This window comes from Gallinula chloropus (genome assembly GCF_964237585.1).
Source record: "Gallinula chloropus genome assembly, chromosome: 2".
In the NCBI taxonomy this organism is placed as follows: Eukaryota; Metazoa; Chordata; class Aves; order Gruiformes; family Rallidae; genus Gallinula; species Gallinula chloropus.
The window spans coordinates 69813717-70390432 of record NC_140086.1 but is presented as its reverse complement, the minus strand read 5'-3'; the positions used below and the strand labels follow the sequence as shown (position 1 = coordinate 70390432).

At 40.8% G+C, this 576716-nt stretch overlaps 2 protein-coding genes across 3 annotated transcripts; both read right to left on the bottom strand.

Annotated features, from left to right (window-relative positions):
* Positions 1 to 95808: 95808 nt before the first annotated feature.
* On the bottom strand, positions 95809 to 189970 carry PTPN3 (protein tyrosine phosphatase non-receptor type 3; the record flags this gene model as incomplete). 2 transcript variants are annotated; one of them, XM_084260927.1, is made up of 26 exons in its annotated part: positions 189818 to 189970; positions 179299 to 179406; positions 179096 to 179153; positions 177917 to 177995; positions 176523 to 176567; positions 175548 to 175600; positions 164472 to 164592; positions 160119 to 160206; positions 155185 to 155273; positions 149305 to 149368; positions 143892 to 144064; positions 138836 to 138970; positions 137166 to 137342; positions 125061 to 125084; positions 122667 to 122859; positions 121669 to 121746; positions 120627 to 120683; positions 117149 to 117305; positions 115293 to 115459; positions 112442 to 112532; positions 112117 to 112178; positions 111142 to 111288; positions 108316 to 108444; positions 100573 to 100718; positions 99752 to 99887; positions 95809 to 95886 (listed from the first exon to the last, which is right to left on the bottom strand). In XM_084260927.1, the coding sequence occupies exons 1-26, from the start codon at positions 189962 to 189964 to the stop codon at positions 95809 to 95811; spliced, it is 2802 nt and encodes a 933-aa protein (XP_084117053.1). In that variant the 5' UTR covers positions 189965 to 189970. The 2 variants fall into 2 exon arrangements, with proteins under 2 accessions (XP_084117053.1, XP_084117054.1); XM_084260928.1 differs by having other exon boundaries at positions 179096 to 179138.
* A 97208-nt stretch (positions 189971 to 287178) lies between these two features.
* On the bottom strand, positions 287179 to 519857 carry MOCOS (molybdenum cofactor sulfurase; the record flags this gene model as incomplete). The annotated part of the gene is made up of 16 exons (XM_084280179.1): positions 287179 to 287271; positions 294184 to 294373; positions 302301 to 302405; positions 304683 to 304809; positions 309776 to 309881; positions 310496 to 310620; positions 314634 to 314715; positions 320584 to 320746; positions 328480 to 328911; positions 333220 to 333336; positions 347868 to 348067; positions 395991 to 396067; positions 431663 to 432304; positions 491785 to 491851; positions 494399 to 494488; positions 519728 to 519857. The coding sequence occupies 15 exons, from the start codon at positions 519855 to 519857 to the stop codon at positions 294227 to 294229; spliced, it is 2610 nt and encodes an 869-aa protein (XP_084136305.1). The 3' UTR covers positions 287179 to 287271; positions 294184 to 294226.
* Positions 519858 to 576716: the final 56859 nt, after the last annotated feature.

The following is a 576716-nucleotide window of genomic DNA, read 5'->3' as shown; positions in this document are numbered from 1 at the left end:
ACATAAATAGGAGGAAAAGCTATGGTTTTGTGAAGGTATCTGGAAGTCATCTTTTTTTGTGAATCCTACATTTCACTGGCAAACGCCACCTCAAGACCATCTTCACATTGATGTAGATCTCACTGTTGCTTGCATGTTAGAAAGCGTCCCATGCAGTGTTTGGAAGATGCTAAAAAGCCAGTGTAAATCAGAGCTCACAGAACAGTAGGGCCACTCATGACAGCGTGATGGGATTCTCTGATCATCCTTTTCCCACATCCATGCCACGGCAGCTGGACTTGTCAGGACACTAAATACTTCTTTTGAGAGATTCTCTGAAGTTTAGAGCTGTTCTATGTTAGTAGAAGTTTTTTCTTTTTTGAGGGGCAGCATTTCAGTATTTTCCAGGTTTGGTTGCTTATCTCCTTTCAGGGGCAGCTCAGAGTTGGAAAAAAACAATTTCTCCAGAGGGGAAATACAGCACAAGGAATTTCTCAGCCACCCTTTGTGCACAGCATCTAAGCAGGATCAGAAAAAGCAATTGGAAAAAAACACTGTTTGCTCTTTTGTGGTCTACCCAAATATATCTATGAAAAAAGGCCGCCAAAATAGATGGCATTCTCAAGCAGCATGGATGAAGTAATACTGGTATGGAGTTATTTTGTAAGTCTTTCCCAAGAAAATCTGTCAGTTAGGCGGAACAGAAACTTTCTGTGGAAAGATTCATTTAACTCAGTATATTGATCCAGAAGGCTTACTAAGCCCAGAATAGATTCCCTGGGGGGCGAAAGAAACTGAGATACATACCAACCGGTACTCAAGGATTAAAGCATCCTCTTGAGAAGACCCAAACTGAAATTCTTACCTCTGTCTTTAGACTGGCAAATATTTGGCTCAATATATAAAATAGGAGAGTTCCTTTTGGGAGAGAAAGATGTTTCATCATACATCTGTTTGTCCAAGAAGCTGCTTGAACCATGGGGAGCACAGACAGAGGTATTCATGTTACCATCACATTCAGCTGATCTCTGTCCATAGCGTAATTTCCTGGTTATTGTTTGTACTCAGGTGGAGGTGCTCGTACTATCTTACCTATGATCTCTTTTCTAAGCAAACCAGTTTTCTTTTCAGTCTGTTCAGAGTGGAAAGTTTCAAATTCCCAACTTCTTAAACAGAGCAAAAGCTCCTTGGTTCCCTGGCCTGAGCCAAATTGTGTCTATGTAAATGGCTAAAGCCACAAGAATATCACATTCTGCTGGTGTACTGCTGCACAAAGCTGGACCTATCAAAGCTGCATAGCTTAACAATCTTTTCCACAAATGTGCTTGAAATGGGATTTCTATCTTTTTCATTATATTTTATTTTTGCTGCTCCTTGTTATTCAGAGCAATTTTATGTACTGCTTTCCATTTATCCTCTGGCAAGGATGAAAGTCACTGATTACGAGAATGAGGACTCTGTGATCCTTTCTCACAGCTGATGCTCCCAGTTCCACATGTGGCTGTGGAACATGTGTCCAGAGAGAGATCCTGCAGCAAGCACACACTCACAGGGATGCCCAGATATTGGCAGCACATGTGAGAGGGTGCATCTGAAAGCAAGATGGATGAAACCATTACTGGGAAAACACTGCAGTATTTGTTGGGGAAAACGCCTTCCAAGAGCTAATGAGCCCTTGGCTGGAGTGGCAACGATGCATTTGGTTGCTATGTTCTTACTTGTCTTGGCTAAGTCCTCTAAATCTATTAACTAAACCTTTGTTTCCAATGTTAGCATTACCAGTCTTAAGTATGGAATGAGGCAAAATGAGTTGCTGACACGTTCAGACACTGATCTATAATCAAGAAATGTGCCTCTCCCTGAGCCTGACTGGTAGTTACTATGCATTTCAGAGGTAAGTAGCACCTGTGATGAGCACTGAATCCAACCAGCAGGAGCAAAGAGTGATTATTCGGTCAACAAATGTGTTGAGGTGGTTCCAGCAAAACCAGATAAATGAGTTCAGTTGTCCTATATGAGGCCTCAAGACCTATATAGGTCTTGAGGTCCTCTCTACGATAAGCTCCTAAAGCCCTGAATTACTACAGTGATCCACGTGATCTGTTGAGTTTGAAAATTAATACTTGACAGTATTCACTTGTTGTTAGTTATGACACAGACAGATCTTCAATCGCATTTTGACAATGGGAACTGAAGACAAAGGATTGCTTAGATCCACTTGATAAGCCCATCAGGTACTTGTGTTAGCTTTTCTAGAATAGGGAAAAAAGCCTTGCCATACTGGAGTGGAAGTCACCACCATCCTTTTTAGAGATCTGGCATGATGGATGATGCTAAAGCGTCTCACTGTAGACCGACTGTGAACATAAACCTTAACTGTGTTGTAGCAAAAATCACAGTTCTTTACCTGACCAGTTACCAAGCAGCAGTTTTCCATTCAGTATGAACATGGAGGGAAACTCTGAGGAGATACATGTCATACCTGCTTGTACATGCACGCATGCATCACTGGGAAAATGGATTTCTGCTTTCTAAACATGGTATTATTTAAAACAAGCGTGTAGAATTATAGCATAGCTACCGAGTGGCTTTGTGAGCAGTGTATCAGAAAAGCAGAAGGATGTCACAGTTCTCAGTTCGATTCTCATTTGTTGGAGTAGACTTTGAGTGACTTTTGTCAAATTCCCTTGTCTACCTGTTCCTCATATTCTCTGCCTCCAAAAAATCAGGATAAAGGAATCTTTTATAGGATGTTTGAGGGAAAGATCTGCTGTCAGTCTGTACATTAATTTATTAGGAAATACCATTTTTTTCCAAAATGAGCATTCAAACTATAAATTTATGTCAGGAAACATGTAAAGTTGTTTCAGAAATATTCAAGAGCTTTATAGCACTGGAGTTCTTATGAGGATGGGGCTGCGAGGACTTCAGTGGTTGTCAGGACCCAGGATCTGTGCAGCGCAGGACATTACTAATTAAGTACCTTCATTTCTTCATGACTATGATTCTTGTTTTCTTTTGATGCTCAAGATGATGCTTGTGCTGGCAGCTGTCAGAGTAGCATGTGCTCAGGGACAAAGGTGTCTGTCCCAGGGAACTCAGAGATCAATTAACCTGGGCAGTAGCCTTCATCAGCGAGTACAATTTGACATCTCCAGTGAGAGCCCACCCGTGGTCTAAAGCTGAGCAGTTTAGCAAGATGTCATGAAGGAGAAGATTTGGTGGGGTTTTTTTATAGTGTTGCTGTGTAACCCCCTGTGTCACTGGCCCTGGGACACTGTGCACCTTACATCATGCAGAAGAGGGTCAGAGTGATGGCGCAAATCTGATGGGTGGAGAAGATTAGCATGGGCACAGACGGGTGGGGACAGGTCAAAGGGAAGTCAGTTAAGGAATGGCACAGAGAAGGTGGAAAGAGGACAGGAAAGCTATGCAAGGAAAGAGTTCAGGTTGTTGTTCCCTTAATTAGGACGGGAGCTCGCTGCCACAAGAACTCGGTGAGTCATTCACAAGATAATTGAGCTGTTGTAGGTGGCAGATGTTGGAAGAGATACAAAACCTGCTTCAGACCACAAGCCAATCTGTGATTACTGAGGGCTTGCACCTAACATGGGTGTCAATCGCTCCTGGTTTTCACCGTTCTAACATATCAAAACTAAGCTGCCTCGTCTGCAACAAGACCCTAAACCAGAAAGATAGCTGGACTGAACCAGCCAGATCACTCACAGAGGATGTAGCAATGGAGTTTTAGGCAGCGAGGATAAAATTTGGGTGAGTAACAGCATCAGCTTTTGTCATTACTTGCAGTGAAACCCAGGTGACTCATCTAGCCTCAAAAATTTATTTCTATGGTACTTTCGGTGTCATTTTTGACTGTAAAAGGTTCAAGTGAATCATTTATGAAGATATTCTAGCAGCTCAGCCAAGGGATATTCTTCCAAGCATGGTTTCTTGATGAGACAAAAATGGAAAATGAAAAACCGCATTCTGATCAAACTAGAGCTTTACCCAAAATTTCACCTGAGTCCAGGAGAATTTAGTTCAAAGTTCTCCTCCAGTTTGGAGCCAGTGATTCAAACTTAATGTCTCTGCCTGTCAGAAAGGACAACATATAATTACCTACCTCACCAGGGCATTGCAAAAATTAGTTACTATTTGCATAAAGTGGTTGAATAATTTAGAAGTCTCCATCCCTGCTTTTGTGAAAGAGAGTCTTTCTAAAACAAAATAAAGTATTAGTAATTTTGGAGTGGTAGTAGGGGAGAAGGCAGTCTCCAGAGCATGGCTTGAGTAGTTCAGCTGTGCGAAAAAGAAACAGGCTGGAGGACTAGTTGGGACATGTCATGCAGAAGGACCGGACAGCCTGCTTCTCTAGCAGGCCTCCTCTCCTGGGATCTGGGGCTACCAGATGTTTGTTGTTCAGACGAAAGGTGCCTTCCATCCAGTGAAGGCAAGCTACACAATACTTGAGAAGACAGAACCAGTAATTAAAGAAAATGGCAAGAAAGACTTTTGCTGTTTGGGGTTTTTTTTCTTTTTCTTTTCAGTTGGGCCGCCCTGCATTTTTATCACAGCTCATTTTTTGTATAACGATACATAATGGCACCTATTTGCCCTCCCAGGTTTCAAGGGATGCCTGTGCTCCAACCACAGTGAGAAGATGCACGTCCGCCGCTCATCTCCCAGGATTTTGTGCTGCTTTTGCCTCACATGGCAGAACTGCAGTGACAGGGTTGCAGTAATTTGGCTTTGGTATTTAGATTGCACTTATCAAAACAGTTCATTTGCATTCACAGTCTCACCCTTGATTAGACCTGACATTTTAAGTCCATTATGTTTGAAAACATCTTGTCTGTCTTTTTCAAGATAGGAGAAGCAGAGTGTGCTGGGTTCCCAAAAACTGTGAAGCAGTGATCTCTTCTGTCTGCGTGCTTCTTCAGTCCACCATTAGTTCTCACTTCCATCAGCTGTAACGAGTGCAGCACATCGGCACTGAGCAGAGCTATGCAGCAGAGACCTGCTCCAAATATTTTTAAGTGCTATACTGCAGTGTCAGCCACTGTGACTAGGACCCCGTGCACTGTGTGCCACAAACATGCCAAGGACACTGTTACTGCATTCAGTTCTTTGGAGTAGGGACTTTCATGTTGGGGGGGAACCTGTCTGTACAGTGTCAAGAAAGATTTACTGAATTCTTTCCCCTTGAATTGTCTGATTTGAATGGAAAGACTGAGAATTCCAATCATAAGGCATTTCTGCTTTGAAGTGGGTTATTTAAAACTCTGGTATCCACGTTTCCTCTGTCTTCAAAATAGATGGCCCTTCATCCACAAAGGGTTTCACCACGTGTTTTGTCCAGGCGAGATGTATCACACAAGGGTGTAGATGCAGCGCCTTGGGTAGGTTTGTAAGAAGAAATGAAATGATGGCCAAGCCTGTAGCAATCTCAGTGTAGAAAGCTTTTTAGTTATATTTTATTGCTTGAGTGTTCATCAGCCACCTGAACACCCTTACATACCTACATAAAGAGTGGAGGAAGGAAGGAAGGAAGGAGATCAGATGGGATTAGCCTAAAGACAGGGTGTTGAGGAGTCTCTCTGAGGTCTGGGAACACCAGCTTGATCTCCTAGGCTTGTGCTGTGCACTCAAGTGTGGCCCTTTGTGATTCTACCCACAAAACCACTTAGATCTGTAAAAGAGGAAAAAACATAGTAAATACAGACATTTCATTTTCACTTCCCAGGGAAGACTCACAGATATGGTTGGGGTTGATCATAACACACATTTATTTGTATCAAAACATCCTTCTGGCTAGGAGTTTCCTAACTGAGATAGGCATATGTCATCATGTGCACAGTGAAGCATCCCCATACGAGCACGGGGTTTTCCTCATGCACGCAGTCCATGTGCTTGAACAGTTGTATTTGTGCTTTGCACCTCAGTCCAGGATTTCTGGAAGAAATGAGAAGATGAATAAAACAGGGAAGCAAAAGGGGACATATGGAGCAGAAAAAATGAGCTGTGTGCTAACCCTGCCAACCACCGGGGAATGTTCTTTCCTATTTGCATAAGTATTAGTTTCACTGTTTTAACTCATTGCTTCTCTATTTAGCTTTGTTTGGGGTCGGGATTAATTAGCATAAAATGTTACAGAATATGAATTGCAGCAGACTTGTGATGTATTCCACAGCTGGGGTGACCAAGACACAAACAAAACAATTTCTCACGGATATTTTTGGGAAAAGATTCAGAAAGGATTTTAACCTACATAGTTTTCATGTGTAACAGGAACTAAAGGGAAAAGGATTACAGTAGAAGAGAAAGATGGTCTTCTCTGAGACCCACCCAATCTTTGAACAGTTTGTTTGAGTTATTTATATAATGAAATACAACAGTTCCAACAGAGAGGGCAATGTACTATGAATTTTACACTTCTGCATATATACCCCCTGTGGTAAAATTTGTAGCAATGACAAAGAAGCTACTAAAAACCCCCAACTTTTTGTCTGAATTTTCTTTCTTCTTTTTTTTCTTTTCCCTACATTCACAGTATCATTTAGAACTAAAATCCCTGTGAACCTCATTAAGAAATACCAGCAAACAGTTTTGCTTCAGTTTCTCTCCTACATCAGCCCAAAGGAATAAATTAGAAGCAGCTACTTTCTGTATGTGAATGTCTGTGGGTATCTGCAGTCACATGAGAGCCCTGGGTCTGCAGGTCTATAACCAATGGACAACGCGGTTGCAAAAAGATCTGTAAAAGCCCCTTTCAAAAGGCAACAGCAGCCAAATATGCTCTCAGTACAAGTATTTGAAACTAGATTTCAGAACTAGGAGGTGTTTAATTTTTAAACTCTGTTGGTTAGACAGAGGTCTGTGTGGTTGCTGGAGAAGGACATGGAAGCCCCAAATGTCCGACTCGATAAAAGATCCATCTATAATCTTCCCTTTTTTGATAGAAGATGCTCCGGTTTTGGTTTGTTCGGGGTTTTTTGGTTTGGTTTGGTTTTTTTTTCAAAGTAGTTTCCTCCCTCTTCTTTCCATCTGCAAGTGAAAAGTATACTCATTTAAAGCCATGAGATCTACATTTCTTCATTAAGTGTATTAAAAAAACACACATCAAAATTATATTGTGCATAATGCAGTTCCCATCACATTATGAAGTACCAGCAACAAGAAATATGGTCATCAACACTGTCTTACATTCATTAAGCAAATGCTGCTTGAGACAGTGCTTCGATTTCCTTCATTTTTCTATTACATGATCCATCGGACTTTATTTTCTTGTGATTATGGAAAGAACCGAACATTACACCTCTAAGCTCTAGCTGCTTGCTCCATCATTTTCTTTTAATAGGTTTCAACAGCAAAGAGAAAATTAAACCAGGGAAATCTTGTAACAGAAAATGAAGAATACCTGATTATGTGCATACAGCAAGAGCTGAGGGAGTGCAGCTCATTTTAAGCTGTGCCTATCGGGCACTTCAACCATTTCAGTTCCCAGGCACGCAGCTTACCACTTACTCCTATTCTGTGGACACGTTTCACACAGAAGTCTGACTACTCACAAGGTAACATGCACACCAATCCAAAAGGGAGGAGGGACTGGCTTTGCATTTTATCTGATGAGTGGAAGGGGGCATAGGCTTCAGTACCTAAATCCCAACTATAGCCAAAACAACACCACTGACACCCTGGGTGTCACTGCCTCGGAGGTGCCTGGATCTACCCTGTCTGGCATGAAAAACTGCTCATGAACTGGGCATCGCCCTGTGCCACAGGGTGCTCCTCTCTCAGCTGGTCTAAGTGATTGTGTGCTTCATTTCTGTTGAAATCTAATGAAATCTGGGACCTGAGGGTGCTTCTGCTCATGGGAAGGGATGAGCCTGCTCTAGTCTTTGTTGTCTGAGCCTGCTGGACTGGTGGGACAGGGTGCAGCACAAAACCCAGCTGCTGACATTGAGAGCAGTGGTGGCAGCTGTTGCACTGTCCCTTTCCATGCCTCACACGTGCCCTTTCCAAGGTGTAAGGGTCATGGTGTTTGCTTAGGACTAGGACAACTGCCCTGGGGGATTCAGTTTCCAACAAAAACATCTTAATTAGTTGGCTTCATCTCACAGTGGAAGCTGTGCTGCTTCGCTGGAAAAGAGTTTAACCAAAACGGGGAGGATGCAAATACCTGTGGTGTCAGTGGGGCATTCAGCTGAGAAGGTGCCTTTGACTCATGAGGACTCTCAGGACTGCTACTGTATTTTATGCAGTAACTGCAAAAAAAAAAAACCCAAACAAAAAAAGCCAAACTAAACCCTAACAGTGAGCAACTCCTGCTCTGCTCTGTTTTGGATTTTTTTTAAAGTAAGGCATGGATATGAGCTGCCTTCCCCCATGATAATGTTCTAAGCAGCAGATGGAGCTTCTGCCCTATAGCCCTTGGTAAGTGCCTACAGCGTTGGCTGGCTCGGCTGATGCAGCAGGATGCAAAATTGGCTGATTGTAGGTGACTTGCTGCTCCCCGGTCAGGCTAGAATAGATGCTATTAACTCAACAGTATAGGAAGGATAAGCACGCAAGTCTCTCCTCCAAGGCAGAGAAGTTCTTCTAAATTAGATGCTGCAAAGGTCACATTTAGGCTTTTGTGCTGCTACTACTAACATCTGGGGCCATTCTGGCAGCACAAAACTGTCTTAAACATGGTTTTAAGTGAAATTTAAGTTCCCTGTGAGTAGCTGCTGCAGCAGCAGCTCTCTAAATGAGAGCCAGGAGAAGACATATATGCAAAATCTCTGCAGGTAATGAAAGGTTTCTTTGTTTCCACCACAGCAGCTGGAGATGAACTACCACTGTTCAGTCGCTTCCAGGGCAAAGGCAGCCTAGTTAATCTGAGCTGCCCTCAGTCCACATCCCAGATGGAGGTATTGCACTGTAAGAAATCAAGATGTTCTGTGGAGGAGAAAATAATTCAGCTACAGATTGACCTGTCTCCATAACAGCAACTGCATGCTGATTTTTACCTCTAGAATTGTCTGTGTTTTAAGGTCTACCCAGAATCATTCATTACATGAGCATTGTTTGGGCTTGTAGCTGTTAGGAACAGGGTCCTACCCACTTCACACAGAGGGAGTACTAGGCTGATTGTGGTTGGCAAACGTCCCACATAAGAAGGACACGATGTCAAAGTGACAGAGCTGAAGCTACATAATCCACGCAGAAAAACGTGCCAAAACCAAACTCTGAACAGCTCTTCTCTTTAGAAGGCAGAAGAGCAGAGCTTGTGCTGAAGCAGCTTCCTACCATACATCTCAGAGTGGCAGTCTCACTTTGAAGCCTCTATGCAGAGGCTGCACTTCAGTGCTGCTGACTAAGAGACAGAAGCAACAGCTCACTCTCAGCTGCCTCACACTGAGGACATTTTTGACCACCCCACAGGTGTAAGGCAGATACTGGTCTGAAACCCCACAGGGACCTTGCACGTGAACAAGGGTGTGATCAGGATGACCTAGCCGCTCAAATGCCACACTACAGCCTGACCCTGGAGAAGCATGATGTGCTGAGATCAAGGGGGGACAGTGCATGTTTTGTGAGATTTCCCGCCCTGCCCTTGGGTGCTGTGAGAGCTCCCTCCATCAGGAACATGTCTCCAGGGGGTGTTCAAGGACCATCTATGCCGTTTCCTTACAGAACTGTCACACTTTGCAGCCTGGAAGAGCTTGCTCATTACTTTATTTTCCCCAGTAGGGAATTATTCATGCACATTACTGTGGCCATGTAAGGAAAGGAAACGTTCATCTCAGAGCACACACCCACCCTTTCCTCTGCCACCAGTGTGTAGGAAAGCATGACCTGCCGTTTCTTTTAATCACACGTGACCACAAGCTGCTTCCCAACCGCTGCCTTTAAAATCAGCTTGTGGATGTGAAGAAATATCAAGTGAGTAGCCCAAGCAGATTTGTTGGGAGGGCTGTGGCTGCTGGAGAAGAAACCAGACTTCAGTGCAGTCCCCCCTCTTCCACCTCCCTCCTCTGTTGCAGCTGTAGCTGCATCCTGCCTCCTGCTCTGTTGCTATGCCAGCCTCAGTCAAAGGTTATCTATATGGTAATACACAGCTCGTTACGGATCGTAGCACCACTTTTATAACATAACGCAGAATATATGAGAAAAAAAATCCTGAGGATGAACATATGTTGCTGAAGGACTGCAGGTACCTTCCTGAAGCAGCACAACACTTGTTGCTTGGCCAGATGATTTGTGCCATGTCTGCTTGCTTTCCCTAGGCATGGGTTTGCTGGCCAGAGTGCTGGCTACATCAGCACAGCCACTCAGGCCACAAGGAGAACATGTGTGTGTGTGTGTGTGTGTGTGTCCCTGCCCTGGGGTTTTTTGTTTCCAACAGTACTTCAGGATCTTCTTCTCATACCCTGTCCCCCATGCTGGTACAACAGTCCTTCCTACTCATCTCCAGGGGTCTTTCTTGGGCCAACATCTGTGCTGTGAACACATGAGAACTGGAGATCGCAGTGGCTGTGATTTAAGGGCTCACTGACACCTACGCTGGTGTCTCTACTAGTCGTTGATATCCCAGTTGCAGAGGCAGAGCCTCTGTCCCAAAGGCCCAGCACCTCAAAGCCCCAAATGGATGTAAACCACTGCTCATTCCAGCTTGCTCAGATTCTGAGCAACAAACTGCAGTGGGTGAGGAACTCGTTCTGGTGCCCTAGCTGGCATGTAGTAACTCTTGGCAGATGTCTGGGCATGATACCACCTTAAGCTTCCCTCCAGCGTGAATCCTAGCCCCATGACAGCAGCAGATGCACAGTGAAATCATGGAAGTTGCTTAGTTAAAAATGACAAAAAGTTACATGTGCAGTATAAAGATCAGGTGCATCCCATGCCTGATTTTAGACCTCAGGCTTTCAGTGTGATCCCCCAAAGATGCACTGGCTCAGGCCATACAGATGACAGGATGTTCTCTCATCTGAAATCTGCAAGATCAGCAAATTCTTAGAAATTACTGCTGTATGTATTCTATGCACATTTCTATGTGCCCCATCATGCTTTCTGTTTTGCTTTGGCCTGTCCCTTTGCATTCCTTTATCCAGAATCTTTCCCCACAGATTCTTGCACATGCTGATGTCCAGTACTGCATAATAGACTTTGATCTGCAAAAAAAAAATCTCATTTATTCATAACAAAAATCACATACTATTCTATGCTTGATATGTGTGCCTGCAGCCCAGAAAGCCAACTGTATCCTGGGCTGCATCAAAAGAAGTGTGACTGGCAGGCTGAGGGAGGTGATTCTGCCCCTCTCTTCTGCTTGTGTGAGACCCCACCTGGAGTACTCTGTCCAGCTCTGGGGTCCCCAGTACAAAAAAGCCATGGAGCTGTTGGCATGAGTCCAGATGAGGTTATGAAGATGATCAGAGGGCTGGAGCATCTTTCCTGTGAAGACAAGCTGACATAGTTGGGGTTGTTCAGCCTGGAGAAGAGAGGGCTCCGGTGGGACCTCATAGCAGCCTTCCAGTACCTGAAGGGGCCTGCAGAAAAGCTGGGAAGGGGCTTCTTACAAGGGCAGGGACTGATAGGACAAGGGGTAATGGGTTTACACTGAAGGAGGGCAGATTTAGATTAGATATTAGGAAGAAATTCTTCCCTGTGAGGGTGGTGAGGTCCTGGCACAGCCTACCAAGAGAAGATGTGCCTGCCCCCTCCCTGTTCAAGGCTGGGTTGGATGGGGCTTTGGGCAACATAGTCTTGCGGAGGGTGTCCCTGCCCATGGCCAGGGTGGTGAAACTAGATGGTCTTTGGGGTCCCTTCGAACCCAAACCAGCCTGTGATTCTGTGAGATATTGTAAATCCTAAGTAGTAGAGAATAATTAACTTCTTTCCCGAATATTTTACTTCTTTTTCTCTCTGTCAAACAAAGAAATTTGAGAATACTTTGGCAATCCTGCTATAACACCACATGTCACTTCAGAGACCTTCAGAGGCCACTGAGTTACAAATAGCTGTCAATTTGTGAGACTCAAGCAAGACTTCTGTAGCAGTTTGGCATGTAACATTACCTCAATCAGCACTAATTTCACCTATAAACAGGTGCTGCTTCCCATTCTTGAGGGATTTCTTTGGTGAGAGGAAGAATATTAAAAATAGATACTCTTACTTTTTCAATTATCTCAGAAATCAAGTTAAAAATACAGTTTAAAATTTAACTCTTTACTGACAATGGATTTTGCATCAAACTGACTCCTCTGTTCTGTGTAGATTCTCTTTTTAAGCACTGGAGTATGGTATCATTTTCTGATATAACCAAGATTTTGGAATTAAAATCCTTCACTGCGTAACTTTCCAAATCCTCCTCTCTGTTTCCTTGCATTTCCCACACTACAGGCTGCCTTTCCCAGCAGGTTGGGATCTTCAGCAATCTGATGATAAGTATTTAGTGGCACAAAATCTCAGTACCACAAAATTCAGATATAACCTTGATGGTGTGAAGATGTGTCAAGCTCCTAAAAAAAAAAAGTTAAACTTTACAGCAAACAAAGCATAATTAGCTTGGAAATTCATATTAAAATAAGAGAAACAAACTTCTGCCCTACCTTCCCAAGAGTGCTGTATTAGTTAAAAGCTGCCATTACCTAGGGAGAGAAAGTTGTGTTTAATCTCCCTGCACAAAGACTATAAAGCCACCTCTGTGTGAGATGCTCTCTCTCAAACACTTTTGCACGGGACACAGGTCAACCTTTTCCCACCAATTCCCTCTTGAGCGGCGCTCCTGTAGTTTCCAGGGAAGGTGTGGAGCTGACCCTGGCCTTTGGAAAGTGACCTTGCTAAGTGCAACACAGTGAGGTGAGATCGGGAGGAAACCTGCCTTCTGGACATCTCCTCAGCAGGAGAAATACTGTGAAGAGGGAAAAGCCAGACACCAGTCATTACAGCTTAGCATTATTCAAAGGGTGAAGTAAAGCTGGAGAGTTAGCCAAGGAGTGAAGTCATGCTGAACAGCACAAGGTCACCTTCTAAACCAAAGCCTTATATGACACCATTGCTAATATGTTCCATCCAGGTGGCTGTTTCTCCACCTCACCATCCTACCAGAGGTGTTTTTTCTTGAGTCCTGTGCAGGTTAGGCATTAAAAAGCCTTTATCACACAATGAGCAGGACTAAGGTGGTCCATGAGCACAAACATGGCAGAGGTTTTCGGAGCAAGGGTTCCAGAATTTAATCTCACTTTTGGAAATGGCTGAGCCGTGTCAGCCCTGTCCCCCTTTTCTCCAAACAAGTAAACACAAACATGTTAGTCTGAGGCACCCTTGCAGCATGGAAACATCTCATCCTGGTATTTGCTGTCAGACAAGGCTAAAATAGTTTTTTGCATCAACACAAACAAGAACCTAACCAGCAGGACACGCCTTCAACCACAAGTGCTAGATAAAAAGTCTATCAAGCAAGAATATCTTAGGGGAACATCAAGTTGTGTTGTGTTGTGTTGGAGCAGTGTAACCCCAGTGTTACAGGTATGTTGGATGAAGGTGTCCCCATAACTCAGGAAGTACCACCAGGCCCTGCTGTTCATCTCCATTAATCATTTATCATTTTGGCTGGTGGCTGAGCAGAAAGGATCTCACGGAATTAACTCATCACTTCTGCTACTCTCTGCAGTACCAGGAGGAATCCAGACTCACTAACAGATTCAGGCCAGTGCCACTTTCTACCTCAGATCCATCTGAGGCAGATCGCCACCAAAGACCAAAATCAGCAGGAATCCAAGATGTTATTCCCTCTTACAATTACTTAAACTATTAAACTAATAATAGTCATCACTAATAATTTGGAGTTCTTTGTGATGTCTTACCAACAGAGCCAGCAAGAAAGCTTTTGAAAAAAGACCTTTTCTCTAGTTGTCTCGCTCAGCGTTCACCAGCTGTTGGAGTCAAAGAAATCTGGATCTCTGTAGCTTCAGGCCACGCAGCTCAGCTCAGCAGTCAGTTTTCCAAGCCCCAATTATAAGGATTACTAGGTACTCATTGCTATTATCTGTCACTAGACATTAATTTTGGGGCAGAGCCTGTACATTAGAGGTTTTCTGAGGATGGTAATGATGTAATGGTAGGGGAGGAGAACCTTTTGATGCCACTGCAACCGAAGAGAGAGAAATGAAGCCAAAATGTTGTAAACCAATAATAAATCCAAACCCAAACCAATACAATCAAGTGGAACAAAAATCACTTTAAGTGGCTTTGTATCTGCATTCCCCATTAATGTCTCACTTATGTAATTATTGTTTATTATACCATTTATTATATTGTATTGATCCTTTTGCAAGGGAAAAATGGAATTGAAAAAAAAGAAAAAAAAAAAAAAAAAAAGAATGTTCTTGTAAACAAGGATCAGCCAGAAGATTTCAGAAACATTTCACTATCCTGAAGGCTGGAGCTCAACTATTTACCCATGATGGCTCAGGTACTAAAACTCACTCTGCTCATTCAAATCACTTATGAGAAAGAATTGGTTTACAGAAAATTCCTTTCCTTTGCCTTGGAGCTGTTTCCTGCCTTGTATAGGCATTTGTAGATATGAGAAGTGGGCAAGATCTCTGGAAGCACTGGGCTCCTAAAGAAACTAGTGATGCATATGGGAGGGTTTTCGGAAGTATCTAAATAGCTTGTTGTCTATTTCTGTGGGTTTCAGCTTTCTGTGATACAGCTGCAGACCTCACCAGGTATGTGTCTGAATCCCAAATATCTTGGAAATGTGCTGCAACCACCTCTCCCAGTTTGTGACACCAAATGTTTTATAATTCATCTGCATTTTGTAAACCCTTAGCATACATTCAAAGTAAATTTATTTCCCCTAAATCAGGCTCCAGGGATGAGATAAGTGGATTTCTGAGAAACTGTAAGAGATCCTGGACAGATCTATCACAAACAGACCATGCAGGCTGCCTTTTCACAAAGGCAAATGAGCCTGAAATCAAAACCAGTTTGTGGTTTCAGGCTCAGGGCATCTCCTAAGATACAGAGACTTTGTGTCCAACGTGTATGTGGTGCTTGCCACCAATCCTACGAAGCCTCTATATACTTTACAGTTTTTAACATAGGTAAACTGGGCCCAGATCAAACATTTATGCTATTCCAGCAAGTTGTAATGTAAGTCAGCCTGTCAATCATGCCCCCACACTGATTTATTATACCTTTTGATTGCCAGATACAAGCAAATTGAAAACAGAGGCTCCTAAAATGGTTTCATTGCTCTTCTTGTAAGTAATCAATTACTCCTAAATTGCTTAATAAAGATATGATTTTATGATGTCTCTTTTACAGTCTCCCTCTTTGCTCTGTCCAGATGCTCAAAATAGACAGCTCCCCCATAAATCTCCCTCCTCCTTGCAAGCAGCACAAAATGATCTTCAGCCAACAGCTAAGATTGCTTCAGCACAGAGCAGTCTCGAGGCAGCTTTGATCGTCAGTCCTAGCAATCCCTCTCTGCATGGGAATTGCTGAATTTCAGAGGGGGCTGTGACGAGCTTCGTTATTGTCACCAGGCTCAGCAGCCCCTGACAGTAGCAGGGACTGCAGTGCTGTGGTGGCAATGAAATATCCCTGCTTTGGTTAGGCATGGGCAAAACATACTTGATGGAAGGTAATTGGTGAGATAGTGGTAAACCAGCATGTTATCAGTAACGGACAGATCAAAACCTGAATTGCATGTTGTGATCTCCCCCACAAACAAGGTTATAGCTCAAATGAATCAATTCTGCTAAGTACCTGGGAACAGCCTCGTATTGATAGGGAGGGTGTCATTTCTATGTCAGTTTAAGCTGATCTAAGACTATATTGCTGCTGAAAATCATGTCTTATTCCCTCCTCTGACTTGTGTTTTCCAGTCCCTGTGCCTGCCTTGCAGTGATGCAAGTAAGAGGGCAGGAAAACACAGGGATGGAGGAGGTATAGGGGCAGCCCTTCTCATGGGGGTTTGCTTGGTGCAGAGCAAAAGCCAGAATGCCTGCTGAGGGGGCAGCCTGGAAGGACAGACATCCTCTGCTGTTTTCAGGCCAAAGAAGTTCAAACACACAGAGGAGAATCTTATGGCAAGCTTGCAAATTGGTAACAGCACAAATTAGGGGATGCACTGCAGGAGTAGCACAAATCTCCTTTGAGCTGTGAGCACTCCTGTGTTGTCTAGGGGATGCTGGATGGGGAGAAGTTGCCTTGGCAAAGCAGCAGAGAAGCAACAGCAGCAGGTAGGCACTGAACTTGACTGCTGTCAATAAATGAGAACTGGTTAAGCTTGATGTCTGAAAATCAACCATCCTCTTGGGTTTTTTCCTGTGAAAGTTTCACCATGGGAAAAGAACAACAGTTAAGGTCCAAGCAACAATTAGGAAGTGCAATGCTAAATTATTCAATGCCAAGTAAATTAAGCTATCTGCTTCCCAAGTGCTGACACAGAAACGTGTCCAATTTCAGCCGTCCCTCTACTGCACAACTTCAGACCAGAGCCATGTCTTTCCACTTCCTCGGTGCTCTGCTTTCTGACTTCTTCATGTTGTGCCTCTGCCTAGCATCCAAACCCCCAGGGTGAACAGTGGCAGTTTTGGCCTGGCAAAGGGTCACTCAGAGGAATCACAGGAACTATGAGCTGCTGCCTCCCAAGGGACTGAGTTAACACGTGAGAACCCATGAGAACCACCTGCAGAACCTTTTCCTTCACCTGGAGCATATCTGGGAAAGGCAATTTAGGACTTGAATTACCTTTCTCTTGGCTCAGAACAAATACCTGTGCAAGGAAGTTTCGTGGGATGATGTAACTCAGTGGGGTGAAGGCTGCCTGGGCTACGTGGGACTGCCTGTGTCCAACACTGGCTTGGGAACAAGTAAGTCCCATAGCGAGAACTTAAAGGCCTCAGTTTCAAAGGCCTCAGGCACTATGTTTTAACTTTTCATGGCAGCACATCCAAGCCTTAGCAGAACATGGCCTTTTCAGCCCTCTCCTTATGAAAAGATTGGGTGTTAAAGACACCACCACTGTCATTTAGACTTTCTCCTTGATAAAAACAAAACAAAACAAAACAAAACAAAACAAAACATTGACAGGACATGCCCATATTCTAGAAAGACTTCACAAACACTGAGACAGCAGCTCAGATGCTCATTGTACACCAACACATGGAGCTGTTGCAGGAGTTGTTAACTTTACTGTTACGTGGCCTGTTTTGCTGTTGCTTGGACTTGAAGACCTCTTTAAACTTGCATGTAATATACCTTCCACAAGAAACAAGGACAGACAGTAAAGCAGCTGCAGTTGCATAGGAAAAGTTGAAAGCCACAACAGCAATGCGGAATCTCTAATGTTGTTTCTCAGTCCTGGGTGTTCATTATCTTGTTATGCACAACAACATTTTTCCTATTCCTGCCTGTTGCTGCAACCACTGCATCGTTGATCATTCACTTACTGCACAGTCTTTAGGAAAGTATGTTTATGAGGTAATCTGTCTTTCTTCATGTGCAGTGGTTTGACCCTGGCTGGAGAAGAGATGTCCACCAAAGTCACTCTATCACTCCACTTTTCAGCTGGACAGGGAAGAAAAAAATATATTGAGGGGCTTAGGAGTCAAGAAAAGGACAGGGAGAGATCATTCCATAATTAGCATCATTGTCAAAACAGACTCAGCACAGAAGGAAAAGGAAAGAAAAGGAAAGAAACTCTCTAATTTATTACAATGCACTGCACACACAGTGAGACCAGAGTTGGGAAACAAGAAGTGTGACCAGATCTTAAAGCACCTCCCCCCACCCCTCCCTTCTTAGCAGGCTTCATTTTAGTCATGATTTCACTCCCTTCTTCCCCCATTGTGGCACGGGCAGGGGCGGGGAACGGGGGTCTCAGTCAGTTTCTCACGAGTTGTTTTCCTTCTTAGTTGGGGGGGCATTCCTCACACCCTTCCCCTGCTGCACTGTGGGGTCCTACCCATGGGAGACCATCCTTCATGAACTTCTCCAATGTGAGGGCTTCAGCTCTTCACCAGCTACCCCAGAATGAGTCACTTCTATGGGGTGTGGTCATAAATCATAGAGTATTTCTTAGTCCCTCAGGCCCAGATTGCTCCAGCCTGGTCCCCCACGGTGTCACAAGCCTTTCCCCCAGCAAACCTGCTCTGGCGTGGGTCTTTCTTATCTGTGTGTCTCTATCTCCCTCCAAGGGCTGCAAGTACTAGCAGAGGCTTGCTCCACCACGGGTCATAGCATGTTGTCTATGTCTCCACCTGCTCCAGCCTGGGGCCTCTCCACGGGCTGCAGGTGGGGTCTCAGCCTTTTTCCATGGGCTGCAGGGACACACGCGCTCCACCATGAGTTTCTCCAGGGGCTGCAGGGGAATAATTCTCTGTGGCACCTGAGGCGCCTCCTCCTCCTTCCCTGGCCTTAGTGTCTGCACAGTTGCTTACATCTTCTCACTCCCTTCTCTGGTGGCTAAAAGCAGCTGCTTGCATTTTTTTTTTCCTAAATGTGATTCCCAGAGGCGCTGTGACCGTCACTGATGGGCTCGGCCTTGGTCAGCAACAACTCCAGCCTTGAGCCGGCTGGTGTTTGCTGTGTGGGGCCTGCAGAGAGCTTCTGGCTGCTTCTTGCAGAAGCCACCCCTGCAGACCCCTCCTCCACCAGAACCCAGCCACGCAAAACCACAACACTTCATATGCACAATAACAAATAAATTAATAACCACATTAAAGAAGGACATATATTATTTTAAGTTATTTTCTTTGTTGTTAGTGTAAATCATGAATCCCACTCCACCCAAATTGTACTACAGAGCCCAATTCTTTCTTGCAACTCAGAACTTTCAAGTATTCTTTTTTTTTTTTTAATTTATGGCAACTTACCTTCTCACCTACTAGTACATCCCCAGCTATTCTACTGAATGGAGACACTAAATAGGAATAAAGCATGCATTGTGGATTTTGGAAATCACATTGCTTCAAAATTTAAGTAAAGGGTTTACAAAGTTGCACGTGGCGGGACAGTGGGATCGTACTACCTATTTCCTCATGCAATTATTCCTCATCAACCTCCAGACTTCCATATCAGCGGCTGGAAGTGCTTTGGCTATTAATTCCTGGCAAGTATTGTGAATGATGACTACAGAAATCCTGTGACATTCAGAACTTTGACATGATGAAAATTAATTGTCATTTTAGGAACATGGAAGCAAGCAAATGTGAATGTTAATGTAATTAAAAACTTGCCAGTTGTGGAATGTTGGGCATAAGGCTTGAACTTATGACTAATGTCACTCTTTCACATCTGTGATGCATGTGAGTATAGAGAGATGTGTAGCCTTATAAAATATTTAACATTTGCAAAAACATATCATGCTCCCTCTGTGTAGTTTGGTGTTATTCCAGATGAAGCTGCCAAACCCACTTCTTTCTTGTATTCAGGATATTTTACCTGCCTTTGCTTCTACATGGTGCACAGCGGTTAGTCCCAATGCCTAGTTCCATCTTCTCCACTGTTTGATTTTGATTCTGGAATTCAGAAAGGAATTTCCTCTTCCTGATTTTCTTTGCCCATGGCCAGCATTGCAGCAAAAGAAGACATTTCACACATATTAACCTACTTTCAAGTATAACAATTATACTTCTGGTAAAAAACTTCGTTAACGTAAAACCATAATAAATAATCTTATACAATTGGACTAGAGAAATCCAAATAACAACAAAACCCTTTCCATTTGTCCAACAGTATCCCTGATTTGACACAAGAACACAGTACATGACTGTGTTGCAGGAAGTGAGGTATTCAAACACTGAAATACATGGAAACGCACAATGTCTGGGACCAAATTTATTTTTAATAAAGGGTTTCAGAGTCAGTTGTTGCATTATGGTTGTACTCAATGATCTCAAAGGTCTTTTCCAACCTGATGATTCTGTGATACCCAACATACTGAACCTAGCCTTTGGACTGGCATTTCACTGGGACAACCTGCCATGTTAACTGCTTTTCATTTAAATTCAAGCATAAATTAATTGATTGGCAGCTGAAGACACACAACATTCAATTCCCAACTAGGAAAGACCTATTTCAAAAGCAAACAATATGCTGTTGTCTTTCAAGGTCAAAGGCCATGCTGTCTCTGGGGTAAATGTGCAGCTGTACCAAATATTCCTTTCCTTTCCTCCAACCCAACCACCTAAGACTATGGAGAGCAGGGTTGGTTAAAGCCCAAAGTGGCAATGCTACATCTAAGTGTTCAGGAGTACCTCAGATTTTCAGTAGGCCATGAATTTAGGTCAGATTTCTCTGATGTACTTGCCTTATAGGCAGTGCCTCTCTAGTACTCCCAATTACACTTTCTCCCCTTGAGTCTCAGTAGAGAAGGAAGAGTGAACAAATCTTGCCCTTTGAGACTGAAATTGGGATGCGACTTCCCTCAGCCATGAAGGGAGGTGTGTGAACCATAGGCTCAGCCTCATTTTTCTCTTTCCTTCTTTACACCGGGGAGGATGACAGTCAGCAGGGAAATGATTGCTGTCAGGTAGTCCAGGACACCTGTAGGGTGCTCACACCTTGAACAGTCTTGAGAAGAAGCCTCTTCTTCTCAAGAGGCTTCAGCACTTGCTCTGCCTCTCAAACCCCTTGGTCCACTTCTGTAAGGGAACAGAGTGCAAACATCACTTCTCCAGAGAGGAGGCAGAGGGAAGAGGCAGTAAGAGACTGCTCTTTGAAGCCACCCTTGAGGACAGGAGAGAGAGGACCAAGAACAGCCTAACCAGCCTTGCCGTCTGTTCAACTCACTCAACAGGCACTGACATATTGCAGTGGGATGTGTTAAAATGAAAACACTCTTCATCTGCTTTTCTAATGTGGTTATGTTGTGGGATCCCTTATTCCGCCTCCGTTCTTCCTTCCCAGGAAAATGCATGGAAGGTCTTCACCAACACCAAGGCCCTGTGAGGCAGTTTAGCCCTTGCTTAATGGATTTACCTCACCTTTAACGAGCTTCAGCATATCTTCACAGGTTTTTTCTTCAGTTCATTAAATTGATAATGAAGATAAAGCTCAAGTACAAGGACTGCATCGTCTCTAAAATGGAACACCCATTAAAACCTAAACTAACCACTTCAGGTAGGATTTCTAGTTACAAAGTTATTAATTTAAGCATTTTGACATGCTACTGAGGTCCATTTTTTCATATGCATAATAAATATAAATCTATTAATCTTCAATGTTCGCATCTCCAAAAAGAAATGAACAGGAGCATTTTCATTTTCAATCAGCATTTCTGGTGGATGAACACAGTTAAGTGCTGTCATATAAAATATCTGTGATAGCTTAAGGGTGCAGAGTGAAACTACAAGAATAAATAAAAAAGCCGGTGGATGAATCATAACAACTTACACCTAAACCACAGAATTCTTCTTTAAAGGAATAAATCATGGTTAATCTAAGCATGTGCATGAATTTGTATCTATGTGCTCGTGTGTGCCCAACCTGCATTTCTAATACCTTCGAAAGCATCTACTTCTCTTTGAAACAGTGGGCACTGAACAGTTGTGTGATACTATTCCAACCAGCCAAAAAAAAAAAAAAGTAATACAAAAATAATGGTAAAATATTAATAGAAATTAATTTATAAACATATAAATGCTGGTCCATCTCCTGTTCCACAAGCTGTTCCACAAGTCCCATTTTATTATTTTCCATATGTGTGTTCTGGGCAAGTTCCAAGCTCTCCATCCATCCTAGGAACCCTTGGCCAAAGAAATTTCTGATTTAAGCAAAGATGGGTTAAGGGCTGGACTTGGCAGAAGAAGTCAAGAAATCCACTGTGAACAACTGTGGGGCTTCCTGGCCTGCCTAAGCCACAGGGGTGGGAGGAGAACCTGAAACCAGTGGGGCATGAAGATCAGGAACCACTGAGTGGAGGGGAGAAGAAAGGTTTTGGCAAGAAAGAGGGATACAGGGAGAAATGATCGGAAGGGATGAAAGCCCAGGACAGAAACAATGATGTCAAGATGAGACATTGCTGCTGGACAGGAGCATCAGGTCATAGACAGGAGCTAAAGACAAATAGCCCTGCATGGAAGACAAAAGCACAACAAAATATGGAGATCAGATGAAGATGGGATGGGATTCACCATGCAAGCATGTGGATCAAAGGCAAATGAAAACAACCTGAAAAGATTTCTGTAGATAGGTTCCACAAAAAAAAAGATGTGTTACAAGGTGGTGGTGGTGGTGAAGCAAAAAAAGAGACAAATCATATCTCAATGCAAATTTATTTTGCTATCACAGCATATATTTAGAAAGGGTGGGATTCATTTGCCATTTCTGTTGAGCACTTGGATTAATGAATTTCTTTTTTCTTTCTTTTTTCAAAGTATTTTGGTGCACAGTATTTATTCTCTGCACGCTCCCACAAGCACATATACCTACAGCACAAAGGATAAAAGTACTAGCTGAAAAAGTGTTAATGAATTCCTCAGGGCTTTGAGAAGTGGTGAGTAACAACCACCAAAACAAATACCATCCGCCTGAAGAATATTTTTAAACCAACTTGTTCACTGAAAAGTTTTCCTAGTCATATTTATTATAAAATACACAATGAAGTGGTTTGTCTGGATTTTGGAGGGGAATGGCCTGGAAACTAAATCATAGAGAAAACTGTAATAAAAAAGATGAACTATTAGAAAAATATACAAATAGACCATATTAAAAGTTGCTTATGTCATTTTAGTATAGTCAGGAAGATGTTTACTACATATTTCTTCTTTCCCAACACTAGATCTACATTTCAATTCTCCTTTCTGTCAAATCTATTTCACTCACAGTCTTTGTAGCTTAAACACTTTCTCAGTGGCAGCAGCTGTATTTCTTTGTTGTCTCATGATCTGTTCCCTTTCAGGTGTAGGTTTTACCTGTGATCATATAAAGACAAATGTGCTTGAAGATTGTTTCACAAGATCTATGGGAGCTTTAGGCTTCCATTAAAGGTTTGTTTATTCTCCTGAATAGATGTTCTATTTAAACAGTATGAGAATATAATTAACTTATACAAAAATCAGTAAGAAGTCCACTAACAATGTTTTGCTTATTAAGGATGGATTTTTAATAGGCTTTTCAAAATAGCTGTTTGCCTCCTTCTTAACAGTATGAAGGTGCTTAGATTTACAAGACTGTCTTTTATTGAATTATATAGAGAGTAATATCTCTATAGAAAAACAAGGTGCTGATTCTCAAGTTGAACAACAAATCAGAAGTTCTTTTTCAAGTTGAAGTAGTGCAGGATATGTAAGCAAATAAATTTTATACTATATGGCATCACAGCAAAGGTAGGCAACATTTTCCTTAAATACAGAACCTGCTAGTTGTGTTGGAATATACCCACATGTCTCATATGCACAGCAGCTACAACTGCCACAGTTTAATATTTAATGATCCTATGGTCAAAATGTTTTTATGTCCTGTAAATGGCATTAATTATAATTCATTACTTTTTTATATACTTTTTTTTAACTTACTAATGCATGACAATGTCCACCAACCTACTATATATATTTGTTTAGGTAAAGCTTTGATGGCCAATAGAGATGAGCAGTGTGGTACAGGAGAGATATTGATACTGAAAGAAGAACCAAAACTCTGCCAAACTCTCCTCAAGTAGACAAGAAACTTTAACACTCTCATCCACTGTCAGAACAAATCATCTACTTGTGATGGGATATCATGGGAAACAATCTAAAACCAAACAAACATCTTGTTTTCCTAGGTTTTGCTGCTGGTTACTCCTTTGCAAACTTACTTTCCATCAAGTCCTTCTGTGTGGTAGAGTTTTCCTTAGAGTGAGTCTGTAGGAAGTGTTCCCCACTCCAGTGGAGATCATGGCCAGGAAAAGGAGGGTCCTGCCAGCCCATAGCAAGATTAAGAGTTCCCTAGTAGTACTCTCCTTAATATACTTCCAAGAGTTAAAATTGTCCTAAAAGTGTTGCATTGTTTGAAAGGAAAATACAAGATCTACTCACCTTCTGCCAAATTCTGTCACTTGTGGAGCTCTGCAGCTCTGACTTGCCAAACCTTGCCAAACTGACTTGTTCAACCTCATAGTAATATCCCGAGACAAAACCTCCACAGAAAACAGAATGGCTTTTGGATACACATAAAGGCTACACTCCTCCACAAATGTCATTAAAATGTGCTCCTCTCTTCTGAGCAAATCCTCAACAGCAAACTTTGGGGCTCAAGTGTGGAAATGGCCAGCCTCTTTTCAATAGTCTGTGGAGACAGGACAAGGGGCAATGGCTGCAAGTTGGAGCACAGGAAGTTCCGCACCAACATGCAGAGGAACTTTTTCACAGTGAGGATGACAGAGCCCTGGGACAGGCTGCCCAGGGGGGTTGTGGAGTCTCCTTCTCTGGAGATATTCAAGATCTGTCTGGACGCCTATCTGTGCAGTATGAGCTAGGGAGCTGCTTTGGCAGGGGAGTTGGACCTGATGATCTCTTGAGGTCCCTTCCAACCCCTAGGATTCTGTGATTTTGTGAAATGGTCTAATAATAAGCTCTCCTCTCCACCACTGCTTCTTTCCCAAGGAAGAAGTTATCTGTCTCACAGGTACCTTTGGTTTTGTTCTCTAGCTGGCAAGTGAATGAGATGTCCAGTGTGAGCAAGATGTGATGTTTGGACTGGCCTGGGCTGTTTGCAAATGAAGCAGAAGAACTGTCTCACCTTGGCCCTTCGTTCACAAGATATGGCAAGATCACATCAGAAACCAAACCAAAACCAATGATGAAGGTTATTTGGCATTTCCAGAAAGTGAAGGAGAAAACCCCAGTTCCCAGTACCATACACGCTGTAGCTGAGCATACACACAGACATGAGGCATCAGACAGAGAAGGGGATTATGCGGCACTCAGGCCCCTGTGATGCAAGATGCAGCTTGAACTGCAACTTTCAGGTACCTGAATCAAATGCTTCTGGAGGACTCACGTCCATCTTTCTCTAGATAAAATTTGATGGAGATACTGTGTGCCCCTCGAAGGATGGCAGATAGGAGGGAAATATGGATGTACTTTTGTAATTTTCACAATGATCTGACAATTATTAATAGGGAGTCTTTAGATCGCACTTTAAATCTACAAATTTTAGTATCAACTGTATTTAATTAATGATAAGTCCTTAAATACTCTGGGCTTGAACTAAAGCAGCTTTGAATGACTGATGCATGCAGACAGAAGAATCGTTAACCTTAATGAATCATGTTTGGGACAGCGGATGGAATGCGTATTAGAAGTGTACTTGGGCAGTGTGAGGCAAGCTGGCAAGATAAAAACTTAGTCATTTGACACAAGCTGTTTTGTAGTCATCCAGCTTTTGACTGTTTTCTGCGTAGATCAGTCGCCATGAGGTGAGATAAGATTGCAGTGTGAAACAGTAAGAAGATACACAGTGCTTGCTCGTGATGCCACAGGCACCGGTATTCCTTGCACAGTACCAGTACTGCCAGGGTAGTTACTTACTGATCCCTGCTGGTTTTAGCAGCTGCAGAATCAATCCTACAAGTAACCATCAAATCACAGTCACTTTCAGGCTTCTGCAAAGGTCGTAGTGCAGTATTAGTAATTAATGAGTATAATTGTAATATCAGTGATGTCAGCATAGCAGAGCCTTAATGAAAGACCTGAATGAAGACCATACCCTTGTCAAGCAAATCAGTGATGATTTTGTGGTATGAAATTACTTGGGGTGAAACAGTTACTGCCCCAGTCAAACCAAGAGTGATTCTCTCCTGGGGATCAGCATCCATTAGCTACAGGCACCGCATCCTCACAAGAAGCCCTGCCACACACTGGCTCTGTGCCCTGCATCGGTCTGCATGCATTTAAATTTTCCTTTAATATATATTGCTATTAAACTATCCGTTTCTGCTTCAGTCTTTAGAAGTAACACCATGGTTCCATATCCAGATAAACATTCTTTTTTTCATTACATTTTATCATCCTTAACCCCTTGAATCAAGGGAAATGGCAGGCACGGCTCCTTCTGGGCAGAAGCTGAAGCAGAGGAACAAGTCATATGAGCACAGACTTCCCACACTTGCACCCTTGGGGTGCCTGAAGGGCTCCTCCTCCCAGCCTTGCCGCTTAAGCTCTCTTATCTCCTCTGGGGCAAAAGCTGGGTTTGACTGACATGTGTTGCAAACTCCAGAATTCTTGCAGAATTCTTCTCTCCAGAAGGTTGCAAAAAGCACTTTCCTGGGGGCACAGCTGTTGCTTAACTGTAAGAAAAGCCACGGCCTACACCAGGAGGGAAAGGTGTGGTTAGAATTGTGCTGAATACAGAGTTTAGGCATTCCTGTGTACCAAACCTCTATGTAATTCCTAGTAACACCATAAAGTGCCTCAATACTATTCTTATTTCTTATCACGCTGCGTTAAAACAATGTTGTTCTTTCAGTCATGCAAGGTGTTGAGACCTTGGTGCTTCATGGCCCCACCAATTAGCTTCCCCCTGCAGAAGTAACGGAGGAGAGCGCACAGGGTTCTTGCTGTGAGTATAGGTAGCCTGGTAACTATGGTAGCAAGCTTTTGCAAGAGCGAGCCCTGGTTGGGAAATCACGGTGCACAGGTTACACAGAGCAAAATAAACACAGATTTGTTTACTAGTAACCTGCTGTGATAAACAGAAATGAAATGGATTAGGTGTTCCTTTGGGAAACGTGTCTCTTCTTATTATTAATTACACTAACGGTAGCTTATTAATGCTGTGTCAGCTTTTGTTTACAGTTTTTGCAGAAAAAAAAAGAAAGAGGGGATCAATACAGCAGATCATGAATGCAGACACGGTGATTTGTCTGCTCGGTACACATTTCAGTGGGTATTTAAATAAACAAATAGAGTTACCCCCACCATTCTGAGGCAAAGCAGAGGAACTGATAGAAAGCTGTCAAGCCCTCACATTTTGCTGCTTGGGGAATGCATAATACACACAACATTTTCTTTACAGAATCAGAAAGTCACGTTACACAGCTCGCCTTCACTCACATTTTCCCCAGTGAGGTTTAGGTTTAAGTTTGGGATGGGGATGAAGGGTTCTAGATCTGTGAGCAGCCACACTTCCTGTTCTTTTGTCTCACATGTAAAAAAACATTAAAAATAATCCGAATCCATCCCCCATGAGACATTTGTGTTTCGGAGCTCTGAGGGAAAATGCACCTAACCCCATTCTGCAGAGCAGCCCAAGAGGCCCGTGCCCAGGTGATGCTGTAACGCACGTGCTCCCACCTAAGTGAGTGAGAGATGCAGAGGCGGCTGCTGGCGTTTAGAAATCATGCAGCAGAGAATTGTTTTGTGTGAGAGAATGAAATGCCGAAGAAAGGGGTGAAGAAATAGTTTGTGTTTGAAATAATAGGAAACTAATGCTTTACCAGACCTCTGTTCTAGTAAGTGTGTGAAAAAGTGGTCTTTGCTCAGTTTTGTGCATAGCTGTGAGAGCAGCTCCATCAGGGGAGCCTTAAGACAGCAGTGGGAAAAGTCACTGTGCAAGAGTGTTACACCATTATAAAACTCCCTTTTTTTTTTTTCCTATTTAATCTCTTAATTCTTCCCAAAGTCCCTCATCCTTCATTTTCTCCCTCCAGAGTTTATTGTCATCTCTTCCTTATTCTGCCTCAGTCCAGATGAGAGTAGCAGGGATCTCAGTGGCAGGTACTTCACTCACTAAATCAGGATCTTCAAACAGAAAATGCAATCTGTAATTTTATAGCAGTCTGTCCTGCCTGCGACATTAATCATGCGTCCTTTGTGGGGGTTAGAACTTGGTGCTTGATCATATACCAACTCTAAAAATAAAAGTATCAGTAATAAAAACACCCTGGTCACCCAGGAGGTGCTGCTGAGGTACATTGTTGGAGGTGCAGGGAGAAGCTGCTGAGACCAAATTTCATCACCCTGAGGTGTCTCTGGCACGTTTTCCCTGATGGTCCCAGTGTCACAGTGAGTCAGCTCCTGCTCATTGTCTGCCAGAAATACGTCAGCTGCCTGGGGTTAATCAGAGAGAAACCAAGGGAGAAGGCTTCCCCTCCCCAAATGGTGTCATTAAATAGGCTGTGGCCCTGGATACAGAGCAGTGCTGCAAGGGAAGTGTGGCCAGGCCCTCAGGAGGCTCTAGGAGCCCTGGGTGACCTACTTAGAAGGTAGGTCTACAGCTTCACGTAGCCTGTTTGTTCCTCATTGTCACTCTTGTGCCACCTCTCTCCCACCTGCATCTCAGAGTGCCCCAGCAGCCGACCACACACCAGCTGTTGGAGACACAACCCAAAAGTAGCATCCTGTGTCCAGGAACAGGCCAAGGTCCCAGGAGCTTTGTGGCTTTGTGTTATGCCATCTGGCATGCCAGGGTGCAGGTACAAGCCCACCACTCCAACAACTGACAGCCTGGCACCCCTGGTACTGAGGAGGATCCGGCTGATGCTTCAAGAGACCAGACTAGGGAGATACACCCCCAAATCTCTGGAAATCTGATGGGCCTTAGCTTTCTACAGAAACTGCTTTTTCCTGAGAATGCTCATATTATTCTGGCCAATAATACAGTTCCCCTTTTTGAAAGGCCATGAAATAGAAGAGGGTGTCTGTTTGCACACATACATTAATCATGCAAAAGACATGCTGGGACCCTGCGATTTGATCTTATATAAATGTTTGTAATGTTCCCTAGGTAGAAATAGGCAAACTTTTCTGCTTTGGCAATTAAACGCATGTTTGGCTACATTCCTGCACATTGATAACATCTTGATAACATACTGTTCATTACAATAAGCAGCTGGGTTAAAGAAATAAAATTAAATAGGAAATCATTTCTCTACAGCTCACTCTTTCTGCTATTACTTGGCACGGGCAGCAAGGAAGCTTTCAAAAGTCCCGTGTATGTTGTTGGCGTTACACTTTTGAGAGCCTTGTTTAGTGCTTTGTTATTTTAAAAGTATACAGATGTAAAATTACAGTATAGTGACAATGAATATTTAGCATTTCTGCAGTTGCTTTAATTTACAGAAGTGCAACTGCTTAATTTCTATTTTGCTCATATCTGACTGGAAGATCTGGCACAGATTAAAAAAAAACATGACCTGGCCATACCTCAAGCAGCTGCATCCAGTTGTTCCAGGTCTGGACTAACATTTATTACATGTAGAATATATAACATGGATTGCCAAGGAACATTTTCTTGCTTTAAATTTGCATAATATCCACAGCTTATGGATTAAGGAAAACTTAAAGTGATAGTTAGAGGGCACACTGTAAAAAGTGAAAAAAAATCTTAATCTTGCTAAAACCTCAGAGAAAACCCAAATATTTCGAAGTAGGAAGCTTGAGAAGTCAGACCCCTTCAATGATAACACAACATCATCAGTGACAACTGCACCCTGAGTAGACTCATTAAGGAGAATGCCCATAGAAGAATACTCACAACCTTCCTTTTCCACACAGAACAATCTGGTCATCAGGCAATAATCAGCCCGACAGTAATCACTCCAGCTACCTGAGGGGACTTTTCAATGGGCTGAATGAAAGAAGCAGCCTTTTGATCCTCAGCATTTAGCCTGGCTGTTGTCAGGGTGACTGGAAAAGGACCACGCATAGAGCGGGATAAACCAGAAAAAAATTGATAAAACTTTTTTTCATGGGAAAAAAAAATCAATTCTGCAGAAACCAAGTACTGTTTTGAAGTCATAACAATCATGCCAAAAATTACTGCAACTACTTGAAATAAAGAAGTGTTTGGTTTTATCTGGCCATGAAAGAATACAAAATTTAGGGGTAAGCTGAAGTCTGACATGACAAAATGTTTACAAAATGGTTTTCTTTATTCCAGTTAGCTTTAAATGAGGGAGAAAAGGAAATGTCTGGAATGAAGTAAAAGGAAAAAAATAATAGATAATGACATTTTTGGCGGATTTATCAGCTGGGCCACCCTTCAGATCTCATAGCTTCTAGTCTGCAGGGATTTTGCTCTATGACCAGTATAGGCAGGTCCCGTGGAGCAAGTTTCACAGGTATCTAGCTGCAGATCAGGTGCTACCACAGTGCAGCCCCACTGCTGGGTGTCCTACCAGATTGCTAACCTAGTGCAAGATGACTCACATGAAAAGCTGTAATGACCCTACACACCTTCCTAGAAAGGCATTTCCTTGACCTCAGGTACTAAATTAGAGGAAAGACATTGTGTTTAAGGCCGAGCTGTCTAGCAGGTGGATTTGAGTGATTCATGTGTATGAGTAGGACTTTGTTTTCAGAGAATCACAGAACACTAGGAGTTGGAAGGGACCTCAAAAGATCATCTAGTCCAACCCCCTGTTGCCAGGGCAGGATTGCCTAGATTAAATCTCAAAAGAATGTGTCCAGAAGGGGTTTGAATATCTCCAGAGAATGAGACTCCACAGCCTCTCTGGGCAGCCTGTGCCAGGGCTCTGTCACCATCACAGTGAAAAAGTTCCTCCTTACATTCACATAGAACTTCCTATGCCCCAGCTTGTATCCACTGCCTCTTGTCCTATTGCTGGCCATCACTGAGAAGAGCCTGGCTCCATCCTCCTGATTCTCACCCTTTACATATTTATGAACACTAACAAGGTCACCCCTCAGTCTCCTCTTCTCCAAGCTAAAGAGGCCCAGCTCCTTCAGCCTTTCCTCTTAAGGGAGGTGTTCCACTCCCTTTTTTATTCCTGAGCAGTGGTGAAGGGGAAAAAAAAAGGGCCTTGTATTTTCCAATTCATATTTTAAAAACCTGAGACATGATGTAATATATCACCTAGAATTAGGTGATAAATAAAAGAGTAGAAGTAATCTGTATTCTAAACTAAAATGCATCTTGTACATTAACAAAATAAGCTTTCAAAATGAAATGCCAAACCTTAGCTGTGCCGACACTGAAATCACTGAAGAAATTTAAAATTATTCCCCTTTCTTTACTTACGGAGAAGAACCAGCTTGCTGACTGTCTCTATCACATCTCCTGTGTTTTTCAAAGAACTATGATCCTACTCCCTACCCAGGATGGACCAGTCTGTGGAGCGTCTTCTTCTGAAATACAGCTTTTAATTTCTCATAAAAAATGATTTCATAGAATCACAGACTGGTTTGGGTTGGAAGGGACCTCAAGGATCATCTAGTTCCACCACCCTGCCATGGGCAGGGACACCCTCCACTAGACCAGGTTGTTCCAAGCCCCATCCAACCTGGTGAACACTGCCAGGGAGGGGGAAGCCACAGCTCCTCTGGGAAATCTCTTCCAGTCCCTCACCACCCTCCTAGAGAAAAATTTCTTCCTAATATCTAATCTACATTTACCTTTCTTCAGTTTAAGGCCATTACCCCTTGTCCTATGGCTCCATGCCCTTGTAAACAGTTTGTGGGAATCCAGCAAAGCAAGCCATGCAAGAGGGTGAATTGTGTCCTCTTCCCCAGTCTGTCTCATGGCCAAGGTTGCTGAATGAAGTCCTCAAGAGCTATTTTCTCTTCCTATCTCTGCTGAAGAACACAAGCCAAGCTTGTCTGCAATGGCCATGAACTGGGGAGTCCCTGCAGCCAGGGTGCTGAGCTGGAGCCCCAGTGTCCAGCTTGTGCAGATGCAGCAGATGAGGGTAGAAGGCAGTCTTGCCCCTGCTGAGATGGAGCCTTACCCAGAGAGACATAGGTTCAGCTTCCATCTCTCTGCCACACTTCTCTTGATAGGAATGAGGATGGTCCTTCTCTGACCCAAAGGAGTGCAGCAAAAATAGTGATTTTTGAGTGCTGAGAACTGTAGTCATAGATGCCACATAAAGGCCCCAAAATCAAAGAATAACTCATTTTTCAGAACTGAGCTTGTAAACTCTGAAAGTTTAAAGAATTGAGCATTTGGTAAATAGCCCATTAAACAATAAAAGAACTGCAAAAACTGAGTATTTGCTCATAAGCTGTGTACCCTCCGCTTTATGTACCAGCCAAAGCATAGTGGGAATAAATCATGCAGTCATGCAACAAAAGGTTTTGTCATCCACACTAGGGGGGACAGAACTGCCCTTCTCTTTCTACCGCTGTGGCTCTTTACTTGGCAAGTCTCACAGCCCTTTAGCACTACCAGCCACTCATGGTTGCCTTATATATTGCCACTTCCTGACTCAGCACAGGACATGCGTACGATGCAGCTGACTGAAGGAATAAATATTGCAAGAAGGCATTTTTCACCCAAGTGTAGAAGAAATGGAAAGAGGCACAGAGAAGCCATGTAAATTCTATTATTACTATTACATGTGATAATAGTCTTGCCAAGCAGCTGTCGATACCGTCTGCAGATGACATGAGCAAGCTGGGGGCCAAAGCCATGTCCAGTTCCTAGTGAGCTGAATGATGGATGAGGAGGGAGGGGAAGAGAGTCAAGGTTCCTTAAAGCACATGGTCTGGTTTCATTTTTTGGCTAAAACACCTCGCTGAAAATGTGTTACGGGATGACAGCAAGAGGGAAATTACCATCTGCCAGTATCCAGTACAGCCAACAGTGTTTTCCTATCCAAGCACCAAAACTGCTTCTGCGCCATATATACTCGAGCAGCTGGCAGCCGTAGCAGAGCAACAAGCTGCTTCAGTGCTTTGACACGCGGTTAAACGAAAGCAAAAGGAAAAGAAACAGTCAGAAGATATTGGCAGGTGGTTAGAAAGTGGCAAGTTGTTGAGCACCAATTCGGGTCGAGACCCCAGATCTTCCATAGCTCTGGGAGGAGTCGATCTGCAGTTTGATTTGCTCCTTGCAGGAATGCAAAATTCATCTTCCTTCCCCCATTCAAGGTGCCCAGCTAACAGGCACCGGAATCAACTGCAACCCCATGGATTAGAATGTCCCTGTGTATTTGTGTGCTTATGCTCCCCAGTGAGTGGTACCAGGAGCTGCAACGATTTGCTGTTACCCCTGAAGAAGACCTCCTCAGTTGCAGGGCAGAAGAAGGGCAGTTTGCTTCTCACAGGCAACTGACATTGGTTACTGTGAATGATCAAAGGGGTCACAGATGCCCTTGCTGTGCCACCTTGATGGTGCTGATGCTCTCCATCACATATGGTTGTGCAAGAGATGCAGGATGAAGTCAGGTGGAGATGCTGGAGAAGCAGCCCTTATTAAGCACATGGTGAATGTTGTAGTTTTGCATCTGGGTTCTGGTGGAGGAGTAGGGCTGCAGGGGTGGCTTCTGCAAGGAGCAGCCAGAAGCTCTCTGCAGGCCCCACACAGCAAACACCAGCCAGCTAAAGGCCGGAGTCATTGCTGACCAAGGCCGAGCTCATCAGCAATGGTCACAGCGCCTCTGGGAATCACATTTAGGAGAAAGAACCACAAGCTGCCACTTTTTGCCACCAGAGAAGGGAGTGAGAAGATGTAAGAAACCGTGCAGGCACCAAGGCCAGGGAAGAAGGCGGAGGAGGTGCTCCAGGTGCCCAAGAGAAAGATGCCCCTGGAGCCCATGGAGAAACCCATGCTGGAGCGGGTGTCCCCCCGCAGCCCATGGAAAAGGTCGAGACCCCACCTGCAGCCCGTGGAGAGGCCCCAGGCTGGAGCAGGTGGAGGCATAGACAACATGCTATGACCCATGGTGGAGCAAGCCTCTGCCAGCACTTGCAACCCATGGAGAGAGACAGAAACACAGAGATGAAAGAGAGATCCACGCTGGAGCAGGTTTGTTGGGGGATGGGGGGGCTTGTGACCCCATGGGGGACCAGGCTGGAGCAGTCTGGGCCTGAGGGACTGAGAGACTGAGACTGACTGCACCCCATAGAAGTGACCCATGCTGGGGCAGCTGGTGAAGAGCTGAAGCCCCGTGGGAAAGGACTTACGTTGGAGAAGTTCATGAAGGACTGTCTCCTGTGGGTGGGACCCTACGGTGCAGCAGGGGAAGGGTATGAGGAATGCCCCTCACCTCCAGCAAGAAGGAAAACAACTCACGAGGAACTGACTGAAACCTCCATTCCCACAATCCCTGCCCCTCCCCTTGCCACAGTAGGGGCAGAAGGGAGCGAAATCATGACTAAAATGAAGTCTCCTAAGAAGGGAGGGGTGGGAGGAGTTGCTTTAAGATCTGGTCACACTTCTCATTGCCTGACTCTGGTCTCACTGTGTGTGCAGTGTCATAAATTGGAGAGTTTTCTTTCCTTTATTCTGTGCTGAGTCTGTTTTGCCTGTGACACTGATTGCAGAATGATCTCTCCCTGTCCTTATCTCTCCTCCTGAGCCTCTCAATATATATTTCTCCCCTGTGCAGCTGAAAAGGGGAGTGATAGAAAGACTTTGGTGGGCATCTGGTCTCCAGCCAGGGTCAAACCATCACAGTGAGGAAAAGCCATATAGTTCTTACTGTCATAGATGATGGACCACCAGATGTCACCTAGTATGTCAGTTGCATTTCAAAAGCTTCTATAATTTTGGGGCAATCCTTGTAAGACAAGCCTGCCTGGCCCTGCTCTTTGTGATGAAAGTTTTAAGCAGTAGGTCTCGTTTTGTTTAGATCTTTTTTTTTCCATGGGTGTCCTTGTGACATTTTTTCCAATGCTGGTTTTTTTCATACTGACTATCTCTGAATTTTCTCGTTTGCTTCTGCTGCTGACATCTCATCTCAGCAGATCAGGAATGTGTGTGTGTGTCTGTGTACTGATATAAGCAGAATGACTTCAAGCACAAGGTGAAATTCTAAAGCTCCTTCTTTCTCCATTGGTTTGCTCTCTCATATTTTTTATTTTCCTTTTATCCTTCTGTCAGTTCCCTAGTGACTCCCTGTGAACTTGTTTGAAATAATATAAGCAAGTTTGGCTTGGGAAAAAGACAAACTGCAAAAGGTATAACCCAAAAAAACCCACAACCAACCCACCACTTCTTTTTCTTACATGTGGGAGACTAAAATATAGCCAGTTTTCATCTTCTTCAAAGGAAGATGCCACTTGTTGCTTCTTTTATGCTTTTTCAGGTGTCAAAATTGTCTGAGGACTGCCTATCTCTGATCAAGGTAAAGGATAATGTGCATTTTGGTTTCCCATATCTTTTAATTTGCTCTATCCCATTTTCAGCATCCTGCTGCAATGTGGCTTTTTCTGATGGATGATGAGAGACACTCATAAGCCCAGTTTCACTTTTCAGCCTAAATCACTTCCTAGACATGAATAGAAACTGCAGCTATACCTGGGATTTCAAACACTATTGTGCAGAAATCTCCTATTGACACACAAACTAAAGAGAAAATCTCTGTGTCTAGAAAAAAAAAATGGTTTGCAGCTTACTTGAGGAGATGGAAAGAAATAATAGGAGCTTTGAAACTACTCAGTTCTCCATCATTTGTAAAGCTCACCTGGGTCTGTGTTTCAAACAGATTGGTATATCTCCTCCTATTCCATACCTGAAAACACTCCCATAGCTGAGGCTATTGAAGAAGGGATAGTTCCCTAATGGAGCATACTGTGGAGGGGGATTCAATTACTTAAACATAGGCTCCTAATGCCTTTTTTAATGAAGCTTCTTGGATAGGGAAAGGGCATGGACAGGATCAGCAGGACATGACCCAAACCTCACAGGAGACACCCCACCTACACTTCTGGGGGAACAGCTGAGGACCAGGTATTTTGTAGCACCTAAAACAATGCAGGATGATTGTGCGGGTAGAATGGGGCTGAGCCTTGTAGCCTGCACTATATACAGATGCTTTGAATTCCTTCCCTTCCCTTCCCTTCCCTTCCCTTCCCTTCCCTTCCCTTCCCTTCCCTTCCCTTCCCTTCCCTTCCCTTCCCTTCCCTTCCCTTCCCTTCCCTTCCCTTCCCTTCCCTTCCCTTCCCTTCCCTTCCCTTCCCTTCCCTTCCCTTCCCTTCCCTTCCCTTCCCTTCCCTTCCCTTCCCTTCCCTTCCCTTCCCTTCCCTTCCCTTCCCTTCCCTTCCCTTCCCTTCCCATGCAGTAGGCAGTGCTTTCCATGTTATGCTAAATCATGTTTATCTCCAGTAATTTTATTTCAGAAGCCCTTCATCTTGGGCTAGGATTAATCCCACTTTGATTTACACATTCTGAAATATAAGCACCTAACTCTATGTTACTTACCCTGATCCCTATAGTCCATATAGTTTATCAGTGCTCCATGAACAGAGACAGGCACTGTCAACTGCGTCAGATGAGACGGATGAATCACTGTCTGAAAGTACCTGCCATTCTTCACCAAGTGCAGGGGAAACCCAGGGAATTTGCCTAGGCTAGACCCACACTTCAAGGGGTTTAAAATTAAATTAGAAGTATCCCTCATTTCGGTTCAGACAGAGATTACAAATAAAACCTTCTCTGCTCCAGAGAAGCAGTCTTGATGCTTATACCAGTTGCAACAGAATTGCCACACTTCAAAGGCAATGTGAGCCCTCCACTTGTACTTTGGGAAGACCACAGTTCTTTAATCCACTGCCTTGCTGACTTCATTATAACCACTAATAGCAAACTTAGATACATGAGTATAAAACCATCCAGACCATTGGTTAAGGGAGGTGCATTCCCATCTCCACAAACACAAATAACGTGATGATGTCCCTGCAGGTGTTGATTAGACCTTGAATGAGGAAGAGAAAATTGGGTCCTGGATTCCTGGAATGATATGAAGAGCTTAATTTAAAAACTCATCTATGAAGTAGACACCTACCTTCTATTTCTTGAGATGGAAATTACCTTTAGTGATCACCATTTACGCCTTTTTATTTAAAGTGGTCATTCTGGCATGCTTCTTGTGGTTTTAAGGTTTTCCAGACTATTAGAAAGTGACATAAAATACATGAAGTGTTGAGTGGCTTTTAAAGCTTCAGGTTTCTCTTTATTTACTAGCACTGAGAGTGAAGTTGTCAGCAGCTCCTGAACAGCACAGGAACCCATGGGCTGTTTTGAGCTGAGAGACAGGGCTCAGGTTCACAGTTAAGCTGTGGTGATTTAGTAAGTACTGCTGCTGCTTGTCGTAGGCTGGGGAGGCACGTCCAGACAGGCACAGTGACTCGGGTGACACACAGGTGCCATCTGAATGCCTGTCTGAAGTCCCAGCCGCCCTGGATCGTGAGGAGCTGTGCAAATTGGCTGGTCCCCTCATCAGCTCCAAAAGTGGGGCCTGGCATTCCAGCATGGTGAGGTAACAAATTGTACCCTTGGCTGTTTAGGCATTTTAATTGAAAGGGAATTTGTGTTTTATGCTTGTGAATACATCTGGCACATGAGGAACTCTTCCATAATGAAGCTATGAATCTGCCACAGCGCTGCAATACTTGTAGGAACCTCAGAGAGTCTTTTAGCCCATCTTTAAGCTCTGAGGAAAGATCACACAGCCCTGCTGATGGATGTATCTCTGCTCAATGATTCTCAGAGAAACTCAGTAAATAAAAATGTCCCTAGTAATCGTCACAAATATGCATTGCTAAAATAGGAATAAGAATCAAGATGACATGATTTTTCATAATACATTAATTTTGGAAAGGAAGAATAAAAGCCTTTTGCCAAATATGTTCCATCTCTTGCAATGACAGAATCACATCTACACAGTGTATTATAAGAACTACTCATGGCAGGTGATTTTGGCCCATCACCTTCATCAAGGTCTTGGGTCACCTCAGTATGTACATTTTCATTTACTCCTCTCCCATCTTTTTTTCTCCAGTGAGCCCACTGAGAGATCCAGATGCTTACATTTGGGGTAGGTGGCAGGATGAAAGGCAGCCTGTGCAACTACCAGACATTCACCTGTCTCTGATTTTACCTTTGCAAAAAGCCAGCACACAAGTTATGGTACAGTTCTGTAGACTCCAGCTCCATAGCAGAGACTCTTGGCTACAGGGCATGGAGGTCTACTGCTAAACAAAGTATTCCCAAACAGGAGTGGGAAAGACTTGGTGCTGGCTGAGACATCATCCACTTCAGTGAAGGTTCAGTATCTTCACAGATGTAGATAGAGAAGAAAATGTTTACTGGTCAGTCAGAGGTGGAAGTACTTCACAGACTGTTCATAAGAGAAGGTATTTTTATAGTGCCTGCTAAGTGAATTTGATAGGATAGAATGTTGAACATGGCTCAATGCATACCTACCTAGCCTAATCTACTTTGTAATTTACATATCACCAATTTTTTGTCATAAAGCATATATGCAAGGATACAAAGGAAGAGAGGAAAATCACCTGGGTGCTCACATGCTGACAGATGTGCCTCACCCCTTTTTGGGTTTAGTAGACAGAAACTCAGTAGATAAACTCTCTGTCTAATAACAAGCTTAATTGTCCTTTGAGGTAAATATTGGTCCAAGCTTTGCCCTACTCCCTATCTGCTTCCTGGATGAGTACATCTCAATAGTGCCCTCAACATGTCAAAAATTTGGCCGATGCATTCATTTCCTTCTGATGAAAGCCTTCCTAAAAATGCGTCATAAAAATAAATGCTCGTGGTCAGTAACTTCTTCTGGTGAGCAATCTCCACTCAAAGAGCAACTATACACTCAGCTACAACTTTTCACAATCAACTCGTTGGCCATAGAAGCTGATTCCCAGTTTTCTCTGCAGCAGAAAGTCTGCAACATATATCAAAGCAAATAAATGGGAGGAGATGCAAAGCAGCTAACAGCTTATGCATGAAAACCTATTTCTAAATTTCCAGCCACACATTCTTTCCAAAAAGGTCTTCTCAGGAAAATGGGTCTGTCATTTACCTAATGTAATTATCTCAGAGCGTGTCTTGATTTGCTATATTGATAAATGCTGCATTGGCAAGTGCATCTGAAAAATTAGCACACAGAAACATGGCACCTTACAGGAAGCTATTACTAATAATGAAAACCTTTCAAAAAAAAAAAAAAAATAGCTGTAACATGTGCAAACCCTTTGTCCTGTGGAATGAGTGGAGCCCTGAATACCATACATAAAAACTGGATCGGTCTGCCTGAAAATAATGTGTTGAATTCTAAAAATATTTCTGGTGATGCCAATTAATTTTTATAGTAATACTAAGCAGATAAGAAGCTGAATCGAAATTATTCTCCCTCCCATACAACTTTCTATCAAGTACATATAGTAAGTATAATAAGTGATTAGACTGTAATAAGTATTTAGGCACAAAATATGTCTGTGTGTCAATAAGCCTCAACTGATGAGCAGCACATCTCTACACTACCAGTAACCAGGAACATGGGCCTGAAGCCACCTGGTAGCAAGCACTTGCTTTTGTGCCAGCCACACAGAGAACCTCTTCCCTAGCTCATATGTGTAACATAACACTTTCTCTTCACCCTGTTATGTCCCACGTGTCAGTTTTGGCACTAAGTCCCACCCTTGTCACACACAGACCAGATTAGTCCTCCTCTCCATAGAGGAAACCCAGGTCCCCCAAGCTCAGAGGCAGTGGTGCTGAAAAACTGGCAGAAGAATAAAACATGAAATGCAGTGTAGGGAGGATATAGATGTATCCTGGTTTATATATAGGATATAGATATATGCTGATTTCAGATATAGGACTGGAATGACAAAGGACACAGTGAATTCACTTCTTAGATATCCACGTGTGTTAACCTTGGCAGAAGCCAGACGCCCACCCAGCTACATTTTCACTCCTTCACCTCAACTGGGGCCAGGGGAAGAAAACAGGATAAAAAAGCTAGTGGGGTGAGATAAAGACAAGGAGATCACGTATCAGCTACCATCACGGGCAAAGCAGACTCGACTTGGTGATAATTCACTAATATTTATTGCCAGTTTAAATAGGTTTGGATAGTGAGAAACAAATAAAAAAAAATAAAAACTGTTTCTCTCTATTCCCACCTCTCCTTTTTTTTCCAGGCTCAACTTCACTCCTCCACCCCTGACCCCGCTATGTCACACTGCAAGCAGCGTAAGAAGTTGGGCTGTCAGCAATGTGACTGCCTGTGGCTGATGGGCGCAGCCATATCCTGTGGTGCATCCCTTGCAGAACCTTCCCACCCCAGTGGCCACACCTTGCCACCTGCACCCACAACTCACTGAAATGTGTTTTACTTAATGTTTTCAACAGCTGAAGCTCAGTTTATCAAAGTGGCAAGAGGTAGGATATTGCATTGCATCGCTGTAATACAATAGCAATCTCTAGGGCACACTGTAGGGAGAATATCATATTATTCTTCCATCTTCATTGTCATTAATAGCCATAATGCAAAACAGCCATTCAGCAGCCTTACACCTCTATTTACACAACTCAGTTTAAAAAGAGTTTAGGTTCTCGTCATCTGCTTTTTGATTAACCTTACTGTGTCTTTGCAATGAGACCGTCATTACCATTACGGTTCCCTGGCACAGAACCCAAAGTGCCATTTGCAAAGGTAGCTGTGTCTCAGTCAGGCAGGGCACAGCCAGAAAACAACAGAAAATAACACTACAAAGTGCTGAATTTGAGTTTATTTTGCGCAACATGTGCAGAATTCCCTTGAGTCGTGCTAGATGGGGTCCTTCTAACTCCCTTCTGATTTAGTGCCTCGGCCTCCTAGAGCAAAACCAAATATCTATTACCTCTTAAATGAAGCAGACGAGAATTTCTTGGCTTTAGGGATCTTGAAAAATATACTCTAGCTTTCCCAGTGGAGTATGTGCAATGGTTTATTTTTTCTTAAATGAGCACTCATGTACTGATTTATATTTACAGCATCTGGCTATGTAAATTTTTAACGTAAACCTGTATCGAGTAGGAAGCCAACACCTATCATTATAAATAGGTTTGCATGGATGCAAAGCTTTCCCTCTGAAGATCTGAAGCATATCTCATTTGCAGTCCCTACAGCTTATCCCTAGGGACCTCCCCTCTCTATAACCCTGAAGGAGGTCAGAGGCTTGGCTGGGCTGGATTAGCACTGAGACACAAGGGCAAATGTAGTCAGGACTATGCCTGAGTGATTTTGATTTACAAAACTACGTTGGAAATATCCATCTGCTTCCAGAGGAGTGAACAGCAATCGTTCAACAGCAGCTTGTCACTGCTCTTAATGTTCCCCTTTCTGAGTAAGGGGTAAATACTTTATACTGATATTGCAAGGTGAGTGTTTACAGTGGGGAAATATATTTTGTTTCTTTATAACTTGTACATCTCTACCCTTGGGTGAGCTCCTGGGGCAACATTACGTAGTCTTAATGAAATATGTTGTTGATTGTTTTTCCCCCTTCAGCTACATCATTCTCTCCAGCTCATGCTCACAAGCACACTTATTTTCCTTCTTGTGTGTAGACTTTAGAAGTCAGATTCAACGTCCTTCATTTCCTCTGTCCTTCTACAATAGCTGTGTTTTCTGGTTCCTCTGGACACTTGCAAGTTCCCTCATTTGATTAGGGGTAGGTTGTATCCACCTTTATCTGGGCTCCCACTAACAGGAAAAGCATTTTAAAAGGAAAGTCTTCTTTCCTACTGGAAGATGCAATCCAACATCCATTGAAAGAAAGAGATGCCCCAGATGTTTGGCACAGGGTGCTCTGGCTTTGGGTTGCAATCAAGCAGTGCAACGTGGGAGAGACGATCTCGCTTCCAGAGATGACAACTCCTGAATCAGGCTAAGTCCATTCTTTGCAGGCAATGCAGAGGAAACGTCACCTCCAGGTCTGACTGCAGGTGCTCACCCTCTGACTGGTGAGGGAGGCTGAGGGGAGACCTTATTACCACCTACAACTACCTGAAAGGAGGTTGTAGAGAGATGGGCGATGGTCTCTTCAGCCAAGTAACAGGAGATGTTACAAGGGGAAGCGGCACAGAGCTGTGCCAGGGAAGGTTCAGAGTAAATGTTAGGAAAAAAATTTTCACTGAAAGAGTTGTCAGGGCCTGGCACAGGCTGCCCAGGGAGGGGGTTGAGTCACCATCCATGGTTGTGTTTTAAAAAAGGGTAGATTAGGTACTTAGGGATATGGTTTAGCATCAGACAGGAACAGCTGGACTTGATGATCTTTTAGGTCTTCTCTGATCTCCTGCCCATGGGATTTGTCCACTGTCTACCATTTGTGCTGGGCTACCTCTCCTGTCCTTGCGCATGCTCTCCAGTGAAGATGGCTATAATGCAAAATGCAGTTCCCCTTCTACTGAAATTTTACTAATTTGATGTCCTTCCCTGTTTTATTGCTGGTGCTAATTATGAGCCATTTGTTGTGGCACTGATATTAGAGTTATCTTTTCCTGAAAGAACGAACTGCTTATTTGAGGCTTTTAAATTGTTCTGGCCAGGCTAAACCACCAAACTTGTTATAAAGCTTTTATGTAGATTATTACCAACAACATTAGCATATTAATTATTCCTCTGTGCATTCCTAAAATGTTAATCCACCACATACTGCTAATTAAAGAGGGCACAGCTATTAAACTAGGCAGTGAATACAGTCCCATATCCAACAGAGTTTTTTTACCTGACAAATAAATCAGCTTTCATTACTTCTTTGATCAAGAGCTACAAGGACTACCTGCCTTGACTCACCCACACACAGTGGCTTGCCATGCATAACTTGTCATCCACAGGATTATTTCTATTTTGTCCTAGTAAATATGGACTCCTGGAGATCACTATATATTCTAATTCCACTTTTTCCAATAATGGTTTGATCTGGAATCTGGAGGCCAGGGAAAGCCTTCCAATTACCTTGTTTGGGCCCTGGATTAGGCCATTAACAATTGCAGGCAGGCTGATCTTGGATATGACCTCTGTGTGATGTTGCATCCCAATACAGTTGTCATCACCTCAAAAATCAGTTTTAGCTGTAGGGTGTGTTAGTGCTTAAAACTCCAATTTCATTTACAAATGTTGTGAGAAGAACCACCACTGCCATAGCCAGGCTGCAGTGAGCTGGTATTGCTGAACGTCTCTTGTACTTCCCTGTTAGTGGATGTGCCTCAGTATCTGGTGGGACCAGGGAGATATGCTGGTGGCCTACAGGTGCTTCAGAAGAGAGAAACATTTCCAGCCTGTAAGCTGTATGGGGTGTTTCTAGATCTGCACTGGTCAGATGGCTACTATCTACCAGAAGGGAGGAACAACCTCCGGTCTGAGACTTGGATTCAAGGTTCAGGGATTCTTGGTTCTTTTGTTTACAACAAAAAGGTGCAGAGAATCCACACCTGCTTCTCACCTGATTCCCTTATTTGGCTAAAGATTATGGCAGATTAAGGTGAATGCACCTCCTTAAGATTCTCTGGTTTATCACTCTCCATATCCAGCTAATTTATCGAACTAGTAAACTTTGTGAAGAAAAACCCAAACTGCAGTAACTCCTTTCTATAACATGTTTTGCAGGAGAAGGAAAGTCCAACTGACAGCTCTGTGAGGGGGCAGCTAGCCCACATCAGAACTGAATGAGCCCTTTGGCTTCCTGATCCTGATCAGATACAACTTTTCTGCCTTTACTTTACTCAATATAATACAAAGTTGCATTTAGACTTGCTGGCAAAAGGGCTCTGGGATTCTCCGGTGAGGAGTGCTGTAAAATGTGCAAGGCACTGGTTGGACTGGGAATTCTGTAAATCATGGGGAATTAACTAAAGAAGATAAAGCTATTAAAGACTCTGTAATTCAGTTGTGTTAGGGGAAATGCAGAGATAAGTATTAGTGGGCTTTTTTTAGAAGATAGGAGCATGAAGAAATCAAGCAAGTACCACTAATGCATCTTTTTTTCCCTTAAATAAGAAAACTAATGTGTCTAGAAAAAGAAGAATCCCTTTTTTCTTAGAAATAAGATGGCAACAATTGCTGGGAAAAAATCCACATGCAAGTTATACTCATGATTGCAGGTAGGACTTGAAAGTATGGTTTGATAATTCTGTTTTTTTCATGAAGATACAATGATCTTTGCAAATTACATGCCAATTGTACATATTCTGTGGAAAGATTCCAAGATTAAGTATCATAAACATTTTGCTTTGTTTGGGGTATAGCTTTGCTTTATCATAGCTGGAAGAATATATTTACCATTGGTCAAACTCATCTGTTTTGATGAAAGCAATGGAAAATCAGACATGCACACCTAGCTCCCATAAAATTTCAGTAGGTTGGCATTCACAGCTCTACGCAAAGAACAGAGGAGGACATGTGAGCAGAATTATATCTAAGCTAATTTATCAAATAGCAATAATTTTTAAAAATCACCACAGCAACAGTGTAGGTCCCAACAGCATTATAAGCTCCTTCCCAGCAGATAAACCATGTAAAACAAATCAATCAAGCAGAACCCCCCTAGCTTCATTACTGCTGCACCTGCTAAAGCAAATGCAGCCCTACTTTAAAAAGCACATCTACTACAGTACTTGTTCACTTTAAATCAGTGAGCATTTCCAGGTCTTCTTTTGACTGCACTCAGTACTGTACTGACACCATAGAGTTATACCATTCCTACATAAGCCTTACAGTTTGAAATGATGTAGAGAATCCGTATTAACACCTTACGGGCAAGATAACCACAGCTCTTTGTTTAAGCCATTTATCTGAGTACCACGTTCCACTTTGTATGATAGGATTCAGCCCCTAAGCTGTCTGAGTGCCTCTGGTTATCAATTCTACAAGACATTACAGAAAATAAAAGAAAAAAAAAAAAAGAATAGAAAAAAGGAGTATCTCTCTTCTCACATATTCAATTGGTTTTAAGATCATAGCCAAAGGACGTATTTTCAGTCAAAGCTGTGTGCGATCCTACTGAAAGTCATAAACCTCCCCAGCTTTAATGGTTCTGCCAAAGTACCCTTATTTAGCTGCTATGGAAGCATAACATAAAGGCACTTATTGGGAAGCAAAGTTTATCTCTGGCTCTGTTCAGCTGAAGCAAGCCCTTGGCTCAGCACTGCTAAATTGCTCTCTCTGCATGTCAGCCAGCCCCTCTCTGCCTGCTGACATTGCTGTGCTTCTTGGCGCTGCTGCAGTTTTGCTGCTCCTCCTCCTCTCCTTACAGCATGCGGAAGGCAGGAACCAGGAGACTGCAACAGAGGAGACCCGCAGCTGTAAATGCCTCTAATCCGGGTTGTAAAAGACACAGAGCAACCAAAATCCAGTTTAAGCATGACACAGAATATGGGTCCTGGAGCACTTTGGAGCCTCTTTTCTTCTCTGCACACGAAGTCTCAACAGGCAACCAGTTTCCAGCAGTGTTACGGGGAGTTTAGCTTGTAATCTTCTGACTGAGAACAACAGAGAAGCTGAATTAATGGTGGTTACAGGTTGAAACACACTAGCATTTGTCATAGCCTGACAGTACCTTTATTCCCCCCAGTTTCCCTCTGGAGGTACCATACAAGGCTACCAACACCAAAATTTCTGGCTGCGCACATCCTGGCTTGGCCGTAACCCCATAGCAAGCACAGTGTATAAAAGGAACCAAGTGTACCTCTGGAGTGCATGGGGCTGTCCTGCTCCTTGTTTGTTCATACCTGATGCAATTTGCTTCAGCATGGGGAGAAAGTATCTAGCAGAATTTGCCACCTTGCCCTCTGAGATCTGAATGCAGGATCTAAAGGCAAGACATTTCCGCAAGTCAGGGTAAGAGCGCTTCTTCCTGCAACCCTCAGTCCCAGAATGGGACTTGAAAAGTAGTCCAGCCCTTGGAGCACATCGGTTAGGAAGATGGCTGGAGGAAGAATAGCCTCAGCATTTGCAGAATGCATTTTTTTTTACTACTAAAGAGAATAAATTAGAGTTTGGTTCTAGAAGGGGTGGGAGAATCTGATGACGAAAAGACAAAACTGACACAAAATGAGGGAAGGATACAGGTAATGTATTCATAACACAAGCCTTAAATCTCTCTCCTGGGACAAACTGAAGATGAAGCTACCTAAAGAAAAAGAAAGAAGTGGATTTGCGCTGTAAGAATTGGAAGATCGAAGCATACAGTGGGAATTCAGCCACTTCCAGCACTCCGGGTGAAGCTGTGGTGTGCCGTTTCCACTGGTGGCTGCCAGTTTCAAGTTTCTTGTGGAAAGAAAGATGGAAAGAGGGGAAATACAAGAGGAGGAATTCCTCTCCAGGAAGAATTGTGGGGTTTTTTCCCCCCTCTACAGTCCTCAGCTTGCAAATGAGCTTCTTCAGCGACATGTGCCCGTTCCAGGCCTTGATTTTGCTCCAGGCTGGGAGTAACTTGGCAGAAGATCAAGCAATCAAGCACATTTTCATTAAAGTCAGGGATGAGCTGCCTTGCCATCACTTTTAACTTTGTCCCCTGACACAGAAGAGCTCCCCACGTGCCTCGGTGGCATGAAGACTTGCTGCTTGGCTCTGGGGAGAATACATACAATTAGAGGCCATGTTCAATAAACAGGATGGAGTGGACGCGGCCTAGGTAGATTAGTAACACTGACAATATAGGACTCGCGGTGAGCAGCAGTTTTATCAACTTTGAAGCAAACAGCAAAAGCTGTCGTTAATGGAAAGGTCATCACATTTTCTGCATAGTGACTGATGTGACAAGTCAAACAGTTTAGCATTTTGAGAATGGTGCTCAGAAGACAATGTCTGGCATCCAGCGGTCACCTTGTCACTGCCTGAGGGCTTTCCGCACCCCTCCTTCCCAAGACAAGGCCACAGGGAAGGTCTGGCGAACATGGTTGAGGAGCAGGGTAACAAACTGCTGGTGAGACACATCCAAGATGAGCTTGACAGCCAAGCACAACTCACTGTGAGCAGAGGCTATGTTGCTGTAGTACTCCTTAAGCACATGAGCAAGAGGTCACCTCGATGCAGTGCTGCCAAATTAAAGTGTCACCAAACAGGCTAAAAGCCTTTTCATGCCCTTATACCTACAAGACAGTATTGAGACGTATGGTAGATCAGTTCACTGCAGATTTCAACCCCAGCTTGGGCTGTAAGCATGGAGGTTGCTGTGCATGGATAGCTGTGTGGTTTAACCTGGCTGGCAGCTAAAACCACCACACAGCCACATGCTCAGTCCCCTCCCACCCATGGAGTGGAGAGAATCAGAAAAAAAAGGAACATTTCTGTGTTGAAATAGACAGTTTAATAGGGTAGAAAATAACAATTATAACAACAATAACAATGATAATAATTAAAAAATTCTAGAAAGAATATACAAAAAAAGTGATGCACAAGCTCAACTGCTCTCCATCCACTGACCAATGCTCAGCTTGTTCCTGAGCTGTGGTTGCACCCCCAGCCGGCTTCCTTCAAGTTATATACTGAGCATGAAGTTATATGGTATGGAATATCCCTTAGGCAGTTTGGGTCAGCTGTCTCAACTGTGTCCCCTCACAGCCTCTTGTGAACTGGCAGAGTGGTGTGAAATGCTGAAAAGTCCCTCATTTGGTGTAAACAGCCAAAAGCATCAATGTGTTATCAGAATTATTCTCATCCAAACCACAGCACTATACTAGCTGCCAGAAAGAAACTTAACTCTATCCCAGGCAAGATCAGAACAGGGATGCAGAGATTCTCTGCAAGTCTGTACCTTGCAACATCTCTCACACTTGTATAAAATGGACCCTTTCTGATCGGGCAGCATTTTACCCATCATTTGCATGAATACTGAAGACTACAACAGAGATCAAGTCAAAGAAGAATCACTTTCTCATATGTGATTCAATTTCCCTCAGGTCTTTCTCTTTCTCATCGAATAGCCTTTAGAATTCTCATTTCTGTTCCACTTTAAGGAATCAAAATAAATACTTCATGGCTCATGACACTCTGTGGCTCATTTTCCAGCTATTAGCTGGAATGAAATTAGAGGGGGTTTTTTTGTTTTGGTGGGGGTTTGTTGTGGGTTTTTTTTTTAATTGTTGAAAACTGACACTTCTAAATAATAGATAGAACAAAACATAAGTCTTACAGTAATTTTGCTATAATAGCCTCTGCAGTGTACTGCAAACACCTCCCAGCTGTAGCTCATCCCTCTTGTTTGCCTGCACAGTTACTCTGACCAGTGCCAGGATCATCCTCTTTTCAGCATGGAGGGTACTGAAACACCCTGAGTTGTCACTCTTCAGGTTTACTGATGAATAAGAGCATTGGAAAATACATTATGGGGATCAATGAATGCATCTATTTCATGTAGCCCATTTCTTCTCTCCCAGTCAGTCCCATATAGGCTATGTTATCTCTGGAAAGTATATTGCCAGTGAGGGCTAGTGTGCAATGCATCTGATGTCCTGATAGTGTGTAGTCTCATTAGGCAAATCCCAAGGATAACTCAGAAGCTAATGAGAATGGTTACAGATGCATTAACAAGGTCACTGATAAGAATATAGTCACAAATCACCTAATTAGGAGAGGAAAAAAAAAATCCAGGCAAGCTCTTATATATTTCTGTCTTACAAGTGACCCTCTGCAGCCAGCTGCCAGCAATTGCTTCTCTTTCCCCTGCCTTTTGGATGGTTGCCAAAAAACTTCTCTCAGCCTTGGGGCCTGGAAAGAGAGGAAGGAAGAGGAACTCTTGAATCCTTGTATTTTGATCCAGTATGGACAATTCCTTTGGGATTCTGGGCTCATCTCTTCAGGCCTGCTTCTTCTCTACCCTGGATAGTCGCTTATATCCATCTATTCCCTTCTGAGTCAGTCTCATTCTGCACTTATGCTGTGTTAAAGGACATTGACAGGGGTGCCACACTTGGTATACAGGCTGTAAACGCACAGAAATTTGGAAATTCTGGTTTCTCCTGGTTCTGTTTACTTGGTTAGAACCAGGAGAAAAAAAAATACATGCTGATATTCCCTGTGGGATGAAATAAAAAATACACTTCTTTCTGATTATGTAAATGGGATGGAACCTGAAAGTTACATGATTTTGTCATTCTATAGGAAAAATTATAATAATCATGTCATTCACAATCCATACCAATTTAATCAACACCATATGCTTCCACCAGGTTAAAAAAACAAAACAAAACAAAACAAAAAACCTTCAACTGCAAAAAACAAATTGTTTCAATTCAACCAAGAGTTTCCAGTTTAGATGAACCAGCACCTTTTGAGGAAACAATGTGCCTTCAGAAAAGTTTTGAAGAGCTACAAAGAGATGCCAAATAATGAAACACCCTGCACCTATCTGCAGCTGTACTCCAAGCACCACCTTAGTATTAAATGGGCAACAGCTTTATTCTACTCTCAATCATCAGAATTTACCTGTTAATATGTAAACTACTACAACTTTGTTCTATTATGGGGTTTATAATACAAATAATTTACAAACTAGTAAAGATGTAGTGTATACGTAGGTAAAATAATATATATACATACTTGCATGTAAAATACTATACATACTGAGCACACATACAAATGTATGGCTCTTACATCAGTTATACTGAGTGTGTTTATATAAAGGGAGTATTTGTAGCATGGGACAATGCCTTTAAAGCAGAGGTATTATACAACCAGAATGTGGCCTTAAAATAGAAATTTACCCTCCCCTCCATAAATATTCACTAAATACTGTTCAGTCTTGCCCAATACAGCAAATTTCCCCACCATTTCCCATCCAGTGAGGCAACTTCATTTTCTCTTGGCACTTTCAAGGTTACTCTCTGCCTGAACAAATGATACCCATGCTATCTTTTCCCAACTTCGACAGAAATCATCTTGTCCTTCATGATCAGTGTGCAAATGTGTGTGCACTAATAAATAACAACACAGCTCATTCAGACAGCGTCCTTCACAGAAGCACTTTCCAATCCAGTAGAATTAATAGCAGCTTCAAACAAAACCCTTTCCAGCTGGGATATAAAAGCTAAAACCCCCACTGTCTACCTGAACGCAAAAAGAAATCAATGTAGGGAATAAACATGGAAGATTTACTCATACATTTCTGAAAAATACAACCAGAGATCCTTTATAGCCTGATAGCTAACCACACGGGCAGCTGTGTTGAAACACAAACTTTTTTGGTTGCCCTAGTGTCGGGTACCCCCTACCCAGGTGGCCACAGAGCATTGCATGCACACCAGAAGTTCCCCAGAGGAACAGAGGTTATTATCTGGTAGCCAGTGGAACAGATACCACCCTGCCCTGGAGAAAAGTTAAATCTTGTCCTCAGGCAGCTCTTACACCCTGCCTGGGAGGCAGGGGTGGAGGGGGGCAGGGAAATGGGGGCAGAAAGTGCAGGGATGATGCCCACAGGAGATGCATAATGAACTGATTGAGGAGGTCTTCGATGGTACGCAGGAGGGGATCCACAAGATTTTCAACTCCTGCTGTGAAGTGACTGGTTGCCTGGTTTGGTATGGGTACCCCAGAGGCTTTGGCAGACGATAGCCTTGAGGGTCTGTAAACATAGTCAGCAGCCACCTTATGTGTGATCCTGTTGCTGGTTGCAAGAGAGTTTTAAAGCAATAGGAAAAGGAAGTTAAAAGGTAGCAAGAACCAATTCAGTGTTGGTGCTTCAGAGACAAAGTCCCAGTTGTAACTGAAATAAATTGGTAGTCTAAGAAGAAAACTAGGTATTTTTTTCCACTTTCAGAGATCTCCACGCCTGTTAGATGTGCCGTGCATTTTAACCACTGAGTACACTATTTAGCTGGAAAAACTGTAGAAGAAAAGATTACCTTTAGAAAAATCACATTGTCAAGTGCCACAGTTAGTGCTGCTCAGAACTGCAGTGGCTTGGAGGCACAGCAGCCAAAAGTCTCCACTGCAGAGAACAGCTGGATGATAAATGGAGGAATCAAGGTACCCAGCCCAAGACCCCGAAAACAGCCCATCAAAAGATACTAGAGAGAGGGAAGCATGATGGAACATCAGCTTGAGAAAGCATAAAAACATAAATAACAAACCATGAGACACACTGGAGTGTGTTTGGGTGCTAGATTTGAATGTCCATCTCTCCTCTTTACCCCTACTAACAACAAACAATAACGCAAGATTTTTAAAGCTGTAAAAACCACACTCCCTACCTGTGGCCCAGCTTCTCCAGTCACTTCCCCAGCCCCAGCAGCAGCTGCTGGCTGAGGGCACCCAACCTTAGTGGGTAGGGAGGGGAGGACAAGGTGAAGGAGGAGGCAGCTCCCGGGGACCTGCCATTTGCAGGGAATATGCCAGCAGCAGCTTGCTTGGCAGACTCTAAGACACCAGGCATATGCATAAATAACTCTGCATATGATTATTTCTTGTTCATATGAAAAGATGAAACAAAGTAGGGAACTCATCGGTGCAGAGTAAGACAAAGAGCGAGCGATCACACCTGACAGCCACAGGTTTGTGGAGCCTTCATGAACTGTTGCTCGGAGGTGCTTGCGGAGGCTTGCACCCACGTCCCTTCAGCGCTGCCGTGCAGCTCCCAGCTGAGTTGAATTCAGGACTCCCCGGTTATACTCTGTAGTTTTTCAGAAAACGGAGGCATATTTAGAGGGTGAGGTTCTTACTGATTTTGTTAGTAACAGAAAGGCCAAACGCTGTCTCTTGGGGGTTTGGAATAAACATCATCTGAAGTTGGAAAATTCAGACTGTGATCTAAGTGACCCTGCCTCTTGTTATCAAAGTCAGTGTATAAGCATTTGTGCCTTGGTGGTTTCTGTAGGGGCTGCATAAAGCTTTTTGCCTGATTTTGGAATACAGGTGTGTAAGCCAAACAAAAAGTCTTCATGGTGCCTTTTTTTTTATTTTTTTATTTTTTTAGCATAGCTGTTTTAAACACCTGTAAGACTGGAATAAATAAGATCTGTCTCTTGCAGCTGGCTTGCAACAGAAATTCTACATTCTGATTTAATATGTTTGTCCAATTTGCATGGTTCTAGCTATTCAAGTAGACAATGAAGAGTAATAACCAAAAAAAAAAAAGCAAACAGAGCATCAATCCTTCCAACTGTCTGCTTTCTCTCTACCTAAAACAGCATGGGAAAGGTGAGACCACTTACTTATTTCAACTCATACCTTACTGTTTGAAGGAAAAGGTATGATTTGCTCACGGCTCTAAAGGGATAAATATTGTACACTGATAAGCCCCTTGCCAGCAGAAACAAATTCAGACTGCACATCAGCCTTAGGCCTGCAAAACACTGGTTAAGAAAAGGATGTCATGTTCCTCGTGTGTGAAGAACGCGCTATTCTTCAAACTGAATCACATTTATTTTCACAGATGGGTCAATATTTTATCTTGATTTGCCATATTTAGCGTTCCCAGAATGAAAATAGGTAAAATAGAAAATCTTCTAATTGTCACAGATTCTGTGCGGAGCTACAATGGCTGCATGTCACTGTGATAAGCAGCTTATCCAGTACAAGAGCGCTGCGCTCACAAATTAATGTAAATTACGTGAAAGCACCAAGGAGTGGAGCACAGGGCTATTATTCGCTGAAAGGAGTGACTCACGGCCTTGCCGCTGGAGTAGAGCACAGAACCGTGCTCTCCAAAACCCCTGCTTCGGTTTCATCTCACAAACTACCATAATTCCATTTTCTAATGAAATTAGCTTCAGCCTTCAATTCATTGGTCTCGATGCATTAAAAATTTATAAAATACAATTTAAATTAATATTTTATTCCTTTTTTCTTCCCCGCGGCCTTTCCTTTCTGGAGGTAGCCGCACTTGGGCGACACCATGCAGCAGTGAGTCTCCTGCAGGCCCCATCCCATCCTGGCTGCAAGAGCACTGTGCTGCATGAAGGCACCACAGGCTACGGGAAGGGCCCCGCATCCATTGCATAGCTCTGTGGCAGGACATGCACAGCTTCTTCCCAATGTCGTCTTGCCCAGGGAGTACAGTTGGTCATGGGCTCCCTGAGATGGGATATACACAGCAATCCACCAGCCCTAGCCCACAAGGGCTTTTGGGCCAGCCCTGTTCACCCCAATGCATGACAAAAGTGAGTTGGGGGAGGGGGGAAAGGGGACAATTTTTTGCCTGGAGGGGCTCAGCTTGGATCTCACCATAGCAACACAGGGCTTTGCCCACTTCTTCCAGCAGAACCTTTATATTGGAAGAGCTCTTCCAAGCACCAGCCCCCCAGAGATGTCCAGGCATGCCGTTCAGGGAGCTGCATGAACCAAGGCTGCTTGCATCTATTGCATTTCTGAACCTACCTGGCAATCTTCCTACTTTTTTCAGTTTTGATTTGTTCCCCCCCCCACCCCAAATTACAAAACCAGTTGGAAAATGCTCTGATCACAGTAAAGTAATGCTTTACAGACATTTCATATTTCATGTTCCAGTTGTCACTTATTAAAATAAAAATGTCTTGGAGTTTCACAAAAGGGGCACACATAGCTCAGAAGCTGCGGGCAGTTCTCTTCCCTCTTCTGTTTCAGAAATCTGCTAGCAGTTGGGAAGTTGTTGCCTTTTCTTTCAAATTGAAGGCAGAATTTAACTGTGAAGGAGACAGTGTACCTTAAGCATGTTTTGTCATGATCTCGTAAGAAAAAATGAGTTCTACATTAGCATGGTCCAGCAAAAACGTAAAGTCTCTCCATACTTGTATCTTCTACCCTCAATCAGAAGCAGCTTCACGCTGCTCTCAGTCTTAAATCTTTCTACCTCTTTCTTAGGATTTAGCTCCAAACTCCCTACAGCCTCTTCACAGAGTGGCTATAGATCAACCCAAGGCTTTATCTCATTTTTCTGCCTTCCAGACTAGGCCTTGCCTCTGTTCCTGCACTGAAACATGTCGATTCTGGGTCAAGGAGTGGTTTTTTTGATTAAGTCCTGTCAACCACACAGTGCTTTTTTGCCTCCTCAGCTCTCCCATATGGCCCACCTTTTTAATTTCTGTGTTATCATATTTAATTTTAACTTTATATGATTCAGCCATGAGAAAGCATTTTACAGCACAGTCTCTAAGACAGACATTTCACAAAATACAAAGCTGAAGTGCATGTCTTAGGAAACACAAAAAAAATGCTCAAAGATGGTATGGTCTCTATTTAAGTTATTTGCCATTTTTAAAATGCTTTTTCCTCTGCGGCAAAAAACTTCACCCACTCTTGTATTCCAGCCCACGGCCACTGTGAATAGTTTGGAGCACCCACACACACATTCAACTTCCACAGGTCTAATCACAGAGTCCTTTTCACAGAGTGATTTCCACATCAACATAGATGAGGAAAAAAAGTGAAGAAAAATTAAAAATCACTGTCGATTCGAAGTCCTGAAAATTTCCAGGTGGTTCTGCAGAAGTCAGGTCAGCCTCAACCATGAGATGAGCACTGCCACAGAGTGGTGATGTTGTACCTGCCTCTCGCGTCAGCTGCCGGGGCTTTCCAGCCTTTGATCCTTGTGCACAAATTCCCTGTGATACTGCTGTGTACAACTGGCACTGACAAATCAGGATTGTTATTTTGGTTTTATACCCTAAACTGTTTTATCTTTTACCAACGAATAATACCAGACAAATCTGCTCAGAAAGTAATGGCAATCACTCTCTTTTAAACAGTGGGAGGAGAAACGAAAGATAAGATCTTTTTTTCTCCTATCTGTCTTTTTAATGACCATGAAAAAAAGCCTCTGAAATTACTTGAATGAATCTTGGCACTTCTTTCTTGGCTGAGATCATCGTTTCATTGTTAATTATTCGGTATCTAAATTCTCTTTGGTTGCAGCTTCCGTGAACTTTTATTACTTTAGCAATATTCCTGTTTATCAAAAGTCTCAGTTTCTGTTTACCAGGGCAGTAATGCACACACTCAGGACAATGTCTCAGCTTGACTTTGGACTATTTAACTTCAGGGTTTCTTTTATGCAACAGCGGGTCAGGTTACGTGTTTGTTCTAGCTGTATTATAGCTGCTGAGCAGCATTAGAACAGGAACAAATGGACTTTTGGTTCTCTTAAGGGTACAGTTAACTTGAAATTAAAATCCGAAGGAGGAGTTTGGGAAGCGTCTGTCTGTTCTCTTTCTCCATTGTGGTGTCAGCTGGGCTTTGCTGTGCGACACAACGTGCTTTGCTCCTCTTCTACAGGGAGACACAAATCCAAAATTTTGTGCAAAATGTAATGAAATACTTAATCTGAAAATCTTAAAGTGTGCTTTTTTCCCTTTAATGTCTTTCAGTTAATTGTAATTTGCAGTAATATCTTTTTCTTAAATTCTAACCAACAGACCTGTGATCTTAAGCTGTGTGTCTCTCAAACTTTTCATGCAGAAAGTTATACCTTTATATAAGTGCTAATGCATCGATGTCAAAACACACTTCACACAGCTAACAATACAAACACCCTCTGCCCCAGAATCATTTCACTTTTGAATCCACGTTCAGTGAACAAAAAATAAAAATGAAAAGTTCAGTCATTCTCCCCTTGCCTTATTCAGAAGTGGTTTTCCCTTGGCATTGGTATTTACTCTGGCATTTCCATGGGAAAAAATAATTGTCAGCATGAAGTCAGTGATGTTGAGTGGCTGGGACATGATCCTGGTCTTGAGTGTTGCTCTGGAAGGGCTCTCACTGACTCTACGTGGATTCCTGGGTGATTTGGCCAAAGGTCTGTGTGACCACAGGCAGCCCTTGACCTTCAGGCAGCCTTCCTGCAGCTGCTGTCCTGCAGCTTTTTTCCATGTACAAAGAGCACCAAGAGAGTCAGAGGCTGGTGTCCCCTCACCAGGCAAGAACGAGGCAACTCATTTGTCCTTGACTTCAGAAGAAGCTGAGGGTACTCCAAGCACGGTAGGTTCAGGCGTTTAATCAACTTTCCTCTACTTCACAAGAGAAAATGTTTATCAACAGCTGACAATGGCCCTACCCCTCGCTCGCTCCTGCAGGCATTTGTCTAAGAGCTCCCTGGTTCCTCCTTAGACTCCAGCAGAGATTGTTTTGACAACATAGTTATTCCTGATGATTCCTCCACATGGAAACATTTCACAGCAAAGTTACTCATGCTCAGGGTAAGATTTCTGAGCACAACCAAAACGACCAATGGGTTCTACTTGAACCACTAAGTAGCTATTCACTGAATGACACTAAATGTGTTAAAATCTGACATTGTACCAGTGCAGAATAGAGACTTGAACCTGGGTATTTTCCCTTTAGATGAGTTTGCTAACCACTAGGTAGTTGGCTTCTCCAGACTTAGAAATAGTCTCACTTTTTGGAGCTAATTTTGCAGGTTTCTGGACAGGTAGAACTGGAAATGTATTGAAATGACTATAACTTTTTTTCCTTGTGATGAGGTAGCCTTCATCCATGCAATCTCTACAGCAGAAAACTGTGTCTCAGGTGGTCCCTGTAAGGAATTGCATTGCTAATATGGCTGTAATGAAGATCGTATACTAGCTTGGGAGTGCTGGTCATCTGAGCAGTGTCCAGTAGCCCAGACAGACTCGCACTGAGATGCCACCATGTGCTGCCAGCTCACCATGTGACTCCTATCTTGCTCTCTGAACAAGCTTTTTTTGCATTTTCCTGTATGTGAAAATAATGGCTTGCTTTAAAGCAGTATGTTAGACACCACTCTATAATCCTAATCATCTTCAGAGTGCGAATGGACACCAACAGCTTAGTGCTCCACACGGAAAAGTAAACAGACTCCAAGAGTCTGGAGAGAGACAGCTAAAAATAGTTAAAATTGGAATAAAGTAGCCATAAATGAACATGATGGAAATTAATGGTTTCTAGCTATCAAAAGACATAGGTCCGGAGTGTTCAGACTGAAGAAAAAGGAAGCAAAACAAACAAGGAAAAAACCCTACACAGACAATATTAGGCTGCTGGACTTCATAAAGTTAATGGACTCGAGCCTTTCCTACACATGGTTGGACCTTTTGTTTGGTATGTTGATATGTTTGGGCCTGTCAGCTTTACTGTCCTCAGAAACAAGCCAACCCCTCACTATTTCTCAGAATTATTTGCTTTTCTTTTAATTCCTTTTCTTCTTTTTGCTATAGGCAATTAAAATGGGCAAATGAGTGTTACAGGCATCAGGTAGTGTTAAAAGTCAAGGTAACATAGAGAATGTAGGGTTTTTTAAAAAGCTGTCAAGGAACATCATTCTTAGGAAAGGGAGGAGGAGTATTTAAAAATAAAACTGAAGCATTTCTCTGTGCCAAAGCTACACTGAAAAAAGCTGGGTTTGCCACTTTCTTCTCCCCTCAAATACAAGTGTTGGGGGCCCAGCTGAAAATCGAATGGTGGCATCATGAGAAGACCTGCTTAGACCGTTTCGGCACGGAGTAAAGTGTTCCCACTGGTAGAAGGCATTTCCCTCAGGAATGGCCCTACAGAAGTTGCCAAGGCAGGTGCACGTGAGCAGTTTCGGGGTTTGCAAGGCTCTCCTCACCGAGGAGTACCTAAGGAAATCCCTACGTGCCCTGCCTGCACAGCGAGGCAGGCAGGCGCAAACACCCCCTTGTCATTGGTACTATTCATGACCCTGGGGAGACAGAAAAGGATAGGCAGCAGGGAGCAGCAGGCTATCTATAAATTGTCCTGTGTGTAAGTCCCCTGTGTTTGGTGTTTAAACATCACCAAGCTATGTGGTGGGAACATAGCTGGGTGGGAGTCTGTTTTCAGTGCTGCAGAGTATCTGAGTGTGTGATGGCTTGCTGAGTTGCTCTGCCAGTTCCTACAAACAAGCACTATTTTCCCACTTCTTCAAGTTCCACGGTCTTTTTTTATCTTTTTTTTCCTTTCACTCGTGGACACACAGAGGTACATATGTGAATATGAGGTGAGAAAAACACAGCTCCGGACTTTTGGGTCTCTTCCCTTATTCTGCAAAAGGAAAAACTAAGTCAGCTGAGAAGGGGAACTGATCAACCTTTGAGCCTGGCTAATTCATTCAGCTCATCAAAAGGCAAGGAGATGCACACACAGCCCCATTCATCCTGGCATCCCTGCTGTACATCAGTAAGGGATGCATTCACCCTTTCAGGGGCTATCAGTACATCCTTTCATTTTGGACAGTGCCTCATTCACCTGCTCCAGTAATATCAATCTAGGAGGCCATCAGCCCTGCATACTTGGTAATTTCCAATTAAAACAGCAACATCTGCATTGTACAGGAAGGAAAAATGCTGAAAGACTAAGGAGGCCAGTATCTAAGTTTAGCTATCAGAGGTGAATGTAACCTAATTTAAATGTGATGAAATTAGACCGTTTGCCCTAATTTTCATGCATTTAGCATCACTTTAAGACTACTGATCTGGATGAACACTTGAGAGCAGCTGGCAGGCAGCATGGTCACTGTGCTGCACTACATACAAAGTTTGTTTACAAATGGAAAGCTAGGTTTATAAAAATGAGATGAGGGTAAACTGTCTCTCCAGCTTTTTCATGTGGGAAAGGGAAAATACTAGCATCCTGCCTTCTAACTCACATTGATTCCTTCTTTTGCCTCTGCTAGCCTGCTCTCACTGTATATGAAATAAACTTGATGCTGTTTGTCATTTCAGGGGAGAAGCTTGCTCTTTGAGAGGTGTTGGTGGGAAAATGGGGATGCGGGGGATTATCTGCATTTTCCCTTTTAATTAAATGAAGCTAAAAAGAGGAAAGCATCTCCGTTTTTCGGGCAGTAAGTAGTGAAGACGTTTCTAGTTCCACCTATTGGTAGAAGAGTAAAAACGGTTTCACTTACTTTCTAAAGAAAGGAATTCTAAGAATTTATAGTGCCACCTATGAGTGGATACAGAGAATTGCCAATATTCCTACTCTTGTTTCACACATGGACAAAAACATGCTACAGAAGTGAACGCTGCTCATCTTGCCTTCTATATGGCCACCTAAGATGCTTGTGAATGCAGCATTATAGCTATTTAAGACTTTCACTTAAATAAATCCACCCAGAGTTAGGAAAACTTTAAAACCAGTCCCCATAGGACAAGGCATCAGAAAAAAACCTGCTAAAATTCAATCTGCCATCAAGATTCCAGATTTTTAAAGGAAAGCACAGAGAAGGAACCCAGACTCAGGTCTCTCAACTTCCTCAGTTGTGGTGATCTAGGGTTAAAATCTGCATTTTGCCCCAAGTACACCAAAGAGGAATACTTTAACTGCTATAGTTCAGTTTTTCGAAACACATCCTAACAAAATCATCTGAAAAAGGCAGGAGCTGCTGCAAAATCCAGCCATCATCCTCCACTCACCCCTAAAAGCTCAATCTGTGTGGAATTCCCCCCTGGATCTTTCTGGGGAGCAATTTAAAACCACAGAATGACAATTATCTTTTTGTGATACACTATAGGTTGAATTTAAAATGCTTCTGAAAACATATCATTAGAGACTGTCAGAAGAAGGGATGTGGGAAATCACTTACTTTAACATTTCCTTTTTGAAGGTTCCCAAATGTGCCAGTTTGAAAGCGCACAACTTATCCCTTAGAGAGGTTTTTTATTGCTCCTCACCCCTACCTCAGCCTGCTTCCCATTTTTTCTCTCCAAAGAGGACAGCAGCAAAGGACAAGTGACAATCCAGGAAATAGACTGATTATATTGGATGTCATTAGAGAAAAATATTAAGGACTACAAAATTTCTTGAAAAACAGATTTTCCCCCAGGGAAAAATTTAGGAGTTCACATTAAGGCAATATTCACTTTCAGAACCTTCTCAATATAAATTTGCAACAGAATGCTGTATGCATTGTCATAAAAAGTGAATCACAAGGAAAATATTTCCTGGTAAATTCTTTTCTACTATTGTTTAATAAAAAACAACACCAAAAGTGCAAGCAGCTGTTTGGGGCAAAGCACTAAAACCAGACCACAGCACTAAGAGGTGTGAATGTGTGAGCTGCATGGAGCAGGGGTGCTGCATGGAGCAGGGTTCCTCTGGAGCCTCCACCTCCAGGCGCTGAGGGACAGGTAGGTGAGAGGATGATGTTCATCCATAGCCTTTGCACAGCTCAGGGCTGCCTGGTCAGCAGCCTGTGGGTGGAATTGCCCCCCCTCTTCCTCCCTAGTATGATGTGTATTGACTGAAAGCAGACCAAGCAAATTGGGAACGTGTCTCTGGGTATCTAGCAGGGCAGGATGCAGAACCGGATCAGATCCCCAGGCTGACTGCAGTGCGGTGCCAGCATGTGTGCTGCTCTGGCTATTAAAGATCTGTTTGGGAACAAAAGTGACCCCGCAGTACACAGATGCCGTTGCCCCCCAGCAGCAGAGCCCCTCATTAAGCAGAGTATGTCAGATTAGCTCAGCTTTACAGTTCTCTTTCAGTTCTCTGCAGGGATATTTTTGCAGCAGTCCAAGCAATGTGTGTGTTTGTATTATGAGCTTTCACGTCATAAGTGGAGGGAGTACGACCACCTGGGCCAAGTGGTGACCTGGGTTCTCATGTGTGGGTAGTCAGCATCTCATTACACCACGGGGAGATGAACACAGGAGTAAAGACTGTGACATCTGCTCTGGCTGCAAAATTATTTTTAGTTTTAGGACAATGTTTGAAGAAAAACCTTGTGGTTTATGGCACAGTTACCGTGTTAGAACAGTAAAGAAAACGTATGATTTGTGTTGCGCTGCTTTTGGTTCCTCTAGTGAGCACAGATTGAAGCAGGAGGTTTTCATTAGCTGGGGACTTGCATTCTTTTGACATCAGGCTCATGATAAAAATACAGTTAAACATGGGTTGCCAAAGGAATGCTTAAAGCAAAAATGACACCCAGAAACTGAGAATCCTAGCAAGCAACATGCATAATAGTGAAATTCCCATCATTGGGCAGCATGGATTGGAAATGTAAGGGGTAAAGAAGGTGATGTTACATCCACTGCATTTTCACCTGAATCTTTCCCTCTGAATGTTTTCTGTTAGTTTTAAGATAATATCTGATTTATGGGAGACTTGAATGAACTAAGGAACGTTTTCCAGAATCAAGTGTAAAGGAAAGATAAAATTATATCAGCAGCATTTTCTAGGTGAGACATTTTAGCTCAGAGAATATGGGTGTATAAAAAAGGTAACAAGATATGTATTTGTTTTCCAATAGCCAAATATCAGCAAATGATGAAGAGCATGGTACCATAGAGTCCAGGTCTGAGACCCTTGTTTCAAAGCAGGTGTAACACAGTGAGTAAGAAGCTATATCTCACAGGGGTTAGTACTATGGCATGGTGTTGTGAAAAACACCCTAAGCAGTGTTGTCCTGTTCCAATCTTTCCCTTGTCCCCATGATCTTTCGCATTTCTGTGATGTATGTCCAGACCATGTACTTCTAGGTGGTGGTCTAAGACCAATGGACACGACTTTTATTCCATCTAGTGGAAGACCATTTGGAAAAGTATGCAGGTATCTCCATATTTGGGTCTTCTGCACATGCCTCGAGGCAAAAATCTCTTCTAACAAATCCATGTGTGTCAGTAATAAAAATGCAACTGCAGATAAATACTTTCCACACACTTAGACACTTTTGCATGCCTCATCTTTTTCTAAGCCACATATTACCAGACAGCAAAAATTTCAATTTCTCTACCCATGACTTATCTATATTTGCTTATGTCAAGAATCTGTGTAGATACACAGTGAGAAGCAACGGCACAACTGCTTGAAAGTTTATCACAGGATGTGTTACCACAATTTCAGCACATTTCCAAGCCATAATGCTAAGTAGGTATTGACTGAAGTCCTCTATCTGACCTGGTTGCCTGAGGAATGACCTTTCTGTCTGTAAAATACCACCATGGAAAGGAGAAGGTGTGGTCCCTCCACTGGGAAAGAATAGGAGAAGTTTCAATTTCCTAATGTGCATTACTAGACATCTCCCTGCTCCCCTGAGTTGCATAAGTCTTTGCTGGTTTTGTTGGAGAGTTTTGGTTTGGGATTTTGGTTGTTTCATTTTGGTGTTGGCTTTTGGCTTCAGGAGAAGCAGAAAGGATGCACTTCAGTATTAGGGGAAATTTGACTATATGGTAATTTCATGGTTATAATTTACATACTGCCATTTGTCCCTGTGTTTAAATTGGATGCATCAAACCAATGAGTAATTAGTTGATTACATGAAACAACACCATCACAACCGTGCATTGATAAAAGCCAGGAGATATCTTTAGGAAATACACTCCCAGGCAGTGACTACCATGCCCATTTCTGTGTGGGAACCGAGCTCAGAAGGTTCCTTTTGGTTTTGCCCTTGAAAATAATGAGTCAAGAGAAGGAAATTTCTATTAACTAAAAAGCAGAATGACAAGTTTCTAGAAAATTTTTCTAAGAGTTATGAAAATATATCCTTATTTTTCTCTCTGTTATTGCTAGACACTGGCTGCATTGATGTGAACATATAAAATTGACCAGAAATTCAAATCTCCACTAAAATAACTCAGGAATTCAGAGCAAATCAAGAGAATGCCCTTTGCAAAAATCAATGAGGGAGTTGGGGAAGGATTAGAAAGAGTTACACCGGTTTGTCTTGGCTTTGTCAACAAAACATTTTGGTTTAGTCCTTTCACATTTTCACCTACATAATAGCATTTTTTAAACAAAAAATTCTGAAAATGGGTCCACAGCATAGTATAATAACACCAAAACTTAACGGAGCAGGTTTCATACAAAAAGCCTTCTTTGGACTCAAAATATGGGGTTTTTTCCCCCCCTTAATTTTAAACTTAGAAAAATAAAGGAGATGAAACAGCAACAGAATTATTTTCCTTTCTTTTTTTTTTCATTTCAATTATCAATCCCCACACCAAATTCCTTGCTCAGCTCCACTTAAGTACCTTTCAATTTTTTTTTAGAAAAAGGGGGAAATAAGATGAGAAACTGAAAATTCATAGAAAATTAGGCTGCCTATTTGACTAATGCAAACATTCACATTTAAGATCCTGGAATTGATCAGCATATCAATTTGCTCCTGACACTGAGGTTAGTATCTGAAACAATGGTACCTCCCCCACCTGCGATTCAAACGCAGCGTGTGTCATACCTCTGCGCATGTTGTTCTCCTGCTGGGGCTGAAAAGGATGAGCAACAGTAGTGGTATGAGTCAGTGCCTTCCCTGGAGAGCCTTCAACTGTGGCATTATAAAGGTAGTAGTTTAGTTAATTCAGCCTCATGAGTGTTTGCTTTCAGCCACAAATGGTGGAGTCATTCCTTTCATTTTTTTAGGAAACCCACCTTTTGCACCATCAATGCAGTGGGGTTTTTGGGGAGAGTTTGACCAATCTGGTACTCACCAGGACCTCCTGCTTTCGTATCAGGGCCGGTTTGGCTCCCACTCTTCGCACATCTGAGAGCAATCCAACTGCCATCTGTTATTAACATGGGATGGAGGTGGGTTTACATTTATAACCTGGCAAATCAATCACTGGTGCCTGGGCAAAGAACATGCCACCTCTGCTGTTGATGGTATTTCCATGGCACAACACAGTTTCTGTGGCTGAGATACAGCAGTGGGGTTCAGCTTGCTGCTCTGGCAGCACCAGTTGAATTGTCTTCATGGCTCATGCCATGCAGATCTTTGAAAGTGAAGGTCCACACACACATTTACGAACTGGCTCATCTGACAGAAATGGGCCCCTGGTACAAATCTGAATGATCTTGTTATACTGACCAGTATTAAAGGAGTTAATACTAGCTTGTACTGGTTGCAACACTGGCCTTCAGCTTATAATTGATGACACATAGCAGCTGCTTCAGAGGAACAATAGGTATGCCCCCCCCCCTTCTTTAAAAAGAAACTCCGTTCTTTAAAATGCTCAAAAGACAGAGATGACTCCAAAGAAGTCAATGCACATCATGTTTTAGGATCTCAGATATTCAGGTGGTAGGTGATAATTTTATTTTAGCTTCAGCTGTCAGCATTAGTTAATTGTAATGCTAAATAATGTTGTTTCACTTGCCTTCCTTGGGTATAGCACTGGTCTGTGCTCTCAAGTAATTCTCAAGGTATACTTCACATTAAAACAGCTTTTTCTGTACATTTAAAGGCACCTAAGAGTGTGCTCCTCTTCTAAACAGATTTGATTTATTCCCATGGTTCCTGAAGCTGAAAGAGGAGAACCAGCAGCAAATAGCTACATCTAGCTCAACTTGTTGAATAATATTCAAAATCAGTTAGTTGTTTTCCCCCTATGAACCTCAAAATTTTATAGAAAAGTTTACAGAAACTAGGCATTTGTATTGCTAGCAAAGCATATAAGAAGTTGGAGTTGGCTCTATTTGCTATGAATGTCATCTCCAAGGGCTATGGGAGCTGATTTTAAGAGCTGCTGGACACTCCAGCATCAGTAACTAATACTGGGATGACTTTTTGGAGTCGCCATGCTCAAATGTTTCCTTTCCACAACCCACTTACGGTGACAAAACAGCCAGCAAATCCTTTCATTTCAACAACTTCTGGCTTCAGTACTGCTATCTCAGCAGGATGTGAAGACAAGATAAAAAGGCCAGCAGTGACTTTGCCTGTAGATGGGTCAAAGAAATTTTTCATGAAAACAACTTTCATTTTATCCCTAAGATGAAGTTCAATGACTGTAACAGTCAGGTCCCAAGCTATTACACGTGTAAGCAAACAGCTCAGAGGTTAATATACAGCTGAGAAAATCTGTGGGGGTTATTTTTTTCCTTTTTTTTTTCTCTTTCCCTTATTTTATACATAGTTCTCAGCTGAAAAAGGATTCAGGAGCATGTCTCTACAGACACATGGCAAAAGCCAGACTTCTGCTCCAAATGTTTTTACTGTGGGTTCTTCCCTCTAATTTAATCCTCAGGGGTAAGAAGCTAAAGAAGAGTAAAGATTTAGATTTTGTAAGACCTACCACCACTTTTTCTGTACCCATCCAGAAAAAAAAAGGGAACAGCAACCAGCTAAAGTAATGCAGAGTAACACAGGACTGACCCAGCTTTTCCCAAAGCAGTACAAAGCAGTTCAAACAAGAGCCTGACATGAAAGCCATGTTTCAACAGAGATAAGTTTCAGAAAACAAGCTTGAGATTAGATAAGTGAATGACCAGCTCTTGATAGGTAAAGGTGAAAAACCCAGAGACGCAGGGGCTGAGCACTTGCTGAAGCCACGGCGCTGCTGTGCACACTCAGCACCGAGCCCGGCAGAGGAGACCCCGCCGGCACCGGCTGGATTAGCCACCTGTGAGCAGCCCCTTGAACAGCCCAAGGAAGGGGGATCTTTCATGGGTGGAGTAACGGTGGTGCAGAGGGGTGAGCAAGGGCTGCCTCCTGCCACCCTCTGGCAGGCAGCTTGTGGCGATGCCGCGAGCCCCACACTCCATGCAGAAGGCAGTCTTGGAGGGTTTTGTGGGGCATCTGTGTCCAGATTGGCTTTGCAAGTACCCTGTGTCCAGGACTTTGCATCCACAGCATGGAAAGGGTGGATCATCCGCCATTTTCTGTCTCTTTTTTCCCCCTCTGAGGACAGCTAACTGCGTGAGAAGGGAACGGAGGCAATTTCTACCAGGCCAACCATGAGCAACTATGTGTATTTGGAAAGGGATTTCAGACAGACGCCAAAGTGAAGAAAACCTTGCCTGCTGTGCTGTCAAACATGCGGGAGCTACCTCTGAACAGCCCATCTGTCAAAGTGGCCGCCTGCGTCAAGCTCTTCACTCCTCCATTTCACAACAGAACCAGAGCAAGGAGGGCGATTAGTCCAGGACAACGTGTGCATGCACCGAGCACGCACGTACGTTTTGCTTCAGTCAAGTAAGGATATTTGCTTTATACCGAGCTACTCTGGAACGATAACTTGTTCAGGGCCAACCTAGCTGCACCACAGGCTATCTGGGGACACAGAGGTAAAGCTGAAGCTCTCTTCTATGGTCTGAATAACTATAAAAGTGTTTTCCTGAATCACCAGAGTGAAAGTCTTCAGCTGAAGCGTTTCTCATCAACAGAAACTTCTTTTCATCACCAAAGAGGAACATTTTTGTGTATGTAGCCAAACACAGACAACAGAGTTGGGGAAGTCTGACCTGAATACACAGACAAGTTGTCAGTGTTCACATTAGTAAGTACATGAGAAAATTGTTCTCTATTGATTTCTACATGTAGATAGGAAACGTGGTTCTGTCAGTGAACTCATTACCAAAGAAAATATCCTCTGTCTCAAACAAAATGATAGGTTTTTATATGACTATATCACAGATATCTCTGTTACCTTTTTCATGTATGTTTGAGTATTCAAACCTAGATCTTCATTTGAGAACTGTAACAATTTGCAGTTACTAATTAATCGATGTTCATAAATTACTATGGCTTGTGTCCCTTAAGAGCAACAGAAAAAAGGAGGTAGCAGCTATTATTGCTCAGGCATCTTTCTCTATGTGCTGAGCAGTTCCATTTACCAGAGAGCATTCACACCTTTTCCTTTCAAAGGTAGACTCCAGTTGAGCACACACAGAGCAAATTTTCAGTGTAAGCTCAGAGAGGGTATCTGAGTCACACCCTAAACTCTATGGCCTTGAATATTTTAACAAGAGAGGTTTCTATGTGTGTAAAACAACAACAAACTGTTCATCCAGGAATTGCTGGCATCAAACAAGAGCATAGTTCCTACTAATCTAGCACTTCCACCTGGAAGAAACGCTAAAAGAAGCAGTAAGAGAAATCTGAAGACCACCAGCCGTGCAGCAAAAACAAATGGGCCTGTGTGGACACCCTGCAGTAGTGAGAGAAACTTGTTTGAAGGCTCATTAGGTCAGGGAGAGATGGAATTGTGCAGTCACAGCAGGATGTTGGGCACATGTACAGCCGTGGGACTGGTCGCAGCCAATGACACATACCACCAACATAAAGCTGATGGTAGTGACAGAACCCATACCTAATGCATACAGTAAGGCCCAAGGGAACATTTGATTCTTGCAAAAACCCCCCCGTATATCTTTTGGTCCATAAGGGAGGCATTCTCTCATACCCATAAATCTTCATAACACAAGAAAACCTACCACCTGTCTAAGACTGGGATTACAAAATGTTCCTTATGGGGTCAGGACAATCCATAGCTTTTTAATCACCTCTTTGGTATTTGCAATATAGGCACAGTCCTAGGCCACTGGCTTCAGGGCTAGAAAAATAACAGAAATAATTCTTTAAAATGTTTTGAACTCTTTAAGTGTTTTGTGCAACAGGAAAACCAGGCCCCAGTAGTAAGGGAGTCCCAGCAGCCTGTCCACCAACTCAAGAGACGGCTCCACTCAAGAAACATTTGTGTCTTTTGGAAGGTGCTGAGGTCTCATGGGTTTGGAGGATAACAGAGCTAGGAAGGACACAGAATCATTAGAATGATTAAGGTTGGAAAAGACCTCTAAGATCATCTAGTCCAACCATCATATGTCTTCATAGTTTGTCATTACCTCTTAAACACTGGCTTAAAAGTTGAAGTTGCATTGTTCTCAATTAACTATTACATGAATGTTAAAAAAAAAAAGCAAAAGAAAAAAGCTGGAACACACCAAGGTCCACAAACTCTTCTCCATTAGCTGAAATCGAGTTTCATTTCCAAGATTTGCTGATAATATTGAGCTATGCTGGGTGTACTCCGGGGGGAATTGAAGAAAGGTGGAAAACCAGACAACACATTGTCAGATTAAATATACGCAATTTGAACTGTTTCCAAATGCTGCCAGGTACTGAATTGAGTACATCAATTCAGAAGAGACACCGATGCATTTTAATAGACAATTTAATGACAAGCTCTGGACAATCTGTCAGTACCCATAACCAAACAAAAAATCTAAAAGAAAACAAAATGTTACAGAATAAGACAGAAAAGCATTCTGCTAATATTTAGCTCATTATGGAAACTACGTTTACTTTCTTGTGAGAAATACAGCTGAAGCAGAAATCGAAGTTATCACTGGAGAACTGTCTGAGTCCCACAAGATTTTGTGATGATTTAGACCATCTTTTTAAAAGGTCCACCCTATTAGCTACTACATGTGGCTTTAAGTGCTGGCCTTATAAAAGAATGACCTTGTTTGTGAGGGGTAGCTGTCAGCACACAACTCAAGATGTTTAAAGAAATCAAATTTTATGCACAGCTGCAGCATGCTTTATACCCTCACCCAGCAAAGCACTTAAGTGCAGTCTTCTCTACCTTCTGAGAAACGTAAAGGACCAATGCTGCCTCAAAAATATGTGCTTGCTAAGCACTGCCAGACTCAAGAGGGTTCAGAGGGTCCAGGATCCTGAGAGAAGAGATGTGGGAAAGGTACCTATAGAGAGGACTTGACTTTGCCATATCTCACCCACAAAGGAAATGGGCACAGAGGAGGTTCAGCCACCTGCCTGGTAAGTTTATTGTCCTTAGGTCAAGAGAGGATAAAGACTTACAGGGAGGAATTGTCCTCTTTAGGATGGGTCCCATTTAGCAGCTGCATGAGTGACCTGGAAAAGATGAATAGTATGCTCATGACATTTACAGACGCTGATTAATTAGAAAATGAGGCAGAGCTAACATGCTGGTGAAAGACAGTAAGAGAATTAAGTAATGGTGTGGAGAGGCCTACACATACAGTCAGTGCACGTGTGTGTGTGTGTGTGTGTGTGTGTGTGTGTTTGTGCACATCTGCTTCCAAACACAGCGAAGGAAATGAATTTCTGAATGACTGCTTGGACTCATTCTGCTGAATGGCTGCATGAAAACACTTTTCCATCAAACACAATCATCTAACACCTTTTACTGCTGCAGGCAGTGCTGTTGATCTCATTGTTTATCTCCATAAAGGTGACTTCAGACCAGATTCCTGATTTTCCTCCTATCTCCCGCTTTAGCCTTAGCATATCTGTGTTATGGAAGCAGCATGTGAAAGCATTTCAGGTCAATTTCAACTAGAATAGGGTAAAAAGTACAAATGAGCATTAAAAACTATGAATTTGTACCTGGTCCTGGGTCTGACCTTGTGGCGAGAGGAGGGAGCGAAAGGGTGCGATTTTTCCACCTGAACAGCACTTCCAGCCACCGCTGGGGAGCTGGCTCACTCTGCCAAACAAACACACCCAAGGCTTTCAAGGCCTTTCCCTCTGACTGGCTTCCAGATGGGGCTGCCCGGCTGGATGTGAGAGCAAGGGAACAGCAGCTGAGGCACAAGCACCTTCCCACCTGCTTGAGGCCAGCAGGAAAGCTCTTTTCTTTGCAATTACTCTGACCTGTGGGGAAAAAGAGAGTTTTTCTTCTTTCACTTCTGAACACTGGGAGTCAGAGATGCTCACAGTCAGCACGGGGTCAAACCACTGAATTACTGCTCGCTTTTGGTTGTTTCCTCCCTTTGGTAAAACAGCTCTGCTCCTTTTCACATACTGCTTGAAAAAAAAATCCTTCCCTGACTTACTGGCTAGCATCCAGGGCTCAGCCCACCCTCACCATGCTCAGTCATGGCACAGAGGTGCCTGCTGTGGTGAGCTGTGCTGCTCGATGGGGCTTCACCACCCGGGGCCAGGAGTGTCCCAGGCAGGTGTGAGAGAAGACTGGCAAGGGTGGCACATGCTCTCCTAATGCAACTGAGATGCAGCAGTATTCATGGGCTTTGGGCAGCTCTGTAGGAGACCAAGAGATGCCTTGAGAAGATAAGACCTGAGAGACCGGACCCCCCTTTCCTCCCCCAAACCACTGCCTGCAAGTCTTACCCTCACAGCTATTAAGTGGACACCTACCTCTAGCTTCCATGCATCCTCTCTGATCTCAGGCAGTCCTGGGCTTGATTAGGTGTCAGGCATGTCTGCATTTGCACAAGGCTGAGGTCAAGTGAGAGGGTCACCTGCAGAGAGCAAGGAGAAGTATCAGGAACATCAATCTATGCCATGTCCTCACTGGCCCCACGTTTTACCTTGATATACTGAACCTGGGAAGACATGATAAGCTGAAAGTCTCTCAAAGATTTGACTGGGGGCAGAATTTTAGCTCCTGAATATTAAAAGTAACTATGCTTAGGGTTGGAATTTTTTTCTTTTTCCAGATAGATCAACTTGTAGAGAAATTGAAATATAAAATTTTGCCCTTGCTAGGGAAACCTGCAACTCTCTCTCACACACACATAAGTTCACAATTGGTTAGACAAGTTGGTTCAAAGGATTTGTTTTCTTTAAATCTATCTATTTATAAACCCAGCCATGTATTCTAGATGTCAGCACTCCACTGTGACAAGCCATCCCCCAGTTTACATGGGGCAAATGAATCAGCCTCCCTAGGACTCTACCAGACACTCTCTATAGTACTATGTGTGCTTCTGACCTCCTGCTTCTCCCCATTCCTCATCTGTGGGCTCCTCCTGCAGTGCCCTCTCTGCAATGCATGCATAATAGGAGCTGTAGGAGGAGAAGGCATAACTCTGCAATTAGCCGGGTGGCCAAGCTGATGGGGTACCAAGGGCAGCAGGTCAGATGGACTGTGAAGAAAATGATATTGGTTTTACTGCACTCCTGCAAGCCCAGGGTCCTGCAGCACACCAGGTGGCCTATAGCACATCATATCCCACATCACAACTCTACTGTGTTACAAATGCAAAGAAGAGCCTGCAGTTCCCCTAGCACCATTGCCACAGAAAAACATCTCGGGCTAATGAAGGTCATTCAGACTTTTACTAGATGGCATGTGCAGCTTTGCAAGAAGAGCTGCCAATTTGTGTATAAGTAGCAGAACTAGTGTGACATTGTTAGCTGATTTTCAAGGTATCACAGCTCCAGGGAACGGAAAGCCACACCAGTGTGGCTTTCGTAGCTCCTTGGCTGTCAAATAGCTTCAAGCCTCTTTCAGAAGCCAACAGAAAAGCACAAAACACTGCCCAGTAGCAAAGAGATGTCTGATAGCACCCATGTCTCTCTAATGGTCTCACAGCATGGCAGACTAAAGCCCCAACCTTTGCTCTGGTAACAGGAGTATTGCAGGAAAGCCCTTGTGCGTACTATATCCAAGGCCCGGCCTTCTAGGTGCCAGTGAGAGAACATATGGAAGGCGGACAGATGGACAGACACTCTGGGAAACATCACCTTAGCCAACAGGACTCACAGCTCTCCCCGCCGCATGCCCCCTCCCCCTCCCCCCCCCCCCCCCCCCCCCCCCATTCCTCCCCTGTCTGCCTGGGGTGTCCCTGCCAGCCTGCATGCCCCCAAGACCCAGACAGGCACCTGCTTGTGGGACTGTTGGCTTTGCAGGATTCAGGTGTCGCTGCCTGCTGACCTTGCTTCTTTACCTGGGGAAGGTCAGCAGGCACACCTGCAGCAGAGCAGGGGGTGTCCCTCACAACATCCACCAGCATTCACAGCAGAGCACCTTATTGCAAGGCTCTGTTCATTGCCCCACTGGTGTGCTGGTGTGGGACTAATGGTACAGCTGCCTGCTGGAAGGGAAAGGAAGGTATTGAGTTTGAATGAATAAATTTAAACCAAAGTATTCGAGCCCAAGTCCAGTATCTCATTTACAATACAATGCCAAGATGTCTCACAGGGATTTGTGCCCCACTTTCCTCTGCCCACAGCCCATGATGCAGTGCAGTCTCTGCGCTCCCAGTACAGCCAGAACCTGCCCATAGGAGCTGCATCATCGCAGTGCATCCCAGGAGCAATATCTCCTACTACCAGTGAAAAAAGCAGAGGTGTTATCTGAGAATGAAACCCCCAAAAGGGAAATATTTCATGGTTAGTTTGTAACGCAAAGGTCTTAGCTTTGGAAGTTGCAGGTCTTAACTACTGCTGGAGCTCCATGTGGTCCTGGGAGATGCACAGCACCCCAGAAATGTGGTGATTCCCTACCTCTCATAGTTGGACCTGCCTTCAGAAGGGCTGCTTATGATCCATGCTCCATATTTACATTGCTGTTCATCAGGCGATGTGGAACTAAATATCAATCCAGCACTTGCAAGTCTACCTAATTAAAACTGGATGAATCGGAGGAAAATTAATCAGCTTAAGTTGTTCTGATACAAAACATCTGAAGTTGATCTGGGATCATGCATCTGGATTATTACGCTGGCATTTAGAATATTATGAATACTGTATGCTGGGTGTTCCAGCAAAAACCCTCAATGGGAGAACTTGAAACTGATGTTGGTTTTTAGCTGTGCAGCATCTGAGGTTAGAAGGTCCCTCCCTCTTCACCACACCTCAGACTTGTAGCTCTGACATCCCAGAGCCTGGATGCAGCAATTCACACAAACAAGAGACAGAAAACAAAAGCATATATCATGTTTAGTATGGCACATGCCAGACAACAGCTGGCCAGATAAATAATTTTCCAGGAGAGTGTAAGAAAAGGTTATTCTTTGGGAGAACTTGAGACTTGTTCATACCCTTCATGATCCAGAGTATTGCTGCAGCTTCCAGAGCAGCAGGCCATGGAGTCAGGGTCCAGGTGATTTGCCTGACACCAGTGTTTTTAGGACTAAAACTCAGATTAAAAAAAGAAAGAATCTATTCTTTCTAAAGACTTACTAATGGAAATTTTGTTCTAAGTAATGAAAAATGACCGATCAAACATAAAATTCCTCTGCAAATATTAGCACAACCAGGCAAAATCAGAGCACAGAATGAACCAGGTGAATTTTTGAGATTTTTCCTATTTGTGCAGCAAGCGACTCTGAAGATTGTTTAATTTCAATTTACCTGTAGTTAAAAGCATGTTCAAACAAAGCCCAGGACACCATACCTTTCAATTTGCAAATCTATGCAAGTTATATGCAAATATGAAACGCACAGGCCTGTGCTCTTGTCTGACCTGAGAGTCACAGAGAAAGCGAATGCAACAGCTGGCACAAGGAGAGTTGAAGGAATTTTCCTCAATCCAGTCCTACATTAATGATGTAATATGCTATCAGCAGCTAAATGACAAGCTTTGGCACGTCAGGGCTTCTCTCTGTTATGTTAGAAAGCCCATAAGACCCTTCAGAGAGTGGGGGGGGGGGGGGGGGGTCTTCCGGCATGGCCCCACCATGTCTCAGTGCAAACACTGCGAGCTCCTTGCTCACCGTAGACGAAGGCAGCTTGCACATGAAGCACACATGTGCTTCATCAGATGAGTGCTGAAATCAAATTTGCTCCTTGGAAAAGACATGTATGTGCCCAAGGTCCCAGGAAGCAGGGGGCTGCCAAAACACATTGCCTAGGCTGGCCTGGCCTAGCTCTTTCCTAGTAGGAAAATAGATACTACAGCTCCATTAGGCCAATTTGCCAACTTCTCCAAAAGTTAAAACCTCATGGCCCATCCCTGTCTCAGGCATTGAACAGGCTTGTAACTGAGCCCCCACAAATGCATGTAGAGCAAGCAGGGAAGAAGGTTTTACTTGCAGGTATCACTGCAGTTGGTGAGGAGAGCATCTCTGGCTACACAGCCCATGAGGCTGGTTCTGCAAGAAACCAGTGAATCTGCTCAATGTTTCAGGTCTGATGTCTCGAGGTTTTTGTGGGCTTCCACCAGTGCTGTTGTGCTTACTGTGTGATGAGTCAGGAGATGAGGTGTGGCCAGCTGTAAGGAAACTGACAGGAGAAATAAAGGGCTCTCCTTCAAGCTTATCTAAACACCAGGCTTTTTATGTGAAGGTGCAGCCTGCAGTATGCTACGTAGCCCTTAAAGGCATGTAGATATCTGGCAACAAAAAGCAATAAAAAGTTAAGTCTTGCCAGATAGCCTCAAAACCCCACCAAACAACTCAAAATGTTTTAAAGCAACTGGATTTAGTCATAATTTTGCCTTGGAAAAACACAGTAACTCTCCCTTGAAGAGAAAGTATTATTTTAGGCTTTGGAAAAGATGGGATCTGATGCAGGCTCTTTCACAAAACCCATGACTGGTTTCCTTCCTCTAGAAAGAGCGTTGATCCAAGCAGACCAGGTGCCCCAGTTGTGCTAAGTGCTGTAAAAAGACCTATGAGCCCAGTTTCAGATGGGGATCCCAGAATGCCTGGGAACATAGGTACATGTCTTTCTCCCTCCCTCTTCTGCTGCAGAAATGAGGTGGGTGATCAGGCTGGGATTTGCCATAGGCCATGCTGTGCCTTGCCACTGCTGGTATCACTAGGTGGCCCTCTTTGATCATCTATTTTTTCTGAGCAAGATTTTAATCTTCAAAAATATATTGTGGTGTTAGGGATTGGGGCTTTTTTTTTTTTTTAATAAAGCAGTCTTGTTTTGAGAGAGATTGTGGCATGAAGGTGGGAGCTTGCTGAGGTTTATTCCCTGTATTTAGACAGAAAACCTGCAAAACCACAAATCTGGGTTCATAAAGATGATGTTTCTTTGAGAAGGTCTTTCTTTGTACGCTGCTTCAGATGATGTTTGGTCTAAAGCTAGTGAACACATATAAATAAAAGAAGATGGGCTCCAAGCAGCAGATACTCCAGTTTGCTTTAATAGAAAGCCTATCAAGAAAGTTGTTACAATTTAGCCCAGTGCCAGGAGGAAAGGAAGAAGTTGTTTTCTTCAAGTGGAAAGGCTGGAACATTTACAAGGACCTCAACATTTACCTGGGCCTGCAGAAGGATACAGCAGCTTTGCCATTCTGTCATGTGTTACCTTTCTTCTTCCAAGAGGTTATTTGTGCTTCTGTGGAAGAAAGACCATTGCAGCATTCAGATTTTCATTGCAATCCTTTCCAACTCCAGAAAATCAAGAGTGTTTATATAATGAAGCTCATAGCCACTTGCACATAGCCATCCCAGCACACAGGCAGCTTGGGAGTGACAGAGTTTATGACTAAAAAAACCCCCACACAATCAGCACTGCGGAGCTGGACCAAGGCTCTGCGTTTCGTTCTGCGTGCAGCTGCTGTGGCTGTCCAGCATTGTGAATTTACAGGCACAGAGCAGCAGCACGTTGTGCTCAACTGCTTTTGGGTCTGCAGGGAGAAGGAAGACCTACAAAATTCAGACAAGAGGAAATCAGTAGTGCCTGGAATCAAGGGACCAGAGGAGGTGCTGAGTGGAAGAGCATGATGCAAGTGCTCAAGAGTTACTGATGAGTTATTTCCTGCTACAAGAGTGGTTGGTGCTGCATCAATTAAGGAAAACCCAGAGACAGGTTAGGTTCTTCAGCAACAAGCTGACCTTCTCACAGTCTAAACACTTGATAACTGCTGTAATTAAAGATTTTGCATGCTCCAGAAGGCCAGCTGCCCCAGTACAAGTCAAGAAGATGAGAAAAACAAATAAGCAAAGAAAAGCCCACACCTCCCTGCCGTAGTCACAGAAATCATAAACAAGCCTTGCTTGGTTCCCAGCAATGTGCTAACAGAGAGGGAACAGAGAGTGTATTTTCAATATGGCACAATACAGAGAGAAAAAGTATGCAGCCTGTCTCTGAAAAGCCCCAACAAGCAGAGGTTTGCCATGGCACCAGTTCTTTTGCAAGGGACAACTGAGCAAGTGCTGTGTTTCCTCCATTGGAGCCTGAGCCAGTGAATTCACTGGTGACATCTGCTAATGCTACTGGAGAGGAACCCATCTTGGGGACTGCAGAAATGCTGATATTTGCTGTTTGGATGGCATAATAGCATCAGTCCCAGTATGAAGAAGCAGCTCAACATCCCAAAAGCAGGTATCTTCTGTTCTGAATATCTTGACTAACAAAAACATAAAGGGGCTGTCCAAGATCCATGACCAAAATCTCCAGTTTTTAAAGTCATTTGACTTCCACAGTGCTGGGATTAATCCTGGCACTTGCTGAGCCGCTGTTACAAGGGCTCAGGGAGGGTGCTACTTTCAAGCTGACAAGTATAGGAGAGTCTGGACAGCAGTTTTGGATCTACAAATAGGCAAGGGCTACAAACAAGCATGTGAACTGTTGCATGTTAGATTAGGCAGGCTCCCAGATCCCTTCCTTTCCTGAGGACACAGCTGCTAGCCAAGCAAGAGCTTTGAGATGAGCCCATGACCACCTTTCTTATTACAGTTGGCATTTGCAGGGATTTCCAGGGCTTATTTTCTTGTTCCAGCCTTTCACTTGAATAAGTTATGCCATCACAGTAAGTGACAGAGTCTGCAGCAGAGCTGTAAAACCCACTGTCTGAGAATCAACTTTGCTCACCCACTGCTCCAAGGAAGGTCCTGCATTTACAAGTGACAAGGCAATTTGGCACAAGAGGGATATGCCATTTAGCAGTTCTCATGATAGCAGGGGATCAAGCAGTGCATCCAGCTCTTATCCTAGTGACAGAGTTGCCTCCTAAGCACTACAGAAGGAACAGCAGTCACTCAAGTCAGCTGATACAGAATCATAGAATAGTTTGGGTTGGAAGGGACCTTTAAAGGTCTTCTAGTCCAACGAACCCTGCATTAAGCAGGGACATCGTCAGCTAGATCAGGTCACTCAGAGCTCTGTCAAACCTGACCTCGAATATTTCCAGGAAAGGGTCATCTGCCACATCTCAGGGTGATCTGTTCCAGTGTTTCACCACCCTCATAGTAAAAAGTATTTTCCTTATATCTGATCTAAATCTTCTTTCTTTTAGTTTAAAAATACTACCTATTGCAACAGGCCCTGCTAAAAGGTTTGTCCCCATCTTTCTTATGAGCCCCTTTTAAGTACTGAAGGACTGCCGTAAGGTCTCCCTGGAGCCTTCACTTCTGTGAGGAGCTATACGCTGAGCTGTAGGAAAACATGTCAGCTTTCAGCCACTCTTATTGAGCTGAGTGTATGTCCCCTGCTAAGTACCAAAATGATACACACAACAGAAAGAGAGATTAAAGAATCCTTAATGACAGAAACCGCCCTCCCGGCCCCCACATCCCCCCTTCCGAGGGGATGTGTTCTCTGCCTGCATCCCTTTCTCCAGCAGTGGCACCTCTCATTCCAGGAATAAATTACCTATACATTTCTAAGCACTGAAGAACAGGCAAGAGCTTTTTACACGTATCCCATCTCTCCCAGTTCCGTCCAACAGTTGTTTCCAATTGCAGCCAGTTTCCATCAGCATCTCTCACCCTTCTTGCCTGCGGGAACGGATTTGGATTCTGACTTTGTGTTTTCACCTTAGTTGTTCCCCAGTCCCTGGAGGAGGAAAGGGGAAGGAAGAGAAAGTGAATGTAAGTGAATGTCAAGAACCTGCCTTAGATAAAATATTCAAATCTTACAGTGAATAATACACTGGAATGGAAAACATTTAGCCAGCTCAGTGCGCTGGAGCCGAGGACTGCACCACCCTGGCTGGCAGCACCTTACAGAGGACCGAAGGAGGCATAAAATTTTGCATCATTTCTGTTATGAAGCAAATTTCTTTTCACCAGGCTGACAGCAGACACCAGATCTGCACCCAAGGTAAAAAAAAATCCTTGATGCTTCTACTCCATGAGCATCAGTGTGGGCTCACGTGCAGAAAAAGGACAGGCAAGCTTCTTCAGAGGCTTCAGGGCTGGCTCATCTGGACCCCAGGCTGCTGGGCACTGCTCTCAGCTGGGAAATACTCCCAAAATGACTAATAGAGATTTACTTTGCAGCCAGCTTGTCGCCCGCATTCTGTGTTCCCGTATGTCCCCCCTCCTTCTCCTGAGCTTCCTGGTGGCCATAGCAACATCCCTCATATCACCCCAAGCTCCAGCCCGTCCCTTCTCACGCAGCCGCTGGAGCAGCACACCCGGGCACCTCGCATGTACAGCCATGTTCATCTCTGCCCACTTCACAGCTGGCTGGTGCAACTGGCCCAGCACATCCCATCCCACACTCCCCTGCCCCCCCACTGCCCGCCCCGTCCCCCCCTCCTCCCCCGTCCCCTTCCCCGTCCCCGTCCCCGCCCCCTCTTTGCCAGCACTGATTGCTGCTGATTAGCTTCCCAGGAGAGCAACTCAGCCAGGGACCAGCCTCAAAGCCCGGGGGCCCTGCTTGCTGGCAGCACTGCCTAGGCACCCCTTCCATAGAGACCTTTATTGAGAGGACGGCCCTGTCCTCGCGGAGCTCATCTCTGCTTGTTGTGACCTGGAGGGTCAGGTCTCTCCTTTCTTCATTCTTCTCTAGCCAAAGGGTTTGGCTGGACTACACCCCAGAAAACCCCCTTTGTAAGAGCTGCTGAATCAACCTGGGCACCATCTGTGTTTGGGAAATGGGCATCCTGCTCTGTCAGACGGGCAATCTTTTGTCTAAGCACGTACTGTAACCCGGGCACTTGGAGCATCCTTTGGTACGAGTGCCACGGTGGGGTGGGAACCACCCATCTCCCCGCTCTTACAGGTTACAGTTGTTTACTGTAGCTTTATTCTAGTTTCAGGCACAAACAGCACAGAAGTTGAAAAATAAGGAGCCCTGAGGGGTTTTGTGAACATCTAGAAACCACTCCTCAGAAACTTGGGGTGTGTGGGGTGTGTGTAACTGGGAGAGGGAAAGAAAGAGGGAAGGACAGGGAACAGAGAGGCCACTCCTTCATCTCGCATGGGCTCCAGGGCACCTCTTAGCACTTGCACAAACCCAGGAGCACGGACCCCTGCTTGCACACTCTATTGGCAGATAAATCAGATATAACAATGTCCCTGCCTGGCTAAAACTGCTGCTCCAGATGGACTCTACTCATCGCATTTCTCTTTCAAATGGCTGTTCACAGAAGTGTTCCAACAGGCTCCGCTTCCACCGCACTTCACAGAATCACAGAAGCGTAGTGGTGGGAAGGGACCTCAAGAGATCATCGAGTCCAACCCCCCAGGGGGTTGTTTAAAAAAACCAGACTGCCTCTGAGGCACCCAGAAGCATATATACAGCTTGAAGGGAAGATTTTAGTTTAGATTTTTAAGCCCTGTGGTGCTTTCAGATCTAACTCATTTATGCAAGGAGATAAAAATGTTACTTACTGCAGGCCAGCGTATTTCCAGACAGACCTAATCATCGTTAGCCTTTCTGATTACTGAGTAAACACCTTGCTTAAGTATTGATCATAAATCTATGATAGTGCTTGGATTTATTTTTGCTTTGCACATTAGTGTCAGCTGCTGTGAGATGCAAATATAATAGATTCGCTTTCCCATTGCTTGTCATGACACGGTACATGTGCTACTGCAGTATCCCAGGCTCAGATATTGCATTCCTCCCCTGGGCTCTAGCAAACAAGAATTTCAAGAGGACAGAAAATGAATTTCTAGCCCAAGGGAAAACATTTGATGAAAAAAGTCACATTGTTAATAGTTTTCATGGAAAATGAGATGAAAGCGGGGCTGGAAAAGAAATAATACTGGAGTGGTTCTGGCTCTAAGTGCCACCAAGGGCCTGATAAGAGCTGCAGTTTGTCATTTTTGGGCCCAGTCTCTTCTGCACACTGGGGCTCACAGTCAGGCTCATGCAAGACATGCCTCACTGAGTGTAGGGTAGGAGGAAGACTGCTGCTCCCCGTGGGCGATGTCAAGCAAGGGAGGCTGTCTGGGAAAAGCTAAAATATAATTCAGGAAGCATTATGACAATTGGATTGACTAAAAATCATTGGTTTTATTGGATATATTCTTTTCCTTAATGAGAAGTTCTGTACTCCTGTGAATAGCAGGCTCTTTCCACGAGAACCATGAAAGCCCGATTTGTCCTGCAGAAATGTCAATGGAAATCATTTAGGTCAGCTTTCATAGTACCACCCATGCTTTGGAAACGACACACAACGTAATCTTCCTGTTTTATCCATAAGGAATTAATGGCAGACAGGTCTGGTGGGTTTCAGGGTTGGACAGCAAGTCATTTTCAGTGCACAGATCTCCTGCTCTGCTCATCACTTCATCACCAGAAGAGGGAAAAGATGTACTGGTGTGTTAAAAGTCACCATATATGCTGCCACAAAAAGAAAACTGAAAAAAGAAAAACAAAAGAAACAAGAGAAAAAAATAAAGAAAAAAAGAAAAACAAAAAAAAAAAAGAAAGATGGACCCTGACTGCAGAAATCCAGCTTTGTCATTCTTGGATTGATTAGGAACAACCTTCTTCAGAAACCTTTTGGTTTTTTAACCTTAGCTGCTGCAAACCAGAAGAGGTTAAATAATTAAAAGTCTGAAGTGCTTGCTTCCCTTCCTGTGCCTGCTAGGTGGCCCTCCGAACAGGCATGGCTACAAGCTAAATGTTCTGTTACGATCAGGACTGATTGTAGCAGCACCCATGAGCTTCTCCGCATCTGCATTGCTCAGTGAAGTGCTGTGCTTTGCCCTCAGCAAGCAGCGGCAGAGGTGCTCCAAGGAGCTGGAGACCATCCCCAGGAGTCACCCTTGGAGCTCATGCTGTACCAGCCTTAGGACTCGAGGTAGCTGGAAGTCTTAAGTGGTGGGAAAGACACATTGAGGCACCTGCTATGTGCTTCCTCAAAGGGCCGGATGAATGAGCCAAGTCTGAGCCATTTTCTTTTACCTTTTTTTTTGGTTGGTTGGGTTTTTTTGTTTGTTTAATCTAGGGAGAGCTTGAGGGTATTTAAGGAGGATGTCCCGTCCCTCTTCTTTTCCAAAACCACCTGCTTACCCCTGGCACAAACGTGTTTTCCCTGCTTTATATCAGATTCCCTGCGTGCTTCAGCTTGTGTGTGCACCGGGAGTGGAAAGCAAGACAACAACTGTCCTAGAACAAACTGGACCATAAAACCAAACTTCCTTCAAATGAGAAGGTTTTTAGCAAAAATAATTTAAAAAAAAATATTTAAAAAATAAGAACACTCTGTGGGCCCCAAATCTGGACACAGTACTCCAGATGGGGTCTCATGGGAGCAGAGTAGAGAGAGACAATGACCTCCCTGTCCCTGCTGGCCACCCCTCTTCTGATGGAGGCCAGGATACCATTGGCCTTGCGAGCTGCAAGAGCACACTGCTGGGTCACGTTAAGTTTCTTGTCCACCAGAATGCCCAGGCCCTTCTCAGCAGGGCTACTCTCAAGGAGCTCTTCTCCCAGTCTGTAAACATGTCTAGGATATATACAACTAACTAGATTTGGTGTATCAATGGATCATTTTGGCTTGGGGTGTTTTTTTTAATATTGTGTTTTTATTCTGACAGGACAGAAGAACAAACTTAGAAGTCTCTACTTAGCAATGAAAATTGCTAAGCATGGGGCACACGCAAGGTCTGCCACTGGTCATCTAAAAGACCATTAGGTAGATGGTTTCAATTTATTATTATTTTTTTTAAAAGGTATTTTTTTAAGCCATTAGTTAGAGACTTTGGTAGCCTTTTCTTTTCCCAACAGGAAGCTGTGAACCAGGCAAGAAGCTCAAGAACTTCTTGGGATAAAGCAGCAATGATTTTCTGGAAAGTTAAAGGCCAGAGGGAGTTTCAGGGGATGGGTGGCTCTCTGAAGAAACGTGTATTAAAAGCATGCACACATGCTATGCCAGTGCGGAGGAAGCATAGCAGGAGAGCAACTTGGCTCTGTCAGGAGCTACGCAACAGCCTGAAACTTGAGAAGAAGAAAAATAGGCAATAGGGTAAGTTATTCAGGAGAAGCATGGTAGAAGAGCATGAATTGATAAGGGTAAAACCAAAGGCCAAAGACACAGAACAGACCCGGAGAACAGCAATATTAACAGGAAAGTATGTAAATTAATGTATTAGCAAGACAATAATGATCACTTCGCAGTGGGAAGGGAGCAGCTGGCACTGAGGATCAGAGCAATTAATGCCTTTTTGCTTTAGCATTCACTGAAAAGGATCCAGATAGGACGCGGATGGGCGGAGGAATAACGCTCAGGGAAGGGGTGGAAGAGCCAAGATGATACCAGAAAAGGAGCAAGCCAAAGAGTAACCTGGTAAAGTAGAAAACACCTCAGTTTATCTAACCATTTAGACCTGAGGAAACGCACCCAGAGCGCTCATCAGCCTGCAGAGGAATGGATCAGAACCACTAGAAGTCATCTAATTATACGTGAACACCCAGTAAGCAACCAGGATACCACCAGCGCCATACCAGCTCACGAAAGACAATCCTGTCAAATCAATCTGGTTTTTAACCCGTTGCCATACTAGGATGTAAGATATAAGAAACCTGGAGTTTATTTTGCTTTTCCTGCTGTTATGGTTGTGAGGTGGTTGGGTTTTTTGTTCCACATTTTGTTCCTTTCCATTCCCTTTCAGGGTTTGGAAAAGACGAACAATGGGTTGCTGTGTGAAACAGACCAACCTTGAGCGTCTTCAGGTATACAGGAGTTTAATAACAAGGCATGAAATGAGATCTCTTTAATGTTTCTCTTTGTTTATTTATTTTACACACCCTGCTTTGTACCTTTCCATACCCAGACGGCATGAGCTGGCTCCCCACTGCGACACTAGCCCTACAAATTATTTCTTTACACCCCAGGGTATGTGTGAGATTTCCACGGTGCCCTGGGGTTCACAAATGCCAGATGAATGTAAATACACATTTCTGTGCGCACACGAAAGCGTGCTGCCACGGCATCCAGGGCTGTTTTAAAAATAATTATCTGCATTAGTCATGGGGTTGAGCAAGGAATGCTTTTATAAAGGCAGAGTTGTCAGCCTCCATCCACACGCGGCGGAGCGTGGGGAGGTGCAGGCAGAGATCTAATCTATTAAACCAGTTGATAAATACCTTACGCCACTCAGCCTGAAAAATTAAACTGTGAGCTATACAACACATGTGAATTATCTTCTAATTTTATTAGGGGGGAGCTCACAGTAGGTTGTTACTGAGGAAGCAGTAAAGCTTGGGTTGCAGCGCCTGAAAAGTCAGGCTCTTTGCTGCACAACCAAACAAGGGAGTTCAGTGCCTGCTGTTGGTACCGCAGGTCTTAGAGGGACATCTGCAATTTGCTTCATTAAAACAAAAATAAAAATAAAGTTTGTGAGCTGTTGTACATGAATACCCTGCCTCCTCCTCCAAGTTCTGCCAGATCTTCCCTCATGTAGATTAAAATCTCTGTAGCTAGAAAACCCCATATCCACCACAAAAGAAAATTAGGGGGAAAAAAAGAAGTCTTTTTATCAGTATATTCATTACGACATGCAATTGGGGTGACTTGTCATCCCTCAATGGCTCCTTTGCACCTTCTTTCAATTGTTCCCTCATGGAGAGGGGGCTCTCCAGGTGGCCACTGTGCCTGGAGCTGGCCAGCACCCTCTGAGCATTGCAGCTCCCTTAGGAAGGGCACACAGGCCTGGGGAAGTTCAGAGAGACTTTTGGGATCCACAGGAGGAGAAATCTGATGGGTGTCTGGGGGAAAGGGACCAGGCTGCAGGTTGTGGGACCAGGCTGGGCAAGCAAGGCAGACTGGCAGGTGACCTGAGTGAGGGTCTTGGTTGTAACAAGCAACAGGAGCATAGCTAAGGAAGATAAAAATGCCTGGAAGCTGTGGACTGAGGTCTATAAATCTGGCTACTTGTGAGTTAAGAACTTACTTGAAAATAATCAGCTTCTCCCCATCACGTTACCCTGGCCCAATGCACCAAGTTCCCCTCCCCTAAATAATCCAAACGACTGACAACCACCAGCCACTGAAAAAAACCCAAAGTGACCCAAGCTTTCTAATTGTTCCACCCCCAATAAATAGAAGAAAACTAACAAACCTTTTCCAAAAAATCTCTAAATTATTCCCTTTTCCTTTAGCAACCACCTACCACACATGCACGTAACCGGTGGCTGCATTGCAGACGCCATCTGTTCCAGCACAACAGCAACTCACCCACTTCTGCCCACTCGGCATGACCAGAATTTAACACTGCATGCTGCGTGCGCAGGGGAGGCACATGTGTTGTGATGGAGGAGAGCAAACTGGGGTAAAGGCAGGCACAGCCACTGCTGGAGGGGGAGCAGTGTGCATATCTGAGATGAAGCCTTCTCTTCCAGAGACCACCAAGTTGCCCACCGTGAAGGAAAATTCATCTCGGGAGAACAGAAATGTTTCACTGCCTCGTAAGCTGCTGAGTCCTGATGCAGCCACCCAACCCCACCGCTACCTTACCATTAGCTATAGCCAGCAGTACAACTGGCTTTAATGCCAAACCTCTCCAGTGCAGAACTCTGCGGAGTATTTTCCCACAAGTGGGGAATCCCAAGGAACACATGTAAATCATTCTGGGAGCCAGCATCAGCCCTGGCCTGGGCAGAAGACCACACCTTAACCTGCAGGATCATCTCCCTGATCTGGCAGTTTTGCTCTGTGGCTACGAGCACCCCACAGCCTCTGCACTCATCTTTGCCCATCTTATCAATAACTGCATCTCACACTACAGTAACCAAACCTTGCTTGGCAACAAGGTCCAAGATGTTCTCAGTACACTATGCATGTGGGGGATTTCACAAAAAATATAGTCTTTTTTGCAAAACCTCAGCTATTGCTTCCTTCCCCCTCTGCAGCCCTACCAAGGGAGTACAAGAAAAGCCAGATCCTTGCATTAGAAAGGTAGATATTTTTTTTAATTTTATCTTTTTTGTATGAACTTTTTAATCCATTGAGATCCTGTTTTCATGAAGCAATAGGATCACAGTGGGAAGAAACTGGCTGCCCAGGGCTTCAGTTCTCTTTCCAGAAAGGACTCTGCACTACGTGGACTTCCTCTCCAGGCATGCTGCCAATGCTTTATTTCCAGTTTCTGTGGCTTTCTCCTTTCTTCCTTATTACACCCAGATAATCCATGCTTTGTGCAATACCGGTCCCTTTGCACTTGGATGCTTTAGAAACTCTCTCAGTTTGCATGGCCCAATTTCTGCTCTTCGAATGGCTGCAAAAGTAATTTGTGGCACCATTTCTATTAGTGAGCAGTGATTTAAAAAAGGAATACATTTCCTTGTTCCCATACTTAGCCTGACTAGAAAGAGGATGTCACACACTTGCTTCTTTATATATCATTGCTTGGTTGACTCTGCATGTATAAACTCTTTTGTCTCTCCAAACCAGCAGGAAAGCCTCGCAGAAGTGGGGCTGCACTTAATAGTTGTTTGTACAACATCGAGCTCCCTAATTGTATCAGGTTATAAACTTTAATAATTGGCTTGAGTAAGGAAACAAGACGTGATGTGTAAGCTATGCTGTTTAAATGTATGCTGAATGCAGTAGCGCCTCCATGAAGTATTTTGTTTATCCTAATCTCTGCCATTGAAACTCCCTCAAACATCAAGAAACCACATTTCTAATCACTAGCCTTCAAAAAAAATCCTCAATCTACAGAACCTTTTGATGACAAAAAAGGAGTTTACGCAGGTGGCAATAAAGCAAGCAACATTCAGTGTGAATTGAACAAGGAAATCTGTGCATGCATTCCAGGACTCTGCAAAGGCAAACATTACACATGTAAATAGTAAAACCAGGTTATGTACAGATTTTTTTTCAGTAGTGCAAATTGAGTTTTTTGTGCTCAAGTCTTCACAGATTATTGTGGCACAGTAGGAAAAACCCCACTCCTTATTTATACGGTATTATTACCAGTATTACCTTCTTCATTTTAGACTCTCCTCCCCCTTTTAATTCTGTTTATGGCTGAGAATGTCAAACTGAGTTTATGCCCTCTCTGCCCTTTTTGGATCCACTTTTGTTATTCACTTTTATGTGCATACCTCTCTCAGCACACAGCCCCTTCCTGCCCACCTGGCGGAGGCAGCGTTTGAAGGCAATGCCATATAAAGGAATCACTGTGACTCCTCCCGTAATCTCAGTTGCTAAGACATGGTTTCTTAGTTACACAGCTCAGCAGATTTAAACTATTCCCTCCCCCCCATTCGCTTTTTGTAACCAGGCCACCACTGCCGTTAACAGAGGGCAAACAAGAAAACAACACGACCTGCATCAGGCCACGAATGCACAGACGGCTTTATAGGAGGGTAGAAGCCTTCCCCACTCAGAATGGGGCTCAGGCTGGCTGTAGCACCCCCCTGCCACAGGCACTGCTGCTGAAACACCTGTCTTCCTCTGTAGCAATCTAAGGTGTATGAGGAGAAAGAAGAGGAGGAAGAAGCTTCTTTCACACTGTCATCCCCCTGCTTCTGCAGGTCCTGCAGATCACACCTTGGTCCTGTCAGCCTTCTGAGTAGCATGGAGATTCTGTTCAGTCCTCCCTTCTCTTGAGCTGGGAGCCCTGCTGCTCCTCAGTGCCTGTTTTATTCTTCATAAGCAGGCCCATTACCCGCTGTGTAAGGAAGAGCTCCCAGGGAGAGGTGGCACATTCCCAGCTGTGTGCTGGAGACAGCTCTTGCCCGCGCTCTGACATCGCACTTGCCGCAGCAGGCAGAGCCACGGAAGCAGCAGAGGTGCAATATCACAGTAAATTTGCTGTGAGCAATTCTCACAGAGGACAAAAGTGACATTCATTTTCCATTCAAAATGCAAGTGTCCTTAGAAATAAGATTTCTGAGGGACACTTAAGCAAAGGGAGTAGATTTTCTTGAAGAAAAAAAAAAAAAGCCCAGCAACAGAGGTGAAAATAAAACAGCCACGACACTCCTGAGCAAAGAAATGACACTTGCAGCCAGTTTAATACAGCAACAAGAGTCTTCAAAGGCAAATGGCACTTCAGTCTTTGGCATGTAACCAGAAATCTGCATCCTTTTAGGCTAAGTATTCTAAGCAAGCTGGCCCCCTTCAGAAATCAACAAGCTAGTGCTAACTTGGAATCCGTACACATCACAGAATCACAAGGTTGGAAAAGACCTTTAAGACCATCAAGTCCAACCATTCTCATCCTATGCTAAACCACTGCACTTTTTTTAAACACATCCAGGGTGGTGACTCAACCCCCTCCCTGGGCAGCCTGTTCCAGGCCCCAACAACTCTTTCAGAAAAAAATCTTTTCCTAACATCTAATCTGAACCTGCCCTGGTGCATCTTCATGCCACTTCCCCTTGTCCTATCTCCTGTCACCTGGCTGAAGAGACCATCGCCCACCTCTCTACAACCTCCCTTCAGGTAGTTGTAGGTGGTGATAAGCCTACAACTCAGCCTCCTCTTCTCCAGGCGAAACATCCCCAGCTCCTTCAGCAACCCCTCATATGATTTGCTTTCCAGCCCCTTTACCAGCCTCACCAATGCTGAGTACAGGGGCACAATCACCTCCCTAGACCTGTTGGCCACACTATCTTTGATACAACCCAGGATGACATTGGCTTTCCTGGCCACCTGGCTCTGAAAACACTGTTAACACCAGGCACATTCTCCCCATGAGCCACCAGCTGTGCAAGTCTTGATGATACAACCATTGGAGTCTACTTCTGCCTTATCTCCTCCAAAAAGCGCTCCTGTACCTCATCCCACTAACAAGACACTGGTTCATCTCTCTAAGCTGTTTCATGTGAATTTCCAGTGCATGCTTCATCTTGGTAGCTTTCTGTGCACCTATAAGATGTTCCAACCTGCATGCATATTCCATGTCCGAGCCACCCAGCTGGTTGGCTTTGATCTTGTACTTTCTTTCACCAAGATTTCATTGAATTCATAGCTTCATCATGAAGGATTATTGGCATCATGCTTAAAAAGACTAATCAGTAGGCATAGCCATGTCTTGTAAACAGCAAAGAGTGCTTGCAAACAGCCATCCCGGTTCTCAACTGAATTCCAAACACATTTTAAGGTCAAGGCTCTATCCATCTGGTAGCGTTGGATTCAATCTTGAATGTGTTTTCTATTTTGAAACCTATAAACTCGCATTTCTACATACACATGTAAACAGAAATAATTCAAGAGCAGCACCATCGGGCTCTGGTTTGTTGTGAAAACACGACAACCACCCTGGAGCAACAGAGTGTGTAGAAGCTACAACTACTTGGACACCTCTGAGAAAATCCCCAAAAGAGAAAATCTGTGCTTAAATACTTGTTTATGTGGCCTTGGATCCCATGAGTACAAAGGTTTATTGGTCTAATTAATGAAGACAATCCTCTTTTATAAAAATTGTTTCAAGTTAAATACTCTTAAGAATGTGTGGCTTGCTCAGTTGCTTTATTCCTCCAGCAAGGTATTTACAAGAGAATTACACGCTGTATCTATACGGAGCAGACACCTTTGCTACGCCTTTGCTTGCTTAGATAAATTTCAAGCTGCAGCCACGTGTGATTTTTTCTAAAAAGGATTTGAAAGGTAACCTTTTTCTGCAACTCTTCTTGAATAAATCCACAGTAAAACCATATAGCCAAAACCGCTTTATTTCACCACGAGCCATATAACCAGTCAGAATAAAATGGCGGCTGTAATATTTCTGTTCAAAACCAGTTCCAAACCCCAAGAAAACTGTACTGAAAGCATTAACCAATACTTTATTCCTATAAAAATAAAAAAGAAAACCGATACATTCATTTCAGGAAGTTTCTACATTTTTAAACAATAAATTAAACTTTGTAATATCAACATCAATTTACATGTCAAATGATTTAAAAGAAAAGTACAGCTTAGAATACAAAATAAACTCTTTCCTTACCTTCCAAATACATCAGACACATTATTCTTTTAATGCACTGGCACCTAAGATCTCAGAAGAAGAAATTATAGAGTGCTACAGATACAAGTATTAAAACCATAAAATAAGATAGAGTCACCGAATGGATATTATCTTCCAAGCTTTTTCTACATCTCCGATAAAACCACTAAGTGAATGTATATGAAAATACCAGCTTAGTGACTGGAACAGCGGAATCTTTTGCAAAGCTTGCAAAAAAAATAATCACTTTGGCTTTCCCAACTGTTATGTAATTTATTCCAGTACTATTAAGCACATTTCTCTACCAGTTGCAATGAAGGTCAGTTTTTACAGATCATCAGTTGTTATCATGAATGCCTGGCAGATTTTTAAAGCTTTGATAGGGCTGTCCCCATTATTTATCTTGTATTTCTCTATTAAGTTACACAATGAAGTGTGAAAACCAAAATAAATTACGTTTAGAACTCACTGCACAGGTCCCTGGAATATCAGGGTTGATACTCCTGATTTATTTTGCAAAATCTGGATTGGAAATACATTTACCTTTGAGTGCATATACTAATTCTCTACCTGATTTCTACAAGCAGTAATTTCATTTCTGTTCGAAAACCTAGGAAATAACACTTATACCGGGTTTTCATTCATGTATGTGAAGCTGTGAATTAGAAGGGCACTGACGAATAACAACTCGGCTGCTACCATGCTAACCTGCTGCTTAACCAAAGCAAACCCATAAAAATTAACATTATTGGTCTGAGCTTATTTTTCCTCTGGAATGAACATGGGGCTTCACTGGTCTTGCAAATGTATATGGAATCGTAGAGTCGTTATGATTGGAAAAGACCTTCAAGATCATTGAGTCCAACCATGTATCCAGCTCTACTAGGTCCAACACCAGACCATGTCACCAAGCACATCATCAGCTCTTGTTTTAAACACCTCCAGGGATGGTGATTCAACCACCTCCCTGGGCAGCCTGTTCCAGTATCTGACAACCCTTTCAGTAAAGAATTTTTCCTCATATCCAACCTAAACTTCCTCTGATGCAATTTCAGGCTGTTTCCCCTTGTCCTGTCACTAGCTACAAGGGAGAAGAGACTGATCCCCACCTCACTACAACTACCTTTGGGGTAGTTGTAGAGCATGATGAAGTTACCCCTCACTCTCCTTTTCTCCAGACTAAACAATCCCAGCTCCCTCATCCACTCCTCATAAGATTTGTCTTCCAAGCCCTTCTCCAGCTTTGTAGCCCTTCTCTGGACACACTCAAGCATCTTGATGTCATTCTTGCAGTGAGGGGCCCAAAACTGAATGCAGTACTCCAGGTGCAGCCTCACCAGCACTGAGTACAGGGGAAGGATCACCACCCTGCTCCTGCTAGCCGCACTGTTCCAGATGCGGGCCAGGATGCCACTGGCCTTCCCTGGCCCCCTGGGCACACTGCTGGCCATGTTCAGCTGGCTGTTGATCAGCACACCTAGGTCTCTCTCCTCCAGACAGCTCTCGAACCACTTGATGTTACTTTAAACCAGACTGCCAAGTTAAATAGTACAAGTACAACCCCACGAAGGCCAATAGAGATTGCTGACTTATTGAGCAGGCTTTCTGTTCACTCCTCTAAGGAAGGAAGCCCTTTCTCCTGCCACTCTGCATCAAGGACTTCTGAACATGGATTTGCAACCAACCCTTTGAAAGAAGATTGAGCAGTTAAGCAGGCAGTTGGGTCAATGTTGATTTTTTTTCTGTGCTTAAGCCATCACACTGCTCACTAGTTGAGAACTAGCTGGGTTTATAGCTACATAAAATGCAGCTATATCAAAGAAGATACTTCTAGCAGCTTGGGTATTTTACAGAGAAACAATTTCCTTTTTCCTCTTGTAAAGGGTGTAAGAGTGCTTTATGTAGATTTTGGTAAACAGTCCTTCCTTCTTCACTTGAAATTTCAGATTTTAGTTTGTTGTTTGGTTTGTTTTAAAGCATCTGTTCTTGCTTAGCACAAGACTTCCTGATGCTTGGGAGAGCAAGGTCCAAAGACTTATTTACAAAAGGGTTATCCTGCAAAAAGCTGACAGAAATATGAAGCTAGACTGGTTTTAATTGGCAACTGATGTTAAGTAATGGATTTAATAGATCTAGCAAAGCCTCTTAGCATGTGTGGCAACCTCATCACTTAACCCAGCCATAGCCAGGTTCCATTTGTGTCTCAGAAAAAGCACAAGTGGAAACAGCCAAAATAACTTGTAGAAGATGAGTTAAGTTTTGTTTCATGTTACTTAAAACACAAAGCAGTAAATGAAGAAAAAGTTCAACTTAAAATTATTTTCCAGGTCAGCCTGACCAAAATCAAATCCCATCAACAGTAGGGCTGTTCAGTAACAAAATTACTCCAAGAGAAATGATACATTTAAAATATAAGAAAAGCATTCTGTAAAGGGGAAAAAATAAAAATCTTGCATTTCCTACCCCTACCTTACCTGTTACAATAATCTGTGAGGATTATTTTTTTGTTTTCATTTCTTTTAAATAAAAACCCACGGTCTTATCTGCTCAGAATAAAACCTTTCCTAAATGCTTCTTCAAAATATCTGAATGAATTTTACCACTGTTAGCAGCACTGTTTAAATTCCTCAGAGCGGAGCTCAGCTCAGGCTGGTCTGAACACCAGGTTGCACCTTCAGCAGGTGTAAGATCATATCTTAGGCAACAGCAACATTACTTGGCCTGTCTATGACAAAGCCAGTTTTACAGTTGTGGAAAGCCTCAGAGAGTTTTAGTAGGGTAAAACGATGACAACTTGAGAAATGACATCAGGAAAAACAAGAAAACCGAAGTTGAGCAACTAACCGTAAACTGAAGAGTTTCATTAATGTCTATTGGAATAAATATTTTCAGTAAGAATTTCCTTTAAGATTTAAAATCTGCAGCCAAGCTCAAAACAACACACAACCTACGACCCTTATGCAAGTCTCTTATCCAAGTAAACTGCAACAAATTTAGGGGAGTCAAAGGCACATTCTGCTCCCCTTTCCCAAAGCCACCTCCTCTTAAGATGAATTTGTCTTTTTGAAAAAAAGAGACCACAGTTACTAGTCTCTTAACAACAGCCAAAACTAAACAGTGTCAACAGGCCACACAATTTGCTTTTTCCACCATATTCTTGGTCCTCAACAACTGCTTTTTCTATCAGTGGGCAAATCAGACCCCTACTCTCACAGGGTTAGCCTGAGCTGGTCAAGTGCACCGGCACCAGGTGCTACTCCTTCCTGTTCATTCAGAGAAACTTACTTTGTTTTGTTTTTAAAGACAATACATTTCAGTGATTGTGGATACTGGTGTTTGAATCTTGCACGGCTACTGAACAACTGGAACATTTAATATGTTAGAGTACACTAAAACTAAATCATATTGCATTAGATTGCTATATTTAAACTGCTAATATAATACTATTGTTAAAACAGACAGTCATCTGAGATGGCTTAACACTATCAGTGTCAGAACTGAAATGCAAGAGAATCCATTAAATCAAAACATTATGTTTTATATAATGAATTAATCATTCACTTGGCTTTCAACTGCCTTCGAACAAAGAATTTCATGACACAGCTTTACTGTCTATATAGTCTCAATTAATGAATGCTTTTAACCAAGTAGACTAATTACAGGTTACCAGTTGAAATACAAACATTCCCCGTAGCATGTTCTTTCTAGAAAGGCTTTATGTGAACGAGTAAAATAAACTTGCACTTAAATGCGAGACTTTAGGATATAACAATAAATCCATTATCAGTGAAGTAACCATATTTAAAATTAAATTGATTAAGAACCATGTGTGCCTATTTTCCACATTTGCAGTGAACCATTTATGCATTTAGTCTGACACATAAGAACACTATCTACAGGGAAGAACTTTTGTTGTAAAATAGTATCATGTTATGCTTGTAATAAAGCAAATGCATAGTTCAGTACGTATTTCAGAACTACAGTTCTTTTAAAACATATATATATTTAACCAAGTATTGCATAGTACAAAAAAGGAGGGAAAAAGGAGAAACAACTGTTAAAAAAGGAGTGTATATGAGAGCTGTTGCTGAATTCTTAGGTACATTTTGGTTGCGTCTAATTTAGTACCAACACTTAAAAGACAGGTTTGTTGAAAGCAAAACCTTGAATTACAATTTTTTTTTTCTTATAAACATCTCCTCTACTCTATGGTTGGTTGTATTTTAATGATTCATATTTCATACATCCTCTTCCACAAAAGGCATTCATGGTTTTCGGCACCAGTTTTCTAATTTGCAACACATGGTAAAACCTGTCCCTCCCCCCTCTGTCTCAGAAGCGTTCCCCTGTGATATTTCTGAAGACAATGTGAACAGGTGTTTTAGTCACTCCTCTAACAAATATAAAGCCACTTACTTAAAATTTGTTTAATTCTGAAGAATAAAGGCTAGTCTATTTCACAGTGATCAAAACCTCAAAGGCGCATTACTCCCTCTTCATCCACAGCCACGAGGGACATTGTGAATACTTATTGTCTTGATTACACCAGCACAGGCAAAACTGAGGTTGAACTGTTTGTGAAGATTACAAAGAATCTTGACTTCATGGTATCTTCTGCTATTTGTCAATTGCTTGACAGTTAAAAATTTTGTTAGGAGTTTTAACTCCTACAAAACCCAAAAATAAAATCAATCAACTCTGTGTCTTTTTAATTCCCTAATTCTTGTGGAAACAAAATCCAGCATTAAGATGTTTTCAGAATTATGCTTTCATTGCAAGAGCAAATCTAAGGCATACTTCATTCAGTGCAAAGTCATCACACACTACAGAGAGAAGACAAAACTCCCTTCATTCTCCCCTGTGGACCCTACAGGTACATGTGCAAAACCCAGCAAGACTGAAATAAAGATGGACACAATGTACAAGATACTTGTGTAGTTAATATTTGCTCTGTGTTTGTTTGGGTTTAAATAATCAAATATTACCATGATTACTATTTTTATAGATTCGAGTAGTGTCCCAGTGGCAAGCAATTTTGAACAAGTTATTAAAATCCAAGTAAGAGTTCATGAGTAGTACTACCCAAACCTTCTAACTTTACCAGAACAAGAGCAGCATTTGTTGTCACAATATAACCACCATCATTTAAACACACACACACTAATGTAAGTCAAGCCTATGCCATGTATCTTGACACTGGAGTTACATAAGGAATAAATTTACAGCGCTTTGGTAAATACATATTCAACACGAAGGAACATAAATAAAGATATGTAGCAATAACCTCAAGCACAAATAAACCATAAGTTTAATCAAGTCCTTTCGTGAAAGAAACAGATGTCACAGAGAGATGCTCTAAATATTTTCATACTATTTATTTTCTTGCTTTTTTGCCTCCTGTTCCACTTCTCGACAAACCATTTATTGCCAGTCATGCCAATGGCAAGGGATGACTTTGAGACCTGGGCAGACCCAACCTTAAAAAATAAAACAAAATGTTTTTACAGAAGGGCACACACATAGCAGGAGGGAGGCTTTTGTTAACGCCCAGCAGGCACAGATTCTTCAGCGCCTGCTACTATTTATGTGGGAAAGAGATAGTGGTTTTTCTCACTGCTCAATATTCTCTCTAACATCAGCAGGCAGCCTGTGCTTCTACAACACCTCTCCACACACAACCATGAAAAAAGCTTCCTTAACAACTTGTGCATGTCCAGTATCGTTTTACATTTGGAGTCACAGACAGAGTGAGTGACCTGAGGCAGTTTAGCAAGTTCAGAGTGAACCACAGTTACAGTCTCTTGCCTTCCAATCTGTGCCCAAGCAAGAGAATAACGATCCAGAATACTACAAAAGCTTCACTGAAAGTGAAATCTGGAATGCAGTGTATAAAATAGAGCACAAACCTATTCACCCTTCAACCTAACAAAGCCAAGCAGCTTTCCATGTTGCCAATTACCCTGCATGTTCCAATCCAAATTCTTCTGATCAGTAGTCATCAGGTATCTTCTTTACCTACAACCAAAGAACTTCACTCTACCAAGCCTGTAGAAGACAAGAACCAGCAATTTATCACATCCTACATTCACTTTTCAGCTATCCTCTGGGGGAAAAACACATAACCTTCTGGTAACAGGAGATGCATATCGTACAGCTGTGGCAGTTTCTATAATGAAACTCCAGATATAAATGATAATATCCATAATACAAACCATAATTCTAAAATATATCTGAATATATGGATGTATGTGTATATAACTCTAAAAAGAAAATTATGTAACTTTCTCTTTTATACACATATAAACATCTGGCTAATATGCCCCATATTTTTTTTTCTTTAGTTAGGACTAAACTTTTAAATAACAGAGCCTTAGAGAGTCCCTTAAAATATTTTGGTTAAACACTATTCAAAAATGAAGAGCTGTCTCAGGGCAATCAAAAATCACACACAAAATAAATTAGCATCATACAAATGTGGTTATATTGTTCAGAAAGTCCAATTCTCCCATTTGAAATGAAATGGAGACCAGTGTACCTTAGGGTGAATTACTCATCAATGTACAAATCCATTCTCTCTTCCCAAGTAAATCTTCGTGTGAATTTAGCTGCATTTCCATAAAGCCAGAAACACAGTAAATCCCCACAACTCTTGCAAAAGGGAGTTGTGTTTCACTGGATAAGAGCAGTTTTTGCTGAAGGGCAGCAAGTCAACATTTCATTGCCACCTGAACACTAGCAACACCTGTGCCCTTGTAAGCTTCACACCTTGAATTAGCAGCAACATATTTGATGGGTTCAGTAGTAATTTTTCTTCCAGTATCAGATAAGACTACTTTGCATATACAGTAAGTCAAAAATCTAGTACTTGTGTGCAACATTAATCCATACTTACATCTGAGAACTCATAAATATACATGGAAACAAAAGTGACAGAGAATTAAACCTCACTTTCAGTTAAAATGTTTTCGGTCCACATATAGAAACAGCAGTAAAACAAAGTATAAAGGAGATGGATGGCAGAGACAGAAGGAAAGGAGTACAATAACTCAAACTGTAAGAAGTAGGTCACCGTTAAAAGGGCAAGTTGCAATTAAAATTGATCAGCAGAAGATGTAGACTGTACCACCTGCATAAATGCAGCATTGTTTTCTGCATCACATACAATAGCTGTGATTTCTAGGAAGCGTCTCGTAACAGCTGGGATACTAACAGATTTGTGGTGACTGAATACTTAATTACTCCAGGTCTTAACGTTCAGTAGTTATGCATTAGCCTTCAAAGTTCTTCGTCAGCCTTTTAGGGGTCAAGGTTACATTTCCACGAATATTTAGTGCCCTAATGAGAAAGGTAGAAATATTCACACCTTCAGTGAACTTTCATACACTACAGAGTCAGTAAATAACCTTCTCTTAAACGGAATCAACATTACCGGCTTTCTTTTTGCAGTTTGAAAAGAAACATGAAGACCTTTGTAACTTGCAAAGTGGAGGGAGTTTTAAGGCAGTAAAAGATGTATTAAGGTTTCCATGATTATTTACGGTGTTTAGGTGAATAAAGCATATTACACACAGTCGCTCTCATATATATCTACATGACTTCGTTATACTGTACATGATTTAGCAATCTTCTTGAGAAATTTAAAGTGCCACAGTTCAAATGTGCTCATCTGTCTTTTCATGGGCTTCTAGTCCATTCTAGTTGCTTCCAGAAACAAGCCCTCGTTTAACTGAAAGAGCAGTCTTTTCAGGAGGAAAACAAAGAATTCATCCTTCGCTGCTGTGCTAACTGGAATCCAGTGGTCGAACCAATCCTTCTTTGTAAACACGAAGAATAGCTTCACAAACAAATTTGTATTGGCTCTGTATAAGGAAGAAACAAACAGCACACATTTATGGATGATTAGCTAAACTCCTGATTATACACAAGCATTTACCAGGGCTAACAGTCCTACGGCTTCTTTTTTTCCCAGACAATGACAAGAGAGGAGACACAAAGATGGAAGGAGAAAATCCAACCCTGTGGCTGTGTTCACAGTAAACAAAGGTAACATTTACTCTTCTTTGAAGGACCAGCACTAAAAATCTCACATCAAGGAAAACACAGTCCCAAATTTGAAAGAACATATGCTTAAGTCTCAGGGAATAAGATTTATTTGTAGGAAAACCTACATGATTCTTTTAACTTTAGGTTCAACTAGATATTTATGTTCTTTGTACTTTTTTTGATACTGTTACCTGATTACTACAAGTATGCTAAACCTTGTGAATCCCGCAGTTACATATTACTGTACACATTTAAGTTACATGATCAAAACCGCATTTTAAAGTTACCATGTAGGTCCAAATTCCTTGCTAAAAACTACTTTATTTTAAAACCAGCTACTCTGTTGCAGAAGACAGAGTCACTTTATCCTCAATTTGCAGTCAGACCACACATCTCCTTTTGTAACAGAATGGGATCAAAACCTTTGCAATGAATATTTTTGAAGAGTAGCAGCCACATTAATTCTTCTGTCACCCAACGTTTTGAGCCCATTTGGTTCTCGTGGAGTTTTCACAAATTAGACTAATGTTTCTCTTCTGAATTGTACTCTTATTTCCTTGATCTTTTGATGTACTTATTTGTTAAAAGCAAATAGCCTGGGAGCCTCTTTCCAGAATGCGATACAAGGAGACGCTAGCAACAGGGCTAGTGCAGAGCTAGCAATCCACGTCGCCCGCATAAAATTCTGTAACTAACACAGTCCTGAGAATACAGGATGATAGAAATTTGAAAGAACTTAAAGATCAAAGCACATCTCTCTTCTCCTCCAAAAGTACTTTTTGTCAAAACCCCAAAATGAACACCTTTCTTCAAAGCTCCATGTCATACCCTCAGAGAAGTGCAGCTTCACATTTTCTAAATCCCTTTTTACAACCTTTGAAATGTTCTCCCAGCTGCCCCTGTATGTCAGCTCTCATCAACTCACCAAGAGCATCTGGGAACATTCCCCGGATCCCTCCCCAAGGACAGGGCTAAAAGACAACTCTTGGACTGTGAAGGACCATAGGCTGCATTTTAATACCTGCAGTTACGACTATTATTCTTTTCCATAACCTGCAATACATTTTCTCTTAAGCACAGAAAATCTTAAAGAAAACTGGGAGGTGGAAATTAATTTTTATCCATCTCGATTTTCCTGCCTTTTCTTTCAACCCTTCAGTCAATTACTCCCACCTTCAATATCACTGTTCTTTTGTCTTTATTTCTTAATTACCTTGACTTTTCTCTTCATTGTTACTGTCATTTGCATATTTTTACTGCCTGAACAAGTCAAGTGTGATATTTAACTCTCTCTTCAATACTTCTGTTAACTCCTTTGTGTGATCAAGTTACTGAACAAATAAGAAGGAACACTTCTGCTGCTTCCTCTGACTCAGACTCAGCTTGTTTTCTTTGCTCCTATCTGTAGCATATATTCTTACTGCTCACCCAGCTGATAGCTAGTTCTGTTACCTGTGTCCTAAAGCACTGCTTTCTGCATTGTTTCTATGTCTAATTTCTCTTTTATGGAACATTAATGGTTAGGTTGGTTTTTTTTAAAATTGAAAGGACATACAGTTACACAATTTTTGTTGTAGCTTGTTGCTTTAGTTGAAGCTTTTGTTGTGCTGTTCCTGATGACCACATCATAGGTCTTTGAGAGACTACAGCTTTCACATGATCAACAGCAGACACTAACCTGACCAGTTAATAGCTCTGATGAGTCCATTCTTACTTACTTGAGGATGCCCTGTCTGATACTAACTCACAGCATGCATCTGGCTGTGTACCGCCTTAGAACTGGAACGCACACGCAATCCCCACCAGGCAGCAGAGAATGCTTCAGGCAAAGCTATTACAACTCAACAATCCCTAATGGTTTCTCCCAGAAACCAAAACTGGGCATCGAATCTGAGCAGTGGGGCTATCTGGAACGCTTGGGAATGCATCAGAGCACCCAGGATAGATCAAAACGTCACCATGCAGCTCTCAGTATTCTGTTTTCTCACAGCTGAGTGCTCGCCTCTGTGTCTCATTTCCAGCACAGCACGCCGTTTCAGTTCATTGGCTTTTCACAACAGTATCTGCATACTTCAGAAAAACAAGTAAATTTGGTTTTACTGTACTGCTGCTACAGATCATTCCTCTCCCAATCATGCTGATAGGGAGCTGGGAACACAGTGAGCGAGGTAAAGAATCCTGTTTTAGATACACTGACAATCAGACCTCAAGTATGGGAGAAATGAGTATTTTTATGCTATTCCACTTGTTCTTCAGTTACATCATACTGTAGAGTGCAAGGACAATCCCTGCTGATTTCTGTTGTAACAGAAGGGACTCAGCTGATGTTTACTTCAGGTCCTCATGCCTGAGTCTCAGAAAGACCACCGCCTCTGGAACGTTTAAGCCTGAACTTCCTCAGTTCATTTTAAAAACTTGAGAGGCATTGACAGTTCAAACTTCAGAATCCGACTCATCTTCCTTGAATTTCAGGCTAGCATTTCTCATCTCATGACATCCTTTCTCATAAGCTCAGCCTCCATGTCGACAAGGAAGAGGCAGGGGACTATTCAGACAACTCCCTCCACAACCATTCAGTGCTGAAGTAGTTCCAGAGAGGGCACTCACATGGCAATGAACAAGAGTCCCAGCAGCATGCACCGACGATCTCTGCTCGCAGAGCACTCTTGCGTGACACAAGCAATCATAGTTCCTGACATATCCTTTGATAACACAAGGCCTCCCCCTTCCCCTGCATCTAGTCAGTCATAATGCTAGCTCCTGCAGCAATTAACCTGTTCTAATGAATAGAATTTGTCTTCTCAAATTACCTTCTTCCTTCCCTAAATCAAGTGGAAACCAAGGCATATTCTTCTGAAGACAAGGGACAGAAACGCCACATTTAACTGTTGCCTTTGTGGGTCCTAAACCCCTTTACTTCCATTTGTCATAGGATCTCTGAGATAACCCATACAATATTTGGTCATCCAATCCCTGAGCCTCCCATCCTTCATCTTTGGTCTATAACACGAATATGTTCATTTCCAAAGCTGATACAAGATTGCCCTATTGATCTTTGAGCTTCCATCTTAAAAATCACATTCTGCTTTCACATTTCAGTTGTTGATACTACCCAAATTTTCCTGTATTTCATTCCTGCCTTTGTTGTTCTAAACTGGAGTAGTGGCACAACTTAAAAAAAAACCTCAAACATATATTGTTCCTATCAAATTTCTTCTGTCAAAAAGCTACTTTCTCTCTTCCAATCATACAACAAAACCTTTAATTTTATCTTCAGTTAAATACCTTCCTGTAAGGCTCTGAACTAGAACGAAAAAGCAGAAAATTATCCTAGCTTCTTGCAGAGACTTTAGACAAAGGGCCATGAACAGATGATTTGTGCAGGTCTGACTTTGTGAATTCTAACTACTTGCAATGCATAGAAATCAATTATCTCTTAACTGAAGGTAAGAAAGATTTACAGGCAAAGTAAGAAATATTTACAAGTCAAATACACACCACACAAGCAGAGCAGCCTTTGCCACCATGCTACGTTATGCTAAGTGAGCAAGAAATACAATGGCAACAGAAGACTCATACAGCTATATCACTTGAAAATCATTTAGATCCATTTTAAAGCCAGACAAGTGGAGTAAATGTAAACAGGACAACAGGACATGAGGCTTCCTCTCCATCACTTACTGATGTCTGCACCATCATAGCTCGCTGGTCTCGCATTTTCCGTACAATATCCAGCGGATAAACAGGTTGGTTTCTTTCAATTAAGCACATGGCTGTTTCCATAGTGACCAATACACCGGTGCGACCGATCCCAGCGCTGTGAAATGTAACAGAAAAATAGTCTAGAAAATTAGGTTTTTGTAATGCACCAGATTCCTATCGGTGGCTTTATGCTCAGATGCTAAATAGCCTTAGAAATTACAGGAAGATCTTAATAGAATTAGAAGAGAGTGTGAAGCTTATCTTTAAAGCAACTGCAGTAATATTTCCTGCCAACAATTTAAAAGAAAATAATTTTTATATAAATAAAACTAGAACATCACTTAAAGCAAATGGATTTTTAACAATTATAACTGGTTACAAATCTAAGCGTGCTGGTTTGGTATTTTTGATTAAAAAAGGTAAGAGCTAATTGACCACTTTTTGACCGGCACTTGAACAGCAGAAAAACTCCCAACTTTAAGCACTATTAAAAAATGTGGTTAAAATAGTGGTAGAGGATAAAAATGGAGAACAACTTATAACACAGATTATCAGCTCTGTGATAATTACGTGACTAAGCCATTGCACCAAAAGGCTGCAGGAAAAAGGGAGAGAAAAGAAACCCATCCTTTAGATATAACATCAGAGCTTCTGTTTTCAACAGTGAACGCTGGTATCGCACAGTTTAACATCTTCATCTAATTCAAGGAATGTCCTGTCTTGCAGACAATTTTTTCTAAGCAAATTCTTATTTCTAAGGCTGAAGCAATTCTATAACCAGAATTTTAAAACACCAGTACCTGCAGTGAACAAGGACCGGCTCATTCTCTACTCTCTTTGGCCTCATACAGGTCACAAACTCCAGGAAGTCCATGGAATCATCAGGAACACCATGGTCAGGCCAAGCAACATACTGGAGATGGGTGACGGTGTGTTGTTGTTCTGTCTGAAATGCAGGAAGGTTTTCAAAAAGTGTTCAGTGTTGATTCCTGCATTGATGTTTACTAGAAACGTCTTACTTTTCAGAGTAAGAATATTCTGCAGATGCTGTAAGATGCATATGACGTAGAAAAAGTTTTGCATTTTAGAATTCAGAATAAAGCATGAATGTGCAATTCTTAGAAAGCAGCAAAAGGAATAACATTTTCTAAATAAATGAGATATTAAATTTAACTTCTGTGATCTATATAGATTTAAATTTTTAAAAATTAATCAACTATTGACCTATTATAACTTGACATTAATGAGTCTCCTTAGGTAAAACCCTACAAGATTTATGCAAAGTAGTACTGCCTAATACTTTAGGACAGGCTGGAAGAAACAGCAGAAAACAGCAGAACTATTGAGAACAATACCAAAACAACAGGGTCTCAGGGCTAAATATGGTATGTCTGTGTGCACTTACAGATTCAATTATAATATTAAGTTGCCTGTAACATTTGCAAAATCTGGTTTCTGTTAGGAAACAATACATATTGCTCATACATACTTGTTTCATTGTACATAGATGAACGACTTCTGTATGACCCACAGAAGAATACTTTTTGTATGGAAGCTACTGTATGAAGAGCTCTCTTTTCATTCAATTATATAAAAAATAAACCCCAGTTTTACAGAGGTTCTTTCAGCTTAGCTTTTTGTTAACATTGATTATGAGATCACTCAATCAACTTTGCATTCAGATTATCAACTGCTATGCTGCAGATGTAACCAATGATTAGGGTGGGAAGGAAAAAAAATCCTAGAACCAGTCCTAAGCTCTCCTGCATCATGCAATGAGGATCTCACTGACACATTTTCATGTTCCTTTATTCCTTCCACACATTTGGCAACAGTAGAACTGTTAGCTGTGTTTTGTCAATGTCCATTACTAGACTTAACATCTGACACCCTACTGGAATAAAACTCTCCTTTATTGCTGTCTTAGTCTATAAAAGCTGGCCTCTCCCTAGTGCACCACACAAGAACCCTGTTGTGATGTTTAAGAGGGTTTTTTTTCCTTTTCTCTTCAGTGCAGAGCTACAGAAACACATGACCTATTTTAACTGCATTCAACTGATTTTTTTCCTCTTCCACTTAAGGAAGTTGTTCCACTCCCAGCTAGTAAGATAGAGAAGACAGAATAGCTACTGCTTATGTACCAAGCAGAATCACAGGAAATAAGTTTATTCCAGTCAAAGTAATTGCAGAAATTTACAGTTGGGTCCAGGGACATGAGGATAAACACCACAGCTCACACTTTGCTTCTTAAAGGCAGAGCCTGAGCAATCACTATTAAAAGTTCTAGTTTAAGGCCTGAGTGGATAATGCAATCTACTGATGAAGCTCCCTATGATGCAAATTGCATTGGGATCTATATAATCCAGGTGACTACGTAGTTGATCTTGATAAAATGATTAGATGTTCTATTTTTCTGAAATGCCAGAGATTGAAAAAAATACAAAAACACGGCAAGAATGTGTCATTAAAATGTCCTCTTTTGGAAATCAGCATGTGCTTAATCAGAACTTCTTCAAAAGGGAAATGAGATAACACAGCAATTACATGCAACAGTTTGAGCTGATTCTCTTAAAGCAGAGACATTTGGATTAGAGCATTCAGGTGAAACAAAGACTTCATTCATTCTAAAATTATCCAAGAGTGAGTATCCAGTCACTTTCCATGTGCATCAAGAACTTCAAGCCACACGTCATGGATAAGTGCCAGTGCAACACCTGAGAACCACCGACAGTGATCTGTAGCATCAAAAGCTATTTTACAAGCTCAGAAAAGAGAATTAACTTAATTTTTACTTATCACTAATTCAGGCTGAAATATAATGAGCTGCATTAAGTACAAGTAAATTACATAAGACTTATTCAGGGTAAGAATATACAGTAAAAGCATGCACTCAGTCCTCAGAGCTGCTTCTTTTGGTGTAATCATCATCATCATTTTCTGTAATGTGCCCTATTCATCCTTAGAGACCAACATAGCTGTTTGTTAATTATTCCAGGTATAACTTGCATTAACTTATATTAAAAGGCCATCATGGTTACTAAAATCTACCACTCATACATTAAAAAAAAAGTGCTAGAATTATTGTTACTGGTCCCATCATTAGCTGCACTGTATATGCCCTATTAAAAATACTTATTTTTAAACATGTTATTTCTGCCAGACCATGCTGCTTTGTGCAAATCTGGTAATGGAAAATAAGAGGTAGCTGCTTATTATCCTCAGGTCCAAACCACTACTCTCTGCCAGTCAACTTGAATCCTTTCCAGAAATTTATTTTTTCAGCACTGAGGTTTTCAATGACTGTCATTACTGTAGCATCCTGATAACTGATAAATGTAGATTTTATCCTTATAAAATCTGGGTTTATTAGTCCTGGTTAAGGACTAAATTTAGACTAATAAGTCTAAATTTACAGAAGGTGAGACAGCAAGAGTTGCTCATGGTCTGGTTGGTGTTTTTCCTAACTTGACATTACACACCTCGTTGTTCCAAAAATATTTGCCGCTTTTTGTACTCACATCACATTTACACAAATTAGCTTAAAGATGGTGGATTAAAAAAAAAGTTCCAAACAATTACAGATTACAGTGACACTTCTGGATTACGTTGATTTTGCTAGCTTATCAGCCATTTGGCCAACATTTAGCTGCTTCATGGCACTGACCCACATTTACTCGGCAAACAGCTACAGAGATCTAAGACATCATATCTGTCCCAAGGTATTTATTACTGTTCTCCTGATAATGGTTATTATTGCTGCAGCATAGGTGCCAGACAAAATAAAGATGTACCTACCCTTCCAGTGTAAACTCAAGGCATCTCACTGCAAAAGCAACTTCATTGGGGGTTAAGCTAACAGCCTAGATTTCACTCAAAACCAAAAAGATACTTGGTCCTTCCTGATAAGTCTGCCACTGGGTTTGCAAGTCCTGACAAAATATAGGGCTGTCAGAAGTAATGCTTCAAATGGCTGCCGTAACACTTGTGAAACAATCTCACTGTCAAGATGTCCAGCCACAAAAATATCCATTCTTCATCTTTCTGCAGCTTGCAGCCTCGCCTATAATTACATCAAATGGCAGACTTCCTCGTTCCATTCTCCTACAATGACTCTCCCTGATTAATAAATGAATCAGGTGTTCTCCAGAAAAACACCACACATATCTTCGAATGATAATACTCATATAGGAAGAAGGAAATTTAGGCCTGAAAGGTCAACCTTAATTTAAATTTTTCTTAAAATCCAAGCAATTGATTTTGCATTTTACCTTTTCATTTAATGTGCCTTTTTTTTTGTCTAGGTTATAATATAATATTCAATTTAAAAAAAAGGAAATTTTGGCATGTAGAACTATATCAACCCTGAAGCAGTCATCCTATCTTCTAATCACTCCTTGCTAGTGAGCTTCTCAAATATACCTTTAAAGCTGAGACTCCGTGATCAGGATTAAAGCCTAGTTTCTGAAGAGTAGATGCTTTGGCAGTGGCATTTGGCATTTCTTTGGGCCTTTGGTTCCCACCTCATTATACTTCTGTACACCCTTGCTTAACACTTTTAATCTACTCTTGTTCTTCACCTCTTTACTATTCAAAACCAACTTGTTTTCTTCTATCATGAGTATCTGACAGAACAGAACTTGTTCATAGACCAGACAGTTTTCAGAGAAGCCTTTAAAATACCTCTGCAGTACAAGCAGCTTGTTCAAGACATTTATCACATGGTCAAATTTATATAAATTTCTCTAGAAAGAGAAAATACAAGGTCTTGTTTAATGTGCAGAAGCAAAAGTTTCAGTGAACCAGTCTAAGAATATTTAGCATGAGTATACTCAACACTTCCCCCCAACAAATTGCTTTGTGACATGTACCTGGCAAGACTGACAAACTCTGTGCAAAGCCTCAGCCCAGACAATTAAGATGTGTAAAAATTAGAGACTCTATTTTCAGCTGTTCACAGAAGAAAATGCTGGCTGTAAACTCATTTACATTACTACCTTTGTTTCATCTAATATAAATTTAAGACAGTCACTAGAAGGCCTACATGCTGATCATTCATAAACAGAAAGATATCAGTAATTCTTCATCTTGCAGTTTCACCTCTTGCCTTTGGCAAACAGCAATATCCTTCCTTAGCAAATGAATTTATGTTTAATATTCAATGTGCTTGAATTGCTGTATCAATTTAGTTTCTTTTTCTTCTAACCATCCCTTCCATCATTGTGATGTCCATGAAAAGTAATAGCTTTTAAATTAAAAAGAAGCTTATCTCTACAAATCCCTTTATTTGCATTGTCACTGTCTGCACAGTCCTGCTAAACAGCTCACATTATGACACAAGGAATTGCCTTAATTACCTTGACCCTAGCTGTTTATAAGGGATAAAGTGCTCTCTCTCCTGCCACTCCCTCCTCATTCATTACAGCATTTTTTTTCCTTTCTGTTTGAATTATTTTCTTCAGTTAATAAAACAGATCAGGTGGGAGAATGACAGGACACTTTGGAAACAGCTAACAAGACGTGGAAACAACTAACATAAGATGTGGCAGAATAAAACTTATAAAGTTCCAACTCTTCAGAGTTATGTGAGTAATGTGCAGGTAAAATAGAAAAATATTACAAAAGGCTCAAAACATTGGAGAGATTTAAAGTGCAATGATATGTTGCAAGGCAATTATCTTAAAGGAAGCTGAATGAAAGCTTGCTTCAGGCTTCCCATTGTATTTTTTTCAACGATTAAAAAGAAATATTGATCACGTTTTACAAAGTAGTGCAGTGTGATGAATTTTGCACTCAGACTACACCGTTTCTTTCCTTCTGTCAGTTTGTTCTGGTCTGTTCATAAGCTTAAAAAAAAACCAACCCAAAACAACCTCCCCAACAACACACCTCCCTCAACTTGGTGCTTTATTTGCTTTTCTTTCATTTTGCAACAGGATAGCTTTCAAACTTGGCCTTGAAAAGAAAAGGCAGGAAATTAATCCTTATTTCATTTCACAAGGCTTAGAAAGGTTACAAATACTTCACATTTGCAGTCATTCGCTGATCTTCAATTACAGGCAAAGCAGCACCAAGTTAAACTGCGTCAGAAAAAGCCTGAAAAGTTTCCTGCTTCTCGGCTTCGGAAGATATATGAGCAAAGGCCAAGGGCATATCTTCATAAACTTCTCTTTTGAGCTATTTTCCCCTAAAGGCAGATTTGGAATCTGTACAGCTTAGTTCACAGGAACCTATTTCACAAATACGCCTTTCCAACAGAAATCAAGTCTCTTGTGAGCTTTGAAGCTTTATCCATCTTACTATTAAAAGCTGCTTGTCTTCATAAAGCCCAGTGCAATGATGCTCACATTAGTTCAGGGAATAATAAAACCTTGGTTTGAATTCAGAATACTTTTTACATGTTCTTCAAAGAATAGAACACCACTGTCTGTGAGAGGTAGTACATATAAAGCTTTGCAACGTCTACTCAAACACAGGATGCCTCCGAAAAGAATACCTTTGGTCAGCTTTAAGAAAGCAGCTCAAATGACATGTAAAACCAGGCAATAATTCAGTGTTTTCAGACACTTCTTTGGCTAGGTACTAACAAGCTAAAAAGGTGTTTATTTCTGTCTGAAACGCCAAAGGTACACAAAGCCATCAATCACTAGGGTCATATTTTTTACTGTGTGGGATAGCTTAATGTTGGGTGTTCTTTTGAGTGTAGTCTTTAGTTAAAAAAAAGACCCAACTGAACCAAAAACTCAGAAAAATTGTCTCCTCACCACAGCACCTCCATCCAGGACTAACTTTAGCATGCTTTTGTCTAACCTAGAGAAAAATCAATGCAAGCATATGCCTTTGCACTAGGAATGACCTTCTCAGCTGGCAGCTATCACAAAACAATTTACATGGTTGAGGATCTTTAAAAACTTATTCATTAACATGTCTACGAAGGCATACTGGATTCTCACACCAACTTTATATCAAGAAGGATTAACCAGTACTAAAAAAAACCAACAACCCCTGAACAACTGACTGCCCCATTCACATTGGATTTTGACTTATCACATGATAGTAAACAGACACTTGAAGTGAAAACACATGCTGAACACAGTCAGTGGTGAATTTACTCAAAATTATGTATGGGTTTGAAAAATACTAACCAGAGAAAGTAGTAGTATTTCAAAAGTGTAAATTAGCATTTACATGAAGCATTAGCTAACCAAAGATAATTGGAAATCAACTCATTTGAGTGACAGGGACTGAAAGTTTGCCTACATAAACTCTGCAGTACTGCATAACGAGGTTAATTTCTTCTGTGCTGACATTCAAATCTATCACTTACAGACTAATTGGCTGAAAAACAGAATGAAAAATCATGCAGCTCCCTGGCTGGCTGGTTTCTCATAGTGAGAATCTGAAACAAAATGCTGTAAACCATCTTAACTGAGAGACCTTTAAGTACTGGCATCTCACATGTTGATGACTACAAAGGAAATCTTAATCACATTAAAACACATTTGGATGTACAGTCAAGTGATAGATTCAGTTATAAATATTTGAGACTAAAGAATTGGTTATCTTGATGTAAGAACATCAATGAAATGTTACATTTTAAAACAGGTGCTTCCTTTATCTTCCTACTATCAGTTGTAACAGCAAAATCTACTTAACTATACAAAAGTTTGACTAGTATTGGAACTGTAATTTATCAGAGTTATTTGTTACACACGTATCTTTCAATAGCACAAACCCCTCATCTTTTAGAAAATGCTTGTAACTGTAGAATTTTGGAAAAGGAATGAAGAGGGGAATATATAAGAAACGTAGGACAACTTACAAACAAAAGCCAAACTTCTATATTCTGATTATGGGAAGTCTAGATGTGATCTGAACATGGATTTTTACAAGACAAGCTGCTATGCAGGAAGTATTCCATGTATTTAACTTTCTCTTTGATTTATAGCCCTTTCATTAGCATTAAGTACTAACAGCTATGGAACATAAGTGCCTTACATAAATTGAGCACATTTCATTTGGGATAGATATAAGAATATTTTGCATTTTTAAAATGTGACTAAAGACAATTAAAAGGAACTGGTGCAATTCTGCATCTTTCAAAACAACATTATTACACTTCATTTCTTTGTCAGCTATTCAGCTGCATGCACCATTAACCAAGTGACCCATAGTTCATCCTTGAAAGAGCAGTCACTTAGAAAAAACTAGCTGAAAATCAAAATACTTGAGGAGTCAGTGACCGCAAAGCTGTTCACAGAAAAGCAGTAAACTTCTCTAAGAAGCCTGTTACAGTACCTGTACAGCATTAAGGTATTAAAGTACTACAGAGCTTCAAAAGGTATGTTTTTAAGAGCCTCTAATGAAATATTCATACTATGTTGATTCATTATGTATTTTTTTAATAAACAATGTGTGTGTGTGTATATTCAGAGATATATGTTTATATTCACAGACATCTATCTATGTGCTCAGACAGCATCTTCCTGTGTATACATGTATTCATTCAGCTTCCTTGGGGCTAATTAAGGATAACGGGCATTTACCTCAATATTGGTAATCACCATTTCTCTAACAACATAAGCAATCGTACAGTCTTCAGAGTGGCACCTGACACGAAAGCTGCCATATTCCATTACATCTGGTGGATCTGGCCAATACTGATGGCATTTGGTCTGAAAAACATAAAATAAATTAGATACACATCAAGACTGTATACAAACACTTCTTTTTCCCCAGCCTACCCTCACAATGGTATGGGTTAGGGAACTCAAGGAATGGTATAAAAGTTCATCTGTTTTGTTGGTTAGCTGTTTACATCTAGACTGTAAAGTAACGTGGCAAAATATGCTAAGCTTTCTCTAAGCTTCTGTTTCAGTAATTTATAATTAAAAAAAAATCATCAAGAAGCTTTCTGTCTGGTACATATCTGCAATAGATAAAATGACTCCCAAGGCATAATATAGGAGGAGAAATAGATTTTTTCTATCTTAAGTACATGGGATGAATTTATAACTAATATCAGCCACCTGTATAGCAAGTTATGGAGAAGATAGAGCCCAGCTTTTCTTGAAAGTGAACAACAAAAGAAAAGAGGTGACTGAAAAAAAGATGCAAAAAGGGAAATTATGATTAGCTGTTGCCAAAAAATTTCAATGACAACAGTCAAGCACAGAAACAAGATGCCAAATACGGTTGTGGAATCTTCAACCATGAAAATAATCAAAACTTAACTGACATGACACTGTGAAACCTACATGAATTTCAAAGCTACTCCTATTTGTGCACAGATGAATGGACTGGGTATCTCCACAGGTCCCTTCAAACCTGAATTATTCTTAGATCTTGAAGCAAGATCTTGCAGGAACAGAAAAAAATAATTAGTGTGAACCAGCCTGTTCCCACCCTTATCATGACACCACAGTCTCATGGCTGAGGAAAAAAGCAAGGTGAGCTCCGTTTCTGGAGGGCCAGAGAGTGGGAAAAGGAATACCCAGCTGCACTGTTCCCCCTTAACATGCACTTTCCAGATGTTTGGCATGTGTAGTACTTCTTTGGCTACTTACATAAGAATGGTTTCCTTTCTCACCTCCCTGAAAGTAACTGGTGAGGGCAACAAAGCAGCTCTAGCTATTTTCTAAAGATTGCTTCCCTAACTCTTACATTAGTTTTCAGGCCACTAAGAGCTATGTTTTGTTTCAGTTTTTGACAGGAATTCACTGAATGGGGAAAAAGTCTTCATTTTCGCATTAAATCTTATTTTGTATTTTAAGGCAAAATTTTATTTAAAACAAAGAATAATTCTTGTAAATATCAGTAGCAAAAATACACTATAGAAAGTTCTTTTGGTCACAACAATCCACAGTAACTTGTTCCTATGATTACAGTTGCTCTTCACGCTTTCTAGTAAAAACTGAGCTCAGAAACTGGAAGAACTGACAAACAACTCCAGTTCACATGCATGTCATTAGTCAGAAAGAGATGCATGTTTCTTTTCTGTGTCTGATGTATGACTGAAGACAGAAATCTCTTAAGAGACTAATTGTTTCTAAATGCTGAAGTTCTAAAGAAAGGCCCAGAAACAAACATACTGATTCAGGAAAGTAATTTGCCCTCTGCCTCAGACAGGTTTCAAGCAAGGCCATAATGGTTTAACCTTCAAGCCCACCAACATGTCACCAGAAAAGCGTGTGAATTCACCTGATGCACTGTAGATACGGTTTGAGGTACAATGAAATGCAAGTGTGAGCTGAAGTAGAATTCAATATTAAAATTGCATCTATGCAACACTATCTTTTTGAAAAGAAAACAGATTAGTCAATTCTGCATACAAACATAAGGAACCACTTTCTCTCCTGACTTCTACTGATGATATTAAGAGGCTGATCTTCCAATCCCTTCTGCTTTACTGCCAAAATTATAAAGTCTTCCTTTTTCTGATTCACTTCCTAAAGGCAGATAGATAGGCACATCTAGTCAGTGGACATGTAACTTCTGTAGAAACAATCCCAATGCCAGTATCTATTCCGCATTTTAAAAGGTAAGCTTAGAGAAGCACTGATAGCAAAGTTTGCCACCTCATTTCCCAACTAACCAAAGGCTGAAAGTGTACTGTGGGATAGACTGAACCTGAAGTATTCCAGTGAAAGTCTAGTTCAGAAAGGCTACAGTGAAGGTATATAAAAGTAATCTTCTCCTCCATCTCTTAAAGAAACTATTCTCTTCAGTTTCTAAAACTTCAAACCAAATCTGTTTATGTATGTTAACCATCTATATACTTAATCTTTAAAACTACAAAGAATACATTAAAGTACAGCAGAACACACCATATATTGCCTTGAATTATTCTGAAATTCGTAGTGTTAGAATTTATCTAATCAGAATTAGAAGAGTTATCAGAACAATTCTAGGAAAGAAACTAGGACAAATGAATGTAAGCAGGTTAAATTCTGACTAACAGCATGTTAAAACTACTAAGTATTACAAATGCAGGCTCTTATTTGAAGCCAGACTGCAGGTTTTGCTCAACCTGCTCAACACTTCAAGACATATGCTGAACTGTTCGGAGAGCAACTGCCACAGAGCCCAGTTCTCAGGGAGAGAAATGACAGCACATAATATGTGTCTGATCAGCAAAATGGAGTCAATGCAGGGATTTTGTTTATCAGGCAGTTGGTTTGTTTTCAAAGATGAATAACAAAGAAAGTTGCAGAGTATCTGTTCCTCTAAGCAATTCAGAAAGTCTGGCCTTCAGAAAAATAATTCAACAGAATAAGCTGATGTATTTCAGGGTTATTTAATCATAGGAATGGAAAAAAAAAGTTCAAAGGCACGGTACATTTCTTCAGGATACAAAGAACCTGAACACTTACTCGTCCTCGTTCTGTGAGAGTTGTTAACATGATTATCAGTGTCAACTTGTGATCCCAGACTACTTGCCAGAAGTGTGAACATGTGTGTGGAAGAGGCCCCTGAGTAGCAATGTACCTGTTCACAATGCCCACAGAAGGAATTTCCATCTAAAAAGAGAAAGAAAAACTCTATGTAAAGTTTGCTCACACTACTCAAGTCCTATTTTTCATTCAAACAGAAAGCTTTGAGGGAAAATTAAAGTGGTAAACTGAGCTATAAGACAATCAAGATCACAATTTATTACGTGAAAAATCTTTAAACATTTGATTTAAAACAAATGAATATATATACTATAGTCCATCATGCTGAACCTAAGAAGAGATGACGAACAGTGAAAATGTATTTGAAAACTTGAAACCACAAAGCTTTCCAGACTTTCTTTAATATTAATAAGGCATAATGTCAAAGGTACACTAGTAAAAGATGTTTATTAGCTGATACTAGAGACAATAAATTATTAGTTGATTCTAAGATTTAGGTATTTAATATATGTTTCTGACACAAACATATATATTTTCCTCTCTTTTCCTGGTCTCCCAGCCAATAGACATGATTAGGGCACTCAGGGAGGGCTTTAGTTTATCTTCTAGACCCTTCATAGCATAGCTGGTAGGCCATAAGTGGTTCTAGAGTAAAAAGGCTTAGTTTTACACTCTAAGAGATAACCTTAACACTCACAGTATGTGGAAAGGTAAAACCATTTTTTTCTAGTTAAAGACCCAGCACATATTGCAGTTGCGATACCACATTCTTGAACTACTCTTATCAGGATGGCCACTACTTTCACAAGAGAGAGACATTATGAGTCTTTACATCTTTTACATTTACATATCCCCAAAATACAAACCGAAAACCCCTTATTCCTTGAAGAGGTCAAATTCAGACTGCTCTTGAAATACATCAAGTGCTTAGATGCAGGTCTCTTTCTGACTTACATTCACGTAATTTGCATTAATGTAATCTTCCTCTCCTCGCAGTACTATCCTTGTGGCATCATCTGCACGCAAAAAAAATAAAAATAGAGGGAATCAAATTAGCAAAGAAGGGGCATGCTTCCTATTAAGCAAGAGAACAGGAATTGCAGACATACATGAGGCAGAATTCTAACTAAAATAGATTGCCTTTTAGAAAAGAAAACGAACAATTATGACTTTGATTATATAATGACATCTTTAATCAAGAAGTTCAATATACCAGTTTTATAAGTCATCATTTAGAAGGTAAAGCAAAATAGGCAGAAAGTCAGTACTTAATACTCACAAGGTAGAACATCTTTGTATCTATTCTTGTCCATATTCTGAGGCACCTTTGCACATGTAACAGCCAATCCTGGTTTCTTCCTATAAAGTTGCTGCAAGACAGTACGAAAAACAGTAGAATTTTGAGTGATGTGATTACAGCATACGCACACTAAATAGTTTCACATGAAAATACATAGATTGGAAAAAAAAGTTTTAAGTTATGTTCTTTCATTATTCCATCTGCAAAATTCACCTGAGAGATTTTTTTTTTTTTGTATTTTTAACATTACAAGAATTTCTGTTATTAGTAGCCCATCATCAACTCAAGAAGAATTTCTAGGGAAAAAACAAGGGGAAAAAAAATAAGGAAGTGTGTCATTGATAGAAACTGTTTCCCTTCAAGGTGGCCTTTTTCTTATACAACTGTAGACCAAAAGGAAAGCAGAGGTGAAAGTGGGAGAAACGAGCAATAAAAGACATCAGAGTTAAAAACTGATAGTTTCTGGAGTCAACTTTAACACAAAAAAAATTCAAACAATTCTATTCTCTCAACTAAAACCCCTACATCCAATCCTGTAAGTACCTGAAAAAAAACCCAAAACTTTGATGTGTCACAATCTCTTATACATGTGACTCCCTTTCTTTTGGGCCAAACCCTATCTTGTGAATTTTATCAGGAGTAAATGTTGGCACAGAAGTGTATGACCAAACCCAGATTGTATAAGACAACAAAAGGTACACAGGGGGCAAACAACCACAAAATTAAAAATAAAAAAATGCAATTATACAACTACAGTTTTTTCCATATTAAATATACATGAAATCAATTTACAACTGAGTTAGTAACCTGGCTGTGCCAGAGTTTAAATACTTCATTGAACACTGCAAAAAGAGCTCATTATATCTTACATGTTTAATGAAGGTTTAGAATATGGTTCCATACATAAAATCGAATGAAACAAATAGCAGGCTAAAAACCCCTACTCCCTTAGTTTAGTTGACAGAAAAGGCATAACATACAAGAAGTTTGTTTTTCTGTGAGATTTACTGAATCCTAAGACTTGGTATCAGAGTTTAACATGTTTTTCAACTTGAAGAGCGTGAACAAGCCATGTGAGAAGAGAATTTGATAATATATGTAACCAAACAGCTTCTATCAGTTATAACTCAAATTATATTTTACTAGAGCCAAGTTGTGATTTCTGCTTTTTTTAGGAGACAAGAGAGAATAATTTAGTGTTAAGTAATAATTCTGGAGCTTCATTACTGTTGCCTGGCAAAAAGTCATTTGCCATTAACAGACTTCTTAAATTCTGCTAAAGTGGAGGAATATATTCTGGAAAAACTTGATTATTCATAGTCTGCTGGCTATTTATTTACTATTTTACCCACATGAATTGAGAGTTGAGAGCCACCAATGCTGATGACGTGATGACGGAATTATCTGTGCTTTTCAAGGTCACCAAGCACTATTTTAATAGATCTGCAAAATGTTTTGTGCTTTTAGAAATGCTCTCAGGAAAAGTCATAAAAGACCAAATATCCTAAAATGATTACAGAAACTTTGTGCACAAATTCAGTCAACAACTTTGACAATTAGCAAAGCATTGAAAGGCCAGCCCATATCTTTTGAGTTACTGTTTCAATAGCCAACAGACTCATTGCTATTGCTGCATTGCAACCAGTGCTGTGGATTTTTGGAAAGCAGCCACAAACTGTAGTCCACAGTTCCTTGTAAAAAGGGGAATCTTAACTCTCAGAAATGTTGGAAACAAAGTGGTTTTGCAATAAGCAATATCACAGTCTTAACATTAAAACTTACAGCATTTGAAAAAAAATAGTGAAGGAAAAATATCAAAATTAGAAAAAAATGGTATTGGTGTTCTACGAGTTTCACTGTCAGAAGGAGTTACTCCGGAAGTCAACAATGTGAAATTTATCTATCATAATAACCAGGGTTTCTTCAAAGTTACTATAAATGTTTGGATCACTATCAGCAAAACAATCACAAACACACTTATGATGTACTCCTTTGCCATTAGAGAAGCAGCTGAATTGCCTTTTGGACTTCTGTATGCTAACACTGAGGGAACTAATTAAATTAAAGTATGAAATTAAAGTATTAAATTAATGAAATTTAAACTATTAAATTAAATAAACTATGAAACATTTTATTAGTCAGTTTTATATGACATTTCTTGCTAACCTGTTGAAGAACATGACAAAAATTATTCATTAATCTGTATAGTGGTTCTTCCAAGTCTCATTGTATATACAGTGTAATTTCACCTACGAAGTCATTTGCCCAAGGAGTAACCTTCAGTGTTTTATACTGTCAGGGAGAAACATCACAGAACTGGACATTACAAATATCCTGAAAATGGAAATTAATCTTCCTGTGCTTTCATATCACTCTCTAAGAGAAGATCAGGAATGGTCAAGTGGTCCTGTTATTCCGTGAAAGAAGGAAAACCATGAGAACTTGAAAACTTAAGGTATAAAAGATATTCTAGAAATGTCACTGAGCAGCATGGAAGCAGAAACAACGTACAAGACTGACCTCAGTCAAAACTCAACTGTTGTACTTAATAAAAAAATAAGAAAAAGGGAAAAAACCCTTTGTGAACTTGAGCTAGAAACATGTTAACTAAATCACATATTTCTCTGCAGATGGCATTTCATGTAAGAATAGTAACTCTTCCCTATCTTAAGTAGTGAAGGGCGAAATGATGGGCAAGTCCCATTCTTGCTCTCTTGAGATAGGACTGAATAGGAACAATAAGATTTCCAATTAACTAAGCCCTTACATTACTTGCTGGTCATCATGATTGGTCTGTATTAATGGGATTTGAGAATTGAGTATTACCTACCTCAAACTGAATAAGGACTGTCCCACTTTCCAGCCCCTTCCTTAGCTGTTCCATAGACTCCTCCAGTGTATCACCACCATATTGAGAACAGATAGGAAGAATTGTTTCCGGAAGATTGTGGCAATCAGCTTCATCTTCTGATTTAGGGTCCACAAACTGTTTAACTACTGAAATACGTAATGAAAATTAAACTCAATTAAAATCTCTTACATAGAGCATTAGTGTGTTTGCAACACATACTACAATCTACCAGGTTTCAAGATCAACAAAGTTTTCAAAGACAAGGCCTCAGGAAAGCAAGTAACAGCAGCATACACAAACTAAGAATAAAAAGTCCTTATGACCTTGAGGAAAATGAAACTCCTTAAGATGCCTAATTATGAAGGCAAAGAACCTGACTTCCAAGCATGAAGAGGTTTTCTGCTGCAGCCTTGTTTAACAGAAGGAACTGTTGGACAGGCTAAAGGCTCATAACATCCACCACGGTTAAAAAAAAAAAACAGACTAAAAAGTTTAGAGCATAATTAATGGAATATCTTTTTAAATAGTTTATATGAGTTTGGACCCCAAACAGCAAAATGAACATAAATGCACTAGCATCGAATGCCCTTGGTGTTGGAGGAACAATTGAATTATCTTTTGCCATTTCTTACACTAACAATGAAGGAGATACTTTAATAACCTACAAAAAAGTTTTATTAGACAGTTCTCTATTACATTCCTTGCTAAACATGTTGAAGAACATGACAAACATCTACAGCAGTTCTGTCTCTATGAAATGTATTGTTTCACCAAATGGGTCCAGCTATGGTTTTTCTCTGCAATGATCAGCATGGCTCATACCCACCAAACTAAAGAAAATGGGGAGTTGTTCATACTTGTGCCTATACAAATGACTGGCATGGGGCTTATGGGTTATCTTTAGCTACCAGTTGAGGCTTTGCTTATCTGCAAGTAGGAAAGCAGACTAGAAAAGTTAAGAGAAGACTAAATACTGCATAGACCCAGTGGAAAAGCCTACAATAAGAACAACAGTGCTGTGGTCAGGAAAACAAGACTAAGAACCCACATATCTTCTTAGAAACATAAGAAATTTTAAATAAATGCTACAGAGGTGCACAATGTTCAGGCAGTTTTATTTCTTCCTGTTTCCCAGTGATGTACAATCCCTTAGGACTTTTAAGTCATCATGTAATCGGAAACTCTGTGCAAAGCTCTTCCATAATCGTGTGCGTTAAGGTCTTACTGTAAGTCTTATAGAAAGCAAATAATAAACTAGAAGTTTCACATCAGCTGAAAGCTCCTGAGATCTGTGTGTGTTTAAACATTAAGTAAGCAAAACCACGCTTCCCCGTATTTTAAATGTAAAGGCTTAAAACTTTGCACATTTCAGAGATTGTCTTCTGTTTGCTGGCAGCAATTTAGCAAGTAGCCAGCACAGTTCCAGCTCAGTATTGTCACAAATGTCTATTGTAAGAAAAGCAGGAACGAAGAAGGGAACATGCTGATTTGACTTTCACTGTATCACTGAGCCATGGGTATTTGCAAACCCACCATTAGGGATTTATGAAATTATGCTATATTTAGAAAAAGAACTTTTGCAAGGAACCATTTCTTATGCATTTTTAAACTTAAAAATAAGAAGAAATGCTAACTTGATATGGCCTTTGTTGCAATAGTAAAAGCCTGTAGTGAAAACTAGTTCTATTCTTAATTTAAAATGCAGGGAGCCTTTTCTGGCACAGACATCCCCAGTGCACTGAGAATACATTTACATAAGTAGTAGAGGGTATATCACCAAGCGTAAGAGCAACAGTCTTAAACAACATTAAATGTGAATAAAATTAGCCATTTACCTTTCCTCCTGACCAAAAGTGCAAGCTCTCTCGTGTGAGATTCTCTGCTGGCTTTTATGAACATGACCACCTGGTCATGTGTGTGCTCTGAGATATCTCGGCCATTAATTAACACTATCTGATCACCTTCATTCAGTTTTGGAATGCACTTATCAGCCTGTTTCAAGACCAAAGAAACACATTAATGTCATTGCATCCAGTCATGTGAGCAGGAACACATCAGGATATTAAGTTCATCATGTAAGCAAAGTCTTCATAGCGCTCCTTACAAGGTTTTGTCTTCTGTATCAGAAGTTCTAACAAAGGATTCAGGTCTAAAGCTGTCTGTCTTGCTTCCAAGCCCCTCAATGAAGATGAGAAACAGTTCAAACAGCATACTGATAGCTATATAAGTATTAACATTTAACAAATAGCCATCACTAGATTGCTCCTAACAATCTAAACTTCAGACTCCAAGACTCAAGAATCACTGGTTATGGACACATACAATTGAATTTCTGGAAGAAGTGTTTTGGACACATAAGATGTCACACTTTTGCTCTTATGCGGTGAATAATGAGAAGTCCAAACATTATTTTGATAACCATAATTTAAGTTAATATGACATTCCCCAGACATGCATTTTTTAAATTTAAAGAAATCCATAAACATTTAATATTTTTGTTCTTTATCCGTGTCTTGTTAGGTGGATATCTACAAATGGAGAACATTCTTCTTCATACACTGAAAGTTTTAACTTTAATGGGTAAGTACTCAACCTATGAAGCTCAAGTACCCTGCATTTGTGACAGATTCCTTTGCTACTTGTGCTGCAGAGAACACAGAAATAAGATTTTCCTCATCCCATTCCAAATGAAAACTTAGGCAATTGTTGTTATCCTTGTCTTGGATACAGGAATTTAGATTAGCTGCTGAACTTCAGGGTTTGTTCGGGTTTTTTCTACCACACTTCTTTGCATGCATAACTTAAGTCCAGCACAAAGCAGTTCAAACTGTGGCCAGAATATGATGAAGATGCTATGATTAACCTAGCACCTAAGTCCAGCACTAAACCATGTCCCTAAGCACCACATCTACAAGTCCTTTTAAATACCTCCAGGGATGGTTTGTCAACCACTTCCCTGGGCAGCCTGTTCCAGTGCTTGACAACCCTTTTGGTGAAGCAACTTCTCCTAATATCCAATTTAAACCTCCTGGCACAACTTGAGGCCATCTGGTTTCATGCTATCACTTCTTACTTGGGAGAAGAGACCAACACCCACCTCATTACAACCTCCTTTCAGGCAGCTGTAAAGAATGCTAAAGACTCCCCTCAGTCTCATTTTCTCCATACTAAGCAACCCCACTTCCCTCAGCTGCTCCTCATAAGAATTGCACTCCAGATCTCCTTAATGCCAGCACGGGTTTCCTGAACTTTATCAATCCATTCTTAGTAGCAATATCATAAAAACATCACCAATGCCCCAAATGTGAACAACATGTACTAATTACCCCTGATCCTGGTTACACCTTGTACTGATGGCTCCTAACATAGGTTTATCAATGATGTATTGTATTAGGAAGTAAAAAATAGGAAGACATAGGAAGGAGACATAAGAATGACAGAACCAACAAGAAGAAAAATGCAGAGTAAAACCAAAAAAGAGGCAAGAATAGGGAGAAGAAAATAAATTGGTATCCATTTATGTAAGAGAATAAACTAAGAGGAAAAAACTTAGAACATACGTGAGTGCCACAAAACAGATGCAGAAGAGAAAGAAAGAAATACTATGTGAGATGATAAAAATCGAGCAGAAAAGCGGCTTAAAGAAAAAGAAGAAAAACAAACCTTCCCCCAACATTTCCCAAAGAAATAAGGAAAGAAAATAATGAAGGACAGGGTAGACTGAGAATGATTAATACAAAAGACAAACGTGAAGAGAAGGAGAATGGGAACGAAGAACAGCCATCTTCTTCAACAGAGATTTAACTAGATATCCCACAGCCCCCCCCAAGCACCCTTACCATATTTTGTACAATTTGCAAAGGAAAGACTGAAGAATGCCACTATGAATGACCGATTTAATCACTCTGAAATATTACTGAGATATTAATTATTCTCTCTGAAATATAATTATTTGAAAAGACAAATGATATAAAGACCTTATCAGATCAATGTCAGAGTATCAAGAAGTCAACAAGAACATGGAGAGAATGGTTTCTGATCTACATTTGTCTGTAATTTAGTTCTTTTGGGTGGTTGCTGGCTGTTGTTCTTTATTACAGAAGAAGATTAATACCTTTGCTCAGAGAAACTTTGTTAATCATGTGATGTGCTAATGTCTCAGCTCTCTTACGTGAATCATCTGACTATATAAAATATATCTTGAAGGAGAATTAATTCCTTCTATGTAAGCATAATTTGTAGATTTTTCAGATACTGAGCTTTTCCAGACAATTAATTATGTCAAAGGTTTCCTGTCCTATTGACACACCCAATGTTTCATTTTATGCTAATCACCTTGTTATTACTCCAAGAAGCATGCACGCTATTTTTCAATGAAAAGCTCCATTAAATAAAACCGTAATGACTTCTTTAGCACCTTCAGACATTAATACCAGTTGTTAAAAAAAATCTGTATAGGACTACTTTTAAAAAAACACAAAAGAAAACAAACACACCCCCCCATGCCCCAAACTGATGTGATAAATGGTTGTTCTTCAGATTTAATGCTCTCCCACAACAATTTTGGCTACTCTGTCCTACATCTTCCTAGCATACTATTTTGATGCTGTATTAGAATGGGATTTTTAAAAGAACTTTAGGGCTTGAAAGGGAAAACACTACGCTCTTTTGGTGAGTAGAGTTGCTTGCCCTTGGACAGACACACACACACAAAATAAAATCTTTTTCTAGCAAAGTGGGAAAAATCCACCTACAAAACCTGAGAAATAATCTTATCAAATAATATTACCAAGCAGGACAAGAATTTACAGGGTAATGAGTGAATCTAGAATAAATTAAAATAATAACAAATACAATTAAGGGTCTACCTTCCCTAGGGATGAAGAACCTGACTTTTAACTAACTAGCAGCCCATAGTTCCTCTGCTGGAATTCCCTACTCACAGTTTTCCTAATCTCACAGACCCCTGCTACAGCTCTCTTAAACTAGTTTTTTTAGTAGGGGCCCAGTCTACTGACTTTAATGACTACTGTTCTATCTCTTCAGTCAACGCTCTTCACCCTCCAGTATACATTTTCCATTTCAAGATACACTTTTTGTGATGACAGCAAACATGCTTTCTACTGGTGCCTTGTCTGGCTAATACCTCCCAATCTTTTCTTCTGTGGTTTAAGAAACCACTGGTCAAATCAATTTCCAAAGACAACAGCTCAGCTGCCATATCATATGGTTATAGGTGTCCAAATTCCCATGTGTACAGATGTCTGAGACAGTAATAAAGGAAAGGATTAAAAGTCTTAAGAATTTACTTACAGGTGATCCTGGAGTTATTCTTGATACCACCAATGGCATTTTTTGATCTACACCACCCTAGAGGATGTCAAGTAAATAACAACCATAAATACATCTTTAAGCATAAGCAGCAAAACAAGTAATCACTTATTTAATTTTTATATAAACTTTATGCTCTGTCACTACAGGCAAGGTTGGCAAGATTGAGTTTTCTTTAGTAAATGGGTGTCTGGAGGGGTGTGTGCATGTGGAGGGTACAGTGTCCTTAAATCTACCAATTTCCAGCAAACTAGGTCCAATATCTTTGCTTGGCTGTATATTTTAACAGGCAATAAATAGATCAATGCAGTATTTATTCTAAGCCTGTCCTTCAAGCAAGCCTAATTCAACATCTGAACAGTTGTTCTTGGATGTTGTGATGAACCTGCAAAGGAACAGGCAGAATCAAAGTTCCAGACCATAGTACTGCCTTATTCTCTTGACATGAGGGTCTATCACTGCTCCACTCATAAAAGTTCAAGGTGAAAAGATCAAAATCAATTGTGATACTACAGCTACTTTACACTAATATATCTGCTGAAATGGAATTACGGTGACGGTATATTTCATCTTTGCAATAGTCGATTATCAAAAGTAACTTCCATTTACTTAATAAATTAATTTTTACCATTACAGTATGATTTTAGTGGGCATATTTAACTGGATAGTGCAAGCTATTTAACCTTTTTTATAATACAGAGAGTCCAATTTTCCAAAAAGTTGATGCCTTAAAGCTTCCAAGTTTATTTTTAAGTAGCGAAAGACGCAGCCAGATTTGGAAATGTGCCATGTTCATGATACATGCAGCTAAACCCCACAGAATTAGTAGAGGCTTATTTCAGTAAGTGTGGCTTTAGCATTTAAGGATTAGGCTGCCATGCCTAAAAACCCTGGTTCCCTAAGAAATTCCAGTAGAATACACTGCTTTACCCAGAGCGCTGCCTTACAGATCAAAAATAATCAGAAAGTTAAAGCACAGTATTTTTTAAAGTGTTTAAAAATAACTGAAAGACTGCTATTTTACCTTTAGATTAAATCCAAACTTGCCATCTTCATCTGGTGTGATATGCACCAAAAGGAGATCTCCCTCAATTAGGTCATTCTGCAATACACAGAAACAAAACAAGCCAAAAGTTTTCTAATTTTTAGAAGAAAATAGCAGCAAATTAGAAAATAGTGCATCCAAACTTAGATGTACTGAACAATAATACTCTACGTAAAACCACCTTTGAAATAGGAAGAAGCTAAGGTTACAAAATATGATTATAACCTTATAAATGATAAAAATAGCAACATATGTAACAGCAAATACATTCTTTCGTTGATCTAGCCTGAAGTACTACTCAGCTTTCTCAATTGATGGTGTCTTTTCATCATGTCTTTACAGAAGGCAAGTCAAAAAGAAAAATTCTTCACTAAGAATTACAAAACGACTAGTTCCCCCCTATTATTTTCTCTTGCAAACGGGCTCATTGGTATCTTCTGCAAGAGACCCACAAGCCAGAAGGATTAAACTTGGCAGCAGCTACTGGACAGGCAGGTTAGGAAGATGTTCAGCACCCCACTGTAACAGTTTGAAGAGGGATGGAGAAAGAGGATCCACTACCGTATGTGAATAGGGAGCAGCTGCCCTCCAGTCAGCACAGAACTCAAAGGATGTATAGCTATCCTGAAGAAGAGATGCCTGGGATAAAGCAGAGTTGTGCCTGCTATCAAAATATGCAGCAACTTGAGTGATCCTTCCTCTTGGAGGAAATAAGATTTAATCACTTAAGTATTCCTATTCCACTAGTAACTTCCTCTGCAAAAGCTTCTGGAAGCCTGGGCACTATGGAAATCAACACATTTGGCACACCATGTACACAACCATGGATAAATTCAAGCAGTAAGACAAGTTTTATACTTATTACTGCACAAAACTTGCTTACCCAGAAATAACACAATTTTTGTGCATTCTTAATCCACAGTTCAAAGCTCCATTCAGTACTAGTTCTGACTTTAAGAGCCTGCAATTGAGCTTACCTTATCACAGTAGTACTGACTGGAATCGTCCGTCGAGTTACTTTTTGTAATGTTATCATATGTTTCTAAGAACTGTTTATCCACCCCTTCCAAAGGGTAAGAGCCAGAAATGTTACCAACTCCGTTGGGAGAATGAGCCAAGGCTTTAGGTGAGATATGGGTCAGAGAACTTGGGCTGTTTCCTAATACATTCCTGCATTTAGAAAGCATAAGTAAATATTACAAAGGCATTGTTATCCAGATTTTTTAAATTAAATATTAGAACATACAAATGTACTGCCCAGTTAAAAGAGCAAGCAAACTTTATACTTCGATTCAACACTACTTCTTGAGGTTCAGGGTAACAGGATTGGGGTATGATTTAAGCCTATCGTCTGATCAGTGGACATCCAGAAGAATGGACAAAAAAACCCCCTAGAGTAGCAAAACCATTTTTAAGCAAATTACTTGGATGTTAGCAGTGAAAGGCACTGTTGCAGTGGCACAGGAAGTCACAGTAACATGGAGCTGAACCCCAGGGGACAGGCACTTCAGTTGCCAATCCTACCCATGGAAATCTTTCGGAGGGATTCTACTCTCATTCTTGTAAAGATCTTTTTTGTTTGGGTTGGTTTTGTTTCTTTGCGGTTTGCTGTGGATTAGGGGTTTTTTTCCATTCCTCCCTCTTATTAGTGCCATCTCAGCCTTACCCCTCTGAGGGAAGGTGGCTTGCAGAGAAGCCATGGTAAATCGTCAGAGAAATAGGAAGTGAAGTGACAATGAAATGTTTAATTACAGTTAATATATCCTGTCATTGAGGCAGTTATAACCATGTAGAAGGACCAAGAATTAAACTGGCATGCAGACCTGGCCCAATGATTCAAGCACCTTAAAATTCAAGGATAAAAAAAGTTGGTAGTTTAACGCCTCGAAATCTTTGAACTGGCCAAGTTGCCTAGTGGTGCTCCAGGATCTTTCGGACTTTGATTTAGCTACACGCCATCTTATGAAGAGGATGAAATGCAAACCTCTAATACAGCTAAAGCCCTTCTCTAATTGGACTAAACAAAGTAACTGTTCCATCTGTATAAACACACTAGATAACATTTTGTGAAAAATCTTTGTCCTGGGGAAAGCTCAGGTACAGCTCAGAGTTAACATTTTTCTCTTGTTAGCACACAGCTCTGCATATGGCAAAACCTGAGTCCTGGCTACTTCTGTCACTCCAGTGCAGACAGACCTTTTCTTAGGTGACAGATAAGCACGCTCAGAGGTAGTACATTTCGCAGGAACATTCTGCTCTGCTACTGACAGCCCAGAGCTGAAATGAAGCATATTTGCTTCTTGGAAGTAGACATGGTGTTAGTTGTTTATTGCAGTTTATCCCAAAAAGCAACATTAAATTCTCATGGGGTTGAAGTAGCAGAAGTACATGCAAGTAGACCCTGGCATTGAAGTTTGTAGATGTAAAGATTGGTCTCTGCTCTGGTCCCAGTCTAACTGCATACACAGGCTTTTCTGAACCATTTCCAGCAGCCACCACTAGCTGTCGATGAAGATGTAACACCACACAACTGAGGAATGCAGCCTAAGCTTTTAATACAGTACAGGACTTGCACTGCAGCAAACTTTCATAACACAAACACTCCTTTCTCAGCTTGTGGCAAGCTGGCCCCAACAAACATAAACGTTCTGAAAGGTGCCATCAAGCAAACCTATTCTTGCCATAATGTTTCTGATGCTCAGTTATACCACATGTACTTGGCAGTGGGAGCGAAGCATTTTGTGCAACACTTGCAGAATTTTCAGTTATTACAGAAAATATTTTCTTGGTGTTTGGGAGATATTATCCGCTTGGCACTCTCAATAATTTCAATATACTCTGAAGTAGTGAGCTATAATGACACTAAAAGGAATTATACAGTCAAAATTGTGCTTTTAGCTGATAGCTTCCAGGACACTTAATGATTCCTGTGGGATCAGTGTTAACCAAGGAGGAACTGTACATTTTTAAATGTATCCTAATAAGTTTTTCAGAACATGATAAATAAAGAAATAAATAAATCACTAATTGAGATTACAGATAATAGTGATTTTTCAGTGTAGAGAAAAATTAAAAATACCAGAAAAATATGACAAATTATTTCACTTAATGGTTTCTGGTACTATATAAGAGTTGCCAGTTGATTTTTGCATCATTAAGCTTTTAGGGATATACTATAACATCAGACTTTTCACATCCTAATCCAAAATGGTTTTTTTTCCACACATTTTTACAGTTTTCATTGGTTTATACATTTATTTGTGCCTTTTAACCATACAAGACCGCTACTTTGAAAAATCACTTCAAGTTATGCATTTTTTATATGTGTGTAAGCTAAAGATTCTATAGTATAAAATTTAAAGAAAACTCACTTTGGTGATTCTTGTTCAGATGACCTGTTAAAAAAAACAAACAAAAAACCCAACAGTAAGTGAATGTAAGTTAAATCTGCAGAAAAACAAGAACTGAATTCTAATTTTAAAAAAAAGTCTGCATAAAAGCTGTGCTTTTATGTTTAAAAGTTGTGCTCGCAGTAAATTTCAGAATATTTAATCCTATGCTGAAAGTCTAAATCAGACAATTACGGAATTTATGCCAGGGCAGCTCTAACTGTTCACTTCCACCTTGGCACAAACCCAACTAAAGACAACACACATCTGCTACTGCAACTTAAACTACATAGGAGTTTGCAGAGGCACATTAATTAGCAAGACATGCTACATCATTTTAAAAAGTTTTAGATGTGGATCACTGACTACAGACATCACTGACTGTATTTTGTGAAAAGTCAGACTTGGCAAAACCTTTATAGGTAAGAAGAAATGAGCACAGGTGGCTTCTGAAGCATGAAGTTTCTTAAAATGATTCTTGTAATATGAGAGCAAAACAGATGTTGACAAAGAACTTAAAGCATAAGTGAAGCAGAAGCAGTTACAGTAGAGGGCAATCTAGGACGGAAAAGTAGTAAAAATTTGCAGTATACAGCATTTTCCAAGGCATTCAGTTAGCTTCATCAGGGATCACCTGAAACAGTGAGTTAAACTATATTACATCAATTAAAATAATAGGTAGGTAACCAAGATAAATTTGAACGTATAAAAACATGTTTGCAGAGCAAAGTTTAAGGCACATGGGATAGATACATTTACAAATTTAATAAAGTAGTAACTAAGAACTTGAGTGATATCAATCATTGCTGGAAAAACACAAACCAGTTTGGTTTGGATGTAGAGTTGTCAAGTTGTCAAGTTACAGGAGGCAATTCACAGTATACAGTTAAACTTTCACTTATTGCCCCCTAAAACCTCCTCAATACTAAGAATAATGTATTATGTTTCATCAAAACTGAAGTAAAAATAGCAGGAGTATCAGTCCATTTATTTTCTTATACATATTCTACAATATGAACAGATTCTTCCTGTAGAAGCAGAGATGGCGAAGCCTGATCCCATAAGAATTTGTGAAAGTTTTGGCTGGGTGTATTTTTCTTTCTTTTTTTTTTTAAGCACTAAACTTCTTCCTTCTTTACTGCTATCATGTCTCTCCTGATCCCACCAGTGTTCACTCCCACTGTCCCACAAGTACCTCCTGTTCTCTTTGCTTTCAATCCCCATAGTATTTTTGCCCCAAAAGTGCCAGCTGTGCACAGCAGGTCCTTTGGGAACATGCATTTCCTTGCTGCCTGACCAGCTCACATCCACTGAACTTGCACTGTAATCAGTACAAGAAGATCAGCTTTTTCTGGGGTTTGTGGATTTTTTTCCCCCTACATAGTCACTCATTTTCACTAATCTCATTAAAAACTTTGCATCTTGGAAAACTCCACTCCTACATTAGATCTCCTACAATCGTCCAGACATTCTCAAGTGGGGACACAGGCAGTCAGGCAGCGCAGCAATGACATAAGCTTTATTTCCTTAGGAAGTCATGCTAAAAATAAAGAAACGTTGCATTTATTTTTGTTGTAGTTAATTGATTTCCTTGTGAGGCAGAGAACAATGAAATTACATCTCTTCTGGTTTTCCAAAGTAGAGCTACAACTCTGTTATCCAATTCTGTACAGAATTAACTATTTCATAAGCCTTCACCAAAATTTCACACACATAAGACATGTGATGCAAATGTCCCCATTTTAATACATTACCTCCCCTCTTTCCTCCCAACAGAGTGAAGTAATTTGAGACAGTAATAGAAAACAACTTGGGCTTCCATTCATGTGCTCTACATAAACATAAGTAAAATTTTCATCTCAGTAATACAGAGATTTTGGGATTTTAAAATGGAATATAAATTCTTAGTAATATTTGCTGAAGGTTTATTCGTTGAATTATTATACTTTTATTGAAGTATATTAGCTCTGAAATAGTTACTGAATAATTCTGTAACCTTTTAAAGCAGAAAAAGGTAATGAAAAATTTGACCTAGAAAGTGAACAAATTCAATACTTGAAAAAACTGACCAGGGACAATACAGTTGTGTTGTCCTAAAATTCCTTTAGTAGCTTACCATGCTAGAGCTGCAAAATTCTGCTTTGCAACTCAATTAAATATTATTTCTAGCATTTAATTACCCAATAATATGATAAAGTACCTTAAATATGAATAACTAGATTCTTTTTTTCTGGCTATACAGTATTCCACTTTCTACTAACCTATATTTCTCATTTTGTAACATGCAACACTGGCTATATTTTAAGTCAACAAAAGGAGAACACTCACCAGACCAGCCATTCAACTTTTTCATCGAGAAAAAGTGCCCTTCCTTGCAAGGACATTAAGCTTTCCATTGGTGCAGCTAACGAGCAAACACTTCAAAATTGCAGGTAATTTTTCTTCCTTACTCCACAATATATCTAAAATTATGCCATTTCAATCTTTCACTTGCTACGGACTGCTCAGTTGGTGATGATCTTTATGATAAAACTCTTTGCTCTGAAAAGTCTAACCCTCCTCTTCTGTCAGGAGGACAGAAAGGAAAGGTCTTAAAGGAAGACCCCTCCTCCCTATTTTGGTGTGCCCTACCAGGGGATTCTGCTATTCTGAGAACTGAGGATGATAAACTACAGCGGAGTAAAACCCCAAGAGAAAAGCAACAACTGAAACAATAGCACTGTAGCAAAGCTCTCCCTTTACAAACAACTGAAGGAAACATCTGCAGGTTTTGCCCTTGTGGGGTTCTTGAAGTTCTTAAAGCTCCTTTTATTATATATAACACCTGCAGGGCTGGGGAGACCGAGTGTGCCAGCACTTCCATTATCACCTCTTTTCTCAGAGCTCACCAGTATGACTGGGGTAATTCATAAACCAAAGAAGTGGAAGGTATTTACTGCAACACCTTTTTGCTGCCTTTTATAAAAATGCATGTACAGAACAGTCAGCCTTTCTATGAACAGAACTGTATGAGAAGGCCATGATATATTCTTTGTGTTACATACTTAAGAGTACCACTACAGAAAAATTTGAGGCCTTCACAGTACACAAACGTTTCTCAGTGATTTTCTATAAATTCCAAACATCCACATTTGTAAGCTGCTGCCATCACCAGTATGAGAACACTTTCAGTTACTTTACATTGCTTCTATTGACCACATTTCCAGTTTATTGACTTTCTATGAAAGTTGCATGTATTCTGATACTCTGCAAATGTACATTATCAGAGATTTGCAATTCAACTTTGAGACTTTCTTTTTGGATGCAAAATGATTGTTTCTGAACTGCTAAGGAAAGTGTGGTACATTTTAATAAGGATATATATTTGAAAAGAAAGACTTACATGTAAGCAGTGTATAGGTATGTACTATTTTAATGTATATTTGCATGGAAGAGCACAGTAAAACCTATAAAAGTCTACTAGTGGTATTAAAACCTTGATTTGAAACAGAAACATTCTGAGATCTATTGCCTAGTATTAGAAGGATGCCTTCCTTGAGGAAGACTTAAGTAAAACAAGGACAACAGACTCTTGTAAAATGCAGATTTTGTACAAGGAATTGAACACGTCTGTGTATGATTAAAAACTAAGGCTAAATAACTCGGTTTAATTTTTTTTTAATTATTTGCAATTTTCTACAAAGTAGTGAGTAGGGCTTGTGTGGATACATCTGAAGGGTACTTTCATCAATTGTAGTGCTTTACAAATTTTGTTTACAAAAGGAATTATATTTTAGATAAAATAATAATGTGTTCCCATAGTATGTTCACCAAATCTCACCATGCAGCTACAGTTTATTGTCTATCAAAATGGCAAGCTGAAAGAATCGAACAAATGCAGCACACGTTCAGGAAATCTATTTTCAGTGCAATACCTTCAACAGATGATACATCACTCTTACACCAGGACTATATATGCACTTCCAGAAATTCATGGCATAGTGCAAGTGAATTTCCTTTTTATATACTAGTTCATAATTTCATTTCCTTCCTCTCCAACTCTGGGACTGTACACATTATGCCATTTACATCACCAGCAAAGGATAGTTTTAGAAGATAAGTTGAAGAGACTTACAGCTTCAGAAGCACGTTTAACTTGAAAGAAAAGCTTAGGCAGGAATACATTGCATTAAAAGAAGTAGAATTGTAGACTCAAAGTAATTTAGTTTGGAGGGGATCTTGAGAGATCACTTAAACCATTCTCTTGTTCAAAGAACAGTCAAGTTCAAAGTTAGATGAGGATGTTCAGGTCCTTCTCATGTTATGTTTTGAGGTTCTCCAAGGATGGAGACACCTTCATCTTTCTGTAATGGTGTACAAGCGCTTAACGAACCTCAGTGTGATTCCCCTTCCCCCTTCCATCTTTTGAGCATTTCCTTTGCTGTAACTTGCTTGATGTGGTTTTGCTGTGCACCTCCAAGAAGAGTTGGTCTATGGTCTTGATAACCCTCTTTTGGCAGTGCAAGGCAATAATGTGACCAATCCCTCGTCAATGTCCCCCAGCCTTATGGTTCTCTTCATACATCATACACTCACATCTATGAGCCAAATTTCTCCCATCAATTAATATATGACTTCAAATATAAATTTATAATGCCTCACCTCTCAGTAAGGTTTTTTTCTTACTGACTGATATTATATCTAATCACTTAGAAATGTGTTTCACAATATTTTTTTGATTAAGGGCCTGAAGCATCTCCCCTATGAGGAAAGGCTGAATGAACTTTGGCTGTTCGGCCTTGAGAAAAGAAGACTGAGAGGGGACCTGATTAATGTTTATTAATATCTTTAGTGTGGGAGACAGGGGAAAATGGCCAGCCCCTGTTCAGTGTTCTGTGGAGACAGGACAAGGGGCAATGGCTTCAAGATGAAGCACAGGAAGTTCCGCACCAACACGCGGAAGAACTTTTTCCACAGTGAGTCTCCTTCTCTGGAGATATTTAAGACCCATCTGGATGCCTACTTGCATGACCTGTCCTAGGGAACCTGCTTTGGCAGGGGGCTTGGATGTGATGATTTCTGTAGGTCCCTTCCAACCCCTACAATTCTGTGATTCTTTCTGAAATACAGGTTAAACAGGGACCTGCACAGCGTATTTTTTATGTTAGGACACAGCCTTCTCTAAAAAATAACCAAAACACTTATTGCTAGGCAGTCTGCTGTTCCAAACCAAACCATCTCTGGTTTATTTAATTAGAGATTGAACGAGAAACTGAGTATAGTTCAAGTAGCAGGATCCTCCACACAGCTTTATCAGGTTACTTTTCCAGGCAAAAAAACCCAGTATTTTTTTCTCTAAAATAGCACCTTATATCCATAGTTAAATTTATATATTCTAACTAACAAGTACCCTTCCCTCAGAAATGTGCGTTCAAAAATATGAAAAAGGCATTATTTTTAAAAACCACAAACCATTAAACCTGAATTTACAACATCAAAAACTAAGCTCTGCTTCTCATATAATGGAGAAATTGGTCCCACACAGGTAATGTGAATAAGATTATCCTGAACAGCAAAACCTGGTTTGTTACAGGAACCCTTCTCATCTAACACCTTCCTGTTTGAAAGAAACACAAGCTTACTTTAATGAGACAACATTGAGTTAGGGGGCAAGTGTGGGTGTTGGCAAGAACGCATGGTCTTACCACAAAGCTGGATTAAAACCTTAAATCCAGGAATGGGGAAAGAGTTGAGGATACTCTTCCCATTTCAGAGTCACAGGTGGAAAACCATCTACCTTCCCAGAGCTGGGTTCTGGGAGGTTAAGAGCATTAACCAGAGTGGTTTTCAGTTTTCGTTCATTCATTCCCTTTCATTTCTCATTTCACAGCGAAGTGTGGATGTGTCACACTTCAGGCATCAGAAGATGCCTGAGCAAAAGGAAAGGAACATAAAGTGAAAATTAAATTTCAAACCTCGACAAATGCTAGTTGGTTACATGTCTTTGAATTCATTGCAAACCTTGGACCTTGATATTTAAAATTCACTAAGTATTTAAAATTCACATTTTTGAAGCATTTAAATTCACAGATTCTTAATTTACAATGAATCTTTGCACATAAAGATACAAGGAAACTCATTTTAGTCATTTTCGTTTTCCCTTACTTGATGGTAATGGGTAAGCTAGTTTCTTTCAAGTATTTTTTCTGTTCTTGTCAAAGCTTAGCAGTTAAGAATCCTACACAAACTCCAAGGTATGATAAGCATTGTTTTTTTAGTTTTTGTTTTTTAAGGTATCAGTACTGAGAACCATAACATACACTGGGGCCTATCTGTACAATATGAGCTAGGGACCCTGCTTTGGTAGGGGGTTTGGACGCAATGATCTCTCGAGGCCCCTTTCAACCCCTATGATTCTGTGACTCTGTGATGCACAGCACAGTCTTTCAAGAGAAAAAAACTAACATCTGATACAAGATCAAGCATGGCATGTCAGAGTACATGATCCTAAGGTGTAATCAGCCTATTACCCCAGTTAAAGCCAACTTAGATTTGCCGATTACTGCTTAAATCAAAAACACTTTGGAATTTCCCAACCTGGTCTTGAATCAGTGTCAATCACTTCAATATGACTCCTTCATTTTGACTTCAGCCTTTTGCTCTCAAATGACACAGCAGCATACAAATTGCATTAGTGTCACAGAACAGAATGTCAGTAATGATGATTTGTTCCTTTACACCAGTGAGGCTTTCATCATGCAAAATTTGGAAACTGGAGAGGAACCTTTATCACAAAGACTGCAATGGTAGTAATCTTTAAGTACCAAACAAGGCTAAAAATAATAATAAAAATAAAAAATAAAAAGTGAAACTGCAATTGAAAAGAATTCCTTGCACCAGGACTGTGGTTTAAAGCTGTGTCATGATTTAACCCCAGTGGGCAACTGAGCACCAGAGAGCAACTTGCTCCCTGGTAGAATAGGAGAGAGAATCAGAAGAATAAATGTGAGAAAACTCATGAGTTGATATAAAAACAGTTAAATAAAACCAAAATAGAATGATGAATCTGTAATGAAAAGGAAAATAACAAAAAATAAATGAAAGAAGTCACAAGGAAAACAGCTGATGCAAATTAAAAACAATTGCTCACCACCAGCCAAACAATGCCCAGACTATCTCTGAGCAGTGGTCTCTTGGTCATATGGTACAGAATATCTCTTTGGGCAGTTTGGGTCAGCTGTCCTCTATGTGCCCTCACAGCTTCTTGTGCATCCTCACTGTCAGGGCAGTCTGAGAGACTGAAAAGTCCTCGACTGCTTGGCAACAACCAAAACTGTATTAGCAACATTATTCTCATCCTAAATCCAGAACACAGCACTATACCAGCTGCTAGGAAGAAAATTAATTCTACCCCAGCCAAAACCACTATAACAACCTGTTATACTGAAAAGGAAATTTTTTTCCAAAGGCAAACTCTTCCATGAGCCCTATCCAGGCTACCTATCAGGACAGAAGATAGTTGGGATGGGCTGATGCCAGGTAACCTGTAGGTATGACATAACTTTCAAATAAATCTCCATGTTAAAGTAGCTTTTCATCAGAGATAACAACTTTAGAAATAATAAAGCCTTATACTGTAATTTATTTTCTATCTTAAAGGAAAATCATAAGCCTTTGGATTCATAAGTCTTTGCTAGTGCATACTTCAATGTTTTGGGGTTTCTGAAGATGTAATATGTAATCTCACAGAGCAGAGAGAAATTGTCTATCTTGCTTAAAATGAGATCGTAGTAACTCAGTGGCAGCAGTGCTTCGATGAAGAAAATGCAAGTATTTTGAGAAAAAACACCTTCAAGGAAGCTGAAGTCAAGACTAGGGAAATCCAATTTTAGCTAAAAACCAATTATCAAGCAAGTGTGCTTACTAATTACTATGTTATATCTCACTGTTATTCTTGAAATAATTTAAAAAATAATAACTAGTATGTGCATATGCATGTAGGCATGGGATAGGTATAGTGACAGAGTGAGTACAATATATAGAACACAGCCTAGATTACCTGTTCTGAACTGCTGAGGCACAGTGATAAGTGTAGTGTAACACAAAAACAACCTATGAGACCCTGGAAAGCTCAGTTCGGCCTCCATGTCTGTGTTAATGTTAATTTTTCAGTGGCAGTAGCAGTTGGATGAGATGGACAGCAGCAGAGCAACAGAGGAGAAAGAACTGACAGGGGAAGCTTTCAACTAGGTCTGTGAGCCCTTGGCTAGACAAAAAGTCCTCTTGAAGTTCTCTTGGGCACTTCAGGAGAGGGTTTATATGCAGCTGTGATTTGAGATGGCTGGCTTGGACTGAAAACCTGTGTAAATAAATCTCCATTTAATATATGTTAATGTGCTCCAATCTTTTCTGCAGACACAGGTCCAAGAGAAATATTGCTTCTTTTCACTATATCTGAGCTGCAAATTGTACTTAGATAATTAATTTGAGCATGAGAAGTAGTCTAGCTACACCAACACACAACTCACAATCTTGCCCTGGTTTTCTGTAGTTTACCTGTGCACAGTTTGCTCTGTTTTCTAATTTTCTTGGGTTTTTTTTACTTTTTCCAGTCACAGCCTATAGGATACACCTCATAACTTTCATTTGGCAGGTAAAATGTTCACACAAAGAACATTTTTAAAGCAATCATGGTATTCTTCAGAGAAACAACATAGTAAACGTCAAAATTTTCTCGGCCATCATCTCCAAGCATGCTTATTTAAAAGCATTTAACAGTCAACATAGTTCTAGGTGTTGACATGTTGATACAGTACAGCGTATTTAAAGGAGGGGAAGAAATGTTAACAACCGACGTGTTTTATGTCTTCTAAACCAAGAGCCGCTCCACATAATTTGTTTTCTAAACTGTGTACTGTTTTATAGAAAGAAAAGGGAACTTGATTGATTCCCTTAAGTCAGTAAACACAGCAAGGAAGAGAATTGATTATTAAGAAAATAATTAGGCTGGGTATTGTCAGGAAGTGAACAACAGTCTGTAGGGCAACAGGTGCAGGTGTATGTGCTCTGCCAGTAGTGGTGGTTTCTATAGTTCTCAGACCCACCAAGGTACCAAGCACGCCTTGGTAGGACTAGGTACACACTAAGTCTTTTAAAACAAATTTTACCTGTGTATTTGTCTCAAAATGCACTATTTCACAATGGACAGGAAGTTGGAAGGTGGGGCTATCTTAGATCACTTGCCATTTTGATAAAAAGGACTTAAGGCATTATCCAGGGACTGAAGTGATGTAGGCAAAAAACTATCTCCCCATCCCTGAAATGCTGATGGCAGCCTGATGGAGAAGAACCATATCCTATACTAACTGCAACTTGCAGAATCTTGAGCTTCATATACAGTAAATGAAATTGATGTAAATGTATTCAGTTTACAAAAATCAAGCATGTGCATGATTATAATTAAGATTTGGGGTCCAGACATAATTCAGTGATTAAAAATCAGCATCTTGCAATTGTTTACTAGTAGTTCTCAAAAAATTTTCAAGGATTTTTTTCATATCAAAGTTATTAATTATAATTAGCATTAGCTGACAGCTTTTTTGATAGTCTCAGAGGGCAAGCTAAAAAAAAGAGCTCTCTGAAGACAACATATCTTAGCAGGACTAAGAGAGGGTTCTTTTGGCTCTTTTCTAAGGCAAAAGAAAATCAGATTTACAATTTCAATATTTTTCCATAACATATTTCAGTTACGTTAATTCAAATCTGCTAAAGCCCAGCATGGCAACAATGGCTAAGTTGGCTTTATCAATGTACTGCAAGGTAATTAATAGTTAATATCTAAATATTCCCGAAATGTGTCAAGAGTCCATGACAAAAGTTTTGTCCGTACATAATAATGAAGATAGAAAAGTTAAACTTTTAAAAAAACAAAACTAGAGTAAGATTCTCCCTTTCAATAAAGAGTTACATATATACTTGATTTTACTTTACATCTTTCAACAAGGGGAGTGTGGCACGTAATGAATACTGCAAGAATATTAAAAGAGACAAATTAGAATGTGGACTAACAAACTGTTGAAAACTCTGGTGTAGAGAAGAAACTTTTTTTTGTTATGGTTACTGTATATTTTACCTCAGCTGTTAAAAAGGAAAGCATTAGTGGATATTTCACTTCATGAAAGTAAGTCAATACAACAAAGGGTCATTCATTCCATGTCTTACATTGTCCTTCCAAAACACACAGATCACATGTAAATTCATCAGATTATGTAACCATTTTTTTTCTGATTATCTGCAGGGTATCAAATATAAATATACCCAAGAAATCAAGAATGTGTTGGGGATAAGAGGTGAAGAAAATTTGGTTTATATGAGATAATAACAGTAATCTTCTGCACAGTGAATGATATTAACTCAGATACAACATAGTCATTTAGTGCTCAGAAAATAAATGAATATGCTATTTTCAAATTTAAAGCATCCTATTTTGACTGCCTGAGAAGCAGCATAAAAGCAGGCTTTCCCACTCCATTCTCAGTAGGCACAGGAAAGGTGAAACAGGAAGGAAAGGAAAAAAAACTACAGGGGAAGAAAAGAAAGAGGAAAATAAAAGAAAAAACCCAACAATGCACTAACTGGCAGGACACGATCTGCCAGTCACGGAACACAGCATGGAAACTTAGTTTTCTGCCTACAGCTCCCACCCTCATTATATTCTCTTAAGGTCTGCCTCTCATTTGTCCTTAGAAAATACTTCTAAAAGCATATAATCTGTTAAAACACAGAGAAGACATGGCTTCCTATCTATGACTCTCTACAACATCTAGGACTCTCTACAACATCTAGAGACACCACTTTTATGTATTATCATGGCTATTACTGATGCTACTAGTACTAAGGTTCATCTCACTTCCAGGCAGAAAGATAGAAAAACAATTTAAAACACCACAGTGACAAACTCCAAATACGCACAGAACATATTATTTTTCCTCTTCTCTCATAGAAACCTCTCTGCTGTCGTGTAGTAACAATACATAAATAATAATAAATTAAAATTTGAAGAAAACAGTTTAAATCCAGAGTTTAACGCTACATTTAGGAGCCACACACTATCACAGGAGTGGGCAAGTCCTTTCAGCTTCCATTAATACATTGCTTCTCAAAACATGTTTTGCCTTGAAGCTATTAGGGATCACTAGAAACCATTTTCCTTTTGTAACATTGCAAAAGAACCTGCATTTTAATATGTACTATACTCCCTAGCTGGAAGTCTTAAAGTAGCTGCTTTCTTACCGACACTGAACAATCTTTGCACATTATTTCTGAAGTTCGTGTTGTTTTAATCTGAAGTTACTCATTAAGAAATACCTCTATGAGAAGCGTGAAGCCACACATAAAATACATGACCAAATAATAATCAAGGCACAAAAATAGGTGCTGCAAGCCCTGGAAGCAAACCTAGCAGAGGTTGGACTGCTGTATGAGAGAATAAAATTGGTCCTGAAGGAATATAGCAAAAAAGCCTCAAGGCAAAAAGCAGAGACTGTCTTTCGAGTAGCAATCTGCAATTCCTCTGAGGAAGAAAAAGATGGATGACTGCTACCATTAGAATGCTTTTGAGTTTACTCAAAAGCAGTAATTTTTTCAACTGACAATGCTGAGCCGATGGTGTGTAAACACAAGTGAACTCTTTTAAGAGTTCAGCTTTCCCCCTCAAAAAAGGAAGAATTTATAGCAGGTAGGAAAGGGTTGCAGAAGCTATCAGGAAACAGGATGTTACAGAGATGAACAGGCACACCTGAATAGCTTCTCTAATTTTACTGGTAACTCAACTACTGAAAATCGTTAGTGGATGAAGGGCTGGTTTGCTTTTAGCTTGTCATTTTGTATCCTTACATTTGCAGTTCAGCAACTTGTCAAAATAAAGCTTATGCACACATAAACCCATTTGAACTAATTTGAATAGGATAAAAGATTATAACCATTTTATACTAAAAGCTGTGGGATTTTGGGTTTTTTTTTGTTGTTTGGTTGGGGGTTTTTTGTTTTGTTTTCTGTTTTTAAAAAAAATAACAAAATATGCAATGAATTGCTTGCAGAAGTCCTTACCTCCTCTGTGGGCTACGGTTCTGAGAGAACTCCGAATCACTGTCCTTTGATGTTGGAGAGCCCTTATATGTATAAAAAACATCCTCTGTTTCAGTAATATAACTAATCTCGTTCGTAAGGTTATCTACAGATGAGTGTCGCGGTTTACGGATTTCATGACGTAGTCTTGGACTTCGCCTTAAAGAACACAAACATAAATTGGAAGATCAGAATAATTCATAAAACTTTATCAAAGTCAAATTTCTATCCTAATGTAATCTAGGTCACCAAATCTTAAAGTGAGACCTATAGGCTTGTCATGAAATAATCAATTTTTAAACACTGTGTGGTATACTAAGCAATCATATGCTGCTGGATTCAGTACATTGAACAGATTTTTCTCCCCCTTCTAAAAAGCTACTTGTATTGTTAAAATTTAATCATAGGATAATTTAGGTTTGAAGGGACATACACTACAGGAGGAAGTGGTACAACCTCCTGCTCAAAGCAGGTCAACTAAGGTCAGACCACGCTGTTTAAGTCTGATCTCAAAAAACTAAGGATGGAAACTGCACAGCTTGTCTAAGAAACCAGTGGTCAACTCTCTTTCTGATGAAGCAGTTTTTCATTCTGTCCAGATAGAGCTTCTCTTGTTTCAACATAGACATTATGCCTCATCCTCTCACTGTGAAACACTGAAGAACCTGGCCTCATCCTCCAGTTAGCCTCCTCTCAAGTACTATCAAGCTGTAGTAGGCACCTGGGACACCCTTTCTCTCCAGGCTGAACAAGTGCAGCAAGCCTATGAGCAGAGGCTGAGAAGTACTCCAGCCTCCTGACTACCTTGGTGGCTGGTAGCCTTTTTGAGTTTGTTGCAGTTGGACAGCACCTTTTGTGTATTAATAGATATAGAGGCAGCTGCAACCTTCTAGATAAGGTCTAGCAAATACTGTGCAAAAGGGGGATAATCACTTCCCTTGATCTACCATCTGTGCTTCTGTTAATACCACCTAGTTGCTGTTGGACTTCTTTGCTGTGAAGGGACACCAGGCAGCTCATGAACAGCCTGCTGCCTACAAAGGTTACCAGGTCCTTTTCCTGAGAGTCACTTTGCAGACAATACTGTTGCACTGGGTTGTCCCTTCCCAGGATTTTACATTTATCTCCAATGAATTTCACACAGCTCCTATTGGTTCATTTCTCTAGACTATCAAAGTTCCTTTGGATAACAGCCCTGCCCACAAGCTTACTGACACCTCTTTTGTTGTCAACCCTGCAAACTTGATGAGCAAGCTCTCCACTGCTTCTTCCAGGACATAAAGATGTTAAGCAGCACAGATCCTGAGATAGATCCCTGAAGTCCTCCACTTACTGGCTTCCAGATAGGGTATATAACCCATTACCAGCTCTGCTTTGAGTCCAGTCATCCAACCATTTATTTTTAAAACCATCTTGTTGTCCACCTTTCCAGAACATAACGTCATAAATTTGTGTATAATATTTTGGCAGAAAGCATCAAAAGCCTTGCTAAAGTTGGTGTGACACCCACTCTTCTCCTGTCATCATATATATTATCAGAATAACAGTGTTTAAATATATACAGACACACTACATAATCATTCTGCTGGAGCACATACAATTGGAAAAGGTAGGAGGCTGCAAGGTATGGAAAAGGGTGAAATTGGATTTACCAATTAGGGGTAATAGGAGGTGATCGAGAAGGAAGGCTTTTGGTCTCCAGGTGCTCAACAGATAAAGACCGTCTCATAGAGGGGTTCCAAACCATCCCACCTATAACTTTTCTGCAGTACTGGCTGCTTACAGACCTGAAAAGAAATAAAAATAACTGTAGCAAATTATTTTGCATAGAAAACTTAAATGAAATAAAGTATACTTATGAAAGCCAGTTTTATAATGAATGCATTTTAAAGAGTTCCCCTGTGCTTACCCTCCCTTGCTTATGCGTCTGCATTCTCACAGAGCCATTAGCTGTCCTTCACCTGTGGCAATAAAACTGTTTGTCAACCCCTGTTACAATCTTAATCACAAGCCTGAGTAAAAATAACTTTTGCTAAGAGTTATTTTTAACCCAATTGTGCTTTAGAAGATGGAGGGGAAAACAGGAAATTCGGTATGTCCTATTGGCACTGACCCAAGTGCCTGACAACACGTCATTCAAATACAGGCAAAAGATTCTAGATGTTCCCTCTTCAAACTCACAAAGCGGTAACAATTCACTAGCAGCTTCATTGAGCACAGGATGGCTTTAACCATCTACCTGCTGCCTCAGCAAGTAAGAGCTACACCAGACCACACTCTTTTTGAAGAACAAAGCCACATTTGGCCAATGTGCTTCTTATAGGAAATTAGAGCCATTAGAGAAAGAGCTGCCAGGTGAAGGGGATGTCCAAGCCTGGGATGCTTCTTGTGAGAAGAACATGACAAGAAGGGTTGCATCAGAATCACAGAATCTCAGCTAGGAAAACAATAAAAATAGCTTCCTAGTGTAATTATTGAGCATAAATAAAAGTTTAGAGCAGATTGAAATTGAAATAAACTAACTTTTATGCATCTTTTTATACAGCAGTCCACAAGACAAGCAGGGAGATAAGCTGCTCATCCTCAAATTTGAAAGCCTAGGATTTATCTTCATGGAAAAGCAGCATTTTATGAGTTACAGAGAAGCCACCACTGACTCACTAAGTCCTGAGCTGTACATAATCGGTGGCTGGGAGTGAGGGCTTTACTACAAGGCTGAAATGTCTCAGTTTTACATAACATTAAAAAGTAAATTGTGCTGTGGGTATTATTCATGCCAATATTAAACTTTAAGTATGCTTTGCATTGTACTGCTTTTTGTTTATACAAATAAAAAAGAAAAAGCGATCCAGATCTGTGTGTTCTGAAGTGTTTGCAATATCTTTTTCACGACTTTAAAGCAAATTCCTGCATCTTCTACATGTGTACTCTTAAAGCTTCTCCCAGATTGAAAAAAAAAAAAAAGAGGGGAAACTTAATATGAAGTTAAGGAGGAAAAACTTAATATGTAAAAATCAGTTACCCATCTATGTTTTTAGCTTAGCAAACACACAGTCCATGAACACAGGAGAAGCTTTTACTTGCATTATCCATTTTATTTATGTAAGGCTATTCTAGTCTTCTACAAAACCAAAATGTTCTTTCAAAGAAGCCTTACATGGATGGAGTGGAGAGGGAGGAAAAAGAGGATGTATTACAAAAAAATGCATCTTAAAAAATTCCACATATTTTGTATTAATCAGCTTTCCTTTTTTATCAGTGCCTGTTTGTGCATTTTTCCAATGCAGAGGACTTTCAAGGTGCAAGTCATGTGATGGAAGTCAAGAGTCCTAACCCAACCATGGCCACAGAATCACTTTAACAATACTTTCTCTAAGTGTTTCTGTTAAGGAACATAACAAACAGTCCAAGTAGCTACTGTTCAGATGTCAAATATAAGGGTATTTCCCAGCAACTGTTTTAAGAGGCTGCTAATGCCTTTCTGGAATGGGCTGCAATATCTTGAGGTAATAGCTCCTTGCTCCCATCTAGTACCTAGATTATCCTTTCTGAAAAAGTAGGTATATTTTTTAGCCAGGTATGAGAATGCATGCAGGGGAGGTTATTCAGCATTCAGCCCAGAATCTGGAAGATATGATTCAGCCTGTCCTTAGAATAAGCCTTACATGTGATGTATACAACCCAGAAGACTATTTTAAATGGAATTCCACAAGTACCTTAAGCTAAGAGAATCTAGAAGGGCACAGAGGTGTGTGAATAAGAAACTGTACTGCAGGGTTGAGAGAATTGAATTACTTGAACTGATGCAGTAAGAGCTAAGATACCTGCTTCACATGAGTATAAAAACATAGTACAAGAAAGCTACATATTCCAGAGGAAAACTCGTGATACTTAAGGTGGTAGAACCTGAATGTAACCTCCTTCAAAGCTGGCAGCAGTTGGATAAATGAAGACAAGTCAACCTGAAAACCTCCAGGGTTGTATGGTGTAGTTGGTGAGGGGTTTTGCATGTATATTTATTGTTGTGGGGTTTTGTTTGGATTTTTTTGGTGATTTTTCTTTTATCTTTTACTCAATGCAAATTTTTGCTGTTATAAAAAAGCAAGGAAGCAAAATGAGCAAAACACTTTTTCCGGTTGTGCAGCTTCCACATGAGTCCAGGGCCACTCCTGAAATGAACACTGAAGCTCATGCTGTCTCTTACAACATTCTACAATCACAAACAAGTGTGAAAGTAACAAAATCTTCAACATATGACAGATGACTTCAGAAGTGACTTGCTCATGCTTCTTGAATCTTTTGAGAAAACAAATTGTCGGTGGTGACCATGTTGGTAGGAACTACTGAAAGTCTTCCAAAATTACTTTTGCTTCTTATGTACTTTAGCAGCCTCTGACAGTAAAGGTTGCTCAGCCATTTCTTCCTCACATAGATGCTAAATTTCACTTGTTGCTGGCATGAGCAAGGCCAAAGAATGCATTAGTATAAAGGATATCATTAACCTGATGATGAACAATGAACAATTTTCCCTAGGGATTCTTTAGGGGTCTAAACAAGCAATTCACCAGAGATAATGCCTCAGAACATGAAATTACTTGAAATCTTTCTTAGTAATTCAGTTCAACAATAAAAACTATTCTGTGTCCTACAGGCTATTAGGAAATCGTAACAGTAAATCTGTCAAAAATCAAATATTTACTAAAAATTGGAATATTAAACTGGTACCCTTTGGAACTCATGCTGTTTTCTTTCTTAATGTTACAAGGGCTGTGAAATGCTGTGTGTGTATATACAAGCATCAGGATTTTTAATTTGTTTTAAATTTGTGAGAAATAAGGACTCTGGGACATGAAAGTTCTAAAAGCTTTGAGAAATTCCCCCTCCTCAAAACTTTCACTATAACAAGTTCATATCACAACATAGAGGAGCTAATTTTTAAACTGTGAATCTGTAAGATGCTAGAAAATGAAATTACTGTTTGTACAACTACTTTTTTTCCCCCACTTGCTTCAGCTGTGATCTAGTACCAGGTAAAAATACAGAATTCCACTCCAGCAGAAAAATAAGATCTTGTCAGCCTTCTTACTGTTGGACAACTCTTGCAATTTAACTGGCTTCATTTACAAGCAAGCCTAGTCCACTTGTATGAATTTCTGTAGTGTCTAAATAAGACACGACAGTAAGAAAACCCAGCCAGCCAGCACAGTCTGGAAAGCTGTTTGAAGTATGATGATATCATTCAAAAGTTGAAGGTTATCCAAATAGGAAAAAAGATAACCAGTCTGACAAATTAAATGTAGAAGTTAATCTTGTTAAGGGAACACACTGCAAAAAACCAACAAACACCACCCGTAAAAAGAAAACAATAAAACACTCCAAAAGTCATCAAAACAAACAGGTTTCCAAAGAGTATAAAGAGACTATGGATGATCAAAGGACCAAAGAACCCTCCAAAATCTCAGAGAAGATAATCACATAAGGCTTTCTCATTCACTAGTTATATGAAAAAACTTTTGATATGTTTCATGAACAATCTCAGATTTTTTCAGGGCTGAGGATGGAGCATGGATGAGATTATGACGACACGTGACATGTCACAGAATGAAACAACAGAACACATAAAAAAAATGAAACAAACACTGAGACTAATACTTATCAAACGACTAAAAGTCTCTAACAGTAGAACTACTTGAGTATAACCTCCCACTTCAAACTAGTGATTTCATTTACTTAAGATTTCAAAAAGGCATTTAAGAAGGTCCCTTAAACCCATAAAGAAACTAAGGAGCTGGGGAATAGGTTTCTCACTTGGAGGAATTGCTTGTTCACTTGTGACATGAAAGAGAGAATAGGAAAAAATCCTTTTAGATTTATAGTGAAAAAAGGTCAGCTGTGAAGACCTAGAGGGGTATCTGGGGGTTTTTCTGCTCAACATATTCACTAGTGAAGAAATTTTGCTAAGAGCACAGTACGGCAAAAATAAAGATCAATTGCAAAGAAATGTAGAAGGGCATTACAATTTCAAGTGGATAAACTGGCAGATGAAGTTTAATAAACTTAGGGCTCAGCTGGTATATATGGGAAGGAACAATCCCAACTTCATACAGCAAGATGACAAATTCTGAAATATTACTTTTGGGGACTTAGATATTAGATACCACTATGAAGCTACCAGTGCCATGCTTAGCAGAAGCCAACAAGGCAGATAAAAGACTGTGTTACAAAAGTTGTATGTTGAATAATTAGATGGGCATTTTTTTCATTTTGATGTCAGTATAAATGGTTGGCATCCTGCACTCCAGAAACTGACCTAACATATTAGGCAGAGTGTGTATATGACAGTAAGGGGTAAATGGTTCAAACCAAAATTGTTCAGCAAATTCCCTTAAGGGGTAGATCATTAGCTATGCGACGTTTTTACTTTCTACTGGTTTTATTCCTTGAAACAGCAAGTTGAAACAATACCAGTAAAACATACTTATACTCAAATTACTTTTTAGGTAATTATAAGACAATTTCTGTTGTAATGACCCCACATTGCAGAAGCTGAAGCCACAGCTACACACATAACTTACCCCATGATTTTTTGCATACAGACCGGGACACAGCTGTGAGGAGAAGCAAACTCTGCCACTTCAATTTGGGCTATCACTGACAAATCCTCCCTTTCCCATTACAAAACAAAACATGCATTCACACAATACTTACTTTGCTGGATTTCTAGAACCCAAGGTCCAATAATGTGACAATATCTTCTTTTCATGAGGTAGTGACTTCTTTGCCTGAAAAAACGTGTGATGCTCTACACAAGATTTCCACAGATTTTTGCATGCTCTGTAATTTAACATGTTGAAGGCAACAATATGCTCTCTGGATTCATTCTGTAATGGCAGAAAATATTATGTTTCAGTATAAAGAGAGCATATCAATCACAGTAAAAAAGGTCAGAAAACTATAATGTCAATAGCAACAACAAAATTACTTTTAGCTTGAATAGGAAAACAGCACTTTGGAAAATAAAACCTCAGCATAGAATAGGGTTTGAGCTGAAGATGGTTAAAACAGCCCTGTGATACTCTCAAATTCTAAACTGCAAAACAGACACTTTAAAAGTTTAATAAGTTTTTCAGATCCTAATCTTTACAGTATTAATGAAATATTCTATTCTAGTCTAGAGTAGCATTTTGTAGATATGAGTGTAGTATTAAACACCTAAATACAGTTTTCAGGTTTCCAGTCACATCTTGACCTCCTATGACAAACAAAACTCTTTTAAACATTCTGTTAAGGATACAGTATCGAAAGGAAAAAACCTCAGTCTCGGAATTCAAACTCCTTGAGTAAGGCTTCAATTCAACAATGTTCAAAATCCGTAGTATTCAAAAAGCATCTGCTTGATAGTCTCTTAGGAGATAATAAAGATGTTAACAGTGATCCATTTGGAGGAAAGATAGCGACTGGCATTGGACTTGAGCTGCTGCTACAAATCCAGTCCTGTTGTTCAAATCCAGTCCTGGTTTCTGGATTATAATGTAAGGACAGAATAAGAAGGTCAAATGAAGCAAAACAAAGCTTGTGTGCCTCGTTGTAAAATCTTGTGACTTCACTGCCAAAGCACTAGGGAAAGGCACGTGCAATGCAACTGTGCCACCCACAATTACAACCTGGCCAACTGTAGCAGTTGTCACGCTGTTTCAGATACTGATCCTCAAGAGAGGTTTGCACAAGATACAGCTTTAGTTATTGACAGAAACAAAGTGGAATCTAGCTTAAGGCAAAGAAAAGAAAGGTGTGTCTGACAAGAAAGATAACATGAGACTGAAGATAATTGCTATCATAGCTCAATACTTCAGAGAAGAAAACCCAAGTTTTTTATTTCATCACTTATCTTTTCCAGCTGCTCTGAATTATGACTGAATTCTGACACCTCAGAACATAACTGGGCAGGCAACCATCTCAGCAAAGCTCTCCTTCCTAGCTCATACTTTGGAGAAAGTCAAGATTTGGGTTGCAAAGCCTTTTTATTAAAGAATTCTGATAGACTTAGTGACGCGCTCTCTCATCAGCAAGAAATAGTCATCCCACTCTCCCACCCCGATATAACACTTCGATGCCTCCTTGCCATTGTCCTTTTGTTTGTTCACAGAAACAATCCTGCTGGGAAGTAGCTACAGACATTTTGACTGGAACATTCAATCTGGGTTTGTTGTATTCTTTTCATTTCTCAGCAACATTGTCCAAATGGCATATATCAGATATCAATGCCACATTCTGGAAATTACTTTGAATAGTTCATAGGATCTATGACCGAAACCAGTGTTTCAAAAAAATAATGAGAAAGATTAAAAGGATTTGCCCCTCAATTTTACACAGGCATTGCAAAACATTAAATGGATTGCAATCTACCCGGCATTAAGTATTTAATTTAAATTTTTATTTTGCTTTTTATTTTTTCAAAGTAGTATTTGAGCCTCATGCATACTGGAACCAGTTCATCCTTGTCAGTTCGCCAGTTGCATCTAATTCATTTATATAAAATAAGTACATAATGAAATTTTAACTCAGGATTTCTTGCGATATAAAAAGCATACATCACAAAGTTTTAATGATAAATGGCACATCTTCAACAATCTCTGTTGGCTGAATACCACTTGAAGTGTTTTACACAACTCCAGAAGACAAATTAAAGGAAGTGTATAGATATTTTTGTTGGCCTGGAGCACTGATCTTTCAGTTCCTGTAAAAAATATTTCATCCAAACACCTCAATTACACTGAGAAAAACAGACTATAAAGATAAGGAATTAAGTACATCTAATATTCTGTTTTTAAATTTAGGTTTGAAAACAGCAATGAATCTTGCTGTTTCTTCCCAACTCTTGTCACAGAACTTTCTTAGGAGCTTTTAAGTGAGCTAAAAGTTTAAATATGGACTTAAACTAGAGTAAATACTATCAGAAACTTCAGAAGATTGCAGTCAATTTTTAAATTTACAATGTATTTGGTTAACATAACCATCTGGTTCACTATCAGACCACCTTGCAAGCCACGCTATTAAATCCATGCACCATTTTAATGGTGAAAAGTCTTCTACTGGCATCTAAGGATCTAGAGCCTATCATACTTCTCAACTCAAATTCCAAAAGAATAGCATTTTAATTGTCATCAAGAAATGAAGATCAGAGAAACTGTCAGCCATTAAGGCAAAGGGAACAACTGTCACTAGCTTGAATTGAATTTCTTGCTATTTCAGTGTCAGGGAAGAACTTTGAGCAGATGTCTGTCTTTTCCATTCACAAAGAATTTGAAAATATCTACAATATAGGAAGTAAAATATATTTTAATATGCAGAAAACAAAGTTGGTTTTAAGCACTGGATAAGCACATGAAATACAAAGTTCAATTGCTGGAAGCTTTAAAATACTGCCTGTATACCAGCATAGTTCCTATTCCTACCTTGCACCCTTTATTAAGTCTACATATCGTGAGCTTTTATAACATCAGACATTCACTGATTCATCAGTCTGGCTCCTCAGTCCTTATGTAGCTCTTCAGCAGAAACAGAAATATTGCATAGTGCTGTCAAGTAGCTGATCAACAGACTGAAGCAGTGGGAGGGCAAAGAGGAGGTGAGTAGCAGGGAAACAGCAAGATAAGGTAAGCTGAGTCTTCAGAGCAGGGACATAAGCAAAGAAAAAAGACTAAGAGAAATAAGGAGAATAAATCAGTGAAAACATGGCACATCCAGATGACTGTAAATTCACAGCCTTTGAGAACTTGGTGTAGATTTTTGAGAAGAAATCTACATATGACAAAACAACCCCCAGAAATGTTATAGCACTGTCGCCATCTTCAGTAAGGTGTCTCCTACTCTTGCAGTATCCGCTCTGCTTTCCACACCTTCTTCTGCATTCCTTGCCTTCAGCCTCATTTACCTATTCCCTCCTGAACTTCCAAGCAAAAATCAGATAAACCCAAAGGCTGATGTGAGGGCTGATGACTGAGGTGTCAAATGCCTCAAACAAGCCACTACTCTGGAGAAAACCTCTAATAGCCCATCCGCCCCCTCACTCCCCTCACACCGCGACAGCGAGCTTTTCAAGCTACCCACACTCAAGTACTGCAGGCATGCAGACTTGGTGCCCTAAAGTTCAGGCACTGAGGGCAAACTGACAAGGATGGATATATCAGACGTGGTCTGCTTTCTCCTCTTTGCTGAGAAATAGTAAAAAGGTGATGGGGCCTTAATCTTCCTACTGTTCTGCACCTCTCTAAGTGTCATACAGTGTGCATTACTGTAATCTCAGTGGGTTATGAAATAAATAACTATGATCACTTAAGAGGAGATGAGCTAAAAGAACCAAGAGCTTCGGACTGTTGTTGCTGAACAAAAGCTTAAGTGAACAAATTTTAAGAATGCTGTGCCCTTCAAAAGTGACACAGGTGCCCAGAAAGAGAAATTCAACTCTTGACAGCAGTAAAGTCTTTCTGCAATGAATACATATTTTACCTGATCTTTGAGTCCAGCGACTGTTAAATATTGACACTTTAAGCCTCTGTATATATATAAAAAAGTAAGCACGCTCATTTCACTCTCCACTGCTACTAACCACTCTCATAGTTCTGTTCTTACATTTATTCTCACAGATGCATTTCAAAATTGCTGACAGTTGCTGATATTTGTATACTTGAAGATATTTTAAGTTTAGTAAGACTCCATACTAGTGATTTTTTTAATCCTCAAACCTAGAAGGTAATACATGTTATGCAGTTACACGGAATGTAAGACAATTACACTCACAAGCTAGTAGAATGCTTTGCCAACCCACTCCTTCCTTCATATAGTGAATAAATTTGAATGGACTGAGACAAGGTTACATATAAAACAATGTATTTGGAAACCTAAGCTTGCAGAAAACTTAAGAACCCTCTTTGATGGCTTAGGAAACACTCAAAAGAAACAGTTTCATTTGCACACACTATGTGTGTAAGCATTAGCACGCTATCTTTAGATACTAACTTTGGTTACACAAGAGCCCTGAAAATTAAGAAAGTTCACATAAATGCACACTCCTCAAATTTGGGAGATACACACCGAACTGGAAGGCAGGGAAGGGAATGAAAAGATGAAAACACTGGGTAAAAAAAAGCCTCCCTGGCAATCCGTGTTCAGCAGATTCTCTAATCAATGAGGGTCAAGAGGTCTTCTTGCAACACAGCTCCTAGCACTTTAAGAACTCATTTACTACGAGAGCCTTCATAAAATTTAGGTACAAATTAACACTTACCTTTTACTCCGAGTCCTTTCCTCAACTGAATTAAAATATCTATATATCTGCTGGTCACTAATTGCTGTATTTTTTGCCTGTCATATTAAATACTTTCATCCTCAATAGATAGCTTAATTTATCTGTTCATACTGTGTCAGTACAATACTGTAATCAGGATTGTTTTCTTTCTCTTAAGAAGCCTAATACTACAAGAATTCCACAAAAAGCATACAGGATTATGAAGACTACTTTTAAATTTCCTATTATACATTAGTTTTGTCAAGTATCTTCACGTATTTTGCCAGCTTCTAAGGCACTCCATGTTACACGCAGCAGGAGATGCACTATCCCACTTTTCAACCTCACGTGTTTCAGCTGCACAACTGTCTTTGTCTTCAAGTGCCTTCCTTTCTCCCAGAACTTTGAGCCCCATAAGCAGAAGAGACCTCACAAAGTCCTCCTAGATGGGATAAGCAGCTGTTTAGTAGATTCACTGCAGTGAGGCACACTGCTGAGCAGGGACAGCAACAAAGAAAAGAACAGCAGAAGCTGGCAAGAAAAGGGAAATATGCTAAGTTACAAAATACTAGAGGAAAGATGAAGATCTGCATTTCTCCCAAGTCTCCAAGGGAAAAGTAACCTGCATAAGAAAGACATAGTCCAATAGACTGAATGGGAAAGTTTTCATGCTGGAAGGGAAACAAAAATGAGAAATGGAGCAATCATGAAAGGACCGCAATAGCAAGGGCAACTTAACACAACAGAACCTTTTGTTGGTTTAACATTTACAGGAGAAAAAAAAATAATAAATGAACATGACCACTTGAGCAAAACAATGAAACGACTACTCACATGTTTTTGCCGTTGTTGTATAAAAAACTTTTTCCTTTTGAAGGAAATTTTTAATATGTTCACCCTAAAAGAAAGAAGCAGATTATGAAATACTAAACAATGTTTAGAGGGAAAAAAACCTGAAATATTATACTGTGCACAGTGAGCCTAAAAGATTATAGCTATTATATATTAAATGAATAACATGCAGCCATCTCCTGTGTTGAGTGGTAAATAGGTGCCAAGAAACTCAAAGCAAAAATTTCAGCTAAAAAGGAAAGGTCTTTTTTAAATTGTGATTCTCCTCATTTACTTTTTAAATAGCTCACATAGCATTTCTCTCCCACCAAATCTATTCTTGCTGCAAAAACTTGATGACATCCTTTACTAAGCTGCACAAATGTTAAATGTGTCAAGTTTGCTTAACTGAAGAATCACACAACTGTGACTAAAGGAACAGAATTTAATACCATAATGACACAACAAAGTTGGTCATTCAATAGCTGAAATTTCCCAGAGACTTCACACAATTGGCTTCATAATGTGAAAAATATAGGTTATTCATATTAATAACTAAACAAACATTGTAGTTAAGATCATAATTCTAGAAGGATGAAAATTATAAGAACGAATGTTAATATATTTTTCACTTTAATTATTAACATTGCTGCATTATTTTGTACAGAACTGAACACTGCTTTTATCTATATATATATACTTAATATGAATAAATATTTTCTAAGGTAAGGATTACAGTTGGAATTGGTGCTCAAGCAATTTCAGTTTTAAATATATGCTTATCATTTTTGCTAAATTAAACTTCTAGGTACCCATGTCCTTTCCTAACTGCAGGATAAGACATGTCCAAAGCACCTAAATTTTCTCTACAATACTTCCCCTTCAATAACTGACAACTTACACATTTCGGAAAAAGGAATCTGTGGTCAGCTAGAATCACATGGATGCCTTGGGAAAGCAATTTAAGTTCTAGTCAAGTCATATCTGCTTGACAAATGCCATGAAAGGGGTTTTGTAAGGTTTCTGCTAAAAGTCTCGGAATATTCTCATCAGAGTGTTTATAGCACCTCAGACCTCATCAGGAATGAAAGGTCCCCTCCCAGTTCTTCAGGCCGAGCAACAGAATATCATCTGTTCCTCACTGCCCATGAGAGATACACACTTCAATTACAGAACAACCTTGTACAAATGAACAAGACGGTGTATTTGCCAGGTACAAACAAGAAAAGTAGAGGAATGAACAATTCTCCTTCCTGCATGGAGGAGACAGAAGAACAGCATGTGCCCATTTCTGAAAATGCTGTTCTCCATCAATCATAGAACCAGAAAAAAAAAGGGGGGGGGAGGGCAATTTCATTCACAACCTGCTTTGGCAAGCAGACAAATTGCTGTACAAGTTTCTAGAAAATTTATATTGTAACCAACTCTTCTGTCAGGCCAGCTCTTGAAATACGTGTGCCATTTGACTTGGCACCCCAAATAGTAATTACCTCTACCGCTGTTTTAAAAGTTCAGCATTTGGGACTTCCTGATAAGTCATATAAACTTTCAGTTGCATTTACTGAGATGCAAGTCATTTATATAAAAATCCTTTATTGATATTAACGATACTTCACCTGAACTATTACAGCTCAAGCTTCTGGTTCTTTCTTACCACATTTCTGGACTTTGTCTCCAAAACTTACTTAATGAAGTCTAATCTTTCCCAGCTTACACGGTCGATGTAATGGCCCGTTCTTAGCCTAACACAGAGCCAGCAGAAATTCAGGACACAGAAAACTAACCTTGCAGACTAAGCAAAAACCTCCTTCACTGAAAAGGTAGTCAATATTCAAAAATACCAAAACCACTCTAAATCCCTCTTTTTTTCTTTTTAAAAGAAAACTCCAAGAAAACAACCATGATTCAACTTATGACCACATTATCACTTCAAGTCAAATCAGGGCTCTAAGTCTATTTTGTCTCTAAGTAAAGCATCCCTCTCAATTCCATTCATTCTTCTTAAAGTCCAGCTAAACTTATTTAACTCAGTGACAAAGAACACTTGCTAATCTGACAGTTTTATTTAACAATAAATAAAATCATTTGCAAGGTTATGCCTACAATTTCAGTGAATATTTGCATATAGCACAATCCACAAAAAAAAAAATCTAAGAGATTAACGTATCAAATTATTTAGACTTAACAAGTGCTTGAAGATGAGACATCCAAAATCTGATCTGAATTAAACACAGTTGCTCTTGTTCTAACTGGTGGCTCACCAATAATCTGTCCAGTGACTGCAACACTCACAAATCATTACATCTCATAGTTTACTTGTAAAATGCTCAATACTTGTAGGCATATCAATAATGATACATCTTTTGGATCCTGCCTTCCTATCATTCACAGAATGTTAGGAGCTGGAAGGGAGCTCAAAAGATCATCTAGTCCAACCCTCTGCCATAGCAGGATCACCCAGACTAAAATCACACAGGAACACATCCAGGCAGGTTTTGAATGTCTCTAGAGGAGACCCCACAGCCTCTCTGGGCAGCCTGTGCCAGTGCTCTGTCACTCTCACAGTGAAAAAGTTTCTCCTTACACTCACATGGAACTTCCTATGCTCCATCTTGTACCCGTTGCCCCTTGTCTTATCACTGGCCATCACTGAGAAGAGCCTGGCTCCATCCTCCTGACTCTCACCCTTTACATACTTATAAACATTCATAAGGTCACCCCTCAGTCTCCTCTTCTCCAAGCTAAAGAGGCCCAGCTCCCTCAGTCTTTCCTTGTAAGGGAGGTGTTCCACTCCCTTCACCATCTTGGTGGCCCTGCATTGGACTCTTTCAAGGAGTTCTATGTCCTTGTACTGAGGGGCCCAGAACTGGACACAATACTCCAGGTGCGGTCTCAAAGGTTCAAAACAGGTGTGTCCCTCAGTGGGTAACAGAATTTTTCATTTCTGATCAAACCTGCAGTTCTGCCCTAGAACTTTGTACTAACACCTAGTATTTTTGATTTGAAGCAAAACTGATTGTATAAGTGAAAGTCTTACACTTTGCCATTGGAAGATTCAGTATGAAAGGTTCTGTCACATTTGCTGTGTAAGACTGTCAAGTTAATTTTAAAATTTTAACTAGCAACATAGAATGCATTCATCTAGCAGATTCTCTGAAGTTTTCAGAGCAAATAAACTACATACACAGACTAGCATTTAATATACAACTTTAATTGCAGCTGATCAAAGTTTTTACCATCAGGATAATATCTTATTTGCAAAATTAGTCTGGAAATTTTCATAAAACAGTCAAGCAACCCCAAAAACAACTTTCCAGAGCATATAAAATCCTGTGTGAAATCCAGGATTAATTTTTAAACCCATCTTGTATTGCCTCATACTCTAAACAGTCAGATCCTTACACAGGTTGCTTGGATTGAAAACCCTCCTTTTGTCATGGCAGTACTTTCTCAGTGCCTCTGTTTCAGAAATCTTTTGGTCCCCTTTGACTACTACCATGTTGCACAGCTGCATTGTTGTCATCCACTAATGCCGCAGAGTACTTAAAGTTTCTGAAAGGGTGCTTTGACGGTGTTTGCTGCCACCTTGAGTTTATGATGAAACTTGCTCAGCCCACAGGAAAAACTACTTACTACAAATGGTGTTACATAAAATGCCTAAATACCATTTCAATTATCTGAATGAGGGTTGCTGGGAGTTTTGGGATTTTTAATTTTTGCATTCTCAGGCATATGCTGATCTGTGGGTAATCTCCTTACCTGCACACCTTCAGCCCAACCAAGGCACATGAAAATTCCAGGCATTGCAGAAACATATCCTGCTTTGAGGTCTGGAAAGAAATTCCAAGTGTATGCTACCAATACAGCACAGGCTAGTCTGCCCTTGTGATTTTCCTTGCTTGCTTGTGGGTTTGTTTTGGTTGTTTGGGGTGTTTTATTGGGGTTTTTTTTAGTTGTTTTGTTTCAGGGTTTTTTTTTATTTTGGGGGGGGGGGGGGGCATGTGGTGAGCACAGGCAATGGACACCATTGTGGAAGGAAGAATTATGACTAACTCATTCAAGAAGGCAGAAATAAAATATCAAAAAGTTATTCCCTATGTAATGAGGTTTTGTTCCTTTCAAGCTGAGAAGATATTTTTAGAGCAGGAAAGCTTCGAACAATAGCATTAGCTGTCTGCTGAAAATATTGCTGCCTAAACCTCATAGTTTAGAGAGAAAATTATTTGAACTGAAAAATCTGTAGGTCTTTCCCCCCTCAATTTCTTTTTGTAAATGAAAATAGGTTTTAGTGAAAAATGTTTAAGCATCTGTGTTTTATTCCTCTATGCTGTCCAGGAATAAAAGTAGTATGGGAAGCTGTGGATTCCTCCTGTCTTGTGTGCTATAAAGCTCTCTTTCCCTTGCCTCAAAAATAAATCACATAGTCCTGGAACTTGAAATGTCATTGCTGTGATTTTCAGGATTTACTACTACCCATTCTTACTGTAGGTCACTAAATTCGCAGAACAAGACTTGCAGAAGACAGAAACTTGCCCTCAGCTGATCAGATTTTAAAACCTGCATCTGTTTAAAGAAGCTGAGAGATTGACATATGAAAGGGCAGAGCTCAGGGCACAAGATGAAAGATAGAAGTCTTTATAATTTAGTGTGCATTAGAGATGGAAAAATACGAGATGTCACTGTGCTGTATGAGACCATTATTGACATACATTTAGGATGTTTACAGTACATCCAAATGAGCGGAAAGACAACTAACTCACTGCAAAGGGGAAAAAAAAAAAGAAAAATCCAGAGGCTGTGCAAAGTCATTTTCTACTAAAACGTAAATTGAAACCTATTCTATTGCTTTCCCATAGGAAATACTTGTTAGGTTGGGTTCATAATGAAAGGATAGAATGACTTGAGTAGTTAATGAATATTGCTAACAAGGAGTTTTTTACAAAATTAAGAGCCAAGAAGAAAGTACAACCCATTAGGATGTACTTGCAGTTACAGAATAAGAATAATATACCTTATCACTGAAAACACAATCCAGGAGCACCATTACAAATTATAGGAGGAAATTATGTATAACATGATAAAAACTGTATTTTATCAAGTATAGAAAACAAAGTAATACTTATTGTAAAAAGAGAGACCAGGGAAAAAAAAATATCTTTCTGGCCATTCTCCACATAACTTCTAATTTATGTTATTTTTAGTATGGTAAAAGTAAAGTCCATGTGCACCATAAATACTCATAGCTTAACTAATTTCTAATGTCATTCACATTAGAATTCTCGTAGAAAATAATCTCTATGAAGCAATTTTCACAGCACTATCATGCATTCTAATGTTTTCAGTATCACAGAATAATGCAAAGGCCTATCCCCTGGAGACTCCAAAACTTGGTAACATTATACAGCCTCATTTGATAGCATTTAAAAAATCTGTCTAAATTATATTACCCCAGTAAATGAGAAAATCAAAATAACTGATTTTACATTTCTTTACTGAGAAGGAAATAGCTTCTTGCTGAATGACAGGATAAAGTGATTAGACCATTAGCTGTTGAGCTCTATTAGTAATACTGATTATTTTTTTTAAAAAAGATGTATTATATGGCATAACAGCAGCAAACCTCTATGAACACAGTGTCCCCATAATCATGTACTCACGGATGTGATTTAACTTGACAGAGGCTTCACACAATGCAGAGTTCAAAAATCTGAGAACTGAAAGCCTAGGCAACAGGTTTCATTTTTATCTCAAGACAAGGAAATAGCATGATACCCCATAAAGTACAAATTTATATATTGCAGGCTTCTTTGGAATAAAAGTTAAAGCAAATGGAAATGAGATTGGAAAGACCAGATGTATTTCTTTACTAGTATAGAAATTTACCAGGGATAGAAGCTTGTGCAGATGAGTTTCCTATATACAGCAATTCCACTGGATGCAATCCCAATCATGAGATCTAGATTATGGAGATCCTGCAAAAGAAAAATACTGTAAGAATGTAGATGCAGTTTGTGTCATTGTCTACTTATAAATTCATTCTCAAGTTTTCTATATTTAAATTGCTACTCCTGAGGCAGTAAAATCAATCACATATTTGATTTTCTTCTTCTCATGCATTTCTTTCTTTTGACATTATGTACTAGGTATTACAAACTTTACCTCAGTAAAACAAGTTGTAACATGTACCTTGCTACATTAGATACTTTTTAGGTCAGTATCAGACTAAAGTTTCAAGCCCACCCTTACTAATTTAGCCATAGGAATGAAGCCGAAGTACTTCCCAAGATCAGTCAATTAAATGTCACAGAATTTTGGTAACTTGGCAGAAATGTCCTGATTCTAAGCTATTTAGAAAGACAAAGGAAATAATTCCTTATTTTTTCCAAAATGGTTTTACCAACTGAGACTGGGCAGGAGGTGACAACAACTCTGCATATGTTAGAGGAATATACACGTGTACATGAGTATGTGATACACTAAAATGTTAGTTAAATAGTTAACAAATCCCTTGTTAACCAAACCAAAAACTGTGCATTAGCATAACACGCTTAACTGGAAAGCCAAATCCATAAATTTACAATTCATTATAGGTATTAAGATGCTCAAGAGGAAACACATGTTTACATATAAGCAACACTTGAGCTGAAAGTGAAAAAAGAGGGGGAGGGTGTTGAATGATCAACTTTAAACCCAAAATGATGTTACAAAATCTTGGTTTTCTATTTCTCTATGATTAAGACATTCTAATACATGATTTCACAAATTTCTATGCAGAGCTGAACACATACACAAATGTACATGTAAGCGTAGAACCCACTGGTTAAAACACAAGGCTTGGCTCAAAAGCAGTTTCAGATTATTTTGTGAAAAATGGCCAAGGGTAATGAATTCTCCTAAAGCCTTCAGTAGCTTAGCTGCTCCTCTAGATGGTAGTCTGTGCCCAGTTTGTACACAGTTTTCTTGCATGTTCAATCCAAATTTCTATCAGTAAGGTACAGAAGAATAGAACAGACAGCATGTCCTCTACTAATACTGTGCAAAGTGTACAATAAATCCTTTAAAAATAGTTGAATAGAAGTGTGATAAAGGCATATGAATAAAAGAAGCTGAGCCTTATTTGCAATGATTTATAAACCTCCAGTGAAATACCACAGCAGTTCACAGAGAGCGAGTGAGCATGACCTATTTAATGCACACTGCATTAACACTGAGTACTGACAAGGTGAGAGGAACACCAGACCTATTTCTGCGAGTGTAATAAAAGAAAATCATTAGGTAGGAAGCAGTCCAAATACACTTAACTTCAAGGTAGCCCAGCATCACCTGAAATTATTAACAATCATCAGTAACCTGCTGCCCCATTTTGCCAAGAACTGGTGCTAAAGGACCTGGTTGAATCCTCATCATAAGCTGTTTATACCAACATACTACAGGAATCGGAACCGACACCCATTTGTTTTAATACTTGGGGAGAAAACTGAGATAATTTCCAAAGACAAACTGCATGTAATTTAGCTGCTCCTGCCAAGATACAGCCAACCTATAGAAACCTGTATTATTAACAGAAACCTGTATTGCTGGCACTTGGAGCTTATTCCAGGTTCCTACTGTTAAAAATCAATAATGTGAAGGAAAAACAGCTTTAGGAGTAAAAACTGAAAACCTGCATGATTTAGCAGAAATAAAGAATTAGCTAAACACCTGATAGAGATTAATTAGGCTCAATTACTCTTTTCTCCTGCAGCTTTGTCAGAACAAAGTTCATTCTCCAACCCCTTCTGCCCCAGTCCAAAACACTTAACCTCCTTTGCTATTTGTTACAATGAATCCTCTAGTGTTAAACCTAAAAAACCCAAAAAGAGATTTTGGAGGAGCCTAAAGAAAGAGAGAGAGCCTCCCAAAAGAAAGATGATATAGATGCTCAGTTCTTTCCCTGCCAAAAAAAAACCCCAAAACAACTATGCCGTCAAATTGCATAACTAATAAATAACAGGCATATACTTTTCTTTTTACCTGTTTCTTTATCATCACTGAAAAAATGACAAGGTTAATGCGATCATGCCAGGCATCTACCTAGTTAAGTAACTGATTCACATTTGATTTAATTTACAATTACCATCTGGTATTTTGCAGATATGGAAATATTGATTTGACAAATTTCCTATCTTTCTCCGATTAAAACAAAAGATGAATTGCCATCAGACTAATTACTGAGCAGATGAGACATTGGTCCAGACTCAAAAGGGGTTTAGAAATTCAAGAAATCTCAATACAGTTTTAAGATATTGAATCCACTCTGAGTTTCTTAATACTACTCATTTTTTAATACTACAATTTTAGCAGTTCAGATTTATCCTCAGAGAAAACTGGAAATGTTTGTAGACAAAAACTAAGCTCAGATTATTCTCTAATAGAAATTTAAAGTTTAGCAAGTTGCTAAAAAGAAAGCTCATACTCAACTTCTGCAAAATCATTTAACTTTACACCATAAAACATTAAAATTAAAGAAACTAGATATCCAGCTGTTCTTCAAGGAACATTATCCAAAAGTATCTCGCTCTCAAACACCAATACAGACAGGAGCTGCAGTTTCTTTTGGCCGTTAGCATAAAAGACAGGAGTTGCCTGCTCCTCTGTATAGGCAGTCTAAGAGGACTGAAACTCTTCCAGCATGAGAGATGAATGGTAATCCACAGTGGTGAGAGAATGGTAATCCACAGCGATAAAGCCTTTCAAAAATCCACAGTTTAACTAGTGCTTGCTCTATTTATTCAACGCACTGGAATGTGACAAAATTTGAGGGGCGATACAAAAGCAGTACTAAACAAAACACAGATTTAAAAGCCTTTTCTATGTTGCTTTCTACTTCCTTAGCAGCTTCTAATTGTCTAGGTGTTCAAGTGCCAGAAAAAACAGACCGCTTGAAATATTTTCAGCCTTCAAAAAAATGGAATTGTGATTAAAAAAATAATTTGGATTGAAATGGTAGTAAGATGGTCTGCATCTTAGCAGCCTGGAATAGGGAAGGCTTTGGTTCAAATGTGTACTCTATTTGATCCACATCATACAGTGGTGTCAGACAGAGTAGGGGCTCATGACTAATATTCTGACAGCCCATGAGCCTCAGATCATTAAATATCAAGCAACACACTGGGGGGAAAAAAGAAAACTTAAAATACACCATTTGAGCAGTTATCTCCAGACGGTGTTTCTACTCAGAACAGCCCAGTACACTGCATTGAAATTTCATTTAGTTGAAGATGTCTGAACCCACTCTAAACTACCCTTGCTCCTCAGCACCAGTATGACCACTATTGGCATCCTACACGTAGTCTGGTGGCCAACAACTCAGGAAGGATGTTGGGAATTGAAGAACTTTCAGAAGTAGCATCCCATGAATACTAAGTATTCTCTTAGTAGCATGGTGAAAGTCTTGGACATTAAATTGGATTATCAAAATATATCAGGCTACAACAATTCAAAAGCACAGAGTGACCAAGTTAAGTGCATATAGGAAATCTCAAGTGTGACAATAACTGGTTCTTCAGTACAGCAGAAAGGTGACAGATGACCCAACGGACAATGAACCTAGACTAAGACGCATTTAAATGTCCATTTACCATTTAAAGGTAATCACCTTATTAGAACTCAGGAAAGTTTTTACATTGTCAGAAGTCACAAGAAGAAATTTGTTCACATATGCTGGATTACTTACCCACAATCAATGCATGCGAACCAAGATATCTGATCACTTTTAAGAGCTGTCACATAACAGTTACCTCTCCTGATACTCAGGAGGTGTGAACACAGACAATTCATATTTTGATCACTTTATTTCATTTCCTTTGTACTTTTCCCCATCCTTAAAAAGGCCTCTATTGTTTGAACATTGCATTTCATAAATATGAATGCAAGTGCAGTATCTTCATACAAGTGTACTTTAGGAATACTTAGAGATCTAATGAAAAACTTTTTTGTGCTGGCATAAAGAAAGAACAGAAGAAAACATCATGCTGAAGGAAGAAAATTATCTTTTCTATCCCTTCCATCATTACAGCAATGGATGAATTTTTCATTAAAATTCACAGTGTCAGGATTATTAACAAATCTCAGAAAAATGCTAGCAAATGTGGTAGACATCTTCATTTAGAAAATCGACCATCTTCACTACACTTCATTAAGTTTTTATACTACAAGCTTCATGCCAGAATGATTTGCTATTACATAAAAGCACAAATGGTAACTTTCATATTAGGATGCAATTAAAAAAAGTATTTGGGGAATTCATCTCAGACAGCTGGTGTAATCAACCAATTAAATCCCAGTAGCCAATGAAATACTAGGACATGTTTCTTATCAATGTACACATTCTTAATGGTCATCTTGCATGCTGCTAAATACTGTTTAGATTTAGCCTGGAGTCAGGGAATACAGGAACTTTAAAAAAAACAACAACCACTCTCTATATTCTTAACATTGTTAGAAACACCTGCCAACTACATCATAGCACTAACTGAAGTATTCATTTACTTTCATTCTAGGACATCAATAAATTTTATTAAAATTAGGTGAAATACACTGCAGCATTGAAAGAATTTATCTTAAAAATGCTTTCTTACTCTTTCAAGGAGATCTCAAATTCCAGGACCCATGTTACTCAGAAATTACTGAAAATTTACCTAACTCTTTATTAAAAGTAACACATGAAAAGTCAATATTTAAATGCTACTGTTTTTACTTCTATTAACAACTTCATGTACAAAAAAAGGCACACAGATTTTTTTTTCCCCAAGTGAAAAATCACAATGTAAACATACCCTACCACTGTGCAACTCCACTCCATAGAATTCAAGTGTTCGTGCTATATTTATGTAGCAGGACTCTGCTTCAGATTGCTTGAGGCCACTAAAAGGGAGGGGGAGGGAAATAGAAAAGAGTAAAAATGAAAAGACATGATATACTTATTCCAAATACAGGAAGTCATAAGAATCCCACAACCCAGTGTCTGTCAAATAACCTCATGAACCCATGGTACTATTTATTCACCAGCGAATGCCTTCCTAAACATCTCTCACAAAACTCTAGCCAAGTATACACGATGTTATTACCTTAGCCATTCTCGACCAGTTCTCTTTAGAAAAAACATTTGCACCTGGTGGTTGTGGGGTTTGTTTTTTTCCAATGGCACAAGGAAATTATTTCCATATAAAATGAAGCTGTATCTGTTAATATTCCATATTGCACAGTCTCTCAGAAGGAAGTTAGAAGAAAGTTTAGAAGCAAGAACGTACTAAAACAATAAGGGGTAGAAAAAAATTAACCAAGTTATGAAATTCATTGAGGAAAAAGTCACCTGAGTTTACCTACAATCTGTAAGTCCTAAAATACTTTTTTTTTTCCCTCAAATGCTAGATGTGAAATGTGCTGCAAGACTTATTTCTGGTCTTCTAGACAACTTCTACAACACTGAAACTGTTTTTTTTTTCCCCAGAGACAAAAACTGAAAAAAAATACTCACAGCTCAAACCAATAACATATCCTAGAATCACAGAGGAAAAAAACCCCACAAAGGTACTATTTTATTATACAACAGGATGCTGAAACTTTTGCAACAATATTTTATTTTAGTTTTTTTAATCACAGAAAGGTTTTGGTTTGAAAGCTACCTCAACAATCATCTTGTTTCACACTCCTACCATGAGGGCTAGACCAGGCTGCCCAAAGCCCCATCCCCTTGAACAGCAAGGGGGCAGTCACATCTTGTCTGGGCAGTGCCACACCCCTCTCATAGTAAAGAACTTCACCCTGATGTCTAATCTAAATCTACCCTCCTCCAGTTTAAACCCATTACACCTTGTCCTATCACTCCATGCCCTTGTCAACAGCCCCTCTCCAGCTTTTCTGCTGGCCCCTTCAGGTAGTGGAAGGCTGCAGTTAGGTTTCCCTGGAGCCTTCTCTTCTCCAGGCTGAACAAGCCCAACTCTCTCAGCCTGTCTTCATAGGAGGGGTGCTCCAGCCCTCTGATCATCTTCGTAGCCCTCCTCTGGACTTGCTCCAACAGCTCACTATCTTACAGGGAACCCCAAAGCTGGACAAAGTACGCCAGGTGGATCTCTCACCAGAGCAGAGGGGCAGAATCACTTCCTGCTGGTCATGTCTCTTTTGATGCAGCCCAGGATACAGTTGGCTTTCTGGGCTGCAAGCACTCATTGCTGGCTCATGTTGAGCTTTACATCAGTGAACTTGGTCCCAAGTCCTTCTCTTCAGGGCTGGTCTCAATCCATTCTCTGCCCAGCCTCTAGTATGCTTGTGATTTGCCGCCCCATGTTCAGGACCTTGCATTTGGCCTGGTTGAACTTCATACAGTTCAGATTGGCCCACCTCTCCAGACTGTCTAGGTGCCTCTAGATGGCATCCTTTCCTTCCAATGGGTCAACCACACCACAGAGCTTAATGTTGGCAGCAGCAAACTTGCTGGGAATGTACTTGATCCCACTGTTCATGTCTTGGACAAAGTGCCGATCCCAGTACAGAGGCTTGGGGAACACCACTTGTCATTGGCCTCCAGCTGGCTACTGAGCCACTGACCACAACTCTGAGTGCAATTTTCCAGTCGATTCCTTATCCAATGAGCTGTTCATGCAAGAAATCCACATTTCTCAAAATTAGAGACAAGGATATTGTGCAGGACAGTGTCAAATGCTTTGCATTAGGCTAGGTCAGTGACATCTCTCACTCTTACCTCATCTACCAGTGCTGTAACCCTATCATAGAATAGCATAATATTTGTGAGGCATGATTTGCCCTTTCTGAAGGCATTTTTATCAAGAATTTTGTTCAGAAAGATGGGAAAAGTCTATTGCATAGCAACAAGAGGTGCCTGCAAATTTTCATTTTCCATTTGTGTACACCATGTGCGCCAGACCAAGCAAACCTTGTGTCTTGAATGGACAGCAAGAAAAGGTTTCTCAGCACAGACCTAAGTTTTTTTTCTTGTTGTTGTTACATATTCCTACTCAATTAGAGATTAAATGAAGCCTAATATTTTGGGGGATATAATCATCATATGAAGTTTCATATGCATCTTTCTCCTCAAATGGATGACTAGATCTAGCAAGCACTAAAGAAATATTACTGATTTGGATAATATCCACATTCTAAGACCTTAGGCTGCTTATGTACTAAGTAAAAAACAATAAAAAAAACCCCTTGTTAAAACAAACTACATCTAGAAAAATCCCCCTATGTATTTAGGGATGAAAACAGAAGGAAAAATTCTGAAGCTCTACTGGTTCAATATGACAACAGTTGCTTTCTCAAACACCTATTTACTGTCCACTGAACAGTGTGTGCTATGAACATGTTCACAGAACTGATTTCTCAGGTTTTGCAAAACAACATAAAAATGGCTAAAAAAACCCTTGTATTGAGCTACAAGAGACAAGACATAATGTGGCTTCTCAAGTCCGTCTCGTGATTCAGCAATTCCATCCTATTAATTATCCTTTGTGAAAGTTTCCTAAAGGACAGACACTAAAGAATGAAAAAGAACAGATACTTAATAGGGCTGGTTTTGCGATCCTGTAATCTAAGGCAGACAGTTTAAAAGGGATAATAATTTACAGATATCATGGTGGTCTGTAGCAAATATTTACTCCAGATAAGCAGAAATCTCATTCCAAAACAGCACTGTTCTCCACAAGCTCTAAGAACATAAATTCTCCCTTTCTGTCTTTCCTTCTCAGAAGGTTTGGTGAACACCAGAAGCATGCATGTCAAGTATGTTAAAAACATGTTTCAGATATAAACATTCACTATGAATGCCAAAGGAAGATGGAAAAAATTCAGACAGGATATACAACAACGTGTCTGCCTTTGACTGTAATGAAAGCATCGATTTCACTGAAAGGCTCCAGAAAAGAAAGGAGTCTTGCCAACAGACCCCACCACACCTTTGTCTGGACCAGTTGTTACTTGCAGTCTTTTCTCTGCAGGACATAACCAGTTTTGTTTCTCTGTCTATGGCAACACTAAATACATTAGTTCAACCCAACCACTTGAAGACTCTTCAGAATATTTCCTCAGTGGTATAAAGACTATTGCTTTCCAAAGACAAGGAGATTTTATTCATGCCTGTCTACAATTTACCTTCTAAAAACTGCTGAATCTACAAGAAATTGCAAAGTGACTTGGCTGGAGTGGAAGCCTCAGCTATTGTGCTCCTGAACAAAAACTGCTGGAAAGCAGTCCTGATTAATACCTACACAGAGGGAATGGCTGTAGTAAGAGTTCAGTGGTTATCTCGCTTTCGGCCTGTAAATGACAAAGCAAGGTGTGTGTTCTGGACTGCTAGGCAGCACACGTGAAGTTCAGAGCTACTTACTATACTCACTAGCAGTAAAGAAACAAGAGGGAGAGATGAGAGTACTGAACAATGACAAAAAGAAGATGAGGTACATCAGGAGAGATGAAAATGGAGATACTTCAGGGTATAAATCAAAGAAACTAGGAGAGTGAGGAACAAGGTCTGCTGCAGTAAAGATACAGACAGAAAGAACAAGTCCATAGAGATTTGGATTTCATTTGCTCAAATACTCACAGATAATTTCTTATATTGGCATATTTGCATTCCAGTTGTGAATATCTGATCAACAGCACTAATTCTAAAGCTGCAGTCTTACAAGAGACAAATCAGCAGGGTCAGAAAGAGTAATTAGCAGTGGACTGACTGGAATAATCTGTTATAGCCTTTATATTACACTCAGGAGAGTGGAGAGAAAGCGCAATGTTAATTGAAGTGTTTCATGGTGGTAGCGGTGTTTTTGTAGTTAGGTAAAAAAAAAAATCTATAGGGTTTGAAAAATGGTCCAAAGTCTTTTATCCAAAAAAACCTCTCAAACACGTACTACAGTGTTCGAGATGGTTGCCATTAATAATGTATAATGCTAACTGACCCACTAGTTGTTATACCCAAAATTTTATTTAGCTGTTTTAACACATTGGCGTTATACTCTTCATATAATTAGTCCAGCACCCACATGATAAACCAAAATATTTCATCTGAAATAAAACTGTCTGTTGTACTAAAACTATGAAGAACTTAAACTGTTAAAGAAAAACAAAAAAAAGGAAGGTTGAAGAGGTGAAAGAGAACTAAAAGTTAATGTTACCTGTGTTGCTCATGTAGTGATTCTACTTTGGTAAGAAAATCTTTGTTCTGCTCTGGTATAAAGTTGTAATTCGATAAATATCCTGAATGATGCACTGAAGCATTATAGTCTCCAAGTTGTGCTGTTAGGAAACAAGAAACACATGCACAGAGTTTTCATAAGTTAATTGATTATTATTTAGAAAGAATTCCTTCCCCTCATTAGAACACATTCACATATGGGGAAATGCAGGAATTACAAATTATTTCCCAACAGTCAAGCAGTGTTGAAGACACGGAATGATGACATCAATAAAGAAAGATATTTTTCAAAATACGCTTAACCCTAACTATAATGTCAGGCACTGAATGACTCAGTATTTTATTCAGTTACTTATATAGCCCCACTTTCTCATCACAAGCTGTAATAGCACCAGACAGGCATTACATGCCGTGTCGGTACAGATATGCAGTACTGTAACATCAGAGGAAACCAAATTGCTTCAGTAAGAGATGGCAAAATAAATCAATTGATACACCTTTACTTGACTATAACATATTGGAAGTCTCCAACAAGATCTGTCACTTAGACAGCATCTACTCTTCAGAGTCAGCCAAAAATTGTTCAAGCTACCAACTCTGGCTCTCTCCTAACAATTCATTCTTAAACCTTGCCTCAACTAGATATGAGTTACTTACAGCACAAGAAATAACTGCTGATTTACACATAACATTCCCAAGCTACTACCAAAAGTAAATATATGTTTACAGCCAAATTAACAAAACAAAATCCCATAAAAACTTTATCCCTTCAAAAAAACCTGTATTGGTTAGTAGATATTTTTAAACGGTTAGTAGATAAAAGCAAATTCCTATCCACAGTTGGTGGTATAACTGAAAAGAGATAAAAGTAAAACTGACCATATGTATAAAGCCTCAGTCTATGCAAGTTTTCTTTAAAAGCTAGGTCAGCAAAAGTTTTATTCTGGAAAAAACATGTAAAGCTTTTACTTGTTATGAAGATGGAAATTTTGGAGGAGCAGGGAGGTCACTTTAAATAAAGTATTTGCCCATTTGCCACAAAGTTACATAGTTTCAATTAAGTAACTCAAACCACATATTTAATGAAATCCCTGGTTTTTGTTAAATAGTTGAAGAGACTAAACCCCAAAAATGCTAGTATGTTTAAGCAAATCACCACAACCTGTGCTAATCTACTTTTCCCTAAGGAGCATGAGATAGTTATTATAAACCCTTAAATCTTCCCAGAAGTGATATGTATGAGTTGTAAATTAACACAAAAGAAAGTCCTCGTACAGACTGCAAACAATTCAGCAAAGAAAGCCCCTCAACTAAATCAAAGTTAGAGAGCATACTTTTAGAAACAACATCGTTACCATTATTTTCCAGAAATCATAAAGCATAAGAGTGATTTAAATGATTCAGGCTGGGGGGAGAAAGGGAAGTTGTGGACTTCAGAAATAAAACTTAGTGCCACAATAACAGTGGAGTATCTGTAATGCAGGGGATAACCAATATTCACCACTTACATATGAAAAACATGATTTTTATTGCCTAGAAAATGTAACCACTATGATACAAATCAGTTTCCAGATTAGGGGCAGCCTTGGCAGCAGCGATCAGTAGGACCCCTTGGGAAACGGTTCTCAGGCATGAGGGAGCAGAATAGAGCTGGCAGATCTTTAAGGATGCTTTCAATAGAGCATGAGGGCTCTCAGTTCCCAGATGTAGAAAATCAGGCATGTAAGAGAATAGACCAATGTGGTTGAGTCAAGACCTGTTGGTCAAACTAAAGAACAAGAGACAGCTCCACAAGCAGTGCAAACAGGGACATGTAACCTGAGAAGAATATAGGGATGCTGCCTGGTTGTGTAAGGGTGGGGACAGGAAAGCCAAGGCACAGCTGGAGCTGAACTTGGCAGGGAAGGCAAAGAATAACGAGAAGGCCTTCTCCAGGTATGTCAACCAGAAAAGGAAAGTGAAAGAAAGCATTCCCACCCTGATGAACAAAAATGGTGACCCAGTATTAATGGATAAGGAAAAGGTTGAGGTACTCAACTTCTTTGCCTCTGTCTTCACTAGCAACAACTTTCCTCAGCTCTTCTGGGTCAGTGGACAGCAAGATGGGACACAAGGGGGAAAGCCCCTCCCACTGTAGGGAAAGATCAGATTCATGATCACCTAAGGAACCTGAACATATATAAGTCTATGGGACCTGATGAGATGAATCCCAGAGTCTTTAGAGAACTGGCTGATGTGGTTGCCAAGCCGTTCTCCATCATATATGAAAAGCCATGTTGGTCATGGGAAGTTCCTGGTGACTGGAAGGGCAACACTGTACCCATTTTTAAAAAGGGTCAAAAAGACAACCCAGGGAACTACCGACCTGTCAGCCTCACCTCTGTGCCTGGGAAGATCATGGAATAGATCCTCCTAGAAGCTGTGATAAGGCACATGGAGGACAGTCAGCATGTCTTCACCAAGGGCAAATCCTGCCTGACCAACCTGTTGGCTTTCTATGATGGGGTGACCACATCATTGGTCACAGGAAGGGCGATGGATGTAATCTGTCTGGACTTCTGTAAAAACTTTGACACAGTCCCCCCACAACATTCTTCTGTCTAAACTAGAGAGATAAGGATTTGATGAGTGGACTGTTCAGTGGATAAGGAATTGGTTAGATGGTCACATCCAGAGAGTAGTTGTCAATAACTCAGTGTCCAGATGGAGATTTGTGACAGGTGGTGTCCTGTTAGGGGTCCGTGCTGGGACCTGTTCTATTTAATATTTTCATCAATGACACTGATAGTGAAGCTAAGTGCACCCTCAGCAAGTTTGCAGATGACACCAAGTTGAGTGATGCAGTTGACACACCAGAAGGACAGGATGCCATCCAGAGGGACCTGGAGAAGCTGGAGAAGTGGCCCCAGGTGAACCTCATGACATTCAACAAGGCCAAGTACAAGGTTCAGAACCTGGGTCAGGGCAATCCTTGTCATCAATACAGGCTGGGAGATGATGTGATAGAGAGCAGCCCTGCAGAGAAGGACCAAAGGGTGCTGGTGGACAAGAAGCTCGACAATGGGCACTTGCAGCCTGAAGGCAAACTGTAGCCTGGGCTGCAACAAGAACAGAGAGGCCAGCAGCTCGAGGGAGATGATTCTGCCCTCTACTCCACTCTTGTGAAACCCCACCTGGAGTACTGCGTTCAATTCTGGAGTCCCCAACATAAGGAGGACATGGAACTGTTGGAACAGGTCCAGAGGAGGGCCACAAAGATGATTAGAGGGCTGGAGCGCCTCCCTGATGAGGACAGGTTGAGAGAATTGGGGTTGTTCAGCCTGGACAAGACAAGGCTCCAGGGAGATCTTATAGCAGCCTTCCACTACATTTAAGGTGTCTTCCAGCCCTGACCATTCTATGATTCTACAATTCAAATTTGGTAGCTATTTCACAAATAGCTGCACACATATTTGTCATTGTCAAGTTAAAAATTTAAATTAAAAAAGTAGGACTACAGAAAGAAATTCATTTTGAATGCAGATTCTTGCGATGCTTTGCTATTTCTTTTTAAAGGTAGCCTGAGCTTTAATTTAGTTACCAAAATGGCTGGAAAAATGTTAAATATTTACCATTAGAATCAAAACACATATTTGAACACATCGGACAAATAATGTATCTCTGAAGAAAAAACAAAACAAAGAAGAAAACAGGACAGAAGATCCAGAAGTATAATAACATACTGAAATAATTTTTAGGATTATCTCTATATTAACAAAAGTCCAAGTCTCTGCCAAGAATAAGGTAAAAACAATAAAAATAAAATTTAAAACTTTTGAAGAAAACAGGTATATTAATAACAGCATAAAAAAAGAAAACTCAGTTTCACAGATGGCAGTAGCTAATTGAAAACCTTTTCCTTTATTAGCCGTTAATGTAACTATCTTTTCTATGAAGCATAGCCTACATTTTTAAGGTTTGCTGCAGCTAACCCAAAATACATCCTTTTTTATGGGAAGAGACCAAATTGCCAGGGATAAGACAATTTAACTATCCACTTCAATTTTATTCGTATTAGGTAAAAATATTTTTACTGTAGTTTTACCTTCTCTAAAGGGGGCAACTGCTGTTCCTTCATGCATTATAAAGCAGAGTCTTCTTGCTCATCTTCCAAATATGAAGGTTGCTCTGGTCTTTTTTCTTCTTCCTCCTAGCTACCTGAGGTCATGTCAACAAGGGGAGCAGTTTAGAGTACTACAAGCTTCTCCAACTCACCAGAGAACTGTCAGAGTTGAAGAGAAACTATAAATGCTGATTAGTAGACATCAGATCATGAGAAGACTCATGATCTTGAGCTGGATTTAATTATCCAAGTAGAAAAGACAAAAAATTAGGACATATCAAGACCAGTAAGAAGAAAACCATGACATTTCTGCCTTTTTACTGGATTTGTCCAAAGGAGAGCAAAGAGGCAGGAAATATTAAAGACCTATTTATAATCTGAGTTTCTCCTGACAAAGCTTCTGCTCTGATCACATGAGCCAGCAAATACTGACTCAATGAGGATAAAGTTAGAGTAAAAAAGGTGTATTTTTACCTTTCCATTCTAGCCAACTGTTGCTCTTTAATTCAATATAACTGGGAAGAAATATAGAGTAGAAACGCAGAAATTGGAACCAAGGAGGAGTTAAAAGACCCTCAAAGAGTTATTTGATTAACATATTCTTGAGTTTTAGAGTTCTAAACATAATTCATTTAGAAGACCATATTCAATAAAAAGAGGTTATTTATAACTCTTGCCTATAGAGTACTGTAATAGTCACTGAACAATTTTCCATGGATGAAGTCCCAAGTTGATCTACCAAAACAGTAGTTGTACAAACTCTCAATGCAGTAAAAAATTATAAATACTTGAAAAATAAACAAAAATCTTGAGATCAGTTATGTTCACACAGGACATTAAATGATTAAATGCCTATGCTGTACTGAAGGCTAAACAAGCCATCTTTTCCTCAGACTTTGTAAAAAGAATTTGTTCATTTCGATCAATGTGGTGAGTATATATTCTTGTCTCTTTCTTCTGGCAGCAGCGAAGACTTTTGTGCAGGAAGGCATCAAAGAAAAAGACTAATTAAAAAAAGTCGGCACATAATACTCAGATATAGAATAAGGAAAGACATGAACAAATGTATTTATGTAGCACTAAGATTTCAACAGGATGTATCTACTGTAGAAGGAGAAGCTCCAGTACCAGATCTACTGCTGCGTTAAGAAAATTAAAATTAAAAAAAAGGACACAGAGAAAAAAGTAAAAAAAAAAGGCACTTTGCAAAGGGATACATACAGAAACAGAAGAGTCATTCATGCCTACAATTTTTACAGTAATTACTGAGACTTCATTTATGCTGTCCTTTCTTAAACAATTGGTCAGTAAGATTACACATTCGGGAAAGGCATCACTTGTCTCCTTTCTGTCTTCTACTACTCCAAAGGGAGGTTGCAAAAAAGACAGAGCCAAACCAAAAGGATGACAAGCAACAGAAATTCCAGCACTGGCAATTCAAAACTGAACTGGAAAGGCCCTGGGCAACCTGATCTGACCTTGAAGAAGCCCCTTCCAAGATAAATTTTCACGTGGTTCTTTCTTACATTTTTTTTTCACCCAAGTTTTCTGCTATACAGCCAAGATAATTATTTGTTTGGTTCCAATTCTAGAAATTTGGGGGGGGTGGGGGGTGGGAGTTCTCATTTTTAATGCTAACAGTACAGGAATACCACCATTTCAATCTGACCTTTACCTTTGTAAAGCCTAAAGGGTGACTGATTTCTTCTTCCCATCTGTGCAATCCCCTTCAAGATACAGAATCAATTCTACAGAGTTTCCTTGTAAACAATAATAAAACAGTTTGCATACCAGAACCTGTTCCTGCATATGGGCATTCCAAGTAACTACAGATGTCAGAAGGCAAGTGTATGAATGGCTCATTGACTAAGCTTGATGGGAAATCACTTACAGATAATATGAACAATTTGGTTCAAAGGAATGCCTACAAAAGCTAGGCCTTGAAAATGAGTTTAATATCATGGAAGAGACCAGATTGCCAGGAATAAGACAAAACCTAAAAAGTGTACCAGAAAAATAAATAAATCAAGTAGTTTCACACTGAATTCCTAACTTTTTGCAGGGTTGCATATTTTAGTTGACAAGACTAAAGCACAAAAGTGAGCTGAGTCACCTGCTTTTAAGGGAGGATAATTATGTAAGCAGATCATGTTCCCAGTGGAACAGAAAATAACCAAACAATGGGACAAGTCTAGCATACAAGTTAGATAATTAATTTGACTTTTATCAAGAAAGGAGAAAAAATAATCCTCATGTATAAAATTGCAATCCAGGATTAAAATACAGCTAGGGTCACATGCCTGGCCTCCAAATTTGGACAGCAATAATGACTGACATGCTAAGATGAGAGTGGAATATAATATTGAAGGCTAATGATAAGATTATCTTAATATGATCACTAAAGTACAAAGAGAAAAGACACTTCCTGATTTGTACACTTCAATCAGTTTTGACATTTTAAATGATTGCTTCTCGGCACACATGGAGGACAGAAGAAAGATGATGCACTGCATAGCATGAACTAAAGCAGCTACCATTTCTCCACAGTAGGTACAAAGTATTCAGGTAGGAAAATGGTTCTGGAATCAGAAAATAAGCCACTATATCAGAATTCAGCTTCAAAAAACAAACATAATTATGCAGACACTTATTAAAGAGAAACAGAAAAGGAGCATGGAAAGCAGCCAATTCCATGTAAATGTAAAGATGATAGACACCATGTTGGAAATGGTTGTTGAAGAAAGACTCCAAAAAGGACTGAAATCCTCAAAAGTGGATGTTGAAAGAAGGAAAGGTGTTTCTACAAGTGAAACCTGTATGAAATTAAGGACAAGAGGTTGAATACTAACCTACTTGACCACTGAAAAAGTAAACATGATGTTTGCACCAGAGATAGAACTAGCTATCATGTAGATAAAACTAACCTGTTTTGTGAAAGAATGCATCACACTCAGGAACCCTTGAAAAAAGGTTCAGTCTAGAGATAACTAAATATCTGTTTATAAAGACTTACAACAACTAAAACCAAAGGAACATTTATAGAAAAAAAGGCCAACTGTACATATACAATAGTGGTCTCCAAGTTATCTATTACCACTAAAGAATGACAAATAAGTCTGTCCTTATTTAAAAAAAAAAAGTTAACATACAGCAATTCAAAACCCAATCACAGCTAAACAGCAACAACAAAAAATTTAAAAGGAAAAGGAACAAATCAGAAAATATAAATTATAATGATTTACTACTTCTGCATCTCAAAGACAATACGTACCTCAGAAACCACAGAGTCACAATCATAAAAGGTATTGATAAAACCAAAGCATAATCCAAAGTACAAGGAGTGTTCATTTTGAAAAAGAACAGGGATAAAAGAGTTAAGGGAACAGTTATCAATATTCCCAAAACATTAATTAAAGAATTTTAAACCTACTCTGGTCTTCCGTCATGTATGCTTCCCAGCATTCAAAAAATATCTAATAGGTTAATCCACCTTAAAAATACAGAAGAGTATTATCAAGCCTACAAGACACTGTAGAAAGTCAGCTCCTTCAGCACCGGGCAAGATCCCAATCTGAGGTTCTCCACTCCAGAGATTACAGCATTGCACTTTGTTTTGAAGTGTCACAGATCAAAAAAATTATTTGTAGCATAGAGGAAGAATACCAGACAGACAATATGTGAAGAAATGAACTCCCAAATTGGCCTTTGTATCACCTAGCACAACCATAAAACATATTTAAGGGAAAACAGTCCAAAAGACCTTGAGAGACCAAATGTGTAAGTCCCTTATTTAATTTTATGGGTTGTATAACATTGACATTCTACAAAGACATACAGTGTATCATTAGATTGTTTTTTTTCAGTACAAGACTAGCCTTCAAAATGAATTTTGAAATTATTTTAAATGCAGCTGAATAAATTTTCCTTTAAGAAGTATTTTAAAATCTACTGATCATTTCCATCACGTTGACTGATAATAAAATAACTTATTCTTCCAGTGTCATAACTGTATTTGTAATCAAGTTTAGTCACACACCACTTAGACACAGTGGTCACACCCAGCTGTATTCCCCGTAACTTAGCACCACCGGACAACACAGGGTGTGTGTGCCACGATGGTACAGAACGACGCCTCAGAGCCTTGTTTCAGGACCTCAGTGCTGAACCCACACCCCCGTGCAAAGGGCAATACAGAAAAGCAGCACTCCAGCTGTGCAGCAGGCATCACCACAAACTGCCTCCCTGCAAAACTCAGGCAAAGCCTGTTAAGGTCAACCATGTGACTGAAACGCCTGAAAACTGTAGTTAAAAAGCAAGAGCAGAAATACCAAACACCAGACTTCATGTGCAAAGACGCCTGCCTCAGCTCTCCTGACATTGACAACTGCTTCACATTTTAAATAAATAACCATAAGGCTGTCAGATTTCCCCTTAGGCATACAAGGGAAGTTAGAGAAGGAAGAAGCCTGAAAAGAGATTCACAGAATTGCAGGGGTTGGAAGGGACCTACAGAGATCATCACATCCAATCCCCCTGCCAAAGCAGGTTCCCTAGGGCATATTGCACAGGTAGGCATCCAGATGGGTCTTGAATATCCCCAGAGAAGGAGACTCCGCAACACCCCTGGGCAGCCTGTGCCAGGGCTCTGTCACCCCACTGTGAAGAAGTTCCTTCAAATGTTGGTGTGGAACTTCCTGTGCTCCAACTTGCAGCCACTGCCTCTTGTCCTGTCCCCACAGACCACTGAAGAGAGGTTGACCATTTCCCGTTGTCTCCCACACTTCAGATATTTATAAACATTAATCAGGTCCCCTCTCAGTCTTCTCAAGGCTGAACAGCCCCAGTTCATTCAGCCTTTCCTCATAGGGGAGATGCTCCAGTCCCTTAATAATCTTTGTAGTCCTCCTCCGGACTCTTTCCAGGAGATACCTGTCTTTTTTATACCAGGGAGCCCTGAAGATAATTACTGCCACTTCTTGGTGTAATATGAAGCAGCTCAGTTAGAACTGATCCATGGCAACTTCAGACAACAGGTTTTTAATAAGCAGATACCTCATATCGAAGAACTTCAATACTTATTAATAAGTATGATCAGAAGTTAAAACACAAAGAGTAAACTATTTAAAACAACACAAGTTGACAAGAATCCTAGCAAGCATAATGAGATATGGAGAGACACACACACACACACACAGATTTCAGGAGGTCTTTCCTATGCCATCATCTTAAATGGCAACAACCTGATAGCAAAACAAAAACTTTTTTTTTTCCCTTTAATGGAATATGTCTTTCTGTTAAACGTTTCATTCTTTGCCAACGTGGAGAATAGATATGACGTATACTATCAGCAACAGAAAGGCCATCAGTTTGCTAAAAAGAAAAGGTTTTTCTACTAAAAACAACAACAACACCCCCCCACACCCCCACACCCCCCCACCCCCAGTAATACCAGCACTATCAAGACTCAGGAAAACCAGGCAAATAGCTGTATGGGAAATTCCAGAATCCACCAGGAAACAGAAAGATTAAAACACACTAGCACGTTTCCACAATCTTCACTGGCCTTCTGTCATTCTCCTTTACTACAAACAGTTGCATTAGTAGTTATCCAAAGCACTCAATTGGGAATGGTCAAAAAACTGAACAGGCAAGAGGAATTACTTTTAAGACTTGGGGTACAATACCTGCAGCATGATTAACTTTTAATATCATGTTAAGTCTGACTTTGTGATAAAATATTTGAATTCTTCAGTGTACCTTTATATTTTTGTGCTGTAGCACATTTGGGTCAGCAGCACTGCAGTTGCCAATCCTAAAGGTTCAGAGTGGTTTGGTCCTCAAGAGCCCCACTGTGCCCCAGAGATACAGGAGCAGGGATTTGGCAAGAAAACCTGGACTCCCACCTACTATGAAAAACTTGTGCTGGTTTCAACATCTCTTACAAAACTTGAATATGGTTAAAGCTCCATTGAATAAAAGGGCCCAACGTATGAAATACTAAACAAAAAAGTGAGTGTTTCAGAACCACTTGGGATTTTCATGCATACAAACTGCTTATGACCATCTCCTTTGAAAGCCGTATTTGAATTATTTAGCTTGGTCCTTATTTCAAGCAGGAATTACCTCAATCATTTCTGTGGGCCTTGCTAGCTTTTCAATAAAAAAATAGAATAAATATACATCAGCCAAATAATTACACGACTATTCCAATATGCTTTTTCCTGACAATCATTTTTACAAACAAACTGCACTAAGTTAGTGAAACTCTCAACCTGTTTTTTTGTTTGTTTGTTTTTTCTTTGGGTTTTCTTTTTTTCCCCCTCTCTCTTTAATTGGAAGTGTCTTTCTCCAGTTGTTTTTCCTCTGGTTTTCCAACAAAAGACATTTCTCTAAAATCTCTCTAAGAATTTGTTTTTGCCAGTTGCAGGCAGACAAGAAGGATGTAAGTTCTTGTACGTAGAGTTACCTTAAATGTTACTTACAAGTGCTGGACAGTTTTACATATCTAACAAAACAAATTCCCTGAAAAAAACTTGGAGCTTCTTAACCACGAGCTTACCTTCCCCTTAACTGTTCTCTAGGTGATCTCTTATTTCTCTGGAATGCTTTCCCATAGGTTTGTAACATCCAGCAAGTTTCATTATTTTGTTCCCAATGACAATGAAAGCCTGCCCTTTTTGCCAGCAGTATGAGCACACATCAGTAAGAACAATGTTATTCTTGTATCAACTTTCTTTCTTTCTTCCTGGTAGACCTAACAAGTACGCTTTTTCTATTTAGACTTTCTGAAGGCTGCTTTAACAACCTGCACCTTCTTTACAAAGCATCACCTTCTGAATATTCCCCACAAATTGATAAGGAAAGAAATCTTTCCTTATTTTTCAGTGCCCAACAGCAGAGAAGGTAGTCGGTCAAATACATTTGTTAACAAAGAAACAATTGGTTACTACTTACATTGTACCGCGTAGGATGCCAGGACAACAGCAGAATTAATAGGGCATGACAACCTGGAAAGAGGAAAATATTTTCATTTGGACACAGACTGTATGAATGTATTGTTAACAATGCCTCTGCAATTAGTTCAGCACACGAAGACTCATTTATCTTTGAAGTGTATCTGATTCTTTTTTTTCTTACAAAATCTGATCACACAATACAACTGGACATTAAAAGCTAGTTGCTGTGGAATGGCTTCCTAAGTCAATGGAAATAACCAGTCCTAAAAGGACACACTCCTATTCTTGCTGGGTGCTTATTCGGGAAAGCAAAAGGAGAAGGGATTTTTATAGGGCTATTTTAATAGTTGCAGTCTGGTGTATTTAAAACTAGATATAAACACTAAAATTAGCCAAATGCAAAGCACAAAGACAGCTCTGATCCTATGCCCAAAACTGACTCCGTAGAAGAACACGTTAAGGCGATTTACATTTGGCAGCAAATACTCAGACCACCTTTTTCCTCCTTTTTTATTAGAGAGTACAATCACACGGGAATCGCAGGCGAAGGAACCACCAGGTATATGCCCAACCTATGGGGAATATAACCCTGAAACCATGAGAAAAAATAGCAGGAACTGCCCTTTGCTACTCCCTCCTGATGACCACACTGGACAGGGGGTGCCCACGTTTGGAATATGATGCCTGGCACACCATGCCTTGCACAAAGATCTCTCAGGCTGACACAGTACCTGCTGAAACACAGCATCTCCTACAGCTCACTCAAAGCTGAATTCTGAACTGTTCTTAAGAATGGGCTATGTGAAAATTTGTAATGCTTCCCAGCAATTTGATTTTCTTTTAAAGCAAGATTTCACAAGGTATATATGTTTGTAGCAACAATACCCTCAGAAAAAGGCTTTTAGTTTTGGCTGATTTTTTTTTACTCTTTTATTTTAAAAAGAATTACAGAGAAATTGAAGATTCTTATTACCTTCCTTCCACAATATCAGTCTTCAATTGCAGGAAGAATAAGTGCCTAGAAAAGATTTTTTATTTGAAAACAAACAGACATACATTTATTTTCACATTTACAAGGTATGGTTTAAGTGGTTACTTGTACGAGTTTTATTAGATTTCCTGGCAAGTTAAAAGATGAATAAAGCTTACTGGCATATATGCAATCACACAATATACAATGTGCAATCACACACCCACTCACTCTCACAACCTCATAAAGGTTTTAAAGACCTTTGGCAGTCTGTACAACTCCAGGACCATGGTATTAATGCCACAATGAACACTACAAAAGCCAAACCATTACGTAACTGGGCTCTCTCCCAGGAATGTTCATTGTAGATATAACTGGGGTTAAAAAAAACCCTAACAAAACCAACCCCAACTGTGACAGTCAATCTTGGACCTACTCAATGTAGAAAGAGACGTTTCTCAAGTAGCATATGCTGACAAAACGCTCTTAAGTAATTCTCAAGAGCAGTTCAGTCTTGCTCTTATTTGACAATGTTACTTTATAGTGACGCTGTAGAGTTGGGATGTCGAGAACCATAATGACTAGATCCTGGAATAATTTCAGTTTAAAACTACAGAACAGCTTCCAACATGCTGTATTATTTATATTCCAGTCAGCAATATTAGCAAACAATGAAAATGTTACCCAAAAAATGACAGATAATGGGTGCATATGAATTCTAAATTCCAAATCACCTGCACTGAATAAATACTAGACTAAAGGTTTGGGATAAGTTAACTGAAAACTGCTCGCAATTCATGTACCCCACACACCACCCCAAAACCTGAGAGATACATAAAAAAGAAACTTTTAACATTTAACTGAAGTGTTATAGATCTTTGCATGTCACAAATAGTGGGCAAACTAGGACACAAGAACTGTTATCTGCTCTTCCTGAAACAAAATAAACCCCACCCTCCCACACCCTTGGCATTAAATTACTTCACATGTTCAAGACTGACTCAGTGTTTATACAAAACCTCCAACATCAGCTTAGAACATGCAGGGAGCTTAATCATTGAACTTCCCCATATTTTAATCATTGCATCTGATTAATGAAGAGACCAGAAAAAGAGAGGGAAAAAATAGAATACAAGAGACAAATAATTCAAGGAACAAAAGGCTAAACTAAAAAAAGGAATCCAAGTCCAAGATACAAATAAACCAACAATAATTTTTATACGAGTGTTTGGAGTTGAATAAGCATTGTTCAAGCTGTCAATTCCAAACATACTTAATACAAAGAATTATATGAAGTCATCTATCTAATAAAGGATAGTTTGCCAAGCTGTGAAAATGGGAAAGGAGGGCTTTACAACATTCCTAGTCCATGGAAGCAAACATCAAGCAGAAGTTACCTGGTTTGTTCTTGCTGAAGCGTGTTAGGATCAGGTATAAAAAACCTTACACGGAAACGAAGGGTGCAGGGAAAACCTCCTGCAATATTTTAGAAAAACAAATCAATTCTTTTGTTTGAAGAAGACAAAGCCCAAGGCTTTTATTTCTGTATTGATAGAAATAAGTGACCCACATAGAAGTCATGCATTTTTCCATGAAAATAAAAGAAACCACAAGAACTCTCTCCTGATCCCCCAACACCAAATGAGAAGAAAATACTCTGAAATATTACAATGCTTTCATTTGAAGTACTTCACATCTGTTACTTTACATAAAAGGCATTATTTAATTATCTTTGCCTTGTAGGTATTAGAAGAGAAGAAAGCAGCAAACATTTGTTGGGATAAGTTCAATTCTAGCTTACACATAATTTACAGAATTTCACCATGTATTTTTGTTTCAATTCATATACAATATATGGCATATGTTAGAACTAAGAGAGCTGAAAACCATAGCTCAAGTTTCACAGCGCAAATTGGGACAAAGTCACTCAGTTGTCCTAAGCTGCTGACAGGCCTGTGCCGGCCAGCCTGTCCTTCCGAGTAAGCATTCTGTATTATCCCAAGCTGTTTATAAACAAGACATGATAGAACAACACATGGACTTAGAAGTGCATGGTCATTTTTTTGTTTGTTTTTTAATAAAAGACTTTTTTTGTATCTTCCCTATCAGGTAGAATTTACTGGCACCATGATAGCACTGCTGCTTTCACAGCCCTCATGTCAAACACGGCTCAGAAAGCAGCTTCAGAAGCTATCACAGCATCAATGTTAGTGGCCTACCAGGTCTTATTATCCCTCAGGTAGCAGTAAGAGATGTGGAAAACTTCTGAAAAAACTGGCAGGGAGAAAACTTGCTGCTCTCAAAAACAATCTGCCATTTGGACACCGTAATTTCACAGAATCGTAGAGGTTGGAAGGGACCTCGAGAGATCATCGGGTCCAACCCCCCTGCCAGAGCAGCTCCCCAGCTCATATTGCACAGATAGGTGTCCAGACGGGTCTGGAATATCTCCAGAGATGGAGACTCCACAACCCCCCCTGGGCAGTTCTTTACAAGAACTGTATTTTTTCTAGTCACAAGAACACAGAAAACCAGGACTACCCACTTACAATCAAGGTATTAAAAACAAGTCTTACCTTTCAACTGTTTTCTAATAGGTTTGTTTGGTTCAAGCCATCGCTGTGAAATGAAAAACTATTAGATGGATTAAAAATATTTACAAATAGAGAGTTTATTTATTAGTATGTGTGTGCATGTATATGTGTGTATACATATATGTATACACCCATATGTACACACATATATACATGCACACACATTTATTATTTACTATACTTACTGGGGAATCTACTGAAGTTTCATTTTGCTGTAAACCAAAATACTCCTTCTCCGTCACACCCAACTGGTTATAGGTCATATCCAACAAAATCTGTCCAGTGTCTTGTTTCTGAAAACAAGAAAACTTTAGAAGTGAATCTCTACAACACTTGCATTTAAAAAAAAAAAAGTCCAATTAATTTTATCTTAAAATCTGTAACTCATGAATAAAATTTGCTGCTAATTCAATGGTTCAAAGTTCCTCAGCAAGAAGTATCTTTTTTTTTTTTTTTTTTAAGGGGCTTTCTTTCCAAAATACATTAGGCATGTGAAATCTCATAGTATGAACTGACACAAGCTCCAGCTCTTGAGGTTGGTCTAACAATTCAATTTTAAGCAGAGAAGCTTTCCCCTGACAGCTATCTTTAGAAACAATGCCATTCTCCAGCATCGTACCCTGCGAGGATGGCTGACTGCCACATGGGGCTGCTCTGGCCCCTGATGTCACCATCAAAACAGTATGTTCTGCTTCCACATCAGCTGTCAAAAGCCAAAGTCTATACTAGGATGAAAATAAAAAACCCAACAAAAAACAAATACCCCCTCTCTCCCCCTCAAAAAAACCCCACCCACCCAAGGAGGAGGATGCTGCGTTCCAGCCATAAGATCCTGTACTTCAGCTTCAACTCCTACCCACTCCTCAGCCTCCATATGCTCAGCTGCCTTTCAGCCATCCCATTTTCTGCCTGGACATCCGTCAAGACAGGTACCACAGAAGAGTTGGTGCAATGAGCAGCAGAAATCCAGAAACGTAAGCAGGGTATAACTTCCCCCAAACCAAACAAGTACCTCCATTCCATGGCACTGTGGAAAGCAGATTAACCAACTTCTGCTAAAGAACACCAACAAACCAATTCTATTAAAAAAACAAATCCAACCACAAAAAGTAACCAAAACCCACTTTGCAAGCAAAAATCCATCAGCAAAGCTGCAATCCTAAACGTGCCAATATATAGTAAATAGCTGTATGGCATTTTCAGTCTAGATTTTTTGTATATGAAACTGCTGGACAGAACAAAAATCATGCCAGTTTGCTCAGTGTCATGTCTATGCAAAAAATTATAGCAAACTAATTTTTCATACAATCTTCCAAATTTCACTCCTAAAAGCAGTAATAAACTGCACGTGCAACTAAAATTTACCAGAAATTATTTAGACTGCAAGCAATAAATACTTTGTTCTGAAACAAATTTCTTAAAAATTAAGTCCTGATTTAATTCAGTTCTTATTTCTTAAACAAATTTCTTAATTTCTTAAACAATCCCTTGAATCAAAGGATTTCACATATAAGCACAATAGTGACCACACGCTCGTGGATGGCCTTAGTGCATAAAAGCACTTCGCACTTAAGCCAAGATCAGAATGTTGTATTCAGTTTTGTCCAGACCTTGTTTATTACATAACACTCAAGTCCTGTTCAGAACACAGATTTACCTTTTTTTTTTTTAAAGAGGGTACCACAATGTTGTAATAGAGCGTTTTAAGTTGTAACATATTCCATAGTCTTTCCTTATCTCATAAAAGCATTCCCCCTATTCAGAAGATGGAAAAAGAAGAACAGAGATTCAAGCAAAAGACACCTGCTTGACCTTATTTTGGAGGGCAGAACATTATCCAACACTCCCTGCTGCTAGAGCAGAACTCTCAGCAACAGGTCAGGACCACACAACCAAGCATCCCTCATCACATACAGACATGATGCTGCGCATCTGTCAGGCAGTTCTGTCCAGCACCATCAATTGAGGTGGGCTCCCTATAAAAACTATAGATTACTCATATAGGTATGAAGGGAGAACCCTGTGAAAAAAGCAGATGCCACCTTAACCCTCTGCAGTAAAGGGAGTTTCCTGACACAAATACATTCATCTTTAGCACTGCATTATTATACATGGCATATTCATTTCCTGAGGGCTATGTTTTTCATAAATAAAATGTTAAAACACTTTCAAGTGACATCACAAGACACCTACACAACTAAGAAGCCTAATTGCACATCCATGGTGCATAATTCTGACACGAGCTAAACGAGCAACTGAAGTTATACGATGACCAAAAGCAGTAATTATAGGGGGTGGATGAGACATACACTTTATTGAAAGAAAGTGTTCAGGACCTCAGGTTTCATTACAAGTAGGGCAGGAGAAGACCACAGAGGGCAGATTCTCCTGATGATTTTCCTCTGTGAATTTCAACACGTCTGACTCCCTTCAGTCTCCTGTCTTTGCAACAGTGTTATCCCCTAATTCCCCTTCTCATTTTTCATCTTCCTGTTCCTTCACTCCCATAGAATTGCATCCCCCTCTCTGCCCAGCACACAGAACTTCTAAACCTTCTCACTGCTTTCCTGTGACAACTAGCAAACTCTTTCCTACAATATCCTTTGCTCAGCAGTTGCAGTTCTCTCTCTGCGATGTCCCCATAGGTCTCCCAACCCTAAACCCAGATGTTCAGACAGTACTAGTCTCCTCCACCCACATACATACTTTTTCCCTCTCTTCTTCCTTTCTACATTCCCTATGAAAAGCAATTTCCAAAGCTACTTTTTTTGTGGCTCCAGTTCTGGCTTCCTGGTATTAAAAGCACAAAGTGTCTTCCACAGTGCCAAGACCAAAGACCCACTCCAGAAATCTAATCTAAGTACAAAATGTCATTTTAAATTGTTAAAATTGTCTTTCCTCAAGCTGAAGGTTTTTGTTGTCTTTCCTCAAAATATCTATATTTATTTGGCTGTGGCTCTATTTTAAAAACACATGGACTATTTTTCAGCTTATACACCTACAAATAAAGTTACCACGCAGCTCACACTGCTCAATCTTCAATCAATTTTGCACATTAACAGCTCTGAGATCTAGGTATAAAGTGAGGCACACATCACCTGACTGGTTTTGTATTTTGACATCCATTCCAATACAGTCCACAGCCAAAGCATACTCTACTGCTACTACCACGATGTGTGGAGTGCTTTACAAAACATCGTATTTTCACTCCCCTCTGCCATAGGAAGAGGGCAAAACAACACGAACACGGCTCAGCTGAACTGGGCATTAGAACAAAGTTCCCCTTAACCCTGTCAACCATTGCAGCAAGTAGTAAGACAGTCTTAATAAAGCTCTTGTCTTTCTACAAAGAGATATCAGAGCTGATACATTCTAATACCTTGTATCAGAAGTAGTGCAGCCAGGAGGTCTAGGGAGGTGATTGTGCCCCTGTACTCGTCATTGGTGAGACTGCCCCTCAAGTGCTGTGTCCAGTTCTGGGCTTCCCACCATAAGAAGCACATTGAGGTCCTGGAGTATGTCCAGAGAAGGGTAACAAGGCTGGTGAAGGGGATGGAGGAGCAGCTGAGGGAGCTGGGGATGTTTAGTCTGGAGAAGAGGAGGCTGAGGGGAGACCTTATCACCGTGGACAGTTACCTGAAAGGAGGTTGTAAAGAGGTAGGTGATGGTCTCTTCAGCCAGGTGACAGGAGATAGGACAAGGGGAAGTGGCACAAAGCTGTGCCAGAGCAGGTTCAGATTAGATGGTAAGAAAAAAATTTTCACTGAAAGAGTTGTTGGGACCTGGAACAGGCTGCCCAGGGAGGGAGTTGAATCACCATCCCTGGATATGTTTAAAAGGCAGGTAGATGAGGTACTTAGGGATATGGTTTAGTATAGGATGGGAACAGTTGGCCTTGATGATCTTAAAGGTCTTTTCCAACCTGGTGATTCTGTGATACAAAAAGTTACACTTTCCACACTAGCCTATCCTGTTAAAATGACACAAGCTCTTAAAATAATCTTAAGAAGTCTGATGTTTTCTCTACTAAAAAGAAACATTCCCAAGAGGTTTGCTTGTTTCCATCCTGAAATTTCCATTTATTTCATATTCCTAAGATCCACCAATCCTCATTCTGAACTGTTAAAAGCTTTGCAGCAACTATCTCATGACCACACGACCACACACCATTCACCTCCATTTAAACCTGCTCTGAGTCATATTTCACCTTACATTGCTTTGGCCAAAAATTAATATTTAAAAGCAGACATGACTAACACCTCTTACATTCTGCCTGTGCCACAACAATTTCCTGCTAATATGCAGGGAATTTAGACTCAAATTTAAAGACTAGTAAGCTCCATGAATTTGAAGAGGAAGAACCCCTTTGTTATTTTTCATGTCAAGAACTGCCTGGAAGCTAGGTTGATCAAGACCCACTGTCCCCAAAAGCACATACCAATAAGGGAAACCTGTTAGTTCTTTGGACTGGAGGGGCAAACACACTTTAAGAGTACCGTGCAAGATACTGCACACCTCCCTGTCCCTCTCCTCTACAAGAGCTTTGACCCCTACTTTCTGACATTGATAATATCACAGTTAAGCACCACCTAAGCTTTTGCAAATTCAGTCACACTTCAGACACAACATCATTTGCCTCTCATCTGGTGTGGGAGGTCACACTTTCCTAATTTAGCTTGTCATCCACCACCAAACAGCCTGTGTCCTTTGGTCTCAATACACCTATGAGCTTGAACAAAGTGCTACACTTTGTTTTAATTTCCACTTCAATTTTACACACAGCTAATTTATTTGTTTTTCTGCTAACTCTGTCCTTTTGTCTTCCTGGAATTTATTCACTTCTCTGATGCTCTTACTAGGAGCATGCAAGAATTACCTTAGTTAGAATAAATAGAATCACTTCTTCTTTCCTTAGGTCCAGACTTTTGTAGAGCATCCTAGCTGTACTTTCTATGCCTGCCAGTCTGGAACTACCCTCTTTTGTCTGCAAGTAGCCAGGACCCACACATGGCATTCCCCGGAGGCTGGCCTCAATGCCAAGACTAACACTATTAGTACTTCCTTAACATTCATTGGTGCATAATAGCACTCACCTTTTTCAGAACATTAACATATGAGCCGCTCAGCCTGCAAACTACCAGCATTCTCCCCTATTGTTTGCAACTGAAAGTTGAGCTTAAAAAAGCATTACCTCATCTTATGAAAGCTATTAGTTTACACTACAGATTTCCCTCATTGCAATTACTCCTTGCTCAAGATAACCTATCTGCTACCCCACATTCCTCTATCTTTTTTATTGTTAATAGTGCCTCAAACCTTTTGATTGTAAATACATTTTTGCTTTACTGAAAAAGATTTGGTAGCAACATGTTAATGAAATTTGACAGTCAAGAACTCTACTAGTGTAGAGTTGCTCATTTCAGCAAGATCCACTGCCACCTTGAGCCAACTCCCTGCCCCATCCTGTAACTCTTCTAGATTCCCTACACTCTGGAGCAGTATTTTCCTATATGAAGGTCATACAAAATATTTATCCAAGTCCCTGTGTTTTGACCCACTGCATTTCCTCTGCCTCAAAAATGATTCAAAATAAACATACGCATGAAGTTAGTCATTCCAGTTCTAACTTTGGAAAAATCTCCCCTTCGCTAATTCTTTCCTTCAGCAATTATTACAAAGTCAGGCCCCACGAAGGGCTAAGATTAACAAGCCTGCTGTAGGTCAGATCACTTTCTCACTGTCCTCAAAGGCATCGTTAAACTTCATACTGTCTTACTGGCTTGCAGTCACAGAGTATAGTGATCTGCCTCAATATAAAAGTAAACATACTTTACCAGCCTGAAACTTCATACGGCAATTCTTTCAACATGCAGGGATACAGTCAGACACTAAACTGTCTCGTACTATCAAACAATTTCCAGCAGGAAAACTGAATGACAAAGACGCAACAATTCACTGCAATCAACAGTTTCAAACCACAAAAACCTCACACCCACAATCAAAGAGAACCTTTAAGACTTGCACCTCTGCCCATTATTTTAAACATGCCAATAGTAATTGCGGGTGTTAACTGCAACAATCATATTCCTTCTGAAATACTGCAAGAAGGCGCTTAACTGAGATGGCGTGGAAAGAAAAAACCTTTCCTTATGATTTGAATTTCAAGTTGTGCAACTTTTCTCATTAGTACTGCCCTATCATTTTTTTTTCTAGAAAGAAGCCCTATTACTAATAGCCAGGTAGTAGAAAAGAATAAAATAAAAATCATAGGTACTAAGATATAAGCATCAACTCAGCAAGACGGTGCAAAACAGAAGGGATCTGACACTACATTTCATCCCTTCAGAAAAGTCAGTTTACTGGAAACTGAGAGGCACGCTTCCCAAGTGGTCATTCCTGGTAAATGAGTCAAAGTAGAGCAATAATGGAAAATTCCCATTTGTTTATACCAAAAGTTACAAATAAATTGGCATTATTGCTCAATATACACCTACTGAACACACCCAAACATGGTATGTGAGCACATTCTGTATATATTAGAATGACAACTAACTTTTCCCCCACGTGGAAAACTTATGCATTATAGACTTAGAACAATGAAGAGGGAACATCAAAGACAGAAGCGAGTTAACTTTATCACAAAATTCAAACACCTGAAATTTACTGGGAGGCCTCAAGAAAACATGAACAAAATTAAAATCAAGTGTAGCGCTTGCTTGGCACCAAATGCCATCAAATGTTTGTCTCAAATGTAGTTTTAAAGGAATACTTCCAACTCTTAGCTTATGTGCACCTTCTGTTCTCTGGCTCGACTTTGGACGTTCCACTTAAATACTGAAGCACATAACAGGGAAGGACAAGAAAGGCCATTTCATCCTTGGGGAGTTCACAGACATTTCCATTTTGACTGTAAGCAATGTAGTAGAATGCATCTGTCTATGCTCCCACATGAACTTCCTTGATAATGACAATCTAAGAACTGCCAATACCACAAGTTATACTGATTAATTCTTTGTGATACCATCAATACAAATTTCAGATTCCCCAAAACACCTTTAAATAAAAGCAATGGAAAAAAATCCCCTATTGCTTCACTACTCTGCCAAAGACAAAATCCAGGAGACAAAAAAAAAAAAAAAAAAAAAAAGAAGGCACTTCTCTTGAAATTGTCTTCATAGTTGGTCAGGCTAGTGATATTCTTTAGGATAAATGCTTAATAAGAACAAGTGTGCAGGGATCAAGTTACGCAATTACTTTCAGGTTTCTTATAGAGAGAAAGTCCCTCAGATTATTTCCTCATCAAAAATTCACCTTCCTTCTTTGTTTCCCCAGTTTTCATTCACACTGCTACAAATACAACCATTGGGAAAAGAAGATACCATCTTGCAGAATGAGTGAGACACCTATAGCTGTAACTTTGAAAGTTTCATAAGGCTGTGTAGTTTGGTAACAAAGCTGATGAAAATCAGCTCTGTGGGCTGATAAAGATCCCGGTGCTACAGGATGAAAAGTAATTTCTCCCTTCTCCCTGGTCTCTAATATGTTCAGTAACTGGATAAATGTTCTGCCATAATTTTAAAGATGTCACTTTGTGCTAGTTCAAATTTTCAAAATATGTCAGGTTTCAGTGTGTTGATAGGTTGTAAATTTAGACTGATCTACCATCTTTGTATTATCTTTAAATCCACCGCAAATTTACTAGTCTTGAACACCTGTGCAGTACCAACAAGGTATTAGAAATGACAACTTATAAATATCTGTTTGCTTGAACTCAAAGCAAATTCTGAGTTTCTTCTTACCCTGATTTTTTCTGCTTGTTCCCCCTCCATAGAATCCCCCTATGGATTTGAAGGAAAGAAAGAAACCTTGCAATAAAAATTCTGTGTTCTGATAGCTGCTGCGTGAGAAAGCAATGCTCAGCATTTTTCAGTGCGTTGTCATTAGAACAGGAGGAGTCTTCAATTCCATTTATGTTATTAAATGGACAAAGGCCAAGCTTTAAGTATTTGCCTTTCCCCCACTTTTCACTATTTGTGATAAAAATAGTAATAAACCTGTCTAGGAACACAAAGCATACTCAGGTGTACATGAGTATTATTAGCCTAATGTTAGTTCAAAGTGTAGCAGAGTTTTCATAAATCACAACCACATACCACTAGCCCACAAACATACAACACTGAAGAATTCCCAACCTTAGTTTTCCACCAATACACTGAAGTTCTTTTAAAGAGAAAACACTACACTCTATGCTGTAAGAGGTAAGCCTGTTCAGTTCCTATTCTCCAAACTCTGACAGGAGACAAAAATTCAACTGATCTCAGCAATAACAATAGGAAGTGAGAAAGTAAAAAACCCACTATAAAACAAATTTACAACTTTCACAAGACATACAATGTCTTTTTATCCATGTATCTTGTATCTATGCCTTGTCATTTCAGAAAAAAGTCATTTTAATAATGTATTGCTAAATTATTAAAAACATGACTGTTAATTTGCCTTATGGATAATCATGCCATGTGATATGCATATTTAATCTCTTAAAATATAGAATTATCAACTGACCTGGCATCCAGAAATGAATAAAGTATGGAGCAAAATCAGAATTATAGATCAATGTCTTAAGATGAGAAACAGTCTCTCTAAAGGAACACAGAAAAGCCTTCACTAGTGGGGAAAATCTGTTCAGAGCCAAGCTTATTTTCCTTCAACGCGTGCCTAGCTGATTCCCAGACTGACCACAGACCTGGGTTACTCTTTGCTTGCAGACATAAAAACTGAATGATGTTGGCAATTAGAAGAGAAATGCATGCACAGTCAGGCACAAACTTCACGAGGCCGAATTTTTCTGTTAACGTAAGCACAACTTGGACACAAAATTTCCACATCTGGCTTCAAATCCTTTTGAGAACTGGAGCTTGTGACACAACCAGAGCACGGCAAAGCCTGTTCTTCTGCAGACATCAAGGTCAGGTGCAATCAGGAAGGGCCATCCTGGCACACAAGTGCAGTCTCCCTCAATACTTGTATGAAAGAACAGTACTTGAGGAACTTGAGTCTTCTGGTAAACCTGCTCCCTGCATTAGCTCATAACATAGCAGGGTAGCTACACTCCCTGCTTCTTTTCAATGAAGAGGCAACAGATTACCCCCATGGCAGTTCAGCATTACAGCTGCAGTAAAGGAGGCCCTTCCGACTCCTGCATGAAAGAGGTGACCATCAAAGATACCCTGAGGGCATGCAGAAGGCAGAGAGAAATCGGGTCCAGAGTTCCAAAGTGGTTGCCAGTTATCATATTTGCTTCTTAGTTCGTCCCTTAAGCAGTGAGTGCAAAGGTCACTTGTACAGCACTGGACTCCAAGTGCTAAGCTTAAAGGTATGTAAACACTTGCTACAAGGAGAATACACTATTCCTTATGGATTTCAAAAAAATTGTAAGATCTTTTAAAGATCTTTGTGCAGAGGGGAAGGGCAAGACAGACAAGGCAACCCCACAGGGCATACTGGAGATGAACAGTGGAAATTGTATACTAATGCATTGCTCCTTCTATTACATACCTGCTCTTCTTGCACTCCACTCTCTAGCATTACTATAGTATACGTGTGTATGCATATACTTCACATATGTATACAAATATATATGTATATAAATATACATACATATATGATATATAAAATAGATACTAAAATTAGACTAATTCTGTATACATTAGAATGAAGATAATCTTTTCACCCATCAAATAATTTTTCTTTCAATAAATATCCAACAGAAAAAGCTCAAAAATAAAAATCAGTTTGGCAAAGATAACCGTAATAATACTTAGGAAAATACAGTTTTCAGGTGAAGCTGTGAATCTCCTGTGACAAAGCACTGCACACTTTAAGATATCCAACAACACAGATTCCTCAGCAAAATGCTTCCTCTCAGATGTTGTAAATTGGATAAAATTTTAAAAGTATCACATACCAAAATTCACAGGATTACACTGAAATGCATCCACAGGTATTTTTTGCATGGTCAGATAACTCCACTGAAAATTGACTGTGGAGTGATGTTTTTTTTCTTTGTTTTAATTTTTTAAGGAACTAATAGCTTTAATCAGTACTGAAGATTAGAAACAAAAATACTTACAGAATAAAGTATAGTATAGACAGTATACAAACCTCTGTTACTCCCTTTACCCTACCTGCTTCAAGAAAAAAAAAGCACATTGTAATACAAACAACTTAAGGGAACTAACTTACTAAACCATGATGTCTTCAGTATTTACATCATCTTTATATTTCAGAAAAAAAATATATTAAATTCCTGCAGTGATATCAAAAGGTTATATCCTCCTTTTAGTACTACTAGTGCTTTTAAGGAAGGAAAGGAGGAGTAGATCAACATTTGGGAGTCCCCTTTGAATATGAATTACTTATTCATAGCTGGTAACAATCACCAGATGTGTTTCTTCATGGTTGCCATATCACACAGAAGACTTTTTCCAGATACAGATTTTATGACATTTCAGTCGGTTGACTTCAAAGAAAATTAATAAACAGCACTTTATAAATCCATTTCATAACCAGCAATTCTGCAATTTGTAGCGGCAAAGCTACATCTTCAACATGTTTTGGAAAACCCATGCCTCAGGGTCCCTCATTTGATCTTCAGCTGACAAACACATTCCCATATTTTTTTAAAAAGCAGTTTTCCAAACTTACATTGACTTTGAAGCTTTGTACTGAGCCATCCAGAAAGTGGACGTTACAGACGATCTCCGATCGGGCTTTCTCTTTGGGTAATTCTGATGCTCGTATGTTATTTATCCTCCCACCTAAGGCTCGTAAACGGGAGTTCATAACTATCATTGAATAACCTATAAAAAAATAAATTGTGTTTATTAGCAGCTCTTTATTATCTGGTGTGTGTCTGTTTTTTCAGACACCCACAACACTACACTCATTACACTCTAAATATCTGTAGTAACAAATGCTTCTCGTATCATAGAGTAAATTGTGAAATTAGCACGTTGTAAAACAGAACATAAATACACATATAGTGGGGCTTCCGTGTTCTAAATGTGAACATCACAGGTAGCCCCCTGCAATGCATATTTAGGGTAGGCATGGGCTATTGCTTTAGTTTAAATCAGTAAAAACATCAAACACCCACTTTTATGTGGGAAGGCAATGTCAAGACAAGTTTTTATCATCTGTAACTAGTAAATCCACTGGTCTTTTATAGATTTCCTAAATATTTCTATATTAACATACAAGTTTCAATACAATAAAACAATTCTGTTTGTTCTCAGCTGACAGAACAGTCTTGAGCTAATGCAGATCATGTTCTGTCAAACAGTATTTTGTTTCAGGAATATATTACAAACACCATATGTAAGGCAAACAGAATTAACATTAAAAGCATGTCAATATTTTACAGCCTAGCATACATAAATTCATGAAGGCAGAAATTTATATCTGAGAAGAACATCCCACCAAAAAAAAAAACCCAAACCAAAAAAAAAAGAGTTGCTTTGTTGGAGTTTGTTTACACCAAAACTCTGAAAACCAGTTCTCAAAAATTAATACACCCCACACTAAAACCCCCTCACCAAACAGAAAAAAAAAAACCCATTCATTGAAATAAGAGATGAATTAAATACAGTCAAGCCTGTAAACATTTCAAGCCTCTCTTCACTGGATCAGTTTACCAATTAACATCACAGCATATAAAGCCACTTGGCAAGCGAAGCAGAGGATAGTTTTCCAGGTTAATTACCATACCAGTTACCAAATCATACCTTACTTATTAGAGGCTAGCTACAAAGAGACTTGCATAATAGGAGCATTTCCTACCTAGACTGCTGGCCAAGCAAGACGGGACCAACAGCAGGATTATTTTGTAAACTCCTTTTAGTTGTGTATCTGCCTTAAAATACAGGCTGGTTTTTCTTTTGAGTAGCTAAACTGAACAATTTAGAATAAAATCACTTAAAATTCTGAAACATCATGTCTACTCACACATCACTACAAAAAGCAAATGTGAAATGCATGAAGAGCAAAATTGTATAGAGCACCAAAGGCAACAAAGCAGTGCAGTGATCCATCCGCACATAACAATGTGTAATCTATACTTAGAAGCAGCTGAAACAATTCCCTTCTCACAGAAAACTCAGAAGTCAGGCACACAAAAGCATTCAACAAGTACTCTCTCATACTTATTTGTCAGCCAATTGATAGTTTGCTATTGTGTATTTTCCAAAATCAAAACTGAAGACTCATTTATTTAGCCAGCACGCTGCATTTTTTCCTAGGAGATAAGCAGTATTTTCCTATTTTTTCCCCAAAGGTATGTTTTGGGGGTTGGTTTGTTTGCTTGGGCTTTTCATGTTTTCTTTTGGTTTTGAACGAGGGGAAAAAAAAGCTAAATTCCTAACAGTATTTCCACATATACCACTATAAACTCCTATTGCTTTGAAATTGTTCTTGATATACAGACTGCAGTTAAGAACAGTACTTTTGGGTTGTTTGGTTTTTTTAATCCAGAAAAAGGGTTTTCTTATTTATGAATGGCTGCTGCTAAATAAAACATGCAGCTATCTAATTGTCAAGAACATACAAAAAGATGAAGACAGATTACAACTGTATACTAACCCTTGGATCTCACATTCTCTAATTTTCCAGCAGCTACAATTTAAACTATTTTTCTAGAACTGTCTTCAACTTTTACAAAAAAGTCAGGCAGCTACGCTGATGGGTAGAAGGAGAAAGATATTCTTCACTGGGGGCCAGCCATTAGATGAGAAAGAAGGTTTTGTGGTAGCCAGATTCAGCGCTTCATCGTCCTGGGCTTCAGAGCTCAGTCTGTATTGCAATGCCCAACACTCCTGAGCATAGAGACCTCCCTGCTTTTGGAAACCCACAATTTGACTCTTCTGTTCATCTTCCCCAACCTTTTTCACCTGCTGCCCCAAATGCTTCCTACACTTCCACCATTACCCTTTTTTAATTATGTTCTACTTCTCTTCCCCCTTAGCTAGGCTTCAGCAGACAGCACGACTGCAGGGGCCTCCAGTGCTTGGCTCCTGATCTGCTTGGAAAAAAGCAAGAAAATTACTCTCAGGCCCCCCACTCCTAGTGCACAGTGTGCTGCAGGTCAGGTTGTGCTTGGAGACCCCTGCAGAAACTTTAATAATGAATCCTAATCACTCTCCAGCAGAGCATTGTTTTTTCAAATGTTACAACATAGGGAGGTCTTGCTACTCACTTGTTCAAGCTTCAAATATAGAAGCTAATAAAACAGCAACATGTATACTTGCTATCCCAAAAAACAAAAAAAAAACCCAAACCAAACTACTTTTATAACTGTGAAAAAAATAAAACTGAATAAAAAAAAAAAATTTATTTAACTGACTGTGCACTACAGCACAAGTTAACAGGTCCATTTCATACCCTTCTGTAGAAGGCCTAGCATGTCACCTGGATAACCTAGCTAGTTAGAGTAGGTTTAACTCTCAAATTATGGTCCCCTGTGTTCTTCACAACTCAAACCCCTAGCATTTATTCTCCACTTATGTATCAATTTTTGCATTAAGTTCCACCATTGTCCCTAATAGATCATACTATACTTTCTAAACCTGAGCCCAGGTCTCAGTTGAATGCTGTCAGCTAGACACAATAAGTGACAGGAATTTCACCCTATAGCTGTGGCTGACAAGCATGAAATTCCTTTTCCAAAATTTTTCACAAAATAACAAAAATTGTGAATGTTCAAGATGGTACAATATGCATTGTTGATGCTGAACTTCCACATCCTCCAGCAAGTCAGACCTGCTCTTCTCTATACCACAAACCCGTTAGCTTCTGTGGATGCTGGGAGACAGGTGGTTAACTGACAACTGGCACTAACACATACATAGGTAGAATCAGAGAGGTGCTTAGTTTTGGATTAAAGTTACAGTCATTTTTTCAATTAGTCCTTCACAGCTACATTTGGTTTAATGTCTTCAGGTTATATGCTGGTTGCCCCAACTGACATAGTAATTCAGAAATTCATCACAAGAAACTCAGACCTGCTAGTGTGACCAATTCACATTGCGTTCACAAATGAAAACCTGGAACTGCTCCATTTTTACAATTTTATGTAAAATCAAACCAATAACACAGTGTGCATGCACAGAGTGCGTGGCTGGCATTTACAGCGTGCAAAGAGCCCCAGCTGAGGCTGCCCTTGACAGAGCCAGCTGACCACGAAACTGTGCCAAGGCCAGGATAAATGGCTGAGTGTTTGGATGCCACAACCATTAGTCAACTGCAGCTCAAACAGCCTAATCAAGCCCCAGAAAACCACCACCAGCTGGGAGTCCCACAAAGAGAAAGACAGACTTTCTACATTCCACCTACGTGGCCTTCAAGGTAGACAAGTTCCTGAAGGAGCACCACAGGCACCAGCCTAAGTCATCTGAACCATCCTATCTTGACATCATTCAGCAAGTCTGTAAGGAAACAACTTTGCAAATCCCAAGTCTAAAGGGCAAGGCAGGGAGAACAGAAGCAAGCAGCTGACTTTGTTAGCACCTTCTCTATGACAATTCTTCTATAAATGACTGTGTTTAAAGCTGTATTTTAAATAGGTTTGTATCACTGAAATAGCTTATCAACCCTGGTGCAATATAAAGGGGTGCACAGTAGCACATGAAGCTACCTGCAAAGGCAGCTGCTTTTGGGACAGGCAAGGGTCACCGAGAGCTCAGGCAAGACCAGATGCCAGCTCTAAACACCAGCCGTCAGCCTCCAGGTCTGAGCAACCAGCCATCACGCAGGTCCTGCTTTTAAAGCCTCGGGCAGGAAACCAACTCACAAAAACCAACAAACAACTGAGTCAAATTTGAACGTTATCAACAAGTGAATAGTTTAAATAATTGTTTCCCTTTCCATAAAATAAGCTGCTTGAATCCAGAAAGTTGAGAGTTAAAAAACAAACAAAAGCACCCACAAAACACAGTTATTTTCACCCTAAGGTATAACACAAACATGCAGAATTCTATCCCATAATCAAACCATGCAGCAGGCTTGCAGGAGCAATAAATACAGCCACAGAAAGAAGTTAATGTTTTCCAAGTACATTAAATACATTTCTGGACAAGTTTGGTTATGCATGCCTTCTCCTTCAATAAAACTGCAGTCAAGCGGAACAAAAATAACATGTTTTCCTCATCTTTTATATTGAAGAGTGGCTTTTAAAATTACTTTTTCCATACCAGCATTTCATTTCTTTTCAACTTGCTTAGGAGATGTTGGTAAAGAAACTTACAACCTGATTCTCAGTATAACTACCATTAATGTGTTTGTTACCAAGGCATTAAGTCAAGAGCAGATTTATGGACTATAAACTCAAGGACTCTCTACATATATTCAGACTATATATGACTGATTATTTTTTATCCAAAGAAACCCCAAAACCCTTCTACATTATTACCACTTCATTGGGTAAGTGGGGATATTTCTACTCCTGCAAATGGGTGCACTCACGTTTCTTCTATTAAAGGGACTACTGCACTCCAAGCGTTCTCAGAGTCTCTTTACAGTCATGACTGAAAATTTATAGTTCCACACCAGGCTCTTGACAGTTGTAAATATTGCAGAATCTATGGGTATGTAATTTATGAAAGGATAGTGCTTCTAACCAACTTTCATTGTCTGAATGACCACCCCTAAAAACAAAGAGAAAAGCCATAGTACTAAAGACATGGCCAAGTTCCATGTGTCCTTGCAATAACAGGTAAATTTTGTGGTTACCGATTGCTGTACTTAAAAGATATGAAACAAAGTAAATGGAAATACAAAGAGGTACAGCAAATTAAAGGTGTCTCTTATCAATGTACAGGCCTAAGACAACCAACACAAAAGCTCTTCAGCATGCGTCAGCTTTCTCTATTTGCTGCTTAAAATAATCTCCCAAATTATAATCAGAAAAGAACAAACCTAGCGAACCTGAAATTTTTGTAGTAATTTGTATTCTGATAATTCTTCCCATGTAGCTAAGATTTACATCTATCTATGTATCATAATTGCATCTAAATGAGGGTTAAATTATCCAGCCAGATTTTCAAAATTGAAGTTTAACTCAACACCTATGAAAACCAGCTTCCTTTTTCACCTCCTGCCAAGCAAATGCTTCATCTTTTCTACATTCCCAATGAGAAACTAGATGTCTCCCATTAATATAAAATTATAATCCTAATATTTCACAGGAAAATTCAATGAGGTATTACCCCATAATAAAACATTTGCAGCTTTCCATACAAATTACAGGTCAACTAAAGCAACAACCAAAGTATAAGATAAAACTTCATTTTGAGCAAACACATGCAGGTTATCACTTGCTTCTTATCTACAGTTATTTCCCACAATTTTTCCTGACATATTTATCATAAATTATATACAAAGTAAATTTAGAAGCCAGGTATTACAACGTGATGAAACTTCACAAGATGTGGAAAAAAATCAGTTAAACTATAAATATAAATGAAACATGAAAGTCTTAGACGATTAAGCATTACAGTTTATGGTATAAAAGTATCTCCAAACTGATACAAAGAATCTAAGACTTCTTGCAGCATCTTCTTACTTAGAAGCAGAATAAAAGGTTAATATCCATGTTGAAAGTTTGCGTGTTTAGACACACATGCAACCTCCAAAGCAGTAGCTACAAGTTTTCCAACTGTCACTCTTAAAACAGACAGCAATATCATTATAATAGAAGCTTTTCACCCCAAAATTGAAAATGAACATTAAAAAATTTTGAAGATTTGGCTTTCTTATATCTGCTTCCAGTGGCTAATATCATACATATCCCAGCATGGCAAAATGATTTACCTGTCATTTCAATAATAAATAGGTCTAGCAAAGCACTCTCAGAATGTTATCAAAAACTGCATGAACAAGGTTTCCATCACTCTACCTATCATAAATTTTCCAGAAAAACAGACCTTATAAACAGAGATTCTTTACAGAAAATGAGTCCGTTAAGTTAAAATAATAATAATAATTAAAAAAACCCCTAAGCATTGGCATTTTAAAGTTGTGCCTTAAGTATGAAAATATCTATATTAATATCTATTCTTGTGCCTATTGTTAACCCAATATTTACCAGAACTACTACAGAAGAATAAAGAAAGAAAAAATTATTCCGTAGTAAAATATATAGGATACCTCTTCTTCATCTGACAGCTCCTTATGTTGGATTTCATTCAGAAATAAGCCTTCAAGGTAGACACATATACACATGTAACTATTTGCATATTTAGAACGTACTTGAAAGCACTATCATTTCAATGAAGGTAGTTATGAGGAAAAGAAATCTTGATTTTAAAATGGAAGACAAACTACGAGTAATTTAAAATACACTTTCTTTTACTAACCTCCACAAAATTAGAACCTAACTTTTTTTTTTTACTTTTATTTTACTTTTAAAAGCCAATAAGTAAACAAACTGGACTGTTCCTATGTCTAGAAATCAGGCACTTATATACCACTCAGAAGTCATTGCCTCTAATAAGAAAATCTAATATATACAGCTGGATAAATTAAAAAAAAAAAATCCCAACACTATTACAGGAGGTTAGGTGCTTAATTAGTGCATAACATTGAGTTATTAAGTGCTTTTCAAGCCTCCCCTGTGCTTCATTTAACTTTCCAAATTAGAAGAGAAGGCTCCTGGGAGACCTTATAGCAGCCTTCTAGTACCTGGATGGAGACAACAGGAAAGCTGGAGAGAGGGGCTGTTCAGAAGGTCATGCAGTGACAGGACAAGAGGTAATGGCTTTAAAAGAGGGTAGATTTAGATTAGATATTAGGAATAAATTCTACCCTGTGAGGACAGAGAGGCCCTGGCACAGGTTGCCCAGAGAAGCTGTGGCTGCCCCCTCCCTGGCAGTGTTCAAGGCCAGGTTGGATGGGGCTTTGGGCAACCTGGTCTAGTGGAGGATGTCCCTGCCACTGGCCAGGGGTTGGAACTAGGCGGTCTTTGAGGTCCCTTCCAACACAAGCCTTCCTGTCTTTTTATGATATCTCTGGTAAACTTGTATTACAAAGTGTTTTCAAGAGAAATGCAGCTATTTTGAACTCAGGATTCAGCAAGACCATGCGTGAACATCAAAGATGGACTTGAGGAGGTGTGCAGGAGAGGAAGTAAGCCTTAATTTTAATTCTAGCATTACACTGTATCTTTACTGACATGTCCCTAAGATCCCACTAAGCCAGTAATATAGCGAAGGTAATGAAAACACTGTGGAAGCTGCAAATACCTCTAGCAGATACGCCATTCCGCTCAGTAAGCCACCCACTCTTAATTCAGTTCTACTCCCTGGTGTCCTTGTATGCTCATGCAGCTGAACTGGGGACAACACTTCTGTTGGGGACCACCCTAGAATCATAGAATCATAGGGGTTGGAAGGGACCTCAAGAGATCATTGGGTCCAACCCCCCTGCCAAAGCAGGACAGGTCACACAGGGAGGCGTCCAGATGGGTCTTGAATATCCGCAGAGAAGGAGACTCCACCACCTCCCTGGGCAGCCTGTGCCAGGGCTCTGTCACCCTCACTGGGAAAAGTTCCTCTGCATGTTGGTGCGGAACTTCCTGCGCTCCAACTTGCAGCCATTGCCCCTTGTCCTGTCTCCACAGACCACTGAAAAGGGGCTGGCCATTCCCTCCTGCATCCCATACTTAAGATATTTATAAACATTAATAACGTCTCCCTTTAGTCTTCTTTTCTCTAGGCTGAACAGTCCCAGCTCAGTCAGCCTTTCATCACTGGGGGGATTGTCCAGGCCCCATCACTTGATGGACGGCAGAGAGGGACTTGATGACAGACCCAGTGCTCTCAAAGTACTGCATAGGTGTAACAAAAAAGGCTTTCCTCTCTTCAGACTGTTAATTATACATTAATATTGGCTAAGTTACAGAAAGCAGAGCTGCACTTACAATGACAGAGTTACAGCACTAAGTAGATGAATTATCCTTAAAAGAAGGAATATTCATGTCAAATGTTTGTTCTGCATATGTATTATAAATACCTATATTCATTCCAAGACAAGTTTTAGAGATAAAGACTCTACTTCAACTTCTCTGAGATACTTGCACTTCCCCCTCTCCTTTTCCAAATGGTTTTCATTACCTGTATCCTACAGATTTTTGTCTGTAAAGTCGTTATTGCTGTTAAGACTGAAGAGGACACAAGCTGACTAGCAATAAAGCAGGACAGGCTGCTGTTACAGGATAATAGAGATTATATGGTCAAAATAATCATATTTTTCACATAGTCATTGTCTTTCCATTTGGGAAAGAAAGAATTACCCCAGCCTCTCACCAACATGTTCAACAACAAGACTGGTTATCTGAAAACTTAATCTTGGAATCAGATAACCTAAAGGTAATTAAATTCTAGAAGAGCTTACTGGTAGAAAAACAATACTGACCATCAATTTCAACACTCAGGTTCTTAACATCCTTTAATCTAAATTCTAAAGGAAATGCTTTGGTCACACTTGCAAAGAATCAAACCAGATCTTATGAACAGCCCTTCTTCATGGGTGTGAATCTGGTCACGCCGACTTCAGTGATGATACTTTATGTACACAGAATTAAGCTGTGCAGCTAAACCACAACAGGATCCAATGTGTCATCTTACACAACGTGCAGCATTACTCTGTTAGATCTTAGATACTGGATTAGCACTGACACAGAGATACAATCTACTGCACACAGAATGAGAGAACAACAACAAATGGGAGGAAAAAGTGACTGAAGTAAAAGCAGAGACCCGCTCCCTGCACTGTTCAAGTACTACAAAATACAGATGGGAACGAGACACACTTATAATGCTTTCAGCTTTTTTTAGTAGTTTTTATTGCTCACATAGGAGATCTTTATGATGTTCAGTTTTGAAAACCCATTTATAAAATAACACCTTAAGGCAGTGAGTTCAGGGCAATAACAGCTTGGTGCTCCACTTCACACACTGTGCCAAGCAAAGAATTCAGGAACTCTACAGCTTCCTCTGTTGCCTGCCTCAGCTTTAAGCAGTACCATAGCACAACAGAAAACTGGCTACAAGCAACATCGCATGAACTCAAAGACTGCAGACAGAAAGTCAAAGTTCAGCTTCCTCAGCTTGGCAGTGTCTCGTGTTATCAACAGTGACAAGCAGAACAACATAAGAACCTGAGCACGGCAGTGCCCAATTAACATTTCTCATAGTTCAGGGTAGACTGAAGTATATGAAGGTAATTTCCTTTTAAAAGCTAACTGCCATGTTGTAAAATTAAATATATGATGCTGTGTCCACACATACACAATTTGGGTAACCTAACAATGCCACTAGTTTACATATAATAAATAATTTAAGTCCTCACATTTTCAAAGCCAACCAAGTGTGCATTCACTGCTGAATTTTACAAAGGCGAGCTACTAAAATATCCCAAAACCTCAGGTATGAAGTTAATTATTATAACAAAACTTAAACACAAAATGACCTTATATTCTGTTAGCAGGCAATAAACTGTACTTCATGAAGCTATTACACAACAGATAAGAACCATCATGTCAATTTTACTGCCAAGTGAAGTTGCGATAATTAAGCAGAAATTTAATCATCTGCATTAGTTTCAGAAAGCTATGTAGAAACTTCCTACAATGCCTCAAATTAACACATTAGGTTTTCCATGTCAAAGCTACAAATACCACACAACAAAGTTAGGAAGAATTCTTTTCAACAGGACTGATGATTTTGTACATCACATTTTATCCTCTTTGCATAGAGTAGGAGAAATTTAAGCTGTTTTTTAAAGAGCAGTAAAGCATCAGTCTGTAGACAGAACAATGGAGTGGTGGATTCAACATCAGCCTGTGATGCTACATATTTGTATTTGTTCCTTCACTAATGGCATTTTGTGAGGTCACTTGTCTCCAAATTGAACACTTTCTACGTGACTGCCAAAGTACACTTGGTTTTAAAAAATTGGAAGAGCAAGCAGCACATCGTAGGTAACTAGATTGTGAATAAACAACTTAAGAACTTGTTATAGTGTGAGCAGCTTCCATAACACAACTGGAAATAGTTTTTGCAAGAGAACTGAACAGGGCTTAAATGTGCCAGTCCAGTTAGATGCTGACAGGAGCGCTGACTGATGTACTCTGCAGAGGCAGGAGAACAGAACCCGTTTCCAGACCAAACTCAAATTAAAGATTTGCCCCATAAACCAGTACTCCCCAGTGACAGCCCTTAATCTGTTTTTTAAACACATGTGAAACAATGGACTGTGTTCCATTCAAATTTGGGGGTGGGAGGGTGGGGGGGATGATTTCATCACTGGCAGCAACAAAACCCAGTCCATATTTTTTTGCAAGAAAGCATCACTTTTGGAGAACCATCCACATTTCAGAAGAAAGCCTGTCTCATGAATTGTGTTACCAAGCAAAAAGTGCTCCTTACAAATGCTATTAATTATTCTTCTGCACCCAGACTTCTCTTTCAGAACTTAAAGCTTCGAACACTGTGGAACTATTTTATAGACATTCGTGATTCATGTATTTTATAATCCATGTTCTGCCATGGGCTTTTAAAATATATTCCCTCAAGCATGACAGAAGACATGCTATATATAAAGCTCTACTATAAAGCCACAAAAGGTCCCCAGAAAGATCTAAAATAAAGTGCTGGATATCATGCAGGTGACCACAGAATACTGTTGAAAAAGATAAGATGGTAGAATAACCTAACCACAGCAATTCTCAATAAATAAATAAAAATAGAAAATTAAAAAGTTGTTGTGTTATGGAGGGAACTTAAAACTGACAACCTAGCTCTGAGCCACAAGGAGAGAGATATAATTTGCTTTTAGAGACTAAAATTGTATTCAATTTATGCTCCAGGACTGTTCAAAACAACAGATTTCAGAAGATCCTAAAGTCTCACAGAATTAATTTATTTGAAGTAGTCACACAAAGCTTACACCTCAAACTACAAGAAAGAGATTGGAAATGCAGTGAAAATGACTTGTGATTCAGATCCAGAACCTAAACAACATGACAAAATTTAAACACCTTCTGATACTTTGATCGTAACAGTTACATACTCAGATGAGCAAAACTGAAGGTGTTCGTGTATGACATTTATTTCCCACGTGAGGTGACTGGAGAGAACTTCTCCAGAAAGTTTACAAACATGATGTTTTCTAAGTCTTCAGGAACCCAAATGGACACCATGAAAAGCCAGCCTGCGAACATCTGCTCTTTGTAAACAACTGCCACGAAAGAACAGTTTTCTACTATTCCTTCCTCTCTATCTTCATCTCATCTTCCTATTTATGACTAGCTGACAAATTCATACTTCAAGCTTACCGGAGCACCCCTCTTATTTTGGGACTGTTGCAGAGAGTTCAAGACATCTAGGATCACATCAATTTGTTATCTTCTAACAAGATCAAACTGTTTACCAGGACCTGCAGTGGCACTAACCACACATGGATTTTGCACATTTCCTGTACAAAGAAAACAGGCAAACAAAACAAGAAAAAAAAAGAAAAAAAGAAAAAAAGAAAAAAGAAAAAAAAAAAGAGTAACTGCCACCCAATCCCTGCACATGCCAGGGTGTCCTCATTTTAAAAGAGGAAAATAATTCCTACACACAGTGAAGAAAAAAGTTAGAGTAAACATATGACAGAACACGTCCTAGCTTGCAAACAATCCATGCTTTCTGTTTTTCCAACAGCATTTAAACAGTGTATGCTTCAGACCAGCGAAATCTAAACATTTATATCTTTACATCCCTCTTAGGCAATTTTTTCACCACCCTACAGCATTAACACGCACCTAGTGACCACAGCGTACCAGACCGCGAGGAAAGCACTCCAAAAAGCATCCATCTAGAAGTAGATGCTCCTGCATCTGTCCTTCACCACAAAACCTGTGGTGGCTGTCTTTTGAGCAGTTCCTTCCTCTCAAATCAGTTAATTCAATTAAGCCCCCAAACTGTCAAAAAGCTACTGCTTGGCATGCTCACAGCTTCGGCGTCCAGCTTAGCCACAGGACCTTGGCAGCATGGACCGTGTCCCTAGAACAGGGCAGGCAGAGCACCCTTCTGCCATCACGGGGTGGGTGAGATTATGTGGCCAATTATTAGGCAATCATCTGCTAAGCCTGCCAAGAAGCTACTGAAGTGATATGCTTACTTTCACACAGTTGCACACGCTTTTAATGTAAGGTGCTGGCAAAGAGGTTGTGTCTTCCCTGTTACAGGGGCCACAAATGATGTGAATTGGCGCAGGGGCTGTTCTGACAGCTGGTGTCCAACCCCAAATCAAGGGGAACATGCTGGGAAGGGGAAAACCTGAGGCTGGCAAAGGGGATACCCATCAGGGAAGGAAGGTGTCCTGCGCTCGCAGCGAGCAGGAGCCAGGCAAGCCACCACTGGAGTTTGGGGGAGTGAAATGGAGTGAGGTAGAGTGCAGTTTTGCAAAGGTGACTTGGTGAAGAGCTGCTTGCTCTTGAGTGGAGTATTCGTTTGGGTTTTGGTTTAGGTGGTTTTTTAGGTGGGTTTGGTGTTTTCAATTCTTCTACTAACATATAGGGCCTTCACAATTCAAGCCTGCCTAGGTGAGTTTTGTTCATTTTTAAGTGCAACTGTCTAACAAATGAGTCCTCATAGCAAAGCCTCTCGTTGCTATCTGAAGTATATCAAGTCCCTTGAACATTGCATTCACAAGCTTGTTAAAACTGTACACCGCCAGACTCTTTCACAACTTATAAAATTAAACAATTTCCTCCTTTAAGAATGCATCTCTTATCCACTCTGGTTTTCAGAGTTTTAAACTTGGAGATTAGTTTGGATTTAAAGTTTCAAAGCACTTTATAGATGATACACCACCAGGCATTTTTAATCCCACTGCCCTCAAATTTTGCCAAGCAGATCTGACATTCCCCAATCCTTCCTATTTCAGCTTTTGTATTCCTGGCTGGCAGGTAGAATATTTATCTACTTCCCTCAAAGCAAACTTAGCATGCTGTGGCAACCGATTACAGAGGAATGCAGGCACTAGGCCAGCACTGCTAGTTTATACTGAAACAGGAGCAAAAAAGGGAGAGCTTTGCTTACAGTGCTGAGATCCAGTATCTCACTCCCAGTTCCCCTATCATTAGGTGCTTTTGCATGGCAATGATAATGAGTAATGCCTCCCAACAGGCAAATTCCTCAAAACTTCATGTGGAGGGGCTGGGAGAGGTGGATAGGGAGCTGACTGCAGCACATTAACAGGTTAAGAGCTATGATCACAGTACAACTATACTGAGATACAGGGCAGAAGTCCACTGCCACTGATGCTTTCTTTCCTTAGCTTTCTTTCACAACCCTGCAGCACAACAGAAGTATATTTTGAAGGACAGGCATCAGAACAAGGACTACTTGGAAAACACGATATTATGTTTCTGATTTTGCTTAAGACTAGTCAGTTGACCAAAAGCAAGTGACATGGCAGAGCAGTGACAAACCAGCACATTTCCCTGGAAGGAACTAATTATCATGAGAGCTTTAAAGGAGAAAATAATTTGAAATCGATTATTCAAACAATGTCATCAAGCTTATTTTACCTCAGGAACCGACCAAAGTAGATTACCAACTTGATTTTGAAAGTTATTAGCTAAACCTTTATATAGATTTCTAATATTTAAACTTATGCTCTGATCAGTAACAAAAGTAATGACCTCTATTCCAGATTGCCTACCCTAAATTACACCTCTATTAAAAATTACTCATCTTAGTTTATTTAATCTTAATTTCTTTCCTAGTGTAAAATGTACCTTGTCATGACCAGGTATGTGGTCTGCTTGCCCACAAGAGCCTCATGAATGCAGCATCAATATTTACACACCCTGGATGCACTCAACCCCCTCCTGATCTTTGGAAACAAAGTACAAATTCTGGCCTATGCCATATACACTTCACTACTGTTAGTAAAACCTAGGATTTATCCTAAGCAAGTTTGTCCCTTGAAAAACAAAACAAGCCAAAAAAAACCACCACAAAAACCCCCAAAACCGGCATGGGGATTCAGCTTCTGCATATAATGGGAGCTATCTAGGCAAATCTAGGCAAAACTTCACCAGAACTGATAAGCAAGGTATATGACATTCAGCCAGGATAAATACATGCAGCAGCACGCAGTCCCCACTTTGAAGCAATATGACAGGAACAGGAATCCCTTCGAAGTAAAGGCAATTCTCAAGACTAGACAGAATTACGCGACAGAAGAGATGTGCTGGGGACTGAATGTAATGACAGGGTGACTGCCTAACCGGAGCTGGCAAACACAAAGCAGCCAAAGGGAAGCACAGCAGCACGCTCAGAAGGCAAGTCTAGGAGGGCTTCATAGCAAAACTCTGGCTTGAAGCAGTTCAAAGCCTCCTCAAAGGGAACACCTCCTGCTTTGTAGGTTGTTTTTTTTTTTTTTAAATTGCAATCATGAGGAAAGGACTTCACTTTCCACAGATTTCAAAAGCATTATATCAGATAATGCTCAAATGAAAAAATGAGAGCTGATAAGGCTAATTGCATCAATGATTAGTGCAGGCTCTGAAGAGTATTGGGGGTTTCAAGTAGAATAAGCAGAAGACCAGACTTGAAACAATTACTGGATTAATAAAATTATGATGGGATGGGTTGGAACACAGCAAGAAGAGTATGAGAACAATGCAGATTGTGAAGAAAAAGTTAGGTAAGATAACGGAGGGGACTTAGCTGGTATCTTTAAAACAACAAATAAAAGTTTCTTCCTAAGGAACTAAGATCTGAGCAAGTGGGAGAGGGGGGAGGATTTAGGATGTGTGATATTCTCATTTACACAAATGTCTAATAGCAGCACCATTTCACAAAAAGAAAAGGGGGTTTATGCCATCCGTGGAAAACAAGATGGTGGTTTGGGCTGGGGAGGTTTGTTGCGATTTGGGAGTTTGTTTAAACACCCTTTGAAGTTTCAGTGCCTTTTGTGGGTTTCCCTACATAAATATCAGATAGTATGATTTCATGCTGAGCATAATATGTTTCCTTAACAGGACTGCTTTCTAGCCCTGGTCAGTCTCAAAGAATGTTATCTGCTCACTCAGGTAAGGAGTCAGATGCATCTCACTCAACTATGTGGCATTCTTTTACTGATGAACTTGTCATTTTTTTCTTCCAACACTACTCAAACACATAGTGTACAGACAGCTGACTAACAGTAACAACATACGCGCATTACCTTCTGCGCCAGACATGCACTACTGCACTTAAACACGGACCTTAACTTCTTGTTTTCCAAACAGATAGAGAGGTTTGACCTGCTGAAGTATAAAATATTTTGCCAGCATTCACTTTTGTTTCCAGAGCAACCTCTCATTTCCACCCTATTACCATCCCCAGAAAGAGAAGGAAATTAAAACCTCAGAAGAAACAACGTGGCAACTCTATCCGACAGCATCATTACAACCATCATCATAGACCATACTAATTACTTTGTTCCACTCCAAGCTTCCAACCATATTTCAGCATACATTACCTTCTTCCTACATCCAAGAATTATATGGTCATTGACCAATATTAAACCATTACGGAAAAAAGGGTCAGTATTGTCAGAGATGAACAAAATTAAACTAGTATACTGTAGTGTAGTTGAATAGGTTAAGTCAGAGAAATCATACTGTAATTTGCTCCATAAGAAAAACAGAGTTTATGTAACTGTTTTGATTAATTAATCAAACATTTGGAAGTCAAAGAGAGCTGAATATGAAAACAGTTGAAGTTAAGTCCTTACGAGGCTGTAGCACCTTTTCCCGAACTTATGTGTCCAGCTGCTAGTGAGTAAGTTTATTCCGGTTCCTTCTCTGTCAACTCTATTGTTGCCAAGTCTAAGAAATTCACTGTCAAAATGCAACTCTCATAACAAATGCAGTAAAGAGAGGACTTAATATGTTTATGAGCAAAGGAATCATGCATCTTTGGGAATAATACTCAAAGCCAAAATAAAGGAAGAGAAGATAAAAATTAACTGTGGCTTATTACACCCAACTAAGTCCTCATCTGAAGTACTACTTAAGAGCAAAACACCCCCAAAACCCACAACCCAACACCAAACATAAACCACTGCCTCTCTCTTTTCTGGGTAAAACACTTCTTTCAAGAATCCAAAATGCAGGTTTCAGAAGGCCACTCCCCCTTGGTTTCCAGCCATGCAAACCTCCAAAGCTGGATCACAAACTAGGCTCTATACCCAAGTTTGCAAGTGAGTCCCAACAAGCAACTCTGGGGCCCCAAACCCGAGCACAACCCTGCCCATGCTGCAACCACCGTCTGACACCATAAAACTGTGCTGTGCCGTTGCCACCGCTGAAAACGAAGGCGGAGGCTCAAGCAACTCATTAACTACAGAGCCGTGGCACGAGAAGCAGGTTCACAAACAGCACTGAGAGATGATGTTTCCAGAGCCCCTGTGAGGTATGCTCACGCAAGAGGTTCCCAACCTCCTCGCTGATAACAAGCCCCAGGGGAATCCTGTGCCCTGACTCCCTGCAGAAGAGACTCATTGCTTGTAGTGGGCATTGAAACCACCAACTTATTTATTACAGGGCTAGTCCATTTAAGGATTTTTTTTCTCCCCTTTTTCCCCCTTCCCCGCCCCACCACGGGAAGCTGTCACCTACATCATTATATTTGTAATTGTGCAAACAATAGTTAATTATACACCTAGCTATCAGTACAGAAAGGTGACAGCACACCAGTGCCTGAAGCAGCGCTATCTGTTTGAACACGGTCTGGGATGGCTGCAATTATGCTAAGGAGTCAGGAAAGAGTAAGAAATGTCTACACCAAACATCTCACAGGCAAGCACGATGGAAATGCCTTGCTCCCCACTTCAGGAACACGTCCTAGAGTGGTTAGGTGCCACGGGAAAAAGACCCCAAAAATATATGGCATGGTTGATCTAAATGCAAAGAAAAATAAAGATTTTTTAAAAATAATTAACACTAACAACACTGGAGGAAGAAAAAAAAAAAAAGGAAGTTTTTATTTTAAAGAAATACAGATCTTGTAACTTTTTTCTGTGACTAAATGCTTTTACTAGTTAAGAAAACTACCACGGTTTCCCCTTAATAAAAAAATTACACTTGAGAGCAACAGCAAAATTCAGAGGTAAGAGAGAAGGAGTCAATACAAAACAGGCTTATAAAATATACCCACATATACATACACAACTTTGACTGCCAAGTTAAGTATTTGAAACAGTACCCAAAAGTTGCTAAATAAACTCCACCCAAATCAGAACTAAGCCAAGTAGTCCCTACACTTAATTTTACATGCAAGTTAGTCACAGGCAAAGACCTAGGGTTTTGAATATTTAAGTATATTTTCCCATAAAGTAGCTTACAGGATTTTGTTATCTCCAGTAAGATACTTCAGTTCCCTTCTGAAAGCCAGGTCTAAATTTTTAGGTTTTCTGCTGCATTGTACACATTCCTGGTATTATATACAGAGACACCACCACGCCAACGCAGGATTATTTCCTGAGCCAGCACACAGCAGAATTTCTTTGGCAAAATTTGAAAGGCCGGTCAGCATGCTGCTTCAGGGGACGTCAAAAGAGTACATCCACATTTGAATGTTTTCTACAATAAATTTCTGGGACAAAACCAAGAAAGACTTGCTGCAGGAAGCTCAACCACTACTGTTGGCCACTAAAAAAATAAAATAAAATAACAGGATATGACTACCTCAAAGTGCCTTGAAAGTATGTATGTGTCTATATATCTATCTCTCTCTCCACCAATTCTAAGTTTGCATGTTAACACGCTCAGCTTGTTCTGCAACAAGCATATAGGTGTATACACACAGCCACAAAATCCTCTTCATTCAAAAATTCATTATTTACATGTAAACAATAATAAAGCAAAGAATGCAAGCTACTCAGTACTACTAGTCAAATGCTTTCTGATTATATTTGAAACTAAGTTTTTAAACATTACTTTAGCACCGTGTTGTACATCAAGAAAAATCCTATAGGAGGCAACCTGATTGAGAGGTCTTGCCTCATATTGGACTCCACTCTCATATAAACAGAAATGAGTATCAGTATTATAGCTATTTCTCTAATATAGGACGTCAACTCCCTTAAATAAGGGTATCATTGTGTGATAGCAAAGTTTTCCACTGCTGGACTGATTTACTTCCCAAATTTATTTTCATGAGGAAAAAAATATTTTTATCAAGATTGATGTTATTTTCATAGTATTAAGCTATCACAAGTATTTTAGAAAAAACATGGCTATATATGACCTAGATCACAGAATCATAGGAAAAAATATGTTGGAAGGTATCTCTGAAGGTTATCAGGTCTAACTTCTTGAAAGTATGGCTTGAAATTCTGTTTTCCAAGGTCCCATCAGGTCAAACCTTTAACATTTCCAGCAAGGAAGACTCCACTGCTTCTCTATGCAACCTATTCCAGTGTTTAATAGTTCTCAAAATATTTCTTATATCCAGGGTTTTAATTAAAGAGTAACCCCCACAAAACCCCCAAAAAAACCCCACCTCCAAACATCAGCCAACAGAAAGCACCTCCAAATACCAGGAGAAATAAACAGGTAGTTTAGTACACTAAGAATTTTACCCTTAAATTTCAGCACACAAACCTCATGTATCACATTGTCCAACAACACAATTTAAGTAGAAAGTGAAGACTGAAATCCATGTTATCCAACTCCAGAAACCTGTCATTTGTTTACATTAGGAATGCAGCAGGTACTGAGAGGTGGTACAAATGAACATCTGCCGAATATTTATTTCGAGTAACTACAGTTTACAATACATTTAACTGCTCAAATAATACAGATATTATTGAATAATTAGGTAATAATTATTGAATAATTAGGTAATAAGTGACCCTTATGGTGGATACCTCTTGCACGGTTCACTCAGTCCTACCAAGTACCATAGGCATGCCAGGGCAGTTCATACAGTTCATACCTCAATGTCTTTAAGGCATATCTTTTTTTATCTCTTTTTTTTTTTAATACAACATGTTAAAAATAACCAACAGAGTTGGACATTACTGGAGTAGGGACAGACAACCAGTATGCTCTTCAGACAACAGACTGAGAAGTTGAACGTTCATTTGATCCAACGTTGATCTGGGTCAACTGGCAGCACATCAAAGTTAAAAGTAAGGAAGAAACGGAAACTTTCACCTTGCTTACTCATCACACAAACTGCCAAAAGGGATCTCAATGGGTGAAGAGGAAGGAGCCTAATAAAGCCAGGCTTGTCATACTGTCTGACCTTATCTGGTGGGAAGAGGCACATTCGGCCATTGCCTTGAAGCTGCCATCTAATCAATCCAGTAAAACAGGCTTTTTTTATTACCCACATTAAGGGTTCAACGTGCCTTATAACGTACAGCAAATGGTTGTAAAGCCAGTTTTTCTCCTCACTGCCAGAAAGAAAAGCAAACGAGCTTCAGCAAATGTTGTAAGCCATCTCTAACCAAGAAAGGCTATTCCACGAGTCTGGGTACGTGCACCTGGCAGCTGAGGACCATCGATATGCCCAGAACTGACCCTGTGCTGAAACCATCCACACAAACGAGGTGACACTTAGGGGGACACTTCTTTCGGAGAGGTCCTCCTAAGTGTCAAATTTGGCCTGGAATCTTCTTTGGAAGATAAAGTTATAAAGATAAACATGCTATCTTGGGCTTAATAAGTAGCAGAGGGGATGAAACCAAATGTGGACTTTATGTGTTCTGTTTACAAATGTTTGGCAGACGGGAAGTAGAGGGAGAAACAAGAGACAAAAAAAGCTACTTTGCCTTGGGTAAAGGAGGTGATGAAAAAGCTCAGTGTTGGGCACTTGGCAAACTAAGCAACACACAGATTTGTTTTCTTCATACCAGCTTAACACGGCCTGTATTTGTCTTCAGCTGCTTGCTTTCACACCCAAAAGAAATTTTAAACCAGTTCTGTTACACCAGGAAAGATTTACTTCTTGGGTAATCAGAAAAAAACCAAACACAGATGACCCCAGTGCAGAAGGGACACCAAGGCAGTCAAACATAGCAGGCACTGGTTAACAAGTAACAGAGTTTGTAACTGATAATAGTAACAAAATCTCTTGCTCCTCAGAGTACCTCGCTGACATACCTAACTTTAGACACCAGTACACCAGATTCTAGAGGCTCATTTGTTAAGACCACAGTCCAATTCGTTAATCTCAGCAGACGCTACTGGGTAAGTATGTTTTCCATGAAACCTCCTTTCAAGAAAGCATCAGAGTCCTCCTTCACAAGGTAAGGAAAACGGGCATCACATAACGTGTCAATCTTGGTTTCCTACATAAAAAGATCACAGCTCCTCTACAATAATTTCACTCCAAGAGGATTTTAAAAAAGAAACCCAAACCAACAAACCACAACAAACCAAACACATTATTTATGTCATGTTTTCAGAATCAAGATTTCAACACAAAACCAGCAATTTATTCTAGTGGCAAATCACCTTTATTACCAGGTCTATTATGAATACATCCAGCTTTATGTTCCCCTGAGTCATGCTGTTTGATTACCACAAAACCTTTGACTGCTCACATGCCAGATCAATGTAGTTAGGTAAGTGTCAGTTTTGCTGTAAATCCAAACATGATGCTATCTCAGGATCTGAAGCCAATATGCTCAATATAAATTAACATGTAATTAACAGAGTTTAACAATTTACCACAATTTTTAAACAACTCTGTAATTGTGTACTTGAGTTAATATTGCTAAGGAGAAAAAACTATTTTTACATTACAGAACAGAGTTGAGCCTATCACTTCCATCACATCAAAATGCAATTATTTCACAATTAATAAAATTTAAAAAATTAAATAATCCCCTCCCCCAATGAAAGACGTGGGAAGGTGTCTCAGCAGCCAGGCCACAGTGAGAACCTAGAGCAGGGCCTTTCAGCAGTTTTGGTCTATGCTCAGGTACCAAAACAAGTTATCCTTGGAAAGAGGCAACAAACTGCTTCTGAAAACTTTCAGCATAACACATGGCTGGAAAAGAAAAAACAGTCTCCCATAATTTCTCACTGCTTATGTGTGTGCCAAATCACCTTCACACTATCTAAGATATTGATAAGGCATTAAATCTCTAGGGAAACGGGGCAAAAAGGATTCAAAGCACTGCATTTATGCATGAGTGTTTACCAAACATGCAAAGCTCGCATCACAAGGGTAACTTCACCCATTGCCATCCTTTACTATTAAGTTCACAGGCTGTTTCATTGCAACAAAGGTCCTGTGCTGAATGCAACTGCACATTTGTTAATTAGCCAGTTGGGGGTGGCAGTGGTGGTGGATTATTGTAGAATAACGTTCCAGAAAAGCACATGGTTTTGGGTTTGTTTTTTTTTATTAATAAAAATGGTCTGCTGCCATTATGCTTGCAAATAGGTATTTGTTTCACATTTTAAAGAAAAGTGATGCTGCAAGCCTATTCATTCATCTACAAAAAAGTATGATGCTGCCTCTTCATTCCAGGGACATAGTAGCTGATAAACACAGTGCACAGGCTAGAAGCAGAAAGCTGTTAGCCAGTTAAGCGCGGCTTCACTGAATAGTAACAGCCTGCTCACGTGCTCTATCAGTTATGTAGTACCTTTGATCAAAGGTACCTATGAAATACCAGGACAGAATGAATGAAAAGTTTAAACATTTATCTGAAAAATAATAAAGTCATAACTGCTCAGAAAAGACATAAGATAAAAGAATATACAACCTTTCCCATTATTAAACACTGAATCACTTCCTAGTACCAAAAAAACCACCGTGTTCCCTTTAATCCTGGAGCCTTATCAGCTCCCAGGTGCCAAACCACCAGCTTCCTTCAGATAGTCATCTTTTTCTCCAGGTGTGCATTTTCAATATGATTAGGAAACACACCTAACCAAAGCTGGAGAACAAGCTTAAAATCCACTGAATTTAATGAACAGAAGGTTACAATTAAGACAGCTGCTTTACTACAAGAGTATTGCTGGGAAGTTCTGAAATCCGTCGGGGATTTTTGGTCTCTTGCCACATCAGCAGTGTGCCCTGACTGGCACAGTCCTACAGACTTTCCCTCAGCTTATGAAATTTTCTGGCAACTACTTCAAAGAAGAACTCTGCTGCTGAAGTCAAACCAATCTGAAAGCAAGAAGAATCAGTTACTGAAAGGTGGTTTTTTTGGTTTTAATATAAAAACCTCCACCGTGGCTGCAAATATATATATATATTTATATATATATATAAAACCCTGAACACAACTATGTGCAGCCTTATTAAGAAGTTACTGTTAATTTAATATACATGAAGTACAGTAGCGTATTTTGACAGATGGAGTTGCCCTGTATTTATAAATCTCAATGACACCTCAAACTGCTTATTACTGTTGGAGTAAAATGGAAGGTATCGAGTCCCCCTCCCTCCCCAACTATTCCCCATAATTGTAAAAAAATATTTGTAATTACATCACTGGCTTTCAACACTGTAACAAACAGCCATCAAATGCTGCACACCTCGATGATGAGTCTAAGATGTGTTGTTCTACTATTGATTTTTAGGATTATTTTATTAAATACAGAGACAATTTGAGTTTTTAACTAGGTATTCAAACTCATACATGATTAAATTCTTAGCAACATTCAGATATCACACAAAATAAACTATATTTACAAAAAAAATGCTTTGGAGGGAATAAGGTTTATGATCCTTAATGCATTAGGATCTTTCTGTAAAATAAAAGAAAAACTCCAAAAGGTATGATCCCTTTTCTATCTAATTCTGAATAGCACAGAAGATGATTTTGAGAGTGGCTTATGCTTTATCCAAATTAAAGTTAACCAGTGAGTTTCCATTAAGTGATAACTATTTTTACCAGGCATCTGAGAAAGCCCGTTGAAGGTGGCAATAGGCAGAACAGAGACCAAAACTGAAACTGGGCTTACCATACCATTTCAAGTCAACAGAAGGACAGTTCTAATAAATAGTTTCATTGATTCATGAATGAATTGAGAGAATCAAGATTTAAAATTGAGTTAGGCAAACGCAAGGGTGCAAATTTTAAACAAGAGTAGTCAAGAGAGCACCATGTGAAAGAGCAAACTACTGGAGTTCAAGAGTTTTCTCTCATTAAAGCCTTCTGATAATTAACAAAAATCCACTGACACCCTGGACACAGAAATAAGAAGCCAATGATAAAAGTTTGAACTGTATCATAATTACTGAGTTAATCCACACTGTAAGCCAGGATGTTAGCCAAAATTTTTAAAATAAGTTTCCAATGTGCTTTATTAAATCTTAACTGATATATTCGTATATATATGGCTAGAAGTATGTGCAAAAACTAGAAACCATCCCATTCTATAACTACTGAAAGCCAATCAGGACAAACAGCCTTCACTAGGTTGCTCAAGGATGCCTTTCTTTCCTATAGCAAACATGGGCTGCTAACACATTCTGAAATAACAACATGAAGATAAGCTAAGCTGTACTTTAGCATGTTCTAGCTGATGGTCAACTCAAAGTACAACCTGCTTTATCTACAGACTAGATATTTTTAATGTGTTATTATTTAGACCATAAGCAACTCATTCAAGAAGACACACTCTTCTAGACAAACCACTAGCACTGAAGCGACAAGAGAATCATAGAATCATAGAATGGTCTGGGTTGGAAGGGACCCCAAGGATCATAGAGCTCCAACCCCCCTGCCACAGGCAGGGACACCAACCTCCAGGCCTGGAGCTACACAAGGCTGCCCAGGGCCCCATCCAATCTGGCCTTGAACACCTCCAGGGACAGGGCATCCACTACCTCTCTGGGCAGCCTGTTCCAGCACCTCACCACTCTTTCTGTAAAAAACTTCCCCCTAATATCTAATCTAAACCTTCCCTCCTTTAGCTTTAGTCCATTCCCCCTTGTCCTGCCATTATCTGCTCTTTTAAAAAGCCAAATCCCCTCTTGCCTATAAGCTCCCTTCAGGTACTGGAAGGCTGCAATGAGGTTCCCCCACAGCCTTCTCTTCTCCAGGCTGAACAAGCCCAGTTCCCTCAGCCTCTCTTTGTAGGGCAGGTGCTCCAGCCCTCTAATCACCCTTGTGGCCCTCCTCTGAACCCTCTCCAACAGTTCCACATCCTTCTTGTATTGGGGAAATCAAAAAAACCTTGCATGCACTTAACTTCAGTTACACATCCAAGTTTGCCTACAACCAAGGGTTGTCTCTCCAACTGCACCATTATAGCTCAAGTAGTGTCATTCTCTCTCACTTCTTTAAGAATATGAAAAAAAAAACAAACAAAACACAGCAAAAATTATGAAAAGCATTTTATAATTATACAGATGTAGAAGTAGAAGCCAACTGCACATACATCCAACACTCAGAATAAAATATTTCGCTCAAAAAACACAAACCCAAAAGCACCAAAGCTCAGTGATAGAGATCAGACCTCTGCATACTCAGGGCTGATCCTGGAGAGATGCCCCATGTTGAACAACAGCATCTGTGTTCACACAACCGTAGGCAAAACAACACAAGAGCAACACTACAGTACAAAAACCCACACGAATACAAGTCACAGCTCAGGCTCCCAGCTTTGATTCATAAAATGCGTCATTCCACAGGGCATAACCATATCACATAACTTGCCAGGGAAACAGCCATGGTTACTTGTCACAGTTTGGTGTGGTGAACCGCTTGCTTTCCATAACACACCAGAACAGAATTTGTCTGGGGGTGGAGGGAGAGGACAGCGAGAAATCAATGAACAAGATGTGAAATCATAAGTACTTCTGTACTTTAAAGTGTGAATAAAACACTGTTTGACTTGGTACTGAAATACTCTACTGTTGGTTTCTGATGCTTACAACTGCCATTTTCCAAAGCTATTTTTTAAAAGTCTTGTTTATGTTAAAAAAATTAAAAATCTGGTTAATAGCATAATTAATAAGTGACTTTAAAATGAACCTTTTGTTTCTTGATATAAAAAACATGAAAAGGAAATTTTACTTTGTGCACACAGTATGCTTAACTTGATATTTAAAACATGTCACTGTGGCATCCAGCCTTGGTTAGTAGTACTGGCGTCTGTCAGAATGACTAAAATTAGACCTGCTACCAAACCATTGGAACTGCATTTGCCAGCTACAAAGGTTGAACCATTTAACGATTTCACACAAATTTTACCATGTCTTCTCTTTCAGAGAATAAAAAATAAATATGAAACACACTTCAGTATTTGCCTGCTTTAACATTTCAGAAATGAAACATTGCAGCTTGTTTGAAAGGTTATGTGAACTTAAAGGAAGAGTGTGTAATTAGTTTCACATTAAATTACAACGGAAGAGCCGAGTAGAGTTACGATCACATTCTGTACATTCAGTTTTCTTCTTCTTGCAGATAACTTAAGAATATAGTGGGTTTTGTTTCACCTCAAATGATGGAAAACCTCTGGAATCCCTTACAAAACTTTAATCATAGAATTCATAGAATCATAGAATTGTAGGGTTTGGAAGGGACCTCGAGAGATCATTGGGTCAAACCCCCTGCCAAAGCAGGCTCCCTAGGACATAAATGCCCACCATGATAACACAGATGTACAGGTTTGAATTGAGGACTGGATTTTGCTCCCATTTTTCACTAATTTTTATGATCAGCATCACTGTATCTTAGTGGGGAAGTTCTAAAAAGAAAACAACTTGTAAGTTACTGCCTTAATACTACACAGTATTAGTTAAGAACCTAAACCACTTGAGAGAGCACAGGCCAGTAGGTTAAATTTGGAAGATAAAAGCTGGTCGTTGACAAAGATGATAGAAAGTAGGTGGCCATAACAAGAGTTACTCCATTGCCTCTTGAAACATACCGAATTGGTCAATAAAAGCAAGTATTCAAACACACTACTTTGCCTGTATTTCTGCTCCGTGATGAAAGGGAAAGTATCTGATTCACTTTTGGCAAAGCAACACCTTTCAAAATGCCCCGAATTCCTTCTCCTAGCAAAGGGATTATGGTCACTTAGTTTCAAGAGCTCTTCTAAAGTTCAACTTCTGAAAAACAGTTTCTTCAGCAATGCTTTTAGTCATACTACAAAGACTGGGATGCTCTTCCCCTCCCCCACCAACATATGCTGCTATAATTGCTTGTATGCAACCTAAACAGGGAACTGATGAATAGCCAACATGGCACATTAATGTATGGCTGTGTCATGTGCAAGCTTCAATGTTTATGGTGATTTCCATTTTGTCTGTAAAACTTCATTAATTTTGTACTGTTCTTTAATCTTCATATTGCAGGAGTTTAGCAGGGGGAACCTTGTCACAGAAATCAAATTAGCCCAATCCTAATGATCTTCGTTTCAAACAGAGGCAATTAGGATAATGTGTTGGCTTCAGACTGAAAAACCCTACAGCCTTTGGAGATCCACTGCATACCTCCTGCAGCAGTACACTCTCCTGTTAAATCAAAGATGAGGATTCTCAGACAGAACAACTGCATCTAATAAAAGGAGAGCTGTTGTTATTGGGCAAAGAGGCATGCCAAGATGTGACAGCAAGGCCACGTGAGAAGAGGAGAAGGCCCTCAAGCTGTGGAAGTGTGCCAGCCAAAGGTAGAGGAAGTCTCGGAACAGTGAAAAATCTTCCTGCCTGTATCTTTCCCAACATTTTTTCCTGCTAACTGATTTAATAAAACCTCACACCTTATTGAGGACTGGCAGATGGAGAATCTGTATTCCAAGTGTATGCCCAGAGCCTAGGTTTTGCTTAGATTTCTCCAACATGCAAGCCAAGAGCACATGGGACTAACCAGAGGAATGATAGCACCTACAAGGTTTGTAAGATTCTTGAATCTTTCTGGCCCAGTAAATGGTCGCCATTTGTTGTCATTACTCATGAACAATATTTAGAAATCTAAAACATAAAAAGATCTAGCAGATAGGCTTGACCAGACTCCAGCATTACAGTGATTTCAGCACAACTCAAGCGACTGAATTATGTGTGGAAGTACCAGTATTTTCCTCAGGGAGAATCTTCAAGATTTTGAATGCAGTTTGTCAACAGGAGGAAAAATTAAGACCAAAGAAAAAAAGCTTTATAAAGCAAGCTATTGGAGAACGTGTTCTATATTATCTGATGTCCTAGCATTTCATGAAGTATTTTCTGTGCGGGGATATGAAAAGAAGAAAAGGAATACAAAGTCCTATACAGAACACGTGACTTAAGTTTCATATTACAATTCTAATAATAGAAATAAGAACTCAGTAAAGGTTCAGTACATGCTGATATGAAGGCAATGGTATCTTAGGGTACAGGGAGATTAAAATAAATTATCTCAAGGTAAGTCAGGATGGAACTTGCAGCATATCTCTTACTCCACTCCAACTGTCTCTGCGCCTGCTTCTTCCCCTCAGTAAACACCCTGACAGAGTAACTTACCTCCCATTAATTCACACTTGTCATGAGGTAAGACTGTACACACCTTCTGATTTTTAGGCCTTGATAACAAGAAAACACTATAGCTCATGAAAAGCATCCAACTCCAAAACAAAACTGCAGGCAGAGCGTTTCTGGCCGATACTCAGGCTTCCATGTAGCCTGGACTAAATTGCCTAAACTTTGCCTTTCCTGTGGGCTTAAAGACACAACACAGTTCTGAATTACCTGTTGATTGATTTAGATAGCTTCCTATTCAAGTGAGAGCCCTCCCGTGTTCTTGCCTAAAGTATCAGGTGCTCCCATCAGAGGCTGAGAAGGCAGAGCTATGGATTCTCACCACAAGCCAGACATCTGGAAGCTGGTGTTCATCAGCCATTCAGCACGGTGTTCAACCCCTCCTTACTGACTGACCTCACATGCTTAACATTGCACTGCTACACATCACATAGGTAGCCAGAAGATAAGAGAAACCACTCCTACAAACTAAGACCAACTAATACACGGAGGAATTCAAGCAAGTATTTTTTGCTTAGCATATTCAGAGCCGTAGTTCTGGGAAAACAACAGAAAAATGCTGTTCGCTCACTTTTCCACCCTAGTGCAAACATTTCAGTAGATGATCATAGAATGTGTTAGGTTGGAAGGGACCTTTAAAGGTCATCTAGTCCAACCACCCAGCAGTAAGCACACAGTTTCCTGTGATCACAGCATTTCCTCTGAAAGCAACCAGTTCTCAGCATCATGGTTATAAAGCTTATAAAATTGTTTCTCACTAAAAGAAAAAAAAAAAAACATCCAAACCACAGATCACAAGCTTTCTACAAAACTTACAATACACTTTTACCATATTTAGAGTTGTAAGGTTGGCAACAATGGTCCTGATCACCACTAAGCTTCCGCTTATTTTTAACTGCTCAATTTGTAATGAACAAACAACCCTATGGATAGATGCCAGCGTGACAAATACTACTTCTGAACGAAGTGACAAAACAGAAGAGCTGTTCACTGTACCTGCACTTAGTCCATGCTGGACAATTCAACATTAACAGCTTATAACACACACCACTTTTAATGTTGCACCTATGTACAGTTGCTCTTTTACTACTGTCTGTATAAAGCTATCATTTACCCATCAGTACAAAAAGTTAGAAACATATAGAAAACTCTCCTGCATTACTATCTAAAAAACCCCACCCAGGATCTTTAGAAATTAGTTGCTATTTTAGACCACTGGAGTGGACAAAACCAAGATGCCAAGTCAAGAACATATGCAAGAAGGCGATGCTACTACCACCCTAGCTTTGTCATTAGCACCTTCTGCATTAAGCATACTAAACCAATAATACAAATTAATAAATTAAGAAGAAATTACGGAGCTTTCTGGATAGGCTATTGAATTACAAAGTTCACCTAACTTTAGTCTTATCACAGTCTTACTTTATACTAAAAGGCTCGTGGAAATGGAGAGCTAAAAGTTAAGCACCGTATGGTACAACGCTTCACTGTGATATTACTCAAAATTTCTGTCCTAAAAATCATTAACTACCCGCACCAGTCCTAGAACACACAGAAGTGATAATGGGCACATGAGAAATGCTCATTGAAATCACAGAGAGAGATGACAGGCATTAAGTTTTTCGAGGAATCTACTGTCAGCAATATTGGAGTATTTAATGAAACAAAATCAATCTTACTGACACAAGTTGGTTCTTCAAATGAGCTGTATTTCTAAGCAACTTAACAAAAGGTGGAATATTACATTTTTTTCTTGTGAACTAAAAACCAAAGATGCATTTGATGTTTGTCACCAACCCGTCAAGACATTGCTACCACAAGACAGTGCCAGAGAATGTCAGCATCATAAAACTTTAGTTAACAAGTTTTTCTGGATTTGGCAATTAAGCAGAACTTTCTCCCTCATGTTACTGCTTGTTAACGGTTTCCCTTAAGAACAAAACCGCTCAGGTGACAGGGACAGTTTGCTATTCCTACAGATTAGTTTCAGATATATTAAAAAAAAGGGGAAAGTGTAAGTCCCCTCCAAAGCTAAGTAAATACGCATCTAAATTCACTGTGTTTAGAAATCTTTTCCACGCAACACTGAGCAAAGTCAGTGCTTCAGTAATATATATATGTATTTCTACCAAAAAAGGCAGCTTTGGATGATCAAAGTAGCAGTACCAGTATTCTATGTTATCGAAGTACTAACTTGTTCTGCTGCCTATGACACGGGTGGTCCCCGAGCAGCAACGATTGGTGGTACAACGTGCTGTACACCACCGAGGGAAGCAGCCACCCTAACAGGGAAAACAGAAGCACCTAAAAACACACCCTATCTCCAACGGGGAGGAAAGCAAGGGGCAGCGGGAGGAGAGGCTGACTAATCAGATAAATCCCAGGGAAGAGAGGAAATGAGAAACGCCACGAGACGAACGAGAATTTTGTACGAAGTACAAGCTTTTGCCGCCACTGCGCCCGTTCCACAACACCGCTGTGTGTAACCCGTCTCCAGGCTTCACACACACACACACTGTGCGCACGTTGGACCCACCGTGGGTTACGGACACATCGCGCTCCTCGGTCGCCGCGCTCTGAGCCGGCGTCCAAAGTACTTGAAGTAACCACCCTGGAGACCCGGCAGCCTTCGGGGTGCGGGAGATCCTGCTACGGTACCACCAACTGCCTGTCTCCGGGCTCTGAGCTTGGATGCCTCGGCAGACCCGTGCCGAGCAGCCGTCCGTCCGTCCGGGCAGGGCACGGGCAGGGGCGCCCGGCGCTCGCAGCGCCCCTCGCCTAAACCCGCCCGAGGCACTCGGTGCGCGCCCAGGCTGGGAGAAAGCCTCCTAGGCGAGGTGCTCCGCCAAAGATTTTGGGGAAAAAAACCCAAGCCGGCTGAGGGAAGGAGGCAAGCTAGCGCTACGGCAGGAGCGGGGGCAAGCGCAGGAGCGAGCCGGGGCGACGGGACCTCCGTCCGCTCCCTCCCCGCCGGCGCCCACCTGCCCAGCGCCCTCACGCCCCGCTGGAAACACGCGGCAAACGGAGAGACCCCGCGCGGAGCGGAGCTGCGCCGCGCCCGGGGCGCCCCGAGCCGCCCGCTCCCCGCCGGCACGGAGGGCTGCAGGCTGACAGCCAGCCCGGCACCGCCGCTCACCTTCCCACTCGCTTCCCACCTCGGCCCCGCCAGCCGCCGGCAGCAGCCCTCGCCCTCGCCGCCGGTCTCCCGCGGGGCCAGCGGCTCGCCCGGGCAACTCCGCCGGCCGGCCGCGAAGGAGGGAGGCGCGGGGGCGGCCCCGGCGGCACCGCCGCCCCCGCCTCCCAGAGGCATCCCGGCGGCGCCAACTTTCCCCGCAGCCCGGCTTCCGCGCTCCGCGCCGCTCCCGCCGCCCCGCCCGGTACCTGCCGGACCGCCCCGCGCCGCCGCCGCCGCAGCCGCCCCGCTCCCCCAGGGGGCGCAGAAGGCCGTCGCGGACGCCGCCACCGCGCCAACCGAGACGAGCAGGTGCGGAGCGCAGCACCGCAGAACCGACCCCAGTCCCGCCGCCGGCTCCTGCGCCTGGGCTGGGCGGGCGGGCGCGCTCCTCGCCGCCCCTCCCGGCCCCGCCCGCCCCCCGCCCCCTAGCGGACTGACAGGCAGGGTCCGGCCACCCCTCAAACTCACCGCTTCGGCTCTACTCGGGCTCCTTCGGCACTTTCCGCCGCTTCCGGAAGGGGGAACGGGAACGCAACCACCCCGGGGGAGAGGTTGGTGGTAAGAGTTCGCCGCCCCGCCGAGGGTGCGCATGCGCCCTGGCGGGGGTTGCCCGGCGGCCACCTGTGCCCTTACGGCCGGGCTGACACGGCGGTGGCAGTGGTGACTTCGGTCCCTCCCGGGTCCCTGCCCCAGCGGCAGGGCAGGGCAGGGCAGGGCGGGGCGGGGCTGGGCTCCGCTCCTCCGGGAGCGGCCCGTACGTCCTGGCTGCGGGGCACGTAGGAGTTCTGACGCGCGGCTCCAGCGGCTGGCGCGAGCCTAGTGAGGGCTGCCTCAGGTGCTTGAGGCCCAGGCACCGGCCGAGGAACCGGTGTCTCTGCCTTACGGCTGGGTGAGCAAGGAGGCAAAGGCAGAGGTATGCGGAGCATCGTCAAAGAAAGCGGTTTATAGCACGCCACGCCACGCCCCACCCGTTCGCCTCTCCTGGAGGGAACCGGCCAGGTCCGTCCGGAGGGGAGGCCAGGGCCTGTGCCCCCCAGAAGGCAGGGGCGGGCATGCCAGGCCTCCCGCTTTCCTCTTGGGTTCCTGCTTCAGACAGTGCACGCCGCGATGCCGTGCAGCGGGACTAGCTCCGGTCTTGCAAGCGGTATAACTGTGTCAGAGCAACTCTACACCCCTGCTAATTAACTGAGCCTTTCAGCAGAGCTAATTAACTGAAGCTGAATAATACCTCAATGGCAGAGCAATCCGGTAGTGTATTTCTCCAGTGGCAAAGTCAGGTAAAGAAATTTCCAGATGCTCCTTCCACCCTTGTGGCACAGTTGTGTTAATGCAACTCACTCTAAACGAGATCAGGGAAAACATGCACAAGAGTTCTCCAAAAGTTGGTGAAGCTCAGATGTTTTTTCCTGATCCGTTTTGGACTGTGTACTCAGACATCTCTGTTAACAGAAATGTGGGGGCGGGAGCAGGGGGAGCACAAACTCTTGTGCCAGAAGTTCCATGCAAGAGACACTGGTTCAGAGAAAACCAGAGACATTCCAGAGATAAACATATGGGACTGTTCCTTGACATAGTTACATTGTTTCAAAGTCAAAAATAACACTTTCCAAACTTAATTTAGGGACCTCAGGGCTGCATTGCATCATGTAAACATGCCTGCAGCGGGGATGAGGCTTTTTGAAATTCAACTTGGTTCTTGCAGTCTGCTTGCTCTGTAGTGCTTAGCTAGTCAGTCATTCCTCAGTATGCCACTTTGGGTGAAGTAACTTGAAGACAGCAACTTCAGATGTAGTGAAGGTAGGAGAATGGGAGCCAGTTTGTACATGTCTACACAGTACTGCCTATCTGAATTTGAGTGCTGGGAGAAGCATAGCTATATCACTTTCTCACCAGGGACAATGCACACTGCTGCTCAGCATGGCTTATTCACAAGGTTTTTCAGATTTCCCACTGGTTCCTCTGGACAGTTGTGTCTCATAAGCATGCTCACATTAGTACTTTTCCTGAAGAGTGATCTATCCAAAAGAGTTGGTCCAGGCAGCCAGCTGATAATCTAATCCCTTTTCATTTAGAAAAGGTACATAGACTTAATCTTCCACACATTTAAATCCTAACAAAATATTCAAAGTCAACAGGCTTCACTAGTTAACTCATTCTGTGACTCAAAGTGGGAGTAAGTTTATTTAACTCTGTGACATTCTTCCAGTGTGTGAGAATATTTAACTCCATAATGATATTTTATAAAAAAGCACTGCCATTGCCATGCCAGATAAGCCCATGAGGTCAGTTTCTAGCAAAACTCCTCCTTAAAGAGAGGATTAGACACCTTTAACGTTTTGTGTGCTGTTGAAGGGAGTTACCCATCCTTTAAACAGATACTCTGCATTTTCCAGTCAGTGGCAGAATCACAGAACGGGAGGGGTTAGAAAGGACCTCAGGAGATCATCTAATCCAACCTCCCTGCAAAAGCAGGATCACCTAGAAGCAGGTCAAGTACTGTAGCAGTCAAAATACTTTGTAAGCAATAGTCATCACCTATTCCTTTAGCAGGGATGCAATAAATGTGTAACATAACAGATGCATGACATTTACACAGGGCCAAAAGCTAAGCTGTTGCTCCCCATATTAAAGGTTAACACATCTTGCCTTCCACATAGCTCCATGGAAGTCTATAGGACCATTAATTTAGTGACGTGACAGCCAATATATTCCAATTAATCATTGTCAGGGACTGGGCCTGATGACTTTTAGAGATGAAATATGAGTGTATCGAGCATTTTATTTAGTTGTACAATTCCTGTGTTTCCAGGAGGATCAATGCTGTTCAGCTAGATAACTCTGTTATTGCAACATCCAAAATTAGAGTGTTCTGCCTTAAAGGAAATACATAATCCAAGTCTTCCCCTATCTTAAAACCATTGCGCGTTGCATCAAGTACTGTCAGTCATACCAGTGAAGATTATCCCCCGCTCTGTTGACTGGGAGTTGCAGATTAAATGGGAACAAACAACAGCTTTCTATTACATGCAAATACAGCCCCAAAATTCTGTGCTTTCCCTAGTTCCTTACTTGTATGGGAAGGCAGAGAATCCTGTACTGATTAACAGCAGGGAAGAGAAGAAGCAGTATAATAGCTATGACTGCCACACAGAGGTTGCCACAGGAGCACTAGTGAATTTCTCCCGCCAACAGATGATCTCTCCCACGAAATGTGGTATCAGCTAAAAACAAAATAGCTGTTTCAAAAAGACTTCTGTATGTGAGTGCTCCTACACATCACCTATTTGTTAAAAATGTGTTGAATTAGATAAAAATTCATTATCTGTAAGTCATTTTCCTATCACACAGTGAAAATGTGGACAAAATATTAATTGCATGTAAACAACAGCTTGAAATTAAAAAGTAAAAAAGTGACTCCCCTCCAAAAACCAAAACAGCCACCAACTCCCCCTGCCCAAATAAAGATTATTTCTGTTAATTTCACCTTTTGTGATAGAGGCATTATCATTTTCTGCAATTACATAAACACACTATTTTTTCAGGATTGTCTCTCGTTTGCCACATATCTCAACAACTGCCTTCACTGCACGTTAACACCTACAAACTGGATGGCTACTCTCACTCTGATGAGTATCCAGCTGAAAACATCCAGGATACCATTTTTCAGCTCTCAGTTCCCGCATGTGTTTAGTCACATCTCTGAGCACTTCTCTAAATAAAATCACAAGCTGAACCTCTGTTGACTCAGACAAGGAAAGCGCTTAGTTACGGATCAGAGGGAAGAAGTTCTGCTGGAGTGACTTCCTCAGCATCAGCCAGAACTGTTGTCAGAGCAGCAAGCGTCTGTAGTTTGTGCAGCTGCCTAGACAGGGATCAAGTACTGCTGAAAACTAGGTTAAGAAAAAGATTGTAGGTAGTGTTACTTTTAATACAGTAACTTTTGAATAAGCTCTCCAGTTAGGTTAACTTGTAGTGGTAAGAAGAAAAGTGTAGCACTGTAAAAAACATTAGTAGAAGAGGAGGCTGCTTATTTGAGTAGCATAGGCAGCTACCCCTTGACAGGGTCATGAAACCACAGTCTGATTTCACAGCTTAGATTGGCTTTCTTCCCTCAGCATTGGTAGCCAGGGAAAGATTAGCAGGAAAAGTCCTGATCACTGCTGGGCTGTGACAGACGGAGGTAAAGCACAAAGCATGTTTTTGGAGAGGTATAAAATGATTGTTACACTTAGTATCCGGTTTTAGACAACCTACAGGAAAGAAGTATGCATAACAGATTTAGCAAACTAGTCTAAGGGGGAAAAGATAAAAATTTGTCCAGCCTAAGGATGTGCACAAGGCAACAGATCAACAGTACAATGTCCCCTGTGGCTCGGACAAAGTGCAAACAGCTCAGTTCAAAGCAGATTGCGCCTACAGGTTAGAACAAATCCTTCTAGACATAAACCAAGCTACCTAGGAAAATGGCAGAACCTCTTTCACTGCATGTTTTAAGTGCAGCTTAAGTAAATATCCTGTATCTAGGAGTTGGTCCCTTATTAGGGAAGAGTGAAGGAAAAGACTTCTTGAGGCATCTATCAACACGTCTGTAGTAGGTATGACCTGTGGAGGGAAAGTGCTTTAGGCTTGTCAAGACCAGCAAGCCTCTACTGAGTAAATTATATATGTAGGTGCATATACATACACACACATATATATGCACACACACAGATTTTTCAGAGGTTAATCAGCCAAATTTAAGAGGATTTCCCTCAGGGCAGCAAAAGGCTCCTTCCTGTCAGAATCATGGACAGGCTAAAGCTTCTCAATAGATAGTTACAAAGAGGGGTTTTGTGTGTTTGTTTTTAGTTAGCCCATCTTTATCCTAGCTCTTCTTCTTGAAAAGGCTAAATTATGCTTAAACGCTGTTCAGCCTGAGGCAGAAGCTCATGATGAGAAACTTTATCCCAAATAATTAAATCCTGGCACAGTTGTAACTGGAAGCGGATCTTTCTAAGGAAAATGTTTGCTAATCCAAACTGTAGATTTGGTCACTGCCTTATGGAAAGATGCACACACGTGTACACAGAGTAAGCTTCACTCCACTTCCAGAGACACTGAAGTTCTAACAACCACCCTTAACTTCATGAGGTATATTTTGAAGTCCCAGTCTTTTGAAAATGCATTGCAGTTTTTAAACACTTGAACAGCGAACTTTCCAAAACCCCCAAAGTGGCTTAAGGTGTGTTTGCACTATCACAAAGCACTTAAGTGAATATTGGGAGTACACACACTGGCAGTGAGCACTGCTCAGCTACTGGACAGTAACTTGTCTGGCCAAAGTAATTTATTTGCTTGCACAGTCTTCATGGATGTTCTCCTCCTCCCACGCTTTGGCTGAGATTGTCAAAAGTGCCTACATTTACTTACAGGCATGTATGAAGCAAGTTAGGTTATGCACTGATTTGTAAAACTGTGGCTAGACAGAGTGGGAGGGTACATGAGAAAATGGGCACGGGGTGTCTACCTACTATGTCACGCGTAATGCTAAACAGTGAAAATGTACCAGACTCTAAAAATGCATTTCTAAAGGAAACAGTGGAAGTACAATCAACTCAACTATTTAAACTTAGGCAGAATGTTGTAGATTAAAATATGTTGCTGGGAAATTACTCTTTGCATACACATACAGAAAATTAAGTAATCATTTTTATCTCGACTTTGGTTATCTGATCAGTAGTATGGTGAATATGCATATACATCACTATTGGCCTTTGTGTTACTGACAAGTATACATTATTATAATTATCTTTTTTGCTTGGTCTTTCTTTACTCCTCCTTATGGCCACTCATCGAATGATTCCCTCTTACCAGCAATATGTAATTATTCTAAATTGTGAAAGAGGGAGACATATTGTTATGTCTCACTTTTTTTTTTTTTTGCATTCACCTATAACAATGTTTCCCTACTTCAGGATATATCTTTTTGAATCTAAAAAAAAAAAGTATGATTAATAGGAAAGAAGTGTCAAATAATTTTTGTTTTGTCTAAAATTTGCAAATATTTTACATTTAGCAATTAACCATGAAAAGCAGATTAAACGGATCTTATTTAAATGAAGCCAGTATATATATATTTAATATAGCTGCTCAAGAGAAACAACGTGGCACTATGCTAATTTTCCATAAAGCGTATTTTGTTCCTTTCAAAATTACCACTCCCTATAGTATAACAGGAGCCCATTTTAAGTTCTGTGTCATTTGAATTTGAGATGGAACATTGAAGAAAGCTGCTTTAATTGAAGCTTGAAAGATATGGAATTGAGCCTTCAGGGAACGTTGGGCACTTTTCTTGTCGTTCTGGTTGATTGATTTGCATGATGTGGGTGGGGAATGTTGTTGATCAGGCTGTCCATTTTAATTTTGTACTGGTTATGTCAGCTAAAGTGAAGTACGAGCTCGGCTTTAAAGCAAGGGGCAAGCATACAAGCTTTAGAATAGACACAGTGCTGCGAGCTAAAATAAGTAAAACGGTGCCTTTTACACTCCTTTGAGTTCAATGCTGAAGTGAACTCAGACTCTGTGTTGCAATACATGGACATTAGTCTCTTGTATTGAGTAAGTGCCTTCTCTTTTTTTGGTTTCTTGATTCCACATACATAAACAAGCTGGAAGAAAAAAGTCTTTAAGATTAACACGTCACTATCCTGGTTTCTTAAGAAATACTGCTCTAAATTTAGCAGACAACCAGCAAGCCTTAATGATGAGACCTGGTATGTCCCCTAAAGGAAAACAAAAAAACAACCAAAGCTAATTTTACTGTTCTAATTTACAATGCAACATATGCCAGACCTAACCTGTCTGCCATCAGATCACCATGTCTTGCTGTTGCTCGATTTCCTAACGGATCATTCTGTTTAAGAAGTTGAATCAGTCTCCCAATTTGTTGCTACACGTGTATCTATTGCAATCAGACTTTCTTTAAAAACACAAAAGCAGAACAAGTTGCACACATACTAGTTTTTTTTTGTGAACCATTCCTGCCTGGAGTTTTTAACTGGGTGACTGTTCGTGCTGCATTGCTGGCAATACTGCTGCAACCACCATGAAAACCAGAAGCATCTCCCAACACATGGCATATAGGCCAGTTAATGACATCAGTGCTTCTTCGTTATTTGGCATCCTACATAAACGGAACAAATAGCCTTCCCTTTTTCCTGTGTTATCCTACAGCAGTGTTCATTAATACTCTCAAAAATAAAAATAATAATAAAGAATACATAATCAGATCCCTCTTCCCACCCGCTCCCCACCCCCAACAATGAAACCATATGTTTCGGAAGATTAGTAATAGAGCAGCTTATTTCTGAAGGTCAGAATTAATGCAGAAAATAAAACCTTAGCTATACTCCTTTTAAGAGGTTGTTAATGAAATGTGCAAATGCCTCAGCATTTTTGTATTCAGCACAATTCAGTCCAGTAGCACACAGGGTTATAATGTACCTAAGGGGAGAAGACATAAAGAATTAGGTCTGGAGTCGGGGGATCAGAAAGCAATAGCTTGACTAGACTAATTGATTTCCAGACTGATGTTTTAAAAATCTATACAGTGAAAATACTAATGAGGCCCTGTTTTGGAGGGAGTAGTTCTAAATTTAACTATAAAATTTCAGTAATTATGAGGTCTTGTGCTCCAGATATTTAGGAGGTAAAGCAGCTGGAGAGGCTTTCCTCCTATGAGATATCCAAATGCATCTTGTATTTGTCTGGCTCTATCTGTTGTGACATGCACAAAAAGCAGTAGGTGTCAGAGGACTCGGAAGCTGGATGTTGTAGCATTCTACTTCCATATGCCCAGGTCAGGAGTAAAATCTTGAACTGCTTCAACAGAATATGTAGGAAAATTTTTCCAGTTCATGTAGTGTTGGAGAACTGCCAACACATTGAATCAGGGAGTGCTTGGGCAACATCTTCAGCAGAAAGACACCAGTGTTAGTGGTGGGAAGTGCTCACTACTCAGATACCGGCCTCGTGTACTCCAGAAAGGCACCTGTGTTCACCCAGGATGTATTTCCTGGAAGTGTGCTCTTAAACACAGCTAGGATTTATGTCCATTATTTCTGGATGCTCATCAGAACCAGGTATTACCTGAGCTGTGGTTTCACAGCCCTGTTGGTGCACATGTGAGTGTCTGCAGGACTGCAACTCAAGGGTCACAGACTCTGCATTACCAAAATCAAGTGGCCCTAAAGTCTGTGATTTGCTGCCTTGTAAACGCTAAGGGTTAGAATCCGGGAGTTTAAATTTAGTCCCAGTCCCACTCTAGGCTTTCTAAACACCCATGTTGTGTCTGGCCTTTCGTGATGTTCATACTTAGCCTGATTCTCATGAGAAATTATCTGACACTCTGAAAGGTCTATCATCATTCTGTGGATTACAGACATAGAGAAGAATTTAGAGAGATCATTAAACCTGCAGAGTCATACATCCCCAAATTAGGAAGTTACAGAGCTAAAAACAGTCACAGTTTTATAATTGTGCCCTCCTAGCAAACTTCCCAATTGCAGGGTCCTATTTAATATTGGAATGTTACACCTTCTGTGTCACAAAGCTGTCTTTTGGGGGGCTATTGAAGCCTTTAAAAATATTGGCCAGTTTTGAGAGGCAACATAACCTCCTGATTTTTTCCTCTTTGTTGCAAAACCATTTCTGAAGTTCAACGTGATTTCTCAGAAGTTACAATTGAGGGCAGTACAAAGCTACCCAGACAACAGTGATTAGTTTTCCTCTCCCTGAATCACCTTGTGATGGGGTTTGCAGTGACCCTGGTGTCCTTTCAAGGCAAAAATAGGAAAACATATTCAGAGCAAAGGAAAAGGTGGTTTTCTCACAGCCTGGCCTTAGACTGCTGTGGGTCTGAGCTGAGTAAATGCCTGTGGATAGAAGTCTGTTTGGTAACAAAAGGCAGTGGGAGGGTGAGGAGAGGAAACAGGAGGAAGGAATAACAGCCTTTGAAATTTCTTGTTTTAAATAGCTTGGAACGGGGATGTTCTTGATGTTCTTTGTCACTGACTGTTTCTTTTGCTTGTGTGTAATAAGAGGTTTGGTTGTCATTAGTCTGCTATGAATGTTCCTATTGCTTTTCTCTACAAAGTGGGCCAAGGGATCTAAGCACTTTACTGCTATCTCAGGCTCTTAGGTTCATACTTTGGATCCTTAGATTCACTCGTTCCTTTCCAGAGTAAAGAGGAACAAGATTTGTTATCCAGGTCTTGGCACTGCAGTCAAGTGCTCTCATTCCTAATTATTCCAAGCACATTAATACACATTCCCCAGGGTGACCAGGTGCCTAAGCAACCTTTACAAATTGCTTTAGTTAGAGAAAGAAGTCAAATCATTATTTCCCACTTTCCTACTAAAGGACCAAAGCCAGCATTTCTAAATTAAACATGTGGTAAGAGTGGCATCTAATGGCTCTGAGATCCTTGGGATGGGGGGGGAAGGATGTGATGATTTTTGAAGGATCACATATAGATGTTATTAATTTTTTATTAGGAAGTGTAGGAGCAAACCAAGGGTTTTGGATACCACTGGGTGTCTAGTTCCAGCGGGAACTGCAGATCTCTGTGCTCAGGTGCATGTGGATCCTGAGTGGAGCCAGCTTGCCGATATGAACCGTTTGGGTACTTTTGGTTCACTACCACTTCTATAAATAAGCACGTGTACAGCGCCGTCACGTGTCCTTGCTTTCCTGCCTTCCACTCCATATGGGACTTTTCTAATTCTAGAATTACAAACATGACATAATCACCAACATTTCCACTGACAACACTGCTGTGTCTGTAAAGTCCGACAGCTAACCAAAACCATTTTCAAAGCGAAGCTGATCTCACTGCTGATGCTTGAGCATAAAGATGGTTTGGCATGATAAGCTTCTGTATAAACTGATGTGCTTGTTATTGAAACATATTTTAAGTTGTCCTGTCTGTTCAAAAGGCGATGGCGAAGGCAAAGTCAAAGGCAAAGGCAAGGGAAAGGTGAAAGGCAAAAGGTGAAAGGTGAGAGGAAGGAAGGGAAGGGAAGGGAAGGGAAGGGAAGGGAAGGGAAGGGAAGGGAAGGGAAGGGAAGGGAAGGGAAGGGAAGGGAAGGGAAGGGAAGGGAAGGGAAGGGAAGGGAAGGGAAGGGAAGGGAAGGGAAGGGAAGGGAAGGGAAGGGAAGGGAAGGGAAGGGAAGGGAAGGGAAGGGAAGGGAAGGGAAGGGAAGGGAAGGGAAGGGAAGGGAAGGGAAGGGAAGGGAAGGGAAGGGAAGGGAAGGGAAGGGAAGGGAAGGGAAGGGAAGGGAAGGGAAGGGAAGGGAAGGGAAGGGAAGGGAAGGGAAGGGAAGGGAAGGGAAGGGAAGGATCTTCTTTCCTGGATGGAAATGGAAAAGCAACAGGACTTTTGAAATCTTCTACAGCTGAAAGACTATTTTAAAGCATGGAAAGCATGGAATTAAGCTGGTAAGAGTAGGCTATTTGGCCTTTATGCAAATAAAAATTCAGTTGTTTCACTGCAAGAGAGCTGCACAGTTCCTGATGCTTCTCCTCCAAACCTTTCTTTATGAGTCAATAGCTCCAAGAAGCAAGTGCCAAGCACTGCTGTAAGCTGGTATGCGGATGTCTGGAAATTTCAGATTAGACTCTGTCAAAAAACTGTCAAAGAATAGACCACAAAATAAAGGGAAGAATTGCTTACAGTGAATCAAAGACTGGTATTCTATTAAGAGAATTAATTGGAGCAAAATAACTACAATTATAGGTAGGAACTGTAATGGGAACTTGAATGAAATCTATAGTTATATGACCCACTAATGACTCCAAAAAAAGCCATAGCATGAATGACTCACCAAGCTTTAAATATAGTTCCATGCTGCAATAGTTTTATCATCAAACAGGGCTCCACTTGAATTCAAGGGGAGCAGGGGCTATATGATGGAGTCCTACAGCCATGCCTCGGTGATTCGTACGCTGACAACAAAGGCAGAGGCTGCACAAGTAGTTTCTATTATAAGTGATGTAAGAGAGAAGCGTTTGCAAAGGGATGACTCACTGATCAGAGGGCTTTCAGTTTGACTGTGATACAGTGGTTCAGATAAATGCGCTCATTATTTTGTATAGCCTGTGACCTTTCCTGCTTCATAAATAGTAACATTTATTTTTCTGCACAACATTTATTTTAGCATCGTCAGTATTGATTTCACTGTATTTCATCATTTGTTCCAATTGTAAAGTTAGGCTCACTTGCTAATTTAAGATCAGCAGCTTTCTAAAGGCAAAGAAAATAGCAAAGTCGTGCTACGATTTTAACAGCTGGGAACAGAAATAGCCTTTGACACAATGCTTTTAAAGTAGTTTCTTTACTACATGACACAATTTGTTTTTAAAGAGCTGTGATGTGCCTTACAGACACATGTCTGGCAAAGCAAAGTCATGAGAGGGGTAAAACAAACAAAATGACCTCTGCTCTGCTGGCCACCAAAACAGCACAGGCAAGGAAGTGAAGAATTTTACAAGGTCCTTCGGAAACATAAACCCAGAGACTATATTGCAAATGTTCTCACTATCATTTGCAGCGCTGTCTCTGAAGGTCATTTCTAATTTCAGCCACAATTTGCATGAAGTGAAGAAGTAATTCAGATAGCCTGCTGAAAAGTTGGCGGGTTTGGGGGACTATATGTTGCTACAAGGAGCTTTTGGGAGCTTGTATGCAAAAGTATGTCTCACCACTTCAAGAGATTTTCTTTGCACGTTTGAAGAAGTAAAAGGAAACTTCAAAATAATGATAAGAAATGACAACCTGTTTCCTCTTGCTCCTATTTTCCCCTCTCCTGCACCATATATGCATACTGCTGAAGAGATAAGGGGAACAAACTTCATTACCACTGTGCTGCTGAGGTCCATAGAGACAAAATTAAACAATGATGTATTTCTCAAAATAAATAAAACAGAGAGCACCCTTCTTTCCCTGGAAAAAGATTGGCCTCATTTACTTATATGAAACCACAAAAAGCTCTTAAGAACACAGCCCAGCCAGCCTTTCTCGTGTCTGTAGTTGACACAAATCGGCTTCCTCTTCAGGCCGGTCACGGGATGAGAGCACAGGGCTTGCCTCTTGGCGTGGGTGGCTGCTGCGCACCATCGCCCCAGCTCATCCCGTCAGAGCAATAGAGCTCTGAGTTTAAGCTGCCATTCAATCCCCAGTTTAGCACAAGCTGTTGATAAGCTCTCCGGTAGCTTGTTAATACACCACCATTTACACTGATTGTAATGACACCAAAGGAGTAATTAAAGAGAGACTATTTTAACTGTACCTGAATTTAACTTGTCCTTTGTTGCTATTCCGATCATCTGGTGTGTATGTAACCTCATCTTGAAAGCATGTATGTAAAATATAGGATGTTCATAGCAACAAGTAGTCCAGAAGTATGTCAGTGTTATGCACGAGAGTGTCTGGGTCTGGCTAATTTGTTCCTCTCAAGACAACTGTTACATGCACAAAGTTTCTTTGAGTTGGCATGTTCACTAAATCCATCCCTGGCACCACTGCCGGTGTCCAGCATTGGGGTCACAGACCACGCACCTAAAAAACCCTTTCTCCCACCTATTGTAAAAATTCTGGCGGTGCAGCTCAGAGAAATGGAAGCGAGATAGCAGGCCTGATGCAAACAATGAAGAGCTTGCTATTTCCCTGTGCTTATTTACGTGAGGAGTCCTAACAAGAAGTCAGCATTTCCTGCAAGTCACGTGTGTCTCCGAGTCTTTGGAGCTCTGTGGCGGAGAGGGTGATGCATCCTTTCGTTTGTAAGCTGGGTGTGCCTTTTAGGGGTTTCATTGGTCTATCCAGGGATCCCTCATTTTGTAATTTCTTTCTGTCCCCTCCACACTCTGAGGCAATTGCTACAGTGGAAGGTGTGTGTGTGTGTGTTACATGTCCAGATGTATATTCATGATAAAAGTCTAGTAATTTTAAAGCTGTGCATTTTCAAATGACCTGCTTTCATACTGTTCATAGCTTACTGCAGAACTAAATAGAACCATGCTAGCCTAGGAATATTTAGAATGTGAACTGCTTTGTGAGTTATTAACTGTGGAATGCTACTGCAGTTATCTTTGCAAGGTTAAATTTGATGGAAAACCTTGGTTGATACCCTCAATTTTGAACATCAAAATATTAGTGGTAGGAAGTATGGATTTTAATATCAAAAGCATGTAAACACTCAGAACTATTTATTTACTTTTTATAGTTAAGACATAGGAAAAGAAGTCAACTAATTTTTTGATGGATTTATTATGAGAAGGCCATCTTGGTAAAGTTTCTTTAAGAATTACTTGGAGAAATCAACAACAATCTTTTCTTTAACATTGGATCAAAACTTACTCTATTTTCATATAAAAGTAGATCCTGTATAAATATTTTTGTCTCTTTCGTGTGCCAAAGAGAACTTGTTTCAATGCAACACTTTACAGCTGAAAATAATATTCTGCCAAGGGTGTAAAACATAGCATGATGTGAAGATTGAGCTTCGTTACATTTTTCAGCCAGCCAGACTTCAGTATGTACCAGAAACCTCTTCCAGTCTCTTTTAAATCTTGCTATTTAGTTCGGTTCTAGTAGATGGAGGGGATAAGAAGCCCTCCTCATGAGAAAACTAATATTTTTGTATTGAAATGGATATTAAAAAAGCAGAGTATGTACTTAGAGACTCTCAACTGACATGCTGGGTGCTTCGTTCTGTGCCTGTCAAGAGTCCCATAGAAGCTGAAGACTGTTGTATGCACTAAGTTAAAGCATGTTCCTAAGCACTTTTAAGCTGAAGGGCTAGTTTGACAAAGGCATTAACCATCCCTCACCTTCTCACCTTTATCATTATATTTCCAGTGAAAAGAGCATTCAGTATCCTAAGTCTCTTTCCTCAGACGAAACTGCATTGTAACTTCACACATCACGAGGAAAATAAAAAAATTACTGTCAACCCAATTGTGGAAGAAGTTTATTGTGGGATGTGTTTTTTCAGTGTCTCAAAGCCTCTCCTCCAGATTGAATTTTTGGGGCTGATGTGAGAGCATGAGCTCAGAACACGACACCAGGGCTCTGAGCACTGGAGAGCATTCACTGTCTGTCACTTACGAGGACAACTTGGAAAGGATTAATGCAATGAAATAAATTGAGCATGAATTCAAATGACTTGGTTAAGTTGAGTCAGAGCAAAACTTTCTATGATGTCCATTGCAGGGGAAACCAGGCCTTGCTGTTTTGTAATGGTATGATCTGCTTTCTAAAAAAGCCAGCACCATGTGTTGCTGTTTTCTGGCAATACCAAAAAACTTCTTTTACATAGAAGACTGAGACTTCACAACTTAATAACCCACTTCAAAATGCAGGTGGAAAACTCTATTTTTGATTAATTTTATCATTTGCAGAAGGATATCATTACAGAAGAAATAACTTGAAAGGAAAACTCTAATTGGTCCCATAGATGAGTGGGCTTCCAGACTTAATTCTAGAGCCTTTTACTGAAAGGAATTGACCTTACAGTTAATACAAGATGGTCTGATCAATCGAATAAAAATTTTCCATTCTGAAACTGCAGCATTTTTGTTTGGAGCATACAGAAAGGGGGGGGAGGGGGAAGGAGAAACACTTTTAATATGATCACACATCTAGCTGAGACTGAGAAAATAGATTATAGTTAAGGAATGCTTTTTCTGGTGGCTCGGCGTGAGGTTCGGAAACAAATCTCTTTAACTGCTATTATTAGCCATCTCGGAGGACAGAGATATTTTATCTGACTCTGCCCCAGTTTGAAGACCTCTCAGTAATACAAAGAAAATGAAGTAAAACTCTATGAAAGTTATTTGTCCTAATTTCTAGCACCTACTAAAGTGATCCATTTTGAAAGTCCAATCTAAGAAACAATGCTTTAAAGGACTAGTTCCCTGCTCCCAAACATAAAGCACTCTTCCCACCAGCTTGTCTCCGCCACGGAGAGGCTGTTGTGATTTTGTTTTATAGGTGCAATATAAAGGTAATGTCCCAAAATAAAGCTAATAGTAGGAGCTGGGAATGTTTTAAGTTCAGAATACCATTTCTGTGCATCATAGCAGAATCGTATTGGGTCACAATCCACAAACATCATTTTAGTTTCTTGTTTTGTTAATTCATTTGGCAGCAGGTTAGGTGCAGTCTCCTAGTTCAACCTCCATTCAAAGGCTAAAGAAAAAGCCTAGCAATTAATTTAATGAGGTGATAACTCTTCAGAAAATCCTCCCCTTCAGAAAACTGCCTCCTGTGTTCTCAGTATTCTGGAAAACAGATGGAAAATACTGGAAGGAGTGAAAATTACTGGAATTACTATGTGGCAATAAAAAAAAAAAAAACAAAGAAAAGAAACTTAAGAAAATGAGGAAGCTTTTATGGAACTGTAGCTTTATACTTCATATGATGGCCACACAAGCACATGAAGATTTAAGAAAAAAGCTAAAATGAAAAAAGTCTCAGCGTGTCCTGGATGATGTTGAAAGAGTTTGAGCCAGGAAAGCCACTATTCATTTACAGCCAAAAATACTATGGATTTCTGCCAATCTTGTCTTTCTAGGTTTGTGTCAGTCCATATTTTCCTTGTCTTTCTGTTGGCTACTTGCCTTTTCAGTACTTAAACTAAAGGGTAAGAAATAAAGCTATAATTGGAGGACAGACCATACTGATGAGTCAATACACTGCTTCCTCGGAGGGCAAAAATACCTTTCTGATGAGGTAATTGTGGATTTTTAATTGACAGCCGGTACTTATAGTAAGTGTCTATGCTAAAAATTAATGATCTGGATACTTGAGGTGTGGAGGAGGCAGAGGAGCTCGGAGTCGTTACTTACCAGTGACATGCCAGGATTACAGGTTTCTATTGGCTTCTAAAGGTAAAAATCCAGAAGGCAGAGGTTGCAGAGGGAAGTAGTATTTTATTAGATAGACTGATAGACATCATAGGGTGCGGTGCTTGGTCATGGGATCTCACAACTACAGCATATAGGCCCGTAGCATCTTTCTAAGCAAAAAAGATATCGCTTCAATTTCTGCCTGCATTGTGAGGATCTGAACCCTGTATTTACAAGTAATTTACAGAGCTTGATGATTAACCAAAACCAGGATCAAGCTCCTGCTCAGGCCCACTCCCTTTCTGACAGCAGCAGAAGTAAAGACCAGTGCAGGCTCACTGGGGATGCGAAAGGAAATGATCTGTTGAGTAAAGTCAACTCTAGAAGGGAAAAGAGGGTGTGAAGCGCAGTAGGTAGTTACTTCTGAGTAACTCTGTGTGTGAACGCGTTGTTGCCGGTGGGTAACTCACGGGTGAGTCAGGAGCAACTCTGGTGACAAACCTGTTGGAAGCGTAAATCGCATGACCCCCTCCACACTAAAACTGCCTTTAGAAGTACGTCAGCCTGGGGCACCGAGTGCTCGGGACGCCCACTGGGGAAAAGAGGATCCTCACAAGCCAGAGACCACCAGAGCCACACTGGAGAACTGGCCTGAAGTTACCAGAAGGAGCATTCTCCCAAAGAGCTGGGGGGGGGGGGGGGAACCAACCCCCCACACCCCGGCTTTGAGAGCGCCAGCGCTCCCGAGCATCCATCCGTAGTGCTGCGGGAAGTCAATTCCCTCGCGTGGGGCTTCCCTGCAGAGCGGGAAGGAGCACCACGCACAAACAGGAGTGTATTCGCCCTGAAACACCCCGCATTCACCGGTCCCCGGGCTTTGACAGAAGAGGACACGTATTGCCAGGTTTCCGATTATAAATCCTGAAGCCTCCCCCCGCCCCACCACAACCTCCACCTCCCCCCCCCCCCCGCGACCCCGCCGCGGCTCGTGCGCGCGCGGGTGTGCGCAAGGGCTTTGCCGCCCTCTAGTGGCGGCAGCTCGCGCCGCGTCCTCACCCCAGGCCTCCGCGGGGATGGGGTGGGCGGGGGGGTGTGGGGGATGTATGTGTGAGAGGGAAAGGGACACGGGTGGGGAGCGGCGGGGGGGATTGTTTCTTGTTTCTCCAGCAAGTGCCGATCCTGCCGGCGCTGCTCTGTTCTGCTCGGTTCTCCCTGCGTGGTGCAGCCAGAGGCCCCGCACCTCCCGGGAAGCGCATCCCTCCGTTCACCGGAGGCGCGCGCCTGGACGTGGAAACCGACTGGGGAGTCCGTCGGCTTCCTCTGTCCTCAATTAAGCAGTTTCCATAAAGATCAAAACTTGCAGCCCTGCAGCTTTCCGTTTCCTATAGAAACGTCCCCGGTCTCGAAGCTCTCAATCAAAGAAGCAGCTGGAAACTGGATGCCAGGGACTCCAAGCCCAGCAGAGCCCTTCCCGCCTATCCAAAGCCTTTGGAAGACATCCATGCTGCTGTTTGTGTTGCAGGATGGCCTACCAGCCTTAGTCATGGGCCGGGAACCTGTTTACTCTAAGTTATGGCACGGTAATAGTAATTTACATCTTCTGGAAATGAAGGGGTTTTGATTTGGGTGGGTTTTGTTTTTGTTTTAACTGGTGTGACATGAGCTGTAAAGAAAACAGTGGAACTCCCAGCTGTATTCAGCCTGGCAAACCCAGCTGAGAGCTTGTTGTTTGTGCTCCTGTGGCTTCTGGTGCTTTTACACTGAAATCATGTGCCATAACCAAAATAGTTAAACACACAATGCAAATCCCATAGCTAAGGATCTCATTCCATAGCTCCATTTCCTCTCTCTCCCCAAATCCCTTTCTCATCTGCATTACAGCCCTTACTGTACAGATCTTTCTATCAAGGTTATCCTCAAGATTTTTGCCTTTTTCCAGAGAAAGCAGCTTATTGTTTCAAGGATACTCCCCAACGCTCCGCATCAGTTTTGCTACTTATCTTTGTTATGATGATGCACTTTTGTAAAAGCTTTGTGTGAGCTTTACAGTGCAGATCAAATCAGATTCCCTGCAGAGAGGAAGGGATGTAAATTGAGGCCAAAAGGAAGAACGGGCTTGTGGTACACTGAGGACTGAGCTGCTGCAGGTAGTCGGGACTGAGCAGAGGAGAGGAATTAATAGTGGGGAGGGGAGCTAAGAGCACAGAAAGAGAGATGAGCAGTAAGAGTGTGACCACTCTGTCATGTGGCGTGTTCCTGTCTGTGCCTGGCATGATGGGAGGAGGTGTGTTATTGAGCAAGCCATACTTTTGCTCATTGCCTATAATTACAGATACACCCCTAACTGCACACACAAGCTTATCACAAAGAGGATTTCACCTCCCTTTGGACACGAACAATGCTTCTATAGCTTCTCTCACAGGCAATGCCTTTGTGCAGGTGTGGTGTAGTGGAATTCTCCAGGAAGATGTGAAGTCTTAATTTTAGTTTTCAAGCTGCTCTGGTAAGCTGCTCTAAATCATTCAGTGCTGTAGCATGGATACCAGTTCTGGGTCACCTCATGTGCTGGCAATGCTCTCCACTCGTAGGAAACCAACCCTGATAGCAGTGTATCTGGACACACATGGACATAATTGGAGGTTATGAGGACAGTAGCCCTGACCCTATCTCCCCATTGTTTATACACCTGCAGAGTCTAAGGAGGAAGAGCAGCTCGTCATTCCTGTACAGATCACTCGTGGTTGGGCAATGCCATGCAGTTCAGCTTCTGCCACATGCACTGAGATTGCAAGGCTAACTATTGCTCCATCCACCTTACTGGTTCAGCCAAGGGTTTTCCCCCTTGCAACTCTGAGGAGATTGAAATCCTACCTCCATATAAGGCATATGGGAGGAAAAAACTGGCAAACATCAGTGTCCCATATATGCTGAGAGCAGGAACTCTAAGACCAAGTTGTAACTTCTCATATCTTACTTTTGGTAAAGACTTGGCCCAACTAACATGCTTATGTCCAGGACAGTGTCCATGGCTGTAATTCTTCCACCAAGAGCCAGCTTCCTAGCTTTCTCCCAATTGCCAACTCAGTCCTTGAGCCTCTCCTTAGCATTTCCTACAATGATAACCATTTGGCTCCTTGATCAGTAATACAGCAATTAATGTGTTTGTTGGGTTTGCTGGACTGAGGGCTTGGGGTTGGAAGTTCAGAGGGGCTACATAGATCTAGCTGAAGTAAAAAGAAGAATACACCCCATGCATTCTTTCAGGGCATTTTCACTCCCCAACACTGGATAAAGAAGGAGTTGTCCTTTACTATTGAGCATTAAAATAATCTCAGCTAGATAAAATTAATATTCTTTCTGACATTTAAAGAAACACAGCTGGGTCAGCAAAACATATCCACAGGCATGACCGAGTATTTATGCCACTTGCTTTTATTTTCTAGTTATGTTTTCACCTTTCCCTAAGATAGTTAGTGAATTGGAACACAGTCAATACAAGCACAATTTTTTAACTTCCTACTTATTCAGAACAAGGTATATTGCATCGATTTAGTATGGGTTTTAAACATCCATTTCTCTCTATCACCTTTGATTAAAATTATCTTTCAATTGCAAATCTCACAAAATGTGTTTTGTCCATGACTTCAATGAAGCTATGATTTTGATTCTTACTTAACCATTGAAATAAAGAAACACAGGCAACTGTGGAAATGCGTGCGTGCTTTACGTAGCCCCCTATCAAAAATATTTCTCTTTTCTGTCAGCAGAAGTCATTCAGGATCCCCTGAGCCTGAAGGTTCCCTCCCATTTCTTCTCAATCCTTCTCCTACGCACTTGTTTTCATCCATGCCCAAATATCAAGGCATACAAAGTCTGTTTGTATGGGATGAGATTAATTGCCAAGACATGAGCTGTTTGAAGGTTGCTACCCTGCTGACTTCTGGATTTTAGACCCAAGTTCAATTTTAAGCTCTTCCAGTTGTTGATTCTGAGATAACAGTCATTTCTCCTATTTTTAGCCATGAACAGCTTTGAAATTAACATTTTTCAGTGCTGAATCTTGCATTTGCTTCCAGCATAGGAGTAAGATTTTCCCCACATGCTGGATTTGGCTGTGTTGAACCTTAATTAGAAAAAGGAAAGAACAGATACACATCTTTGAGAATTCAGTTAACATTTGCTTGCACTTCATTAACTAATGCCAAATGCAGGAAGGAAGTAAACATTCCATTCTTTAAGAAAGTTAATGAATGAAAGTGCATTATAATGTGGGGAAAATAATATAGGAAACACCAGCTGAAAGTGTATTATGCCAGTTTTGACCCTGAAGAAGGAGAGGGAAAACAAAGTATAGCTAACTTCAGTTTCAGTCTGCTCCTGCCGTTGCCAGTGTTATTACAGTAAGGTTTGAAACACGGTTCTTTCCATAGAAAGAAATTCTGGGTCTGTGTTCATCCTCGTTTTCCCTGGATGTGCTGTGCACTGCTGGCACCAGTGGTGACTCGGGCTCTGCCTGCTCACACTCTGCTTACAGACCTTAGGTGACGTGCCAGGTAAGTACTGGTTGGCCTGGCTGCACCATCATGGCTGCAGCCACTGTTGTTGACGAGCACTGGGTGACATTCACGGACGTGGCCAGCTGTGGCTTCCTGGAGCTGTGAGGTTCTTATCCACAGCGTCATCTCTACAGTTGTGTTGCACAGAGCCTAACACTGCGATCAGGTGCCGACATCTGAGCAGTGATCATCTCTGCAGATAAAACCAGGCAACCTTCCTCTGCTCCCAGTCATCCCTGCCAACCAGTAACCGACCTGCACCCTTGCTAGCGACAGCCGTGCTGAAATGCAGTGGTATGTGCTGCTGGGGAGGCTGTGCCTCCGTGATGATCCCTGCCTCCTCACTGGGCTTGTGACTGGTGACTGAGCAGTCAACTGCCCTACACACAAGAACAACAATAGGCCTGGATATGTCATCATACAGCTGTTTATAAAACTGAAAGGCCAAGAGTAGCTCTATCCAAAACAGAAGAGAACTAAGCATCAAATGCATAATGCCTCTTGAGATAAATGAATGGTGAGTCACAGGGAGCTGCAACAGCAGAGGCCGTTGAAGTGCAGAAAGGAACAGGGGTGTAAATGTCATCGCCTTTTAGCAGCTGTGTGCTTGAAGGAAGATGCCGCCACAACATGCTGTCCTTCACCGCTTCCTTTCCCTCATATTTTTCCTGAACCTCAGTGATTTTGCATTCAGAAAAAAACTCAAAAACCCACAAGAGCACCTTGCACCTGGGTTCTCCAAACTCCTAAGACTGTAATGCTGTCTGCTTTTGTTCTGGGGATCAAAGAAGAGGATCTGCTGTCTTCTCACCGCAGTACGTGGCCTGGTGAGAGTAAGGCACAACTTTGTTTCAAGGGCTTTACCTTTGCCCAGTTCTTGATGGCGCTAAATGTCTTCAGCTCTCAATCACAGCAATACACAGAGTGCAACTACAAATCTCAAACCTGCTGCTGTGAAAGCTGGAGCTCCAAAATTAGTGAGGGTAGGATTTCATTTATGATTTCATTTTCCACACACAACTTTTGGTAATCTGTTGACACTTGTAGCAGTACAAAAATACTGGTAAAGAAAGTCACAGTGCACAGTCACACAACTGCATTTCTACATCATGTTTAAAAAAAAAAAAAAAGAAATCAAAACACCTTTTTGGAAGCCATAAGTATCTCTAAGTATCTCAGATACCATCCTAGGAAAGGGTGGTCACTGTAGAAGTGCCTGGCTGGCTGGCTAGTCTGTAGCTTGTCCACAGGAAATGCATTCAGTAAGGTAACACAGCTCTCAATGCTGGGCTGCTGCTTCACATACAGGCTCCTGGAAACTCCTGATGATCACTGAAAGTGATGACTTGCCCAACCCTGTGTATTAGGGACATGTTCTCCTCAAGCTTGGGTGGGTTTCAATGAGCAATTCAGGGAGGAATCGGGGGAGTGGGCTCAGAGGAAAATGGTGATTTAGGAGCTGGCTAGAGATAGTGTGGCTTCTTCATCCCTACAACTGGGAAATCCAAGCAGGAAACTGGGATTTAGCCCTGTCTGTGGTCTTATTTTCTGGAAATAAAAGGACATTCCTAAAGGTATGAACCTGGCACGGCAAGGTAGCAAGGAAGACTGTAGTTTCCCCCTCCTACTCTGCCTGAGCTTGGGACCTGGTGCTGGCGGTAGCAAGCGGATCAGGCAGCCTGAAACGCACCCCAGGGAACTACAGTACTGACCCTCCAGCATTTCTCTGGGAAAGCAGGTAAGGGAGGATACAGAACACACCTCACCTTTCACCTTGTCTGTATGACTTGATCCTGAGGACGAACTGATGCGAAATAATGGGGTAGTCTTGAGAGATCAGCTACTCTTTCTTTTACAAAGAGATATATTTATTTACACAAAGAATCCAACACTCATTCAGTGATGACTGCAATGTCACTGATCTTCCCAAAGGTTAAATCCCCCCCAGCTGGGATTAGATGTACGTCTAACATAATCTGTGCAAGATAACATAATGTACAGATGATGTAATCCACTGAAGCCCATGTTGATTTCCATGGCTTCATTGTCTGTGATATGTGGAAAGACAACCTCAGAATGTCAAAGTCACCAGGGAAGGAAGGACAAAAGAGAGTTAGTAACCTTCACTTTGAGGTTTAGTTGCTGGGTTTTTTTTAAACTTTTTCAGTATTCTGCCTCAAATTAACATTGGCTAATGAAGTTCTTTGCTGTGAACAGTAGGTCGATTACAGGATTACATTTGTCTTTAATGAAGTGAACCTTACTGCTACTGCTCCTGTTCAAGGATATTCTAATAAATGAAGCGTCACATCCTAATGAGTTTCAGACATATTAAAAAATTATGAATAAATAAAAAATCCAAAAATAATTTTTAATTACGTAGGGATTGTTCCCAAAATGAATCCATCTCAGACAGGAAAGTGGCTTTAGATACCTGCTTGTTTAAGAACCATTTCCAAAGGGACCATTAGAAAATTCATCTTTTACAGATGCAACACTCAGGGCACCAATTAATTAATGAAGCTGGAAATTAACATAACTTAAATACAAAAATAGATATGAAGTAGTTGTTAAAACATAAGTATCTAAAATAGAAAGTCTGAGGTTTTGGTTATACCAGTAAAGCAGAGATTGGACTTTGGGCTATATGCACTTCCGTAAAAATAATCGTTCTTAGCTCCAAATCTGAGACTGTGAGATTAAACATGCCTTAGACAAAAAATGCTTTAATTATTGTGAAGTGTCAAAGCAGCACTGAAATAACTGGAGCTGCACTGATAAAAAGCATGCCAAGCACCTGAACCACCTGGGTTTCAGCACAAAGGAAGACCGCAGTTCAATAGCTGCCTGTTCTATGGATATTCCAGACTCCACATTATTCCTCCTGATATGAAAACAAGCCTGGTCCGAATCCAACAGACATTTTCCTTGTTAACCCGATGGCCTCTGCTATCATAGAATCACAGCATGTGTTAGGTTGGAAAGGACCCTTAGAGGTCATCTAGTCCAACCCCCCTGCAGTAAGCAGGGACATCTTCACTGGATCAGGTTGCTCAGAGCTTCATCAAGCCTCACCTTGAATGTCTCCAGGGATGGAGCCTCCACCACTGCTCTGGGCAACCTGTGCCAGTGTCTCACCACCCTCATAGTAAAGAACTTCTTCATAATGTCTAATCCAAACCTACTCTGCTCTAGTTTAAAACCACTGCCCCTTGTCCTGTTGCTACATGCTTTTACAAATAGTCCTTGCCCAGCTTTCCTGTAGGTACTGGAAGGTACTGGAAGGCCACTGTAACATCTCCACGGAGCCTTCTCTTCTCCAGGCTGAACAAGCCCAACTCTCTCAACCTGTCTTCGTAGGAGAGATGTTCCAGCCCTCTGATCATCCTCGTGACCCTCCTTTGGACCTGCTCCAAGAGGTTCATGTCCTTCTTGTGTTGAAGGCTCCAGAGCCGGATGCAATATCCTATACTCTACTTCTGATTTTAAGTGGTACTTTTACATTTAATAAGTCTGACCACCTCCGTGGTCTTAAACATCTCAGGTTTTTTTCATACAATAGCTAATCCATCCTTGTGCAGCCATCCAGAAGTAACACTGCTAACTACCATGGCATTTCAATTTCAGCAACAAGACAACTAGAGTCGTGAGAGCAGGTAAAGTGCCTCTGAACTCGTGTCCATAGGGTATAAATCCAAACTGGAAAATCCAACCAAACTTCCACTGGAGTGGGAGGAGGCCTGGATAATTTGATTAGAAAGTGGCTAAGGTGCCTGTTCCTGTTACCGCTGCTAAAGTAGTGTTAGATGAGGGCCAAAAAGGGAGATGGCACACATACAAAAAATTCCAAAAAGAAGCAGTCTCCAAATGTCCCTGCTCCATGACCTTCCAGTGCCTTTACAACAGGGGATGTGGCTTTTCGTATGAGTGTTTTTCCAACAACAGAAAATGACTTGATATCAACGTCTGTTTTCAAATCCTACGAACTGGGTTGGGCGTAGGTGGAAAGAGCCAGCCAAGAGGAAATTTGAGGCTTTTTAGTTTCCCACCGTAAGCAGGTATGCATTGACTGTACTGCTTCCAAAGGCGTATGCTGCAAGTCAGCATTAATAATAGCTCACAAAAATGTGGCTAAACCTGTATAATACCCATGATGTAGTCATAGCTCCCTGTGGGACAGCACCCATTATGCTGCAGCCTCCGGATGTCTAAGTAATAAACCCTCTACCTCCTCCAAGTCCACTATATTTACACCCTATTTGTTCCTAAAAATCCTGTGTCCCGACTTCAAAAGAATGAGCATGTCTGAGAGAGAGATGCAGCAAAAGTCAGGGTGACAAGGGATTTTCCAACAATATGGGGTTTTGCTGGAAAATTCTGTTTCTGAGAACTAAAACGTTTCTCCAAACTGTAACTGTTAAAAAAAATAAATCATCCAAATCTGCCAACAAAGCAACATATCCTGAGAAGACACCTGATGGGAGATGGTGCTTCCACAGCCTGTAGCGCATGGTAATACTTGTGCATTTTTCAGTCAGATTCCTGCATCGCCTTGCCAAACGGAATAAAAGCCCCCTCAGATTCCAGCCACAGAAGCCAGGGTCTCATAACCCTATAGTTTTAGCTTCACTGAAATTTAGCTTTAGACTCTGCAGTAGAAGCGTGAAAGCCTCAAATCCCAGATGACACAGCCAGTGGTTTCCAGACTTTTATCTCAGGACTGGTCCCTCCTCTCACTGTTAAAAATCACACAGACATTGTGGAAATTGGATTTTGAAGCTCAATTTTTTCAATAAACAAAACATTTTGATTGTTTCCAAAACATTTTTTTTTCTGCCACTGTGAAAAACATGTCAAAATAGTGGGATTTTTCCTCTAGAGTAAAATTGTCCTTTTTCAGAGCCTTTGGATTCCAAATGAACACCTAAGTTCTCATTTTAATCAGCTTCAACTGACGACCAAAAAGTGAAAAGAAAAAAAAACATAGAAGAAGACAAAAAACCCCAAACCCCATTAGCATCCCCAATTTGGGAAAGCTGTGGAGCTTTCCATTCTTGGCAGTAGGATCCCATTGTTGGTTTGAAAGAGTAACACCCAGAGCAATTTTGCATTGGAAACATGGATGAACAGGAATGGTTACGGTCTTTGTTATTATAATCAGAAAAAAAAAAAAAAGAAAAAGACTTGATCTCTTTACTTACATAAGCTAAAGGTTTTGTATCTCCATGCTTTTCATCTAAGTGCTTTCTTTGAATGTTAGCCAATGGATAAGAAATTAGTCAAGAAGTTAGAGATTATGTGAAAAGAAAAAAAAAATCTGCAAGACCTGCCTTTGTTCAGATGTTTGGAACTTGCAGAAGCAATTACTGCTTTGTTACAACAATTGAAAATGCTTATCTCCTGAGCTGACATACTTGATACTTAAATTCAATTCCTTTATGTATTTAGTAGGGATTAGAAGAGGAAAAAAGGAAAAAGCAGAGAGTTGTTTGGGTTGTGGGTTTTTTTTCCATATAGGGCTGCAGGGTTCTGGAGAATGTTATTTTTTAATTTTTAGTTTACTTAAAACCAGAAGGCTACAATGGTCTCAAGTTCTCCAGAAGTCATTTCCAAATCACAGTTATTTTGGATTCATTGAAATGTTTTCCTTCAACGAATTCAAAATCTGACATTTTATTCAGATTCACTAAGATTTTATTTTGGAATATTGTGGAGGAGGAGAAAGTTATCTGTCACACACTTTGGTCTAGTGTCCTAAGGAAATACGAGCATTGCCATGCTCACAGTGTGCTTCTCTGCTTGCCTGTCCTCCTCCTCTCTTCTCACACCCCCAAAAGGTTTTGAATCTAGTTTTGATCGAAACTGTCAGAAAGTTCTGCAATTCCTACAACCTCAGGAAAGCAGGCTGGTGTGTAAAGTTGGAAAAGAAACACTATGAATACACCATTAATCGCAGAAAAACAAATGCACATCTTATCAAACATGGGAGAGTCCGCACCAGAGTCTTTCATTATGGTCCCACTTAGAGAACAGCTTGTAACCAGTGTTGGGGAGTTCAGGCTGTCTGCACAATGGTCTCCTGGCTGAGTGTGTAGGGGTAAAGAAACAACAAGCAGCAAAATAGAGAAAAGGATGAGATAAGACTCTGAAGAAACAGTAAGGAAGGCAAATACTGAGACATTTCCTTCCAGAGAAGGAGACACCACAACCTCTCTGGGCAGCCTGTGCCAGTGCTCCATCACCCTCACAGTGAAATTTTTTCTCATGTTCAGACAGAACTTCCTGTGTTGGAAGTTTGTACCTGTTGCCCCTTGTCCTGCCAGTGGGCACCACTGAAAAGAGTCCTCCCATCCTCTAGACATCCACCCTGTAGATATTTATAAGCATTAATCAGATCCCTTCTAGAGCTTGTATGACTCCCAGGTCTTCTCCTGAGAGCTGCTTCCCAGTTGCAGGACCCTATACTGGCCCTTGTTGAACTTTTGGTTCCTCTTCACTCAATTCTCTGTCTAGCTGAATGGCAGCACAGTCTTTGGAGTGCTGATGGTACACTCTGTCCCCTCATCCAGGTCATTGATGAATATATTGAATAAGACCAGACCAAGTGCTGATCCCTGAGGCCCATCACTGGCTACAGGCCTCCAACTAGAATCCACACTGCTAATCACAACCCTCTGGACCCTGCTATTCTGTCAGTTCTCAACCCACCTCACTGTCCAGTGATCCTACCCACAATTTCTAAGCTTGTATACAAGGATGCTATGACAGATGGTGCTGAAGTCAAGGTAGACAACATCCACTGCTCTGCCTTCATCCACCCAGCCGGTCTTGACATCATAGAGGGCTATCGGATTGGTCACCAATTTCAGTCTGGGTGAAATATGGTGTTAAGCCAAAAGCCATTATAGAAGAAAAAAACAATATTAAACACCAGTTCTTAAAATGCTTGATAGAGAAAACAGGTCTTTCTTGGGGTAGCCCTTTGTCCCGCCCCACCGTCTTCTCTGCAAGACAAAATTCTCCCCTGTAAGTGGTTCTCATGCAGAGTTGCTGCCTGGGTTTACTAACCCGTGTGACACACTTTAGGGGCAGCAAAGAGCCAGGTGAGGACGGTGTGATTGCCTGTCCGAGGGTGCGTGTACTCGGTACATTGAGTGCTCTGTAGCAACTGCCCGTAACACTGTTCCCCCCACAGCGAGCACAAGCAGGACAAACGAGTCTGCAATTACCAAGCAGGTTAATTTATTCCTTTAAACGTAAACACAGATCTAAAATGAGATTATATTACGTCAGAAACAAGGTGAAGTTTGAAGATATTTGTTGGAATTCGGCTTAATGACTCTTTTGTCATTGTAATTCACACCTTTCACCTGTCTAATATCTAGCAATTGCAAATTGGCTCACTACCAGAAAATGAAAATAGCATCTTTCACCTGTCCTTTCTCTTTTCTTTATCTGTGTTTCTTAATTTTTTTCCACATCTTTTTGCAGACACAGTGGATTTTCTCTTAAAAGATGCTAGTCTATATCCAATTTGCTAGTGCTGTACAGCCATCTCTCTCTAATTTGTTTTTTAAATTAACTTTTTTTTTAAGCTTATAATTAAAACAAAAAAAGAGCCCCAAACTATGCAACTCGGTGCATTTTACACTTACTGGATGACAGTGGATTGCATAAAAGACCTGTGATTCTTTATTATGTCATATTTCCACCCATGACACGTGGCCTACAAGTGTTCTGTTGAAGATGACAGAAATTCGCAGGGACTGTTTCTGGAGGTACCAGCCATTATCTGAGCTTTTCTAAAGCCAGTACAGAGCCAGTGCCACAATGCTGTCTTTGCAGAGACTCAGAAGGGGAGCCCAAGCTGTGAGCTGGTCAGACTCATATGGAGTGCATTACAAAGCTCCTCCACCGTGGGATGGGTAGAGCACACATCTGGCTGCAGGCATGGGGTGGTACAGGGGGTGAAACCCTGGAGATATGAGGAAGGAAGCCAGTACAGGCTGTTGTGAAGCTGGTATTGCTGAGTTGGGCTGGGACCCAGCTGTCCGGCTAGCCCAGTCCCCTCCCATGGCAGATGGCCCACAGCCTCAGAGAAGCTGTTATCATCTGCCACCACCAATTACTCGCAGAAATTCTCCTCCCTTTAGTTGTCCAGCAGATGTTTTGTGGCTCAGACTCAGGAAAATCACTACACCCTTCTTGGACATGCCAGACACATCTTCCAGTGGCACGAAAAGCGAGGAAGAAATTTGCTGTGTCCTTATAAAGTAAAATTTTCTGTGTTTGCACAATCACGTAAACTGCCAGGCTAGGAACTGCCCTCCTTCACTTACCCATACCAGCTGCACTGCCACTGTACCCAGAGGGGCATGGTAACACCCACTGCACCTATCCATCTCTACAGCCCATAGTACGTTAGTTGTTAAGTATTCCTTCCCTGCAGAATCCTCAGTGCTAATCAGACCAGAGAGGAGAGGAGTCCCTTTTGCCAGGAAGCTTATCCTCTCAAAATTCCAGTTTCATGAATCAGATTTCTGTTTAACTCATTTTATCTGACGCAGAACCCAGCAGATACGTTCCGTGCAGAGAAGTAACACTGGAAAATGATGTGAGCATCTTCCTGGAGGAAAGAAGCCAGTATGTCAAGTTCAATTCGATAGCTGTCTTTCCTTCAGGCTCACAGAACTTGCCAAGTAGGTGCACTCTGCTGTCAGATTTTAGCTTGCTTTCTCCTCCTTATCCCTCTGTTAGGAATCAACACTCATACTTTGTGAACACACGCATCCCAGGTTAGGAAAGGACAATGTCTGTGGGGGCAGCAGGAAGAATCTGCAAGAGTTTTGTTATGGTGCTGACATGTTTGGGACGTACTTGGTTCAAAATAATGCCTCACAGGTCCATTTTCCTCCTTTGGTTAAAGAGGGTTTAATCTAGTAAAAAGCACAGTGTCCACCTTTCAAAAACACAGGGTATGAAAATGCCAAATTGTGGATCTGAGATTAAAATAACAGCTCTTCCTTTTCACTGGCATCGTGTGGTGCTCACTGTTTGCTTACTCATCCCAGTAACTGGTCTGGTGCATCCTTCCAGGTTTTCACTATTAGATTATCTGAGCATATAAAATCAAGCTGACAGAATGAATCACCTGATAGATCATTGCCCATTGGAAAGAAGAAAAAAAAGAAAAGAAAAGGTGCAAGCTTATAATTATATTTGCCTACACAGCACCACACACACCTATGGGGCTGTAAAGATAATAAGCATGAACTTGGTTACTGCTAATATGCTCTGCTTCAAGTCTCAGATACATGGTGTGTTTCTTTTATATAATAACTTTTTGCTCATTTCCTGGAATCGACAAAATACTTCAGAGAAATTAATCTGATGAATACAGTTCCATTAAAAATTCAGGCAATAATAGCAGAGCAACAATAAAAGTTATTGTTCAAAAAAATCCACCATGGACCTGGGGCATTAAATGTGTCATCGGTTCCAGCTTAATGGAATCAAATACACTTCGGAAAACGGCATGTGCCACTGTTAATAAGAGTGGGATTCAGATTGCTAAAATGCTTTTTAAATTTTAGATATTACACCCTGTTCTTGCTTTTGTAGGGCTGAAAAATAAGATTTTGCTTTGCACATGTGTATTTTATATTCCCAGCAAGAGCTGGGAGAGAGGGAGTGGTGCGATCTGTTTAGCTTCCACTGCGTGAATCTCATGGTTTTCCATAAAATTGCTGACAAGAAGGCCCTGTCTGATCCATGGTGAAAGGAAGCCCATATTAGAGGGGAGCAACAGGCCAAGGAGGAAGGCGAGGGGAAGAATAATCCAGCAAACAAAGTGTGGTTCTGAGGTGTGGGAAAAAGAAAGACAGCTTGCCTGAGCCCTCCCACAACACATAAACAGATGCCACGGGCAAAACCTGAAAAGGCAGAGCAGAACCACAGTTTCCATAGGCTTTTCAGTCACAGGAGCAGCGTGACTGCTAGCTATTAAAACAGACTTAATGTTTTAAGTCTTAATGTCTTGTCATCTCAGGTGGTTACAAAACAACAGGGGTGCAGGTGCTGCCAGCCTGTCCTGTGTCATGGCCATGGCTGATGCCACCCCGTGCACCCAGGCAACACTGCAGCTCCGGAGCAGCAATAGTCCCTCGCTGCTCCCAAGGGTGATCCCCACGGATATGTAGCACAGTACCTCCTACAGGAACGTGCTTTTATTCTTCCTGTGGAATTTCTCAATAAAGATGCATAACAAGACTGCCTGGTATTGCATTGTCTGAACATGAACTCCTGCTTGTAGGAAGGTTAGGTAGCAGGACCGTGGTGGGAGGAAATGACCTGCTCATGAATGAAAGTTTTCTTAATGAAAGGTATTGGTTTTGTTGGGGTTTTTGTTTGGTTGTTTGGGTTTGGGTTTTTTTTTTAATTAAACAAGCAAACTCTAGATAGGTATAGTCTCCCAAATAATTCTGATACACTTCAATGGTTCCACTCAGAGTTGAAGGAAAAGAGTTAATGGAAAGCATTTCTGAAACCAGAGAGAATTCTCTACTTATTAACAGGAAAAGTTCAAAAGATTAATCATAAAGATTCTTTGACGTTTCTTCTTGGAAAAGCATGATCCTGATAAGAAAAATGTTTTGGCAAGAGCACCCTCACAGTTGAATACATGACGGTTACTCTGGAAGAGGGAACAAGAGCTGGCTTGTTGAAAGGGCACTGCAAATGCAGAAGAAAAGCAGGTTTTACTGAGCACTGGTTCTAGACATTTCTGTAGGTGTTTGTCTTCCAGATGTAAGCTTCAGGGAGCTGAAGTCCATATTCTTGGACTACCTCAGGCACAGCACCAGCAGGAGGAATGAAGGTAGAAAAGCCATCTTGCCCTTGCCTTTTATTTTTTCTTTCTCTTTCCTGCCAGTCTGAACATTGGCACAGGATTCTCTAGGGAAGCCGTAATGCCATTTGTCTCTGAAACACAGGGATCAATGGGCACCTCAGCAAAAAGCCATATTGGGGGATGAGACATTCAGACTGCAAGCCAGCAAGGTGAGTTAGTATTTCCACTCAGGGTTTTGCAAGGGATTAGCTATTAACAAAGATGTAACTAAGCTCTGCTTTTCCCGTACAGCTGGAGCATTAATAACAGCCGCTCATCTTGTAGATCTGGTGTATTTCCTCCACCGCCAAGTCTCCAGCAGTGAATAAAAGCTCTGGCCTGTTTCCATGTTACCAAAATTCACATCATTGGGATTTTCTGACCCTTTTCTCCATTATCATTAAAACAAAATGTGAAAAACTGTTTCTTCTACTCAGACTCTGCTGTCACTCTCTGTGCCTCCTCATTATCTGGACCACAACAGCACAAACACTGAATGAAGCACAGACAAAAACCCTGGAGCTACCTTAGAACACTTGATGTTGCATATCGCCTACCTACCCAGCTTCCTTTTGCAATCAGATTTTGATTTGATGCCATGACTAGAAATCTTGAAATAATTTTTGATTCTAACCTTACTCTGCCTCTCTTTTGTCACCCCCAGAAGCTTTATTTCCTCTGTTTTGATGCCACTGCTATTCTTATTATTTAATTAGTATGAGGTTTCTAGAAGAGACTAAACCTAGGGTTCAGGACAACCCACAAATTTCCAGTGCTATATTAAACCCATTTTAGTAACAACCCATAAAACATGCAGCAGTATGGAATTTTTTGGTGGATAACTTTTTTTTTCTTTCTTCTGGGTAGAAGGTAACTCCCAACTTCAGGACAACTTCATTTCAAGCCTAATAAAGTCTTCTAGTGCTATTAGCTCTTCCCCAAACTCCATTCACATGTCTTCCCAGCTTGGGAAGGAGGGCAGAGAAGGGGTAGACATCTGTTACCTTCATGGCAACACCAGAGCTGCTGCAGGGACTTCATTCACAGGTGGGTGGAAGCAGGCCAGCTACAGTATGTGGGAGTCAAGTGAAATGCATATGGCACTGGTCACCTTTTGAGCTGTTGTGGCCTGATAATACGATACCAAATTATATAAAAAGAAAAAGATGACATCAGATTTGACCTTCTCCAGTTCTGGTCAAAACAAACATATTATCAAGGAGGTTTTTTGGCTTTCATCTCTCTTCCATTTAATCTGCGCCTCCCCAGTAAACATTTTATAGATCCCAGTGGTTTCTGTGCAGCAGAAACAAATGTTACGACAAACAAATCCAAAGGAAAAGGTTTGAGTTTTGGTGTGTTGGGGTTTTATTTTTTGTTGGTTTGTGCTTTGGTTTTGGTTTGGGTTTGGGGTGTTTTTTTTAAATCTCCTCTTTATTCTTTTGTCCAGAAATGACAAAATTGGTTCCCAACTTGGAACTCAATTGTTTATGACAATAAATCAGTTGACTTCACTGCTGCTGTGCCATCCAAAATGACTTTGTAATCTGGAAAAAAAAAATTATGCTGAGGAGAAAGGGAGCAATGGCCATTTCCCAGGCTTTTTTGACCTTCTGAGCGAGAATTGGAACTTGCCTAGTGGTTTAGATGCTAATCTGTCTACCCAGTGTGTGGGTGTGCTCTGAGTCACAGCCAACATGTGCACTCACTTCTAAAACAGGGCTTCCTAAATATTTTTGTAAGGGTAACTTTTGTTTAACTTTCATTTGGCAGAGTCCCATGTTGGGAATGGTCAGAAGCTCAGGAAGGACCATATGTTGTATGTGGAACTGCTGAGAACAATTTTGAAAGTTTTCAGATCTTTTTTTCTCAAACTGAAGAAGAAAAGCCTTATCCCTCCCCCCCATGTGAATTAAAATATTGCTATTTTTTTTCTCACCCACTTGCCAGCAAACCACATCTGTCAGGCTTTGAGTCTGCAACAACTGTCTGTCCGCAGTGAAGATAAATGTATTTTTTTTTCTTTTTTTTTTTTCCACATTTGCTGTATTTATTTTTTTAATCCATGCCTAGTTACTAACACTCAAGGGGCATTCTGATGAGGATGTTCCAGGCAACTGTTAACTGTGCAAGTACTGAGCAGAGAGGACACAGTGGCCACATGCAGGCAGCAGGGACCAGAGAGATTTTGAAAAAGAGAAGTCCTTTTATTTTTTTTACTATATTTTTATTTATATATATGTTGTTCTGGTTGTTACATAACTGGGAACAGGGATAATGAACATGTTTCAGTCAAAGCATCGCAGGTGTTACAAATTGCTTTCTCTCTTGGAGGCCCTGTCATTAACCCAGTTAGTGCTGGTAATAATACCTCCTGCTCTGCAAATAAGCCTGAAAAATGCACTGGGGCCAGGTTCAATAAAGGGCTTAGGTGACTCAGCGTAAGTTGCTGTAATACCCCCTATTTAAGATCTTAGGCCTTTGAGCAGAATCTGAATCCTGAGCAATAGATCTATAAAGCGCACAAAGAGCGTTAGGTGCCTGCAATAACAACCCCGAGCAGCTTAGCGTGCACCTGCTGAGACCTACCCAATAAAGCTGGCAAGGTGGGGAGAGGTGGGGAGACCTGCAAGGAGATACTTGCACTTGGTTGGGATCTGCAGGCTGCAGACCAGATCCTTTCCAAAATACAGCTTTTGGGGTATCCTCCCCCTTCTTTTTCTTCCTGTTCCCCTCCTCCTTTTTCTTTCCTTCTGAGAACTGAGCAGGCTTTCTGCTGTTAACGTTCCTCCTTTGGCACGGGTGCCGCACAGTCATGTAACTCCCTGCTGCTAAAGCTGTAACCTGGGACATGAGCGTCCTGAGTTTGGTTCCCTGCTCTGTCTGTGCAGTGTGCGTGGGAGGGGGTCTTCAATTCCCACCGCTCCCCAAAGATTATGCAATTAGCAGCTCTAAAGTAGGTCAGTGTGAGTGGGCCGGAGGGATACGCTCCTCATCCTCCAGCTGCGACTGTGCAGAAAACAATTCAGGATTCATTAGTCCATAAAGAGAAAGAGCATATTAAGCAACCAAATCATGTTTCCTCATGCTCAGGACACTCACCTGGCATGAGGGCAGACAGATTTCTGGCCCTTGTCTAGGCCTCGTTTTCTGTTTAAACCAGTGGAAGTTGTGTGCAGTTTGCTAGGAAAAGAGGTCCAAGGGAGAATGGGGGCGGGGTGGGATGCAACTAGAACTCTGGTCTGTCCAGCTCTGCTTGGAGCACCATATCCACCACCAGCCCGTTGACACCACTGGACCGGGGCTGCCTGTTGCCAGAGTAGCCTCTTGCCTGCTGGCCAGGCTTTCTCTCAAGAGATGGAGTAGATTTGGACTCAAATATATTTAAGCATTACCTATTCAAATAGGGCATGAACATTTTCAAGCCCTCTAATTAAATAATCAGGCTACCTTGTAGTGCTTGAGCAGAGAAGGGGAATTTTGCATTTCAACAGTAAACAGCAACTGCACGATGATAAGGTGAGAAATAGGTCCCTGAAAGCTGATCGTGCTCTGAGGACACTTGTGGAACTGACTGTCCCAACAGTGGGCTTAGTTAGGGATAGGTACAGAGCAAGCCTTCAGTTGCTTACTCAACACCACCAAGACTGGGACAACTCAGGACATGCACAGAAGTACAACTTCAAGCTCCTGGTAAACTTAAGAGCAAATAAATCCTTGAACTTAATCACCACTGGCTTTGTTGGGATTTTAGTCTTAAGTGTCTCAGTTGGGTCAAGTCCCAGATCAGAAAATCCTGAATAGTTTTGACACCTGGCTCCTTTTTATACAAGCAGCAAGGAATAGACCCCCCCCCTTCAGACTGCAGTGCTCCAAGCTAGACCATCCCTCTGTAAGGAAACACCAAGCAAAGTTTTGCTCTCCGTTACCCCATTATAACTCCCGTGATACAACTGTCAGCATAACTGGGACAAAAATATTATAGTAGAATTGGGGGGGGGGGGGGGGGGGAGGGGGGTTTGAGAGGCAAGGATCATGTTAGAGGATGCTGAGGATGAATGCCAGTAAGCAGACCCCTTGCTACCAACATCTCCATTTGGCCTCTATCCCTTGGAAATCCAGTGCAAGAGAAACCTCACAGATCTGGTGAAGAAAAACACTCTGAAAAACACTCCAAAATACACTCCAAACCTTTCCTGACGCAGAAGCTCATCAGACTGCAGATGCCTTTGACATGGAAAACTGAATGGCAAATATATTCCAAGTCCATTTTAAACTAATTTCTTCTGTTTTCTTCCTCAGTGTCACTTCCCTTCCTTGCAAAGTGAGCCCCGGCCAGCCGCTCGCTGTCCCCCAGAGCCCATCTCCCTGTGCGGGGGAGCTGAATGCCTCCAGATGCTGGTAGCATTCCCATCCGTGTTACCACAGTAGCAGAAACAGCAAAACATTAAACACAAGACACTGTGTGGGCAAAGTCCCTGCATCCTCCGGGTTTGAGAGCAGCCTTTATGCAGGTGCCAGGCCCCTGGAGAACCTGAAGAGCTCGGATGTGTGCTCCAGCTCCTTTTCCAGATGAGCCAGGCACGTTTCTGCAACAACCAAGAACATCTGTGTGCAAAACAAGCAGCCAGCACTGGTTGTACCCACTTCAGAAGTGTTCCAGTGAGCATCTGTTCAGATGGAGCATAAATTAAATACACTTCTCAGTAACCTTTGACCAGTACAGTTGTCCTTCTTACATTTCTACCTGGGCTCCACCCTTACGTAGCATAAGCCCTTCCTCCTGAGATATATCAACAGAGAGGAATTCACATGGAAACATCCTCCGATGTGGCATTGAGATAAGTAGGAGATGCAGAGCGTGTGATTACTTTTGGCTTGTTTTCAGATTATTTTTTCTTACTTTGGATGTATTTGGTCTTCAGAGAGTAAGGATTGATACAGACTTTATCAGACTACAGCTATCCATTGAACTGACATACAGTAATGTGTTAATTTGGCAAGTTTAATAATAATAATAATAATAATAATAATAATAATAATAATAATAATAATAATAATAATAATAATAATAATAATAATAATTAATCAGAACTGAAAAAGCTGACAGGCTGCACGGTTCCCTGGAAAACAGATTTCCTTAAATAAATCTTTTGTTTTGACAACATGACAGGTCTGGTCAGGAGCAGTAACTGTGCTGGGACAGTATATTTTGATTCCTCCAAGACACTCAATTTAACACTGTATGGCATTTTGATTTAAAATGTGCATTAAGTGGAACTTGCAGGGTGTGCTCTACATGGACAAAAAAAATGATGCTCTGGTAGATCTTTAAAAGGTAGCTCTCCATGAGGAGACAATTGTCTGTTTTTCTTGTGGTCCACCTGGGACCAGTTCTGAGTCTGACACCATTTAATATTTCAGTACAAAATCCAAGAAAATAAAAATAAAAATCTGAAGCCTTTACTGGCAAATTTGGTAGCCTATTCAATAGCCTCAGTGAGATCATTAATTGGGAATCACTCCTGCTTTGAGAGTGGCCATTAATTGTTCAGGCCAATTTTGTTCAGCCCCAAGTGACTTTCTTCTCCCTCCTTTTTTACTAAAAGTTTTACTTCGTGTATGCTTTTGTTATATCATATATCCTCCTACAGGTATGAAAAAATATCTTACCTCTGGCAATATACAAATATTACCAAAAGGAGCAGACTAAGAAGACATTCAAAATACCTCAAAAAGTATGAAAGCATTATTAAAATACACAACAGCACAGAAAAGCGCAAAGAGATAGCTTCTATGGTTTTGTTTTAACATTGGCATTTGCAAGAAGTGGTTTAGGAATATGTAGGATTGTGTCCTATACTTGAGAAGTCTGCTTACCACTCTTCCAGAAGAAACTCTCTTCATTAGACATTTTGCTAAGAGGAGTCAAAATGGTCTTGAGAAGGATGATGAGAGAACTGGTGGGTTGAGGCTACTTAGGCACCTCTGCCTATATGCAATACACGTACCTCTGGCAGCACTGTTTTGACAATTAACAGATTTTGAGACAGGAAAATAAAATCCAAACAAGACTAGCAAGATCTGATGGGATCTTAACCCGTGTACTGCTGTTTTGGGACATCTCATCTTCCTGGTTTTGTCATCTCTCTCACGAGACTGTGGTAGTTTTGCATGGCGGGGTTCTGGTGTAGGAGGGGGGCTGCAGGGGTGGCTTCAGCAAGAAGCAGCCAGAAGCTCTCTGCAGGCCCCACAGAGCAAACACCAGCCAGCTCAAGGCTGAAATCATTGCTGACCAAGGCCGACCCCATCAGTGATGGTCACAGGGCCTCTGGGAATCACATTTAGGAGAAAAAAACCCACAAGCAGCTGCTTTTTGCCACCAGAGAAGGGAGTGAGAAGATAAAAGGAACTGTGCAGGCACCAAGGACAGGGAAGGGGGGCGAGGAGGTGTCTCAGGTGCTGGAGAGAAGTATTCCCCTGCAGCCCATGGAGAAACCCATGGTGGAGCGGGTGTCCCCCTGCAGCCCATGGAAAAGGCCAAGACCCCACCTGCAGCACATGGAGAGGCCCCAGGCTGGAGCAGGTGGAGACATACAGGACATGCTGTGACCCATGTTGGAGCAAGCCCCTGCCAGCACTTGCAGCCCATGGAGAGAGACAGACACAAAGAGCTAAGAGAGAGATCCATGCTGGAGCATGGATTTTACTTGGGGGGGATGGGACACAGCACTTGTGACTTTGTGGAGGACCAGTCTGGAGCAGTCTGGGCCTGAGAGACTGAGAAACATTCTGTCATTTTTGACTGCACCCCACAGAAGTGACCCATGCTGGGGCAGCTGGTGAAGAGCTGAAGCCCCATGGGAAAGGACTCACGTTGGAAAAGTTCATGAAAGACTGTCTCCTGTGGGTGGGACCCCACAGTGCAGCAGGGGGAGGGTATGAGGAATGCCCCCACCCAGCAAGAAGGAAAACAACTTGCCAGGAGCTGACCAAACCCCCATTCCCCCAGTCCCTGCCCCTCCCTGTGCCACAATGGGGAGAAGAAGGGAGCGAAATCATAACTAAAGTGAAGTCTGCTAAGAAGGGAGGGGTAGGGGGAGGTGCTTTAAGATCTGGTCACACTTCTCATTGCCTGACTCTGGTCTCACTGTGTGTGCAGTGCAGTGTCATAAATTAGAGAGTTTTCTTTCCTTTATTCTGTGCTGAGTCTGTTTTGCCCGTGACACTGATTGCAGAATGATCTCTCCCTGCCCTTATCTTGGCTCCTAAGCCTCTCAATATATATTTGTCCCCTGTCCAGCTTAAAAGGGGAGTGATAGAGCAACTTTGGTGGGCATCTGGCCTCTGGCCAGGGCCAAACCACCACAGAGACAAGCCTCCTCGATGAGATACCTGATACTAGATGTTACTAAACAGTATTCTTCCACCTCTCCCTGGATAGCATCTGAAACAGACTGCAGAAAACCCCAGCTAATATTCACGAGGAAAGAACAGTATTTCCCCAATGGAGCAAATACACTGGCACTACAGCATTGGACCTACACAGACCCATGAAAAACACACCTCACAACTAACTGTGAGCTAATTTTTCAGGGTTGCAACTATCCTGGTATGTTGAAGGACAAAATAAACCCCATAAATGTCCTAGTTGTTCCTTGAAAGACATTTAGGCAGACAAATGACAAGTAAGCAGAAGACACATGGACATGTGTCATCACGGATAGCTAGATCATGTGTTCAGGTATGAAATGTTGAGTTTCTTGTTGACTTCATGTAGCAATAGATACAAAGCCAGCAGCTCCCGACAGGTAGCTGCAGACTCTTAAAGATGTACCATCCCTGTTTTGCTTATAAGAAAGGATTTATTAAAAGATTTAGGCTTTCATTTATAAACTAAAATCTGCAACGTGTTGACCTTTTGGACAGGTCCAAGACAGCGTTTAGTTTTAAGCTGAAATGCATCGCTTGCTGAGGCACAATTTGACTCTTTACAGCTAGAAAGGGACAATTCAATGCTCAATTTGACTTTTTAACATGTTAGATACATGCACTACCTGTTCCTGGCAAGCATTTGATACCGTAAATGCATAGTCCATGGGATAACTCCATTGTCTTCAGGGAGGAGGGGGTCACTGCTGATTCATGACACCAGAAGGTGCAATTAGAGGACCCAGCTTGTCCATCCTGAGGTATTACATAGCTTCCTTCCTCCAGTGGGTTTATTTCCTTTGGGTTTGATTTTATTTTTCAATGCAAATTTTTTCAGCCTGTGCAGCGCAGCACAGCATGCATTGCAGCTGGCACATCTCTGAGGAACTGAGGGCCGGGGTGAGGTTGAGAAATCTCCCTTTCTCTCTTACACATATGCAAAAAACACTGAGACGCAGTAAAGAGTTGCATTTCACATACAAAATTGCTCCAGTCACCTTTTAGGTCTTCCATAAAAGGCAATTGGATGATTTTTACCCAGTATGGCTCTTGTTTTCTTATTAAAGTGAACAACAGAAAAGAAAAACAAACAGTCCATAAAAGAGAAACACATTCACTTCTATTGCTTAGGTTACAGCAAAGCTAACAAATTATTGCCACCCTGCTTTCAAAAAACCTTTAATAGGACACTAAGCAGCAGAAAAGGAAACATCACTGTTTTTTAATGGCACAGGTATTTTACCTCCAGGTTTCATGCAAAGTCTGTTACAGTAAGTTGGTTGTAAGCAACTGGCCCCTAAGTAAGCAAGGAAGATTTTTAACTGTTTGTCACCTTTTGCATATGGGACTTTGTGGGGAGTAGAAAGTAAGACAAAATAGAAAACATCTCCCCATGGGTAAACTACATCTTTGCTGACATCCCTGCCCTATTCCGCTCTTGCTAACCAACACAAAGCCCTGTACAAAGTGACATTTTCACATCCAGAACAAAGGTGATCCTTCCATCTGGAGTATATTTTAAATAACATCCTCGTTAATTTGCCAAAAACAAGCTGGGCCATTCAAAATGCAAAGTTTCTTGAGTTCAAAGAGAGAAGGGGTTGGCTTTTTTTGTACTGAACTCTGGCAGAGAACTGAAGTGGCTTCAGGACATGCTAGTTCCGTTTCTACCTGTGCTTAGTATTTTGTTCAGACAAGTCCAGTCCAGACTTAGTTACCTGACTTCATTGCAGTCAGCTATATTTCTGCCTTTCTGTCATACTTGTTTTTGGCACGCTGGAAAACTGATTTGGTGTTTCTCAGAAGTCTTTTAAAACAATTCTGATAATTTTAAAAGCCAACATGCATGGATATTTTTGTTCTTGTTTTTCTTTTTTTTTTTTTTTTGCCTCTGTTACATTTTCTAGTAATAAAAATGAAAGTTCTCGTTAGCAAAGTTTTGTAACAGCTTCCTCTAGGGAAGGAGGGATGATTTGGGAATATTTTCACTGTACCATAACTCTCAGCTGGCACTTGGATAAAGTATTAGAAAGCTTGCTGATGCCTTAGGAAAATGCAGCTTTGCATTGTCAAAAAACAAAGATGTTGTTTTTAATCATACTATGTCTTTCTAGAAAATGCTTTCACAGCACTCCAGTCTGCCACTCAAGTTACTAAATCAAAGCTCATTGTTCACATTCTCCGCAACACAAGCAGCCCCATGCCACAGTGGTTTGCAAATAGAAGTGGAAAGTCAAAGATTAAAGCAAGATGCTTTTTATATCAGAGTTCTTCATACAAGCATCCTTTCTTTTTCTTGTAAGTAGACTAATCGTATTTCAATTGCATGCCTACAATACAAAGTTAATAGCTTCCTTATTTCCTTATTTTAGCATTTCCCCTCTACTCCCTCTGTCTTTTCAATTATGCCAGCTAGATCATTTATTTCATTTCCTCTCTCCAGTGTCCTGTTTTCATTTCTTAGACAAAATCATATTTGGTGACTTACACTTTTCTTGAGGATAAGCACACGACAGCAGCATCTCTTGCTCCACCATGGTGCTGTCAGTTGGAGAGGTCAGGGGTCTTTTGAACAGCGCTTTAAGAAAATATTTTGGAAGGCTCAGCTCACTCATGCAGGCTTCTGATCTTCTCCAGTACTCTTGGCTTCTGTCTGGTGTCACATGTGTATCCTCCCTCCTGAGAAACCCGTGAAACAGGTCTGGCAGCACACATCTTGCATGTCAGAAGAGTTTTAATTGAGTCATTGCAACAGGTACCCGCCCTCATTAAAAAAAAATGTTGTTGAAAGGAGTAGTCTCTTAGCGCCTCATTTGAAATTACTGAACCTACCCAGTGTCACAGATGGTGCACTTTAAAGGGAAACTGCTTGCTGTGTCTGCGAATATGCAGGAAATAATTTAAAATCAATCTCACGTGCCAAACAAACCACAGCTAGCGGTATAATTCGGCTGCTCCTGTGCTGTGGGAGGGCAGGAATCCTGCTGTGCACCAAGGTGTCAAGGGCTGCCGCTAAACCTTTCCGAGGCACGGTTTCTTGTGGGACAGAACAGCTCCACATCTTTGCTACAGAGGCCTCTGTCTCCATGAGCAGCTACTGTGTGTGCCAACTGCGCGGACTGGTCTCTGAGATGCGCATCCCCGGGAAGGCGAGGTGGGTAGTGCCTCCGTGCTTGCAGAGAGCATCCCACCATGTGGTGGGTGCTGAGGTTGCCTTGCCTTTCAACAGCCCCTGTCTACCCATCCGGAGCTCAGTGAGGAGCCCTCAGCACTGCCCTGCAAGCCCTTGGCAGCTCATTTACCATTTATCTGTTACCCCTGTGACCCAGAGGGACTGCACCTGGGCCCTCGTTAAGACCTGCATCAACTTCACGTGGGCACGCATCCCGTGGTACCCACGCAGCAGTATCCTATCCTCGTCGAGTGCCAGCAAGGCCGTGCTTAGCAAGGGACTGAAAAGAAGCAGACGCGGGATTTATGCCTGACTCTGCCTCTAATTTGCCTTGTCACCTTGGGCAAATTGCTCTGCCTCTCAGTGCTTCTATTTCCACATCTCTAACACAGGCATAATTATAGTTCCCTTTCTTTGGAAAATGCTTTGAAATCTCTGTACAAAATGCAGCATGAAAGAGGAAGCTATCATTACTGAGCACTTGTAAAATATTGGGATGGGGCAGACAATGAGCAGCGAGCATTTGAGATTTCATGCATGTGAAGTGTTACATTTTCAGAGGAACATGACCTTATTTTAATAATGATTTAGGTTGTTGGGGTTTTTTTTAAAGAAAGAGGTACTCCTACAGAGTTTGGCAAAAGTTCAGTTTCTGTTTTCACAGTGGAATGCTGAGAGAAAAATCTAAATCAATTCTCACTTCTAGGAACATTACGCCCTCCTGGAAACAGCAAGTCCACCAGAGGTTCCTCAGTGGAAAATTATGTAATATGGCAATTTCCTGCTTTTCTCTCACCTGGGTAAATAAACTATCTTGTTTTGCACCCTGAGAGTACTTACATTATATTGAATAGGTTAAAATGCTCATCCTTTTTCTCTCTTTTTGAAAACTAAAATGCAACTAAACTTACAAAGATTGGGGTGCTTTTTCATGTGCAGGTAAACTTGACCAGCTTTAAGCAAAGTTATGTTGTCCAGAAGTTAAATTCACTCACATGGGACCCTTGTTTTAATACTTCAGTGAAGTCTTAAAGTGAAGGAGGTGCTTGTATTTACCTCACTTCTGGTGTTGCTTACTGAGGGACCTTCCTCAATGAGGAGGCTTTTAAAGGGCATGACAGTGAATTAATTCTCCCTGGGAGTCTAGAGGAGATAATTTTTCACCTGCCCTACTTGGGAAGGCAGCAACTGTGAGCTGGGAGAAATGCAAGACGGATCTGCCTTGGCTTTCCTGCCTCTGGTCCTGCTGCTGTAATCCATGTAATTTCACTCACAGACTGATGATTACAGAATCATAGAAACATTAAGGTTGGAAAAAACCTCCAAGATCATCTAGTCCAACCATCCCCCTACCACCTATATTACTTACTGAACCACGTCCCTAAGTACCTCATCCAACCATTCCTTAAACACCCCGAGGGACAGTGACTCCCCCACCTCCCTGGGCAACCCATTCCAATGCCTGACCGCTCTTTCTGAGAAGAAATCTCTCGCAATTTCTAAACTGAACCTCCCCTGGCCCAACTTGAAGCCATTCCCCTCTTGTCCTATTGCTACTAGAGCCTGATCCTCAGCTCACCACAACCTCCTCTTGTATATTTGTAGAGAGCACTAAGGTCTTCCCTGAGCCTCCTCTTCTCCAGACTAAACAGTCTCAGTTCTCTCAGCTGCTCCTCATAAGATTTGTGTTCCAGACCCTTCACCGGCCTTGTTGCCCTTCTCTGGACATGCTCCAGGGCCTTGATATCTTTCTTGTAGTGAGGGGCCCAAAACTGAACACAGTATACCAGCTGTGGCCTCACCAGAGCCAGGGGGAAGATACCTCAAGTGATGGCAACACTCTTGAGATGATGTACTGAGGATCTATATAAAGTTGAAACCTAAGAAAAGCTTTCAAAAGCTTTCAGGAATTGTATTGTCTGTGTTTTCTGTGAAGAAGCAAAGTTACTGCTTTTTTTGTCCCTCTGCATCCTTTTTCTGTAAGAAATTTGTTTATCCACTGTCCTGCTTAGACCAAAATCCTGGGTAATTCTCAGCATGGGCGATAGCCCAGAGATTAAACTGGGCAATGCTGAATTGAAGATCAGTGGCTATGGGGAAATAGCTTTTTGTGAAATGCCCTTGTATTGCACATTAATACTGGCACATTCTGAAAGCTTACCTGAGTCTTGAAACGTCATTCTCTACATGACTTAACATGGCCAGTCAGGTTTATTACAGACCAGGAGAATGGTAAATGTATAACCTACTCGCTTCTTACTCCATAATCCATTAACTTCAGAGCCATGTCCTAAGATGTCCTAAGGTTACTGCCCTGACGATTTATAGTAAGAAGTGAATCATGTAGAGCTGCAAGCTCTGAAACCCTTGGAAGTGCATTTGCAGAAGGGTGTGCATTTATTTGTATTTTGTCTGAATACATAGAGTCTCAGTAGATGATGTCTCAATAATTGCATTCTTATGACATTAGCAAACTCACACAGGGTATCAGTGGTCTGATTTGAATTTCAGTGGAAAGGACTGTGATGAAAAAAAAGAGGCTTTTTGTGAAAAGATAATGTAAAAATTGCACAAGAAATCCTTGAACATTTTTGTTTCTTTTTTCTATGTTGAGCTGTAATTCTGCCTGCAGATGAAACAGGTCAGGAATTAAAGCTGTTACCCAGGCTGTGGAAATGGAAGGCACAGTGTGAGTTGATTCCAACTTTTTAGAGCAGTGGAAAATAGCCATTGAAGTTAGGCTTTGTGGTGCTTGAGGTAATGTTTGGATGAGTGAATGCATTTGGTTAAACTTTAGATCCTAAAATATCTGAAAACCATCCATATCTCAAAACCCATACATATCTCAGTGAGCCAGTACTGTCAACTGCAGCAAAAACACTCAGAAGAGTCAAGTTTACATACAAAGGCATTCTGTTGCAATCATGAAATTAAAATGTGAAGTGATAGCAGCCATTTATGTCTTTGGACAGGCTCCAAGCATCCAAACTGATGCATACATTTGTATGTGACTTATTGTAGAGAGCGTTCAAATGACAGCCATCCCATAATTGTGGTGCTTGATCTTCCAAGAAGCTCATATCTATAATTATAATCATTGTCTGAAAAAAAACCAGTGTAGGTTTACAGTAACTGTGCAATTGATGCTTGTCTCCACTTCTGTCACTGAAGTGACAAAATAACTAAGTCACGCTCACATCTGCTTCCATATAATGCAATGTTTGTCCTCGCCCCAGTATCTGGCCATAACCTACAATTATGTGTCATTAGCTTTCCATGGAACTGATCAAAGGTTGGTTGTCCAATTCAAAGCTGATTTGGGAATATGGGAAAAGCCCAAGGGTGGCCCTAACTGGCATGAAATGGGGCAGGTTAAAGCAAATGTTTCTTTAAGCAGCACAGGTTTCACTTATTATTCAGGTAATAGCTCTGTTACCCAGTTCAATGCGAAGGTGAAATCCTGAATATATTGGTCCCCAGAAGCATGTGGTGGTGTCATCCAGACTGTCTGGGTAATCTTTGCTTTTCTGTTCTAACCCTAAACCGCTTAATTCAGCAGAACAGTGTTTGAAAAAGGGGGTTGAGTACTACTGCAAAGCATCTGCTGGTGGCACAGCCAAGGCAGGAAAGGGGGCCACTGCTCTCTTTGGAAGGGATGAAGCTCACCTGGGGAGAAGTGGTGCTGAAACTGCTGCCTTGAAGCGGTTGAGCCGTAATGTTAGAAGACATGAAGATGCAACGTGTTGTGTCAGTGGAGTTCTCATCCACAGCAAATGCGTGCAGGCGAGCGGCACGATGCACACTGGACCCGGAGCTGCTACGTGCAAAAGGCTTTCAGGAGTGTTACCTTGTGTTCAGAGTGAGAGGCTGCTTCCCTGCACTGAGTTTCGGACACCTGTGCTGTAGACCCCCATATATGAGGTGGTCAGCCCAAGCTGTCTCCATAGTGAGTGGAGAGAAGCAGGCACATTGAGGACATGAGTCACCCGAACTGTTCCAGAAGTCTCTTTTAGGAGGAGACAAACTGCACTGCCTCATTCTCTGGTGTCTGTAAAGGGGAACTACTGTAACCAGCTCTACCTTTACTAAAAGGAAATCTCTTTTCAGACCCAGCACAAAAATAATTGGGTTGTATTTATTCTTTAGACACAATTTTCTGTTCCTTTTCTCAGTTGGGGCATGAGCAGTTTCCACTAAGTTGTGCCCTGTGGACTGTAGGATGACCCTGGAACATTCTTCATCCTCCTGAGACCTACTACTTGGGCCCAAGAAAGCAAGAGTTGCTGCTAGGCAATATACAGCAGTACCACTGCTGAACATGGCACTGCCCTGAAGCAAAAGTAGAGGAACTGTGTGCCACACCAGAAATTTATCCTAGAATTAGTTTTCCTGAAGATGATATAAAATCATTCCAACGTTTGTGGGCTGTTGGATTTTTTTAGTTCAGATTAAACAGCAACTCGACATTTTGCTTTCTCAAGCTCAAAAATCAAAAGCTGTCCCATATGACTGGGCAAAATCTAATTCAAGCATCCACTGGCAGGGTAATTTCTGTGTGACACACATCCAGTGTCAGACACAGTGCAGATTTCTGTAGCGCAAACGGCACTAAGATAACTTGGCACACTGGCTACGTCATCTGGAGTTATTTCAGGGAATGCAGCTTTAAATTCTAGCCCATTCAACACTATTATCAAAGCTTTTCCTTTAGATTAACGAGCACAAAACCTGTCAGGCTGAAAGGACCATGGGGGCGAAATCAGCCAGCCAAGCTGCTGCAAGAAACTCAAAGGGATCCGGGGACAAAGAGGAGGTGATGCGCTTTCCCACTCTCTTTCAAGGTGATGCAACATCACCTTGTTGCTGTATATTCAGCACTAATTTTTTTTATTTGTAGCTTCAGCTCAAGGGATGAACAAACACACCTGAAGGCACGAGGGATGTGTTTAAACAAAGGAGATGCGAACAGCTTCAAACCTCAGGCTTAAAAACAGGCAAACAAAAAGACTGCACAAAGCAAAAAGGAGTGAGTTGCAGTAATTGGAAGGGCAAAACCGTACAGAATAATGAATCCAGTAATAAACTGCTGCCAGCATACACAGACTTCCGGTTAACTCTGTGTGCTCTTCCACTGCTTAATCCTGCCTGTCAGTAGGGGCACAATCTACAAGACTGTGAAGTATTAAGTTCTCTTTCCAATTTGTTTTCTCTCTGTGTTTGGTTATGCTGTGGTGGGATGGGCTGGTGAACTGAGATGGCTGGTACACTGTGAGTCTGCTTCTGCTGGATACTTGCCCTTGCAGCAGGTGCCTTCAGAGCCTTGCTGACCAGCTTCATTACTTGTGGCGTTGAATCCAGATCTGGTATTTCCCAGGGTTCCTCCAGCCTTTGCAGACGAAGATGCACTGAGACGCTTGGTGGGCTGACATCACTCAGGGCTGTGACCATTTGCTTTATGAGTAGTGAATCATGGTAATTCCGTATGGATAGAAGAAAATCAGAAATATACCATGGAAGTCCCGTAATAATGTCACAAAATCATACTCTGCAGGCCAAGATTGTTCTTGCTGAACAAGGTGAGGAGAGGTAGATATCCAGGTGTCAGCCCTGGGACTTTTTATAATGACAAATGAAGGCACTACAGAAGTTCCTTTCTAGTGCTCTTCCATTAAACAGGAAAGGAAGGACTGCATTGGTTGCTTCCATTTGAAATGCACTGATAGAGAACAAGGTCTCCACCACTGGTTGTGCTTGAAGTATTTTCTACAGTCAACATCTGCTGACCACCCTGAAACAAAGGAGTTGGGAAGTGCAACTGAGTTAATTCAGGAGGGGAGGATAACTGTAGAAAAGAGAGCATGGGCAGTTCCCTTGGTCGTGGAAACCCTCAGTTAGGCATCTTCCTCATTTGCAATTGCTCCCACCACTCAGAGCATCTAGGTGAAGCCTCCTTGAGCAGTGCTGGGTTAGGGGAAAGCGAAGCTGGCTTAAAACCACTGTTGTACACATCCTCCTCTCACTGCCTGTCATTTAATGTGATTGCCTGGATTGTTATCCATTTTTTCAACTACAATTAGCATAAACTGGCACTTCCTCACCCTTAGTGCTGAAAATTATTTTTGTTGGGACCAAAAAAAACCCCAGAAAGGTATAATTATGAGAGGAAGAGGATAGTCTTGCCTATTAGTCAGTGCAGGTAGCGAAGTTCTTTTAGAAAACAGTAATTATGCATAAATAGATTAGACAATTCTAATCTTTGCTGGAAATGATAGGTTAAAACTAGAGGGCACATTGAGGGTATTAAATGTATAGGAGATCCATAGTATGGTTGTGTATATATGTGAAGCGGAAAAGGGGGATTATTCTAAGGGGAAAAAACACCAACCAGCCACATGTTCATTAAAAAGAAATCATAAAATGGATCATTTAGGATGTACAAGGCTGCTGAGAGTTGGAGGGTTTAATTATGCTTCATTTCTTGGGTGAGTAAGCTTCTTGACTTCTTTTCAATGTGCTGACCAGAGGACATGTGCAAGCTTCTCTGTATTTAGTAAATACCTTGGGGTAGACGAATTCCAAGTGACAGACACGTGGTTTCATGCAGCACAATGGTGACTTGTCATCACCATTGAGTTATCATCACAGAAAATGTCAGCAAAGAAATGGCTATGTTACTGCCAAGGGAGTGTGACACATGAATGACACAGAGTGGCGTTTCGCTTATTTTCCACAGGTATAAGCCTCAGAAGTGGGACTCCTTCCCGGATTTCGTTTTGAATCCCATCATTTCTTTGTCTTGATGCTCGTGTTCACAAGCATGACCCCTGCACACCCACTATGAGCAGGCAGGCCCTGCTAACTACGTCTTCAAATGTTAAAAAGAAGGAGCTCGGCACCAAGGGAGCCTGAATGGGGAAAAGGCCCTGTGGAGGCAACACAAGTCTAGGCAATCTCCAGTTAAAGCTTTAACCCTGCTAGACTATCTGTGCCCTGTCCGACAGGTTAAGCACATTTGGAGCTACAAATGCATTAAGCTTTACGCTTAAGGAAGGAGCTAGAAATGTCCCAATGCAACTTCATTCTGGACTGGGTAGCAGATCTGTCCATGGAGACCAGCAAAAGAGCATATCCGCTGCTCAGACAGCAAGATGATGGGGCATCCTCTATGTAATCACAGAATCACAGAATCACAAGGTTGAAAAAGACTTTTGAAGATCATCAAGTCCAACCATTCCCATCCTATGCTAAACCATATCCCTAAGTACCTCATCTACCCTTTTTTTGAACACCTCCAGGGAAGGTGACTCAACCCCCTCCCTGGGCAGCCTGTTCCAGACCATGACAACTCTTTCAATAAAAATTTTTTTCACCTCACTAAAAACTGCAGATTGTTGGTGTGGCCTCAAAATACCAGTTAGGTATTTGTTAGATGAAAGGAAGTGACATGTTGGGTACAAACTATCTTAGAGAAAGGTAGTGAGAAACTATTTTTAACACTGCATAAGATCAGTATTTGAAGAAGAGGATTTTTGGAGATATGTTTGCTGAGTTTAATCAGTCTTCTCTTACGTTCATTATATATAGATGCCGCTTCATCTTAGGTGCAAGACTCCAGCTTTCTCACATCTAAGTGTGATATGCTTAATAACTCAGCACTTTGAAGTCCTGTATCTATTGATCTCTTTGCAGCTAGCCACAGACCTGTGATTTTAAGAATTCTTTCCAAATACTCTCTGCACCAGGGGATGACATCTAGCTTATTATCCACTTTGGCATCTGTGCTTTGATTGCTGGGGATGGGGAGATTTGATCAAAGATATTAATAAAAAATACAGTCCAGGCTCAACTTGATTTCTTTTCTTCATTTGGGTAACTTAGATGTTGTACAATAGAAGAAGTTGTTTTAGAAAGTGTTCAAGACCATTAAGTAAACATGACTGTTTAAAAGAGAATTTTTTAATGTTTGATCTGACATTAACTTTCAAAAGGTGAATTACTTAGTCACGTAGCTAAACTTAACTTCACTAACAAAAGAATTCCACTTCGTTCTTTTACAACCATCATACTGCTTTTATGGCAGCTTCTTTTGACTGAAAAAAAAATACAAGCATTAACACTTCTTATTTATTCCCAAAGTAACTAAGAAAAGCTAATGGTACTAATTTTTGCACCACTTTATGCTTATATACAGTTCTAACATTTTTCTTTAAATTGCAAAAAAATGTCAGCCCTTCATGGCTCATCAAATGAGGGTCTGTGATATAATGCCAATACGTACTCCTCAGTATGTCTGCTGTTAGCTACCCTGATCTTGTAAATCCACACCGATGCCATGATTTAAAGCCTTAATGTTCCCGATGAAGTCACACACGCCAGCATGGAGAGTGAAGGCAGTAGCTAGTGGGTCTTACAAGTGTTTTGTAAAAACTTGTGTGAATACTAAATTTTAGGAGCTAACAGAACACCATTAAGATATGAATGTTTCCTGGAAAACAATTCAAACTTACCTACTCCACATCCCTGCAAGGATACCTTTCTGTCTTCGAAGAGGGTACTTCAAAAAGAAAGCACAAATACAGCGTTGAAGAGTTTGAAACATACTGACTTAAAGTGCTTTTTGCAATGTATTAATCATCACAAAAGTACTTGGTATTGCAAACTTTCTTCAAAATTTGAAACTTGGGAAAAACTCATTGTTTTGGGTAGGTCTATGATACGCTCTGAGTGATGCCTTTAGTTACTGCTTCGCACCACTGAGCTTTTGTGAGTTTGTAGATCTATTTCAATCTTCATTAGCAGTGCTGCTGCTGGCATACAAATGAAAAGAGTGGGATTTATATCAGTTTATTATAACAGTTTTGTAAGAGCTACCAGGAATTTAAAAAACTTTAGTTTTTAGACAGGCACGTAGAACTTGACTACTCCTCACACAAGTGCATCAGCCAACTTAGGCGTTAAGTGTAAACACTCAACTCAAAGACAGTAAGAAGTCCAACCAAAGATGGTTGCAGCATGGGGCATTGCCATGACATGATGAAGACATATGTTTTAGTCTTTTCATAATTGAAATAGACTCTTACTGTGAGGAAACTCAGAACACTTGCCTACTTGTGAAGGCAGAGGAGGTTTGCCTTTCTGTTTTAAGATGAGGTCAGTACAATTAATAAAAAAGATTTTATAATATTCAAGCCAGAAAATTGTTGAGTCTTGAATTTTAGCCTGAAGAGTGATAGCAGGTTAATCTGTGAGCTAATGGAAGTGTTATGTTACTCTTTCTGTGATAGGTTTGGGCACCTTGTTCTTAAAAAGACATTGCTGATGTTCTATTATTTGGGAATTATTATTATTACTAGTACTACTACTATTATTATTATTCACACATCTTTTATGCTTTGCAGTCTGACCTTTCTTGATATGTCCTCAAGGACCAGGTACAATTTGCAACTGAGTGAATCTAAAAGACAGAAGTGGAGTGATGGTTCACTGGTGATTGAGTAAATGGATGAGATAAGTAATCAGTAGGAGATTGGCCCTATTTTTATTTAGCATATATTGTAAGACTTGAGAAAAAGGGATCTTTTTCTGTGTTCCCTACTGGATGTAAATACCATTGATAACTGCAGTCTAAGCCCAGTGCCATGGCTTTAGAAAGAAGTGTGAACTACCACTGTGTGTTGTGCATTTCTGATTTTAAGCCCATATATTCCTTTCAGTGATTTACATCAGTGCAATGTTTGCTCCATTTATTATTTTTATGGAGTGATAGAAAAGCAGACATAAAAATAATAGGGAATCCAGGTGATATGCTGCACTTGAGCAAAGACCCACTGACCAAAAAAAACCCCAACTCTTTTATAGGATGCTTTGGATACCTGATTTCATCTGTCAGTGCTACCTCAGAGTGTAATGTCATTCAACGAGTACTGATGTAAGCAGATGTGACTTTTTGCTAGTGTGAGTCAGCTTCATACTCACGATGCATCTTGATCAGCATTTTAGTCCAGATCAGGAGGGTGTGCTCAAGTGACTCTCCTAGTTCCAGTGCTTTGGTTTGGCCTAAGAAAGTGTGAATTGCATCAAACTCCAACCACAAACAGGGATTTGATCCGTAGAGTGAAACATCCCTGAGACAGAGATAGCAGGGATGCTCTGCAGAGCTGCTCCTATTGCTCTGCATATTGCTGATGTAGGCAGGGCCTCAGAGTGCTCAGTGCTATTCCTTCATTCAAATGTTAATTGGGTTTTAATTTGTGCTCAAACGCATGCTTCTAAGAGAACAGTTACCATAAAAATAAAATGCTTTGGGCAAACAGGCCATATTTTTGGATATAAGGGATGGGTGAATGATTGAAACCATTTGGTACTGTGGAACTGGCTGGGGTGTGGAGGTTGGGTGCTTTTTCAAATAATTGGTTCCAATTCCTTATGGGATTTTAGCTTTTTGCTGTATATTATGTGATGAATTTGATTGTTTTAGCATTATCAAAAACATATTTCAAAGTTATTTTTTCTGTTTCCAAAAGAGAATATTTTGCCTTTAAGTAAAAGAAAGAAATCAACTTCCAGTCTAAATCTGTGCTAAAACTCCCACAGTTTTGATATATCAGAATTTCTTAAGGGAACAAGTTTTATCTTCCAGAAAACTCTCTTAAACTGTCTCTGAACTGGCACTACTATTCTAGCTCTGGCCTAGTATAACAATAACCAAAGTATACACTCCGTTTCAGCACCTGCTGCCACCTACAAATCCTTCCTTCTCTTGTGAGTTGTTATTTTTCAGGAAAAGGCAGAAGAAAATTAACCTGGACATCTGAAATTGTGGTAAATGCCCAAGGAGCCTCACCTTTGGCTCCCACTAGCTTGTTCTCCTACAACAAACGATGCAGTGCTCAGTATTAATGAAGTTTTGTGCATTTTCAGAGTTAAAACATAACTTTTTTTTTTCCTAGTAGTGCCAGGAATCACAGAATCACAGGGGTTGGAAGGGACCTCAAGAGATCATGGGATCCGACCCCCAAGAAGCATGGTGCTGAGCGTGCAGAAGAGGAGATATTCCCCTCCTTTCTTTGCTTGATGCCCTGCCACTACACACAGCCTTTGGGCTCCTCCCAAGGTCAAAAATGACAGTTTTTTTTTCCTCTCTTCTCAATCTGAAAGGGGCTGCATTAAAAACATTACCATGAAGGTGTGGGAATCCTGGAGCACATAGAGCTCACCTGCTCTGCCAGCGCAATGGAAAGACTGACTTTGTCATTTATGTGGGTTGCACCACTTTTAATGTGGTAAAAATTTTACTTTTCTTTTTAATCCTGCTGCTGCTGTTCCCATGCAGGAGTAAGTAGATCATATAACCCGTTTCTTTCTGGAGAGCTGAATCACAATGTGAACAATCAAGTTTGCACTTATACAGCTACTTGAATTGTCACCTTGGTATAGAAATCTTTGCGTGCAGTTGTGGGCATTTTTGTGGGCCACCTTGGGTGAGGAAATTTGCTCTGTATTTGGCCCTGGTTGTGGTTGGTTGGCCCTTGCTAGAGGCCAGGTTCCCACCAAGCTGCTCTGTCCTTAGATGGACAGGGGAGAGAAGGTAAAACAAAAGGCTTGTTAGTTGAGATAAGAACAGGCAGATATTGTTCACTAAGTACCATCATGGGCTAAACAGAGTCATCAAGGAATAAAATGCACCTAATTTATTACCCAGACAAAACAGAGTAGGATAACAAAAAAAAACCCCCAAACCTTAAAACACCTCCCCCAACCACTCCCTTCTTCCTGTGCTTAACTTCACTCCAGAATTCCCTACCTCCTTCTCACCAGCAGCACAGGTGGAAGGGGAATGGGGCTTGTGGTCAGTCCATCACATGTTGTCTCCACGACTTCTTCCTCCTCAGGGGGAGGACTCCTCACAATCTTCCCCTGCTCCAGCCTGGGGTCTCTCTGAGGAGACAGTCCTCCATGAACTTCCTCAATGGAAGCCCTTCCCTCAGGCTGCAGTTCTTCACAGACTGCCCCAGCCTGGGTCACTTACAGGGGGTGCAGTCTTTCAGGCCCAGACTGCTCCAGCACGGTCTCCCACATGGTCACAAATCCTGCCAGCAAACCTGCTCTGGTGTGAGCTTTTCAGAGGTTCATAACCTCCTTCAGGTGCCTCCATCTTCTCCAACGTGGTCCTCCACGGGCTGCAGGTGGAATCTCTGCTCCCCATCTTTCTCCATGGGCTGCAGGTGGATAGCCTGCCTCTCCATGACCTTCACCAGAGGCTGTAGAGGAATCTCTGCTCTGACACCCGAAGCACCTCCTTCTCCTCCTTCTTGACTGACTGTGGTGTCTGCCAAGTTTCTTACATCTTCTCACTCCTCTCTCTTTGGCTGCAAAAGCTACCACACCTTTTTTTTTCTTCTTTCTTTTTTTCTTCTTAAATATGTTATCCCAAAGGTGCTACCATTATTGGTGATTGGCTTGGCCTTGGCCAGCAGTAGGGCCATTTTGGAGCTGGCTGGCATTGGCTCTGTCAGGCCCAGGGAAAACTTCTATCAGCTTCTTGCAGAAGCCACCCCTGAGCCCCATCACTACCAAAACCTTGCCATGGAAACCCAGAGCACTGGTTACAGCCATCAGTCTGTGGACATTTGGGTTTTATTGGGCCCTGCCTTAGCTCAGTTTCTGTGTAACATCTCCCTCTTGCTACCCAGCAGGCAGGGTAACGTTTCAGTGGGACAAAACCCTTCTGTGATTGCAGCTTGGACCAGACAGGGAGAAGACGCTCAGGATTAGGTTAATGATGCTCAGCTGAATGGCAAAGGCAACCCAAGAGAAACTGGAGCATGGCTTTTTTATTGCCCTGCCATGAGCTATGGCAGCTGAGGCTTGATCTCACAAATTCATGAGGCATGACAGGAGCTGGTGATGGCCTGACTCAGCCTTTTGATCAGCAAGGGTGGAAATGCCGGGGCTGACCTGCTGCAGTTGTTTGGGTAACCCAAAGGCAGCAAGCTCTCTTGGGCAATGCTGAGGCTTTCAGTTTCCTAATCTGTGGGCAGCCACCCTGCTGTGTCAGGCTATTAAGGAGAGAGAGGCATCTTCTCCAGGACTGCCCACCTTCCTTTTTTTCTGGTTCAGTGTCAACAGCTCCTTTTCCTGCCTTTGCTGAGGGTTGAAAAAAAATACAAATCTGTATAAAGCTGCTGTTTATACTGGAGGGAAGAGAGGTTGATATATTAATGACAAATTAAAGAACTTCCTGAAGGTCATGTTAAAACACGCTTCCTGACATCGACTTCTATTAATGAATGGAATCTCAGATTGCTTTGGAAATTTGCCCATGTCTAGGAGCCTCCTCTTAACCCTCGGCTTTACCACGTCTCACAAAAATCAAACAGAAAGTGATTAAAATCAGTTTGCCAACACTATGTGCAAAGCAAATGTTACTTCTAACTCTTGCTAACGACTAGCCAATCGAAACGCCCTGTGACTCAGTTATATATTCATGAATTGGTCTAATATTCCTCTGAAAACTAGAAAGAAATTTTCATATTGCTCGTGCACCTGTGCAAATGTATTCTTAAGCAGCTCAGACCTATTTTTGAAACAAGTTCTCATGAGCACATAGCCAGTCAGTCAGTCATTGTCATTTTTATATTTTTCATTTTGTCTGGGTTTGGGGAAAATATGTGTCATTTATAAATTAGCTTATTATAGCCCTGTGTTCAGCTTGTATGGGGAGGGAGCATCACTGATATAAATTAGATTCCTTCATTATTTTAAATTGTAGCCCTAACAGAGGAGCTAGTAGCTAAATACACAATTATATACTCATAATAACATGACTCTGACCAAAGGGCAGTGGGGAGATGTAAGATGCTGAGTGAGCCAACCAGTCAAGCAACAACAAAAGTCCTTTGTGCAGCCAGTCATTTTCCCCAAGGCTCCCCTGAAACCTAAGGAGCATTGTTTACATTAGAAAAGCTTTTTACAAAGGAAGCCCAGGCTGGGTTATGACCACCGGCTAGCCATTAGTTGGGGATTTCTCCCTCCCTTCACAGCTCCTGTGACACCTGGCAGCCTTAACTTTTGGACTGGCCTTTACATGCCAGTTCCTGTCCATGATGCCCACCTATCCCTGTAACAGGAAAATATATGACTGCGATAGTGTCAAGACGGATGATTTTCCAATAAAGTATTACACTGTGTCCCTGGGATTTAAAAGTTTATGATGCTGTTTTGGAAGAGATCTGGGATGGTTCTGCTTTGGGAAACAAGCAGCTGAATGCAAGCAGCCAAAAGAACTTAGTACTTACTAGGCACCCTGAAGGATAGGTCCTGCTTGGAAAAGTCTCGTGAACTGAGAGTTAATCATTCAGAAAAGCGGACTGATAGCAACAACAGTAGGTCATGCTCTGGAAGAGCAGATTAGGCATGGATCATTTGCAAGTGCCATCCAGCTGGCAGCCATTCTCTCCCTCTTTGTCATAAAATACACTTAGTATTTCCTATCAGCGTGAGCAGAGCTTAAGATTATGTATAGGGTGGACTTGCAAAGCATGGCTTTTTCAGAAGCATAGAATTTGTTAGCTTGTCTTCACTGCACAGTTAGAAGTATGATGCACAGCCACCAATACATACTGCAGTGCAGGGTAGGATAAGGCAGCCATCACATTTGTTATTGAGGCAGGTAAAGAAATTCTTTATTCCAAAGCTCCATTTCATCAGCATTATGAGACATTTCTGATTTTTGAGGAATCTCATATCTACACACACACATTTATAATGATCTTAAAATATATCTCACTAAAAAAGTTGACGATGAACTCGGCTCATGAAGAACTGCAAACTTCCACACTACTGGGCACCAATGAAGGAGACAGCAGAACCTGAGCTCAGATTTTACTCATGCTGTGCTTAAGCTACTCCTCAGTTAGATAGAGCAATGCAAGGGAGACTAAAACAAGAGCCAAAATTGTCACAAACTCATTGCCTGCTGTAAGAGAAAGAAAGGGATTGTAACTTGCCCTCCCATTTCATTCCTCCCTCTTCCCATCAGGCAGAAACACCTGTGCAGGTGCTTATGCACCCCACAAAAGGATGATACAGTCTCCCTGCACCGAGCTCCTTCTGAGATATCCTGCCCTCTGGGCCCGCGGTAGCCTGGGGGAATAGCTGGGAGCAAAGGATGTAGGGGTGTGTTTAGCTTGCACGACCTACTACTTTGTGACTAGGAAAACAGGCCAAAAATTATCTCCTTGGGGGTCTTTCTACTGATTCTTACTTGAAGGTGCTGAAAAAATGCAATACAAGAAGTAGAAATATTCAAGCACCACTCACAGATCCACTTTCCAGTAGTGTGAAAAAGAGAGGAAACGAAAGTACCTGATAGGTGGGGTTACACACAGGGGCGGTTACACATGTGGCCAAAGCACCGGTATTAAGAACAAAAGGAAAGAAAAGAAAAGAAGAGCCTAAACTTGAGTAATGCTTGGCTGCAGTACACAGCCACCACAGCACGTTTCACATACAAATCTGTGAGGAAATATATCCTCCTCTCAAATTCCCTAGCTGGCACACTGTCAGAGGCCACTGTTTCCTTCACTGCTTATTCAGCACAAGAGTCAGTAACATCATCATTTTTCTCAGCAGTTACACACAATAATTTCCAAAAGATTTTCCAGTATTTATCTGGATGCTTTGGGACACCCTGACCTTGAAAGAGGAGAAGGTCTGCGTGAACCTAATCTATCAGTCATGGACATCCTTTACTCAGGGTGAAAGAGACAGCTGCTGTCTGAAAACAGGCAGTTCAGATGTTGACTGTTCCTCTCTGCCATGAGGTAAGACCAAGGCCATTCTGGGTAAGGGCATATCACAGGGACCTGTGGAAAATTTGGTCCATAGTATGTCTCCACCTAACACCTGGAGGGACAGGGTCAGCATGTCATTTGTCAGACGCTGAGAAGCAGAGGGCTGGAGGCCAGGGATTCCCACAGCCCTGTGTCAGTTTAAAGGAATACACTACATGCATGCAAAGGATATGGAATCAGATGCAGTAAGAAAAGGGAAGGCTTATTATCTATGGACCTTCTGGAAGGCTGTGTGGTGCTGTTGTCTCAGGGAGGGATGAGGAGGGGCCTCAGGGCACTGTATGCACTGGGTCATGCTTGCTGCCTCTTTGCTTGTAAGCAGAGTCAGATGGCCATTTTCCTCTCCTTCAACAGTGAAACTGGGAGGGGGGGGGGGGGAGAATCAAAGAGGAAAGCAAGTCTGCTGGCTACTATCAAGCCAAATGGGGTGCTGAGAGGAGTTTTCCTGGACATCATCAGGATTCAGTCACAATTATTGAAAGTGATGACATTATATTTTCATGGATTTTAGGTATTGGCATGTAAGGTCATGGCATGTTCTCCTGTTCATTGCCAGTCGGCCCTCTGATTCAGTAAAAGCCAGAGGAATTAGATTAATCTACTGTTTTGCAGGACAGTTGTCTGATCACCAAAGGGGGCACACGCTGACCCTATGCCCAGGAAATCAAGAAAAGAAGTCTCTTGGTGCCCTGACTGGAATAGTTATGCAAGAACCAGGCAAGGACCACTTCATTATCTAGGGCAGGCGCAGTCACCAGGGAAGCAATAGGCGGGGAGCTCCAGCAGGAAGAAGCGGCTGCCAAGGACATGAGTGTGTGATGCAATGTGGCAGCTGAAGGGAGCCGACCAAAGAGGTGTCTGATCCATCAGAGGGGTGACTTGGCTGAGGTGTGATCGGCAAAACTGTGCAGAGGTGTGGGCATCCCTCTGCTAGACAGCAATTCCTCATTCAGAAGGAGGTGAAGTGGTACCAGCAATGATCACCAGGCTGGAAAGACTGATATGAGGAAAATTAAGAGACCTTGGGTAAGCTCTAGGCAATTTCGAGGATAAGACTATTTGAAGGGTGAGAAGGTGAAAAAGGGAGTGAAATCACCTAAGGCAGAGCAAGCAGCGTGACTAGGATCATCAGGTATTTGTACAGCACTTAAAGACTTCTCAGAAATCTTATAGAACAAATAAAAGTCCATCATCTGAGACTGTGCAGTCTAGTCAGAGGCACGAGACGGTGCACAACAAGGAGTGGAAGGAAAGAAAGTTGAGGTTAAGCAATGTGTTGAAACTAAGACAGAACAAACAAACTGGACATTGATAGGCCCACAAAGATGATTAGAGGGCGGGAGCCCTCTAATCTCTATGAAGAGAGGCTAGGGGAGCTGGGCTTGTTCAGCCTGGAGAAGAGAAGGCTGTGGGGGGACCCCATTGCAGCCTTCCAGTACCTGAAGGGAGCATACAAACAGGAGGGGAATCAACGTTATAAAAGGGTAGACAATGGCAGGACAAGGGGGAATGGATTCAAGCTAAAGGAGGGAAGGTTTAGATTAGATATTCGGGGGAAGTTTTTTACAGAGAGAGTGGTGAGGTGCTGGAACAGGCTGCCCAGAGAGGTGGTGGGTGCCCCATCCCTGGATGTTGGATGGGGCCCTGGGCAACCTTGTGTAGATCCAGGCCTGGAGATTGGTGGCCCTGCCTGTGGCAGAGTGGTTGGAACTCTATGATCCTTGGTGTCCCTTCCAACGCAACGAAAGAGATGATCTCTTCCTGGAGTAGTTCTCAAGGTGTTTCATGCAGGCGAAGGAGCACAGCCAGGGCCCCAGCAAAGAGCTCACAGAAACGAAGTGAACAGCAGAGAGCTGGACACAAACATCAGCCTTTGCAGACATGGCTTCCTTTGCCCACAGAAAATGCTGAATGACAACTGCTGTCACGTAAATCTCCATTACACACCAGTGAAACATTGCTAGAATGGGGTTTACATAAAGAGTGTTTTTGAAAGCTCAGTTTCCATTGTGTGAAGCACAGGGCTGGGGCCATATTCTGGTTTCCAGAGAGAGAGATAGGCTTGATTCTTTGCTGTCTTCCTTTCCAGAGAAGTCTGTAATGCAGTTCTATGTCACACCACCACCCTCACACTTACTTTACAGTGATTCAAAAGACAAACCTGGGCTGCAAAGTAGCTAATCTTCATTATCATTCCTCTCTAAGATTTAAATATTGGATGCACGCAAGACCAGACATCTTACAACAATTTTATGCCAGGAAGTCCACTGGAGTCATTACTAATTACACAGGAGTTAGATCAGGATCAGCTCTCAGGGCAAATTTATTGATTTCCTCATTCTATTTCAGATTCCTTACACTCATTCCTCACTGGCTTAGCAACAGTGAAAGTAACGATCAGCGTTGCTATCTAGAAAAGTCGGGGCAGAGAGAGAGAGAGACTTCCCCTGCACTCAGCACAGCAAAAAGCCTCTGGGAGCAAAGTGGATGACACACCTTCATCGTTAGGTACAGTAAGGAGATTTGTAATTATGTCATCTTTCAAACCAAATTCCATTACTGTACCTTCCAAATCATATTCCACCAGCAAACATATTTCTCAAGGACTTGATGCATCATCCACAATTCTGTTTCCCTACAACAGCTTGCTTAGGACTCCTGGAACTGATATTCAGGAATTGACTGGTCCCAGTCAGTATCCTACGATGTTTTTTCCAGTGTGGTTGAGGCTGAACTGATTTGCTTGTGAATAGATAAGATAAATAGAACAGATAAAGTTTGCCATCTAGAGGAATTGTACAGAAATCCACTTTTCTTTCTGCTGAATTTGTTCTTGCAGTTACTCGTGTGAGAATGAGCAAGCCAACAAAAGCAGGCTAAAAAGGTATTTTGGTATTGATCATAACTAGTCAACTACTGGAGAGATTTAAAGAAGATGACAGGGAATCCTGCCTTCAATTTGCTCTTTTTTGCCATCCAACTTCTCCTTCTTTTTTCATCATGTAAAAGGATCCCTGTTGCATCTTGGCCCTCCAAATACTCAGTTGTGATGTTCCCTTCCCACCTCTTTCTGTGCAATGAGATGGAACAGCAGAGGGGTGAATCTCTGCCCTGACATTTTTGTGGAGTCTGGAGGTTGGACAAGATGACCTCCGTGAAGTCCTGGCAAACCTGAGTTATCTGTGGTCTCGTGGAGCCCTGTGGATGTTTCCTAGACAAGACAAGCAGCTCCTCTTCTGCAGAGCTTGCAACTCCAAATGCTGAGACACAGTTTGAAAGCTTGGGGATCCACTCTATCATCTGTTTCGAGGGACTGAAACATCAACCTCTTCCTTTTCCAGGACATTGTCCTCTGTTCTTCACAGAAACATGGAGTCTGTAGACCATGGAGAAGGTCAAAGGGTGAGGACACCCTGTCTCGTTCACCTGTGGATAAATGGAAATAATTAATTCTCATCACCCGCCTGTGCTTTTTATCTCAAACAACAGAGAAAAAACTCCATGTAAGCAGCCCTCAGAGGCAGATCTGTAACAGGATGGGTCCTAGATCACATGGAGTTTATAGATCTTAACCAAGACCTTTAACCACTAAGACCTCAGCTCTGAGCAACCTACCCTCTGAAAGAGGTTACTCGGTGGAGAAGAGGTCTGTGTCGCGCCCTATTGCACAGGCCAGTACCCTCCCTGTGGGCCTACACCTGCCATCTCTCACCAGCCTTAGCATCCTACGCACCTCCAAGAGGACCTGCAAGCCAACTGAGCAGCCTGTGCCAGCCTGGGCAGAGGCTAGCAAACCAGAGCTGCAGATGAAACAGCAGGTTATGGGGCAATTGTTTCAGTGGGGAGCATAGGGTCAGAAAAGGATCCAGGCCACAAGGTGGTGGAGAAGCCTGAGAAAAGCAGTTGATAAAGCAAGGGTAAGGCGGTACCCCTGTGGCCAGGTGAAATCTCAGAGGCACATTGCAGTCCCTGGGTAGGACAACATCTGCGGTGGGAGTCACAGAGCAGTGTTGCATTGCTTGCTTGGTAAAGCCGATGGGATTTCCCACCCCACAGCAGTGCGTGTGGGATGGAGTGAAAGGAAGGTGACCAAGGAGGGCAGGCATGAATGTGCCTAGGCAACAAGGCCAAAGCAAAAAGCATGTCTCCTGCCCTTCAGGTGGAAGAAAGCTGCCATGGCCATGCATAGTCCTGGGGAGGCGGCTGTGTCACTTGCCCTGTGTCACAGCAGCCGGCTGTGACGCTTGCCCTGTGACACTCGCCCTCCTCAGACACGCACAGAGACTCCCAGCTGCTTTCTGTTGCGTAAGAGGGCATGAGGTAAGCACCAGCCTGCAGCATGGTGATGCAATTATTTGTCTGGGCGCAGCGCTAGGCACAAGGTCATTGACACTGTTTGTTAAAATGCCTCCACTTTGGAGCTTAGCTTCTGCCCTCAGCACAGGTGCTTCCAAGAGGCGGTGGGAAGAGTGAGTACCACCCTCTTTTCACTGGATGGAAAGCAGTCTCTCCTTCTGGCTTCAGGCACAGTGTGGTAAAATAGTAAACAGAGCATTATATTAATTTTGGTGGGAAGAATTAAGCAAATAGCTCTGTCCTGCTTCTTTTGGAATCAAAAGTTTTGCCATTTACAGAAATTAAAAATGGGAAAAAACAGCTCGCTGTGCTTTTGCCTTTTCACAGGCACGTGGACATCAGAGGAGTCACCTCTCTCTGGAAGTCAGTGAGATGCTGCCAGCTTACACTGGGGGCGAATGTGACTGAGCGTGAGCTGTCATCCCTCAGGTTAATTACAAGCTCATCAGTTCAAGGATTCTTCTGAGTTCACTTTTAGGGATCAGTGTGGTTAATCCCCTGAACCGTAATTTTTAGCATTGCGATGGCATATCTCATGACCTGAGTTACCACTCCTCTGGGTTGGGGAGCTGGCAACAATTAGATGAGTCGTCCCTAGTTCAGCACTGGCCCCATGTGTTACCTACCCTGATGTACCCTATTGTTTAATCATACCTCACTCCTCCTAATGAGACTCATTTATCTTCCTTTCAAGTTCCATACTATTTCCTGCTTTACTGAGATTTATGATGAAAGAAAGAGAAACGCTGCTAATTGATCCTCCTCAGGTGACATTATCTCTTGCAAGAGCATCAATCAGTGCTGCTAAACATCTGTTTGACAAGAAATTTCCTTTTTGTATTCCACTTTGGAAATGCTGCGAACAGCTAAAGCTCTGCTGATAAAGGATGAGCAACACACGGCCTTCATCTGAGAAATTACAAGGACGGAGCTCGTAGTAATAGAATTCTCTCAGATCTCTGGCAGCTTGGTGGTGATTATAAGATCTAGTTGACCAGACAAGCAAAACCTTCTCATCAAGAGCTGCCCCTCGCATGTAACCTACACGCGTGTGAGCCTCTGAAGGCAACGTGGCTCAGGCAGTCTGCAACAACCTGCACACACAGCGGTGGTGTTGGCCTGCCTCAGCCCACAGATGACAAAAGTTTCCAAGTTCAGCTGTGTATTGAAAGAGCAGTGATAGCCTTGGTCCTTGGCCCACATCAGTGACTTGGCAGATGGGAAAGCACTGACTGACCATGGCCTCCAGGCTTGCACAGGAGTAGATGGGCCACCTTGGTGCTTAGTTGAAGTACCTGTTGCTGTTTTCTGGCCCAGCTGGAAAATGACCCTGACTAGACACAGCAAGAGAGATGTGTGCTTTAAATAGCAGTTCTTCACAGGTTTGGGCCCTGAGGGCACTGATAGAACTCAACTGTCCTGAGAAGCCTCCAAGGGACCCCCACCATCCCTGCCCAGCTCTGGCTGGGTGCCCTGTCCAACCCTCCCCTATGCTGCAATGGGCTAGGGATGGATAATGCCAGAATTAGGGATCCTTTTTGATTCCTTTGTCACCTGTGAGGAGTTGTGCAGATATATTTGATGCCAGCCTAGGGATGAGGGACTGATTTGAAAACATCTCAAGGACTCTCCTCTTTCCACTTTGCTATCCATCTCTATTATACTGGATTCACATTAATCCCTGAGATCAGCTGCATTTCACCATAAATACTGAGTCATTGGGAATCTTCCAAGTCATCTGCAGGAGGAGCCCAGCTTCGTGCAGTTCCTCTGTACTTTAGCTGGATGATATTCACAGGAGGGTATTGCATCAAAGGGAAGAACAGCCCATAAAAGCAGGAAATGTGGACTGTCTGCAAGGATGTACCACCGTATTTTCAGATTTGCAAACCTCACTCACTATGATAGCAAGGTTAACATGTCCCTTGTAATATTTCACAGCAGAAAAAAAAGAACCAAACATTTGGAAATTGCTTTTGGAAATGGCTGTTCAGTTTCAGCAGATGAAGATTCTTGGCCCTGCAACTTTTTCCCAATAAAACCATCCTACTGATTGGGATTCTGCGTGGTCACCTGGGAAATCCTGTAGGTTTATTCACCACCCGAACAATGAGATTTCAGAACGATGTTGAGGGAAGTTTCGCTGCCTCACGTGATTATGGTTTTTATTCATGGGTTGCACTGGGACAAATAAGCTTGCCAGGTCCCAGGGAGAACAAAATGAGGCTGTTCAGTGGTTGAGCCCTTATTTTGTTCCCTCAGTTACCTGAAGATCTCATGGAACTATTCTTCCTGATTTACACTTTTTGCATTATATATGCTAAAGAGAGAAGCACAAAGATACAGCTGTCAACAGCTATCAACTTCTTTTTACCTGCTGGCAATGAAAAAGTTGATTACTGCTTTCAGATGCAGTTAATTTTGTAAATTAGGAAGCAGTAAATCTCTGTCTAACTTCCAGAAGTACTTGGGCTGCACAGGTATGTCATTGTTGGATTGCTGAACAAACTCAATTTTCATTGAGCGTTCAGCTGATACTTCTAGAAAATTAAATCAGTTAAGCATCCAAAACTGGCCACACAGAAATGGAAGTGCTTCAGTCACACAGCAGCTTTCCAAATACTGTGAAGATCCATTTACACCATATGGAGGGAAGCAAATGCAATTACCTCACAGTTTACCCAGCAGAGAGGGGTTTCATTCTGCTGCTACCTTCACTCAGAGCAAGACTTCAATCACATTCCAGCTTTGCAAGGAATGTGTTAAACACCCACCCTCATCACCCAAAGAAGAAAAAAAACACCTGTGATGGAGTGAAAAAGGGATTCAGCAGTAAGTCAGTGGTAATAGACCTAACACTCTGAACTCAGTGCAAGGTTTCATTTAAAATGAAATTCAGAGCCAGTCTTTGAGGAGAAAAAGCCTCTAAACTGGTGGATCTATCTGTGTAATGATGTAACCCAGCTTGCCACAGAAATGGCATGAACCTTCTCACTCCACCACAGGAGTAGGTGGGGAATGTTGTTCGGCACTTATGGATAGGGGGGCAATTTGTTGGGTGCTCTGGTTTAAAACTTCCAGCATTCAGCAAAGGATATTTGAAGTCACTACTTGTACTTCTCACTGGAAAGGGGAGACTGGGGAGAGCTGAGTTCCTTTGGTCTGGAGAAAGGAAAGCTAAGGGCAGGGTGTACAGTTGTCTATGGGCTTGGGTGGAGAGAAGCCTGAAGCCAGAGTTTTCTCAAAGGCACACAGTGAAAGGGCAAGAAGCAGCAGTCAGAAGCAAAATTTCTGAGAGGTTCTAAAGAAAGATTTCCTCACCAGAAGGATGGAAAAGCACACTAAGAGGTTGCCCAGAGAGGTTGCTGGCCCTGAGAAACTGAATCTAGTCCTGAAGCTTGGAGCAGTGTGTTGAAATAGGGGAACTTCAGAAGTCCTTTCAAACAGGTGTTCTGACATTGACAACTCAATAACCAAGAGTCTATCCAGTAAGTAATGAAAGTTAACAGCACTGAAAATAAAATCTCACATGAATGAATTCACGAAAAGTCCAGCATATTGTTACTGCATGGCAAGGTACTTTTTCACTAATTAGCTGAGAAAAGAACTCATTTATAATGAAAAAGGAATCACATGAAATGATTGTAGTCTGTGAGAAAACTGGCGTTCATGCAGCTCTATTTTTAGATAGAAATGGGAAAAGAACTGAATGTTGAGGGGAGACCTCACTTTATAAAGCAGCATTTCCTAGTTGCCAAGTCCATTAATGAATTTGTAGCTGCATTTCCAGCTGGATTCCTGGGCTCCTGGCTTCTATTGCCCTAAGGGTGCCAGAGAGTTGCAATCTCATGTTCTACTGATGGCCTCTTAAGAGGTTTCATCTCCTCTGCCATTCATGATCACGCATCCTCTTTCTGACAGCTGCAGCTATCACTTCCACAGAAAATCCAGGTTAAGAAAGGCTGAGTGTGTATCAAAATAATGCCAGCATCAAGAGGTTACAAATCGTGATGTTTCTGAACCAGTAAGTCCTGCTACAGCTGAAAAGCTTTTCTGCTTTACATCGCCAGATTAAGGTCAGGAGTCTCCACTCTCTGAGAAAAAGTGTGTCCTTCTGTGAGGCCTCCCCCTCCCAATTCTGCATCCAGACACGATTTTAAGGTTCATGATTTTAAGGTTTAATTTGTCACATAACTGCGTTGGTTAGTAGCTTTACCACCGTGTCCATAGCCAGCACGAGCGTCTTTTCCCAGAACAAGCTGACAGTAACGTGGCTTCAGTGACGTCTGTACCGGATCCGGCGGTTAGTGGGCTGCAGGAACAAGAGTTGGTAGGATGAGCTATGGCATGCAGCTACACAAACCCAGAAATTGCTTTTACGAGTATCAACTCATTCTAGAAGGCTTAGATGATTTAATTTCTTTTCATTATTCACTTGTTTTAAAATTTCCATATTCTTTCTAAACTGAATTTTGATTGGCTTTGCCTACAGAGAATGCTGTAGGCAGCAAAAATACTCCTTTATTTCATTTAAAAGAAAAAATGAAATCGATTATTTCACTGTGTGTTGGCACCTGCCATCTGATACCACTTTGCCCCTCGATGTCTACCTGTTCCTTGTGGCATAAAACTTACCACCAGAGACTTCAGAGAAATAACAACACGTGCTTGAGTGAAGTTTCTACCATGGGCAGCTGCTGAGAGAGATGTGTGTGTACATTAAAGGCCTTCTCTCCAAGCAAGCATTCTTCACACATAACATGATACCTGACTGTGTACCTGCCCTCTAACTGCTGAAGCACCCTGGATTTTCTTTGCTTTGACAAAAGCCAGAGCCACGTTTCTAAATGACTGATCGTGTAATACCTTGTACTGCTAAGTCATAGTCTTTCCACTTAGAAAGCTGTGTCTTGTTTAGGCTTTTTCAAAACTAAATTCCTCTTAAAAAATGGAGATTGTAATTTTTACAAATATTTGTCCATCAGTATTTTGGGACTGACGGACAGAATTAGAAGAAATACAACAATCCAAATATATTTGAAGCAGAATGTTTATTTAATGCAAGTGCAGGTAAATGTGCTAGCTGCAAAACCTGACATCTCATTTAGATCATCTATAGATTCTTCAGTACAAGAGTCTGAGATCATGTATTGTACTTGTATTGTTTGTGAACATAGAACAAATACCTGGTAGGCATACACTTGCCCTTTTCACAGTATTTTCAGGCAAGCCTGTGATACACACTGCTCTCAGTATTGCTTGGCTAATTTAACCAATTTTTTTCAGGTTACTCAATGAAACATCAGATATGATTCTCTCTTCCTTGGCATATTCTTCCCTTTGCATGTAAATAGCTCCAAATTACCATGCCCTGCCAGCGGGAGAGGCACGTGAGATTGCACAAATACCAAATGACTCCATGATGCCCCATCGAGGCAGCAGAGTACTTGCCGGGGATAAACCCGGGCGCAACTAGTTAGCGAGAAGTCCTCTGAGGCTGGCAAGATAAATTAGCAAAGGTCTACTGGTTTTTAATTGTCCTGGGAGTTTCTGGCCACAGTGTACAACTCCCACGCTACGCAAAGGCCAGCGCTGGAAGCTTTCAGATGGTGTCCCTGGGAGAAATCTTGAGCAGGGCACAGTGGGGTGAGGTCACACCTTGTCTGGGGAGGGACATGGGGACATGGCCACCAGCACTGCTCAGAGTTCAGCCCAGGTATCTGTTGTGAGTTGCTCCTTTTTGAATATGGCACTGAATATGAAGGCTCTGGGGATAACTGCAAGCCCAAAACATTTGGTTAAAATGGTGAAATTACAAATATCTCATACATGACTCACTGGGAATTGCATCCATGAATGATGGATACCTCAGAGGCCCTTCTTCATGTGCCGAAGCGAATAGATGGGTTCAGCAGTGTGGGGCCTTCTGCAGTCTTCTAGTTTTGTTTTGCTTTGGGAAATAACAACTCAGAAACTTTCCAACAGCTTTATCTGATTCATCCAGTTTAAGTACCAGAAAGCAACAGACTTGACATTAGATCATGGCTGGCTTTTCTAACACAGCCTCATGGAAAACACAGCCCTCAGAGAAACCAAAACCTGATTTCATTTCTGGGCTGCATTAACAACCCTGGCCAGAGTACTTTAATCCAGATGGGACACTTACCTCCAAAAAACAGCAAAAGACATGAGACAGGCTCAAAGAGAGGATATACTGGCTACCTTGGAGCTGATGTTGATGCTCAGACTTGCAGTGCACTTACAAGTTTAGGTCGCAAGTCTGGAACAGGCTTATGGAGGAAACAGGGTTTAACACAGAAATGCACACAGTTAAAGGCTGTGAACGAGCCAGGCAAGGCAAGAGGGTCTTAATTGGAGAAGAGTGTCCTTTCAAGTTTGCTTTGAGATTGCTGTACTAAATGAAATTCCCTGATCTCTCATGTATCATCTTACTTGGTGGGTATTTGAGAAGCCCCTCAGCGATCTTCAGTGGGAGCTGCTACAACGCACACGTTTTTCTTCTGTCCCCTCTCCCCATTCTACCTCTGCCATGGTCTGTTCCCCAGCAGCACAGATCTTGAGTGTCACCCTTCCAGGATGACCTTACAACCCCAGCAGCAAAATAGCTGACTTGCTCTGTGGCACACATTTCTGGGATTATTACCAGAGGTTTCTGATGTCCCCCTACACGCGGCAGTAATGCTCAAGGATGCCCCAAGACCAAGCCTCCTTACCATTCCTCCCTGTCCACAGCCCCAGGTGAGTCACTCTGCTCCTTATGCAGGTCATTCACCAGCTTATTTTCTTTTCCACTGGAAGGCACCCATGGCTGCCACCGCTCTGAGAGAGCAGCAAGGTAAGATAGTTGATATGAAAAGGAGGGAAGAGAGGCCTCTTAAGTAGCACCTTGCTTAAGAGGCACCTCTCTACTGATGATGACTTTGAGTTCTCTGAATCTGATTTGTGGGCCTGAGGATACCTACATCCTTTTTTTTCTAAAAGAAAAATAAATTAGAAACTGGGTGGTGAAGGATGCAAGCCTCTGTGACCCACTGGCTCTCACGCCCAGAGGAGAGGAGGAGCACTCTACCTTCTCCTCCCTTCTCCGGGGGCTGTGTCTATGTTTTGTCTAAGTAGCTACCTCGTGACAGCTCTATAATCAGAGGGATGAGGACAAGCCCACATCTTTCACCTCCATAGGAGTGACCTACCTGTTGGGTTACAGAGTCATGCTCTTCTTCCCCTCCCACCCTCAGTGAATCCAGAAGAGCATGAATGAATAGCTCAGAGTCGTGTGTGGATCCTGCCCATGTCCCTCTGGCACAGTGAACCACAGATTGTTTCCGTGCACACCTCCTGAGAAGGGGAGGTGCTGGCCTTCCCCGTCATTCCCACACACACCCAAGCCGGTTACATCCCCAGTCCTGCCTGCTGACTAATGGGTTAGGCAGTGGAGAAAGAGTGTGCTGGATCCCTCTGGGCAAAGGAGAGGGAAAATAACCTTCTCTTCTCTAGCCCCCTTGGTGAGAGCTCCAACCTCTGGTAACAGAGGTGGCTCCAACAGGACCGCCTCTGGACATGTTTTAAGGGAAAATGGTGATTGTTGGTGCATCTTGTGCAGGGCCTGAGCTGAGTGTGCAACCACTGGCACGCCGACTAGACGGACGGGGGTCATCAGCAGAATTGCTGGAGGAACACCTCATCTGTCAATCTCTGCAGTGATGAGACACAGTCAGTGTGTCAGTCCTGAGCCACATACTCACCCCGTGAGCCTGGCAATGCCTCCAAGCAGAGCATAGCATCTCATGAGCTCAAAGGTCAAGAATGCAACCACCACCAGCAGATGTGTCAAGCACAATATTTATTTTATTGGTTTCATTTTCAAGAAATTTAAAACCCAGGCTGAAGAGGAAATGCATAGCATAATTTCTACAATTTATGAATATCAGTAGTGTTCTTTATGCAGTCCTTCCTTCTGATTTGTGTATAATTTTGACAGGAGGGTGACCTAAAATTTTGACCATATTTTGAAGGATGCCATTGAAAGTATATAAACCATAGACTGCACCTGAAATATCTTAGTCATGTCAGAGAACACAAGGTTCAGAGGGCTTCTCCTAAAAATACTGATTTCTGTTCTGTGAGTTCAGCCTCCTGAGCTTGTAATAATCACAAATTTCGCCTTGAGATTTGGGTAGGAGTCAAGTCCCACAGAAAATGGAATGTGTCCAAATAATTCATTGTTAGGAAATGGGAACCTGGTTTTCCAATACATAGAGGACTTTCTATGTACAGCACTCCGGAAATTCTCTAATAAGTGCGGTTCTTTTCCACAGAAGGTAACTATATATCTGTGATTAGTCCAAAGGTTTAATTTTGCACCAAGAGGAGTAGTTAGATGAAAGGTCTACCTGCACGTGAAACTGTCTTTTCTTATATACTCTGAAGATGGAGAAGTCACCTCCTTATAGAACACATAATCCTTCTTTGTAAATATATACAGTGTTTGCTTTGCAGTGTTCATGCCCTCTTAATTCCTGCAGTACCAAGTTTATCTTCCCTTGATTTCCCCCCCCCCCCACACACACACATTATGGGAGGGATGCTATTTCTGCAAAACCCGCAGCACATGTCATTTAAAAGGGACTATTCCTACTTCAAGATTTTCCACAGAGTATTGGTACTGACAAGAATTTGTCTTCATTGATGGGAAGACATCTCAATACCAGCGGGGACGCTCCACTTACTAGGAGGGAAATATTATCCTTTGTTGAGATGAAAGATTCCTTATGCCTCTTACATCAATTTGAAGCGTTGTGACATCTCCTATCACCGTAGCACAAGGATGTTCCTTCTGGGAATTGTGTGGAATATACTAACGAGTATGTTCATACATCAGAGAAAAGCCTCTTCCCCCCACCCCACCCTGTAAGATGACAAAGTTGTGCTCGATCTAATATCCCCAAACCACAGCAGAAAGAAAGTGTAATTGCCTGTAAATAATAGGTCAGAATGGCCAGGCATGACATTTTAAAAGTTCAAATCCTCTCATCCTTAGTTATCATACGTTGCATTAAGGCTATCCACAAACAGTATTTGTCAAGCCGCTGTGTACCAAAGTGACTTATTTTGTAGTAAATCCAATAACAAGTGAAACAGAGCTTGCTGAGGTTTGCTTCCAATTTCCTTTCCTAACTTCTGTGCCATTTTAAACAAATGACATACTGGGGAGGTGAAGAGGACAGAGCAAAGCACCAGAGATCACCTGAAGGTCAGCATACAGCAGGTCTCTTCACATTAGATTTGCCAGAGCCGTGCTGGCTTTCTATCCAGCTGAACAGCGTTCTGCAGAGCAGAAAGGCACAGAGCGAAGCAGCCAAGAGATTTAGATACCAGGGAACTGCTTTTAAAGGCTCCAAATAGCCTGCTCATTACAACATCAGATAATTGACTATTAGACAGATAACCCCCCCCCTGCTTTTCAAAGCGGACACCAAGGAGCAGTGCTTGGGCTCTGACGTGGGAGATACCACTCTCAAAACTGATCTTCAGTTTACATACATATGAAACACCTCTCTCTTTCCACGTATTTTAGGGCAGGTTGTAAGAAACAGATAATGTCTCTTCTCATTTCCATTACAAAGCTCCGCTGAGCCACTAATAAGAGTCTGTTCCAGCTGAAGTGAGTAAAACCAGTTCTTTAAAAGAAAAAAAAAAAAAAAGAACACTAGAAAGTAAAAGGACTGTGTTTGAATTCCGATTTGCACACTGGGTGATTTGCTTCCCTTCTCCCATTGAACCCTCGCTCCCCTTTCAGAATCCCTGCTTGACCCATTCTGTCACAAAGCTTCCCGCTCCTCTCCAGGGACCCACTCAAACAGCTCAGGGATTCCTTCAGCCAGAAGCACTTTCACACAGTTTGAACCAAAAATTGCCCCAAGGAAGACTTAAATCATGCTGGATGAGAGTTCTGACAGTGCTTTTAACTGGACCAAAATTTCACTTCCCAAATAGCAACAGCGTTGGCAGCCTAAGAGAATTTCCTCTTCCTGGAAGCACGAAATTGTCCTGTGGATGGCTGGATACATGTTGGGGTCACAAAACACCTGGCCTGAGTGTTTTCAGTCTTGCATTACACTGACTTTCCATGTGGTGGGTTTTTTTAAACTCTGTGGGGCTTGCTTTAGTTTTTTGTTTTTCACAAATCTGGTATTTCAGACTAAAGTTCCAGGTTTCAGACATTTGCTCTCAGAAATCAGAAAGCATGAGTCATATTAAGGAGAGTAAAGAACTCAAATGCCTTCTAAGAAGCACATAATCAACTGCACAAGGAGTAAGGGAAGAGAATACTTTGACCTGTTTGGCATGAAGAAGCATCCAAACGTTCAAGAGTTCTGGTAAGTGGCTGTTAGAGACTGCTGAGGATAAACAGAGTTTCTACAGAAAGCAAGACTGTATAAGCTGAAAAATCTCTACTTGGAAAAAGAATGTGTCAACATCCACAAATATATAAGGAAACAAGTGTGTGGGAGATCCTCGCATAAAATAAATCAGATGGTAGAGCAGCAAATGGGAATGAGAGAAAGAAGTTGGGAGCAAATGGACAAAATTCCTTCACAGGGGATGTGTTTAGCAAATGGCATACTGAATCTTCATTGATCCTTGTGACTTTTTGGCACTCTCACCTATTCTGAAGCAGGAGACAACAGATTTCCCAATAACAGTGAGTTCCTTCCTCTCTGCTTGCTTTCAGGCTGCCTACACATCCCCTTCATATTCGTTTTTGGAAAGCTGAATGGACTGCTACTTTCATGCCACTCTCCCACTGTGCCCTACCACCCACATTGTTTCTAAAATACATCCTGCATCCTCTCTCCCAATTGTGGTTTTAGCAGAGCAACATAAGGAAGCAGCGCATTGTTGTGCTTACTTTCCTTCATTGAGATGTGGGTTTCTGACAACAATGTTGGGCTTGTTTTGGGAGTCATCTGCCAGTAAAACTTGATCAAACCTGTTGCATCCTGAAGCAATTGAGCAAAATGGAGTTATGGCTGCTGTAACCTAATCACAAGCAAAAACATGTCGGTAAGCTGTAATTATCAAGGGTTCTGCCATCTGATAACATTTAGAGCAAACAGAAAATTAAAAGACTTAAACCAGAAGCAAATGAGTGGAAGTTTTTTCCTTTCCCCCCTCCCCCTTTTTAAAATAATTGACTACTGACTTTTCCCTGAAGTTGCATACAAATCTCAACTCCACCAGAGAACCTATCCGGAACACTTTTCTTCACTGGATATCGGGCGTTGAATTTCTGTGTTCTCCTTCAGCACTGGAAGTACTTGAGACCCAACTGATAAAACATCTGGAAAGGATGAGTGCAAAGGCTGGTTCATCAGGTATATGCCAAAGTTTGTCTGAAAAAAGAAAAACATTTATTGATGTACAACTGATGTCAATCAGATCTGTAGAGGATCTCAAACCCCAGATATGTTTAGAAAGACAATATTGCTTTAAGAATAAGGAGGTATGTACGATCTCCATGTAATTAAGAACATTTTAAACTAATTAACTATAATGGACTGGTAAACAAAAGCTAACACCATGCTATTCAAGAATACCTTAAGTGAATAAATAACGTAGTATTTCATCATGAGTTCCATAGTATCATATATGTAATTTATACTCCCTCACAGTCTTGTCATTTAATGACTGTTCCAGCTTCTTGACAAATACAGTTAATGCATTACCACAAATAAAGGCTAGGCAGCACGAGCATGCATGTATGCTCAAACACTGAGGAAGTGTCTTGCATCTTCTACCATGAATTATTTGCTTTGTTAACAGAACTTTGTTCTGTCTAGCCTTTGTGAATTTCCCTTCATTTGTTTTTATGAATATTTTAGTATATTTTACAGCAAATACTCAGGAAGTTTGTATTACTAGAACTACCACTTGGTATCTGTCATCAGCTGTGGAGCCATCCCACCTTAAGTATTAGAAATACTGAGATATGTGTCCTTGTGACAATGAGCAATAAAGAAAAGAGGAACAGAATAACCACTTTGCTCACTGGCCATACATCCCTCAGGGGCATCGAAAACCTGCCCCAGTGACCGCACTCTTATGTGTGGTCTTAAGCAGGTTGAATGTTACAGTTGCAGCAGTGAACAGCCGGGTATGATCTGGGAATGTCACCGTAACACACTGGAGTGGTTTTGTGGTTTTGTTTCCCAACAGTAGAGAATTTAGAAACATGTGAAGAACAGACCTGCAATCTCATGATGATATTTCCCAGACAACAAGATAATAGTTAATTAAAATAAAATATAAAGTAAGAAACAAAGGAATGCTGAAGAAGACCATGTTAAACTGGTAATCGATTTGTAGACTTCAGAATGTCTTTGTTTTTCTAACAGGGCCTTGGAAACCCAAGATTAGTTTTCTTGTCTTTTTTTAGAGGTTTCAATAAAAAGTATTTTGTTTTGGTAGAGGACAGCCAAAATGTATCAGTTGTTCAAAAGTACAAAATAAATAAGCAAATTAAATTAATTTGGTGTTCCTGAAAATAAAATATTTTAAAATCCAAAATTCTGTTTGTTCTCCTTCTCCATTCCCTGATGACATTTACTGCCATTGCTCAGAGCCATGATCCTGAAATTTACAGATTTACATTTACAGCAGTTTTAGAAGAATATACCAGGTAAAAGGAATTGCAGTAAATTAAAAATAAATAAATAGCTTTAGCTGAATTTAAGGGAGCATGTTTGGCAGAACAAATATGAAGGCAGCATGTTCTTGCACTGTATAATTAAATTAAGGAACAGGACTGAGGTAACACGAAACAGCTTTTAGTCATTGAACAATTAGTGAGATGTAAGGCTGAGAGAGATGCTGTAAAGCAGAGATCTATCCAAACGTGGCCTCACGCTCTGAATTTGGGTCCTTCTGTTTCATTTGTAATCCTAAATATTAAAAAGAAAGCCAGTTCCCAAGCAGAAGTGTTTTGTTCGGGATTCTTTTGGCTGAACTTTTGCTGTTCCTTCATCTCACTGGCATTTCACATATATGGGGCATGAGTTGACCCTCATCAGGCATATCCTGTAATGACACGTTTTGGAAACCAGTGACCATGAGAGTGTCAGTGCAGGTGGGCGCAGGGTGGATCCTTATGGCCCCCATTCTGGTATTTAATGCAGGGGAAGGACTGCAGCACACTAAGATCCTGACCCATTGGCAGTGTGTTGGATCAACCATGATGTTAAAATGCTAAGTCAGCAACTGTTTGTTTACGTTATCAGAGCACAGAGCATTTACCTCCTTGAGAGTAGCCCTGCTGAGAAGGACTTGGGGATTCTGGTGGATGAGAAACTTAACATGAGCCAGCAGTGTGCTCTTGCAGCTCGGAAGGCCAATGGTATCCTGGGGTCCATCAGAAGAGGGGTGGCCAGCAGGGACAGGGAGGTGATTGTCCCTCTCTACTCTGCCCTCGTGGGGCCCCATCTGGAGTACTGTGTCCAGATCTGGGGTCCCAATACAAGAAGGATGTGGAACTGTTGGAGAGGTTCAGGAGAGGGCCATGAAGATGATTAGAGGGTGGGAGCACCTCCCCCATGAAGAGAGGCTGAGGGAGCTGGGCTTGTTCAGCCTGGAGCAGAGAAGGCTGTGGGGGGACCTCATTGCAGCCTTCCAGTACCTGAAGGGAGCATACAAACAGGAGGGGAATCAACGTTTTAAAAGGGTAAACAATGGCAGGACAAGGGGGAATGGATTGAAGCTAAAGTAGGGAAAGTTTAGATTAGATATTCGGGGGAAGTTTTTTACAGAGAGTGTGGTGAGGTGCTGGAACAGGCTGCCCAGAGAGGTGGTGGATGCCCCGTCCCTGGAGGTGTTCAGAACCAGGTTGGATGGGGTCCTGGGCAACCTTGTGTAGATCCAGGCCTGGAGATTGGTGTCCCTGCCTGTGGCAGGGGGATTGGAACTCTATGATCTTTGGGGTTCTTTCCAACCCAGACCATTCTATGATTTTATGATTCTATGATTATTTTTCCATTCTCACATTTCTCTTATTTGTTGATCAGCTGTGGTTTCTGCATGGGCATAAATGGTGGTTTTCAGCCAGGTGGTTAGCAACCTGGATTTACTTCCTACCTCCTAGTTGCAAAAGTGACAGTTGCCATATTTTTTTTGGTTTCAAAAACCCGGGTGATCATAAAACAAATATTGTAAAATAAATATTTGTCCATGACATGCCTCATTGCACACAGGAAAGAATTTTGTAACTCACCAATGTAAATGAGCTTATTTGAGAAATGAGAACTGTTTATTTATGTTTACTGTACTGGCATCTTGATTTATCTTAAAATGAGACTTAAAAAAATCCATGCAGATTATTTACTGTGGAGAATTTAATTTACCATTTTTTTATTGTTGTGAATCATTTAGCAAGAGTTCTTTTCTGCAGGCACTTTAAAACATCTAGTCTTATTTAAGAAAAGGCATGTGTGAATATATCTTCTGTTCAGGACTTCTCAAATACTATTTTAATACTGGGTCTTAGTATTTCTGGGCATCTTGACTCTCATGGTAATTTTTTCGGTGCTGAGAGTGGGTGATGCCGAAGGATTTCTCAAGGTTATAGTACACTTATTTTAGTATAAATACCTGCTTGGAATAGCCTGCCTCTTTCTTTTGCAAATGTTCTCTTAAGACCAAAATTTTGCTTGTGATTACCTGAATTAATATTTTTAAAGTAAACTTCCTTTTTTAATATAATAACTACAAATATTATAGCACGAAACAACCCCAACACAAGCAGCCACAAAAGCTGTGCATCCTACCATTTCAGCTCTGCTTCAAGAGAGAGACAAAATGCAGAAATTGGCCCTTCTCACATTTCACTGTTGAAAAATGAGGCTTTCAGAAGCAGAGATTACAGCCTGCAGAGTTATTACAATGAACCACATAATCTCTCTCTGCTGTTGCTAACCTTTCCTGACTTCAAGGGCACATTATTCTGCATGTAACCTCCCCAGAAGACACCAAAAGCTGGGCAGGGAGTGCTGGACTGCAACTTTCATGGCTTTATCTGCTTGGTTTTCATGTAGCAGGAGGGGGGTCTTCTCACCACCCTTAACCTTCCCAGGGATAAAAACATACAGCTTCTTGGTTAGTAAGAAGCACAACGCTTCACTGCTGGGACAAGTAGATAAAACATACTTTCTCTTGCCAACAGTGAATCATGTGATAGTAATCACACTCACTTACAGGAGGGGATATAAAATGCTGTCATTCTTGCATGTTGTTTCAAGCACATCTACCAGATCCACAGCACTGCTTAGATATCCACTGACAGAGGAATATCCTGGGTGCAGTACCTCCTTTTATAAGACAGAAACCTGAGGTGCTACTTCTGACAAAGGCTGAGATGAGATGCCTTCAAGATATAGCTCCTAGCGATCAGTTCATTCAGACTAGCACTTGGTAGGGAAAATGCCCCGCCAGGATGTGCAACAAGCACATAAATGATACTGCATGCTAAATCCTAGCTTTGGATGGCCGAGTTCTGGATTTTCCCACTGGATGCTGTCTCCCAGTAGATAAATGTACCTATTCATCTTTGCTCATTTTATTCTTACAATAACATAAGCTCCCTCCTTTGCGAAAGTTTGGGAGATGCAATTATTAAAGGGTTTTTTTTTTTTTTTTTTGTTGTGGTTTTTTTCAGGTAAGGATTTTTTTTTAGCTCTGGATTCATCAAACTTATTAGTAAGCCTTATAAAATAGCTGTATGGAAGTACTCACTTTTAACAGGCTGACTTTTCATACTGGAAAAAAGGGAAACTTTTAATTTGGTTTTCAAAAAGCCCTATCTTGTTCTGTTGAACACATGTGGACAGCAGAATGTTTTCCTGAGAACTGATTTTCCTTTGCTCTACCTTAAATAAATGCATTTCCCAGTTCAGCCACCAATGAGAAAAGAGAACTGTATTATTTCAGAGGTCTACTAATTACATCAATCACTCTTTGCAAATGCTCCAGATCTGTGGATGAAAAAGCACTGCTCAGTGTAAAGCCCTGCATTACTACGAAGATGATGATAATGACGCATCAGATAAGAGAAGTCATTTGCTACCCGTGCTAACATTTCAGGAAGCAGTCCAAAGGCACGGTGTCTAATTCTGCAGGGGAAGAAGCTCTCCCAAGGCACAATGAGATACACAAAGGAGGATCAGCAGCCCGCAGGAAATAAAGCACAAGCCTTTTACTGTGTGAGGGCATGTGCAAACATAATGGATTTCCCTTGATGTGCTGCTATCCATACATTTATGCCGGGGCAAACTGCTAATGCAGTTCCCTTTGCTACCTCGAGAGCAAGTCCCAGCTTATAGCACTGCTGCAAATCTACCCACGGGGCTTCGGCTATTGTTAGCGCCGTTTGCATCTGCAGAACTCGGAAGGCGGGCAAGAAATTCAATGCCCTCTGCTCTCTGCCTGTGTGTGTTTTGCATCAGGTGGTGACGCATATGAAACAGCGTGTGGCTATTTTTATGATATTTGCTTAACATACTTATCTAGTCTTTCATAGCCTCCTGCAGAAAGAGAGAGCGAGCTCTGTCAGGGAAGAAGAGCTCGTTTTCCCTTTTCAGTCAAAAATTACAGAAGGAATCCTTAATGAGTGTTTCTTCAGAACTGATGGCAGCAGAGCTCAAGTCCGCTTTGTAGAGATGTTTGCTTTTCCTTTCAAACAATGTGATGAAAGGTTTCATAAAAAGTAGGTGGCTGGGCTTCAGCACCCTGCTTTACATTTACCAGGGAATGTAAATTGCCTGTTTGGCTAATTACAGTAGCCTCAATCTTTCAGCTTGGAGTACCAGGTTCTTAGAGTTGCAGAGGGATGGAGAAAAATATTATTTCGGAAACAATTATCGAACCACCTCTTACAAGCCTTCCTTTATTTAGCTCATTATTGAAGATCACTGACAGTGCTGTCATTTGGGCTACCAGTTTGACAAAATTCAATATATTTTTCCAGGTTGGTATTCTTAGGAAATAAATATTAACACCTGGTTGTCTTGCTAAGCATTCAGGATTTTCTATCCATTTATATGTGCAACATCTTTAATGTTTTGGAAATCGAGCAACTACAACTGCCTTTCAAAAATATCCGTTCCCCTTGCACTAGAAAATTAGCTTAAATCTTATTTTGCCACATTTATGTTTTGTAGTTCGAATCACATTATTGACAGCTGGGAACAAACACAGCTAAATTCCTTCACTGAATCTGTATCTGATAAAAAAAAGCAAATTAAATCTATTAGATGACTCCTCAACAAAAAAGTGCATGCTAGAAACATGACTCACCAAGGGATTAGCTCTGTAATTTAACACAGTCACATGAACTCAATGTTCTTTCTCTCTCCCCACTGTGAACTGTGAAGGGTTTGGATCCAGGTCCTCTGCCAGGTCCGCTGAGGACGCTGAAGATGGTATAATCCTTGGGTGCTACTCACTGATAGCCAGCTGGTGACCATCACCCCACAGATGACATGTAGGAGGGATGGGCTGTGAGGTCCTCTCAGGCAAAACTACCAGTTCAAACTCTCTGCTGTCATGCTACCCCAGAGAACTTGGCCTTACGCACAGCAGGGCATGCTCACAAGATCCCTTCTGCCAGCAGCGCTGGAGGCTGGAAAAAATGACAAAAGCTGAAGGCCTGGTTCTTTGCAGCAGCTGAGGGAAACAGAGTGCTCCCTGTCTGTGAACAGCAGCACTGTGCCAGGCAGCACCTCGCCTTGCCATGCGTCTTTTATCTGGTGCCAGGCTGCTCTCAAGAGGCTGGATCGCTCTCTTTGCTGTAGTTCTGGCTGCACAAGTTACTTGGTTCTAGGAGTGCTCGTATCAAGACAGTCTCTGCATTGCTGAGTTAATCAGAATGAAAGGGAAGCTCGTCTTTGCTGTGGGAAACATGCAGAAGATGCTTTGTCTCTCCTGAGAATCTGTGTTCCAGGGAAGGTTTTGTTGCCACTTGAGAAGGTCCCTGAATCCCTTGTGCTTTCCCTCCACAGAGGATTTGAGACATAATCCAGCAAAACCCAAGTAGGTAGAGAAGGCCTTCCACATACTGCACCCAAGGTGGCAGCTGGGCAGCATCCCTACCCAGAGTGCCAGATTGTGCTTTGAATCATTCCAGATGTTCCAGTGGTGCCTCACCATTACCCGGAGAGACCCCTTGTCCTCAAGCTACCTACAATGGTCAGGGGCTCACCTCACAAAGGCACATGTGCTGTGGTGATCTGGATGCCAGAGCCTGCTGTGCAAGCCGAAGTCACCTCAGGTCAGTGGGAAGCTGTGCCCAGCCAGCCAGCCGCTGGCTGCTCGCTGCTTCCCCATCTCTGCACCAGGTGGCTGGCTCAGGGACAGAGCTGGCAGACTTAATCACCAAGGATAACGTTCTTTGAAAATGTAGCCCTTGGGTTGCTTAATGAGTCACTGAGAGGAATCAACTTATTTTTATCCGCCCCCCCCCAACCCAACAATGGATACATTATGTGTTGCTTGTTTGTGCATTGTTTGGGTGAAGGATTTGTTATTGCGCTGCCCCTGCGCTGTGCCCCTCTCCGGCGTTGGGCTGGTATTGGCAAGGCTCCTGAGCCTTGACTGGCTCCCCAACCTTTACAGCAGAAGCTTAGCGAACAGGAAGCAGTGAATTTAGAGTAAGGATTTCCAGCTAAATAAATACTCCTGAAGAGATTTCTGAAGCTTTAGGGACGCCGAACCGTCTAGCCATCGTCTGAGCACTCTCGATTCCAAGAAGCAGAGCAACCTTAAGAAGCAGGACTCCAGTGGAGCTCCTGTATTTCACACTTACTCTCCAGTCACTTTCTTAATCAATTACTCCCTGCTTTGGCTATATGCACATCCGCTCTGTTTTTCCTGCTAAGTAGTTTCTGTCAGTAGGGATGAAGTTTAGCCTCATGAGCTAACTGCTCAAACGCTTTCTGATTTTCCTGCAGATTTCTCTTCTTGAATGACATCAGTGCACCAGCTCATGGTTTTTTTTCCAGATCAAAATAACCACACTGTAAAGCAGTACCTACTGAAAAGAGGGAAGTGCAGTAAAAACTAACACATATTGATAGTCAGTTCCAGAATGAAAAGCACTTTATGGAAGTAAAGCATGTCATATCTGGGTTGCGAGTGCATCCTCTTTTTAGTGAAAAACAAATGGCAGTGATTAGCATAACAACTTAATTGTGCATATTCTCTCAGCAGATACTATACTATGCATGCAACCAAGTCTGCACATTTCTCTGTACAGCTATTTTGGAGTACTGTACTGACCTTTCTACCTCTGGCAGCAGACAGAGACTGCAGAAGTTCTTTGTTTCGTTCCCCAGACTGTTGATCAATGCAGATTATTTGACATCTGCTGCATGGACCCACAACCTGAAATTTCAGATAAAGAAGGTTCAGAGCCCTATATCAAAGCAGTACAACACAGAATAGTCAAGCTTCTGACCATCATAATACCTTAAAAATGGATTTTTCACTTACACTTCATGTGTTCTCCCCTGCTTTCATTATGTAAGAGGTCAGGCCTGTTCACCTACTGTAGGTACATTTTCAAAGGGTCTACTTGTGAGGGTAAATTTTGAATTCACTTTTTTCTTTTCTGGTTTTTAAGGAAAACTTTCCCAGAGACAGCATCTGAGAAATAGCAAGCATTTAAATATTTGTATGTGCTGATGGCTTCACTTCATCTACAGGCTGGAGGGGCTACTTGCCCAAAGGAGAACTGAATACAAAATCAAGCCAGTGCCTCAGGATTTAACCCAAGGGGGATTTTCTTGGGTTCGTTTTACATTGTTTCAGTGCAGCTGAAACAATACACAGTATCTTTCTCATGTGCAGGGTACTTGTAGGTAGTCAGAACGCAAAATGTGAGTGTTCACAGGTTTACATCATTGGAAGGAACAACGGGATCCTCTAGTCTGACATCACACGTAGTACAAGGCATAGATTGTAAACTTAATTCTGCCTTGAGCTATGGTGGGTGTTTTAGGAAAAAAGACCTCACAACAAATTTCTTCTGAAAGCATTGAAATGAAGAAGGAAGACATCTCAGTTTTCCTTAATACTGCATCCCTAACTTGAGCAAAACTGTAAATTATAGAAAATAACTGTTCCTCAGTAGCCCTGTACACACATTCTAGTTTTGTAAAACGTGTCATAAATTTCAAATAGGGCAAATAATTAAACCTTATGCTGCAACCATTTTTATATGCTGAAGTGCTATTTCAGTTTTTTGAGATACATCTAAAACTGCTTGTACAACTCTTCAGTGTAATCATCAAACCCATACATCTGGCTCAGCTTTTTCAGACGATTTTCCACAGCTTTAATATTTTATTAAAAGAACAAGAAAACAAGACAGAGAAGGAAGTATTTTTTCCCTGCTTTGCTTTGTTCAACAGCTTCTTCTACCGTTTTCCTGGCACCAAGAACCATTAACATAATTTCTACTGTTACTACATCAGTATCTGAATAAGGACCTAGCAGAGACTGGAAAAGTGTAAGCTGTATAAGCGTTTCTATTTTCAGCTTATATTCCTAAAATATTTCAATACCAGAAACAGGAATGTGTTTGTATTTTGTAGTTTTACTGTATCATCCACAACAGGCTCCTGAGCTGAGTCCCTTAGTACAACTCCAGCCTCCAGCAAACTATACACCAAGGATCTGGTCCTCTGTGTTCCTCATCATCCACCCTAAAGAAATTTTTTCTCAATTTCCTCTAAGTCATGTTACAGCTTACTAATCAAAGTACACGTAAGAAGACAGCAGATAAGTCATATTTTCCACCCTTACAGAAAAAAAAATGACCTTTCCATTTCTTAGAGTGCACTGATGAGAAAGGAGTGATGTCTATCACACCTTCTAGATCTCTATGAAAACAATGAATAAGCCACTTTCACATCCCAGGCAATGCATTTTTAAATACATATTTCATATCTAAAGACCAGAATTCAACAGAACATGTAATACATGTGTGCATCGTTCCCTTAGGTTTCATGTGTAGCTTTTTCGTGGATCCTTTGTTGAAGCTTTCCCAAAAGCAAGTATTTGCCAATGAAGTCTGACTTGTCAGCATTCTCCTTACAACGCAAAGCACATCATGTTGCTAGACATGGTGTGAAGTATAACATACAAAAATCCCTACCAGGCTAGGCTAGAAACTCGTCTTGAATGGAGATTAAGACAGAATGTATATAACAAAGGGCAACAGTCATCATTCACTTGCATTCATGTCCAGACTTTTGGCCACCAGTTGCTTGTTGTACAGCAATCTGAGGTTACATTTGGACTAATATGACTAACAACAAGCAGTACTGTCTCATAACTTGCCAGCTAAATATTTGCTGCAAACTTTGCCTCAAAACAGGGATTATTTTTCTGTTCAGTTGGACAGAAACGGGAAATTTTATGAATTATGAAATGTAAAAAAAAAAAAGTGTGGAGAAATATGTCAAAACCTCTCAATTTTACTGGAGCATGCTCACCACAGGTCACAGCATGATTTTTTTTTTACACACTTCATAAATTGCATCTAAACAAACCGTGCCACCCACATTCCAGTCAGAACCTTGCAAAAATTGCTGTGTCTCTAGAGGTCAAAATACTTTGTGGTAGACTGGGACTAGGACAAAGAGAGGTGATTTGCACCTGGAATCGCAGAGCTCCTATTGAAATCTCAGCCCACTCTTCTTCTTCAAAGGACTCTGGTGCACTGATGACAATGTTGGCACGAAAACGTCTGATTAATTCCTCTGTTTCCAATGTCTGTTCCAATCTGTCTCATGGATTTGACAGAGAAAAAGAAAAAATAAAAGGTTTATTAACTAGTCCTGCATTGCTTTTTTGTACTGTAAGAATCTAGTGGCTGAATATTTGAATATCTGGCTGAGTATGATTCAGCAAATGTTTCTCCAGAATAACATGGCCCAAGCTTTATTACAAAGGCTATGGAAATAGCATGAGGTATTAGACTGTGATGTGTAGTCCTTCAACCTGGAACTGTGAAGTAGGTATGAAAGCACACAGATAGGCAATTGTGAAAAAAATTCCTTGTTATCCTACATAAGGCTAATGGCGAGAAATTACAGGATCTCTCAAGTTAGGAATAATTTGACTCGTAAATACTTCTAAAAAGAAGGCAAATAGAAATTTATTCTGCACATGCTGAGTGGCAAAAGGTCACAAACAGCAGGTGCTGAAGGTGAAAAAGGCCAGTAAAGGCACTTTATGAGAGAACATATTCCTCATATTATTATTATTTGCCTTTGGGATGCAGCAGATTGCAACAAATGGTGGGTGTTTTGAAAAAAAATTAATCTCTGTGTGGCGATATCTCCACCTCTTCACAAGCATTTGAACTGCCAGAGTGTAGATTTGTGTCAGTGCGGAGAACCTGCATGAGGCAGGCAGAGCAGCTGACTGCATACAAATATCAGAAATCGGGCTGCAACTTTGAACTGTCATTCTCTACTCTTCTTTGAAAGGAGAACATGACCAGTAATGGATAAAAGAAGACAGCCCTAAAATTTGTGAGAGAGTTAGCTCAGTGCCATTGTTAGTGGGGAAATAACAGTAACTTCTTTTTGCAGTAACCATTATGGACATGAACAACTTTTGATACTCCATCAGCTGTGGTCTGACAGCTTTGGGATATGACAACCTACAGCAGAGTGAGAAAACTAAGTAATTAGTGAAAAGACAAGGTTTTGTCCTGGAAAAGTAGTATTTAGAACCAGTTAATAACATACAGTTCAAAACGTGTTTTAATTAAAATGAGGAAAAACATACAAAATCATAGCACAGGGAAAACTGTTCACATCAAGCAGTCTTGGCAGAAGAGGTCTCTTAAGTGATAAAAAAGAGCTTGCTTTTATTTAAAATAGTATGGCTGATCTCCTTTAGCAGACAAATCTGTACAAAGACAAACTGACTGTGCAGACTTCCAGTCAAACCACACAAGCCTGGCTGCACCAGTCCTTTGTTGTTTACAGGTCCTTCTCCAGCAGCCTGGGTGCAGAAAGTGGACCAGGAACTGTAAGGGCTTCAGGTTTTTTCTTCAAGATCCCACAAGCAATTCCCATGGCTGAGACACAGTCAGTAATCATGGCAGGAGATGGGATATAGGGAGGTGTAGACTCTACCAATGCTCAAGCATATTAGGTGGAAAACAGCAGTTAGTCATTAAGTTCAGTTACGCTGTTGTGCTTCCTAGCTTTACTGGGGGCTCTTTGTGGTGGTTTGAACCTGGCTGGAGGCCAGATGCCCACCAAAGTCTTTCTATCACTCCCCTTTTCAGCTGCACAGGGGAGAAATATATATTGAGAGGCTCAGGAGTAGAGATAAGGACAGAGAGAGATCATTCTGCAATCAGCGTCACGGGCAAAACAGACTCAGCACAGAATAAAGGAAAGAAAACTCTCAGATTTATTATATTGCACTGCACACACAGTGAGACCAGACTACACTTTAGTAATGATTTCTCTCCCTTCTTCCCCCCTCATTGTGGCACAGGGAAGGGCAGGGAATGGGAGAATGGGGTTTTGGTCAGCTCCTTGCAAGTTGTCTTCCTTCTTGCTGGGAGGGGTCGGAGGGAATTCCTCACACCCTTCCCCTGCTGCACTGTGGGGTCCCAGCCACAGCAGACAGTCCTTCATGAACTTCTCCAATGTGCATCCTTTCCCATGGGGCTTCAGCTCTTCACCAGCTGCCCCAAAATGGCTCCCTTCTATGGGATGACGACCTTCAGGCCCAGACTGCTCCAGCCTGGTCCTCAATGGAATCACAAGTTTCTGAAAAAAACTGCTACAGCGTGGGCCTCTCTCCATGGGCTGCAGCTCCTTCCAGGAGCTTGCTCCAACACGGGCTTCTCATGGGGTCACAGCATCCTTCAGGTGTCTCTACCTGCTCTGGAGTGGGGTCCTCCACAGGATCTCTGCTCCCCATCATCAGCCATGGACTGCAGGGGGACAGCATGCTTCACCATGGGCTGCAGGTGGGGTCTCAGTCTTTTCCATGGGCTGCAGGGGCATCTTCTCTCCGGCACCTGGGGCGCCTCATCCTTACAGTTCCTTACATCTTCTCACTCCCTTCTCTGGTGGCAAAAAGCAGCTGCTTGCGGGTTTTTTTCTCCTAAATGTGATTCCCAGAGGTGCTGTGACCGTCACTGATGGGCTCGGCCTTGGTCAGCAACGACTCCGGCCTTGAGCCGGCTGGTGTTTGCTGTGTGGGGTCTGCAGAGAGCTTCTGGCTGCTTCTTGCAGAAGCCACCCCTGCAGCCCCCCTCCTGCACCAGAACCCAGCCACGCAGAACCACAACACTCTTTCAGCTTGGATGCTGTGTAGCCTCTAGTTTTGAATGCATTTTGTGACATATGAGAGCCTGCCACCCCAGCTGCTACTGGTGGGGGCATCAAAAGCCCCAGTAACCTCAGAGCTGGGCACGCAGCAAGCTGAGCCAGCTGCTGAAAACTAATTCAAGTTCCTACTATTTCATCCCTCGCTGCAGCTTCTCCAAGGCTGTGATGCCCCTACTCTGAGTATCTGTCTTCAACCTGCTCAGGCTCACCTCCTAAATACTTCACCTTCTCCCAGACATCAGAACTGCTTCAAATTACTTGGCAGTGTGGATGTGGGTAAATTCCCACTATTTCCCCCCCCTCAAAACATGGGGTGACAGGCACAACATTTCACAGAAATTTCAACAAGGATCTGTTGTGAAAATCAGTGTATTCTGCCAAATCCAGCCTCCGTGCTTTGGACTTTTGACAGTAGTGGGCCCTCCAGTGCAGAAAACATCATATCTATTTAACAGGCAAACTTGAAAAATATTATTTGCATATTCAGAGATGTATTTCTAATAAGAACATTTAAGCATAAGGCCAGGCTATAGGGATTTTCATGGAGGTGACCTATAATTCCAACAAAAGAGAAATGGATTTCTCCATGTACATGAAGCTTTCCAACAGTGTGGTACAGTCTAAATTTTAATTAAATTGTTGTTTCTGGCTTAGATCACCTCTCAAGAGCCAAATGCAAACTGGAAGATTAATAGAAATTATTAAAACTCAACTGAATTTTTAAATTGTTTTCAAAATCTTATCAGGTTTCCATTAAACCCACATGGCAGGAAGTTAAATAATGCTTTCTGAAAAAAGAAAAATATTGAATAAAGACCCAAATGTGTAGATTCTTGGAAGTACCTGTCACAGTTCATTACTTGGAAAGCTTTCACACCATGATTTAGTATCAGTGCAGAGTGAGGACACTGTTGAGGAAGCTGTATGTCTATGCTGAATTAATTTCTCCAGTACCCTGAGAAAGAAAGTACTGCAAGGCAAAACAGGAAGGAGTTTTCCAACTTGTGCTGTACACTGGAAAGTAACATATTTCTCAGGCAGTATTGCAGCTCCAGCCATATCAGGAGTTTCCTTGGAGGAAAAGGAGATTAGAAGCCTAGTTGTACTAGAAGATATCAGGTGCAAAATCAGTGGACTGTCTGATATTGCACGCTTTACAAAAGTTCCCTGACTCTCTTCATCCTCACTCGCTGCTTCCTCTGGTTCTTTACTCTTCTTTGCACTCAGATCTCATGTCTGGAAGGTTCCTCACAAGGTCTCATCATGGCAAAAGCCCAGACTAAGGGATGCCTGCAAGCCCATCAAGCCACAAAAAGAATGCTTTAACTGTCACTGAGAAAGGGCAGTCAGAATGGCTGAGACAAGGACTGATTAAAACCCTTTCTGCACTATTTTCTCTAATGGGTACTGCCATGACATCCAAGAACTGCCCAACTATATTCTCCTAAAGAAAGAAGACCCTCAGGCAGCGCCTGCTCCAGTGGTCTGTAGTGATGCTTCATTCAGTGAGTGGTTTTAAATCCTGAAGAGCTCTCTCTCTCCCTATATATATATGTATATATATATATATATATGCTCCTGCAGATATATGTTCCTCCTTTTCTCAAAATGAGAATTTTAATGTTTGCTGAGTGACTAAGAGGAGATAAGATGACTCCAAGCAGAGGCAGGGAAATTTGGTAAGAGAGGAAAAGGGTGCTCAGAGACAATGCCAGATCTGTGGGATATCTGGCTTTGATAGAGGACTTTTCTGTGGAATTTGAGCTTGTCCTGGTTATATGCAAGAAACAACTATTTTCTATTGTCAGTATATGAACATTTAGTTGGTAATGGATTCCTCATCTTTGAATTGTGGGCTGGCTCAATGTTTCATTTGCTACTTCTGTCTCCCACTTTTGTGCAAGTACAGCCAAATTCAATTAAGAAATTAAATTAATCCAGTCCTGAAAGTAGTTTTAGAATATTTCTGCTATGAATGTTTGCTCTAAATCTTAATCCTTCCCATAGGAAAGAAATAGTTCGGCAAGTAGCAAGATTTTGTATTTTCACCTGCCAGATTATTTATGTTGAGAAAACCTAATTATCCCTGTTCTTCCCATAAACAGAAGTTGGCTGGTTCCCAACAGCATCATGCCACTGAGTCATTTGACAAGAAGTTTAAATTTTCCTAAATGTGGCTGGCAGAAATATGTTTAAGCACTTAATCCAAATTTTCGGAAGTCATACAGGAATGAGTAATTATAACAGTTTAGTACCTACACAGTTGTTGAACACTGAAAAGTAACTATCTCTAAATTTCCAGATAGAACAGTCATATTGGCATTTTATGCCAAGATTATTGAATCCAAGACCACAACGAGACACTTGGAGGCAGAAGGATCTTACCTTGCAGAAATATGTTCTTTCAGCTGCAGAATGCTTGCTACATTTATTAGGAGGTACTGTGCTTCATTCACAAGAGAGAGTGAGATGTTTGTAGCAGATGCCAGACCTGAAAAAAATCAATCCAACATTCTAAAATGATCATTAAACACTAGGAAGATTGTGCTCATAATTTCACCTCATTTTTCCTTTGACCTCTTATTCATTCTCATTAAAAAATTATTTGTTTGGCTCCAGACACTAAGGAAAGATTCCAAGAATCCCCTCAAAGCTGTAAATGATAATGACACATTGCATTTAGAAATTGAGGTAGAGCTGAGATTTTACCAGATTTGTAAAACTAATTACAAGAACAGTATTTAGGGATTTTTCATGCTCTTTCCATTTCATCCTTTTATTATAGTGGAATTTAGTCTAAGAATTTTGTTCACAGAGTTTTCATGATTTTTCAAAATGATCATTGACTTTTCACACAAAATCATGGTCATGATGACAAACCACCCCCCACCCCCCAGACTGGTGTGTCTGTACATTTTCACTAAATACAAGAAGTAGAGGGGCAGAATAAACAGTTTGGGTATACATGTACACTTTGCAACCCACTACGAGATCAATATTGCCTGACTCTTTCACCCTTTGTCAGGGTAATTAGTCAATATGAAGCCCACAAGCCTGATGTTTACTAAGTGAGGAACACAAGTATTTTTCAGGATGACAACATACCTTTTGTATTTTTCTGCTGCGACCTGTTTTTCACGTCTGAACTCTGTCTTATCAAGCGGCAGGGACGACCAAGAAACATGGAGAACCAGCCAGCAATCTTTTCTCCACAGTCGTATGTTTTCACCCTATTATGAAAAAAGAGGGACTTAGCAAAATTTGACTGCCCAAATATCAATTTCCAACACTGAAGACCCCAAAACTACCAGAGCCCAAATATCTATCTAAAGATGGTTTCCATTATTAGTAAATTGTCTACTGAGTTACACAAGGGTGGCAATAGATTTGCCTTCTTTACTTGGATGTAATCTCTCCTAGAAAGATTTTGAGATCACCTCATATCAGGAAGGGCACAGATCAGACTTGCCATTAGATTCCTCAGCCCTGAGTAATCTTAACTTCTTTCTTAAATGTGTTATCTGAGTTTCCCTCACAGATAATGGTGGGTAAGTAGCTTCCATCTATATTAGGCCTCAGGATGGGATGACTCTCACTCTGTGTTTAACTTTATTGACTACAAAAGGAGATGTGCCTGGCATTTAACTTTTAAATGGCATAAGCAGGTAAGAGGAAGGCACCCTTATAAATATCTAAAGGGTGGGTGTCAAGAGGATGGGGCCAGACTCTTTTCAGTGGTGCCTAGAGACAGGACAAGGGGAAATGTGAACAAATTGGAACACAGGTTCCATCTCAACATGAAGAAAAACTTTGGTCTGAGGGTGACAGAGCACTGGAACAGGCTGCCCAGAAAGACTGTGGAGTCTCCTTCTCTGGAGATATGCAAAATCTGTTTGGACACGATCCTCTGCAACATGCACTCGGTGATCCTGCTCTGGCAGGGGGGTTGGACTAGATGATCTTCAGAAGTGCCTTCCAACCCCCACCCTTCTGTGATTCTGTCATTCTGTGAAATTCTCAAGCTGACCTATGCAGGATTTTTGTAGAAAGAATAGTGAGGTAGCAGTGGGCCTATGCTCACCTTTATGTTCTATCCAGCCAAAGAGGCTGATCTACATGGAGACCACAAGCTCTGTGAAACAAGAAAACAGCTTCTCAGAGCAAAAGATGCTAAGCCTTAGGATTGAGAGAGGAAGTGGCTTGGCCTTATGAAAAGCTTTGTAGGTTCAGCTAAGTTACACAGATAGAAAGACGGGACAAGTGAGATAGAAAGAGATTTTACAATCCTGCAGGGATCAGATGTCTCTTCAGCAGTTGTTCTGAATTTTGATTGTGGTGCAGCTCTGCATCCCTCTCCCCACTCAGAGATTGGACAGATGCCAAACACAGCTGTATCTAAGCTAGTTATATCCTAGAACTGAAATGAAACTCTGGTTCTATGAGACACAGGCATTGTGGCAAGAAAGAGGCCAAAAGCTGAGTCTCCACATGAGATTTCTTAGGCTGCGCTGAGTGGTTCCTGTGTCCTTGCTGGTCCCTGTGCTAGGGAGGAGGCTGCTAAGGCATGACACTTCTATGGTAACAGTACAGGCGAAACAAGCTCCCCAAATATTTTTTCCCACTCAAACAGAGGTGCTAGGGGTAGTGAAATTAAGCCTGCTTGGGCTTAATGCTGTTCAAATCAGGAACAAAATCTTGCCCTTATTTTTATTTGGTTACTATTTTGAGCCACAGTAGCCGAGTTAGAGACACACAGCATTCTTGCTCTTTCATCAAATGTCACTGTGTAGTTTTCGTATTCCAGGACTCCCGAGTTTTCAAATTGTTTTCTCTTATCGTCAGGCCATTTTCCGAGCAAGTACCATCATCTCTTCAAGGTCTTAGTCAAAGTCCTTCTGCTGTAGCTCAGTTCTACTCATTTTCTGCTTGTGTTTATTTCTGTGGAGTATTACTTTACATCTGTCAGCACTACATTTCATTTGGGGCATGTCAGGCAATTTATAAAGGAGGGCCCAGTTCTCCCAGATTTTACTTGCTGTTTGCCTTGAGTTCCCCACTCATCTTCCTATTATGTCATTTCGCTTCAGTGTTGTACAGCTGGTCCCTCCACCTAGGTGATTTATAGATCAAGAAACAAGGACAGCTGAAGTCTGAATATTGATCCCAAGGGACATAATACATACCTTTATGAAGAACAGGCTCAGTTTACCTTTTTAACTACACCTTTGTCTTCTTCTACCACCAATATCCTTCCCTTGATGCCTTTGATATTGTGGTCTGTCAAAGAGGCTGCATCCCCTCCTATTTTAGCAAAGCACTAACCTTGAGCATTTAGGGTCTACTACAGCTTCAGTAACCTTAACATCACTGGCTTCTACTTGCATCCATCCACTGTCAGATATTATACTAGCAAGCTGTGTCCTTCCAACGTGAGCAGCACATGCTGATGGACAACCCCTGCTGAGATGAAGGCCACCCCTGTTGAGATGAAGGCTGCCCCTGATGAATTGCTTCACAAGGGAAATTTGGGCTCATTAAACTTCCGTGGCTGATGTGAAATTAAACTTCCTTGCGTGCCTGCTTGCAGATTCTACTTCATGTGCTGTTCTCAGCTGTCTCTGTGTAAATTCAGAGTAACCACCTCAGCCAAAGCACTTGATGAAATCACAGAGTCAGAGAGCAGAATTTGTAAATGGAAAATGCCTGAAGGGAGAGGGTTTCTTTTTAATAAAAACCTTTTAACAGAGACTTTTGGTCCCACTGCTCATCTCTAACACTTTGCAGAAAAGACCCCAGACCACAAATCACCTCCTGTCCTCCTGCAAGCTGTTTTGCTTTTTTTAATCTTTTTTTTTTTTTTGGCCCCAGTGGCTCCCTTGCTGAAACATGGGAATGTGGTATCAAGTGCTGTTGGAGCTCTGAGCAGTTTCAGAACCTCATCAGCATTGTCCACTCATTCTGCTTTCCTTCCTTCCTTGTTTATTTGCTAATCACAGTCCACTCTGTGCAATTAAGAGTTGTATCTCCCCTTTCATTGTCATTGTCATTCTGCTTTTTTCTTCCTCCTCAAAACTCTAAGCAGCTGCCCGTGAAAATTTCCTAATATTTCATACATTTAAAATGACATGGTGACATGAAAGACAGGTTACAATAAACAGTATGGCAGAAAATTATATGCATACAGAGAGAAAGAAAACCTAGGCTATTTTGCAGCCTGGAATAGATGGGCTAACTGTGGGGAGGCTAAGGATGAGTCAACGCTAAAGGAAGTGGGACAGATGGTTAAAACAAATGACTCTTGGGTGAATTCCACTACCTGAGGAAAATACACTTCTGAGGAAAAGATCCTGTTTATCACCTGAATAACTAGTAGAAAAAGAGAAGATCATTTCCTGCATGGCTTCCTGGCAAAAATGGCCAGGTCTTCTGCTGCTTTATTTATGTGTTACCTTCAGAGAAGCAAATATAGAGGGTTACAAGGAATTAATATACCTTGTTTAAAAGACAGCGTAAATCTGTAGGTGGCTCTTTCAGTTGGACTTAGAAAGAGACTCGGTGAAAAGAAACATAGTAGATAATGCAAATGTACTTTAGGGAGGCACTTGATACACTGCCACTCAGAAAACTTAATGAGATTGGGAAGCACTTAGAAAATATGATGGATAAACACTTAGGTTCACTGATAGGAAATTAATTTATTCATAATGCTATATTTCACTGAAGTGGTATGTCTCTTGATTAGACTTAATGCTATTTCACATACTCACCTGCAATCTTCCCAAGATTGTTCAGGGGACACTGATATACATGGGTGGTCAAAACAAAATTAAAAAGGGTTGTAAATATGGAAAGCTGTTTATAAACTCAGTGGGTTCTAGCAATTTTGAACCTGCACAGCATGAAATGGGCAAAGTTGCCAGCACCATTACTGTCAAATGAAGGAACTCAATTCTAGAGTCCTACTGAGGCCCCCAGTTGGCATTTGGCAGTAACTGGGGACACCTTTCCTTTTTCTCATCCTTGCTGCAAGTAAAACAAAGATCTCACTTATTCAAGTGAGTACCAAATCATCACTGCCTCTTGTACCATCCATCTTCTTCTCCTGGCCCATTTAGGTCATTCATCGCTTTCCACCCTCCCCCTTTTTTCTTTTTTTTTAAGGACTTCTGGCCCTGCATGGCCATCTGATCATGTCCTGAGTGTCAGTGATTTTCAGCCTTGATTTCTCTCTGTTCTCACCCACCTGTGTGAACAGACTTTACTCTCACAGATCACAGCCTCTTTTCCAGTACTTTCTTCTAGTGATACAGATATTGGGTCCATACCTGCATGGGCAGAGTGCAAAACATATTTTAAAAACCCAACTTATGCAAAACCATAGGGTCATGAAAAGAGTTCTTATTTTTTGCACCTGTTCACAATCACAGCAGCCTCCCGAACAGTGTATGACAAAGAGCCTTTCTTTTTTTTGCTAGAATAACATTGTCTGCCTGCAGGTGGCTCCAAATGATAATTCAAAGAGCAAAGGCTGCCGATGACCTTGGTAACCAAACCACATTAAGGAATACAACATTTCAGCCTTGAGTAACTTCATTCTCTGTGTAACAAAACTGGCACAAAATTCTGTCATGGTTTCTGTTGAAAGGATGAGTTTATTACTGCTGTGCTTCCCACTAGTAAATCAGGAGACGAGGTTAATCACTGATGGGTGGGGGCTTTTTTTAAAGGTGGGATGGAGTGATCAAAAAGATGAAAGATAGAGGTGGGAGGAAAAAAACTTAGCACAGGCTGTTCAAGGAAAAATATAATATGTCATAAAACGACAATAACTTAAAGATAAAATGTAAGGAAACCACTAATGAGAGGCTTATTCCCATCTACCCATCTCTAAGTTCAAGCCATATGAGGAATCCTTGGTAATGATCTATGCTAACAGTTTATTCCATAGTGTTCTTATCTTGAACAGAATGAGCCAAAGAGAGGGAAAGGCTATTGTGGCTTACTAGAACCAAAAGAAAAGCTGTACTGTTTTGCCTTCTGTTAATTGAAAGCAATAATCTTAAATGACGAACAAAGAGTTTTACTATGTGGCTGCAACGAATCCAGCTCTTTTCCATTATACTGCAACATAAACCAGTGAAGACCAATCTCCTGTACCTCAGCTTTGTATCAGTGTGTTTTGATTTCGCTCATTACTTCCAGTTTATATTGCTGTAGTACAAATAAGAATCCAGCTCTACCAGCTCTGTGATATGGTGAAATCAAATAGTTTCATTCTCTTCTGAAGAGTAATGAAATGCAGTTCAAATTCACTATCAGTGCTGTTCCACAGAAGTTTTCAGTACAGAAGGACTTCTACTCTATTTTTTAGCTAATGATGTTAGTATACTTCAGAAACAAAGACAGAGAAGGAAAAGCTAGGTTGACTTCGAAAAATAAAATATGTCAGTAATAAATGCATTGAACTTGTTTGCAGCAACCTGAAAAAGAAGCCAATGTTATCACATAAACCAGAATTACTGCTCTTGTACTTTGGAAAAAATTAAACATTAGCATCATTCTTCTGGAAAATAAGAGTTTGAAAGGTTTCATCCTGTACACATCCTTAGCTGTTACATAGTTTAGAAAAACATTCTAAGCAAGGCATACTCACAACATTTCTTAAAATAGAGTCCCAGAGCTTTAAAAAGCCCTGCTTCTATACACCAGCAAGTGTATCACATTTTTATTGAACAGTACACATTTTACAGTGATGTTTAGGTCAGTTAAACATTGTTAATTACAATTTTATTCTATCTTAAGGCAAAAAAATAAAGCAGAATATTGCCAGTTACTAAAATGTAAAAGCTGTCATTCTCCATGGTCATTTGCTTGATAATAAAATTCACAGATGTGCTCACAGTATTAATATAAAAAAAATATTCTTTTCTTTATAGCTCCTATTTTCAGTCAATGAGAAAAATTAGAGGCCCGTTATTTCAATAGACTGAAATATAAACTATTCATGTATATTCTTTCGTCAGTGTATGCACTTAATTCCCATTATTTTTATTGGCAGTAACACATGACTATGAGAGCACAATAAACTCCAGCAAAGTGTAATTAGTTGCTCGGTTTCGCTAGCATTTTTCTACTCCAATATTTTGAAGGGTCTTCACAACACTCAAAATTTCTCCCTCTGCGTAAAGGCAAAGTGAAGCCCAACTGGCCAGAGTAAGGCTGACTGGTAGCTAAAGCAGAGAGGACCGAGTCTCCTGCAGAAATGGATTCTCAGCCAAATTCTGTTTGGATTACTTCTGTGGTGGTCAGGAAGGAACAAGCCTGGTGTAATCTATGTCCCCACGTACTTGATGGAGCAGAACAAGAAGATTTGCCTTGATTCCCACTCAAGTAATACGGCTTCTAGAAACAAAGGCACTTACTCCTGTCCACCTTTAAGCTGTCAGGAGCCTGACCATTCACCACTGCCTCTCCCTCTGCTCTCACTTATCCCCTTCCTCAGGGATGAGGATACCATGCAAGCCAACTAATTCTTCAGGCATGCCAGAGAAGGTTTCTAAGCCTTTGCGCAGTCTTAGCGTTGTCTGGCCATCCTCACTACCCACAGTGAGGTCTTAGCCTTGTCTGGCCATCCTCACTACCCACAGTGACATCTTAGCCTTGTCTGGCCATCCTCACTACCCACAGTGATGTCTTAGCGTTGTCTGGCCATCCTCACTACCCACAGTGGCGGCAGTATTGCACAGCTGGGTCAGTCAGACAGTGGGTCTGCCCATCCATTGCTGGATGGGCTACGGGGACATGCTACCCACAGGGGTGAAAGGGAGAACCTGAAGCAATGTCTCAGCAAACGAAGGCTTTGGCAAAAGGTATTAAAGTAGTTACTGTCACACTAAATCATGCTGACAATTTTATTTTGTTGGGCAAAGAAGACAGAGAATATTAAACCACACTGAATGAAATAGTCATAAACAAATTTTCCGCTAATGAAAAGTTCTAGAGGGAGAGGAGAGCACGTGCCTGGAGGGGGAGAGAGAACAGACTCATTATGTTTGAAAAGTGCCACAGATAAAAATCTTCACCATAATCTAATAGCATAACAGCAACTGTTCTAGAGGAATGCCACACAATGCAGCTATGTGGGATTCACCCCACTCATTTTAGGCACTTACCAGAGGCACCTAATCCAGCAGCATGGTTGCCTTAGACCCTCTCTATCCAAAAGAGACACCTCTGGACTGCAAAGCATGCTCTAGATGGAGATCATTGCCACAGCCTGCTCTCACAATGCGAAAAGCACAGACGATAGCGGAGAAACTGGTAGAGAAAGCAGAGTAGTTACAGCCCCCTTGCCGAGGAGCAGGAGGGAGGCAGTTAACTTGACTGCAGTTGTCACTCAGCTGGGAGCTGCTGGGTTTTCAAATCCACTGGAGTGGGGGAATTCCAGGAAATGTGCAGCTCAAAGGTTCTTTTTCTTTTTTTCACCGCTGTCACCTCCCTCACCCACTCCTCTCCACCAGTCATGTCCCCATCACACTGTGAAGAACAGAGGAACTCTGCACGGGGACTGTGAGGGCAGGGGGAGCAGAGGAGGAGTTGGAGCAAACAAAACTCATCTTGGAAAGATGCATGCTACTGTAGGTGAGGAAAGGCAGTTTGGGTGGGGGACATCCAGTGGGAGAAATAATGCACAAAACCACAAAGGGGGAAGAGACCTGGAAGTGGCTGTGGGCACCAGGCCAGGTACTACAAATCTGAAATACCATTAGCCACTGACATAGGCCAGCGAAGGCTCTGAGCTGCACAACAGCCAATGTGGCTCATCAGAGGTCTACCACTCCTCACTGCACTGACTGGTGCTGCAGCTATACACACGGCGTTCAGCTTCGGGTCCTGCGTTAGCAACAGACTACTGACAGGCTGGAGAGAGTGGTGACAAAAGCAACAGTAATTAACATGGGATTTTCAAGGAAAGAGTCAACATCATAAATTAAACCAGTGTGATGATAATTTCCAGTGACTCATGTATGTGAAAGGATAAGAGAAAAAAATTAAAAATTTAACCCAAGCAAACAATGCAGGTAAGAGGGAAGAAAACAAAATAAATATTGGAACAACGTCCTCTGGATTTATCTGCTCAGTCTTACCCTGCCAGTTTGCATGTGTGCCAATCGCCGTGCTATCGTATGAGCAGTAACCTCTGGCAGAGTCTCCCGAAGCAAATGTGAGCCATTATCTCAGTGTCAAGCTTTAAAACACACTCCTGGTTGCAAGTACACTACAGGAGTGAAAAATTGCAGGACTATTGTAAGAGAGGGCCCAGACCATCTTATGGGGTAAGATTATTGGTACCTAGAGCCATTATACAAAGATTAAAATGACTGTACTGTTCCATACTGGCTGTACCAAAGCAGGCAATAAATACATGCCAAGCATGGTTCGGTTAGAGCACACTGGAGTGATCCATAGACTTGGCCAATCACTCCTGCGTGGAAATGGTTCTTGCTTTCATAGGAAGGAAGGTGAATGACAGTGAAAAGTCCAAAAATGACTCAAAGTAAAACGTGGGATTTAAATGTGAATTTCACCCTGGCGCTAACTATGGGAACAGACTGTAAATCTCAGTGAGAAATGGGTGTCTTGACTGTCATTTCTACCTGACAAAACTTCCTCCTGACACTCTGAAGTATGTCAGTGCAGATATTGACAGGCAAACACACTAATGGATATGCACTTGTCTGAACAATGTGGTACTAGCAGAGAAAAAATTAAAACATACTTGGAACAGCAGAATGAAGCAATCAAAAAGTCCAACAGAGTTGAATGTCTGAAAATGTGAAGGATAAATGGAGAAGGTTTGGACAAGACTTCACACTGTGTCTGCAAACAAGAGGTATGGGCACAAAGGGAGACGGAAAGGAACCAATTTCTAGAAATAATTAGTTCTGAAGCACTTGGTAATTTAAATGTGAGAGAAGGCTGTCTCTGCAACTGTACTACAGGAATTTGAGGTGCAAGGTGCTCCACATGGAAGTGAAATGAATTAACAATACCTTTTCAAAAAAAGGTTTATAGAGTAGAAAATAGCTGTTTGTGTCAATGAACCCGCCTGGAATCCCTAAGAAGAGACTAGGTTGTGCTTGGGGTCTTAAGCACACACACACAAAAATCACATGAGACTAGCAGAAGTACCAAGATGTACATTTGATGAACCTATTCCAGACAAAAGGAATCAACTGTCCAGAATTCATTTCATAGGGAGTGCTCAGACAACTGTAATGTACAAACAGAAAGGAGACAACTGTAATGTACAGAGTTACAGATCCACTCAATATGGGTTTCTAATAAAGGGGGAAAAATATGAGTATAGGTTTTCCCTGTTTTGCTCTAGCTCTTGAAAATGTGGGCACCTATGTTACTAATGGTTAAGACATACTGGCTGAGTAAATGTTGGACCCCAGGGAAATGACAAACGCCATTCAGCCACATGCAAATCCAGCCATAACAATATCTTGTGGAATACAACCTGGCCCAGTGTTCAGGGCTAACAAAATAAATAATTTGTACCCTCAAGTAGCAAAGGGCTTTCTGTAATACTTTCCAGAGGTTTTCATCTTTTTTTAATCTTTCTTCACCTCAGCAGAGAATCAGAATGGTTTTGAAAGAAGCCCAAACATCAGGAAATATTTGCCCAGTAGTGCCTGCTGTTTAACAGAGATGAAAAATGTCTGGTCCTTATTTTAATTCATACCAATTTCCACTGAAGACTCTACCCCTCCAGTCCCACAGCTGGAAGGAGTGGGAGAGCTGTAAAATGGGAAAGTCTTCAGCCCAGGTGTTTGACGTTAGACTCCTTTACCTTCACAGCACCAGGCTGATGGACTTCATGATGTGGAGAGATGGGACTAGTCAGTAAATGCCCACATCTGTCAATTCATTACTCCTTCCTGCAGCATCCACTTTACAACTGCACACAGGGACCCACTGTCTTCTCTCTGCCCATCCCAACAGCGAGCTGCTCAGGGCTGTATATTACAGCCTGGCCTTTCTCTGCCTCCAGCTGGTAGCAGAGCTCATCCCTGAAGTCAGTAGGTGCACACAGCATTCAGAGGTTTGGTGTGTGCATGCAGGTGTCCCTGCTCAGAAGTTTGATGTAAGTTAAAGAAGGGGAGAAAAGGACATTGGTTACTAACCTTCTGCCTGAATGACCATAACCTTTTGCTTCAGATCAATTGAAGGATTTACCAGACACAACCTTGGCTCCTGCTTCTGAGTCAAACAGACTCCATTCTGGTTTACGACCATCCAGTTCCGGTCGTACAGCAAACCCTGGTTTCCTACCAGCCATTCTGTAACCTGGAAAAGCATCAGGAGGGGATACAAAGGCTTAGGAAATTTTAGCTGCATTAACAGGTTCCCACTGAAATGAAAGAGAGGGAAAAGAAACTGTTAATGAAAAGCTGTGAAATCAGGAAAGCTTGTGCGAACCAATGACAGCCTTTAATAAGAGAAACCTTAACTGCAAATCAAAGATAAAGATATCACTGCACAAAGCTGACAAAACAAAAGGGAGTTACTAGAATTATTTACATATTATCATACACATTGATTTAACAGAGCTATGAGAATAAGCCTCTCTCAAACACTCTGAAAACTGTTTTTCGTTTTATACTCATCCATTTTTAAGATACTTACCCCCCAACAATTTTATTTTAATTTACAAAGCATGGACTCTTCATGGCAGTTGTATGAATTAAGGCAAAGCCAACCAAACCCAAAGCATGAAAAATGTGAAATTCAAAATCCTGCAAAAAATTTCCGCAGTTTTCATAAAACTGGAACCATTTTATTAATGAATGCATTGGAGAAAACCATCACTGCTGAGGTTTCTGGTTTAGCTAGAAGCATAATTGTTTCTCCAGATACCCTTACAACAAAACACATTGTCTCTTTGCTATCTGTTCTTCCATTACTTCTGTCACACTACATCCAATAGCCTATACAAACATATTGTCCTTGCTTTCACGTACATTTTTCTGGTGAAAAGAACATCTGTTACTGATGCTACACAGATGGTAATCTTGAAATCCAAAAAGAGAGTAATTTTAGTAATGCCTTTGGGTGATATTAATAACTGCTTTCTCCTTCAGAATGTTAAAATATTAATACCATTCTTTTAACATAAAGCTGGGCATTTAAACACATTGCTTCAACTCATGCATGATTTCTAGTCACAGTTGAGTACAGAGAAAAGTTAACTGCAGCTGAACTTTGTTGAATTCTTGTAGGGAAGCTTAACGCAGCTCACACAAACTAACTGGCAAAAGACTTGAGCAGAAAGTGCTGAACAAAAGCTGTATGTCAAGCACAGCCTGATGCTCTTAAAAAAAAAGAAAAAGCAGCATGGCTGGAAGCACTTGTTAGATTAATTAAAAGTCATGTTTTTGCTCAGCATGTGGTCTATCCAAAACCCCACAGAACCACAACATTGCACTCTCACAAACTTTTCTGGGTTTTATAAGAGCAGCAGCTTGACACCAACTGCCTGACTAGAGAAAGCCAAGGGCAGGCACTCCGGAACTGAAAACTTAGAACATTAAAGCTGAACAAGTCCCTCTAAATAAATTGGCCACAATGATATCCAGTGTATGGAATACAGAAAATGGAAAAGCTTTAAAGACAAAAAAAATGTACTTTATCAATCTATATGATTTATAATATTTTGGGGAAGTTTTTTTAAGTGAGTATGGATGAAAAAATCAGTAAAAAAAGGAAACTTGAGGTCTGACAGTGTCATCTGAAACCACCTTGTCCAAGCGCCGCTGTTGGCACTTAAATGATGCGAACTTTTGCCCTTTCTTTTTAGGGCAGGAATCATAGCCCAAAGGCTGCAAGATCAGATGAACCTACTTATGTCCCTGCTGGAAATTATTCTTTGGAGAGGCCAGTATTTTTTATACTGTCCAATTAAATTACAAAATGCATTTTAACAGCTGGTGATCATCTAAGAGATCCTGCTAACAAATCTTCTATCCAGAACAGAAGATCACTTATTGGTAATAGATCCTTTCATGGATCCAACAGAACTTTACAAGATTCACAAGCCATGAGCAGAATAAACCAAAAGAGCAGAAAACCAAAAAAAGAGCATGAAGACAATAATTCCTAGGTGCCTATTGTAGTATTCAGCTGTTTTGGTTCCACTTCAGGCCAGGAATCTTATTCAGGAAATAACTTAAGTGCTTGCTTACCCTTCACTGAAGACAAGAGGCTTTATGAGCAAAACAAAACAATCTCTCTTTAACCAGAGTTTCAGCTGATTCTCACACACTGATCAGCATGGTGGGGAAAGCTCAGCTGACTAGGGAGCAGGTACTTGGAAATAATCAACACCTTCCATTCAAAATACCTCTAGTAGGTCCCCCAGTAAAACACAAGTAACTCCATGCTCCTCTCTGAGATGTAGCACGCAGTAGGACTAAAGGTCCTCAGCCCATTATTTCCTCTTCCCCTGCGTATGTGCCATTGTTACAAGAATCAGCCAGTGAGTCCCTGTCCTCACACAGATGTGCCCCGTACACAATCCAGTGCGTTGCTTCCTCTCCACTTTTCAAGGGACTGTATTTCATCTGTTCCCAGGACCCCAATAAATAAAGCTGCAACAACAAAGTAACTGTGTTACCCTGCCTTTGAGAGAGAGTCACACAAATGGGAAATAGAGCCTGTTTGTTGCTAATGCTGATACTGGAGATGGGCATGGAAGAATTCAGGCATTTCTATTCTTAGTACTGAAGCTTGCGACCTGTGCAGCCCGTCTCCAGACATCATGTAAAAGAAAACCCTGAAGGGATTGTGAAATGAGTGCAAGAGACCGACTGAGAGCAGCTCGAGCAAAGCCTGCCTGCTCTGGTTTCATCTGAGACATGAGAGGGGGGGTTCAATTTGGCTCCCTTGGATTACCTCTGAGAGGTCTGCTCAAGGCTTGTAGAGATGACTCAGGCTGCGAAGATGATCCACATCGTGGTGGACCACTAGCAGGAGGTCAGGCAGGGCACTCAAATGTCTCTAAATACCCATATTTAGGCAACCATTACAGTGAAGCAAAGCAACCAATGAAGCTTACTTGGAAGTAAAAGAAAACTAACCTGAGTCCCTGTAGCTGTCTGGCCAGCTCCGACTACTAGACAAGTTAGAAGGTGAGAGCGCAGAAAGTGGGGACACCAGGACTTTACTGACAGCTACAAGCACACACCTTAACTTGCAGCAGGTGGGCTCATCATCCAACATAAGGTCCTCTCTGCCTGTCATAAGCAAGGATCACTGGATAGTACAGTCAGTACACGGTACTGTCCTATCTGCTTTAGTTCATTTTGCCTCTTGTTTTGTAAAAATATCCATTGCAAAGACATGGGTGGGGTTTTTTTCGGGTTTGGTTTTAGGGTTTTTTTTCTGGAATTTTCTTAAAAACATATTGGGATGCATTTCTCCATAGTTCACAGTATTGTCATCGTAAAGGCTAACACAATTTTCAAACACATTAAAGGAATCACTAAATAGGCTTTGAATTATGCAAGTTTAAAAATGTTAGTGGTCTTACATATAATTTATCCACTGATCACTAGGAACTTGCATTGTATTTTAAATTAAAAGCTAATTTATCTCCTGTGTTGAGATGCAATTTTTATAGTCCGAAATCTACTGCAAGAATAATAAAGTTATTAATGTTTAAAGTCCTAACCTTTTTCACTGGGCACACTGCATTATGTAATTATGCAAAATTCATTGACATGAGAGATGTTCGTGTTTAAAAATGCATGTTTAAAACTCATTTTTATGTTGGAAAAGAAGAAAAAAAATGGTCTGGGATAGAGGTTATTCCTCTTCCCTGCTTCTCCACAGTAAAAAAAAAATCATTGTAGAGAGAAGAAAGAGCATTTAAGAAGTTGAGTTTGAATATTCTGCCCTCTGCTTCCTTCTCCATGTGTACAGAACCCATGGAACAACACCGAATAGAGACCATTCCGTGGCCAGGGACAGTTTATAAAATGCTGTAGGAACTAAGCGACCTGCAGTGAGCTGATGATCTTCATTTCAAGCTTCATCCTCTCAGCTGCCAAAACACTCCGCACTCTCATTTTCTCTGGAGGTCAAGCACCTCCCATATTAAAACACTTCGCACAGAGCAGTGAAATCAGAGTTTAGGAGAGGAGGAGATCATGTGGCTCTAGAGTGGAGATCAAGCAGCTGTGAGGTTGTACTCACATCTTCACCGAGCTTGTACTCCAGCTACTCGGCAAGTCATTTACCCTACAACTAGTAAGTCAGCGGGCAGGCTTCGCAGGCTGGGCCCTGCACACACACACACACACACACACACACACGCACGCACACACACACACGCACAGAGTTAGCTGGAATTTTCCACTGCACAGATTAGAATCATAGAATCATAGAATCACAGAATGGACTGGGTTGGAAGGGAGCCCAAGGATCATAGAGCTCCAACCCCCCTGCCACAGGCAGGGACACCAACCTCCAGGCCTGGAGCTACACAAGGCTGCCCAGGGCCCCATCCAACCTGGCCTTGAACACCTCCAGGGACAGAGCATCCACCACCTCTCTGGGCAGCCTGTTCCAGCACCTCACCACTCTTTCTGTAAAAAACTTCCCCCTAATATCTAATCTAAACCTTCCCTCCTTTAACTTTAGTCCATTCCCCCTTGTCCTGCCATTATCTGCTCTTTTAAAAAGTCGAATCCCCTCCTGCTTATAAGCTCCCTTCAGGTACTGGAAGGCTGCAATGAGGTCCCCCCGCAGCCTTCTCTTCTCCAGGCTGAACAAGCCCAGTTCCCTCAGCCTCTCTTTGTAGGGCAGGTGCCCCAGCCCTCTAATCATCCTTGTGGCCCTCCTCTGAACCCTCTCCAACAGTTCCACATCCTTGGATTATTTTAGTGTAATGCAAGCCACCACGTACCTAAAATAAAGCCTGTTTGCTACACATGCAAAAAAAAGTCAAATCAGCTGGAAGGCTTGAGTTGAATTTACAAATCTGTGAGACTCTGACCTCAAGAATCCACTGCAAAGTGAATTTATTGCCACCCAATACCTACGCCACTTTCACCTCTTCACATCAACCAGCTTAGAGCCACCCTATAGCTGATAAAAAATGGAGATCGATTTGTTAACTGGGAAAATATTTTTCTAACTTTCTGACAACTGCCAAGCATTTGAAAGGTATTTTAGGTTTAAAACATGAAACTGAATCTCAGTTCTTGGATTCCAACCAAAGGAGACAACAAGCTGCATAATTATTACTTTGGAATTTGATGAGTTTCCTAAAGTAAGGAGATAATATAATGTTAAGTGTGATGTCTGTATGACAAAGACCACTAAGAGAATGGCAAAGGAATAATTATTATAGGATCCAGTCTTTTAATGAAAGAATCGCAAAGGAATAATTATTACAGGATTTGGGCTTTTAATGAAAAACTCTAGAAATGCTGGTATAGTCTATATTTTAGAAGGCAAAATGATTTTCAGGATTTGATTCCATTTCATTGTTTAAGGTTTCTCCAGTGCATCTTGCTTCAAACCCCACTGTCATGTGGCATGGGTTCTTTGCCCCTCTCAGGGTGATACAGGATGAAGTTGCAGCAATGACAGAGAGATTTGTAGTGGGTGATGTGCTCTGCAGTTAGCCAGGACGTGGGTTCTGGCAGGGCTGGCTTTCTGTCATGCTTTTAGCCATCAGGAAGAGATCAAACCACTGCTTCATTTAGAATGGGACTAACTGATTTTTAAAGCTCATTACAAATGGTTCTTGTAGTCCTCTTCTAAAGGCAGACAGTGGGATCGACAGATCTTTCACAGGCTGATTATAAATGTACAACAGGTCTAGAAGTGTCACCCAGACCTTTGGGAACAAAAATCTGAAGAATGGCTGCTGGACAGGAAGAAGAAGCCAAAAGCAAAGACATTTTCTTTGGGGATTTACTTCAATATTGAAAACAATGAGAATCAAACGATCTTTTGGCTTCATTTCCTGGCCTGCTCTCCTTAAGCATTGGAAGTCCTTTATCATCATATCTATTAGGTCAACTTCTACTGTTCTTTCACATGTACTCATGTATCTTCTAAGGTCTAAGTGGCAATGCAGAAAAAATGCCCTTTGAGAAGAGGAAGAGAACTAAAAGCTACTGATAGTGAACTTGCAGTACCTTCCAATGTCCTATATTAAAGCCAGTAAACATTTAATTGTATATTACTCTTTGCCAATACAGGCTCTGACAGTGCTGAGTGGACTGGGTTCCAGTGTGGCTGAAACTTTGATATAAAAAAAATATTAAACTGGAATACACTGGATTTCAAAAGTGATTCTAGGCATGCATAACTAAACCTCAGAATATAGCTACAATTTAATATCTCTGTTTCTAAACCACTCAAATCAGCTAGTGTTTAGCTGTGTAATCCAAGTGGCCTTGGATTCTTCTTGCAGTCAATGTAATGAGACAGGAATATCAAGGAACAGTTCTTACTGCAGATGCCTATTTTACAGCAAGATGAATTAGCATCTCTTGCTGCTTATAGAATATTATCTAACTTTGGAGGGGTAAGCTGAGGTAAGATGAACCCTGCTTTCATGCTGGGCCCATTAACACATGCCTGGCACAAGAATTATGCATGAGGAATTGGGATTTTCCACCTCCATATAAAACGGCAGTTCTGTCTGCCAGGGAGTACCAGGTTTGCATGGATTTATCACCTAGAGACATTTCCCCTCACAGAGCTTGAAGAGAAGAACCTGGCTCAGCTTTTGGGGAAACATAAGCTTTCTTTCATGCTGAGGTACGTCTTACCTGCTTCTGGGCACAATCACTTCAAAGCCTTCCTAGCTCTGAATGTTGTGGTGTGTATCTCACAACACCAGACTGCACGTTAAATATAGAATTTAATCCCAAAGGGGCCTGGATGCTGCTACAAAATATTTCAGCAGCTTCTGTAGTGGGCTTCTGTAATGCAGCTATAATTGCAACCAAAGGTTAAAACATTTTCACATGAAATGTGGGATTGCTTTGATTTTCTAAACAGTTTGATTTAGTGGGAGGTTAATAAGGCGTGGAAATTGTTTGTTCAGGTCTCATTTAATGCTCAAAATTGTGCCTCTGAATTAAAGACTTCATAAGCCGAACCAGATTTAAAAATACAGGTGTTTTGTTGATCATTTAACAGTCTTTGCTTTAATTCCCCAGCCTCTTTCCTCACGTAAAAAAACCAACCATGATCAAATCAGTGAAGAAGCCGTATTTTGAATGCAGGTGATTTGTCACCGGATTTGACCCCAATTTTCACTCAGATGTGAGACAGTGACCTACACCAGTGAGTTTTCACAGGGAAAGTTATACCGTTATTGACATTCATTAAATCGCTCCCCAGTATGGCACTAAGCAGAGTCCCACTCTAGGTCATGTGTGGGCCACACACCTATTTCATCATGCATTATTTAAAAAAAAAGTCACCGCTAAGGTGACGATATTATTAACTTGGTAAAAAAAGCAATTAAAATCTTCAAAGAGTGAACTTTCAAATAGTGAGGCAACACTGAAATGTCATATTTCTGTTGCAAATGTATTTTTAATGATAACATTTCTTTGTAATGTAAATCAGCCTCCTCTCAATTATAACATGTTAATCAAGTTGTTTCTCAATTGCTGCCTACCCATCAATGCCTACAAGTCCATCACATGTCATTCTCTAAAAGCATACTAATTACTTGATTATATTTTAGTCAAGTTTTGCAAATCCCACTATTTTCTTCAAGACTGCATATTATGTGCAGATTTGCCTGTTGGGGGACGGGGGGATGTGGGGGGGAGAGGGGAGAGCAGAAGATACTTTCACAACCTCTAACTTCAGTGTAATTGAAAATCCTTCAAAGTCCCTTAACACGCAGGACTTGATCCTAGAAACTGGAGAAAAGGAAAAACGGTCCCTAATATCTCGAGCACATACTATTTCTGGTTAACATCCAGCAGGGATGAGTCAAAACACAAGGTTGAGATGAACACTGAAGAATGAATTTCAGCGCCTACCTCAAACGCAGAGCAGGATTTGATTGGGTAGAGGTAAATGTTGGTGACGGTGATGGGTTTGTCACCTCCTCTACACGTTGGCACTGCAGTTTCAGAAACAGCTGACCTTATGCTTTCTGCCTCAGCCTCCAGTGGCTGCCAGTTGAGAATCGAGTTATTCCTGAGTTCTCTGTCTGAGATGTGTGGTATCGGAGACAATTTATCTGCACTGTGAAAGGGAGGGTGGTCTTCTAAGACAGACTCTGTCGTCATTTTTTTAACAGAGGACTGGAAGGGAATCTCAGTGTCCAACTTGGAGAGTCTGGTAGCCATGATGAATTTCAAAAAAGTTTGTGCATCTTCAAAAGAAGACATGTAGCCAAAGGATATTCTTATAGACCCCGTGGGACGTCCATCAACTAGGTCAATATCATCTCCACAGACATGGCCAGCCTAGTTTGAAATAGGAAGAAAAACAGAGAGTTATTATGACAGACTTTGCTTTATTTCCCTTTAATTTTACATAGTTATTAACATGTCTCTTAATTCTAGCTGCAAAAACTTTTTGTATACAAAGTTAACTCATGAATACAAAAAGAAAACTGGGAGAACTGAGGCCCCCCCCCCGCCACCCCCAACTGTCTTATTAGTCACTCAAGATGGGAAGAAGATTATTTTCAGATGCTTGTCCTATTCTACCCCAAGGCAAGAGAGACTTCTGAAAAACATGTCAAAAATCAGAAAAAGTTTGCATGTCCCAGGATGGCCTCTCAGCTAGAGCAGTCTCCAGGTATATTCCAGCCTCCTCTGCAAATTTCACTGGGATTTAAACTGATATACTACATTCAGCTGAGTGAACAAACCAAAAGCCTGCTGATTTTTCTGGGGAAGTTTTCTTGATGTTTGCTGTCAGAACAGTTTAACTGTTTAACTGTTTTACTGCTGGTTGCTTATTCATGGATAGCTATGCAGCTGATAAATGGTCTGGGATACTAGCAAAGGAGAGACTTTAATCCAGGTCTCCAACATCCAAAGTGACTTCCCTCATCATCGGGATATCCAATAAATCTGTCCTGATGATACAGCCAACATGTTGCTTGCAGGATGGAAGGAAATAGCCTTTCCCCTAGCACTTGCCCCTCTGAAGAACACAGGTTTCCATTCATGAAAAATATTTGTTGGAAAAAATCCCTCAAATATCCTCAGAGTGATGTCCATGTAGATACCCATTTTTTTGGATACATCTTTCATACTCCTTGGAAAACTCTCCCTTAGAGTCTGTTTCTCCTTCAGTAGATGAGTCAGTGAATGCTGCTGCTCACCTTCATCGAGATAAGATAGAGATCCACTTTGATCATCCATCTAACTAGCTCACCAGTGGATTTAGGATTTAGTCCTAAATCAGCATCCTTATTCCTGCAAGCTCAGCAGCTTTCCCTCCACTTACCAATTTAATTTATTTACACATTTCTGTTACATAAAAATGGAAGTGTGAATAGATTATTTACCTGAGGGCTTTTTAAAGTAAGAAATGTCACAGTTCAATGAACACAGATACCATTTATGGAAGGAAAAATAATTAAAAACCCCCACTCCTATGTCAAAGCATGCAATACAGCAGTAAATATTTTAATGCAATGTGATGTAGTTTTTATCCTTGACAATAGAGCAGAGGCAACATTTGTAAAATTAGGTTGCATCTGTTAATATACCTGTAGCCCTTCTGTCAAGTATTGATTGACTAAGGAGAGAGGTTCCTGCCATGCAAATAAATAAACGAGTTCCTATGTAACATCCTAAGGAAACTAACCACACTTCTCCAGGGACCCTTGAGGACAGAAAGTCCTCCCTCACAGGCATTTTATCATGACGATCTTCATCATGGAAGGAAGAATACAGTCAGCACCCTGGGAAAAGGTGAAACCAAAGTACGTGCACACATTATGTAATAAAAGATGCTTTCCCCTGCACAGTAACACTGTCAATACCTCATCCTGATCCTTCTCAGAGGACTGATGAGAATGTCTCGAAATAATGACTGCTTGACTTCACCACCTCATCACTTTGGCAGATAAAGTGTGCTTTTATAAGTTTGGGTTTGGCCTACCCCCATTTAAATGTTCAGTTTTATTAACATGACACAGACCTAGAAGAGGCCATCCAAGAACACTGTGGGTGGTCACTTGGCATTTTGCACTTCAGCAGAAGGGTAGACATTTTTTTTCCTTTCTCAAGATATCCTGGGGAACCTTCCCCCCTCTCCTTCCTCCCCCAAACAATTCAAGCATCACTCACCTGGTTTTAGACAGATTGCAAAGAAGGAGATTATAGCCACGGAGTTTTCCATGGTAAATCAAAGCACCATTTTGCTAAGGAAGGCATTAAAGAGCTCTCCCCCTTTAAGAACTTGTGCTATCAGTCTGGCATAGAAATATGTTTGCCAGAGTTATCTAAATGTCTCAGTGGAGTTACAAGGGAGCTGTAATATCAATATGGCCATTATAATTTTTACTTTTGAAGAACACCATTATTAAAATTTTGGATTGTTCTGTATTAATTTACTGTAATTTCAAACTCTGACAAGTATGCAGACATGAAGCCTCCCCCACTTCATTGTAATACATCCTGCCACACATCTTTTAATGACAATTTATGGAAAATATTAGTCATCCAGAAAACAGTTTTTACATTCATGTTCTAACAGCCTAACAGATACTAGTAATTTAGGTAGATGTCATCTACATGTACTTCACACTCTGAGATTCACTGTGTATTCTCATTTATTGTTTCTTGTCCAATTTGTGTATGCCTTTTAAACTGTAGTATCCAACAGCAATAGGTCCGTGATACTTGAACATTATTAAGTACAATTAAAGATACTTAAGGAACAACATGAGATGAATTGTCCAGGAACTCCTGTTCTGCAGGAAGCCTTGATTTCACATAATTCCAAATCAGAACTAGAAGCCACAATTTAATGTTTTCCAATGATATTAAAAAGAAGGAAAGGAAAGGAAAGGAAAGGAAAGGAAAGGAAAGGAAAGGAAAGGAAAGGAAAGGAAAGGAAAGGAAAGGAAAGGAAAGGAAAGGAAAGGAAAGGAAAGGAAAGGAAAGGAAAAAGGAAAGGAAAGAGGAAAGGAAAGGAAAAAGGAAAGGAAAGAGGAAAGGAAAGGAAAAAGGAAAGGAAAGAGGAAAGGAAAGGAAAAAGGAAAGGAAAGAGGAAAGGAAAGGAAAAAGGAAAGGAAAGAGGAAAGGAAAGGAAAAAGGAAAGGAAAGAGGAAAGGAAAGGAAAAAGGAAAGGAAAGAGGAAAGGAAAGGAAAAAGGAAAGGAAAGAGGAAAGGAAAGGAAAAAGGAAAGGAAAGAGGAAAGGAAAGGAAAAAGGAAAGGAAAGAGGAAAGGAAAGGAAAAAGGAAAGGAAAGAGGAAAGGAAAGGAAAAAGGAAAGGAAAGAGGAAAGGAAAGGAAAAAGGAAAGGAAAGAGGAAAGGAAAGGAAAAAGGAAAGGAAAGAGGAAAGGAAAGGAAAAAGGAAAGGAAAGAGGAAAGGAAAGGAAAAAGGAAAGGAAAGAGGAAAGGAAAGGAAAAAGGAAAGGAAAGAGGAAAGGAAAGGAAAAAGGAAAGGAAAGAGGAAAGGAAAGGAAAAAGGAAAGGAAAGAGGAAAGGAAAGGAAAAAGGAAAGGAAAGAGGAAAGGAAAGGAAAAGGAAAGGAAAGAGGAAAGGAAAGGAAAAAGGAAAGGAAAGAGGAAAGGAAAGGAAAAAGGAAAGGAAAGGAAAGGAAAGGAAAGGAAAGGAAAGGAAAGGAAAGGAAAGGAAAGGAAAGGAAAGGAAAGGAAAGGGGAAAGGAAAGGAAAAAGGAAAGAGGAAAGGAAAGGAAAAAGGAAAGGAAAGGAAAGGAAGGAAAGGGGAAAGGAAAGGAAAAAGGAAAGAGGAAAGGAAAGGAAAAAGGAAAGGAAAGGAAAGGAAAGGAAAGGAAAGGAAAGGAAAGGAAAGGAAAGGAAAGGAAAGGAAAGGAAAGGAAAGGAAAGGAAAGGAAAGGAAAGGAAAGGAAAGGAAAGGAAAGGAAAGGAAAGGAAAGGAAAGGAAAAGGAAAGGAAAGGAAAGGAAAGGAAGGAAAGGAAAGGAAAGGAAAGGAAAGGAAAGGGAAAGGAAGGAAAGGAAAGGAAAGGAAAGGAAAGGAAAGGAAAGGAAAGGAAAGGAAAGGAAAGGAAAGAAAGGAAAGGAAAGGAAAGGAAAGGAAAGGAAAGGAAAGGAAAGGAAAGGAAAGGAAAGGAAAGGAAAGGAAAGGAAAGGAAAGGAAAGGAAAGGAAAGGAAAGGAAAGGAAAGGAAAGGAAAGGAAAGGAAAAGGAAAGGAAAGGAAAGGAAAGGAAAGGAAAGGAAAGGAAAGGAAAGGAAAGGAAGGAAAGAAGGAAAGGGAGCAACACATACTGCTTTGGGTCCATCAATTAATTTTGTTTGAACACCCAGTTTCCACGAGTTTAATTTCAGTTCATTTATTTAACATGGCAACTGAGTTGAAAGTTCAGAGAAAGCAAATCAAATTTACCCTCACCCTTAAAGTTGCTGAGACTCAAAACCACAGTATATCCTACACATTTTAATTACATTGGGTTTGGGTTTTTTTTTACACAGAAACATATTTTCTTCTCCCCTTCAAACCTCCCATCCGTAGGAAATTCAGAATTGATAGCCAGAAGGTGTTTCCTGGGTCAGTCCAGGTAATTTCCATGGGCAGTACATCATGTTATCTCTTCCAGAAACTAACCTGCAGGTTCCTTTGGATGTCCTCATTGCTCATACCCAAATGCAACTGGCAGGCTCCTGTGTTACAGAAGCAACCCGTGCGGATATGTATGTTGTAGAGACTGGCCATCTTGTCCACCTTTCCAGTTCAGCAGGAGGCAAGACATAGGAGAAGAACAAAAACCCAAACATTTTAAAGAGGTAATTTACTTCTCTAAATTATTAACAACTTAATGTAGCTTTTAACATTCCCATACACATTTAGGATTTTTCAGCTTTGGTATTTCAGCTGAAAGGAAATAGTGGTGGAAACACAAACGTTTACCTGGGCACTGAGAGTGCACACAACACCAACACAGACACACACGGCATATTAATTCAGGTCCCAATCCCATTAATAACAGCCCATGTGCTTAATTTTAAACCCATGAACAGGCTCATTCACATCAGTAGTGCTAATTACAGGCCTGTAGTCAAGTGGCATTGAGTCTCTTGATGGAACCGTCACCTAGAACTGCATCTGCAGACCTAGGTCACCTAGGACTGCATCTGCCTCAGGCAACTTTTCAGCTAGCTAAAGGAAACTGTGTTCTCCAAGGATCTGAAACTCTAAGTCCTCATTATAGAAACTAGCTGTATCTGTGGGATTTTGGCACACAAGCACTTGCTCCCCCCAGCAAGCAGTACCATCTGACAGAGCAGGGAAAACTGGAATACCTCCTTGAGTCTTCCACTAATGACCAGCCAGGCCACTGACTCCCTGGTGCACTTTTTCCTTGTGCTGTGCTGTTCTGTGTAAGACCATTACCTTCTTGTCCACTAAATTATGAATGGGCAGAAATACAATACTTGATGACAAACTGGCATGAATAAATTATGTGAAGGAATGAAAAAGAAGTGCAAAGAGAACAGAAGCACATGTCTATATGTGCCTCGGAAGGAGACACACATATGCACGCGCTGGGAGGATGGCACTGGCAGGCCGGAGCTGCAGAGAAGGGATGGGGATCATCAGGCTTTCATAGCACAGCTCAGAAACAATGGAAGCACACCACGGGGAACCTCTCAGCACAGCTAAGAAACCATGGAAGCACACTGCAGGGATCTGAAAACACTTTACATTGATTTAAAAAAGCAACAACAGCAGCTGGTAGGGTTAGCTGAGCAGGTATAGCTACCGCCAGTTACTTCTTTGACAAGAAATGATGAAACGTTCTTGGGCAGGACTGGGAGAAAGGACAGCCAGGTGGTGAGAAAGGACAGCATGAAACCTGGCACATCCTGTCTCTACCACAGATTTCCAGAACAATCTCACACAATCTGCATTAATCTCTCTGTGCTTTGGCTCCTTTTCTGGAGAGCTGCGAGCTCTGAGGGTAACCAGGCTGCAGACTGAGAGGACCCCACCGTACCAGTGACACAATCCTGCTTGCAGGGAGCTCAGGATCAGCTATGCACAGTGGGACAGCTCGGTCCGAAGGTGCAGGGATGGAAGCATTGATCACCTCAAACTAATCACCTGCCTAATTGTCAGCTCATGCTTTATCTACCTGAGGTATCAATGTAAACATTCAACCTAGCTTTCCTAGCTGGCTTCACCTCTATTAGGTTTTACTTTTTTTTTAAACAGCAATTCTCTTTTTGCATAGGATAATTGCCCATATATGTAGCAAATGCTTTCTGGTATAATGCAGCCTATCTTCTGTCTCCTATCTTCTGACATCATCAATCTACTCATGTCAGCCTATCTTCTGGCATCTCTGAGTTTAACTGTGTGAGATACCAAGCACCTTTAACTTTACTATATCATCAGCTTTAAAAACCAAGCCTTCTCTTAAAACTGATTCCAGGCTGAGATAATTCAACCTCAGTAGTGTTTAGCTCTACTAAAAGCCTAAAAGCAGTTCAAACAGGGTTTTTTGGGTTTTTTTCCTTGTGTGGGGCACAATGTATTCCACACAAAAATGTGCTGTATAGGCAGAAGACAACCTACATCATTGCAGTACACAAGTTCTCAAGTTCACACTTAAATGTGTTCTGCCCCACCAGTTTGCTCCAAAATGGTTCAGTTCTCAAATGGCAATGCAATCAAAAAACCTTCACATATCCAGACTTGGATTCCTGAGAATAGAATCAGTCCTGAGATCCCTGCTCATGATTAATGCCTTTGAGAATATCCTCTGTTCAAAGCATGTTTCTCAAATGAAAGTTATAGTAAAAGGCATCTGTTGAGAAAGACTGTTGTAGTGTCATTAGCTTTGTTTTGTCACAAGACTTCAATCTGGGAACAGTGACATTTTCTTGACTTCTTTTTTCATTTCGATGAGAAAAGTTGTCATCCTGGCATAACACGGTTTGTCACAGTGCTAGTGACTTGTGGGTGGATCTATCTTTCTGTTAATGATGACAAGCAAGGCAAAAATCATGACAGATACTGTTTAGGCTTATTTGCTCAGTATACAGAAAGCTTTAAAATATATAATCTTTTTATTATTTTTTGAAGAAACATTGTTGGGGCAGTCTTGCTTATCAAAGCATATGCAGAGTTACGAAGCTTCCACGATCCAACTTCATGGAATTGCTGAGAAGAATTTTATAAGAGTCTTCTTCATTTTGTCAAATAGGTTGCTACTGTTCTTCAATGAACTGCAATTTTATTCTAGCCTTGTGACCCAACACCCTCCTCCAACAGCACTTTTAATTGTGACGTAAATGAATCTCTATAGCAAAGATTATTGACACATAAAAAAGCATGAACATTAGAGGAACATAGGGAATGGTGGCCCAGGAGAACAAAGACAAGTTAGCCATAGCTTTGATATTAATGGAACTCCCCTATCACCAATGTGGTAACGCACACGTTTGCCCCCGTGATCTTGGGAATGTGATGCACGGTGGTTTTCCCTGTACACAATCACACCCTGCAAAGAATCGGCAGAGGCAGAACTGCCAATCTATCTGTCCCTTGAATGCACATGTGACTTTCCCTTGGACATATGCTTCATTTTTTTCTTGTTTAGTTTCACCCAAGAAATATGCTACTTGGGGAGTTAATTTAATCTCTCTCTGCAGTGTTACCACATAGCAAAACAAATAGAACATAAAACATCTGTTACAGTTATTTCGATGAAGAAAAGCTTATTTAAATAAAACACATCTTTAAAATTGCCATAAGGAGCAATAATGGGTATGGAACTCAGGGTTATGAAATGCAGAATGCCACTTGCAGCTCTGTCTGTAACAGCAACAGCTGACTTTTGGGAGCCAGGAATATGTTCATCAATGAAGTCACAGAAGCATGAATGGTACTAATGGTAAGTACACAGCTTAATGCACTCAGATTGTCAGTTCTGGTGATTCCCTGGGCCCGATATTTGGAACTATTGTGCCTTGGTCTTTCAGAGCTTAAAGACTACAATTAAACTGCAAAACACATGCAGAAATCTTGCAGCACTTTTACTGATTTCAGTCAGTGATGACATGGTAATTAAGCCATCACAACACCCTGGAGTCCCCTCTGTCCCTCAGATCCCCTTAGTATTCACTAATTTTTCTAATGCTCTTTGTTGTAGGGCCAGGGCCTGTTGGTTGCTTCACACCCCATCACTCCTCATGTCAGATCATCTTGATTTTTAACAAGCAATAGGTATTTTTCACACTTCCAGGCTGTGATCTTCAAGTTCAATAAACACACGTGAATGAAGTTCATCTAAATCAATTTTAAAAATAGTTTTTTTTGGGGGGGAAATAATTTCTATTTTAGGCACAGCTGCCTTCCTTAGTAAGCCTTCCTTTAGTGTTGCCAGTTTGATTGAATGCTCACATTTAGGTTGGCTTTTTTTTCATAGTGCTGTGTCTGATAAAGATTATGATGATTTTAAGGTTCAGGGTGGGGGGTTTTAATATAAAAATATTGAGGTGGTAAGAGTTTTTCTCCCTGGTTTTAATACCTTACCCTACAATAAACTCCTCTTGGATGTCTGGTACTTTAGTTCACCCTCAGCAGCTGGCCTGCTCTGAAAAGAAATGAGGCTGTGGTGTGTTCTGATTTCCCACTCTCTGTCCCACAGCTGCAGTGGTGACTTCTCTGCCTTTGCCAAGTGACTGATGTCTGCTATCCATTCGCTGTAGGGCCTCTGTGATGGTCAGCTGAAAGGTGTCAGCTGTTCTCTGGCTTCAGTCTCCACTGAAATGAACCTGAGAATGATGCTTACTGTAGGTAGGTACAAACTGAGCAAAACTGTAGGTAGATACATGCTAAACAATAGCAACAATTTACAAATAGTATCTACTTTCGGGTTATTTCTAATCAACTAAGCCTAAGATTTTCACTAAGAATGATGGATTCTTTAGGAACTCCTGCTGAAGTTGTTCCCCTGGGATCCAATTCTGTAGCTCTTACTCAAGCAAGTGCTTCTTATTTGTGAAAGTTATTTTACTGAGTATCACAAGAATTATTCACATGAATAAAAGAATTTTTTATAATAGATCATGAAGTGTCCTGAAAAAAAAAAATCTTGTAAGTCAAAACTGACAGGTACTGTCCTTCAGGAATTGGGATTGGGACTTCTCATTCTACTTTCTACAATGCCCAAATTTCAGAGCAGTTTGTCTGATGGATTTGCTCATTACAAGAATTTCACTGCATAGCACTGATGGCTGGTTATAAAACAGGCTTCATGACACTGTTCTCTACATCCACTGGTAAATTAATTCACTGATTCCTGGCATAGAATTGGAAAGAAAGTAAGCTAGCTCTTTCTGTCATCCAGCATTTGACTGTGAAATGTTGTCGCTGATGCAAATGCATAGTTAATCTTGTTTAATACAATTTAATAAGAAGTAGGTCAGAAGAAAAAAAAAATCAGTACTTGTTTCCAAATCATTTAATAGGGAGAAAAAAGCATTTTAGCTGAGTTACAGTATCATTAAACTGTTTTAACTGCATGGTTTCCTGCAACAGAGGTATTTTTTTCCCATTTCAGAAGGGAATTTCTACATGGGCAAGTTCCCACAGTATCGATGAATCTGATCCTCTCCTCCTTAATGCATCTCTGGTTGTTGACAGTGATTTAAACTATTTGGAGAATGGATGCAAATCTTTCTTCAGTCTACACCCACTCAACGCTTACTCGGACCAAAATACCTCTGGTAGAAGGCAGTAAAGAATTAGACAGAGATACTACAATTTACTGAAATAGTCATGCTTGGTGTCCTGATAGTAGAAATGCTCACTTATTAGGAACTTTCCAGTCCACGTGAAAATTTACTCTGCTACTTTCAAAGACAGTCAAATAGCAAGACTGCATGAGAGAGAAGTAGGTTGGAAAAATCATCATAATTCACAATAGGTGAGTTGCTGTTCTGAGGAATTCTCACTCAGAAGGTGCCACATACATAGCAAACTGAAGGTCCCCCATGTTAAGAAGGTAACAGTAATTTTACATTTCTGCCATCCAGAAGCTAGGAGATACTTTGGGGATGGGGTGGGTATAAGGAAGAAACGAAACACAGTCTTATTAACAGATGACATCACATTTTTTCAATTGCCTTCTTCTTCCCTGTAGTACATATGGTGAATTGGGGCGTGGATTTATTTGGAACATGTAAAAACTTAATGAGTTCAAGATTCAGCTATCTGAAGCTGAGCAGGCTGATTAGTAAGCTAAACACCTTGGTTTTCTTTGATTTGGCATTTTAATGGCCTCAAGTCTCTACAAACAAGGGCATTTTCTCTTAGTTTTTTTGGTTTTTTTTTAAACTGCATTCATTAGTGATGAAAATCTTGTTTGATAAAATGATATGAGAGACAGGATAGATTCCAGGAAAGGAAGCAAAGCAAAGGAGCCCATGCCCTCTGTGGCTTCCTGACTTTGACTTCAACAGAGTATTTCCTGTGAGTAGGAAAAGGTCTGTATCTCTACACCCCATCGAGCATCCCTAGCTATTCTACAACCCATCAAGCATCCCTAGCTATTTTGTAGGCTAAAGGCTTTGGGTCAGACTACCACTAGCCAGAGAAATGGAAGCCAGAGGCAAACAACCCTGAAGACTAAGCTATAAATCGCATAAAGAAGGGATAAAGAGGAATGTAGGACAATAATGCAAGTGGAAACAATGGCTACGAATAAAAAGGTGCAGTGCATGATAATGAAAGTCCAGCAACATAGGTTTAATTCATGTCCCAGTCAAAACCCTCTCCACCTTTTCCTCTTTCCCTTAAATCACTTGAACCCTCTTTTGTCTGTATTTATCCCCTGAAAATGGGGATAATAGATCACAAGGAATTTGTGGGGTTAAAATGCCACAATGAACTGCATTGAAATACTACTTTAATTATGGCCATACAGGGTCCTATACTGGATTTGTGTGTGGGGTGGGAAGATGCAGGCAAGGCAATAGAGGTGGAGCCAAGCTCTGTCTTCGACAGATTCAATGGTGGACTGAAGTTGGACACTACATTCAACGGCAGCTTATCAGTTTTTACCAAGATGAAGAAAAAAGTAATCCAGCAGAGGCTGCCAAAAGTGCAGTCCTTTTCCTGCTACCATGTGTTTTCTTTTCACATCTCTCCCCTGTGTAACAGGGTCTGTAGCTTAGAGCCACAGTTTGGCCCTGTTGCTAAACAGAAAATATTTAGCCTCCCTCATTCATCTGAGATTCTTTCAACTGAACAACTATGAGCAAGCATCTTTCTTTTATCTCCTTTCCAGTTTCCTTAGCAACATGCAAGGGCACTCCAGAGAAGCAGTGGCAGGCAACACCTCCAGTCTAGGCTTTCATGAAGCCTTCTAACCTTGACCAGCTCTGATGAGCAGTTTAATAGTAGGCAATTTCAAGCGTAATCTCGCATGCATCTTTTTCCCCCTGCAGTGAGATGTTGCAGAAAGCAACTCAGCCTGTACCCTGCCACTACTTCCTCAGCAAGAAGAGAGCTTCATTACCTGCTAACTAGGTTTGCATTTATCACCCTGAGTCTCTCAAGTACAGCACCTCCTTATGCTCAGCCAGTGATCCCCTACCTAGACCAATTAAATTGCCTCCTGTATTATGAGCCCCTTGTTGTAAGGCCTGCCTTTCAGTGCCCACTGCCATGTAAAGAAATATGAGCAAACATCCAGATTGCAATTGCACTTCTTGCCAGTTTGAAGCAACAAGCTGCCACTCATTGACAAGCCCGTGCAGCCTGCTGCATTGCTGCTATCTCCCTGCTTACGAGACGTCCGCAGCGCAATTGGATACTAATGGGAACCAAAGAAACTAGTGGACGTTCACCAGGAATCTTCACAACAATCTTTTTCTCCTTGTAATCCTGTTTGCATTTTATTGTACTGGCCCATCCGCCGCCCCCAGCTTCCTGAAATCAATGGCTAAATCCATAGCTAAAATCAATACTGAGCAATCACTCCAGCAATTTTTAGGTAGCTGTTGGGAAGATGGCCAAAAATCCCATTAGGCAAGTTAAGAAAGCTTTTTCTTTTCCTGAGTCATCAAAATTAATGTAATGAGTGGTTATGCTTCTAAAAGCATTAGCGTAACTAGCTCAGAGTCGTTTGACCATCTCTGCAAAGTCGTTCTTAGCTGGAATTAACAAATGCTGGATTTCCATTTTCTGCAGTCCAGATGAAAAAGTGCTGCACTTCTCCACCTGCAAAACTGAGTGACTGTTTTTCAGGAAAGTAAAAAAGTAACAGATGGAAAAAACATAAAAGGATTAAAATTTGAAGAAAAACAAAGATCTCTTGCTTAATAACTTTAAATGAAGAATTATTTCACATGCATTAACTAGAAATTATCGCTCCTCATTGCTTAACAGCAATCCACTCTGTTCTGTAGGGGCATGGTATGACTTTCCAGACAAGTACTGCCGTCTACTACCAGGCTATGGTCAGTAGTCTATCAAATTGACCCACTAATAGCTTCCTGTGCATGTGAAATGTTGTAGCAACTTTTTCTTCCCCACTCCTCTAATTCACACGTGGTCATTGCTCTAATTCTCTACCTATATACCAGATGTACAGTGCACTGAAGACAAACTACCAGTGAAACAGAAGGTCCTGGCTAAGACACACACAGCAACTGTTTGAAGAAATCTACCTACTTCAGGTACCACATGGCCCCCTTTCCCATGCAAGAAGAGATAGGAATATGTATTCAGCCAGCTGTGTGCCTGTACCGATGTATCTGCCACTTGATACCAGAGGATTTACCAGTATGTAACACATTTCCTTGCCACTCCTGTGAGGTTAGAATAAATGGGGATGAACACAGACATTGAATCCCTCAAGGTGACACTGCGAGACTACAGCAGAAGGGGATTCTACCTGGCCACTGCCAGGTCCTGCCTACTGATTTAGGTCTAGCTAAGCAACTCATTAAAACTTCACTGGGGGTAAAGGAAGCTTTTTAAAGAGAAAATTGTGAAATTAAAGCAAAGAAAGTGCAGTTGCAGTATGAAGGTGCTTCCAGAGCTGGCTGTCACCATTTTATTCACCTTGAGCAACTACTGACGTGCATTTCCCATCCTGCCTCACACCACTTTGTCCCATGTTACTTCCATTTGCAGACCTGTTCAAATGCAGACAGAACAACTTCTACCTGCTTATATTGCTCTGTCTCTTCCCTGGTCACACCTTTCCCATACAACACCATTTGAGACAGCTTGTCCAACTCTCCTCTGCCTCTCATGGCTGGAATCTCCATTTTTTTTGCTTTCCTGCCCAAACTGGTCTCTCTTTCTTTGTCCAACCCATGGAATAAGGGCCTTCAGCTGCATCGTGGAAAATGTTGGTTGATCATTAGGAAATATTTTGTAGTAGTGAACATAGCTTACTTCCAGAATGAGCTGCCTCTGGATGCTGTGGAAAGGTTCAGGTAAAAATGATCCTAGCTTGGCACATAATCATGATGGGTAACTTCTCACAGTCCCTGCAATCCTAAAATCTATTTTTCACCCTTTGTGGCTTTTCAAACCACAGGGATGAATTTGGCTTGGCTGCTAACCTGCTTACAAAACTATTCACTGCCATAGGATGTTTCAGATGAAGAAAAATAAACAGCTTTAAAAAGAAAACAAAATTTCTTCTGTTTTTTCAAGGAGTCTCACTCTGATTTTTTCCTCTTGTACTGCAGGCATGTGAACACTGGCAGAAACAGGCTACCAGAGTAGAAAAGGTGCCAGAGTGAGATCCTGTGGGGCTGTTCTTACATGTAAGTGATTTGGGCCCACACATTCTGATGGAAGACCTTGGCTTTCACTTCAGAATGACAGAAAATAAAGAAAGGAAAGGAAAAAATCCGAACCAACAAACCAACAATAGCAGGTCATTGAGTCTGTCCTTAAATTAACTCAAGGAAGGTTGAGATAGCAGGAAGGTGAATGAGACAGTGGGGAGATGGCATAAGAGCAGTCATCGAACTGCAGTATAGATTTGTGCTGAAGGGGCACACACTGGCAGCTATCTGCTGGGAAGTGTTAGAAGTTGGGATTTTTTTTCTTGAGAAATGGATAAAGAAAGAGAAGTTTGAAGTCTAGACCTCCCTTCGGTCTGCCTGGGCTGATGAGAGTGAGCCAGGACATGGTAATGGAGGCTCCCAGACAAAACTGATGATAATCTGAGTGGGGTTTTCAGTCTGGAGAGGCAAAGCTCATCCATATGCAACATTACAGAAGAGCCTTCCTTAGGCAAACCAAAATGTTTACATTCTCTATCTTTGGCAGCTGATTCCTGTTATAGCAGTTTGTCTATCACATACAAGTGTCATGTAGCAGGCAAGAAGACTGAGAGTGCTAATGGACTGATGCTTGTTCCCTTCCTGACAGGAGTTTTAGGAGGCTTGGCAAGCATACACAGATACCAAGCGAGTGTCCATATCCAGTACTTCAGGTGAGACAATGATGGCAAGCTACTTCTCTTTAGCTTCAGGCTCCAAGCAAAAGAAGCAGTGTGAAAAAGAAGAGCTGGAAAGGGAGCTGCCAATCCATAGCTGAAATGATGGCCATTTTCAGAAGATAGCTGTGGTGGTTGGTTCACTTTTTTAAGCCCCTAACACACAGGAGGAAAAAAGTTGTCTGGGAAGTCCAGAGTGAAAAAAGAAGAAAATCGTTTTCAAGGGAAGTGCTATGTTTCATTGGGGTCAGAAAACACTGAAGTGGAAAGAGCGCCCATCTCTGCCTCTTACCCCTTTCCCCTCTTCCAGCTCTCAAACTGACTTTACAGAATGAAAGGTGAAAGGATTATAAAATTATTCTGCAATTACCTACTGAATGTACAAAGAACATTTCACAGGACTTTTCTTATCAGAACAAAGAGGAAAACTTAAAATAATATTGACACAAAAGGTCCCTCATAGCAGAGCTGCAGAATTTTTTCAAATCTGCAAAAGGAAGGGAAGATACAACTTTGCACTTTAACTTGATTTGTAAGAAATTCACTGTTTTTTTGTGAATTTTGTTGTTTCAAATCAATGTTCTTCCCTTACAGCTGTTCCATCTCCTCATTGGCATTCAAAACAGGCTGGAACCTCAGAGTGTCATATGCAAGCTTTTGATAAAAAAGATGGCAAGGATGCAAACTGAAGCTGAGTTGTTGCTGTCAAACAGTGCTTCAGAGGTTGGAAGGACCCGGGGACATATAAACACATGGCATTCCTGTATGCTGAAGAGGATGGATATTCCCTATTAATAAATGAGCCAATTGCGATTCTCTCTGTGTGAAGAGTCTGCAGTACTAGCTCAGCACTGAGTGTATACATAACCCTATTTTTGTGACATCACAAACCCCCACAAACTAACTAACAGTTAGTTAGGGCTAACTGTTTCTTTTCCTGGTAGCCTCATAAGGAAGCAGAAGATTGGCAGCTTCTGTGTTCATGTCAACTCTGCTGCCTCCCCCTGCACCACACATTTAGCAGAGGTCCTTTATGTCTACCCCTGCACTTTCTCACCTTTCAAAATCACCAGCCTGTCATCTCTCCATGCTACATTAATAGCAAAAACTGTAATGCTGTTCTAACTAGACATGTATATATATATGAAGAAGCTGTTGCACAGAAAGGCCACCTTTATGTCCCGGCCCTGTCAAGCACTCATCATAGTTTAACCCCTGTTCATAACTAGGGATTTTTTGTGCAAATAAACATGTAACAAAATGACAGATGTGCTACTGCACAGGCAGCTTGCATGAGAAGAACACAGGCATGCCCCCAACTCATTTCAAGAGCAAGCTACTATCAACAAGTAGTCTACTCAACAGTTGTACTGAAGGAAATCATTTTCATGAGTAGTATTTGGAGCTCATAGGAGGAAATTTAATGTGTTTTTAGTACCCAAAGACAAAAGGTTAATGGAGATTTCAAAACTGTAGAAGTTTCATCCCTAGGTAAAAAATCTTAAGAAAAACGAAAGCTTGTGAGTGATTATTGCTGTTTGGATCCTGCAAGTCCCTCTTCTTTACTTGTTTTAATTACCGTTTAGAGCAAGATAACTATAGCAGTAATTAGGCTGTCAATTAAACCAATACATACAGCTCACAAAGCAAGTTTATTCCAAATATAATACTCTAAATTAGTGATACCCTTCAACAATCACAAAGAAACATTTAAGTGCAAAAGCAATAGAAATTCAACCTCCATAATTATTTCACTCCTAACTTATCACTTGCTTAACATCCAAGTGTTCTATATGGTATCTGCTGGGACAGGAGGCTGTCAAGTATGCTGCCATGCCTGAGAGTGCAATCATGGTATGGTCCCATTTGTGCATCTCACTTGAGTGACATGCCTTCAGTCGATCTTGAGCACTGTAAGGAAGGTATTCCTCAAGGATGAACCCAAGAAGGTGGCTATTTCCTACTGGTGCTATCAACCCTTCATATGTAATTCAAGCATGTTTGTGTTTAGTGGCACATTCTTGTTAACTCTGGTAATTAAACTCTGATAAGAGTGGAAATGGATTTCAATAATAGAAGCAAGTAAGAACAGCTTTGCTCCCAAAAACCACACAGATGAAATGCATCATCTTTTCCCTGCTTTCATTCTTTAGTGGCAGTGTTAAATGTCACGTATTTCACTACACGCCTTTCACATCCTAAATATCTTGGACTCTGTTCAGAGTTTTGAATATCATGTAAATTATGCAAATCTTGAGGCTTAAATGTAAGCTTGGTATCCTCTGAAGACTCTGTCTACTTATGAAGTCTTTCTTGCCAATCTCAAATAAACTGCTCCAAACCTCATCATAATACTTGCTCTGGAATCAGTTAGTCAGATTGTCCTTTTCCAGCTACCAAACAATAATGTCCATCCACACTGTGACCTCTAAGAGGCAATGGGATCACAACAATTGCCTGTCAGAAAGACACATAGAACTGGTTGGACGCCTAGTTGTAAGTAATTAATTATAGATGAGATATCATCCATAAAGGAATAGGACATTCTGTCATTTCTCTTTTAATATGCCATCTGAAATACAACCTGAGTCATTAATTGGTGTCCACTAGTAGTAGGTATGACAGACAGAAATGTCATCCAATTTTCTTTTCATTAAACATTCCCCAAAATATTTTGTGAAAGCCTTCGAAAACTGATCTCCTGACTCCACTCGGTTGCACTGGGAGCCTGACCAGTGAATGCACATGAATGTACAGATCATAGACATGACCAAACTAGGGGACACCATTTCAAATCCATGAACATAGGTACTGGATTTAACTTTGATTTTAATGAACCTATTTTTGACATGCACAGACGTATGAAGATGAGGCTATGTTGTCAGTTTGATGAAGCCTACTCTATACTGTCTGTATTTTCTTTGTAATCATAAAGAAGCAGCAAATGTTTTTTTCTCTCATAACTGCTATAAGATGTCTATGAAAGATTTTCATTCCATAAAGAAGCCAATTTTATATAGCGTGTTATAGCTTTGGAAAGAATAGTGCTGTTGCTTGTTAATTTCTAAAAGTCATTAAATCACACATTATTTCAATTAAACAAAGTAATCTAGCCGGCACTGCAGATGTGACTGGTACTCGTTTGAACAAGGATCTGGTGAATAGCACAATCCAGATGACACAAATCAATAAAGAAGCTTTTTACGAGCAGCCACTGCAGCAAACAGGCACGATGGAGGTGTGAGATTATAGAACAGTATTTTCTTTGAGGGTGCAGTTGAGTTTAAGAAAGTGAAATAGGCAAGAGCCATTTTTACTAAGACACTGAAGTGCAAATAAAGCTTTTAGTTTTAGCCAACAGAGACAAAAGCAACATCACAGTGTTTGAGGAGTGTTTTACCAGCCCAGCTGTGTTAATATCTCCAGTCTTTTCTGAACATTGCAACACATATTCAAGACTGTACAAATGGCTAATTTGCTCCTACCGTGGAATTCTTTGAAATGAAATGTGGTGAATCTTTGAGACTGTTTCATACCATAACCTCAAAAAAGACCTAGAGGAAGAGGAGCTACTCCAATACTCTACTCTTGACCATCCTTCCCATGTTTATCAGTGTGTTAAGTGCCCTAAAATAATCTGCAAATCTCCATATTGACAGGCTACTAAGTAACTGCTTCGCTTCTCCCTTGTGTACATACGAATGCTCTCTCATACTCTTGTAGACATGTCTATGTGTTCCCCTTGTTACCCCATTCTTCTTCTTTCCAGCAGAAGAGTGCCAAGGAATGACTTTTGCAGCAAGCCCACTCTCCCTAATGGAACAGAATTATCACTTCCAAGAGCAGTGCAGCTCTGCCACTACTGCTGGCAGAGGCAGGCAGTCACTGAGACAGCTGCTGCCAGCTATTGACAGCTCTTAAAAAAACCAAGGTCATACACTTGAACTTGACTTGTGGGCTTATTCAATCCTCAGCCAATGAAAACCAGGAGAATTAAGCAAAACTAGAGCTCTGTGTTTCCTCTGACTTCTGACGATGAGCAGGTACATTAGGTTACCCTACACTACCCACTGCTGACACAGTGCACAGTCATACATGACTCTGGTCATCCACTGTTAACTTTCTACTGATGGTAGAAGAGTTTCACAAAGATTTATCTCACACTCAGCATACCTGATGGATAAAGGCTAGAGAAAGCTTTTGAGAAAGACAGTATTTAAGGATTTTTGAGCTTGAATCTCACTCCTTACACTGATCACTCAACTTTAGTCAATGGCTTCTCGGGAATATTACGAGACTGTAATTACTAGAATTGAAGGGAAAAGAGAAACCCTCTTTCAAGGGTGGCTGCAGTATTTCAAGACCTGATTTCACTTGTATGTCAAAACTCCAAGGCAGTCTCTTACATCAGCTTTTCTAGATTTGCTCTTCAATCCCCAATATCCAGTGCTCCAGAGAAGTCAACAAGAAAGCTGACTGCCTAGTTAATGCATCCTGTTAAAACAGCCCACTTTCAAACTTCCTACGTGTAGAGTATTAAATCTGTGGGTTATCAGTTTTCACTGTGACATACTTTGTATTGTACTGGCATTATTTATTAGATTCTCTTTCTGTGACTTTAAAAATGGTGTGTATATAAAGTACTTAGCCACAAAGAAACAAACTCAAAACCTCAGAAGGGATCCCTATGGACAAAATATTCCCATTAGTATAAAAAACTCATTCTGAATATACTTAAAATATAAACACAACACTCAGTTAAGGCAAGAGAAAAACATACCTGTGAAAAGCCGATCACCTCTCCATTTTCATCAAGCACATTAAAATTAATGATTGGACCCTGGACATCAGGATTGCTGAAATCTGTATCACTGTAAATACGTACTACAGGAGCCCCGTTGGCATATTTTAATGTCGACAGCATGGTATAGGTGTAGCGAGCTAATGCAAAGGTATGCTGCTTTATTTTCTCCATTCCACCTACAAAAGAAAAATGCATGTATATGTCAGGTGCCTTATTTTGATGGAAATGTAAAAAAGGATGATTTTTCTGAATGCTGTAGCTGGGAGATAACTGGCACAAAATTGGTAGCTTTGGTTTTCTTTAAATGAATACACAATTTGCAGAAGTTTCCTCATACAAAATGTTTCAGAAGTACTGCGGCACTGAGGATTTCTCTACAATTGATCAATTGTAGAAATCTAAAGTTACTCTGAAATGGATTCACATGCATTACAGCACTGATAGTTTCAGCCTTTCCATATCACTAGGATGTTCTGGCAAAATTAATTTGAAAACTAAGTTTTGGTCCAGATCTGATGGGGAGGATGAAGTGCCAGTCCCAGCACATCACAGAAAGCAAATCGGTATGTCTAAGATAAAATAAAAACAAAAAAAATTCTAAAGGAAATTACAAAACACAAGTGTTAGTCTAGAAGGAGTTTTCTTGAACATTGAGGATACTTTCTTCCAACTCTGCTCTTCTTCTTTTTGCAGAGGAAAAAGAAAGAGCATCTTGTGAACACCTCATTGACTATGCCCATGAAATCTATTTGCTCTAGAGAAGCTTTTCAGAGAAGTTTTCAAAGAACTTGGTCTGGAAAAAGCATAAAAAGAAAACATGTTTCCTTTCTTCTGGTGCCACCACCCCTCCCCCTCCAACACTCCCCCCCCCCCCCCCTCCCCCCGAGGAGTTTGGAAAAGAGGACTGCAGAGATTTCCTGACAGATGGAGACCTCTTCTACATCTCTGCTCTCGGAGAGGTTTGTCTCTGTTAGATGTCCCTATCAAAATGTTTCTTATTCTTCACCTCTGAAGATATGCCATAGGATGGTCACTTAAGGTTTTGGGTGTATTTTCATGCTTTGCTGGAAGCTAAAACATAAGCATCAGATACAAAATCAGCCACTTCAGTCACAGGAGAACATACGTAATCTGAAACGAAGAAGTAGGCTGTGATGCTCACTGGGATAAGTGGCTGTCAGGAGACAAGTAACTGACAATAAATACGGTCCAAGAAAAGGAATAATCTTAATCCTCACCCTAATCAAACTGTAATTTGTCCCGTGGAACAAAAAAAGCACATGTAATCTTCAAAGTAGAAACTGAAAACCTATAAATTTGCATCTCTATGGAAGACAATTAGAAGATAACAATGTTATCTCAAAGTGTTTTGAGAAGAACAGGGAAATACCTGAAGGCTAACAACATGTCTAAGCCAAATTAAATTCCCACTGGAGACAGATGGAGTTTTGTCTGAAAATCCAAAGTGGTTTTTTGTATCATGCAAACTATGTGTTGCACTATGGTGGGCCTACATCATGTGAAAAAAAAATTAAAGGAAAGAATAGATTCCCCAAAATCTCCTTGAAGTAGAACAATATTTTTCTGGCTGGGTTTTAGACACAGAATACTTTCTCTCATGTTGGCTAATGTATTCGAGGTACATGAGCATTTCTGTAACCCAAAGGATGCTTGACATTTTCTTTTCAGTCCTCTATGTACTGTGTAACTATGAATCTGACACTTCTATGCATATCATTTTTATATCTGAGCATCTAGAAAGTTGTCCAGTCTGATATAGCTGCCCTTGGGTAGAAATCTTGTTACTTGTTTGGTGACTTTTGTGCCTTTACTTGTAAAATGACTGTGAATTACAGCAACTTCTGTTATTTCACTTTTCTTTAAGTTTCTATATTACATGCTATCTTCTTTAGATAAACTAGGAGAGCAGACGGTAAAAACACAGAGACAGATTAGATATAAGGTGGAAGTACATTTTTTGGTGCTCAAGAATAGTAAAGAGGAATAAGACATTTAATGAGATACTAACACACAAAGCACTTTCAAGGAACGCTGCCAGAAGCTAATCAGTACAATTTCTAGATGTTAGCCGCAGTAAACTTGGCAAGCATCTCTAGAACATTTTGGTCTGAAAGACAGTTTGTATTTTCAGAGTCTTCGAGAATACAAGATTGCCTAGTCAGAGATGTCCTGGTCATTGTTTGGTAGAAGTTAAGAGTCTTGAAATAGTAAAAAAAAAAAAAAAAAAAAAAAAAAGAGTAAGTTATTTCTCAGCAATTGCCAGAAAGTAGCTGTTTTAAGAGAAGTGACTGCCTTGTCAGCTTCTGAGATGTCTGTAATCTCCTGATTCAGAGCTTTTCCAAATTGGAGAGAATCTTTTAATGGAAGATTAAACCACTGTCCTTGTGTCAGTGAAGAAATCTCTTATTCAGAAATTTCAGTCTCTTATTCACAGTAATCATCCTGCTATAATTTCTATATTGTCTTCAGCGATTCTCTTTTAAAGTTGCTTAATCACATTTCCTTGTTCATTAGTGAGAAGCTGATGAGTCTCTTAATTATTTATTCTGACAAATCCAAACGCAATACCCTGCAGTTGCTTTGCTGCCCTGTGATTGGAAAGAGGAAGTCGTGTTGCCAGGGTCCCGTGTTTTTAAGTGGCAGAATAGGTTATGATTAGGTCTGATATCACAGAAAACCCTGTAAAACAAATGCCAGTAATCTGAAGCTTGTCCTGACAGAAAAAGGGGCTTATTCAGAAAATTGTTGTGATTTATTTTTATTTTGCTAAACAAAATTATCTTTACTGTATCCTGCATAAATCCAGTGCTTACCTCATCTCCCTCTCCTCACCAGGTAAAAGAATATGAGGAAGAGAAAATAAAAATCAGAACAAATCTTTGGTCTGTAATATGACCTAAGGATTTGCATTATGGCATCTAGTCTTGTACTTGTGGTGACAAAAATAAAACTCATTCCTTGACTGAGACCATCTAAGGTGAATGAGAAGGTAATCTTCTATATTATGGCTGAATTGGTATTTATCAGCTGCTTGTATTCCTGCATTTTATCTTCTCTCTGTACTGAACTATGTTTTTATCCCAGTTCCTTAACTGAATATTTGGAGACTCTTCCCTCGCTGCCTGTCTGGGGATAAAAGAAGCAGCACACCTTAAACCTTTTTGGAAGACTCACCACTTGGAAAAATCATCATTACTTCATATTGAGAAGGTGCTGGGAAGGACTCAAGTGCCCTGACTCCCTCTCACTTTCTGGATTGTATTCCTTATCACTGCATTGTTTCATTAAGGTGAATCACATCTCATTGGTCCCAGGAAATATTTTAAAATTAAGAACAATTTATGTGCTCTGTAATTTGGATCAGAATTAATTTGGTGTAGTATAAATTATGCCAGTTGAAGTCTTCATGTGTGTAGGAACATTCAGGATAAAGGATGATCTCAATAAATGACTTCATCCCTGAGTAGAAAAGTAAGGACTCCCCTGTCAAAAGGGAAACTCCTGCATTTCTGTGGATTAATATGCCCCTTATTGCTTTGTCCCCATGTGTATGTTTTGTCTTTACATTAAGCCAGACATGGTAATTCAATTCATTTTTCTTCACAACACCACCTCATTTTTCATTAGCTGTTGCCACAATGAATGCCATGCATTATTGTAGTGGCAAAGTCACGGAGCAGAAAAGATTGACAAAGAAAGCTTGTACTCTGTTAAACCTGTGGAGATGCTATAAAACCTCATATTGCTGATGTATGTTTGTACACTGCATCCCGACAGATTAGTACAATCTCAGACCTATCACTCCATTTTATACCTCCATGTGGATATTGTTACGGAAACTGATACTGTTCCAGGATGGAAAATCTAGAGTGCCAGTGCACTGGATAACCTGCAGATGAATTTATGATATCACCTCTTCCAGAGGAATTGCATGTGTGCATTTACCTACTTACAAAAAAATGTGGGACTGTTTAGTCATGTGGAAGAGAAGGTAAGTTAGCTCACATTTACAGGAGGGTTAAAACTATATGCATTCAATCTGTGCACAACTGTCACCATGGTACTGTAATACATCCACTGCCTGGCTTGCCTGTTGATAGCATCTTGTATTTGCATTACCTCTGTCTTATTATCTGCTTGTTATATGCAACATTGAGAAAGATTTTATTTTCTGGTGGAATTTTATCTAATCAGAAAAATATGATATATATATATAGATGTCCAATAAGCAATCAGTATGAAATGCTTTTGAGTTGGTATAGACCTGGTTTTGCATTACGTAAATGGCAAACGTGTAATGGCATACAATCTCCTCTCCGAAACAATGAGGGCGTCAGTAGCTCAAATGTTCAAATGTTAGTTCTTACTGAAAGAACCACAGACAGATAGGTATATGTCAATATCTATAAAAGATTTGGAATAAAGAGATTAAGATAAACAGAGACTGAAATCGAGCTTCTAGAATGAAAGCTCTGGTGCTTAAGGTTTCAGGCTGTACTCAGAAACCTCTGTGATCTGCATTCAAATACACTCCTTATCTCTCCTATTATGAAAAATTAAATACTGGAGATAAGGAAGAAGAGAACCATGAACCAAACACACAGTTATTGTTTTAACTTGCTGTGAAAAAAAATACAGAAACTGAGGTTTAAGTGAACAAATTCTCTGTTACTCCAGTAAATCCAAAGTCACACATTCCTTTGTATAAGAAAAAAAGATCAATGTGATTCATTATTCTTCAGCATTATCTAACAGATAGCAAGGAGCAGAGAAAATGATGAGCTGAAATCTCAGCAAACCAATCAGTAGGGAGTGAAACCAAGATGTAGCCACCTTCTAATAAATCCCAAAGAAGACATATCACCATGTGGGACCTGTGAGTCAATGTGCTAATGAAGCTACAGAACCTGCAAATCCTGTCAAACATTTGGAGTCCTTCCTTTACTTCCTCCAAGAAACGTACATTAAGATTCATTTCTGAGCTTTTTTTGGTGTTCTTTTACGTGTAGAACTGAATGTTTCTGACTGAAGTCTGTCACCTCCTTAGTGTTATTCACCCAAAGAACATCACTTGAGGATGAACTTGATAATGGTAGCTTCATGCATCTTCTTTGCCAATTTGAGTGCTCTGGCTTAAAACCGCAATAAACAATGTATTATAACCACTGCTATTCTTTAGCAGTCCTGCTTCAAACAAAATACTTTGAACAGGAAAATGAAATTTTCATATGATGATCCACTCCCCCGCCCCTGAAAGTGCCTGAAATATTACAAATGCAATCCTAGAAGAGCAAATAATGAGAATAAAATAAAATCAGCTTAATAAGAAACCTTGATCATTTGTCCTCTGCTAAGGTTCTACATTAATCAATAGAAATATTAAATATAGATGTTCCTGGTGTTTTTTTCCCCTGCATTATGAGAACAGCTGTCCTAAGTCAGACCAAATCTAGCTACTGCCTGTCTCCCACAGTGAGGATGAGTAGAAGATGCCTAGAGGAAAAAACATATGAACAAGTTATGCAACTTCTAATCAGCTACAATTGATAGCTTATAGATTAAATAAAATATAAATAAAAATGCAAATGGTCTTACAGGGTGGCTAACAGGAACTGAACATTACTTTTAAAATCAGAACTAAGCATTTAAGAGCCCCCGCCCTGAACTTAAGCATTAAAATGAATACATTAACATGACTCCTTGGAGTCAACAGAAAGGAGCTCTTCTAACGTAATAGCATTCCAATATTGGTCATAGCCATTAGCAAATCTAGTTCATTAAAGCTCAATGTAAACCACTGTAAATGGCTGATCAGCAAATTCATAAAACCATCCATCATCCACACTCATAGAAAATGCATAAGGCATGGACAGACTGCAAACCCCTTATTCACACTGACTCACATGAACAGTAGCCCAATCAACTTGATCTATAAAACACAGGTTATAAAAATTGATTTGGAGAACACAAAGTGGGGTGGACCATGACCCTTTCTGCAATTGAGGTGGCTGCATTTGTGAAGAAGAAGGGAAAAATATGAGTCCCCAGACGTCATTTGTACTTCCAAAAAAGATAATACCTTGACACGCATAGATTAGAGCAGGCTTCTTTCTGAAGTTAAGATCTAACAAAAAAAAATTACATAAAAAGGAAATTTCAGTTATGAAACTATGTTGGGGTTTTTTTTTGAAAAGTACATAGTTGTATTTGAAAGTTGCAACAGTCCATCTCACAAGATCAGGTTGAAATTTCAGATGAAGTACTCTAAGTTAATTATGTATTTTCTGTGTGTGCAAAATGGAGAGCCATGTTACACAGTCCACACTACTAAATCCATGCAGAATTCCATGGGTAATAGGGGGACCTTTCACTCTCTCAACACTAATTCTTTGCATAATAGCTTAAATCCTTTTATTCTTCTCCTTCTCCCACATCATCTCAATAGTTTAAGACTGTGGGAAGCAACTGTTTAATCCTCTATTCAGAATGTTATACCAAAACCAAACATGCAACATATATTTGGTATTTATCTTAATGAGCAGAAGGCTCTTTGATGCCCCATCTCCCACTTCTTCAGAGCAGCTAATTCAAGCTCTGTTGTTTACACAGCGAAGAAAGTTAGACGTCTTTGTTCTGAATAAAACAAGTAGCACATTCTGAAAGAAGCAGCCCCTCATTTTCAAACATCATAATGAAGAATACTTTGCATACACTTTTTTAAAAAAAAAATATCTTGGGAGTAATGTAAGAGGGGAAGTTGTATGTGCCAGCTGGCTCACTCACTTTTAGAATAACTATTTTAATTACAGGTACAATACAATTTCAGTTAACTGCTTGTTAGACTGAAAACTATCTATCCAGGTAAGATGTGTTTAATTTACTGTTCACTATTGTTACAAGATTCCTTTTTTGAGCTGGGAGAGGGGGCGTGTGTGTCTGTCCATCCCTTTTTTGATTTCTGTGAGTCCAAGCTGTTCTCTCAGCAGAGGAAATAATTTCAGGATGACTTTTCAAACCATAAAACCAGAAAGCATAAAAGACGAGCGGGGAGGCTTTTTTAAAAAGGCAGACAGTTCTGCACACCTCATGGAAGCAGCATTCAAGCTGCATCTCCAGAGTGCTGGATGACACGAGCCCACAGAGGCTTCTGTGAGAGCAACGGAATCATCCCTGGAAGCACGCACTTATGTGGCACTCGCGTTTTACCTCTGAAGACTTTATCTCCCAAGGTTTCTCTCAGTCCAGCAAAACAACTTCTGCTTATGATTCTGTCATCTTAAGGACTAAATGCTGAGAAGCTTGTGCTATAAAAGCACATGAATTCTCCTGGTAGCTGTTAGAAACCGGAATGTAACAGGCACGCCTGTTTTCTGCTTTGTTATAGAAGCGGCTCTGTCCTTTGTTTAATGGAGCCTGCTATGCACAATCCCTTGAAGTCAGCATGCGAAAGCTTTACTACTGCTTGTTTCCTGGCATTTTCAACTCTCAACAGCTAAGCTGCTAATAGGAGGCAACACATCAAACTTTGTCTCAAAGCTACAGTCGTGGGGATTTAGAGAATGTAGGATGGGGCAGTCAGTAAGTCTTATGTTTTCAAGTCAATAAGACTAATTCAGCACTGACTTTGCATTAACACGTATTTATTTATTTCTTATTCGAGTCAGCAACAACTTTCTAATCACTTTAAAATAGTAGGAGGGAAATGTTTCTTATCTTCTGCTCAGCCAGAGACTGACACTATCTACAGGTCTGCAGCTAAGTACAATTCTTCCCTCCAATAACTTTTCTATAAGACCAGTCACCAGTACTAGTTGATGGTCTCATGACTTTCTAATGGCTCTGAAGTTTTGTGGGGTTTTTTTTGCTTTTGTTTTCCCCTGAGGGGAGCTGCAGACCAATGGAGACAAACAACTTGCACCAAAAATAAGCTGAATGGAAAGGAAAAAATCAAATGCGTTTTTTTATGGGTGGAAATCTCTCCCTCAGCATCAAAAGAACCTTTTAAAATATTCTGAAAACCCAGACAGCTTCTTTCTTTTTCTCCCCAAGATGACAGGTCTCAATCTAAAGCCTTGCTAGGCTATAAATCTGTTTTGTTTCAAAGCTCACCATGCCTGCATTAGGTAAAGAAGAATGGGCAATTGTGTGCTCAAACCTCTCACTTCAGTACCCGCTGGTCTGGCCCTACCTTCCTACAGGTTTTGCATTACCAGTCCTTTTAACATAATATTTCTGGAAACACTTTGGAGCCCAAGGCAGCGTATTGATTTGCATTCCAGGTTCTCCCTGCCTGATAATATTGATCTGACACCTTCCCTCTTTTTCTCTGACAATCCCTGAGTTGGGGCTGTGTCTGCTAGCGTATGAAGTTACAACGATGCTCTATGTCTGCTCTTGGGCAGCCTTTGTAGTCCATTCTTTCTAGGGCTTCACAGAACTCGCCCATCAAAGCAAGGCAGGAAATACTGCGAGTTCATCTAATTAAACCAAGGAATATGACACAGAAAATTTTCCAGACAACAGATTCTAATGCCTGATGTTGACTAGTCATGTCACATGGAAAAAATACACTTAATGTTTCTATTCTGTAACATTCAGGAATATTGAAAGTCGGTAAAAAGAAATCTAGCTATTGTTATTAACAGAACAGTATTTTTCTGAGTGAAATTCTGGACTTACTGGTATTCATCATTTTCTGATAGCCTGAAAGGATTCACTGTTCTTCACTTTGCATTCTCAGATTAGGTCTCTGCAGTATACTGTTTTTATAATAACATCTACTATGGAAGAAACAGTGTCATTCATGGAACAGAGGCAATAAAGCAGCTACAAACTGCTTTGAAATTTCCTTCATTTGGTGCCTTAACCATAAGAAAGCGTGAAGTCAATACTGAAAACCACTCAAGGTTCTTGGACCTCATCCTAAACTGAATTGTACTAGGATTTGTCCCAAGTTATTCAGACAGGCAAATGTTGTTATAATAAATATTTACATTAACTCTGCAAGACCTTAAGCTAAACATTTTGTGAAACCCTGATTACTGCTGTTTTCACTGACCCTCACCCAAAGTCATGGCATTAACTCTGCTTCACATCACACACTGTTCTTGTGAGAACCAAACAGTGACCCACTGACACATCTTTCTTCACGTGGCCATTTTTTCTGCCTCAATGTGGCAGGCTTGGATCTCTTTAAATTCATTGGGGGAAACCGGCCAGACAGTGAGATGTGTGAAGAGTCATATTGTACGCACTGGAAGGAAAAATTGAGAGAAAAAGTTACTACTTTGCCACAATTCTGCACACTCTCAACACACAGGTTTGAGCAACGATGTTCCAGCCCTAGCCTCACTTCTCAAGAGTTTGTTCAATAAAAGAGAGATGCCAGTACTTCTTAAAGTACAGCCACTGCCACCCAGCAGTAACCTCTGTTAGACAGTACCAGTTCTTTTATAAGCAGAATGTCCTGCAGAGCTGGCTGGCATAAATTAGCTTTTGGCAGGTTGTCATTACATTCCTCATTCCTATGAGCTTCTGAAATCCACTGCACCTAAAATATTGTGTGTTCTCCACGTCATGGAGGGTGATGAGTAATAAGAGAGTGTGGTGGATAAAGACAGAACATCTGTAATTTTGTAAGCACAGGATCGGTATTTTAATCAATTGCAAGTTCAGTGTGCAGAACTACTAAAAAGAAGACTGGAAGAAAAACCTCATGTTGAAAATACGAATATTATAAAGTAATTTATTCTAGTGTTTGCTTCCTTCTAAAGACTGTACGTAGTGTGCTTCAGAAAGAATTAACCACTTGCGGTATCACATCAGTTTCAATAAGCTATAACACCACAAATCAGTCAGAATCTGTGCTTCGGATTCAGAAGAGCTGAAATATTTCAAGACATAAGCAATTCTTACGTGTACCTCTTGCTGCCTCATGCTGTAAATCAAGATCTACAGTAAACTAGAGAACTGCCTCTAAAGACAGACATAGACAAGGTTAAAAGAAAACACTGATCCAAGCAAAGCACTGGTGAAGGACGAACGCTACCGACTCAGAGGGAGCCGCTGTCAGGGAAGAGAAGTGAGGCAGCAGGCACCTAGGAAGCCCTGGCCTTTTCCCATGGCCATCCGTTACATCTGAGCTCAGCAAAAGTGAGGGAGAAAGAACAAGGGCTGCTGCTGCTACATCAACAGAGGGACTCTGAATTTAAGGTGTAAACACAATGAATAACAATCACAGAATCGCAGAATCACAGACTGATTTGGGTTGGAAGGGACTTCAAAAAGCATCTAGTCCCAACCCACCAGCCAGGTGCAAGGCCACCTTCCACTAGACCAGGCTGCCCAAAGCCCCATCCAACCTGGCCTTGGACACTGCCAGGGAGGGGGCAGCCACAACTTCTGTGGGAAACCTCTTCCAGTTCCTCACCACTCTCACAGGGAAGAGTTTCTTCCTTATATCTGATCGAAATCTACTCTCATTCAGTTTAAACCTGTTACCCCTTGTCCTATCATTCCCTGCCCTTGTAAACAAGCCCTTCCCAGCTTTCCTGCAGGCCCCTTCAGGTACTGGAGGGCTGCAATAAAACAATACCTTTTAATTCCCTTGTTTCTTTGGAGCTTTCAATTTTTTGAATGCTTTTTCATACATCCTGACTAAGGTGTTAATATTGTTGGCTACTGCTATTCAGACTATTCTATGTGATCCACAATTTGAGCTGTTAAAGAACACGATCAGGGCTAATGAAGGGGAAAATCAGAAATACAGCTCATTTTGTGTTTCTCATTATTTACTATTATCTGCCATACACTTTCTTTCTTTGATGCAGATAATTTTCAAAGATATCTAGTGCAAATAAACAGTCCCCTTTTATTATTTTATAAATGGAAATACTTAGCATATATTGGGGAATTTCCCAAGGAACCAAAAAATTTAAGAAAATATGTACACAGATAATCCTTGTTACTTTTTCTTTAATTCTTGCCCCACCATTGAAAGGTCTTGCTACAATAAATAAAATGTATGGCCATGAAAAGAGCTTCATATTTAAAACATCATGAAATAAAAATATTTAGACAGGAATCACAGTATATACAGATACTATGCCTGTCTATACTACTACAGCTGCTGAGTATTAATACCATTGACAAAGAAAGTCGACAGGAGCTTAGGTGCATGACCTTTGGCTACACAGAGATGCTGCACAATGTCAGACAGGCAAATTTCATAATATGAAGCAAAGAGTCTGTTTTACCACCCTACACTTCAATTACAAAACTTGCTGATAAAATCTGTTCATCTAATAATCTTTCTTTCCATCACGAAAGATGCCCAATATATGAGACAATCTGAATGGCCTCAATAGTACACCAGACCTCTTCTTGAATACCCTTGGCTTGGCTTAGTCTCTCTAGTTGAGCAGTTGGGAGCCCTGTTTTACAGTTGAAATGACTCAATCATTTAAAAATATGTTTATTTAATCTATTTTGCTTATCATGTGACTTTATGCTACAGGCATCATCTTCTGAATTGAGCTAACCAGAATGGCCACTTCAGGCTGCCTAAGATTCTCACATACCTAGAATCAACCTTTCTGGGCTGACTGGTGGTCTTACATCTCTAGAATATGATTCTACAGAAACTATATCACCTTACCATGGTACTTTGTGAGAGTTAGGAGACACTTAATTCAATACAGCAGCTAACTTTAGGCTGATTAGGACTGTGATGATTAATCAAACTGTTCAAACATTTGACCGCAAACCCAAGAGGAAAACTTTGATAATTAAGGAGAGTGAATTTAAATGCATGGCAATGTGCTTAAAGGCGGCATGTATCAAACATTCATGTGTGTGCATTTCATGCACAATTAGTATATTCATTTACCTTCTGCCTTCTTGCATATGGCAGGTTCCCACCCATAAAATCTTTTGCTGTTACTCAGTGGTATTTTTCCAGGGATGTCCCCAATAATTTTAAAAGTGCAAGAACATCTTCAATGTCTATTAAAATGGTTTGAATTTACTGAACAGTGTTGATCAGGGAAATTTTACTCAATCAGATCAAAAGGCAATTTCTAGCCCATCAACCTTGGTGTGTCACTCTATTTTAGGATGTCCTAAATGATCCACCATGATCAGATGAAGCTTTTATCAGACAAAGTTAGCTTGGATGGTGACACGGCATCTCTACCCTTTTCCCTTTCATTATAATTCCCATTATGATGTTCACCAGAGAGCTTTCTCAAATGAGAAGTTGTCAGTGCAACTATGAAGAGAGATCAGAAAGATGCAGCATAAGCTGGCCTTTGGTGCCATGGCTGGTAGTCAGCTTGAACTCTCCAGGACAGTCCAGTCCTTTTTCAACAAGCTGCTGAAATTTCAGTGGTCTGGAACTCAGCTGTGAGGTTTTAGACATTAATCAGAAATTTTGACTTTTCCTGTCTTCTCACCTACACTTAAGATGATGCTCTTCAGAGTATGAGGGGGCTTAGTGTGGCACATACCTTGTTGCTCTACATTCTAATAGCACCGTGCTCTATTTTTTTTTTAAATTTTTTAATTCTTCCTAGCTGTTCTAGTACCATGACCTCCACATAATGTGAGAAGTGTCAGAAAACCTGCATTTTACTCTCAAGAGAGACTCTCTAGTGTCCCAGAGAGTTCTACTTTCTCACATGCCAAGTCAAGACACAGTTTTCACATGATTAAGACACCCCTTGTAAAGCTGGAGAACAAACAGATAAATAAATGGATAAGTAAACAAATGTTGGCTCAAACACCTCTTTCCTTCTGTGTCTCTGAACGTGCATGAAATAAATTGACTAATATGCTCAAGTTGGGATGAATCACATGATTTTTCTAGGATCAGTGGAAATGATGATGTTAGAACACTTCATCTGTCTTGAACACACAGCAGTAAATGAAAAAGGAAGGTGCTATGAATCAAAGGGTCAGTAACATAAATTTATGGTTGTGCCCAGACTTGGATCAACTATAAAGTCAAACCAATCAATTGATCAGAAAAAAAAAAGAAAAGGCTTTCCATTTGAGGCCTTGACAGTGCAAGTCTTGCCAAATGTACTCATTACAGCTCTCCCTTTTTCTTTCTTTATCAGAATGACGCTGTCAAGTTCAGTAGGCAACCTACTATAAAAGCTTAGATGCTTCTCTATCAGAGCTGATAGTAAGATGTGTTGGTAACAAGACAGCATGTTGATTATTTCTGACTAAAAGCTGAACCTTGAAGGCTCACTTTGTTCAACAGCCAGAGACAGCAACCTCAGTCTTTATTTTCTTCTGCAATCTATCGAACTCAACTCAACTCACACCAAACTTCCCTGTAACATACAATGAGCTCTGCCATGAAGGATTAAATTGTTTCCCATGTCTTACCCAGCTCCTTCTCCTCCCTTGTTCCCACAGCTCTCTCACTGAGCTTGGGTATGCACAGAATGTCTATAATACGGCTCTGCTAGTTTTGCTTTTTGAGTACACTGGTATTATCTTCTTCCACAGATTTTGTCCCTTCATCTACAGGCAGGGAAGAGAAGAAGGTGTGCCAGGGGCATCAGGCAGTTTAATGCCAGTTGCTGGTAAGCCAGCTTAGTCAGGAATGCGTTCAGAGCCTATGAAAACCGGCAGGATCCTCTGCAGCTGTAAAGCTCTCCTGCAGCAATTGGTCCACCACGCTGCTGAGATGTGGACCCACCTTTTCAAGCCATTTTGAAGTTCCTCCACGCTAACTAAATGTACCCCGCTGGGATTTAGGGTTGGGGGTTTTTTTTGTTATTTTTATTTCTTTTGTATTTTGTTTTGCAGCCAAGACGGTGAGTATTTGACCCAAAGACAGAGGCTGAATCAGCCTGTTTCACACAGCTGCTTGTTGAGGGGACATTTATTTAAAACTCTTCCTGTCAGAACAGAATGATCTATTAGCACCACAAAATGGCTCGGTGCCCGGAGACAGATTTTGAGAATTTCTGCTTTCATGAACAGGAAGACATTTTCAAGACTGATTTATGAAACAGGAAGCAAAATATATGTTTAAAACCTCTTAACACAGCCGTAAAAATATATTGCTTTTAAACACCTATGATGTTATTCAATTAATGGATTAGTATTGCCACTCTTCAAATTATAAATTCCAATTTATAAAACTCTCAACCCGTTTTTTCCTAACCTTAGTTATCCCCTTCTTGTTCTCATGCTCCCCTTTTTATTAACCTCCAGCTTTTATAGATTATTAAAGAAAATCAGGAATGTTCTCTGGCAGTTACACTGAATTGTATTTTAAATAATGTACTCGCTTTTCCCCTTAGAGCTGAGTCTCAGCTATTCGGAACTTGGAACAATGTAAGGGCATGTCCATTGTTGTAAGGGCAATGAAATCAAAGATGCTAAAATTATAAAAGGTGTCATGAATGGGTTCAGACAGAAATGTTGTCATTATTGTTACCCAGAATTTTCACTTTTAGTTAATGGTAGTTGGAAAATGGCATTCTGCTCATGAAGTATATTTTCTAAATGTGAGGTGATATCTTCTAAATAGGAATAAAGCCTGAGTATCCAGAAGTCCTAACTAATACAATCTCAGAGAAATGTTTGTTCAAAGACATTCAAATATTTCACTTCCTTGCAGTCAAACATTTTGTGAAGTGCAGGATGCATTAAGCAATACATTTAAAATACAATTAAATAAATACTAAGTGCTATATCTCGGTGGCCTTATAGAATCATTTCAAACCTTTTCCTGTAGAATGTTGTATCAAAATACCCGTATTTCAGTAAGACAGATGTCCCCTCAGACAACTCTCCAGTTAAAATTATAACCAGTTCTAGTTTCTTCCTCCCTCCTAGTTCATTTGCTTATTCAAAAGATTGAACAAATCAAAGGGGGAAAGCTGCTTTATTATTATTGTTACTGTTACTTTATATTTAGAAACCATTACTTTCAGGAAAAAGAGGATTAGAATGTGAGACTCAATCCTTAGACATCTGCAATAGCATTTCCACCCTTTTTGTTTAATTTTCTATTTCAAGGAGATGTTCAGGTCATGTAAAATTACTTATTTCCAGAAATAGCTCAAGTTTGGCTTGGTTTTAGAATATTTGTCCTGTTTTGCCTTTGTGTGTGTGTGTTAATTTTTATTTTTAAATAACTCTTGTGTTTACTGAGGGATCTACTCTTATCTTGAAACAAGATCTAAGATACTCTTAATCTTTAAGAAAATGAGAGACAAAAAAATAATCTGATGGCTGGTCAGTATACACAGCCTTCCATGCAGAAACACTCTAATTATGATCAGTAATGTACCATCTGTCAAAAACATGTAACACAACTCCTAAGGAAGTCCTGATGAGTAAACACATGGAGAAAAGTTTTAGTAGTGGACTTAAGTGAAGAAAAACCCATTTAAAAATCACTTTCTGGATTGTGGATTACGAGGGGAACTACTATGGTCCAGAGAGGGTTTATTTTTTATCCTTAAGCTTTTAAGCAGTACAATTTTTTTGTGTCAAATTTCTCCCTCTGCCAGCCCTCCTTCCCTTCCACTCAAGTTCATATTTTTCTCCATTGGTTCTGTTCCCATACTATTGTTCTTCTCCAGACTTTCATGTACCAGCACTGGTGAGGCTACTTGCTTCTGTTGCAAATATACACTATATGGACAATACCCACAGAATCACCCTTTCTCCCAACCTCAGAAGCACACATCGCAGGCACCAATATAATCAAAAACAGAGTTGAAGATCTCATAAATCAAGTTCAACTCCACTCATGTAACTTCCTATATATTTCTTCTTGTAGTGGGGTCAGAAACTCTGAAGAGGTCCCTCCTAAGTCCATTGGTCAACATCTGAAAGATAGGTGTATTTGCAAAATGTATGTATGTATGTTCACTTTTTTTCCCCTGTTAAATGTTCAGAAATCTGCTTGAATGATGGACCATGTACTATTATTTATCCCTGGTATTCCCATACAATCCTATTCTGTGTGATAAATCAAGACTGATTTTCAAGCAGGCAGATGATACAAATAACAAACTTAGGTGTTTAAAAAAACCCCACCACATTTTCAAATTCTTTTCTATAAACATGAGGACAAAAATTTTATGCTTATCAACATAGTAGAATGAAGTACCATTTACACTTACAAGAGTCCAGGAGTTTGTATTTAGGAATGACACCACACAGCATAAGAGAACAGTGGAAGAGTTAGGAACACTGGACACTGTCTGTAGCTTACTGGAACTGGATTGACCCATACCTCTTAAGATGGCAGTTCCTCTAAGTAAATATCAGTCTTTTTAAAAGCAAACCAAGGTCACATTCAGATTTCACTTAGAGTTATATCAATCCATCGATCAAATTTAACCTCTACTTTCTGCTGCATTTATAAAAAAATTCTTAAGATACATTCAACTACTCTAAATCTACTCAAAATGCAGGCTATTAACTTTTAAAATTATTTATACAGATTTGGTTGCATTCCTTTACTAGTTTTCCCTTAACTGCATCTCCTGTTTACGTCTGGGCTTTCCACATCAGTGAAACTGAATTTTCATAGTGTGGAAAATTTTAAGTGGTGAGGTGATACACAGACTACTTCAAATGTTTACTCTTCAGATACTTATCTTGGGGAGGAATAAACAGGAATGAGGAATAGTATTCCAAATCAGGAATAATTTCAGACATTTCCAGTTGATCTTTGTGTTTACCAATACGTGATCACAGTGCTGCTGGGAGTGGATAGAAAGCAACAAGGAACAATTCCACTAAAAAAATAACTAAATAAAGGGTTTATCAGAAAATATAAGTTCCAGTGCAGTTGTGTGAGAGATTAAATAAATATCCATGCATTGGAAAACTCAAATTTTTGTCCTCAGGGGTTGCTGTTACTTCTTGCATTCTGCTTTCTGAATAGTGATAGCTTCTGCTTTTAAGCTTTTCTCTGAAACAATGAGTGAGAAAATGAAACTTTTTTCCTTTTTGTTTTAAAGGATGCTCTTAGTCACATGACTATAAGATGAAGATTTAAGGAATATGTTAGTTATTGCAGACTTGTGAGAAAAACCTGCACTCATTCTGAAAGCATTCTTAAACTCTAGGTCTATTACTTCAAATATATAAATATGCTGAGGGAGCTGGGGATGTTTAGCCTGGAGAAGAGGAGGCTGAGGGGAGGCCTTATCACCACCTACAACTACCTGAAGGGAGATTGTAGAAAGGTGGGCGATGGTCTCTTCAGCCAGGTGACAGGAAATAGGACAAGGGGAAATTGCATGAAGCTGTGCCAGGGCAGGTTTAGATTGCATATTAGAAAAAAATTTTTTACTGAAAGAGTTGTCAGGGCCTGAAACAGGCTGCCCAGGGAGGTGGTTGAGTCACCTTCCCTGGATGCATTCAAAAAATGGGTAGATGAGGTACTTAGGGATATGGTTTAGCATAGGATGGGAATGGTTGAACTTGATCTTCAAAGGTCTCTTCCAACCTTGTGATTCTGTGATTCTTTGATTCTGTGATATATTCATCAGAATTTCCTCTCTCATGCTCTAGTAATTGCATAAGCTAAGCTGAAACAAAAGTATTTGCAGCACACATACAAACACAGTGTTTCTGAATACCCTCTTTTGTGTCAGCTGAGGAATCACACGTGCCTTGTCAAACACCTGGGGACTCGACAGGTGAGAGCCTGAGAGACAGGAGTGGACAGAGTGCAGGGACAGACAGCCTCGCGAGCTGTGGCAGTAACGCACGCTTACTGGGCGCTCCGCAGACACACGGTGCAACAGGCTCTGCCCACAAAACCACCACGCACACAGGCTGTGTGCCAGACAAACCCGGGTTTGGGATTTTTTTCAGCTGCAAAATACTTGTTCCCAGGTCCCCAGTAACACAACTGCGCATCTCTGTACTTATGGCTGTTCTGTAATATTAAAATAACCAACCCAAAACCCCAACCCAAGCACAAACTACACACACAGGAGCATGATGGCTTCCAGCCTGCAGCACTTCACTGGCCGTACTCCCACTGGCTATAAGCCCTTCACACACACACACGAAGCCCCAAATGCCAGAGAGATCCAAGTGTGGCCACACGGGTTGGGACAGGTAAGTAGCTCTGACCCAGCACAGCTCACCCAGCTACCTTGGCACCATCGCCCCACTCGCCTGCAAGGAGGCTCTCAGCAGACTGGCCAATCTGACCCAGTGCCCGTGTTGTCCTTGTTTTATTCTCCTTGTCCCTAATGGGACAGTTCACAGATTGAAAGCTGCAACTCTATTTTGATCCCTACATAACAGCATAAGGTCTCTCAAACCAGAATACTTAGATGTAGCAAGTAGCTTCCAATAGAAACATAAAAACAAGACTGGAGAGAAAAGGGAGGGTTTTAGCTTTTTTCTGTTTTAAAGTAAGAGGGAAGATGTGTGACAATGAGCAAATGCCCAAATAAATGTGTTAAACCTATGTAAATTCTTCCATGAATATCACACAACACATAACACCAACAAAACTTTTAAAACATGAAACGGGGGTAATAAAAACTCCTATTTCTCTTAACATCTAAACCATTAGGCTTTATAAGACAGTCTCCAATTTTCAGCTTTAAACAATACAGCTTTCACATTAAGAATGTTTGAGCTGAATCTCCTCTTAACCTCACTACACAAACTGCAGCAAATCAAATCACAGTGAAACTGTACGTCTTCCTACCCAGGCTCGTAGCTCCCACTGACTGCCGTAGAAATTCGGTATGCTCAGAGACAGGCCATTACTTGGCTTCTTCAGATTGACTATGATCACAGCTGCACTGTGTATCTTGGACAAGCATGAAAATCTCAAAGAGAGAAAGGCTTCTTTTGCATGAGCTGTAATTTCCATGGCTTAGGGGTAAATCAGCTTCCCTGTGCTTCTTCAGAGCACAAGGTCTGTAGCTTTTCCACATCCTTCCCTGCTCATTTGTATGACGATGTATCTGTTAGACTGCTCCTGAAACCAACGCTGCTCAGTGCCTGAAACTAAAGTTCTTCACCATGAATAATTACAATGCAGGTTTTTACTTAAAAACACCCCCCCACCCCCTTTCTATAAAGGTGCTCAAAATCAGGGTGGCAAAAGTCCTTCATAAAGTAAGTTAGAAAGTGGGAGCCGAGTTTCTCTGCAGCCAAGTCACGCAGCTGCTGCAGCCTACCGCAGAAGGTCGCCTTGCTTGGCTTCAAGTCATCAGAACCATCTCTGCAGAAGAATGTGTTGATGACCAGAAAAAACCCCAAAACAAACCCAAACAGTTCTTTTTGAAAGCCATGAGGTCTGTATCAGGTGATATGATACTTAGCACTTCCAAACATGTTTGGCAGCATGATTTCCTATTCAAGGTGGCATTATCTCTCTCTCTCATACTGTGACAGTGACAAATACTGAATTGTGCTGCTTCTGATGGATCCTGGGCTGGAAACTAATTTTTCCTAGTCAAAAAAGATGTTCAAAAGAAATAATGCTATAAAATGAGAGAGAAGGGCTGAAGATGTACACAGTGTCCCACAGACTGCATCTGAAGACATGCTTTCTCATGGTGACTAGCAAACTGAGAAGCAAAGAGAAATTAAACATGTATGAGGAAAAGACGAATAAGCTTTTAAAAAATTATACTAAAGCCGTGACACTTGTCAGGGTTTTGCAGGAATCCTGAGAATGCTTACAGGCTTTGAGTAGCTTGCTATAGGGGCTCCTCCCCACTGCTCCCCCAGTTGTGGGGCAGCTTATATTTTGCATCTAATTTTCTTCAGGCAGTTTTTTCAGAACTGGACTTCTGCCTACAAAAGTTCTACTCCAATGCTGTTGTGGGCGGTTCACACTTAAGAGTAAAAAAACCCTCCCAAACCCATGCAAACCAAGCTAGCTCTACTTCATATTTTTACCACACATATTCTGCAGTATTTTACACTTTTTCTTTAATAATACAGGCAATGCTGCTCAATTAATGGAGTGGTCCCAATAAAAAAAGAAATGGATTCAAGTTTTAAAAGTTTGCACGTACATAAGCTGAGATAAAGTGCAGTTTTAAATTTCAGAGGATATTTTTATTATCTCTGAGCAGGTGACAGGTACTGCCAGCTATAAGAACTATCTTTCTTCCTCCACTCCAGCCTTCAGTCTTCTTTAACTTTTCTAAGCTTTGAAATGAAGATGTTCTTAATACCAGAGAAAGAGGCTTTGCATATGAAACGAATGATTAAACTCGCATGAGATGCATCAATTTTGGAGATGAGGGACTGCAATGAAAGAAAGATACACTCTGATCTTTTCCTTCTTGTCACTTTCATATTAAAACAAACGCTGCACCATTATTGGCAAGGGTTTGTCCAAGGTCACTCAATTGTTCAGCAGGCACAAGCTGGCAGCCCATCACAGGCAGAAGCGGCACATATAATCATTATTGATGCTGGCAGTCTCCACCCTCGCTAATGCTACTTGTTCTGTCAGCCAGTCCCTGGCTTCTCACAGGCAAACGCAATTGTTCTTTGAGCCGTGCCTCAGATCTGCAGTTGGAAGGGAGCCGTTTGATGCTGGACCACAACTAAGTACCAAGCGGTGTCATGCCTATTACAGAACATACAAGTCAACAACTACTGTTTAATTAGGCTTAAATCCTCCCATCCGAGGCACATCATGAATGCCAAGCCCTGTGCTGGGGATCTCTGAGGGCAAGTACCTTGCCTCTTCTCATGTGTGAAATGGCTGGAGAGACATGTTCCTGCAGCCCCCCAAAAGGGCGCTCCCTCTTGGAAGGGGTTGATCCCATTTGTAGGAGGCAGGTGAATGACTCAGTTACTCAGCTCCTGTCCTTACTGTAAGGTACAACTACTCAAGAACTAAACACAAGCTACATAAGCTACAGGATGTCCTGGCTTTAGAGTATTGCAGAAAATTCCTTCTGCTCTGCAGATGTTAGAAACTTTTTCTTCCCTCTTTTTCTTTATTATTCCTCTTCAAAATATGTAGTTGTAACTGAAACTCCTGAAAATTGACAATATTCAGATGACATCCCAATTTATTAACATGAAACTAAGCATTTCGGTTATCAGCAAAGAACTTTAAATAACTTTAAAACACAAACATTTTGGAGAGGAAAAAGAATTCTGGTTAAAAGAGATGCATAATATTACGCTGACTATAATTTTAACCTCACTGGTCAAACTCTGTATCAATTAGTATGCTCAAAAACAGGAGAAGAAAATAAGCGTTTCACAAGCTGTAAAGCCCCCTGAAAGTTTTACCCAGACTTTCAGTGACAATTAAATATTCCCTGTTTTCAAGGGATTTTATCCCTTCATGAAAATCTTCTTGAGGTGGAGATGCATTCATTAGTTCATTTGAAAAATATTTAGATTTTACTAGCAAATTCCAGAGATGCATGATTTAAAACTATCCTTAAAATTAATGAAGGCTCTTTTAGTTAATGCATAGCTGACAATACACCAGACTGATACGTCTTGAATGCCACACACATCATTTATAGAGAACAAAGTGTACGCTGCTGAGGTCAGTTGCCTTCTAGGAACTGCTGTTCCTTCAAAAAATCCCCAAAAGGAAAGCCCACTCTGTGACGCCAGTGGAACACACAAAAGCCATTGACTACAACCATCTTAGCTTCTTTTCAGTAGCTTGGCAATTCAAAGTTAGGATTGATTTAAAACCGTCCTTCTGGTAAGGATCAATATGTAAACCATGTCTCTGTAAGTGTTGTTTGTTGAGGAAAATATTTTTAAAAAAATTAAAAAAAGATTAAAGCACTTGCTTAGTGAAGATATGTTGGGGTGATTTTAGCAAGAGACTTTTTTTTAAAAAAGTAAAATTTCTGAAAGCCCTGCATATGTATTTATGTAGATACATTCATGCTTTGCAGTTATGTCCATTTTATCCTCTATATGAGTTTTACTTAGACTGAACTAAACCCACAGACTGCTCTTTCCTCACCTTTATAATGACTGATGTAACAAATTTTTAGTTTCCAGTATATTTTCCAGAAAAAAAAAAAAAGGTTTAACAAATGTGTTCTAAAGCTAAGATATTCTGCTTACAAAATTACTGCATCAACACCACCCCTTTAAACTGCCTGGAAGTAAAAACTTCATTAAAACCTGACTCCTGAAAATAATTTATTAAATGTCATTAATAGTTATATTCTTGTAAGAAGCTCTTCATAGAACAGCCTGATAAAATCAAATCCATTGGGCTGCCTTGCAATTACTGTGAAAGCCCAGATAGTTTAACAGAGAATATTTCCTTTTTAAATGTTGGGGGCTTTTCTTGCTTTCATATGGGGTTATGTATCCAGCTCATAACTCCCTTTTAATTGCTAGCACATGCTTAAAAATGTAATAGAAAAGCTTTTATTTTCTATTAAATCCTTGATAGTGTTTTCAGGAAGGGCTAAACTCTAAATATTTAAGATTAGTTTCAACAACCATTTTTTATTGTGCCTATAAAAAGCTTTTGGGCTCCATTTTCTTCCCTTATTCTACCACGTTCTTATGGGTAGCACAGATGGATTCTTCCTCCAAATGGTATGCTGACCTCACAAACCACAGGAATGACACCCTTCCTGATCCTGTGCTCAAGGAAATCAGTGAGAAGCTTTGCAGTGATTTCAATGAATCCCGAATTAGATACACAGTCTGCACACCCCAGTGCCCATATTTATCCAGGTGCTGCTGATGTCCAGCTTTTCAGAAGCATGTATTGTTTCCCAGCAAGCAGGAAACCAAGCAAAGGCAGGAGACATGCATGGATGAACAAGGAACTTCTCACTAAAGTAAAACATAAACAGTAGGGTGGTGGAAACAGGGCCAGGTGACCCAGAGGAATACAGAGCCATGGTCTGAGCATGCAGGGATACGATTAGGAAACCAGTGAGGAACATAATGGGTAACAAGAAAGACTTTTACAAGCAGAAGCTCTGGTGAGGAAAGGCAGACACAGAAAAGACTGAACTTTTCAACACCTTCTTTGCCTTGTTTTTTAGTGGTGAGCCTTGCCTCCAGGCATCCCAGGGCCTGAGACCAGAGGGAAAGCCTAGTCCAAGGAAGGACTCCATCAGTGGAGCAGCATCAAGAAAGGGAACCCTTAAAACAAACTGGGCACAAATAAGTCCATAGGCCCTAATGGGAGGCACTATGAGTACTGAGGAACCTGGCTGATGTCACTTGCAAGGCCAATTCTGAAAAACTTTGAAAGATCATGGCGGCTGGTAGTAATGCTCAAAGACTGGAGGAAAGCAAATGCCACTTAATCTTCAAGAAGGACAAAAAGGAGAACTCAGGGAATTACAGTCTGGTCAGCCTCACCTCAGTCCCTAGGAAGGTGATAGAGCAAATGAGTCTGGAAACCATTTCCGCACACATGAAGGCCAAGATGGTGATCAGGAGTAGTCAGCATGGATTTGTTACAGTCACCTTAATAAAATATCTTAACTTCTAGGTTACTTTGGTTTTAGTCTGGAATATGATTTCGATTCTAAGGGAAATATAGTAGTTATGAGAATATAAAGTATGTTAAGGCTTTTAGGGACAAGATGGTGTGTGCCTTGATCACTATGGAAAATCATTATGGACTCTGAATTAAAATAAGACTGTCAACAACCACTAGAGGACCCCCGCTCAATATAACTATGCATGCGCTGAGGACATTTACATATGACAATGATTTCCAGGAAATAACATACATATGCTAATAATTACCCTCCCCTCTTTGTATTTAAAACAATCATCAAAGTTAACCAATGATTTTTATAGAATAAGTCTAGAGATAAAGTGCAGCAATTGACAGACAATCATTGCAAAGGTCAAATTAAGAAGCAAGCATTTTGTGCAATGATTCTGCTAAAAAAATTGTATAAATATGTTTTGCTTTGTACTTGTGGGAACATGTCTTTGGAGGAGCTATCCCCCGTGTTCCCCAGTGCTGGAGTAAAAGAAGTGCCTGCTTATCTGCTTTGTGTAGGTAAATTCTTGACGATTACGACTGTTAACAGATTCACAATGCACAATGAGGACCAACTTCATAGCCTTCTTCAATGAGTTGACTGGTTTGGTGAATGAGGGGAGAGCAGTGGATGTTCAGCTGACCTTTGGTAAGGTTTATGACACTGTTTCCCATAACACAGACAAGCTGATGAAGTACAGGCTACGTAAGGGGACAATGAGGTGGACTGAAAACTGATTTAAGTGCCAGGTTGTGATCAGTGGCAAAGTCCAGATGGAAGCTAGTCACTAGTGGTGTACTCCAGGTGTGAATACTAAGTCCTTCGCTGTCAAAACTTCATTAATGACTCGGACAATGGGACGGCATAGCATGCACACTCAACAAAGTTGCAGATGTAATGTATGATTGTGCTGCCATCCCTAGGGACCTTGACAGACTGGAGAACTGGAAAGAGGAATGTCATGAAGATCAACAGAGAGAAATATAAAATCCTGCATTTGGGTAGAAGTAACTCTGAGTACCAGTAAAGGTCAGGGTCTGACAGGCTGGAAAGCAGCTTTGTAGAAAAGGATCTGGGGGTCCTAGTGGACAACAAACTTACCAGAAACTAGCAACGTGCCCTTGTGGCAAAGAAGGCATCCTGGGCTGTATTACACTGGTAGAGGTGATCTTTCGCCACATTTAGATTGCTGTGTCCAGTTCTCAGCTCCCCAGTAGAAGAGATACTGACATACTGGAGTGAGTCTAGCGAAGGGCTACAAAGATGAATAAGGGACTGGAGCATCTCTAATATGAGGAGAGGCTGGAAGAGGCTGAGAGAGCTGGAGTTGTTTAGCCTAAAGAAGAGAACTCTCAATGTGCAAAAATACCTGATGGGAGGGAGTAAAGCAAATGAAGCCAGGCCCTTCCCAGTGGTGCCCAATGACAGGAAAAGGAAAACTGGGCATGAATTCAAACACAGGAAATTGCACCTAAACATCAGAAAAAACTTGCCAGAAAGCACTCAGCCTTGAGGTGGGAGGGCTCTAGGTCTTCATTCCATTGAGCAACACATTTAGTAGCTACATGAACCTAGAAAAGACATCACAGACTCATTCACTGATACAAGCAAAAGGTAGAAATGCCTATCTATTTATGCTGCTAGCTTATTCTTCTAATGATACATCCATCGCTCTTTCATGACTAGCAGGAACTAACAGCTTCAGTAACCTGTGAGGAGCCAGAGTTGATCACAAGTATCTTCACTGTATTATAAAATTCAGCCTCTTAAAAGAGAAAGCAGGGTTTCTACACAGCTGATCAGGAACCAGAATCCCTGCTATATATGAAATTCCAACATGTGTAAAAGTAATTCTGATTTGAATTACAAATATACAAATTCACACAAAATGAAAATTAAAAAAAAAACACCACAAAATTTTTTGCCCGTGAACATTTCTAGTACTGGGCTTTAAGGAAGTAGTTGCTGGGGTTGCTTCAAGGGGCTGCACTCACTGGCCTGATAAAAATGTTGTTCTATCACCAACTACATTCTGAGTGACAACACAAAAATTCACCACGTTGATTTGTTCTGATTCCTCCAAACTCATAAAGTCAATAAAAAAACACATCTTGCCAACTAGATTTTGACAGCATTTAACAAGATGTATGAAAACTAATATAATGCAATCTACAAGAAAAGCAGAAAAATAAAAATATTTCCATTTTTTTCCAGGGCACAATGATGTTTCTTAGAAAAAATGAACCCCTCAGAAATTGCTTATTTCCACAAAACATTTAATTTTCATGAAAAATAAATATCAGAGAATGATTTATTTAGTAAATATGTTTCTCTACCAATAACATCTGCAAATGAAGACTATATCAATATCATCAGCAAGATCTGCAGAAGACTCAGCTCTTCCAAGAATTACTTTTCTGAGATTTGCTGGACTCTAAGGTGGCTACAACACACAAGCAGAAGGAAAATTAGTTTCTGGATTTAGGAACAGCTGAGTGAAGGTCTTCACATTTCCATATCACAAACCACCATGGGCACTGTTGCTAAGTTTTTCTTCTAGCTGTATTCTACCAGGCTCATCAAATAGGAGGGAGGATCCCATGTGACCATATAAGGACTTCTTATGGACTTACTGGAAGAAGGAAATAATCTATGTAAGATAACATGTCATAATAAATCACGTGGTCCTTACAGACTTTACACATTTTCTGGAAGAATACCTTCAGTGCCCAAAGGTTGTTTGGACACCTTGGATCATTGTTGATAAGTTAAAGAGGAAAAGAAGGCTTTTCTGGAGGAAAACAGTTGCAGCTCAGTTAAAGCCAAGAAAGCAAAAATCTGATACTAGTAAAGTTTCTTTCTTTATAGACAAAAAAAAACCCCAAAAAAGCAGTAGCACTAAGTGTAGTCACAAGAAGTTCTCTGTAAAAACAATTTCCCTCTGGAGTCCTGGTAAGGGGGAGCTGAATCTCAAGCACCTCTCACTGCTTAGAAGCGATGTCAGCCGGTGCCATCAGGCGCTGCTAACAGAGCCTGGCCTTGCAGGCAGCGGCCTCTGCCTGGGCATGCCCTCCGAGGCCCTCACAAAATGTCAGTGTTTATTCCAGAGCTGATATCAGCACACAGGAAAACGACAAAATCCACCAAACAACCCACTAATGACAGGCTCCTGATGCACATCTCCACAAAATCTTCCCAGTAAAGAACCACATGAACACAAACCAAAACAGAGGGCTCAAGGACCTCACAGCTGATGCTGCCTCCTGCTCTTTTTCCCAAATGTGCACCCCTCAACCCCAGAAACACACAGGACCCAGTCAAGTTATTAAAACCTTCTGGTTCATATGTTTTATGTCGCATATAAACACATCTATAGATCCAGCCCAGATATTTCAGATTATATCCATTCCCTTTTAAGGATGCAGAGAAAGAAAATGAGGAGACAGAAGCTACTGCTGTACAAGCCACTCCTCTGGGGGCAAGTAAGACCTGCAGCAACTTAGAGCACACTTTTGACTGGTCAGCAGAGCTGGAGGAGTCGGATAAAGCGTTCATGGCAGCACTTTTGTTGGGCATAAGCACATACAATCCTCCCCTGCTCCCGCTTTGTTTTTTGTAGGGTTTTTTTGTTGTTGCTGTTGTTGATTTTTGTAGATGTACGTAGTGTCACACTGCCTTCGAGGTAGAAGGAAAACATCAATCATGATGCCCATCTTTTAATGGCCTCCCAGAGCTCAGTTCCCTTTTAAACATGAGCACAGAAGTTTGTAAAAATTGCTCCTAATTCTCTCCTGACACAAATATAAGTCACAAAGAACAAAAAGGTAGTCAAAGATTGTTAACAGGTGAGAATGGGAAGCAGTCTCTAAGTGTCTCCTCCGCTCCATGTTGCAGAGCAGAGACAGATGCTTTCTTCAAATCTCAAGGCATTAGCACTGCTTCACAGCCATTCTGCCAGTTTCTTTAACTGCACTTCTATTCCAATCATTTCATAAGCAGACTGTACTTATAATCTGGCTATTTATCCTAATGTTTGATGTTTCTGACTCACATAAATACATTATGTTTGAATGCAAAGAAGTACTTTGCATGACAAATTTGAGATTTCTGCCGTAAACATTTGACTGAAATTTATTTTTGCTATCCATAGGGAATAAGCCTCTACATTATTTGATTGTTATTCGCATTTTGGTAATCGCATTACGAACCTCTACTAAGAAATGAAATGGCAATGTGCCTTTTTTTTGCCTCTAAGAGTCAACGTCTCTCCCTCCCCAGCCCAAAAGCACAGACCTTGAAAATGCATTAGAAAATTAAAAAGCCAACAAAAACAAACTGATGTGTCTACATTTGAATATTCATTAAAACACAACTTTGCTTAGTCACCGCTCACCATTTGGATGATGTACGGTGTCAGGCAAGCTTAATGCAACAATTGGAATTCAGTCTGGTTTTCATGGGATGGGGGTAGACTTTAGTGGACAGATTCCTCACGGTGCTCAGCTGCCCTAATCGCATCAGCATTGTTAGGCCATAAACCACTCTACACCAGTTGATGATCTGACTTGATGTTGTAAATAAGACCACAGAGAAATAGCAACAGATTTTGTTTCTGGGCTTTATTCAAATCTATCTTGATACTCCTCATTCTATCCAACAGCTGCTCTACCTACAATGCTTGATACTAAACACAACATGCCTGAGTTGTCCAGTGGAGTTATTTGCCCTTGGCATTGTTTGCCCTTTGTTTCTGTGTTGTTATATTCTTCTCTCCCAGCGACTTTCTCTAGCAGTTCCCACACTGGCAGAAAATTTACCACACTTTTTCTCATTCTGTAAGGCTATTATCAAACATCACAAGCAAAAGAAATGATGGCATAAAAATATCTTTGGGCTACTAAAACCCAAGAGACAAATTCATCTCTTGTTTCACCTCACAAATCGCAGCAATCTGTTAATTGTGTTCCCCACTGCTTTTAGATTTTATGAGCATCAGAACACAGCAAGTTTTTCTCTGGAATTTGCTGAAAAGAAGAGAAACTGCATCTAAAAACCAAATTGCTGCCTCTGCTCTTACCCCTTTTAACATCACTTTTCTAATCTGAATACATGATGTATTTCTTGCCGTCTGACCATTCTGCAGCATTTGAGACTCTCCTTTGCTTTGTTATACCTTCCAGGAACTCCCACTGATCGCATTTCTACCAACTAACTAGCAGAAAAGCCTTGTTTTCCACAATTGGAAAAAAAATATGAACACAAAGTCACGGTGGAAACGGCAACCCAGGAGATCACACAGCCTCGCACTCGAAGCACACTCGCTGCTCCTCTGAACCAGCTATGCCTGCTCTCAGACTGTGAAGGGGAAGTGGTTGAACTGTGTGACGCCACAAGCACCATTCTCAGCTGTGACCCAATACCTCAGGCTCAGCCCCATCCATAGGACAGCATGTGGCAGACATAGTCACCCCCCCCCCCCCCCCCCAGTAGTGTCTCACATTTGGGAACAGAAATAAGTAGAAAGATTTGGTATTTTTTTAAATAATAAAATAAATTAGTTTGGGACGAACATAGTGCAATTAATCACTTTATTAATGAGCTCAACACAGACCTGGCAAACCCAACTCACTCAATATCAAATCTCATCATGAGACCTACACAAATAACTCCCATGTAATGCCGCCCTGCTCATGCATTGAAAGAATTTTAGCGTATCACCTTCCTTTTTCCCATTCTATAACTTTCCACGCAGGATGCAACCGTTGGCCTGATCCTTTCATCTTCTGACCAGCTGGCAGCAGATTCTGCTCCCCAGCTCTCCCCAGCCACAATGCAGGGAGCCAGCCACATACCTTCCTCACAACCCTTTATGCTGTACATATGCTTACAGCATGACTCAAGATCTATCACGCTGGAGAGCAAAATAATTGGTAGGCCTGTCAAAACCACTACTTTGAAAATGATCCATTATATTTTAGCTCGTTGTGGTGTAAAATAAAGAGCACAAGTTGCAAACCACACATAATATTGTTCCCTATATAGAAATACTACTTTATAGGAGGAAAAAATGTCAGGATGTGCTGAAAAAGTGATGGTTTACTCTAGAAAATGTATGAAGATGGGTCAAATCCCACTCACCTTAATGAGACTATTTGCACAAGGGTGAACTGAGGCTGGTTCACCCTTTTGCACTATCAGTGAATGATGGATGAACAGAGTTATCTAGTTTGCTTATATGATACTTCTTGAAAAGGGTAAAAATTCCTTCTGGATTTGTTACTACTGTAATGTCCACTAGCCATGTAGCCCATATTAATGCTAAAGACAGATAAGTGGCCTAATAATTTAATGAGAATGATTAACAGAAACATGTCAACCCATTTAACTGGGTAATTATTATCTTTGCATTACATTTCTCACAATTAAACTAGCACAATCCAAATATCCACATGAATTATGCACATCAAGAAAAAGATATTCTGGAGTTTGAACTTCATTGTTTTCCTTAATAACTGGATGTACCCGGCAGTTTGACTGCCCAGATCAACAGCGGATGTTGGCTAGCTCAAGACCCCCTCATTGATCTGCACGCATGGTAAATTAGCCAGTACAACAGCAGCTTGCAGCCCCCAAATCGTTTTAATGTCTTTGTTTTTATTAAATCAAGTGGCATAGGAACAATTGCATTATCCCCACGGTTTCTTTTCCTGGTATCGTGCCTCCCGCTGCTTCTTGAACACTGGTGGTGACTCGCTTCTACGAATAGCAATGGCCCTGAGGGACGGCAGGGACAGGAGGCACCATGGGAACGCTTTAAACATGGCAAACATTGAAAACCCAAATGTATGTGGGAAAACACGCATTTTGAGTTGTGCCATACAAGGTTTTAAATCCCCACAGCATCCTTTTGGGTTTTTTTTTTTTTTGGATAAGCAGAAACATGTCCCTGAGGTATGCCATCCATTATTGTAGCCTCTGGTCATGGGAGTATTTTGCGCTGATCCTCATTGCTGAGCACCCTCCAATTCTGTGGATACGCTTGTGCGATGAGGTAATCAGGACTGCGTTCCACAGTTTGGATTGAAAGAAAAGGCTTATTTATAGGGTGGTTCTGGAGTATTTTCCACATTATTCTCCAAGATAGTCTATGCAGCTCCTGCTCTCTACTCACATGTTCTTAATATAACATTATATGCCATTTATGTCTGGGGGCTTGGACCTGACTCATGTTTTTTAGAAGATAATGATATGAAATTCAACCCTCTGCTTAGCAGCTTCTGCCAGCCTACACGACACAGTAGCTGTGGAAGAAGCAATAAACCAGAGGTGGCTATAGCTGCCGCCCATAATCCAAACAAGGATTGTGAATCAAAGCATTCAGACACAGTATTTCATGATTTTTATTTATGGGGGCAAAGGCAGATGAAACTTATGTTAGTAGGTAGGGCTGCCAACTCCCAGAGCTCAGAAGTAGGTACACTGACTGCTCAGCCTCTAGGTATCAACTCTGTCCAAGATTTGGAGTGCATATCTGGAAACAGAAATCTCTTAATCACTTAATCAGCAGCGATGGTGATGAATTAGCAGATCTTGGGAACCAGAGCGTACGTGAAATCTAGCTGAGTTTCATGTCCCTCTAGAAGATCATCCTATTTATCTCAAAAAAAATATAAATGATAGTCTCATACAAAATCAATAAAGATAGCACAGAAGAAATGAAAACAAAAAAATCCAATGATACTTGTACTAAATTAAATCAGGTTGAAAAATTAGTTGAAAACACCTCCCTGAAAAGAGATGATCTTGGTTTCCAAAAAACAAGACTGACATTAATATGAAAAAGGGAAATACAAATGTAAAAAATTAAAAACAGATGCCTGAAAGCACCTGTTTTTTTCTCAAAAGGCACTGGCCTGTTGCTTTCAACTACCCATATAACATAATTTTTGCTATACTTTAAGAAAACAAATCACTCACACTTGGGCCCAGGCTTTTTGCTAGTTAGAAGCTGAGTTTCACTGCTTAAAATACAGTCACAAGAAGGAAAATAAACTATTGTTGTGATTATGGGATTCGCATTGAAAAAGAAACATTTCAAAACACACATCCTCCTCTGTCCCAAAACAGGCTCAAACACAACATAACTGTGAGCATCCAACCTACCCTGTCATCTGCTCACTCATCTAGAATCAATTTGCTCTAAATTATCTCTATACAGTACGGCAAGAAAATCATATCACTCTACAGTGTTGCCAAAATTTATGAAAATTTATTTTTATAAATAAAACCAGCTCAATAACTCTGATCTCCAGCTCTGCCCTTCAATTTCTAGGATGAAGTACTTTTATGGCGTGAACTCTGAGCAATGCCCAAGGAGCAAAACTAGCTCAATAGTTAGGGGTCAGTACCCTGAAGGCTTTTCTCCAACCCACCTATAAATGGCAGCTTTTCAAACAGCCTCTCCATGATCTCTGCCAAAGATTTAGGGGCAGGTGGTGTCAATTGTCATATCTCCACTAACATCAATATACTATGACAGTTTACGGTATAAACTGTCATAGTGAGGACTGAATATTTGTTGCTTTGCACAGTGCTGTAATTATTTAGGTCACTAAAAAGGGGTGTAGTATGCTGCTGTGTCAAAAGTGTAGCATCTTCACCTTATTTTACACTGACTTGGAACATCATGCCTGAAATGCAGAATCGTGGTGCTAGATGCTCAGGAGAGAACAGCTTTTTAACCCTGAAAAGTTTTGCTGGCGTGGTCACGATATCAAAATCCTTCCAGCATAAAGAAGTTTTACACCAGGTCTTCTAACAATAGCTCAACTTAGTTTGCTTTATGATGTAACTACCTGTAACTGAGCAGACCTTCTGCCAACTTCACTCTCTGTAAAAAATGAAAGTCTTCTGACTAACGTAGTTAAGCTGAGAAAATTTGTGTTGGTTATCTTGCCTCTCTAAATCCCTGTGATTTGTGCTGTTAATGATAAAATTAATTGAAATTAGAAATCTGCTCTTTCAGTCCTTATTTTTTAAGACTATATGTAAGAAGCTTTTTTTTACATCTCTGTCCCTTCAATTTCTACAGCTAAATGTGTCTTTTATTCAAATACTGTCTTATGGCAGATTTTTTTCTTGCTCAGCACCATTTTTTGTTGATACTTGTGAGAATATCGTTGACATTAGCCTAATACTTAAAAATAAATTGATTTTTATGACTGCCTTAAAATCTTATGAAGCATTCAGTAGGAAGATAGCCAAAGTTCAAGCTGAGTTGGAAGTTTGTGTTTTAAAGGAGAAACTAGGCAGAAATTTTAGTGTCCTGGGGTTTCAATTAATAATGTGAATAAAATACCAAAAGTAGCAATTCTTGGTCAAAGCTGTAATACAATGGAAATTTTAGCATCAAGTTGAGACAACACACTCATGCTAATAGACAATAAGCAACAGCCAACTTCAACCAACCAATTTCAAACATTTGTATTAAATTCCACATAGTAGAGCACAGCTTGTAAAACGCTTTAAGAAAACACATGAAAGCTCTCTAGGCAAAAGAAAGGAGGAAGGAGGGGAGAGGAAAGGAGAGGCAAAGGGAAAACCTATAAAAGTATTTTTCCAGCTGCTATAGAACTGCAACATTTGCAATTAAAGCAGCACACAAGTAGAGATCTTTTGCCCAGTGAAGTTTTCTTTTCATGAAAATTAAGATGTAGATGAAAATGGTGTAATAGGGGATATGATATCAGTGAGCGGATGCGTGGATCTTGAATCTGGAGTTTGGCTGAGGTGCACACATAGACCTGAAAGAGGAACAGACCTGAAATGGCCATTACAAATGCATACAAACCTAGAGTAAAACAAAATTAATACTTTTAGGAACACGTGAACTATCAAAATTATTTCAGTGAGCATTTACTTCAGAGACAAGTGACATTTTTACTTGAATAAACTTAGTCTGAAAAACTTCATTGCTATAACAGGCCTTTTATAAAAATAAAATTAAAAATATTCAACTTTCCCCTGAAAAATAAGCATTAAAAAAGAGGGGCTTTTTAGAATATATTTTAGTAGTAGCAATTGTGAGAAAATATGCCCAGTGCAACTAGGTGGATGAGATGTTTCTTTGTGTCTTGAATCCACAGGTTACCTGAATATGCAATGGCTGGTTTTTAAATACTGAATGACTTGACTTTTTGTTGGGAGGATGTAATCATCTGTGTCCTTCCAGTTCTGCTTTTTCACTGCCTCAAGGCTACACCCACCCCAAGGCACATGGGTGACGGCAGGGAGTGTGTCGAGGCTCGACTGGATAAGAGGCAGGGCTGCTGGGGGGAATCTTGGGGTCTCCACCAGAGCCTGAGGCCAAAGAAGACTTGCTGGTATCTCCATCTCTGTGAGCACCAGGCATTTGCTCATTCCACTGCTGACTGCCTCTAAGCGTTCAAACTACAAGTAGAGCAGCCAGCGCACAGGCGCTGAAGCCACGTCTAGACCGGCTGTATGGAGACCCATCAGAAACTCGGCTCGGGTGACAGCTGAGGCAGGTGTTTATTGCAAATATAAACTGCGGGTACGGAGGCAACCATTAGACACGAAACCAGTCACTGTGGGCAGACCAGCTCTCCTGATTATCCCTGTAATTTCTTTCTTTCCATTCTATATTGACTGAATCAAAATCAGTGGAGAGTAGCCGAGATTATTACTCTCTTTGTAATTAGTCCTGTTCATCTACAATGGATCATAAACTCCTTTATTCTCTTCTTCTCTCACATACACATCTCCACGAAAAGTAGAGTAGTAGTTCAACAGGAAGCTACCTTAGTGAGACAATGGGATAAAATTAATTTTGCCTTTAATCATTTTGTGCCTGATGATATCCTACCTAGTGCTTCTTCCCCAAGGATACGTTCGATGCCTCAGTACATCTAAAAGCTTCAAAGTACTAATTCCTCTTCTAGCAGGGGTAAGAAGGTGCCATTACACCTTAATGCATTTAAGAGGTGGCTCTGTAGAACCCGAGGAAGAGAATGCTACCTAACGTTTTGCCAGTAGATGTCTCTGCTAAACACACTGAAGGGGACACACTCCCGTTGAAACTTCAGCAGAACGCAAGTGGCAGTTTGCATCCTTCAGCTGGAGAGCAGGGGTAGAACCAACTAGGTCACTAGCAATTTCTGAAGACTTTTCTTACACAGTCACGCTAAAAATGGCATTTACTTAAAACTCAGTGACTCCCAATTTAATGAAATATTAATTTAGTCTCCTGATATTATCTCTCTCAGTCAGAAGAATTCACAAAAGGCTAAGCTACTGCATTAATATTCCCGACAGAAGTTAGAAATGTCTTGGGGAAAAATATTTTTATCATTTAAATTCTAGCTGTTGTGAAAACATGCTGTCCATTCCTATTTCCAACAGAGAACTTTCTTTACTTAATATTTCTCTGCAAACTAAAACATCAGTATGGGGAAGAACACTTTTTAGTTTTAGGCTGAAATAGCACAGTCCATGGTAGAATAATTATGCTGATGGATAACATTCAGAGGTTTTTACATGTTCTTTACATCTATATGTTATTTGGCAATCTTATTTGCAAAAGCATAGCTTCTAAGCACAGAAAGTAATATTAATTTCTCATAATTGGCACTTGCCATTAACATGCAGCATGATTTTCTGATTAATAATGAAGAAAAGATCTCAAAAGGCGCAGATCAGCTGGAAAAGCATCTGCTTAAAATACACACACGTAATTAGGAGAGGACGTCAAACAGACTTGATTATATATTTCATGGGTATGTGTCAAAGAGCGAAAAGCATTTGACTTAACCCCAGGGTGACTTCAAGAGGATTTACTCTATCTAGTGTTTGTGATTAGCACCATATAATCTGGATCTGCTGAACAAGTAGAGTTTTACACAATATGCAAATTTCCTTTTGCTTTAATTTAGTCCCTTTGGATTTAGCATAAAATCTCTGTGTTGCACGGAGGGCTGAAACAGCTGGATCCAGTTAGCTAGGAAATTAAAAATGTAATAAATGAAATAAGGTAATCCTTGCCACAGTAGCCAGTGCTCACTAAAATGGGACCCTGAGATCTGCTGAGGGGCAGCTGAAATGCACACCCCTAACACCAGCCAGACCTTCTTCCATAAACGATGAAATGCTGATCTGTTCCCTAATCACTAGGTTTTCATATAACTACATTAACTTCACTACCCTGTCCAGGTTCACTTTCCAGGTGCATGTTGGTAAGGAAATTGTTCACGTGTCAGTTATGGAAATTAGTCTCCACAAGGTAATATTTTATTTCCTTGTTAGTCTATAAAGATGTGGTAAAAATTACTTAGCAATATATTACATTGTTTAAAATTTTATGGAATCAATTTATGTGTAATCTTATATTCCATTTCCTTTAATTTTTTTTTCTTTAAGCTGGAACTGTCCAGAGATAATTCTTGAGTATTTCTTATACAGGTTTTAAGAATACAACTGCACATGATTTTTGCTTTTTCTTTTCTCCCCAATTTAAAAGAGTATTCCAAGGATAACAAGAACTCTAACCTAATTAATCAAGTTATCAAAAGTCTTTGAAAGGTCTGCACCCGAGTCTAAAAGCCCTCAATTCTGTTCTCCTTTGAAATCTATGGTCCCACAGGACTTTATTGGTTCTCTCTCTGTTGGCAATGACAATGACAACTTTGTAGTGAAAATGACACTTCTTTCAGATCCTAACTATATCTGACACAGAAAATAATCTAGGGAGAAAGGTGTACCAGACAGAAAGCACTTCTCCTCCAAGAAATCCTTTATTCGTGTGTAGGGGATCCTGGATGGGTCCAGGAACCAGAGGATAAGAACTTCATTACTCTTGACTGCTGTTAATATTCCTACAGATTTCATTGAAGAGTTTGGTCTTATACCCATTGTCTCTTGATGTAAGCTACAACAACTGCTCTCACTTTATTTATTGAAAGTGACAGATTCCACAGCGCTCAGGCAGAACCGGGAACAAATTCTGCACCTGCAGTAAAGAGAAGGGTAGAGCCCATCCATTAATTCAAGCTTGCCTCCCAAATACATTGCATGTGCTTGGCTGTACTTTCAGAGAGCTGCACAAGAGTGCCTCACCTGCTTGCTCATTTCCAAATGCTGATTCTTCAATTGTTTTAATTCCATCTACGGTCATTAGCAAATATATGCTCAGCTGAGCATGTCTTTCCTAATAAATTAACCACAGTCCCACCAACTGCTTCTTTTGATGCAAAAGAACCAACCGAGCTTTCTTTCTTCCTAATCCACTTTTGAAAATGGAAACGATCACAGACATCTGAAGTCAGCTACACACTCCTTACATAAGACAACTTTTTGACTGGGAAATTTTCACCCTGGAGATGGAAACTTTTTTGCCTTTGCAAGACAGTTTGTCTGCTGTCAGACTGTTTTCATCTGCTGTCAGACTGTTTCCCTCTCAGAGAGAGCAACATCTACCTGAGTAAGCTTGGATTTGAACCATGAAATACATGTTGCAAATCAGAAATCACTCATAAATGAACACACAGATAAAGGTTTCCCAAACAGAAAACCTCAAGCTGAGTCTTCATACTCCTCAGGGGTCTTCCAGCACACTCCTCGTTTTGCTTTACTGGCTTCTTTCAACCATGAGAAATGCAGAACCTGCCCTGCCCAACACAAGCTGCAGATCGCAGGGAAGGTAGAAAACACTGCTTCCACCTTAACTAATCTGCCAGCTCAGATTTCTAGTCCCAAGGGGTTCATTATCAGGAAAGTTATGCAAAAGTAATGTCCTATACCACACTAAGCTCATATTTAAGCTCCCTTAAAGACAATGAGAGAAACTGGTATTGCTGGCTGTAACTCATTTCATCCTAAACTTCCAAACAAGGTCAGAGGGATCAAAGTGGTGAAGCATTGTCTGTTCCACTGATTGTGATGAGAATCTCAGATGTAGGTGTTGACAGCAACATAATATAAATCCTACACAGAGATTAAATACAGATCTGGAAAAGCATTTAATTAATTAACTCCTTGCTCCCCTGAAGATTAGAGTCTATGTAATTGAAACAAACTCAAGTAAATTTCATAGCTGAGGAAGGGAACTCAAGTCTTCCAAGTCCTCATCTGGGTCCCTGGCCATTACATTAGCTTCTCTTCATGGCTCCATTGACTTCAGAGGGAGCACTGATAAGAGTGTCCACACAGATGAGATCCTTGCAGTGAAATGCAACCTCTTGTTGCAAATCTGAAAGTGAACAAGCACAGGTAATTACTCTATAGAGGTTCTGATTCATCAGTAGGTCAAAAGTTAGTTTCACAGCAACCATCTGATATAAGGCAACATGGTGGGTTGACCCCCAGCTGGAGGCCTGGTACCCACAAAAGCTGCTCTCTAACTCCCCTCTTGGCTCAACAGGGAAGAGAAAAATCTAACACAAGGCTCATGGGTTGAGATAAGGACAGGGAGAGATTCCCTCATCAGTTACCATCACAGGCAAGAATGACTCAACTTGGGAAAATGAATTGAATTCATTACCCATCACATCAGAGCAGAGTAATGAGAAATAAACAATAATTTTGAAATACCTTTCCCCCACCCATCCCTTCTTGCATGGCTTGACTTCACTCCCAATTTCACTCCTGGGAATGGGGTTGTGGTCAGATCATCACACACTGTCTCTGCTGCTCCTTCCTCTTCAGGAGGAGGACTCCTCCTACTCTTCGTCTGGTCCAGCATGGGGTCCCTCTCATGGGAGACAGTCCTCCATGAACTTCTCCAATGTGTGTCCATCCCACAGGCTGCAGTTTGTCACAAACTGTCCCAGTGTGGGCCCCTTCCACAGGGTGCGTACTTTCAAGACAAGACTACTCCAGCAAGGGTCCCCAAAGGGGTTATAAGTCCTTCCAGAAAACATGCTCCAGCATGCTCTCTTCATGGAGCCACAGGTCCTGCCAGAAGCCTACTCCAGCATGGGCTTCCCATGGGGCCACAGACTCTTCAGGCATCTACCTGCTCCAGAGTAGGATCCTCCATGGACTACGGGTGCATATCCAATCCACCATCCTCCTCTATAGGCTGCAGGGGGACAGCCTACCTCACCATGGTCTTCTCCACCGGCTGCTGCATGGAAACCTCTGCTCCAGTGCCTGGAGCATGTTGTCTCTCTCCTTCACTGACTTTGGTGTCTGTGCATAGCTGTTCCTCTTACAAATTCTCACTCCTCTGGCTGCAATTGTGTGGCTTGTTTTCCCCTTCGTTTTATCCCACAGGTGCTACCACAGTCACTGATAGGCTTGGCTTTGTCCAATGATGGGTCTGTCTTGGAACTGACTAGTATTGGCTCTATCAGACATGGGGGAAGCTTCTGGCATCTTCTCACAGAAGCCACCTCTGTAGCCCCCCCTGCTACCAAAACCTTGCCACACAAAACCAGTGCAGGCAGAAAAATATCTTTCTTGTATTACCCCATGTGCAGTGAGGTACACAGAACTGCAAGAAAATAGACTCTACAGTTGGTGTTCATACCAGTAAAACCTTTTTCAATGGATGATCTAAATAGGGTTGAGGCTTCACAATTTAAGTCAGGAATACCTAGATTCACATACAATGTAATTAAAAAAAAACCCCACTAATTGCTCCAGATATTTGTTGTACTACGGTAAGGAACACAATGGTTTACTATGAACTAAAGAAATAGAGTAGATATGAAAACAGATTTATCACTGCAGACTATTAAATGTTCTTCCATCTTGCTTTCCTGTCTATATACTACTGTACACCTCTCCTGATGTCAGTGGCAGGGAGAGAGCTGGCCCAGGATCTTATCATTCTTGTTAGATCATCAGTCTCTCTTGAAGAAATTGAACAACACAAAGGCAAACTCTACTCTTATTAGCTCATTAACAACTGTTTTACAGCTACCCCAGCTCGATGGGGAAATCCACATTCTTATGTTACAAATCAGGGAGAGCAGACAAGCATGTGCAGCTAATGATTATACTCCTGCCTTAAAGCCTGCATTTGGAAATGACCAGCAGTAGGTCCAGTGCAGGCGTGTACTTTGCTGCTCCTCAAGATGCAGAACAATAGTTCTTTTAAATTCCCTGTCTCTTTGTCACTTCTGCTGGCTTTAGTAAAGTCAACACTGTGACCCGCAACGTAAGACAACTTGAGTATACTAACACTTTCAGCAGTGGTCATATTCCTGGGGTAAATGCTGTTCTTTCTATTTCTTCCCCATGTTTGGTGAGTTTGGATTTGTTGGATTTTGGGGTTTTTTGATGTTGTGTGTGGGGTTTTTTTTGTTTTGTTTTTTTTTTTGTTGTTGTTGTTGGTTGGGCTTTTTTGAGTTTTTTTTTCTTACACCCCCCCCCCCCCCCAAATGATTTAACCAGCAGTTCGGTGGAGCTCTGTAAATCACACCAAAAAGCAAAGAGCATACTGTGATCTTATATATTGCAGGTTCCAAGAACTTCAGAAGTCATTCCTGAACTACAAGATGGAAATGTAACTAGTAGGTCAATACTTGTAACTAATCTCTTCTTCATCTAGGGACTAGACACATAAAAAAGGACAGAAGAGGAAAGGCAGACACAGGCCACACTAACTGGCACACAAAAGACTCCTGGTGCCAACAGAGTGGCAGTAAGGCTTCCTTGGTGAGAAAACCAGGATTCTTTCATGTGGAAATACATAAAACTCCCAAAATAAAATTGCCTCAAGTTTCTTCTTGTGGTCTTAAATATTTGAGACCTGCAATGTACACATCCCTGCCGAAGGTGTAGTTCTCAGTAGTTGCAGACCTGACAGCTCAGTTATCACTGGATGAGTGAGAAGCCTGTCAGTGTTGGACACTGATGCTCCCTGCCATTTCTTGCCTTAGCAAGCCACAGCTGATGCAAGAGCACCAGCAGTGATGCCCCAGCTACTAGCTCTCCCAGCTTCCCCTTCCCAGAATTCTCTCAAGCATGAAGAAACTGCTGTAAATCTCTTCCCTGTAGTAACACTGGATGCCATCAAATGCCTTTACAGCCAAAGTCTTGCTAACTCTTTTGTCTGAACAGAGAACAATTATCTCTTGCCAAGACTGTGTCTTCTGTCAGCTGTGCTGCACTTTTTCTTCATCAGCTCAGCTTATGATAAAGACATTTTCCCCCTCTTTCAGTTTCTAAGGAGCATTCTTTCCTCTCTAGCGGCGTTATGCAAAACCACACAAGACATTCATGTGCTGTGCTACTTCTTCCTGTGATATCTCTACATGTCTGCGGAATGACTCCAACCTTTTTGGTCCTTTCCCAGGCCTCTTCACAGTTTGTGAATGCAATCCACATCAATATTAGCAAACACATATTAAAGAGAACCCCCAAAACATAAAAGTAGTTTTTACTTCCAGAAAGAAACCTTATAGACAGTTTCAAGTCCACAAAGGCAGATCTGGCAGGATTTCTTCTGGCAACTCACTTCTTCAAAGCTGCTCAAATCTCGCCTTAGCTGTTCAGCTCTGCTCTCAGTGGTACAAACGATTCTGGTTTGCATTAGTCAAGTCACAACAGAAAGCTAAGAAAACCAACAAGAATTGTTGGCAGTAAATAATAAATTTTCTAGTTTGTTCTCTAAGCCAAATTTATCTTGGGGCAGAAATTTAAAAAAAAGGAACAGTCACTTCATTATCCACGACAGGAGAGGGGAGGAGAGATTTTTTGTCTTTTGATGTACCACTAGAGTCATTATCTGGGAATTAGAATAACTTTGGATTTTAAGGCCTTCACATTTAGAAGTCAAACTTTTATATCTGATGGCAGAATTCAAAATGCCCTCTCCTCACTCACATTTTCATAGAGTGTCAACAGACCATCTTCTTCCCTACTGTTGACTTATCAAACATTTTTTTCTCAGAAAAAAACCCCAACAATGGCTAACTGTCTCTCAAGGACAGTTAGAGAAGGTGTAGTGAGGTGAGGAGATTAGTACAAATCGCCCAGGTTTCTTTTACATTAAAGTTCATCTTGTGGCAAACAGTTGGCATAGAGAAAGTGAAAATTTCATCAGTGATTCATCGCCTCTCTTAAACCAAGGGAAAAATTTTCCTCTAAAATTAAGAATTTCGTAAATTCTGGCCTAAATAGGGCATCCACTTCCAACCTACCTATATAACACAAGCCAGAACATGTTTATTAATGCCATCTTCTGTCTTATGTTTTTTAAAACAACCCCCCCCAAATCCATTAAAATTTTGTATGAAAGCAGCATGAAGGATGAAAGCAGTAAATTTCACAAGTGAAGTCCATGGTTAGGTGACATGCTCAGACAATGGCAAACTCCACACAGGAGAAGAGAATCCCAGGAATCCCTAACAAGCTGAGCAAGGAGAAAATTATTTTCTGGCCCTAAACTGTATGACTTGCATAACACAACACACATGAGAGTCAGTGGAACACTTGCCCAACATCCCATTACTTGCTGCAACCAGCTCCTGATATGCCAGAGGATGGTAAAAAATAGAACAGAGCAAAACACAACTGAAAAGTCGCAAAGACCAAGTTAAAAATCAAAGTTAGCCTCACCATTTAGCATCCTGCACTGCATTTTTGCTTTGGCTGTTTTTTGGTATAATGGCCTTTATGAAAGCCAACACAACTTTCACTCTCCAGCAACCAATCTAATATCAATTGAATTTAAAAAGGACTTCCAATTCATCATCACTTAGTCCACATCTTGAAATTTCTTCTACTATGTATTTATTATATTTTCTTGTGAAGGGAATTAATGTTTCCTGAATAGACATTATAATTAAACAACTCCTTCTTACATAACTGCAAACTATGCACCTTAGTATCATTTGTAAAACTGATAAAAATTTACTAATGAAAGTACATAACAGCTAAAGGCTAAGTTTAAAAATCATAAGGACCGAAGACCTCTGAAAATGGCTCACATACACACACACACACACACACACACACACACATATAATGACATGACTCTGGCATGAAATATGCCTTACTGTTAAATGGAAGTTGAGACAGGTCAAGAGTTTAGTCAGATGGTATCAGACTCAGAAACAGATCTCTATTTTTCATGACACAGCCTAACACTGAAACTCTGGTTTACCTTCCATTAGTGATCTCCCTCCCCATCCTCAGTTATTACACTGGTACAGTGCAGCTACGCTACATCCCACATGAGCCTCAGCGATGCTTTTATTACACAGAAGGCCACAATTAATAACAATACTTCATTTATTTTGCTTGTTTCTATTTCAGGCTATTTCCAACCAAGAATGAGAATCATTGTTTGTGATAGGGAGTGCAAAGCAAGTACTCCAGCAACTATAGCAAAGTGAGATTCAAAAGTGGTTCACATCTGACAGTGCATTTTGCCACTGAAAAATCTGACAGTTGAGTGGAAGAAATATGCATAAAGTGGCTTAAAACAAATCTGTGGTCCTTCTGGATTACAAAGCATTTCTACAGCATGCAACAGCTTTGTTGTATACAAACAAATGCCAATAATCTCTGCTCAAAAGGAACAGTAGACCTATGACAGATATTAAAGGAGGTTGTAGAGAGGTGGGTGTTGATCTCTTCACCCAAGTGACAGGTGACAGGATGAGGGGGAATGGCCTCAAGCTGCACCAGGGCAGGTTCAGATTAGACATTAGGAAAAAGTTCTTCCCCAAAAGGGGCACTGGAACAGGCTGCCCAGGGGGGTGGCTGAGTCACCGAACCTGGATGTGTTTAAAAGACGGGTAGATGAGGTGCTCAGGGATATGGGTTAGTAGAGGATGGGTAAGGTCTTTTCCAATCTTGTGATTCTGTGATTCTGTGAAAAATAACCTGCAAAACTCCATTATTCTCAGTGATGTGCAGGAATGGAAAGGATGATGAGAAGAATGGCAATTGTGAAGTATTGAATCTCTTGCTGCATCAGTCACAGCCAGAACAGATATATTCAGTGCCCACAGAAATGGAAGAATTACAAATTTGGAAAGGAAACCATACTGCTCGGGACACCACATGCCTCTTTGCAGACTGTGGTCCTTACACTGCAGGCACCTGGGCTCTCACAGTCAACAGAGAAGTGCCACCAGAAACATTGATGGGGCTGAGGAAGCTGGGGCACTGCATTCACCCTTCACATTAGCTTTGGTAAGTGGGCAGACAAAATGCATTTTACGATGGAAAAATGCAAACGTGACCACAGCCATACCTCGTTTTGTTATCACCTTTTGCATGCTGCTTGTTTGATTGATTTTTTTTATGATTAAATTCTAATTAAGAAACATACCACGTAGAAATTTTTGTACCTGCATGACCATACAGGTAAGCATAATCACATAATTTTTTACGGTGAAGAGAGATGTTGAAATTTCCTACTTAACTGGAACACAAGCTTAATTCATCTGGGGTCACAGATAATGGCGTAGGACTAGCCTGACTTTGCAGAAAATGCATGGATCGTGTGGTGATTAAAATCCTTTACAGAATACAATTTCTTCTTCTTCCACTCTGGACTCCTGTAAGTTATTCTGGTCTCTTGTAGAGGCCTGTGCTGGCAATTCTGCTTATCAGTGTGGCACCCCAGAGTTTGACTAGAGACCACCACAGTACCTAGGCTACACCAGGAGTGCAGAAGTTTTAAAATTTACATAGCTGTCAAAACCATCATTTATTTAATTTTTTCAAATTTCTTGTCAGTATTGCTTTCTTCTAATTTACCCTTTTCAACCTGATTTGTTTCTCATCTCACTTCACCTTTCTACATTTTAGCCACATCCATACTACTTGTACAGCAATTTTCAGCTTCAAGAAAGCTTGCTGTCTAGAAATCCAAGCTGTGCAATAAGGGACATCAGAAAAAAAGAAAAAGGTTATTATAGCAGTTAAAATACATTAATGAGAACAGTCTGCAACAACTGCTAAAAAATATCTCTATGAAGCTAATTCAATAGAGATGTTGTTATAAATCATGAAATAGACATTACTGTTTTGGCACACCTACTAAACTTAGAATCATTGAATCATTTAGGTTGAAAAAGTCCTTTAAGATCATGAGGTCCCACCATCAACCTAGTACTGCCAAGTCGACCACTAAAGCATGTCCCTAAGCATTATATCTACATGCCTTTTAAATACCTTCAGGGGTGGTGACTCCACCACTTCCCTGGGTAGCCTGTTCCAGTGTTTGACAAGCCTCTTGGTGAAGAAATTTTTCCTAATATTCTATCTAAACCTCCCCTGGCGCAACTTGATGCCACTTCCTCTTGTCATATTGCTCATTACTTGGGAGTAATGACACCACACGACACCTCACAACAACCTCCTTTGAAGCAGCTGTAGAGAACAATAAGGTCTCCCGTCAGCCCCCTCTTCTGCCAAGTAAACAAACTCAGTTCCTTCAGCCACTCCTCATAAGACTTGTGTTCCAGACCCTATACCAGTGTCGTTGGTGCTCCAGACCCTGTACCAGTGTCATTGCCCTTCTCTGGACACGCTCCAGCAGCTCAAATTCCTTCTTGTACTGAGGGGCCCAAAACTGAACACAGCATTTGAGGTGTGGCCTCACCAGAGCTGAGGACAGAGGCATGATCACTTCCCTCCTGCTGCTGTCCCCACGATTCCTGATACCGGCCAGGATGCTGTTGGCTGCTTTGGCCACCTGGGCACACTGCTGGCTCATGTTCAGGGGGCTGTCAACCGGCACCCCCAGGTCCTATTCTGCCAGGCAGCTTTCCAGCCACTCTTCCCCAAGCCTGTAGCGCTGCATGGGGTGGTTGTGATTGAAGTGCAGGACCTGGCACTCAGCCTTGTTGAAACTCATACAGTTGGTCTCGGCCCATTGATCCTGCCTGCCCACTTCTCATCACATCTACTGAAGTTTTCTAGCATCCAGAAGACAAGAGTCCATAACTCTTCTCAATGTGATAAAGGGTGCCATAAAAAGCCTCTTAATCACTTAGTTGAGGATACTGACAAAAAATATGGCATGGCCATGGTTAAATGTATTTTTTATTAATGAGCAAATACAACAATTCACCATATTTCTTTCAAAGTAGTAATAGATGCATCTGCTTTGCTATTTGAACCAGTTAGGCCGAGTGTCAAATAAATAAACAAACCACCCCCCACGCCCCCCCAAGCAATAAATTAATTAAACCCAGAATGAAGGCAAAATCACCCACCCTAATACCAGTTTTATGGAGAAGCCCTTTGACAGGTTACTTCAAGCCACTTCAGCTGCCTTAGATTTTCATCACTGGTACAGGTCAGAAGGCAAATTAAAAGCAATAATAAAGACTGAAAGGTCTCAACATAACTATTTACTCTTGCCTCTATTCTGCCCTTTCAACCACTGCTATCCACTTTATTCAGGTTCAGAGCTGAGTATTCCCCTCAGTCTAGTATTAAGAGATTTTTCAATTGTTTAGGTGAAATAGCAGGTTTAAATGGCTGAGAAACGCAATGGAGGAGATGCTATCATCAACTTTCCCATTATGGCAGGCAATGCTCCTACACATTAAACCTGAGCAGTTAGCCCTCTTTACGAGGCAATGTGTTTGTTTAAGATTGCACATTCTTTGGAAGCATTTTATACTACACAAAACATATACTAAAGGCTGGTTTCTGATCCCTGGTCTCCATTCAGAGTATCATAAAGCAAAACATTCCTACTTGTTGGCGCTCAGTTGGACTTCTATTGAAGTCAATGAAAACTCTGCTATTGATTTCCACATGAGCAAGACCTCAAACATCTATCAGAATACTCCTCATAGAAGTCTTGCTCTGTGAGGAAGAAGAAACTAGAATCCTTCAGCTAAATCCTGATAACAACCCTCTACAGACAATAGCAGAAATTACACCAGCCTGAAAAATACATAGTCAGTGTCTCTCTGGACTTTTACCTCATGGTGCATTTTATGCCTTTATATAGAAAATCAAAGAATGCACTGGAGAAGGGAGGTTCAGAGATTACACAGTAACTGTGTACATACAGGAGTATGAAACACATATTTCAGGAATGTATTTTGTCAACCTGCACACTCCACATGTAGAAGCACAGCATGCTGCATGCCTCCTGCACAGCTAGCGGTACAAGGTCTCACCTCTTGCACTTTTCAGGATAATTACTGACCCACAGCAGCAATCACAGAGAAATTGGGCATTTGGGTACTGTGCCAGACATGTAGCAGGCTGTCCTGGAGTCAACAAGGTATATGAGTGTCACCCTTCACATACAGCTTCTGGTTTGAAAACGAGCTCAAAGTTTTATTTGGGACTTTAGCATTAGCTTTTGCTAAGGGCTTCAAAGATACTCAAACAGTGGGAGCCACTGAAAAGAGCTTCAATGTCATGAGACTCCCTGGTAAGCTAGAAAGCCTGCACTGGCCTCTTATCCCAGGCTACCTGCCCTTTTCTTGGGGACATGAAGTCATGGTAGTAAATGCGCCATGGAAATGATCTTCCCAGGGAAGTCCACTGCAAATAAACCCTTGCCTGGTTTGCAGTAGCTTCCCAAAGTCAGTGTGACTGGAGAACTTTAATTCCATGAACCACAGGCAAGATCAAGACGACAGGCTGTGGGTCTGTTTATAAATCTCAAATCTGGTTAGCTCTGTACATAGTCACTGGCTCAGTCTACTGCACAAATATGCCCTAAGCATTAAAGGTCTGTCTTCCACTCTTCACAGCTCAGTATATCCCAGCCTACATTATAATATCCTCTGCCTGGAGGGAGGCATTAGCCTTTGATAGTTAGAGAATCATAGACTAAGTTAGGCTTCACCTCATGAGGTCATCAAGCTCAACCTCCAGCTCAAAGCAGTGATAACTTAAAACCTAGATCAATTGTTCAGGGCCAAGCCCAGTCAAATTCAACATCTCAGAGGATGGAGATTTGACAGTCCTTCCAGGCACTTGCTCTGGTGTTCAGCTACCCTCATCCTGAAAATTTATTTCCTTATGCCCAGTCAGAAAAGTGTGCCATAGCACAGACATAAATAAACTGCTGGGACAAGTCATAGCCTGGAAAGTTTGCTGTTTGATGACAGCTACCTGCATAGTGGGACAATATTTCCAATTTAACAAAAAGCTTTGGGGTGTACTCCAAACTCTCTTTTCTCTTTTTTTTTTTTGTTTTTTTTTTGTTTCCTCTCTTAATCTTATTACCAAATGGCTTTTCTGCACCAGACCAAGTTGCCTGGTCCTCACACACAGCAGGAAATTTAATGCTGCCAGTCTCAAGAGGATGCAGCTCAACTACTTTCTACTATTATTTTCCTGTTGCACTCCTGAGAGTGAGGCAGATTAGATGTGCTTGATGCACTCAAGCCTTGCATGTGTGTTTGTGGAGAACAGTCTACATAGTTTTGTTTTCTCCAAACTAGGCTGCAGTAATACCACACGCAAGACTTGGGTAAACCGGTCACACTGAAGTCTGATCTTCACATTGATGAGCATGGATAATAAATCTAGAAAGAAAAATAAAGCTACAGTCATAGAAATATGATCAGAAATGTGCCCTGAGTATAAATCTGGAACTTCACTCTTCAGTATTACAGTTTTGTTAACTGACCTGTGAGTTTTTCCAGAACATCAAATCCATGTTTCAGAGCAATGATATCAAGAAAAGAGACTGTGCCATCTTCAAACCTAAAGAATGAAACAAATGAGCACAGTAAACAAATCATGCAGCTGTGGTACACATTTTAAATCTATTTAGTAGTATTTAGTTAGTATTTTATAACACAGAGAGTAGGAACTCTTCCCTTAGGGATTAATCTTCCCATCTTGTAGTGTCCTATGCAGCAAAATTATATTCTTCAAAGCTACAGAGGTTCATATAAACAGTTGCTTGCTCAGATAAATGTTGTATTTCCCCCTGTGTGAGCTACTGTTGGGTTTGGATTTTGAGAGCAATGGCTAACAGTTATGTCTTAGGAGCTCATGTCAGTCACAAGGTCTTAAGTTACCTTCTGACAATGTCAGAAGATGTCAGGAATAGGTAAGGAGACAGGCAAAGACTTTGTGTCTGTACACAAGTGAGGGAAAACATGCATCCCCTGCCAACAGGTCTTTCAGTGGAAACACCAAATGGAAACAAAAATGCCAGATTTGGGAAACTACTGCAGCCATTCCCACAGTTCAGAAGGAGAAGGAGGAGCTCCAAAATGGGGATGTATTCAGGAAGTGGTGCCCAAGAGAATCTGAAAGGGCCAAAGTGACACCATCTCAAGCATCAAAACAGGCTCTGTGTGCACTGCATGAAGTCCACAAGAAGTTCTAGGGAGGGAATCGTTCAGCCTGCTTTACCACAAAGGGCAATGAAAAATAATGCTGACAACTGATCATGCCAAAACTCTGCAGAACTCATTATCATGTAAGGCTGAACCTGGGGTTACAGCAAGCCTCTAAGAAGAAGAGACCTATCTCCAAAACTGTAACAGTCGATGCTGGAAATTAACCCACAGCAACAAACCTAAGTCCAAGGGTTCAAGTTCAAATTTAACTCTCACCATGAGGATGAGACCTTCCTAGTAACCTGGTGTTCCCTAAATCTTTCTCAGGAAGGGCTGCTGCTGATGTCCACACTGAAAAATGACTGGACAATGTGGAACACAACTTAGGCAAAAATACTTTATATGCATACAAAACAGGTAAGAAAATAGGGATTACTTATTTTTTTCCCCCTGGATATATCATTTTTCATAATGCATGTAAAAAGCATTTGGTACCACAATTAAATATATATTGTGAAAAGGCTCAAAGGTTAAAAATGTCAGACTTCAAGTGCTTTTTCTTTAATAAAGTAAACCTCAAGAGAATAGCATAATAGCTCCTATTTCTACAGCGATTTTTCTCACTTATCTCCTATTTAATTTTTCTATAGTTGCCACATAATTTAAACATTGCAAGTGACACTGTCAGGTGAAGGACATGTAAGGTTCTCAAAAAAATTTGGTGAAGTCCCACACAAAAGAATAATGCAAGAGTACTGAGTATATGCAGTAGTATGTTCAGCTGGGATGAAAGAAGACAGATAAGAGGCAGCAAATAATTATCAACCAAGTGGTAAGGGAAAGTGTTGGACTGCTAAAAGAATGAATGGCCCAAAAGAGACCAGTCGCGCTCACGTATTTCAACACAAAACAAGCCAAAGAATCCTCCTTACAAATTTCTGAATCTCGTTCAGTAACAGCTGATACCAAAGCCAATCACTTCTGAACTTGATGGAAGAACCCTCGCTGGCTGTCGGTGATGAAATTTAACATGGCCACTTGTGATTTGAACGAGATCTAACACCACGAACATTGTCACAGGGACCCGTGGATTGGCATCTGAGGGAAGCAATACTCTATCCAAAAAGCCAGAAAAATTGGGAGAGGAGAAGGATGAAGAGATAAGGCAAATGCTAACAGTGGTTTTGGAATTAAATGCAGAAAAACATTAAAAATTTGCACTGGCTGCAGGAAATGTCACAGTGGTCCCATACAGCTGCCAAGGAGAGATTACAGAAAGGCACCATGAGGGGGAATTGACCTGCCCGGCTCAGTTACTGGCAATGGCTCACAAAGCAAAGAAAACGCTGGGAACTGAAGCCAGCGAAGAGTCCATCAAGAAGGCTGCACAACCCTCAGCAACCTTATTGTTATCAGAATGGAAAGGTACTTGTAAGGTCAACCAAGGTGCCAGCCTAGATCTTCAAAGGCCTCCGAATTCTACCTATGGTAAAAGGGGAAGCGAAAATTGGATTTCTGTTCATTAGATGTGATTATTAACTAAGCAAACAGCTGAAGTACATCCACTGCTAAGCAATAGAAGACAGGCATGAACTGTGTTAAGACCTTAAAGATTTTCAGGGATATAGTCCAGAGCTTAGGAATCTCTTTCTGCTCAGAAAAAAAAAAGAAAGGAAACACACTTGTGGGGGGTTGATCAAATATTATGCTCCAGAACAGCACAATTGCTATGGCGGTACAAGCATCCAGCATTGTTTTGTCAAATCCACATTATTTATTCTTTCTGTGTCACAAAAAAAAAAAAAAAAAAAAAAAAAAGCCTGCTGGGAGCTTCACTGCAAGAACCAGAAACCAGAAAAAAAATTGAAAATAATGCTTAAAAATATTTGCTCAAAGATCTGGGCAGGTCCCTCTTTCTACAATTTAGATACGGACTATTTTGTAACATTCCTCTCTTGCATTTTGTATGTCCATATGCCCTCCTCTACTTCTTCATTACCAGCTTTCCATTTCTGATGAAGAAAACACTAATATTTAGCAATTCTTATAATATCTATATTTACACTTCCAGTGCACTTGACTCTTACATATATCCTTCAGATTTACTAAACACCTGATGTGCAATTTCATGGAAAGCTGCCATCTCCCCCATACTTCCAGCTATTGAATCATTTTACTTTATCCCCAGAAAAACAGGAATCACCCATAAATTCTGATATTTAGCAAATCTATACATTCTAGTATTTAACAAATTAAGACTTGTGTGCTATAGCAATTTTACTGAGTACTATGGCAAAACATGATACTGTGAAGGGGAGCTATTCCCCTCTTGGGACACAGAGCGCTCCCTCCCAGAATATTTAACTGTATTCAGGATCTGGAACAAACATGCTCCCTGCATGGCAAAACACTGCCTTCAATGCTTGTTTTTCTGTTTGATGCAATTGATCCTTCAAATAAATTGTTTCCTCACTTAATGGTAGTTCTAGTGTTAAAATAATCAGTTTAGGATGGAGTTCATTTGAATGCTGGTCTAGAAGCCATTTACTGAAGTAAGGGTTTTGCAGCTGATGATGCATAAAGGATACTTACAAAGCCTAATACTGCAGAATACCAACCCAAGAAACAACAAGCTTATCTCTCTTATCTAGTTCTTATTATAATTGATCCTACTTAATCACGTCTGGGATGAGCTCGATTGCTCAGTTGATTGTGTTTGTGAAAAGCTGATAGCATTGCACTGTCAACCTGCTCCCTGGCAAACTGGTTAAACAGCTCATAGCATAATGAAGAACAGAGCAGCCTGCCTGCATCCATCAAGGTGTTAGGAAGCAGATGAGCTGCTCTTCTTTTCCAAGTCACACAAGAGCTCTGTTTCTAGAAGCAGCAATCTTTCCTTTGAGCATGAGAAAGAACTATTTCTTACAGAGAGAGGCTAGACCTTCTTTGGGTCCTTGTTCTATTGGTTGTGACAATTCTCTGTTAGGCTTCTGCACATAAACTTCATTTTCTAAAGGCACTATCTCACACTTGAGAGTAAAGTAAGTGCAAAAAGTAAGGAAACTGCGACACCTGGAGCAGTTTGAATTTGCTCTCTCAGCCAGGTTTCCTTTACATGGAAATACGATGCCAACAGTCATGGCCTGGGCAGATGCGATCAGAAAGAAAGCACTTAAACAACTTACGTTTAAGGAGAGGACTTATGAGTAAAATCTGGTGGAAGACAAAAATATTTCCCTGGAGTTGGACAGCACTCACTTCAGTCAGGAGCTCAAAAAGTCCCTCAGGACCAATCAGGCAATGCTGAGGTGGTAAAACATCCAGCGTACCAACGTAAGCTATTCTGTATACGGACAGTACACAAGACACAGCTTTTAGGTATTTTGGGTGGGTGCACCTGCCTCCAGACTGTGGGAAGGCTGACTACCTCAGAAAGTAGATGAGTGATTCAGCTGTTTTTTTCAATTCATTTATCAAAGTAAATCCAGACACAGAGCCACCACATGTATGATTTCTGTCCAGAATACAGCTCAGAGCTTTGAAACTTTGATACAAATCCCATCACAAGGTCAAACACCAATCCTGCTCATTTGAGAGCATCGCTGAGTCAATGCAAAGTGCAATGAAGGAGCATGAAGTGGGGATCATCACTGTCAGCCAGCTTCCACTCTCTTTTACACCGGGGTAATGACTCCATCTAGGTCAAATGAGCAGAAGTCATTCCTGAGTTTCTAAAGCAGGTAAAAGTGAAACAAAATCCACAGAGAAGACACACTTCTTGAATAAGCTGCTTTGCTTTTCTTTCTTCTTTTTTATAAACATTCCTCAAGAGTGGAGCTGTCCTTTGAAGTGAGATGTTACACGAGTTCCTTTCATCTTTTCAATTCATTTATTTTCATCTAATTAAAAAGTACAACAATGCAGAGAGGTTCTTGGTATGCATTCAAAAGTAGTTCATTCCAATCTTATTTCTCACCTCTTAAAAATATTCTCTATCACCTCCACATGAAACAACTGTCTTGGCAAATTCAATTTTTACATTTTATACATTTACCTGTTTATTCTATATTGACATTTTCTGCAGTTACAATAGCAGCAAGGGTATACAGTGTCACGCTTATGGCTGTAGGAACAGACTGTTTTCAGTCACATCCGTGTTCTTGGGCTAGTAATTGCCATCTCTGATATTAGCAGGGGAATGGATCTTAATTGGTCTCTCTGCTTTCCAGCATCAAAACCAACATTTGCAAAGGAGCTATATTTGTTTTGCTTTTCTTTAACATCAAATACATAATTACTGGCCTGTTCTGCTCTTCAGCACATGCATCAGCTCCTCCTGAGACAAAGTTCTCAGGTACCTTTCCAGGGTGTTTGATGCTCTCCTGAGGTCATATTTGCCCCAGTCTGGCTTTGACTCCCACAGATGATGCTCTTCATTATTTAGCAATTTGCCTGTTGTCCCTATCAGTCACTTTCCAAACTGGGTGAAAGCCACATTAACACCAACAATTGAATTTTAAGGCAGCATCATGCAAAATCAAGCATTTACCTGGGGGCTTTCTGATGCTTTAGTAGTACAACCTTTGGAAGAGGATCTGATCCCCAGACCACTAACCTCAGGTACATGCTCTCTCTGGAATAAATATCCTTGTCTCATATGGTGCCTGCCACTGAAGTAAAATTAGGAGACAGCCCATTGTAGTGGACATGTATGCTCTCATTAAATAGTGCTTTTGCAATAATCCAACTTTTGCGTAACTGCCAGCACAGAAGCATGATACAGCAAGCCAAGAATTTAAATGCTAGGAGAGCAGTAATAAATTATAGACCTCTGAATAAGACACCTACCCTCACCACTTCAGCAACTCTTTTTTACTTCTGTTAGTGGCACATTACACGTTCTTGAGTGATGATTGTTTCACACATAAAGAAAGGAGAATGCTTATCCAGTGCTCAAACAACTGCCACATGTGGAGGTGAAAACTGAATGAATAAATCAATCCATTTTTATTTCTCAAATGTCCCTGTGCATCTGTCCCTTATGTACAATTTGGTGAACTTCTAATTGGTAACTTTGCTCACTACCTACATCTAGAAAAACCTTACCCTTTCACACAGGAACAGTAAGGATCCTTGAGCCTGTTACTCAAATCTGGCTGAATGACACATTTTGATTTTGCAGATTCTCAGCTCCTCATGGCTCTGGCTTTCAGCAAAAATCCTGTAACTATACATCACAACTACTTTCAACTGTGTGCAATTTTAAAATAAAATTCAATTTCTCTTATTAATAACATTTTTGTGGAAGTTTTGTACAGAAAGAGTGGTAAGGTGCTGTAACAGGCTGCCCAGAGAGATGGTGAATGCCCTGTCCCTGGAAGTGTTCAAGGGCAGGTTGGATGGGGCCCTGGGCAACCTTGTGTAGATCCAGGCCTGGAGGTTGGTGGTCCTGCCTGTGGCAGGGAGGGGTTGGAACTCTATGATCTTTGGGGTCCCTTCCAACCCATACTATTCTATGATTCTATGGTTCTATTTTAAAAAATACTGATACTAGTGCTTTGCCCTAAGCATTTAAATCATATAACAATGAATATGCTATATCTCAAGGATAACACATTTCCCCCACCAACACCTACAAAGATCCTCCAAAGGTTCCCTTCCTAATTCACATAATTGGCCAAAGTGGTTTTCTTGCATTAAGCAGAAAGAAGAAACAAAAGAAACTTTCTCTTTAAAATTCCATCATGCAGAGATATTTCCTTGAGGTATATATAATTTAAGTCTTCAGGAACATGAGACCTGCTGGTTAACTGGCCTCAAAGAATAATATGTTCAACTATCAGCTAGTTAGCTTGTGATTTATACTCATTCATCTTAACTTGTAACCTATTAATGTCAACAAGAGCTCCATTAAGGTGCAATTCAGTGTGAGCAAGTGTACTGCAAATGATTTCTGTATCTGTCTGAATATTTAACATTTGAAATGCATTATTCTCCCATGATTAAATATCAATAATCCAAATGTTCACACCTTTGCTTCCCATGGGAAGGTAATATTCAGATATAACCCCAAGTAATAGTTAAAGTGAGCAATTTGCAAAGTGTATTTGCATAAACTGCTCACTGATCAGTTAGGAGTAATGAATCTTTAATAAAAATTCAAAGCCCTTTCTTTGATTTTCTCCTTAGGAGGAAAGAAAGGGTGAAAGACATTCTGGAGATAAATTTTTCATGAGCAATAATGTGACCAGCTGTAATAATTTGTCCGTGTTCAGTATAAACAGGTTTGTTTATTTCCTCATGAAGATTGAGACAGGATCTTTCATCTTTAAATAGGTGCATTTGGGGACAAAGAATAACTTTGTAATCAGCTGCTAAAGACAAATCAATTAAAAATTTGGCAGACAAAAAAGGCTTCACTCGAACATGAATGTATGCTTAAAAATCCAGATGTCTAATCATGTGTGTCAGTGAGGCAGACCCAGTTCAATGGCCTCAGATAATGTTAGCCGTAACTTATCCTCACATAATAGAGAAAAGTCCCTATGATTGCCTTCCATCCTACAGGGTGGGCTCCATCCTACAGGAAGGTCTGTGCCTCCCAGCAGGGCTTACTGCAGTGCATAAGCCTTATTTCCACTGCACACAAAAGTGTATCCAGCAACACATTTGAGCACTTCATTTCTTCAGTTGGGGGTGGGTGGTGAAAAGACTTGTCTGATCCCATACAGAAAAGGTCTTTCTCTAGCAATAAACTCTTCCTGGACCTAATTTTCACAAGCCGTGTACACTCAAGATAAGCAGCGTCCATTGGGAGCTTCTTCACTGCTAAGCCCATCATGTTAAACCATTCCATGCTGAGCCATCACAGAATCTGTTAGGTTGGAAGGGACCTTTAGAGATCATCTAGTCCAACCCCCCTGCAGCAAGAGGGGACATCTTCACTAGCTCAGGTTGCTCAGAGCCCCATCAAGCCTGATCTTGATTATCTCCAGGGATGGGGCCTCCACTACCTCTCTGGGCAACCTGTTCCAGTGCATCACCACAAGATTTGTTCTTCCTTCATGGCAACCTGAGAACTAACTGAAAGAATTTCAAATGTTGTTACTGTCAGTAAGACACAGACTCAAAATCTGTTCATGATAGTGACACCACAAGAAAGAGAAAGGAGGTGGAGGAGTAAGGGTTCTCAGCAAAATTAATACTTTTGCTGCAACGCAGTAAGTTAAAAAAAAAAAGGAATAGAGCCTTTTTGTCTGACTTTAGCACTGCCTGTTCTATGAGTTTTCCAACTAAAAAAAGGAATACTAAACAGAGAAAGTTCCCAACTATACTCTTCTCATGCAGCTACAAACCAATCTAAGCCAAAACCCGTAGGGACAGGAGTGCACCTTGCAAATTCAGTTTCAACATCCATTGGGAGTGTGCAGAAACTCCTCAGGTCTTGCAAAATCACAGCGAACCTCCATTTCCAGATCTCCTGCCACTGGAAACCAGGGAGGTGTTGAAGGCATCACAGGTCAGCTGGACTCTGAACCACATGTCCACACGTCAGCTGCCTTCATGGGAAACTAGACTTCTTAGGGTCTTTCCACTCATCAGTGACACAGATTAAGTACAAGCAAGAAATTATTTTCCTTTTTATAAAGTGGAATGCCTGTTAAGTGCATGTCAGAAGCCTTCATGCATGTGCTGAATGTTTAATAGCTGTCAGCAAGAATGTAATTGTTACCTGTGTCGTCTTCTGATGCAAACGTGCACATACGCGGAACTGCCCGAACTGGATGGCATATGCCAACTACAAGTGGTAACAAGTACTGAGCAGCTAAATTCCATTAAACATATATAATATATACATACTATATATATATATATATATATACTAACAACACCCTGTGTATTCAGAGAGGCTGGCAGCTTGATAGGACTGGCATTATTAAATTACTGCTATAAAACAACTTAGGTTCAGAGTAAGGTCTGATTAGCTACTTTGCATGTTGAGACCTTTGTGATAACAGTAAAATAGTACAAGCAGAACGAGAAGAGACAAGTACAAGGAAGACTTCAGCTAATAAGGCTTTCCAGGCTACACATGAAACCTTTTTAGGCCTAGGGAGTGCCACCAATTGAGACTTTCATGAGGAAAAACACATATTATTTCTGTCCCACTCTCATGCTTGAAAAAAATATTACATAGTATGATAATGCTACACTGAACCAGGTGTATCCTGGAAATCAACTGTTTTACTATAGAACCTACCAAGATACCTTTCTGCTTTGGAACCTCAGATCTACTATATTATGCCGACTGCTTCCAATATTTTATTTTTTTATTTTTCAGCATCACTAAGAGGCTTGCTAAGACTTCACACTACCCTGTGAGGTCAACTGGTAGCATCTCGTTCATAAGATGAGGATGGGGAAGTTGAAAAAATAAGTGATGTTTCTTTCCAAGGACCTACTCTGACTGATTTGCTCAGCTCAGTCTGGATATTGGGAGTTACCAAATTTCCAGAAAATTGAACTCACAACCATGATACTGAATTAGCAGGTACTCCTGATTTCTCACTGTTAAGTAGTTCTCAGCTTATAATGCAGAAAGGCAAGAACCCTTTCCATGAAATTGCCTCTTCTTTTCAAAAGGAGGGCACTGATGAAGACCCCAGGACCATCACATGCTGATATCACTAACACAGGTAGCTGCTTTAGCTTCCACAGGTGTCCTGGACCTGCATTGATAAGGTCAATAACCAGAGAATGTTCTGGAGGTCCTCCAGTCATCTAGTCCAGAAGAAAGGATGACCTCAACTAATGATTCCTTTGAGGACTCAGGAAAGTTCTGGCATTTTACTTGGCACTGCAGATGCCTGAAGGAGGGAGCACAGAGAGATGACTCCTATCCCTTGCTTTGACAGAAAACAGTATGAGTTAGATATATGAGGAGACAGAAAAGAAACAGCAGAGACTTAGGAGTATGTGAATCAATAGAGAAATAAAAAGCTTAATATTCACAGAAGTGTTTGTTATGGAAGTAATGTCCCAGCTAACATCCAAACAGAAAACAGGATAAACAGTGGGTGAAAAAACCTGAGCAGTTTATAAGCTAAGAAAAAGTAAGTGGGCTACAAAATGGAGGGATTAGAGGCTCCATGGAACACAACATTAGTATGTGGTAGAAAAATAATCACAGATAGAAATTATGTGCTAAAGAAAACACAGAAATGTAAGAGAGATGGTGGTGAAGAAAACAGAACTGTTTTGAATTTAAGTCTCTGGTGAGATGTCCAAAACAAGCAGGACTAGTTGCTGAGATTCTGCTGTAGGCTATGTAGCTATGCAGCAAAAAACGGTTTTGGGAAACAACAGATACTTTTCTATCACTCTCACAGAAATAAATGCTACCTTATATTTCCTAAAAGCAAAACCAAGATAACAAAAATGGTTGAGTTCAATTATTTCTTAACATTAGAGCCACAACCAAACAAAACCAGCTACAAATAAAAGAATGATCTGAAAATGGCTTTTACAAACAGTTCTACAATACACAACGGAAGACTTTGATTGATAGAAACCCTGGTCAGAGGGATTACAAGTTTACGTGGCACCGACAGATAAGCAACCTCAAATGAGCTTTTCAATGTGATTGGGGTAAATTGAGACATTAATGAAATTACTTGGTCACGAAAACTGAACTGAAATTATTAGATATTTCTTTGTAGAGAAGGCTGAAAAATACTTGAAGTTGAGGTTCAAAAATGCATGCAATTTGCATCCCAAAAGAATGAAAAAAAAAGAGTGAAAATGAACTTTTAAAGGAAGCCACCAGCAATAACTGTCACCAAAAAAAACCAACCCCTCTGAAGAGAGAGTTTAGCACTGCTTATAAAAGTTGACATGAAATCAGAAAAAGGGCTGCTCAGTGAAGGAAGCTACTGTTGGAAAGACAGAAAGCCCAGGGATGAAGTGACAATTCCCAAGAGCCAAGCCCTGACAAAACAAATTAAACTGAATAACACGCTAGTCTTTATATAAAATCAAAGGAAAATATAAATATTATATAGTAACACAATATGAACAGAAATAAATGGAAAATATAAATGTAAATATAAATATGAATATAGATATAAATATGGACAATGATTGCTAGTCATAAGCAAGGAGTTGGAAGATAAAAAAGGGCCTGAAAACTAAATGAGTACTTGGCTTCAGATTTTAACAAGAAGTCTGATGAAAAACACAGGTCAGGACAGGGTGACTCATGGCTGAAAGTGTGTGGAAAGTGTGAAAATTGTAGTTATTGCAACTGGTGTGGAAACTCACTTCAAAGGTTTTAATGTACTTGAACACAGGCAGACAGACAAACCATGTCCCAGAATAGTAAGAAATTGGCATCAAAAACTCCCAAGTCCAATAACACAGACCTGTAAACAAATTTGTCAAATCAGGAGTGGAAAACAGAAAACACAATATTTCTACTGAAGAAAGGGAAACTAGAGTGATCCAAGCAACAACACATCTGTTAGCTTGATCTCAGTCTTATGTACATCCTGAAAACAGGTTCTGAATGAAAGGACAATTAAATGAGTAAATAAAAGCACATTCAAATGCACCATGGATTGTGCCAGTGGAAAATCAAGCCCAGAGAGGCTATCATTTTAAGAGTTCACTATTTTTCTAGGCAAGGGAAACACAGAAATAATTAATCTGGATTTTAGTAAAACATCAATCACCTCTTGTGCCATCTGAGAAACTATTACAGAATAAGGATTATAAGAGTGCTATGGTAAGCTAAGAAATGGTGCTGAATGGGGAACTTTTACGTTAGCAAAAGATTACCTGTTTAGTTCCTGGTTTTGAGGAAAGTATTCTTTTTGTAGTCTCAGTAATGATCCTGGCATAAAAGGTAGGAATATGAAGATAAAACAGGCTGCTGGAGTGAAATCTGGACATTGTCAATAGAGCAGAAGGGGCTGCATATTGTGTGCAGAAAGAAACAAGTACTGTTGTGTGGTGGTTTGACCCTGACTGGAGGCCAGATGTGTTTTTTTTCTCCTAAGTGTGATTCCCAGAGGCGCTGTGACCATCGCTGATGGGCTCGGCCTTGGTCAGCAGCGACTCCGGCCTTGAGCTGGCTGGTGTTCGCTCTGTGGGGCCTGCAGAGAGCTTCTGGCTGCTCCTTGCAGAAGCCACCTCTGCAGCTCCCCCTCCTCCACCAGAACCTCACCAGGTAAAACTACAACAGGTTGAAAATCCTAAACCCAAAAAGTTCAAATATGGAACATGCCATAATATATGATAAGCACATCACCACACATCAAACCTATTATGGAGTTAGGGATTATTTACACTAACTTCTGCCATGAACTGGAGGACTGTCATCTGAAACATCAAATTTATTAGTTGATCAGATCAGTTATCAGCCATCAGCATGACAGTCAAGAAAACATGCTAGGACTTACAGATAGAAAAATATTAAGACCATTAATAAAGGTCTGATACGTTTTTCTGTGGAACACTGTATGATGACCAGAGAAAAGGAAAGCCCATTTTATAGAAGTGTTTGGTTCACTTAGTATGGAAATTCAAAACTAAGCAAAATTGTTCTTGGTAGTTCTAGAGATGGAAGAGGTGGGTAATGCCCATGGAGGGAAAAGACCTGTTTTAAGCCACAGGAAAAATGCAGATAAATTGCCAAATTTAACACAGGATAATACGGACTGCAAATTAGAAGTTTTGTGTCAATCTGAGATACGAGATTATAGAATTACTATTATAGATTATTTCCAACAGGAGTAGCAGGAACAAACCAAAAATCAATAAGCCCTCCCTTCTCTGGCTAAAGGTGTCTTCCTCATTCTGTGCACAGGCTCAAAATAAAGAAGGGTTTATATAGTGTGGGTGTCTTTGGCAGCAAGTAAGTTGATTACATGACCCCGAAGTTTTTTGCCCTTTCTAAGAATCCAATAAATGGAAATGCCAAAATAGCCACTCCTCTCATTTTATGAATCTGCACATAAATATTACATAAATACAGGAATTTGTAACTTTGGGAACCTCTGAAAACCTGGGAGTCACACTTCTTGATTTTTCCCTGAAACAGTCTGTTCCATTTCATGCTGAATTAAGGTGGCACTTTCTTGTACATTAGATGTATAAAGAGACTACTGAGACAAATGAAAAAGAAATGCAGTACCAGCCTTTTTTTTTCATATAAATCTGTGTGCATGTTCTACCAGCCTGACAGGATGTCGTATTGACTAGTTTCATATGCTTCTAGTAAGGAGGGTCTCTGGTGATGGTGGTGAGGAATAAAAAGGTAATTTTATTTAGATTAATTGTCACGGAAGGAAAAGGTGATCTTGACAGCTGTATCATTTTATTAGATTAGGTTAATACGGTGAAAATGGAAATAACCACCTCCATGAGTGTTTTTTTCATGTAAAAATACAGAAAATCTGTCTCAATCTCAGAATCATTGGGAAGGAAAAATTGTACAGTGACACTGTAATATAAAATGCTCATTCAAAAAACTCAACAAGCACCAATAGAGTAAGTCATCTGTTGTTATCAATAAAAGCACTTACAAAATTTAGCTCTTAATGAGTGTACAACCCTCCTGGTTGGAAATATACTGAGGCTTTGTATATGCTATGGCAAATGTACCAGAAAGTATAAGACAAAGTAGTTGCATGTAAGTTTCAAAGAATTTCATTCCCCTTCCACAGAAAGCCAGGTATGTTTTCTATAAAAAGCCCATCAGAGAAGAGTTTCTGATAGTTCATTTACCAACCAACAACAAACCAGGGCTGCAATGAAATTACTTGTTCTTCCACTACTTTGGTGTTTTGGATACAGAAAACAGATGTTTCAGGCACATGCAGCCTGGTAACTGATCTCTGTAAAATAACAGGCAGTGAAGATGTTTGGCATGGGTAGAAATATCTTATAAAAGAACTAGCAGAGGTTGCTCCAAATATAACACAGTCTCTTTAGACCTGCTAACTGCTGAAGAGAACTAAGTCTGGCAGAAAACAGGTAGCTCTGCATGCAGGGAATTCATAATAATATGCAGAGAAAAATATAATTGCACTTGAAAGTTGCTTAGTACTATATAAGTAATTAAGTACTTTGCAGAAACAGAGTCTTGGGCAGATGGCAAACAAAACAAAAAGGAAATTCACATCAATTGAGTTGACATAGGCTCTGATTTGCCCAAAAGGGTACTGTGGTGGTGTACTGCAGTGGGATGGTAAGCAGCACACAGCACTGCAGTCACCAGCTTGGCTACAGACTCCTGCGTTTCCCGGTCCAAAAAGAAAATAGTTTGCATTGACAGAATGGAAGCTCCCAACAGCAGAAGGCACCTTAGTGGAGAACAAGAAGAAAAAAGTGGAGAGAAAAGATACACGCAGTTGCCACTCACAAATACTGTATGTGTTTTTAAGGGAAATAAAGGAAGCCTAGTAAGTATGAAAGATAAACTACCAGCCACCCAGTATTGTGGTGGTTGAAGGAATCCACGATTTTAAGTTTAGTTCACCACTAGTCTTGTATGTCAGACAGCAGAAATCTGGGATTTTGTGCATGGCACCTTAAAATGACATAACCAGTAGGTCACAGCAAAGTTTTGCCTTCAAAAGAATTATTCACATAATGAATTCCAAATACATTTCAAATATTTTAATCTCTTTAATATACATAGAAAACCCCATATAAAACCTAGTAAGACTTGTCAGGCTATTCAGTATTTTGATATATCAGCTATGCTTTGGAAGAGTTCTTTCCTCCATCCCCCCTTCCCCATATATGTCAATGTTTTCTGTACTGGATATAATTACTGAAAAAAATCCAGTTGAGATTAGATTTCAGTTATAATTAATGATGAATGTGTCAAAGTATTATGATGTTGTTTATCACGCTGCTTGCAATGTAATTTAGTGCAATAATACTAAGACTTGCTATGTGACAGTTATTTAGCATTTAAGACTTCTTAAGATGCTCTGCAGAGTATCCTGAATGTAACTACGGGAAGATTATTTCATACAAAAGCAGCTTCAGGCAAAATGTAGTGACAAGTTGCTTGAGCCCAGAAAAAGCTCTTAAATCTTATGTCATCTACAAGCTGAAATATAATAATTAAATAATCTAGACATGTTGTAAAGCTAATGAGAAATCCAAAGGATAAAATTAAAAATTGACATTAATAGGGCAGCTTATGAGGAAAAACACAGCCTTTGTTCTTTCTGATACAATTTCTGAAAGAGATATCTTCCTTTTCAATGTGTACATACACACAAAAGAATGAAACTTAAGGTCCTGGGGGGGGAGAAAAATAAAAATAATAACTTTGGATGCCATAGACAGACAGCTCAGGGTATTTTAAGGTAACTCTTAACTGTCTCCGCTTGTTTGGTTTTGGTTTTTGGTTTGTTTTTTTTTTTCTCTTTGTAGCCACTAAATGAATATTGCTTTCACCTTAGACATAGTTCTAAAGAATTTTCTACTCTCAGGAGGTACCTGTGAGTTTTCATTTATCACAGAATCACAGAATCACAAGGTTGGAAAAGACCTTTAAGATTACCGAGTCCAACCGTTCCTGTCCTATGCTAAACCATATCCCTAAGTACCTCATATACTCCTTTTTCAAACACATCCAGGGATGGTGACTCAACCCCTTCCCTGGGCAGCCTGTTCCAGGACCTGACAACTCTTTCAGAGAAAAAATTTTTCCTAACATCTAATCTGAACCTGCCCTGGCACAGCTTTGTGCTATTTCCCCTTGTCCTGTCTCCTGTCACCTGGAATGCTTATATGTTTATGAATGCTGTTGCTGGCCTTAGGCTTTCTTCTAGAATGAATGGCAAGCTTGCCCCAAGGAGCTGTGTCCCTCATAGCTCTGGGTAACCTCAGGTCTGAACAGAAAGCAATAGTTTTACATGTGTTGCCTGTTATGGCTGAACAAAGGTAACTGATTGCTACATGTCTTTACCAGGGAAACACCAGGCACAGAGGGAAACAACAAAGAGTAAGTCCATTGCTTTTGTGGTTAAAATAAAAAAGTTTTAATGCTCAGTCTAAGTCTAGATGTAACATCTAGCTTAAGAGAAATGGTACAAGTACACAGAAAAGCAGTTCATTTTGAGATATTGTTTTCAAGTCATGACATGCTGAGAACTCATATTTAAACCAGCAGAATTTGTTTATTTTGCTGTAATTTCTGGCTGTGCCATAGCATTCTGTGCACATACAACATGGCATGTACAATTTGCTGATGTGTTGCATTTCCATCCTCCCAAATTCAAATACACTTCATGGACATGATCTTAGCGTCTAATCAAAAAAGCACAGTTCTCCACAAGTTCTTCTGAAAACAAAATGAATACTAAAAGCCCTTACAGCTCAGCTGAGACAGAAAACTTTCGTTCAGTACTGCCATTCTTGTAGAAACAATTCTAAAGCATCATTATTTTAGTATAAACCTATAAATAAATATTACTAACATCCTGTTGCTACGTCTGAACTACAAAAAAACTCTATCTGAAATTCATTTTCAGCTGTAACCTATAAAATAACTGATCAGCTGTGATTTCATAAACAAGTATATTCTCTAGATTTGAGGGTGTCTAACATTTTTTGAGGGTGTCTAGCATTTTTTAAGGGTATTTTGTGTCTAAAATTGTTTATATGGAGAAGGATATACCTGTTAACACACTGTCAAGAACATTTGGACTAATGCAGTTTTGTATTTATGAAAGTTTATAAACCCATATTTGTTATTTGGATTCAACTCTGCAGATACCATGTTTAATAGAACTTGACTAATGCTTTTGTTCAATTAGCTATCATACCATCTATTAAAATTCTGGTAATCAAACTGACCAGAGCCATTTTAAAGGCTCCTCTGAGAAAACCAGAATACATTACTGAGGTAACTGGAAGATTTTTGAGAGTTACAACATCTGATATTGGCACATCCATCATCGCAAAAAGCTTGGAAAATTTTAAGCTGTGCAAAAAGAATCAGCATTTTTCACCATCTTCTGTCACAATAATAAAAAATGCAAATAATGGAATAGGCTGAATAAAATATTGATTATTCATAGATATGGATATTGATTAGCTAGAGAGATCTTGTACAATTTGACTCTTCAGAAGCACTTGGCCCCAGGCTTGAAGAGACTGGCTACTAATTGAAAGGTGAGTCTAATTGAAAGGTTTTAGGTTGCTCCAGTGACACCCCTATTAGCAGCAGCATGCTCTATAGGCGAATTTATCACAGACTATAATCACAATTAGTGACTATTTCTCTCCTCCCTAGGCTGGCACACAGAAGTCACCACGTAGAGTGCTTTGCAGGTAGGCTGACAAAGAGCACCAAGCTGATTGCTTCTGCTTATAGTACCCACATCTGCAGAGGGAGATGGTGCCTGAGGGGTCTTCTGGGGAGGCTGGCAGGGACACACACTGCTGGCTCCCACCATGGGATGGACGTCCTTATGCAGTACTGGTGCCTATATGCAAGTTCTCTGTCCTTTAGAACTTAAACTTTTCCCTTGGTTTCAGTAGCTAACACCTGCTATGGTGATTCTGATTGCAATTTTTCCTCAAAAAGATTAAAGCTATTATTTCTAATTAAAAAAAAGAAATTAAAGGTTTTATTAATGTTAAGGGAGTCATTTCGACTTCCTTCCCTGCTCTTGGCCAGATATGTGGCCCTTAGTTCACTTTACAACCAAATTAAATTAAATTAAATCCCTGCAAACCATCCACTGATGCGGAGAAACTTGACTTGTTTCAGATTTATTTCATATGTATCTGTGAGTTATACACGCTCAATGTTTATCTTGATCAGAGTAAATTGGACACTTCCCAAACAACTGCTCACAAGGACCTGCTCTGGAATATGTCCAACCATTCAGCTCAGCTCACTACCTTCTACCTTGCACCCCTCAGCACAAGAGGTCAGCTCAATGCTGCTAAATGCAGGTTATAAATTAACACCTTGTGTTCTACCATGGATGTTGCCATAAAGAGATGACAATGAAATACAAGCAACGTACATTAACCTAAATGCAACTGTTAAGTTAATTATCTTCATTTGCATGTTTTCCTCAATCACTCTTTAAAACTAAGTCTTAGTGGAGGGCTGACTGACCTTTTTGCAGTGCCCACATGCAGAAGGTAAGTACTGCTCTCCTGTTTTATTAAGGTAGACTGGAGCTTAAAAAGAAAAGAGTTGCGGTTCCCATTTGGTGATATTATGGGTTCTGTTTTCAGGTGCTGGGGATGGCTACTGTTCTGCCAACTAACGTCAGCGTTGGATCTCAGACTTTAATACAGGCAGGGGAAATAAAATCTGCAGCCACTTTCAAAAACTGTACTTACCATAAATTTAAAAAATAAAAATTTTATGGAACTTGAAAAAGAAAGATGATCCAGATCTCTCAAATCCTAAGAACTTGCTTTAATCATATGCTATTGCTCCTTTGTTGAGTCAAAGCAGACTAGCAGATTGCGTACTGAATAAAGAGCTCGGAGTAATCAGTATTACATACATCTGAGACAGAGCTGCACAGAGAGACTGTCTAAAACCAGGATTTCATCTAGAATAGGACAAGAATTCCCTAAAGCACGTAGAGAAAGAGAAAATATTTAGTCTCAGAGCCTCTGAAAAGCACAATTAGCATGACTGTTTAACATGTGAGGATGGCTTTAGAGTATCAAGGGACTATTTGAAAGCAACATAAAGAGGATACCAAATAAAATCTGTTACAAACAACAATACTGCCATACAGACTATGCTGTACACAGCCTCTCCTGGTCAGCAAAACTGCATACAGTTGGAGAGGCGTGTGACCAGATAACATAGGGCTTTTGGGTCAGAGTGAGAAGCTGTGCAGCACCACAGGGCATTTCTGAATTTGGAAGATGCAAAATAAACAGCCCTTTCTTTTCTAGATGACTTATTTTCCATTGCTTTTTATGAAGGGCTGATGATTCCTTCCAAGGCAAGTCAGTGTAGGTGCAGTTCTTGAGAACAGCAAGTATGTGCATACTTGCTCTGCACAAAGAAAGCAAGCCAGCACATCTCAGCTGTTCTACCTCCTGGAGTGTTTTGATACAGACTGATTAGCCCATGGGTAATATTTGTGCCATATAACTACAATGAATTTGTATTGCTCCCTCTCAGAGACACTGGATCTGGAAGACTTTGTGCTTGTCTGGGAAAATGTCTGTTATGCTTAATCAATTTCTGGGTTAGGAAAAAATAAATCCAGTAGCCATACATCTCTCTTACTGTGTAAATATAAATTAACTATGTTCGTCCAGGTATAGATAATTTATATTTAAGGAAGTAGCTATTTTAGAGCAAAGAGTCTAACCTGATAAAAGATAAACTCCACATTAGGAAAAAGGTTTTCATCTGGAAGGCTGGAAGTTGAAACAGCTAAACTGCATTATCTTCTGGTGAGAAAACGTGCTTATAAAACTCTTCAGTTAAGAAAAATACGTTGTAAAGGACAGAAAAATCCATGTACACTGCCAAAACAGTCAGCTAAAATCTCATTCTTCAACAATGAACACATTGTGGCAAGAGGAGGTTAGAGATAAACTAAATTGCGTATAGCGTAATTATATATAATTGTAATTGTACTGGTAATTATTTTTCTTAATTTGAGTCTTTATCAAATGGCTGAGGAAATATTTATAATGTAATTGTTATGCACACTGGCACAATCGTAATTCACACTGCAAATACAGGGCATTCTCTAAAGCTTTTCTTAAGAGTCAAGTATAATCAGGGGATTGCAAAACAAAACCAGAAAAACAATGGAGTGAAAACAGAGTAACGAGTCAACATTTCATTGGGATAATCTTACAAGGAAGATCATATAAATGTAATTTATAAAAAAAGCCTGAAAAACTGTCACTAGTATTTAGTCTGAATGTCAACATTTTCTATCAATGCAGGACTTCTGCAAACGGGATTATTACTGATGCATCTCATATATGCCAGGAAGATCTTATTCTCTTAGGATGCTGCTATAAGGCAATGCTAAAAGGGAAAAGACAAACTTTGAACTTCTCACTCACAAAGAAATTATAATTTTAAATGCTAATCAAATTGCCACGAAGAAAAGGATTCAAGGTTTTATCACTTTGTTGACTATATTTTCCCGGCAGTCAGTGAAATAACTGAAACAAAAATATTTAAGACAGGATGTGGAAATAGTACAAGGTAAGGCTGTCTTCTCACATCTGCCCAGAGACTGGAAGAAGACCCAGAAGGGAACTGAACTTCCAAACCTAATTGGTGCTGACTAGATATGTACATTATTGAACAAATAGAGAAAACACAATAGCCACCATGCCTCGCTGATTTTTTGTTGCCTGAGGTTGCAGAAGCAAGTTCCTCTTTGAGTGTAAGATGCTGTCTAAAAATCAATCACTAACCTAGACAATGTTCACCTACACTACGTATATTGAAATAAACCCCCCCACAGTTCTAAAATGATACTGCTTTTTAAAAATTATCATTCCTTTTACGGCCTATCCAAAGGTATATTATAAAGGAGGTTATCTTACTTTTACTGTGCATTTAGTGTAATGTCGTACAAAGACTGTCAGAAAAGTTGTTTTGTTTTTTTTGGGTTTTTTTTCTGCAAACAGATGCCAAAGATATTTTCCCCCTATGGAAATCAGACAAATGCTACTGTTATTCCTTTCTTCTTTTTCCTGCAGATCTGTAATGCATATAGTAATTATATCACCATGGGATGTCAAATCACTGTGGTATATGAAGCCAGAATGTCTCTGTTCCAATTGATAACTATATGTTCCAGTACAAATGAAGCTATGCTGTGCTTTGTTTTAAACTTAAGAACCAAATTTTATCCTTACAATAAGGCTATTCCCTAGAAAGTAAACTTTGTTAGAATTCTGGGTTTGGCTTAAGGAGAAACGGGCAATAATCAGAAAGTAGTGTCTGAATGTTTATTTCTTTTCCATGGAGCATCAGGAAAAGCTGCCTGATGTAATGGTATCTAAACCTTGTAAAGCAAGGCTTGTAAAGGGAGGTGATTTCCCAGTTGTAGTGCTTGTCCCATATATTTGGTTGCTGCAACTAATGAGCCTTGCCTCACCTCTATTTTAGACTACTGTTGACTATGTTAATTCTCATGTCCTCAGTGTCCCAGAGGCAAGAATTTAGCTGCACGCTTCTAGAGCCCTAAAACTCCTTGTGAAACAAAAAACAGCTGGGTTCAATGTTTGGGTTTTGGCCTCTTCAGCAAATGAGAAGTTCTGATTGGAGATCTTGTCATGTATCTAAGTTTCCAATGGAAACAGAACTGGCAGAGAAAGTGTGTCAATACTATTCTCCTATTAACACTTCAAAAAAGCAGTGTATGCCTGGAAAGTTATCAGTTTGCAATGTAGTGATCACTCAGCTTCTACTACAGAAAGAGTTAAGATCACCAGTTTATTCTGACAACAGCATCAGTCAAAAGGCGGTTTGAATCACCAGTCAAGCCATTTTAAGTTTACTGAGTGGATACGCTGATGTTTTCTGCAACATCAAGATCTTCTGATCTTTTCTAAACTTTAATCTCTACCTGTAATCAACATGCACCTCAGCACAGTCCAGAGGAAAGGTGAGGAGGAGACACGGCTTCTGCTTTTACTTTCTGTACAGTTAAGTCCACAGTCACGCTGACAGCAAGGCTGGGCAAGCTGGCCACCGGAATTGGAAGTGGCCAGGAATACAGTACTGTAGCTGTCGCTCACCCTCTGATGGTGCTCACTGATCAGCCTGTTTGCCAGGTCGTTGCCTGAGACACCGTTTGTCCAGCCAACATTCCAAGGGTGTAAGACAGGGCTTCCCTACAGGACTAACTGGGGTCCATGGGGGCTTATTAATGTGGAATTGAAAAATTAATTTATCGTGAGACATGGGATCCCACTCCTCTGTTACTTGGGATATTAGCTACAGGATTTTATTTGCAGCAGGCTCAAAGGAAGAAAGAGCTCTTAATTTAAATTAGAGGGGGAAAATATTCATCATGCAACATGCTGCATCCATTCCTATGGCTTAGATATTGTTTGGTCAGTAATTTAATGAAAAAACTCGCTAGTTGCATACTCTCCTTCTTGTTTGTGTCTATAGCTTTCCTTTTTCTACATGTCATTTGCACCTTGAAGATGTGTTGACAGTGTAATTTGCGGACATAAATATAGTGAGAGAATACTACTCTTCCTCCACCCCCTTCAGGACACCTACAGAAGAGCAAATTTGACAGACTTGTCAAATATTTTCACGCCTTTTCAATATGCCACTACAGATTTAAAAGTATCTGAATGAACCCCACACAGTATTTAAAGATGTTGGGCTTTCCTTGTTAAATTCTTTGTGTACCTGAGTAAAGCAAAGTTTCAGAAGTCTTCAATAATGGATTATTAATCTTTAATTTAGGAAAGGAGTGGAGATAAGAAAAGTTTACTTAAATAAGATGTTCTGCTGAGAATTCTTACGATCATATAATTTTTTAACTTTCCTGCAGCCATTTAAATAGCTGAAGGTAGATCTCGTTGGCTGTTAAAACCGCTTCATTAACTACAAAATGATCTCCTCAAGATTCACATTCCCCCCCTTCAGCTCATAATTTAAATAAACCAGGCTCGGATGAGAAATCTTCCTTTCCCTTTGACTCACAGTTCTGATTGCCAAGCATTTGTGTTCATCAGACAGGAAGGGAGATTAAACGAGAACTTATTCAGTTCTCCCTGCATGGGAGAATTATGTGTTAATTTACACTTTCTGGCTCACGGAGAACTGAAATAAAACCCATATTTGTTATACTTTAACTGCAGTTATACTGTAAGTTCGAGTCAGCAAATACCATGAATCTCTGAAAACTTCACACAGCTGATCTTAAAAGGTAGCACATCCACTAGAGATATGCATACTATCACACTAAGGATTTGGCGACAATGTTAACAGCAAGTAGGTATTAGAGAAACTTTTAGAGAACAGAAAATAAATGTATCTACATTACATATCTCACATTAGTGAAGACTGCAGGTGTGTTCATTACACCGGCATTAATCTTCATAAACTTTATTCAATAATAGAAGGATTTATGGAAAATATCTAGGATGTCTGCTACAAACTGGCACACTAACAACTTAGGAGATAATTCTACTTTACCCGGAAAACCATAGCAAAATTTGATTCATATTTTGTATAGAAGCTGAACATACAGAATCATAGAAAGGTTTGGGTTGGAAGGGACTTCAAAGATTATCTAGTTCCAATCCCCCCTGCCAGGTGCAAGGCCATCTTCCACCAGGTTGCCCAAAGCCCCATCCAACCTGGCCTTGAACACTGCCAGGGAGGGGGCAGCCACAGCCTATTCTCTATGGAAGGTCTGGTTAGGCACACCACAGCATTTACTCCTTACTAAAATTTAAAACTGCACCTTGCATCTCTGATTGTAAAATGCTTTGTAAACACAGAACAGAAACAGAGAACAGGAAGAGTTACAGCTGCACAAGGTTGTTACACCTGCAATTTATACTTCTATGCATCCAAGGCTTGCAGGGAGGAGTTTTTCCATAGTTATCTGTCTACTGGTAAATCAACTATGGTGCCTCACTTATATATGTCTTTATATACATTCACAAATATAATTCCCCAAATTCGGGCTTCTTCATGCTCCTGCTCCTTTTTGTTGATCTAATTTAATCACTGCATTCATTAAATGCCATGAATGCAATTCTTACGAACAATTAGGCAGTTTTCCTGTGCCTCCCCGATTCTGCAGCAGTCTGTCCAGGAAAAACAACTAGAAATATCTAGATGGAGAATCAGTGAGAATTCATGTATTTTTAAAAATAATTTTAAATTATTAAAAGGGATTAAATTTGGCATATAGAACGTAATCAAAGGTTTCCCATTGAGTCCAGCAGGAGATGAATTGGGCCAGCAGGCCTCCACACAGCAGCTTTGTCACTCTCCTCCCCACGAGCTAATGCTGTTCTTTACTGCGTCACATTTTTGAAAGCTTGGGAATGCTCTTCCTAGGCTTTTAGCATGACAGAGTACAACCTCTCTGGGGCTACATGTGTTGTGCTAGCAAAGGGTCATGCTAAAGCAAGTACCAAAAAAATGAATATTTGAAATCTTGAAAGTTATGGTGACAGGAGAACGAAAACAGCACCCTGACCTTGCAAATGCTACAGCAGCTTCAATGTGAATATTAGGAAATATTCAATCTTTTGATGCTAACTGTAAAAATATGTCTAAATATTAAAATTTACAAGTACAATCTACATTTAAATTAAATGAGAATTATGATGTTTCAAACAAATATTCCATTTTGACTAAAAGATGACTGCCTTTTAAATCAGCAAGATACCTAAAGCATCACTTTAGGTAGATACTTACATCAGGAAGATACCTAAAGTATACCTAAAGTGATGCTTTCCCATTAAATATTTGCATGTTAGTGAAACAGCGGAAAAAAATTGAACAAATTAGTTTAATAATACTTTCTAGAGAGAGCAAGATGTCAAACAATAGAGACTCTGGCAAATTCAGAAAACAGTTTTCAAAAAGGAAGTGACACACGATGCTATTTGTGGAATACTTAATAACTTCAGACAAAATGGCCACGTGTTTTCAGTACCCAAAGCAGAAACTAAAAACTGAATAAAAAAAAAATCTAATGTCTGATTAATTAGATTAAAGGTAGAAATCTCTCTCAAGTAACAATCCTACACTATTATTCAGTGCGAGACTGCAGAATAAGATCTCCCATATTAAAAGAAAGATTCAAGATTAATATGTATTAAAATAAGTGTAGGCATATATGCGATCTTGGATCATAAAGCAAATTTCCAAAATACAGATTTTTTTTATATGACATCTACAAACTTCCAGGAACATCCAGGTAATTCAGAGGAGCACTTCCAGTTCATGGAAAGCAAAGGGTTTCTTAGCATGTCCCCTGATCCAGGTATAGTAACGCAAATCCAGAAATAATATTGAATGCTGAAATACAAGGGGACTGTTTTCTACTCAGATGTGCACTATCTAAAAGACACAGACTTGATACTCATGATACTCACCAAAACAATATACAGCATCCTTATTTTCTTATACGAGCCAAGCTCTAATATTCAGACCACCAGACCTAAAATACTAATGTCTCACTACACTACCAGTGCTTTCTAAATTATGCTGGCAGTCAAATCAGCATGAAATCTGTTTTACAAGAAAGAAAAGCCTTGTCTATAAAAATCCAGTGCGTAAAGCCTTATTTTGAAAGATATCTGTCACACAGAGATGTGATCTGAACTGCACTAGAACCAAATAGTCAAGATGACACTAGAAAAAGTTTGCCAAATGTTTATTAGTAAAAGATGAAGTTGGTGTCTACATATTGGCATTCTACAGTGAAGGATTTCCCATATGCGTACACATGCTTTGTTGATAAAAGCTCATGAAAGGTTGATTTTATCTTTCAACCTCTGTTTCTCAAGACAAATATAAGAAAAATCTAAGGCTAACAATGACTCTGGCTCTTTCTAAACCAGCCCATCATGATGAAATGCAGAAAAAAATGTAGATTTGTTACAGACAAGACCTAAACATCATCTGCCATGAAGCAGCTGCCTTCATCTGTATACTGACAGCAGAAAAACAAACAAAAAAACCCCCAAAACAAACAAAAAATATTTTTTTCTCTTTTCTTTCTTTTTTTCTTTTTTTTTTTTTTTTTTTTTTTGTTTTTAGGAAGGGTTAATTGTGTTGCTGTTACTTAGCTTTAATTTATTATTTTGCCCAGGAGGACAGACCATGCTAAATCTGGTGCTGACAAAAGCAGCGTGCCATTTTTTTCACTTCAACTGGTCATGTATTAGTTACACCAACTCAAGAGTAGCCAAGACAGCTGTAACTTAGGCCGAGTATTGGATAAGAAGAGCTAGACTCATAGTAACCATTTTTTAGCAGTGGTTGCTATGAAGAAAAGCCACACAACCTATACTGCTCAATTTACAAACTGTAACTCTTGGCATCAGCAGCAATCAAAAAAAAAGGGAGTGGGGGGCACATCAGATTACTACCTGAAAGCACAAACGCAGAATGTCTGCCATAAAGTATGAAACAGGAGACACAATCCTTTCAGCCTGTTTCCTACACTGTAACTCTCAAACTCTTTATCATAAAATTCACTGAAAATGAAGTTATTACAATCATTTGACACAGTTATTAAGCCGTAACAGATGTTATTTGATAATATAAATGCCTAGATATGGAAAAAAGTAGATTATAATAATGCTAGAGAATCCCTCTGAATTTTTTAATTGAATGCAAGCAGACTGAAATGTGACAGCCAAATGTTTAATCAAATCTGAGTATTTTATGCTTTAGGAACAGTTGCTTATATGTGAAAGTCAAGAAAGATTGTAAAACCTTTTTCTCTCAAGAACATCAATATTTTCCCTTTTCTTCTGAATTAAATCTGTTTGAGAAGCCTGTAGATGTTTCTTTTACAGGTTCCCAAGAGCACAACTGCCAGATGCAGTCTTGCATATATTTGCCTAGTAAGAAATGAAAAAAACCCAAAACCCACAACCCCTCAAAAAAACCCTCCTGCTTGTACTTGTAATATTCAAATACTAGCCTGAGAGTGATATCATCTAAACATTTGAACTACTCAGTTTCTATATATCTCTTTTTACCCATTAGGAAGCCAGTGACCACTGAAGTTTTAAAAAAAACCTAGTACCATCTGCATCTAAATAAAATATAGTATGGATATCCCATAAGAAGTCACATAATCTGAGTCATTAAACTTAAGATGGTTTTGTGAGTCTTCTGCTATTACCACACAAACCTTTATGGGCATTTCAGTTTTCTCTCCTGCATTCTGACTTTATTTAGACTGCAACTATATATCCTTATCTTAAATGATAAAACTTGTCTCTGAGGATGCTGACAAGAATAAGTCTGATCTAGAATACCTTTCAAAAAAGATTTTAGAAGCATGTTTCAGAGGGGAAGGAAGCCACTGAACTAAAAAAAAAATTACAGTGAAGGTGAAGATCTCTCCTGAAACATCACGTATATCATTCCTACATGATATATGAAGGTGTCTCAGTCTCCTTTTGTGAAGCTTTTAAGGTGAGTTCATGTATCTTGAGAGGTGCATGTAAACTAGGCTGCAAAACACTGCTTTGTAGCACCTTCTTCCCAAAAAGTGCAGATAGCAGTGAGCAAGAAGGGTTAATAACAACTCATATGACACCACAGTGCATTAGTATGTTATAGTAGAGGTGACACATCATCGTTTGTGGTCACACACTTCCTGATATAACCCTAGTATCAGTTTCTATTGGAGCAGTATACTTTTTGATTGTATAATGATTCTTTACATTAAGGACAAAATGTTAAAGGAAATGACCCAGCCCCATCCCATTGTGGAGGAACTAAATTTAGATGGCATTCAGCCAGTTACTTTAATTGCCAGTCACCCCACCGTGCCACCTTCTGCCCACCAAAAAGCACAACCCAAACCTACACAAGAAGTAGGGGGACAGTGTCTATTATAAAGGGAGGAAAAAAGTATTTTCTAGTTTTGCTTCTGGCAGAATCCACGTAGGAATACAGCACTGAAATTAGCATAAACCTACTTTACTTAAAAGTACAAGCTAAAGGCCCTCTTAATGATCAGAGTTGTTTCTGGACTAGAGATCAATTTAAATACATATGCTTCAGTTGTCTTCTGAATTGAAGAACAGACCCCAATATTCCCTTCCTCACTGCTTTCATTGCTCTGCATCACTCTGCTTTAAAGCCCAACTCCATATTCTTTCCTAAGTCTAAAAGTTGTTCCCCATCACTGTTCCTGCAGGGAAGCCTGGGTGGGTGATGTCTGTTCTCACCCACCTAGACCTTCCCCTCTACACATTCCGAATGGTCCTTGATTTACCTGGCAGAGACACCTCGATTCTGTGCAAAACTCAGCCTCTAGCAGGAGCCACCCAGCACAGCAGATGCAACAGATTTCAGTGGGAAAATGAAAAACCTATTGAGACAGAGATGGTTCAAAATGCTGGGGCTGCGCAGCCAGACAACCAGGATGTGCGATTCTGGAGAGGTGCCCTGGGCCTGCCATGGAGCTGTGCTCCAAAGGTACTGGTTCTCCATCAGCAAATGGACTGTTGTGAGGTTCACAGCCCCCGTTTCTTTGTTCTAGCAGGCAAGAGAGAGTACCAGAAGGGATTCAGCTCTCATCCAGACATGTGAAATTTAACTTTGCCTTCACAGTTGTGAGCTGTCAGGCCTGCCAGCCCTGACTCATTTACTCCCCAAAACAGAAAGACCTGTGGGAACCACAGATTGCGATGTGCGCTCTGGAGCCCACTGCAGTAGTGTCTGTGCAGAAGGCATGCCAGCAGCTTTGGTACGTGCGGACAGGAATAGCCCTGATCCAAAACTCATGACAACTTCTGATGGACCGTCGCTACCCACCTGCAGATCGGAGACATGTGAAGAGATGGAGACATTCAGCCATACATCTAGAATTTCCCTGCCTTCTGCTAATGGTTCATGAAGAAAATCCCTTCCCAATGTATTCCCCCTGCCCCACCTTGACTGAGGGAGCCCCACATGATGTACTCCCCAACTACCCACAGGGAGCTGCCACCCTCACAGCAGCAAACTGGCATGACCACAACTGGGGCTCAGGGTTGCCACCCTTACAGACATGGTGTTTCAATTTTTCCTCCAATTTTCTCATCTTCATTTTATTTTTTCGCATTTCTGTTACCTCCTGCCTGGGCTTGGTGCTTTTTGCACATCTCAAAGTGCAATCTGAAAACCAAGATTAAACTCACTCTGAAGGAGTCAATAAAGTTTCCGTAACCAACTCGGAATGAATTCAGAATCACCGTGGAAGTATTTAGAAAACACACACAGAGACACACACAGGACCCCTCCCCGCCCCCCCCCGCCCCCCCCCCCACAGACACACACACAGACACACACATAGACACACACCCACACACAGACACACACACACACAGACACACAGACACACACACACACACACACACACGCCAGAGGATTTGGAGCACATAAAAACGAGGTTAAAATAATGTTAAATATCTAAATTGACCCCCTGATACTAGCTACAGCTCTTCTGTATGTCTGCCTTAGCTCAAGCTTTTGTCTCTAAGACTTCAGGAGTCAAAGGAAGAGAATTAGACTAATTACATACTATACCATGGAGTATTTACAGCAATTCTTGAGAACTGCCTGAGGTAAAAAGAGAGAGGAAAAGCTTTAATTCCTGCACTTTGAAGTAAATCAATCCCTTAACATTATCTGAACAGGACTTGCGTGTTGTAAATACCGTCTGGGTCAAAAAGCTAGTCTCACCCTTTTACATGCTAATATCAAGATATTCTAAGTACTCGGTACAAACAGTGAAGAAAAAAAATGCCATTTTCATGCCAGCCAAGTTACCGTTGTTTTTCCTCGTATATCAAACAGGTTAAGCAATCACAAATGTAAAATCTACAAAGCACAATAAAAAGCCTACAACAAATTTATCACCAGAAAACAAATGCTGTAAAATCCCAATAGCTGGTGCTAGAAATTTACAGAGCCTCTTGAAGAAGTCTTAGGCAAAAGATTTGATTCTGAATTTGAGTATAGGAACTCCCTGGGGTGAAACTATGTCAAGATGACTCGTTAGCCACAATGACTGCAAAGACTCATCCTCGGAAGCAGAATATTTACTCTGATCAAAGGCAAAATCAAGCCCTGGTATATAAAAGAATTCCTTTCTTTTTTTGATATAATCTCAAAACACTTTATATTTTAAGAAAAATACATTTAATAAAGAGCTCCACATCTCCTTCATTTGTTTAAAAATACATGCATTGCAGCTCCCTCGCAATTTACAAGCTTTACTTCATGAATTAATAATTTGGTGCCAGACATATACTGGGATGGATGTGCTTAACAATACAGATTGATGCTTGATGTGATTTACATGAGCCTCTGTGCCCTGGGCATGTGACTACATTAGGCATGTGATTACTACTTGATTTCAACGAGACTTCCGAAATGAAAGAGGAAACCTACTTATCTGAGCGCAGCCTAATTCCAAGTAAAAGAATCCATGGTACAGTTTAAAGTTCTTTGCATTTATGTTTTTTATTAATTTAATATTGCTGAAAAGCATGCAAGGTCCACTACCCCTGGCCCTGCCTGAAGAAACACCTCCCTCTGTATTTATTTCTGTAGAGTGCGGCCTAGCACAGAGACACTTGAGTACGCCTATGTGTAACACCTTACATCCTCAGAGGTGATGTAAATTGCTTGTCATGGATGTCTGAGGCATGAACCAATAGGATGCCTATCTTTTTGGTTCTTTCCCAGCATTTACACCTTTAAGCTCCCACTTGCGACCCATTTCAGATTGGGATTTCCCAACCGTGAGATAAGAAGCACTCAGGATGAAAACACAACTCCACTCTCACTTGTCCATGTGGCCTAGTGAAGAGCTTCCTCAGGAGAGCTCCTTCTTTTGTGGCTCTGGACTCTGCAAAACATGGGAACGGGCACTCAGGAGCAGAGTGGAAGGTGATTCCTGTTTTTTTTCAAAATCTCTGCTGGAAGAGCCTGGTAGTTACAGCTGACTCTGTACTCCTGGAGATGTGTGTCTGAACCTCTGCAGGAAGCACTGAACTGGGGTTGTGCACAACCTGAAAGACACTAACCCCTAATCTTCTCCAGCTCTGTAGCTAAAAAGAAATGCTAAAACATCACTAGCTGCTTAAAAGAATAAAGGCTGTCTTCAAAACTGATAGAGGTTTCCAGGCAAGAGGTTAAGAATGCAAATAAGGACATCCAAGAGTTGTACAAATGAAGAGAGGTGGGGGCTGACTGACCAAAGGAAGCCATCGATGTCAACTGTACTGCATCTCCAAAAATTTACATATACTGTTCCCTCTCTTTCTGTGACTGCCCACTAATCCAAGTTCACAAACATGTTTTTAAGTGTTTGGTTGTGTTCTACAAGCATTTATCAGGGAGGCACTGCTTTCAGTTTATCTCTGATTCAGTAATTTAAGGTCAACCCCATGATGAATCAAGATTGAAAGTGATCCTCAAAGGTTGGACCCGATGATCTCTCGTGTTCCCTTCCAACCCCTACAATTCTGTGATTCCATTTGGCTCATTCATTTACAATTTTCAGTTTATTCCAACTATTCTGAGTTTTTGAGCAATGAATCAACTTCACGATTGGAAAAAATATCACCTGGAGGATTAGAGTGCTAAATGACATATGAATGCCTCCTCAGCAGTGAGAGTTACAAAAATAATGAAACAAACCTTTCCTTTGCATCAAATACTGGAGAAGCTGGCTGGCTGCAGTGATGGCTGGCAGGAAAACACAGAAAATGTCAACTGCCACCTTGGATGTCCTGCGAGGTAACAAGACAGACTGTGTGAAGCTTTTCAGCAGATACTTACATTCAGCAGAGAAGGGAAGGAAAAACAGATTACTTGAACCTTCTTACAGTTACTTACTCAGAAAGCAAATAAAAAAAATACCCCAAAACCTTTTCCTTTATTTTTCTACAGCTTTTGCTTTGAAAAACGGTTGTTAAAGTTGTCAGAATTAAGTGCTATCAGCTAAATAAAGGGACTTTGTCTGCCTTTCGGACAAGGAGAGCAGTCATGTGAGAATCAGTCCTACACAGCTTTGTTCAATGGCCTCCAGCCTCTTCTCTTTGCAGGAGGGGTGGCATGGGGTGGGGAGATGTTGAGGAGAAGAAAGAGACTTCATGACCTCTTGTTGCCTGTTCAGGCTTATGAGTCCCTGTCAGTGGCTGCAGTAGGTCTGTCAGGTGCAGGAGAGTGCCTCAGAGTTCATTCCTATGGAATAAACCAGCACCTGTTTCTAGACCCTGGCAGAAACATGCAACAATGCTGAAGTATTCAACACAAGACCAGCTTTGTGCCAAGGGATTCTCAAGCTGCTCCATATCCACCACCCAGCCTTGGGATTTTGTCTCCAGCTCTTGAGATCCTAGTGACACTTGTCATCCTTTCCTACCCTTCTCCCTCATCTTTTCCACTCCTTGCTTCCCTTCCCTCCAGCACGCATAAACTCAGGAAGCAACTGATGCTCCAAACTGCTTAACTACAGACATACCTGCACAGGCATGCACAGAGTTGCCCTGGTGATATCTAGCGTAGTTTTCCATCATAGTACATGGGTGGGCCCTAATTAAAGGCATTTCCCACAGAACTTAAGGGATCTAGCCTTTTATCTGTAGGTCATATATATCAGCCACTGAATTGCCTCGAAAACAGAAGCTACAGCATCAAGAATAAAGAAACCTGCTCCAGCTTAGTACAGTGCATCACAGGCTACAGAAGTGTGGGTGCTGCTTCGTGGCTGTCAAATCATTCAGACAGCAGAGGCAAGAGACACTAAAACTGGTCAGGGACTAAGTCATGCCATCTGGATTTCCAAAGCTTTTGAAAATCCATTTGGAAATGAAAAAAAACCACACAACAGCTAATGCACTAGATATTTCACAGCGCTAGACTAAGATGCAGATATCCAATTTACAGATAACACAACAGCTTCTTTTCCCTTAGTCATAAATTCCAGGATGATCAGATTCTGAATAGCACTCCCAGATACAAAAGAAAAATAGGGCAGATGATGAATATTTTATCGCTGAATTCTTGCTATACATAATCATATTATTTTATTATCTCACACTGTGCAGAAGAAAAAAACATGGGGAATGAGGCTAGATTTGTGAACGATAATAATAATTTGTCAAGCTGTTTGATGCAAGGATGAAAATACAATAAACATGATTTTAAAAGTTGAGATAGGAAGACTGGCGACTGCCATGGAATGGGAAAACGTGGAAGTGATTTAAGGGTATTAAAGGAATGTAAAAGACTCTGCGATAGAATAATTTATACAACAAGAACAACAAAATAAAGTACAAGAAACACTAGCAGAAGCTGTATCCATTAAGACAAAAGGTAACCATTTTGACACTCATGGAAAGATGAATAAACACCCTCATTACACATCTCCACTCAAGTTTCACCTTGACTTAGAAAAAGCCATTTCTTTAGTACACTGCACTTTGATTATACGTGGATGGGGAATACCTTCTGCTAACAGCATTCAGACACACGTATTCTAATCCACTTTTCCAATGGTATTTGTTAGAGTGTAAGTTTCCGTGTGAACTGCCACGCGAAACAGCACATTCCAGTACATTCAGTCCCGATGTTAATCAGGCACTGTAAACAAGCTTTTATAAAAAAATCATTTTAAAGAAATAAACCTTTTGAAATTACAAAGACATTACAAAGAGAGAATGCAGATGGAGCTCAGTAGAGGTGCGCAGCATCAATCACAGAAGCACAGAGGCTGGAAGGGACCTCTGGGGATCTCCAGTCCAACCTCCCACCCAAAGCATCCAGTTGGAGAGAGTTGCTCAGGCCCTTCTACAGTTGGGTTTGGATACCTCCAAGGATGGAGGCTCCTTGCTGAAATTTGACAGGCATAAAACCTGGCTAGAGTTCCTGTTTATATGAGAAATAACGACCCAGGCGTTTCATTCAGCAGCAGAGAAATGGAAACGTGGCCCACAGATCAGGTAGTCATATCAGCTTTGGTCATGGTGACCTGGCATTTCATTTGAACTGTAGCAGTTCTGTTCTTAACTGCTCTACTTCTGTATTTTTTTTTTTTACGAGGAACACTCTTTAAAATCATAAGGAAGTAAAAAACTGTAACAACTAAAAGAAAAGCTAAATAAATTTGGATGACATAGATTGGAGGGCATTGACCGGGAGGACATTGATTGGGAATTTCAATGCTGCTGGTTTTATTTTTCTGAGGAAGTGTTTTTCCTCATTCCTGACCTATCTTTGAAAACTTCCAGCCTCTCCAGGCAGGGCTTTTAACTCTCCACAGTTCACTAGAGATTACCAACACCATCAATAATGCTCTAAACACGGATTTTTAAATATTGCATTTTGAAATAATAACCAAAGGACTAGATAGGGACAAATGTAAATATTTACCTATGTACAATGGCTCAGACCATCTGTGTTACACTTTGGTGTCTAATGCAAACTAGTAGCATGTGCCTGGGTATCCAGCTGTCAGATTTGATTATTTGAGCTTGGTTCCCTCATACCAACATTAGAAACTCTGTACCCAGCCTGATGAAGAAATCAAATCAAACAAACTCCTTTGTTTATAATTCTGTAGTAGAGAAAGGTTAAAGCAGGCCCCTTTTCTGACCCAGTAAAATAAGCCATTGGAAGCAGCGGGAGCCTCGAACACCTGAAAGGCTTATAATTAGCCAGCCTCCAAAAGTTCCTGAAAAAGATACCAGAGATAGAACCCCTCCACCAAGGTTCCCACATACCCTTCCCCTCCTAATTTTAAAAAAAAAAAAAAGAAAAAAAAAGAAAAAGGTATAACAGAAGAATTGAGATCTAAAATGCACTTCAGGTATTTTTTTATCTGTGCTGCAATCTCAGGAGTCATGTGTCAATTACCTCTAGAAAAACCACTCAGAAATTAGAGCCTGCCCAGGTCAAATTAAAGCAGGTTTTCTCCTTGGCTCACAGGTGATGCAGTAGCACCCTGGGATCCTGTGATTTTTATGCCCTTTCATCCTGACTTTCAGTGAGTGCTGCACTTCAAAGCCTTTTTGCTTTGAAAGAGCAGAAGCAGAGGTCAGAACACCAATATTTCCTTGTTTTTATTTCTGAATTAAAAGTTTAACTGGACATTCACAGCACCAATTTCCATTTCAGAAATAATGCATGGCCTCATACTTGAAGAGAGCCAGGCTAATGCAGCCAGCCTCTGCATTTAACCACCCAAAACCCCACGGCAGCACTCAGAGCACACACCTAGAAGAGCACATGCATGAAGCATCATTACATGCTGCATGCTGCTGCAAGCACAGTGAAAGGTAAGACATTTACATCATGGGAGATGCAGGACTTTATTCTGTTGAATATACATCCCCAAACAAAGGCAAGGTATGAGTGGCTTTTCTTATAATTTCCCCTTCTCACCTCTAGCCTTTCCCAAGGACTTTAGTATTAAACGCTGATCTTGAGCGTTTCCTTTGTGCAGATGTATTGAATGTGAGACAGGAAGAAGGACCCTTTACTGCATTTATGTAAGCTGTTACTGGCATGATGGAGAGGAAGGGGGACCAAGCATTGCTGAGAGTGGCGTTTAGATGTGCTAGGGAACAGGGGAAGCTTATCCATTACTCAGACTTTCCTATATGCATGCATGTTTGACCTCCTGTAGGAGCTCATTTCAAACGAAATGCCTCCCCTCTGTCTTCTGTAGGTGTCCTCTATTTTCTGTAGGAGAGCTTCACAATGTCTCCAGAACCTCAGTCATGGAATAAGAGTGGTACAAATATTTGTCCTAGGTAATTAATCTCACTGAACATGTTACTCTGATAAAGCTTCTCTTGAGAGTAAAGCACGCCACCTTTCCAGTGAAATACCTGGACCTTATTTTCCAATTTCTCCAAGGGTCATTACACTGTGTGATCAAGCTTGGCCTGGCTGCTCCAGGTGCAGAGTGTCACAAACAGATCAGGGTTCCACTGAAGTACCTTAAATATAAATTAAAAAATGCACAGACTGACCTTCATGTCACTGAATGAAGCCTTATATTTTTTACCAGTTGTGACAAACTAGATCAGGAGGGCAGATATTTCAAATTATGTTCTTTAGAAAGAAAAAAAGACGATACCAAGAAAACTGAGTTAGATGTGAAATACTCATCCAGCTGTATAAAGAAGAACAGGCATCACGGCCCAGTGATACCACCAACCCTAAAATATTTGTCCGACACAAAAAGAATCAGAAAAAACCCTCTTGGTCCATTAAACAAAGCCTTACCTTTCTGCTATAGATTTCCTTGGGAAATAAAAATCCTCCCCTGCGAGGTAAGCAGCTGCAGTTCCACCTCCAAAATAGGTTTTCTTCAAGAAGGGGGCAATCCGGTTGTTTACCAGTAACGCTCCTATACCAGTGGGGAATCCAAAGATTTTATAGAATGAGATGGGAATAAAGTCAGCTTGGTGAACTCCCAAGTCTAATGGAGAACTGCTCACATATGAAGCCGCATCTAGTAGAATAAACCACTTCCCTGGTGTTTTGATGGGGCAGAGTTTTCCAGATTTTATGTCCTGTACCCATGAAAGAGGATATTTGGTACCAGAAAAATTGCTCTGGGCTGGATAAGAGAAAAGATGAGGTGTCTTACAGTTTTGTTCTTCAGCTGGTAACCTGCTTTTTTCCGACAACAAGATTTCCTTTGGTTTTATTGGAACAGACAAGACATTCTTTGAGGCAGTTATCCCCCTCATACCCACCACAGATGTGTGGCTGTCAGTTAGGTAACAAAATCGACTGCTGGGTTGCTTTGTGCCTTCAGGTATCCAAGGGAATGCTTCTGCTACCAGTTTAAGTGCAGCTGTGCATCCAGATGTGAAAATGACGGTGTAATCTTCAGCAGTGGTGTGAAAGTGTTGCAATATTCTAAAAAATGGGGAAAAAAATCCAGTTATTTTCTGAGTTTTCTATTTTATTGTTCTATGATATATTTTGATTTTCCTCAGCATAAATTCTTCTACTGTGACACCTGAGCTAAATAGAAGTAGATGGGTTTTGCCAAATAGCACAATAAACTTCAACAAGTGTAACCCAAATCATTTTGCCCACAAGAGAAACGTGGGAACGTGGCTGTGTTTTTAAGGAGAGAAGCCAATTCTGCCCGGCACTGAAGACAGCGGCCAGTCTGGTCCCTTGGTAGGATCAGAATCAAGCCTGCATATCATTAAAATGATATTGTCCTTGGGAGACCACAGTTTTATTTGCAAACTGTTAGGGTCTTTAGTTTGCAGAGTATTTGGAGCAGGCAGAATATTTTTCAGTTAAATAAAAACATCTCCTTAAATACCAGGCATCCCAATGACAGGTCACAGGATTCAACAGGGAAGCCTTAGCATACAGCTTTGCCCCCCTTGCTTGTACAATCAGTAGGAGAAACAGCTTTGCCACCCTTGCTTGTACAATCAGTAAGAGAAACAGAAGACAACAAGAAGCAACATGTATGTACCTTACACACGCAAAGCTGGGAACCTGATGTCTTCCAGTGAGCCAGACTATGAAAGCTTAAGCAAGTCAGTCTCTTAAGACACTTCCAATCTACAGGCTCATCAATGTCTTGACAGCACCTCATTGGCTCTAAACTACCTTCTGTGAACATGGTACCCATGCTAGCTTGTGAATCTCTTACAGTTTTGCAGCAGATCTTTTCAGAGGCTGAGGAGCAGCTTCCATTCAGTCGCCTTTCTTACTCTTTTCACCTGATGAACTTTCTCTGAATTAACTTTTACAAAACTCCTGCTAATATTAACAGGAAATGTAACCACCATTTATTTCTTCTTTCCATGAAGAAAGAATTTTAGCTGTTAGGAAGGACATCAGCAGGTCATGGATTTAAGCTTCAAGTATTCTGAGAAACCATTTGAAAGACTTCGTAAGGATCTTTCTGAAATAGATCTACCAGGGGATAGTTGCTGCAAGCAGTCACAGCTCTGGACATCATTTTAAAGACTCAGAGAGGTCAGAAACCAAACTTCTCCATTAGACCTTAGAAACCAGGTTAGGGATGAAGATGGGGACAATCATAGAAGTTTTTGTACAGAGTACTGAAATGACAGCCTGGCTCACTCATCACTGGTCTCTCTGGTCACTGAATCACATCCACTCCTCGTTCCCCCGCCATGAGCCGTACAGCCTTTCCCACCACCACCTGCAATACAGCCAGAAGCACGCCTCCATGTCCTACAGGATGCCTGACTGAAGGAACCGGAAACCCTCAACCCAGGCAGCAGCCTCTGTGGAAGTTAAGCTAGTTGTCAGGTTGCCACTTAGAGCCATGCCCCGAATTTCAGTCCTTACATCATTCTGCCTTTTCTTCTCCTTTCCTCGCATTCACCTAGATACAGAAAGGTGGTATGTGAGGCAAGCAAGAATCCTAACTCCTTCAGGGAGAGAGCAGGACAGCATGAGACTCTTGATTCTAGGAGAAAGGAACTGGGTAAAGTGGGTTACTAAAGAGACCATGTCTTTGTGTCTACAGACATAATTTTGTGTATGACATACAGACATATTGGATAGATCCTGGAATCATTACACACAAATATAAACACAAATTAGAAAACGTTTATGTGATTCCAAAAAAACCATAATTAAAAAATCAACAAATCACAGAATCACAGAATTATAGGGATTGGAAGGGACCTCAAGAGATCATTGAGTCCAACCCCCCTGCCAAAGCAGGTTCCCTATCTCATATCACTCAGATAGGCGTCCAGACGAGACTTGAATATCTCCAGAGAAGGAGACTCCACCACCCCCCTGGGCAGCCTGTGCCAGGGCTCTGTCACCCTCACTGGGAACAAGTTCTTCCGCATGTCAGTGTGGAACTTCCTGTGCTCCAGTTTACAGCCATTGCCCCTTGTCCTGTCCCCACAGACCACTGAAAAGGGGTTGGCCAATTCCCCCTGCATCCCATGTCTAAGATATTTATAAACACTAATTAGGTCCCCCCTAAGTCTTCTTTTCTCGAGACTGAACAGTCCCAGTTCACTCAGCCTGTCCTCATACGGGAGATGTTCCAGGCCCCTAATCATCTTTGTAGCCCTTCTCTGGACTGTCTCCAGGAGATCCCTGTCTTTTTTATACCAGGGAGCCCAGAACTGGACACAGTACTCCAGGTGGGGCCTGACCAAGGCAGAGTAGAGGGGGAGGATAACCTCCTTCGACCTGCTGGACACACTCTTCCTAATGCATCCCGGGAACCCAATGGCTCTCTTAGCCACCAGTGCACACTGCTGGCTCATGGCCAACCTGCCATCAACCAGGACCCCCAGGTCCTTCTCCACAGAGCTCTTCTCCAGCAGGTCATCTCCCAGCCTGTACTGATATAGTGGGTTATTCCTCCCCAGGTGCAAGACTTTACACTTGCTCTTGTGAATTTCATCTGGTTTCTCCTTGCCCAGCTCTCCAGCCTGTCCAGGTCTTGCTGGATGGCAGTGCAGTGTTCCTGCATGTCGGCCACCCCTCCCGGCTTTGTATCATCGGCACTTGCTAAGGGTGGATGCTATTTCCTCATCAAGGTTGTTAATGAAGATATTAAACAGGACTGGACCCAACACCGAGCCCTGGGGAACACCGCTAGTCACAGGCCACCAGTCAGATTCTGCTCCACTGATCACAACGTTCTGAGCCCGGTTCGACAGCCAGTTCCTAACCCACCTCACTGTCCACTCATCTATCCCTTGTTCTCTGAGTTTTTCTATCAGAATGTTGTGGGAGACAGTGTCAAAAGCTTTGCTAAAGTCAAGGTAGATGACATCCACTGCTCTCCCTCCATCCACTCAGCCGGTGATGAGATCATAGAAGGCTACGAGATTGGTCGAGCACGATCTCCCCTTGGTGAATCCATGCTGACTACTCCTCATGACCTTCTTCTCTTCCAGTTGTTTGGAGAGTTCCATCACCTTTCCAGGGACAGAAGTGAGGCTGACTCGCCTATAGTTACTGGGATCCTCCTTCTTGCCTTTTTTAAAGACTGGAGTTACATTGGCTAACCTCCAATCTTCAGGCACTTCTCCTGTAGTCCAGGACCTGTCGAAGATGATAGAGAGCGGCTCTGCAATCACCTCCGCCAGCTCTCTCAGCACACGTGGGTGTATCCCATCCGGGCCCATGGATTTGTGTGCATTAATCCCTTTGAGCTGCTCCTGGACCACCCCTACCTCAACTAGAGGGAAGCCCTTCGTTCCCCAACCACTCCTACTTTCGTCCGGGATCTGTGAGTCGTGAGTAGCCTTCAGAGTAAAGACTGAGGCAAAGAAGGCATTCAGTATCTCCACCTTCTCATCATCTCCTGTTACTAGGACACCCGCCTCATTCAGCAAGGGACCTACATTATCCCTGGTCATCCTTTTACTATTCACATATCTGAAAAAACTCTTATTATCCTTTATGTCCCTTGCCAGCTTCATTTCTAAGCGGGCTTATATGCCCACATAGAATACCTTTCAAGTTAAAGAGCTAGGTGACAGGAGCAAATTCCTAATAGGTAACTTTGGGCAGGCTGACAGCAGCAACAAAAAGCACGCTGAAGGCTCTCATCGAGCCTGCTCCTCTTCCACCTTCTACACCTTCTCTGCTCTCCTTCCCAGCCAACCTTGTTGTGCCACGTGGGCTGAGTGGGAGGTGAGGCTCAGCTAGGCAAAAGGCCAAATTCTGCTCACAAATAACAACGGGCAGTTCTATGCAGGAATTGTGCTTGCTTACTGCAGCACTTCATTTGACAAGAAGACACTGTGAAATGACAATAGCTGGGATGCAGGAAGGGTGTATCGGGCTTTAATGATGGGATGCTGTTGCGCAGCCATGAATATCTGAGCCAGTGAGTACTTTTATTAAACATTTTCACAACTTTACAGAGCGATAAATATTATTTTGGGTTGTTTAGGCTCACGAATAGTGACAGCTCTATGTTTAATTCATAAATGAGAGAGACAAAGCTCATGCACATCGTTAGTATTTAAACTGTTTAGTTTTAAATCATTCAAAGTCAGAAACAGCTAAAGAGATCTGAAATAAAATCCATGATATAGCAACGATGCATTTCTCTATTCAGTTCAGTGCCAGAAATTGACTTGCACACACACAAAAAAATCATAGAATCACAGGATGTGTAAGGTTGGGAGGGACCTTTACAGGTCATCTAGTCCAACCCCTCTACAATAAGCAGGGACATATTCACTAGATCAGGTCCCAGAGCCCCATCAAGCCTGACCTTGAATATCTGTAGAGATGGGGAATCTACCACCTCTCTTGGCAACCTGCTCCAGTGATCTACCACCCTCATATTGAAGAATTTTTTCCTAATATCCAACCTAAACCTCCCCTTTTTGAGTTTAAAACCATTACCCCTCATCCCACTGCTACATGCCCTCATGAACAGTTTTTCCCCAGCTTTCGTACAGGCACCTTTCAGATACTGGGAGGCCACTGTAAGGTCCCCTGGAGCCTTCTCTTCTGGCTGAACAAACCCAACTCTCTCAGCCTGTCTTCATCAAAGTCAAGTTTAAGGTAAAGTTTTCAAAAGTGCCCAAACAAATCAGAACCATTTTTTAAAAGCTATTAAAGGCCTCAAAGTGAGAGAAACAACTAAGTTTCTAATTGACTTCAATAGGAAATAGGGACCTAATTAGATTCACAGAAGAATCTATTTGCATTTTGGGTTTCTAAATGCCTCATAAAATTGCTATGATTCCAGTACTTGCAAAAGAGGTACAATTTTCAAAGCCAGACTTAAATTTTATCTGAAGTATTTCTAATGTTAAAATAGGAAAATTAATAAATAAAGCATTATTGACTGAATTAAGGGCATTTCCTTCTCCAGAATGACTTCAGATATGTAGAGCAGAAGAGCTATGATCACCTCAGAATAACGTCTGTAAAATGAATACCACAAACTCCTGAACTGGAGCAGCGCTGCTATGATAAAATTGGAGTACTCAGGGCTAGAAAACTGCAATAATTCTGAATGGCCTCTGAAGCCCACAGTACTACATCCTCCTTTTTGACATAAATATTGTGAGGCACTGGCTATTACACATGGAATTCCTAAAGCTCTCTTGTCTTCGCGTAAGACATACCCCATTACAGTGAAATGCAGTTCACCTTTATTACACTCCTGGAAGATTTATAGCCATGTATAAGGTAGATGTGGGCAGCAGGACTAAAGAGTTGTGGTAGAGAACTGATAGCTTGATATACTATAGCTCACAGCTGCAAACAGCAGTGATATTTTACAGTATTACAAATTTCCAGTTTTCAAAGGACTCCTTGGAAGAAATGACTAGGAGGATAATTGTTTCCTTAAACATGGGGATATAGCTGTGCCATTATGGGGAAGATGGCACAAAGGCTGAGAAACTTGACCAAGTACCTTGCTTTCAGGCTGGCAAGGTGGGGGAAGGAAGCTGTACACTCCATCTTTGCAGTTCATCAAAGACACACCATGATCCACCACCCCTTCTCCCCCTCCTCTCGCCTCCCAGTGAGCGCACAGATCACAACACAGATGTCAGTAACACATGGCTAAGGAGCTAGTCCACGGGGAAGACACCGAAAATGCCCTCACCCAAGCAACACTCTCCTGCGCGCGTTTGTATTCTGAGACCTGTCTGCTAGCTGGTGTTTAATCCTTTGAAAGAGATGCCATGAGAGTTTTGGATCTTCATGAGTGCAGTTGAGCCAAAATGCCTTACTATTAGTATGGAAATTCAATTAATTTTCATCCAAGCTTGCTATCTCATTTATACATTTAATACACATGTAAGTAATCATAGGCTTTATATTTAAAGATATCTATAATTAAATCCTATATTTTGAAGAAGCCATATTACCTCACTTGTCTAATCCAAGAGCCTGAATAACAGTTTAATCAGAACTAGACATTCCACATTACCACTGGCAGCTCTGCAGAAGGTAAAGGCCACCTGATGTACATCATGTCGCCCAAAGTTAGATGACAGTGATATCTTCCAAAGCTGTTGCCTGCTTGCTATTACCTCGTGAAAGAATCCCCATGATCCTTCTCCTCACCACTAGCTCTATGTTAGCAACGGATCAGCATCAGCACCCCCACAAAGACAGATGTTCATAGTATACCGTTTCCATTTCATACTATAATGTTTCTACTGCAGCCTCCCAAAGTTCAATTGATTTACATGGCTTTTCCCACTCTCCTCAAATTTACCATTTTGCAAAGACCTGTAAAAAGCTGAAAAGCAACTTATAGTGCTAGGTTTGGGTCCTCCCACACTTTAAATCCAATTGGTGCAAACATTTCAATTTCTAATCATCAAGATGAAAATACGGCCTTTGTAAAGGCTCCTCTTCAGCTCCATATTTACGTATAAAAATTACTGGTTATTATAAAAATTCGCTGTTGTCATGCTACCCAGGAGCACAAATCCAGTTTAGACTTGTACTGAGAGATACTTAGCTTGACCCTCAGAAATTTCATCACACTATTTTCTGTTCTCTGGAAACCCGAAAAGATGCCTCTCTAAGGAATAAGGTTTGTGTGAAAGGGTAACACTTTTCATAACTGGTGTTTTAATCATTTGCACACATGTTGCAAGTGCAAAGTTCAGACAGTGGCTGCATCTACATCTCTGCCTAATAGCATTTTAACTTCCCTCATTTATTAAGTAAGGGTCTGCTCCAGCTATTGAAGCAGCCAGTGGAGAAACTCCCGGGAACCTCCGTGAGGGATCCTAAGGTCTTGTAAACTACTGTGGTTGTTAGAGACACCAGGACCCACACCCAGCTTTTAGGCTTAACTTTATGTGCAGCAGTAGTTCTTCTGTACATGTTCTCTCTGTGTTTATGAAGAAAAAGAGAACAGAACATATGGGCATCCTCATTTAAGCCAACGTAGAAAGACAGCATAAAGAAGCATACATTGCTTAACACACATCCCAAAGTTACCTTAACTTCTCTCATTGACAGAAGAAGTGACAGCATAGCTTAACTAGTCACACCTCTGTCTGTAAGTGGAACGTTCTGTTTCACCAGACTAAATAGACAAGCCTTCCCAGTAGGAAATGCCTTATCCCTTATTTTGTAAAGACAAGGGCTATTCGGTTCCGCATGTCACAACACTGCATTATATTGTCATTGTCAATTCCCAATCCAAACACAAAAGCAAACTGAAAACTGTGCGTATTTTTAAGAATCAAATGCATTTAAGCAGGAAAAAAAAAAAATAAAATCTACCAAGTCTGTTTTCCTCCAGCAAAACATTAATTTAATGAAAAAAGCCCTTGTGCAGGTTTGGGTTTTTTCTCTTAAAGCAATGTTTCCAACAGAACACCTATGCCACATAGCCTCTGTGACCTGCACAGCTAACCAGAGGTACACCAAACTGAAGGCTCTGCCCATGGATTAAAACCTGTATAAGGAAGAGCACTGGGATAAAAAATCCTTCAGAGTTCTCTCTCAAAGTCTGCTCAGTCGCCTTTTCTGTTTCAGTTTCCTCTCTCATACTGACAATGTACAAATTTAAGCCTTTCAGAGCATGTGCTGTGAAATAGGCACGCGCTGCTCTATTTATCCTCACTAGTTACATCCACATAAACTTGTTTTCTGACCATTTTACTCAAAGGCACTCATTCTGAACCCAATTTCTTCCCATTTCTGCTTTCATGAGAGGGATTAGGATCTCACCCATTTACACAACTGCTGATTATGGCAACACTGAAATTAGCTCCCTGAACATATGAAATAAATTATTAGCTTGAATGTGCCCCACAAGCTCCGCTTGGCATAGGCAGGTGGTGGAAAAATCCATCTCTTTCTATTTGAAAGCATTACTTTCTTTAGGCATTCATGCTCAGCCATCTGAATTGAAGCATTATAATCCATCACATTTATTCTCCTAGGCACTGCCCGATTCACTGGAGACACACCGTGGAAATACCTGTTTGTTTAGGAAGGGTCATAGTTGGTTTTCACCAAATAAAACCCTTCTCTGATTATGCAAAGCTGGCAGCACAGTGAAATGCCTGGAGTTTCCCTTGCACAACATCTTCAGAAGAGCAGAAGCTCTTTAATGGCCAAAAATATCTTCCTGTAGGAAAAGACACTTTGATGAACAAAAGACTGTGAGAAGCCCACACCCTCACTGAAAGGTGTTGACCCTCATTACAAAGTGCATGTCCAAAAGGCATTCAGTGTCGTGTCACACCAGGCATAGAATCATAGAATGGTCTGGGTTGGAAGGGAGCCAATGATCATAGAGCTCCAACCCCCTTGCCACAGGCAAGGCCACAAACCTCCAGGCCTGGATCTACTGGAAGGCTGCAATGAGGTCTCTTCTCCAGGCTGAACAAGCCCAGCTCCCTCAGCCTCTCTTCATAGGGGAGGTGCGTCAGCCCTCTAATCATCTTCACAGCCCTCCTCTGAACCTTCTCCAACAGTGCTACATCTTTCTACATACCGAGGGAGCAAGCTCAAATATATGGTATTAGGGCACCAGATGTAACAAGAAGGGAAAAACAGTCGCAAGAAATCATGAAAACCATAAAACCCGACACTGCAGGCTTCCTGTTGGCACAGTTCGTTCTACCATACAAATCTGTCACCAACGGAGCCTGTAACTCTGCTAACTTTCCAGATATGGCAGAAACCTCCAGGTAACTGTTTCCTCCACAAGTAAATAAGTTATTTTTCTGTTTAGAGAGGGAAGTCCAATAGATACATGATTTTAAAACCACTGTGTGGATATTTTTTGTAAGGTCGGCCACTGATTACTCCAGTGCTTGAACAATTGCCAGGTATTTGTAGAAACTCTCGTGAATCCAGGTACTTTTATTAATTAGGACACTAATCACTCTGCAAATTTAGACCATACGTTCTTGAAATGAAAATTCACCACCTGCGACTCAAGTCAACCAGAAAAGAAATAGAATAAGCCACATTTTATACAACCTTTTAAGGAGGACTAACCATAAACACCAAACAGATCATGAACAAATGATTACAAACTGTATTTGCACAAACTAACCGCCAAATAGAAAATGACAAATTAATCTGAATCAGTTTGCAAATCATTCAAGTATTGAACTGCAAAGTATTTTGCACTGAATCTTAGGACTCTCCATGAAGAAGCAAAATTAAAGTCAAACATAGGAAGATTTTATACACGGGCTAGCATATCAGTTCAGTTGATATTTAGGGAAACTTCAGCATGAGATATTTTCATTGGTCTTTTTTTCATAGGATACATCAAACAACTAAAGCCACCGTATTTTCCCCTTCGAAACTCCTCTTACCCAGCACACACCATAAGTTTTTTATTTAGACATCCCCTGAAAAGAAATGAAGAATGCATCACGACTGACTTCAGTGGTGAACATTCAAGACAGCACAGTACCAGCCAGAGGTATCACTTCTACCAGTAACGTGTGATATTTTATTCCCAGGCTACGCAAACAAATTAAAGGATGCAACCTTGTCTATATTCCAAGCCTGGAGGTTGGTGGCCCTGCCTGTGGCAGGGAGTTGGAACTCTATGATCCTTGGGGTCCCTTCCAACCCAGACCATGATGTGCATATGTAAACTTGCATTACCTTAAAACATCTACATTGTGGACACCAGAACACAACACCCTTTAGAGTCACACAAAAGCTACAGGTTCTATCAGGCAGCTCATCTGACCTCAGCTAGACAAATACTTCAGGCTGAGACGTCTCACCCTTGCTATGTCCAGTTCCTTCCATTGCCTGACAAAGGCATCTAAATGCCTTGTGCATCGTACACAGCTGCTCTTACCCACTTTATCCTCTTATCCCGCTTAACCTCAGCTTTAGTATCTTTGGAGCACAATCATCCTTCTTTCCAATCTTACTCAGCAAGGCCTGATCTCTAACCTTTCCCCATGTTCTGAGCTCCTGCTGGAAAGAATCATTCTTCAGTGTTGCAGTGTCTAATTAATTCTACTAATGCCAGCAAGCATCACTGGCAAGAGGACTGCTTACCTACCCCAGGAATATTTGCTGCTAACCTGTCAGATGTTGCTTCACTTTGTTTTCTGATTCTTGGAAAGGGGAGCATGACACTTGGCTATTTTCCAGCAGTATAACAAGTTTAAACTTGTAATAGCTGTTTCAGGAAAAAAAGATAAAAAGAAAAAGCACACTTAGGTGTTCTGATGGTTCCTCATTCTCAAGTTTTTACAGTACTTAACCTTTTAAGTAACCTCAGATAAGAAATTAAGTATTCTTTAAAGTGTTAAAAACCCCTCATAAACTAGGTTCCTTTTTGTTTCTTAAATAAAAATAACATACCGTTCTTTCAATTTTTTTTAATATTTTTTGTTAAACTCTTCTTTGATGGCATTTGTTTCTTGCTCAGCTTTGGCCTTTAAACTGTGTACTTCTGTGATCTCTCCAGCTATGAGGGGGATTTTTCTTTGTGGTGGGTTTTCAACCAGATAAAAAAGTACAGCAAATTTTTTTTAAAACATTATGTCAAATACTCCAGACAGTGTGACCCTAGTCAACCTCTTTTCCCTGTTGGTGCCAGAAAACAGGAGAATGGGCATGTAACAACCTTACTGGTTGTTGCCTACGACCTATTTACAAAATGGATTTGCTGTCAAAACCAAGTAAATTTGGCTTATTCACACATTGCCTGGCATTTTTGTTCGTAAAGCACAAGTAACTAAGCACCGCTTCAAAGGACAGTCCAACATTTCTCATACCGTCCAGCAACACTGGGGCTTATTCTGTGGTGCAGGAGTAAAATACAGACATCTGCTTATTACTTATTGGGTCTTCCATTACTTATTTAGCTTTTGCATTTTTACTTTGCAATGGTATTGCCTAGGACTCGGGTAGATTTGAAAGGCAGTAGGAGAACATCTGCGTAGATGATCCTGTGCAACTCCTGTGTACTGGGTGCTTCTCTACATTGGTTCTATGGCCAAACATTCCAGAGGTCTACCGGGGTTGCGACGAGGTGTGCCAGTCCAAAACACTCCCACAGGGCCAGAAAGCTTCTACCATCTCGCTTCTAAAGTTTAAGGACTCAGATGCTGGAGACATCTAGACTCAATCACTGTTCTTTACAGTTACCAGGCAACAAATACCCTAGAGACTACAGCCTATCAAGAGCACAGCTGCCTGCCCCTCAGTAGGATAGGCCACTGGGCAGGTATCTTCCCAGTGCGGCTGAGATCCACCTGATGGGGCCTATTTCTGCTCCTGCTCTGAAACAAAGCCTTGATCCTCATCTTGAAACACATGCAAACAAAAATAGCTGTATCAGTGACCATATATACATATATATATATTGCTGATTCTTCAATATTAACGTGTTCCTCTCAGAAAGTTGCAAAATACAAAGTGAAAGGAGTTGGAAAAAGGCAAGATACTTTCATGTTCAAAGGAGTCAGCTGCATAAAATAGACCCATAGCGATGAAGAAATACTCTGGTCTCACACATCCAGAAGCTAAAAAACTGACCATTTCCAGCAAAACCTTTTAGATCCACCTCTTTCATGGATTTCCACAGTATGACTGATGGGCTGACTACAAAAAATCAGTGTACCTGTAGCCAGAGCTTTCGTACTCAACGAAATGGAAAAAGGAAAGATGAAGAAGGGATAATTTCTTGCAATTCATAAAAGGTCTGTACTTTAGGTTCACATTTCCTTGGGAAATACTTAGGCCCAGAACCTCCGATGTACTCAGGTGCTTAAGCAGGAATTAGATGATTTTGTGAATCTGGGCCTTGGTTACTATGGTGACAAGGACTCTGGCAAACACTCATACATAAATAGGCCTTATTTCATCAAGGGTTGCTTTTCAAGTACTATGCTTTTGTCTGGAAATGGCTTTAGACGAAGATGTTAATCTGAAATCACCTCAGTCTGCTTTCCAAATTCAGAGGGCTTACATAAATCTATTCATGCATTTCAGCAGCATTTTACTTTATAAGGTGTTGGTTTCCCAGGCAAATTAGACAAACCTGCAACACCAGCTTGTGCTTCCCCTTGCTCAGGTAAAAAGGTACAAGAGTGAAGCCTGGAAGATTGCTGACCATTGTTTGTTTGACAATTGATTCTCATGTGGTACAATGTCCCACCTTGGCAGCATAGCTCTGATTTTGCTTTTGTGCTGATTTTGGCAGGGGTAGAGTTAGTTTTCTTCACAGCACCTGGTATGGTGCTTTGGATTTGTATTGAAAACTGTGTTGATAACTCAGGGGTGTTTTTGTTACTGCTGAGCAGTGCTTACACAGAGCCAAAGCCTGTGCTGCTTTTCACTCCACTAGTGGGATTGCTTAGGGTGCATAAGGAATCAGGAGAGAACACAGCTGGGAAGGCTGACCCCAACTGACCAAAGAGATATTCTGTACCATTTGGTGTAATTCCCAGCATATACAGTGGAGAGAAGGAGGAGAAAGGGGCAGGTGTTTGGAATGATGGCATTTTTCTTTCCAAGTAACCATAATGTGTGGTGGAGCCCTGCTTTCTTGGAGATGGCTGAGCACCTGCCTACACATGGAAACTGGGGATTGAAGTCCTTGTTTTGCTTTGCTTGTGCACACAGCTTTTATTTCACTTATTAAACTGTCCTTGTCCCAACCCATGTGTTTTCTCACTTTTACTCTTCCAATTCTCTCCCCCATCCGAGCAAGCAGCTGCGTGGGGCTGAGCTGCTGTCTGCGGTTAAACCACTGGAGTCCTTTTTGAAAAGGAAGAACCTTGAAGAATTTTACACAAACTCAGTATGAAGGGCAGTGACAATAATAAGAGCAGAGCCAGTAATCCTTGGCACACAAGTTCTTGAAACTTGCAGGACCCTCATATTTTGGTAAACAGTGGAGTATCTGATCACTTGTGAGTTAAAGGTAACGCAATACCAGGAATGTCAGTGAAAGCATCCCAGGAACCATAATTACTCAAGCATGAAAGGCTTTGCTGCTTGTTTGTTGAGCTGACCAGAGGATTCTCCGTGTCAGTGTGCATGCTGTTCGCACTGAGCTGCACTCACGTTTTGGCTCAAACAGCCCCAAGATTTCCCAGAAATTATGAATGGATGTTTGTTCATATGGGAAACATCATTTCTGCCTGTCAAGTCGCTCTTCATTCACTTTAAATCCTGACAACTGTGCTTCCAGTGCTCTTGGCAGTCGAGGGAAAAACTGTTCTATGCATGATGGATGCAACAAGGCATAAATGACTGCTGAGGGATAGTCTTGGCTTGCCTTAAAAGAGAACCTGTTGCAATGTATGACAAAGACTTTAGGGAAGAAGGAACAACAAAAGCATTTTAAGGAGCTCACAAGTGGCATTTTTAGAATTACAGAATGAAAGCAGTGTGAAGGGAACTTAAAACAACTTGAAACCCGTAACATCAGAAAACTTCCATATAAATGCTGTTGCTTTACTAATTGAACAGAAAATACTAATCAAGCTCACGAACCAGCCACTGCATATGTGAGCAGGAGCTAAGAGAAATACTTTGAGACTTGCTGAAATCCCTCCCACATTGTCTGAGAATCATTCTGTTCATATCAAAAAAAGGACATGGAAATTACAAACTGAAATTAAGTAATGCTGTTTAAAGTGACCCATTAGTTAATTCTGATAGAAATTAAACCCACAATTGATTAGAAAATTCACCCCATAGGACATATATTAAGTAACCTTCCCTTTTGTACTGCCTGACTGCAGCAAACCTCCCGAAATCAAAAGAATCTAAAAACTATACTAATTTCCTATAATCACTCTTACTGCATCCTCATCTTTTAGAGCTGCTAGGCAGAAAACCTGAGCCAGGAAATGTAGTAGCTGCCTTGGAATTTTCTTTTTCTAACTGCCCAGCTTCTAGGAGATAGAAACCTTACCCAGGAGGACAGGAAATCCAAATGGGAGATGTTCAGTCCATATGTGGGAACAGACACCTGTGCCACATATATTCTGGGAAACATTCTGAACAGCAAATTCATGGCTGCTGTGAACCACTGCAACCTCACTAAAGCCAACTACAGCAGCTAAGGAGCAACAGCAATGAATCTGACTTCCCAAGTATGCCAACCTGCATAGCAAAGCCACACACAGAAATATCAGGTCAGGAAAAGATTCACAAAATGAGCAGAGGACGACTCACACGCGTAGGATATTGCCATGCACAGGATGAGATACCCTGCTGAGCTGAAACAAAATATACAGTATCCTGTGGGAAAAGACCTGCAGATCACACCTTCAAAACAGTGATAAAGTTGACTTTTTAAGTTAAAGGGGTTTTATTGAATAATACCAGAAATAGCATGGATGGAAAAACCTCATCACGTGTGACTTCTTTGAAGGGTTACTTTAAATGAGATAATCAACAGTTAGGAATATTTGCAAAATTCCTCTTTCTGATTCTAGGTATCAAGGCCTTTAATAAAGCAAAAGAAAGTAACATGTTGAAGTTGACAGCTGAGACCTGCCTCATCGCCTTTCAGTACTCCAGCTGACACCTACATGCACCAGGCTAGAAAAGCAGGAAAACTTGTTCTTTTTCATTACAGTAGATACAAAGAAATTGCCCAATTCAGACATGGCTAACTTTGCAATACCATCCATGCTTATGCACAAGATTTCTTCAATTTGGTTGCTGTTGAGGGAAGGGGTTAATTATTCTTCTTGTTCTTGCTGGTAAACTCGTGCTTATTGCAGCAGAACTATAGTTCTGACAACACTGAAGCAATTCTTATCAGCGTATGCACGTGTAGGGGCACACGTGTCGTTAACATACTCACCGTTGCAGAAAAGGAAGCCCTCTACCCTTGATTAACTTTCAAAGTAAAATATGGTCTAGAATTTATTGCTGCTGGGATCCAAAAGTCCTGAAAGTGTATTCAAGTTAAAACAAAAGGCTGGGAACATTCATGCATTACCTCGTACAGTGATGAAACCCTTTTGGGGAAAACGTAATTGAGTGAATAAATCTTACACTAGACATGGATTTAACCTATAACCCTCTTGCATTAGTGAATCTAAGTGTTCTACAAATTCATCAAAATTGGAAAGCTTTATTAATGGCTGGAAAAAAAAATAATATTCCACAAACCCAAGAAATTGCAACAGCCCCTGTGTTACACTGCAGCATCACATTGCCACAGGCTAGCTGTTGTGAAAGTGATCTCTTCTTAAATACAAACCAGATGTGATGTAAGTAGTAAGGTCTGATCACAAGTTTAGAGATCTACCCAAGCTGTCCTCCATGGCTCACATTCCCACAGGATCAAGTCAGATTTCATATCCACAAAGCAGAAGAACTGAATTCCGAGACACTTACTTCACAAAGGTTTTTAAGATAAAAATCTCCTGCCTCTTCTTTGTGTACTTTTTAACTCTAGCCATCATGATTTCAGCACTATTTCTGAAGATTTGTCACACCTCTGATGCTTTGATATTAGCTTTGGTAACATCTAATATCATGAGGAGCAGAATGAAAAGTGCAGCATATATTTGATGAATATTTATTCAGAGTTCTAAAGACATTCATGATATGTTTGTCTGTGCCCTTTGTACGCTGCTTTCTGCAAACACCCCAGCAAACGTACAGCAAGTACGAATGATTACAGAATGTTCTAGGAAAGTAAATACTGAACTGGTAATTGTACACTAGAAATCTGATTCTAAGGGCTACATTCTAAAAGTCAAAGGCAGAAGCTTAACACTGCACCCTGTGTCTCATCAAAGAGTGACTGCAAGATCTCAAAATGAGATGAAATGGCAAGTATTCTACCCAACAGGGATGTCAGCAGATTTTCTTTGGTGAATAACAAACCACACTGATGAACAGTGGGGAATTTCCAGAATGAGAGATATGAAATTTCTAACACAGAATAGATAATTATATTCCTTGCCCAGCTTACTGTCATCACCTCACTAGGAATATGTCCAGAAATGGACACCAAAAGGCAACTTTTCTGCCGAAGCTATACTTAAAAGACAATTAAATCCCAGAGGGATGTGTGAAGGTCCATCGTACTATAGTACATATTTTTAGCTATTACAATTTCAGATTTCATTAAGTGATTGTTCAGTGTGACAGGGCAGCAGGAGATAAGTGCTCTTGTGTATCATTTCATACTTTTTTATCATCTGTCTTAGACCATCTGGCTGCAACTCAACGCTGCACACCCCTGAAACAAAGGTAGATGCAGGAATTGTCAAGAGAAGCTATCAAAGTAAGTTACCTACGAGGATTAGCAGAAGGAAACAGAAACAGTAAAAAAGCAGGATTCTTTCCAAATGTACTTTGCGTGGGATTCAAACACAATAGATCATAACGGGTGCAAGACATTCTATATTATTGCTGCTTATTCACATTATAGATCTATTGGGCTCTTTTTCATTATGCATGATTTTTAAACAAGTTTTTTAAAAGGGCAAGAATTGCATACATATTTTCAAATTTAATGTTTAATTCCCGTATCACCCTACCTTTTGAAGCCCTGCCACTCTTACTGCATAACACTATTTCAATAGCAACATAAAAATAAAGGTATTGTGAAAGTTCTGCTGCAGAAAACCTTTAAGCAAGCAAATGCTTTTACTTAGCCCAACCTATCAGGTAAAACCTTGCTCTGTTGAGATATGGCAGCCATCAGTCAGGCTTTCACTCAAGATGTGCAGACTGCCACTAAGCCAGTGCTGATCACAGTATGTTTGACACAGCATGTATTGCTATGGGTCTGTGTGGCTCAGAGCAACCTTGGCCATTTTACCTCTTCTGGGTGCTCAACTCTTGCTACTCATTAGAGAGCTGCAATGAGACTCACCAGGAAAAGGTGAGAACAGGGAAACAGCACTCAGTGATTCACTCACCCATCTTACAGTACTGGCTAGACCACTGCCCCTCAGAAGGGCTGCTGAGACTTCAGTACATTCTGGGTTGGTTCCTACATGAATCTAAGAGCCCCTACTTTGTGCCCCCAAATTTTTCTGTTCTAAAAGAACCAAGCAGCATTTCTGTTCATTCCTACTAGCCAGAATCAAAACAGCTATCTTAAACAGAACAGACCCCTCTCAGCAGGAACCAGCAGCAGTGGGGTTCGCTAACTGGATGTCCCCACTCCAGGGTGTTGCACTTGGGAGCACGCAAGCTTAAAGGTGTGTTTTTGAAAGCTACCACGGGCTGGGCAACTGCTGTACACCACTGAGACCTCCCTCTATACCTCTGATTCCTGATGAACCAATCGCCACCATTCTTAGTGTAATCCCTGTACATTTTGGTTAGAGGTCCAATTATATCAAAGTGTCACATTGCTTGTGGTAATCCAGACACAAGAGCTTAAAAAAATAGTATGTTTACACTTATTGCTAAGATACTGCTTCAGATTCATGTAGCAATGCACTACCACTGATATCCCACCTTTGTACCACATAAAGCACTTCATACAGCTCTCTGAACACCTCTCTGAAAGCAGAACACCCACAATGGTTGGGCATAAAGCAGATTCTGCTGCAGTGTGTCAGTTTTTCATCTGACAGATGTTGGGCAGGTTCTCCAATTCTCTGCATACAGCTACTGATTGATTTGTTTCTTTACTCGAAACAGGAAGGTTACTGCTGCCTCTGTTGCTGCCTTCCCCTCCTCCCTCCCGTTTGGCAGCTATTACAGAAAACTCCTGCAGCAACAGCTATCACTTCAAATCCTGTCTATTTTTCACTGGAAGCAGCAGATGTACCCATAACACTTCACTAAAGTTAGTAAGGGAGTGTTGACATGACATATCTGTACTACAAGATCACTGCAGATTTATTGGGTGCTTAAGCCTCGGTTCAGGAGAGTATTTAAGCATGTCTTTAACTCTTGACATGTACCCATTGTTTTAAATTTGTTTAAAATTACATACATACTTAAAACTGAGGTATGAACTGAGACATTATGCAGCGAGCTCCTCATATTCATCCTCATTTTTCCTCCACCCCCCCAAATTATTCAAATGTCTTAAATGTCCTAACAATTTTGTAAGTGACTCAATATCTCTTTATTCCATGTTGAACCATACTGATTATTTTCATTTAACCACAGGTCAAGCAGGGAAATGGAAGTAACCTGTCACTCCTCTCATTGCCAGCACGCTGGCAGCAAAGGGGAAGATGTTGAGCAGACTTGTGATGGTTTTTGGCAGAGCCTTTTTTTGTTTCTTTCTTTCTTTGCATGAATGTCCTTTTGTGGAGGTCTGAGAAACACAGGTAGAGAGATTCTAGATAAGACAAGCTACTTTGTTTATAGTATTCCATCAATTTTCAGTGCAGATGTCTGCCAAGATTTCTGTGCCTGTGCATTTATTTAAATGTAACTTCCAAGATTAATTTTTATAAATACAATGCCACTTAGCATATTCAAATAATAATATTTTAGTATTTTATATAATATTGTCAATAATGAAATAATTATAATTAACATAATTTCTATATTATTGCACTTTGTAGTGCAAGGTTTTTTTAAAAACTGCAACTGTTTCAATCACTGTCATGCTTCAGCCAACATAGGGCTGTAGGATCAGCAGACACTGACTGAGTTTAAAAGAAACAGCCCCAAAACCATCTCTCAAAAAATCCCACTTTCTCTTACCAGGAACTGGTAGTACAGACAAATGCTTAGTTAATGCTGTTTAATTATTTGCATTCTTTTGACATACAAGAAGCTCCCCTCACCCATGGATCCCACTGTGAGAGATGCTGTTTGCACACAGCACAAACTAAATTCCCCAAAGAACTCAGGGATAGCTCTGATTGCCTTCCAGTTCCTGGGTAAGCCTGTGCGTGCTGCGCAGCCAGCAAGGGTTACAGCACAGCCCTGAAAAAGCACTTGACAGCTAGGCAGGCTGCATGGAGCAAAACCAAACAGAAATCTCCCTTTGCTTAGATGCGTGCTGGTGTGCGTGCACAGAGGCAAAATATACCTTAAGCTAGGGAGAAGCACATGCAAAGAAGAAGAAAATTACTCCTGAGTATTTGTAAAGCTTTACAAGATCTGAAAAGCTACGCAAAGGAACAGAGCTTCCACGTGGCCCCCAGACAAAGCTAACTGACCATGGATTTAAGAGAAGGAAAAAACCTACACTTTTATGATACCTACTTTATTCAGAGTAAAAGATTTCACCTAGACACAGGGAGATATTTGCAGCTTTATTGGCATTATTGTTCTCATGAGGACTAAGCTTATTGTCATTCTCAGATATTACTCAGCAATATTACAAAGGAATTAAAAAATCCACAACCCTATACATCTGCCACAAAGTTGCATTCCTTTATGATCAGCAGAGGTACTCTTATTTCAGTCTGAAGGAGAAAGCAAACAGGTCTGCTGTTAAGTCATGGTGCATAGATATCCTTTGCTATTCTTGGAAAGCTACAATCTGTGGCACTTACACAGGCAAAACTCTTTACCTTCTCACTGCACAGGGGTAACATTTAGGCACTTATGCTATTACGCTGGTTCCTGCAAATTGATGCTCTCACTAGTGATTCCACTAAATCAGTGAAATAAGGACTGTTAAGATAAGGAGAGGTTGGCAAGTGCAACAGGCACTTATTTCTCTTAGGTTTGCCCCAAGCAAATTACCAGTACTACTTAATTTCAAACATTTCTTCCCACTACGTCTTTTGAAGAAAAAGAAATACATCATTGCTTTGAATCCCTCTGAGATTGAGCTAAAGTACATTTACACAACCTTCTGTAATGTTCCAAGGCATGCTTGTTTCTATCTGTCTGCAAGCATGAAGTTTCTAATACAAGACACCTTCCTCAGCTTGCTTTCTTCTGCCTTTGGTATAACTGCCTTGTCCCACTCCCCATTATTACAAATTCTACTGCAAGTGACAGTTTCCTCCTCTGTCACTTTAACCAACTCATTGCCCCTGAATAGCTAGCTCTCCCTTATCTCAACTGAGCCAAAAAAGGTATTTTGTACTCAAAAAACCCAACGCTCACTGCAGGCTTGTTACTGAATACTTCTCATCCACTGCCAAAGCTTGACTCTTCTCTCCGTGCCACAAGCCTTACCACTGTCTCATTCATTTTCAAATAGCCCCATTTCTGCTCTAGAAAACGCTTGCAGCAAACACCCATCAGCAGAATATCCATTTATGGTTATTTGATTACAAGTCCCTCTTGTTGTGCTCAACACCTGCCACTCCTTCAGCGAGAGGGATACTGGCATTGTTAGTTCACACGTTGATCTCTTGTCTACTGGGTCTACTATCCTCCCTTACACATCTGTGCCCACCTGCAGTCTCTGCTCTTAAACCTAGATAATAAATTTTGCAGGTATGAGACTACCTTCCCCAGACACTACCTTACATGCCAAGTACCACAGTATGCATCAGGTATTTTATGCACTATCAGTGCACATTTGTACCCTAAATGTTTTACTGTGATCCAAAACACACATAAAACATGATGACTTTGGATGCCTGATTTGGTAGCACTGCTGGAATTCAGGCTCTAGCACCATACCTCTAGCACCTACTAACGTTGATAACAGCTTAACACATTTAGCTGTTTTTAAAGCACTAACTGATTAGATTTTAAACTGATTTTACTTTAACCCATCATTTTACTGAAGTGGTTCACCCAAGAAATCACATGGAGGATGTTGGAAAATGTAGGTCTCTCTTCAAATTACTAGATAAAGCCTGCTTCTGTCACCAGTTGAATCTGAAATGTTCCACAATCAGCGTGATGCTAAAGAAGTACTTACTAGTATTCCCAAAACAAAGTAAAACCTTTTTATGTGAAAGCTACCCAAAGACCTATAATATTTTTTAAACCATGAAAATTAGCTACATCATCTACTTTTTGCTCTCAGTATTATCAGAAAGCAAGAGAGTATACTAATGGGTACAGCCAGAAACTATTAAGATAAATTATTATAAAAGAATTAAACAATAATAAAACAGGAACAACTGACCAAAACCACACACGTGCACACACAAAAGGAAAAGGTTCAATAAAGAAGCTTCATTCTGAGCTTACAGCTTAGTGGTTTGCATTATTTTTTCTTTCAAAGTAACAAATTGTACTGCTAAAATAAGACATCCAAAGGGAAAAAGAGGCTTACTAATGATAAATTATTGTAATATAAAAGCAACCATATTAAAAGAATACTCCATTAAAAGATACACTTTTTTTCTGATAAGACAGAAATCCAACCAGAAGTAACATTCTGCAGTACAAAAAACCCCATCTCTTCCAAGAAGCCTCTGAAATGGTAAGCTATTATTTCTAGGTACCAAATGTAATTAAAGCACAAGCCCTTTAAGTGCAGTGTAAGCTGGATTAATCAATAATGCATCAACTCCATGCTCAAAATAGCAGGTTGCTGTCACCAGGGATTAGCAGGTATCACATCTGGGAAGAAGTGAGCTCAGAACATTTACAATTCACCAAATACCCCACTGACCAAACTCCACAGCCTTTACACATCCCAGGGTCAGGCAAGTCTCCTAGGAGAGTAACGGAGCACTTTGCTGCTGAGTGAGGCCAGGGAAGTTCTGCCAAAGGCAGGCAGTTAACTAGCTCCTACTGTTGGGGGCCTGGGTAGCTCGATGGTTTTAGTAATCAAGCACATTGCCTTTCAGATGAAGGCCTGGTCTAGTGGAGCGTGTCCCTGGCCCTGGCTGGGGGCTTGGAACTAGATGATCAGTAAGGTCCCCTCCAACCCAAACCAGTCTGTGATTGTATGACAGAAATCTACAAAGGGGAATATGAACCAGCAGAAAAACCCAGCAGACAAGGTGACAAGAGGTGTCCTGGTCTAGACTACCAGGTTACCTCAGCCCATCATCCTCCTCTACCAAAAGATCATTAGACCACATCAGATGTACTGCAGTTTTGTGCCCCAGCAGAGGGAGAACAATGATCTGAGTAGTTCAGTAGAGGGACATCAGGGTGGAGCACATGACCTGCAGGAGAGGTTTTTAGTCTGGGAAAGGAAGGCTTTGGGGGGATCTAATAGCAGCCTTTCACTACCTGTGAGCAAGTCATCAAGAAGAGGCTCTTTGCAATGATGCAGCAGGAGGATGTGGTGCAGAAGATATCAAATGAAATGAGTGAGGACCCAAGTGGATAGAAGAAAACATTTTTTCATCATAAGGACAGTAAAGCAGTAAAATAGGCTGTTGAGAGGAATTGTACACTGGAGTTCTTTGAGGTTTTCTTATAGGTATGGCTTTCAAGAAGTGAATAAAGCCCTGAGCAACCAGGTTTTATAACTGACCCACCAAGGCTGAACTACAGGCCTCCTGAGACCCCTTACAAGCTTAACTAACCTGTGATCTTACAATTCCAATAAAAAGTCAGCATAAAGTTTCTTCATTGCCTCCTCAGTACAGAACCCATTCTTTTCACCATATACCAAACACCTTCTCCTTCCATTTTTCTATTAAGGTCCTCTACATTTAAAGCACAAGGGATAACTGACAACTTTCTCTGTTTTCTATTGCACTTGACAGAAACAAAAAAAAAAAGTAGAGAGAAAAATGCCTCTCAAAGGAGACACTGCTTGGCTCTTTGCAAGTGTGAAGCTGGTTTGATATATGCCATACAGCAAGAAAAATAAAATTGTTGAGTCTTAAATAATTAAGAACCCAAAGTGGCTACTAACTCCAACTGGAAGTGTTTGTTGGTTTGGGATTTTTGGTTGGGGTTTTTTTTTTGGGTTTTTTTTTTTTTACAGTGCAAGCATGAAAGGCAATTTCAATACCTAGAAAAAGATTGGTCAGATTCTTGCCATCCACTTACTCTTATGCCTCTTATGAAGCAAGCATGATGTTTCTGAGCAGAACAGATAACTTTATTCACAATTCATACTAGCAAAAGGAAAAACAATAAATTGTTCTTATGCATGGGGGAAGTACTTGTGGACAAAAAGCTGGAGTGATTTAGAGTTTGAAGACCCTAGCACCAATGGGTAGGGCCAAATCACTTGTCAAAAAATATTTAGGTAAGAAATTAAAAGCAAAACTCCAAACCAAACACCCTTATGATGTTCTCTGAATAATTAAAAAATAAAGCCTGTTTTTTAAAAACTAAATTTATTCTGAACAGCAGTTAAATATGTGCCTAGTTTTAAATGCGGGCTTGTGTCTACTGAAGCAGAGGCTTGAGATTAACAGATGCTTATGTGTTATCCTAGACAGCAACAGACAAAAGGAATTATTTTCTGGAGTTGAGGCCTGACACCATTTACCCAAAGGGAAGTTTAAGCAGGCTGTAACAGCAGCTGTCTGTCCATATCTGTCTATATCTGTGTGTTTTTCTGGCATCTACCACTAGAACTACCTGCACTCCCTACAAATGAAAAAGAGAAGGCAGCAAAAGGACCAGAGGACCTAGTCTTCCACTGGTGCCTTCCAAACAAAAGCATTTTAAGTCATGACTCACTTTCCACCCACCTCCTTCCTTTATGATGGCTTCAGCTCTGTCTGCCAAATACAAAATCCAAGGACAAGGGTTTGGAATTAAGTTTTCTGTGGCCTAGAGTTTGTGTGTGTGTACATCTTTCTTTGTCAGTCAATCATTCAGAGGAAGCCATTGTTCTGAACTAACAAAGCAATGAAGAAAGGCCAGTGCAAATTGCAAATCCGTATTTTGGATTTGTTCAGTTTCTTAGTTTTCACTATATCACCTTTGTGTATGCACATGAGATTTATGCTTGTAAAATTTTGAATCCACATAAAATATTGGTATTAAAATGGTAAGTTTGCATGTGCAAGAAGAGGAGTTGTACCAAATGAACTTTTACATACAGACCATTGCAGATCTGCTAAAGCCAGAAGCACTTATATCTGTTCTCTGATACACAATTTTTACATTTTTAACCATTTTCCTCAGGAAAAACAATGGATGTTTTTACTGCTGTTTGTATTGCTTTTTGTGAAACAGCTTATCAGTAGGCATGATTGACTGAATTGGCTTGCTGCCGCTCACACAAACTGAGAATGTACTTGGCTGATTTTAACTCCTAATACCACTCAAAAATTTCCTGACTAATTATACTTTTGCAAATGTAGAAGACCCACATGAGGAGTTCTAAAGACATTAAGGTGCAGGTTAATTGCACTGATGGCTTATTGATTAGGGAAATGTTTTACACATATAAAACCAGGAGGAAAACTGTATCTGTGTGTGTAGGAGAGTCTCCTACAAGAAATACTGTATGTTCTTTTAATATCACTAAGAGGGCAGCAGCCAAGAAAACAGCAAGCTATATTAAGGAAAACATTACAAGAGACAGCACATGAAAAGATTTTTTTTGAAAAAATGTCTAGAACAAACACCACATACTGTTAATCTCCAACTCACCTCCATCTTATAGCTGAGACTGTTTTTTCCTAGTGATTGTTCAACACTTTGATCAAGGAATCTACTCTTTAAGAAATTCAGCCAATTAAGTATTTACATGTGTTTAAATGTCAGTTTTCAGACTGACATTTTATCTAAGTGCACAATCACTGTAGATGGAAATCACATGGGTCCAGACCTCAGATACAGCAAGTCAACCACAAGCTGTTGGAAATAAACCCCACTGAAAGCAGACGCCTCAGTTGAAGATGGGGATTTTTTTTGCATGGGTAAGCAAGAGGCAGAGGGATTCTGCAAGCACCCTTGTTATGAGGATGATTTATGAAATAACCCTGTACTGATGGGGTAAGATGTGTCTTCTCAGTTTTGAAGAAATTTGACTCAATAAAACAGCTTTTCATTATGTCAAAGACATTTTCTATACTTACAGAGATATCTTGACATTATAATAAAGTCCAAAACACTACGAGTATTCATTTATTTCACCTTGAGATGGAGTGGGGAAACCACTAAACATTTCTCCAAGGGCTTTGGGAGCTGGACATGCTGTGAGATACAAGAGTATAGGATCTTACAGAAAAGCTCTGCATGGAGAAGCAACATCTCTTTCTTTAATAGCTTTGGCTGGGTAGCTGATATCAAAGGCGTGTGCCTCTAAAAAGGAGTTGTTAACACTACCAAAAGTTTATGTTAACACCAGCATCCTTTGGGTAGCAACATGTTAAAAAGTTTAAAATTATGAAGTCCTATTCCACTGTCTTCTGTTGTAGCTTACCTATAATCAGCAGCTCTACTTACCCACGTTTAACTAATTGGTAGTCCTATTCAGAAATGTCAGCAAGAAATATGATTACTTGAAAGGAAGCACATTTGTATAGCATTAAATCAACAACTAATTAATGTAGCAAATAAGCACCACATTTTCATTATAATCATGTAATCATTCTAAGTGTATTGGTTATAGCAACAGTCAATTTTATTACACAGATATATCTCTGTTTTGATTACGTTGTTAAAACATAACTATATGGCTGGCTGTTTCATGTATTAGAATATTCAGCAGCCTAATATCATGTTCTTCCACCTGTTTGGGTTATGATATTCATTTGGTTGAGCTTTAAAAAGTACCCTTGGAATTATCACAAGCATTAGCAGATAAAGGAGGAGAACAAGACATATTGATGGAAGACAGAGTAATACAGTACCACAGAATGCTCATGCATAATACAGACAGCCATTTATTTCCCTCAAGTAATAATAAAAAGGTTCATAAAGAATCCAAGCTTTGCTACTGTGCCTGCAGACCCAATTTTAGCACATGTATATGTAGCCAAAATGGTTCTGCACAGAAACTTAACAGGCCAAACCACTAAGAGTCCGAGAGATGACTCTTATGCCATGTATAGGCAACCTCCTCCAAACAAGCAAGTTATGGACTTGCCTCCCTATGATACTGGCCAGCACTGAGATCCACTGTACTGCCTGGTAGACTTATTTTACCTGTCCAGAACATCAGGACTATTTAAACTTATTTTAAAATAATATCTCAATTCCTCCAAGCTGCTCAAAACTGTGAGCATCTGCTCATTACCCACTCCCTATCCAGAGGGTTGTACCATTCCCCTGCTATTCAGCAGTGGCATTACCCACACCACAGAAGGGCACCCACACTCCCAAGCAAGCAAGAAAATGCAAATCACATTTTGAGCTTGCCCAGGCTCCCAAAGCAATGCAACCATGGGACAAAATGTTCCTACTGAGACCAGAGGTTCCTTTCACATCACAGTGGTGTTTCCATTTCTTTGTACTCTCTAGAACTCTAGCCCTAGAAGCATCAACAAGGTGGTCAGGAGTTACACAGATTAGAAGAGGCCTTCTTAGGTCTTACAAAGCCAGAGAGCAATATGGCTAAATCTGCCAATACAAATCAAGCACTTGGACCAGGATACATTTTCTCCTCAAACCAACTATTCCTGACTTTGGTTATCAGGAGCTTTTTGCAACTAATCACTGTGTACTTCATATATACGAATTACTGTCAATGGCAAAAGTTCCCTTTACCACTTCATTGAGTCTTTGGCTGTTCTTCATTCATGGCATTAAGTTCAGTCACCTGAGCCACCACAGTGGCTCTAAGCTTCTAAAAAAGAAAAGAAACAGCTAGCTAAGCAAAATATAACCCATCTATGACCTTGTCTGTAGACATATTACTGTGTTTACATGGGGTGAACATCATTTGTACAAAAAGAAGAACCCAGAACATTTTCTCTGTTGGAAAACACCTAGCTCTTAAACACTTGGTAGAAATACAAGTAGGCATGTTCATTTTTGATGGAACACTCTCAGGGTCTCTGAAGAATTCTTTGATTCTTTCCAGAGAGCCAAAGAAGTCATAGTGAGGTGAGAGCCCCAGAACCTGATCTCCTCCATTGAAATTCACTTTCAAGATGCTGAAACAAAAAACACAAGGTTTTTTATTTGTCTGGGGGGATGGGTCTGGGGTTTTTCATTGTTTTGGTGTTTTATTGTTTGCTGGGTTTTGGGTTGTTTTTTTTTTCCCACAAGCACATAATTAAAATTTCCTGCACAAACAATTCCAAAACATTGTGCTTTCAGACAACTCAGCTAGTCACCCAGTGTCAGATTGGGTGAGATTGGGCCAGAGCAAAGAGACAAGATAAAAACACTGTAGGAGGGTCATCAACCCACATTCTGTGGTGCTGCCTTTCTGTCCTACTAACATGAATTTCCAGGCTAATAGGAATCAACTTTCCCTACTATTGCCCCACAGTTTCCATACTCCTACCAGGAGGAGATTTCCTTCTGGGCAAATAGAAGTAGTCAATTCAACTCATAATGACCACTAAAAAGACAGCAAAAAGAATGAGACTGTATGGGGTAAAAGATAAACAAACAGCAACAACAACAAAATGGTCGTTACTTGCTGTAATTGTGATTAAATGACACATCACTGCACACAGAATTGAGCAGACCCAGGATATTCAGCACAGACAGAGAGGTCAATATCTGTCCAAACTCATTTTCATTTGACATGAGATGTAATAGTTCAGTGGGACTGAATTGTCAGGTACCTAACATTCTTACAGACACCTTGCAGTCATACCTACCAGGTATGCAAGTGTAAAGACCCTTTGAAACCAATTTATTTATCTATGAACTAAACACAAAAACGTATTACTAGAATTTAAAATACCCTAGCTGGCCCAAGAGCTCCTGAGCCAGAGGTCACCAGATGCTGGAAAGGTTTAGATAAAAGCATCACAAAATTATTCCCTTACTCTTCCCTCGGTGTCTGCTATTGATACTGAGCCTTAAGCCTTATCTTGAAGTGTTGGTCTAGGACTCAGACAATCAAATTTTGGTCAAAGGTGCAACTTCCATTTACTATGCACCTTTGAACCACCCCACGCTCTTTGCTTTTCCCCCATCATACCTAGAAACAACTCAGTTATCATCATCACACTCTCTATGTGATGAGTAGAATACATCTCATTAGTGGTGACAGTAGCAAAGCTCCAGTCTCCAAACCCAAGCTTTATAGATCTGTGGGTGCAATACAAACCATTGCCACCTTCTCTATTTTTAAGCAGTCACATTTTAAGCCTCAAGCACATACCAAAATTCTAGTGCAAAGTGGGTCCAATCTGAAATGTTTAGTCTCAGTTGGATGTCCCTCAGATGGGAATATACAGACAAACCTTCTTTTATCTGTTCTAAATATATCTTTTACTGAAGTGTAGGTTTGTCTGTCTCATTAACACTCAGTTATGGTGCAGACATTTCCAACACATTTCTTAACACGATATCTCAACATTTGTAAGATTCAGTGTACTTCATACTGCTACAAGACTATTATTATAGTTAAGAAGTTAGTATTAAAGTAAAATAAACTATTTTTCACCTAGCAAGGTGCTCCCTGGTCTAAGAAAACCTTTTTAAACCTCAAAAAAATATATATTTGGGCTAATACTGTTTAACATCATCAGCAATCTGGAGAATGGGATGGAAGACACCCTCAGCGAAGCTCATAAAGGATTTCATAGTAGTATGTGATATGTCAGAGGGAAGAGCTACCATTCAAAGGGACCTTCACAGGCTGAAAAATCTCACAAAGTTGAGAGATAATATATTTTGCTCCTGAGATGGAACAACATGATGCATTAGCACAGACTGAGGACCAACTGACCAGGCAGTAGCTCTTCAAAAAACAACCCGCTCCTGGTGGAAAAGTTGAATATGAGCAACCAGTGCACTTATGTGGGAATGAATGCCAACCATGCACTGGGCAGTACTACTGATACCATGGATAGCAAGTCCTGTGATTACTCCTATTGGCCAGCACTCAAAAGGTGTGTGGAAGACTATGTTCAGCAAACTGGTGTGATTTCAGCAGTGGCTCACTAAAGTGACCAGGAGGCCAAAGCACATGAAGAGACAGAAGTGTCAGCCTGGAGATGAAGAAGGTTCAGAGAACCTCATTACTGTCATCTGTTATCAAAGAGAGGGGTGTTATGGATAAAGCAGAGCCAATCTCTTCTCAGACATAAACATTTAAAAGATGAGAGGCAACAGTCACAGCTGCAGCAAGGAAAATTCTGATAAAACAAAGAAGAAAGTCTTCTCCCTGAGTGCCATCAATCACCTGGTTTTCCAGAGAGGCTGTATAATCTCCATCCTTGCAGGTACTCAGACCTCAACTGGACACAGCCCTGAGCAACCTGACCCAGCTTTGAAGCTACCCCTGTTTGAGACCAAATAGACTCCAGAGGTCCTTTCCAACCTGAATTACTGTATGACTCCACATTTCAAAACTTAAACATCACAAAACGATTACAAGATGCTGTAAGAAGGCAGAGGATATTTCAGTTGCTTTATAGAAGAGCTATTAAAATTGAACATGCTTCTGGGAGGCAGAGAAAAAGGAAGAAGGGTGTATCAGATGTTTGAGAAGAAACAAGTCACAAAACCACTGGGGCTACAACAGAATTCTTGCCTCCCAACAACCTCTGACTAGCAGACAACTAAGAGGACTCAAAAGTCAAAACGAATGGTGGTGACTTACGGAAAACCAGTTCCTTCTGTACTAAGGGCTTTAAAAGTCAACAGGGTCAGTTTAAAATTGATCCATTGTCATTTTATAGGCAGTGAGTGGAAAGACCGCTGGGTGGATGTAATGTGATCACAGCTGTTCAGTCCCGTGAGCAGCGTGAGGCTGCATTCTGCAATAGCTGGAAGCAGCAGGCAGCCTCTTGCTGGAAGCCCTACTAAGGGAAAATTGCCACTGTTGATCCTCATGCTGCTGTTGAATTTGATGGGAATTTTTACTGCATAAATGACTGCCGGATCATAGCCTACATTAAAACAGCATAAACATGAAGAAACACGTTTTAACTTCAGAAGCATATGGCTCCCAGTGGTTCCTAACCAACAAGAGCTCTGTGTCAAAGGGCAAATTAGGCTCCTAGCTTACTGTCATTACTTAGTTGCCATCATAAAAAGGAAGAAACAAAAAAAAGGGGGGGAAAAGAAAAGGCATATGCAGTCATGGATATACATCTGACTCAGCAATGACATTTTATTCTGAGAATTGCTGATTTTTTCAAATATTGGAAACAATGTATTTATCACACTGAAACTGACTGATGTGTTGTTGGTAACGCCCTTTAAAAAACCCTCAGTGCCAGCCAAATGTCAAAGTCTGTTATTTCACCTTAAATAGATTTATCCAGGTCTCTTGCAAGTCTGTGCTCAGCCTGACCTTAGGCAGAAGCTGCAATAAGGGAGCCTGTGCTGGAAGCCTGGGAAGCAGCACTTAACCAGTCAGGTACCACAGATGCATTAAATTCATAACTATCCTGCACAACACAAACATGTGGATAAATCTATAATGTGCATTCTACTAATACCCTACCTTAATGAGCATTCCAAGGTGTAAAGCACTTTGCTGCTGCTTTTCTTGTTTGCAGCAATGGAAAGGAGAAAGTGACCAATGCTGGCCCATGCAACACCCCCTTTGAAGGGGGTTCAGTTAACCACACAGCGCTGGGCTATGATGTAGCCTCCCTTGATCCATTTAGTTCTCTGATTAATGGGAACATTTCCTCTCCTCCTACACAGAAATTTGAAATTAAGTGTTTTCTTAGGTTCTGTTTCAATATCAAAGAAGGTGACAGCTCTTGTCGCACTTCTTTAGACATATTGTTCTGACATTGGGACTAGATGGGAAAAGAAATGAGAGATCGTGCTGTTCATTTGATATTTTTGCCCCTTTGGTGTCTGTTCCATCACTATCCTTGAGGGAAAACATCTGTTACCTGACCTGTTCTTCCTTCCTTCCTTCGATCCTGTTTCCCTCTGGAATATCCTTCCTTTTGCTGCATTGGCATTTTAGATGCCCTTTATTCTCTCTCTCCTTCCAATATGTTTAGGTTTTACCCAACACAGGCTTATTTTTCCCTTTCATTCTAAAGAAGTAGGAAATAAAGAGCAGTGAAATGTCTTCTTAACAACAAGACCTATTTTTTTTTTCCTAGTCGGCTGAGGATTTCTGTTGGCATCTAGAGATTTCATGCAAGGTAGGCATGTACATACATTGCATGCAAGTTGTGCATTTCTTGTTCTCAAGAAGAGCTCATTCAATACTTTACCTAGGCACATATTTAGAGATACTTTGCCCTGGTTTTGACCCAAGCTTAAAACCTCCTCCACCAATAACCACAAAAGTTGAAATAAGGGACTAAACTGTAAGCTGTATTCTCTAAATCCAAGAATGTAAGGAAGATATATATGTGAGCAGGCACCTTTGATAAACTAAAAATCTAAAAAAAACCCAAGCCTAAATGTTTGTTTCTCTTATGATGGATTTTAATTCTAAGCTACTGCTGTATGAAGTCCTTCAAAGTTATTAAAAGTTGTTCTTCCCAAACAAAAATATTAATAAATGGTGTTAATTATATTTTGCCACCAGCATTGATAGCTATCCTAGCTAAATCTAAAGGCTCAGTCATTTTGCTTCAAAGCTGTAGCGTTCTTATATTGTGTAATCAATTTGACTTGCTTGTAGATAATTAAATGCTAGCGAGTGACAAAAACTAGACAAGATGCATTGATTTCAATTGGATAAAAAACTCAGACATCTTCTTTGAGATTTTATGTATTGAACAAACTTCTCAGAACACCAACATCTTGCAGCTTGAAAATTATGATAAATAGTTAAGATGAGGTCAAGGTGGATATATGTACAAGTCCTTCCCTCTTTGGAAAAATACTTTATTCCTATAAATAACTGCAATGCAGCATCTAACTTAAATCAGTACAATGGTGGCACTGACCTGATCAGGTGCCAGATTAAAAAAAACCCACTGATCTTTATGGCATTGACAAAAGCCATCTTTTATTAACCACCAAATGAATAAAAGCTATTAAATCCCTATTTGGATCACTGTGAAAAGTGAGCAGTGTAAAGACTGCTCACCGCAGGTGTGAAAAACCATTTGGTTCTAACTGAAAAGACCACCTATAACAAGGAACTCTTAATTCCACCTCAGTAAATAAAAATTGAGAACTTTTCAACATCTTTTACTCGGATCACCAGCAATTAGACTTCAGTGTACCATAAGGACGGAGATGTATCTGTTCCTTGTGCTAAAAGATCACTGCATTGCTGTAAATAAATCAGCAACTATACATAGGAATAAAATATAATCTCATGACACAGGCAAGCCATAAAGTTAGCCTTTCAAATTTCAAAGGTATTTTATCTTCTCTTTGTTACTTAGGCAATGAATTACATCTACACTGGTCATGACTGAACGTGAAGTTCAAAATCACTATTTCAAAATACACCCAAATTAAAAATTCTTTTGAGGAAATGGAAGTCCTGTGTCATTTTGAGTTGACATGTTGACATTGCGTTTAAGAGAGGTTTTTAATTCCAGCTAAAATGACAGCAATCCTCTTCAGGTGTCAACAGACACCGACTATTTACAGCTGATGCAACAGGAAAAAAACATGATTTTCACAACATGTAATTTGGACACCAGATATGGTGCAAACTATAAAACCTCTCTCATATATATAGAGCTGATTAGAAGGATTTTAATGAATATGGATTGTCTTCATTTGAAAGATGACAACTTTTGACCTCTTACCTTTCTGTCCAAAGCCACTGAAATTCAAACTGAACTGAAATTCAAATACACCTTATTTCTCTTTCCCAGCCAATGTCCTCCTTCTGTCTTGACCAATTCCATCATGCTATTCAGATAGACTCCCAAAAGTTTGTCAGAAAGAAAACAGGAGAACATCTTACTGCTCATAGCTGGTTAAGAGCAAAAATATTTCTTAACACACTGTTATCTGTTGTTTGCCACATGAAGAAAAGAGCTATGCTGGTCTTGGGCTCTTAAATAATCATCTCAGGGTATCATTTGAAGATGGCATTTCTCTACTTTTTTTACTGCACTATTAAAAAGCAAATCAGGTCAAGCCTCTCAGAGGCACACTGTGTCAGAGAAGAGACAGTTGTGAGGATCCACAAGGCATCATGAAAACCAACTCACCAGTTGCCACAGGGCTTTCAGGTGGTCACCAATTTTTAATCTTTCTCCTGTCAACAGGCATGTGCAGATAGCCTCAACTGACCTTTTCAGTAAACCTACAAACAAGCTGCTTTGCCCATTCCACTGTTTCACCTGGCACATATTTGCCCTGGCATGGGTTACGGCGCCCTAGCTTAAACTGACTGTTATCTTGCTCCATATGCATTTTCATTGATTTCAGTGGGAACTATCAGTGGAAGCAAACAGTATAGAACAAGTGTCAAGGTCTCTAAGGTGCCTCCCTATCTCAGAAAACATGTTTTTATAAGTGCCTATGTGTTCTGTGGCAGTACCTTAACAGCTGTTTATAGAAAATGTAGTATATTCCAGTCCATGCCACAATTCCTTTGTAATACCAACTCACATCCTGCAAACTCAACTTTCTTTGATGCTATTTTGCTGCCTACATTGAAAACAAACAAACAAAAAACGTAGATGCTATATTTTTACTTGCATCCTTTCTTTCTGGCACATGCGCATGCCAGTTTTCCTCAACCGGCTGAACAATCTCTTTTGATTAAAATGCCTCGTTTATATATGCTAGCAGCAGCAGAAGTGCAGCATATGTCAGTTATTTTCATGCATCTCAAACCTTTTTGAGTCAGTCATCCCAAATTAAAGATTGTTATTCTGTAGAGGGAAAAATCTGCTCTTCATCTCTGGGTGCAGAGCCTTTAAAACAAAAAGACAGACATGAAAACACTGTGCCTACCAGAAGCCTACTATGTCAAGACCTCTTTCTACTAATTAAACTTAGAAAATGGTCTCAAGCAAGCAAGATCTGCTTTCTATGAAATCACGTTGATTTGCATTAATACAGTTGCTATCCTTCAATACCTCACAGATTTAATCTTATATATCTGAGTACAGACATCAAGCTAACTGAAATCAAGTAACTAAAGTTACTTGATTTTCACAGAAGAATGAATACTTTTGAACTGTACAAAGTCTGGCCATTGCAAATGACACATTTGGAGTCCCCCAACAAGCTACATAAATGTCAAAACCATGCTGTATGTATTTGCTTCTTCAATAAGTTATTAGGTTCACTCTTTCTTTTTGTCTATCCAAGCCATCTGTGTGTTGGAGAAATTAGTTCCAAATGTCTGTAATTTAAAATCCATCATTTTTCACAATGTGTGCAATCAGACTTGAATTATTTAGAAATTATCAATGCAAGCTGCCTCACTTAACCCTTTGAGGAGAAAGAACATGGAAAAAGAAAAAAGTATGTCCCAGAAGTGGACTAAGTGACTGAAATCAAGGTACAAGAGATCACAGTTATGAACCCCTGACCTCACCTCATTGCCAAGACCAAAATGACCTGGTTACAGAGACAATGTAAATTAGCTCACAAAGAAGTTGTTACTTGCAATGTGGCTGTCAATTATTAACTGGAATTGCTAGTCATAACCCCAGGTTTCTATAGAGAGCTCCCAACTAATTGTGTACCCTTCCCCCAACACCTGTGGAAAAGAAAGAACAAAAAGGACAAAAATCAGGCTGCTCTAGACTGGTTTCCCTCCCACTCCCTCTCTTTGCAGCTGTAAAAAAAAAAAAAGATGTAATGCATTTCAGCAACACCAGTAACAAAACTGATCGTCCCAGTCAGCATCACTGTAAACCAGGAAACTTTTTCAAGCCAATGTACTTACACACAAGACAGGGCACAAGTCCTGTACTTTTATTTTTTTAAAATTATTCTTATTTTGAGGTATGGTAAGGGTGTAAAATTTCAGATGGGAATAAGAAAAACCAACATCAGTATACTTTGCATATCTTGTCCATATTCAAAGGCACACAGCTTGAAATACAGTTATTTAAAAGGTTAAATTACAGTAAAACCTGTACGCACTTCTCTAGGTTGAAGGACAAAGCAAGGGGAGGGAAGTCCAAAAATGGTGGTTGTCTTCCATGAGCCTCTTGGATGCCTTATTCATGAACACTGTTTTCCTTGCTTCAAGCAAATATTTAGAAGGGCTACCATGAAGGCCAAAGAATTACTGGTTAAGAACACCTCTTTCCCCTGGATTTTGGAAGAAGAAACAATAGAGACATCAGTAGAAAAAGCGCTTAAACCTCAACTGTATGCGTGACACTTTGCAGTGGTGTAACACAACTTCAAATGACTTCAGAGTACAATCCTGAGTACTGACAAGGCTCTAGGTCTTGTTAACTGCACTTGTGTATCGACCTTAAAGAATTTCAGCAAATGATCAAAAGGAGTATGTGCTGCTTGTATAAGCATGAGATGGCGTGGTGGTACCAGTACCAGTCTTTGCAATACCCTCTCCAGAAGAAGCCTATGCCCAGGATGCATGGAGCCTCTGGGCTAGTCATAATGGGGTGTTTTTCACAGTTAGACTCACTTCAGCTTCTAGTAGAGTCAACTGCTGGAATGCCCTTGTCACTCTGGAAATGCGGATGTGCTCTGACCCTTCGTAGTTCAATGGTATGAAAGTACACTGGACACCAGTGTCTACTAACACTTGGTACTTCTAAGGATCTGATGTGCTGTACCATCGAATCCACACAGTCCAATAGATCCAATTATCCCTTTTCTCCACCTGTCTGGAGGTAGGGCCCCTCTAATCTTGCTCATCATATTTGCTGTTTACATCTTGCAAAAAAGACTTAGAGGTCCTTTCAAGAGGATCACAGGTACAGTTAAAATCACAGTGTGATGGGCTGTCTACTGGAAACTGGTGTAGAACTCTTCCTGGAAGCATCTCTTTTTGCAACTGTTTTTCCTTGCAGCTTATTCACTTGGGCTTGGAGGGCTGAGGTGGGTTTCCCATCCCACCTCCTCATGTCTTCACCATGGGTGCACTGATAGAAGCACAGGATGACTCATGGTGCGAACTTTTTAAAAGCTCTTTTTGAGGCAGGGGAATGCTGATAGCTGAACTCATGGTCTGCACAGGTGGGCAGTAGGACAAATTTTGTTCAAGTTGCTGGACCTCTGGGACAGTTTCTCCACAGCCAAGATAAGGGAGGAAGAAAGACTTTCTTCAAATAGACAGAGTCAGCAAACCATTTCATCCACTTTTGGTGCTTCTTCCTTTCCCCAGTCTAATATGGCCAGTGAGTTGGCATACAGCAGTGATGCACTCTGCACAAACTTATGCCACATGGGTCGAGAACACTGGACTTCATCAGGATCGGTGGGCAGCTGTAAATCATCAGGGTCATAGTAAATCATCTCTCACACAACTAACTCCCTCAATGGATACTTCACTCCATGGTTGTCCACTTGCCTGGCTGACACACAACATCTTCAGTGAACAGGTATCTTTCCCTTACACTTGATAGAAGCCACCTCCAGAGGCTGACGGCTTGGGACTTCTTTCCAATCTCCTTGTCGATGCCTCCTTCTCTAGACAGGGATCCATGCTGCTTGGCCTCCCTGTCGTCTAATTCCAGGCTGCTGGCCCCATTGTCTCAGCATCAGAGTAGTCAGGTGATGATGTGCTCCCCTGGGAGGTGGCTGAAATCTTCTGTCTCAGTTCACTCAAGGAGAAGGAACAGATTATAACCTCTAGTATTGCCTTTTCTTCAGGTTCTCACAATGCTCCCGGTTCATCATCATCTTTCACCACGTGGACTGATTTCTTCATTTATTTCTTTCTCTGTATAGGGGCAACCGGCATTGGTACTGGTTGGCTGTCTGGCTCAGCTACTGGGTTGGTCTCTGAGATTTGAGTACTTATGGTGGTTGTTGTGGGGGTTGGAGGAGCTGCACTCCCTGAAGTCTGAGTAGCTACAGTGCCTGTAGTAAGGGTTCTTTCTGGCTCAGCTACAGTGTTAGTTTCTGAAGTTTGAGTAGCCACAGTGCCTATGGATCTGTTTATCTTGTCTAGATATTTTCTCATGTCCTCCCATGCATCATGCCACCCTAACACTTCAGCCCCAGGGAAGACCTGATATGGATTACATACAGAGAGATCTACAAATTGCAAACTTTTAAGATGTATTATCAACAACAGTAATAATCAACTGAGTATCTTGCGCTACACTTATAGGCCAATGTAACATAAAAGTCTCAAAAAGGTCTGAAAAAGCCGAGTACTTAAAACTTTGCGCTAGCAAGCTATAAAAAGCAAGTCTGCTTCAATATGGGAACCTCACTTAAGAATATAACAAGATGGTATTTTAATCATACAGTACAGTATTTGTTCAGGTTTTGAGAATTTAACCTAGCAGAATTAAATTTCAGCAACTCAGTCGAGTGTACACTTGCTGAATTAAAATATGTTGCATTTCATTTGCCCTGCTGTGTTGAGGATATTACCTACAGCATCATGTTTTGGCTTGTGTCTGAGCTGCAGATGTACCCTAAACATGTACTTCGAATAGTCTTGCTTGTGTATCACCATCAATACTGCTGGACTCCACTCTGCTGCCACCACATTTTACAGCCAGAAGAACACCTCAGACCAGAGTATGCTAATAATACTACAACCAACACATTCCCCTCCCTCTGCGGTACTTATTATTCACTGAAGTACATTCCTGCTTTACAAGTTTTAAGAAGTATTAAAAGCACTAATGATGCAGCTGGCACACCACTAGCTGTCCCATGGCTGAGTTTAACTCTGAGTGTGAACAGCAAAGTGTACACTAGGGAAGCTTGTATTTACATGCACAAACATGCCTAATGCTAATCAGGCAGAATGCTGGATGAGGGGGTAATTCCTCACAATGTTTCCTATTCTATGTTTCCCCACTGCAGCTGGGGCTCCTTCACACACACTTGCCTAAATACTTTCCTTTAATAAGATTCCTTAGGTGAGAAATATATTCCCTCTATAAATTTCCTTGCCAGGCTTCTCAGAAAATAAAATTTACTCTCTCCTTTTTAAATAGACCCAAGCACAGGGAGAAAAATTATTCATTGCATATATCAATTTCTTTGCTTCTGATAAGACAACTGTCCTGAGCAAATGAAAGACTGAGCTGAAGCTTTTCCCTGTTTTATTAACACCGGCTGAGCTGTAGCCCTAAGAACCACATTGGGAGCCCCCATTACAGGCGAGGTTCTCTCTCCTGCTTCAAGCTAACTGCTTGCCTGAGTAGCAGTGAGAAAAGTGTTTGTGAAAGAAAATAAGAACTGAGCAGACATAGCTCTTGGTTTACAGAATCACAGAATCACAAGGTTGGAAAAGACCTATAAGATCATCAAGTCCAACCATTCCCATCCTAAGCTAAACCATATCCCTAAGTACCTCATCAACCCTTTCTTTGAACACATCCAGGGAAGGTGACTCAACCACCTCCCTGGGCAGCCTGTTCCAGGCCCTGACAACTCTTTCAGTAAAAAAATTCTTTTCTAATGTCCAATCTAAACCTGCCTGGCACAGCTTCATGCCATTTCCCCTTGTCCTGTCTCCTGTCACCTGACTGAAAAGACCATCACCCACCTCTCTACAACCTCCCTTCAGGTAGTTATAGGTGGTGATAAGGTCTCCCCTCAGCCTCCCCTTCTCCGAGCTAAACATCCCCAGCTCCCTCAGCCGCTCCTCATATGATTTGCCCTCCAGCCCCTTCACCAGCCTGGTTGCCCTTTCTCTGCACTCACTCAAGGACCTCAATGTCCTTCTTATGGTGAGGAGCCCAGAACTGGACACAGTACTCGAGGTGTGGCCTCACCAATGCCGAGTACAGGGGCACAATTACTTTCCTAGACCTACTGGCCACATTATTTTTGATACAAGCCAAGATGCCATTGGCCTTCTTGGCTGCCTGGGCACACTGCTGGCTCATATTCAGCCTGCAGTCAACCAACACCCCCAGGTCCTTCTCTGCCTTACAGCTCTCCAGCCTGAAGTGCTGCATGGGCTTTAATTTTGAACACTAAAGTCCAGCTTACACTGCTGAGAGCTGGAAAAAAAATACTGTTTCATGGCTTGTACAGCTACGGGTAACTGCTAAGTAACAGACCTTAGCCTCATCTTAACACCACTATTAAAAAACTGTCTAGCATATTCTCTCAAGGGAAGAACATTTTAATGTGTCCTAAACTCTCTCCACAAGTTGAACATGTGGGAAAAGTTCACAGCTATACCAAACTGTGTACAAAAGTAACTATGAGCCTGATTTTCTGACAAGTTTTTAATAACACGCATTCAATAAATAGTTTTGAGTTGTTCCAAAAAATTGTAAATTCTACACACAAACATGCTGCTATCACCTCTTATTCTCCCCTAAAGGGGCTAGTGCACCAACAAAAACAGTGTGCAGGCTTCTGCAAATAAAAGCTCTTCTCATTTTCACTCATTCAGCACAGAGCTGGGTGGTAACGCCTTGTATTCCCACCCAGCCACTTAAAGCATCAGCTCAGGACTGAGAATTATATTGTCTTTTACTAATCTGTTATTTCAGCACTTCTGCAGAAGTAAGGTTTGAATAGGTTTTGTGAAGCGTAACCTTTTACACCTTCCTTGACACGCCCACTTTTTTAATGAGCAAAACCCATTCCTTTCCTAGGGTTGGACTCCAAACTAAATAATGCCCCAGCCCTGTAATTCGCAAAGGACCGGGCGTCCGCTGCGTATTGTCTCCCGTCACACACACACCGTAGCTGGTGGTGTTGACCACACCGCAGCTGTTGATACTGATCGTGGGAAGAAACAAGAAATGCAGCGACAAAGAGCAGCGCTGCTTGCTCCCCGCTTTTCTCACCATGAAAAGGGACTGACCCCAAAGCTAGCTGCTGCTCACAGTGCTCACTGACTGAAAGGCAGCGGCAACCTTCGGTGCCCGAGCAGAGGTAAGGGAGCCGGGCTGACTGCTCCCCGCAAACACAGGTGGGATGTGCAGTGAAGAGCCCGTGACATCTTCCTGCTTTTCCCTGACAGAGGCTCTTCTACCTGTGTCACTTCTCTGCTCGGGTTTCTGCGGTATGGTAATGCGGTTATTTCTGCCACAATTACAGAAGCAATAACAGCTGTGAACAGTGAGGCTGGTTCAATCATTGCTGTCTGTCATTGAAATGGAAAATATTCCTTTCTAACCCTCTTTCTCCCTGGCATCCTGCTTTTGCACTCAAGCTCTGAATAATTAAAAAGTTGCCACATTCTGGACCAGCCATTCAGTAAAATGTATATTTTCTTCAAGAAATATAATCACAACATCAGAAACACATAGAGTATATAATTCATTTTTTTTTTTTAGATTATGGGACCTAACTTAAAAATCTAAACATACACTAGTCACCCCTGAAAAGTGATTTATTCCACCTACTTTAGATACCAATTGCAACTTGAGGTGGTTGCAATTAGCTAAATAAACTGACTGGCTTGTACATGAATAATGCCAAAATGATGTGACCTACTTAATTAACAGGTTTTTTAGCAGTTTATACCTAATTATATCAGATTGGCATACACACACACAAATTCCCCAATACCAGCGTTTGACAAAAATTAATTCCATTTCCACAACATTGCCCAGCATTTAATTGTACACAATTAATATATATATTTTAATGTTCTGACAAATACACACACAAGAAAAAATCAAAAGCTTTTGCATTCAATTCTTTCACATTTCAGGTAAGAGATGGCAGAGAAGCGCATACTTGTACACTGGGAACTCACAAAGGCACACACAAAAAAACCAGCAAATAATGGGCAGGTTTGCTGGTAGCTCTGTGAAGAATAGAAGTAGGGAAGTTCACAGGTGGTTTATTTCCATCTAGCCGTAGCACTCTGCAAGGTCAAGTTCTGTCTGGAGAGTCAGTAGGGAATGCTTTGACCTTCATGAATGAAAAATTGCTACCTTCTGGATGATTTTTAAAATGGCAAAAAATGATCAAAGTCAAATAATTTCAAATAATCCAAACATTGTTTCTTTTCAGGTCTTTTAAGATTTAGAGGGAGAAGTGATATCTGGGCCAGGATGCTTGGTTACCCCAAGCCCCAGAAGAACAGGAAACCTATGGTTTACTTGCCCAGCAACACAGTCCAAAGAGAGGAGTCTTCATAATCTGTGGTTCTATGACTGTAGCATTTTGTGGGTTTAAGTGATACAAATACAGTGCGATTTAAGCCTTTCAGTTCAGGCACAGCCATTTGGTAACAAAAACGCCTGAAATTACTACTGATTAGAAGCATCAAATATGTAACAACCCTGTATGAGTTCCCTGGCAGTTTCTGTGCATATTAACATATCTATATACAGACACATACCCAGACACAGACAGGGAGGTGGGTGGTGGAGTCTCCTTCTCTGGAGATATTCAAGACCCGTCTGGACACCTATCTGAGTTCTATGTCCTAGGGAGCTGCTTTGGCAGGGGGGTTGGACCCAATGATCTCTCGAGGTCCCTTCCAACCCCTACAATTCTATGATTCTATGATTCTATGATAAATACATATATATATACATATACATATATGCATACATAAACCAGGGGTAAACAGCAAAGAAAGACACAACCCAGATGTCTTTAGGAAGGCAGAACCAAACCCACCAGATTTCTGCTGCTGCTGCCCAAGGGATGGTAGTTGCACCAAGGACTGTCCATCCTCTGCCACATGTGAACTCAAGCAAAGCAGAGTTTTTTGGCAATAATAATTTTAATGTAGTTTCTATAATTAGAAACATGAACCCTAACAATGCCAAAAAGGTAAGACATTCAGCAATGAATTAACAACAGCTTTCCAAAAATCTACAGGATTGAATTCAGTAATGAGAAGATGCATGCATATCCTTGCTTTTGATGGAATTATTGTTACTCTGCAAAATACTCTTTGAAACCTGGGTATTCTCCAACCCCCATCTCTACAACTCCCCATGGCTCCCAGAAAACCTTCCAAAAAGAACTGACTTCAGCATGCTTCAGATGGTAGCTGAAGTTTCCAGGGATTATTAACCAGACACTTCAGTAATGCTCCACAAGGCTTAATATTCCCTATCTTCTGAAATGTTCTACAGGAACGAGGAAGTGGAAGTATTTTCAGTTAATACATATAGTTGAGCATTCATTTGTCATGTGGTGTTGCTTTCTTTTTTGAGTTTCATTCAAAGTAGGCCGTTTTCATTCAAATAGGATTATTAATGATTCTAATTTATAATACCTTTTATGCTTCAGCTCTCCTGCAAAAAGAAAGCCCCTTCTTGGTCCATGGAGCTTATGAAAGATAAGGAGACCGGAGTAAAAATGTTAATAGTATGTGTTTGGTACTGGCAACTCCTCCCCATACAGTCTGGGAGACAATCCACTGACATTTGCATATGTTTCAGTGGAAAAAAATAAACCAGCCCACCCCACCTCTTACAGCACGTCCGAACTACAGTGGGTACAGGAGCAAACGCTCCCGGACGGATAGCAGAGCACAGGAGTTACCGAAGGAAATCAGAGGCTGCTTACAGCAGCACAGTCTCTCTAGCTTTGTGCCTGTTGAGCAGACTTTAGAGATCTGAAGAGAACTTCTCTCACCATGAAGGTGGCTCCTTCATAGCTTACACAGGCTGATTCGCAGCTGTTACCAGACAGCGTAAGCGGGCCGATCGCTGCCATCCAGCCATCTGTGCTCAAAGCGGCATGGCATGTATATGGTGCCATCGATCCGTGAGGCTTACATAGAGATGATTAAATCCAAAATCAATGAAAAAATTTTGGATCGATTTCTCACTGGATGAAAACAGTATCAATTTACACATCCACCATTAAAAACACCTTTACATCTTAGGTACACATAGGGGCTACCAGAACAAGGGCTCACTTCTCCCTGTGCATGGCAGTGAGATGATTCCAGCGACTCAGGCAGAAACAGACTAGCTCTGGTATTGCAACAGCTGCGAAGGGCTATGTCTTCCCATCAGTATTAGGATTCTTTGCAGTTACCAAAGGAAGAAAGCTTCACAGGTAATTGTTCCAAGTTTCCTACAAAACCAAATGCTGAGCAGGAAAAGTTTTTTGGGGGAATGGGGTTTCTTGCACCCACAACACACCAAGGGAGGTGAAAGGAAATCACTAAAGGCCCATTACAGAATGAACCACAGTGCTTACTATGCAAGAGACTGAGCTTTAACTTCCTGATCTGCAAGACTGAGACCACGGAGCTCATGTAAATTCCAGCATTACACATTCTGGTTGAGAGAGAGATTGAGAGAGAGGGGAGAAAAAATGTATATCTACCTTCCTCCCTTTTGCACTTGTTTTCCATATAACCAGTATTAATTGGAAAAAAGTATTATTTTAGGGACCAAGACTCTTAACCAATGGTGAGTGGCATCCTCAGGGACAAAATGGCATTTTGAACCCTTGGCCCAGTTCAAGCAGAGGAGACTGCTTACGAAAATATTTTTGTGACCTCTGCTAGATGTGCACACAAAGGATCTACTTTATATTTTCCTACTCCATGCATTCTCTTCCCTCTGATTACCCAACCTCAATTCTCTGTTGTTAGTGCAGCTTCTCTGTCCTGTTGTTACAAGCAAATTGTCACAGCAAAAACCCACAGAGGACCTGAAAGCCAAGCCCCAGCGATAATTTTAGCCTTTTAGAGGGTGATGGGGAGTAACTTTATTCCACAACAATCTCTAGTCGCATCTCTACCTCAAGCCTCTCCTGAGGTTGCTGTCAAATTGCAGATTGGTGTGACTGACGGGAAGAGGACTCAGAGACCTCTGGCACAGGGAAAAACAGATGCTGGGTTTATCAGCTGCAGTTGAAATAGACCCAAATAAGTACCTCTGGTGGGGAAAACAGTGATCGGGCTGCTGCTACGAAGCATGCCATCTGTCAGGAGCCAAGCCACACACAAGCATCAAGCAAAATGCCCACTTGAGCCTACTAACAAACCTACACTACTCTTCACTAGCACTGTCAATCCAGCAGCTTTCAAAAATGAAAAGGCAGATAAGGCGAGTCTCCCAACATTACAGCTGCCATGTCAAGTTTCCTCCTGGGAGTGAAAGCCCCAGCTGCGGGCTTTGACCCCCACAATCTCCCAACCAGTGCAAGGACTCTTCCCCTCGGTGACAAGAGAGCACCAGGTCTTTGCATGGACACAAGATTCAGGCCCAGTCGCAGGACCAGAGTCCTGCAGAGGCAGAGATGCAGGAATTTTAGATGCTGTTCTGGGGTTTGGGTTTGTTTTGCTATTATTTGGTCAGCAGGTTGTTCAATACAGAACATTTTTTTAAACGTCTGCTGCCATTACACAATTTTGATGTCCACAGCATCTTTTCACTGGAGGCACCTGGCTACAAGCTAAGGGCTGTTTCATTTCTATCAGCTTTTCAGAAGTGGCAGGGCTGCTTTGAAGGTCTATTTTACATAGGCAACATCAGGACATAAACGAGCTCACATAGTTGTTTTTAAATGGGAAATATGTCTTGAAGTGATGCAGCTGACAGTGAAATCACTGAAGAGGAGCTGAGGAGTTAGAACATTCAGGTAAAGCCAGTGCAGCTTATGAAGTGAGAAAGTAAAGATAAAGATAGAAAACAAGCAGGGAAAAAATTAAGATCACAAAACCCCGCTGATGAATGTCAGTATATCTTTTCTCCTTGAAGTATAACTCTTACCTGGACAACAACATTATGACATAAGTCTTACTCCATGAAAGGAAGCTGGGGAAGAGAAAAGAATGTCTAAAAGTCATAAAATCTGGAGCTCAGCAGCAAAAAAGCTGTGAAAATGGCAGAGAAATTTCTCAACCAGAATTTCTTCTAAAACTTGGGTTTAAAAAGTGGGCTAGGGGAGTGGAGAAAAACCTAAGCAATAAAAATAAAACCATGGCAGCTGCATAAAAGTGTAAAAGCCCTCGGGGGTTTCAAGATTATTTTAGGGCCTCTCATCTCAGTCTGCTCCACAGAAATAGATAAATTACATATGTAAAGACCAAAAAGCTTTCTCTCTCAGTACCCCACCATCCACATATTTGAATTTGTTTGGGTTGGTTTGGGTTTTTTTTCCCTTCACACTACCAGCCTTCTAGTCACATCACAGGGACTACACAGTTATAACAGAGCACAAAAACAGCATTCTGTAGTTGATGCTGCTCTGCCTTGCAAAGACCATTCCTGTAGCCATATCACTGGCCCACAGTACCAGAAGGGAAATGTAACAATCCCTTGGTGTGTTTATTAAATCAGCAGATAAACCTGTAAGCAAATACCTAGAGCAGAGTGGCTAAGGAAAAGGGAAGAAACATTTCTTGAAGAAATGTAGAAAATATATGATTGAATTTACTTGAACACTATTTCCAGTTCATTAATCATTTTGTCCTCATACAAATTGCTGCTGGGACTTAGAACAGCGCACACAGACTCACTATTTAATTTTGAATCTGGCTAGTAGTTCTCTCCTGACCTGCACCCCTTTCTTGGTCTTTAGTTTTATTTCAGATAACTCAGCTATGGGCTTTGGTGGTCATTTCTATGAGCAGCCCTAGTTTACTGTACCCACTGCAGGTAGCTTGTGTAATTTATGTTTTTAATTTTTCTGCAAAGCACCTTGTACAATAGTGAGAGACCCCATTTAAAATTACCTACATAAATAAGCAAACATTATACCATTAGCATATAACAGATTGTGCTTATCAAACTATAAACACTGTAGGCTCAGATTGTTCAGCAGCAATGTGGCTACCAATGCACTGGAGGAACATGTATTCATCTTCTAATAGGTCTAACAGACCCTAAAATGTTGCATAACAGAGTAATAATCTTCACAAAATTTGCTAGGAAGAATTTAAGATTCTCATTTTCTCCTTCCCACTCCATCAGTAGCTTTGCCTGGGCAACACGCTTGCTCGTGCCAGACCCGAAAGCACAGAAGTTACATACAGCTGAAAACCATCTACCACAACTCCTGCAACGCAGTGGGAATAACATACAGGACAGATGAGAACTACATGCCCAGATGTAAAACCTTCTGAATGCTGCTTTCTACCAAGTGATACCCAGGATCCTGCACTTCCCAGTCCCAGATACACACGTCAGCGCGAATCTCAATTTGTGGATCCTCTCAGAGGACGTTCCAGGGGAGTACATACCCACTTCCAGGGATGGAACATGAGCCAAGCAGGGACCTTTGGCATGCTGCATGCTACAGCCATTATTACGAGGTGATGTGAGTCTGGAAGCAGTGGTTCTGACCATCTCCATCTGCCTCCCCTGTCAAAAAGCCACCCGTCTTTGCTCCAGCTGGCACTGAGCATGCTTCAGCACCACAACCAGCATCTGGACTTTAAATGAGTGTCCTCAGCAGCTCCAGTCTGCTGGCCCCCAAGATTGAATCTCTGGAGGAGGCATGGAAGGAGGCCATGGGAGGATAGAATAGCAGTACATGAGCAAAGCTGGTGGAGCATGATTTGTGTCACAACTCATCTCACAGCTCCCTTAAAAGCTACTTTCAAATGCTTTGCCACATCATAGTGACTGAAAGATAAGTCTGCTGGCCTCTGTTGACCAAATAGCATTTTGCTGGGTTTTCTTTTCCTTCTAGAGAGCGGTGCTGATCTGTATGCTACGCAGAATAAATCACCAGGGCCATTTCTTTCACTGCGGTTGTAAAAACAAGTTCAGCGACATTTGTATTTTGCTGTGATTGAACCTTCCCACAGAGCTGCCATTCACAATTCTTAAATGACTTACAATATGCTTTTCACCTCAGTAATTATATTCTAAGTTATCAAGTTCAAACACGCTCTCTTTTCCTAGCGACCCACGTGTGCTTGAGAGAAATTACTTCTGAATATGCTTAATTTAAAAGTCTTCATTTTACACACTGTATGTAATCAAACTTTTTATTAAACATTGCCAAGCAATCTGTCTCATTTAAAATGAGTTGCTAGAAGAGGTAAAGGTCCATTAAGCTGTTAATTGCACACTATAACTCTGATTTCTTGAAAAGTTATGTTGAATATTGTTTCCCCAAATGCTTAATTCCATATTTACCTAATTCTACTGACATAGCTACTACATTGGTCAGGTATATGATAACAAATCAATACAGCCAAGCCAGCAAAACTCTACTATGTAGAAAGAGGGAGGGGGAAAAAAAAAAAAAGGATTTCATTTCCATTTCTCTTATTTGAGTTTGGCATGGGGAATTTCGCTGTGCAGGTACAAAGCACAATTCGGCTAATGTAGAAATACAAGTACACCCTCAAGGCAGACTGCTTCTGCTACAGTAATGGCTTAAGTGATTTGAGAGCTCAAATTCATTGCAAGTAAACCTCAATTAGACTTGAAAATGAAAGTCAGGCAAGTGAGATAGAAAACGTTATATGCCACTGTTTTTAAATTACTTATAATGGAGGTCAAAAAATACTTCAGGCTGTGAAAATACAACTGGGATGACTCCAAAACATATAACACACATACAAACATTTTCAAAGAGATTGCCACTTCTTATATGCGGTCCTGAAATGGTTTGAATTCAGGTCTCTGTGTGCAAAAGCCACCATCAAGCCATTTAAAATTGACTATAGCAAACTCAAGATAACATCAACGTTTCTATGTTCTAGCTAATTAACGAGACCTTATTTTTGTATCATGCACCATTGTCAAATAAACTTGTATTTCTCATTATTAAACAACTTTACATCCATCTTTGCTTTACTCTGCAGTAGCTTGAATCATATGATAATGAAATTAGAGAGTGGAAAAGGATGAAGCCGGTATGTGTAAACTTATTATGTCTAGTAGGAGACTGTTTGTCAGGGTGATCTCTGTCCTCCAAGCCCTTCAACTGGTCTGTAGGAACATCTCTGGTCATCTGGCTTTCCAGCCTCTAACCCAGGCCAGGCAGTTTAAAACCAGCAAGGCACCTTCCCAGCAAGAATTTGTGGTTGATTTCCAGTTTGGAAGGCCCAGGATATTCTGAGTTGCCAGCCATGCCTTTCTCACGTACAGCAACATACTTCACTGTGCTATCCACATGGGACAACTGTGTCCATCTACCCATTGCCAAAAACCCAGAATCCAGGTGCTGGAGCCCATCCACTGATACCTGTGCTAGCAGCTCTGGCTGTCACGGGCCACACTCAGGAAGAAGATTATCTCAGGTCTTTTTCATGCAATAGAAAAAACACCCAAAGATTCCCAAAGAGGCCCAAATTTACAAAAGAACACAGCACATAAGCACAAACAGCTTTGAAACATATCAGCACTATCTTTCAAATTAAAATAGCTGTTCAGGGCCTGAGACTTCAGATTAAGAGAATTAAATTTCCAAAACTCTGTGGAGTCTGTGCTTATTTAATTAAAAGCGGGCAGAATTTCATTTGCACTTCATTGTTAAGAATACCACCTATAATATCACATTTTGGCAGTGCAGCTTAACTCCAATTTATGCTAAAAGCATACTTCATCAAACTCATTCTGAAGTTCATTACAAACGCTAAATGCCAGTACTATTTGCTATAGCGATCCCATCCCATTTGGATGTTTAAATAGGCAAACATGGTCAAATAAACTTGGAGTGACTTGTGAAAGTTATACATTTTTCCAGATGAAATCTTCTGTATGTGACCTGCTACTGTGAGCTAGTTTACGTATCATTGATTTTAAATTTTCACAGGTTGTACCTGTGCCTATAAAGTACACCAGGTTTTTTTTTTTTCTTACCTTTTACAAATGAAGTAGCATTTTATACTTGTTATTGGACTCCATCCCACACAGTAAGGATTTCTCACTGACTGACTGCAATTTACCTTTGTGTGCTGCCTTCAGACAACATGTAGGGCCCAGACTCTGCCCCGGCAGGCTGGCACATGGTAAAACTTTCTACAGGAAAAAGAGGGAGACATGAAGAAAAGCAACAGCATCCCATTTACTGTGACAGCCACTCAAGCAAGACAGCTGGAAAGGGCTGCTGGCAAGTCGAGTCCTCCATCTTTCCTGTGAGCGGCAATGGTGGCCAAGGGAGGACCGGCACCGCTCCTACCCATTGTGGCTTGGGCAAGTTTAGTTACTTGACCTATATCATGGTTGTTTAGGCTTCTTCCCTAGCTAAGCTGTTGCTGACAGATTTACAAACTCCTTTCAATCTACTACCCTTACGCATTCAACTCATCAAGACCAAACACAGTCATAGTTTATGCTGAAGTCATGGACAATAAACCAGAAATTATTCCTTTGTAGTAAACTGTTTATGTAGGAGGAACACAACCAAGTTGAGGTGGGAGGTCTGGTTTAATTCAGACTCAGTCACTGCTTTCATACAGTGTCTCAGCCACATTGTGTCAGAGGTCTGTGCAGTTTCTTACTTCAGTTTGAAAGCACAATAAGACCAAAAGAGCTACAGGGGCAGGCTGTAACAAGAGTTACTGTAAATATGTCATTACGTGATTGCTGATAAAACTCAGGTGATCAAAACCATCCATAAATACATTTTTTCAGGGGAGGAAACACTCCCAAGTATGTTACCAACACCCACACGTTATACTGCGTATACGAGTTAATGGAGTCCACAATAGGCATTTTTGAATAATTAAAAATCCTGTCTATGTGGCCTGTCTTCAGTCCGTGGAAGGCCAGACCAGTACTTTGCAGTAAGCTTGTACAAGGGGACTTCAGGGTCAGAGGACATCACTGGGGACTGAAGGGTTTCCTTCCCTCCAGGGCTAGCAGAGCGGTTTGGATTCGAAGTTTCACTTTCTACACGAAGACTGAGCTGTGTGAAATAAAACAACCTTCAGCATTTATACATTTATGGCATGATTTTAAGCATCTTCAAACAAGTTCTTACTGACAGGCAGATCTCATTCTCCTGTTGCAGGGAACTTGGCACCTGCCTCGCACCTCTGCTGGTCTTTTGATGTTTTGGGGGTTTTATTTGCTTCGTGCAAGACAGCACTGCTTTCATCCATCACTCACCAGTCAGAAACATCAAGTCTGGGAACAGATTTTCCAAATAAGTGATTCATATCTCCAAGATCTCCTTTATCACATGACAGGTATTGTGCAAAAAGTGTAGTGAAATACTAAACACCTTTAAAAAAGGTAAAGACAAATGAAAAGAAGCGGGAAGAGGACAGCTGATAAAATGAATGCTGAAAAGCTCTTTTGAACACTATTGACTGTGAATACTGGACTCATTACAAGACTGAGGAGTCTTCATAAAATCGAAAGCATACATGTCTTATCCCTCTAAACACTCTCACCATCCAGAAACCTGCAATATATTCTAAAATATTAGCAACATGTTACTGAGCTGGCACTCAATAATACTAATGATGCAATTTTCTTCTGCCTTGACACATACCAAGTATACTAATAAAATCTAGCAAATTAAACCTGGATTCAGTAGATGTTATTAACCTTAAAATAAAGGAGACAGTTCTGTTCAAAGTCTTGCTTCATTTATCTCTCGTATTTCTCTATCTTATAGCTTACCATGGCTCATGCTGCTTCTTAAAGGCACCCTTCAATTTCAAGGGCACTATCTTGGCTAACAACCTTCATATTACAAACTTCAAAAGAGGTGTGAAACTTGAATCAATGAAATAGGGAAACAAACAAAAGAAAGACTAAAGAAAGCTAGAAGAAACTCCTTAATACTGCTAGGATATGCTACAAAGGTCTGTCTGCATTTTAGGCAGAGACTTGGTGCATATTTTCAAATCACCAATGAATGTTAGTACAATTAACTTCAAAGAGCTAGATGCTCAAAGTGATCAAGTTACTCAAATAATTTCGATTCCCTCAAGTCAATGTGGTATACCTCTCTGTATAAAATCTCAGTCTCTTAGAATCATAGAATGTGTAAGGTTGGAAGGGACCTTTACAGGTCATCTATTCCAACCCCCCTGCAGTAATCAGGGACATATTCACAAGATCAGGTCGCTCAGAGCCTCATTAAGCCTGACATGAATATCTCCGGGGATAGGGCCTCCACCACCTATATGGACAACCTGTTCCAGTGATCTATCACCCTCATATTGAAGAACTTTTTCCTAATACCTAACCTAAATCTCCCATTTTCAAGTTTAAAACTACTACCCCTTGCCGTACATGCCGTACATGCCCTTGTTAATGGTTCTTCCCCAGCTTTCTTACAGGCATCTTTCAGGTACTGGAAGGCCACTATAAGGAGCCTTTTCTTCTCCAAGCTGAAAAACCTCAACTCTCCCAACCTGTCTTCATAGGAGAGGTAGTCCAGCCCTCTGATCATTTTCATCCTCCTCCTCTGGACGTGTTCCAACAGGTCCATGCCCTTCTTGTGAGGGCTCCAAAGCTGGACACAGCTACTGGCTACTACTTCAGAAACATGAAGGCAATCCGGAACAAGCACAGAAACAGGGTCAATGGGATTGGGGTGGGGAATGAAGAATACACCTTGGAAATAGAATTTAGAGCAGCTTACCATGTTGAACCTATGAAAACAAGAGAATGGGGCAGATCCCCACTACATAAACGCATCACAAGAGGTAAATGATAGAAAAGACCACAAAAGCATACAGGTAACAGAAACTTTTGGTGCAGAAATAAAAATACACTGGTTTCTCATGAAGCAGTGAAAAAGGGAGTTTTCTAGTCCTCACAGTGGGTAAAGATCATCAATAGTAGGTGAAAAGTACCCTGTAATAGCAGGACATGAGACATAAATATCCTGAAGGTCACATGCATTCCCATCATACCAACATGCATTCCCATCATACCAACTGGATGTGTTTTTGACATGGCTCTGTGAAACCTGGCCCCCTAAAACTCTCACTGGTCCCTCTCACTTTTATTTCATACCTGCTCAGGCTAAAGCAGCCAGTTTGCACCACGATATTACCCCTTGCCATTCACCACTCAACCTCTTGCACTACCTGCTCTGCTTACCCAGTTTCTTCTGCCCGGCACTTGCAGTTGCAAAGCTCGTGCTGGCTCTGCTCCCTCTTGTGTTTAACACATCACCCAGGCATCACTGGGAGCTCTGCAGCTGCACTGCTTTTTGGCACAGAACGGTTCAAATTTTCAGCAGGGCAGTGATGACCTCAGTAACAAGTTGCTGTATATATATAATGAAAACACAGCTAGCTGGCATCGGCCTGTGGCCAAGTGGGTTCTCAGCACTGAGGGGAGGAAATAAAGGCAACCACCACTAGCAGACATGAGGATTTCAGCACAACAGCGTGTTGCAGAGGGCAGGAAAATAAAAAAAAAACAGCCCAAAACAACCAGCATTAGGATGACAGCATCTAGCATGGGTGCTGTAAATAAGATTCTCATTAGAGAGAGAGCTAAAGGCATGTGCCACTGTCGGCAAAGCAAATGTGTTTGCTCTGTAAGAAGATTGGATGAGATACAGATAGTCTGGAACAAGGCATAACAGCATTATTAGAGATGAGAAGGCACCTGCAGTTATACTCGATGTAACAGGGAGAGAAGGTAATTGTCAGGCTACATCATAACTGAGAGGAAAAAAAATTGTAACGGTATCAGTCAAACACTGCAGTCACCTGCCCCCAAAGTTACTGCTTCTGGCAGATCATATCTGCTTCTGGGAAAAAAGTAATGGAAGTTCCTGAATACATCACTATATGCAGGAGGGTAGAAGCTCTCTGGTAGTTTAGAAATATAGATATTCAAAATGAAAATAATATACCACGAACTAGCTGGTCCCTGTTCATAACGATGAAAAAATGCAAGCGACACTAAGAGCTATTTGCTTAGGTGGAGTCTATAATAAAGCCATTTCAGCAGATACCACTGTTCAAACTGTTAAAAATCACGACATGATCATGAAGTGTGTGCAACAAAAACAGCAGCAAAGAGCTGAGGGAACGGACCAGTGTGTAGTCAGAATTTACAAGCTGTTGGATGGGGGAAGAAGACTCATAATGCAAATGATGACTGCATAAGGACTCAAGTCTGCTGGTTAAACCTGTGGCAAGGTGGGGCTTAGGTAGCAAATGTGAGGACGAGTGCAGGAAGCTCTGCCTTTCAGCAGAAGAGATTTCAGATTTCTTGAGGAACAGATGCCACCAGGGAAGCCCTTGGGAATATTGTAGTGTCTCTTCAACAGCTTAGTTATACCAACAGATGATGAAGTATTCAGACTGCTCTACAAGGGAAATTAATAAGGTTCAAAATGGAGCTCAATACTGGGCATGCTAGCTTCACAGAAAGATTATTAGAGACTATTTTAAAAATTGCAGTAAAGAATTATCTATGTGCTGCTAAAATCATAGGTGAATTAGTCTTTCCCAAGGTTGTGATGTTAAATATAATACAAGATATAAACAGCATAGGTTAGACTTTCATCTGTTGTGCACTTCTCACGAGAGGATCACTGAGTAAATTTCAGACTGCGGAGAAAACCAGAAAGTGTCTGCAGTCTGCACAAAAATTAAGACATGAGAAAAAATATCAGCTGAATTTTGGACAACTTATGTAACTCAAGAGAGCATTCAAAATTTCTTGAGCACCTCTTCAATGCTACAGAACTTATGCTGAGAAACAGAAGTGTACTGAAGTCCAAAGTTGTCAAGCACAACAGGTGCACTCAGGGGTTGGCAGAAATTACTTTTCTGTTAAATATCTGGTCTTCTAAAAGCCTTATTTAAAATAAAAATATTAAATTGGTCTAGTGATGAAGCTGTTAGGTTCCCTTGGAGCTGGCAAAGGGACTGCTAGGGTTCCCAACAGCTGGACAGGACGATGTTACTCCACACTGCACAGCTGGGGCAACAAGTGCTGCAGGAAAAGACACAGACCTGTGTCACACTATACCACTTCTTGAGAAGTAATTGCAAATCCAGAAAAGGAACTCTGCACTTCTTCTGCAAATACTGAATAGCCCAGGGAGGGAATAATGCTTCCATGTAAAACCTGACAGAGGCAAAGAGATGAAGAGAAGGGAGAAATGGAATCTGCATTGGGGAAATCTCACTGTTTTCATCAATGTATTTTGTTGCAATTGGAGTATCTCATTCATCAGCTCAGGTACCCTGCCACAGGCTTCTCCATGGACAGAAAGGCCATTGGGTCCCTGCCAAAAGAACAGCTGAGGAGGTAGCAAGGCTGTGTTCATTTAAGAAACATGGACTAACATGTTGGACTGGATACAACTAAGCCTGTACTGCTCTCCCTACTCTGAATGTTATTTAGGGAGCAACAGCACAGCAAGATCATTTTAAAACTTACTCTCCATTGCTTCTTTGTCACAGCCACATTATAAAAGCAGATTCCTGAGGGTTTTTCTCTGAGCTGGGAAGGAAAAAATTAAAGGCTGTATCCGCCTTTTTTCAGACCTCTTTGCGAAACACCTTCTAACAACCCATACAAATTAAACTCAGTATTGCCCAGAAGCACTTCATTCTTCGTCTTTATAAACTTGACCTCCAGATTTTAATTTATTTTACTGAAATATTTATTTCTTACAATAAATGAAGCATTCTAGATTTGGCTTTCTTTGCAACAAAGATTACTCAAAGAGCGTGACCATGAACGTACAAATTTCATTTACTGCAATTTCTTCATGCAAACCCTAAAGGTATAAAGCCAGCTACCAGAAGAGGAACAGACAGTATTAGCAAATTCCCTTCTAAAGCTTCAACCAACCAAGTTGGTTAATGGTTAATGAATTTATTAAAACAGAGGTGAAAGTCCAGAAGCAAAGTTCCAAAGCAAACTGGTGATTTTATTGGGTCTTAAACTGCTTTCCTAACTCATTCAAAGGTAACAGTGCCTGTTACCCTGTCCAAAAGCTTTTTACTACCTCGCATAGGACTGCAAAAAGTAGACCCACCAAAACTAATGGCGTGGCTCCTAGGAACAAATGTCTTTAAAATTAAGTCCTTTGTCATTATTTTAAGTTTACTTTCCATGCCACTAGCTTTTTCCTTTTAGTGCTAAAAAGGTTTTCATTGTTTCATTAAAGGCTTGGTGTGACCAAGGGAAAAAACAAGAAGCATCTGCACCAAAGCCACTCCTCTTTTGTCACTCAGTATGTAACAGAATGTGGAGTCAGGACATCATCCAGCTCACTGTGGGCACACTGGGATCATTTCATTACACACCTACGTAAAATCATTTAATGAACCACGAAGAAAAAGAGGACCCCTCTTGACCATTATCAAGGTCTTCCAAGACAAGCCATCCATTCTTCATCATCTCCTCATGCTTCTCCTGTTTGCCATGTACAGCATCACCCCCGTGAGCACTGCATCCCTTTGCTGGACACAGCAGCTGTGGCATTCCAGAGTTGCCCTGGCAGATGAGCCACGGGACCAGGAAAAGCAGCAGTTGTAAATGTTGTTAGAAAACTAGCATGGAAAAGGGCTGAACCATCCTAATTTTGAAACATGTTTTTAAAGTTGGTAGGTACCACTAAGGAGGACAGGACGCAGCATTCAGATGTCACTCATCCGTACAGTCTCCCCTCATGACCTTTGCAAAGGACAAATCAATACTAAGCAGATACTGTATCTACTATTTCTTACTGTGTAGGAAAGGTCAACCAATTTTCATGTATGTATCAGGTCTGTTTTCAGACACGAAACTGCTTAAACCTGGGAATAAAGGAAAAACTCTTACCTCGCCTATAGCACCATTTCAGAACATGGTAATTTAAGAAAAGAAAGGATTTGGAATGGAAACTTATTTCACAAGCAAAGTACAATGCTTACAGGAGGAATGTCAAGCTTTACCTTGCTATCACAAAATGATTTCTACAAAGTTAATTAAATTATATAAACAGCATTTCTAAGACTGCTTCCTTAGCAGTACCACCTGTGTGTTTTACCAGAGAAGCAATTTATTTTTTTAAATACTAAGCTGTTTACACATGTTTTGTGCATGCCCGCTGCACCTTTCTTCATTCATATGCTCAAGCCACAGAGATTATTCTCCTCTTAGAGTTTGCTTAGATGGCATATTTTGAGAGAGGCCTTTACAGAAGTACACATTTTGGTTCTATATGGAAACTTGATCTCATTTAGCTCAATGCCAAATCCTTTTCGCTTCGGTGAGAAAATTCTGTAATACACAGAGAAACACGGAATCACAAGGTTGGAAAAGACCTTTAAGATCACTGAGTCCAACCATTCCTGTCCTTGTTAAACCATATCCCTGAGTACCCCATTTACCCTTTTTTTAAAAAGACATCCAGGGAAGGTGACTCAACCCTCTCCCCAGGCAGCCTGTTCCAAGCCCTGACAACTCTTCCAGTAAACTTTTTTTTTCTAATACCCAACCTAACCCTGCCCTGGCACAGCTTCATGCCATTTCCCCTTGTCCTATCTCCTGTCACTTGGCTGAAGAGACCATCACCCACCTCTCTACAACTATCCTTCAGGTAGTTGTAGGCGGTGATAAGGTCTCCCTTCAGCCTTCTCTTCTCCAGGCTAAACATCCCCAGCTCCTTCAGCCACTCCTCATATGATTTGCCTTCCAAATCAAACATATTGCCACAGCCTATGAGATGCCTGGTGTTGAAATATCAGGTAAAATTTCTTGCTTTTTTTTCCCCCTAATATATATTTGAAATCCCAAAATATGCTGAAGTTTAACATTTCATGGTATCTGAAAGTTCAAGGATGAACATCAAAGCTCTATGAAATTCAACAACGCTGTGTTTAAATGAAAAAGGCATCCTGTTTTATATCTCAAACACACTGCAAACATAAAACAACGCTAAAAGTTCAGTCTGGCTCTGGTTAGAAGACACTGCTGCACCATTTGTTATCACAAGCATAAGATCTACAAGGACAATGTTTTCAAATATTCAGAAAGGCAGCATCTTTAACTGCTTGCATATGGGAAAAGGGTTACTTAATACTCAATGTAATGAATTTCTGAGTTGCATTATCTCTGCAGCATCGTAAGGAGATACTGCATTAATGCTCTTTAGCTGTACAGAAATGGAGCAATGGCCTTTCCATACATCCGTAAGCAAAGTCATAAAAAGGATCTATGATCTTTTGATACATACATTTAATACATTTAGGTTAAGGTTTATTTCTTACTTCCTCTCCTCAGCTTCACCCATGGCTAAAGTAGAGACAGACACAATGTTAAATATGGCTCAGAAGTTAATTTTAAGTAAAAGTGAAGCAATGCTTTAAGAATAAAATAGTTATTCTTACTTTTATTGTACTTGAACTGTCACAACGTAAGATGTTTTGTTATTGTAATGTTGTAGATCATAGAAAACATCCATGGACTCAAATATGGAAATATTTATGGGTTTTGTTTTTTTTTTTTTTCAACTACATTTTTTTGGAGTGGTTTCTGCCTGACAAGCAAATATGAAGGCAAAGCCAAATCATACAGGTTTGTACTGTGGAACAGGGTACACTGTCAGATTAGGGAAGTCTACTCTCATGTTGCTATCACCCATATAAATAAGAAATTCAGCTTTGTGGGTTTTTTTAATTAGTTGCTTGTATTACCTCCTCAGAAAATAAAATTTTAAAATATTTTTTAAAATGAACACAGCGTCTTAGAGTCAAACACTGAAAATAAGTCCTACTTATGGCTTCAGCCATGTGTGAAAAGTGGAATTATAAGCAAGTGATTAATTTTAAGAATTCTGAACCTAACCACTGACTTTTGGTTTCACTAAGGAAATCCAGTCTATGTGCCGTGATCCAGGACAGAGCTGGCTGTCTCTCTGTCTTGTCATATTGCTTCTGCACTGGATGCAAGCGCATGTAAGTATAGATTTTTAATATACTTTTATTGCCTTTTAGATAGCTGACTTACTGACAGTGTTTTGGGGGCATTTTCTTCCTGAATTTTTATGACTACACCTTTTTGATGACTACGCCTTTTAAATTTTTATTGAGGAATAGTGGCTGAATTTCTATAGGGATAGATGACAAATTCTATTAGGTGCAATAGTGAAAATGTTTGTTTGGATGCAGAGGGCTTTTAAAAAAAACAAACAACCAAAAACCAACAAACATAAAAACCAAAGAACAAACAAAAAGCCCAATACAAACACTGGTATGACTGTCATCTCCAATCCTGCTCTTATAAAAGTCTCATGCTTTTTTAAAGCAGGATGCAAAATAAAACAAGCTGAAGATGTCAAGTCTTTTAAAGTAATCTATATAAGTTACAGGGTGGAAGTCTTTTTTCCTCACTCCCTAACAATGAAGAACACAAAATACAATAGTAATTATTCTGGAAACAGCTATACTTTCTTCTGTGCCTATGTAAGAACAACAATTAAACAGAAACTCTGAAATACAATTGAGAGTAAATGGAAATGAGAACGCCAACGCTGCACGCGAGCACGCGGGTACGCTCGGGAGGCTGCAGGGCTGTAGGCTCTGATGTACCTGGCTGTAAGGACTGTCTTCTGAAAACAGCTATTTCTCATAGATAGTCACTTTCATTTCATTTGTCCCTATGTCAACAGGTTCTCATCCTGCAAAGCTACCACAACAGCATAAGAGAGGGTTGAGGAAAATGCAAAAGTTGAGGGGAGGAGGAGGCCGGGGAGAAACAGGTTATCGACAGTGAGAAAACTTGGATTTTTACACCCTTATAAAAGGGCAGACAGAGAAAAAGCAGCAGAATGGTGTAAGGCAGATTATTTTCCTTACAGCTATGAACATTACAACGCTACATTGTACATTGCTATTGATCTGAATTCTGTGATGGTTTTGGAGAAATCTCTGTTTCTAACGAAGATGATAAACCAAAGAGGGATCCATGACACTTCCTTCCTTGCACTAGGAGTGCCATTAAAAGCAGGCAAATGAACTCAAAGCATACATATTCTTCCATAAAGATATGTTTTAAACAATAGCAAGACTTACCTAAAACAAGCCCCGAAAACCAATAGCCAAGTACCTAAGCTATTTCTTCATAGTGTAAACTAATGGCAAGAAGTGTATTTTCAACCTATGCTATCCTGAACTTTCAAAGGGATACTTTATTTCAGCTCACTTTCTGGCCCTTACCCACAAGCCCCAACTCAGTTTGTACTCTTCTGGGGTTTTTTTTCTCTTAAAAATTACACAAAAGCTACTTGAAAAAGTATTTTATTACTCTGATAGAAGTAAGTACCTGCTCTAAAACAGTGTACACATTCAAACAAAGGTTTTTATAAATGCTTACAAGCCATTATGACCTATTTAATTTCATCTGAATTTTAACCATGTCCTTATGCTTAGTTCCACCTTACTATCTTCCCACACCATCTTACTAATAATCGCTTTTGAGATTCCATCTTCCATATCTTAATTAAAACTGCAGACTTAAATTACAGCACTAATTTAACTACAGGACTTCGAGAACTGGGGCATCTAGGAGAAAAAGAACTGACTTTGTCCAACACTTGACTGCCCAAGTACCTTGTGTTTTAAAAGTGAGGTGTTCTCCTTAGTTACAACAGATAACCCTCCAAAAATGACATCACATCAAAGTCCCCAAAACAGCAGAGGCCTAGTCAGAATGAAAGCTCTGAAGTACATCATACAACGTCTGAAAGAAAGATGATTCTACCTGTATCGGACATGCTCGATTGTGTCATATGTCAGCTTGCTGCTGATATTCTGACTATGGGGGTTGCCTAGGAGACAACAGAGATAGAGAAGTTAATCATTAATCACAATTTTGCTATTAATTTTTTTCTTTTATCAAAGCATTACACCAACCCAGCCAGAAAAGATGACAAAGAAAGATTTAATGTATACTTCACAGCAATGCCCTGAAGCTCCTTAAAGCAGTTAGTCAAGAGAGGGGACATGTATCACAAGAAAGCAATTATGACAGACCTTGAAACATCAGCTGGATCTCTTACTGACTCTTGGGCGGTTCCCTCAAAAAGAACTGCACACACACAAATGCACCAGGAAAAACTGCAGACAGAATGCACATTCATAAATATGTTTGTGCAAGAGCTAAGAAACCACATAGAAAAGGCAACATCTGGAGATAACAGACACTCATGAATGGACTCCAGGACTAACCCTGCTTTTTTAGTGTGTGAAATTCAAATAGCTTGTGAAAATATACATTTTATTGCAAACTTAGTAGCCACCTTAGCACAGCTCAGCACAGGCATGTATTAACAATTAAGACAGAACTTAAGAAGGGCACGAATTCATTTTCTCAAGCAAAAAAGATTACAGAAATATCCACACAGGCACAGTGCACTTTCCTATTAGTAAATGTTTAAAGAACATGCCTAAACAGTTTGGAAAGAGAACAAGAAAAAAACTGATACATTAATACAGTTTTTGCAGTAGGCAGCAATTATAGCTACTCTCTTTTTAAAATTTCAAAATCGCCCTGCTGGAAGTTCTTGAGTGAAGGTGTTGAAAAGAAAAATAAATTTAGAGCTCAAACCCAAACCTAATACCTAGACTTTTCATGTCTGATGTTGCATTTCTTTAATTTCCAATTCAAATATTCTCAATTTAGAAGTGAGACTCTGCCTTACTTACACTCCCTCATTTGCACATGCAACAGTTAAACTGTGGCTCTTTGGGCCTGTGGATTATCACCAAGAAAATAAAAAAAGCTGCAAGTCAAACTCCCCCTTTGCTCGTGTCTGTGTCTGTTAAATGAAGTCTTTTTATACAACAGTTACTGTTCTCAGCGTATCAGAGATATACTTGGGGGGGGGGGGGGGAAGAGATTTGACCATTCTAGAGCTCTCGTTATCATTTTAGATTAAAGCAGCACTAAAAAAGATACAATTTGTCCTCCCATAGCATTATAGGTACAATGCAAATCTGCTCCAAACTGGCAGCACTACTATTTCTATTCACGAGCACTCAATTGATTTACAAATTTAATTTTTTCCACCACAGATGGCACTTATTAAAAAGGTTGAGCCCGATGTTGTTTGAAATAACTAAGATCAGAGGGCATACATTTCACTTTACAATGGCTGTAGTGACAGAACATTAATTTTAATATCACAGGCGTGCACTTGAATGGGAGATTTTGAATGTAATCAAATCAACGTGTCTTGTTATAACAGCAAAAAAGCCCTGTGCCCATCGAGAGCAGCATCAATTTCGCAGCGGAACTGAAATCCACCCTCTGATCCTGGCCTCACCAGCATTCAGGAGACAAGAGAGGGGGAAATGACATGTGGAATGGCATACTGAAAATAAAAACTACCTGGAACTCTCAAGTGGCTTGCCCAGGCGCTAAGTGCAAGTGTGCCAGTGCCTGAGTGAAGGCAGCTTCCTTTTGAAGCACGGGTACCTAGTTCCCAAGTGAGGAATCAATCTGCTCTGCGTATCAGGGAGCACAAGAAAGACACAGATCCAGCAAAAAGGGGACACAGCCCACAGAGAGGAACACATGGCAAGGAATTTTGATTACTTGAGCAGGACTACTCACAGCATATCTAGGTAACACTGTATGGTATATGTTTATCTGGTTGGGCATGCATCACTCTAGTGTCAATTCCCTCATGCAGCGTTTCCTAAACAATGGATGCTTCTGCCTTTGTGTAAAAGCACATTCGGTGCATGATTCAAAAGAGATGAAAGGTTTAGCAGATCTGGGGACTAAGTACTTGTAGGTGGTGCTGAAGTGGTGCTGAAGTGCCCACATCCACAGCTGCCAATGGCTAAATCTCCACCCAGATATTGCACAGTTCTGTAGATATTTTTACTCGTGTTCTCATGTGCAAGATCACTTTGGCACCAAAATTTGAGAGAGGTGTAGCACCTAAATTCACTTGGGATCTTTGAGCTAAGCCTTCTTCTAAATAAATTGCTTCTACTGAGCCACATGAGGTAAGTCTCATTGAGAAAGGGGGTGGTTCCAGACTCTGGTCTTTGCTTAAGAAATTATTTTTGCATTTTGAAAGAAAGAAAGAAAAAAAAAGACTGAACAAACAGTGCTCAGCATGGTGCCCTAATCCCTGGGTAACAGTCATGCTTCCTTTGGTCCCAAACATGTCTTTGGCCACCAAAGAACAAAGCTAGGGATGACACAAGGGGACAATGACTGCTTTATAAAATTGCTGCTCTTCTAACTACTCCCTAAGTTAAAAAATTTGCAGAAATACTCTTCCAGCAACTCAAGAGGCACAGTTTTAATCTATTTAGGCGGAAACTTGAGAAGACTAATGGGAACACTGTTTTGCACTTACCATAAACATTGTTTCTGAGGTCATCAGTAAAAGCTTTAAGCAGGCTCTCTGGGAAAAGTGCTGAACCGGCATGGTCAAGGTAAGTAATCCCTAAAATAAAAATTATTAGATTCAATTTTAAAAATATTTAATTCCATTTTCTCCCACAGAATACCTTGTGAAGTACATCATTCAAACACCCTTAGTGAAGAATACCACACAAAAAGTCAATTTCCCTAAATTTTCTGGATTATGATATCTCTCTGCCTGATTTAAGAGGTCTCTATAGTTCTCAAAAAACACTTCTCAAATATGTTCCACTAGTCAGGCACTACTCACAGCAAGGCATCTTTAATTCACTACCAAAAAAAACAAAGGAGGCTACAAAAGAAGCCCAAAATTTTTATTACATCTTTATAATTTTTAATTTAAACCAAAATATTTTAAGAGGTGATCCTTCCTTTCATGTCACATCTTTGAAAAAGAAAAATCTTTTCCTTCTGCCTGTACAAGACTGAGCAAGCTGGTATCTTTGGCCACAGTACCTTCTTACTCCTAAGTACTCCTCATTATGAAAACTATTACTACCACAATGATAATAATATTTATTAATAGCAAAAACAATAGGAGTGATGCCTCCGTGCTGACAGATGAAGCAACTCTCTCAAGAACTGACAAGGGCTAAACCATTCTTGAAGCCCAAAGCCAAGACCAGTTTAAGTTTTAATTCATTAAAATATTCCTTGCCACTTTACTACACTTAACATTCAATTCATTTTTAAATTCTCCTTTTATATTATTAAGCTATTGCAAAACTTTTAAATAAAAGCTTATTGGAAATGAAGGCTTTTTCATGTTTGGCCTTTTTAGATTTCTTAATCTTCAGTAATTATTCTTCCATTTCTCCCATGTGTTTCATGTCCTTTATTAGTTTTTTCATTTCACTTACCTTAAGTATTTCAACCTATTTCAAATTTTAATAATGATGAGTGTGATTAAGATTAGAATTTAATAAGTATTTTAAAGGCCTTCCCTTTCCATAGGGATTTAAAACTTGAGTTAAGCTTTAAACAAGACACCTTGACACTTGGAAATGTATATAGTTATATATTATGTTGCTGTGGCAGTGATTCAGTGGGTAAAGATGCGAGGCAGTGTGGATGATTAAACCAATCCAGTCACCTGTCCCTTCTCTTATTTTCAAAAAGAAAAGCCCTCCCCCGCTCTAAGATTCCTCCACTTACAGTGTCTAGCAAAAGAAGAATTTTTAATGATGGCTTGAAGTCAATCAAGAGTTTTGAGGTGCTTTGAGGCATGGCAAAAACATGGTTCAATTTGTTAGATGTTAGATGTACAGACTCTTTAGGTTTTTACTTTGTTTCTCCCAAGCAGTATGAAGCAGCACATACAAGCAAATGGGGGTCAAAATGGATACGGGGGGTCTGTCTGTCCCAGCTTTCGAGAGGAGGGGTTACAGCCATAAGAAGGATTGTTGTCCTGGGTGGAGGTGACCATCCCGGCCAACACTCTCAGGAAAGCCTGCCTGCACAGCGATGCCTTTTGGCTCATTAGCTCTTCAAGGCTTCACAAGCACACCCGAGCAGCACCCCTCTGCAGGCAGACAACTGTAGTTTTTGGATCCTTCCAGCCCTAAGAAGATTGACAGAACCATACAGCATGAGAGGAAACTAGGAAAGAGGCTGAGGCTCCTCAATCACAAACCATCCTCTCACCAGGGAAGGGGCACTTCCCATCCTGACCGACGTTCCTGGGAGGCAATGTGGACAAAAAAGTCTCCAGGTAAAGTCCCCCTACGTGTTTTTTCAAATTTGATTTTTTATGAAGCTACTCACAAAGTCCAGTATTGCAGTTCTGTGAAATGGAGGTAAAACAAAAACCAGCCAGCCATTTTTAAAATTCCTCCTCTGGATATATTGTTTTGAAAATGAGGGAGGACATTTGGCTGCGGAGGGAAAAAAATATTAATTCTTAAACTTTTTATTTTATCTTTAATGCTGGTGTTTAATTGAAAACAGAGAACAGCATTTAATACTCTCTCTCCATTGTCCCCCCAAAAAAGAAATAAGCTCTCTCATCATTTGAGACTGCGCTGGAACAAACATCTTTATTGCTATTGCATTTTTATGCTGTAGTCTCTTCCTTCCTGCCTTATTTCACTACAACTGTATTTTTAAAGGAAAGAAAAAAAAAAAAACAACCACGTGGCACCATGCATAATACTGGCAAAGCAAAGAACATTAATAACTTTCATTGTGCTCTTCCCCTGGTTTAATAACATTCGCTATTTTAACTTTATTGAACATACATTAACCAAAGGGATTTGTCATATATACAGGATAAGATAGTTGCCCCTGTTTCACTGTGGTATTTAGCACATAGCCTGTCAGCACTATGAAATTATACTGTTTATGGGAAGGAACAGGAGAAAGAAAATATAATATGATCAACCAAAAGAAAATTAAAATGCAGTATCTATCAGGATGTGGTTTCAATGCTCAGGGAAAATGCAAAATTAACTTTTAGTTTGATTTACATACTATTATGTTTGGAATGTGTAAGCAACTTCATTGATCTAATAATATACCAGCCATTTGATAAAATCACTTTTCAGAAGGAGGGTTTTTTATAGAAGAATTGAAAACCATTCAATGTGTCAGCATTAGTTATGGAAAATTATTCAGTAAGAGTATCGGTTCATAAACTGTAATATTCACATGCTAATATTCTTACAGATTAATTTTACATGATGAACTTTTTGGGAACCAATGCAGGCCAGTCTGTCCTGCTGAAGAGAACCTGAGCCCAGCTCTCTGCACTCCTGTGCTACAGTTCACCCCTTGATAAAGCATCTACCAAACCTGCGTGCCTGCTTGGCAATTTGTAAAACTTTTGGCGTACATATAGAACCATACAATTGCAGAAGGGTTTCAGTTGGAAGGGACCTTAAAGACCATCCAGTTCCAATCCCCCCTGCCAGGTGCAGAGACACCCTCCCCTATATCAGGTTGCCCAAAGCCCCATCCAACCTGGTCTTGGGCACTGCAAGGGAGGGGGCAGCCACACCTTCTTTGGGAAACCTCTTCCAGTGCCTTACCACCCACAAAGGGAAGAATTTCTTACTAACACCTAAACTAAATCACCCCTTTTCCAATCACACCCTGCCCTTGTAAACAGCCCCTCCCCAGCTTTCCTGCAGGCCCCTTCAGCTACTGGAAGGCTGCAATAAGGTCTCCCCGTAGTCTTCTCCAGGCTGAACAATCCCAACTCTCTCAGGTGGTCTTAATAGGAGAGGTGCTTCAGCCCTCTGATCATCTTTGTGGCGCTCCACTGGACTTGCTCCAATAGGTCCATGTCCTTTTGTTGGGGGCCCCAGTTCTCCAGGTGGGGTCTCACCAGAGCAGAGTAGAGGGGAAGAATCAACTCAGATCTGCTGATCATGACGCTTTTGATGCAGCCCAAGATACGGTTGGCTTTCCAGGCTGTAGGTGCTCATTGCCAGCTCACGTAGAGCTTTACATCAGTCAACACCCCCAGGTCCTTCTCTTCAGGGCTGCTCTCAGTCTGTTCTCTGCTCAGTCTGTAGTTGTGCTTGGGATTGCCCCAACCCATGTGCAGGACCTTGCACTTGGCCTTGTTGAACTTCATGCGATTTACATGGGCTCATCTCTTCAGCCTGTCAAGGTCCCTCTGGATGGCATCCCTTCCCTCCAGTGTGTCAACACCACCACCCAGCTTGGTGTCATGAGCAAAGGATGAGGGTGCACTCGATCCCACTGTCCATACCTCTGAGAAAGATGTTAAACACTGCCAGTCCCAATGCCATCCCCTGAGGAAAGCCACTCACCACTGGTCTGAATTTGGACATTGAGCCATTGACCACAACTCTTTGAGTGCACTGTCCTGTCAATTCCTTATTCCTCTGAGTGGTCCATCTTTCAAATCCATTGCTCTCTAATTCAGAGACAACATGCATGTACTGCCTCAGAAATGCCAGGGGACCATTTGTTTTAACTGTAAATTTCTATCTCTTAAATGAAAAAAAAATAAATTTGAAGATTTTTAAAATTAGAATTTAAAACCAAGTGAGAACACTGGACTATGCATAGTCTGATGGCCTGCAGAACACGCAAGATAAAAAGACACTACTGAGATCAATCTTTTGGTGCCAGAATGCCTGCTTCCTGGTGCTATGTATTTCTGAGCCTTCACTACCACTTCCAAAAATAACCAATTTACCTACACTGTGGCTACTCCGCGCCCACCTCCTCAGCCTTTTGCCACCTTATGATTGTACCACAGCTGCCAAAACAAGCCAACCTGCACCGTGGCTTCACAGATTATTTCTCATAGCCCTGGCACTTCAAAATTCCTGTACTCCAGCTGATTACAGGCTGCCAGCTACATTGCCACAAGATTCATAATCAAGAATGAAATGCATAGTTACAAGGCAGAAACTGTACAGTGTCGTGAATTTTGATTGGCGGATATAATTGCAATTCAGTAGGATTATATACACAGTATTACTTGGGGAGTAGATACAGACAATGCCCTGGGGAGACAGTATATATCTTAAGTACAGCAATATTAACAAAACCAGTATGAAATAGATTATATGGAAACAAGCTGAAGGCAAAATAAAGCATTATCTGTCAAAAGATAAATATGAGAGATTTTCATATACCAAAACAAAAGCAAGTGAAAACTGGAACAACCAAGTGACAAAATAGGGAGGAAAGGGCTTCACAGAGGTTGTAGACAAGTGGGATGTCATCCTGACACAGTGAGGTTTTAGCCTGTAGTACCACATCAGGTAACTCAGGTTATTTTAGTCATGTAAGTCAGAAGCCCTCTTTCCACTGACTGCATAGGAATTTAGCTTCCCCAGGGATGCTCCTGAATGAAATGTCACAAGTAGCTTTAACTATGCGATGCATAAAACCTTTATAAAATGCCTGAAATCTGACTATGAGACAGGGCATGGTATGTCCAGACACTTTGACAGACAGATGGATAAAGATCCTGGTTCTGCAAAACCACAATTTAGATTTGCTTTTGCTTGATATTTTCTGGATTACATATTTAGTGAATATTGCTCTCTGTACCTTCAGTTCCTGTCTGGCATTGACTTAGACAAAAGCTATCAAAACCACAGTATGTTTTCTGAATAACAACGTGCCTCTCACCAAACACTCCTGCTCTGCTAGACAAGGTAATGTTTTGTTTCCCTTGCTTAGGGCCAAGGAGCTTTTCAAAAGACCACAAAAGCATAGTGCTTGATGGACAAGGCCACAGATGCCAAAAGCCTGAATAGTTACCATGCAGTTAAAGGAGACACTGTTCCTCAGCATGACTTGACTTAATTGCTACAGGCCTGGTGAAGTAAGGCAGCAGTCAGCCTGCAGCCATGGGGCACGTTCTGCTTCCCACTGCCAGTCCTCTGGGTCCCTCAATTCCAGTAATCACAGCTTGACCCAACTGCCAAATGCTGATCCGTGCTGGACTGCAAGAAATCTGGATAATGATATCAATATATCAGAGGCTGCTAACAAGTAGCTGAGTTCTGTGAGAAACTGGTGCTTAATTTATGTATTTTAGTGTTTGATTTGATGGACTGATTACAAAGAGCAAAGCATGAAATGTGCAATTACATTTACCCGTAATAAGGTGCCATTATTTCCCTCCACATGCTATTACCTTGCATTATCCGCTCTCGTTGCATTATTACCTGCAGCAAAGCAGACAGAACATTAAACCAGTTTACTGTTGATACCTCATACCCTCTTCTCTTGCTGTACTCCTCAGCAGGGTCCATACCAACTCCACAGAAGCTGTTCAGATGGCTGGGACTATCCCAGTGAGCACCGGCACTATTCTATGTACCTGAGCCCCTACCTGCAGCCTGTGTTTACAGCTTGCTGGTGCTGAGGTCTATGGGAGCAAGGATTGCCCATTTATTAAGCAGTCACATCCAACCCTATGAAATGTATCGTTCAGAGCTACAGAAAAAACCCCACACCGAACAATTACGTGCCATCGAATTTCATTATTTGCCAGCTCCTGTGCTGAGCCCTCAGTAAAAGGGACCAGTCAGCACCCACCGCCCTCCATTTCACCTACCTGTAAAACTCAGCTTGATTTGGTGCTCACTTTTTGCTCACTGGGGTGTGATTAAACACTAAGTGCAGTCAGTGATGGTGTTTCCACGGACCTTTAACAGGTTGTGTTCCTGACTAGCTGAAGCCTTACTTGTGGGCATCTATCAGAGGTACCTCAGCTATACATGAATAACATACTGCAGCAATCCATCTTGTCATCTCTGGATGAAATATAAATATAAATCACAAGTGACTCATATTTATGCGAGTCTTCAGACAACTGCAGCTCACCCAAACCGAAACCAGTTTTCACACCTCCCTAGTGAAGATCCTACCATCTTTCAGTCTCTCTCTTTTTTTCCTTTCTGATGCAGTTGATCAAATGAAAGAAGACTTGAAAGCAAACATATTCCCCCCCCCTCTTTTTTTTTTTCTATTACTGGAAAATGCTTTCACTGGTATTGCTGAAATTTTCCCAGAAACATTAACTTTTGTGTAGGAAGGAGGCATTCAGAATTTCCACTGGAGAGAGTAAGACAATGGCAAAAAGTAATGTTAAAGGAATCTCAACAATAATTGTTTATAATAGCGGTAATTAGCTAAACAATCTAGTAGCATTCTCCTGCTCTACTTTTCTTCCCTTTTTTCCCATAAACCAGCCACAGGCTTACAACAACATGCCAAGATAATGTTTGAAACTGACTTTCTAGTCAGTTCTGTTTCTTGCTCTGTGACCTGAATTAATCGGATTCATACAAAATCTAGGACAAATTAGTGACTCTGAAGATTCCCTGCAAAATATATCAAATGAAATGTGCAGTAACATACAGAGGGCCTTTAAAATTGTTTTATGGGTTTCCAAAAACACTAGCAGATGATAAACTAAGCTCAAAACAACAGAAAACAAAAATTGATCATTTTCTTCTACCTTTTCCCTTAAAACTTGTTTCAGTGCAGCGATACTCAAATCACTATGAGCTTCTGGCAGCTACAGCCTTGGGCTGAACGTGCAACCACAGCATTAAATACCCACATGAGAACTCATACATGCAACAAGCAGTGAGTGACAGCAAAAATCGCTTATTCTTACTATTGAGGCCCTTCAGAAGTACTCCACAGCCATCATTTCTTCCCAATGACAAGACAATGTGTAATGTCGTGTTTGGCACACCCAGCAGTACCTCTCTCTGGTGGCTTTTTCTGGCAAAGAGGCTGCTACTCCAGACCAGGAGTAAAGGTATTCTCCAGTGGAAGTTCTTCACACAAGGTTCCCCACAGACAATTCCAGCCCCTGATTTATTCACACAGCAAACGGTGCCCTGCCAGGAGCAGACAGTGAAGATCAATTTCAGGGATATAAGCATAAGAGAAACATAAGTTTCTCTTTAGCATAAATTTGGACTATCTTTCAGAGACAAACATCTAAAGCCAAATGAGAGGAACTGTACATAAATTCAAAGACTGAAATGAAGAATGTGAGGACCATTGGCAGGAACCCCATTCTCATTAAGGCAAGAGGTCTGAGACTGTTCTGGCCCACAGTGGGTAGGCCTTTGCTTCAACAGGCAACTATGCTCATCAACCAAGCTACCTCCACCTAAAGCACAGGTAGGTTGTTATTCTACTTGGCTCAAACCAAAACAGTGCTTCAGAATCACTTCCTCCTAGTAAGAAACTCTGATTTAACCTCAGACTACATTTATTCACAGTCAGTGTATTCTCCTATCATCTCCTATGTTAGCATCGTTTTGCTTTAAAACCTATCTTCACCCAGGTAGTTTGAACAGGTATTTCACCTTTGACAAGCTAGTAATACCTCTCCACCTAATCTGTCAAAAAAGCCACCTTTCTTTATTTCTGATGCATAATAAATCTGACAACCCATTCCAATCCCAGTGGCACCTCTTCCAGCTGGAAGTCATTTCACTGGGAGGGCCAGAGAAAAAGAGAGCATGAGGTGGGGGAGCAGAATGGATGTTCCAAAAGGTCTCAGGATTTTGGAAATTTTCCCTAACTTTACTGGAAAAATACCTCTTTAGACCAATACATCCATATCTCTTGCCTTGTATTCCTTCCTGTTAATTCTTACCTAATTTACACTCCCAGTAGTTCTAGTAGTCAGAAAAAAACAGCATTGTTAAACCAGGGAGAGGATTAATGCATGAAAAGTGCAGGTATAATGCATGACCAAGATCTCCTGTATCACCATTTTACTAGCAGTCAATCACCAATGTAAACCGAAACCACAAAGAGGAGACAGTAACAATTTCTCAGTGTGCTTCATATAGTGAAAAAAAAGTCAGCATCACTTCTGTGTAACTACCTAAGGTTTAATGTAATGTTTGGTGGGAATTTAATTTCAATAAAACAAACAAACAAAAAAAACCCCAGGGATTTTATTAGGGAGGTAGAAAGTAGGCATGAAAAATTATGCATAAACTTTTCTAGTGCATATGGAGCATATTTAGATTGGGTTAATCTAAACATTTTTCCATCACAAAAACTTTTAGCACCGATTCCCCACAGAGCAAGCCAGTTTAAATTTTACTTTACAGTAATTTGATCCAAGCTGCTACCTCAAGTGAAACTTACTCAACTATAAACAGACCAATCTAAATTATAAGATTATGCTCAATTGCTTTACTGTTACCACAGTTCACAGACTGCATTAGATATACAGACGTCAGTAACACAGCTCCCTAAATAAATGTATGTCTTATTTGGGGATTTTTTTTTCAAGTGAGAATTACTTTGTAAATTTTTTCAGGACCAAGTATAATTTCCTACCACCTCCACAATGTAATATTTCAGTACAAAAAGCATCACCTGATTAGCAAAAAAAAGGAGTTTATCACTAAAAAAAATAATATCTAATGGACACAATATTATTCTGTCAATAATTTAGTAGGAACATAATATAGATTACAATAGAGGTTCTGTTAATACCATAATCTATTTGGCCTAAAATAGTTTCACCAGTTTATTTTCCATTTATTGGGGGTCTCCCCAAGCATAGATTCAATGTCTTCAACAACCATTTCAAGGAATGCACTAGAAATGAAGTACATTTATCAAAAACATAAAGTTACAGTCAACTGTAGGTTTTTATTCTGAACCAGGATGACATCTGCAGAGACGTGTTAACTAGCTCTGAAACAAGCAGCAAAATAGCAGCTGCCTTATGCCTAGGCCTGAACCAGGTGAGAAACCCTACCCCACACAGGCCTGCTTTTAATAGCAGTAACAGCATGCGGCTTCCAGGTATTCTGTTTGGGTTTTTTAATTCCACTGATGTCTGGCACATAACAGCTTGCTAAAAGAAAGCTAAAACTCACTTGTGCTGTTGAAACTAGCATATAACTTATGACCCTCTTTGTGAAGGGCTGTTACCATGTGACACAGATTTCGGAGGGTTGGTCATTTCTTTGACTTAACTTTGGACAGCAAAAATCCACCGCTGGATACTGATGTCATTCACCTGGACCTGTGAGTAGTATTTGACACTGTCTTGCTTGACATCCTTCTCTCTAAATTGGATAGACACAGATTTGATGAATGGATTGCTGGGTTGAATAAGGAATTAGCTGGATGGTGGCAATCAAAGACTTACAGTCAACAGCTCAATGTCCAAATTGAGACCAGTGACGAGCAGCCTTCCTCAGGGGTTGGCATTGGGACTGGCACTGTTTAACATCGTTCTCAGAGGCATGGACAGCGGGATCGAGTGCACCCTCATCCTTTGCTCATGACACCAAGCTGGGTGGTGGTGTTGACACACTGGAGGGAAGGGATGCCATCCAGAGGGACCCTGACAGGCTGAAGAGATGAGCCCATGTAAATCGCATGAAGTTCAACAAGGCCAAGTGCAAGGTCTTGCACATGGGTTGGGGCAATCCCAAGCACAACTACAGACTGAGCAGAGAATGGACTGAGAGCAGCCCTGAAGAGAAGGACCTGGGGGCGTTGACTGATGTAAAGCTCTACATGAGCTGGCAATGAGCACCTACAGCCTGGAAAGCCAACCGTATCTTGGGCTGCATCAAAAACAGTGTGATCAGCAGGTTGAAGGAGGTGATTCTTCCCCTCTACTCTGCCCTGGTAAGAGTCCACCTGGAGTACCATGTCCAGCTCTGGACCTATTGGAGCAAGTCCAGAGGAGGGCCTCAAAGGTGACCAGAGGTCTGGAGCACCTCTCCTGTGAGGGCAGGTTTAGAGAGTTTGAGCTTGTTCAGCCTGGAGAAGAGAAGACTGCAGGGAGACCTTATTGCAGCCTTCCAGTACCTGAAGGGGCCTACAGGAAAGCTAGAGAGGGGCTGTTTATAAGGGATGGACTTAAGCTGAAAGAGGGTAGATTTCACTTGACTTAAGGAAGAAATTCTTCCCTGTGTGAGTGGTGAGGCCCTGGCACAGGCTGCCTGGAGAAGCTGTGGCTGGCCCCTCCCTGGCAGTGTTCAAGGCCAGGTTGGACGGGGCTTTGGGCAACCTGGTGTACTTGAGGGTGTCCCTGTGCCTGGGAGGGGAGGCAGTACTAGATGATCTTTGAGGTCCCTTCAATCCCAAACCTTTCTGTCAATCTATGATACTGGTCTACAGCTGCTTAGGAAGCATTTGTGGCTCTTGCAGAGGCATTATCTTGCAGTTGGTTAAGACACCATTTCAGATATCAGTTTCTCTGGCCTCTGAAGGGCTACAACAGGAGGAAAGAAGTATTTTCCAAAGCCCAGTGAGTCAAAAGGAACCCAAGTGAAGTCTGATTGAATTTCCAGCTGTACTACAATGAATATTCAGAGCCAAACTTTGCCTTCATCTCACAGAACCTCACCTCTGCAGAAGAGAAGCAAGCTCCTTTCAAACATAAGAACATGCATCAAGGTCTGATTCAGGGCCTGTGAAGGAAATATGAGGCCCTCTGTGCTGATCACTGTATGAGTTAAACCATTAACAAATACACTGTAATCAGCACTTCCTAAACCTACTGCCCTGATTGATTACCTTTATTGTTCCAGGCCAAGTTAAAGAGCTGGCCTATGATCTGCACAGAAGCTTAAACATCTTTGAAACAAGTGAATTTTCCTTTCTTGAATAATATATGCTGCACTGCTCATACCGCTATATGCACTATCTCACCATATAGTGTCTATAGAAAGCCTTCAATCTCTGCACCCTCTAGAAGTTCAGTTATCAACTTGAGAAGTGCAACATTTTTCATAATCCATTGAAAAGAGGATTAGGAGGGATATAACAACAGAGGTGACTGCAACAGAACCTCAGAATGGCATAAATCAGCTTACTAAAGTCAGTTACATCCAATGAAGAGCTGCTCCAGAAGTTCATTCAAGGCATCCAGACTATTGTTTCCTTGAAGCACATATTATATATGCCTTTGTATGCAGTACTGAGATGGATATATAAATATCTGTACATAAGTATCCCCTTAAGGGGATAATTAGTATTTTCATATTACTTCTTGTAGCAGAACATAAGGAAAAGCAGATGTGAATCTGGAGACTCTTCCCTTACAGCTCTTTCCCACCTTCTCTAACTGTATCTCTTTCTTATCCAACTGTACATTTTGGTGGTTTTGGTGAAGTTATAACCTAGAAATCATTGCTTCTGCTTTCAGTCTCACTTCATTAAAACTAACATCTACAGAACAGCATCAACATTCAACAAAAACAATACCAACTTTCGGTAAATTCCCAAAGTTGGGATTTTTATCAGGTTTCCTTTTGTTAAAGAATATAAGGATACTTTACCCCAAGGGCCCTTCCACACCCCTCCAATAAGACAGACCAAACCAAAGGTATCTAAAATATTTATGTCAGCCATAGTTAGTGGTGGATATCTTTGAAAAGAGTTAGGCATACTTCTAACATGAATAAACTTGCAGTACTAAAGAATTCCAGTACAGAGGTCTGAGTTCTAATGCTACTTGGCTCAATGCAAGTCTAACCAATCAACTACTCTTCTCCTTTACAACTTTACCTTGTTTATCAGGACGCTCTGTCTTTAAACCAAACTAGGATTTGGGGCACCTGTGAAGTTAATCTGATTTATGCTAGTACTAAAAGAATACAAATATCTGAGTATCATAAACCCAGTAACAGACTAACACAACTGACATAAATATACAGAATTTCATGTTTGGTAACAACCTGCTGGTGGATACTTTTCCCTACAAAAATGAATTTCACAGGTGCTCCTTTTTTTTTTTTTTTTCCAGACCCAGCAATAAATCAATTACAACTTTATCCCCATTTTATAACCATACACCTAAAGAATATTTCACTGCACTTCACTAAACCATAGTATAATTCTTCTCAATTAAAGGGTTTCTTTCAATACCAGAGACATTAGAAAATGAAAGAGAATTCTAATTTCAGCATAAATTATTCAAAGTACTAAATACAAATGGCCTCATTAGCACTAGGCTAGCTTCAAGAATGAATAAAAGATTATGCATGGAAAACAAATATTCCACAGTTTCCCTAATCTCTGAACTCTGAGCTTAAAATCACAACTCTGCCTTGTGTTTTGCCTCAAGGCAGCTGAGAAAACATTATGTGCTTAAAATCAAGGTCTTCCTCCACAAAATGTACAGTCTTGCCATATCTGTATACATAACAAGACCAGACACAACATTCATACAACATATCCTAGCTTATGACACAACATACTTGAAAGTACTATTGAGATAAAACCACACATAGTGTACAGTTCCTCCAGAACTGACTACAGGATTGGATCCTGAGTACGAGTACCAATATCCTACCTGGAGTCTCCGTAACTATCAGAAACACACTGAAGTGCTGGAGTTGCCAGCGTTCCCTGCCCAAGACAAAGCTTGGTCCTTCTTTATAGACCACCTCTACTACTGTCGTGTAAACCGGAGATTGCTGAGCTCACCTATTCCTCACATGGGCAAAGAGGGTGTCGGGTGGCAGGTAGAGATTTTTGCAAACTAAGAAATTCAGGAATTGATTCTGTAACATGATTTGAGGATGGAGAGGAATTTTAAGTAAGATGAACTTTATTTATGACAATGAATGATCAAATTGTTAACGAACAGTGTTATCGTGAAAAGTAATAGCAATTTGCTGGTATTTCAGAGCTAATTTCTGTGCTGTTAATTTTCAAATACTTCCTCAGACTTGCTAGTCTAAGACTGTAACTAGAAGTAACATGACAGAACATGATTGAGTTTCTGTAATGAGCTCTTATTACATCCTGAAAACTTCTTCTTTTTGTTGAGTTTGTGCTTGCAGGGATATGACTATATTCCCTCAAAGTGAGTATGTTTAAGGCAGCCGTGTTTAAGGCAGCCGTGTTTAAGGCTCTTATCACTTGCATTACCCATTGTAATGACTGTTTAGTGGAAAGACAGTAAGAAACAATCAGTTTGGATAGAAACAGGGTCTTTCTATATGGCTTTTTCTCTAGTGTTTCATCTTTTTCTCATATCGTATTCCAGACTACAAGCTAGGAACCCCAACCTCTGCACATCCAGAGACTATACTCATTAGACTATAATGTCTTCTGAGTCATTCCACAAGGAATACATAGTACAGTGAAGTAGATTCAATGCACAAAACACTGTCCACAACGAATTTACATTAAAAGACCAAACAGCAAAGTTTCTCCTCTGGATCCAGCTATTTCTGTTCTCAAATTATGTGGAAATTCAATGTACAGCTTCAAAAAAATGGATACGTATAATGACTAGAAAGACAACAAGTCATGTAGATAATTAAAAAAAAAAAAAAAGAAATAAAAGGAGCATAAAAAACAAGAGCTTCTTTCCATGCCCCACTCCTCAGATCTGGAAGCTTTTTATAACTATATTATAAATATTAATTTTACTCATTTGAGAAATTCTCATGCTGTTTCAATACAACCCATGTAATAATGCAGATAATTTTTAAAGGTATGGTAAGTTCTATAAACTTAAAGTTTAGGAGGCATTTGAAGAAGTGGGGACTAGCCAAAGGCAGGTTTCACCCCTATCTTCGTAATATCCACTAATTATAAATCATCACAGAATCACAAAACGGGCAGGGATTGGAAGGGACCTCTGGAGATCACCTGGTCCAACACCCTTGCCAGAGCAGGATGACCCAGAGCACAGGATCGTGTCCTGGTGGGTTTTGAACATCTCCTGTTACATGCAACATTGAAATACAAAAACTGAAGGAGGTCATTATAAATTAACTGCTATTTGATTAGTTTTAATATATAATCACATTATTACCACTAGAGTTGAAGGGAACAGAAGCAGGAGTGTCTGATTTTTAGAGGCTGGCTGCACTCAGCACAAGGTATCTAGTGTTCAGCTTTGAAGATCTGATCAGACACTTTTGGAAACATGACAGCTGTTGCAAGATTATTTGGTACAGTTTTCCCCCACTTCAGTGGCTCTGAAGTTTATCCTGGAAGCGCTGCAGTGTAATCCTCATGACACTTTATAAGTACACCTATCCTTCTCTGTACTTGCAGAAATGGAAGAAAAACTGATTAAAGTTCTGATGGTAACAGCTATTTAATCTCTCAGTGGATGTCACGCTCATGCAAAGCTCAGAGAATCGACCGAGTGCCTCCAAACAAGCGTTACACGCTGTGAACTCCACAACAGTCCACACACTCAAAGGAACAGGGGTTCTCATATGCATTTTCTTTAATGGGTTGCTTCAGCTCCCATGAGCTAAAAAGCTGGTTTTGCCTTTCATTAGAACTAATCAGAATATAAATATTCCAGCGAAAGGAGGTGGGTTTAAATTTGACATTTGAGGGACAGGAAGGGGAAGATTTCTTCCAACCCCTGAAAAAACTCAGGTGGAATCTCAGTAAAAAACATACTAGGATTTATACTTTTTCATCATTGTAGATGTACTCAACCTCACACTATTACAGGTTTCTAAGGATACCCAAGAGAGCGAGTTTTAAGAGGGAGACATAGATGGCTTCACCCCCCGAAGGCATTTCACTGGACTAGACACACCCTTTGAACAAGCTGATACTGAAAAACAAGGGGTGGATGGTTCCTACAGCACTCCAGGAAGGCTTTTGTCTTCTGTCCCCGAATCTCTCCTGGTACATCAGATGAAGCCAGGGACATGGCAATGCACACTAGAAGACCATCCTGGCTCCACAGCCCTGCGGTGCAGTGACGCTTTTTTGTGCTCTGCAGATGAGCTTCACTGAGCTTGAATGTAACGTGGCTCCTCAAAAAACTATCATTACTTCCTTACGCACTCGCAGAAGTCCGGTTTCTATCCGAGCAGTTATTTATCAAGATCACTTTAAATTCTATTTTCCAATCAAAAAATACCTTAGGCCTCTAAATAAATAGAAAATGGAAAGTTTAAAATTAAACTTGATAATGAGCTATAAAAATCTCTACTGAAAATGTTTTTTGTGGTTTGAAGAGGTGTATTAAACAGCTTGTTTTTTGTCCCTTCCTTCTAAATTTCTGTTCTTGAGGAGTCTGAAGAAATATAGTTCACTGATCAAACATTAACTGGACAGTTAACGATGCTTCAAATGGAAGGCTTAATTTTATGAATGGAAAAAAAAACCTGTCATGGACATATGCCTCAGTCAAATCAGAAACAGTTGTGAACAGCAGAATGGAAAGGAGTTTGTGAGCCCCGTTCATGTGGGCTGCTCTGCCCATAGAAACCATGAGAGTCAGCTACAGTGTTGTTCAGATGAGTTGTTCTCTTTATTTATCTTTTAAATACACATTTTCAGCCATCCCTTAAAAGCTAGTTTTGCATTTTTAATGTCTCTTGCATATAATGTCACGTTACACAAACCATTATCTTGTGTAGTCCAATTTATTAGATCCTGCAAGTCTTCCAATTCACTTCTAATGAGCCCAAATGGCGTATGTTTTTCTTCACTTGTAGTATTATGTTGTTATTAGAAGGGCAACCAGACATCCTGCATTTGGATTATTAGGCTGTGTCAGCAACACTGTCCCAGTTGCTGAACATCCATGCCAAGGTGATAAGACGATGATTATTAGCCTATTGTTACACTTAGTGACCACCTTCCACGATACGTTACTTCACAGACATTCTTAAGGGAATGCATTTAAAAGCTGTTATTCATTAATCAAACGTTTGATTTGTCTGTGAACACAAACTCTATGATCAAATAACATCAGAGAGCAACAATCTATGTATGGTTTTGCCTGAGCATCAATTCAGTCTGCTTCCCAGCCATGCAATGCTAGCAAAGCTCATGTGCGGAGGGGAAAGCGCCATGCCTGCAATCTGGCAAAGGCTCCTTTTCCATCCAGTCTTAAATTTTACTCCATTCAGTCCATCAAGTAGGGAGGTCTTGCTAGTTAACCACTTTTATTTATCTGCCTTTACCCCAGTCACTTGAGAAGGCAACATGCATTATCCAGGCAAACTGTCCACCACACCTGAGGTAAGACAGGGTATTAAGGTGAGTCTCCCACTCTGCTCGTTGGGCTTACACACACCTCATTGATTCAATCTGTAACCAACGTTGTCCTGACATGGAATGAATCAAAGGCGAGGACAGGTTTTTAAAAAGTTGGGTAATGCCAGAGCAGCTGAGTAACAGTTTGGTTTGTGACACTTCTAATTGTCTACACTGAAAGAAATTATAGGCAGATATATAAATAATGAAAACGTGACTCCCAGTCATATGTTTCCTAAGTTACTTAGTAAGTTACACTCCTTAGTAAGTTACTTGGGAAACGAGTGGCACAGCAGATGAACAGTGTATTTTGCTCAACAGCAATACAAAGTCCTGTCTTGTAAAGAAAGGCACGACACATAGGTACTCATTCCTGACACCATCGGTTCCAAATAACTGAATTAAGACAACCTCAATGCACTGCTCAGCATGAACATAAAAATGTGGAAAATCCTGGGTTTCCACTTCTTCTTCATGAAGAAATTACAGGACAAACTTTCTGATGACTCTGCAACTTTACCTGACCTGTTCATAAGATTGCAAAGGGGTACCAACAGTGAAATTTGGTGTTTAATTATGCGTTAATGAAATTAATTCACACAACATTAATTTAATTAATGAATATTTGTTCAAATGAGCTTCCTCTCATCTTTCAAAATTTTAATTTAGGACACTATTCTGCATAGTGCCAGAAGTGAGCTTAGTGGTGTAATCATCCTTTCCCAGCTAACCATGTCGCCAAAAGATCACATCCTTGGATATCTTTGGGTTCTTAGCTTTCTTTTAAAAGTATTTTAAATCCTAATCTAAATGAGCATGGAAACCACATCTTTTTTACTTCTCTTGCAAAAGCCATGTCCCCCTGGATGCTACAAGAAAGGGGGAGTGAATGAATATAAACCTGAAAACGAAATTAAGTAAGATTTCTCTCCCAAAGACCTGCCTTCCAATTTTGTTTTTATATTCCACATAGCAGAAAAAAAAAGCAAATTAACACTTTCCTGCATAACACTCTCATTAGATCTGCATGCCTGGGATCACATCGCCATCGCAGGCACCTCGCAACCCATCACTTCTCTGGAGCAGGACAGAATCACAGAATATGCTGAGTGGGAAGGGATCCATCATTATCATCGAGTCCAACTCCTGGATCCACACAGAGCCAGACAAGGTGAAGGGGCAAAGACCCTCACTGCACCAGATCTATCTGGGCTGCCAAGGAGTGTAATGACTTGCCTCATTAGCAATGAAACTAATGAAGTCTGACTTTATACTGCTCTAAGTCCTGCCTTTATGCCGTCCTGCACTACTGTCCACATTTCTCCATGACTGACGTTCATGTCCCACACCTTCAGCTCTCAACACTGCTTTTTCCACATCACCTCCAGAAGCCACATCTCTGTTTCCTAAAAATGTGACAGAAAAGAGTCTGTGATCCAAATTGTTGTGTGCAGATCAGTACACAGATATCACAACGCTATCAGCATTATTAACTCAGGAAAATTAAAAAACCCCAGAAATTATACTGCCCCCAAGTTGACATATTCATGCAAAGAACTGGTTTTAGTTCTATTCTTAAGTTTCTGAGTTTAGTGAAGTATAAAAATAAATTAAAAAACCCCAACCACCCATTTTACAAGCATTTTAGCATCACATAAAGGAAAACATCTGCATTGAATATTTCTGTGGCTTGAGCCAAGACAACCTATTATAAAAAGCCTGAGAAATATGAGAGCACAGCATCCTACTTGCTGAATATCATCCCCAAGTTAAGCATCCCTCTAGCCTCCCGTTCTGCAAATACTTTGTGCTATCTACCCACTTATCAATGGCTCATATCAGTGCTTTATACTATGCAGTATTCTGCAGTATGGTCCTCCTGAATTCAATGACGGCCTTTTCACACCCAAGCGATGCCTCTGCAGCATCTCTCTGATACCAAGTATGCAATGAATCAAGCTGATCAACAAGAACTGACTTCTCACCTTTCCATTTGTCTTTTTTTTTCCTTAGATTGGGAGTACCCTTGAATTCTGGTGAGCAGCTCAGATATGGAATTGCTACTGTAACATTTTAAGGAAATTTCAAGCACTTCACATGCCAGGTTCTGATTTTGCAGAAGAAAATCCAGTAACAGCACAGGGACACCAGAAGAAGATCACACCTGTCTGAAAACTTACATATAGTCTTTAATGAATAATCCTGCATTTCATATTTCAAAAAATAATCCAGAACCAAATCAGATATAAAACATACAGAAATACATAGAAATATGCTGGGAAGGAATCAATACACATCTCACATAGAGAAGCATCATAACAACAGAGGAGGTCAACAGGAGAACCTAAGAGGAAGCAAAGTTAATGGAAGGAAGAAAACACCAGTGATGTGGGATTCTGTAGAAGCAAAATTTTGGTGCATTTCCAGTTTTCAGCAAAGCATAAGAAAGCGCCTTGTGCTTTTCGAAATAAAACATCTGCCTGTTTCAATACTTTCATACATTAATGCACATCTTGTGCAGACATTAATTTTAGAGATAATGTATCTTTTAATTAAAATTGCTACTTTTTTAAACGGGTGACTGATACCCTGCAGCATCTATGGAGTTCATAAAGTATCTCTCCAAATCAAATATTTTTTAATCTCTGCATGTTGATAAAAAATCTAATGTCTATATATAATTATTTCCTGTTGTAAGGAATCTAGTCCCAACAGACTATTTATTTCTAAAATACACCTGAAAATCGTGAGCTAGTGTCAACTGTAGCAGGTTTACAGGGTTTGTTTCTTTGTTGGTTTTTTCAACATTTCTGTAATCCAGACAGAGTTCGAAGTGTCGTGTACTACATGGCACAGGTGACTACAAAACCCGTGAAATGCTGCAGTGAACATCTTTATATGGGTATTACAACACAAAATCTGAAGTTAAAATGGAATTATATGTATTATTGTGAATACTACAATTCCAGAAAGAGAAGTCATTAGCTGTATTGTATTGCTCAGGGAATTCTTCTCTAATTAAATTTTAAAGTAACCAAAACTTTATTTTCAGTGCTGAAATATTAAAACAACAGTATCATTGATTATACACTAAGAGTTATGTACATCATGAAAAGCAAAAGGTTACACAGCTCCAGCTGATCAATGGAAAGATCAGTCCTGCACAGAGCAGACCACGGATGGTCTTCTGAACCCTGAAATGCAAGGTAGGAAACTCCTATACTGTACTTGTTACCTCTGTGTAAGCAGAGGATAACATCTGAAACTATCACACAGTTGCTGTTATTTCATTTGGTACTAAATCCACTTCATGTTCCACACATGTTCCTCTTTGATATCAATTATTTAATATCAAAGGATAGGCTGAGAGACTTGGGCTTGTTCAGCCGGGAGAAGAGAAGGCTCTGGGGAGACCTTACAGTGGCCTCCTAGTGCCTGAAAGTTGCCTATATAAAAGCTGGGGAAGAACTGTTCACAAGGGCATGTAGCAATAGGATGAGGGGCAATGGTTTTAAACTAGAAAAGGTAGATTTATGTTGGATATTAGGAAAAAATTCTTCAATATGAGGTTGGTAGATCACTGGAACAGGTTTCTGAGAAAGGTGGTGGAGGCGCCATCCCTGGAGACATTCAACGTCAGATCTGATGGGGCTCTGAGTGACCTGATCCAGTGAAGATGTCCCTGCTTACTGCAGGGGGGATGGACTAGATGGCACCTAATACAATTTATTTCTTCTCCCAACACCCCCCCTCCCCAAAAAAAAAGTGTTTCACAAAATAAAATTGCATTGTGAGAGGGACTAGGGAGGACAGGAGGAGTAAGTTACCAGGCAGAGATCTCACAGCTGCTGAGGAAATAATGGATAAGCCTTGCACAGTGGTAGGAAGAGGAGCTCTCAGCTTTAGACAAAAAAACAAGAGGTTTAGAAGATTTCTTCTCTATCCAGGATGAGCTGGAGATGAGGTAATTCAGCAAGACTTACTCTCCAGGACAATGAGCAGCTCTTCTAGCTACGGAGAATTACCCAATGAGACAATGAAAGCAGCCAATATATATATTTATATTTATATATATAAAGCGCCTATCACCTTTTTGATAAACATTCTTTGGAACCACTCTGACGGCAGAGGTAAGGGCAGGAGTCAGCCTGTCCTTACACACTCCTTTTGCTGCCTTTGGCCATGAGAGGTAAATGCTGGGTTAACATTAACACATGCCAATCTCTGCACATGGGTGAAATCATTTTACCTTTGTGGGAGATGCTGTCTCTCCCAGGACTGTAGCTGTCTAGCTTAATTCTGGACAGCAACAGGTGGCTGGTCTTCAGGGAACTCACAATTAAGTGCTGCATCTGAGCAAAAACTGCCACATGCCTTGTTTCTGGTTCAGCATGAACCTTAGACAGCAATGAAGCAAAATAAATTTACCCTTCATTACCAAACTGCTTTTTTAAAACGATGTGATGAGACTTGTATATTGCAGACTTGCTCAAAGAACAGTATTTCTCAAAGCAGCTGACTATAAAAGCTTTGGCTGAACACACCAAGTCACTTATTTGTCAAGAAAAAAAGAAAAAAAGAACAGATCACCCACAGGTAAAAATTATTAATAACTAGGAAATCAGCAGAAAGTAATGTAAACAAAAGCAGAGGGCATCTACCAAATCAAACAGAGTGGTCTTAAAAAAATCTCTGTAGATGTAAAACAATGTGTATTTTTATATATATATTTTAGGATAAAAATATATTCCAAATATTTTTTCTTTTTTTTTTAAAGAAAAAACCCTCAGACACAAGGCTGGTAGAATTTCTGGTTTGACAAGGCACTGCAGTAGTGAAACTGCGGTCACGCCTACATTTGCAGTCAAGAGGTGAGCACAATTCTTCCGGCTCACTGTACGCTCATCTTCACAGGTTTCATAAAACATGAGCGCGAACCACTTATCAACAAAATTACTCTGACCTGACATATGAGAATGCATTCCTCTGAAAATCAGCTGAAACACCAGATTACCCCAAATGTGGCATAACAGATAGGCTTTTCTGTTGTCAGAGCACAGAGCTGACCTTCGCTAACCAAGCCACTGCAGGCTACTGATGTGCCTGAAGACCTGCTTCCCCCATTCCCCTGCTTATAGAAAAAGCCTCAGTGCAAGTAATTACCAGCAATATGAGTAAAAAGTCTTATTTCTTGCATAAGGTCAGATTCAATTCCCACCTATTCCTTAACTGAACAATAAATAGAATAAACTCTCGAACAGGTGAGCAGTTCGTGTGACATCATTCGAGTTTCAAAGAAATAAAGGCCAATTCTATTTCTCAAAGCTCAGTTAACCTTTCTTCTTGTTTGACAGGCAAGCTACATTATTACTGTTAGTTGTATGTAATCACATCTATCACAAATATTCATGCTCCTAAGGTAGCACGTGATTTGTCACATGACTGCTGTGAAGTACAGGACAGTGACTGACTTGACATTAAACGTGACAGAGCATCTTACCTCAGTTAAAGAATAATCTTCAAACAGTCAGCAGCCCTTAAAGTATATGTGAACACTAATACATGCTGGATTCCATTTGGGGGATGTGTATCCACTGCTTATCGCTCCTGGAAAAGCTCCCACTGCAATGGGCACAGCTATCTCAGAGGAGAACACTGGCACAGAACTGAAACCGGAAAGGTATCTTGGGATTAAATGCTGCATCGCAAATCACATGTCAGCTTTTTCTCTTTCAAAACCACCATACACACTGAAGCTGGCATTTCCTTTGCTATGATAAACATCACAGAAGCATATTTATCCCCATTACTTAACAACAGAACCTACAAACTCCTGCTGATTTCTTTATCCATTTCTAAAGCACAATTTACAATCCTACACTGCAGATAAGGGTATGCTGCTCACAAGATTAAAGTCAAGGTCACATATCGTGCATACACTACTGCCTGTGGAACTGGGATCCCTTTCACAGACTCCACGTATATTTTTAGAAGGGGCTGCTCTGGCCTTCGCCTCACAGCCCTCAGATCACAAAACTGAAGATAAAATTTGGCTTAAAATGTAATATTTACACCTTCTGTGCCAAAACAGACAGAACCCTGCTGATTTGAGGAAGGAGTTCCTGTTATCCCCTCACAACTTCAGCTCACTCAGTTCAAGCCCAACCTTCCTTCTAGGGGAGCTAACAGTGAAACTCCCAGTGTCCGTGATAGGGTTGCAGGTAGACCACCTTTGGAAAACCCTGGGTTCACAGGATGCCCAGTGCCACACACCTGTCATACCTTCCTCTCAACAGGCAGCAGTGCAACTATTCATACTAGAGCTACCACAGAAGTACTAGTACCATGCCAGCAAAGGTGTGTAACACAGACAGGGTTTCTGCCTTCCCCAGAGAGCACCATTTGCACAACATGTCCTTAGTGGATGCTACCAAATATCAGCAATCAGGAAGAAGTGAAGATACTGACATGTGGTAATTATTATTATCACATGCTGCTCATTAAGATGATACTTTCAAAATTGAGCATTACGCTCAGTTCATGGATACCTGGACAGGGACTCAAAAAATTCTGTTCACATAAATAGTGAGCAGCAAAATCTGGATTTTTAACCACTGTGGTGATGGGAAAATCTTTGAGGCATGCCCTAAACAGACAGGCAGAGCAAGACATTACTGTTCACTACCTAAAAATAGAGATCATTTTCTTTTCCCTAGTGGTACTAGTTTAGATTGCTCTTTAGTAGAAGGGATTAAATTTCAGGGAGTTGGGAGCAGCAGGGAGACAACTAGCAGAGATCAACTCCATTAACAGCTACAGGTTCCTTAGTGAATTGATGTTCTTACAGTCAGGACGTACCCATAAAGCAGACCCAAGGCCACCAGAGATGTAAAACTTCTACCTCATCCTCCAACCTGCAAGTTTTGGCAAGTCACTGAAAATGCTTAAGCAGCTAAATGCCTGGAAGTCCCACTAATTTTTTATAAGTCACTTGAAGAAGACCCCTTTACTTAATACTGCTGCTGCTAAAGTGTACATCAACCACCCTTCCTTCACCATGATTCAGCAAGGCAACAAAGACTTAGAGCTTGAAAAGACATAACATCAACATCAGTGTGTCCAGACCTTCAGCTAGTGGGGATACAGCTACATGGCTAAATAAAAGGTGGCCAAGTACAATTGAAGTGCTTATCACCCATACTGTTCCACTGTTAGCCTAGACTGTGTCCTGCACTAGTCCAACTAGTCAGCTCTGCAACAGACAGACAGGTAAGACAGGAGACACTTGGCCTCATGCACTTGGCCTAGGAAACTGTGCCTGGACACCTTTCATTTTCCACTACTTGAAGACAACTAGTTCTTGACTAGAGGAGAGATGCCCCTGTTTTTAAGACAAGAATCCCAGGCAGGACACCACGTGTACATAGAGACATCGGTTAAGGACACTGAACTTCCTTACGGAGGTGACAGGCTTTCAAGATGTTTGGGAGACAATTTATGAATTGAGCAACACATTAAAATTCTGAAGGGGAAAACAAAGGGCAGAAGGAATTTGCAACCTAGGTCACTTTACCACAGACTATTATGTGATTTCAATTAGTTAATATTATGACAGATAATACACTGTTCTATATTTACATATTATATCATATATATCATATTCTGGTTTATACCCTGTATTTATCTCTTTTTTCTGGAAATATTCTAAATCATCTATGTGACTTCCATTTGGGAACCCAGACTGGTCCACCAGATGTTATTCATTAACAGATATGCTTAATTTCGAAACGGGAGAGCCTCACAAGGAACAAGCACAATTCTCCGGAGCTCTGAGAAGTCACGTGGTTAATTGTCTAGGCAATGTTTCAGTTACAAAACACCCACTTTCCTGAAACTTTGCCCTGAATTCAGGACAAGCAGTTTCTTGTCATCAAACTTCCACTGATGCAAGTAATATGACTAATACCAGCCTGTGAAATTAATTTACTGAATCTTAAAGAGCAAGTTCATCGAAGGGCGGCTTGGAATTGTCTTTTACCACGTCCCTCTGGAGGCAAAGCGTAGCTCCATTCTTTATTACAAACACCCATGGGTGAGAAAGCCCACGCTGGCATTTGATGGCCAAAATTCAGAGAAATGACAAAAAGGTAGACTAACACAAAACTATTTGAACAGAAAGAGCTGCGTTAATAGGTTCAGAACATCCAAACTGGTGTTATTTGCCCCCTACACAGGTTTTTTTTTTTTCCCCTAAGTATTTTGAAGTGATATCCTGGACATCAGTACTTCTTTAAGTAAAATCTGTGCCTTTAGTCTATCACAAATAGATCTGAAGTAGTCTGTGGAAGCACGTTTACTGTTGGGGGGGGGGGGGGGGGGGGGTAGGGAGAAAGCCATACAGCTCGCAAAAGTAGTTTGACCTGTGTTACCACGAAGCTTTACTTAAGACAAGGGCTGTTCTACCATCTTCATTTGCCTTCCCTCCTTCCCCACCCTGCCCCACACTTTAGTATCCGGCTCTGCATCTTGTCCGTGCCTCGGTCTTGCCCCCGGGCGAGGGAGAGGGAGAGGGGCGGCCTCCGGGCCCCCCCGCCGTGCTGCTGCGAGGCTGCGCCGAGGCGAGGCCGCAGCGTTCAGCCGCCGTCCTCCCCCCTAGCCCGCCGCTCGGGAACTTCCCGCTCGGAGACGACGGGAGCAGAGACAGGCCTGGGCCGCCCCCGACCCGCCCCTCACAGTCCTGCCCGCCCCTCACCCGCCCCTCGGCGCTGCGCCCAGCCCGTGGTACCTCGCAGCCGGGAGAACTCGCGCTCCCGGAGGTCGCGCAGGCCGCCGCCGTACCCGTACTCGTACCCGGCAGGGCAGGCGGCCTGGAAGGCGCGGAAGGAGAGCAGCTCCCCCCGCGGCGTTCCGGCCATGCCTGGGGCTGCAGGCGGGAAGGGGCCGCGACCGACGCAAACACCGATGCAACTCTCCCCGGGCGGCGGAGCCTCCTCGCCGGCAGCGCTGCGGGCCGGCACTGCACGGCGACTGACTCGGCTCAGCACAGTCCGACCCGGCCCGGCCCGGCCCCGCCGCGCCTCGCTCCTCCCGCCTCCCGCCACTGGCCGCCGCCGGGGCTGCCCGCGCCCCGCCTGCCCTCCCTGCCCTGCCCTGTCGCCGGGGCGAGGAGAGGGAGGCGGGTGTGTGCCCTGCCGGGGTGGGTGGTGAGCCGGGCCTGCCCCGTGCGCTAGTTCGGCTCCGCCGGTGGGGTCGTGTGAAGGGCCCCAGTGCAGCGGCCCTGGCACCGCTCAAACCGAGAGCCGTTCGGCAGCGGAGTCAGCTCTGGGCTTGGGCACCGGGGCAGGCAGATCCCCAAGCCCACGGACCCAACGTGGAGCCGATTCCAAGGTGAAGTTTCCTGAAGGGCTTTACAGGAGTGAGGGTGCCTCTCCTCACACCCCCTCCTATTGAGATAGCAGGTGGTGGGGGTGGCACATGGAAATCTCTTTTCCCTAAAATATGAAAACTTAATGAATGATATGTTTCCCTCAGTTCCTCTAGGTGATGCCTCTTCCACTGCTGCCAGCAGGTTGTGGAAGTCACTTTCTTACACTTCCAGCATCATGCTGAACTGGTTCTAACCGCCCTACATGTCCTGTGGTCAATCTGTAGGGCTCTGGTCAGCCTTGGGGAGGGGTATGGGCTGGTCATCAGGTATGGAGAGAATGGCAGCGATTCATTTGCTCTGTAGGATAAATGTAAAGCCATACACATACACAAAAAAAATCATAGCCAAAGGAATGTTTTTTGGGGGAGTTGTTGGGTTTGGTTTTGTTGTTTTCATCAGAAATCTATTTCTTTCCTGACATTCTATTTGCAATGAGCTTTTCTACTCACAGCTCTGTAATCTCCAGAATGTTGTGTCACACACACCTCCCCCCTTACCCCCCCCCCCCCCCCCCGAACAATACTAAAATAAACCTGCAGATTTTAGGGTGGATCTACATCCAAATTCTGGTAAGGCAGACTCTTGATTTAGGTTGTTTGAAATACTATCAATCGGTCATCAGTGAAATAGGGAAACTACCAAGAACAAACTTTAGCCCAAACTGAACCATAAAGATGTTTACTTACAAAGCAGTGTGGAATAAAAACCCTGTAGAAAATTAAAACCTAAGCCTGACATGAAAGAGTGTGCTTATGTGCTCCCTACTTTTTATATAAGCAGGTTTTTCCCCTGTTTAAAGAGAGCTCTGACTCCAAGGCGCTGAGGAATATTTCATTAGTGCTCTAAGAATATGTTGGTCCCTGACCAGGTACCTGCTCATGAGTGGGGCAGGTATATAGTACTGCATCTCATTCCCAGATGTACATGTTTTAGTCATGCTGATGATCTCCCCAAAACTAATGACCAAACGAACTATGCGTAACACATTTCCTTCCAGATGAACAAAACACCTGAGATGAAAAAGAACACTTGCCATCAAGTGGAGGAATATTGTTAGCTGGTCTCTTGAAGTCTTGTTTTTTGAAAAGAAAACCAGAACCCTGCACCAAATCCATTTTAAATTTGAGCAATTTATGCATTTTAATTTAGAAGGGCCCATGCCATCACTGTGACTTTTTATTTTAACAGCAAGTATATGTAGAAAATACTTGCCATTGGTTTTCCCTCATTTCTAGCTTTCTGTTATCAATTTCCAGAGCAATTTATTTATATTGAACATGATGCATAGTTCCCTTACCATTTTGCTATATTGTTTGGTTTTGCTTCCTTATTGAACCAAGACTAGTTTTCCCCACAAAACCAGTCCCTTTTCTTGATGACAGAACACGGCTTTCTGATCTTACAATAAATTCATCTTAAGGATCTAATTTTCATTCATAGTTTTGTATAAAAATGATTCCTCAAAATCGGTTTCCACATTTTGTTTTCTTTCCTCCTGATTTTGGAAGTTTAACCCTTTGGAAACAGCACACACTTGTAGAGCAGTACTTGTAAAGAATGGAAACATATTTGATAAGACTGGTCCAGCTGGTGTGCCGAGAAGCAAGGGTTAAACAAAGAATACAGGAGGGTGTGTGTTGAGCAAGAATCTGGAACAACAAAATAAGCATGAATCTGGGAGTGAATGGAAATTGGGGGAGACTGAACACCAGCCTGGGAAAAGAAGTGTTCAGCTTTGTGCTATGTAGAGACCCGGAGCGACCACCAGGTGAATGAGCAGAGCCTCCCTTTAGAGGCAGGTACTTAAGCAGTAGTGTGTGTAATAAAGCTGATTCTATGCTTATACCTGCTGGAGTCTGTGTCTTCCATGCCACAAGTACGAATGGGCAATGTGCTCTGTTTGCACTTTGCATGTAACTTGGTGGTGATCCCTGATCGTCAGGGAGCTGCCAATTTCCAATACTGGAGCTCAGTTCATTTTCATCCATCATAAAGACCCCCCCCCCCCCCAGAATTTTCTAAATAACTAAAGGCCTTAAGGTCAGTCTGTGTCAGCATAGATGCTTTTGTGTTTGAAAATTAGCAAAATTTGTAAAAACCAACAGGGATTTATTGCTGATTCTATTTCTGACCTAAAAGCTGGAGATTTAATGGAATTAAATAATAGGTTTTTTTCTATTTGCACATTACTGATTTGCAGTTACAGACTAACTTTTCTCTGGTTATTAAGTGAAGCCAGGGGATCACTCCATGTGAACACACTAATTAAATGATATATAGTGATGGACAGGTGTGCCTAGAAAGTCATGTTCACAAAACTGTTAAAACAATTAAAATGCTGTTAGTGAAAGGATCACATGCACTGGGCACAAAAAGTGCATGCATTAACCCCCCACCCATGCACACAGACCCAAAGTTTTTCAGGTTCCTGCCTCTGTGGAGCCTCAGTAGCAGAAACAGAGCAATCTAAGTTTCTCTTTCCAGTTTTTAGCGGAGTGAAATAATGCCTCCAGGTAATCTAGGTTGTGTGTTTCTTGATTCATAAATGTTAGTGTGTAACAATTCCCTGAAATATGTTGCAAAATAAGAAAGGTTTGGCGTTTTTAACCCCTTCACTGCACTGTGAAGAGGTTAAAAATGTTGGGTTGTTTTTTTTTTTGTCTTTTGTAAGAAACAAGAAGAAATACCCTCTGCACGAATACTTTGCAAGCTCAAAACCCAGTATACTTCTCTATAAAGGGGCTGCACCATCCTATTGTAGCTCTATAAAAGAGCAATGGGACTGCATTATTGGTTCTTTTGAGTCTATTCCATGCAAATAATAACGCATTGCCATAATCAAAATACATAATGATATAGAGAAGATGGTGCTTGATGGAAGGACAAAAGACAATGGACACAAGCTGGAACAAGGGAAATTCTGACTCCATATATGTTAAAAAAAAAACAAACATGAGGGTTAGGGTTAAGGTTAAGGTTAAGGTTAAGGTTAAGGTTAAGGTTAAGGTTAGGGTTGAACACTGGAGAATGTTGTTCAAAGAGGCTATGGAGTCTCCATCCTTAGAGAGACTTTGAGAACCCACCAGGACATGGCCCTGAGTGATCTCTTCCAGCTGAACATGCTTTGAGAAGGACATTGGACAGGACATCTCCAGAGGTCTATAATAATTTATTCTGAATATCAGCAAAGTATTTCTAAGTAATTAATGTTTGACTGTTGGTGCCAGCTTTCAGATAGCTTGGCAAACAAGAAAAGTTCCTGAGGCAGGATCTTGGTTTGTGAAATCTTTCTCTGTCCCCTCCAGTGCATTTTGTTACTGCATTTGTGACACGTCCTACCGGTACACAAACCAGCTGAACAGCACCAAAAGTGGGCAGGGTCTCTACCAGTTGTGAATCTGCAGTAAAGGCGATTCTCCTCAAAGTGAAAAAAAGAATACCCTACCTGTATGGCTTATAATACTGAGCAATGGGTTATTCATAATGCCCATATTATTTAAGAAGCAGAATTATAGTTCAGGTTGAGAGAGACCTCAATAGGAGGTTACCTATTCCAAACCTTTCCAGTCCATCTATTTGTGGTTACTCGCTGTTACGCCACTGGTCTCCAGTAACAATCTTGTGTTTTATGATGATGACAGCTATTATACTATACACATCAAATTCAGTTCAGTCATCAGTTCCCAGTTCTGAACCCTGTCACACCCAACTTGCTATACCACCGCATGACTGTCCCAAGATACAATCTCCCTTTACTGACAAGACTGGTAAAAAATACTAGCGCTGTAGACAGCTGTGAGCTGAGGTTTTGTGTTTGCCACCATTCTGCTGTATGAGCAGGAGAGGTTACCCCTTCTTTGTAGTAGACTTAGGTCTAAGTTAATGAAAACTATGAATCGGAGCTTATGGACCTGGTTGGAAACTGTACTAAAAGGTTAAGTGGTTTGGAACTGTGTAACACGAAGCATTAAGAACATATTAAGAACCAGGATATGACATGTGATATGTAAATGGTACAGAAGAGGTCTTGGGATGGAGAGACGTGGCTCTTGGGCAGAATTTTTGCCAGCAGAAAGCCAGATTCTGCTCTGATCTTCCACTGACACTGAAAGCACTAGTAGAAATGAATGCTATAGCCATTAAATGATTACACAGAAGTCAGCACAAGGCACAGCCTCATCTATGTGCTTGCATTTTAGGAAAAGCGTTAGTAGCTTATTGAAGCCCAGATCACACTTGATACACATATAAAGTGTAACATAACCCTTCTCATTTGTTTGTTATAAACAAAATGAGTTTTCACCTTGCTATGGCCTTTTTCATGTTGTGTCATAGAACAATAAAATAAAGGCTGTTTTGCTCATTACAAAGACATCCTGATGTGTGCACTCGCTGCTCCCCACTCTGATTAGTTAACTGGTCGATCTGAAAAGAAGTGCAGTATCAGAGCCTGTAATGCAGTTGCTTACTGACTGTAAACATTTATTGACTGTAAGGAAACTTTATCTAACTCCCTATGTGTTTACAATTAGTTAAAAGAAATCCATTTCTTATATGGCCCTTCAAGCCTACCAGTTATAAAAAGCTGCTATGGCAAAAGTCAAGATTCCAACTTCTAGCTTATCCCTGTGCATTTTAGAAAAAAAAAAAAAAAAAGCCTTAAAAAAACGTACACAAGATGAAAACTCTGGTTCCTTTTTAATTGACATCTGGCATTCTGCTTTGAACATGAAATGTAGTTCTTAGTAGTAAAAATGACCATAGTTCTCAGAGTTAGGGCTGATGATTGTGAACTGTTCAGATTGTTGGTCTGTGGTGTTCTTCCACAAGGAAAAAAAAAAAAAAAAAGAGGATAAAAAGACTCATTTGCATATACAAGCCCTCAGAAATTATACTCCAGCTGTAGTAAAAGCAAGCATGAAAATACAGTTTTGATGGCTTAAGTGGAAGGAGGGTATTGATTCAAATCACAGAAGATGCTTTGGCACTCAAAGGACTATCTCCAGCTCTGAAGTAGGTTGGTAAGAACATTGCCATGGGCTTCTGTGAGACTTGGGATTTGCTCCTAAATAATTTATTAGTCAAAGAATCAGAGAGAGAGACAGCTGTCCCTGCTTGCTGGCTCACTGCGTGTCCCCCGATGCTGTCAGGGCTGTGACTAATGGCACCCATTAGGTGCTTAGGGCCACCTCGATAGCTGAGGATAAGCATTTTGAAAAGGGAATGTGAGAGCAGACAGAAAAACAACCCCTCACACAACTGCAGGGTGCAATGGGAGAGACTTGACCCTAACAGATTTGTAACCCTGTAAAACCTCTGCGTCCTCCAGCCCAATTTGGTCAACCAAAGAGAGTACAGCCATGTGGTATGCAGCCACACTGCTTCATTCCTCCTTCTCCCAGGAGGGCCACAGTTTCTAAACAAACCCAGATCAGCAGGCTGAGAAGACTCCTGAGTGAGCAGAGCAGGAAGCTTGATGAGAAACACCAGTACCGTGGTCATTTGGTGGGACTAGACATGCAGGCAGAAGGGCAGGTTGACTTGCAGTCCCCTCCAGACCCACTAATGCTCAGTTTCTTTCTAGCTTCGGCCTGTGTGTGCTACCCCCTTCCTCCACCACTCTATCTTCCAGTTGTCTTCAAACTTGGCTGATCCTTGCCCACCAATGGTGAATCCTTAAAGCCTCATCCCTTAAAAAAATAGCAGCTATTATGACATGGTAAAAGTCTCCTGGTGGCATGGCTGTCATGTTCTGTGCTATTTCCACACCCCTCTTCAGGCCTGTGTTTTTAAACTGTAACTTCTGGGTCAGAAACCCTTTTTTCTACTATTACCAAATGCATTTGTTCAGTTTATGGTGCAGTCAGCCCCTGTTTCAAGGCGAACCACAGTCCCCACCTTAAGTAGCAGGTGGTGAGCATCTGAACAGGTTTAAGGCCATAAACACCAACGCTCAATGAAAATATTCAATGCCTGCAAGTGTTACTATTAAACTTTATGTTCAAAGGGTTTAACAGTTATTAAAATATGATTTTTTGCAACAGCATGACAAAGCTTTGTGTTGCTAACGAGAATCCAGAAGTTCAAAGGAAGACATAAGCCTCTGCTGTCAGGAGGAGGCTGAATGTGCTGCAAATGTGACATGTACGAGTTTGACAAACAGTAGCTAGGCCATTTCTCATTAAGTTATTCTGTCTAATGCACTTGCATTAGACAGAATGGAAGGACATTTGCGTGCACCCCTTGTCAACTGAAGAGTCAGGCAGGGGTCACTGGGTGGAGATGTGACCTAAAACAAAGGACTGAAAGAAACAAAAGTTAAAAGAGGGTCCTAACCCACCGTGTTTGGAGAACCTTAGGCCCCATATGAAGTGCAGAAGTGAATATGTTTTGGGGCTCAGGTTTTACTACCTCTCTTCACCTGTATCACCTCCCCAGGTGGGGCAGTTTTATCATGAGATGCCTGTTACAAATCAGTACTGTGCACAGAAATCAACATGAGTGATAATGCATGGCTGGGTTTGAAATGATAGGTTTCATATCATAGCACATCCACCATGACTTGGAGTTGTAAATGTATGTGGCATACTAATGCTTTTTTGCTTTTAATATAATATATCCTGAAAATATAAACACTTTCGATCTCTAACAGGGCTACAAGTGTCATGAAGATATTTCACACTGAATTATTAATGTGGATTGTAGAGTCATAATCTTGCTGGTTGAGGCTTAGTGATACTGACTTTAAATGGCAAACAGCTTTTTACAGTTACAAAATCCAAAATATTTCATATATCCACATGCAGAACTGCAGAGAAGATTTCTATACCGCATAATAGATGCAACACATACATGGATGTGTTGTTTATAACCATGGAGCTTACAATTTATACCTGTTATTACAAGCTACCAGAAAACATTCCCTGCAGTTCAGCTGCAACATGCTGGCAACTTTGTCAAAAATTTAATTCTCTCTTTCTTTGAAATAGACTTAAGTATGTACCTAAATATGCAATAATGTTTCTCATTCCACTTCCCGTTCTTAAAGGCTTTCCATTATCATTTGATTGTTCAGCTCGAAAAATCCAGTATCTTTTGTACTCACTGGAAAACAATATGAAACAAATATACTATGAGCTGCTGTTACCAGTGGAGCTTCAGTATTTTCAGCATATTGCTCTGAATTAGTTTTTATGTTTTAAGCTATACATTTTGTCTGTTCGATGATCTATTTGACATCTCTCTTCAAACACAAAACTACAGTATATTTGATGCTGTTAACCAATTTCGCCCCTCTGGTAGCACACAGAAGTATTGTGAATAGAGATTTTCATGAGAAATTTTTTTGCTATACAAAATCTTCACATAAAAATATTCATTTCCAAATACAAGAGCTTTCACTTTGAGGACACCTTTACACTTAGTTTCTGAAGTGCAAATGGGTGGTAGGGAAAAATGAAGACTACCTTTGCTTATTTAAAATAATCCTATTTTTAGTGAGTTTTAATGGTCTTTTCTGTGCTTGCAGATGGGTTCCAAGATGTGGCAGACAGTTAACTACAGTAAAAATACTTATTCTGTCTATGCAGAGAATATGACATAAGATCTAGGTGTTAATGTTTTTCATGATAACATTGGAAACAAAACCAGATTACCTTCAGCTTGGGACCAGGAGCTTTAACAAAGTGATTATTGCTGGTATTTTTTAATTTAGTCCTTTTCCAAAGTGATTTCTAATAGCCTGCAATTAAAAAATAACCGAACCAACATTTTACATCTTCAGTGGAGTTTCAACTACCTGAAATTCCTCTATACTAAATTTGGAAAGGCATTGCAGCCATCATTCATGGCTTTAGAAATCGTACTTGGGAGTCTTACTTCATGTATGACAATAACATATGCCATCAGCAGTGATCAGTAAGTTAGATATGATACACTGACCAGTGACCAGGGCTTCACACACTGGAAACAACCTGTTGGGCAAAACTGAACTGGGGGAATGGAAACACAGAATATTATTACATATCTGCAATTCTCCAGCACAGGGAAATAAATTGCACCAGAGAAGGGAGAGAGGCACCTGGGCTGGACAAAGTAATTCTAAGAACAGAAAAGGGAAGGTACTAGGTTCCGAATACTTGAACACCCATATTTCCCATGGATTTCATGTTTAACCCTTGAGCACTTCTGAAAAGGCATACTTTCATGACTCATGTTTTGTAAATGTATTTAGAAAAGCATGTGGGAGTTTTGAGTTTCTAAATACATGGTTAGTCTATGGCATATTTTCACGTAATCAGAGACTCTTCAAAAGTATTTTAGGATAGGCTTTGGTAGAAAATCCTCTTGGTTACCCTGCTGATTTGGGCAGAGGAAGTGTTTGGAAAGCAGTTGTGCAAATGCCAATGTCCACTCAGATTTTCCATCAAGCATGACATTTGACCTCAGCTGGCTAGAACAGCACAATGATTTATAAAATTGCTTGAGAGAAACAGTGGTGGTGGAGCTTCAGACTCTTTCCTGTAACCCATGGGTAGAATTAAGGAAGGAGGCAAATAAATCCACCCATTGCAAAACAATCCAAACTAGTAGAAGTATATTGTGGACCGAAGTTGGGGAGATAAAGTTTATAGGGAGCTACATGCTGTCCAGATCAAGAGGACTTTCTTGAAAGAAACTTCAAGAAAGGAACTGCTTTCCTCCAGTTCACGTTGGGAACTGGGAACTGTTGTGCACTGGGAAGTGATAAACCATGATAGTGCTTACAGGGTTACAGCATGGTGTCCAAATCCCTGATTGGGATTTGGGACTTGAAATCATGCTTCACAGGGCTGCTATAAACACTGAGTTTACTGGGTCTTCTGCAATAAGGGTTCCTGTAGTGCTTATAGTCTGGTGGCAGATTATGTACGACAGAAAAATATTTAATTCCAATAGACTGCATTAAACCTGGTGAATGTAATTGCAGTGGATTGGGTGTCCTGAACCTTCTTCCCACTCTGTGCTCACTATCGAATGCATTTCTTACATTGTATATTATCTATTTCAGCTTAGAAAAGGACTGTGCCATTTATAACAAAAGAGTTGAGTCTCAAGACCACTGGCATCAGTGAGGGTCATTAGAAACACTTTCTTGGGATCTATCTAATGACTTCAGAGTTTGATTCAAGTCTGTGGTTTGTAATAGTCAGGAACTACATTGCCTAGCCAAAGGGAGGAATAATCACTTCGTGTTGAGTCTAAGGAGAAGATATATAATGGAAATGAGATTAAATTACTGCACAATGAAACCTGTGCCAATTTACAGGTTAGGGTTTAGACTCAGATGTGCAGCAGCAACACTCCAAACCTTCTTACATTTCAAGCTATACCCTTTAAAAGTTTTCTTTTAAATTTTTTATGCTTCACTTTATAAAACATTAAAAGAAAGAGAGTTTTCTTGCAATTAAGAAGTACTTCGTGTACTTTTAGAAGGGGCGGCATCTTTTAAAATATTGGGAGGTAGCATTCTGTAATTGGAGTTGACACTTGGCAAAGTGAACATGTGCACTTGACCCTGCCAGGATGTCTCTCATCTTACCTCTATGCACGTGGACACATCCTTCGACATCATCTGACTGGCAGGCAGCAGCCCTCAGTCAGCTCTTCAGCTGGCTGAAATATCCGGGTAGAATACTGGAAACATGTCAGGCAGCATTTATAGTACACAACAAAGAATCAGGGGGTTTATGAAAAGGAAATGAAAGAGGACCAGTTTCTGGCTTCCTTCAAGTTCATAGCAAATAAGGAAAGAAGAAAAACTTGCATAAAAGGGAAAGGCCTGGGAGAAACAGAAAGCAAACTTTCTTTTAAACAAGAAGGAGACATCTACCCACCAAGTGTCACATAAGTGAAATGAGTGAACGTCAGACCTTGATAGGCAAGTCTGAGAAATCTGTTACACTGATAGTGCTCAGATTTTTTTTTTTACTTTACAAGGCCCTTTTAGACAGTAGCAAATGAAGAAACAGGAAAGACAAGCTTTGTAAATAAGACAAAGGGGGGAATCAAGTCAGTCTCAAAGATTATGACATGATTATAATGAATATAAATGAAAACCTATTACCCATTGCAACAAGAAGCTACCTCTGAGGTTTCTCTTTGAGTGATATACCTGAGACTACCTCAGCTTTTCCGTAGCTAGCCAGATCTGTGGACAGGTAGATAGAGAGATGTGCCTGTGCTGGCGATCTCGGTGTGCTTGCTGCGTGGGTCTGGCAACAGTGCTCACGGCCTTGTGCTGACGACGTGAAAAGCCCACTGCTTCCAAGAGGCAGAGATTCTTGAATTTGTAATGAGAAGTTACTGTCACTTTGGAAAAATGTTGCCATACACCATCATATCAAATTTTTCAGCAGCCAAGTCATCCAAAGTCACTCTATAAACATCATCTGTTTTTTTTCAGTCAGAAGGCTGTGGCCTGGTACTGACTTAAAAGATTATGTACTTATGCTCGATGAGATGCAGCCATGGCCTTCTGTGCTCATTTGTACTCTAAGAATTGCTTGATAGCAGCAAATCTGCAGTAGTTAATGTTAATAAAAGCATTGATACATCCCCCTGCACCTAATCAGAACTAACACCATGCAAATGAACAAAAGCTACATTTTTATTCATTAAAACTGTGTGTAAATAAGAAAATGTCACTCGTCCCCAGTCCAATTTTTAGTGTGGTTAATAAAGAGAGACATTAGCTTGCAGCAAAAGAGACAGCACCATGCCAATGTTTGCAAAGCTGTTACTGGCAAAGAAAATAATTTATTTGCAATAATACATTCTCTACATTTTTTTACTCAGGATACATATCCAAAAGTGGAAGAAAAGAATGTGCTAAGTCATTTATTTATGAAAAATGTATGATTAGAAGCTTGATTCTAATTAGGTCATACAATTACAGTAAGTCTCTTTGAATAAAGACCTTTCCTTTGATAACTGAATAAGCTTCCAAGCATGAAGCACAACAAAAAATTACAATAGCAGCTACTGACTTCTTTAACCCTTTCTTGCTAAGAAAGGCAATCAGTTCAAAATTCACTGGATGGTGACACTCAAAGAGGAGTGGTCAATGGCTTGATGTCCAAGTGGAGACCAATGACAAGTGGCATTCCTCAGGGGTTGGTATTTGGACTGGCACTATTTAACATCTTTGTCAGCAAGGAGTAGGGACAGCAGGAACGGGTGCATCCTCAGCTAGTTTGTTGACAACACCAAGCTAGTTGACACACAGTAGGGAAAGGATACCATCCAGAGGGACCCTGACAGGGTCCTGCACATGGGTCAGCACAATCCCAAGCACAACTACAGGCTGGGTGGAGAATAGATTGAGAGCAGCCCTGAGGAGGAGGACTTGGGGCTGTTGACCGTTGTAAAGCTTGATGTGAGCCAGCAATGTGAACTTGCAGCCTAGGAAGCCAACCATATCCTGGGCTGCATCAAAACCAGAAAGACCAGCAATTAGCTGGAGGTGATCTTCCCACTCTATTCCACTCTTCTGAGACCCCACCTGGAGTACTGCATCCAGCTTTGTGGTCAGCAACATATGAAGGACATGGAGCTGTTGGAGCAAATCCAGAGGAGGTCCTCAAAGATGATCAGAGGGCTGGAGCATCTCTCCTTTGAAGACAAGCTGACAAATTTGGGGTTGTTCAGCTTGAAGAAGAGAAAGCTGTGGGATACCCTATAGCAGCCTTCTAGTATCTGAAGAAAGCCTACATGAAAACTGGAGAGGGGCTGTTCACAAGGGCATGGAGTGATAGGATAAGGGGTCCTGGGCTTAAACTAAAGAGAGTAGATTTAAATTAGATGGTAGAAAGAAATTCTTCATTATGAGGGTGGTGAGGCACTGGACGAAGTTTCCCAGAAAAGTTGTGGCTTCTCCTTTCCCTGGCAGTGTTCAAGGCCAGGTTGGATGGGGCTTTGGGCAACCTGGTGTAGTGGAGGGTGTCACTGCCCATGGCAAAGGGGTTGGAACTAGATGGTCTTTGAGGTCCCTTCCAACCTAGCCTGTGATTCTATGAAACTACTGTGAACTGCGCTGGCATACACCACTTATTTGTGTACAGATCATAAAACCAAAACTGATGGTATCACTGGCCTTGCATCCAGGAATTCAAGGAAGGATTTAACCTTAGTAGATTCAGACCTCCAACCATCTGCCCCAGCCCCATGTTTCTGCTGCTATGCACTTTCCATACAAGAGATTATTTTTCCTAAACCCTAACCTCTCCCTTTGCTGGCCAACACTGATTAGGAATGCTACAAAAGTACATGAGGGCTTTCAGGAATTAAAAAAAAAGGGTTGTGGAAAGCAAAAAGAATGTCTTGGGCGTCTTAGGAAACTGTTAAGCAAGTTATGAGGGAATAGTCAAAAGGGCTGTTGCCTGTTTCGTAAGAATTTGCAAATATATAGGATTCTGGGGGTGAGGGGGAAGGAATAAAGGTCAGGATCATGCCACTTCCACTGAGTCAATGGTAAAGCTGCCGCTCAAGAACAGGACAGGCATCGCATTAGGGATAGATATACTTCTAGGACTCCTAATAAAATATCTAGGGCTTAGCAGATATATCCTTTTTTCTGCTTTTGCAAACATAATTTTATCTTATTAGTGGTGAAGAAAATTAACCTAACACAGAGAGACAAGTAAAATTCTATGCAACACAGAACTTGGACTTACCTGAGATTTTGAAGTTCCGACATCAGTTTACTCATTGGTAAGCTCAAGTAGGACAAAATAACAAAATGCAGGTGTGGGATCCTTATTGTTACACAAAACAGCAAGAAAATGTTGAAAAAAATATGTTTCCATGGTCAGAGATGCCTTCATGGTATCAACAGATTAAGTCGGCCTCTCTTTTCTCTTCCCATATTTCCTCCCTTTCTAATGGGGAGAAGGAGATAGTTGAGCTTGTCTCAGGGATACAGAAGGAAATCTCTTTCATGGTGAAAGAGATTTCACTTTTCTCTTGAAAAGTGAAATTCTTGAAACATGTATTTCTTCAAACAAAACTCAGGAATAAAAAAAAAAGCAAACAAAAACCTCTAAGGCTGTCATTCCATGTTGTGCAAACCCTGCTAGGTCTACGGCTGCCACAACCCCCCCCATACCCCCAGTATTTATATTTCTTGACATCTATGAGTACTGTATAATAAAGCAATTAATAATAATAATACTTTGGCTTATATAGTGCTTCTCAACTGAAGTTATCAAAATACTTCACAAAGCTTAACATTCAGAAGGGATTTAAAGCCTTGGTGCTCCACGGCATAAACCAGCCTTAATATGAGGCAAAAAGAACAGCAGGGGAAAATTCCAAATTATTATTTCAAAATCTCTGTGCTTTCCTGCATCTTTCTCTGGAGCATATTACTGATCTTTCTTAAGGACCAAGCAATGGTTTTGGTCAATAAGATAACGATTTTTGTTCCTATTCTGTATTTTAGACAAGAAAACCATGAGGTATGGCTGAGATACCAATTGTATATAACTAAACTGCCTTTGAGTTGACCAGATAGATTTAGACACTGCCACAATGCAGACCCTCAGCATAAATTTTCCCTTTCTGAGTCCTCTGCTTTGACCAGTAGATCACACTCTTGCTCCCTAAAGCCTAATGCTGTTCAGCAGTTCCACAGCTGTGGTGTAAAATATTGTAAGCAGGGCTATTTGTAGCATGGAAAGAAATGAAGTATTACTATGAATATAGCTCAAAGATCTGTATAGAATTCTTTTATGATAATCATTGATAATATTCCTAGCAGTGTTATTTGTTGCTGTGTACTGAAACAGGTTCCGTTCTTAAAGTAGAAAACCAAGATAAAGCAATTTTAAATTACTGATGTTCATTGCTGCATTGCAACAACAACAAAAAAATGAAAGATTTAGGTTTGTCACCTTCTATTATAACCTAAGTCTGTTCAAACACCAAGACCTACTTGTCACAGTATTTGTCATAACTATCATCCTACATCCTAACAAAATAATGAGAACCAACCATCTCTCTGCTTGCACACATGCAATAATCATCCCTGAAAGCTTTCCAAATCCTGATGCAGGTGATGTCAATAGAAAGGATCAGGAAGTGATGAGTGATGCTGGGGGATGCAGAGGAGCTATACTGGCAGCTACAGGCAGGGGATATTTGGAACTGAGCTTTATCCCCATAATGTGCAGCTCTGCCCTAGGCTTCCAGGCTGCGTACCACAGAGCCAGGGTAAAGCTGCTGATCTAGGAAATGCGGCAGAAAATTTGAGCAGTGTGAGTGTACTCCTTTCTTACATCCGCTGTCCCTAAAACTACAGCCAGGACTCTAGAGCTTGGGTGAGCCTTGGCATTCATCAGTACGCTTGTGCTGTTACAGATAACTGCTGTGATGAATACCATCATGTTAATTTAGTAAAAATGACACCCTTCTCCATCCTTAGTTTAAAAGCAAAGCTTGTATGAAAAGCGTGTGTAGCAAAACTGTACACACTAATGTCATAATGCCTTAAGTGACCTACTTAATTTAGGGTTTTGACTCCTCTTTAGCAGAATCTTTTCTCCTCTCTTTTCAATGATTTTTCTTCATTTTAATTTTAAAGCACAAGTCTGGTCACTCTGAACTGATCTCATTCCTGACACACAGTTCCTCTGACCTGCAGGACATTTCCTTCCTTTGGGAGGTGCTCACAGTGTGCACAGAACCTTGCAAAATATTTGGGGTTCCTTTCATTTGCTAGAATGAGGAATGAACCAGAACAAGGACACTGCCTTCACTCTCAATGAGATATCATGTAAAGCAGGAGACTTAATCCTTACTCAGCAAAGTACCCATGACCTTAAGCAGGAAACAAAAATCAGGAGCAAAAATGAGGAGCAAAATTAAAAACCTGAAACCCCTCAATAGCTTCATTATAGACTAAATATTTATAAGATTGACAAAATCAACACTCTACAGCAAACTGCCCTGTGCTGGGAAAATGAGTCGATAATGCTGGAAGACAGAGAGAAATTAGTCAAGTGACCAAGGTGGTGTCTGTAGTACATCCTCTGTGTCGGGCTGCTGCCAAAGCTGCCAGCACTGGGGAATTCTGCCCACTGGAGAATGCTGCCTGCTGCATCTCTTAAGTCACATCCGATCCTGTCTGAAGAACTGGGTGACTTGGTGACAAGTTGCTTGGCATCCACAAGCGACATGTGTGGGGGAAAAAGCTCCTATACTGATTCATGTGTGTATATAATGTAGGAGAGAGCTTTCACATTTTTGGCAGACCGAGTTTCTCGTGTGCAGCCTGAAGATGTCATTACCAGTTCCCATGAACTCATCTGTACTGAATCGTAGAAAATGGTTCAACATTTTTGCATTTCTGCCTGACATTAATCGAGGTTAATTGATGATAATGATAAGGGTAATTACTTTTAACAGGCACTAAATCCCATACCCCAAGCCTCTTATGACTGAAGTAGAACGGCAGTCAAAATGTGGCATGAAAAATAACACGGCAATATCCAGTTATCTGCAGATGTATAGGGCTGGGGATTGCTCATGCGTTTCTATGAACTTGCACGTCTGTGTGTGTCAGGCTGCTTTAGAAACAGTGAATTGTCCAGTGTGCAATTCATTGCTTTTTTGTTATTGATGTTGGCTGAAATGCAGCAAGCTGAGGTTTGCCAATAAAAACTCCAGCATCAGGTTAGGAAGTTGCACTACTTCCCCAGGAAGAAACAATTCCTTGAACTGTTGTTTAAAATTACATGAAGCTCTGAGTTCCACGCTGTGGAGGGCTGACTCTGACTGGATGCCAGGTGCCCACCAAAGCCACTCTATCCCTGACCTCCTCAGCTGAACAGGGGTGAGAAGATATAACAAAAATTTTGTGGGTTGAGATAAGGACAGGGGGAGATCATTCACCAATTACCATCACAGGCAAAGCAAACTAAAAATTAAATAAATCTTATTTATTACTCAGTCAAAACAGGCTAGGATAATGAAGAAATAAAACCAAATATTAAGATACCTCCTCCACCCCTCCCTTCTTCTCAGGCTCAACTTCACTCATGATTGCTCTCGCTCCTCCCCCTCCAGTTGTACAGGGGGATGGGGAATGGGGGTTGTGGTCAGTTCATCACATGCTGTCTCTACCACTCCTTCCTTCTCAGGGAGAGGACTCCTCAAACTCTTCCCCTGCTCCAATATGGGGTCCCTCCCATGGGAGACAATCATCCATGAGCTTCTCCAAAGTGTCCTTCCCCTGGACTGCAGCTCTTCATTAACTGCTCCACTGTGGGTCTTTTCCACGGGGTGCAGACCTTCAGGACCAGACTGCTCCAGCATGGGTCCCTCACAAAGTCACAAGTCCTGCTAGCAAACCTGTTCCAGTGTGGGCTCATCTGTCCAAAGGCTGCCAGGAGCCCTCTCCAACACGGGCTTCCCACAGGGTCACAGCCAACCCATGTTGCTGCTGATCAGCTGAGACTGGCCTACACAATGCATGCTGGGACCTAGGTTTCCATACATTATAAAAATTATTGGTTTTATTGAAATATCAGGAAAAAATAGCACCAAAACTCAGTGTTAACCCGGTTTTACCTGCAAGCACAGTAAAGCACAAAAGATGGGTAAATCTACTGGCCTATGAAATTCAGCAGAATATGGAGAAAACAGCATACCTTATTTGGGCCTTAAGAGTACCTGTAATCATAAAGGTGAGGCAGAGCAATCACCTCGTACTGAAGTTAATGCAATTCACATTTATAAAATCCACTTGTCCCTGAAAGCCTTGCAAATATCTGAGACTGAGACACGAGTATTTGAGAAGACGGGAGGTTGTCTTCTCATGATGAAGGGAAAATGACCCTTCCCAGGACTACAGCACAACTGTAACTTGGGGCTGGGCTGATGGAAGAAGACTGGGGATATGATCACAGTGTGACAAAGGAAGTTTACAGTTGGATGGCACAAAAGCCTGATCCTAAATTTTCCTAAAGTCTTTAAGACAGATATTAAAATAGTAATGCAGGCAGCAAGCACTTGTAATCCCACTGAGTTCAATTATTCCTGAACGTGCTCAGCACTTTTGAAGACTAAGCTATTTATTTACTTGTCTGTATGTGTGTAGAGACACACATTTCAGTATCTTGTTTTAGACAAGCAAACTTGACAACACGGGGTTTAGTCTTTCCACTGTCTCACCCTAAAATGCTGTTATAACTTGTTTAAAAGGAACGGTCTTCCTTAATTTCTGTTTTCATGAGAAAAGAGTTTCAGACAAGAGGAACAAGACAAACCAGAGAAGACATGTTACAAATTCATTGTCACCTACTTGAGCATGGAGCATGAAAGCTGGACAAGCATCTCTCTAACACTTGTATTACAGCGCCCACGTGAGTGAAAGGTGGTTATAATTCCAGTTAAGGCTTGAGACTGAGAAAGGAGGTAGCTGTGAGCAAGGTGTCCTATCCCTCAACAGCTTCCAGACTACTGTTAACACCACATAACATAACTGCATCACTCACAGCTAAGTTATACCACTTCCCTACTTACAGGAACACAGAGTCATTCAATCCAAGGGTTTTTAAGTATGCTGTGAATGCTGGCACTATGAAAATCACAACTACTCTGTGAGAGGAATTGGGCATTACTGCTGTACAACATATTTCAAAGTCACCAGGGAAATTTTTGGAAGGCCTGGGCATACTGCCAATTGCATAGGTTTATCCAATACACTGGAAATTAATAGGTCATAAGACCAAAAGTAAGTGGCTATGATCCCGTAGCCACACTGTGCAATGCAGGCCAGAGGAAAACCCTGAATTAATTCATTTTCTGTCTAAAGAACATCTTTTGGAGAGAAAAACCTTGATATGGCAACATCCAGTTACAGGTAATGTACAACTACCTTTGAGAAGTTCTTCCAATTCCCAATGACCTCTGGTTAAAAACTGAAGAACAGATCAGCTCCAGCATAATAGAATGTGAACAACTGTTATTGCTGTTTTCTAAAACACACATTAATATTAGGAACCTAATTTAATTGATGAAATTTACGTATTTGAGGAAGTCTCCCAATGTCCAAACCATCTTTTTCTAATGAAAACATCCCACACACAAAGCTCTGATGAGATACTATTCAGGTAAACACTCCACATAGCTCAGTGTCACTTAAATGCTATAGGGCAGATGTTTAGCCTCATTGCTTGTGAAAAAACAGCATGAAGAATCAGAACCTTAGAAAATGTCATCTCTGATGCTGCCTCTGTTGTCATCCCATCTAGCACAACATTAATCCTTTAACTCACTTTAGACACTGCTTCATAACAAATATTTTCCAGAAGATTTGTAGATAGAAGATGATATAAAGTATTGACTTCATTAATATTTATGATTCCAGGAAACCTGTGGCAGAAAAGGTTTCCAAATTAAGCCAAATGTCTCCTTGAACTGGCATCAGAAACATCAGCAGAAATGTTAATGTGAACCCTTGCCAGTAAAGCACAGTCATGAACCTTCAGGCCAGGTTTGAAGAGAGCAAGCTATTTTAACATGTCTAGGAACTTAAAGTGTTGTGCCAAGTTTAAAACCAATAGTCCTTTCTCCTTGCTATGAGAATAAAGTCTTTCTTTCTGCTAATTATTTATGGGTTTGAGTCTGGGGAAGTACATCCCTGCAGTTTCCAATCTCAGTCTTTTTCTGAGCCTTCAGGAGGCAGAGGATTTAATTTTATCTCAAGTTCCTAAAAGTGCCTGGCAGCATGCGTCTGCGGTGACGAGTTCTCCAGCAGAAAAGACCTACAGCAGCCGAGTTCTTTGGATCTCTGTTCTTGAGGGCCAGCTTATGTTAAAACAGAAAGTCACTTAAAAACTAAATAGAAAAGATTTACTTCCTCTGGGAATAGTTCAGGTCTCTAAGTGACCTTAAAAGGAATTCTTAATGCATTTCTGCGCTTGCTGTGTGAAAGTTTTACTCCAGGAGCCTAGTTTTTTCTCGTTCTACTCTGAATCATTTGTGAGGATAAAGCTGGATGCTCAGGTGGGGTGGGTGGGTGGGGAAAATCCAAGAGGGTGCCAATACTGATAAAAGATCAAATTTTGATGAGACAAGCACTCACCATGCAGAGAAGGATGTAAAGAATCTGAAAACATTTACAATGTACTATTTCATCTCTGAGATGATTAAACAACTCCCATGGAAGTAGCTTTGTACTGAAAGACACAAAGTCAATGAAATTTAAGTGCATGTCATGTAGCAGTATTGTAAAATGCTGACAAAAAGTTACAGTCCAAACAGTTTGTTTTTAACCACACACAAAGGTCAAATGTGCATTAAGACACAAGAAAACAGTTTTCATTACGGATATCTTTGTTTAAATTTCTCATCCTGATCTGGAAAGAAATTAAATTTGACAAATCCTGCCATTTCCTACAAAATGGACATTCTGTTCTTTGACTAGCTGTGTTCAGTATATCTCCACAAATACACTGCAGACTTGCTTGAGTTTGCAAATAGTGTCTCCTTGCTCCTTTCCTTATTCAATTTGTCATAATCCTGCTGGGTTCTTTTTCAAGAATACTCATTAATCATAACTGGGTTTTGCCAAATCTCATCCTCAGGTATTCCTGCATAGCCTCAAGGTCTCTGATTGTGCTTTCCATGACAGTTATCCTCTCTTTTGCCTTTGATATGTTCTGTGAATGGTTCTTAACAAACAATTCTGTTGATAAAGTACAAGAAAAAGAAATCAAAGCGTCTCTCAGCAGTGGTACCTCTGCAGGGCAAACAGGAATAAAGCACAGTGAAAGTGTATTTGTGTCACTCAAATTAGCAGATGGGAGTCTGAGAGTGCACTGCAAGAGATACCGTGAGAAAAGCCACCACTTTAATGTAGGTTCATTTCAGAAAAGCACTATACTTTAGGAGAAATAACTCTCTCCCACTAGAAGTGTTTTTCAAGATCTAAATGACTATCTTTAGGCTCATAAAAGTTACTCTTACACTAATAGGTTGCAATTTTTTAAGGACAGGCAGAAGTAGAGAAAAAAATGGAAACGTGGATAAATGATTTCTCTGAACAGTGTTTGCATTGATGCTAAGTACAGCAAATGCAAGTATTTCTCGAGTTCATACTTAGCTTTTTTGAGAAGCATAGTCAATATGAGGAAAAACTAAGGGCTGTTAGCTTTGAGGTCTCTGTGTGTTACTGGCAAAGAATGATGTTAAACGTGACATCACCATCCTATTTGATAAAAAAAATTTGAACCCTATCACAACATTACAGGGGGAGGAATAGCCCAGTTCAGCCTTCTGGCAGAGGTGAAACAGAGGGTAATCTGAGGTTCCTATCTTTGAGATATCTCTTCTGCTTGCTAATTTTCTTTTCCTGTTTATGTTGTTTAAAATCAGTAAGAAATGCTTTGTTTCATTGCCAGCGTCATCACAGCAGTCCTGGAAAACATCTGGACAGGTGTCTGAAACAAGCACGCTGAAGAAGCTTAACTAGAGTAATTTTAATCAATACTATTTCACTTATAAACTAGCTTAACATAGGATTAAAAAAACCCCACAACCTGCGAAAACAGTTGAATTGAATGATACATGCACTCAAAACTACTCCAGTTAGTCTTAAGATTTAAATATTGTGTGATTTAACACATCTGATATCACTGACATCATTATTGTGCTACAAAGACTATACACAGGCTGTATTTTGACTAACTTTGACATCAACCCTAGATTCTAACTTGCTTGCACCATAAGTTCAAAGAAGGAAAATAAATAAATAATCGAAAATTTGATGCTGAGCTGATGGTTAAAAAGTAGAGCGTGTCACAGGTAAGTGCTAGAGCCTGTTTTGTTCACCGTCTTCATCGTTAGATTTGATAGCAACAGAGCACACATTCAGCAGATCTATAAGGAGGTTTAGTCCAGAAAGACCTTGATAAACCTGGGGACTGAACTATCAGGAGCCTCAGGAAGCTCAGATAAAAACACTGAGTATTGCACTGAGAATGATCTGACCCCACAGCTGGAAGACAACTGTCTGCGGAGCATCCTTCCTAAAAAGGACCTGGGGGTTGCAGTGGACACTAGGCCAAGCAGGAGCTGTCTCTGTTCTGTCATTGGCAATATAGGAAACTGGTCCTGGGCTGCATGAGGTGAAGCGATGCCCTTGTTGCTGCTGAGACTACAGCTGGAATATTCTGTCCTATTTGTCCTATACCTCTTAGTTCAAGAAGAACGATGAGAAACTGGAGATGCTCCAGTAGGTTCCTGTCAAGATGGCTGGATCCTAGAGCTGCTTCTCGGAGTCTGGGTGCTGAGACAGCTGTACATAGTCTGATGAAGAGGAGACTAAGGGAAAATTTGATAATAGCCTACAAATGCCTAAAAAAGTTAAAAGACAATGGAGCCAGCCTCTTCTCAGCAATGGCAAATGGGCAAAACCTGCAGTTTGAGAGGTTCAGACTGCCCAGCAGGAAAAATTTACTCTCTAGGAGAGAGGCGTAGCACTGGAGTAAGTTATTTTTGTAGATACTGGTGATTTTTGACAGGTTTTTTTACTTGCCTACATAAAACCACTGCTAAAATCTCCTTGAGTGTTGGACACATACTTTAAGTGGTTGAAGTAGATGGTGCTTTGTCAGAGGTTGAAGTAGACAGCCTCCAGAGGATGACACACTTCTACAACTGTGTCATCACTTGGTGATGGTCTGTCTGCAGCTCTCATCAAGGACACAGAGCTGGCTTAGGCTAGTCTTTTCTAGTGGAAAGAACTGTTACAACAGACAACTCTTCTTTCATCTCTCAAGACTGATCTAATTTTTCCAACACTGACACCAACCTACTTTGGAAGCATGTGAAACCACACTAATGGAGTCCCTCAAAGTAATCCCCGGAAAGCTCACAGTCAGCAAAACAACTGCACATCTATTTCTAGCACCCTCATTAATATGATTTAGTGAATTCTTGCTGATTTCTATAGGAGTGATCATCATAGATCGAGGATAATACGAAGGCCTTAATGGTCTCTGTTTTCACCTCCAGCAGGAATACATGATGCTTTTTACATGACTGGCATTTAAATGTCATGATGACTGCTTTAGAAAAAAATCATGTTAGAATAGAATTTGAGGGCATCTTCAGTTTTGTTCAGTTTTAATTTTCATATCTTTCTGGGGGATTCCTACTGGGCATGAAAAATGATCAGAAAAACTTTCTTTAAAAGTGTCAGATTTCTCAAATGTGCTTTTTAGACACTTAACTAGGTAATGAATTTCCATAATAGGAAAGTAAAGGGGGATTAATACACACTAAAGAGAAATTTTCACTTGAAAATATAAAATAATTTATATTTCTAAAGTTATCCTTCATTTCTCATGGGCTGGCGGAAAAAAAAAAAAAGGATTGAACTTAGCACAGATGTTTCAGTGATCCATCCTGAATTATTCTTGGTGGATGGAAATTTTAGATGTCAACTTTTGTTACCAGTATGGGACAAGGATGCCTTTCAGTTTGAAAGTTATCCTTACAGAAGGAAATCATATCCTGCTTCATTCCACTTCAAAATTTCAAACTGATGCTATGTATGCTGTCATGAAGAAGGCAACTATAAATTTATATACAGCAATACATAATTCCTAATTATTAGGATATATAATGGCTTTACCATAATTATTTTAACTTGGGGATTTAATATAGTCATTTATAATCCATAACTTCTTTTTATATATGCCTGATAAGATGTGGAAATATGCAGTGTGAGCAATGCCCATACTCCTTTTTCATCCTATGCTAAGAGCTGATCTCAGTTCTTTGAGGTTAGAGAAGCTGACAGCCTGATGCTGCATCAGCCATGTGTGGTGCAAAGCAGCATGTCACCTGCAAGATTTTACCATAGAGTTCTCCAAAGTAGAAGGAAACCAAAAATCCATTTGATCACTGTGTTTAAGCTAAGAAATGCTTCTCTTTAATTAACTAACTTAAAATAAGAACCAGTTGGCCTTAGTTTCAAGAGGACTTTGTTGTGCTTCTTCCACAAAACAATGCTAACTTTAAAAAAAAAAAAAAAAAATCAAATGTAGAACCAGACATCAACTCAGCTGGTACAGGTCATCAATTATTGGAAGTCTGAGCACTTACTGTGTTCTGGGTTTGCCTACTCTTCTTGACAAAATGATGTGATTGAAAACCCCCATGCCTTTCCATTAAAGGTAGGATGAAAATTGGAAATGGGACCTCCAAGTGTGCTGATACAGTAATGTGCCTTTTTTTTTTCTCTTTCTTTCTTTCTTTTTTTTTTTTTTTTTTTAAGTTTGGCTTGCTCACATGAAAGCAGAATTAGATTTCCCCATAAAAATGTCCAAATAACAGCTTGCTCTGTTTTCAGGGCATAAAGCAAAGTCAAAGAGTTATACCAGCAAAGTGCTCCTTTCGCTTCCAGAACATCTCTCAGTCCGCTACGGCACGTATCAAGTGGAGCCACAGTGTCTGCTGATGCTCTGGGTGGGGAACTTCAGAGCCTGGCAGGGAGCTTGTGCTGTTGCCATGCAGAAGCAGAGGGGAACATTTGATCCAGTGTTATTTCAGTTCCGCAACTACCTTCTGCTAAGCCTGGTATGTGTATGATAAAGTTATTTTAATCTGTTGTTTATTCTTTTGTTTCTTGTTTTATTTTTAGCTATATAAAAGAAAAATGTTTGAAGTAATAAAGGCCAGCTGCTATAGTACTGCTCACTTGTTAGAACAATATTTCAAATGCCTGTTGTATTCCGTTATCTGCGATTACAATACCTCGCGGAGCCTTAGTCGCCGCAGCACCAACCTATAATTATGATCGTTCAATCAATATTATAGATTTTAAAAAATAAGTAGCTTTTCTTCTGTTCCTTATCTTGTAATCAGAGCAATGTTCAATTTGTATATACTGACATGCTCTTGGCATCTATGAGGTTTTTCTTCCTTCTCTCAGTACTGCACGCAGCTCATCACAGGATCGTTCCATTTTCATTCAAGGTGGGAAAATGCCTACCTCATTAGGGATAAAACCCAAACAAACAACAACAAACCAACGATCTGAGTCACCAGAAAAAGCAATTCTGTCAAAGCCCAGCTGGGAACAGCACAAAACACTTTTCAGTCCCGGATACTGTGGGGACAGATGCCTAGAAGAGTGCGGACTTGAGGCACCTATGAGTAAAACATACACCTGCTCTTAGTGTGTTCATCCCACTTCTGCGAGAAAATACATCTTGTCCCCAAGCAGATTTGTATCTCATCCACTGGGACATAATACAGCCCCTTAATACCTCACAAAAAGCCATGGTCCTCCTTTCCTGTCACACGCAACCCCCCTGCTTGCACTACTCTCCTTGCAAGAGCCTTGTACCAGGCAGTGAAACTGATGCCCAGTTCCTGAAATTTCTTCCCCCAGTTTCCTTAACTGGAGGTTGCATTTGCTGAACATGAGAGCTGGCTGTTGCCAATGGGAAGAGCCATCACTGCAATCAGGAAGGGAAGGCAGAAGCTTCCATCTTCACTTGAGTAGGAAACAAAGTAACTCAATGGACAATCAAGGTTCCCAGTTTCCTACACATCTGGTTCCCAGGATGAAAATCTGAAGCACCTAAAAGTGCAAGATTTACCATGATTTTTTCCCATGACTAGCATCACTCACCTATGGAATGGCGCACATACACGCATACTGCTGCAATAGAGCAGAGGAGTTTATATTCCAGTTTTTCTTTTACCAGAAATAGCAGTAAAGCCCTTTTGACCTTCTTGGAGGCTAGATACTAAAATCCTCAAGACAACTATTCTGTAATAGGTTTTATTGAAATAGGCACTAAACAGTTTTTGTGGATAGAGATTTGTAATCTCTTTAGTCAGATGAGGAGTTGGCCAGCAAAAGGAAAAGGCGCCATTGTTGACAGAATTTATCATCTCTCTTCCTTCCCTTGAAGAGCTGGTTGCCAAGCAGATGAAACAGCAATGCAGCTTGACCAGCTTGCTCATTCTGGCTGAATGTGATCCACCACTCCACAAGCCTGTGCCTTGCTTTCTCCCTTCCCTGTCTCCACTTAAGTGCAGTGTATTGCTGTGCTATCTCAAGCACTGCATGTTTGAATGCTCTTGAGGCAAGTAGTCCCAGGGTGCACTTATTAAATGGTCTGCATATCAACTTTGAGACAGCATACAACCTGTTTTATAAGATATTCAGGCTCCTTGGTCAAGACCATATTTGTTTCTACCAAGCTGGAGGCCAAAAGGAAGGTCTAACCTCCCTGTTAACAGTTCATCTTCCCTCCTTTTTAGCTTCCCTAGGTATTCCTCTCCTCTTAGTTGGTACCTCAAGAACTGTACAGCTTCTCCCCTCCTCCTTCACTGTTCTTTCATCACTGATTATTACAAGACCTGGTCAAGAAAGAAAAACCTGGACGACAACTGGCTCAGGAAGTGCTGGGGGAGATTCTCAGCTGGGATAAGCAGGCATAGCTCTACGTGGTCTGTTAGAGCTATGTTCCCTTCCATCATCTGCAGATTCATCTGCAGCCTTTAGAGCATGAAAAAGGTTCTTTCTTGAATGAAGAGAAGATAAAGGTCATGGCCAGTGGATTGAGCCTCCCTCCCTTCTGCCCAGCTAGGTGACAGATTCCTTTTGTCACCATGGTAAATTCACACCTTAAGCTGTCCATTGTGAAATGTTATCTGAGATTCTACTATCATACCTATTATTCTATTGCTGAATCATACTCAGCCCATCAGAGTTAGGAAGGTCAGGAAAGGGAGGCAAAGTCAAGGAGGAAGCAACACATGACCAGGGTCAGGAGTTGTGCAGCAAAGATTAGATTCTACCGAGAGTTTTTAGTCAGTCTGGGTTCAGATCAAGGGAAATCTGTCTCAGAGAAAAGGGCTGAAGCAATTTTTTTTTGGTCAATGATCCTGTGTCATACAGATGCTTGTTGGGTAAGCAATATCTACTAGGGTGATACTTATTTGTTTATCGTCATTATCATCTGTGTGATCATAAACCCAGAATGGTACCATAAAAGGAGGATTTTAATGCTGATGGAAACACAGTTGGATATCAAGATTGTGTAGCAAAGTTCCCATATATATGGATTACACTTTCTCATTGAACAGAAGGTAGCTACTTTTTAAACTCTGAAACAAATAGGGACACCCTACTGTAGCCTGAAATTATGAAGTAATGGAATCAATCTGAAATATTGCCCCTAACTAAAGGGTAATACAGGGCTCTTCACCTAAATGGGTATTTTACATAGGCAACTGGATGGATAAAATATTTAGGGGTGGGAATAAAAAGAAACCTGGATAAGAGAGGCAAATTTAATTTAGAAGCAGGGATAAGTATGATAAAAATGGATGTAGGCAGATGGAACAGACTGAAACATCTCTCTAGGGAAAGGTTAATATTGTTAAGATGAATATCCTAAACTACTGTATATTTTTAGCTCTTTAGCAGTATAAACATCATATGGTTTCCAGTAAGGTGGTGCTGTTGGTTTACTCTCAAAGTTAAGTTTCTTTAAAAGACTTTGCAAGATCTAGCATTACCAAAAGTGTCTTCCATTGCAGAAAATGAATAGGGAATGCTTCATTTGTATCAAAACAATTTCTCACAGTGTTTGCTATCCAGAGTAGAGCATCATGACAGGATAAAAACTATAGGTAAAATAACTAGAAAGCTAAGTAAAAGAAAAATAAGTGCTTTTTTTCCATTCTCTTCCCTGAGTGAGGCATCTATCCATTAAAAAAATAGTGAGCCCAATAGGAGATAGCCAATGGCATTGGTGCAGTGCATTATTAGAGTTTGCTGACTTTGTTGTTAAGTTGTTGTTGTTCAGGTTTAGTAGCCCAGATAGGAACTTCTCCGTTTTATATTAATCTACCCTAGGCATTGTCTGCAAAACAGCATAAAAGCCTTTCAAACAAATAGTGTAGGAGTCCTAACTGTTTGGGAGGTCAGGAGTAGTGCAGCTCCCAGTTGAAAGCTGTGGGACAACAGGAAGAAAAGCCTAATGAATGGGTTTAATCCCAACAATACTCCTGTCTGTGTCTTTTAAAGGCACCTGATTCTGCCCCACCCCAACCCACCTGGTGTTTCTCAAATAGGGAAACAATCAACATCTCAGAATCTTGCATCTGCCCTTGCTGGGCACAACTAATGCAGGCAGTGCCTCTGGTGCGGCCTTGTCAGCACACTTAGTCTATGTTCCGGGTAAACAGCTTTTCCTTCTTTTCCTCATGCTTTGTGGTGGAATAGGCAATTTATTCCTCTTACTCGAGAAGGCTAAAAGTGTTTGGTAGAAACATGAGAGCTGATACGGCTGACGTTCTCGATGTGGCCTTACTCAAACCAGGGTTTTTTGATCCTGCTCCAAAATGCCACAGATCGTTGGCTTTTCCTAATGCAGTTCCAGTAACCAGGGCTTCTGTTCAGCAAAGCCACTCTAAAGGTGAAGACATGCCTAAAGGTTAATTTGGCCTTAAATGCTTTTCTGACTGGGGAGGGCAAATGGACATGTAGCATGGGAATGTAAAGGTTTCTCTGATGGAGTGGAAGCACTCAGGAAATGTATTTTGATTTCTAATACTAGAATCCATTTATTCATCCAGCTGTATTTTTCAGGAGTTACTCCTGATTTATACTGGTGTGTAGTCTTGAAACAGATTCCAAAACAGGTTTAGAAACTGTGGGTGCAGTTCACCCCTGTACTACATTATTTTGACATCAGTATCAATCTACCAACTCCAAGAGATGAAGGTGAGCACAATGAGAAAACACCGTAATTAGGCTCTTGGATGCTGACCTTGCTGTCCGTCCTCATTTATGGTTTTCTTAGAGTAAAAACAGACTAATGAAGTTTGAGATGGTCCAGCTCCTCAAAGTCTGAAGGGGTTCAGGGGAGGAGATTCTATTTTGGCCTGTCTATATTTTGAGTCTTGCTTCACTCATACGTAAGAATAAGTTTTTTAATGGGCAAAAGGTTTTTCTTCCACTTCCAATGCTGTCCCTATCCTCCTTACGCTGTTGAAGAAACAACCTGCTAGCACAGACATCCTTGTATTTTAAAAGAGGGTTATAGACTGTAGCCTGTTTTTAGATAACACTAATTTTTACCTCTTTAGTACTGAAATTCTCTCCACCTTTTCAATAACTCCAGAGTGGAGTGAACCAGCCAGAAAATGTCATTGTGATCCACCCTAATGTGTTGCTGTATCATAGGCACCCACCGAAAGATCATGCTTCATGAAGTATGTTTATAATGCACTAGAGATTGTATAAACATGCAGCTATAGTAGGGGACCTCTAAATACTCAGAGAAATTGCACATAAGCCTATAGAGACAACCAAAATAATCTTCTGCTTGCAATAAAATTGTGTCTAAAACTGTCAGCAACCTGTCAGTCAAAATCAGCTGCTGTGCAGAGCAAGAAGTGCTTGAAGTCTGTATTACTCAAGTCACCACAGGATAAAATGCTGCTTCTTGCCCACCCTGTCCTTTGCTGCGGTGGCTGAACATCTTCCTCTAGCCCTCCAGGGTGGAACAACTGACTTTGCCAGCTGTCCTGTCAGTCAGAGCTTTACGAGAGCATCGTTCTCGCGCCTTAGATTTCAGAGAGAGCAGCTCTGAATGTGTCTGCTGACCACACACTTGCCTCTAAAGTAAAGGAAAGGCAGACAGATTTCGCATTCATAAAGCCACTGTATAAAAGCGTTCAGATCTTTCTGATGCTCTTAATTTCCTGCTGAAGAAAAGCAGTCATTTCGCTGCAGGCTGAGGAAAACACAAGGTGTTTCTTATCTCAGGTATCGCTGGGATAAATATGATAAAGTTAATTACTTGGCCACCCGAATTCAATACATAAATCATAAGATAGCTTGGTTGACTTGCGATTGCTAATCTATTATAAGTATATTTATTTATTCGTGTCTGTGTCACTAAGAAATGAGCATGCCTTCGGGAGAAAAAATATCATACTTGGGTTTAGTTACTCTTATTTATACTAATGTATGCAGATTTAAACAGTTTATGTGGATTTTAAAGATAAATCGCATCAGGTTCTCCAGATGCTGGAAATAACTTACTTTGCCTGTCCTGCAGCATGACTGTTTGTTTATCATTTCAAAGTTCACAAGGTAATTGCCTCATTATCTGTTCATCTAATTTCACAGAGAAATGACAATCCCTAGCTGCTGAGGTCATGGCCCATCAAAAATTATAGTGTCTCTAATTTTATATCTGATCTCTGGTAGATCTTAATTTGCTTATCTCAGTTCTCATATATCGACTAAATTGCTGAATTCTATTAAAATCTCCTCCAGCTGCCCAAGATTTAAGACTGAAATACTGAATTGAGACTTATTGAATTATTAAGACATTATTGCCAATGTGAGCCACTGAAACAATAATTAAAATATACAAGATTAATATGCCTTTTAGTTTCCTGTATACCATTTGAATTCAATTTCAATGTGGCTGCATACACACATATATAAAATATCCTATCACCTCAGTTAGCATTACAAAAAGCACGTCTCTCTAGATGTTTTTTCTTCCTTTATACAGTTACACTGACCTTAGCTGCAAGAGCTTTTAGAAATAAATGTAATATTAAAATAACCGTGCATATTTCCTTGGGTTGATGGTGTAATATTTTTGAAGTTGTATTTTCCTATATAATGCTTCAAATTGAACCATCTGAAATGTTACTCTGCTGTTCATGCTGAAGATCAGTTTATCTAAACAGTTTTGCTTAAAACCTTACTTTGCTTCCTACTCTAGTCTCCAAGCATGTCTGTGTTCCCGAGACAAAAAGAACAGCGATGCTCTGGAGATGGACACTCTTGGGCTCAGAATCTCTATTTCTTTGTGTTACCACCACATTTCTGTTGCTGGAGGAGGGAAGGAGTCTGCACAACCAGACAAAGCCAGTATTTAGTGAATCCCTGTTGATGGATCATTGCTTGGTCTGGCAGGTTACTGGGAAATTTGACCTCTTCATATTCTCTTTCTTCCTTCTGCATCCCCGCCGACTGAGAGTGTTGACACCTAAAGGACCCCACTCAGAGAGGTCCTCAAAACTCTTTTCTTACTCTGATAAGCCCCACTCAAACAGAGAGCTCCCCAAAAGTATTGTCTTACTTGGATAAGTGCTAAGTACTATAATTTTCTTCTACTTTTTCCATACCCTTCTTGCTTCAGACAGCAGCTGCATCTCCCCCACCATTGGGATCCCAGCAATTGAAAGGACTATTAGCATAAATGAGAGGCAGTGGTAGTTGCTCCATCTTCTTCACTACTCACAAATCTCTAAATTTGGGTGCAAGAGTGTTGCAGGTAGATTTGTGGTCCCAGTGCCTGTTGACTAATGCCCCTCCTTCGCCACTTCTTCACAATGAAACTAAACCACAGCACACACCTGTAAAAGACCACTTCCGTTCTGGAGAGCGGGTTCCCAAGGTGACATGCAGCCTTATAATTTCCTACTAAAGTGTAAAGGCAGTCTCTAAATGAAAGATGCAGTAGAGAAAATAGATCATCTAGATATGCCCAAGAAAACTGATTCTTCACTGGAGGAAAGATTTAACTTCTCGTTACCATTTTTCTTACAAGGCAGAAATGCACTCAAAGTCAAAGAATCTTGTAGCATTCATCACCAAAAGGGGTGGGGGGGAAAGACAAAGATGCTTACCAGCACCTCCCACAGTGCTGCTAACTGGGTGTGCATGAGGTGATTAATCACGGGGGCTGAAAGATCAGGTTTTCACAAGCTCTTTTAGATATCCTTGGTACTTTGTCATCAGTTTGAGACTGTGCAGCAGAGAGGGAAGTCAGGCATCAGAATCAATGCACCCCGAGGTCACTTGCCCCTCATGCCTTGCTGGAGGCAAATTTTGATTGCTTTTGTTCTTGTAAGTCATTTGGCAGTTTGTTCACAACCTGGCACTGCATCACTTCTTTTCTGTGACTTCATTTGTACATCTCTCTAGTGATAGCCTCAGAAGTGCCCTGTTACAATACTTCACGTTCAAGGTTTTTGGAAGCTTGACCCATTTCAGCTACACGCTGATTTGGGAGTCCAGGATAGAAAAGAGGGAAAATACACTGCTTTGGCAAAGCATTATTTACATTACATGTTGGCACTCTGGGTAAGGAACCGAAATCCTGTCACTGTAACTATAGAGTAGGAAGGAAGACAAAAGGAAACAACAGTCCACCTGCAAAAGGTGGAAACTAATATAGAAAGGCACGTGGGAGGGTCCTGAAATAGCGCACGGTACGATGACATCAATGACTGTGTGGTGAACTTGCTGAAGTTTTCGACTGGGTGTGTTGTATGTCAGCTTTTGTGGTGTTCCACACATAAAAGCCTTAAGGATGGCCCTAATAAACTTTGTATGAAACGCAACAACTACACTCCCTTCCTTTTGCTTGCTCCCACAGTTTGGGCCAGACATGACACAAAGATAAACCAAGCTTTTAAAAGTATCATGAGGGACGTCTCTGATAAAATTTGCATCCCACAAAGCAGAATACATGTAGAGAGCTTATCTATAAATCATTTTAAGCTTCAAGCTTTTCCTCTTGGGTCCATTCTTCAGCTACATAACATGGCTCATAATTAAAGCAAAGCCAAACAAAATTCTACCTGGCATTTGTGCTTCATCCCTGTAACAAGGAAAAGAGGTTGTCAACCCCATTGAAGTCTCATTCAGTTGTGCTTGAGGCTCCACTATGCAGTGCAATGTGTTCAAATATAAAGCTGCTTTTATTTTAGACATATCTGTCAGGAACACCATCTTCCATGGCGTCTAGAAAGAGATCCATTCCATAATAGTGTTTAATTTAAATTGGGTGAGTGTACATTGACTGGGAATCAGTTTCTTTTTTTGCTTCAAACTGTTTGGAAGTACTCATTTCTAGTAACATACTCCTTAATGGAAGGTATTCACCAGCTAGTTAGGACATACTATTTTTGATGTCAAACCGTTCCATTTTGTCCGCTTGCTCTTCATGGTTTATAATTAGTCCTAAATTACCAGGCAATATTTGTGCTTCCTAATTAAATATACAAAACTTTTTTTAAAAACAAAAGACAATAAAACAATCCATAGCAAATACTGACTCAGTGAATAACAAACGCGACACTTCCGGTAAGAACCGTTCGATGAAAAATCACCTACAACAAGGAGTCATGAATTATCCAGAACTCACAGACATTTTCAAGTGTACCTGGCAGCTGTTACAAACAACAAATAATACAGCTAAAGAACAGCCGCAGAATGAGTCAAGCCTATTTATTCAGAATTGCATTGATGAACCTATATTTCCTTCATCCGATATTTATCGTCCCATACAGATCTTTCTCCCCACTCCCCCCCCCAAAAATAAACCTTTTGGAATATTTTCTTTCCTCTACCTCAGGCCTCAGACAATTGCAAGCAAACATGATGTTAAGCCTTGCACAACGTGATTATTCTCAATGGGCTTTTATGTTACATGAATAATGTCGCACTGGCCTTCCCAGCAATCCGCGCTTTCCTCGTGGTGACGAGTCTGGCTGGTACTTCAGCACCCTGCAAGTTAGAGTTTCAGTATGCTGCTATTCACATGAAGGGTCTTGGCTAGGAGGCTGATGAAAACACTTGATTGTATTGGGAACTTGAAGGAGGTGGCATGACAACTCCAGCACCTTTACCTTCTGTTTCACAACATCTGGTTGTCCTTTCACTCTCATAGTTTAATAGACTATGAGAAGAGACAAACCTGCATGTTCTTAGAGGGATTTTTGTTTGCTCTTCCTCCAAATTTTTCCTTCTTCTGGTTACGTAACAGGTTCTGCTGCCCTGAAATTTTGTTTCGGAAATCAGTGATCATAAGAATACATAAAAATATAAGAAAACCCACAGTGAGTTAGAAAAAGGGTCTGTGTACCCCAGCACCTGCCTCCAGTCATAAGCCAATAGCTAATGCCGAAGGAAGAATTTCTGGGAGGCACTTAGAGCAACCAGCCCAGCACCCTCTCCTAACCTCGGGTGCTCCCTGTTTCAAGGACTTCCTGACGCGGATATGGTGCCTTTAATATTTAATAACCTTAATTAACGTTTCTTCCAGTAACACACCCGATTCCTGTTCAAACTGAGGATGTTAAGCATCCACAGCACAGGCCACGGCCAGGCACTCCACAGCTTGCCTACAGACTGCGCTACTGGGCAATGCTCTGTTTGGTTTGAAGCCAGCCCACGCTAGCTTTTATTTGATGCCCTGTAGTCCTTGTATACAAAAGGACTTTTATTCCTGTAAAAACAAATATTATCTGGCTTTTATATAACAATATCAGATCACAAAGCATGTTGTCAATGAGGTCACTGTCGTCTCTGTTTTATCAAAGGCAAACAGACTGTACAAGAATAGGCTGGGTGGAGGCGATAGCAGGGCTACTGCAGAGATCCTCCTGTAACCTCTGCTTTTCAGTCTTACTTGTACTTGCAGCCAAAGACAGTCTCCCTAACATCTAACATCGCCTCCCCTCAAGGCACACAAATTCCAAGCCTCATTAAAATAACAAAATGTATTTATCTGCCCGGGAGGAGGCCGGGCTGTCTCAGGTCTGAAGCCTCTCAGGATGACTCTGGATGCCTTGCGGGCTGGAAAGCACTGTGGGGGCAGAGTGTTCTTGCAGAGGAGACAGAGCAGAGACACCCGAGCCCACTTACACCTGGGCATGGATCCATCTGTCAAATCCTCTTGACGATGAAGCTGATGAAGACCAGATCTTGCACTGCCATTACTGGTTAAAGCATGAGCTGTGAAGTAGTCCAGATCCTGAAGAGACTTCATTAGGACTGAGCAAAGCTGAGTAAAGGTAACCTGCACACAGGGCTCTCGCCTATGTGTGAAATCTTCAGGGCTGGGTCAGCATACCCCCTCTGTGTTCAAAGACCCCAGACACATCCTCTGAGAATATAAAGTAGCAACTAAGGTTATTCAGCCTCAGATCTGACTGGAAGATTTCCAAGTCTAAATTTTTCAAAACCTGGGAAATGCCATTTGTTTGAAATGAAATGTCTCACCAAAGATAGAGCTGGCTGCATATTCAAGAGGCTGTCAATGGATAGAGCAAAAGAGTTTGAGCAAAAATTCCCACCACAAAAAAGCCAGTAACCTTATGATTAGGCTATGTGAAAGAAATAGGAATATGCCCCAGTTATGAACTGGGGAGGAGATTTGAACCACCATTTCTTTATAAGCCAGCATATTGCCTACTCTGTGAACAGAAGCTCTGTGGCTGGCAATTGCTTTTCACAAGATGCTGAGAAGATTTGGCTCTAAGGGCAGTAAGTGGGCCAAGACTGAATAAGAAAATCAAGTAATAACTGGCCCATGCATAAAGTCATTCAGGCTTAAATAATTTCCTTATGCTTGGGAAAAAATAAAACCCCAGTGCTCTTCTGTACAGGTTTTAACCTGTTATAAGCCCTCAAAAGATCTTACTGGTCTTTTCCAACCTAAATAATTCTATGATTCTAAATAAACAGGAGTCATGCCAGTCCTTATGTTGTCTATTGAATAAGTCAGTCCCCACTACATGCACATTGTGTAATATTTCTGGAAAAGTGTCAAGGGATGGAGATACTACCAAGCACCATTACATCCCCTCGGTGAGGTGTCTTCTATTTAATTTCTCTAGGATTGTGCTTCTGGAAATGTTATTTCCCTGATTAGGTCTGTTTACATATTAGCCATTTTCTGCAGATCCAAAGAGGAACATGTTTTGGAAATCTATGATTAAAGCTATTTGCTTTAACTTAGATGTTGATACTGCTTGTGATGTAGTGCCTGCCATAATTCTAAGGTATTCCCTGCAGAGATAAATCTGGAGGAAATGAGTAGTTTATCCAGAGCTTGCCATGGAAAATTACAAATGCATAAAAATCAATCTTCGTAGCTTAAACTATATGAACAGTGCAGCATCCTAGTTCTATACAGTTGTGTGGAATTTTTTTATGTAGATTGTACTTCATCTCGTTAACTACCATCATATAAACAGCATCATTAGTATTCTGAAAGACTGTCTTAATGAAACAAGTACAGAATACCATGTTTCTTTATCTGTTCTCAGAAATCGCTATCATTTTAATGTTATATAGGAGCGCAGCTATTGCTGTGGCATTACTATACTTGGACCAGATTCTGCTGCCGCCTTGCTCTTGAAAACAGTCCCTCTAGCCTGGCTGCAAATTGCAAGCAAAGGATTTTGCACTTGGACAAATATCACTTTGGTCAGAAGGAAAGAATAACTACATTTTTTACTACTGTCTCTGAAGCTTAAAAGGCATTTTAGTGCCCAGGCAAGTCATTCGGCTCTTTGGGGCAGGTGGAACCAGATAAATCAGTTGCACAAATCCAGCAGCTCTTCCTAGCCAATTTACATAAGCAAGGTCCATCCCACTAACTGGAAGCTAAAAAATCCTGCTCTATGTCTGCAGAGAACTAATTGGTTTGCTGCAAGTTTCATGCATTTTTCATTTTAAACAAATCTCTGAAGTCTCATAAATCTAGGTTTACCGTGTTCATAAAGCTACAAACCTCCCAATTTGTAATGTAATTATGTTTTGTTATTGTTATTATCAGCTTATTCTTGCTATGAATGTTTTTGTATCACTTGAAATTGATGCTAATACTCCCTGACATACAGCCTGACATATATTAAGAATGCAGAAAATGAAATGACAGAACTAATTAAAAATCCATCTGTTCAGTTAATTTAGAGGTGTGCCAAACAGTTCAAATGAGACTTGGTCAGCAGCAAATCACATCCACCTGTACCATTTGCTTAGCAGTTACTGTCCTGAGTAATGTTATTTCCTTAGAAACACTTCAGCTATTCAGTTCGGAGACTGCACGCTGAGCAGTGAGAGCATGAAAAACACAGCTATTACTCTTGAACAGAAATACTACACGTAAAAATGTAGTATGAGCCTACTAAATGAAAAAAAGACATACGACAAAATGCTGTATATCATGTTGACTCACTCCATTAATTGTAATGGCTGTGCCTCCAAGACACGGAACAATCACATCAGTATTACCTATAGAGATATTGCAACTCTCTATCCAGGAAAAAAATTCTCCCTTAATGTCAATGGTCTGTGCTTTTCTCTCCTGTAAGCCCATCAAAGTTAATAGAGTTGTACCAAGAATACATTCGGTCCCATCTGATTATGGCACACTGAACATGTTATCTTACAGCCTGGCTGCTGTGTTATTGCTTTACATGCAAAAAACATAATAATTCAAAAAGCATTCAACTGGCAAGCTAGGTCTTTTTTTTTTCTTCTTTTTTTTTTCCTTTTGAAAAAAAAGGAACATAAGCATGTCTCAGCCTGATGAGCAGCGGTCTCTCACATGGCAGACCTATATTACCACAGATTAGGTACATTTCTTCATTACAAAGGTGTTTTCCTGGAATAATAATAATAAAAAAAACATCTATGTGTAAAATATGTTACTCAGCATTTTCTTCTCACTCATTCTGTAGTCAGCCTCCCTCCAGCAGGGACCAGTGGGATTTGTGTTCCAGACTCCGGAGTAGGCAGTGTGTGTGTGATACCATGCACAGAGGAACTCCCTTAGCTGGTCGCTTCGACTTCTGCAAGATGCAAGCAGAGGACATCTCTAAAGAGTTTAAAGAAGGCAGCTTCAATGGAAAGCAAAGCAGGCAGCATTCAGTTGCTTTTAACACAAAACTATACAAAGCACCCATTAAAGAGCAGCAAAACAGCAGTTTCGATGACATGAACCAAGTATTTCTCACCAGCAAAACTTTTGCCATTTCCTGTGCTCAGCATGGTTTTGGGTCAGTATTTTTGCTGCTGTTCCCCAACTTCTAATTTTTCTGGACACAAAGCATCCTTCTGGTGTGCTTGGGAGTCTAACAAGCAGGGCGGGTAAAAGGTAGAGAATTAGGGAATGAAGCTGAGCCCAGACAGAAGGGAGGGGCGGAGGAAGGTGCTTTATGATTTGTGTTTATTCCTCATTACCCTTCTCTGATCTGATTGGTACTAAGTTAAATTAATTTTCCCAAGTTGAGTCTGTTTTGCCCATGACTGTAATTGGTGAGCAAACTCTCCCTGTCCCTATCTCAACTCTTGAGCCTTCCATTGTATGTTCTCTGCCCCATCCTGCTGAGGAGAGTAGCGATAGAGCAGCTTTTGTGGGCATCTGGCCTCCATCCAGGGTCAAACCACCACAGGAACATATTTTTCTAGCCGTATTAGGCCTGAAAAAGTGCATTGACCTATTCTATAAAGGTTTGCATTAGGGAGAAAGGTGTTAATTTCAGAAGTGTTTACTGCACAAGAAAGCAGCACACCAGAAACTGTACTTCACTAATTCAATAGGATAATTTGGGATAGCAGGAAGCTGACTATGCACACAGGTGTGAGGGACAGGCTAGTGAGAAATGCCATATTGATCCCAGAATGTGGGATCTGATCAGCACTTCTATTATCAACATAAATAATCAGTTATCATCCTGTTCAGTGACAGCAACTCATTGAGACAAAAAAAGTCTCACAATTGATTTATAGCTTTCACTAGAATAAATTTAAACTTCAGCAGCCAGCTGGGGTGTCATCACTGTTATTGACTATCAAAGGACAGGCTGCTAACACTCTAGGTTCTTGAGATGAAAAATAGCACCTCAGCTTGCCCTCTGCGTGTAATGTGGCTTTTTTCGATTAAAAGGGGCAAATTTACTTGATGATGATGCCTTTTGGACTGTTTTCTTTCTTAGACAGTCCTATGAGAATTTCATCTAAAGTTACAGGTATACTTTGGCATTTGTGGTCCAAGCCACAGCTCCTACTATATACTCAAGTATCCTTAGGATTTTTCCACAGTAAAAAAGATAAGGTCGTGATCCTGGAGAATCTTTTCTGGGCTTTCTCTGCTCAAGTTTGGGGCAGAGCTGATCCAAGCCAGTTCTTGCACGCCCATACCATGAGCCAGCTGTGAGAGCATACAGCTGGGCTGTAGTGGACTTCATTTTAGAGCAGAATCATCACTAAGCACTGAAATGGAGAGAGGAGTTCTTTAACCATCAGGAAACAGTGAGACTATTGAGCTTGCACTCTCAGTGCCCAGTGTGGAAAACTTTCCTGTTCATATAACATGTTAATGAGCTCAAGCAGAAAAAAGCAGACCAATTCAGTTTGGGCAAGCAGGGTGGATCCAGGCACCCAGCATCTCACCCACTGAGTATTTTGTGCAAACTGGGAGAGCTTCAATTAGAGATACCCAGTCCCTGGGGTCCTGTTGGGGTATTCTAGCCAAGTGATTGGGGTGTCAGTAGGTAGTTGTCCTAGATGTGGATCCCAAATGGAGATCCAAGAGAAAGGCAGCACAGGAGCTCGCTCTCCTGTCTTGTAGATGAGCACTCAAACTGGGAGGCCCTTTTCTTCCTCACTGGCTTTGTGCCAGCAGCGATGCCCCCACTCAGACCTCACAGTGACACCAGCATGGCACTGCCTGGTTTGGGGATCTCAGTAATTTAACTGCTGAGCTGTTTAGTGCCACCTGGACCAATTACGTCCAGCAACAGACATGGAGAAATGTAGGCACTTCAGGGCTGACTCCAGGCTTTGGACCTTGAACTAGTGGTAGTTACCAACCTATCTGACTTAAGGCACAGGAAGGATGGGGAAACAATTTTATATTTTAAAAGGTAAACTAATTAGTAGAGGTGTAAGGACAAGGTTGAAAACTCCGTTTGTAGCAAAGAGGATGGGGCAGCTCAGTCAAGATTCAGGTGATGATCACTGAGCTTTATTAAGAAGTGTTCGGTTACATTTTTGTGGTACCATCTCTCAAAGAATTTCTCCCCCCCCCCTTAAAAAATTTACAATCAGTAAGTGATATATGTGCTGTTTTCCCACAATAGCACTTCTATAATTTCTCATTAACGCTAGGAAAAGATTTGCATAATGACAAACCTATAGTGTCTATGTCCCCTGGAGGAAATTAGCATGCCATTATGATTTGTATTAATATTTGGTTTATTTCACAGTCAAAAATTTGCGTTTTTTAGTGTGGGATAAATTAACTCAAACCAAAACAATAGCATGGGTGTTGAATTGTTTTATTCCTTTCAGATAACTTCCTGTAATCTAGAAATCCTGTGTCTGAACTATATATTACAAAATTGCGAAGCTCAAGGGCTGTATTTGTAGCAGCCCCAGTTTCCAGACTCCTTGAGCTCACAGCATTGTGCAGGGATGTGATGTCTGATAGAACTTGAGTGTTTCCCTCCTACAGAAGCAATATCCATATTTGCTGCCAGGAAGAAACTCCACTCAGTGAGCCAGGACTCTGGGCAGAAGTTAGCAAAGACGTAAGTCTCTCCAGAGCATTCTCTGAGATGAGTTCCTGCAATCATAGACAGAGCAAGGCTATCCATACCCACTGCCTCATCCGATCTCAAATGATGCCATCTGCAAAGGTTTCCAGGTGTGCAAGCCAAGATCACTGACTGCTGACATCCGATATCCACAGAGAAGCCCCAAGACTGAGGAAGCAGCGGCCGTCACTGTTTAAGTCCAGACAACACCAAGCAATTTATAGAGTGGCAGTAAAGCCATGCAATGTTCTGAAAAGACAGATTTCATGTCAGTTGAGCAAAGAACTGAGTTGGGGTACATTTAGCATATTATTCCATACAAATCACTTCAACTTCTTTTAAATAGCCAGGAAAAATTATTTCCCCTAAATTGCTGTAAAGTCCCTTGTATTTTTGAAGCAGAGGTGTACAGTATGCCTATCTTTGTCCTACTTTGTTGATCTTGCTTCACATTTCTACAACCCGCAGTGGAATGAAATCCAAGCTCCTCATTTTGTCTCTCAGTATATTTCTACTGCATAGTCTAAAAAAAAAAATCTTGATGTTAGTGTTATTAAATGTTAGATCCAATTTAACATTTACTCTCTGAAACATATTTATAGCAGCAAATAGTTTTTTTTCTCTTCATTTATGCAACATTTTGCCTAATGAGCTAAAACTTACTGATTCATTTTATTTTACTGAATGAAGATATTTATATGCAACAAAAGCCATCTTGTTAAAAGGGTAAAGCTGGTAACCAAGATTCACTGAGCCAAGAATGATAAGGCTATGTGCATAGTGGTGTAATTTAGCATTTGGTCAATGGATATATGGACAAAGCAAGTTACCTATTGGAAAGACAGTAGAGTGGTGAGGCAGGAATAAAACAGAGAATGAGCTGCATATTTTAAATTAGACCTTCTCATGTTTCTTTCCTAGCACCTACATTCTGACTGTAGTCTATATTGAAGTATAACCACAAAGCTATTATTTCCTGTTTTAAAATTCTCTCTCCAATTCTAGTGCCCACTTGCTAAAAAGCATAATGAAACATTTAAGACAGAAGAACAACAAAAGTACTGAAGGACCAGAGAAAATGCCCATCAGGGAAAGAAATCCATCAGTTTATGCTATCTGGAAGAAACATAAGACATGGCTTCTTAACACAATCCTATCTCCTTTGCAGGGAAAGCAAGAGGTAAAGAGGTGGTTCTTAAGCAGCTAAGAAAGGGCCAATACCTGGAAGCTGATACTCAACAAATTTATATTTGAACTACAATGCTCCTTGAAAGTTGATCAACTATTGGAATAGATTTCAAGGAGAGGTGACTTCACCCTCACTTGTTATCACTGTAAAGCAGAAGGAAGCACACCATAATGCCCACCCACCCTCTGGAGAGCACGCAGGCCACCTCCATGCTGCATGCTTTAGATGCAGCTCAGCATCCTGCTGCCATGGGGCAGGCTCACTTGCAACAGCTTCAAAGCACAGATAGAGCAAACTCGGGCATGTTGCTCAACAAAGCAAGGTATCTTTACCAAACACAAATCTTTCAACTCAATACAGAAAAAGGAAACTAGACAGAAATGTAATACTCTGATATTCAGAGGTGAGGCATCAGGGATTCCTGTCAGCCCCAGTGCACAGATAATGCACAACAAACAATAGCTCCTTCACAGAAGTGTGGCCTCTGGTACAGCAAAATATTTGTCACCCACCACCTTCATACTGGAGCACTGTCCAAAGGCATTTCTGACAAACTTCATGAACTACAGCTAAGCAGCAGAAGGGTTATACAGAATTCACAGGCTGCAGAACAGTTGAGTCGTATGCCCAGTCTCACAAAGGTCTAAACATCTGCAAGAAAGCATCCTAATCCCAAGGTGGAGAAGCCAACCCTAAAACCCCAGTGTTCTGATTATAATACAGAAACTCTAAATGCAGTGGGAATGAGCAGGCCAGTTCCTTGGGAACGATCCGCTGAGGCTTTCCCTCTGTGTGAATTTCTGCACAAATCTTTCTGCTCCATAGACTACTTCAGCAGAAGCTAGCACATTTCCAGGGAGAACCTAACTGCAAATGTAGCTTATTTTTTTTTTTGAAGTTGATAAAATATTACAAGCTTGAGGACACTGTACCAGATCCATAAGGGGTGGAAGCTTGCTAGAACTGTTGACTTGGAGGGCTAAAATGTAAACTGAAGTGCAAAGTGGGGGCTTTTTCAGTTCACCTCCTGTGCCTGAGGAGAGATTCAGCCCTGTCTCTGCTACAGCTTACTTTGCAGAATAAACCACACTAACCAGAGACAGGTGCAAACTTTGTATTACGCCATAACATCTGGGTTCCAGAATGTGACATGATGGAAGTGGAAGACTAACAAAATTTACATCTTTACAAGTGAGACAACTTAGGGTTTACATTTGGGCAAGGCACATGAACCAAAAATATTAGTGCTTGGTAGCTAATCCAAGCAACTAGACAATTTCCTTTGATTTCAAGGTTAGACCTGAGTCTCAGCTAATACTGCTAATTTTCCTAAGAAACACTTTATAAAGCATAAAGAGATTGTGGGTTGAGACATCAAATCCTATTTGCTTAGAGTATTCTGGGATCCTCTGTAAGCATACTATATCACTCTTTACTCCCACTTTTTGCATTATTGACGCTTGCATTCATTTTATACTATTTAAAAATATATATATCCTGTGATGATCTTATTGTTAAATATTTAGCCCAAGTGAGTATTCCTTAGACAGATAATTGATCACTTTACCGTATTGTGTTTAGTTCAGAGAAATTAACGAGATCAAATTTCAGCCCAAAGTGATTTATACATTTGAATCAGAATATGCTGAGTTGGAAGGGACCCACAGGAATCATCGAGTCCAGTTCCTGTCTCCACACAGGAGAAGCCAAGCCAGAGCATGGGACTGAGTGCAGCGTCCAGATGCCTCTCGAACTCAGCCAAGCTCAGTGCTGTGACCACTTCCCTGGGGGGCCTGTTCTAGTGCCTGACCCCCCTCTCGGTAAAGAGCCTCTTCCTAATATCCAGGCTAAACATCCCCGTTCCCGACCATAGTCAAACCTGTTACAGGGACAGATTTGATTATCCACCTGTTTCATTCTAAAAAAGACGCACTTTGGTTTTGTCTTACTAAAAATATTTGCCAAGAAGGAACTCTTCAACCAGGGATTCCCAAACTTTAGACCAATGGACTTGTGGTTAACTTCAGAATGCCCTATAGATCACAATCATCCACCTTCTAATTTAATTTTTTTTTTCTGTTCTGCATAGTTCAATAAGCCATGTTAGCACAGCTTGCTGGATGTCAGGGAGACAGTTCTACGAGTAAGATCAATAGTATTACTATTCTTGGTAGCCTTTGGGTTTTTGTTCCCAAGAGGGAGAGAGCATATTTTCACCATACAGGATAGTTTTCCTTGGTTTCATGCTGCATTACCATGTTGGTCCTTGTGCTCCTTTCCTTGTCCCTTTCCCATATTTCTTTCCAACAAGTAATATGGCAAAGAGCAACACAGCAATGTTTCCCTACCAAAAAGGTTGCCCATGCAAAATTCTTGAGGTGCCCTCCAGATATCTCCCCCACCCTTTTTTCCTCTTGGCAATTATGATGTACTTAAGATTAAAGTGTGATTTTATTTTTTTTTGCTTTGAAGGAGAGATGAATGTGTTTTCCCACTTTACTAATTACAACATGATATATGAGGCAGAAAGCTTTGCAAGAGGTAGCACAGCATGCAAGTGCAGATGAATAATAATTAGGCTCACATGTTTTAGAAATTAAGATTTTTATTAGAAGGCTGTTATTTGAAAGTTTTAATGCTGTGTATAAGTGCAGTTAATAGAAGTAGGCTTTCTTTTTTAAAAAATCAAATCAACCAAGTCGTGCTTATAATGTAGGGACCTCAAGTAACTCTCAGCAAATTCAAAGACTTCCACTGACTTCAAAGGGAGTTGATTCAAACCCTAGAAAAAGGATTTGTAAAAGTGATTAGTGTCAGGGCTTTGTTTTAGAGCTAAATTGTAACTAACCACAAAAATTGGTTTTATTATAAAGATTTAATATGCATCTGGGCATAAGAATTTAACTTGCAGTTATTGTAAGACACCTAACACCAAGGGAGAGAGTCCTATCGCTTTGCTACAACCCACCTTCTCTTCGTTGTTGGCAAAAGTCTGTGCTATCTTCCAGTGATACAACAGCATAACAGAACAGCATCTATGTTACCAAAATGTGAATCTCCAGGATGTACCACGAGTGAAGCCCTGGGAAGCTGACTAACCAGATTATACAAACTCATCTTTTCCAGCAGGGCACTGGACAACATGTATCCACTCATCTAACCTTAAAACCAAACATCACTGTCCCCAGGTGAAGTCCCTATAACAAAATCCCTTCTGTTCCTGCAACCCAGTATTTCTGAGAGTTATGAAACTATTCAGTATGGCAGAAAGTTGATTAAACCAACCAGGAGCACTGGAGACTTCTTTTTTGTCTGTGCCAATCTAAATTGTCCTTCTGGTTTTAAGCTGCCCATTCTCTGAATGAATTACTTCATCTAATTGGAGTTAGATACTCCTCAGTTACGAACAGTATCCTCACCACACCCATAACAAGCATGGCGTCTCTTGTCTCCCCACTCTCCTTCAGTCTTGTGTAGATCCAGCTCATGCCTCACTAGTAATTTAATCCCCTTACCCAGATCTGTACCCACAGGGGAACAAACAGATCTGCATAAAGACTGCAAGGTTTATCAACAAGTGCATTCTAGGAGTAAGAATGCCAATATTACTCATTGCTTTAAGCCAAGCTTCCCTTTCAGCATTAAAGAAATGGTTGCCTGGCATTCTCTCAACTAAAAGATCACAAGAAAGATAAAATACTTAAAAAATGCTGCAAAACAACCCATATCTGAGCAACCAAGACACCATTTGCAATTATGGAAAGTTCACAAGTTATGATTCCTGGTTGTAATCAGTGGCAATTTACATTATCAGTATGGACATAATTCAGTCTGCAACCTGTGATGGGAGCTCCTGCAGGCTTTGTATACCAACCTGAATCAACCCTAAACTGTAGGGGTCAGGCATCAATACAGGTGTAATCGTGGCAGCACAGATCTCACTCAACATGCTCGTTGCAGACCACGGTGAACGCTGGGTTGCGACATGCAGTTTTGGAAGCATCCACTCTAGTTTAATACCAGGTATGGCACACAGCATCTTCCACAGCAGTATGGGTACAGAAGATTGCAACATATGAAAGAGTGCAGCTCTAACTACATCTTTAATACTGCAACCATTTCCAAGTATTTAGGGCTAAGCTACTCTGTTCAAGTTTAGGTTCAAGCCTTCTCAAATTGCAGTGATGTGTGAGTTTGGGGTTTGGGTTCAGCTTAAACATCTAGAAGTGACAGTGTGGGGACTCATCCAGAGACCTGTGGCCACAGCAAAGAAGTGCCACACATCTGCTAACACAGAGCAGTGGGGAAGGGAATATGTCTGCTCTTAAACTCAAAAAGTGCTGCTGATGCCCACAGCTTTGAAAACGTTTTTGTTGTAAAATCAGATTAACATAGTAGTTCTCAGATGCATTTCTTCCTAATAAAATCTCAAGAAACAGCATGACACTGACAAGTGTGCTGACATATGAGAGCTTTCTACCCACTGTTCTTCAAAAGGAGATATTTACCTCTGTTGGGAATCAAGAGCTTCTCTATATCTGTTTGCAGTAGGTTAACTATTGATTTTAACTGCTTAAAGTTTAACAGCACTTTAGGAAATTTCATATTGATCTATTAAACTTAATCATTATTGGTTTCATGGGTTCTGCTAAAACATACAGTGGCCAGGTGTCCCAGTCAATACCTATATACTGTTTTCAATTAAGTCACTTCAGAGGGGAAAAAAAAAAATCTATGGAACGTATCACTGGGTATTTATTTTGCTAGTCTGTGTCCTGACTTGCTTATGCAACTGACCAAATCCATTTTTAAAACACTGTAACACAGATGCAAACTATCATTGAAATTCAGGAGGAGTCTTCTAATATTAACTGCTTAAGGTAGCATTAAACATACAAAGCAATGCAAACACCAATAATCTGGTTTAGTTCATTCCCAGTTTCATTTTCTCAAAAGATTATGGTGTACACATATTTGTTTGCACTGCATTATGGATCCTTCAGAAAAAGGGTTCCAAGCTTACTAAGAGGAACTAAAAAAAATGGTGTTACACATTGTAGCAGCTCTGCCAGTAACAGGAAAGAACATTTGCTCAGGGTATAAAATGTCTGCATGGCATAAGGGAAATGAATCTTAATTGAAAGAGATTCATTTCCAAAGTAGTTATTTGTTTCAAGATACCACATTCCTTTGCTAGCTTTTATGGAAATTATTCTCCTTTGTTACAGAGATGTAGAAGAAAAACCCATCCTTTTCTCTCATTCAGGACCACACTAGTATTGTCAAAGACCTTTCTTACGGCTTATTTCAGCCAATGAAAGTGTGGCCTGCCAGTTTCACATCAAGCTTATCACAGCTGGTACAAATCATTCCTGTCCATCACAGCTGCAATATACCTCAGTCATCCCCTGAAATCGAGAGAATGCTTTAATCATTTTACTGACTTCTGCTGGTGTTCTGGCACTGCAGGAGTATTAAGAAAAAAAACTTCTACAACTAGGTCAGATGTATTGTTGGCATAATAAATCAGTGTGTTTAAAACCTGGTTTTGTTCTACTTTGCAGTTTTGGAAAGTGCTAATGGCACATACTTAAAACTCTAGTATGTAAAAAGAAACTCCTTCCCTATTGTCTCATTTCCTTTTGCCAGATCATACACGTTTTGCATTCCATGATGCAGATCCCCATAGGCTGCTTCATAGTTGGATAACACATCTACTTGGACAACCGCAGTGGACAAAATACAATATAACCCCAACCTAGATTGTAAAATACCTTGTTTCCAAAATACTATTGGATTCACAAGTAAAGTGGGTATTCCATTGAATTTAGTTTGTGCCTTCTGTATTTGCCAACATGATTTATCTATTAAAGTTTTGGGAACTTGAACTAAAAACTCCATTGTCATCTTCTAAGGAGTTCAGAACAGATGAAGGTTTGCCTGTAGTTCAGAAACCATCCTCAAACTCACCTTAAGATGTGGAAGCCACTTATCTGGAAAGGATTACAGCATTTAATGGCAGATCCAGGAGCCAAAAGATAACACAGCATTAACTCATGCTGATGTGGGGCAGAATTTATTAATGCAGCACAACCTACTGGTTTCACCGAATGGTTCTTTCAGTTTACTTTTCACAATTTCACAACCAAAACCTTCAATGATAACAGTATGAAGAGAAATCTTGAATTAATACTCCTAAGTAATCAAACTAACAAGGGGGAAATAAAAGGACCAACTAAATCCTTCTTGTTACCAAAGAAAAACAAAACAAAATAGATTTGACTAATATTTGGTAGGGTTCCACCATGAAAGAAACTGATTATATAAAAATTTAGAAAACCCCTAGTGGTGCTGAATGTGAAGGATATGAACTGTTTGTTGTGGTAAGAGACTTGAATGTACAACAATTGCAGAGTACTTGTGTCTTTTTCAGAGAAATCTTCCAAAGTTAATGATACTTGTGAGGGGTTTTATGGCAGTTTGGTATTTAAAAAAATAAAAACCAAACCAAGCCCCTAAACAAAACAATCTGCTTGTGACATACCTGTCAAAGTCATAGAAGTGACTGGAGGGCATGTGGAACAGACCAAGGAAGTTTGAAAAAAGGCTCCAGAGAAATTTTTATTGAGTTTGACAAGTATCCAGTTCTTCCATTTGAAGAATCATTGACAAGCTTTTGCTAATGAACTATTGAGTTAACAAGCTTTCTTTTTTCACCTACTCATATGGCTGGATAACTTGTGAATTCATATCAACAGATGTGCATTTCATGTGACAAACAGCTTATGCGCCCCTTTCCACCCCATTCTGATCCCATCACAAGAATTATCACATAACTTTTTTAATGGTGCAACCAATTCCAGGAATCAAAACTGTTTGCTCAGAACTAAGACATGATCAGGCACATTTTCTTTTGCAACCTAAGGTTTAAAGTGTTTTTAAAGACAGTCAGATGGAATATCAGGCATATAAATTAGATGATCTTTGGCCTATTTCAGAAAACAGTGACTCAATCTATCATAGTGCAACTCTCCAGATTATTTATTGAGATGCTTGTCTCCTAACAAAACCATCAGCAAAATTCTAATTGCATTAGGTTCGGTTAGAAAGAATTTCCAGGTTGGCTTGAGCGAGAAGCCAGCTAAAGTCTGATCTGCATTTAGCAACCATGAACCACAAAAGAAAAAAAATGTGCTTATGTCTGTCTATCAAGCGATGACAAAATGCTGTAGCCACTATTAATGCTGATTACCTCCTTCTCAGGAGGCACTGCTTACAGCAAATGCAGTTGCTATGCTGATTACCTAACCTGGCTTCCTTCAGGTCCCTGCTACAGGGCAGTGCCACCTCTCCTGAAGACTGACCACTACCTCCCTAGTGGTCTAAAGGAGACCCCCATTTCAAGCTCCATGGAGGCCAGCACAGTGGGTCAGAACAACCTGGTAAGTCCAGTGTATGAGTTGGGAGTGTGGGACAGGCACCCCACTACAGTGTACCCTACTGGGGCTGTATCACCTTCCTGAAGAGGCTGAACTGAAGGAACCCTTGCTGCAAGGTTCAAACCACCCCTGGCACTCATCCCAAAGCGTCAATCATGCAGTACTCAAAAGACAGATGGCATGAGATTGGTGGGGTGCTGAGTTATGCATCAGGCAGGATCATTAAGCAACCGGCAATAGGTAAAAGAAATACCTCATCTCCAGAACAGAGAATACCTCCCCTCAGCATTACTGACAACTTCTGAAATCCCACCCCATCTCCCCAAACAAACCAGACAAAGATTTAGAGGGTTTTTTTCCAGTGTAAAAATCTTCAAGGGAAACTAGAAAAGCATAAATATTGTCTCCAAATCCCTGACATGCTGAGAGTAGCTCTTGGGACTATGAGCAGCTCATATTGCGCTGCCCAAATAAACTGAGTCATCCTCTCTCTAGACACCATTACCTAATTCAACCTGCATGATTTGACCTTGGAGTTCATAAAAGTACATTGGAAAAGAAAAGATCTCAGAGAGCCCATAAACCTAACATAAAATTTCTGAGAGTTTTGAAGAGAAATTGCCTTTTTCTCTCTGGAGAAGAATAGATCAGTTTGTGGGAGTCTTGTGTTTGCACACAATTGCCATCACACTAACGTTTCTCTCATGGATAGACATTTGCAGGTGTACAGCATATGTTCTACCAGTGAATAGCACTGTGTCCTAAATATGCTAACTCTGCCTGCAGTACTAACCTCTGACACAGCAGTAGGTGCAAAATGGTTTAACACTGAGAGGGTGGGCAGAGCATGTGACAAGCAATGCCTCAAATAAAATCCAAACCATTGGTCGCAATCTAAAAATGCTTCCTTCAGCATGAAAGGTTTACCCCTTAATTCAATTTATAAAATGGTTAAATCTCTGCATAACCTCTATCAACTTGTTTTTAAACATTTTGACAGCTGAAATACACAGCCATCTGATTAGGAAAATACACACTCATCCCTACTCAACACAAACCTCCACATCATCTGTCTTAACCCTACTCCTCCTACTTCCATTCAAAAGGTCAACGGGGTTCAGTTGGAAGGGCGGCTATAACATCTTCGGGGCATTAACACTTTGGGACACTTTTGTACCCTTAGAGAATTTATGTTCTCTCCTGCTGTAACAACATAGCCATGAAACACCATGCATTATCTGTCTCAGTTTCAAACCTAGAGTAAAACAACAAGCTTGACAGACCTTGTTTTCCCTAATGGCATGAAAGGATGACAGGACAGTGTCATATAAAGTTTAGTGTATGTGTAGCTTTTTGCCAGACTTCTCTGTTTTCAAGAGACATAACATAGAACCACAGACTGCTTTGGGTTGGAAGGGACCTCAAAGATCATCTAGTTCTAGCCCCCCTGCCAGGGCAAGGACACCTTTCACTAGACCAGATTGCCAAAAGCCCCACGCAACATGGCCTTGAACACTGGCAGGGAGGGGGCAGCCACAGCTTCTTGGGGCAGCCTGTGCCAGGGTCTCACCACCCTCATAATGAAAAACTTCTTCCATATATCTAATCACCCCTCACCCTTTGTCCTACCACTCCCTGTCCTTGTTAACAGTCCCTCCCCAGCTTTCCTGCAAGCCCCTTCAGGTACAGGAAGGCTGCTGTAAGGTCTCCCCGGAGCTTTCTCTTCTCCAGGCTGAACAACCCAGCTCTCTCTGCTTGTCTTCACATAAGAGGTACTCCAGCTCTCTGATCATCTTTGCATGCAGAGATAAACCTCAGAGATAGGGAGATTTTATGGTAACTAGCTAATTGTTCATGGTCAGTTTAAACAAGGTCACATCCCACCTGGTTTGAATGAGCTTTTTGGTAAATAAGCTTTCAATGTACAGAGGTAACATTACAATGGATATCTGGAATCCTATAAATAACTTGGCAAAAACTATTAAGCAGTTCCTCTGATGATGTGCCCTATACAAGGTTCCCCAATTTGAGGTTGCTTCATATGCTTAAAACTCGGCAACTAGCATCACAGTTACGCCTGTATGTTTTGCTTTTAGTTAGCATGTTTCTCTTTATTCCTCTTTCAAATGATGTACCTGAACCTCAACAGCAAGAAAATAATATTCAGCATAAATTGTTTAGTTTAAACAGAATGAGAAATCTTGAAGTCACATATTAAGACAACAATTATGCTTATCCTGTAGGTACACCAAAGCTGGGTTATAATGACCAAGGAACAAAAGTAACAGAGAAGAATTATTACCTTCCAAATGAGAACAGAATCCCAGCAGTAAACCAAACATTCCAGATTAGCAGCTGCTGTACTAAGGAAAACCAGAATAATGCTTTCATCCAAGCAATACAACTATCAAAACACAATGAACACTACCAACATTTCCAAAGTTTTCTCAGGCATCTGCATTTTATTAAAGCTCAGAGGATGGTCAGGTGTGCTCTATCAAGTAGAGTATCTGTAGTTAAATGTAATTAAGTAACTTCAGGAATTGCTATTGAGTATGTTCATTAACTGCTGAGTGTTCTTTTTGGCTGTTTACAGAGTTTCCTTGTTTAGCTAAATTTCACTTGTCTCTGCATACCCATAAAGAGAATATTCTCATTTCTTTAAGTCTCACATTTTCAAATATGTAATCCTGTACTGAATAGAGCTTGTGGCTTACATTAAGACAAAAACTCAGGACAGTTTGCCTGTGTGGATTGAAGGGAACTTTTTGCAGGAATATTAAGATTTGGGTTTTCCTTCTAAATGGCAGATACCACCACAACTACCTGAAGGGAGGTTGTAGACAGGTGGGTGATGGTCTCTTCAGCTAGGTGACAGAAGATAGAACAAGGGGAAATGTCATGAAGCTGTGCCAGGGCAGGTTTAGATTGGATATTAGAAAAAAATTTTTTACTGAAAGAGTTGTCAGGGCCTGGAACAGGCTGCCCAGGGAGGTGGTTGAGTCACCATCCCTGGATGTGTTCAAAAAAAGGGTTGATGAGGAGCTTAGGGATATGGTTTAGCATAGGATGGGAATGGTTGGACTTGATGATCTTCAAAGGTCTCTTCCAACCTTGTGATTCTGTGATTCTGTGATATGATTTAGTTCTACTTAACTGATATTAAATAGACAGGTGTCTCTTGTCTGACCTTGAGTTTCTGTAATGATAGCAATTATGCAGTCTTTCTTGATGGTTTGTTCCTTTTGTTTTGCACTGTAAGGTATTTCCTAATATCAAAGTTACATTTTCCTTCTCTGCTTGAAGCCTTTGTCTTATCTTCTTCTGTAGATTAATCATCTATGACTGTAACATGCTTAATGTAGAAATTATATCTCCCCTTGATTGTCTTATTTCTTGACCAGATATGCCCAACTCTGATTTGGTTTTTCCTTCTACATTCCTATTTTCCAGACCATTTACTCTGCTTTGCTATCTCTAAATTTTCTTCAATTTGTCTGTCTTTCAAAAAATGTGGCACCCGTAATCAAGTGAAGAACTCTGTGAGGACAATGAGTTCTCACTTGTAATAGTGACAGTGTGGCATAATATCATTCTTTCTTTTCATGTTATGCTGACACAATATTTGTGTGTTGTTTTGATCCATTATCATCCTCACTGCTCAAACATCTTTTCACTGTATATCTTATGGCTGATTGAAACTCAAAAGTTATCAAATGTGCACTGTAGGTAGAGCTGTCTTGGTTGTCAGGGTTTGATTCTAGAAAGAGCATTGCTGTCTGTGTCTTATAAAAATAAAACCTGAAAAGGTGATAGAAAAAATAAGGTAGTTCATCAAGAAACATGAAGGTGTGGGATACCTGCCGGCTATGAGATTGCTTAGGAAGGAAGTAAGAAAGACAATTGAAGAAGTATAGGGCAAAATTAAAAATTAAAAAGGCAAAGTTTATATAATCTAAACCAGTTAAAAATTCAAGTTTAATTTGGGAGATAAGACACAAATTTTGTGGGTTTATTACATTGATTAATTACCTCTTTCCCAGAACTTCCATCCAAATATCACGACAATCCTGTTCACCCATGTTCTGAGGAAATAAAAGTTGTGCAGAATAATTTGGATCCTGTTGTATCCTGTCCTGGTATCAGCAGGGATAGAGTTGAATTTCTTCATAGCAGCTGGTATAGAGCTGTGTTTTTGATTTAGGATGAGAATAGTATTGATAAGACACTGATGGCTTCAGTTGCTGCCAATCAGTCAAGGATTTTTCAGCTTCTCATATTGGCCTGCAGAAGAGAAGGCAGGGAGCGCCCAAGAAGCTGGGAAGGTACACTGCCAGAAGAGCTGACCCAAACTGACCAAGGGTATATTCCACACCGCATGATGTAATGTTGTGTGTATAACTGGGGGTTGGCTGGAAGGTGGTGTGACTCAGGAACTATCTGAGCATTGGCTTTGTGTGGTGAGAAATTGTGCTGTGCATCAGTTGTTTTGGATATTCTTCAGTATTAATATTCTTCATTATTATTATTGTTGTTATCATCACCATCTTCCTTTTCTGTGCTATTAAACTGTTTTTACCTCAACCCATGAGTTTTAACTTTTTTCTTTTTTATTCTCTCCCCCATCCCACTGCAGGGGGTGGAGTGAGCTGTGTGGTTGTTTTAGCTACCTGCCGAGTTAGACTATGACATATCAACAGAGCGCCCATTGTCTTCAAGTTGCGTTCTCAGAAAGCTGAGAACAATTTACAGCTGCAGCTAAGTAAATAAGTCTCGTTGATGTGCAATGGAGCAGAATCCAATCCTACCAGAATATCAGGAGAATAAAGCAATTTGTTTCTTTTTGTGCTAATGAAGTTAGAAGATAAATACTTCAATGCAAGGATCTGCTCTCAGATCCAGGGAAGAAGAGGGAGCCTAAAAGGTTTCCTATTTTTTATTTCCAAAATGAAAAAGCACTTTCAGATTTCATTTGAATCTGCAATGTTTAACCCATATCTCAAATTACTTAACAAATGGTTATATGTAAGTCATTCTTCCAAAGCATGTTAAACTCCACTTTGATTTGCATTGTTTCTGAATTCAGGTTTCATTCTGTTCTACGACTATATTTCAGCAAGATGCTGATGCAATTCACTGCAGGTTTTTCTTTAAATATTTTCTCTTCTACTTTAGTCTTGTTTAAACAGATAGATATGCATGCCTACTGCTTTTTCAGTATCTTATTTTTGTTTGGGTCCTGGGGTAGCTCAAAATCATGTGCACAAGTCTTTGATGTTCTAATAATTTGCCACAGAAAGTTGTGCATCTTCCAGTGTTATAGTGGCATGCTTGAGTGACTAGAGTCACATTCTGCACTAATGCGGGATCGAGCAAGACAGGTTTGCAGTCAGGGCATACTCTGCTTTTATTCTGTCAAAGCCCTCTATACAGCAAGGTCTTTTCTCTGATAAGCAACAGAGGCTTCAAGCTTCCATGTATCACACATGTCCCCAAGTGTCATGTCTTGCCTCATAGGCAAACCACCACTGACCTGGGAAAGGCCAGTAGCTGATTTCTACAACACAGCCTTGGTTAGGATCAATAGCAGTCACTATCAACTTGTGTAGAGCCGCTATTCCTCAGCTGGTGCTAAACAAAACTACAAGAGAGCTCATTTTCTGTTCTTTTTGCTGTCTCTAGGCTGCACCATGGCTGCGTGAAAATCAGGGCATTGTACTTGCTGCCCAGGTATGCCTATGTGAAGAATTATAGCTCAGATCTTTCTGAGTAAATTCACAGGGAGACACTGTTGGCACATAAAGATCCACCAACTTCTACAGCATGGACGTATCTGGGTCAACACAAAGAGAATTAGTAAAAGCAGCTCTTTTTAAATTAAGTTTTATTGGAGATATTCTCTCTCTAAAATTCATGACAACCTCAACACCCAAGGGAGAGGTTTAGACATAGTACTGGTGAGCCCCCACCTTAAATACTGTGTTCAGTTTTAGGGCCCTCACTACAGAAAAGACATTGGGGTGCTGGAGCATGTCCAGAGCAGGGCTATGAGGCTGGTAAGCGAACTGGAGAATAAATGTTATGACAAGTGGCTGAGGGAACTGGGGGTGTTTCGTCTGGAGAAGAGGAGGTTGAGGGGAGATCTAATTGCTCTCTACAACTACCTGAAAGGAGGTTGTGGAGAGGCAGTGACTGACCTTTTTTCCTTAGTTGCAAGTGATAGGACAAGAGAAAATGGTGTTGAGTTATGCCAGGGGAGGTTTAGATTGGATATTAGGAAAAGCTCCTTCACAGAGAGGGTTGTTAGGCATTGGAACGGGATGCCCAGGGAAGTGGTGGAGTCTTCATTCCTGGAGGTATTTAAAAGACAGTTAGATGTGGTGCTGTGGGACATGGTTTAGTAGTGAATGGCAGGTTAGGCTGATGGTTGGACTTGATGATCTAAAGGGTCCCTTCCAACCAAGACAATTATGTGATTCTATGATTCTATGTTTTCCTTTCAGTCCTTAGTTGTGAATCATTTGTCATGCCCAGATAATGTGCTGAGATCTGTTGTCTCATCTAGTGCTTTACTGGGGCTAAAAGCTTCACTCCGACTGTCTAACATATCACTGTTGAGCTTCTCTGCCAGCTTCTGGACATAATGTCAATGTTTTACTGATATTTACTAAACTTACTCAGAGAAGAGACAGATTTCAAGGGATTCAGCATCTTATTTCATCTTATCAGTAGTAATTAAAATGTCACAGCTTTTGCTGCTAAAATTGCCATCCAGAGGGACCTTGATAGGCTTGAGAGATGGGCCCATGAGAACCTCATGAAGTTTAACAAGGCCAAGTGCAAGGTCCTGCATGTGGCTCAGGGACAATCCCAGGCACAGTTAAAAGCTGGGCAGAAAAGATATTGAGAGCGGGCCTGAAGAGAAGGACTTGGGGATACAGGTGGACAAGAAGCTTGACATAAGCCAACAATACATGCTTGCAGCCCAGAAGGCAAACCGTTTCCTGGGCTGAATCAAAAAGAGGGTGGCAAGCAGGTCAAGGGAGGTGGTTCACCCCCTCTACTCTGATCTCATGAGACCCCTCTTGGAGTACTGTGTCCAGTGTCTGGTGCCCCCGACATAAAGACATGGAGCTGTTGGAGAAAGCCTAGAGGAGGGCCACAAAGGTGATCAGAGGGCTGGAACATCTTTCTTATGAAGACAAGCCGAGAGAGCTGGGCTTGTTCAGCCTGGAAAAGCAAAGACTCTGTAGAGACCTTATAGCAGCCTTTCAGTACCTGAAGGGGCCTGCAGGAAAGTTGGAGAGGGGCTGGTTACAAGAGCAGGGAGTTGTAGGAGAAGGGGTGATGGACTTAAGCTGAATGAGGGTAGATTTAGATTAGATATAAGGAGAAAGTTTTTCATTATGATGTGGTGAGGCAATGGAAGAGGTTTCCCAGAGAAGCTGTGGCTGCCCTCTCCCTGGCAGTGTTCAAGGCCAGGTTGGATGGGGCTTTGGGCAACTTGGTCTAGTCGAGGGTGTCCCCGCCCCTGGCAGGGGGTTTGGAACTAGAGGTCCCTTCTAACTCTAACCATTCTGTGATTTTGTGATTTTATGGGTTGAGAGAACTGGTTTTGTGTGCTTTCATTTTATTTTAAGGACTGTCTTTCCACAGGTACCTCTGTCTGGGCAGTACTTCACCAGGTTTTTAATAGCTAGTTTGGGCTGCACTATCCCTTTGCAGACAGCACGATGCATAGGTGCTGAAGGCAGTCTTCAGAAATGACTGAGACCACAAAAGAGCTGCAATCATAAGGTTATGTGCGTTTCCACCCCTAGCCCAAGCAGATTCAGGCCTTTAATCACTACCAATGGGGGTTGGATCAGTGAAGAAATTTTCAGTGGCTTTTTGGAAGAGGCACGGGTTTCTGTGATGTTTTTAGAAATCTTGGAAACAGGCTCACAGTATGTAATTGCCAGTACCGGTGGTTTTCATGGTCTTGGATTTATAGAAGAGGAAAGTTACTTTTGCTGCTCATTGGAATATTTTTTTTGGGGAAAAAACTCAGCCTCTGATTTGGAAGTTTAGGAATTGATTTGGCTCCTGATGCTCTCTGTTAAAACCTTTTCACTGCCTCCAGTGGCTTAAAGATTGGGCCATAAACAAAATATAGTGTTGAAACGTGGGTAAGTGATATGGACCCCACTGATAAATGGGTCCCTGGGGTTTTTGGTTGAAATTTACTGTAATTTTTAAACTCTATAACTATCCTTTGCATCCTCCCATTTTAGTTGTA